The sequence below is a fragment of the Amphiura filiformis genome, chromosome 16 (genome assembly GCF_039555335.1).
Source record: "Amphiura filiformis chromosome 16, Afil_fr2py, whole genome shotgun sequence".
Classification (NCBI taxonomy): domain Eukaryota; kingdom Metazoa; phylum Echinodermata; class Ophiuroidea; order Amphilepidida; family Amphiuridae; genus Amphiura; species Amphiura filiformis.
In genome coordinates, this window is record NC_092643.1 from 49,442,892 (window position 1) to 50,019,607 (window position 576,716).

Consider the following 576,716-nt stretch of genomic DNA (forward strand, 5'->3'; position numbering starts at 1 on the left):
TCATCTTCGGTAAAGAACATCTGGTATTTTGTTATCTTCAGTAGATAGCACTTGATGTCTTATCTTCAGTAGGTAACACTTGGCATTTCATCTTCGGTAAAGAACATCTGGTATTTTGTTATCTTCAGTAGATGGCACCTGATATTTTGTTATCTTCAGTAGATAGCGTCTGGTATTTTATTATGTTCAATAGACAACATTTTGCCATTTTGTCAAATTCGGTATAAAACACCTGACATTTTGTTATCTTCAGTAGGCCTAGATAACACCTGGTATTTTTTCATCTTCGGTACATACCGGTAACACCTAGTTATTTTGTTATCTTCGGTAGATAGCATCTGGTATTTTGCTATCGTCAGTAAATAACACCTACTATTTTGTTATCTCCAGTAGATAGCATCTGATATATTGTTATCTTCAGTAGATCACACCTGGTATTTAGTTATCTTCAGTAGATAACGCCCGACATTTTGTTATCTTTAGTAGATAACAACCGGTATTTAGTTATTTTCAGTAGATAACACCTGTCATTTTACATCTTCAGTCATAACACCTGGCATTTTTTAATCTTCAGTAGATATATGACATTTTGCTATCTTTAGCAGATAGCACGTGACATTCTATTATAAATTATTTGGTAATCTTCGGACTGCGATATTTGCCTATAGGCCTACTGATCTTTTTAAAGATTATGATGATGCATCACTACGGTATGCGAAATAACTTCTTCATACCGTTCTTTAATTCTTTCCTTCTTTCTTCTCTCTTGTTTTAGTCTTTTTTTGCTTTTTTGACATGGCTTAGGGTGGCTCGTATAGAAGGTCATGCCCAATAATTCGAAAATCTAAGTGTTTCGCCCTAACTTTTTATGAGGGGGACATCCCCCCCTTGCCATAATCATCTTCCTTTTTTAGCACAAATAGGTCCAAATATCGTAAAATTTAAATATTTTTGTTAAATTCAAGAAGTAGTAAGTGTTACCTACTGAACACTAAACAAAATACCAGGTGTTATCTACTGAAGATAACAAATGCTAGGTGTTACCTGTTCAAGATAACAGAGTGTCATGTGCTACCCACTGAAGATAACGAAGTACCAGGTGCTATGCAAGATAACAAAATGATGTTATATCACAATGCCAGATGCTATCAACTGAGAATAAAAATAAACCGTACTAGGTGCTGAAAATAACAAGAAAGTCAAATGTTATCTACCGAAATTGACAAAATGGCAGGTGTTATCTACTGAAGATAATAAAATGCCACACACCATCTACCGAAGATAACAAAATATCAGGCGCTATCTGCTGAAGATAACAAAATACCAGATGTTTTTACTGAAGATAACAAAATACTAGGTGTTATCTACTGCAGATAACAAAATTCCAGGTGTTATCTACTGAAGATAACTACATACCAGGTGTTATCTACTGAGTCCTACCAAAGATTATAAATGGCCAGGTGTTAAAGATAACAAAAAAGTCAGATGTTATCTACCGAAATTGACAAAATGGCAGGTGTTATCTACTGAAAATATTAAAATGCCAGACACTATCTACTGAAGATAACAAAATATCCAGTTCTATCTACTGAAGATAACAAAATACTAGACGTTCTTTACCGAAGATGAAAAAATGTCAGGTGTATCTACTGAAGATGAAAAAATGCCATGTCTACTGAAGATAACTAAATACCAGATGCTATCTACTGAAAATAACAAAATACTAGGTGTTATCTACTTAAGATGAAAAAAGCCAGGTGTTATCTACTGAAGATAACTAAATACCAGGTGTTATCTAAGATAACAGAATGACAGGTGCTATCTACTGAAGATAACTAAATGCCAGGTGTTATCTTCTGAAGATAACTAAATACCAGGTGTTTTCTACTGAAGATAACAAAATGTCAGGTGCTATCTACGGAAGATAAACAAGATATCAGATGCTATCTACTGAAGATAACAAATTATCAGATGCTACTGAAGATAGCAAAATACTAGGTATTATCTACTGACGATAACAGAATACTAGACGTTATCTACTGAAGATGAAAAAATGCCAGATGTTATCTACTGAAGATAACAAAATGCTAGGTGTTATCTACTGAAGATAACAAAACTACTAGGTGTTATCTACTGAAGATAACAAAATACCAGGTGTTATCTACTGAAGATAACAAAATACTAGGTGTTATCTACTGAAGATAACAGAATACTAGGTGTTATCTACTGAAGATAACAAAATACCAGGTGTTATCTGCTGAAGATAACAAAATACTAGGTGTTATCTACTGAAGATAACAGAATACTAGGTGTTATCTACTGAAGATAACAAAATACCAGGTGTTATCTGCTGAAGATAACAAAATACTAGGTGTTATCTACTGAAGATAACAAAATACTAGGTGTTATCTACTGAAGATAACAGAATACTAGGTGTTATCTACTGAAGATAACAAAATACCAGGTGTTATCTGCTGAAGATAACAGAATACTAGGTGTTATCTACTGCAAATAACAAAATACCAGGTGCTGCTGAAGATAACAAAATACCAGGTGTTATCTACTGAAGATAACAAAATACCAGATGCTATCTACTGAAGATAACAAAATACCAGGTGCTATCTACTGAAGATAACAAAATACTAGGTGTTATCTACTGAAGATAACAGAATACTAGGTGTTATCTACTGCAAATAACAAAATACCAGGTGCTGCTGAAGATAACAAAATACCAGGTGTTATCTGCTGAAGATAACAAAATACCAGATGCTATCTACTGAAGATAACAAAATACCAGGTGCTGCTGAAGATAACAATATATCAGATGCTATCTACTGAAGATAACAAAATACAAGGTGCTATCTACTGAAGGTAACAGAATACTAGGTGTTATCTACTGAAGATGAAAAAATGCCAGGTGTTATCTACTGAAGATAACTCAATACCAGGTGTTATCTACTGAAGATAACAGAATGCCAGGTGATATCTACTGAAGCTAACTAAATGCCAGGTATTATCTTCTGAAGATAACTAAATACCATGTGTTATCTACTGAAGATAACAAAATGTCAGGTGCTATCTACTGAAGATAGCAAAATACCAGGTGCTATCTACTGAAGATAACAAAATACCGGTGTTATCTACTGAAGATAACAGAATACTATGTGTTATCTATATACTGAAGATAACAAAATATCAGCTGATATCTACTAAATATAACAAAATGCCAGGTGCTATCTACTGAATATAACAAAATACCAGGTGCTATCTACTGAAGATAACAAAATACTATGTGTTATCTACTGAAGATAACAAAGTACTAGGTGTTATCTACTGAAGACAACAAATGCCGGGTGCTATCTATCTACTGAAGATTTCTATCTACTAAAGATAACAAAAATACTAAGTGTTATCTACTGAAGATAACAAAGTACTGCGTGTTAACAAAATACCAAGTGCTATCTACTAAAGATAACAAAAATACTAAGTGTTATCTACTGACGATAACAAAATACTAGGTATTATCTACTGAAGACAACAAATGCCAGGTGCTATCTATCTACTGAAGATAACAAAATACCCATGAGGTGCTATCAACTGAAGATAACAAAATACAAGGTGTTATCTACTGAAGATAACAGAATACTAGGTGTTATCTACTGAAGATAACAAAATACCAGGTGCTATCTACTAAAGATAACAAAAATACTATGTGTTATCTACTGACGATAGCAAAATACTGGGTGTTATCTACTGAATATAACAATATACCAGATGCTATCTACTGAAGATAACAAAATACTACGTGTTATCTACCGGTACTGAAGATAACTAAATATCAGGTGTTATCTGCTGAAGACAACAAAATACTAGGTATTATCTGCTGAAGATAATCAAATACCAGGTGTTATCTGCTGAAGACGATAAAATGCCAAGTGTTATCTATGCCTACCAAAGATAACAAATGGCCAGGTATTGAAGATAACAAAATGTCAGATGTTATCTACCAAAAAAGACAAATAAAATACCAGGGCTATCTACTGAAGATAAAAAATGCAAAATGCCAGGTGTTATCTACTGAAAATAAAAAATACCAGTGTTATCTACTGAAGATAATTAAATACCAGGTGTTATCTACTGAAGATAACAAAATGCCAAGGCGTTATTTACTAAAGATGACAAAATACTAGGTGTTATCTACTGAAGATAATAAAATCCTAGGTGTTATCTACTGAAAATAACAAAATGCCAAGTGTTGAAGATAACAAAATGTCAGATGTTCTTTGCCTAAAATTACAAATACCAGGTGTTATCTACTGAAGATAATAAAGCGCCAGGTGCTGTCTTCTGAGGATAACAAAATAAATATAGGTGTTGTCTACTGAAGATAACTAGGCCTAAATAGTAAATACCAGGTGTTATCTACTGAAGATAACAAAATACCAACTTCATGCCACATGTAAGATGATACAGTGTATAAGGATAAACTGTGCATGTGAGCTCATATATGAGATATGGGTTCAAGTGGGATCATAGTTCACTCCATGAACAAAAATTCAATCTATTTGAATTTCAATCTATTAGATTAAAAATAGTAGTCCAATTCAATTCAGATTAGCTCAATTTTTATATATTAGATGAAGAATTTTTAATCTAAGCTTGTATTATTTTGTCCGTCATCGCAATCAAATAGATTAGTTCTTAACGAGCGGTAGGCCTACTATTTTGATTTTTACTGCAATGATTAATTTTACCCAAAATGCATGCGGTTTTCAAGGCAACTTGAAATAAATCAACATTTTATGTCATTCGAAAATCGTATAGTAAAAGCAATGCCATAATGATTTATTAGGCAAGTTAAGGGATGGCGTATGAACGTTTGGACAGTATTTATTGTGGGACATTAGAGCACATCAGACATATCGAATTGCATTCTGAATACGAAGAATGTCCTTCTGATATCAAATAATTTTGATTTTTGAAATTCGCAATGTAATACACATTTTATGGCAAATAATTAAAAATTGATATTTTTGATATTTAACAGTACTCGAAGTAAACTTCATAAATCTGAGGATATGTACTTAAAGTGTATGTAGGTGGGATGAAAAGCCGACCTTCAATGTAAAATTTTGACCTTTCATATTGAAGATATGGATGTTTTTCCCCAAAACACACAAAAAAAACTTAGGTCTTTTGGGGAAAAAAATCCATATCTTCAATATGAAAGGTCAAATTTTTCAATTGATCGTCGGCTTTTCCTCCCAACTACATACACTTTAAAATATATCATTAGATTTATAAAATTTACTTCGAGGACTGTTATATATTTAAAAAATGTGAAAGATATCAAATTTTAATAATTTGTCATAAAATTTGTATTACATCGTGAATTTCAAAAAATGAAAATTATTTGATATCAGAAAGACATTCTTCGTATTCATAATGCAATTCGATATGTCTCATGTGCTCTCATGTCCGGGTCTCATGTCCCACAAAAATACTGTCGAAACGCTCAAAACGCTCCTTCCAGATCCCTTAACTTCACACAGATCATTTTCCTCATGTTTTCGGGCAACATACACGGAGCTTCATCCGGGCGTTTCATCTATTGGGCGCTTTAGGTGAAAAAGTGGCTGTAGTGGCAACCCAAGTCTGCGGATGTGAAAATGTTTACTCTCTACCACAATTTTAATACATAGGTCATGGTTGAAAGCTTTCAGTGCAGTTAATCATCATTCTAACCCGTTCTGGGAGTTCACTTTCAATGAATACCTTTGATATTTCAATTTTCCAGGACTAACCACCCGGGCTAACCACTCACCGTCAAACGAAATCTTCTGCATATCTCTGTGGTAGAATTCTCCGATCATCACCTGACTCACCCCCTTGGCCGAAAATTAGGGAATTTCCCGGGAACGGTAACTGCACGAAACTTTTTGAGGCCGGAAGTTTTAATTAAGTTTTAATTTAAAAATGTTCAATTTTCCCTCCGGTACAACGTAAATGACGTAAGACTAAGAAACCTACTCCCAATTTCAGAAAAATGCAACCACGTTGCGTTGTTAAAACTTTTTTTCAATTCATTTTCGATTGTGATTGGTGAAATAGTAGTAGTACCATGAATACAACCCACTTTTATATTTTCATCTCATGAATAACGTTACTATTTTGTTGGATTCTTTCCCTGCTGAAAATTCAAATTAGTACATGCTATATAGTGCTATAATAGGAGCACTAAGAGGAGAGCATAGATTTTCTTGAAAGTATTTATCTTGTTGTTATTTTTCATCATTATGTATGAATAAGAGGCATTGATTGGTTGATTGAGTGATTTAGCAAGTGTGTGATTGGGTGGGTGAATGAGTTAGTGAGTGAGTAGATGAGTAAGTGATTTTGATGTGGGTAATAGTTATCCTTGCAAACTTTGCATGCACTATAAAATTGTGCAAATCATGTTAAAGTTGCCGTTGTTGCAGAGTAATGCTAATTCTAGGCTATTGAGCCATTTCAACAGCACCCCTCCCCTTTTGGTGGAAAATGTCCTTGAACTTTGCACAGTGGTTCAAAGTTCAAAGTTACTTAAACTTGCTTGTCATCCATTGGTCATGCATAAGGATTAAGAAAAAGTATACTTTGGCAGCTAAAGGCCTGGGCAAGAATGAAAATTGCTTTGATTTTGTTGAAAATGATCTCAAATTATTCATCTTGGTGCAAGAAATCAGAAAAAGAATAGTAACCGTAGAACTCTCTGGAGTGTTTTCTATCTTTATTCAGGTAACACAACAATAAAATTGACAAAGTCAAAGTGACTCGATATAGAACTCAATCAAGTATACTTTAAAAAAAAAGTGCAAAATAGAACCTTTTTTGTCCCGTATATAGCACCCTTTAAAGCAATGTTTAAGTTTGATAAAGAACCTTGCTTGAAAAGTTCTTTAAAGAACCATAAAGATTTAAATAGGCCTAGGAACTTTCTAATTCATTAATTCAGGGACTCAAAACAAAGTTAAGAAAAGTGAAAAGGAGTATTAACCCTTTATGGTTCTAAAAAAAAAAATCATTTTTTGGTTTAAGAAACTTTTTTGGTTCTCCTTTAACCCTTTAAGGATTCTTTCTGACTGGTTCCTTAAAGGTTGTTTATAAAGCTTTATAAGAGTCTACAAAGAACCATTTTCATGGTTAAAAAACTTTTTTTTTTGTTCTACAAAGAACAACAAACAAATAAAAAGTGTGATGAGTCTCTGAATTCATTAATGTTCTTCGCCTGTCATCCCTGCCTGTCATTTGAGTGAAATAGCGCCCTCTTATTTTGGAAACTCATGAATGAAATAGCGCCCTCTTACGTTTGTTTATTTTTGCATCACTTTGTTTCTGATTTACAAGCTGGGACACCACAAATACACACAAAAAGCTACGCTACGCAGAAATTCGGTGAGTTGATGAATTTGGTTTTCTTGCAGGAATAAACATTATCTTGTGCATTTCAAATGTGTCCTGGCCCGTGTACTTGTTGTTCACAGAAATGTCAGTATTAATAGTAAAGCTTACTTGATATCGAAAAAAGGTTTCCGAATTATGCATGTTTACACATCCATGCATCACTCACACGTGCACTACTAGCTCGAGATACTCTGGCTAAAATACAGGTTTATATTTACTATCTAACATTATCTTGCTGTATTTCAGCTTGAGCGCCATATGTAACGCTTCCGTTTTTTTTTGGAGAACAATACTGTTACGTATTAAGACGAAGAAGAAACCCGCCCCGGAGCCCGCCCAGGCCGCCCCTGTTCTGTTGATTTATCCTACCATCATGCCAGGCAAACCTCAGTTAACACATTAATTTTGCTAGTCAGCCAAATTCGCCGACAATGTCAATGCACATTTACATAGAAATTTAAAAGAACTGGCCGGTCAAGGAAACCTACATAAATATGTTTTCTATACTTCACTTGACCCAAATATATGATTTTTTATGGTGATAAGACAATCGCACATGGAATTTTTGAGGGATTTTGATAGCAGTTCCATTAACAAAAGCTGCTATCATAATGAGACCATGGAAGAAGAATAGAGCATGAAGTGCGATGGAATTGCAACTCCGATGTCGATGTGAGGTCAGTGACGTCAACACTTGCAACATGTGGACGTCCCGGTGGACGTAGATGGCAGCAGCATTTTTCTGTCATTAGCATAAGTCTCCACAGCACTACGCAGTACTATCGTAGGTGGCAGCAGCATTTTTCTGCAGTTTTTAGTAGGCTATCAGCACAGGGTAATACACAGGGAAGCTGGCTGTCGCCATCTTTTTGTATTAAGCTAGTATAGAAGTTGCAACGGCCTGATGAGACTAAGATCTAGAAACACCCCGAAATGCCGTTTTGGGGAATTTTGCTAGCTGAATCTTTTTGATGAAAGTCAATCTTTGACAAGATGTAAAGTTATTGTAACTTTGCTATGGAAAGTGCTATGAAAAAAAGGTTTTCAGTTTTGGCTTTGTTTACTCAAGCCACAAGGGCTTTAATTTGATAAGCATACCTACTCATTATTTCATTGTACTTATTGCAATTTGCCTCCACACATTACGTAATCAACACAAAGCTTTTGTGAGGACTAGTGAGTGGATAAGAAATTGACAGCGGAGGATACGAACGACATATCGATTTTTAGTTGTTAATCATGAATATTGCTGAAACGTTTTAATATTTTACTCACTGCATGGTATTCCGCAAGCACCATGACAAATTATGCCATATTTTTCCAAAGATCATCTCATATGAAGTCAGGGGTAGCATTAAGGCCCGAAAGTCGGGGGTTGTTTTCCCGTGTTTTTCACTCCCAAGCTTGCAGAAAATCCAAATACATGGGGTGAAAATTAAATCTCGGGGGTGAAAAATATTTTGCAGTGTAGTCAGGGGTAGGAGTAAGGTCCAAAAGTAGAGAGTCAGAGTTCACCCCGAGCTTGCACATATTCCCAATATAGAGGGTGAAAAATTAATATTTTTTAAATTTGGGGGGTCATTCACCCCCGATCGGGGGTTAACGCTACCCCTGTATGAAGTAAGCTGAATGCGATCTGTACTTTTGTAACATTCCGATCGCTTTTGATCACATATTTATCGGCGAATTTGCTTGAAAACATGTGAGTTCCATGTTGTGTAAACATGTGTAATACAATGCAATTTGAATGCGCAGCAGATCTATAGAAATAACGTGGCCCGGTTTTATGCAGAATTAGACCACGTCTGACGTGCACCATTTCCATATCTTCTACTTCTACAACGATACTCGACAGAATCCGTAAGTCAGGATTTATCTACAACTACAACTACAAGGATGATGGAGGTCACGTGCGTGGATAGGCAGCTGCCACCATACCGCAGAATGTAGGCATGTTACCTAATTTGGGTCAATGCTATACTATTGTCATGTGGTGCATGAGCGACCGAACTCAAAATTAGCGCAAATAGCGCAAGCATAAAAGAGACTTCACGTGTAAAATGAGCGATGTCACCAGGTCAGAAAGCTGTACCAGCGTCAGCTGAATTCGAGTACGCTTGAGAGCACAGGCATGGAATCAATACACTGTTTTACTTTTACTAGTTTTACTTGTTTGTTTTTTTCGAGCATACACGAGTGTAAACACAGGATAAACAATCACGCTAATCAGTAATCACAATATCAACACAATGTTTTTCTATAGACACTACAGTACCCATATGGTAGGAAAATCACGGGTCCTCATATTTTGCGAGTGTTTGACCCGTGGACCAACCTTATTTCGAGGCCTGTCTTAGAGAAATGGATGGATCCAAACCCCTGCATGCCTCTGTAATGTTTCATCTGCTTTATATACTGAAGTATCTCAAAGGGCTGCCTCATGTATGTACATGATCCACCAGTGGAGCTTCTGCGACCCCTACGCAGAACTTCCGATAGTGGATTAACTGCGCACGGTGGACGCAAAGAATCCACTGACGGATTTTTGGCGACGCGTCTTGCTGAAACAACCCTCCGTATATAGGCGCCCGTGGGGTATTTCTGCGCCACGGTCGCAGCAGGGTTGCAGGGAATCCACTGACGGATTTTCGGTGCACGGTTTAAAAAAGAATAACTTAGAAAGTATGAAATGTATATATACAGAGCAAGCACCATGACAAATTATGCCATATTTTTCCAAAGATCATCTCATATGAAGTCAGGGGTAGCATTAAGGCCCGAAAGTCGGGGGTTGTTTTCCCGTGTTTTTCACTCCCAAGCTTGCAGAAAATCCAAATACATGGGGTGAAAATTAAATCTCGGGGGTGAAAAATATTTTGCAGTGTAGTCAGGGGTAGGAGTAAGGTCCAAAAGTAGAGAGTCAGAGTTCACCCCGAGCTTGCACATATTCCCAATATAGAGGGTGAAAAATTAATATTTTTTAAATTTGGGGGGTCATTCACCCCCGATCGGGGTTAACGCTACCCCTGTATGAAGTAAGCTGAATGCGATCTGTACTTTTGTACTTCCGATCGCTTTTGATCACATATTTATCGGCGAATTTGCTTGAAAACATGTGAGTTCCATGTTGTGTAAACATGTGTAATACAATGCAATTTGAATGCGCAGCAGATCTATAGAAATAACGTGGCCCGGTTTTATGCAGAATTAGACCACGTCTGACGTGCACCATTTCCATATCTTCTACTTCTACAACGATACTCGACAGAATCCGTAAGTCAGGATTTATCTACAACTACAACTACAAGGATGATGGAGGTCACGTGCGTGGTGGATAGGCAGCTGCCACCATACCGCAGAATGTAGGCATGTTACCTAATTTGGGTCTATGCTATACTATTGTCATGTTGTGCATGCGCTACCGAACTCTAAATTATCGCAAATAGCGCAAGCATAAAAGAGACTTCACGTGTAAAATGAGCGATGTCACCAGGTCAGAAAGCTGTACCAGCGTCAGCTGAATTCGAAATGCACGCTTGAGAGCACAGGCATGGAATCAATACACTGTTTTACTTTTACTAGTTTTACTTGTTTTTTTTTTTTCGAGCATACACGAGTGTAAACACAGGATAAACAATCACGCTAATCAGTAATCACAATATCAACACAATGTTTTTCTATAGACACTACAGTACCCATATGGTAGGAAAATCACGGGTCCTCATATTTTGCGAGTGTTTGACCCGTGGACCAACCTTATTTCGAGGCCTGTCTTAGAGAAATGGATGGATCCAAACCCCTGCATGCCTCTGTAATGTTTCATCTGCTTTATATACTGAAGTATCTCAAAGGGCTGCCTCATGTATGTACATGATCCACCAGTGGAGCTTCTGCGACCCCTCATAGAACTTCCGATAGTGGATTAACTGCGCACGGTGGACGCAAAGAATCCACTGACGGATTTTCGGCGCACGTGCGCTGAAACAACCCTCCGTATATAGGCGCCGGTGGGGTATTTCTGCGCCGGTCGCAGCAGGGTTGCAGGGAATCCACTGACGGATTTTCGGCGCACGGTTTAAAAAAGAATAACTTAGAAAGTATGAAATGTATATATACAGAGTGAGTCAGAAGTTAGAACGGTGGAGTATTTCTGCGCGGTCGCAGGGAATCCACAGTCGGACTTTTCGGCGCACGTCGCAGAAACTCCCCTCCGTATATAGCTCGGTGGAGTATTTCTGCGCACGATCGCAGGGAATCCACAGTCGGACTTTGGCGCGCGTCAGAAAACTCCCCTCCGTATATAGCTCCGGTGGAGTATTTCTGCGCACGATCGCAGGGAATCCACTGACGGATTTTCTCATGCGTTTAAGAAAAAGGGCAGAAAATATGAAATATTATTTATATTTTTATAAACTTCTGACTCTAAAAATATAGGCCTAAATAATATTTCTTACTTTCTACCTTTTATTATCTCTTATGAAACATTCTAGAGTAGGCCAATATTAAATCATAACGATTTAAGAAAAACGTCTTGAAAAATCCGACTGTGGATTCCCTGCGACCGTCTTGAGAAATACTCCACGAGCTATATACGGATGGGAGTTTCTGCGCATGTGCGCCGAAAAATCCGACTGTGGATTTCCTGCGACCGTCGCGCGCAGAATTACTCCACCGTTCTAACTTCTGACTCTGTATATACATGTCATACTTTCTAAGTTATTCTTTTTAAAACGTCGCCAAAAATCCGTCAGTGGATTGACCGTGCGTAGAAATACTCCACCGGCGCCTATATCACGGAGGTTTGTTTCAGCGCACGTCGCCGAAAATCCGTCAGTGGATTCCCTGCGACCGTGCGCAGAATTACTCCACCGGAGCTATATACGGAGGGGAGTTTCTGCGCATGTGCGCTGAAAATCCGTCAGTGGATTCCCTGCGCCTATATACGGAGGGTTATTTCAGCGCACGTGCGCCGAAAATCCGACTGTGGATTCCCTGCGTCCACCGTGCGCAGTTAATCCACTAACGGAAGTTCTGCGTAGGGGTCGCAGAAGATCCACTGGTGGATAGCTTACATAACTCGCTGCCTTTTGTGATTTTTTTTTTTTATTATTGTTTGTGTTGAGATACATGTATGAATTAACTTTGTATTAATTTGGAGGTATTTATTATCACAATATTACAACATGTCCATTCATGAAAGAAAGAAGCATGCTGAAATATAAAATTACAATTTGCAATAAAACAACGATGATGCAGCAACAAGGCAGCCTTTTGAGATGTGATGACAATGTTTCAACAATTTTTAATCCAACTTTGCTTTGTGCAGATTGTGTGGATACCAGCAAATACGGATTCCAGTCATGAGTGAACAGATAGCTGAAAAACCTGCTGAAAAGGTAAGCAACTATGATAAAAGAAGCCATTTTCCTTGCTCTTCTTGAAAGTATCAAAAAGTGGACTTTTAAGTTACCATACTTACATTATAAGTCAACATCATTGGACTTTTGGGTGTAAAATAATTTCACACTTTCGACGTAAGCCCACATGTAAAGTCAAATAAGAAGCCAGTTGACTATAGAGAATGCAAATATTACAATATTAACCCTAACGCCCGAAGGGCTTTTTGGCAACTAGAAGGGAAGCTAAGGGAGGAAAAAAGAGAGAAAACAAAGAAGGTGTTTGCTCTGGGTGGGATTTGAACCCGAGACCCTTTGCATGCCAACCACTAGGTCGTCGACACTTAGCCACAGGTCATACACTGACTGGGCCAGTATAAGGATGCCTTTATATCACTTAAAGGGATTGCGTCATCACATCCTGTGGGATGCATGCACACAGAGTGAAGTTGTTTGTAACATTTTGTAGTATTCAGGCCGGTTACCTTTCAAATATGATACATTCCATACTGACATATCGTCAATTTGAACAATAAACAGAAACAAAATTATCATTTCTTTTGACAGGTTGAGAGTGCATCCACTCAGGACACGGAACAGCATGGCAACGTCGTAGCTAAGCATTACAACGATCTCAAAGAATCAGGCCTTGAAGAGCGCAACAGGAGTCGCATAGTCCACCTGCGCAACTTCAACAACTGGATCAAGAGTGTATGTCTGGCAGAGACGCTGCGTGCCATACGAGATCAGAAGGGATCATCTCACAGGCTGTCTGTGCTGGATCTGTGCTGCGGTAAAGGAGGGGACCTGCTGAAATGGAAGAAGGGCAATATTTCAAAATTAGTGTGCGCAGGTATGTGGCATCAGTGTTATCGCAAAATGTATCATAATTTATTTCCAATGCAATCTCAGTTTGTCAAATATTTTGTTATTCAAACGTAAATGAATGATTGATTGGTATTAAATTAACTCTCTCCATGCGGGTGTCGACTGCAGACGACAAGTTACAATTTTTTGTGAAAATTCAAAAATTTCAGAATTGTACATTATCATATCCATATTTAGAATCAGCATGAAAAATGGATTAAAATGAGTACAAACAAATCAATCCTAGTATTGGTGCAGCAGTTCTTAAGATAGCTCTTGAAATTTTGAGAAAATATTTCAAAACTTTTGATCTTGAAGCCTATATGGCTAGCATGCATAGCATTAACAGTGAGAGTGAACCAACTGACAGCCTCATCCTCCACTTTGCCACATAAAAACAGATTTTGTTTCTCATAACACCAGTTGGTCTGGTCTTGGAAGTGTTAGGTTCAGAATTTATATGGATACCATCAGGGCTGCTTAGATCGAGCACATTTCCTTGTTAAATTGTTGACAATTTATATCCTGGCGTCCACCCACCTCTGATCACTGCATGATAATATCAAATCTTTCTTGCTGTCCTAATACATTGAGAACTTTACATTGTTGAGAGTATCACATAAAAACTGGTTGAATCCAGGATTTTTCTCTGAGTATTTTCTCAGGACCATGATAATGTGGACGGGTAGCAACCTGATATTATTATACACATATCAGAGGTGGTTGGACTGGATGTGAAATCATCTGAATAAAAAATAAATTGACAAGCAAAAAAAGAAAGGAAAAAAAAACAGAAAAAAAGATATTAAAAAAAACCACACATCCCAGAGCCCTGTCACCTTGAAATGAGGCTAGAATATTATATCCATCATTTTATTCCAGGGATTAATAGCGACTGCTATCTGTGCAGTACGCGCGTGCGGTACTGCACACTTCCGCTCACAGTCCGCATGCGAACTGCACCTTCCGTCACGCACTTCCGCATGCGGACTGCACATCCCGACGCGTGCATTCCCGCATGCGGTGATGCAGGTCGGGATGTGCAGTCCCGCATCGTGATGCAGGTCGGGATGTGCAGTCCCGCATGGGGAACTGCAATATTTTGGTGCATTTCCGTTAGGGATGTGCAATATTTTTGGGTTTTAAGGGAACTGCAATATTTTTGGTGCATTTCCGTTAGGGGATCTACAATATTTTTGGTGTTTATCCGCATGGGGATGTGCAATATTTTGGTGCATTTCCGTTAGGGCATGTGCAATATTTTTGTTTTGTTTTCCGCATGGGGAACTGCAATATTTTGGTGCATTTCCGTTAGGGAATGTGCAATATTTTTGGTCTTTATCCGCATGGGGATGTGCAATATTTTTGGTGCATTTCCGTTAGGGTATGTGCAATATTTTTGGGTTTTTTTCCGCATGGGGAACTGCAATATTTTTGGTGCATTTCCGTTAGGGGATGTGCAATATTTTTGGTGTTTATCCGTTAGGGTATGTGCAATATTTTTGGGTTTTTTTCCGCATGGGGAACTGCAATATTTTTGGTGCATTTCCGTTGGGGGATGTGCAATATTTTTGGTGTTTATCCGCATGGGGATGTGCAATATTTTTGGTGTTTTTCCGCATGGGGAACTGCAATATTTTTGGTGCATTTCCGTTAGGGGATGTGCAATATTTTGGTGTATTTTCCGCATGGTTGTTTGTTTTTGGTTTTATTTGTTTTTTATTTGTAGGCCCTGCGGCGTAGAAAATATTATCACATGCATATATAAGGCCTACTATCGTTTTACTTTGACTATTAGCCTATTGTGAGTTTTGCTTCATTTGCTGTAATTAAAAGAAAGTGTTATAAACTTTAAAGTCTAGTATTCTCCCAGGAGTATTCTACGAGTTTTATTATATTAAAATATTATTGCACGTAAGCTTAATGATAAGTAGCTATTGTGATGAATCTATTTAGTGACCATTGTAATAAACTTGACATTGTGTCCATTTTATTCATGTTAGAAGCTGCCCAAGCGGAAATTTCTCAAGTGGATCAATTTACGCAGATCTCAAACGATGCCCATGAATAACAGCGGCGAGATCAGAGAAGGGTTTTTGATGTTTACTGAAAAGGACATCTAAAACTGAGACGAAATAGGTATTTTCGTCTCGGATCTAAAATATCTAAATTAAGGGAAACCTAAGGGGGGTCGTACAGGCGTCAACATTGGGGGGGGGGGATTGTATGGAACCCTGGCAAAATATTATGGGGTTTAGCCTTAGCCCCTCATCCCCCGGGATCTACGCTTATGGCAAAATCTGTTTTTTGTTCGCATTACCGCATGGGGAACTGCAATATATTTGGTGCAGCTTTACATGCGATATCATGATATAGTAAAAGCTATATTAAACAAACCATACAACGAAACATAGAAACATTACAAACATTTCAAATTATTAAATGATGCTTAATCGTTATTCTTTATATAATATACAGGGCAAAGAAGAATTATGCATCGCACACTAGCACATTTAAACATGAATTTACAAATGGAAACATAACATGCATATGCAGACATACCAGCCTAAAAACTATAACCCCTCATTAAAGCTCTCATAATCATATAGGCCTAATGGTATAAATTATAATATGCACACATTAATAGACAAGCGGCTAGGGGACGAGGGGTAACCTTGTCAATCAAATACTTCATCTATTGTGTCCAATACTTAATCCGATATAAGTGATCGATGTATATCGATAAAAAATAGGATCAAGATCATGGAATTAAGCTATGGTGGCGCGCTTTAATACTTTATGAGGTGAATATTCAAAAACATTTTTGATCACTTACTGCAAATATTCTCAAACTTAGGGCTAAACATTTTTGATAACTTACTGCAAATATTCTCAACATAGGGTGACAAAATATTTGGCCAAAAATGTTTGCAGAAAATATTTTCAATAACATTTTGAAAACATACAAAACGTTTTAAATGTTTTCATGACCTTTATTTAACCCGACATTTATGTTATTAAAACGTTTTTACCAACACCAAAACCCAAAAATATAGGCCTAACCTGTTAAAATATAAAATTGTGTACATATTTTAGGCCTGACTCTGCCGACCTTTGGAGAAGACTTTATTTTTTAATTACAACAATGAAACTATATGCAGAAATTTCGAACAAGACTTTCTTCTTTAAAAATTTCAATAAATGAAACATGTACAACATACTGTAGGCCTACGTATCCGGAACTGTGCATCTCGTCTTGCATTCCCTCATCATGCGGACATGCGAAAAAACATGTATATCCGCATGCGGACCTGCACCAAATATATTACATTCCCTTGCGGACATTCACATTAAATGCATGCGAACTACACCAAATATTTGCACGCGGGCATGCGAAAAGATATGTTCATTACGCATTCGAACTGCACCAAATATTTTGCAGTTCCGCATGCGGACATGCAACAAAATAGGTATGACAACACATTCGTAGGCCTACACTCGTGGTGAAAAATACGTCAGGCTCTTAGGTGTTTTTACTTTTTTTAGTAATTAGTTTTAGACAATCAATGATCGTCGCATGTAATTAATGTCGCATTTTTGTATTTAAAAGAGAGTCTTGTCCGAAAGGTCGGCATAGTATAGAAACCTAGCTAATAGTTATTGTATAAAATTAATTTTATTAAAATCAAATTCACACGCCTCTTTAATGATGACTATTATATATTCAACTTGACATTGTGACCACTTTCTATTAAAGTTCCAACGGAGAATTTCTCAAGTGGATCGATTATCAATCAATTTACGGAGGATAGTAATTTAATATAATTTAAATATTGCACATCCCCATGCGAAAAACACCAAAATATTGCAAATCTCTAGCGGAAATGCACCAAAATATTGCAGTTCCCCTCATGGAAATACACCAAAAATATTGCACATCCCCATGCGGAAAAACACCAAAAATATTGCACATCCCCTGCCGTCGAAATGCACCAAAATATTGCACATGCCCTGGCGGAAAAACACCAAAAATGTTGCAGTTCCCCTAACGGAAATGCACCAAAAATATTGCACATCCCCTGGCGGAAATACACCAAAAATATTGCACATCCCCATGCGGAAAAACACCAAAAATATTGCACATCCCCTAGCGGAAACGCACCAAAAATGTTGCAGTACCGCATGCGGGACTGCACATCCCGACCTGCATTACGCATGCGGGAATGCAGGTCGGATGTGCAGTTCGCATCTTGGACTGTAAAACGAAGTGTGCAGTACCGCACGCCGTACTGCACAATTCCGCGTCCCAAAAAATAGTTCATTATTCAGTGCATCCATGTTTGTGTGATTGTTTCAGACATTGCTGGTGTATCAGTAGATCAATGTAGGCAAAGATATCAAGAGATGGAGAGTAGAAATAGAGGAGGTGCACCATCATATACAGCAGAATTTATTACAGCAGACTGCTCAAAGGTAGGTAGGTAGATCTAGGTAGGGTCATCATTTAGTAGACATTGCTGGTGTATCGGTGGATGTAGAGTAGAAATAGAGGAGGTCCACCATCATATACAGCAGAATTTATTACAGCAGACTGCTCAAAGGTAGGTAGGTAGATAGGTAGGGTCATCATTTAGTAGACATTGCTGGTGCACCGGTGGATGAAGAGTAGAAATAGAGGAGGTCCACCATCATATACAGCAGAATTTATTACAGCAGACTGCTCAAAGGTAGGTAGGTACATAGGTAGGGTCATCATTTAGTAGACATTGCTGGTGTATCGGTGGATGGAGAGTAGAAATAGAGGAGGTCCACCATCATATACAGCAGAATTTATTACAGCAGACTGCTCAAAGGTAGGTAGGTAGATAGGTAGGGTCATCATTTAGTAGACATTGCTGGTGTATCGGTGGATGAAGAGTAGAAATAGAGGAGGTCCACCATCATATACAGCAGAATTTATTACAGCAGACTGCTCAAAGGTAGGTAGGTAGATAGGTAGGGTCATCATTTAGTAGACATTGCTTGGGGTATCGGTGAATGGAGAGTAGAAATAGAGGAGATCCACCATCATATACAGCAGAATTTATTACAGCAGACTGCTCAAAGGTAGGTAGGTAGGGTCATCATTTAGTAGACATTGCTGGTGTATCGGTGGATGGAGAGTAGAAATAGAGGAGGTCCACCATCATATACAGCAGAATTTATTACAGCAGACTGCTCAAAGGTAGGTAGGTAGATAGGTAGGGTCATCATTTAGTAGACATTGCTTGGGGTATCGGTGAATGGAGAGTAGAAATAGAGGAGATCCACCATCATATACAGCAGAATTTATTACAGCAGACTGCTCAAAGGGTAGGTAGGTAGGGTCATCATTTAGTAGACATTGCTGGTGTATCGGTGGATGGAGAGTAGAAATAGAGGAGGTCCACCTAGTGATGTGGTCGGCACCGTTTTTTATTGTCGACATGTCGATATAATTCGTATACCGACGTCGACAGTGTGTCGACATAAAAAAAATTCTAAAAAAAAAAAAAAAAAATTTATTACAGCAGACTGCTCAAAGGTAGGTAGATCTAGGTAGGGTCATCATTTAGTAGACATTGCTGGTGTATCGGTGGATCAATATAAACTAAACATTGGTTGATTGATTTAGGCGCTTCAAGCCAGTTGTCAATCGTTCTTGCCAATATAAAACATGTATACATGAGAATAGCGTACAAAATGATCAATGGCTAGAAGAATCCTTCTGAGTTACAAACTTAAGATATCATAAAACTGCACTACAAGTTCACCATCACACATGACACCACAAAAAATGTTATCACTAACATGGCAGTTTCTTTCCTTGTTTCAGGAGCGCCTTGCTGAGAAATACAAAGATCCTGATATGAACTTTGACCTTTGTTCCTGTCAGTTTTCCTTCCACTACTCATTTGAAAGCCAGCAACAAGCTAATATGATGCTAAGGAATGCGTGTGAGAGGTTAAAACCAGGGGTTATTTTGTAGGCACAACTCCAAATGCTTATGAACTTGTGTAAGTATATCCATGAAGATGACATATAATGAATATCGACTGCTCAGTGGCAGAAGTGGGTAAGTGCAATAGCTGCCCTGTGAACATTAAGGCAGTTTACTCACAGTATATTGTACTCAGGTACACATGGCAGCTATTGCACTTACCCACCTCTGGCACTGAGCAGTCGCTATGTGACATAATCTGTTTGAGGCCAGGAGGCGGTAATTTTGAGGATTAACCTTTAGCCATAGACCTTTTCAAATTAATTAGTTCTGATTAAACCCGAAGCATGAAATAATTTCCCGAACACTTGCGTATAAATTGGTACCTCTTATGCATCATGTGCAGTACGGAGTTCCAATGTGTAATAACAGATGAAAGACATGATCAAACCAGGGGCCTATTTCACTAAACGCATCTTAATGGAACAGTTCTTACGAGTCAAAAGATCGGTCGTACACTAAGCGGGTCTTACTCACGTCTATCTGAGTTTGTGTTTCACAAAACTGTTCTTAGCTAAGTCTTGTCTCGACGATATCTGAAATAATTTAACTCCATGAGTTTGAGACTACGAGTCAGATATTTGTGACCTTTGACCTCATCTAAAAGTTTTGCAGTCTGGTCGACTCGAGTGCTGCTGTCTGATCTGACTACTAGAATTGTACTGCTTTTGAGTTGATTGCCTAATAACAGAAGAGAATGGGGAAGGTATGATATTATTTACTTTACGCAAGTTAATGTAGATATAGTAGAAGACAGTTGTGAGAAAAATGACTGTCAAATAGTAACTTTGTTTCGATTTTAAATGTGTGATCTTGGTGATCAAAAGTTTAAGCTTATTTACCATGCATGTTTACCGTACCGATACTCATTGCATGCATGCAATCCATGCATGCATGTACCGATTGTACATGGCCCTTCGCATCTAGCCTTTGTATGGCGAGCCACAGCGATCTGACTCACGTGACATCATCATGCGCTTCGTGCTGCGCGAAAGCTTGGAGCTGGTATTACCGATTTTGCATGAAGCTCTTTTACGTCAGAATTGAAATAGTTCATGTAGTTAGGCCCTATTTAAAACAAAAATGTTGGAAAAAATAAAGCTTGTCCGATGGAACAAAAGGTATGTTTGTACAGTTGAAAACAATATGGGGTTCCCCTCAGTCCGAAACACCATCAGTCCAAACCACCGCTAGTCCGATTTTAGATAAGGGCTAAAGGATAGGGTTAGATTTTAGGTTAATACATGTAGCGTTATGCACATGTCAACGTATTCCCCAGCCCTGGGGACCCGGTACTGGTGGGGACTTCCCCGGCAGCGTGACATCCCCGGCACTGACCTCATTAAAGTTAGGGACAGGCATAAAAATTTCAAATTAATTATATTAACATGAATTGTTGTTTATTGGAAGAGAGAACTTCTCAGAAACAATTTGACACCAAAACCAATCTTCTACTGTATTGCTAAGTGAAGTTATGACGAAATTACTGTCGGAACATTGGGCCATTTTCTCTGATAAGACTTACCATAGGAGTGCATGGGGGACTTGATAATTTTGTGCCCCCCTGTCAATTTTTTGTTTTCACTGTAATTTAATCTAATTTTTGTTGAATATTATGTATGTTATCATTTTCAACACATCTGTGAAATTTTGTATGAAAATTCAAATTTTAAGGTGGTAAAAAAGTGATTTTTGTGCTAATTTTGGTCAAATTTTGCCATTTTTCGGCCATTTTGGGTCCATTTTAGGCCAAAACAATTATTTTCCCCAAGCGATAACAAAAAAGTGCTTTCTCCTAGCAAATAAGTAAACTGGAATTGTTATGTGAAAAGGATGAAAGTTTTGTCAAACCATGTTTCCCTTTTGTCAGAAGATGAATTTTGGGTCAAAATAGAATTTTTTCCCAAAAATGGCCCTTTTGACCCCTTTTTGACCAAAACGGTGATTTTCACCAAGGCATATCTCACCAAAAAAATATTCAAAAGTGAAGACAATGTTGCATTCTGCTTCCTAAAGCTTTGAATCTGTTGTCAATGCAAACTAGAGCATCTGAAACAGATTTATTTTGGTTTTATTCATCATTTTCTCCAAAAATGGTGTTTTCAGTGGCACAAAATGGCACAGATTTACATAGGGCTTTATTATCAAGTAACATAAGTAGCGCCCTCACACAGATGTGCCTGTCCCTATTAAAGTCCCTGCCTACGGGGCATAAATTTTCTGTACATCCCCCGCTATGACTCTGCCCCTGCTAGCCGGGCTACAGCAGTAGTCAGTATGACAATCCCGCACAATTCCTTTCAGGACCCCATGGGCGGGACTTGTGTCAAAACAATGTACAATCCCGGCTAATAAACGATGCACGGTATACGGAAATTTCTTTGTTTGTTTGGGTTTTTTTGTGAAATGCTACTCAATTTTGAAATAATATCATCAACACATACCTAGATAGAAATATGAAATATATAGACCTATCCTGATCCATCACAAACTTTTTCATCTATTAATGTCAGCAAACCATTCGATGACTAGCAACAGGAAAGTTATGAATCTTTTTTACATCAATCTCGAAGGACAATTTCCAATGGTAGTAGGCCTACTCTTAAATAGGTATGTTCATAAAATTTTGAAGTTCAATATTTTTAGCTGAAAGATCTTTCATTTGAAAGAGAATCAAATTACCTAAACAATAAGGGGTCAATCATGTTTCTAGTGCATAGGCCTATACTTTTGAAGTTACAGACAAAAATGGTGTCATCAAATTGTTCAAAATTTTGTGTGTGAAATTGTGACAGCAGGCACATGTAAAATGTACACTACTGTATGTGACCCCAGATGACCTCCTATTCTTTATTGTAAGAAAGCTGTTTTGGATGGCCTTGATTTACACACAAATTGCTTTTATGCTTTAACGAGTGTCCACTTGGTGGAATATAGATTGCACTATGTGATAGCTTATGAATCCATTATTATGCCAGTACCAACATAAGTCATCATCACTTAGGTTTTGGTTGTCAAAATTAAGTTTAGTAATTTTTTCCATTGAGCCCTATAGTAAAGCCATTTTTGGACCGTACAGGCACATTCCACTTCCCTATGGACGAATAGCGCCACCTATAGTATGTGATGTGAGCCTGACTATCTTAAATGGTCAAACACAAAATTGCGAGCCCTATGATTCTCCAATGGCGAATCACTTTCAGCCATCTTGGACTACTTCAAGAACAGTACTGCCGCCGTGTGACGTCAGGGGGCTAAGGGGCTTAATAAGCGGAATGAAAAGCAACCATGAATAAGATGCACTCTCAAAAATTTAGGGATGAGTTTTTGTCGGGACGATTGTATTAAAAGTAATTTCATTTGACACAATGGATTTCAGTACAATTATTCAACTTTTGTGAATAAAACTTCAATTTTTTTTCTTGGTTTATTTTTAGCCGAATGGCAAGCATCGGTATTTCACGCAATGCGCACAGCAGCTGTCACAGTCACGCAAAATGCTATTTCTTACTATTTTTGTATGTATTTTAATAACAAGCTTTTTTATAACCAAACTTCTACATGCAGGTAGGCCTACTATTATAAAACAGGGCGTGATTTGTTTTAAAAACCGGCTCGCCACCTGATGAGACCAGTGTATTTTTGTGTCTTTATTTTGTACACAGCAAGACATCCGTTGTAAAAACATGCAAAGGCCTATGGAAATATTCCATCAACCACCCAAGCAGGATTTTCCTCTTTAGGCCTAGATACCAACTGCGAAAGACGGTAAATCGTCGGAGGAAAAAAACATAGGCCTACTCCCATATTTTACATCTTTTTCCCTACAAAATACTGAAAATCCGTATACTACTTGGCATGTCTGGATCATACAGTGTAATAAAATCGAGATCAGATGGTGCCGGCAGCTGCAGTAGGCCTACTAGAAAATACTTGTGGTATACTGATGTTTTTTAAATGGTGTGACTTCTTCATGAAAGTCCCGCTATGTCCCGGCAGTCTTGCGGGAAAAAAAGTGTACACCCGGCAAAAGCCCCGCTAACATGAATGATTGGCCCGGTATAGCGGGTATGATCTACTGTACATCTAACTTCCCAATATCGGCAGCAAGTGTGATCCAATCATTTTATTTATTTGCCAAAACGCCTTGATTTAAATCACTCCGATTGAAATCATTGATTTAAATCACAATTTAAATCACTTGATTTTTTTTTAAATCACTGTTTTAAATCAACTTTTTCCATTTTTTTACCATTTTTGATACTTTCTTAAATTGATTGTTTGAACATTCCTAATATTTCTTCATCTTTTGGATACAATTAAAATACCTCTATGATGTCAATTTATCTATTGCCAAAAATTCATCTGCAAGGTGCAAAATTAAACGGGTTTTTCCCCCTATATATTCCCTCAGTATCATTGGGGCAGCTATTCATTATTTATGTTATAATTATCTATTATTATATCATTTTTTAAATTTATTTCTTTTATAAATTTAAATTTCAGGATAAGAGAGCTTCAGAGTCAGACAAACAGGGCCATGGCAAAAGAATCAAAGGGAAGGATTATAGCGAGAATGAAGTTCAGGCGCTGTTGAAATTTGTGAAAGCAAATAAGCCTTTGCTTTTTGGCAATGGTGGGAAAGGTAGCAGCAAAGAGGAGAAGGTAAAAGCAAGGTATGTGCATATTTATAAATGTACACTTGGGTTCATCATGATGAGACCTGTTAATTTGAAAGTGTAATTTAAATTTTCTACCAACCATTGTAAATGTGTTCCACTATCCAAATAAATGACTCATGCCAATATTTGGTGAAATCCAATTTATTTCTATGGATTTATTTAAATATCATAATGCCGATGCCATTCCCACCTCCCTGCATCTAAGATATTCTAGCGGGGGGCAGGGGTATAGGCGCCAATTTTAAGGGGTGGGTAATTGGGTTCAAACAATATGAAAAAGGGGGTCAATGGGTGTAATATGTTGAAAAGGGTGTCATTGGGTATAAAAAAAATTTGAACATATTTTGGGACACCCTGTATTCCGAGATTACCAAACAGCTGTGATTTTTTTTTTTTTCCTGAGTCAGTTGGCTCCCCCTAACCTCTAACCAAATCAATGTTGTTTACTTTCAGTTTATAACTGCAAGTTAGTAATAAGCAATGCATTAAATGACCCATTTTTTATTTGAATTTTTTTTATTCCACCCTGTATAACTTCAAGGTCACCCTGTACAGTGAGTTGAAATGTGTATATTTAAATTGCTTTTGCCTTCAGCTTTCCAAAAATGTATACTTTTGCTAGTTTAGGGTTGATAGTTGTGGAGATATTCTAATTTGAAACTTGATTGGTGTAAAAATTCATAATATTTGTGATGTAACGCTAAGGGTGGCGAGTTCAAAACACGTGGCCATATGTGAAGTTCCCACTTTCCAAACACTGAAAATTTTGTTAAAATTACAAAAAGGACCATTTTCAGCCTAATATTGGAAAAATTGACAAAAACATGCTATATTAACCGGGGCTATTTTAGTCCATGTGAATTTGAAAGGGACATAGATCAAAAACTCAGGCTCACAGACATTCACCATCATTAACTTTTTTGTTCAGAATAATTAGGTTGACATAATGACATATTTTTTAAATCAATAAAATATATATTTTTTTCGCCATGCAAAACTTACATTTTTAGCTCAAAAATAGCCAAAATAGCACAAAAATATGGTTTTTGCCATTTTTTATATTTTAGAGTTGTGCTGTGACATTTTTATTCACCAGTGTTAGACAACCATGTGATATGTAACATCTACAATAGAAATGAAATTTCTACTCAATTTATTTTGAAAGTTACAGCTAATTTAATATTTGACATTTTTTTTTTTTATTGGACAATAATCATGATAACACATTTTTAACCCCAAATAACTCCTAAATTAGTAAAGTAAAACATGGGAACTTTTTGGATATTAATTCAGACATATATTTACTCTTGATTTGTTATGTTTTTATGTTCTGCCCAAGAGTGGACTACAGAAGTGAAAGATAAATGCCCATGTCTCATAGTCTAATACATGTATGTAAAGAAACTATGTGTTGTGTTGTTCTTTCCAGAACATGGAAAAAAAGCTGCGATAGCTTTGAGAGCAGTTAGGGGGCCCAGAAAGAGACTGGCAGAAGATTCAAAAAAGTGGCGTGATTTGGCCTTTCTAGGAAGAAATTACAAATCCCCAGTGACAGGTAAGTTCAATATAATGTGTGAACAAATTCTATGGTTATATATGGAATGTTATGAAATTCAATGTTTTGTAGTCAGGTCATGCTGAGGTCAAGTGTTGAAGCTTGCCGAAATGAGCTTAAACTTTGTGAAGATAATCTTTTGATATGAGTGGACCATAAAAAATGAAACTGTGGTTATCTGAGGTCATAGACTAAGAGGGGCTTAATGTATAAATGATAGCAAGTAAAAAAAGTGGGATCATGTGGGCGCACTAATTCAACCGAGGTCAAATTTCATACTTTGTGCAACACAACAGTTGAACAGTGGAACTTTTATCCGCAATAAAATGTGCGCCAACAAGATCCAATCTTGTATTTTCGATGATAGGTTATCCCTGGATAATTATCCCGAGATAATCAGGTTGTTTTTAATGGTTGGGGGTCAAATCTCATGCAGAAGTCATCAAAACCAGAAGCCACCACTTACATTCATGGCTCTTGATCCACAGCAGCTCTAGTTCTCTTTGACATTTGGGGAATGGAGATTGATATTGGTACAGTGCACAGTGTAATTTACCCATTACCAACTTCAGAAGTAATGCACCATATTGCCTTAGCTCCAAAGCTGCAGCACCCATATTTATCCAACAGTCAAATATGTTGAAAAATCACCCATGGACTATCATGTTCATTCTTTTTCAGGTTCAAGACATAAAGAGGGAGATTAAAGTGGAACTGAAAACAAGTAAAAACAGACTTTTTTTGTAACAGTTTAATCAGTATAAGTTACAGGTCCTTTAGAATAGTCTCAGTGTGTGGCAGTGTGACTGGAAGCTAACCAAGATTGACACAGGGTCATCATCATCATAAACATTTAAAAAAAAAGGTGTGGGTTTTTTGTATATTTCAGGAGGTGGACCACCATTGGCTTATAACAAGGTTCTAGAAGAAGTCTCAAGTATACTGCTGTGGAAGCTGTACACGGTATTCTTCCTGAAGATGAATCCATGACTGATTCACAGGTACTTTAACTTTGATCTTAAAGGACAGGTCTATAGCAAAAACAACATCATATCATTGGCAAGCTAATATTATGAGGACAATGAAAATGACTCCTTTTTTGAGAAAATAAGACGTTTAAAATTGATATTCTGCAAAAACAACTTAAGCGGTGAGTTCCTTGAGCGAGACAGATTTAGCCTAGAAAACCAGTGACGTCATGAAATGAGATGTGCCCGCTGTGAGAAAAGGGACTAAACGCTCTCGATGGACAGAACGTATACTGTTGCTGTTCACAGAAAAAAATCCAAATTAAGTATTACAACTTTCATGGTTTTTAAACATACGGATAAAATCAGCCACTTCTTTTTTATATATTAGACAATTGTGATATTACAATTCATATGTATATCAATATCATGAGAAATATTAGGCCTAAAAAATAAATACATAATTTGAGCTTAGAATTTCATCTGAGACTAGCATATAAACCGTGTCAGTCCACAAACTCATGTATCTGATTTCCCTATATATTGCAATGATATAGTTTCAGTTGGATGAAATATTACAAAGCAAACGCATAGTAACAATTACTGTGTGAGCTTTGTTCCCAAAAGAGAACAATAAGCGTGCATATTGTTATGCAGCATTGTTATGGTAAGTGATAGTACAACTCATTGTTGCTAATGTCAAACTTGTCAAAGTGATTGTGATTGTATGATGAGAGCACGATAAAGTGTCCACTTCATTTACCTACGTCATAGCGCTAAAACTACAATTATCCAGAGATAAAAATGTTATCCTGGGATAACATGATTATCTCGGGATAATTATCCCGGGATAATATGATTATCCCAGGATAAAATGATTATCTCAGGATAATTGTAGTTTTAGAGGAGAGCGTGGCCTAGCGGTTAAGGCCTAGGACTGTGAACCCAAGGGTCAAGGGGTCGAATCCCAGGTCCGGCTCTTTGTGTCCTTGAGCAAGACACTTCACTCTACTTGCTTAGTGCTTCGGAGGGCACTTTAAGCTGTCGGTCCGATGTACATGCATATTTTCTCACATTAATGTAGTGTGCACGTTAAAGAACGTCACAGGCTATTCGAAAAGAGCAGGGGATCATCCCGGTCATGTTGACTGTACTTCAAAATACGCTCATCTACTCTAGGTTCCAGAGTAAAAATTAGTACAGCTTGTCTGTGCGCAGAAAAGCTTGATAATACTCATACATATGAGGGAGGCACTTATAAGGAAGAAGAAGAAGAAGATAATTATCCCGGGATAATCTGATTATCCTGTGATAACATGATTATCTCGGATAATTCTCCCAGAGATAATCATGTTATCCCAGGATAATCTGATTATCCCGGTTAACCTGATTATCTCGGGATAATTATCCTGAGATAACCTGATTATCCTGGGATAACATGATTATCTCGGATAATTATCCCGAGATAACATGATTATTTTCCAACAAATAATTGTTACATGTCACCCATGAGGCTCCGTACATATCAAACATATTGATATTTACCAGTCCTCGAGGTAAACTTCATAAATCTTATGATATGGATTTTCTCCCAAAACACCCAAACAAATAAGGCCTTTTAGGGAAAAAATCAATATGAAAGGTCAAAATGTTCAATTCAACAACTCTTCCCATACCTTTGCACAGTAGCCAAACGTTGATGAATCCACACTTTTCCAGTCACTTGTGACACAAACTCAAGTTAACGGAAGCGCCCATATGTGTTACGTGTTTGTCACGCCAGGAACTTGCTTGGTTTACATTTTATTTGTAGTTTCATTGTTCAGTGATATCAACAGAGAAATCACTGATTTTCTTGTAGGCCTAAGGTTGAGTGGCATGAAATAATCATTCTAGACGATCTTTAGCTTCTTTTCGTTGTGGGCAGGGATTCAATCATGTATTATAATATCGCAAATTAAAAAAAAAATTAGTTGATATCAGAAGGACATTCTTCGTACTCGCGAATACAATTCGATATGACTAATGTGCTCTCATGGCCAAAAAAAAATACTGTCCAATTGCTCATACCAGAGCTTTAAGCAAAAAATTGCTTAATTTTCATGAAACAATTTGTAAAATGCTGATAATCAATGACAATTATAACTTGGCACTATCTGTTTACGGCCTGAGTTTACGGTCATTAGGTGAAATTGTTGGGCCTCTGCCCTCGGAAAAACTACCTTGGCCCAAACAAACCGCTTCAAATGTCCTGCAATGACCTCAAAATAGATAGCGCATAGTTATTATTATCACAATAATTGTTTCTCTTTTAAAATTTTTCTTGCATATTAAAGGAATCTCAAAGCTCCACAGAATCGGTTCATATACATGTAGTGCCAACTCAATCTACAGTACCACCAACTCAATCTGGGAAGAAGAGGCGGAATGAGGATAAAGAAGAAAGTACATGTAGCAGTAGCACACCAACCAAAACAGCCTCAATAAGGCAGTGTGAAATACATGAAGAATTGTTAAATATTGAGAGGGCTAAACTCGCTGTCAGTCAGCAATCAGCCAAGAGTTTAAGTACCATTGCTGAAGTGCTGAAGCAGATCCATAATGATCTTAATAATCTACAACCTTCAGCCATGGACTTGTTTAATTCAATGCAGTAAATAAATATATAGTATGATTGGTATAAGCTGGTACAGGGTGTCCCTGAATGAACTGTATCGTTGGAAACCTAATTGTCTGGGTATTTTAACGCATACAACTAAACATAACTAAATACTTGGTGTGGTTGAAGAATAAATCGGCTATCACATACCTTTTGAATTTTAACAATTGACCATATCGTTCTTGAAATATAATAATTTTACGACACTCCCTCATTTTCAAGCCTTTCCACGGATTAAAATAACACTCGATGATCTATTTTCAGAGGCCATATTGATTTAATAATTCATCTCAAAGCCCCCGCACACATTAGTAAAATTTCCTGTTCTTTCATGTAATTCCGGCTTGGTTGAGTAAACTTTTTTTTCCACTGTTTCATTTTTTTTTCAATCCGCCACACACAAATCTGTCAGACGTCAAAATAACCTAAAGCGTAAATCTCAATAAAAATATTGTCATCTTGACCACAGTGCAACCTACTTGAGAGATGAAAAGGTCTATTCTTGTCATAGATACAAAAAGTTAAAGTAAAACAACAAATTAAAAAAATAAATAATTAAAACTGCATTCTGTATTAGATTTTTAAATTGGGATGGGCTTTGAGACGAACTATTAAATTGAGATGGCCTAATCACTGTGCATCATCAGTGCATTATGCGCCTCTTGTAATTGATAGATAATAACTCCATGGAACAGTTGAAAACTAGTAGGTAGTTTCAGTAAAATTCTTTTATTTAAAAAACGGAGCGGTCAATTGTCAAAATTCAATAATATGTGATGGCTGATATGTTCTTCAACATCATCAGTTATTTAGTTACATTTGGATTATTTGTTAAGGGAACTGGAATGAGCGTTTCGACAACATTTTTTGTGGGACATGAGAGCACATCAGACCTATCGAATTGCATTCTGAATGCGAAGAATGTCTTTCTAATATCAAATAATTTTCATTTTATGAAATTCACGATATAATACAAATTGTATGACAAATTATTAAAATTTGATATTTTTCACATTTTGTAGATATAACAGTCCTCGAAGTAAATTTTATAAATTTAATGATATAGTCTAAAAGTGTATGTAGCTGGGAGGAAAAGCCGACGATCAATTGAAAATTTTGACCTTTCATATTGAAAATATGGATATTTTTCCCAAAAAGACCTAATTTTTTTTGGGTGTTTTGGGAAAAAAATCCATATCTTCAATACAAAAGGTCAAAATTTTCAATTGATCGTCGGCTTTTCATCCCACCTACATTTTAGGTAGAAATCATCAGATTTATAAAGTTTACTTTGAGTACTGTTAAATATCAAAAATATCAAATTTTTAATGATTTGCCATAAAATGTGTATTACATTGCAAATTTCAAAAAATCAAAATTATTTGATATCAGAAGGCCATTCTTCGTATTCAGAATGCAATTCGATATGTCTGATGTGCTCTAATGTCCCACAATAAATACTGTCCAAACGTTCATACCCCTTCCCTTAAAGTAGCCAAAATAATCAGTTCCTGACCATACAGTTCTTTCAGGGACACCCTGTATAATAATCTTTTAATGGTGCATTACGTGATCACCAGCTTCATCCACCACATTTTTTATACCATGGGGAAACTCTGGCTACATATAGTTTGGGCACAAAAATTTTCTTTCAGATTCATGCGTGTGGCAAAAATATGGTCAAGTTTATTTTATTTATTTTATGTTAACAGAAGGAAATTACAACACCCTAACAACACAAATGTTTTACTGAAACATTTAAATGTAGGGTTATTGGGTGTAAAATGTTTTAAAAACATGCTATAATATTTGTGAAAACTTGAAGCAAAATATTTCAATAATGTCATTTACATGTTGACAAAATAGTTTGGAAAAATGTTTGCCATGAATGTTTTACAAAAACATTTTCACAACCATGAATGTATAAAACTTACAAAAAACTCTATATAACCAGAGTTTTAAAGCCTCATTGTGCATTCTCATTCAAATTCAAATTTTGTTCTACTTTGCCAAATATTGTAAATTAATATTATCACTAACAACTGTCATGACATTTTTCTGGTCATTGTAAGCCAAACTATTGAGGTAAAATGAAAGAATAACTCACTGGTGAGTTTTGAGCCACTTAAAGACCCATTCAGTGATCCCAGCACAAGTGTAAAAAATTTAAATTTTTACAAATTGCTTAAAAGTGAAGGATAAATCATTTAAATTGTCATTTGGTATTTTTGAAATGACAAATTTGGCAAAAAACGAAGAAAGCAGCAGTACTGACGAAGTTGAAGCCCAATTCAATACATGTAGCTAATTTAGATACTGTCAGTATCTAAATTACAAATTCGTGTCTTATTTTATCTTAAATACACGGCTTTTGGCTGAACCATTCTGCATTTTGATGATTTTTACGATCGTCCGGATGAGCAAATCACTGAATGTGCCTTTAACAATGGGTTTCTATGTGGGATTTAAAATCATAATACACATCCCAGCAAACACAAAAACGTTTTAAAAACGTTTTAAATAAGTTATATTTTGGCTTTTGGTTTAGGTAAAAACGTTTTAATAACATTAAAATGTCGGGTTATATAAAGGTCTTGATAACGTTTTAAAATGTTTTGTATGAAAACACACTACAACAATATTTTGAAATGTTTTCAAAAAATGTTATTGTAAACTATTTTGCCAAATATTGTGTCAATACTTAAATAACATTATGTTAAAATATTTGAACCCAGCAAACACAGAAATGTTCTTAAAATGTTTTTTTAAACCTTTTAATAACATTTAAATGTCGGGTTATATAAAGGTCATGAAAATGTTTTAAAACGTTATTGAAAATATTTTGGGCAAACATTTTTGCAAAATATTTTTTCAACCCCAAAATAACATTCTGTTTAGAATGTTTTGTATCAAGTTTTCAAGAATGTTTTTGGAATGTTATTAAAACGTTTTTATACTCTTTATATAACCCGACATTTAAATGTTTTCTGTAAAACATTTTTGTTTGCTGAGCAGTAGATTATCAAAAAATGCTTTTTAAGGTTATGAAAACGTTTTATACTCTTAATATACCCTTTATATAACCCGACATTTAAACGCTTTTCTGACAACCTTTTATAACCATTTATGAATGATGTCGAAAACGCTTTTGTGTTTGCTGGGATAATCATGCATAACTTGCAGATGCAAAATCACAATCAACTGAAACTTTTGGATTCAGTTTTTTTCAGTAGATATCTACCAAAACATACTATCAAAAGGGATATAAGAATCACTAGATACTCCTTTAACTCTAATGTTGATAATATCAATACCATTGTAATTCTAGTTAATTAATAAAATATAAACAACAGTTTCTTGAATAACTTGTTTCTTTTCAAATTTATTTTGTACAAAATTTATTACTAGTAGTCTTCAAATTTCTGAAGCTCACAATTCCATTTTAGTTTCCTGTCCTACAAGGATTTCTAGAGGAATTGGAAGGTATTTTTCCTTAAAATAAATCTCAAACTATGAATGAAATCAGTAATGTAAGAAATAAAGGGTAATGCATTATACTTTATGCCCAAACAATGTGTCCAAGGCAGTAAAAGTAAATAATGGGTGAGGCACCCTTTAATTATATTCCGTTACCACAAAATATTGTGATTTAAAGATAAAATATCTCTTTTTTGCCCAAATATTTGAAGTTGTTTACCTCAAGGTGGAGTACATATTCGGTATTAATGGTAATTGTTATGGTGGACAACAACAAAAATTGGCATGGAAAATTTGGTGCTTTTCTCAAAAAATGCTACTTTATATCTGCTGTGCTAGTTGGATTTCTTTCATGCATCATTTCCTTTCTGAAAATGTGTACTTTTTTGTATTTATCTTCATTACTTTTAAAGATACAAAACAAAAAAATATCAAAAATTTCCCACTTTGAGGGATCCTGTCTGCAGTAAAAAACAAAACAAACAAAAAAACACCTCAACTTCAAACACCCTCTAATCGAATGGGGTTCCTTTGGTTTAGAAAGTCAACACGTCCCTGTTTTACAATAGTCATAGTCAGAGATGATAATACTTCATGTGGGAACCAATAACATCTTGCTGCAAGTTTACTGTTTCAGAAGAAGTTTACTGTTTCAGAAGAAGTTTACTGTTTCAGAAGAAATCTCTAACAATTTGATCACGCACTATTACACCATCTGCAGGAGGTTGACCCTGGAAATCTTCAACTGGTGGATCTGGAGGAGATTGTCGTCTATGATGAATGGTTCCCGCAATTCTTTGGCTATGTTGAACAGAACTGTGCAGGCAACTATTGTACGGCAAGCTTCCTTCGGACTTGAGCGTATACCTATCTTCAGACACATGAATTTAGACTTGATTTGACCATTTACTTGCTCGATGAACACTCTCGTTCTGGGGTGAGCCCTGTTGGAAATAAAAACAAACAAAAGAAATAACACTGAGGAATTATAATAACATTATTTATAACAATTCTTTTTTTTCAATATTTATTTGAAAGTAATAAAATTAATACACATCTTCAGTAAAAAGAAAAATAATAATCTATGATAGCAGTATTGATTCAATCAGATATATAAAGCAATATTGATGCTATCAGATATGAGCTATCTTCGGTAGAAAGCAATATTGATGCAATCAGATATTAGCTATCTTCGGTAGAAAGCAATATTGATGCAATCAGATATTAGCTATCTTCAGTAGAAAGCAATATTGATGCTATCAGATATAAGCTATCTTCAGTAGATAACAATATTGATGCTATCAGATATGAGCTATCTTCAGTAGAAAGCAATATTGATGCAATCAGATATTAGCTATCTTCAGTAGAAAGCAATATTGATGCTATCAGATATAAGCTATCTTCAGTAGATAACAACATTGATGCTATCAGATATAAGCTATCTTCAGTATAAAGCAATATTGATGCTATCAGATATGAGCTATCTTCAGTAGAAAGCAATATTGATGCAATCAGATATTAGCTATCTTCAGTAGAAAGCAATATTGATGCTATCAGATATAAGCTGTATTCAGTAGATAACAATATTGATGCTATCAGATATAAGCTATCTTCAGTAGAAAGCAATATTGATGCTATCATATATAAGCTATCTTCAGTAGAAAGCAATATTGATGCTATCAGATATGAGCTATCTTCAGTAGAAAGCAATATTGATGCTATCAGATATAAGCTATTTTCAGTAGAAAGCAATATTGATGCAATCAGATATAAACTATCTTCAGTAGAAAGCAATATTGATGCTATCAGATATAAGCTATTTTCAGTAGATAACAATATTGATGCAATCAGATATGAGCTATCTTCAGTAGAAAGCAATATTGATGCTATCAGATATAAGCTATCTTCAGTAGAAAGCAATATTGATGCAATCAGATATAAACTATCTTCAGTAGAAAGCAATATTGATGCAATCAGATATTAGCTATCTTCGGTAGAAAGCAATATTGATGCTATCAGATATAAGCTATCTTCAGTAGATAACAATATTGATGCTCTCAGATATGAGCTATCTTCAGTATAAAGCAATATTGATGCTATCAGATATGAGCTATCTTCGTAGAAAGCAATATTGATGCAATCAGATATTAGCTATCTTCAGTAGAAAGCAATATTGATGCTATCAGATATAAGCTATCTTCAGTAGATAACAATATTGATGCTATCAGATATAAGCTATCTTCAGTAGAAAGCAATATTGATGCTATCAGATATGAGCTATCTTCAGTAGAAAGCAATATTGATGCTATCAGATATAAGCTATCTTCAGTAGAAAGCAATATTGATGCAATCAGATATAAACTATCTTCAGTAGAAAGCAATATTGATGCAATCAGATATTAGCTATCTTCGGTGAAAGCAATATTGATGCTATCAGATATAAGCTATCTTCAGTAGAAAGCAATATTGATGCTATCAGATATAAACTATCTTCAGTTGAAAGCAATATTGATGCTATCAGATATAAACTATCTTCAGTAGAAAGCAATATTGATGCTATCAGATATAAGCTATTTTCAGTAGAAAGCAATATTGATGCAATCAGATATGAGCTATCTTCAGTAGAAAGCAATATTGATGCAATCAGATATAAGCTATCTTCAGTAGATAACAATATTGATGCAATCAGACATGAGCTATCTTCAGTAGAAAGCAAAATTGATGCTATCAGATATTAGCTATCTTCAGTAGAAAGCAATATTGATGCTATCAGATATGAGCTATCTTCAGTAGAAAGCAATATTGATGCTATCAGATATATAAAGCTATCTTCAGTAGAAGTACAAAAATGGCTGATTTTATGTTATACATTTTTCTGTTATGTACCTAGAGAAAGTGCATTTTTACGTGGTATTTTACCATGTTTATAAAAAATCATGAAAACAAAATTATTGTTCATATTCTTTTGTTTAGTCACACAATATGTGTTAAATAGAATATCTTTTCAATGTTAATAATAGCGATGAATGTAGTCTCCTTGCAAGTGCTAATGCCCTTGTTCCAATTACCCACCCCACTGTTTATTTTACCCCAATTTGTTGAGCTAACTGGAACCCCATGACCATGTATGTATTTGAACTGAGTACAAGAAACAAAGCATAAAATGGGAGTTAATATGTTAAAACTAGTTGTAAAAACATAATTATTATCTACTTATTGAAACACAAAAGTCATGGATACCCTCCCGACCGTAAGTGATTTATTGCTTGCGCCCATTTACACCAAACGATTAGTCAGTACTATGTAAGCCCAAGTAAATAAGCAAGTGAGTTAGGGACCATTCACAAACACTTGTAAGGGGGTCCTGATGCAAAATGGGGAGGGGCATTAACAGTTTTGACCCTCCTAAGGGGGGCTGAAAAAATTGACCACAAATTTCCCCTGGAAAATTGAGTATATGCTTTTCTATGGATTTGACCCATAGTTTTCATGTCAAAAAAGGGGGGACTGAAAATTTTGAGATCTGAAAGGGGGGCGAAAAATTTTAAGTGATGAATTTTTTTTGCCACGTGTTCACGGTAGAGCAAATAACATAATGTAGGCCTACAAAATACATAGAGGCCTACTGTCAAATAAGAGCTTACCTGTTGTACGCATATTCAGCAGGTGTACGCGGTTGTGAAATTGGTGTTAAGAGCCATGGTTTCAACCCGTACTCCACCGTCGCCAATGAGTATCCCATCTCTTCGTCCTGCATCAAATTCCTGCCCAATTGTGCTGTGGCGCAAAATCCGAGAATCATGGGATGAGCCGGGCCATCTGGCAACGACATTAGTGATAATGAAAAGCTGAATTACACATGAGCTGAACATTGATGGACTTGTTTCTATTCCGATCTACGTAAGCGTAGGCGTTATCTCCGTGTTGGCACCTTTCATCAGTACATGTGTGCAGTCTACGGCGCTGACAACTTGCGGAAACCCAGCAACATCAAAAACTCTTGTTGAGTGGTCGCTACTTCCTCTGGCGTTGATGGGAACTTGACATATTCTCGTTTCATTCCAGTGAGTACTTTTGTAACTCGACGCACAATTCTACAAGCGCTTCGCTTTGCTCACTCCATGGTGATCACCGTGATTGTTGTGCACCGTCCCTTGAGCGTAAAACTTCAGCGCCACGAAAACTTGCATTCGGGGTCAATGGCATGACTCTTCTAGTCTGGTGTCGTAAATGAGGTGTTAAAATATCGAGTACATGCAAGACGCCTCTGGGTAAATCTATATCTCTCGTATATCTCATCATCATTAAATCGATCTAATGGGTTAAGCCGATCTCGAAATACTGTTCATGGGCGGAGCCCTCGGGCTACTACGATCCCCCATCATGAGTTGGAGGCCATTTCTGCTTGTTTTGAATATTTGGCCGAAATTTGTCACATGATAATCACATTAAGATCAGTCCCTACGTCCTGTTCAGACTAGACGTAGGGTACGACCTGTATGGTACGTAATGAGAACGGGCTACGACCCATTACACGTCTTACAAGTCTTTGTGAAACCCAGAGTAAGATGCGTCTTACACTAAGTTCTAAGATGCGTCGTACGGTCCATTACGACGCATCTTACCCCTAAGTGAAACAGGCCCCAGGAATATGTCTTGTATTGATGTACATAATGTATACATTACCAAGTGTCAATTTGTCTGAATCTAAAGTGCCGAAAAATTATGAATGTATGCATTTTTTCCATATGCCAAATAGCAGAGGTGTAAGTACAATATGTTAGAAAAATATTTTACCTAATGACCCCATGTTAACATTGGCTAAATAAGCTTTATTTTTTCCTCAAAAAGGTACCATGGTTATTGGTATTTCTTGTTCCCTTAGTTTCCCATTTTGACCCCTTAGCTTAACTGAATAAATACCGCTCACTGCGCCTAGTTTTCTGTACTTTTCCATCTTGATTTGAAATAGTCTAGGGTGTGCGCTTCTAAGCAGCAAAGTCACTGAGTTGTTGTTTAATGGTTTATGGAATGATCTCCATTCATCTCTTATGGAAGGCATGACCTTAATCTCCCACACAGGGAGTGTAAAATCCAAAATTCCAAATGGGGTTACCTGAATCCTGAGTGACTTCATTTGAAATTCACACTACTTGTGTGGGAGATTAAGATCATGTCTTCCATAAGAGATGAATGGATTTCAGCTGGAATAGCCCAATTCAGCATAGTAGTCTTACAGAGGAAATACAGCCACAAAGCATCAACTACCGTAACCACTCGGGTATAAGCCCACCCTCCTAGATGGCAGATTTCACTTTGAAAATGGGGGTGGGCTTATAACCGGGGAAGGGCTAGTGCTTGAATTTAAAAATAAGAACAATCAACCCCCATTTGTACATGCCCAATGTACCAGTAATTTCTATCATCTATGTCAATTTCTTAAAATAATAAGTGTGGAATGTTAATTATCAACTGATATTTTTTTATATTTGTTCTTAAATATAAGAGGAAAGCATTGATTTGGTCAAAACTTAGTACTGGGCTTATACCTGAGTGCACCCTTGTTCCCAGAATGTTTTAAAAAATAGATGGTGGGCTTATAGCCGAAGGTGGGCTTATACCCGGGTGGTTACGGTAATAGTGTGCCCGGAAATAAATTGGACTCATGTTTTATCCAGCATTTTGCCATAATCTATGATGATCAGTGAGGTAGACCGATTTTATGTGTCGGTCATGGAGGGTAAATAGTGTATCTCCAGATAATTTTGCTATGTTCCCGGCAAACTTCAAATTCAAATTCAAAGCATGTTGTTGTGTGCATTCTATGTGTATACCCTCCATGACAAACCAAACCAAAATGGCAGATTTACCATAGGGTCACACACGGGGCAATTTTGAATCTGTACACTGTGGTATCATCTCTTTAATGATGATAGATATGTGCATGATTCAGGCGGAATTTTAAGAACAAATTGATTGCTACAATTGTATTATCTGAAATATGGGTCAAATTCACCAACTATATATTTTTATAGAAAATATCCATTAACATTGTTTGTGTTTTGTTCTTTCTTGCTTTTGTCAACTTGTGTTTTATAGTCGTAGGTTAAAGTCATCAGATGAACTGTCTTTTGGCAACGATGTGTACAGGGTAACATTCTCCAACAAGGATGAGTTTCCGCTGTTTGGATGCAAATATGATTTCCACCTGGAAGGAGTTGTAGACTGTCCAGAATTCTTAGTCTATTTCCCAGTATTAGTAGAGTAAGTAAAATTACTAAATGCGATTGTAAGAGTGAGTTGAAGACTACATAGAATTTTTAGTACTTTCCCAAGTTTTAGTAGGGAAAGTAAAATTACTATTCTACTAACACTACAAGATTTCTATTAGGACCACCTGTACAGGTACACTGTCGTCAAGGTACTTGCGTACTGTGCTGTACCACTGCTGGTGGGGTATGTGCAGTAGCAGCAGTAATAATACTGTGTAGGCACTCTGTGTGTACCAGTCAGGTACCTTGTCGATGATGTACCTGTGCAGGCATCGTGCAGGAATCATGAAAATTAGGATCTTAGCATTCTGTGGAAAGATGTGGACCTGCTCTTGATGTTACTGATGTTCTTCATAAGCTGGTTCTATACCCAGGGTTCTATAATGTTGCGAACATTAGACCAAAAAAATTGTTTGCTTGTCCTGCACAAGTTTTTCATAATTGGATCGGTCAGTCAAGATTTATTTTTAAATATTCATGTTTTTAAAACAGTTTAGAAGTGTGTAGAAACTGTAAAAAACAGTTGAAAGAAAAAAAACCCTTTTTTCCAGATTAGGTTCGGTCCGTGGATGACAACCAAACAATCTTTTTTTTTGGCCATGTGGAACAAGGTTAGTCTATATAGGTATAAAATGAAATAAGAAGGGTTTAGTAAAGTTAAAGATACTTTAAAGTTATTGACACTTACTGTATTTTTTGTTCTTCTTTTTCAGAATGGCTAAGAAGTACAACATGGAGCTTGTATTCTGTAAAACATTCCATGAGTATTTCACACAGAATCAAGACAATAGAGAATTCAGAAGTTTACTCAGCAAGATGAAAGCATTTGAGGTTTGTGTTTAAACATTGTTGTTAACTATCCATGTAGGTGTCGACTGCAGACGACAAGTTCAAATTTTCTTTAAAATTCAAAAATATCAGAATCGTACATTAGAATGACCATATTTGGAATCAGCATGAAAAATGCATTAAAATGAGTACAAACAAGCCTAGTATTGGTTCATTGTTTCTGGCAATAGCTTAAATATGTTGAGAAAATATCTGAAAACTTGCTGAATCCTATGGCCAGCACGCAAAGCATTAAACCTTTATACAATGTATCATGGTATCAAGAGATGTTTAGATGTCAGGTGAGGAGTATCCAGACTCGGCCATACTTGCCTGTCATGTTTACATGGAGGGGAAAGTAGTGTACCCTCTTCATCGTGTTGCAATGCATATGATCTTAGATCTTTTGGGCAGATAACTGATTAAAGTTACCCTTCCAAATTTAAACTTTCAAATTCTATTTGCAACCCTCCTGTGAACATATATAGTGCAAAAAATTCTTCTGAGCAAATCCAGAATTAGATGTTACATACCTCGATCAATGACAGTTTCGTGCTAACACTTAGCACTTTCTCAAATTGTTTAGAAAGTGCTAAGTGTTAGCACGAAACTGTCATTCATCGAGGTATGTAACAACTAATTCTGGATTTGCTAAGAAGAATTTTTGTACTGTATATTTCATTGACAATCCTGATGAACTTATTTGCAGACCTCCTGTGATCATGTCACTGAGTAAAGACAATTGTTATTGCTTAAAATCAGTAACCTGATATGGTTGCAGTACCGTATTTCGTCGAATAAACGCCCCCGGGGGTCGTTACATTTTCCCAAGGGGGCGTTTATTAGAGGTCATTTTTAGCACGAAAATTCCCGTTAAAATCATTAGGTAAGCTTAAAAGTCACGCTAAAATGATGAACTATGACCTTTTGACACTGACTTTTGGTTCACTTCCGGGTTCGGATGCAGATTTTCGCCATTTATTGCTGTTACACGCGACCATGTGAGCAACTTGGTAAGCTTACTACACAAGATAGCATGGAAATATCGGAATTTTTGAAACATCTTGTTTGAAAAAAGTGGTGGGGGGTGTTTATTTGAGGGGGGCGACTATTCGACGAAATACGGTATGTCATAATTTCAATGTTTTTTTTTTGTTTTTTTTAAATTTTTGCAGCAATATCCTGCTGATTCAGACTCGCCACTGGTAGGAACTCAAGAAGAGGATTATAAACATGTAGAACAGTATCTAGAGGATAAGAAATCAGAATCAAGTCAACAAGGGGATACTGGTACTAGAAATCATTCACAGAAACTGGTAAGTGTAGCAATTGCCTGGGCACAGTGTAATTTACCCATTACCAACTTCAAAGTAATGCCCCATATTGCCTTAGCTCTAAAGCTGCAGCACCCATATTTATCCAACAGTCAAATATGTTGAAAAATCACTCATGAACTTTCATGTTCATTTATTTTTCAGGTTCAAATTATTGTTAAATTATTCAAATGCTTATATTTACCCCATAACGTATTTGAGATTAAACATTGACTTTGTTGTATATTTTACACCCTGCTACGATTGGTACACTCAGTCAGTATTGCTAGTGTTTATGCATGCAGCGCGTGCATAGCTGACCCCCGTTCCCACACACACAGCGGCCATGCGAAAGATGGATTTTTAATGTCACAAAAAACAAGAGAACCGCCAAATTTGCAACGGACCCGCCTCACAAGCGTCAGCGCATTCAACGCTACGATAATACACGATGTTACTTTGAGATAGACAGTGACATTCATACACACAAAAATTAAATATTTGCAATTAAAAACTTGTGTTTTTGAACGATTCTGAATTTTATCAATGAAAATGCAGCGATTACGTCATTGGGTTAACGATTTTCCAACTGCTGATTGCGTCACTGTCAGTGATCTGTGCATGCACGGTACGGAATGATTTTTCGTATGGGTAAAATATACTGTGCTGGCGCCTATTTCACTAAACTTTTAATCCTTTGTATCTCAAGTAACCGTTTGTAAGTTATGAATACCCTTATACTAGATGTAACTCTAAGAAGGGTCGTAAGTCATTTGAGTGAAATGGATTTTACAATGTGTCTTAAATCCATAATGTGTGATTTGCATAAAGAATAGATTCCTATTTAAATGTTAGTTTTCACTGATAGCTACTGATCACATTTTCCCACTTTGATTTTGAGCCAAACAAATGGGGTAAACAAAGAAAATTGCCATTTCATTCCAGTGCCAACAATGCGCGTATTAGCTTGCCGATCGTATTATTATCATGATTATTGATGGAGTGTGATGCAGCTGAGATGTACAAACAAGACGTAAGACGAATAGCGATATGAACGCAGTTTATACGTCAAGATGCAAGACGAATAGCGATATGAACACAGTTTATACGTCACTGATTCAATGATACACATGCAAGCAATGTGTTTAGCCATCACTCGATCAGTGAACTCAGAATAAAACTGGAGATCTCCGGATTAAAAATAAAAACTTAATTTTACTATAATTAAAACACTTCAGGCTTAGTCTTTCGCGTGATATTTTAGTACACCACTGGGCATTACAATCATGCAAAAAGTAGAAATTCAAGAAAAATTGAGGGCATCACTGTGGAGCAAATCACACATTATGGCTTTAAGTTATGATTGATTTTGAGACATACAAAGCTTCGTAAAGTTTAGGGAAATGGATCCCTGGTGTTCGATAACACCACTCTTTGCAGAAGTCAGGTGAGATTCACATACCATAATTAAACAATCTGTAGTAAGGGTATAGAATCCAAATTTGGTACTTACTTAGTGGCAATGTGCTATTTCAGTTGAGATCCATGATACACCTCCTAAGGAAAACACAACCTTAATCTCCCACACAGGGGGGTGTAGATTTGAAATTCACACACTTTGTGTGGGAGATTAAGGTCATGTCAAACTGCACATCAGTTGTTGGATGGTATTGTGAAAAAATCTAAACATTTTGCCATATTCCTCGGTCTAAAGCAAAATGTTTAGATTTTTCACAATGCCTGATATGTAATTGATCAAAAGTTATTAACTGAATTCATGAACATCACCACCTTACAAAATATCAAGATTTTATTCTCTGAAATTTGTAAAAATAAACAATTTGAATTACAACTTTCTAAAGGATCAATTATAGCAAGCTAAAATCACACTACATGCAAATATGGCAGTTGCATGCATGTGAACTGTTCCACACTGAGAAGTCATTGTTCAGCGTAATTAAAAACCTCTGCATGTACGTACATGTATCATCTAACAAGCAATTTGATTGGGATCCACATATGTGTACATCCATATCAAAAGGATGCACTTGTCAGTTCAAGTGGAGGTCACTTCAAATCATCCCCAAGTCACATGGTTTTGGAATGTTCTCTGTATTCCTAAAACATGTGACTTTGGGGATGATTTGATGTGACCTCCACTTGAGATGAGTCTGGTATTTATTCCTAACTACTATTATGTGAAAAGAGACATATGTAGCAGCCGACAAGTGCAGCATTTTGATAATTAAAAAATTTCTGGAAGCGCCCATTGTATAGCAATTATTGTTTCCACATCGGGTGAATCCTTTATTTCTGACTTTGTCAAATTCCTTTTTTAATTCTAGGGTACCATGTCGAAGGCAGAGTGGGATGCAACCAGCATGTATCTTGTATTTGGCTTTGTAAAACGAGGGGACAAACAACAACAACAACAACAACAACAACAGGGTAGTAGTGCAGAGAAACCCGACAGCAGCTCACAAGAAGTTCAAGAACCACCAACCAAACTACAAAGAACTTAACTCATCATAAAAGATTGTATTGTTAAAGTTATATTAATTCAGGCCAGTACATGAACATATGTGGTGTGATCAAGCAAAATTAGTCTGAAGTCGGACATGTCCAATTTTCAATTTCTTATAGGATTGTAAAGAGCATTTGCAAAGCTACATTTTGCAGAGAATCCCATTGAATTTGGACAACCAGTTCAAAAGATAAGAGCAGTTAAAGAGTTTATAAAACAAGATGAAACATAAGGAAATACTGCCTTTGTTTGGTTATATCTCAAAATCAGTATTTCTGGCTTCCGACTGATTTTGCTTTATCACATCACATAATGTCTCTCCCATGGTATTATGAGACAAGCCACTTGTATGGAATAGGTGTGACTGCAATTATTGTAGCACTGTCTACATAAACTACGCGCAGGAGGAAAACATGATTTTGAGAGCCATAAGTTATAGACCCTAATTACTTGATACTCAAGGTTGGAACCGGAAAAATACTGCATCTTAGAAAAGAGTGTTCCTCCAGTGCTTAAGGTTATTAATTATTTTAAACTGTTGTGATTTGGTAGTTCACAGCATCTTACGAATGGTAGTGAGCTTTGGCAAAAACTGCATTGCTCAATTCATAGCGGCGTGTAGAAGAATATAAATATCACAGATACACTTTTATAGGTGCTGCGGTTCTTGAGTTACGTTGTAAAGAGGGCTGAAACAACAACACTTTTGTAAATCGTACATAACTCATTAACAACAATAAATTAAGCAAGTTTGCAAAGTATATGATTTGTAGAATGAACTTTTGCAAAACATCAAGCGTTAATTTTCAATAATATATTGATATAGATAATGAAAATCGATTTTTAATGTTACTTCGACCAACAATACCTCGTCTACCCTTAACGTAAACTTTGTCCTACAGGTAAAGCTGTTATCATATATTTTATAGGGTATGTAAGACATGTATGAATGCAGGCTCAGAAATCCGATGCAAATCTGCAAATCGATTGGCGCAAAGATTCTTGTAAAACATCAACTGGGCGAATCCATATGGATTTGCATAAACTATCCTCTACCGTGACATGGACGGTAGACAGGTCCAATATTTGAGTAGTGGATGCATACTTGTTTATTTCAGTTTTGCATACTGTGATCACGTGCGCGTATTACATACTATGTCTTCAATGTGCTACGTACGTGCAGCTAGTAAGAGGGCAGTGAACCCTAGTTACGAAGTGCTTTATTCTTAAATTATGTTTTGTACTTCATATTGATATTTTTTATGCGCCGTTTGTTTATCATGAAAAGGTCTTACATTCTTAGTGGTTTATTGTGAAGAGACTATACCGTAGTATTCTAACAGCATTTAGTGAAATTCTTTTAAGTGCAACCTGATAGTCAGGAATTGACCTTCTCGGTATTAAATCTCATAATTCTTAGCAGTTAGACATGTGATATTGGCACACTGAATGAGCACATTGTTACTACGCACTTCGCATCTTTGAAATGCGCAGTAACAATGTTCGCTAAATGATGTGCACATCGGTGTGACATCAAATTACGACATCTCAGGTCTAACCGCAAATAATTATGGGATTTACGGAAAAGATCAGTCAAAGCTCTTAGCCACATACTAGATAATATACTATACAGGCTATTCACCAACAGCCAAAGTCCCTGTGCTGTGTATGCTGTGAAATATGCGGTGTGTGCGTAGCAGTTTCGTTCTCGCACTTCATGGAATGATTGGCCCTCATTAACAGTTGATGCTGGAACTTTACCCGTTGGTGAATAGTCTGTATTAGTCTAAGCTTGCAGCATAGAACTGAAAACTTATGTCTGGCTCAGCGGAAAATGTCTGTAGACATGGTGCAATACACTAGCCTTGAGGTGATATCTGAACCATGAGGGCACGGTGGAGCAGTGGTATGGGCTCTATCTCGCAATCGGAGGGTTTGTGAGTTTGAGCCACGGCAGTGTCATTGTGTTCACATGTTGTGCACTTGAGCAATGCGCTTTATCTCACTTGCCTCTCTCTACCCAGGAGTAAAATTGGGAGCTGTTATGAATATTGTCCAGTGAGCGCCGCACATGAGCATGCCTTGGGCATTGTATGACAGCTGACATATTCTATAACGACAGTTGAATAAATGTAAAGTGCTTTGATACACATGAAAGGCACTGTATAAATGTCAACATTTATTTATTTTAACTTCCCTTCTCCCAAATTGAATGGGTGCATATATGAAATGAATATCTTCATAGGACGATTCAATTTAAGCATATATATTATATGTATGATTTCATTATGGCAAATGTATGACTGTAAGGTAACAATACTAAGTAAATTAAGGAGGCTGTGTACTCTCAGACATGCATGTAGTAAAAGTGCAATAACTTTGTAATTATTCACGCAAGACATATAAAAGTATACATTTTTATGAAGGCAAGACATCAATAAATCTTAATATAAATACAGATTTGGGGTAAAAACAACAATTATGAAGAAAATCACAAAAAGTGAGTTTTTGGCAATATTTGTTAGGTACATCATAACAAAAAAACACTCTTTCCAAAATATTTTATTTTGTTTTTAGCTCAATCTTGAGGCTCCATTCCAAAAACGTTTTTTTTATTTTTTTGATATTGGCCTTATTTTTTGAGATATTGACCATATAAGGCATCAAATTGAACTTTTTAAAATTCACAAATGCCTATTTGCACAAAATGATGCCTAAAATCGGAAATAGACCAAAACATAAAAAAAATGAGAAAACCGTTTCTTGAGTCGATCATGCTTTTTACGATGATCATATTTGCTTACCTATAGATGCTGTATTTATTGAGTTATCGTAGTACCTAAATCGTCATTTTACCAAGAAAATGAACATTGCAATAATGGCCGTTGAAGTTTAAAGTGGTCACATTTTGCACTTTCATCGAATCTCACAGGAGAATGCGGCAGTTTTCGTTTTTCTACCTTATATTACGTGAACATCGGGTAAATCCACAGCCCCTTGAGAAGTTTGAGCGAAATCCATTCATAACTTGATATTTAAATCGGGTGAAAGAACTTGAAAAACCCACATTTTATCAGCTAAAACGGAGCCATTTGACCACTAGGTTTTTGTGAAATCAGTGCTTCCGTGGTGTTTCCATATTATGCGCCGCGCATGCAGATAGGCGTCGCGTATACATAGCGTATCTGTGCGTTAACAAATTGCGCGATACGCAACACGATGCGTTGTTGCGCGCGTGTACCTTGCTGGTACAACAAAGATTTTCTTTCCTTTTAAATTTCAAACACGAGTGGAATAGTGAGATAAAATCCGTAAAATATTGCAGTTGGAGTTTACAAATCTGGATTTTCATTCCTTGTATTTATAAAAAACATAACAAAGTACAAACATATCAAAAAAACTCAATTTCGCGAAAGAAACAATGTCTAGAGTACACAGCCGCGTTAAACACTTGACATTTTTCCCAAAGAATAGTTTGCAATACCTATAACATCAGTGGGCCTGATGATGCATCCGAGATAGGATGTGAAATATTGCCACTCATCAAAACGTAAGTCCAGTAGATCAGATTATAATCTCAAGTTCATAGTAATACCTATAAAGTTTTGTCACCAAGGTAACACTGCAAAATAGCTCAAGCTCAATAGGATTCAATGTGCATTGGCTGACTACTAACAAAGGCTGGGAAGTTTTATCAGTTTGTTGAAGTTTTGAGCCAGACTCCTCAATATTAGTACAGTGTGCAAAATAATTAAGGTACCACTTATGTTTACCCCTGTATATCCTTAACAAAGACAGATATTTCATAATTTGTTGAAATCGTTCAAGAAATAAAGACACAATGATCCAAAAACGCAAGGAAGATGCAAATGCAAAAGTTGCCATTGCCTTATTGATTTGTATACAAAGCGTTCTTAAAGTGCTACTTTTGATTTTTTTTCCTCCTTCTTCTTCTTCTTCCTTATAAGTGCCTCCCTCATATGTATGAGTATTGTCGCACTGCGTACAGACAAGCTGTAGTTTTAGATCACTGGTTCTTTAATTCTCAACCAATATCAGCAAATGAGGCCTTAAATCAGAGCTCAAGGGTATTGGCTGCTTGTTCTAATTTTGACATATTTGTTTTTGTTCAGGATATACAGGGGTGAACATAAGCTTCTTCTTTTGCACACTCTATATTATGCTGTAGGGGAAACAAAAGTTGATAGGAGATATTTTGGATGAAACTTGAACAGGAAATTTTGGAATTTGTCAGGCACACCATCTCACAGCAACATAGCAATGAATATGATAAGTTCTTGACATCTAAAACTGTTAAAAGAATACTTAATTACCTTATAACGTTATTTTTGTATAGCATTTGCCTAAAAATAAATGGAAAATTAATGCCTGTTTTTGTATTAAAAATCCTGTCTGTTGTACATATTTATTTTACAACATCCACATGTGCATAATACAGCGTGTCCCAAAAGTAACTTAACATTGTGAATTTGGCATATCTCAAATAGTTCCTACTTCATACCAAAATGGAGAACATATTCACATAGATTGATCTTTTAGAATCATTCTGATACCAAAAACAGCATTATTGATGACCCCTTGACCTTACTGTGCGACTTTATATGTGTGTGTATCAAACCCACAAAAGCAAGCTCATTATGTTATTTGTTCGCACATGAATGATGCGCTTCCTTGAACAATAGAGTGGGTAACTCACTGCATACGCTCCCGGGCACATGTACATTTAGGTATGAACATTCATGGGTTACATGTCCTAGCGTAAGCGTGAATGCTGTTTTAGATTATAATTAGAATATATTGACAATATTAAACTTTACTTTAAAACAGTTTTTAAACTGAATGAATTTCCTATAGATCAACGGATTCAGATCGTATATGGTTCTTTGCTGAGACAAAGTGGGACAAACTCACTCAAGCAAAGTTTAAGGAACATTTTAATGTAAGTTATGCACCCAGCCGAAATACAATCCAGCAACTAGTGCAGAAATTCCTATCAACTGGATCTGTTCATGATCTACCTCGGGCAGGACGTGGAAGAACAGGAAGATCGGCTACAACGATGTCATACGAAGAGCGGTGGCGAAAAGCCCTAGACGATCAGTATGTCGACTTTCAATGGAGAACAACGTACCGCGTACAACTGTTCATCGAATCCTCAGAAAAAATCTTAAGCAGTTTCCATATAAAATCCAGATGCAAATGAAGATTACGCATTGAAAACAAACAAACAACCAAACAAACACAGCAAAATTAAATAAAACAGATATTAAAACGATACGGATTATCGTCTTATCACGCCTCAAATGACGAGACTTATTTTGCGTTTATAAAAGTGGGTTTTACTGTACGGTAGATATCCATTAATTTTATGCCAAAGGGTCATGACCACATAGGCATGTTTAGTATCATAACATTTCTAAAAGAATTATCTAGATACTGTGCAATTTTTGTAACAACACTATTAACCTAACGCAAGTTATGGCAAATTCACAATGTTAAGTTACTTTTGGGACACCCGGTACAAGAAAGAACAACATACTATGCAAACTTGTCCATGTTCTCAAACTGGTAATCTGGTGGACCAAAATGAAGCATCAAATTAATGCCCCCCCAATCGATCTGAAATTTTTTAAATCCCATAAATGGCAGAAAAATGGCTATGTGCCCCCCCAATCAGACCCGTGCCCCCGTCTCCAGTCATGCGGTGCCCCCAATGTGATGACTCACGCTACGCCACTGTTTGCTTCCACTTTGGACTGTCTCTTGAATTAGGCTTCTAATTGGCAACAATTATTCTGTTTTTGTTACTACTCAGCGTAGTACTCGCATCATTAAATCCCAACTTGCGCTCATGTAAATTCACATACCGTTTTTGTTACTGCTCGCATCATTAAATCCCAACTTGCGCTCATGTAATTTCATGTAAGTGTGTATCAGTCAAGCATTACGCAATGCGCAACTAGTGTAAGTGCTGTGCTTAATTTTGTGCATGCCATTCTATATCAATACACAATTCACTTCAATACTGAACAATTCTAATTTTACAATCTGCCAGTTTATTACGAGTTAAAAATTGACTACAGACTTTCACTTTTAAGCAGAACTTTACCCCGGGACTTCGTTCTCTAAAACACTGTCAATCATACTTGTTTATCAATCAAATCTAACCACAAGACTTAGCATGGTGGTACAATACACGCTAGATGCGTACGTTCATCCACCAACTTTCGCGCCAGCACAAAAGCGCCGCATTCCATAGATGTGTACCATGTATAGTTAATGGTAATGGAACGTGCGGGAAGATTTAAACAATAACGAGATCTGGGCGCCCAATCACAAGCCAGATTCATTTAAAGATGCATTACATCATGACCAATTTTAGTTAGGCCAGAAATTGGCCTAACTCTCCATAGAGTCCCGTGTTAAAAATGTTAACCGCAAGTCAAAGTCAGTAGTCCACTTGGGAAGCTAACAAACGGAGGGAGTAGGGTGACTGAAAAGATCAGATGTGAAAATCTATCAATTGTGCACAAATAATTGAATAAATTAAATGTAATAGCCAGAGTATGCACAATTGGCAAGTGAACTACGGAGAAGTCTACCCTTTGCCCCCCCCCTCTGAAAAAGTGCTGGCTACGCCACTGACACTGAGTCCCTTTTCTTGGTCAATTTTGATATAAAAGTATAACTTTGTCAAATTAAGATAAAAATTGAAATTTTGTGAAATTGTGTTCAAATATAGCCAAAAATCTGGGCCTTTGGTATAAAGTTTTTTTGGAATCACATATATGGGCCCATTTTGAGATTCTTGGAGGCACATCCCTACCCAAATCAAACTTGAGTACTCCAGACCATGGCCCACCCACAGCATATGTGCAGTGCAGCAATGGAGAATCATAAGAGATTAACTTGATCCAAAAGCTTTCTTAAAAAGCTTTAAAACCAGAGATTATCATTCAATCATTTATTGTTCATTGCCACTTTGTCCAAAGCTAAGTTCATCCCATTTGAGCCATACATTTCGTCAATCTTGTGTAAAATATACACTTTTAGCATACCATGATTGCCAGGCCTTTTAACCTTTCCCTCCAACAAAAATTGCTTGTTGCAATATTTTGGAACGAAAAAAAACCCAGTAATTTTGTGTTTTTAATTTTGTGTTTTATTCATTGTTTTGTGTTTTTGTTATTGTTTTGTGTTTTAGTTATTGTTTGTGTTCAATTAGTTTGTGTTGTATTATTGTTTTATTTATTATTTTATTTATTTATTTATTTTTTTGTTTTTGTTTGATGTGTTAGTTTTAGGTATAATTTTGTGTTTTTGTTGCTTTGTGTTTTATTGTTGTGTGTTTTAGTTGTTTAGTGTTTTAGGTATTTTGTGTTTTATAAAATATAGTCATTGTTTGGTGTGTTAGGTATTGCTTTGAGTTTTTGTTATTGTTTTGTGTTTCAGTTTTTCGGTGTTTTTAGTTATTGTTTTTATATGTTTGGTGTGTTAGTTTTTGTTTTGTGTTTTTGTTGTTTTGTGTTTCAGTTATTTTGTTTTTTATAGTTTTGTGTTTTAGTTATTGTTTTGTGTTTTAGATATTGTTTTGTGATTTAGTTATTGTTTTGTGTTTTAGTTATTGTTTTGTGATTTAGTTATTGTTTTGTGTATTATTGTTTTGTGATTTAGTTATTGTTTTGCACTTTAGTTATTGTTTTGTGTTTTAGTTATTGTTTTGTGTTTTGATTATTGAATTTTTTTAGTTATTTGTGATTTAGTTATTGTTTTGTAATTTAGTTATTGTTTTGCATTTTAGTTATTGTTTTGCATTTTAGGTATTGTTTTGTGTTTTAGTTATTTTTTTTGTGTTTTGGTTATTGAATTTTGTTTTATTGTTTTTTATGTGTTATTGTTTTGCATTTTAGTTATTTTGCATTTTAGTTGTTGCTTTAATTATTGTTTTGTGTTTTAGATATTGTTTTGTGATTTAGTTATTGTTTTGTGTTTTAGTTATTGTTTTGTGTTTTAGCTATTGTTTTGTTTTTTAGTTATTGTTTAGCATTTTAGTTATTGTTTTGCATTTTAGTTATCTTTTGTGTTTTAATTATTGTTTTGTGTTTTAGATATTGTTTTGATTTAGTTATTGTTTTCTGTTTTAGTTATTGTTTTCTGTTTTAGTTATTGTTTTCTGTTTTAGTTATTGTTTTCTGTTTTAGTTATTGTTTTCTGTTTTAGTTATTGTTTTCTGTTTTAGTTATTGTTTTCTGTTTTAGTTATTGTTTTCTGTTTTAGTTATTTTTCTGTTTTAGTTATTGGTTTCTGTTTTATTGTTTTGTGTTGTAGTTATTGTTTTCTGTTTTAGTTATTGTTAGTATTTAGTTATTGTTTTGTGTTTTAGTTATTGTTTTGTGTTTTAGTTCTTGTTTTGTGTTTTAGTTCTTGTTTTCTGTTTTAGTTATTGTTTTCTGTTTTATTGTTTTGTGTTTTAGTTATTGTTGTGTTTTAGTTATTGTTTTATGGTTTTAGTCATTGTTTTCTGTTTTAGTTCTTGTTTTCTGTTTTAGTTATTGTTTTCTGTTTTATTGTTTTGTGTTGTAGTTATTGTTTTGTGTTTTAGTTATTGTTTGTATTTAGTTATTGTTTTGTGTTTTAGTTATTGTTTTGTGTTTTAGTTATTGTTTTGTGTTTTAGTTATTGTTTTCTGTTTTAGTTATTGTTTTTTGTTTTAGTTATTGTTTTCTGTTTTAGCTATTGTTTTCTGTTTTATTGTTTTGTGTTGTAGTTATTGTTTGTATTTAGTTATTGTTTTGTGTTTTAGTTATTGTTTTGTGTTTTAGTTATTGTTTTGTGTTTTAGTTATTGTTTTGTGTTTTAGTTATTGTTTTGTGTTTTAGTTATTGCTTTCTGTTTTAGTTATTGTTTTCTGTTTTAGTTATTGTTTTCTGTTGTAGTTATTGTTTTCTGTTTTAGTTATTGTTTTCTGTTTTAGTTATTATTGTTTTAGTTATTGTTTGTATTTTACTTATTGTTTTGTGTTTTAATAATTGTTTTGTGTTTCAGTTATTCAAATTTTGTGTTTTAGTTATTATTTTTGTGTTTTAGTTAGGGCCTATTGTTTTTTATGTTTTGTTGTTGTTTTGTGTTTTGTTTGTGGTGTCTGCTCTAACCTGGTGGTTGTAGTTCATCTGGTTAAAGTTCACCCTTGTGCGGGATATCCTGTGTCAGGAGTTAGCCGGGGAGTTTAATAGCACAGTATAGTGAGTATAGGCCTACTTAGGCCTACAGATGCAGATCTGTTACAGTAGGCCCTAAGTATTTCAGCATTAATAAGGCTGTGTATAAACTTATTTTTTTGCTGTACCATGGAGTGCAGCCTATAAAATGGATATTGAAATTTCACATATCGAAATGCCAAGAAGTATGAATCCCGAGATAAAGAGAAAAAAAAATTAAGAATAGGCTAATAAAAACATTTTCCCCACCCGGGGTCACCCTCCAATCAATGAGACATGGGTCAATGTCATTCATGCTCCCCATGCCTGCCCACCCCCCTCGCTCGCCAAAAAATTGCTTACCCTCCGCCTGCCAAAAGTTCTTCGCCCCCCCTGAAATTTTTTGGGTCTCAATTTGCAAACCACAATACTCAGTAGGCCTAGGCACAGTGAGCAGGAATGTTTTTAATCTGTAGGCCTACTGCCCTTGGCCTTTGGGTCCGCTTTGGGTGCCTTTTTTTAGAGCGGTTTTATTTGAAAGGCGCCCCATGAATGTGTGCCATCGCCAGCTAAAAATCACTCCCCCTTTTTGGTTGGCCAAAAAATTCTTGCCCCACCCCTAATTTTACCCCCCCCCCGTTCATAATTATAGCACAGCCCCTTGTGAAGAAAATTTTAGGGAAATGGAACTTCAACACTGAACTTGTTCTGACAAGCATTTGCCTGAGTTTATCATTTATTTTTTGCCCGTCAGTCACCAATTTTTATTTTTTGTAAATATAAATTGATAATAATTTTTTTGTTTTACAGATCCCCGCAACACTATTGACAAAATACATGACTTGTAACTTGATATTCATGATAAGAACTATTTACTGATTCCCAATCCAACCCAGAATCCAAGCAATGACGCATTTACGTGTACAAGCGCATTCAGGGAGATAGAAATTTTGTCCTTGGTGTCCCTATTCTTTACTGTGTGATTGCATTTCGACCGGAGACTAAGTTTTCTTTTTCCCCATACAAATTATGTGGAGAATTCACAGCCGGAGACTAAGTCCAACATCCGGGAATTCGTGTGCGCAAGCGCAGTTGCTGAAAATTGGTACTTTGTCATTTTTCAGAGAAGTCAATCCGCCATTTCTTCTGCCCGGAACAAAGACAAAATGAGCGAATCCACCGAAAAGGTGAACTCTTCCCCATCGGTAAGTATTGTACATTATTCTGACTAAATTTCGTGTGAATTACGTGGCCAAATGTTGAGGAATCTTACAAAATACGAGACCGGTCGGCTGCCTTATTTTTTTTGTCATTGGTTCTCTATGTCCGCTTATCATTGCACATGCATGCGAAGCGACACTGGCCGATGTCGACACTCCGAAGAGGGTATTTAATTCATTTTTTTAGACTTTATAGAATATAATTTCAGCAAAAGTAATTGTTAGAAATTTAAAACTGGCTTCACTTAAACTAACTATTTCTTCCTTTCCATTTTCTTTCTATTGTCAGGGTCAAAACTCGTCAAGTGCCGGCGATGGTAAGTAACCTATTTCCACCTTTATTTTTTGTTGTCTCAATGTTCGTGTGTGTGGCGTGAATCAGTGTGGCCGACATACGGAAATCAACCCATGCTGTTTCGCGGGGTGACTGCGATTTGAACACGGCCAATTTCGATTGATGTTCACAGTAATTTGGTGATGTTTTCTCTTTAGAAATACATTTTAAACAGTCATCTTATACTATAAATTATTTTAAAATTAGTATGAATAAATAACAGGTAGATTGGGACTACTGTGTGGGTAATTTAATATTTCCTCACCTTGTATTTTTTGAAGTGATCAGCTGTGTGGCAAGTGAACTGTGTGATCCTTTGTCACACATGCAATGCATGGGGTTGTCACATATATTGACTGGATTGGCTTGCAGGTGCTGAATTGTGCATCAAAGTTGACTTGGTTACATACAGTTTCAAGCCTTTTAAATTGTAGTTTGTAAGAAGGAATGATATTCATTTTTTAAGGGAAAATTCTGGTTTAATTTTTTCAATTAAATTTAAATTAAAAACATGTTGGTTGTTGCCAAGCTAAGCTAGTTATTTGCCAACTTTTTAAATTGAAAATTCCTTTTTTTTTTCTGAATTAATATAAAGCAAATTATACATTACAAAATGCATGTAATTTTGTTGCTAAGGGCGCACCATTAGATTTCCAGGGGGGGGGGGGGAAAGGGGAGTTTTTTTAAAAAAAAAAAAAAAATACAAAACAGGGAGCGAAAAAAAAAAAAAAAAAAAACTTTGCCCACTAGTGAGACGAAAAAAAAAAATTTTGCCTCACTGATGAGTAAAAAAAAAATTTCACCAACCCAACTTTGATATAAAATTGGATCGGTTGAGCCCATATTTATTGGTCGAGCTATGAGTTTTAAAATATTGGACGAGACATAGTCGAGTCCAATATTTTACAACTCATAGCGAGACCAATAAATATTGGGCGTAAAGCATCAATTTTATCATTATTATGTTTTGGATCCAATATTATCACAACTTGGATCCATCAAAACATAATAATGTATAAAAATATACATTAAAATTGAAAAAAAAAATAACTTCGCCCAAGGCGGCTTTAAAAAAAATTTGGTGCTCTTGGAGGCGAAAAAAAAAAAATTCCGCCGCCGAGAATCTAATGGTGCGTCCCTAATTATGTTGGGTTTTGTGCAGGCCTAAAAACCGTTCCCATGATTTAGGGGGACTGGGAGAAAAAAATTGGCTGATTTAGTTGTTGTGTTTTTTTTTTTTTTTTTATAGAAAAAGTGGACTATTTTTGGATTGGGGATGCATCCCCAACCCCAGTTATTTGTTTTTGTGTGGGTTTTTTTTGGGGGGTGTAAAGCTCCATAATAGTCGACAGGCCTGGCCCTAGCCCACATAAAAAAAATCTTGCATTATAAAAGATTGGCCAAGTGGCCAACAGAAAACGTAATCTTGCATTTCTCACCTTGAATCTTGTTCTTAGTGCTTTTATCCTTTAAATAAAAATTCCTTTAAAAAGGAACAGGGCGAACAAATGAGGAAGTGTCAAGATAAAGGTGTAGTAAGGAATCAAATTTGATTAAAAAAATGAATAGGTTCTTGTCAATTATTAAAGTTTAAGCTACTTAGAACATAATTTGCACTTGAATGAAAACATCCATTAGTTCATTCTGTTGAATGCCGATAGTGAGTCTCCCCATATTTCTACTTTTCATGTTGCTCGGTTATTCGATTAACGAAAGTATTTATACCTAAAAATAATTTCATGCTGACATCTACAAAATTTATTTATCAGTTGAACAAGTTCACCCTCTGCATAAAATTCTTTCATTTTGAACATGTTGAATGCCAATAATGTACCTCTCCATGCATTGTATTTCTACTTTTTATGTCACTCTGGTTATTAAAACTAGGCTAGTACTTTATTTTCCGTCTTAGAGATGTGGCGATCAACTATTAACTCAAAATCAAAATGAAAATAAAATCTTCTGAAAGTAATAAAATATCTATATTATAAAGAGTATACTATTAATGAAAAAGTTAGGCCTAAAACGAATTAGACCTATAACAAATCAAACTCAAATAATTTATTTTCAAATTACATACCTTAAAATCTTCTGAAAGACAAACGGTTTTGTCTCAGCCATTTATTAATTTCTAGAATATGCCGCAAATACCACCTTAAGATCTATGCATGACGACATCATAATTCATCTCTATTAGATTTTCAGTGTATAAGCAAGTAGAAGTAATATCATCACTACAATATGCCCCCAAAACAGAACTCCCCACCCCACATAATCGCAAATTGACACGACAGCTTCATTCCAATTCAAATTTAATATTTCATCCAAAAGCGGTCCTGTGATACACTTTCCCCAATCAAACACATTTGCATTTGATCATCTTCTACTCTTCCCTGAGTAGATCATTATAATATCAAATCTAAACACCATGCCATGGAATTCACCATATCACGTCCGAACTCACATGCACATTAGGCGCCCCATTCTTTTTTAAAGGAATTTTTATTTATTGTCATTGCATGTAGTAGGCCTATTTAATTATTTTACTGCTAGCAACATATGGCATTTATTGAACATTGACTTCAACGTATACAGCTGTATACCACCATACCAGGTTCAACCAAGTTAGCAGATAAAGGGCAACCAGTTATTGACTTTTCTCCTGGTAATTGGTCAATAAGCAAACACTCATGGTCTGCATGAGCAAATAAGTCCGGGCGATTTGTATTGCACAGGGCTCAGTGCTAAAGTAAATATATTTTCTCTTTATCACCAAGTTTCCCCATTTAAGGGATGGGGTATGAACGTTTGGACAGTACTTATTGTGGGACATTAGAGCACATCAGACATGTTGAATTGCATTCTGAATACGAAGAATGTCCTTCTGATATCAAATAATTTTGATTTTGATGTAGCTGGGATAAAAAACCGACGATCAATTGAAAATTTTGACCTTTCGTATTGAAGATATGGATCTCTTTCCCAAAACACAAAAAATTAGGTCATTTTGGGAAAAAATCCATATTTTCAATATGATAGGTAAAAATTTTTCAATTGATCGGCTTTTCCTCCCAGCTACATACACTTTAAGAATATGTCATTAGATTTATAACATTTACTTGAGGACTGTTATATATCAAAAATATGAAAATATCAAATTTTAATAATTTGTCATAAAATTTGTAGGCCTATTACATCGTGATTTCAAAAAATGAAAATTATTTGATATCAGAAAGACATTCTTCGTATTAGGAATACAATTCCATATGTCTGATATGTGCTCTCATGTCCCCCCCCCCCCAAAAAAAATACTATCGAAACGCCCATTCTGGATCCCTTAAGTACTCAAGGTTGTGTTTGTATAAATGATTCAGTTATATAAACAGCCTCGTGAAAAGGTCATGTTGACATAAATTAATTGACTGTGTGGTTCATGGGTTAAAGTATCATTATCAGATTCTATACGCTATAGTTAACAACAAGCACATGCAAGCAAGTATTTTGCCAGTATCAATAAAACTATAATGAGGCTATTATTATGTAGCCCAACTGTAATGTACAATCTGGCAATACCGCTCAGTCTTAGAGAAATGAGAAATATCTGTTGCAATTTTCTGATTTGCATAAAAGTAATGCTAGTTCATGGAAGTTGTAAAACAATTATTTCGTTTAATACAAACATATTCCTTGGTAAGACAACTTTATAGCACTGTTTGAATATCAACATGAAGTAGTAATGACAAATTTAAATGGACACTATCGCCTCTGTAGTTTCCTGATTACATAGACAGCACTGAATATTTCATTTTTATTCTGAAACGCCGTGAAGAAGTAAGTAGTACAAAACCCAGCGCAATATGGGTCGAAAATCGCTTCGCGATTTTCGCCCAAAAGACATTTCTACCAAGAAAGTCTATTTCTGTGCTGCATGTTTGCAGAATTTAACTACCATTAGGCCCTTCCCACTTGATTATTAGTTTCCTGTTTACCGCCCGCGTCCAAAATTGAAAATCTCAAAATAATTATTTTATTTTTATTTCTAATTTTCTCCTTTAAAATAACTTTCAACTACTTCTACTTGCCATTTTCTGACTTTAATAATATCAACAATAATGATGAATAAACAAAGAGTACAACTCTACCTTCACTTATTTATAAAATCAAATATTGTTGTGAAATAATTAAATGCCCGCTCATAGTCAAAACGAGTCAATAGTTGCTTGTAATAGTTCAAACTAAATAAAGAAAATAAAAAAGATAATTAATAATTAAAAGTCACCTCGTCCCTTTTTCAAAAATCTTTAACAGGAAACTAATAATCAAGTGCGAAGGGCCTTACAACTGAGGGCTGTGCAATATTTGTGTACCCCAAGGTGGTGAATTATAGGATTTTTTATAAGATTTTTTGGCAGGTTTAAAAGGGTGACAGGGATTTTTTTGCAGGTAGAGAGGGGGCCAAGTGATTTTTGGCACAGATGTTTTGGGCGGCACCATTTCTGTTTTACACCCTAAGGGAGTGTTCATACTTTATAGGTGGAGGGGTCTAAAAATATGGGGAGAGCAAAAAAAGTTTGGGCCCTAACTAAAAATGGAATTTAAAAAAATAAAGTTCTTAATTAGGGGGGGAAAATTTGAGGGTAAAAGACCGTGCAGTAAAATGTACGACAAGGCATGCACATTCCAAATTTGTTGTGCTCTTTGCGCACATGAATGTTCAATCGTGTACTCACAAGCTTCAAATCAACAAAATTTGCACACGTTACAATTTGGATGTAACACTATGAGTAATATGGAGGGGGTCAACAAAATTTTAGACCATAAAAAAGGGGGGATAAAAAAATCCACCCTTTTTAGGGGGATCATAAAAATTTTGGTGGCCAAGGTTCCAACTTTTACACCACCTACCCCCTCAATTTCAGACTATTTTAGCCCCAAATCAACCTGAATTTTGCTGTTTGAATGGGTGCGAGGCGCAGGAAATTTGTGAATTTTGCCCTATTTTGGTCAAGAAAGATGCATCTAGGCAATTTTGGGGCCCTGGCCCAGTGGCAAATCCAGCTCTGCTTTTAACATCTCTTTTATCAGCCCTTATTTAATTTTCGCTTTAGTGCTCGGGCCCCTGAACCCTCTGGGCCCATTGACTTTGTCCACCCTGTCCCCCCGCTTGCTACGCCCCTGATAATAATTGCACCACTCCTGAATAAGCTTTAGTTTAGTCTGATTTTCCACCCTGAGTTTACCACTCAGATCATTCAGGAGAGTACATATAATTGAACTTGTACAGGCAAAATTCTACCTGCACCGGTGCATGCATGCACCCGTCTAAATCGAGCTCTGATGGCTGCCCCTACCAAAAACCAAACTTGAGTACCCCCCCCCCCCCAGGAATGCCGCACACAAGCGCTTGGCCAGATCATTTAAGAAATTATAGATCTGCTCGGTTCCCCAGTAACTCGGAATGCTGCAGAGTGAAATGGCCCCTGACAGGGGCCATTTCACTCTGCAGCATTCTGAATTTATGTTCAAGGGGCACTTACCGTATTCGTTCCAATTGGCATTTTCAATTTGCCAAAGGGGTACCACTAGTGTTGAAGTGAAGTGACGGATAGACGTCGATACAGTGAAATAGCTGGGGGATAGAAGTCCTGTGTAAACTTGCAATACATTTTCTGCATCAGAAAAGCTACAAGAATGTCTCCGGACCCTTTTATAACGTACATAAATTTGTTTCTAATAAATGCCTGTTAGGAAAAAATTAGGTAAACCATATAAAAATAAGCACCCGTCCAAAATGATTTTGTTCAGCGCCCTGCCAGGGCACTTATTTGAATGAATATGGTAATTATAATATAAATAATGTAAAAATTATGAAAGATAAAATGAGGACTTTGCTTAAGGGGGTACTACACCCCTGGCCAATTTTGTGCCTATTTTTGCATTTTTCTAAAAAATTATAGCGCATTGGTGACAAGTAAGATATGTATATTATAGGGGCAAGGACTACAACTCCTGCACTGAAAATTCAGCAACTCAAGGCGAGTAGTTATTGATTTATTGATCAAATATTGGTTTTCCCTCATTTTTGACTGTAACTCCTCAAATGTTGTCTGTGCTGAAATAAAAATTTCCAGTGCAGTAGTTGTAGTCCTTGCCCCAATAATATACATATCTTACTTGTCACCAATGCAGTATCATTTTTGAGAAATATGCAAAATAGACACAAAATTGGGAAGGGGGGTGTAGTAGCCCCTTAAATATGCAGTGACCCATATGTTATGTAAGTTTGTGATCAATTATTAAGAATTTTCCTCCTTGTCTTATTTTGCAGTTGTTAAAAAACCCAAGCCAGATGTGAACCACAGTGGCTCCAACAGCACCCCGCACAAGAATCTCTCGTCAAGTCCAGTGAAGAAACCATCGTCAAACAGTCATCACTCTAATTCAGTCTCCAAATCAAATGGCACAAGTTCTAAGCCGAAAGATCCCAACGCAATCAAAAAATCTCACGATAGCAACAAACTAAAAGATGGTCAAAGGCCTAAAGATGGATCATCCAAGCCTAAAGTATCCAGCAATTCTTCAAGTTCAAAACCATCACATTCTTCCTCTTCCTCAAAACCAAAGGAAGGTTCGCATTCTTCATCGAAGCCAAAAGATGGGTCGCATTCATCTTCCTCAAAGCCTGGGTCACATTCATCTTCATCAAAGTCTGGGTCGCATTCATCTTCTAAACCTGGTTCCTCTTCATCCTCAAAACCGAAAGATGGGTCCCATTCTAGCTCCAAGCCCCATAGTTCCTCAAAACCAAAAGATGGATCTCACTCATCCTCTAAACCAAAGGATGGTTCCTCTTCATCATCCTCAAAACCCAGAGATGGGTCGCATTCTAGCTCCAAGCACAGTTCAAGTTCATCAAAGCCTAAAGATGGCTCACAGGGTACTCCAAAGGTCAAATCCAGTTCAGACATGAAGCACAAGGTCAGTAGCAGTGGCGACGGTTCCAAGGTGTCGCATCTCACAAAAGTAGCTCATCATCTTCGCACAAAGATGGCAGTTCCAAACCCAAAGATCCATCAGCAAAACCAAAGGATCCTTCTCAAAAACCAAAAGATTCCTCTGGCAAACCAAGAGATCCTTCCCAAAAGCCCCGAGATCCATCATTAAAGCCAAAAGATCCATCAAAACATTCATCCTCATCATCAAAACATAGCAGTAGCTCCTCTTCAAAGCATGGCAGTAGCAGCTCTTCAAAGCACAGCAGTAGTTCTTCAAAGGATAAGATCAAGAAAGAAGGTGATTCAAAGGACAAGATCAAGAAAGAAGGTGGAGAGAAGGTTAAAGTTAAAGCAGAACCAGGAAGTGATGTCAAGCATGAGAGCAGCAGTTCAAAAGTGAAATTGGAAACGATGAGGTATGTAAAACTGATGGGAAAAAGCGCTTAAGTTATAATTAAAAATTTTGTGAATATTTTGGCATGCCCATGATACTTTGTATTCCATTATAAGTTAGATAGGTGGATTAGTAGATACCATTACAAAAGATCTCCCAGAAAGAATTATGATTAGAATTGAATATTTGCTTTGTTATTGAGAATATGTTTATACGTTTTCAGTGACGTTTTGTATGAATCGGAGGAAACCATTGACACAAAACGTCACTTGGTGAAGTAGGTGACATACAGTATTAAGATCCACCAAAGCACAAGATTTTGTATAATTTTGCCTAATATTGTTTGTTTACATTTTGTTTTACAGCCCCAGTAAGATCAAAGAGGAGGCGGGTTCTGATGACTTTAAACCAAAGGTGAGGGGATGTGTTAATACCTAGCTCATGCTTCGTTGATACCAAGGCTCGCATATAATTTGTTTAGGCTGAACAAAATATTGATGTGTTTCCAGTCATCTGACCATCCCCTTCTCAATCCTGCCAACCAGTAGTGTAGCCAGGAATTTAGTGTGAGGGGGCAAAGTTTTGCTTCATTTTTTGGCTCCTGTTGCCAACCCAAAATATATTTTGAGTGCTGGAACAAAAATATTAGTAGGATTCTGGCTTCCGGACCTGCACAATAAAAGAGACCAAACTCAATATTGTTAGCTTTTGTAACATTGTAAAACTTATTTAAAGTTATTCTTTCCATTAATATGACATATTTGGCTGACTGACCGAATGTTCATTCCTGGAGCCATGTTATCAAAAACACATTTTTGTCCAACCTTATCAACTTGCCCAACGGTACATATGTATGTTGTTGTTTGTATCTGCATTCATTACCTAACTTCTGTTTCAGTATGTTGAGAAATTTACGATGTTGTTTGTTTTATTTTGAATGTGTAGAAGGAATCATTGGACAAGCCCATCAAAAAGCGTCCATTGGATGAAGACGATGATGATGATGATGAACCTCTGTCTTCCAGGTATGTCAAGAACTCTTCATTTCATCAAAAAGTAGACTAACAAGAAAAAACCTTCAAATATCAACAGCCTTGATGAACTTCTTCAATCATTGATCAAATTAGGCAATAGTTGCAAGTTGTTGATGGAAATGGAGCGCTAGAATTCCAACTAAACAACTTTCGCAATAAAGAAAATGGAGCCAGTTACAGTGTGCATGTGTAAACACTGAGGATCAGAAATATATTCTCGCCTCTTTCCCTTCAACCAGGGGTCTTGACAATCCCAAATGTAAAACAAGGAGGCTATTCTTTATTCCATGTGCCCAGATGGCCGATGTATCAATTATCCTCTTTGTCGCCGATCATCATACACAAAACAAAGACTGGGTATAGTGCAAGTGTAAGATACAGAATAATTATCAGATAATTCTGAAACTGGGTTATTCCTTCATGTAATTTTACACGAAATTAGGGTTAGTTTAGGGTTAGGATTAGGGTTAGGATTAGGGTTATGATTAGGATTAGGGTTAGGATTAGTTTACACGAAATAATTACATGAAGGATCGACCTGAAACTGACAAATGTTTTAAAACTGTTTTAACAGGTCAGACAAAGCTAAAAAACAGAAAGTTGAAGAAAGGAAGGTGAAGGAAGAAGGCAAGAAAAGGAAGAAGGAGCCAGAGGAGAGCGACGACGATGAACCATTGGTAAGAGCAATACTATCATCCAATCATAATAGGCGAGAATTATTTGGTTTTTGTTACTGCGTGAGTCAATAAAGCCTCAACTTATACCCGGGTAAATTCACAAAAGCGTGCATAGGTGCTACACCCAGATGTTATGAGTCTCGCCTATTACAAGCTGATTAGAGTATAGTAACATCCATCCGTGTCCTCTAAGCGTACTTGAATTCAGTTGACGCCGGTACAATATTCATACCTGGTGACATCGCTCATCTGAGCGTACAGTACATGTCAACTTATCAGCGCTTACGTGCAAACACGCTCACGCTATTTGTAGGGGGTTTTTTTAGCTCGCTGACGCAACCCTTATTGTCGACCCCGATGACAGTTTGGTTTATATTGTGTAGTTATTACTATGGTAATCTATATTTATAATTGTTGCAATCTGGTTCATAAAATTCCCATTTCAGGTAAAGAAGAAAAAACACAAAAAAGACAAGAAAGGCAAAGAAGAAGAAAAAGGCACAAAAGGCACGAAGAAGAAAAAGAAGAAAGGAGAGGAAGAAGAAGTTTGGAAATGGTAAGTTTTATGCACATAATATTTGTCTTCATTTTCACATTTTCTGGGTATTGGTTGATTGCAAAAATGGTTAGTGAAGACTTGGTTTCGCTAAGCGAATTATTAATGTAACGCTCTACTCTTACTTGATGCGGATGCGGGGGTGTTGACAGTATCGAATGTGTGCTCAAATCACTTATCATTTATCACAAATCATTTATTGGGCAAATATATTATAATGCTCGCGCATGATCAATGTTTTTCATAAACAGTCTGGAAAAGGTCTCAAAGAAAATATGAACACCAAATGTTTTGAACTAACTAATACAAATGTATACACACAAATAGCCATTGGAGGTGGTGGGCAGCCATTCATTACTTGAATTGTAATTGGATTGTGAAATGTTGTGTCTAATGCCCCTGACAGACTTTCTTGTCGCTGCGGCAAGCGGCATAACGTATCAGCCAATTCAAAGCCTTGATTGTGTCAGTTTGTCTGCATTGCTCATGCGTCATAAAAGTATGAAACCAGCATAAGATTTTATCAACTTGACACAACCAATAACAACTATCCTCTCTCTTTCTGATACAGGTGGGAGGAGGAGCCACTCCCAGAAGGTATTAAATATCGTTACCTGGAGCACAAAGGTCCTGTGTTTGCCCCACCGTATGAGCCACTGCCAAGCAGTGTCCATTTCAAATATGATGGTAGGTACATTTTGTAGCTCAGGTCTACTTAACTCAACCAAAGGCATACATTGGGCTATTCCAGTTGAAATCCACACTGCTCCTGTGGAAGATTCTGGAAATATCTTCCACAGGGGGAGAACAAATTTTAAATGGAATGAACACAGGCAACTGCATTTGAATTTCATACACCCTCTGAGATATATTCCAGTGGCGTAACTCCTATGGGCTCTGGGGGGCCGCGCCCCGGGCACCCGGGCTAAGGGGCACCCTGGCCAGGCCTGGATACACATGCATTTCGACACGAAAATACTTTGTTATAGGAACAAGTGGACACCTTTACCTACCATGGAGAGAATTAATCTTCATTTGGGTGCCCCCCTCAACACAAAATGTTCAAGGCTTCGCATGAAAGACCGAAATTCAACTTGATTATACCAAATTAGTGGTATTTAAGCCTGATATTTCATACACCAAGCAATTGTTTTAGGAAGAAGAGGTATTTTGTACTCTTGCTCCCGGGCGCCACAACCTCTAGCTACGTCACTGCAGCTAGTGATACAAAAGTAAAGCCATTGGAGAAGATGAAAACATTTTTTGTTAACATGAAGTTCATTGAAAGATAAAATTAATTTGATCGGAAACACTATTTTTTAAAACGTTATTCGGTAGGTATATATGGCTTTCAATCAATGGCATAGCAAGCTTTCTTGGTCGGGGGGGGGGTAATATTTGAGGGCAAAAACGAAAGCAATTTTGCGCTTGCATAATTTTGACCCGGTTTTCAGAGGGAATTATACATATACCGGTTTTCTTAGAGAGAGTATGTACATTTAAGTATTTGATCTTCCCAAAAAGGCTTTATTGAGACAATGTGCGGGCGTAGCGAGCAAAATGTTTGTATTTTACGCTATTTGGGCCCATGATCTGGGTGGAAAGGGCTTATACTTTGATCAGCTCCTAATCGGCGGGCCTTATAACATCGCGGATTAATATCAAAATATTTTACTTTGAGAATTGTTTTGTCACACCTCTCCAGAAGCATCACAAATTACTAATGCAAGTCCTATACTTTATCTGCTTTCTTTAACATTAACACACAAAATATAGGCCGGACAGGTCAAATAATGGCTCTCTTAACGTGGGTCTACTTTTGGCGTAGTAGTAAAAGCCTAACAAGTCCCGCCTATTACGAGCTGATCAAAGTATAATAGGGACATTGTGCTGTGAGCAGCGCCAAGTAAATCTTTTGTATTTTGCACTATTTTGGCCCATGGATGAATTTTGGTGGAAAACGGGCTTCTTGCATGATGCAGTCATGTCTACAGTAGAATTCATCTCGACCTTTGCAGGACTTAAACCCCATTAAAAGCTATTAAACCAAGATAACACTCATTGAAACAGCTCAACTGATTAAATCGGATCTTCTCTGGTTGTGCACAAGTGTCTGTTTTACATGTGCGATATCGCAATAAAGCTGGTATTATAGCTTCAGTTGGGTAACCGATTATAAAGGAAACGAAAGGAAACAATGGTATGTGTACCTTTGTTCACGAAATGAGACAATGGCGTGCCTTTTGTAAACCAGCATTCTTGAAAATGAGCAACATAATGATTGTTGACTTAACACGGTTTGGAAATAATTTCTTCATATTTTTGGTGTTATCTGTCGCTTACATATCCTTCCTAAAACACAAAAGTGCGACCTCTCCAAACACCTAAATTAGCTAAAATTTAGGACATGTTACAAAACTATATTGTCTAGAATTTTAGAAGAGTACTTTTAATATTGGCCGGTTATTTTTCACACAGCGACGTTAACTAGGCAATGTACTATTACCTATAACATTAACTAAAACACCAAAGTACGCATATTTCCAAACATCTAAATTAGCTAAAAATTTAGGACATGTTACAAAACTATATTTTCTAGAACTTTAGAAGAGTACTTTTAATATTGGCGGTTATTTTCACACAGCGCCGTTAACTAGGCATATCCCCATACTTTTACCGTAGGCTATTTGTAGAGGTCAGGCGTCAATGGGAAAGAGCACTGTGTATTGTGCATAGGAAAACGGACAGTAACTGCAGTATATGGTCCCTTTTCTTTTCCTTTGCGTTCCCGATTTTCTCTTTCAATTTTTGTCGGAAGAGCACTTTTCTCTTTCATTTTTTTTTGTCCGGGTGGGGCTTTGCACCATGCACACCATTGGTTAGGGGCACCCGATCTACTTTCGCCCCCGGGCACCCTGAACCAAAGTTACGCCACTGATATATTCAACATGAATCTTCCACAGAGGGAGGACAAGTCAAATAAAATTGGTTAATGTGCTATTCCATTTGAATCTTACTCCCCTGTGGAAGATATTTCCAAAATCTTCCCAGGGGGAGAGTGGATATTAAATGGAATAGCCCACCGGAGTTCACCACCAGAGACGATATCTTGTGCTTCCTATGATGCATTTCTAACATTTTAATGTACTGATTTGTGATATATTGCAACATGGGTCGATAGTGATGAAATGTACCTCGAACAGAACATATCCGGCCGCAAAAAATCTTCGTAAGAGATAAAGCAACATTATACAATGTAAATCCATGTGCAAAAACATCATAAGAGCGAAGTTAAAACTTGATAGGAGAGAAATGATACATTAAAAATTAATACATTAGATACTAGTTTAAAATGATAATGGCAGACGGAAAAAATAACAAAGAAAAATGATGAATTTGAATAAGCGAAATAAACAGATCATGTGTTTTAATCCACAATTTGAACTGTGACACAGAAGCTGATATTCTTGCATACATGGAGTCCATTCCACCACAACTGAGTTCTAAGTGAGCATATTTTTTTGTTTTCCTATATTTAGGTAAAGTAATGAAACTGAGCGAGGGTGCAGAAGAAGTAGCTGGATTCTATGCTAGAATGTTGGACCATGACTACACCACCAAGGAGGTCTTCAACAAGAACTTTTTTGGAGATTGGAGAAAGGTTTGTACACCCCCTTGATCTCTTTATATTTTGTTTAATACCAGTGATTAATCAAGCTGTACTGATATATATTCTTTGTATTCTATCAATAATCATAGCAAATTAGTTTAAATTTTTGAGGTTTAAGAACATGACAGGACAGTACACCATACTGTAAAAGTAAATCATGCTGAATGAAAAAAAAGTCTTGTCGAATAGTCATTCTTAGAAGTAAAACAGTTAATTAGTGCACCTGCACAAAATTGGAACACAAATGTGTTTGCTTGCTATTGCCACTTGGCATCCTTAACAACATATCAAAATATGAGAAAAGGGAATTTAAGGAAAATGCTAATTTGCATAAAACAAAAATGGCCGCTAATGCAGGGCTTATATTTCAAAATTGGATGAATATGGGTAAAAACCATACCATTGTTTTCTTCTCATTAAGATTCAGAAAAAGTATAGTGTGACCAATGTACAGTTCTTGAGTTATATAGGCATAAGGGTCAAAATTAATGTCAAATATTGGTCTCCACAGGGGTAAAAAAAATCATATATGCTCTGATTATGATAAAATTGGTTTCAGATTGTTCTGCTTGGAACAGGGGTGTGAGAGAATTCAGCTTTTAAGCTGACTTTAGCTTTTTTTATTGCCAAAATTTATGTGCTTTCTTTCATTTTCGGCTCATATTTGGCATTTTTACCCTGATTTTACGCTGTTTTTCAGCTTTTTAAAATAATTTTGCTCTTTTTTTTGTCTGAGGCTTCTCACACCCCTGTTGGAAAAACTCTTTTTAGCCAAAGAATAGTTTGCCATATCTTAGGTGGGTTGTTACCTTGGTAACAGGGCAAAAAGCCCATTGAATCATATTAACTTTGAACTATGTTGGGATGTTCTAACCTTGTACATCTTTCTATAATCATTATATATTACAGGAAATGACTAAAGAGGAGCAAGCAACAATCACTAAATTAGAAAAGTGCAATTTCAAACAACTGCATAAATACTACTTGGAGAAATCTGAAGAGAGGAGGAATTTGTCTAAAGAAGAGAAACAGGTAGGTCAATCAAAATAGTGCACAATGTTGGATCAATAAACTTGGTTTGCTACAAGGGACCATTTTACAAATTTTCATTCATCATTTTATTGGTAACTTGGCCTGAAGTACTCTTTACTCCCTTGTTACTAATTCATAACCTTTGTGTATCACACCATATGTGCGTCCCCATTCAAATTGCTCGTTAGATGATATACGCACACCAGCGCGGAGGTTATTGATATCCATCAATGACCGCCGTGTGTGACGTAGCAAGGAATTATGACGTAGCAAGGAATTATGCGGTACAATTACTTCTGCGTGTGCACATCCGTGAAAGTCAATAGTGAAGGTTCCGAATTGATTAAAAACAAAAAGCAAGTTTGAACGCAGAAGTGATAACGTTCACGCCAAGTGACCGATCAACAGTCTTTACAATAAGAGTGATTAGGAGTGGAGACTTCACTTCGAGCAAGGCACTCGGTAATCACCATCACATACTCGTACCTCTGAACAATTATGAAATTTACTTGAGTATCAGTTGCAATAAGAAACTGAAATGGTTTGTTGTTTTTGGCATTCACTAGTTGATTGTATTTTAGTTTTAACTTGAGGGAAGAAATTCCACACTATGTATAAATTTTCAGACATAGAAAATATTAAAAATAATTTTTTCAAGAAGCATGCCAAATTGCCAATTGATGTCCCTTGTAATTTTATCCCCCACAGAAAAACAAGAAAATAAACGAAGAACTAACAGAAGAGTATGGGTACTGTGTAATGGACAGTCATCGTGAGAAAATCGGGAACTTCAGGATAGAGCCCCCAGGTCTATTCCGTGGTCGTGGAGAACATCCAAAGATGGGCAAGCTGAAAAAGAGGATCCAACCAGAAGATGTCATCATCAACTGCTCAAAGTAAGAGGATTACCCTGCTATTCGCCGATCGCACAGTCATCTCAAAACGAGGTTCTACCCAAGCAAAGTGTGTGCGTCATCGACTGTCAAACGTGTGCTTTCATTACTGTGTACACTTTGCAATAACCTTCTGGCGCGTTGCAAGAAAAGCGTGAGAAACAATGAACCTTTTACACATGCGTTTGCAAGGAGGACCTTGTTTTGGTAGCAAAATGGCGGTTCCGTGCAAAGGGTGATAAATTCTAAAAAATGCACTAATCCTTTTTGAAGTGTTATACTTGTTCTTAAATTTGTGAGTGATTCTAAGCTTCCTAACATTTGCCTGTGCACCACCAAGATATTATTGAGTTGAAATTTTGCGGTCGCTGCACGAAAAGAGTGAAAACAAAATGTACCACAAATATTTTTTACAGTTACTGTGTTTGATGATGTGTAGCCCGTTTACTGGTTAACATCAGACCTATCTTGTCATTGGGCATGATATTCTATGTTATAGTGTTTTATACTCAGGCTGTCATTATATCACCTGACCTATGTTCTTACTTACACAGAGAAGCCCCTGTACCAGACCCACCCAAGGGGCACAGGTGGAAGAAAGTCATCCATGATAACAAGGTGTCCTGGCTCACAACGTGGACAGAAAATATACAGGGACAAAACAAGTACATAATGCTGAATCCTAGCTCAAGGATAAAGGTCAGTTATTATGCAAATGAAGAGCTTTGTTGCAAAACCCCTTACATCCACTTGAGCAATTTTGAGAACACATAAAAAAATAACAAATACTTATATAAGGGGATTTTCAACAAAAGCAGTTTTTGGCGGGATGCGCATCCTACTCGAGCATCCTGCCAAAAACTGCTTTTGTTGCAAACCCCCACATATCAGTATTTGTTTGATTTTTTGATGTGTTCTCAAAATTGCTTGAGTGAATGTAAGGGGTTTTGCAACAAAGCTCTTCAAATATCAATGCAGTAATGAGACAAGTACCATATTGTTTGTATGAAACGCTCCCCTCTAATAAATGCCCCCCTCTAATTTTTCAATGAAAAATGCAGAAATTTCAATGCTATATTGTGAGAGTAAGCTTAATACTTGCATAAGTCATGTCAGCGACAGTCGCTAAATTGCTTACCGACTCAAAACTTCCATCCAGTTTATTGCCTAATTATGGTAGAATTTCACTAATTTCATCAGATTCTTGTTTGATTACGAACTTCCGTATGTAATTTTGCATTTACCGCAAAAGTATTATGTTCCATGCGGCTCCGTGAGTGCCGCCATCTTGAATTTGAACCTGGAAATGACTTCCAAAGTTTATCCCTGATTTGGAAGCTTTTTGAACTAAAAATTCACTTTGCGACCTACCGACCCAAATAAATTTTGAGCTGAAATGGCAAACAGACCTTTGGCCTTATTGCCCCTCATGTCTACCCCTGAGCCATTCTTCACAAAGAGAGTAATTTAGGCACCGGAGTTTCGCGCGATTTAAAACGGCAAAATGCGCGGCTGTTTTTTTATAAATGCGCGAAAATTCAAGTCAAAAAGCGTGAAAATGCGTTTTCCAGTATTTAAATTCACGATTATGACGATACACACGTACCCCGGGTCTACACCTCATCAAATGTTGATTGTTAAAAAAAAATAAAAGTGCATTTTCGCCGTGATATTCCATCTCCGTTCGCTATGATAATTTTTCTCATTTCTGTGTCAGTTTTGGTCCGAAACGTGGTCAAAAACAGGTGCAAAAACATGAGCAAAGTCTGTCAATCTTGAGCAATTTTCGTTCGTACTTTCACTTCCGCATTTCTTTTTTTAAATTAACGTGTAGTTGATGCTACAAAAACTAAAACACGCGCTACCACAAATAATATGAAAAAGGAGTTATCATTTGGATTTTGTCTTTAAAATTGCTTTTATTCATCGTAACAATAATACTAATAAAGGAAACCTAGATTATTTATGAGAAAATAAACTTAAAATATTAAAAATTGAATATTGTCAGGTTGTGATAAATAATTAAATAAACATTAACGGCACGTTAGCGGCACGTGCTTGGTTGTAAACAAATCAATCGGGACTTCCCCACCATCAGGCCAGCGATCGTTCGGAAAGCATGCAAAAAGTGCACGATTTCCTGACGTTGCATTTACAAATATTGCAGAATTTACTTCAATTCTCAGCAGGTGGGTCAAAATTTTGGGGCTTTTATTATCTGGACGCAATGACGCACACTAACGGGAAGCCTGTTATGTTGTAAAAAGGTTATTATTGGTGAATTTACATTGAAATGTAGTGTGTTTGGCAAAATTCTCAAAATTCACGATGGACCACCAAAATCGCGATGGACCCCCAAAATCGTGTAATTAAATGGCCCTAGTATGCACTTCTTGCTCTGCTATAGAGGTATTCTTATTAAGAATTGTTTCCCTTCTAATCCAACAGGGTGAGAAAGATTGGCAGAAGTATGAAACTGCACGCAATCTGAAGAAGATTATCGGAAAGATTCGGGAAAACTACCATGAAGATTTTAAGAGTAAAGAGATGCGTGTGAGACAGAGAGCTGTGGCCATGTACTTCATTGATAAGGTAAGAAAGTGGACAAATATAATTGTGTGTATTGTTGATCAGGGTTGTCACTACGCACAAAAATTTTTTTTTAAATAATAATTTTTTTTTTCCGGAAGGGGGTGGTACCCTCAAAGCCAACCCTGTTGTTAGTATCGTAGATAATTCAGAATTCTAGTAAGCAAATCCAAAATTTGGGTTGATGTTACGTACCTCATGAGTTATGTAACATCAAAACAAATTTTGGATTTGCTTACAAGAATTCTGAATTATCTATTTTATTGACAATCCTGATTAACTTATTTGCGAATATTGTATACGAGTTGATATTCATACATACTGCAGGGTCAGAATTTCGGCGTGAATCAGAGAATGGATTCTCGCAACGATTCTCGTAAACAGATTTGCTAAATCAAAGTTGATTCCCGCAAACGTAGTTTACACAGACATTGATTTGCAAGATTGATTCTCGCACTATGAAATGAAATTCTGATCCTGTACTGTTTTGTGTTGATTGGAACTGTTTTTGCTAGTTCAACTATCAGCAGATAGCAGATAGTAGTGCCTCAAATCAGAATAGGCCTGTTTACACACCCTTACATACTTCGTCAAATATTATTCTCATTTTTTGCAGCAATCTCTGTAAAGTAACGTATCCCGGGTACAGTGATTAAAAATGACAAGTCACTACCACTATTGAATACCTAAGTGGAAGAAGGGCCCTACTCCAACATTTTACAAAAATGAGTTGTACCCAGCATTTTATCGCCAGCAGACTGTTCTTCCTTGTGTGTGAAAGAAGAGCCAAAATCCACTCTCTAAATAAGTCTACGAAGTACACTTTATCATGGTTTTCATGGAATTGCTTTAATGAGGAATTTTATTTATCCATGAAATCTGCTTTTCACATACAATAAACGTTCTTGTTAACATATTACTTGCTTCTACTTGTGCAATTAATAGATAATTACCAAATTTCTGTAGCTATTTATAACACATCTGCTTACAGAACTACCACTTGCAGTTTATTAGTGGAAGAAGGGCCCAACAACTCTGGCTCGTATAAGACATGTACCGTTGCTACGGTTGCCATGAAAACAATAAGACCTGTACCGTTGCCATGAAAACATCATATATCATTTCGAATGTATGTTCATGTATTAAAGGTCCCCTGAAGATGAAAACATTCTGTCTATAAAACTTTTCTAAATATGAAATTTTTTCTTAATATCTCAACAGTTTTGATAGAGTTGAGCCCTTCTTCATAACCCCCTTATCTAACAATGTTGCTGATTGGGCCAATTGATAATGAAAACTTCTTTTTGACCAATCGGCAGAGTTCTCATGGTTTTTTTTAAGGTTTTCAGTTATTAATCTTGATTACTTGTCCTTTTACACAGCTTGCTCTGAGAGCGGGAAACGAGAAGGAAGATGGTGAGACTGCTGACACAGTAGGTTGCTGCTCACTACGTGTGGAACACATCACGCTGCATGACGAGCTTAATGGCAAGGAATTTGTGGTGGAGTTTGACTTCCTCGGAAAAGATTCTATACGATATCAGAACTCTGTGCCTGTGGAGAAGAGGGTACGTCATTTAAAGCTAGTACTTTTCACACATTTAATTTTTCGCGCTGTGCAGATTTTTGAAGTACTCTGGCTTGTAAATCAACGTCTAGGCATTGAGCCTATGCGTAGCGCACTAAAAATGTTCTTATCATCAAGTTTTCTTACATAAACCTGCATAAAAGAACATAGATTATATTCGCATAATTTTATTTTTACAGTAGCTGTACTGAGCGCAAAAACTAAATTCATGTAAAAATTGTGTTACATGCCCCACTCAATTGTACTGTACTGGTTTTAAACCCCTGGATTAGAGTAAATACCTTGCTCTTCTACACAGGGGTGTGAAATCTCCGTCTGCATTTTTAATATTCCCAGATCCGTTTAAATTCATGCATTTCCGTGGGTTTTTTTCAATTTCTCGAATCCGCGATTTTGGTAATTGGTCACCGTATTCCTTTTAAAAGGAATTTTTTTTTCTCAACATCCTCAACTCCAGTAAAGAAAGAAAACCATCGCTCTATGTAGAACACACTACAAACACGTATTATGACGCTGGAGATGAGAGTAGGAAACATGTGATACATATCCCACATATTGTTGCGAAGTTCACTTATTCTTTGAATCCTTGTTCGTACTCATTGAACTGTGCCCATCGGAATGATATAAAATGGCAGCGACCAGGATTCCCTTGTGTAGCGAACTGAAGTGAAACTGAACTGATATTTTAATCCAATCCATCCACCCAAACTGTGATGACATGTTTACTAAAAATCAGAGGGAATTAAGAGAGGGTATATCATGGCTACCAGGATTGTAATTTTGTTGTGCAACACCGCATTTATGCAATGAAATACAAGCTTAAAATCTTCTAATATTTTATGACGAAATACGCACGAATCACGGGATAGCCATTGAATTGATTGGTAGGTAAGCTTACTCTGCTGCTTGTTTTTTATCGCGTTTTTTGGAAAGCTCCGTTCACACCCCTGTCTACAGTTTTCATCACTTTTCACCTCAGGAATTATGACTTGCTTGCTTTTACAGGTGTACAAGAATCTAAAACTATTTGTGGAAAATAAAGCCGGCAGTGACAACTTGTTTGATCGGCTCAATACCTCCATCCTGAATCAGCATCTACGAGATCTGATGGATAACTTGACAGCTAAAGTGTTCCGTACTTATAATGCTTCCTTCACATTGCAGAACCAGCTCAATGAACTCACAAATGGTATGTAACAGACACCTTCAATCCAAGAGCCAAGTTGCTAAAATGTGTGTGTGTGGGGGGGGCATACCATCTTGGTATCTTGAGATGTGTGCATTTAACCCCATGAGAACTACCTGCTGATTGGTCAAAATGAATATTGTTTCTAATTTTGAACCAATCAAGGAGGGTATAAATAAGATCATCTGCATTTAAGCCTAGTCATAATTGGCAATTGAAATGAGCATTTCAAGTTATCAACCAATCAGAAATGCTGTTAGATGACCAGTAGTGTCCAGGGAGTTCAGATCAGAAGGACAGTCAGTAAGTAGGCAACAGAACCAAATGCTAGGATCCCGAAATACTCCTTTAAGATGTGTAGCAACTGTCTCGTCTCGCTTACTTCTGGACACACACATTTGATATCCTTGACACAATGGACTGCATCACTACCTACAGTACACCAGTGAAAAAGTTCTTAGCATTCAGCATGAGTGGCCATAAGTTTAGTCGCCATCAAAAGATTAGGGATAGTGATGTGGATACCTATGATGTATTCTAAATTTGCACCTAAGTTTATATTAATTCTTATTTGTTGCTATCATTGCAGATGAAGATAGTGTAGTAGCAAAAGAACTGGCGTACAACCGTGCCAATCGTGCCGTGGCCATCCTGTGCAACCATCAACGTGCCGCTCCCAAAACATTTGACAAGCAGATGACCAATCTACAGGAGAAGATTGACAAGAAACATGATGACATCAAGAAGGCCAAGAAAGAATACAAAGCCTTGAAGGTAGATTACAAGTCAAGTCGCAGCGAGAAAATTAGAGAGTAAGTTGAGATGCAATACTTCATAAAAAGTATACTATTTTCCTTATAGTTATAATCAAGATGCGTGTCTAGATTATCGGGTAATTAAAAAGAGCTACAATCAAGGAAAAAAATAGTTGGCACACTTGCACTAAACAATGGAAATGCGTGCCCTATCAAAATTGGAGAGGTGAGTGAAACATGCATGCAAGATATGTGAAGTACAGACTCCCCCCTATATCTCACCCTTCCCCACTCCCCATCTTTCAATGTTGGAGGGTCTCACGGACCTGTTGACAACATGGCTTGGTCCAACATTTAATTGGAAGAGCGGGGGCAGAGATATACCAAAAGACAGTCAAGTATGCCAACCATTTTTTCCTGGATTGTAGGTCACGTCCGAGTCATGATGGTACGCAACTTGTTCAGCGAATACGATGACAATATATCCTGACATAAATCAGAAAAAGTACAGCCTGTCTTTGAATGCAAAAGTGCATTGACTTAAATTGGAATATGGTTCTTATGATTTAAGTGACTGACGTATTCAAGGGGTCGCTATGTTAGCGGTAGGGATCCAGTTTGGGTTATAGTTCTGTTGAGTGTTATGGTAAAGGGTAATCATGTACCATGAACTCAGCAAATGTACCTTTTTGATAATCATTTTGAAGTAGAAGAGACAATTCCAACTATATCCAACTTTGCATAAGCCTGGACATGAAAGAAAAACCTTTTGGCTGTAGGAATTTCACAATGATCAGGGGTCCATTTCACTCGACTTTTTAACCCTTCGTAACTCAAGTAACCTTTCGTAAAGTTACGAATACCCACTACTAGACGTAACTTTATGGAGGGTCCCTATAGATAGTAAATCCTTATTACTTTCGAAGGGTACCATTCGTAAGTAAGTGAAATGAAATTTACGACTCGTCGTAAGTTACAAGCAATTTCGACACAAAGCTTGGTAAAGTTTATTGAAATGGACACCAGAAGTCACAAGTTGCTTCAGCCTTGTCATAATAAGGCTTGTAGAGCAGTCAGTGACCATTCTTTCTTTGCATATTTGAAACAGTGCCTTGGAACGTAAGAAAAAGCAAGTAGAGCGACTAGAAGAGCAGCTGATGAAATTAGATGTGAAAGCCACCGATAAACAAGAGAATAAGGAGATTGCGTTGGGCACCTCTAAGCTTAACTACCTAGACCCACGGATATCAGTAGCATGGTAAGTAGCTTATGCAAACAATCCTTTGCAAAGGTAGTAATGAAATGCCTTGTATGTATGGTGTTTTGAATTAGCAGCACCTTGTTGTTGAGTATGCGTACATGTTTGCTGGTAAATAGGACGCACACAAGATTTTTCACTCTGCGGACTTGCTTCCAACCGAGGACCGTCCTTGGTCTCAAACTGCTGCAATAGACCTCAAATGCATGCTAAATTGATTTGAGCGATATTATTTGCTCAAAACTGCTGAGCATACGTGTAAAAACTACAGTCCGCAGTTGAGAGCTAAAATTCTGTTTCGTATCATACACACAAAAAATCCATTTTAGTCCACGAATATGTGATGAAAATACCACACACACATCCGCGGCTAGATAGCAATATACTGTGTCTGCGGTTGCCGGCAAACACACACAGACATGTTGCCGTTCCTTGTTTAAGCTTTATTAAATTTCAATTTGATCCTTAAAAATTATAATTTGCAATTTACTATAAACTTGCTCATTATTTCATTTCAGGACCAAGAAATATGACGTCCCTATAGAGAAGGTGTACAACAAAACGCAAAGAGAGAAATTCCGATGGGCCATAGACATGGCTGGAGCAGAATTTGTATTTTAACATTTGGTATGGGGTGTCAGTGCCTCTAGGTAATAATGTAAATCAAAAAGTATAGTTGCCTAATTATTACTGTGTATTTTTATTACTATTAGTAGATTTGAAATTTCAACACATTTTCACATCTTCTTGTCCTGTGAAACATTGTGTTGTAGCCCTTTGATCTGCTCAGTTCATACAGAAAGTGTTTTGTCATATATCCGTACCAAACATTGCAGTGTGGTCATTCTTCTGTGAGACATTTGGATTTTTTTTTAAATTTGTTTTGCCTTCACTGTGTAGTACCGGGTGTCCCAAAAAAAGGTTACATGTAGATTTTTGAAAATAATGTAAGTTAATGTTAACATATAAAATTATCCTTTTCATGACATAACCTATGTAGCCTCTACTAGTACCCCTGTGAATGTCAAGTTCACAACGTGCGTTATTAGCCTGCATTCCACGCATTCCTGAGCAAGTTGTTTACCATGTTTACGTTACATAATGCAACACGAGGTTCACTGCCCGCATGCACGTGCACGGTACATTTGGCGCGGGTCATTTGAAGAGGTCCAGCCATAGCATGGCAGACACAGTTTATTATTTTGTTGAACAGATAATTAAATTAATTGTTCAGTATTATTTCGAATGGACAATATTCTTACAGTTTTTTACACAGCAGCGATTTCAACTTTAAAAAACCTAAATGCAAATTGTTATTATCGTAATGCTGGTGGCAGGAGATACAGCGTGCAGAGCTGCTTTGACCAAAAAGTGTTCCTCTCTAGTGACCATCTTCCTTTATTTTTTACCACCAAGAGTCAAGAAGCTATATAAAAATATGCAATATTTAATCGTGAATATGGTTCTTTATAGTGCAATAAGTTTTTCAGCCATGAACAAAATAATAATAAAAAATAAGAGATAAAGTAATAAGAACAAATAGAAAACAAAGATGTACTTGTGTTCAACTTTCGTTGTACAATATTTTGATGATAAGTAACTCTTAAAAATCATGTCATCTTGCGCTAATAAGTTAAGTTGCTTTTACGATACGGAGTTGAAATTTAGCAGACAGTTACAAGAAGGATGAATACATAATACCTGAAAAAATGACACTGTTTGGTTATACCATCGCAAAATGCGGTTAATTTTCTACATGTAACCTTTTTATGGGACACCTTGTAGATACATTTTGAATATGGGCAATTCCAAGTGCATCATTCTGCAACGCAAAGTTTGCAGGTGATTAGAATAATGGTAAACTATTTCGGTAAGTGAATGATTAAGGGAGGAGAAACTTTTCCAAACCACCCTAATTTCCTAATTTGTATATGCAAACTAGCGGAATGATGCTTGGATTTGCCCATATGAGTACACAAATATCAGTATAAAAGTTTGGCCCAAATGAGACTTAAAAAATACAGAGAAGTAATAATTGACTTGGTTATTATCACTTATTCAAAAATTTTGTTTGACAAATTCACTCAAATACGTTTTTTCCATTCAAAATGGTACTATTAAACTACCAGTGCATCAAATTATGTTTTAAACTTAGTGTGCTTGACTTGTTGTATAACGTGGTACACAGATCATTATTTATTGTAATTACACAGGGCAAAGTGTTACCACAATGTAGATAAGTAGGCTCAGCAATGTCCAAGCACAGTTTTGAAAAGGGCAATTCCATTGTAACAGACACACTTACATGCTTTGAATGATAATAATTTATGCTTTTGCACATGTACATATAGGGTGATACAATCAGGCCTCAAAATACTTTTTAATTTTGGGGGCTACTTTTGAAGAAAAAAAAATGTCCTGTAATATAACTTTTGGGGCTACGTTCAGGATTTCAGGGGTCTGAATATCCTACATCTCCATTTACTCTGAGCCACTAGCCTCAAAATAGTTTACTTTCAGCAGCTACCTTCTATTAAAAGTCACCCCTGTAAATTTATTTTAGAGGACTGTTTCAGCATTTTCAGGGAAAATCCCTCTTGGACAATTGAGGTGGTTTTATATATATTTTAAGGGTTTTTAGGCTTGTAAACATCAAGTCTTGTATCAATTGCCTTGTGAGAATCTCGCCCGACATTTTTAACAGTAGTGGGTGACACTTTCAAATAACTGCTCGGATATCAAATCTTAAATTTCATCACACAATAAAGATTAATAGCCAGTGAAAAATCCATTAGCTCAGGTGGTAGAGTGTCGGATCAGTAACCCGAAGGTCCCGGGTTCAAATCCCGGATGGTCTGTATAAAATGTTTTTCACTCGCTGTCATCTGTAATATGTGAAGAAAATGTGGAAATTCTGTCAAAAATTTGGAAGTTGATTTTTAAAACAAATCCAGAGTTTCTGTTATGGGTACAATAACTATGAATTGTTATTAATTCAGAAGATTGAAAATGTGTGTTGTTAATTTAAATGTATTGGGATGTTGTCTCGGAGAAAGAAGGATAAATTGCACAACGATACCATCATGGATTGGATGATTTTAAAGCTGTAAAGTTGCGTGGCAAGTATTATAGTGATGTGTTTTTGTAGGCGTGTTTATATATTTTTTTTTTAAGTGAATGTCGCTTTATTGTTTTACGGGGTCAGTGATATCATTTTGAGATATGTGTGTGAAGATTCATTACATTTAAGGATGAAATAAACATAATTGCATTCAAGCATAACATCTCAATTGTTTCAAGTCTTTGAGTTTGTTGCAAGCTAATTGGAGCATTGGGTTCAGCTTTGCCAACTTATATCTTTAGGGTGAATAAAAATCTACCCATCATAAGTGAGACTAGTTTGATATTCTGATAAAAAGTGTTTGATAGTGAGATACACTTCCATCTGGCGTCTTAGCAAGACTTGATCAGTTTGCATTTTGACTCCATTAAATTGAAAATATTGTGCAAGAGACCATCACTCGTGCACAATGCATCATGCGCTATGCCGCATTTCGTGATTTGGTAGTGACGTAGGTACACATTTCACTCCCATCGCAGTTGAAACATGTGCGATAACAGGCTCAAAGGCAAATTTTCATCATGCTGTGACGCAACCACATAAATGTATCAACATCACTACCAAACTCAAAATGAAGCAAAGATTTTAGTCCTTTCCAAGATATTTGGAAAATTTGCCCCCTTTACAATTTGCCAAATTTTGTCTGTTACTTTTGATTTGAGCATTACAAGAACGACTTTCATAGCATTAACAATCAAGACATTAATTTTAATATTGATTGAAATTTAAGATTGGTGCTCATTGTCCCTTTTGCTCATCATTTTAAAAGATTAACCTAATTAATGAAAATAGAGATGTTGGAAACAGTCAAAATTTCAGATAATTCAATACCTCAATATTTCCGACATCTAGCAACAACTTGCTGTCATTTTTTGATCCCACACAATATCAGTAAATCAAGATGGTTAACTCTCTCAATTTATATCCCAACTTAATAGCAGTCCTGGTGTGGGAAAGGATTAAAATCTTTGGCTGGAATCTCTGGCAGATACAAACTCTGGATGTTACGTCTTATGTAGTCCTTCATGTCTCTTGACTCAAAGTTTGCTGTGCATATGGTGATCCAGATCCACTGAGGGAGGGTGAGTTTAGTAAATGTGCTAATTCCATTTTAAACTCCTACTCCTGCTATGGACAAAATCTTCCACAGGGGGAGTGTGGACTTTAAATGGAACAGCCAATTGGCAAGACGGCCAATCAGCACGGTTCTACTTTTAATGACATTTGACATAACATTGAGAGTTAACCTCCGTCAGCCACTATATTTGTAACCAAGTGCATGAATTGTGAAGGAATTTAAGGTATGGTAACATGGCTATCATTGTAGACTATGTTTGCCATAAACAGATTCTTTGCTTTGGTAATATACCTCAATCTCAACAAGTTGTGTGATCTGCAATATTTACATTCCATACCATGTGTAAGATTGTTTTCTATTAAGTAAGTAGAGAAAGAAAGTGCTTTTATTGCATTGAGGATTTTTTTTTTCACGGAGTGTTTCATGGTTATTGTGAAAGCTTGTCAAATGCAGGTGTTACAAGAGAATAGCATATTTATTAGTGTGTTTCTACTAACAACTAAGCCAAAACAGTTTTTGCTGTATGACTACAAACTCTGTTATTTAAATTTATCTGTGTGGACAATTTCTGGTCGCTGGAGAATGGGGCAAACCAGTTCTGATGTCGTCAGTAAAACAAACTAGATGATATACAAAGTGCCTCTGTCAGAATGTCATAAGTCTGTGAAGGAGCAAGGCCAGGGCATGATCTTATGTTTATGCACGTTTGCCATGGTTAAGTCTCTTACATTCAATTTGGAATCCAGCTGTTCCATTTCTCACCAATAAACAAGATTATATGCATCCTGCCTGCTGCAAATCTCTTTTAAGATACATGTAGCCTTGTCAGAATGTATATCAATATCCACATTTGCACCCATTCAAGGTCTTCTCAGAGGCCTTCCTACAGGACCCGTACGTCATCTATGCACCCAATTGTATGCCTGGTAAAGCTACACAATGCATCACTAATCAGCAAGCTCCCAAATTGGGAAATGCCATGTATAGTTAAAATGTATTTTTATGTGAAAACCATGGAGCTCTGTATACAATGTATACAGTTCTGTGGTAAATACCCACCTGTGAGTCATGTAGATCAAATTTAAACAGGGAGCCCCGCTTGGTCAGTTCTCCACAGAAGAACTAACAATACACCTGTTACTTTGATGACAGACAGAACAGAATTAACATGGATAAATTTTAACCTTGATTAATTCCCCAAGGAACTTGAACCAAAAGTGGGGCTTTCCCTTTAATAAGGTCAAGCAAATCAGTTCTTTGAAGAAAAAGAAGTTTATGAGTATTAGCTATTCTCCAAAACATCTTTTGAATAGAGCTTGCGATTTTCAAAAGTATGTATCATGCATCCGCCATGCATGTATTCAAAATCCCATCACAGAGCGATTTTGAATAGATTTCAAGGACGTATGATATGTACGTTTGGAAATCCCAAGCTATTATATTGCAATCAACTTGCTTATCAGCTATCAAATTGGTTTGCTTGATCTTATTAGTGTGTGACCTGCTCCCGCCAAGTGAGCGTGAAGTCACAAGTTTGGAGTTTCAAGACGTATTGAGTTGCTGATCTTTGTTTGAAGACACCTGTATTGGCAGTGTTATGCCCTTTTGAATGGGACAATTGGGACATCTAGGAAACTCCAAACTTGCAACTTTACGCTCATGTTGGGGTAGCAGTCACATTGGTGCTAGGGGTAGATTCCTTTTGACCAAGTCAATTCCATGTTAGATAAGCAGGATCTTTCCTGTATTGTGGTTCTGTTTTTTCACTGGGTTCCTTGCATTGTGTGGAGGTTTTATTTATAGATTATCATTTGTTTATGGGAAATTTTGGTTCTAGATAATATAATCCACTCAATACATGTATTTAACCCTTATGCTGAGAGGAAAAGTACTAACCTAGGAAATTAACAACTAAAAATAGTTTCTGTGGAATTCTACCTTAACCCCCTGAGCACTACCTGCCGATCTAACATTGCCTCTGGTCAATTACACGATATCTTCACTTTAATCACCAATCAGAATGGAGCTTTGCAAGTTCACTCCAATGTTTTTGCATGGTGAAATTAATCTAACAATGTTGCTGATTGGTCCAATTGATAATGAAAACTTCTTTTTGGCCAATCGGCAGGTAGTTCTCATGGGGTTAACACACTTATATATTTTGATAATCATTATTTTCTGTCAGCTGTATCAAATACACCCTGCAAAAATGTTGACGAATCTATAATGTAGAAGTGGAAATTTTAAGCACAGCATCAATTTTTGAGCATTTTTGCACACTTTCAAGCTTTCAGAAATTTAAAATTGCAAAAGAAATATATTTTAGAAATCAGTGCTTGTCTGCTACAGAGAAACTCTAATCAGCAGTTTTGATAACTTTTAAAAATATTTTTGAATTTCGCAAGTTGAAAAAGAAATTTAGCCGTGCAAAGATTTTCATTTATACAATAAACATGCAATTGTGTGAGTAATCATTAATATCATCAGTATTGACAAATTTATCGGTCTATATTATACCATATTTGGCCTATAGTATTTTTAAGCAGTGTGCTGTTTTTGGGGGGCTATTCTAGACAAATTTGTACATAGGCTATATAGCAGGATGGGGTAAAAATGCGTAGTCTATTATAATCGAACAGGAGTATACTGGTATTGTACAAGATAAATCAATTTTTATATACACATGTAGAGCTCTCTATTCTGTATTTCTAGCTTGTCATTGGAAGTTTTTGATGATGGGAGACAGTTCATAATCATTGTGGTTCAAAGTGTTTCTTTAGACACATCCAGAGTGCTATTGTGCTATTCCAGTTGAAATGGGGTTCCCTAAATGGGTGACTCCATTTGAAATATACACCTGTGTGGGAGATTAACTCTCTCCACGCTGGTGTCGACTGCAGACGACAAGTTAAAAAAAAAATCAAAATTCAAAAAATTCAGAATTGTAAATTTTCATGGCCATATTTGGAATCATCATGAAAATGCATTAAAATGAGTACAAACAAGCCTAGTATTGGTTCAGTGGTTCTTAAGATAGCTCTTGATATTTTGACAAAATATCTCAAAACTTGGACTTTTTATGTTGAGGCTTATGGCCAGCACGCATAGCATTAAGGTCATATCTTCCATGGAAATTTCAACCGGAATAGCCCAATTTCAAGAATTGTTACCTTTTAAAAGCAAGTGTCTTTTTTGTAATAATTTTAATCATTTTATTAATAAGCAGGATTAGAAGAGAGCTAGACACTTCTAAAAGTTTGCACTCAAACTTAGAATATGATATTGACTTGGTTCTGTGCTCTTCTGAAACACATAGCTGTCGTCATCACCACATTCAAAAAGGATTTTTTTTTAAGTGAACAAAGAAATGTGATGGGCAAACATGTGTATGTATTGTTTAGTACATTATATTATAATGGTTTGCTGCAGCCAATGTTGCTGAAAATTCAAGTCTGTTTTAATATATATTATATGCAATCATTATGTCTCTAATTTTATGACGATAACATTTAATGTGTTCTTTGGTGTCGTGGCAGCTGATATTATCAAACAAAATGTGAATCCAGGAAAGTTTGCTTGATTTTAATTTGACTTCTTATTCGGAGTCAAGCATGAATTTGAAATGCCATAACTAGTCAGTTTCCCTCCTCATATTTTCTAATAAATCTTGTTGCACTGTTCAAAATAATGCTATTTTTACATTTGCCTTCCAATTAGTGAATTAGTAGGGAATTTGGTTGATTTTAATTGAATACATTTTATTCTTGCTACTACACATATACCATTATTTGCTTGAGCACTTGTTATTTAAAAGCCTATTTTATATTATGAAAATGTTGAATTAATAATTTGTTGGTAACATGTAATTCTTTGTTGATAGAGTAGTGTACTGTATACGCCAATATTTTCGCGGGAATATATTTTCACGGTTTCATGTATCATTGACAATTTCACGGGTTGTTAAATTCGCGGTTGTGGATATCTCCTCAATAGAATAACATAGTAAAATGCTTAATTATCATGTTTTCACAGGGTTTTATTTTCACGGATGCCTCTTGATCAGCGAAATCCGCGAAAATTTCAGCGTATACAGTAATAGAGAATTGTGGGCTTGTGCTGTGAACTGAACTCCAGAGGATTTTGTCTGTTTTCTAATAAATTGACCATAATTTATTCTGGATATTATTATTTTCAATTTTGCATGCAATACATAGCCATTCAATGGCCGAATGTACATGCTCTGAAGAATGCAATCCTTGTTTAAAATTATTTTACCCTTCCCTCCCCCACAACCACCACCCAGAAATGCAAAGTGAAATTAACATGGACTCAAAAGGAATAGCAGTATTTTTGTAGTAATTATAGACTAGCTTTTTATACTGGGTAATTCAGTAACCTTTGGTTACACCAATGTGGGAAGCAGTACAATGAAAAAATACAAACTTTTGTTCTCACACCCTGCCAACATACAATGACAATTTAAAAAGAGAGTGAGAGCAATCGCTCTCTACTGCTCTCCTTAAATCTGATATAGGAGAGTGATTTTAGCTCTTCCTTAGTTGACCATTCTCTCCTTACATTCTATTGTAAATGCTCTAAGCAGCTCTCCTTGAAGGCCCCAGAAGAGCTCTCCTGCAAATTCAAAAAGACAGTTCCGGGTAAAGAGTTCATTTGTCATGACATATACAGGTAATTAATTATTCAACAGGTTGTACAAAAGCTACATGAATGATGTATTCATGAATGTGCTTTATCACCTGGAGCAAATTATGATTTCAATTAGTCTGTCAAAAATGTAACTTTACTAGATACCAGGTACCAAGTATTAATTTATGTTAATAATATTAGATCATCGCAACTCAATGATTGGAATCTGCCGATAACTTTTACAAAGGTGCAACACTGCATTATCTTCATTAGCTCCCCTGTGTAATGTTTTTCATAAGCACAATTGCATTTATACACAACATTTTACATGGGAGCTAATGGACATTAAGGCTGCATTGTACTGAACCCTTGTTGGGTGTAAGGTGTAATACATCTGTATATGAAACCACACACTAAAAGACTTAATATTAAAAACAATGTATGGAAAGAAAGTATGTTATGCCAGTGTACCATCTACAGATGAACAGAACTACAGGGTCATAATACTACTGTTTTTGAAGCTATGTTTATGTCAGAAACGCCTACACTATTTTGCCCAGACCTTTCACACTGGCTCATCGATTGCGTAAGAAAAACTAGGTCACAATGATCAGCGAATGAGGTGATGATGATGTTAGCTAATCAGATCCAGACTTCAATGTTTACGCTGTAAACTATGCTAAAGCGGGCATTGTGAAAGGTTTTTGCAAATAGTTGTAATGTATTTGTTATTTATTGAAGATGTACATGTAACGTACCACTGTGAAATCTGCATGAATTGTGAAGTTGTAATGGGTTATCAGCTTACTTACATTGCATGCATGCAATCCCACCCTGGAGGATCAGGACAGGCTATTGGGTTATCAGCATAGCACTTGCATCGCATACATGCAATCCCATCCTGGATTATCAGGACGGGCTAATCAGTGTATCAAACCACAAGAAGGTTGTAATAATTTAATTTTTTTCTCTGGTTTGTGTTTTTATTTTATGTTTAGTCAGAGTGATGCTGGCGTGTCATTAGTTGACTAATCGGGACTATTCTGTGTGAAGACCACACCCCTGGAGGAAGATTCTGAATTCCAAACAAAGAATGGGCCAAATTGTGTCAAGACCAGCTGGGTTTCAACATTTTTTAGTTTTTTCAGCTGGATTTTTCTCAATTAACCTTTATATCAAAAAAACAAAGGTCAAACAAATAAAGTCAAAAGCAGGAAAACCCAGGCATATTGTTTATTCAGGAATTGACCTTTTTGGTAAATCCCATAAGCCTTTGCGGGTAGACTTGTCACGTGATGCTCACATCGTAACTGCACTTCACACTTTGAAATGGGCAGTTACAATGTTTGCTGAACAATGTGCACATCGGCGTGATGTCATGACAACATCTCTGGTCTACCTGCAAATGGTTGTGGGATTTACTAAAAAGGCCAAATGAGAACTACCATCTTCCACTGGGGGTGTGAATTTCAATTGGAATAGCCCATATTTTGAGCTCTTATATGTGAATCAATTCTGAATGTAATTTACTTTTAATTGTTCTTTGTGTCATTGTAGGACTGTACTTGCACATCTCCAGTCCATGGTATGGGTTTTAAAAATATAAAATTATACAAAAAAATAAACGCAAAACGTGAACTTGGTGTGATGTGTGTTTATTATTGTGGTGTTTGCGAGAGTGTTGTAGAATATAAGAATTGGACAACTATGTAGTCTTATGTTTTATTACTCGTTTCCTTTGGCATGTCACCAAGGGGGGAAATGCCATTATGGACTAAGAGTTTCTTACTCCCCTCATATTTCACCAAATAGTCTGGAGAAATGTTTGCTGGTTGAAAAAATGTCTATTCATACAATTTATACTTTGATTCTATTTGGCAATGCTGTGATCAAAACGATATCGTCACCTGGTACAGGGGTCCTCGAAACAAATTAAATTAATAGTCGGAATCTTAATTGTTTAGGTATTTTAACACCACAACTAAGCATAACTTGATAACCAATATGGTTTTGAATTTTGACAGTTGACCACACCATTCTTGAAATAAGAATTTTATGAAACTCATTTTCACACCTTTCCACGGATTAAAATGTCAATCGCTGATCTGTATTCACAGTGCTAATCACTGCGCATCATCAGCACATGAGGCGTGTTTTGTCATTGATAGATATGTAACTCTGTGGAACGGATTAGAAATGAAGTCGTTTCGTAAAATTCTTTTATTTTAAAAACGGAGCAGTCAATTGTCAAAATTCAAAAAGTTTGTGATAGCTGATATATTCCTCAACCATATCGTTATTTAGTCGTGTTTGATTTATGCGTTAAAATACCCAAAAAATTCAGTTCCCGACAATAGTTCTTTCAGTCTCTGTACAATCATGCCAATGGATTACTAGAATCTTGATGATGGATTATGTAAACTAAATTATTGATTCTATTCGGCAATGTTGTAATTACAACATCCAATCGATTAACCAGAATCTGATGATGAATTGTGATTTTTTTAAAGTAAATTATCTCTACAACAAAACAATTATATATCAAAGTAAAAATGATTTTATTGTTGTGTCCATTCAACAGCTTAAAACATACAGTGTAAATTTAATTTAAATTGTCAAGTTTGAGCCCTTTTTCAGCCATGGCACATACTAAAACATCTGGCATTTACCCCCCCCCCCCCCCTATAGATTCCCCCAATTTTAAGTGTCTTTAATATGCTGTAGAAGTGACTTAGTTAATCGGATTAACTACCATATCAAATAGATGAATACAATTTTGACCATACTGCCCTGCACTACAATGTTCACACAGTACCAATGCATTGAACCATAGATGTCAAAGAAAGGCTGATCACTCGCACCTGTAAGATAAGTATCTTTGAAAAGAGTGCTATTGTATTCAATCTATGTTTGCTGACATACACAGGTGATTAGTGCAATCTGCTTGTACTAGTGCAGGGTGATCTATTCAAAAATGTATTCATCTCTTGCTATGGTAGTTAATCCGATTATGATGTCAATTCTACCATGGAGGTATATAAATAAATGGAGAATGATCGCCAGAATTCTAATCTCCTAAGTGGAGATTATCCCGTTACCTCTATTCAATGAGTCACCAAACTTGAATAGACCAGCCACTTCAGCCAAGCTATTGATCTCCACGATGGTTATGAGCCTCTACCATGGTTCATTGATTGTCACTCCCAAAATTTCCTCATAGGAATTGACCCTACATTGACCCGCATCGGAAGCCTTGTAAAAGAAACTGTATAATGACGTCAGCTAGTTCAAAGTCACCAGTTTTGATAGCTTATAGTTTCAATGTATGATCGTATGAAAACCCAAGAAATTCGGATGTTCTGTTCTCAAGTTATGAAACTGTTTTCTACACTAGTTGTGCCGTAACTTGACAAATATACTTAGTTTTCATGTTCATATATTAAGCTTTTAAGGGGGTCTGAGGGAGTTCAAATATAGTGCAAATGAAAGCAAAACGTTTTTACCTTCCGATTGTGAAAAAAATTATGTTGGGCCAATTTGGGCCATTTGAGTTACTGACGAGCAAAATTTACCGGAAGTACTTGAATTCAAGCAAAAGTGATGATCAGACAATCTTTTCTAGAGAGAAATTGATATACGGAATGTATAGGCCCTATACATACTTTGTTTAAACAGTTTCTCATAGTTTAGTGTATGATAACCGTGATTTTGGTTGAAGCTTGAGGTCAAATTGATTGAGTGCCATGACGGATATGTCATGTTATTGTTTTTAAACTTTTAATTCTGTATTGTCATGAAATCGTATAGGCCGCCTAAATCATCATCAAGTTAAACTTCTCATTGTATAATAAATAATTATCAGTATTTAGGCCTAAATGAGTATTAATATTATTAGGAGGCTATCATTTTCTTTGGAGGGAGGGGTTCCAAATATACGGGGGGGGGGGGGTCATAACTTTTTGGAAAAAAAAAGTCATAATTCAATTTTTCATGACCAAAATGTAGGGAGTCACAAGATGACAACAGATAAGGTGTTTCTTTTTTCAAAAAGACTGATTTCTTGATCCAATTTAAGCACTCAATTTTTGGCGAAAATGAGATTTTGATAGGCCTATCAAAATTTTATGAAACATGAGCACTTTCCAATAAGTATAAACTTCATTTTACCCCATTGAAATCAATGGCCAGTGAAACAGACTTCACAATGTAATCAGCTTAGCATAATCAATATAAACCTGAAATTGCCTATTCAACAATAATTGGTCATAACCAACGTAGTACAAAAGAGGCTTGGCTGGATCATTCTCCATTTATTTATATACCTCCATGATTCTACGGCGTATAGTCGGATGAACACTAGATGCAAGTCAAAGGTCATCATTACAACATTTTTTATTTGTACACTTTGACCAAAAAAACTGCATGCAGTTATTTGGACTCGAATCATACCAATAGTAATTTTAAGTGTCTTATAAATAAACTGAGCTCAAAAAGAAACTTATAATTTTTCAAAAGGTCATATCTTGAAATCTTGTCCATAAAAATGAACAAAAATTGCAAACAGGATTACTTCAATACTCTACTCTTAACACATGTCAGTAACCAAGCAGTTATCACTGACACAGCAGCAAAATGCACTGACATAGGACAGCTTCCTGGACCACATTCACAGCCCAGCCCTGTTTCATGAAAAAGTGTATGAAAAGCAGAAAGCAGCACCGTTTTATCATCTGTGCAAGGATCTTGTGTGCATTCTCACAGATTTTTTGTCCTGGGTGCCATATCTTGGGCTGTGAAAGTGAAGGAAGTCCAGGAAGCTGTCCCATGACAGTGCATTTTGCTGTTGTGTCAGTTGGACAACTGCTTGGTTACTGACATGTGTTTTGAGTAGAGTATTAAGGTAATCATGTGTGTAATTTTGGTTCATTTTAATTGACAGTATTTTAAGATATGACCTTGTGATTCACAAGTTGTAAAAAATTATAAGTTTCTTTTTGAGCTCAGTTTAGAATCAGAAGAACACTTGACATCTATGTCAAAGGTCATCATTACAAGTATTTGAAATATACATGCATTTTACTATTGGTACGATTCCAGTCCAAATAACTGCATGCACTTTTTTTTGGTCAAAGTACAAATAAAATGGCTGAAAAAAGTCGGACTAAATGGTTGATATTCTTATTCTTTATCTCATCAAAAGTGACATTATTTTGTTCCATCAATAGTGATATTCTCTGTACAAATTTTTATCATAAGTGTAAAGAATGTGTGTGAAAATTTTGCATAATATAACTTACGCTTGTGCACACATTTTGATTGCAAGTTAAAAGAATGCATACGTAGCACACAAAAACGATCAATTATGGACAGTTTAGTAGGAATTTAATTTGTGTTTCCAAATGTATTCACATAAACATTATTTTGTAAATTATATCTAATACTGGAACTAAAATTTGCAACTCAATTTGCTATGTTGCTATATACTTTATAGTATTAGATTTAACTTACAAAATAATGCTTGAACTACTGGATGAATAATCCACACTAAGATAAATTCATATTCACATAAGTACTATGTGTAATAAATATTTTCGTGGGGTTTAAATTTGCGGCTGCCTGCGCACTAAACAAGTGCCAGACCTAACATTTTCACTGTATAGTTGTCTTCTTGTGTGACGCATCTACAGTCCTATTGCTCTGTACTGTACTAGGCATCAGTAACTTCTCCAAGTTAGCAAATGGGTATTCTATGGCTATGGAAAAGATGGCTGCCATACCATATGCAATGGTGCAACATCCAGCAAAGTAAAATGCCTGAAAGAAACAAAATTGTGCAAAAAGGAAAATATATTGATAAAAAGATAGCAGATTTATTTCAAACAGATATATTGCATTTGATGTAACTAGCACCACTTATTTACATTCCCCCTTTTACTTTTTACTTTTGTGAAATAAAATATGCAGATTCCAAATATGGTCATGAAAATGTGCAATTCTGAATTTTTATATATTTTTTAGAGAAAATTTGAAAGTTGTCGTTGATACCTGCGTGTAGAGAGTTTAAATTGTAGTAGATATACTTACAAACAGTACAAGTGAATAATGTATGGCTGAACCAAAATTGTGGTAGAATGTCCACAATACAATGGGATGTACTAAGTAGGCTGTGTAGGTGAGGCGACTAAGAACTACCCAACCACTCCATGATAAGAAATCATTCACCCAACCTGTCAAGCAAAAAAATAATTATATACTGCAGGCCTGAATAATGTATGAAATGACTTCCATAATCACACATTAAAGAAATCGGAACAAAATCAACCGGTACCATGAGGTGTTCCTCGGGGATACATTCTAGGTCCAGTACAATAAGGTAATTAGCCAGGGTAATTTGTGAGTGTGAAATTTACCACTTTGGTGAGTGAAACAACTGGTATGCAAAGTTTGGGACAGGGTTATAGAAGGGATGAAAATAGTATAATTGCTGCCATTTGATGATGGCACATACATTGCAAGTGCACAATACATGGATATAAGTAGACCTGAAGAAAAAATCCTGAAAATCTGGAAAAAAATCTGAAAAAGCACATGAATTTGGGCTGAAAAGCACGATAACAGGCTGAAAATAAATGAAAGTATGGACATTTTGACAAAAAAAGCTGGAATTCCAAATTAATCCTGAAAACTTGCATCGCTGACAAGGGGCCCTTGAATGCTTCCTTGAGGAACACCAGAATCACAAATAAATGACATGTAACTTACCTCCATAGCCATACTTGCAAGCAAACACAACCCATGCCATAGCAATAGCCCACACAAATCGACTGAATGTTCCATACAAAATGTTAGCTGTCTTGCTTAAGCTATCACCATCATGATAGGTTGGATATAAGCCATAAGTCACAGAAATGGCTAGAGCAGATGCAATGGCCCATCCTATGGATACAATGACCTGCCGTGCAGGGAAGAAACAAAACATACTTATTTGTTGTACTTTTTTATTTAACAATACTGTAAAAGTGGACATTTTTACACTACATTTAATTTTGCCTTTTTCGCAGTCCAAGCAGCTAATGCGAAAATAATAACCAACCAAACAAACAAATTTTTTTGTTTTGTTGTCTGTCCCTGAAGAAGAGCAGTTATCTGCTCAAAATTGTTGGCTGTTTTTTTTTGTGTCTGTTTTGTTTTTCTGCACAGTGATTTTCATCACTTCCAGTGTACTTTTATACTGTTTTCCTGACATTTCTGTGAGCTCTGGAACTGGCAATTTTTGGCCATCGAACTTTGCCTGTTTTTGTGCATACATTGGTTGGTTTGTTTATTATGTCTGCTTATGTGCACAGTGATTTTCATCACTTGTTCTGGTGCACTTTTGTATTTCCATTGTTGTTTTTGCAGGCTTAACACTTCTGTGGCCTGTGGGCCATACCGTCTAGTCTGTATTGTACTAGTTTCCCTACGTTAAGTTGGTGTTCCTTGCTCTTTTTCTTTCCTAACTAATCAATGTCAAATCATTATTGACCAATCAACTGAACTTAATCTATTCAACAATCAATCAATCAACCATTCAATTTGAGCATCATTATATTATTGTGTAGAAATGCTAAATCAAAAATATCCTGAATGATAAAAACTTTCAATTGAATGTTGGGCAATTCTACTGATAAAGTGTCTGGTAGTATTCAAAATACATCTCTCAAATTTAGGTCTTTTCTCTGATCATAGTCTATAGACCACTTTACATGTGACGTCATTGCCCAGCAGTATGCACACGAATTATCGCAATTTCCATTGTTCTTTGCCCTGCAGTGTGCATATGCATCGTAGTTTACTCAGGGCACATGCATTTTAAATTAAATAGTACAGGAGAGCCATTGTACAGTGGTGTGGTTCGTTCAAGCATATCGGTAGACCAGTCCCTCACCTTTGTTGATAAACAATGATGTCACATGGTCTATAAGATAACACTTGTTACCTCAATTGACTGAACTTACCGGATTCATTTTGACTTTTCTATTTGCTATCTTATACATGGCATATCCCAGAGCTATACCGACAAGATATGGTGCAATACGACAGTATGGTTTACCATAGACCATAGAGAAGTAATCAAATGGAGGCTGACCACCACCTGCTGCAATGCTATTGTCTCCACTACAAATGAAAAAATTGTAAAGAACTTATGCTCTGCGCACTAGCTACAGGCTTCAATATAAAAATGTCAAGTTTTAAGATATTTTCTCAAAACATCAAGAGTTATTTTAAGAGACACTGAACCGATACTAGGCTTGTTTGTACTCATTTTAATGCATTTTACATGTTGATTCCAAATATGGTCATGAAAATGTATATTTTTAAAGAACTTGAAACTTGTCGTCTGCAGTCGACACCTGCATATAATGGAGCGAGTTAAGACCTTAACATTGACTTTGTACAGTGACTTGACTTGAGCTAAAAAATTGGCCAAGTGACTTGCATATCACAATTCATCCACTAAACATAAGACATAGGGAATGCCACCAAATTCAAAATAATGGCTATGATTTCTTGGAAGCTGCATATATAAAGCAATGGTCTGATAAGAGAGAGTCTGTGTGTTATAGACTATATAGAGCAGCCAATCAGAATGCCCGATTCAATACTTACGCAAACCCAAGAGCAACATTGAGGTCATAATAACCAATCAGAGTGCCTGTTACAACAAAGCTGGCAAACAAAGTTGTTGAGATCAAAACAAACCCAACGGCTGGAAACCTATATAGATGAGAAAATACAAATGGCACAAATGAATATGTATTGTATAATCATGTGACACAATCAAGAACAATGAGTTATTTAATGAGTTAAACATGCCTACAATTCAATTGATTTAGGTCTTCTGGTCCTGAGATATTTTATGTGTATTTTAAACAATAAACAATAAATAACTCAGTTTGTTAATTTTGTGTAGTTAGCAACATTATACCAAGGTCCAGCAACTTATTGCTCATCTACTCTCTAGCTCGGTAACTCACTCCCCCAATCATCAACTATTCACTCGTTCACTCACAGTCATCCCTTACTTGCCAGTCATTCACTTACATCAATTAACTCGCATACCTTCCTTCCTTCCTTGTTGCGCTCACTCACTCACTCACCCACTTATTCACTTGCTCGATACTTACAGACCTGAAACTGACCATTTGTGTAGAAAGAGGGAAATAGCACAAATCATGCTAAAAAGCTCAAATTGGGCTGAAAATAACAAATAATTTGTAAATTTCAGGAAAAAAAGAGGAAAGTTTCAGCATATCCCTGGTTTCAGGTCTGTACTTACCACAACATTCTATGATTAATACTTACAGAAATAATGGTATGAGGAATATCGGACTAATGATGAAAAATTGCATGTCATTGGCCAAATACCAAGTCCATGCAACGCACTGAAATTTAGACAAAAATGAGAAGTTTATTGTACAATTCTTTCCCCCAGCTAGAAACATGATAACCAGTTTGATCCATCATCGTAGCAGGGTCACCTAGCAGGGTCACTGAGCACACCGGTGGCAAAATCGTCCTGTTGACTCTACTAATAAAAATCCTTTAAAAAGGATGTGCTGGGACTTGCTCTCCTGAGTTGCTCACAATGAGTAATATCATATTTGTTTGTTTGTTTGTTTGTTTACCCAGGTTGGTCCGTGAGGATCTTTAATAAAATTGTCAAAATCATTTTGAAGTGCATAGATTAGGGTGTTTCAAAATATTTGGTTGAAAGTTCATTTACTGAGACAAATGCACATGAAGCATGTGATAATTTGCCATTTTAATGCTAAAATTGGCAAAATTGAGGCCAGTTGTGGCCTCAATCTGGGCCAAAGGAAGGTGAACCTTTTGGTCAATTTTGTCCTCATGGTATTTTGAGCCTGAGGGGGAAACTTGCCCCATACCCTCCCTCCCCCGGTTGTTAGACCTCCAAGTCCCAGATTTCTTACCTCTTCAGAAAAATTTTTGGGCCAGAAGTTGTTGATATACAGTAGATTTGTCCACCAGTACTTTGGGCATATGGGTCGTGGAACAAAGAGTTGCCAGAAAGGTCCTTCACCAAAATATGGAACTAAGTACATATAGACTAGGATGGTGAACATGTAGACGGGTGTTAATCTGGAAATAATAAAATTCAGAGTCCAATTATTTCACTGGAAGACAGTGGCATAGCGTCATAGGGGCACAGGGGGCATGTGCCCACCCCCCCACACAATCGATCGCAAATTTTAAAAAATCCCATAGGAAAATTGCCAAAAACTGGTTTGTGCCCCCCCAATCAGACCCGGTGCCCCCAATCATGGTCGGTGCCCCCAATCGGATGACCCATACTACGCACTCCTGGGAAACAACCAAATAACAGGAAAGTGACAGTGGGGAGCCACTCGTATAATACCTATTACTGTCGGTATCCTCACGAAGATTCCAATCTAAAACACTAACAAGTGAAAATATCAACCCTAATCACTGACTTGAAACCGTCTTTAAATCATCTGAAGATTTTTTTGGTCTGTGTGTTTGAAATTTGGGGTAAAATTAGCAGGTAAAAATTAAAAGAATTCAAAATAGGCCTAAAATTCCTACCATAAATGATGACTTGCAGGTCGATTGTGCCGTTCACCCCCCTCAAATGCCAATCCGAAAAAAGATCCATTTTTTTTTGTAAAAACATCATGACAATCAGCCCTTTTCTGAAGGAAAAATTTACAAAAGGTCTACTGTTAAGCCCAATGCACCACCCCCCCCCCAAAAAAAATCCTGTACGGGCCTGCTCTGGGTCTACATGGTCTACGGAATACTATGATCAAATACTAGGTTTGCAACTTACCTCCAAAACCTATGGAAGTAAAACCAAAACCAAGGGATTTTGCCATCTGTTTTAGCCATCCTTGACAAGGTTAAAAATCCTAACAGGAATCCACTGAAAAAATCAAACAAAAAAACAACAACATAGAAAAACAGTTTGGTTCGGTAATTAGTATGAGTCTAAAATTGTTGGAGCTTGATCATCTTGTAAATGGTTGTATTTTTGTTTAACTTTGTCTCAGGGCCGTAGCAAGGTTGAAAAATGTGGGGCGGCCATCACAAATGTGGGGCGGCCAAATTACAAATATATGCCCAAATTGAAATAAAGATATAAAGAAAAACATAACAAATTTCACAAAAAGTGGGGCGGCCATGGCATCCCCGGCCGCCCCGCTTGCTACGGCCCTGCTTTGTCTATCCCTGTGGTTTTGGATTTTTACTATGCAGTAAAAGTTTACACCATCATGGTTTACATACTGTGTTGGCTTCATAGGCGTAGATCCCGGGGGGATGGGGGGATTTATCCCCCCCAATATTTTGCCAGGGGGGGATGCTCCATACAATCATCCCCCCCAATGTTGACGCCTGAATATAGGTTTCTGACCAAATTTATCTCACATTTGCCCATTTTAGCCCCAAAAGTGCAATTTTCAAGCGCTTGCAACATTTATTCAACTTTTGCACCATATTTCATCAGTTTAGCTTCAAAATAGCAAAATTTTTCGCGCGCATTTGTAACATCAACTTATTCTGTCGCCAAAAGGTGCTGGATTCACTATTCTTCAATAATTTTTTTCAACACCATCCCCCCCAATGTCAAAAAGAAATCTACGCCACTGGTTGGCTTTTATCTTGTCTTTGTTTTGTTCCCCACACCAAGTTGGTATACCTAGCCTGTAAATTTTCAATGCAATCCTACAGACAGGGATGTACTGTTGAAAAAAAAACCTGAAATGGTGTGAGCGAAGCAAGCATGCTGAACGCTTGATTGGAGCACTTTTTAGCCAAGGCTATGAGTCAGAGATAGGCTATGCGGTATCAGCCCCATCTTTTTATGATGAAATATCATCATCCAATTCCGGAAATGTAATTAAAAAAAAAAATTCCACCGGAAAAATCTGGACTCTCGATCTGGAACAAACCGGTAATCCGTAAAAAAAAACCCAGAAAACTTACATCCCTGTACAGAAACCTGATCAATATGACATCATGCACAAACTGATAGTACCATGTCTGACTATACCATAATGTCTAAATATACAGACTTAACATTTAATATGGAATATTTTTTCGCAAAATTCCAAGACTGGTCTGGACGGAGTCTGCGTAAACCGCACGGGCTAAATAAACTCCTCAACAAAAGTTTGGAAAGTTTTTTCAAGCATCTGTATCTCAAATAATTTGTGACATATTCGTATCGTGTTGCATATCAATAGATAGCTACAATACTCCCCTTTACAATGACACCCCATTTGAAACAATAACATTTTTCACGGCTGCGTACACGCCTTGTGAATGTAGTGTGTCTCAAAAAGAATTTGCCAAATTGACCATTATTCTGTGCAGCAAGCTGCAATCCCATATCTTCACAATCTGGGACCTAATGCAATCCTCCAAGATGACACCGCTCGCCCCACATAGCCACGGTAGTCAACGACTACCTACAGAATATGGGAGTAGAGACAAAATGGTCTGCCATCAGGCCAGACCGGGGACCCGGGGCCAGACATCAACCCGATTGAACACTTGTGGGACCAGCTTGATCGTGCTGTGCGTGCCAGAGAAACCCATATGCAACAACATTGAATGGCCTGCGACACACCCCAATTAATATTTAGCCCGTGCGGTTTATGCAGATCCCTTCCAGACAAGTCTGGGAAGTTTGCGAAAAAATATTCCATATTAAATGTCATGTCTGTAGTATGTGTTACCCAATGTTAAAATGGTTCACTTTATATGACACATAATGAGAATAGAAATTTAATGTTTCAAATCATGTTTATTAGGTTGTTTTGGTTAACTATTTGCAGGGCACATTATGAGAGTATAATTACAATAATGCAAATTACTACATCCCGATTCCAGGTAAAATAGAGCACTAATTTTGTTGGATTAAAAACTATTAGGCCTATCCTGCCCTGTTTTTGCCAAATGGAACAGAGCTAAATCATTTAGTTAGCACTAACTGGCAATACTGAAGTAAAATTTTATTTATTTATTTACTTTTTTTTATATTTTGGGAGGAAAAGAGGCAAAAACATATAATTCTGCACATAAATACTCACAAAATCTAAAGACTTGACACAAGCCTAACATTCAGAATCTTGAGTACAGGCTAAGATTAAAGTAGTAATTTTATTCTTAATCTTACTATTTCACATAATTTTTTAATCCTTTTTAGAAGATAAATAAAAACTGTGTTTACCTAAAATAAAAGTGAGTGCCTAGACTGATCTTAGACTTTTACAAGTCTTTAGGCTTGATAATAATAGCAAACAAAACAAACACAAAACACCCTACAAATGCAAGGATCAAAAATTTGCAGCTCAGTTGCAGCTAAAGATGATTGAGCTACAGTTTTATTTGGCTAAACAGGATGATATTTTTAGTCCCAATAACTTAGTAGTGTATTTTTTTCTGGAATTTACCTCAGGCAGGCAAGTTACCTTATTATTTTCTTACCTTAAAAAGAAGAAGGTATCCACAGAAAAGAATGCATTGCCTACAGCCTGGAAGCCAAATCTTTGAGTGAATGTGATACCAACCAAAGGATTCTCTGAAAGAGAAATGAAAGTCAATAACAGTGATTTCTGCATCAAATAATTCTTACCTATCTGCTTTACATATTGATTGATTAATTAGCCCAGATAAGCCATTTTGATCAGAATAGATCATGTTTTTCATAAAACATTGCCACTCGCTCATCGTTCAGCATTCAGCGATGGAGTACAAATGCAGCTGGAGTCCACTTAGAAATCCACATGCCTAACTTGCTATTTGACTTGCCCTGTTCTTTACCAGACATTTTTTCTGGGGGAAAATGGGGTGGGGGCGGGTGTTCAAACAAAAAAAAATACTAAAATTGGGTGATTATGGTCGAAAAGAGTGGATTATCTGTGATTTTTTGACCTGACTGGGGGGGAGAAGAAAAATTGGGTGGGGTAGCCCCCCCCCCCCTTGCAGTGCACCAACACTGGATATAGGGTAAGGCATAGCATGCAGTACAGAGGATCTATTTATGAGGCTGGGTGCCTAGTTCATGTAGGAATATCAATTTGCATAAGTTGAGTTTTTTAGTAGACCAGTAGGCCTACAAGCATATAATGTCAAACCTCAGACCTAACCTTTTTCATTTGCAAACTATTTTTTAACCCCCTAGCACTACCTGCTAATCTAACATTGCCTCAATGCCTCTGATTAGTCAATTACATAATATCTTCATTAATCACCAATCAGAATGGAGCTTTGCAAATAATTCACCTCAATTGTTTTTGCGTGGTGAAATTATTCTAACCATGTTGCTGATTGGTCCAATTGATAATAAAAACTTCGTTTTGGCCAATCGGCAGGTAGTTCTCATGGGGTGATCACTGAGTCTTACCCATTGCTCCAATATTCATTGCGAATATAAATGTATGGCCAAGGATCACCCAGAACATACTGATGACACGAATACCATTAAGACATGTGATGCTGCGGTCATTTTGCTTCGAATCCAGCAGTTTAGGCAGGTTATTGGTCAGTGAGAAACATTGCAGGAATCGTAGAACTATACCTATAAGGTGAAACATGAAATGAAAAAATTTTTGATATTTACTAGTTTGCTACCAAGTAAATACAAAACATTTTGCAGAAAAATTTATTGTCACATCATAAAGGGTATAAAACGTTTTAATACATTCCAAAAAAAAAAAACTAGATGCAAAACATTTTAACATAATGTTATTAAAGAGTTGACACAATTGTTTGCCAACAAATATTTTACAATAACATTTTGACAACATTTGTAAGTCAATTTGAACCAAAATTTCTTCTTCCCACAATGCAATATGCTCAAATCAGCCATTTTATAGGTAAAAAATCCCTTAACATGCGTTCCGATTTGAATAAAATTGTCAAAACTGTCAAATCAGCCGTTTTTTTTAAGTAAAAAAATCCCTATGAACATGGGTAGGGGTTTCAGAGTTTCAGTGACATACCCCTGTCCAGAAACTTCGAGATGTAATTTTGTGTTGGATTCTGTTGCAATCGGTGGTGTTAGGGTTAATGCTTACTTCTTTTAGGTGGTGGTATATATGTCGTAACTGTATCTCCATTTCCAACTTTTCCATTCAATTCCAATAATGGCTCATCATCATCATCCTCATCTTCATTAAGAGGAATTTCAGGTTGCAAGGCAAATAGTGCTGATGAGAGGCGTGGTAACTTGATCCTCTGAAGCAAGTCAACGATGGCACCAGATACTGCTAACAGGATCACTATGCTACAAAATAATCTATAAATGGGGGATAAAAAAGAATAAGTATGTATTTTTGTTTTATGCTGTACCAATCCAGGTGGTCATTTTGTAACACTTAGCACAGTGAAATTTTAAAAATTTGAAATTCGCACTCATATACAAATGTATATTTTGTCCTGCATCAAGTTCTTATTGTATAAACACATGATTTTTTGCATTTGGCATTATGTAAGAGCATTTATAACACAATTGATAACAAAATGCAAAGGTTTATAGGCCTATTGGTCACGTTCAGATGGTTGATAATAACCTAATTGTTGATTACTTCTTAGGGGTGGTGCAATAATTACTGTATGTGTACCCCCGGGGTGACGGTGAATTTTCAAAATGGACTGCCAAAAATTGTTTGCCCCCCCCCCCTTCGGCCGTGCCAAAAATCTTTGTCCCCCTTTCGACGTGCAAAAACCTTTGCCCCCCTTTTGGCGTGCCAAAAATCTTTGCCCCCCCTTACACATGCAAGATTATGGGGAACCCGAATTTAAAACCTTAAATTGTCTTACCATATAATGGGAGCGCAGCGAGCAGAAAATTTTGTTTATTTGAACATGTTCCTAACGTTTTCCTACGCCTTTTTAGGGCATAATATAGAAACGGTGCCCAAAATATCTGTGCCAAAATTGCTTGCCCCCCCTTTCGATCTTCCACAGGGGGAGTATGGATTTCAAATTGAATAGCCCAATGCATGTGGCAGATATTTCCAAAATCTTCCACAGGGTAATGTGGATTTTAAATGGAATAGCCCAATGTATTCCTCTGGCCACTAGCCCCAGATTGAACAGCTCACAGAATGACATAAATGGGCCAAATATGCATGGACCATGCAAAAAGTTGCAATTTGGGGGTTAAAATGTGCCAAAACATTTCTAGTTGAAACAGCCCAAGAAAACTGTTAGTCAATTTTGTCCTGTTGTTTTGTGCCAGGGGACTTATCCCCCCTTCAGTACGCCACTGATACTTGTGAGTTAACACTCCTGACATTTCTATGACAGATCGAAACCCTATATGGCCAAGGATGATTTTTGTGATTTTAGCCCCCTGATTTTCTGCAAGATCATGTAAAACCAGTCGTTCAGCCACACTCAGCCCCTAAGTGTGCTCACATGCAACCCCCTTCCCTGTGCTTAGGGACCATTCACAAACACTTGTTAGGGGGGCCTGATCCAAAAAAATTTAAACACGAAAATTTTTCGGGGCCCGCCCCTTTTGAGATCTCAAAAATTTCAGGGCCCCCTTTTTGACATGAAAATTATGGGTCAACCCCATAGAAAAGCATATAAACTCAATTTTCCCTGGAAAATTTGTGGTCATTTTTTTCAGCCCCCCCCCCTTAGGAGGCCCCCTTTTTCCATTAGGCCACCCCCCTAACAAGTGTTTGTGAATAGTCTCTTATTGACCCTTTGGATGGATCCACCATCTTCCTCCCAAAAGTTCTTCCTGCAAAAAGGGCATTTTTTTTTTTTTTTTGTATTTTTCTAGAACCGCACCAGAGCCAGAAGGCTCAAGAACGCATATTATCGTACAATATGCATTTTGGGGTAGAACCACGTTTTGAGATGACCATGGCACAAAGGGTCAAGTTATTTCAAACTTACACAGTGAGAATGAATCCGGTATCATATGGTCTAGGAGGGTCTTCAGCACACACTGTTACAGCACCCATAGCATCACTCACATGGAAATACGGCTCAATATGTACCAAATCTGACAATAAAAGAAAACAAACACAAACAATGAAGGAAAGTAAAGAACTTTTGTCAAATGGGCACCCTTGCCCCAGAGGAGGGGGTAGGCCTACTCAATTTTTGTTATTTTTTATTTTTTGTAGGGGTGTGCCTCTGAGAATTTGAAAGTGGACCCATACCAAGTTTTAAAGAAATTTGGACTCATCGATATACCAAAATTCCAAATTTTCGGCCAAATTTAACCCAAATTGTTTTAATGTTTACAACTTTTTCCAAAAATGTTGTCTACAATGGGGCTATTTTCCAAAGAAATTGACAAAATTTTGAAAAATGAGCCATATACCAAAGCAATTGGCTTAGAAAAAGGGGTCATTGATATACCAAAAGGCCGAAATGCTACCCATGTTTCGGCACATCCCCGTATGGTCATTTGTACTGAGTACCCCCCCGACACTTGCCTTCACCCTCGCACTATATTGCCGTTACATCCTGATCTTATTCGATTTATGTCTTCATCTTCTTGATCTGATTTGTGAAATCTTTATTGAGGGATTTAAACTAGGCTTCAGTTCAGTTCTTTGAAGTTCTTTCCAAGCAGGCCCTCATGCATTCCCGGCATGCATAGAGTCAAATATTTACCAGATTTATACAAAATATTTTACATGATATTTAGAAGATTATACAAAAACATATTATAGTAACACATGTTTATAACATTTTAGTTCTTTTCTTCTTCTTCTTCTTCTTTGTGGTTAATTTTTTTTTTTTAAATCAAATAAAATACATATACATGTACAGTAAACATAAATATTGTATTTTTCCCATTCTTGTATAAATGCAAGTCAATGCAAGTCAATAGTGAGACTCACTGCCTTATTCATTTGTAGGTAGGATAATATCATTGATTTTTAAAGCTTTTTTTGTGAAAAAGGTCCAAATTTGGGGAAGAAAGTCCACTTTTCACAAAATTCCCCTTGGAAAGTCCATTTGTTCAAAATTAGCACCCCCCTCCCCACAAAAAATCCTGCCTATGGGCCTGCTAATTCATTTTATGATCAAAGTCAACAAACTTGTAGGTTGCTGGATCATGGATGTGTGGACACACACAGTGTCAACTCCCTGTATTATAAATATTTTTCCATACAGATCCATACTCCGTTGAAATCAATATTCTATTATTGACACAGATAAAGAAAGTTTACATATGCATTGTGTTATAGGACTTGTGATTGAATAATCTATACAAACACCTGGTCTTAACTGAATGGGCTAAACCCAGCAAACACAAAACGTTTTCGACATCATTCGCAAAAGGTTATAAAAGGTTGTGAGAAAACGTTTAAATGTCGGGTTATATAAAGGGTATATTAAGGGTATAAAACGTTTTCATAACATTAAAAAACATTTTTTGATAATCTACTGAAAAAAAAAAAAAAATGTTTTACAGAAAACGTTTAAATGTCGGGTTATATAAAGGGTATAAAAACGTTTTAATAACATTTCAAAAACATTTTTGAAAACTTGATACAAAACATTCTAAATAGAATGTTTTTTGGGGGTTGGAAAAATATTTTGCGAAACATGTTTGCCCAAGATATTTGCAATAACGTTTTGAAAACGTTTTCATGACGTTTATATAACCCGACATTTAAATGTTATTAAAACGTTTAGAAAAAAACATTTTAAGAACATTTCTGTGTTTGCTAGGTGCAAATATTTTAACATAATGTTATTTAAGTGTTGACAAAATATTTGGCAAAAAATGTTTGCAAAAATAGTTTACAATAACATTTTTGAAAACATTTTTAAAATATTGTTGCAGTGTGTTTTCATACAAAATGTTTTAAAACGTTTTCATGACCTTTATATAACCCGACATTTTAATGTTATTAAAACGTTTTTATGTAAACCAAAAGCCAAAATATAACTTCTTAAAAACGTTTTTAAAACGTTTTTGTGTTTGCTGGGAACGTGTTCCTTTATATAAAGTATAATTGTAATTCTCAAAATTAAATATATCACAATTTTTACGGCGATTTAAAAATCTTTACGGATAAAATGCAGTAAAATATATACACAACAAACAAACAGCAGCAGTCGCCGCTAATTAGTGAATTGCATTTCAAGTTAGTGTACTGGAAACAAAACCTGGGTTTTACCTGAAAACAAATCGATTTTTCTTGTAATGGCAACATCATAAATGGGGTACTAGAGCATGCACAAATCGTAATACTGTGTAGAATATAGAAACTCTGTGGTATCTCATATGATAGTCATGGTATGCTTAGCCTGAGTCGCTCGGCCTATCTCGAACAAAATCGCCATGCGTAGCTGTTGAAAAACGAGAGGATTTGCCCCGGGATTCGCTGTACTATCACAGCAATTTTTGACATGAAGATATAGGGATAATGACGATGTGTAACCCCGGTGTGTAACACAGAAAGTCTTTGGTAAAAGTTCATAACAATTTGATGTCTTTTGATGACATACTTTTCCCTAGTATTATGTCGGGAACTATAGTAAAGAGTAGACCTATTTAGTACCAATTTGACGGATGTCGGTAATTGTAGCAACTTAATAATTATGTACTTTGTGTAATTTCATCTCATTAATTAGACTAACGAGCATGTTTGTTTGTAGGCTTGTCCATGCCTTTTCCCATAGGCTAATGACAAAAGTCGATCAATTTTCACTTTTTCAGAAAAGTAAATTAGTTTTAAGGGCTGGGGTATGAGCGACCTTGAAGTACCGGTATCTGGAGAGGGGAAGCAATGAGTTACCCCAAATCACAGCGGCAGGTAGTGACTGGGCCGCCGAGTGCTAATATATATTTATTTTGGAAGGTTCGTGTTTGTTTTAAATTTTGGGGCGTTTTTCCAAAATTTGATATTTTTGGTGATATTTCAAAAAAAGCGACATGCCAAAGACAACTCTTTGGGCACATAGTTTGTTATTGTTATTGCAGTTCTTTTCCACATACCTACGTTAACATTCGATTGGGTGATTTACTAATATTATATATTTTATGACTGCAATTTGGCGTTTTCAATGCGTTTTACACGTATCATGAAATTAACGCAAATATCTAGTCAGGCTGCTTTTAGAATTTTTACCTGATCGTCGGCTTTTGCAGGCAACAGAATGCAGATCGGCTCACGATAGATGTCGTATTCCTCTATGTGGTTCACTTATTGGTAAAATGAGTTTGTACGTTTACGTTTACGTTTACGTTGAATACTCAGCAGGATCCATCAGATTGGACGTAAAGCCAAGGGTGACTAATGATGATCAGGTGCAGTGCAGACATATAGGTGAAACTTGTAAACAAAACCTGAAGAACCAAGGGTGCTGGTGATGAAGACTCTCATCTGGTGCGCTGAACTAGAAGGTGCAAGTAAAAACTGGATTCCTGCTTACAGGCTTGATGATACGCCATCCCTGAAAGCCTCCAAGGTTGGTGCAGATTGGACGGCGACCGGGAGGGAGTTCCAGAGTTGGACTGTTCTGGGGAAGAATGAACTTCCGTAGAGCTGGGTGCGACTGGTGATAGTGCAAAGTTTGGATTCCTTGTAAAAACACACACATTGCCGTCTGGTAACCGGGTCTGGTACTGATTTTGGGACAGCCATAGACTTCAGCGCCGTATCAAATCTCATAAAAACCACACGACTGACGACTATGTGTTTATGTTTCCCGCACGAAAGCTTGTGTCTACATCTATTACTATACTTCTTTGGAAACGTTGACCTTTGACCATTCTTTGTATAACGCCCTGATATGACCTTGATATGTTCGCTTGATTGGGTACGTTATAGCATCCATTTCATTGAGGTATTAGGACTTGGTCAGTAGATACAGGGATACAATAGTTTAACATGGTGTGTGAGCATGGTGAAAGACTCATTATTAATTAGGCGCGGACATTTTAAAGGCACAGGTCCTTTGCGTGTATAGCAGAAAATTATAATAGAATGTGTGAATAGAATGTTTGGAATTTTGCAACTAAAATACAAACTGCATTCTGCATTATGTATTTATTTATTTATTTAGGCCTATGCCTATTTATTTATTTACTGACTTATTTATTTATTTTATTTATTTGGTATATTAGTTAGTAGGCCTAGTTTAATAGTAATATTCCATGATAGGCCTACGTCGGTTTATTATTGATTGTTGATAACTTGACAACTTGATTAATTGATCGATTGGTAGTCATTTCACATTATATTCCTAGTTTATAGGCCAATTTGAATAGCATCGTACATATAAATAGACCTATCAGTATTGATTTATTCTATTCAGCAATATCAAGGATTACTATCAAACTTCTCATAGCTAATTGTCAGTTGGCTCAGTGGTAACGCAGTAGGTTTTACAACACGGAGGTCCCGGGTTCGATTCCCACCTCTGCCTATTTTTTGCAAGGCTGAGAAAAAAATGAAATTTCTGGACTGCAAACTTATTTGGCGCGCGATCTGAGCTGGTCCTTTTCTGGTGGCTGTGTCTGTTACAGGCACACTCCCTCTGCATCCAAACCAGGTTCACGCTCATTAGACCTCCCTTAAAGTGACAAACGAAGATTTTGTTATCTTTCTAGTTTGGAATGATTACTTATGAGCTCTTATGACTGAAAGCATTTACTGAAAAGTATTTAATCAGCTAATTAGCACTTTTGAATAATTAATTAGGTCTAGTACCGTAATTATGAAGCAAACTGGTATCACCCTAGAGGCCTATTAGCTAGAAATTGAGGGTTGCCCGTCATTTGAATAAAATTGCCTGTCCTAATTTGACCTTCAAAACTTAGTACCAGACGTCTATAGCCCATTGGGGGTTCAAAGAGCAGTCAAATATGTGCTAATATGGCCTTGTTTTACAAGTTGGGTTTACTAAAAAGTTCAATTAGCTTCTCAAATGCATTAATTTTGCCCGTCCCAGGAGCAATCTCCCCGTCTGAAATGACGCCCAGACGGGTGGCTAGCTGAGACCCTGTTAAGGGAACGTTCATAAATACCTTGGTGGGGGGGGGCTGGAAAATTTGTAGGGGGTCAAAAAGTTTTGACCTTCCAAAAGGGGGGGGGTCAAAAAGTTTTTAACGTGGCAAAAGGGGGGGGGGGGGGGAAAGAAAGTTTTGACACCCATAAAGGGGGGGTCTAAAAAGTTCAATACAAAATTTGTGCGCGCGTCACAATAAAGCCCTTTTCATCCCAATCATAGGTTTAAATAGAATAAAATACAAAATTTTTATATATGTATGTAAAGCAACTGCAATTGTTTTTCGTCTGTGCCCCAAAAGAAAGCTGGATACACCCCTGATACATCCGTGCAATAACTTTTAAGACCTTATTTGAAAGCAATTTATTTATATTTTATGATGTCCTGTCAATTTAGGCCTATGGAACGTTCATAAATACCTTGGTGGGGGCTGGAAAATTTGTAGGGGGGTCAAAAAGTTTTGACCTTCCAAAAGGGGGGGGTCAAAAAGTTTTAACGTGGCAAAAGGGGGGGGTCAAGAAAGTTTTGACACCCATAAAGGGGGAGTCTAAAAGTTCAATACAAAATTTGTGCGCGCGTCACAATAAAGCCCTTTTCATCCCAATCATAGGTTTAAATAGAATAAAATACAAATTTTTTATATATGTATGTAAAGCAACTGCAATTGTTTTTCGTCTGTGCCCCAAAAGAAAGCTGGATACACCCCTGATACATCCGTGCAATAACTTTTAAGACCTTATTTGAAAGCAATTTATTTATATTTTATGATGTCCTGTCAATTTAGGCCTATGGAACGTTCATAAATACCTTGGTGGGGGGCTGGAAAATTTGTAGGGGGTCAAAAAGTTTTGACCTTCCAAAAGGGGGGGTCAAAAAGTTTTTTAACGTGGCAAAAGGGGGGGTCAAGAAAGTTTTGACACCCATAAAGGGGGGGTCTAAAAAGTTCAATACAAAATTTGTGCGCGCTACGCGCGCACATTGTCACAATAAAGCCCTTTTCATCCCGATCATAGGTTTAAATAGAGTAAAATACAAAATTTTTGCGCGCTACGCGCGCACATCCAGTAGAGCATTTTTTTAAAGCTCCGGTATATATGTATGTAAAGCAACTGTTTCGTCTGTGCCCCAAAAGAAAGCTGGATACACCCCTGATACATCCGTGCAATAACTTTTAAGACCTTATTTGAAAGCAATTTATTTATATTTTATGATGTCCTGACAATTTAGGCCTATTATAGACATAAGGCCTGTAAGAGTAACACTGATAAATGATAAATTTATTGCGGATCTGTTTGCTTGAATTTGTAGGTTTAAACTGTATAAGTTTAATCCACTATACTAGTAAAATAAAGCATTACTTATAGCGGAAACAAGTGCGGATTATATATATTAAGTACTAGTATACCTTCATTATGTGTGTGTGGGGGGGGGTAAAAGTTTGGGTGTACACAAAAGGGGGGTCAAAAAGTTTTCAGTCCATAAAGAGGGGGGGTTCTAAAAGTTTAACATACAGACAGAGGGGGGGGGGGGGGTCAAAAAAGTTTTGACATACCAAAATCAAAATTTTCCAGCCCCCCTACCAAAATATTTATGAACGTTCCCTAATATAGACATAAGGCCTGTATAAGAGTGACACTGATAAATGATAAATTTATTGCGGATCTGTTTGCTTGAATTTGTAGGTTTAACTGTATAAGTTTAATCCACTATACTAGTAAAATAAAGCATTACTTATAGTGGAAACAAGTGCGGATTATATATATTAAGTACTAGTATACCTTCATTATGTGTGTGTGTGGGGGGGGGGGGGGGGTGAAAAGTTTGGGTGTACACAAAGGGGGGTCAAAAAGTTTTCAGTCCATAAAGAGGGGGATTCTAAAGTTTAACATACAGACAGAGGGGGGGGGGGTCAAAAAAGTTTTGACATACCGAAATCAAAATTTTCCAGCCCCCCCTACCAAAGTATTTATGAACGTTCCCTAAATATTCGCAGGGCATAACCCCCGGGGGCATAACCACAAAAGTTATTTTTTTCTGGTGGACCAGTTCAAGCTAGTTTGATTTTGTGGTCCTCAGATTGAGCAAATAATCCACTCCCAAACTATGCCACATTTTCATGCTCACTCTCCCAAACTATACCAAATGTTCATTAAAAAGTTAATTGTTACAACATATCATGATATCTTCTAGCTAGTATAATTTTGAATATTGCATAAATATGTAGTTGGTGTCAGCAGGCGGACTATTTGGTGGTGTGCGCCCATAGCTTAACGGACAGCTCGTAACCCAATCTAGAAAAATGTTTTTGACCGCCCTGAATTTATGTAAAAAATGTATAAAACATGATTAATGCTCTTATTCTACCTCTATGATTGCATCTATTATTGTCTATGACAAGCATTCATGTGCACACTCTTTACTTGTGTAATACAATCGAATTGCTCTAGAAGTAGAATTAGCAGGGAGATCAGCTTCACTGAGTGCTATCGACACCTGGCTGACTACATGCATGTACAGCATCTAGCAGTGTATAGGTAAGCTTACATATCAAACTTGAATATTACACGTAACTCTATCGACTTCTTATATCAGTGCTCAGTGCAACTTGGAGATTGAATAGAGCATTGAAAATTGCAGAGTATTAAATGGGAGGCAAATAAAAGAACAGGAACACTGAGATTGTATTCAGAGTTTAATCTCGGAGTTTGTTTGTTTAAACGGTCGCTCCGACCGTGGAGACACGCTTGTCCTGATGTAGTTCCAATAATTGGAACTCACGGCACATGTACATAATCATGGAGTGGATTTTTCGCTGCTCATAAAAATCACTCAAAAATCAACTTTTTAAATATTTCTTTGGACAAAAGCTGATGCGTAGAATATGTTGAGCAATATCACAGATGACATACATCAGTGACACATGTTTCTAAAGTTAGGTATGTTCATAAAATTTTGAAGTTCAATATTTTTAGCTGAAAGTTCTTTCATTTGAATGAGAATCAAATTACCTAAACAATAAGGGGTCAATCATGTTTCTAGTGCATATATTTTTGAAGTTATACTTATAGACAAAAATAGTGTCACCAAATTGTCCAAAATTTTGTGTGTGAAATTGTGACAGCAGGTACATGTACAATGTACACTACTGTATGTGACCCCAGATGACCTCCTATTCTTTACTGTAAGAAAGTTGTTTTGGATGGTCTTGATTTACACACAAATTGCTTTTGCGCTTTAACGAGCGTCCACTTGGTGGAACATAGATTGCACTATGTGATAGCTTATGAATCCATTATTATGCCAGTACCAACATAAGTCAACATCACTTAGGTTTTGGTTGTCCAAATTAATTTTTAGTAATTTTTTCCATTGAGCCCCACAGTAAAGCCATTTTTGGACCGTACAGGCACATTCCACTTCCCTATGGACGAATAGCGCCACCTATAGTGTGTGATGTGAGCCTGACTACTAAAGTGAGTATTTTACCAGATATACTAATGCAAACTTGCCAAAATGTCAGCCCGCTTTGGGTCAAGAGAAAGGAAGAGCTTAATCCAATCTCAGCTGCCACTGAGGAGTTTAATAGTGTGTAGGTATGCTAGGTGAATTCAAATTTGCCATCAAACTGCATCATTTTACATATCAAATTAAAGCCCTTGAGTAAAGAAAGCCAAAACTGAAAACATTTTTGTCATAGCACTTTCCGTAACAAAGTTACATCTTGTCAAAGATTGACTTTCATCAAAAAGATTCTGCTAGCAAAATTCCCAAAAACGGCATTTAGGGGTGTTTCTAGATCTTAGTCTCATGGCGATAGCAGCTTTTTTTAATGGAACTGCTATCAAAATCCCTCTAAAATTCCATGTGCGACTTGATTATCACCATTAAAAATCATATATTTGGGTCAAGTGAAGTATAGAAAACATATTTATGTAGGTTTCCTTCACCGACCTATTCTCGAAAAAAATTCAAATTTCTATGTAAATATGCATTGTGTTTGGGCCCCGATCTCGGCGAATTTCGCTGACTAGCAAATGTGTTAACTAAGGTTTGCCTGGGATACCTATAGTGTGCACACGGTACGTTGTTGGTTCAACCAGGAAGGCAAGAGTTCATTAAGGGCGGCAATGTCGAAATGCCGGGTCGATTGGTTACAACAATCATGACATTACTATTAACGCGTCGCATGCATGTTCGTCAATTATAATCTCCTCTGTCATTGTGGCATGACTGATTGCCAATTAGTTTTATCTCGCTATCTCACTATGTGAAGTAATAGTACTAGTAGATTTACACTGATGGCGAAGGAGAATAATACAATGTATACTAGCGGACCGGTCTTGATTCTTGATACATTGTATGAACTGCAGAACTGTATCATCCTTAAAAGCAAATCTGGCTGTCCCGGATGTTGAATGGTCTAGTGCGGTAGAAGTGCAATTTATACAAAAACGGTGAACAACAAAAGCTGAAGAAGATCATAGGCATAGGGCGCTGCGGGAGATACCACCAGTTGATGGAACCAGGAGGCTAGTCTTCAATGGTTGGTAAAGCTGCGAAACTGAAGCCCTGGTGTCTTGTTGCTGTAACTGCTTCCAATGAATAGTAGGATGTTCCAGATTAGTATCACCCGGGGGTAAAAGGAGTACGGTACTGTACGTGTTGAGATTTGTGATAACCTGGCATAGTGAAACTGGAGATGATGCAGACCTCTGGCCTCTGGATTGGTTTCAAATGCTGCACAGTGTCAACACCCTGTATCCAGAGACACTACAAAACCGAAAAAAAAAAAAAATTTCGGTACCGGGCAGGGAATTTCCTGCCGGGTAATAGGATTATCGGGCGGGACTCGAATTCCGGGACTCACTCACACCCTTAATGCATTGTGTTATAGGACGTGCACCTGGAACTTAACTGATGGGCTAAACGCGCTTCCTTTATACCTATAAAGTATAATTGTCATTCTCAAAATTAAGGGCTGGGGTATGAACGTTTGGACAGTATTTATTGTGGGACATTAGAGCACATCAGACATATCGAATTGCATTCTGAGTACGAAGAATGTCATTCTGATATCACATGATTTTGGTTTTTTGAAATTCGCAATTTAATACACATTTTATGGCAAATCATTAAAAATTGATATTTTTGATATTTAACAGTACTTGAAGTAAACTTTATAAATCTAATGATTTATACTTAAAGTGTATGTAGGTGGGATGAAAAGCCGACGATCAATTGAAAAATTTGACCTTTCGATGGCTTCAACACATTAGTTAGGTTTGCATTCTCCATACAGTTGTACACATTTTTGATTTTGCATATGTATAATGACTTATGTACAAGTCTATGGAGAATGCAAACCTAACTAATGTGTTGAAGCCATCGAGACCCCACGCCAATATCTCTCAGAAATGTTGTCCAAGGACATATTTTCTACATACCTGAAGTTGATGGTGGATCAAATTGTCTGACATTGGTTTTCAGGGGGGTCAAAATGTACAAAAAATGTACAATTGGGGTTTTGCATGGGTAATATCTCAGCTAAAAGTATTCTAATAGGCTCAATATTGGATAAGAGTAATGTCCTACCAAAGGGCTCTGACTGGCAAAAAATGGACAGTAAAATTATTTTTACTTTTGGAGTTCTGACCCCCCAAAGTTGGTCCTGGATGGACGAAGTTGCATTTTGAGGGCCCTATATCTTTTAAAGTAAAGGCGTTACAAGTTTTCTGATGCCAGATTTGAATTCTACACAAATAAGTATCCTAGGATACATACTTTTCAAAGTTGTAAAGGGTTCCCTTTATACATTTATGGACCTCAAACGTCGTCTTTCGGCGTTTACACATTTTTATGCTGACCCCCTAAATTTCAAATTGATGCCACGGGAAAACGAAATGGAGTATGAAGCTCAAATTTTCGGGATTTTACTTGTACCCATCAATATCTACCACCACACAGAAAAAGAAAAAAATTGAAGAGGTGCTGCGGTGCACATCCCTGGAGTTGACATGGAATGGGTCTATACAAATCTTCAATTTATTATCAATGCATTCATAACACAGGCTCATAAGCAAACACTACTCTCCATGATGTGCATGTACCTAGCTGGACTGTAGATCATCAGTGTAGAATACTATTAAATGGAACTTTGATTTCATTGTGTGGACTGTAGATCATCAGTGTAGACTACTATTAAATGGAACTTTGATTTCATCGCCTATTCTTGACTGGGAGGAAAAAATGACCAACTGTAAATAATATGTTTTATTTTTGTCAAAATGTAACTAATTTGAATGTGTTGGGTATTAATCTGGACTCGAATAAAAAATTATATTCATATATAAACGGTACCATTCGGTTGTTATGTATTATATATGTCGTGCTGGATGGGTTTTTTTATGGCAGAACTTTGCTTTTTATCAAGGAAATCTGTAATCATTATCTCTCGAATTTTCTTATTTCAGAACCATGAAGTCTAGACATCATTTCAACATTTACAGAGGTCAAGGTATGCAACATGTTTGAAGCCATACCAATGTAAGTACTGTAGACGGTTTTACAGTGATTTTACATATTACATAAATCATGTACTGAGACATAGAATTACATTACAGGTGTATAGCCGCTATCATTCACCTGCTGTGACAAGAATGAAATGTGTAACTTACAAAGAGATTGAATATACTTCATGTGAAATCACATCAGCAAATGAAATTAACAATATCAAAATGGACAGTGACAACAGTTTACCACAGGCAGATGAAAAGATCAAATTAAAGCAAATATGCAGTGATCATGAGAAGAAAAAGAAGTTATACAAATGTAAATACTGCATGAGGAATTTCTCATATGCATGTTATAAGATTAGCCATGAAAGGATTCATACTAAACATGAGGTGAACAAGAAAATATGTAAATATTGCAATGTAAGTTTCGCAAATGCAAGTGGTAAGACCAACCATGAAAGGATTCACACCAAAGAGAAACCATACCAATGTAAATATTGCACCAAACGTTTCTCACAGGCAAATAATAAGACTCGACATGAAAGGATTCACACCAAAGAGAAACCATACCAATGTAAATATTGCAACAAGAGTTTCTCACAGGCAAATGACAAGACTCGACATGAAAGGATTCATACAAAAGATAAACCTTACCAATGTAAATATTGCAACAAGAGTTTCTCACGGGCACATATCAAGACTGAACATGAAAGGATTCATACAAAAGAGAAACCATACCAATGTAAATATTGCACCAAGAGTTTCCCACGGTTATATGAGAAGACTATACATGAAAGGATTCATACAAAAGAGAAGCCATACCAATGTAAATATTGCAACAAGAGTTTCTCACGGGCAAATGACAAGACTAAACATGAAATGATTCATACAAAAGAGAAACCTTACCAATGTAAATATTGCACCAAGAGTTTCTCACGGGCACATCACAAGACTCAACATGAAAGGATCCATACAAAAGAGAAACCTTACCAATGTAAATATTGCAACAAGAATTTCTCACAGACGGGTCACAAGACTCAACATGAAAGGATCCATACCAAAGCGAAACCTTACCAATGATAATATTGCAACAAGAATTTCTCACAGACGGGTCACAAGACTCAACATGAAAGGATCCATACCAAAGCGAAACCTTACCAATGATAATATTGCAACAAGAGTTTCTCACGGGCACATATCAAGACTGAACATGAAAGAATTCATACCAAAGACAAACCATACCAATGTAACTATTGCAACAAGAGTTTCTTGCAGACAATGAAAGGATTCATATAAAAGAGAAACCTTATCAATGTAAATATTGCAGGGAGAGTTTCTCTAGTGGAAGTGAAAAGACTATACATGAAATTAAGGATCCATACCAAAGAAAAAACCTTAATTACCATGTAAATATTGTGACAATGGTGTAAGAGTAGACGTGAAAGGATCCATACCAAAGAGAAACCATACTAATGCAAATATTGTGACAAGAGTTTTTGACAGGCAGGTCTGAACACGAAAGGTTTCAAACCAAAGAAAAACCTTATCAATGAACATGTAAATATTGTTAAAATACATTGTAGTTAATTAATAAAAAGGGACCAAATTACATGTATAGTAAACAATAGTAAACCAACATTTTTTTTCAGTCTTGTATTTTAATGTGAGTGAGTAGTGAGACTAAATAACCAGCAAACAAAACATTTGACAGAAAACGTTTAAATGTCAGTATATAGAGGGTATAGAAACGTTTAAATATTAAACATTCAAAAAACATTTTTGAAAACTTGATGCAAAACATTCTAAACAGAAGTGTTGACAAAATATTTTGCAAAAATGTTTGCCCAAAATATTTTGCAATAACGTTTTAGGGGATGTGCAATAATTATGAGCCCTGGAGGGGGGGGGGCAAAGGTTTTTTTGGCAAGCCGAGAGGGGGGAAGCAATTTTTGGCAGGCCGGGAGGGGGGCCAGCAATTTTTGGCAAGCAATTTGAGCATTGCAGAGACACTTGAGGTTCTTCTGTAGTCTCGTACTGCAAATCAAGCTGCTTGCTGTTGCACATTTTCCACCTTGTTCTTGTCACTCTTGGAGTAAGGGTTCCATGCTGTGGATGCGTATTCGAGTTGCGGTCTGACGAGGCTCTGGTACGCTTGCTCTTTGACAGAGACATCACACGGTCCAAGGTTTCTGCGTATCAATCCCAGCATCGTAGAGGCATTAGCTCTGATGGCTTTTATGTGCTTCCATGTTTCATGTAATGGTGACACCAAGTATGTGGTGGAATTTTCCTTGGGGATAACATCCTCATCAATGCTGTAGACGCAGGCATGTTCAAGAAGTTGACGGTCCAAGGTTTCTGCGTATCAATCCCAGCGTCGTAGAGGCATTAGCTCTGATCAGTGCTGTACGGTGCAAAAACTGATTGAGGAGCCAATGGCTCCTAACTTTATAAATTTAGGCGCCCAAATTTTACTCCCAGGTAAAAAATCTGAGGTGCCAACTGAACAGCCATGTGCGTTGAATGTTCATAGCTGCTGTACTCTGCCATTGAACGCTACATACTTCATACGCACTACGCAGCATGAACAGTATAGGCCTATGTTTTCCAGGAAGTCCCTATTGAGACACCATGATATTAAAATTTAAATGCATATTCATAGCATACGGCCATGTGTCTTGAAGTCGCCTCCCAAATAGGGTGGAGGCGTTGCGTTTTTCTGTATCTCTCTGTAATAAATTTACTATAACTTTACAACCATGCAAGCCACACCTTTGGTTGTGGTATCATTTTAAAGCTTAAACTCCCTTCTCTGTGTTGTGCAAAATTCATGACATAAAGTTGCAGGATACTGGAGAAGTGTCATTTTATATTGTGAGTATTGAGGGTGGAGGAGGAGGCGGAAGCGGAGGTGCGGAAGCGGGCCTGTACAAACCCTATGGAAGACACGGCATTGCACTTGATTTTTAAAATTGCTCCCACTTCATAAGTATAAGGTCCCTGTCCATGCAACTTGGACCCAAGAGTCCATGAGTGAAGAGGTATTAGCTAAGCTATGTTTTAGGTCACACATGGGGTCAAAGGTCACATGTCAAAGGTCATCTGAGGTCATTTACCAAAGCAGACAAGTAAATCTGTATAGTATACCCTACCCCTATAAAAGTATACATTTTCTGAAGGGAAATTTCATGGGGAGTTCAAATATGATGAGAAATCAAAGGTAGGGGTAGAGGTTAAAAAAATGTGCTTTGAAAGATAAAAAATGAAAAAGTAAATTTTTAGGTGATATTTTCAGTCTGGACAACTTTACCCTATTTCCTATAGTTTTTTCAATGCCATATTTGGATTCCTCATGCAATTTCCTTTCAGGAAAAGTATACTTTTGATAGGGTGAGGTACATATGTAAAATGTTATGTTGATTTGAAGCTCGTAAGATGTAAATATGCTCAAAAAGGCTGCAATGCAAAATGGGGCGAGCTCAAGACACGTAGCCATACATTCGTACTCTTGAATGATACATTATATACCGGTACATGTTTTGTTTTTGGCGATTAAAAGCTTCAGCAGTTGGTCGCCATTGGCGCCAGGGATTGAATATTTAGTAGCCATCAGCAAAAATCTAGTCGCCAATGCGCCTAAAATGGTCGCACCGTACAGCACTGGCTCTGATGGCTTCTATGTGCTGCATGGTCCAAGACAGGTTTCATGTAATGGTGACACCAAGTATGTGGTGGAATTTTCTTTGGGGATAACATCCTCATCAATGATGTAGGCATGGTCAAGAAGTTGGCGCTTGTAATAGCGAGATTGATGGACTTTATATTGACGTTGAAACTCATGCCCCATGTCTTGGCCCAGGAGAACACAGTAAGTCTTGGTGAAGGTCTAATTCTATAAAGTATAGAATAGCTCAACAATCACTGTCATGTCATATTCCATCAATTTACTACATAATATGAAGAGCTTTGTTTCAAAACCCCTTACATCCACTTTTGCCTGAAATTGAGTTATTGGCATGATATTATAGTGTGGGTAAAAATACACATATTGGTGGTTGTTTGACCTTCATACTACCTTCCCTTCCGGAGATATTGTATATTTCCCGTTTGGGAAATCTTAGGGAATTTCCGGAAATCTGAACCTAAAATGAATATAGTATTGTTTTGTTTTAATTTTTTTGATGTATAATAGTAGCCTGGAATGTTCTTTACCTATTAAAACCAAGGAACTGTTTTTGGGTCACTATGTTTGAAAAAATCATTTTAATTAACAAAAGATGTAGCTTCAGAAATACACACAAAATGCCATTTTCCCGAATTTAATTAAAAATTCATGAGATATTTCAATTTTTCTTTTTGATTTTGAAAGCATTAGTCAAGTTACATAAAGTAGTGCAAACAAATGGGCTCAAATTTGATTGCAAAGGTGGTTTCTAGAAAAGGGGTAAATTTGTTTTGTTGCAAAACCCCTTACATCCACAAAAGGTGCGAGATAAAATAAATAATAAAATAAATAGGAAGGCTTAAAAATTGTACCAAACCTTTTCTTTTAATTTCTATTCATCAACACTTTATCCAAACCCAAATTGAATCAAATCGAACAAGTAATACTGGCACAATTTAAAAAAGTTGTTTTTCTCAAAAAGTCAAAAGTGGATGTAAGGGGTTTTGCAACAAAGCTCTTCATATATTGTATACTTAACTTATACACTGAAAACTTGTAGGAACCAAAATGGCCGCTAAAACTTAAGATACCGTACATATTCTTAAATGGTGACATAATTCCAGTTGCCCTTCCCGTAGATTCCCCAGGTTCATTGTGTGGCCCCGGTGTGTGGCACACGTGACAACGTGCAATAGTGACTGCTATTGAAGGTTTTTTTTAAATTAAAATTCTATATACAAAAAATCTTCAATCTATTATCAATGCATTCATAACACAGGCCCATAAGCTCATAAGCAAACACTGCTCTCCGTGATGTGCAGGTACCTAGCTGGACTGTAGATCAGTATAGACCACTATTAATGGAACTTTGATTTCAATTTTCATTGCCAATTCTTGACGGGGAAGAAAAACTAATTTGAATGTGGTGGGTGTCAATCTGGACTCAAATAAAAATTCTATTCATATATAAACAGTACCCTTGTTGTGTATTATATGGCGTGCTGGATTTTTTTTATGGCAGAATTGTGCTTTCATGAAGGAAATCTGTAATCATTATCTCTGGAATTTTCTTATTTCAGAACCACGAAGTCTAGACACCAATTTCAACATTTACAGAGGTCAAGGTATGCAACATGTTTGAAGCCATACCAATGTAAGTACTGCAGACGGTTTTACAGTGATTTTACATATTACGTAAATCATGTACTGAGACATAGAATTACATTACAGGTGTATAGCCGCTATCATTCACCTGCTGTGACAAGAATGAAATGTGTAACTTACAAAGAGATTGAATATACTTCATGTGAAATCACATCAGCAAAGGAAATTAACAATATCAAAGAGGACAGTGACACCAGTTTACCACAGGAAGATGAAAAAGATGAGAAGAAAAAAAGAAGTCATACAGATGTAAATACTGCATGAGGAATTTTTCATATGCATGTCACAAGCGTAGTCATGAAAGGATTCATACTAAACATGAGGTGAACAAGAAAATATGTAAATATTGCAATGTAAGTTTCGCAAATGCAAGTGCCAAGACCAACCATGAAAGGATTCACACCAAAGAGAAACCATACCAATGTAAATATTGCACCAAACGTTTCTCACAGGCAAATAATAAGACTCGACATGAAAGGATTCACACCAAAGAGAAACCATACCAATGTAAATATTGCAACAAGAGTTTCTCACAGACAAATGACAAGACTCGACATGAAAGGATACATACAAAAGATAAACCTTACCAATGTAAATATTGCAACAAGAGTTTCTCAAGGGCAAATAACAAGAATATACATGAAAGGATTCATACAAAAGAGAAACCATACCAATGTAAATATTGCACCAAGAGTTTCTCACGGTTATATGAGAAGACTGTACATGAAATGATTCATACCAAAGAAAAACCATACCAATGTAAATATTGCAACAAGAGTTTCTCAAGGGCACAACACAAGACTCAACATGAAAGGATTCATACCAAAGAGAAACCATACCAATGCAAATATTGCAACAAGAGTTTCTCACAGGCAGGTAGCAAGACTGAACATGAAAGGATAATTCATATGAAAGAGAAGCCATACAAATGCAAATATTGTAACAAGAGTTTCTCACGGGCAAATGACAAGACTCGACATGAAAGGATTCATACAAAAGAGACACCTTTCCCATGTAAATATTGCAACAAGAATTTCTCATATGCATATAACAATGTAAAAACCATACCAATGCAAATATTGCAACAAGAGTTTCTCACAGGCAGGTAGCAAGACTGAACATGAAAGGATAATTCATATGAAAGAGAAGCCATACAAATGCAAATATTGTAACAAGAGTTTCTCACGGGCAAATGACAAGACTCGACATGAAAGGATTCATACCAAAGAGAAACCATACCAATGTAAATATTGCAACAAGAGTTTCTCACTATGTGGCAGGCTCCCAAAATCTCAAATTGTATGCTTAGCCTAAGTCGCTCGGCCTATCTCGAATAAAATCACCATGCGTAGCTATTGAAAAACGTGAGGATTCATCATACTATCACGGCAATTTTTGACACGAAGATATAGTGATGATGACGGTGTGTGCTGTAATACTGTAAGTGCAACTGTTCCATTTCCAAAAATTCAACAGACGAGAAATATACACAGACATTTTGAGTAAATGGTGACAACCGCTATAAAATTTCAGTTACTAGTAGTACCGGTATGGGATAAGAATGGTTTATTATTATTATTATATTCCAGTACGCTTTCAAACATTTCAAATTATTCATCTGGATATGTTTAACTGCAATTTGCGGGTAAAAAATTTGAAATCCTGGGTAAAAATTGTGATCATATTCAACTCTTTGAGAAAATAATAATATAAAGGAATGCATATAAAATCCAGCTGCAATACAATGTACATTATTGACACACTATCACTCTCTTTATCTACCGCAATAATAGAATATCGATTTCAATCGAATTGAATACGTTGCTCAGTTTTGAGTTTGTAGTTGACTACTTAAAGCGACCTAAGCGATCGATTGCTAGCCAATCAGATAGAATTCCTTTTATTGCGTTCGTGAAATACCACTCGCCTGTCGCTCACCAACGGAGTATTAAATTTATATTTATCGATAGGACGTCGACACTGTGCGCTGTGGATGCGTATTCGAGTTGTGGTCTAACGAGGCTCTGGTACGCTTGCTCTTTGACAGAGACATCACACGGTCCAAGGTTTACATGTATGCATATCAATTCCAGCGTCGTATAGGCAGGCATTAGATCTGATGGCTTCTATCTGTTTGGTCCAAGACAGGTTTGATGTGATGGTGACACCCAAGTACCCAAGAATTTTCCTTGGGGATAACATCCCCATAACATCCCCATCAATGGTGTAGGCATGGTCAAGAGGTTGGCGCTTGTTGGTAATAGCGAGATGGATGCACTTTAATATGGATGTTGAAACTCGACATGCCCCATGTCTTGGTCAAGAAGAACACAGTGAGTCAGTCCTGGTGATGGTCTAATTCTATCAAGGATAATTATAATACCACAACAATCACTGTCATATTCCATCAATTTACTACAGAATATATTGTATACTTAACTTATAACCTAAAATCTTGTAGGAACCAAAATGGCCGCTAATGGCACCTATTATCTAGACTTAGGATAACGATTACGGTACATATTTTTTAAATGGTGACATAATTCCAGTTGCCCTTCCCATAATTCAAAGTTCCCAGGGGCAATATTGAATGCTATGCACTATATATGCAGTGATCCCGGAGAGTATAGCACTGGTGTTTGATTTGAAGGTTTTTTAAAATTAAAATTCTATATACAAATCTTCAATCTATTATCAATGCATTCATAACACAGGCTCATAAGCTCATAAGCAAACACTGCTCTCCGTGATGTGCAGGTACCTAGCTGGACTGTAGCCCGGGGACTGTAGATCAGTATAGACTACTATTAATGGAACTTTGATTTCATTGCTAATTCTTGACTGGGAAGAAAAATTGACCAACTGTGAATGTTTTATTTTTGCCAAAATGTAACTAATTTGTGTGTTGGGTGTCAACCTGGACTCAAATAAAAATTATATTCATGAATATATAAACGGTACCTTTCGGTTGTCATGTATTTTATGTCGTGCTGGATGCGGGGCTGGATGTTTTTTTTATGGCAGAATTTTGCTTTTATCAATAATCATTATCTCTCGAATTTTCTTATTTCAGAACCATGAAGTGTAGACATCAATTTCAACATTTACAGAGGTCAAGGTATGCAATTTGTTTGAAGCCATACCAATGTAAGTACTGTAGACGGTTTTACAGTGATTTTACATATTACATAAATCATGTACTGAGACATAGAATGACATTACAGGTATATAGCCGCTATCATTCACCTGCTGTGACAAGAATGAAATGTGTAACTTACAAAGAGATTGAATATACTTCATGTGAAATCACATCAGCAAAGGAAATTAACAATATCAAAATGGACAGTGACAACAGTTTACCACAGGCAGATGAAAAGATCAAATTGAAGCAAATATGCAGTGATCATGAGAAGAAAAAGAAGCCGTACAAATGTAAATATTGCAACAAGAATTTTTCATGGGCAAGTGACAAGACTTGGCATGAAAGAGGTCATACCAAAGAAAAACCTTACCAATGTAAATATTGCAACAAGAATTTCTCACGGTCGTTTAATAAGACTAAACATGAAAGGCTTCATACCAAAGAGAAACCATACCAATGTAAATATTGCAACAAGAGTTTTTCACGTTCAGATGCCAAGACTCGACATGAAAGGAGTCATACAAAGAGAAACCATACCAATGTAAATATTGCAGCAAGAGTTTCTTACAGAGAAGTGACAAGACTCGACATGAAAGGATTCACACCAAAGAAAAACCATACCAATGTAACTATTGCAACAAGAGTTTCTCACACGTAGGTAGCAAGACTCAACATGAAAGGATCCATACCAAAGAGAAACCTTACCGATGTAAATATTGCAACAAGAGTTTCTCAGATGCAAGTGCCAAGACTCGACATGAAAGGATTCATACCAAAGAAAAACCTTACCAATGTAAATATTGCAACAAGAATTTCTCACGGGTGGGTCACAAGACTGAACATGAAACTAAAGGATCCATACCAAAGAGAAACATTATGAATGTAAATATTGCAACAAGAGTTTTTCACAGGGAAATGGCAAGACTCGACATGAAAGGATCCATACCAAAGAGAAACCTTACAAATGTAAATATTGCAACAAACGTTTTTCATGGGCAAGTGTCAAGACTCGACATGAAAGGAGTCATACCAAAGAAAAACCATACCAATGTAAATATTGCAACAAGAGTTTCTCAAGGGTTGGTTATAAGACTCAACATGAAATGATCCATACCAAAGAGAAACTTTACCAATGTAAATATTGCAACAAGAGTTTCTCAGATCGAAGTGACAAGACTCGACATGAAAGGATTCATACAAAAGAGAAACCATACCAATGACATTGAAATTTGAAATTTTTTCATATAAAACATTTGGAAAACATTTTCATGACCTTTTATAACCTGCAAATTATTTAAACGTTAAACGTTTTTGACCAAAACCAAAACATGTTTATAAACAAAACAAAACATGTTGATAACGTTTTTGTGTTTGCTAGATAACTTGTTAATTAATTGAATAAAAAGGACCAAATTGCATACATGAATAGTAAACGTTAACATTATCATTTTTTCCCATTCTTGTGTTTAAATTCGAATCAGTAGTGAAACACGATGTTCTCTATTCATTTGTACAGTAGTATACAAATACAACATGTTTTTGAGAGGAAGTAGTCAAAACTACTGGTCCCTCGGTGATGGATGATTTGACTACTTCCTGACGCATCAGCTGAGGGAAGTAGTCATATCATCTAACACTGAGGGACTAGTTTTGAATACTTCCCCAAAATGGAACAAACATGTTGTATTTGTTTTACTATACCTCATAAATATTTTCAATACCTCTGTAAAAACGTACACAAAAGTCAAAACACACCAGTACCACTTCGGTCAGCGTGCCGGCCGGCATGGTAAATATGCTTAATATCTTGCTTACCTGATTTTATTGGAGGAGTTATAACGTTCTGTTCAATCAATTTAGATTTATATTATTGTAATTTTCTTTAACATTCCATAAATAACAGTTTGTTTCATAAACCGTCAAATTCACATGTTATTTATATATCCATCAATAATTTAGGCAAAATAACTGCAGCAGACGCTGCAGATAAACACATCGATGAATCGCCATTGTTTAGCATTAATTGCTTTGTCTGAACATAGACTGTAACAGTCTATGGTCTGAAGGAACCGTGACGCACGGATCGAGACACTGATGTAGTGATGTGTGATAGTAGGGGACGGAAGTTAGGGGCGCACCATTAGATTTCCAGGGGGCATGGGAGTTTTTTGAAGAAAAAAAACTTTGCCCACTAGTGAGAAAAAAAAAAAAACTTTGCCCACTAGTGAGACGAAAAAAAAAAAATTTTGCTTCACTGATGAGTAAAAAAAAAAAATTTCCCCCACCCAACTTTGTATAAAAATATACATTAAAATTGAAAAAAATAACCGCCGCCGAAGGCGCAAAAAAATAAATTTGGTGCTCTTGAAGGCGAAAAAAAAAAAATTCCGCCGCCTTCAGCGGCGAAAAAAAAAATTCTGCCTGACCTAAACTCCCATGCCCCCCCCTGAGAATCTAATGGTGCGTCCCTTATGCCTGCGTACGCGTAATTGCACAGGCACGGGAAGTAGTCAAAATACCGTACTCGGACACTGTTGTTATTAACCAATAAGATGTCTGGATTACCTAATAAATATTTATGAGGTATATAGTATTAGGATCATCATATACGGCCAAAGTAGTCAGGAAATAAAATGCTTTAATTGTTCTGCATTATAAAGGGCTAGTAATTGTTTACCTATATTCAAATGAACATATTAAAGTACCCGCCCCGGTACCAACCAGACAGGGTCTAATTCTGCACAAACCCGGGCAAAGTTATTTCTATAGATCTGCTGCGCATTCAAATTGCATTGTATTGCATCGTAATTTCATTTGTGTCTATGCTAATTATGTTTACACAACATGAACTCACGTGTTTTCAAGCAAATTCGCCGATAATAGGTGATCAAAAGCGATCGGAATGTTACAAAAGTACAGATCGCATTCAGCGAACTTCATATGAGATGATCTTTGGAAAAATACGGCATAATTTGTCTTGGTGTTTGGGGAATGCCATGCAGTAAAATATTAATACGTTGCAGCAATTCATGATTGACAACTAACAATCGGCGTGTCCTTCGTATCCTCCACTGTCAATTTCTTATCCACTCATTAATCCTTACAAAAGCTTTGTGTTGATACGTAATGTGTGAGGCAAATTGCAATAAGTACAATGAAATAATGAGTAGGGCGGGCTCCGAGGCGGGTTTCTTCTTCATCTTACGTAACAGTATTGTTCTCCAAAAAACCCGGAAGCTTGTCGTTTGGAGCTCTAGCTGAAATACAGCAAGATAATGTAAGATAGTAAATATAAACCTGTATTTTAGCTAGAGTATCTCGAGCTAGTACCAACAGTCTTCTACCATAGTTTGTATAGTTTGTGTTTTTTCAATTTAAAGGAGGATTTCGTGATCCTAGCATCCTATTTTTATAACATTTTTCAGTAGATATCCACGAAAAAAGCTTTAATATTTCCAAAATTTCAGTTGATTCCGATTTTGCGTTTGCGAGTTATGCATGATTATGTGTATTACACTGCTCCATAGACAATGTGTTGTAATTTCGTTCTGGTGCACCAGAACGAAATTCAAATTTGGCGATATTTTTGCTAAACGAATAAATCTGCAAGAAATATTTGGTACATAAACATTATGTAGCCAGAGGTATCCAGTGGTGTAAAAATCTCAACTTTTTTTGGGAAAAGTGGGGGGATGAGGCTGTGGATCACGAAAATGCCCCTTTAAGTTTTACAAATTTTGTCAGAAACCCATGCCCCCCACCCCCGAGTGTGTAAGCAGCAAGGGTCCAAGCTAATTATCTTATTAAATAAGGTGTCAAAGGACTTGAATTATCTGGCATTAAAAGAACCGTATAAAATATTTACCTTTCGCAAAAAACAAATATTGGGTCCCATCTACCATTCCTATACACACTTTCAAAGAATAGTTTGCACTATATGTGATGTAACGTTCAGAAGAGAGGCAATAAATAAAGACAAAATCTATTTGATTATATTAACTCTTTACTGAGTAATCTATATACTAACCAGATATAACATACTGCAAACTATTCTTTTTTCTTAAACCCCTAACCTTTTGGTCTTTTGTGCCCTAATGGTCGGAGGGGGTGGTACGCGCATATACTTTACGTTTTTGTGATCCATGGGACCAGATGAATAATTTGAAATGTTTGAAAGTGTACTGGAATATAATAATAATAAACCGTTCTAATCTCATATTAACTGAAATTTTATAGTGATCGACCCTCCCACCACCCGACCCCCCAGGCTACACCACTATGGACAGGCACGGTGTTACCCTGGGAAAAGTTTGCGCTGCTGTACTTTGACAATTAAACTAACTTTGGCCTAATTAGTCTAGAAGCAAGGGGTTTTGAAAAATGGTGGAGTTCACCAATGTCTACAAATTTTTGATACCATGGGGTGTTAGTATAGACCCGGAGTATAGACCCTCTAAATAACTGCTAGGGGTAGTGGAGTCCAATTGTAGGGTATGTTTTTCGCTAAAGGTCACGAAAGGTCACACGGGTAAAAAAGTGAAAATGCTTTGATCTTGTTGAAAGATATACCAATCCGATGATAAGGATTAAAAATGTATAGTTTGTGCTATATACGACCTACCATTATTGAGTTAAACTACAAAAACTTCAAGCGTTAAACGGGTGGGGTCCAGGCCGCCCTAGAAGCTTCTGATTTTTGGCATATTAGAAGCTAAAAAATCAGTGTCAAGAGTACAAATTTCATAATAAAAGTAGTAGGCCCTATAGATTTGTTTGAAGCTGCACTAAAATTCTTCCCTCTCTTTCTTTTCTTCTTTCCCCTTTCTCTTTACTGGAGTAAACATTTACACATCACACAACAAACGAGCAGTGTTGTAGTCGAGTCCTCGTCATCCGAGTCCGAGTCCTTGGTGTCCGAGTCCAAGTCCGAGTCCGAGTCCCTGCCAATTTATGATGTCCGAGTCCGAGTCCGAGTCCGAGTCCTCAATGTTCGAGTCCGAGTCCGAGTCCGAGTCCTTATGTATCAAATTCAAGCCCCGGGTTTTTCACCAATACTTTATCAACGTAGCCTTATACTTAACCAGAATTTTAGTTCTATATTATTTTCTTGTAAATACATAATTTGATAGTCCCACCTAGCATGCCTAGTATTGTTTTGGGGCTGTACAATAATTATGCGGAGCCCGGAGAGGGGTGAAATTGCAAACAATTCTCAATGCTCATAATTTTTGCTCAGCCCCTTAGGTAGCATACCTTGAAACCGGGGGGGGCACTTGTATTATGAAAGTGACGTACCTATGCCCACCAGCGTACAAAACTAGGGGTCTATCAGTGTAGAAATTTTCAGAAAAAAGGGGGTCATTCGGTGTTGGCAATGTCAAAATGGGGTGATTTTGCATGGGAGCGTCCAAAATTTCACATCATTAAAAATCAAAAAAAGCTTTTCACCCAATTTTACAGTACAAAATAGACAAAACTCATTTATTCTTTTCAATTTTGAGGACTATTGTTCAAAAAAAGGGGCACTCAGTGTAGGCTACTGAAAAAAACGGGGTCATTGAGTGTAGGATTTGCCAAAAATAACGGGGTGATTTCATGGGCACATGACGTACCGTATATCAATATATGGGAGTGCTCCCCCCCCCCCCCGGGTCTTGAAACAGAGTATAATCACAGACTCACAGTAACTTATTAGGCTTATGTTTTAAAGAGGCAAAAGATGCAATATGACAATCAAAATATGACGTTACTACCAAACTTCAGGTGCCAAACGAAGGGGTGTTGGATCTGGCTGTAGGCCTATGCAGTATTATTCCGGGGGGGGGGGGGGTTACTCACATGTAATGGTGGTACGGGTATGTGCAGCTCTCCGGCAGTTCCTTAAGACCCACATTTGCATCATGCTCCAGTTCATTGAGCCTAACACTCTAAAAATTATAGCTCTTTAGCTCAAATTTGGAAACATTTTAAATTTGTTAGCTGCAAATTTCAGTTCACAGACCTCCACAAAAATGTTGAAATTTCAGTACATCAAGCCCTTATTTTGCCCCCAAATCAGATCTTAGTTCCCAAAGTTTGGCACCGCACACCCCTACCAAAATTTAACTTGAATGCCCCAGGGTATTATTATTCATGTACATTTTAGACTTGCGTCTAACAAAGCAGTCATATCAAAACAAACGATTATGATTAAAATCCATTTAACCAATTAAAGATATATCCTAAAAGCAATCTTGCTTTTTGGTTGTAGGCCTACTTTTATTTACAAACTGAATTTATTTGCATGTGATGTGATCATTGATCAAGCATAAGAGGAAGTTTACAATGAACGGAAATAAAACACCTAAAAAGACCCAATTTGCCGGACTCGAGGAGGACTCGGAGCCGAGTCCCCGAGTCCTTGGGGTCCGAGTCCGAGTCCTTAGCTCCCGAGTCCAAGTCCGAGTCCGAGTCCTTGAAAAAAGGACTCGAGTCCGGACTCGAGTCCGAGTCCGAGTCCCGAGTCCTCCAACACTGCAAACGAGCGTAGTGAAAAACTACTGGAGAAAACATCACACATGTTTTTAAATACTTTTTTAATTTGCAGGTTGAAAGGGGATCATAAATATTCTTGAATATGAAGAAATATGATTTTTGTGTGTGTGTATAGGAGAGACCCACTGTAAATTTCCATATTCCAATATGCAGCAAAAAGGGCATTTTTTTTCATTTGAGAATTGAAGACATGGATTAAAGTCATAATGTACGATCTTTTTTCAGAATTTACCTTTATTTTTTTCAAAACCGATTTTTTGGCATATTTGTAATATTTACACATGTTCTAACTTAAATCTATGAGCAAACTGTCAAATTCGTCCTATTTGTAGTAAAACGGGACGATTTTCTGTTGGTCCGACATAAAGTCATAATTTTAGATTATGACTTTATGTCGGCCACGATCGTAAACCGTAGTCTCCTACAAAACTAGCTTGGTTACGCTCCCTCCACATGTGGAGGAGCGTAACCAAACTGGCCGCGTAGGAGACTAACTCTGAGGCCGCACTCGCTGTCCTAATCCAAACAGTGCGAGATGTTTCGAGTGATAGAGGTGAAGTTTATGATGTTGTTTCTTTGCAAATTCCCAATGTTTTTCGCGTCCAAATGTATTGGGAACTTTCATAATGATTGCATATTATCATTTTAGAAAAAAAAAAAAAAAATCTAAAAATTTAAAAAGATCGTACATTAAGGCTTTAAAAGAAGCTATAAGACATGGATTTTTGGCCTTTATTATGCCGAGTTTAAAACTAAAGATTATTTAGTACCAATATGATGTCTGTAATGCCTTTTCCCATAGGCTAATAAAAGTCAAAAGTCTATTGTGACAAACGAAAGGATATTGTATTCTTTCTGGTTTGGAATGATTATTTATGACTGAAAGCATTTACTGAAAAGTATTTAATCAGCTAATTGGCTTAAGCCTTTTGAACAATAAGTAATTAGGTCTAGTAATAATGAAGCAAATTGGTATAAGCCTACATAAGCCTACTTAGAGGCTTTAAGCATGGCACGGGGCATCGCACCATAAAGTCTATATTAGTTTTTTCTGGTGGGCCATTTCAAGCTCGTTTGATTTTGAAGTCTTCAGATTGAGAAAATATTCCACTCCCAACCTATACCACATTTTCATACTCACTCTCCCAAACTATACCAAATGTTCTGAATGTTCATTAAAAAGTTAATTGTTACACCATATCCCAGCACCATATCTTCTGGTAACCATTATTGTATAAATCTGTAATAATTGTTGTTCAGCGGGAGGACTACTTGGTGGTGTGCGCCCATAGCTTAACGGACAGCTCGTAACCCAATCTAGAAAATGTTTTTGGACGCGCTGAATTGCTGTAAATATTTACATTAAAACATGATTAATGCTCTATGATTACATCTATGACAAGCATTCATGTGCACACTCCTTACTTGTGTAATACTTTCACATCTAATTCAATCGAATTGCACTAGAAGTAGATAAGCAGGGAGATCAGCTTGACTGATCGAAACGTGACTGATTACAACTACACTACAGCACTCGGCAGTATAGGTAAGCTTACGTATTAAACTTGGATATTACACGTAACACTATCGACTAGTATCAGTGCTCAGTGCAACTTGGAGATTGAATCGAGCATTGAAAATTGCAGAGTATTAAAATTGCCAGTTTTGCTGGCAAAAAGTAGTTTAAGGGGTGGGGTATGAACGTTTGGACCGTATTTATTTTGGGACATTAGAGCACATCAGACATATCGAATTGCATTCTGAATACGAAGAATGTCATTCTGATATCAAATAATTTTGATTTTTGAAATTCGCAATTTAATACACATTTTATGGCAAATCATTAAAATTGATATTTTTGATATTTAACAGTACTTGAAGTAAACTTTATAAATCTGATGATTTATACTTAAAGTGTATGTAGGTGGGATGAAAAGCCGGCGATCAATTGAATTTTTTGACCTTTAGTATTGAAGATATGGATTTTTTTCCCAAAACACCAAAAAAAAAATAGGTCTTTTTGGGAAAAAATCCATATCTTCAATATGAAAGGTCAAAATTTTCAATTGACCGTCGGCTTTTCCTCCCAGCTACATACACTTTAAGAATATTTCATTAGATTTATATAATTTACTTCGAGAACTGTTATATATCAAAAATTTGAAAAATATCAAAATTTTATAATTTGTCATAACATTTGTATTATATTGTGATTTTCAAAAAAAGAAAATTATTTGATATCAGAAAGACATGCTTCGTATTCAGAATGCAATTCGATAGGTCTGAGGTGCTCTTATGTCCCACAAAAAATACTGTCGAAACCCAATAAACGCTCATTTTAGATCCCTTAATGTTCAGATATTTCATCTCAAAACAAATGATCAAGTTGCAAAAATAATTTCCTGACTGTAAATAAGGCCAGATTTTGTAAAATTTACTAAATACGCAATCAGAAGGGACAAAAAACAGGTTTTGTTGGCAAAAACCGAACCCTGCTTGCTCAAGAAGTCTAGCCAAAAATTTGCTCACCGATAGCTTCACATTCTAGGCTAGAGACCATTACATTCAGAATCTAGTCGGATTCACTGAAGCAAGACACCGTGTAAAGCAATGGAAGTATAGAAGTAAACACAGCCGATCACGACAGGCGATTGCATCAAAAATGTTGCTAAACACTTCCATTGGTTTACACGGTGTCATGCTTCAGCGAATCCGACTAGATTTTGAATGCAATGGTCCCTAGCCTAGAATGTGAAGCTATCGGTGAACAAATTCTTGGCTAGACTTCTCGAGCAACCAGGAAGGCAAGAGTTCATTAAGGGAGACAATGCTATAGCTTTAGTCTCCTCCGCCATCGTGGCATGCCTGATTGCCAGTTGGTTTTCTCTCGCTATCTCACTATATGAAGTTAGTAGATTGACACTGATGGTGAAGGAGAATAATATACTAGCGGGCCGGTCTTGATACTTGATTCTGTATCATCCTTAAAAGCAAATCTGGCTGTCCAAGTGCAATTTATACAAAAACGGTGAACAGCAAAAGCTGAAGAAGATCATAGGCATAGGGTGCTGCTAAGAACTTGATGCAGGAGTAACCACCAGTTGACGGAATTGGGAGCCTATAGTCTTCAAATTCCTGGTAAAGCTGTGCAAGGTCGTAACCAGACCTGACCTTTTGGGGGGGCAATATTGAAAAATATAGATCTTCTTCCCTTTTTCTTTCCCTTTTCTCTTCTCCTTCCTCTTTTCTTTTCTCCCTTCCTTTTTTTCTTCCCTCTTTTTTTTTTTTCGTCTTTCCCCTGTTTCTTCTTCCCTCTTTTTTCTCTTCTTTCCCCTTTCTCTTCCCTCTTTTTCTCTCCGCCCTTTTCCGACTTCCCAATTTTTTGCTCTTCTTCCCAGTTTTTTTTGTGGTCAGGTTGGCAGCTTGCCCTCCACCCCCCCACTAGTTCGCCACTTTGTGGAACTGAAGTTCTGGTGTCTTATTACAAGCGGGCGGTCTTGATTCTTAATTCTGTATCATCCTTAAAAGGAAATCTGGCTGTTCGGATGTTAAATGGTGCAGTCTTGGTCCAAGTGCAATTTATATACAAAACGGTGAACAGCAAAAGCTGATGAGGATCATAGGCATAGGGATGATAGGGTACTGCTAAAAACTTGATGCGGGAGTTACCACCAGGTGATGGAACCAGGAGGCTACAGTCTTCGAATGGTCGGTAAAGCTGTGCAACTGAAGCCCTGGTGTCTTATTGCTGCAACTGCTTCCAATGGTAGGATGTTCCAGATTAGAATCACCCGGGGTAAAAGGAGTACTGTATGTGTTGAGATTTGTGATAACCTGGCATGGTGAAACTGGGGATGATGCAGACCTTTAGCTGGCCTTTGGTTTGGTTTAAAGTGCTGGGAGATGGTGATGTTGACAGAACCATTTTAGATCTTATATAACATGGTCGCTGCTGTTGCACACTTTCCACCTTGTTCTTGTCACTCTTGGAGTAAGGGTTCTACGCTGTGGATGCGTATTCGAGTTGCGGTCTAACAAGGCTCTGGTACGCTTGCTCTTTGACAGAGACATCACACAGTCCAAGGTTTCTGCGATCAATCCCAGCGTCGTAGAGGCATTAGCTCTGATGGCTTTTATGTGCATGGTCACAGGTTTGATGTGATGGTGACACCCAAGTACATGGTGGAATTTTCCTTGGGTATAACATCCTCATCAATGCTGTAGGCATGCTCAAGAAGTTGGCGCTTGTTGGTAATAGCGAGATGGGTGCACTTATTGACGTTTAAACTCGTGCCCCATGTCTTGGTCAAGAAGAACACAGTGAGTAAGTGCTGGTGAAGGTCTAATTCTATCAAGCATCTACCTCAACAATCACTGTCATTAGTGTCATATTCCATCAATTTACTACAGAATATATTGTATGCTCAACTTATAAACTAAAACTTTGTAGGAACCAAAATTGCCGCTAAATTCGCTAATGGCACCTATTATCTAGATCTAGGATACATATTCTTAAATGGTGACGTACTTCCAGTTGCCCTTCCCAATTCCCATATAAGTCCCCAGGTTCAATGTGTGGCACATGTGACAAGGGGCAATATTGCCCGGGGGGCCACTGTAATGGTGAAGGGGGTATCAGGCGCGTCCGTGGACTCACAAAAAGCACCCTAAACAAGTATGGCTGAGACTGAAATTTGCACCCCTAAACATGCTAAACGAGTATAAGTAGCGTGATTTGCTACCCTAAACAAGAAGTTGTCTTTTCTCTAACCCTAAACAATTACCCCTAAACATCACTCAGAAACAGGTGCTTTTAACCATAGAATAAATAAGTAGCTGCTGCTTTGGTCAATAATGGAAACAATATGCAGTGATCATGAGAAGAAAAAGAAGTTATACAAATGTAAATACTGCATGAGGAATTTCTCATATGCATGTTATAAGATTAGCCATGAAAGGATTCATACTAAACATGAGGTGAACAAGAAAATATGTAAATATTGCAATGTAAGTTTCGCAAATGCAAGTGGTAAGACCAACCATGAAAGGATTCACACCAAAGAGAAACCATACCAATGTAAATATTGCACCAAACGTTTCTCACAGGCAAATAATAAGACTCGACATGAAAGGATTCACACCAAAGAGAAACCGTACCAATGTAAATATTGCAACAAGAGTTTCTCACAGGCAAATGACAAGACTCGACATGAAAGGATTCATACAAAAGATAAACCTTACCAATGTAAATATTGCAACAAGAGTTTCTCACGGGCACATATCAAGACTGAACATGAAAGGATTCATACAAAAGAGAAACCATACCAATGTAAATATTGCACCAAGAGTTTCCCACGGTTATATGAGAAGACTATACATGAAAGGATTCATACAAAAGAGAAGCCATACCAATGTAAATATTGCAACAAGAGTTTCTCACGGGCAAATGACAAGACTAAACATGAAATGATTCATACAAAAGAGAAACCTTACCAATGTAAATATTGCACCAAGAGTTTCTCACGGGCACATCACAAGACTCAACATGAAAGGATCCATACAAAAGAGAAACCTTACCAATGTAAATATTGCAACAAGAATTTCTCACAGACGGGTCACAAGACTCAACATGAAAGGATCCATACCAAAGCGACGAAGTCACATAGGCCTATGTATTTTTTTAATTTGTACCTTTTGTTGTACTTTTTTGTACTAATATCTGAATTTTGAAATCAGGGAGGATTTTTGGAGCAAATGAGCCTAGAAACCCACCTTAGGGACCCCTGGTGGAGTGTATGGATTTTTAGGGTATTTAAAGTGCCAACACACTGAGCTTATTTTTGCTTCTTTTATTAAATAAATGCATGTTATGAAAAGCTTGAATGTAAAAGTGTCAACTTCAAAGGCTCATAACTTGAAAACTGAGCCTCCTACGTACATATGAACTGTATCAAGAGATAGAGCTCTTTAAAATAAAGCTTTCCTGAAAAAATTGGACAGAGCTCCGCCGTATAGGCCTACTCACCAATTAGCATGATTACTAATAGATTAGAGCTTGCTTTTTAATCACACCAATTGCCATTGCAAGTCACTTATTCACAGAGCTTATACCTATAGTAGCTCCTAGTACTAGTAGTAGCCTCCGTTAAAACAATAGTTTAAAAGGGTGCACAACCGTGTTCTCTTAAAATTCCCTAAATTTGAGTTGGCAAAATCGCTAAAAAATAAGTCCTAATTTTATTAATTCATTCAATTTGGCAACTGGCTAAATTGCGAAAAAACAAACAACCAGGTTTTGAATTTGGAGTTAATAGGACATCAGGAAAGTGGTCAACCATCGTTTTTTGGTATTTATCAATTATTAATTTAAATGAATAGGACTAGCAACCCACTAATTTCAGAAATCATTAATCAATACATCATTAAAACATTAAAACAGTTAAGTGTCAATGTCAATTAGAATACTATAGCAGTAGTAGTCTATGCATGGTTAAAGAAAAAATATTAATGACCACTGTGTGCACCATGAGAAAGTCACGAGAAAACAAAGTCGAAAACCATCTTGTAGGCTTATTCTTTTGCACAAATAGACCTAAATAGTTAACTGAATACCTTCAGAAGACAAAGCATGTGTAGCAGTTAGATAGTTAATCAAAAATATTAATGTGCATGAAAAATACGCAAGCCATTTCGGAAACCATCTTGTAGGCTTATTCTTTTGCACCGATATAGCTAAATAGTTAACTAAATACCAGAAGACATAGCAGTAGATGGTTAACATGGTTAAGAAAAATATTAATGTGCATGAAAAATCCCCAAGTCGGAAGAAAATTATTTCGGAAACCATCTTGTAGGAATATAATTTTTTTTAATGTACTTACACTCATGCGAAAGTCGGGAGAATAACGCAGTCGGAAACCATCTTGTAGGCTTATTCTTTTGCATCGATAGAGCTAAAAAGTTAACTAAATACCTTCAGAAGACATAGCAATAGATGGTTAAGAAAAATATTAATGTGATGCATGAAAAATCCGCAAGTCGGAAGAAAATAATTTCGGAAACCATCTTGTAGGAATAGCTAGGAATATAATTTTTTTAATGTACATGCACTCATGCGAAAGTCGGGAGAATAACGCAGTCGGAAACCATCTATTCTTTTGCACCAATAAATCTAAATAGTTAACTAAATACCTTCAGAAGACAAAGCATGTGTAGCAGTTAGATAGTTAATCAAAAATATTAATGTGCATGAAAAATACACAAGTTGGAAGAAAATCATTTCGGAAACATCTTGTAGGCCTATATGTTTATTTTAATGTGCATGCATCATGCGAAAGTCGGGAGAAAAACAAAGTCCGAAACCATTTTGTAGGCTTATTCTTTTGCACCAATAGTGCTAAATAGTTAACTAAATACCTTCAGAAGACATAGCAGTAGATGGTTAAGAAAAATATTAATGTGCATGAAAAATCCGCAAGTCGGAAGAAAATTATTTCGGAAACCATCTTGTAGGAATATAATTTTTTTAATGTGCATGCATCATGCGAAAGTCGAGAGAATAACGCAGTCGGAAACCAATAGAGCTAAATAGTTAACGGATACCTTCAGAAGACATATGGTTAGGGAGCGATCGTTATTTATGGCAGGGGGGAATGGGTAAATTTAGGGGGAACACAAAATTTTTTGTGGTCTTGAGGGGGGAACCTGAAATTTTTAGTTGAACCAGGATAATGTCGATATTTTTGCCAAAACACCCATTCCCCCCCCCCCTGCCGTAAATAACGATCGGTCCCTTATTAAAAATATTAATGTGCATGTAAAATCCGCAAGTCGGAAGAAAATTATTTCTGAAACCATCTTGTTGTAAATAATATTTTAATGTGCATGCATCAACGAAAGTCGGGAGAAAAACGATGTATATTTTTGCCAGTTTGGTACGGTATGGGATATGAGTGCCTCAGCATCGAAAGAATTTAGTCCAGTTGGCAAAACTACCCCAAGTACGTAAGAGCTCCAAAACATACCCTTTTACACCAATTTTACATGAACGTGCCCTAGTCTGAAAAAATACCCTTTTTACGTGAATTTACGGACGCGTCTGATACCCTCCCCCCTTTCACCATTGGAGTGCCCCCCCCGGGCAATATTGACTGCTATGCAGAAGAGCAGTGATCCTGGACAGTATAGCACTAGTGTTAGATTTAAAGGTTTTTAAAAATTGAAATTCTATATACAAATCTTCAATCTATTATCAATGCATTCATAACACAGGCCCATAAGCTCATAAGCAAACACTGCTCTCCATGATGTACAGGTACCTAGCTGAACTGTAGATCAGTATAGACTACTATTAATGGAACTTTGATTTCATTGCCAATTCTTGACTGGGAAGAAAAATTGACCAACTGTAAATGTTTTATTTTTGCCAAAATGTAACTAATTTGAATGTGTTGGGTATCAATCTGGACTCAAAAATTATATTCATATATAAACGGTACCTTTCGGTTGTCATGTATTATATGTCGTGCTGGATGTTGTTGTTGTTTTGTGGGTTTTTTTATGGCAGAATTTTGCTTAACAATCTGTTAATCTGTAATCATTATCTCTCGAATTTTCTTATTTCAGAACCATGAAGTCTAGACATCAATTTCAACATTTACAGAGGTCAAGGTATGCAACATGTTTGAAGTCATACCAATGTAAGTACTGTAGACGGTTTTACAGTGATTTTACATATTACATAAATCATGTACTGAGACATAGAATTACATTACAGGTGTATAGCCGCTATCATTCACCTACTGTGACAAGAATGAAATGTGTAACTCACAAAGAGATTGAATATACTTCATGTGAAATAAAAAGCGGAGTCACATCAGCAAATGAAATTAACAATATCAAAAAGGACAGTGACAGCAGTTTACCACAGGCAGATGAAAAGACCAAATTGAAGCAAATAAGCAGTACTAGTGATCATGAGAAGAAAAAGAAGCCATACCAATGTAAATACTGCATGAGGAATTTCTCATATGTACGTCACAAGATTAGCCATGAAAGGATTCATATTAAACAGGAGAACAAGAAAATATTTCAATATTTCAATACAAGTTTCACAAATGCAAGTGCCAAGACCAGCCATGAAAGGATTCACACCAAAGAGAAACCATACCAATGTAAATATTGCACCAAACGTTTCTCACAGGCAAATAATAAGACTCGACATGAAAGGATTCACACCAAAGAGAAACCGTACCAATGTAAATATTGCAACAGGAGTTTCTCAGATGCAAGTGCCAAGACTCGACATGAAAGGATTCATACAAAAGATAAACCTTACCAATGTAAATATTGCACCAAGAGTTTCCCACGGTTATATGAGAAGACTAAACATGAAAGGATTCATACAAAAGAGAAACCTTACCAATGTAAATATTGCACCAAGAGTTTCTCACGGGCACATCACAAGACTCAACATGAAAGGATCCATACAAAAGAGAAACCATACCAATGTAAATATTGCACCAAGAATTTCTCACAGGCACATCACAAGACTCGACATGAAAGGATTCATACAAAAGAGCAACCTTACCAATGTAAATATTGCAACAAGAGTTTCTCACGGGTAAGTCACAAGACTGAACATGAGAAGATTCACACCAAAGAGAAACCATACAAATGCAAATATTGCACGAAAAGTTTCTCACATGCAAATGACAAGACTCGACATGAAAGGATTCACACCAAAGAGCAACCATACCAATGTAAATATTGCAACAAGAATTTTTCATGGGCAAGTGAGAAGACTCGACATGAAAGGATTCATACCAAAGAGAAACCTTACCAATGTAAATATTGCAGCAAGAGTTTCTCACAGGCAAATGAAAAGACTGGACATGAAAGGATTCATACAAAAGAGAAACCTTTCCCATGTAAATATTGCAACAAGATTTTCTCACGGGCACATAACAAGACTCGACATGAAGGGATTCATACCAAAGACAAACCTTACCAATGTAAATATTGCAGCAAGAGTTTCTCACAGGCAAATGAAAAGACTGGACATGAAAGGATTCATACAAAAGAGAAACCTTTCCCATGTCAATATTGCAACAAGAGTTTCTCACATGCACATAACAAGACTCGACATGAAAGGATTCATACCAAAGACAAACCTTACCAATGTAAATATTGCAACAACAGTTTCTCAGATGCAAGTGACAAGACTCGACATGAAAGGATTCACACCAAAGAGAAAGAAACCTTATCAATGTAAACATTGTGACAAGAGTTTTTCTCACACATGTAACAAGGCTCAACATGAAAGGATTCATATAAAAGAGAAACCTCTCCCATGTAAATATTGCAAGAATTTCTCATCACATGGAAAGGTTTCTATACAAAAATGATTCTCTTATAAACCATCATGCGCACAGTTTCCAACTTGATACACCTGAGCGCACAATTTCGTCCCAGAGCTCACAAGCAAGCAGTGAATGTCTCCGCACAGTCTTTGATTACACTACACAGTTCAGTACATAGCAATGTAAGAGCTGTGGAGCTTCTAGCTGGAAAGTGGGCCTCTTTTATCGGTTTCTGTCGAAACCTTGAGTGTTCCCTTCATGGGTTGCTGGATGTGTGGACATATGGATGTGTGGACAGAAAGTCTATGGAAAATGTTCATAACAATTTGATGACATATTTCCCCCTTTTTTCCCTTTTATTTAGTTGAAAACTAAAGATTATTTAGTACCAATTTGATGTCAGTAATTGTAGCAACAAAATAATTATGTACTTTGTGTAATTTCATCTCATTAATTACCGGTAGACTAACGAGCATGTTTACAGGCTTGTCCATGCCTTTTCCCATAGGCTAATAAAAGTCAATTTTCACTTTTTCAGAACTGAAAATAATTAGTCTAAAAGTGACAAACGAAGAGATATTGTATTCTTTCTGGTTTGGAATGATTTTTATGACTGAAAGCATTTACTGACAAGTATTTAATCAGCTAATTAGCTTAAGCTTTTTGAATAATAACTAATTAGGTCTAGTAATAATGAAGCAGGAGGCAGAATTGCCCTCCCCTACCAGTATATTTCGAACCATAAAGTCTATATTAATTTTTTCTGGTGGGCCATTTCAAGCTAGTTTCATTTTGTGGTCCTCAGATTGAGAAAATAATTAATCCACTCCCAAACTATACCACATTTTCATACTCCCAAACTATACCAATTTGTTCATTAAAAAGTTAATTGTTACACCATATCCGACTAATCCGAGCACCATATCTTCTGGTAACCATTATTGTATAAATCTGTAATTGTTGTTCAGCGGGAGGACTACTTGGTGGCGTGCGCCCATAGCTTAACGGACAGCACGGAATAGGCCTGGAAGCGGCGCTAGAAATTAGCATGAGGCCACATTGATATGTAAATAGCGTATTGTTATTTAAATTTGCGCCCAGACGTATTGAGGGCGACAGTAATGTTATCCAGACGGAGAATGGCTGCATATATGCCGGGCATGTGAATTTGCTGAGTGAAGGCTGATAATCACCTTTCTGTATAGGTGATAAGCTAGTATATTTCGTGTACCAGTTGGTTTATATAACAAAAAATTAGTATCTTATTAAATATATTAAATGTATAAACTTTGAAAGTTACATGAATTTGAAGAGCAGAGCTTCGAAATCTAGCTAAGTCAGGTGATGTGAAATTCTGCTGCGTGACCCCAACGCACTGAATGGTCTATTGTTCTATTGTGTCCGATTTGAGCGCTGACATATTGGAAAATGTTGCCAATCAATATTCATGAGAGTGTACATTCAACGTCCAATTTTCGAAATTGGGTGACTTGTGCTTGGCAGGTGTAAAATACATCTGACTGGGCGTTTTAAATACGTAACGCATAAAGGCATTGGCATCATCGAATGGCTGCCTATAGCGCTATTAGTGTTAGGCATATGTGTGTGTGGGGGGGGGGGCTGTGTTTAGTTTCTATAATAATTATTATAAGGCCTACATTTATTTGTCATTCATTTCTTTTCCTTTCTCGGTACTTGCTAAAGTATCACTCCCTCTTCTTATCTCCCTTCCCTTCTCCATCCCCTCTTACGTTTTGTCCCCTCTCATTCCTATCATTTTCCTTACCTTTCTATTTATTTACGTCTATTTATTTATTTCTCTTTATTTCTTCCTCTTTCTCTCTTCCTCCAGTCCCCTCTCATTCTTCATATCCCCTCCTCCAACCTCATCCCCTCCCAAGACCTCTCACAGAAAAGCTGCCCCCTTCAGTGCGCCACTGATTATGACATTCTCCTTCTTAAAATAAAATAAAATAAAATAAAATCTCAATTTGTAAAACAACTTTTATATAGGCCTATACCGGTATACTTATTATATGTTACATGCATACGTAGCTCCGGGACGTAGCTATTTAATACCATTATTGTACTATGGCAGCCTTGATGTGTAATCATTCAGCAGGCGCATTCAATTTATTTAAATGAAGCACCTAATGTCAGTGGGGTGACAACGAACTATGCATTAGCGGCTAATGTGTGCCTTTTGTGCTTACGGCTACTCAATCACACCCTTGGGTTTATGTATAACAATAGGTACTTTTCGTTCCATTAAGCGCTTTCACGCGACTTGCATTTGATCACTAAAGCGTTAATACACTGTCGGGTCAGCTACCGATTTAATGGCGGAAGCCCTTTGTCCCAAACAAAAGGTACCTTTCGATGAATAGCTTGTCAGATTTCAAATCGGCACAAGGTTTCAATGCGTTACGTAATCTATTTCTTCTCCTTTCTATATAAGCTCCTTGCGTGACCCCCTCTGCGTGGTAGAATTATATTCATAAAACATTGAATTTAACAGATATCATGGGCAGCCAACCACGAGTTATCAGCATTTAAAATATATGTTAATTAACAAAGATAAATAATAAAGAGTACAAATGGCAATTAACTAGTAAACAAGCCTGAAATCTTAAAATGTTGCCACCTGTTTTCCCGAACACATGATATGTCACCATGTGACCACTATTCAGATTTACCGTAAATATTTGGAGTATGCTTGCACATCATGCACATACACTGTGCATTTCTTTACCTCCGTATAAAATCAATAATTCATGCTGGGAGCCAAGTAACATTGTCTGCTCAGCGCAGATTGGTATTTTATTTTACTTGAGAGCATAATAGAAATACATAAAACGAATCATGGTGCCATGATGGAAGGTCAGGTCGGGTATCAAAGGTTATTATAACTTAAATACTACTTGTATTTCCCACCTGTCACATATTTCCTTCATATTATTGACAGCAAGTCCTAATTTTGACTTTGCTACTGCAAAATGTCATTTCATATCAAATTAGTAGACTTTCTTTGAAAAAACATATCACTGGTGCCTGATGGGAATACCCGTCCGCCATTTCATTAAACTGGATCGTTTTCGCCTGGTTTGCGCCCAGATGTATTGGGGCGTGCTATACTCTCATTGAACAGGCAAAGTTCGCAAAACTAACAACGTTGTTATTTGCCAAACTCAATTAACATGATCCAAGGGTCGAACATGAATTATTCATAACGAGCTATAACGGATCGATAACTGGCCTCACTTTCTAGCTAGTAAACCAGCTGAATTTTTCATAGATTTTGCGTTGCTAATAGAACAACCGTGAATTTAGTGTCACCCCTTGCGGACAGCTCGTAACCCAATCTAGAAAATGTTTTTGGACGCGCTGAATTTCTGTAAATTATAATATTTATATATTTTAACACATGATGCTCTATGATTGCATCTATGACAAGCATTCATGTGCACACTCCTTACTTGTGTAAAATACTATCACATTTAATTCAATCGAATTGCACTAGAAGTAGATAAGCAGGGAGATCAGCTTGACTGATCGAAACGTGACTGATTACAACTACACTACAGCACTCGGCAGTATAGGTAAGCTTACGTATTAAACTTGGATATTACACGTAACACTATCGACTAGTATCAGTGCTCAGTGAAACTTGGAGATTGAATCGAGCATTGAAAATTGCAGAGTATTAAATGGGAGGCATATAAAAGAACAGGAAAACTGATGATATTGTTCTCACAGTTTAATAGTACTAATAGTGTGCACACGGTGCGGTGTTGGATCAATCTTTCTAGCAGGTTAATCGCTTGGGTAAAAACAGTTTTTGCCAGTTTTTGTTGGCAAAAACTAAAAAAGTAGTTTAAAGTTCAGGTATTTCATCTCAAAACAAATGATCAAGTTACAAAAATAATTTCCTGAGTGTAAGGCCCATGAAAGTCAATTCCGAGTTTATCGTCCCTTTTTTTCCCCGGGTTGGTGAGGTAACTTTATCATTTTTCATTTTTCATTATTTCATCAGATTTCATTATTGACCTAAAATGCGTGTTGATTTAAAGCCACACTCATACATGTTATTTATAAACAGGTTTTTTATATGGGTAGGGACTAGAAAAGTTAGAAAAGAGCCTGGTTTTGTTTCCAAGTTATGAATTTTTATGTTTTACAAACAAAAATATATGTTTCCAATTGCTAAAACTGGTGAAAACACCGATACTTTGAAAATAATGAATTATTTTGGCATTTTTGAAAATTTGACGCGGGTGTTTTTGGTTTCCAAAAAGTGATGCGGGCGGGGGACGATAAACTCGGAATCGACTTTCACGCGCCTAACAAGGCCAGATTGTGTACATATTGAGAAATTAAAGGCATGCATTTTCATTGCTCGAGTGCATTTAACCGAAAGTGCATATATATCAAATTCAAAACTTTTCCATAAGGTCTTGATGAAACAAAAAATATGTTGAATGATTTATTAAAAGTTGTGTGTTACTGTTTATGAGCTTTCTGTGTTACTTTTTAATATTTGAGTGACTATGTGAGTTTAATATTTGAGTGACTATGTGAGTTTTTACCAATTTTTGCCATTGGCAGTTTTAAAACTGGCAAAAAAAGGTTTCTGCCAAAAAACAGTTTGGTAAAATTTACTAAATACGCAATCAGAAGGGACAAAAAACAGGTTTTGCCGGCAAAAACCGAACCCTGCTTGCTCAAAAGTCTAGCCAAAAATTTGCTCACCGATAGCTTCACATTCTAGGCTAGAGACCATTACATTCAGAATCTAGTCGGATTCACTGAAGCAAGACACCATGTAAAGCAATGGAAGTATAGAAGTAAACACAGCCGATCATGAAAAATGTTGCTAAACACTTCCATTGGTTTACACGGTGTCATGCTTCAGCGAATCCAACTAGATTTTGAATGCAATGGTCCGTAGCCTAGAATGTGAAGCTATCGGTGAACAAATTCTTGGCTAGACTTCTCGAGCAACCAGGAAGGCAAGAGTTCAGTAAGGGAGACAATGCTATATAGCTTTAGTGTCCTCCGCCATCGTGGCATGCCTGATTGCCAGTTGGTTTTCTCTCGCTATCTCACTATATGAAGTTAGTAGATTGACACTGATGGTGAAGGAGAATAATATACTAGCGGGCCGGTCTTGATACTTGATTCTGTATCATCCTTAAAAGCAAATCTGGCTGTCCTGGATGTTAAATGGTGCAGTGCGGTCCAAGTGCTATTTATACAAAAACGGTGAACAGCAAAAGCTGAAGAAGATCATAGACATAGGGTGCTGCTAAGAACTTGATGCAGGAGTTACCACCAGTTGATGGAACCAGGGGTAGCGTTAACCCCCTAAATTTAAAATATATTAATTTTTCACCCTCTATATTGGGAATATGTGCAAGCTCGGGGGTGAACTCTGACCCTCTTCTTTTGGACCTTACTCCTACCCCTGACTACACTGCAAAATATTTTTCACCCCCGAGATTTAATTTTCACCCCATGTATTTGGATTTTCTGTAAGCTCGGGAGTGAATAACACGGGAAAACAACCCCCGACTTTCGGGCCTTAATGCTACCCCTGGATGGAACCAGGAGCCTATAGTCTTCAAATTCCTGGTAAAGCTGTGGAACCAGGGGCGTAACCTGACCTTCCGGGGGGGGGGCAATATTGAAATATATAGATCTTCTTCCCTCTTTCTTTCCCTTTTCTCTTCTCCCTTCCTCTTTTCTTTTCTCCTTCCTTTTTTCTTCCCTCTTCTTTCCCTTTCTCTTCCTCTTTTCTCTCCGCCTTTTCCCACTTCCCAATTTTTTGCTCTTCTTCCCAGTTTTGTTTTGGCCAGGGTGGCAGCTTGCCCCTCTGCCCCCCCCACTGGTTACGCCACTGTGTGGAACTGAAGTTCTGGTGCCTTATTACAAGCGGGCCGGTCTTGATTCTTAATTCTGTATCATCCTTAAAAGGAAATCTGGCTGTCCTGGATGTTAAATGGTGCAGTGCGGTCCAAGTGCAATTTATATACAAAAACAATGAACAGCAAAAGCTAAAGTGGATCATAGGCATAGGGATGATAGGGTGCTGCTAAAAACTTGATGCGGGAGTTACCACCAGTTGATGGAACCAGGAGGCTACAGTCTTCGAATGGTCAGTAAAGCTGTGCAACTGAAGCCCTGGTGTCTTATTGCTGTAACTGCTTCCAATGGGGGTAAAAGGAGTACTGTATGTGTTGAGATTTGTGATAACCTGGCATGGTGAAACTGGGGATGATGCAGACCTTTAGCTGGCCTTTGGTTTGGTTTAAAGTGCTGGGAGATGGTGATGTTGACAGAACCATTGTAGATCTCATATAACATGGTCGCTGCTGTTGCACACTTTCCACCTTGTTCTTGTCACTCTTGGAGTAAGGGTTCTACGCTGTGGATGCGTATTCGAGTTGTGGTCTAACAAGGCTCTGGTACGCTTGCTCTTTGACAGAGACATCACACGGTCCAAGGTTTCTTCGTATCAATCCCAGCGTCGTAAAGGCATTAGCTCTGATGGCTTTTATGTGCATGGTCCAAGACAGGTTTGATGTGATGGTGACACCCAAGTACTTGGTGGAATTTTCCTTGGGGATAACATCCCCATCAATAACATCCCCATCAATGATGTAGGCATGTTCAATAAGTTGGCGCTTGTTGGTAATAGCGAGATGGATGCACTTATTGACGTTTAAACTCATGCCCCATGTTTTGGCCAAGGAGAACACAGTGAGTCAGTCCTGGTGAGATCTAATTCTATCAAGGATAATTATAAGGGGTGGTGCAATAATTATGTGTACCCCGGGGTGAATTCTCAAAATGGTCTGTCAAAATCACTTGCCCCCCCCCTTTGGCCGTGCCAAAAACCTTTGCCCCCCTTTTGACGTGCCAAAAATCTTTGCCCCCCTTACACATGCAAGATTTTGGGGAACCTGAATTTGAAACCTTAAATTGTCTTAACATATAATGCGCGGCGCAGCGCGCACGAAATTTTGCATATTTGAACGTGTTTGTAACGTTTTTCTACGCCTTTTTAGGGCGTTATGTAGAAACGGTGCCCAAAATATGTGTGCCAACAATTGCTTGCCCCCCCCTTTCGACCTGCCAAAAATTACTTGACCCCCCTTTCGACCTGCCAAAAATGCTTGCCCCCCTTTTGGCCTGCCAAAAATCTTTGCCCCCCTATAATTCAACCCCGGGGTACACATAATTATTGCACCACCCCTAATACCACAACAATCACTGTCATATTCCATCAATTTGCTACAGAATATATTGTATGCTCAACTTATAACCTAAAATCTTGTAGGAACCAAAATGGCCGCTAATGGCACCTATTATCTAGACTTAGGATACGGTACATATTTTTTAAATGGTGACATAATTCCAGTTGCCCTTCCCATAATTCAATACTGCCAGGGGCAATATTGAATGCTATGCACTATATATGCAGTGATCCCGGAGAGTATAGCACTGGTGTTTGATTTGAAGGGTTTTTTTAAATTAAAAGAGTCTATATACAAATCTTCAATCTATTATCAATGCATTCATAACACAAACCCATAACAAACACTACTCTCCGTGATGTGCAGGTACCTAGCTGGACTGTAGATCAGTATAAACTACTATTAATGGAACTTTGATTTCATTGCTAATTCTTGGAGAAGGAGAGCTAAAAATCACTCTCCTGTATCAGATTTAAGGAGAGCTGGAGAGAGTGATTGCTCTTGCTCTCCTCAAAAGGCAGTCCCTGGACCTCTAACTAGCTTCTGGTTTGGTTTAAAATGCTGGGGGATGGTGATGTTGACAGCACCACCACCATTGTAGATCTTATAGAACATGGTCGCTTGGGCTATTCTGTCCTCCACTGAGTCCCATAGGAGTGTGTTCAGCATTGCATAGACACTTGGATGTTCTTCTGTAGTCTCGTACTGCAAATCAAGCTGCTTGCTGTTGCACACTTTCCACCTTGTTCTTGTCACTCTTGGAGAGTAAGGGTTCCACCCGGGTTCTACACTGTGGATGCGTATTCGTGTTGCGGTCCAACGAGGCTCAGGTACGCTTGCTCTTTGACAGAGACATCACACGGTCCAAGGTTTCTGCAATTCCAGCGTCATAGAGGCTTCAGCTCTGATTGGCTTCTATGTGCTTGGTTCAAGACAGGTTTGATGTGATGCTGACACTCAAGAACATGACGTGGAATTTTCGTTGGAGATAACATCCTCATCAATGGTGTGGGAAGGCATGTTCAATAAGTTGGCGCTTGTTGGTATAAATAGCGAGATGGATGCACTTATTGACGTTTAAACTCATGCCCCATGTCTTGGCCAAGGAGAACACAGTGAATCAGTCCTCGTGAAGGTCTAATTCTATCAAGGATAATTATAATACCTCAACAGTCATTGTCATATTCCATCAATTTACTACAGAATATATTGTGTACTCAACTTATAAACTAAAACTAAAAACTTGTAGGAACCAAAATGGCCGTTAATGGCACCAATTATCTAGAATTAGGATACATATTCTTTAAATGGTGACATAATTCCAGTTGCCCTTCCCAAAATTCAAAGTTCCCAGGGGCAATATTATACAAATATTGACTGCTTTTTATTCGGGGCATGGTTAAAATTATAGGCCCAAGGTGATCTCAAAACCATGACTATGCCCAGGGTTTTGAGATCACCGCTAACCTATAATTTTAACCATGCCCCGATAAAAAGCAGTCAATATTTGTTTTATATACCAAATCTTAAAATTCTTGTCATCTGTTTGGTTAAAAACATCGATTTTGGGAAGAGAAATTAATAGGTTCAATGCGAACGGCACATAGATTACAATCTGCGGTTTCTGCGTAATTATAGCGCGTGAAAACATGACGCGTGCGTAATATCATTTTACGCTGGGAAAAACGCGCAGGTTGATCGTGACGCACATGTCCGGTCCATAGTTCATTTCCATGGACCGGTCCATAGTTCATTTTGGGGGCATAGTTAATTCAATGGCTGCACTTTCAACCAATCAGATGACAGGAATCTATATATGAGGTATATAATGAATGCTATGCACTATATGGTCGAATCCAACGAAAAGTGTACACGGCATGTTCAGGGCCATAACTTAAAAGTATTAATCAATTGGCATTCGTTTTTGTATTGTGTTTATTTGCCTTGATCATACGCTTCGCGCCATATATAATAAGACCCCCTTCTGTGAACAACTTAGACACAGAGACCCCAAAACATGCTATTTTTACCCATTTTTTCAAAATATTTCTTAAAGTATTTTTAAAAACATCTAAATCAGTTATGAAAAGAAGTCATTGGATTGAATCTAAATTGATTTCCTGAAAGGTGTGTATTCAAAGATTGCTTGTTCAATTTTTCACATATTTGTACATAATTATGAATTTTTTGTGATAATTTTTTGAGTGGTATTTTTTACATTACCTCTGAATACAATTTTTCATAGCACTAGATATATCTTTAAAAATGGAAATCACTAATAAATGCGCAATTGATACAAGCTTTGATATGTCCAATACTGAAATGCATTGCATTCGGACATCTTTATTATTGTGTTTAGCTGCCAGAAATTCTAAATGGCACAAAGGTAGGTTTGGTAAAAAATATGCATTACCTCCGAATACATGTTAAAAGCTGTGCCATTTCCACAAAGTGAGAGAATAGTAAACAATAGTTAAGCAATAGGTGCAGGGTAATACACTCTTTATTTCTACCAAGTTTCAATAACCTGCGTTTAAATATTTCTGAGATGTCAACAATAAAAGCAAGTATTCAGTAGGTAAATTTCGGTAACCGAATGTTACCTCTGAATACACTTTGACATCATGACAGTATTGTGAAACACCGCCATTCATGCCAATGCCCATATTGGTACATAACGAAGGCCTGTATGTTTGCTATCAAATCATATGTCAATGAAAGTTGCGAATTCACATACATGCCCACCATGCAAAACTGAACACGGCTTAATTGGTGAAAAATATGTACTGAAATAGACGACGGTCTGCTCATTTGAAAGAAAAATCAGATTCAAAGAAGATTAGAAGGGGATAAATACTTGGATTTGTCAACTGTCATGTGTGCTTCATTTTAAATGTTTACCGACCTTCTGGTTTCTGAGTAATTTGTGTCCAAATTGATTTATTCGAAGGTAACTTTTGGCGTTTTTAGCTAAGGTTACCTACTCGAATACCATGGAAAAAACAACTGTTCTCATTGTCTCATGATCTAGACAACACATTGATGGACCCTGGTATAAAGCTAATTGTAGTTGCCCTCAAACGAAAGGCCACAAGACGTAACTGACTCCAAGATGGACTTCACAAGTCTGCAATAACGGTTTTAAGCGATTTGTGTGCAATTAAGCAAATTAAAGTCACTTTAGTGCCTTTGTTTCTTACTTCAATCCTCTTTCAACCGCTGTGAACCGACATTATTAATACATGATAGGGTCTAAAGTATCAATAAACACACATAAAGAAAATAATACATTCAAAGTGCTTTATAAAATGAAGTTTTGATTGCGATATCCGCCAAAAGTCTAATTCTTACCTACAAAAAAAGTACAAATACTGAAATGTTACTTACGAATACAGCATAATACATGACATATGTAATGAAGTGTCCCTACCAATGGAAATTAATTGTCAAAAACTTTAAGCGGTACCCCAGGACACTATTATTACCCATATACGGATTCATTCAACAATTATTTATTATGTAAAATTGCTGATTAACTACTTGTATATCAAAATGAAGTGGTCAAAATCTTGCTAAAAGCATCAATTTTTTTAATCTAAGGTAATAGCATTTATTCATTTGGACGTACCATCTGAAAGAGATCTAAAAACTACCATTTTATTAATTCATTACCATAATAGCAAAATTTAAACCTATAAACTCAATATAGATATTGTTAAATCGCTCATGTTACCTACGAATACCCGGGTTTCTTCACCTTTTCATTGTATAAAGCATTAGGTGTATGCGTATAATTCCTAATATTCTTGAAAACATATATCATACTCGTTCTTATACAATGTGTAAATTGATTCATACTCATTTGATAAATAAAATACAGAAACTGACCTAAACTTCATTTTCAAAATAAACTAGCATAAATTGACTAAGATCATATTGATCGCGTTATAAAAATAAAAACAAATATTTTCTGGTTGAGCTAGCATTTTCCTGACACCCTGTGGTCTACATTGCACGAAAAAAGTGTTAATGGGAATATTCCATTTGTTTTAGGTTGATTAGTATTGCAATAGTGAAAGCATCCTAGTGGTATTCGTAGGTAACATTGGGTTTTGATATCACATTTACTATCACACGTCCTGGATTTATTTTTCAAGATTAGTAATGGCACTTTTGGTTCCTATAAGGCCAATATGTCATCAATCAATGGGCAAAAGGAAAAAATTGTGGAGACATTTTTATTTCGGACTTTTATTTTTGGCCCGTGGACACTTTTGGTTGGATTCGACCATATGCAGATGTGCAGTGATCCCGGAGAGTATAGCACTGGTGTTTGATTTCAAGGTTTTTGTGGCGCCCTCTACGGAGGGGCCACATATAGGCATGTACTTTGTGAAAAGCTTCTAATTTCAGTCTTGCTAGATTTACTCCTTAATTGTTTTGCTAAAATTATGCCCAGCTCAGAAATAAAACCACAATATGCTAGGATTTTATTTTATTATTGTTTTCTGATATGCACGGGATAAAATGATGTGTGTATATTCTTTGTTTAAAATACAAAATTAATGGACTTATAAAACACCAAATAACCCGTGACCTTTGTATGGTTTAAACCAGTTTACCGCCTCTTAGAACCCGATAGACGGTGACATTTGACCATTCTAATTATGTATGTTTTGAACATGTTTGCACATGAACTAGTTGTTTACAGTGTGAAGAATCTACAACATGCTCATCTATCAGGGCACAGTTCTTTAACCCCAATACATTTGTGCATTCATTGAATGACCTTTGAAAATGTGAGTACAAAAACTCATACTTTGCAAATTAAGGTCAAATTTTGCACTATGATTGTTTAATTGAGGTTATTGATAATATAGTGATTGCACACAGTGCACCTAATCCTTAAACAAACACCAATTAATTATAGTTGACCAACACAACCACTGACCAAACATGAAATCACTAATGGTTTATGTGCTTGAATACAGCTCAGTATCTTTGTGGTGACTAACAAAGAAAAAAAAACAAAACATTAATTAACGAAAATCAACCCTGGTCAGCAGAGAAAGGAATAAATTTGGAAGACATGACTGTGTTGAAGGTCAGAAGTTTATTTGCAAAAATAATATTTATTGTAATATGCCTAACTGCTGGGATGGGTTCCTAGCAAGGTAAAGTGAAAGAAACCCCAATGGCTATTTTGTCTGTTTAAAATAGAGTTCTATGGCCGACTTAAAGTCATAATTATGATGTAATTTTGTTATTTATTAATTAATTTTTAGCAGAATTAATAACATAAAAATGGGCTGTGCCCGTTTCATGAAGAATAACGATCAATCTTACCCTTGATTTAACAGGCCTGTCAATTTCTTGGTATTGTTTGATATGAAAGGAGGGTATGATTGTTTTGTATTAGTTTAAGTATTTCCTAGCCTCTCTTAGCCACATGGTTGGCTACAAAAGACACAGAGTAGCCTATACCTTATAAACTGGCATGAGTGCGCCGACCCCAAGTTTTCAACATTTCAGGATTGTTTCTGGGCGGAGGTCGGGTGAAAAACGAAATTACGTTTACATGACTTTGTCGAAATTCGTCGTGTGACAAGAATGAGTGTATAGATGACTAGGGGGAAGCTTACTTATTTGTGTCTTCTAGTTATCCATCATATACCCTAGGCCCTGATAACGAAATTCAACAATATTCAATATCCAAAGCAATATCCTCACTACAACGGCCCCCAGAACTCCCACCCCACATAATCATAAATTGACACGAAAAGCTTCATTCCATGAAGCATTTCTCTCAGATGTTGATCATCTTCTACTCTTCCCTAAAAAAATCATTATAATACCAAATCTAATCACCATGGAATTCACCATATCCCGTCCAGCTCACATTGGGCGCCACATTCCTTTTTTAAAGGAATTTTTATTTAAAATTAAAATTCTATATACAAATCTTCAATCTATTATCAATGCATTCATAACACAGGCCCATAAGCTCATAAGCAAACAGTACTCTCCATGATGTGCAGGTACCTAGCTGGACTGTAGATCAGTATAGACTACTATTAGGGATGACCAATGAACCATCAACTTGATTAGAACACTCCCATAGACATGCAGGGAGCTCAACTGTGCACTGCTTGCACAGACATTTCTAAATTGATCTCATTCTTTTATTTTACAATATTTTTCTGTAAAAATTGGGGAAGTTACTGCCAATTATATTTGGTAACTATCTTGCAAATTACAGCAACATAACTTATTTCGTTTTTCTGTAAGTGCGAGTCAAAATTGGTCCATCGCCACAGTGCGCTTAATTGCCAATGGCTGAGTTTAGCACTGCTCAAGAATGGCACAAAATATTCATGTCAATAATTTCAGGTGAAAAACGTGGCCTACTGAGCTGTAATTTGGCAGAGTTGCCAGGAATACCTCTATCATACCCTCTGTAAAAAGGTTAAAAAATTGAACATGTAGATCTCGAGTTACAAATTAAATCACCAGCTTCCCTTTGGAATTTCCATACTCCTTTCAACTCATGTTAAGAAGACACCTTTCTGAACATAAATGTGAAGTTTCGTGCTCATTCGATGTATTTTTCACCTGATATCAACCCTAAACGTTTTCTTATATGTAGGCCTATAACATCTACAACTTGCTGCTGGCTATACCTTGTTTAGGACTTTCAAAAGAAGTACTTGAATGTGCAACCATAACTGTTTCAAAATAGCCCGCGATAGTCATGCAGGTAACTCCGAGGTCAAGCATTGAATTGGTTTGAACAAAGATACTCATATAATGTATTGAGTATCTTTGGTTTGAATGAGGAATACTACAGGAACCAGCGCCTTTTGTTAGAAGTCACACATGAGCATGATGAGTGGATAATCTCTATTGTTGTGAATGAGTCAATGACCTTCAAAACTTAAGATTTTGTTTACATACACCTACTAATTGGTCATATTAAACCCAATAACATTGAAATTCTTGGTTGTGAAAAAAAAGTTCACCTTCTTAGTGCAATTTTGATTTTGTGCCATATCGGCTATCTTGGATGATTTTTGGCAAATGTCCTCTAATTAAATGCATGATTTCAATGCCTCGGTTTGAAAAAATAAGTTATGCCAGTGACTAGTTAAGAGAGATTTTCTGAGAAATACCGATGAAATGGGAAAAAGGCGGAAGATGGGGGGTCAGCAAATTTCAACCATATTTTGGCAATTTAGTAAGTTTGGATAAGTGTTCACAGTAATCAGGTTTAAAAATCTGGTATGCCCCTCCTAGGAAATTTGGAACCCCTAAAATATGCCCCTAACATGTATTTCCCTGACTTGTAAAATACCGTTTTATACCATTTTTGAGCAATATTTTGGCGCCAAAGACGACCATTAATGAAAATAAATTTTTGTACACAAAATCTTTAATCCTTCGTCTTCATGAAAAAATATAAAACAACAAATATTTATATGGGGATGTTCCATTTATGTACAGGGGAGGGGGCCCATATTTCACATTTTACAACTTTTGAAAAAAACTGAAATATCCCTCTACTTTGTGACGTCATTGTAAGAGTTCCCCAATCTTTTTCAAATTGTTCATTACAGGAGAGAAGCTCTGTATATAGGTTATTAATATAATGCAATAAAAATCATGGAGACTTCTTTACTTTTCAGAAAACACAAACATGTATTTCCCCAATATATGGCATTGGTATAAAGATGGTGTATATTACACCAACATCAAACGTATGATCTATTCACTGTATCAGTCACTTATCTTGAGTCAATAGTCAGTTATTGCTTTGAAGAGGTGATCACCACATTTAAGAATACAAACCAAGTATATGGGTGCTTCTCTTTTACAGCACATTGGTAAAATTGCCAGTAAATAATGCTCCATGAACTCCCAAACGCGTATTTCCCTGCCTTGTAAAATGTGGTTTTATTCCATTTTTGAACAATATTTTTGCACATAAGACGAGCATTTATGAAAGTAAATTTTTGTACACAAAATCTTTCATCCTTCGTATTCATGGTATTCTTGAAAAAATATAAAACAACAAATATTTATATCGGGATGTTCCATTTATTTACAGGGGAGGGGGCCATATTTCACATTTTACAACTTTTGAAAAAAGAAGCGAAATATCCCTCTACTTTGTGACGGCATTGTAAGAGTTCCCCAATTTGTTTCAAATTGTTCATTACAGGAGAGAAGCTCTGTACATAGGTTATTCATATAATGCAATACAAATTATGGAGACTTCTTTACTTTTCAGAAAACACAAACATATATTTTCCCCATAAACCGGTATGGCATTTATATAATGACACCAACATCAAACATGATCTTTTCACTGTTGATCAGTAACTTTATCTCGAGTCAGTTATTTTGAGTCAGTTATTGCTTTGATGAGTTGAGCACCACATTTAAGAATACAAACCAAGTAGGCCTACATGGTTCCAATATCTGCGATGGGTGCTTCTTTGTTACAGCATATTGGTAAAATCACCAGTAAATAATGCTCCATGAACATATAGGCCTATAATTTATGTTAGCGTTATCACGATTATTATGATGATCACAAGCTCCTATTCTGACTTTTAATCATTTTACATGTATCAGCACTTTGGGTATAGGAACTAGGCCTACAAAGGGCCCATGCAACAAAAGTACAAAATCCTATTAACCTTGGGAGGGGGAGGGGGTAAATCATAATACTAGTAGTGGGCTTTAATTGGTCATGTTTTGTTTTTCTTAGGGCGGGTGTGGGGGTGTGCGTGTGTGTCTTTTATTTGACTTAGGCCTATCTCAACATGTAATGAAAAAAAATGGTCTGGGGTTCACAAAAAGGGTGCATGGGCCTACCGGGCAAAAATCCATTTTGACCAAATTTACCCTTTTTTTACTCTAGACTTTGAACCATGCCCGTAAACCTCATATTATAGAAAAAAGCTAGACAACAGTTTAAAAATTACATAACAATATTGATATTAATGATGAAATAGAAAAATAACATTTTATATTTTGGTTTATTCTATATTTTTGATATACTGTGTAAGCTATTCGGATAATTCAAAGGAAAGGCAGTTTCCATGGCAACAGCCATTTATACTCATTCAGTCATTTTTAAGCGAATTTCCCCCGTAACATTTGGTACATTTTCTTGTAAAAATTTCCAAAAAATTGCCCTTTGGTATAAATGGCTGTTGCCACGGGAACTGGAAACTGCCACAGGCGCAGGCATAATCTGCTGCTCGATAGTGACCTGGATATCATGAGTGCCATGTGGTCATGGTGGTCCCTGCCAAATTTCATCTCCGGTACCAGCGCGCATCAGGTGATCCACTCGGAAGGTTCCATCCAAATTATCATCAAGATAAAACCCACTATGCCATCTTTTATTACCTCCCTTATTCCAGATGACAGCAACAATATTTTTCTGTGGCCTATGACCTCTTGAAATTCATAAGTACTCTTTAGGCATAAAGTGCATGTTTTTTGTAATTTGGGGAATTTTGGCCAAAAATGGACCCATTTTCATATTACGTGCATTACAAAAGTTTGTATTACACTTTATGTTATTGATACATGGATTTTTGTATTTTTAGGCTACATATAATTAGGAGAATTCAAAGAGAAGACACCCGGGAAAAGACAGTTTCCATGGCAACAGCCATGTATACTAATTTTTAATTCCCCAGTGAATTGAGCAAATGTCCCAGTAAATAAAACATGCTATTTTATTAATCATTCAAATGGATATGAATATGAAATTATTTAATACAAGAAAGCTAGACATTCTCCGAATTACTGCGAACGGAGCCAGTTTTGATAATAGTTTTGGTATAGAAATAGTAGCGGCACTTTTCAACAGTTTCAATAAAAAAATCTGATTCTGTAAAGATAGCCATGAAACTAAAGCTAATTTTAAATTCGCGATATAATACACATTTTATGGCAAATTATTGAAAATTTATATATATTTTTTTAATTTAACAGTCCTCAAAGTAAATTGTATAAATATGATGATATGTACTTAAGGTGGTAAATTTGTGACTATTTGTGACTATTTTTGCATTTTTCTCAAAAACTAATAAAACACTGGTAATAAAAGTTTTGTATATTTTAGGGGCAAGGAATCCAGTTACTACACTGGAATTTCAGTGACTCAAGATAAGTAGTTATTGATTTATTGATCAAATATTGGTTTCCCTCATTTTTGAATGTAACTCCACAGCTGTTGTCTGTGCTGAAATAAAATTTTCAGTGCAGTAGTTGTACTCCTTGCCCCTATATTTATACATATCTTACTTGTCACCAATGCGCTATAATCTGTGAGAAAAATGCACAAATAGGCACAAAATTGGCCAGGGGTGTAGTACCACCTTAAAGCCGACGATCAATTGAAAATTTTGACCTTAATCTGATATAGATTTTTTTCCCAAAACACCAAAACAGGTTAGGTCTTTTTGGGAAAAATCCGAGCCCTTAAATGAAAATGTATTCTTTATTTAATACAACTAGAAAGTATGTAAAAATTGAAAAATATTGCCACGCATGGTAGAAAATTTCCACTTAAAAATGTTGATTTTTACATGCTTTGCAATATGATGGAGCATGGAGAGAGAGAGGAGGGGAGAGAGAGGAAGAAGAGAGAGAATGAGAGCACCCATAGGAACCTCTATACAAATCCCAAAATCAATTGAATGTCAGCAGCATGATTGGTATTTCAAAAATTAGGAATAATAGACAGATAAGCATTTTTATTTTTATCATAATAACACCCCTACTTGATGAATGTATCATTCCAATATTACTATTGTCTTTGTTGTTCACTACATGTGAAAATAATTGTAGGCTATATCTACCTTGGAAGAAAGAGATAAGAAAGAGATAATATTCATTTGAGGATGCATATAAGCATGATGCAATTTTTAAATCAAAACAGAGGGGATTTTAGTACTGACACAGGGTATTGACACCCAACAAATAATGGAATAGTCCTTTTCTAAGCATTTCTACAGCAAAATTTAGGCCCCAAACTTATTATGCAACAGTATTGTTGATGTTGTTTACTTCTAATATGCTCACTTTTTATCCAATTTCTTTTCAAACATGGAAAATCACCGAACATGAGTTTATAGCTTAGATAATGTAGCGGTTGCATTTTCTGAAAAAGGGCATGAAATAAGATGTGCTCATTTTAAAACAGAAAAAGTCTCCATAATTTTTATTTGCTTAATTGTTTTGCCTATATTTACTTTATCCAACATATCAATAACTTTTACAAAAATATTGGGGAACTCTCACGATCATCTTGTAAACTTGGCTTCAAAATTGGGATTTTTAACATTAATAAAATTGCTGAAAAGGCCATTACACCCCTCTCTGAAAATGGAACAATCCAAACTTTTTCTAAAGAATTTGTAATTGCTCTGTCGAGACAAAATGTGCATAATTACTGTGAAGTATAAATAAATTGTCTGCAAATTGGTGTTATTACGTGGCTGTAGTTGAAAGTTAGCACATATTTCGAAGTTTTTGTGTCTGAGAAGACAATCATAGGAGTTCATTTTGAGGGGGGTCCAGTATCTCCCAGTGGGGGGTCCTCAAATTTTTTTAATACCTTCATTGTAAATACTCATGGACACATGTTTGATTCACAAAATATGAACAAAATTTGCTGACCCCATCTTCCACCTACCATCTGAGTCTATCGGATAAACTCTCTTAAGTGCCATTTCATAAAAAAAACCTTTGATACTTTCACAATATGCTTGTTTCATGTTTGCAAATATGTTAAAATAAAGAAATATATAAAGGTAAATATATGCTTATGCCAATTTTGCTCCCAATTGCTATTTTTTGGACCTTGTCATTTTATTTCGTTCCAATGACCGGTCAGAATGGGAAACTTTGATAATTCATAATTGAAAAGTTTTTGACCGATTTTGACCATTTAACCACCAAAATACTTCTGTTGATGAGTTCTACCCAGAAAACAATCTTTTGTAGCAATAGGGTCAACATGAAATTTTGATGGTTATCCCTACTACTATTGACTGGGAAGAAAAATTGACCAACTGTGAATATGTTTTACTTTTTGCCAAAATGTAACTAATTTGAATGTGTTGGGTATCAATCTGGACTCAAATAAAAATTATATTCATATATAAACGGTACCCTTGTTGTGTATTATATGGCGTGCTGGATTTTTTCATGGCAGAATAATTGTGCTTTCATGAAGGAAATCTGTAATCATTATCTCTCGAATTTTCTTATTTCAGAACCATGAAGTGTAGACATCAATTTCAACATTTACAGAGGTCAAGGTATGCAACATGTTTGAAGCCATACCAATGTAAGTACTGTAGACGGTTTTACAGTGATTTTACATATTACGTAAATCATGTACTGAGACATAGAATGACATTACAGGTGTATAGCCGCTATCATTCACCTGCTGTGACAAGAATGAAATGTGTAACTCACAAAGAGATTGAATATACTTCATATGAAATCACATCAGCAAATGAAATTAACAATATCAAAATGGACAGTGACAACAGTTTACCACAGGCAGATGAAAAAGATGAGAAGAAAAAGAAGTCATACAGATGTAAATACTGCATGAGGAATTTCTCATATGCATGTCACAAGCGTAGTCATGAAAGGATTCATACTAAACATGAGGTGAACAAGAAAATATGTAAATATTGCAATGTAAGTTTCGCAAATGCAAGTGCCAAGACCAACCATGAAAGGATTCACACCAAAGAGAAATCATACCAATGTAACTATTGCAACAAGAATTTTTCACATTCAGGTGACAAGACTCGACATGAAAGGATTCATACAAAAGAGAAACCATACCAATGTAAATATTGCAACAAGAGTTTCTCACAGGCAACTGACAAGACTCGACATGAAAGGATTCACACCAAAGAGAAACCATACCAATGTAAATATTGCAACAAGAATTTTTCACATTCAGGTGACAAGACTCGACATGAAAGGATTCATACAAAAGAGAAACCATACCAATGTAAATATTGCAACAAGAGTTTCTCACAGGCAACTGACAAGACTCGACATGAAAGGATTCATACAAAAGAGAAACCTTTCCCATGTAAATATTGCAACAAGAAATTTTCACAGGGAAGGAGCAAGAATACACATGAAAGGATTCATACAAAAGGGAAACCATACCAATGTAAATATTGCACCAAGAGTTTCTCATGGTCAAATGAGAAGACTATACATGAAAGGATTCATACAAAAGAGAAACCTTACCAATGTAACTATTGCACCAAAAGTTTCTCACAGGCAAATGATAAGACTCGACATGAAAGGATTCACACCAAAGAGAAACCATACCAATGTAAATATTGCAACAAGAATTTTTCACATTCAGGTGCCAAGACTCGACATGAAAGGATTCATACAAAAGAGCAACCATACCGATGTAAATATTGCAACAAGAGTTTCTCACAGGCAAATGACAAGACTCAACATGAAAGGATCCATACAAAAGAGAAACCATACCAATGTAAATATTGCAACAAGAGTTTCTCACAGGCAGATCACAAGACTATACATGAAAGGATTCATACAAAAGAGAAACCATACCAATGTAAATATTGCAACAAGAATTTTTCACATTCAGGTGCCAAGACTCAACATGAAAGGATTCATACAAAAGAGCAACCATACCGATGTAAATATTGCAACAAGAGTTTCTCACAGGCAAATGACAAGACTCAACATGAAAGGATCCATACAAAAGAGAAACCATACCAATGTAAATATTGCAACAAAAGTTTCTCACAGGCAACTGACAAGACTCGACATGAAAGGATTCATACAAAAGAGAAACCATACCAATGTAAATATTGCAACAAGAGTTTCTCACAGGCAACTGACAAGACTCGACATGAAAGGATTCATACAAAAGAGAAACCTTACCAATGTAAATATTGCACCAAGAGTTTCTCACGGGCAAATGGCAAGACTATACATGAAAGGATTCATACAAAAGAGAAACCATACCAATGTAAATATTGCAACAAGAATTTCTCACAGGCAAGCAGCAAGACTCGACATGAAAGGATTCATACCAAAGAAAAACCTTACCAATAATGTAAATACTGCAACAAGAGTTTCTCACGGGCAAGAACATGATAAATTCTGATTTAATACATGATTGCAGAATATTATGATTTATTTAACTAATTACTATAACTGGCTGAGTTTTTAGCTCTTAAAATTGTGTAGTTTTTGAGACAATGCAATTTAGGTGGATGTAAACTTCTCACAGGCAGGTGGCAAGACTCGACATGAAAGGATTCATACAAAAGAGTAACCATACCAATGACATTTGACATTTTTTCATAATGAAACATTTGGAAAACGTTTTTTTGACCATTTAACCCGCAATTTAATTCATGCACTCCTACAATGTATATCAAATCAGCCAATCAGAAAAGCTGTTAGAAATGTACGAAACATGCATTGATTGTGTATATTGTACCATAGGCGTAGATCCCGGGGGATAAATCCCCAGTGCCGCTGAGAGCCATTACGGGCCCGGGGGCAATGTGAACGCACGGGCCCCTTTGATCAGTGATGACGGTGCAGGACTTCAGGTGGATGTGGGGGTGGGTGTGTGTGTGTGTGTAGGGGGGTAACAGTGGTATAAATTTCTTTGTAACATGGGGGAGGGAGGTTGGTGTAAAATCCTTGAACATATGTTGCAGCGGAGTGAAAGTAACATGTTTAGTTGCATGCCAATAATCAAATATGGAATTGAAGGAGACATATATGCTGCTGAAGTGCGCATAAATTTGCAATTTGAGCGGCATGTTGCTCCCAGATTAAGTTTCTCTTAACAACTTTAACGCTGAAGTGCAAACAATTTGCCAATTTGAAGCTAAAATGATCCAAGTATGAACCATTGAATTGGACAAATGCGCGCGAAGCGTGCGAAATTAGTAATTAGTAAATTTGTAATTCGAATTAGCGACTTTTGCTCCCATATTGGACCTATTGAAACAAACTCAGTGCTCGCGAAGCGCAGAAAAAATTGCCAATTTAAAGGTAAATGATCAAATAATAAAGTGAAGGGCAAATGCGAGCGAAGCGCGCGAAAATTTGCAATTTGTGTTCCCACGATTAAGCTCCACTCCCCTGATTCCTCGAAGATTTCATTATATCGAGGATGATCAATTTGGCAAAAGCAAACAGTAAATTCAAATATTTAATTAGAGTGTGTGCTTTAAAGGCTATCTTTTCTTTGTTTTTTACGGGCCCGCTACTTTTGTTTGCAGTTTATGGGCCGTAAAAGAGCAACGAAAACAGACCTTATAAACCCGTAAAGGCAAAGAAAAGAGACCGTAGTGGGCCCGTAAAAAGCAAAGAAAAGATATACAATAGGCCCGTAAAAGAATGAAAAGAGACCTTAGTGAGTATGTAAAAAAGCTTAATAGCAAAGAAAAGATACCGTAATGGACCCATAAAAAGAAAAAAAAAAAGAGACCTCGGAGGGCCCGTAAAAAGCAAAGAAGAGATACCTTAGGCCTAATGAACAAGAAAAGAGACCTTTGTTGGCCCGTATAGTAAAGCAAAGAAAATATGCCTTAATTGCAAGGTCTCTTTTCTTAACCTTTTACGGGCCCCTGAGGTCCGTTTTCTTTGCTTTTACTGCCCCATAGTAAAGTATCTTTTCTTCATTTTTTCCGGCCCCCCAGGACCCCGGGGTAACGCCCCCGGTTACCCCCCCTTGTCTGCGGCATTGAATCCCCCCCCAATATTTTGCCAGGGGGATGGCCCATACAATCATCCCCCCTCAATGTTGACGCCTGAATATGGGTTTCTGACCAAATAAACCTCATATTTGCCATTTTAGCCCCAAAAGTGCAAATTTTCGTGCACTTCACGCACATTTATTCAGCTTTTACACCATATTACATCATCAGTTTAGCGTCAAAAGAGCAAAAAAATTTGTGCGCTTCACGGCAAGTTCACACGCATTTCTACACGAACTTATTTTGTCGCCAAAAGGTGCTGGATTCACTAAAAAAGAATTTTTTTCCGACCCCATCCCCCTAATGTCAAAAAGAAATCTACGTCAATGCGTACTACGTGCAGTGTTTCACGCGTTCGCGTCGCATAGGATTGATTCATTTTTCGGGCGGGTTGATGCATTTACATTTGGTTCTATTTTCCATCATTTTTAGTGATAATTTGCTATATATAAAAAAAGTAAAAATCAATGTGGTTTTTTTTCTTCTCGTATACGAAATAAGATTAATACTTATTGCTCGAGAAATTAAACAAAATAATGCACTCAAGCACTGATGTTGATCGTCTAATGCACTCCCCTTCGGGCTCGTGCATTATAAGCATCAACATCAGCCCGCGTGCATTGTCTAATTTCTTTCCCAATAATTAATACGTGTTCATTAACCTATAATGTTAAACGTTTTTGACCAAAACCAGTACATGTTCCCGGGTACATGTTTATAAACAAAACATGTTGATAACAGTTTAGCTAACATTTTGTTTTGTCTTTGATAACTTGTTGTTAATTAATTTATAAGCAAGGACCAAATTACATTGTGTGGGGAGAGGGAGGAGCCAAATGGTTGCCCCCATTTGTCAGTATTATACAATGAATATTATGTTTAATATTGATTGAGGGCCTGCTCGGAAAGCAATGCTGGTCACCTAATTGGATCATGCTTATGATAAAACTGGTAGTTTATCCTGAAGGACTACAACCAGGGTTCGGTTTTTACCAGCAAAAACCTGTTTTTGCCTGGTTTAAACCGGCAAAAACTGGCAAAATCTCATAATAGTCACTCAAATATGTGACCATCCAGCACAACTGAGCCCTGAAGTCGCCAATCATCATTTTTGAGATATTCAACCAAAATATTTTGCTTGAAATTAGCTTTAAAATGATGTATATCATGTCTATAGTACTTGACATTTAAGTAGTGAAAAATCAATAAAACAGTCAATAAATCCTTTGTTTCCTACTGTTTATTGTTAAGTTCAATGGAGCATATCTCAATAGTGGCACTGGCGACATCTGGGCTCAGTTGTGGAGGATGGTCACATATTTAAAAGTAACACTTCAAGTACTTGGGTTCCAAGATGGGCTCTAGTGCTGGAGACCTAAAAAGAAGAAAACCCTTACCAAAGTGAACAGCTAATTAAGCCTTCACTAGGCTGCTACTAAGCAGTTGTAAGTTTGAATAGCCAGTAGCTAGCTGCTACATGATTGGAACAGCTATAATTTAGCCTTCACAATTTTGAACAGCTATATTTATACCCTTCACATAATTGACAGCTATAATTTAGCCTTCACATTTTTGAACAGCTAGTTTTAATAGTTATAGCTGTTCTATTTTTGAACTTGGCTTATAGCTGTTTAGCCAGTTATAGCCTTCACTTCCTCAGTGTTTGACATTAAGGTCAAACAGGTGTACGATGGGAATATATTTCTAACTGCCATTTTGAACTGGTGTGGATGCAGATGGAATCTTAATCCTAGGATGTTTCCATCAGCTGGACGGATCCTTAAAGAACTTGAGGAAAATTACCCTCGATTAGAGAAAAGCGAGGGCATGGCAATAAATCTTCTTTCCCTGGTCTTATTTTCACATACCACTGTCAACAGGAGGGCTCCCAGCTCCAACCAAACCATGAGAAATATCCCTTTCCCTTCTTCCCTGGACCTCTGTGCAACTCAGTGGTATACACTCAGTAGGCCTATGTGGTAAAGTTCAACATTGTTATTCAATATGCAGAGGTCAATGTCTTATTTAGATAGTTATTCTCTCTTTTAATATTTTCTTTTTAAGATGGTTCTTTCTCTTAATAATATTTTCTAAACCTTTATTCTTTATGCAGTAGTAACAATTTTACCTTGGTTAATGTTGAATCTTGATGAATTCTTGAACATGCAAGGTTAATAGACTGCCCAGGGCATTTTTGTCTGCCTGACCATAGACACTGATATTTTATCCTATTTTATTTTTACTTATTTTCACTTCATAAATTTTCCTCATGTGATTATATGAACATAATTTAAGCTGTTGTTTTAGTGCAAAGAATTAATTTGAAATACCAACAGAAACATACAACAATGATAACCAGAGTCTAGAACAAAGTAAAACTTGTAGTGAACATAGCTTGGTGCAAACCCCATTATAAAATAGCCTGGAATAGTGGTTGAAAGTAACCCAAGCACTGAATTGCCGGAGGGCATATAGTACTATGGTGACCCAAGTCCAGTTGGTTATGATGACAGGTGGACCACTATGCCCATGGCAATTGCCATGGCAACTAGCTGTCACAGCTGAAAGTAGCTGGAAAAAGCATGCATTGAAAACTTTTAAGGATATGTAGACCTAATACCAGCTTTATTTATAGGCCTTGTTTTCACTTTTTGTGGCGCCCTCTACGGAGGGGCCACATATAGGCATGTACTTTGTGAAAGCTTCTAATTTCACTCTTGCTAGATTTTCTCCATAATTGTTTTGCTAAAATTATGCCCAGCTCAGAAATAAAACCACAATATGCTAGGATTTTATTTTATTATTGTTTTCTGATATGCACAGGATAAAATGATGTGTGTATATTCTTTGTTTAAAATACAAAATTAATGGACTTATAAAAACACCAAATAACCCGTGACCTTTGTATGGTTTAAACCGATAGACGGTGACATTTGACCATTCTAATTATGTATGTTTTGAACATGTTTGCACATGAACTAGTTGTTTACAGTGTGAAGAATCTACAACATGCTCATCTATCAGGGCACAGTTCTTTAACCCCAATACATTTGTGCATTCATTGAATGACCTTTGAAAATGTGAGTACAAAAACTCATACTTTGCAACTTAAGGTCAAATTTTGCACTATGATTGTTTAATTGAGGTTATTGATAATATGCCACTGGAATGAGGTGGTCCATAGCGATTGCACGCGGTGCACCTAATCCTTAAACCAACACCAATTAATTATAGTTGACCAACACAACCACTGACCAATCATGAAATCACTAATTGGTTTATGACTTTATGTGCTTGAATCGACTGCTAACTGATTGTGACCAAAGATATTAGAAGCTCAGTATCTTTGTGGTGACTATCTCTGATAAAAAACATTAATTAACGAAAATCAGTTCTGGTTAGCAGAGAAAGGAATAAATTCGGAACACATGACTGTGTTGAAGGTCAGAAGTGTATTTGCAAAAATAATATTCATTGTAATGCCTAACTGCTGGGAAGGGTTCCTAGCAAGGTTAAGTGAAAGAAACCCCACTGGCTATTTTGTCTGTTTAAAATAGAGTTCTATGACGTAATTTTGTTATTTATTAATTAATTTTTAGCAGAATTAATAACATAAAAATGGGCTGTGCCCGTTTCATGAAGAATAACGATCGATCTTACCCTTGATTTAACAGGCCTGTCAATTTCTTGGTATTGTTTGATATGAAAGGAGGGTATGATTGTATTTCCTAGCCTCTCTTAGCCACATGGTTGGCTACAAAAGACACAGAGTATACCTTAGGATAAACTGGCATGAGTGCGCCGACCCCAAGTTTTCAACATTTTAGGATTGTTTCTGGACGGAGGTCGGGTGAAAAACGAAATTACGTTTACATGACTTTGTCGAAATTCGTCGTGTGACAAGAATGAGTGTATAGATGACTAGGGGGAAGCTTACTTATTTGTGTCTTCTAGTTATCCATCATATACCCTAGGCCCTGCATAACGAAATTCAACAATATTCAATATCCAAAGCAATATCCTCACTACAATAGGCTCCCAAAACAGAACTCCGACCCCACATAATCGCAAATTGACACGAAAGCTTCATTCCATGAAGCATTTCTCTCGTATTTGATCATCTTCTACTCTTCCCTAAAAAATCATTATAATACCAAATCTAATCACCATGGAATTCACCATATCCCGTCCAGCTCACATTGGGCGCCACATTCCTTTTTTAAAGGAATTTTTATTACATTTGGGATGCATGTTATGTGGACAATATCATTAACTTATGTGATCCATGTAGTTATCTTTGTGTGCAACAATATATGCCACATCATGGATATAAGAATAGTTAAGCTTAAATAAGTCAGGACCAGCTAGTTCACAATAGCTGTTATGTAACAGCTAGTGAAGGCTTGCGCTAGCTGTACCTTATTTATATAATTCATCATTTTAAAGGAAGGAAGGTTTTTTTATTTCAAACTCTAATCGTGACCCACAGGTCAAATTGCTAGAATTGTACATTAAACATCACCTATCAGACACAATGCAATTTGCAGGCAGCAGCTTAATCAGCGCCAATATTGCAACATTGAAACAAACAACTATACAAACATCCAATCCAACCCAACCCCCAAGTAGGCAATGAGGATAAAGTGCCTTGCCCAAGGACACAACACGTTGGCACGAGCGGGGCTCGAACTCACAACCTATGTATTATGAGTCAGGCGCCTTAAAAAAATATCCACTCGGCCACACATGCTCCCACAGCTAGTGAAGGCTATTATTGACCAGCTAGTGAAGGCTATTATTGAACAGCTAGTGAAGGCTGTCACTATCTGTACATAATTTACATAATTCATCATTTTGAAGGCTTAGTACATGCTAAGTAACACCCTACTATCTGAAGGCTAAATTACCTGTTCATTGAAGGCTTTCAAATAGCTAATTGAAGGCCTTCATTTATGGTAATTAGGGAAGTACTAGCCTGGGCAGCTTTCTGGGAGAACCCCATCCCTGCACACCGTCATCATCCCTATATCTTCGTGTTAAAAATTGCCGTGATAGTACGATGAATCCTCACGTTTTTCAACAACTACGCATGGTGATTTTATTCGAGATAGGCCGTGCAACTCAGGCTAAGCATACAATTTGAGATTTTGAGCGCCTGCCACACTGTTTCTATTCTATGTTTTACGATTTTCGCATGATCAATATATGGCTGGCCGTAACCGCCACAACGTGGAGCTGCTACGCGTAGCTTACTTTTCGCTTCGCGGAGCTAAATTGACCAATCATGTTAGATCTTTTCATTACGCGGAGCCAGTGGATGCATCCTCGTTCCAGAGAGAAAAACTCTTGCCAAAATTAATGTTTACTATGGGGATTTTAAATGAATCGATTGTAAATAAACCACGACCAGTTGTACAGGATCAATACCATTGTTTGATTAGTGTATAGTCAATGTTACCTTGCATGCATGTGTAATGTGTGTGGCGTGTTTGTTTGTTTGTTTGTCTACTGTGTCAGGCCAGGATCACTGACACCCACGGTACTGATACTCTCATACTATCACGGTGATCATATTGTTGAATGTTGTTGACTTATGTTACATCAGATCTTCTCTGGTTAAATACACACTGCACTTGTGTCTGTTTTACCTGTGCAATGAGCAATGAGCTGGTATTATAGTTTCAGTTGGGTGAACGATTATAAAGCGAACATAAGGTAACAATACTGTGGGCTTTTGTTTACGAAATGAGACAATAGTCTGCTTATTGTTAACCAGCGTTCTTGAAAATGAGAAGCTTAATGACTTAACACGGTTTAGAAATAATTTCTTCATATTTTTGGTACAAAAGTACCAATATTTCCAAACACCTAAATTAGCTAAAAATTTAGGACATGTTACAAAACTATATTTTCTAGAATTTCAGAGAATACTTTAAATATTGGCCGGTTATTTTTTACACAGTAGTGACGTCAACTAGGCAATGGCCTATACTTCTAACATACACTATTTGTAGAGGTCACGCGTCAATGGTGAGCGCACTGAGTATTGAGTAGTATGTATGGCCTACTACTAGTATATAAAGTAAATCCGAACTGGTTTGCAGTTTGCTGAAGGTCGAATTCCGCAGGGACACCGCGCAAGTTATACTAATTAGCTCCCGGCGATACACTGCAGATCGCAGAACTGTGTGCATAGTTTACCACCACTCTGCCTAGCTATATAGTTATGTACAATACTGTATGAGTTTCTTATGAGTGCATATGTCCATCTTAATAATAAGTCAGTTCGTACTTTTCATAAACTACTTTTTGAATCATAACTTTCGTGACCGAGGATATCTTGCAACTACGTGACGCTCGTCTGGCAAATTCTTAATGAATAAATTCGCTTCACGTAATGAGTAAGTCGTACTTAATTAGTCAGTTTTACCTCCGAGTAATGAAAAACTCTAACATGATCATGATTGGTCAATTTGGCTCCACGGAGCAAAAAGTCAGCTACGCGTAGCAGCTCCACGTTGTGGCGGTTGCGGCCTACCATATCAGTATCCCATATGATATTTCTATTGCAAGAAAATTTTATTTGTTGTCAGGTTTTATCTTAAATACACTAACTGGAAATTAAATACACTAATTAGTGAGGACCGGTATTTTGCTGTGGATATGTTTAACTGCAATTTGCGGGTAAAAATTTGAAATCCTGAGTAAAAATTTTGATCATATTCAACTCTTTGAGAAAAAATTTATATAAAAGAATGCATGTAAAATCCAGCTGCAATACAATGTACATTATTGACACACTATCACTCTCTTTATCTACGGCAATAATAGAATATCGATTTCAATCGAATTGAATACGATGCTCAGTTTTGAGTTTGTAGTTGACTACTAAGCGACCTAAGCGATCGATTGCTAGCCAATCAGATAGAACTCCTTTTCTTGCGTTCGGTGAAATACCAGTCGGCCGTCGCTCACCAACGGAGTATTAAATTTATATTTATCGAATAGGAAGTCGACACTGTGCCCTGCCAATCGAAACAAAAATCAAGCTGTTTGAGACAACTTGTGTTACTGTCTTTCTGTACGGTGTGAGTCATGGGTAATTGCCAAGGACATGGAAAACAAGATCAATGCCTTTGCAACATCTTGCTACAGAGTCATGTTAAACATCAAGCGTGTGGATCGGATTCCAAATGAAACCATCTACAATCTGACCAACACCACTCCACTGGTTGCCAGAGTCAAGATTCATCAACTCAAATTTCTCGGCCATACACTGCGTCTTGAAGACGCCGAGCCTGTGAAAGAATATGCCCTCTATATTCCACCACATGGGAAGAGGAAACCGGGACGGCCGCGAACACTGTACTTACATTATGTCCAACACCTCCTGGGAGATTCTGAAGGAATGTTGCAGCCAAACAAAATTGTTTCGCTTACCCAATATCGCAATAGAAAGCTTGTAGTCGTCTGCTCCGCAGCCGACTGATGATGATGAACACAGAAAGCTCATAAACAGTAACAAACAACTTTTTAATTAATCATTCAACATATTTTTTGTCTCATCATGTCCTTAAAATGAAAAAGTTTTGAATTTGATATGCCACATTTTAGCGAGCAATAAAAACACATGCCTTTACTTTCTTATTTGTTACTTATAAGACCTAAAAAAAGTGTTTGATTGGCGTAACCCAACCGACCCTAAAAATAGGCCCAACCCTAAACTTTTTTTATATTTTTGGCAACATTTTTTTTTTAATTTAAAGAAAATGAAATTTTTAAAAAAATGTTCCACGGCCTTTATCATGCAATTTAACGTAAATTTTTTTTTTTTAATTGCCGACCAACCTACCTATTTTTATGCCTCCACCGCGAGGCATACTGTTTTTGCACTGTCCGGCCGGCCGGATGCTGTATCTCGGGCATGGATGGGCGGATTGACTTCAGATTTTCAGGATAGATGGGTCATGGTCAAAAACTCTGGTTAATTTTTTTGGGCTAGGGTTCAAGGTCATATACTGAGGTCAAAGGTCAATCTAAGGTCAAATTCCAAAAACTGTTGGATGGGCATGAAACTTGGTGGGTACAGCCAACATTTAGAGCCAAATTTTAGGAAGGTCATTTTGGGGTCATCCGGGGTCACCAGGTCAAATTACTAAAAATTGTCATATGGGATTAAAACTTGGTGGGTACAGTCAACATTTAGAGCCAAATTTTTGGAAGGTCATTTTGGGGTCATCCAGGGTCACCAAGGGGTCATTTGAGGTCAAATTACTAAAACTTGTTGTATGGGCTTGAAACTTGGAGGGTAGAGTCAACATTTAGAGCCAAATTTTTGGAAGGTCATTTTGAGGTTAACCGGGGTCACCAAGGGGTCATCTGAGATCAAATTACTAAAACTTGTTGTATGGGCTTGAAACTTGGTGGGTAGAGTCAACATTTAGAGCCAAATTTTTGGAAGATCATTTCAGGGTCATCCGGGGTCACCAAGGGGTCATCTGAGATCAAATTAATAAAATTGGTCGTATGGGCTTGAAACTTGGTGGGTACAGTCAACATTTAGAGCCAATTTTTTGGAAGATCATTTCAGGGTCATCCGGAGTCACCAAAGGGTCATCTGAGATCAAATTACTAAAATTGGTCGTATGGGCTTGAAACTTGGTGGGTACAGTCAACATTTAGAGCCAAATTTTTGGAAGGTCATGTCAGGGTCACCAAGGGGTCATCTGAAGGTGGAGGCATCCCTTTCAACACCTTGCGTCGAAAACCGTGACGTTTCTAGTTTTTTATGTTACGCCAACCAAACAATTTTTTTAAGCCTAATTACAAAATATGGCCTTGTTACACTCAGGAAATTATTTTTGTAACCTAATCATTTGTTTTAAGATGAAAAAATTGAATTATAAATAACTTGGTGTTTTGCCAAGTCTTTAAAACCTTGTTTTTTCCACCTGCGGCAAAAACCTGCGAACCCTGACTACAACTTACCTGCTACCCACTCAATGGCACAGGAGAAGATGTATATCTTCTCCTGTGCATAATGTTGGCATACAAACCCCGGGGGGTCACTCCCATTGTGGCCTGTACACCATCCGCGATAATCAACTTTTGAAAAGCACCCTAAACAAGGATTTAACCCTTGGCTAAAACAATACCCTAAACAGGGATTTTATTCCTTGCATCACATTTCATACCCTAAATTTCATTTCCGCGTATTAGCAATTGCAATTTTGCTACCCTTTTTCCCAATATTTCATGTTTTTGACACCCTAAACGCGTTACGCGCGTATCGTGCTTACCCACGAAAAACTACCCTTTTTACGCATTTTCATTATCGCGGATGGTGTACAGGCCACAATGGGAGTGACGCCCCCCCGGATACAAACGCCCCATGACTCGATATGAAAGGATTCATACCAAAGAGAAACCTTAACTACCATTTCCCCCACCACCCCTGGTCCAACATGTTTGATAGAAATGGTATTTTATGCTGAAGGACTACATCTTACCTGCTACCCACTCAATTGCATTGGATACATCTTCTCCTGTGCATTCTGTTGGCATACAAACACCCCATGAAATTGGAAAGATAAGCTGCAAAGGAATGGGTGATGTATTTAGTGTAAGATATTCATGACTTGGACTAGTGTAATAATAATGATAATAAAACGTTAACAGCATTTATCCACGCTTTCTGGATACTCAGATCCCTCAAAGTGCACCACGGGTCGATATGCTGCCCAGGGCCGTTCCTAGGGATTTTGTCGCCCTGGGCAAAGCCTCTCCCTGCCGCCCCACCAAAGCATACCAAAAATGTGTTAAGGGGTGTTGTGCCTTGAAAATTCATAATTTTTGACCTATTTGTATACTGTACTTCCCACGCAGATCTTCACACGATTGTTTTCCTTTTTTTACTGTTTCTTCCCTTTTCTTACTCCCATTTTTTCTTTTCTTTTCTTTTTTTGCGCCCCTCTGCGTTTGCTGCCCTAGGCGAAGCCTTAGGGGCTGTCCAATAATTTATTTCCCCGGGTGGTAAACTTGCCCCCCTCCCGGCCTGCCAAAAATCGCTTGCCCCCCCCCCGCCGCCCCTGCCAAAAATCTTTGCCCCCCCCCCCTACACATGCCAAATTTTTGGGATCCCAATTTTCAAACCTTAAATGGTCTAGATATATGTTGCGAGCGCAACGAGCAGGAAAATTTGGATTATTAAAGCGTTTCTGTACTGTTTTCCTAAGCCTTTTTAGAGCGTTTTATTTAAAAGGTGCCCCATGAATGTGTGCCAAAGATCGCTTGCCCACCTTTTGGCCGGCCAAAAATTGCTCCCCCCCCTTTCGGCTCAGTCACCAAAAATGTCTTCCCCCACACCCCGGCCCCACACCCCCCAATTTTACCCTCCCCCAGGGCTCTTAATTATTGCACAGCCCCTTACCTGGCCTATTGGTCGGAACGGCCCTGATGCTGCCAAGCCCCAAAGGGCAGCGCAAGTTGACCTCAATGCTGAGTGTGACAGACAACATTGAGACTAAAGACAACATTATTCATTCCATTATCCATTAACAGCCCGGGGCGCTTAACATAAAAAGTCATTTTGGGTGGGCACTTATTACTTAATTATGTCAAAAATGGCCCAGAATATGGACTGTGTGTAGAGGCCCTGTGTTTGATGCACGAGTAGGGGCATGGGCAGTTAATGGAACGAATACGATAATTATTATTACAAATAGGGGGGGTTGGGGTTTAAATTACAACTCATTTTTACCAAATTTCTTTTTTCTTTTTTTTAATTTGAGAAATCCAGAAAAAATAAGTATTGGTCAAGCGTAATGTAATGAATTTATAACAATTATTTTCATTATAACAATTGCTACATGTACCAGAGAACCTGAAAATGCGGCAACCCTTTTCAGCTGGCCACTCACATTCCTGTATATGAGCCAACTCTCCAGGCATTGGTCTTCACTGGTAGGATATATGTGGCACCTGGGGCCAGTGGCGTAGCGTGGGTCATCACATTGTGGGGGGCACCGACCATGATTGGGGCAGCACTGGGTCTGATTGGAAGGAACAGGCCGTGTTTTGGCAATTTTCTGATTTTACTGATTTTCTAAATTTTGCAATTGATTGGGGAGGCACGGCGGTACCCCACTGCCTGGGGCAAAGGAAAAGGAAAGGCCAATGGTGCCCCTTCTATATTCCACAAAAATACAGCACTAATATTTTTGGGAATAAAAAAATTATACTGTTTTGCCAAATGAACAGCTAAATCTTAATCCTTTAGTTAGTTCTAACTGGCAATAAAAGTCAAATTTAATAATTTTGTAATTTGAAGGGAAGTGGGCCAAAAACATGCAATTTTGCATGATTTCTTACAATTTCAGTCACAAAATTCAAAGATTTAGCACAAGTCTAAGCATTCCAAATTTGGAGTCCAGCCTATGAGTTTAATATTTTATGTTAACTTTGATAATTGGTTATAAAAGATATTAGAAAATATGTTTTCCAAAAATAAAAATGCATAACCTGAAAATCTTAAATTAGTCTTGGTACAAGTCTTTGGGCTTGATTGTCACAGCTACGAAAAGCACTCTAAAAATGCATGTTTTTGGGCCCTTATTTCAAAACATTGGCCAAATATTAAAATTTGACTTTCATTGCCAGTTACAACTAAGGGGCTGTGCAATAATTATGAGCCCCCCTCCCAGGGTAAAATTTCCAATCGCCTCGCCAAAAATCGCTTGCCCCCTCCCTCTCGGCCCGCCAAAAATCGCTGGCCCCCCTTCGGCTGCCAAAAAAATCTTTGCCCCCCCCCCTTTGCATATGCCAAATTTTTTGGATCCCACTTTGCAAACCTTAAATGGTCTATATACATGTTGCGAGCATGGTTTTCCTAAGCCTTTTTGGAGCATTTTATTTAAAAGGTGCCCCAAGAATGCGTGCCAAAAATCACTTGCCCCCCCAGCTTGCCAAAATTGCTTGCCCCCCCTTTCGGCTCCCCAAAAATTTATTCCCCCCTGGGCTCATAATTATTGCACAGCCCCTAACTAAAGGATTATAGGATTTAGCTATGATTCATTTGGCAAAACAGGATAATGTTATTTTTTATCCAAATAAGTGATATATTTTTTCTTGAATGGGGAGTAAAAGCCCAAGTAGAAGGGGGAGGGCAGCTGACTTACTCTTATAAAACTGCCTGAAAAGTTGCACAAAATAATTTGGGTCATATTAATCATGGTGAATTTTGGCTAATGTTGTTGAAAGGCACACAATATCTACTTTTCATCTTTCAGTGGCGGCACCAAGGGGGCGGCATGGAGGGACAAATGCTCCCCAGTCAGAACTCTTGCCCCCCTATAATACCCAATTATGTACAAAATTTGTTAATCCCCCTCCAAAACTCACTTAGCCCCCAATGCCCCCCCCCCCATAAAAATCCTGGTGCTGCCATAGATATTCAATCAATATGGCCATGCATAAATTGGTTGATTTTATACCCCCTCTAACATAGTACCCCACCCACCACCCCCCCACTAGTGCTCCACCCCTGCTAGCTATGCCCCTGGAATTGAAACACACCTGTGGGTTAATCTTGGAGCCATTAAGTTGCAGCTGTACAGTACAGTATCTGAAATCTGTGATATTCATACATTCATCATAATGTCCTATCCAAGCCTGGTTGAGTTCCAGAAATCCAGCAGCAGGTTTACCCATGGCATCAAAAACTGCAAATGAAAACAATGTATTCAACAAGTAAAAAAATTGATAGATTTATTTTAAATAATTCAATATAGGCCTATGACACATTTTGATCAGATATTTGCTCAATCACATGCAGTTCTAGATATACCACGGATCCCGCCAACCGCCATGGGCTGCAGAAATGATACTGCACCTAGCGGGACTACCCCATTACTGATGGGTACAAATGACCATTATAGGATGTGCCACCGGGTCACATTTGTATCCAGAAATAAACAATTGGGCCGGGCACAGTGGCGTGCCCCCCCCACTTTTGTTGGTCATTCGGGGAAAAATTTGCTCCTAATCACACTCCATTCGGGGGAACTGAACAACCTGCCCCCCCCCACTTTCAATGTGCTGCGCACGCCACTAGCCGGGCATGGGCATGGCCCTCTGGAGCCGTCATTGCTTCACCCCCTCCCATTCAAAAACCAGGGGAGGGGTACAAATGACCATACGGGGATGTGCCGCAAACTTGGGTAGCATTTTCGGCCTTTTGGTATGTATATCATTGACAATTTTTAAAGGCCAGTATATTTTACATGTCCTTTTTTTCAAAATGTTCTCAATTTTTTTGGAAAATAGCCCAATTTTACCTTACTGAAGCCAAAAATATGGGGGAAAATAGTTTAAATTATTAAAGACAATTTATGTTAAATTTGGCTGAAAATTTTGATATAACAATGGGACAAAATTTCTTTTAAAATTGCTATATTGATGGGTCCCCTTTCAAATTCTCAGCAGTACACCCCTACCCAAACCAAACTTGATGAGTGTCCCCTCCCCTGGGTCAAACACCCTGGCGCTACCCCTGCTTACCACACAAACATGCAGAACAAAAAAAAATCAAGTTATGGAATATTGGGCTATTCCATTTCAAATCCACACACCCCCTGTGGAAGACATGACCTTTTAAGGTCTCCCCCACACAGGGAGTGATAATATCATATGGGTTTACCTGAATGGGCGAGTCCGTTTAAAATCTACATCCCCTGTGTGGGAGATTCAGGTCACATCTTCCATAGGGGGTGTATGGAATTCAACTGGAATAGCCCATTGCACTCACCTTTTAGTAATGTCCCTATATTTGAATCATTTCCTACTAATCCATCAAATGCCTCCTGACATGGTTGGGAAATCTGTTGTGAATCTATAGCATGATATGGTCCAGGCGATGGAAGTCTACCCAGTGTAGGTGTAAATGCCATAGTAGTAGCAATATGATTCAGAAAAACGATCACTACCAACCAAGAAATACAATGCTTCATTCTCTGGGCCATTGTGTGATGATCATAGGTGCAATTAAAACTGTCAAATTCTGCTCAATTTTACATTCAAAATTAACCACCTCTGCAGTTCTGATCTGCTTCATAAAGTGCAATCATGTGCCTACACAATTTATTGACATGGTTGATATATAAATAAAGTGGAATTTTTACGCTTCGTTAATATTCACACTCAGTTTACTATTGTGAGAAACTAAATAGGTGTTAGTGTGTAGGGTGTGGTGTGTATAAGTGCATATGTACAAAAACTTGTAATTACTTGAGTTACATTAAAAACAAGGAAGTGTTTGAAATTGTTATAGCATGAACAATTATCCCACGGAATTGTTCCCAGTATGAATTGATATCTATAGATTGTACACAATGATTACACTTGATTCGGTTTCAGACTTTGTAAATAGGCTATAGTTCATGCCTGGGTCATAGTCATATTTATGTGGTGAATTAATTCACTAAAAATAGCTATTAGGGGCCATTTACAAACACTTGTAAGGGGGGCCTGAAAATTTTTGACCCTCCTAAGGGGGGCCCTGAAAAAAATGACCACAAATTTTTGAGTTTATATGCTTTTCTATGGGGTTGACCCATAATTTTCATGTCAAAAGGGGGCCCTGAAATTTTAGAGGTCTGTAAAGGGGGGCCCAAAAAAATTTTCGCGATGAAATTTTTTTGCATCAGGCCCCCCTTACAAGTGTTTGTGAATGGTCCCTTAGATCTCCACTATTGATGTTCAATGGTTACAATTGATAAAAATTGTTGCTACAAGTTTTCCTTCATCGCCAACAGCCTCCAAATAAATGTTTGTTCAGCACTGTTTTAATATCATCAGATTACTGTATTCATTCCAATAAGCTCCCACACCCCAATAAGCGCCCACCCAGGGTATTTTCAATTTGCTAAAGGGTACCATTTAATAATGCTGAAGTGACTGATAGACATTGATACAGTGCATAGGGCCTGCACTTTGGCTCGACATTTGAAAGGGGTGTGAATTCATTTTTGGATACGCCCCTATTATAATTAGGTAATACTCGAACACATTCCCTATATGTATATACATGTACCACATGTAGTAAATCTGTCTGCTTTATCTGTATTGTGCCTTTCTTAAGCAAATAGTTAAACACGATTTCATCAAACATTATAACAATAGCTTACAGTGTGCAATCATCCCGGGCAATAATTGGGCAATAATAGAGGATGTGCGTGAAATTATTGATTAGCTCCATACAAAGGATTTGAACCGGTGTCCTTCAACCGTAATCATGGCGCAATGCAGTGCATTCAATCAAACGTTGTCGTCAACCTATTTGATCCTATAGTGCATTTGTTATGAGTGTGAGACGAGCTGTCGCGGTAGATTGCAATAGCTTGTAATCATGCTTTTGTTGAATGAATTTGAGTACTCCGCCATATTTACGGTATGAACGTCATAATCTAGGTGATTATTTGCATTGGATGTCTTGAATACGCTGGCGAAGTTGTGTAATAATCGGATTAATGCTATAACAGTAGGTGAATACAAGTTTTGAATATATCGCGTTGCAAAGCCCCATTCAGTGATCCCAGCGAAAGTTAAAAAAAAATCAAATTGTTACTTTTATAAAAATGGGCAAAAAAACCAAGAAAACGGCAGTATCGACGAAGTTGAAGCCCCATTCAAATAGGCCTACATGTAGCTAATTTATATATACTGTCAGTATATAAATTAAATCAGTTCAATTCACGCCGAGTGTCCTTGACAGGTTTGACTCTGCTTCAGCGGTCATGAAAGAATTCAAAAGATAACCTCTGCCCCAACAATCCCAAGCAATTGTCTGAAACTGCTCTTCGGATGATGATAGTCATATAATGATCAAAAGATTATTACTGACTATATCATTGTACAAAATCTGAATTTTGATGATTTTTACGATCGTCCAGATGAAAAAATCACTGAATGGGCCGTTAGTTCCCACCACTCCTTACCCTGACAATATGAATAAAAGAAAAATAAAGAAAAAATTAAATAAAACAAGAAAAAAAAAGACAAAGAAAAGAAACAATAAAAGAAAAACAAATATGAAAAGTTCGAACAATATTTGGTTTATAAAATTAATGTGACCGTGATGAGGCTCGAACTCACCACCTTCCGATTTAAAGTTCGAAGCGCTCGTGTACCAAATTCTGAAGCCTTACCAAGTGAGCTGTGCTCCTGAGATACGAAATAAAAATAAAATAATACACTGTATACCTGCTTGTGTCGGTAATTGATTTGCTCAAATTCCATAATGGTACAGTGCAACAGAGCAAAAATGCCCAAAATTTAAAAGCTATATAATTTATGAACAATATACACTACACATAAAAATACTAATACAAGGGAATTTCAACATAAGAATCCAAACAATTAAATACCAACATGCACAGCTTTGTCCTTATATCACATTTGGGTTTTTAACAAAATGTTATCAAACCTCTACTGTGATTGGCAGCTGCACAAGGCATCTCTTTGATAGCTGATAATGGCCATCCATTCAGCAAGTGGCTACTAACTTGACAGGCTTGAATGAGCACTGTCATCTGCTACAAAACCATCACACTCTAGGACCTGGTCGCCTATATTAATTTACTAGTCAACATTTGCATAGGAACCGCATAGTCGGAGGCAAGGTTCATTATTGATTGGAGATTATATACGTATTTATTACTAATAGACAAGTAATATATATATATCGTGTGTTTGCGATTTATTCCGTAATCAATAAGTATGATGAACAAACGCATTTCTGGCAGAAGCACTCACAGCGTAGTGGTATTCGATCTCGACTGTTAAATAAAAGGTTGTGGGTTCGAACCCTGGTAGAATTTTAATTGGAATAAATTTGTTTTTCTTTTGTTAAGGGAGGTCTAATGAGCGTGAACCTGGTTTGGATGCAGAGGGAGTGTGCCTGTAACAGACACAGCCACCAGAAAAGGACCAGCTCAGATCGCGCGCCAAATAAGTTTGCAGTCCAGAAATTTCATTTTTTCTCAGCCTTGCAAAAAATAGGCAGAGGTGGGAATCGAACCCGGGACCTTGGTGTTGTAAAACTTACTGCGTTACCACTGAGCCAACTGACAATCAGCTATGAGACGTTTGATAGTAATCCTTGATATTGCTGAATAGAATAAATCAATACTGATAGGTCTATTTATCTAATGTACGATGTTATTCAAATTGGCCTATAAACTAGGAATATAATGTGAAATGACTATCAATCGATCAATCAATCAAGTTGTCAAGTTATCAACAATCAATAATAAACCGACGTAGGCCTATCATGGAATATTACTAACTAGGCCTACTAACTAATATACCAAATAAATAAAATAAATAAATAAGTCAGTAAATAAATAAATAGGCATAGGCCTAAATAAATAAATAAATACATAATGCAGAATGCAGTTAGTATTTTAGTTGCAAAATTCCAAACATTCTATTCACACATTCTATTATAATTTTCTGCTATACACGCAAAGGACCTGTGCCTTTAATATGTCCGCGCCTAATCAATAATGAGTCTTTCACCATGCTCACACACCATGTTAAACTATTGTATCCCTGCAAGTATTATACTGACCAAGTCCTAACACCTCAATGAAATGGATGCTATAACGTACCCAATCAAGCGAACATATCAAGGTCATATCAGGGCGTTATACAAAGAATGGTCAAAGGTCAACGTTTCCAAAGAAGTATAGTAATAGATGTAGACACAAGCTTTCGTCAGGGCCGCGACACTCCGGCACTTGTTGGAAGACATGAAGTACAGCAGACAGTTACATGTACAATGTGATTTTCTCATTTATAATTAGGATTACGTCATTGCCAGAATGCCAGAGCTTGTTTCATTTGTTCATTAGAATGATTGACAGCGGTGGGCGGACTTATACTCTAAAAATGTGATTCTCTAATAAATTATAGGTCACTAGGTCAATTCGGACCGTCTCTTCCTCAGATCTCTATGTAGGACTCTATGGTATCTTCTCATTACACGTTCGTAGTAAGACTTGGCCGGCGACGACGCTTGCGAATTGCATGTCTTCAACTGCTGTATAGCATGGTATAGGCAGTTTGTACAGAGTGTCGCTTCTCTATCTCTTTTTCTCGGCTTTCGTGCGGGAAACATAAACACATAGTCGTCAGTCGTGTGGTTTTTATGAGATTTGATACGGCGCTGAAGTCTATTGGCTGTCCCAAAATCAGTACCAGACCCGGTTTCCAGACGGCAATGTGTGTGTTGTTACAAGGAATGCAAACTCATTTTATCAATGAGTGAACCACATAGAGGAATACGACATCTATCGTGAGCCAATCTGCATTCTGTTGCCTGCAAAAGCCGACGATCAGGTAAAAATTCTAAAAGCAGCGTGACTAGATATTTGCGTTAATTTCATGATACGTGTAAAACGCATTGAAAACGCCAAATTGCAGTCATAAAATATATAATATTAGTAAATCACCCAATCGAATGTTAACGTAGGTATGTGGAAAATAACTGCAATAACAATAACAAACTATGTGCCCAAAGAGTTGTCTTTGGCATGTCGCTTTATTTGAAATATGACCAAAAATATCAAATTTTGGAAAAACGCCACAAAATTTAAAACAAACACGAACCTTCCAAAATAAATATATATTAGCACTCGGCGGCCCAGTCACTACCTGCCGCTGTGATTTGAGGTAACTCATTGCTTCCCCTCTCCAGATACCGGAACTTCAAGGTCGCTCATACCCCAGCCCTTAAGTAAGAGGTAATAATTATGGCAATAAATCCGCCGTATAAAACTGAACACAGCTCAATCCAGCCTCATATAGGCCTATATCATGTAAATGTATTATGTGATGCAAATGTTGACTAGGAAAAAAATATCGCGATCTGGTCACTATAATGCTACAGGGAGCACAGTACTTTGACAATGGATTGAAAGACAATTATTATTGATTAGGCGCGGATTCTAAAAGTACAGCTCCTATGCGTGTGTAGCAAAAAATTGGAATAGAATGTTTGGAATCATGTAACTAAAATACTAAATGCATTCTGCAAAATGTGCTCTTACCAATTTATAAAGCATTTCATTAGCTTTAATTTGACATATTGTTTGACATGTTTGGAATTATGGTAAATCATTAAATAAAATATTTATTAATTAATCAATTATGTCAATTAATAAAAATTTTTAATGCAAATATGCATATTTTCTCTGACAGAATTGTAGGATTTGACAGGAGCCATCTTTCTTGTAAGTTTGATTCTTATAACATACCGGTATCGTATTGCGTCCCATTATAGTTACAGAAAAAAAATACGCGTGCAGGACACACATACGCACCCCCCCACACACACACACACCAGAGGATCGTACCGCTTTACAATCGTATAACATTCATTGGCGCTAGTAGTAGTAAATTCCAATTTTCTTTGCTTTACCTCACTTGTTCTGCTCAAAATTAAAAGGGACATATCTGACAGTAAAAGCTTACATTTTATGGAAATTATGTTTAAATTTGCTTAAACAGCACAAAACAGATAAAGCAGACTAATGTACTATACATAGGCCTATACATGTATGGTATGCCAGGGACTGTTTAAGAATATATCATTAGATTTATGATATTTACTTCGAGGACTGTTATATATCAAAAATGTGAAAAATATCAAATTTTAATAATTTGTCATAAAATTTGTATTATATCGTGAATTCCAAACAATGAAATTTATTTGATATCAGAAAGACATTCTTCGTATTCAGAATGCGTTTTCTTTGTCTTTTTTTTTTTTTCTTGTTTTATTTTTTGTTTTCTTTATTTTTCTTTGATTTATATTGCCAGGGTAAGGAGAGTAGGGAACTAAAGGCCCATTCAGTGATTTTTTGATTTTTTTTTCATCCCGACGATCGTAAAAATCATCAAAATTCAGATTTTGGATACTAGACTGCGGAACTCAGTCTTCAATGATAGTCAGTAATTTTTATATTTTGGACATTATTATGACTATCATTTGAGGACTGAGTTCTTATGATCCGAGGAGCAGTTTCAGATAATTGCCTGGGATTATTGGGGCAGAGGTTATCTTTTGAATTCTTTCATGACCACTGAAGCATAGTCGAACCTGTCAAGGACACTCGGCGTGAATTGAAAGACCATGTCACTCGCCACAAAAGAATGTCAAAGGTCATAAAAGGCCTATGGCTGATTTTGTACGTTTCGTCATTGTCATAGATGTGCTAACATAGCTTGCTAGTGTAGTGGTTCAGCCGAAAGCCGTGTGTCTAAGACAAAAAAATAATGCATTTACGTGAGTCTGTAATTTATATACCGGTACTGACAGTATATAAATTAGCTACATGTATTTGAATGGGGCTTCAACTTCGTCAATACTGTCGTTTTCCTGTTTTGTTTTTTTGCCATTTGTTTTTCATTAAAAAATTTATACACGTAACAATTTGATTTTTTTTCCACTTTCGCTGGGATCACTGAATGGGACTTTGTAGCGCGGATTATTCAAAACTTGTTTTTTACCTGCTGCTATATAGTATTAATCCGATTATTACATAACGTTGCCAGCGTATTCAAGACATAGGTTATGTAAGGGATAAACTGTACATGGGTATAGGGTATAGAGGCCCTGCATGCTTTTATCGATTGGCTCCAAACAAAGGATTTGAACCGGTGTCCTTCACCGTAATCACGGCGCAGTCCATTCAATCAAATGTCGTCAGTGTGAGAGACGAACGATGTATAAATCTGGAGGTCACATCATCACTTATCATGCTTATTGTAAAAAGTTTGTCCAATGCATACACTGTGTGTATTGTTCCCGGGTATTGTCAATGCAGTCAAGCAAACAGGTATTATATTTTGAAAAGGCCGCTATAGTATATTCACAGGGGTGTCTTGAATGGCCAATCATATGGGACATAATCAAATTGCAGTGACTGCTTCCTTTGTTACCACATGTCAGTCATCTTGTGATTATTGGACCATGTAAACCTGCAAAAAACGAGCCAAAGTGCAGGCCCTATGGAAATAGCTTGAGGATTTGAAGTCCTGTTTAAAGTTGCAATACATTTACTGCATCAGAAAAGCTACTAGAACGTCTCGGGACCCTATTACAATGTAGGGACTGTTCACAAACACTTGTTAGGGGGCCATGCAAAAAAGGAGGCCCGTAAAAGTTTTGACCCTCCTGGGGGGAGCTGAAAAGAATGACCACAAATTTTCCTGGGAAATTTGAGTTTATATGCATTTCTATGGGGTTGACCCATAATTTTCATGTCAAAAAGGGGGGCCTCTGACATTTTTGAGACCTGAAAAGGGGGGGCCCGAAATATTTCTAAAAAAAATCTATGATGGCATGCTGGCCTATATATAGAAAGAAAAGTGAGAAATGGATTTGAAGATAGAGAACATGGAAAAGAAGACCACTCCCAACAATCAAGTGAACAATTTACAGTCAGCCTCTGCATGGGTCAAGAGAAAGGAAACAAATTCTTGATCCAACCTCACCTGCCACTGAGGCTGTTAGCCCAGTTCACATACCTATCTTCAGTCTTCGATTTCAGAATCAGAACAAGGATAGCTCAACTTTCCTGACACAACCAACATGAACTTTTTGTTTTAGCTTTTATCTCTAAAATTTGTTGTAATAGTCAATTAGTCATTTATCAGCGACAATAATAGTACATTGCACCTTGTTCTTCCGGCGACGGTTCGCTATCTCTAAGGACCGCTATCTCTAAGGTTCGCTATCCCTAAGGTTCGTTATCACTAATTACGAAAAAGGTCCACTATACCTAAGGTTCGATATCACTAATTTTTAATAAGGTTCCGTATTTCTAAGGTTCGATATCACTAATTTTAAATAAGGTTCGCTATCTCTAAGGTTCGCTATCACTAATTTCAAATAAGGTTCGCTATCTCCAATTTTAAATAAGGTTCGCTATCTCTAATTTTAAATAAGGTTCGCTATCTCTAATTTAAATAAGGTTCGCTATAGCTGTCCTTATTTAAAATTAGAGATAGCAGGCCTTATTTGAAATTAGAGATAGCGGACCTTGTTTAAAATTAGAGATAGTGGACCTTATTTAAGATTAGTGATAACGAACCTTATAGTATAGCAAACCTAATCGAAATTGGTGATAGCGAACCTTAGAGATAGCGAACCTTAATTAAATAGGGATAGCGAACCTTAAACAAAATTAGTGATATCGAACCTTAGGTATAGCGGACCTTTATTGCAATTAGTGATAGCGGACCTTTTTCAAAATTAGTGATATCGAACCTTAGAACTAGCGAACCTTATTCCAAATTAGCGATATCGAACCTTAGAAGTAGCGGACCTTTTTTTAGGTATAGCGAACCCTTTTCTCTGTTAGAGATAGCGGGATTCGGATATCCATAGACGTTAGTGATAGCGAACCTTAGAGATAGCGAACCTTAGAGATAGCGAACCTTAGAGATAGCGGTCCTTAGAGATAGCGGGATGTTACCGTTCTTCCAGATGTCCATAACACAGGTTTCAAATAGGGACAGCAGTCCCCGGGCAGCAGTCAAAAATAAGTTGTCTGAAGATACGGGTAGTAAGCACAGCATAAAGGCCTACAATGTATTATATACATTTAGGGACCGTTCACAAACACTTGTTAGGGGTCCTGATGCAAAAAAAATTTCAGGGGCCCTTTTGACATGAAAATTATGGGGCAACCCCATAGAAAAGCATATAAACTCCATTTTCCCAGAAAAATTTATGGTCATTTTTCAGGGCCCCCTTAGGAGGGTCACAATTTTTCAGGGCCCCCCCTTTCCCTTTTTGCATCACCCCCCCCCCCATAACAAGTGTTTGTGTCCCTTAGGTTGTCATTAGGTTGGCATAAAGGCCTACAATGTATTATATACATTTAGGGACCGTTCACAAACACTTGTTAGGGGGTCCTGATGCAAAAAAATTTCAGGGGCCCCTTTTTGACATGAAAATTTTATTTTATTTTATTTTATTTATAACATGTTTACCCAGGGTAGCCCGATTCAGCCGAAGCTGGTCTAACACGGGGCCCTGCAAAATACATAAAATGAATATAATTATAGAGAATTACAAAGAACATAATCATACAATTTACAACTCAAGCCATTATTAAAAGATACATTAAAAGAATATAAATCTCAAATACATTTGTACAGTTTGCAATAATTATTAAAAATTATGGGGCAACCCCATAGAAAAGCATATAAACTCAATTTTCCCAGAAAAATTTATGGTCATTTTTTCAGGGCCCCCTTAGGAGGGTCACAATTTTTCAGGGCCCCCCCTTTCCCTTTTTGCATCCCCCCCCCATAACAAGTGTTTGTGTCCCTTAGGTTGTCATAGTGCAGCTATATGACCAGTTTGGCTGCAACATCATCCGGATTTGAACTGTTCTTGTGAGACCAAATTTTTACAAAAAGCTTATAAGGTTACACCAAGTGTTCGACTGATTCACTGTCATATGTATGCATATCTCCTTCAACCAAAAATTATTAATCACTATCTGCGTATTTTCTGTGGAATAAATTATGAGCGCCTCCAGGGGAGGGGGGGGGGGAATTTTCAAATGGCGTTTCAAAAAATGCTTTCCCCGCCCCTCTCGGCTTGCCAAAAATTGCTTCACCCCCTCTCAGCCTGCCAAATAATCTCTCCCCCCTTCAAATCTACCCTTCCCCAGGGCTCATAATTATTGCACAGCCCATTAAATTCTTTTGTTTTTAACAAATATCCAAGGTTTGATAATAATTTGCATAATAATTTTGCACAATTCAGTAGTTGATGAATAAAAATTGGGCCTCTTTGGCAAGTAGCAAACAAAAACACACGCGAGTAATTTTACGCACAAATTATTTTTGTTTTTTCTTCTTTATTTAAAAATGTGTACATATATATTCATTTATTTGTTCAATTTATGACAAGTTATTCTTGGATGAATACTCGAGGTGTACGTGCTTTGAAATTAATTAAAAGTCACTTTTTTGTATTCGCTGGTAAAATGATGTAATAATCGGAATATCGGATTAACTACCACACCATCGCAATAGGTGAAAACAATTTTTGATTATATCGCGATGCACTACAAGCAGGTTGCACTCTTACAGGTGCGAGTGATCAGCATAATATGCATATTCTATAGAATTACAATCCAGGTCTTTATCCCTGTTCTTTGACATCTATGGTTCAATGCATAGGTACTGCGTTAACGATGTAGTGCAGTGCGATATAATCAAAAATTGTTTTAATCTATTGCTATGGTAGTTAATCTGATTATTACATCACTTCGCCAGCGAATTTTGCTTTCGATGATGTGTTACGATTATGATGGTGAGTATCTTAAAGGTGGCAATTCAATTTCTGAATAAAATCAAGTATACAAATCAAGATGTTAATTTTTGACATCATACTTCAATTCATTGGCATCAAGGGTCAATTGTTGGGGGTGGGGAGAAAATAATCTGTTTGGCAGTTTGGCCCGGTTTTACAGGGACAATTGTATGCAAAAAATTTCAATTTTACACTACCGTAAGCATATAGAGTGTTTTTGATGAAAGCTAATATGAAACGGCCGTGAATATGCCAATACAATAGATTGGTCTTACAATAGTACTTGTTTGTATATGCTTGTATCGGTAATTTATTTGCTCAAACTCCATAATGTTATAATGCTGTCAATGGATGGCACCTGGATTAATTTAGCTTTCATCAAAATTACTCTATGCTTGTAGACAAGGTTTTACAGTATTTTCCTGGGACTATTGTAGCCAAAAAAATTCTGAATGGCATCATTTTGGCCCAGTTTTACTGGGACAATCGCGACAGTCTCCCCCTGCCCAATACACTACTACAGTGGAAACTCTTTAATACAAAACTTGTGGGGCCATAAAATTTAGTTTGTCTTCAGGATATTGTCTTATCCATCACATATTACATAGGGATTCAGTGCTGTAGTACACATATCAAACATCTATTATAGATAAGAGACACAACAGGAATGTGTGAATAATTACATTACATGTATTATTACAAAATCCTTTTTCACGATCTAACACCACCAAACAGATATGCCCTTGCTCCATGTTTCAAATCATTTTTACGGGAAAAAAAGGTTGTACACTAAATTAAATATTAAAATGCACAGAAATGTGCATGATTTTGGCACATCTTTTGTAACATTTGTTGTTGAGTGAGTTTGGGTTCAAATCACTCACTTCACCATGTGACTTATAAAATATATTTTGTGAAAACATACTCAGACTTTGCAATATTATTTGATAAAACTACAAAAATGACCATTTAAAGTTATCCAGTTGTAACAAAAAAGTAGTAATTCAGTTCACAGGGGTATATCAACAAACTGGCTACCGGGGAGGGGGAGGGGATCAAAGTGCACCCAGGGAGTTGATAGGCTGATTGTGCATGATTTGTATTAAAACACAAATGTACCTGCACCCTACTAAATACGCACTTGATTCATACTTCTCTTAAGGGTACATTCGGTATTGTTGGTCGAAGCAGCCAAAAAATTGATTTTCATTATCAAAATCAATATATTATTGAAAATTAACACTTTGATGTTTTGTAAAAGTTCATTCTACAAACCGCACTTTGAAAACCTGTGTGATTTATTGTTGTTAATGAGTTATGTACGTTTTACAAAAGTGTTGTTGTTTCAGCCCCTTTACATCATAACTCAAGAACCACAGGACCTACAAAAGTATCTGTGATACTTGAATTCTTTTACACACTCACTTTGAAATGATCAACTTAATGCAATTTTTGCGCAAGCTCACTACCAGTCGCAAGATGCTGTGAACTACCAAATCACAACACTTTAAAAAAGTTGCTAACCTTAAGTTTACATACAAAGTAAGACACCCTAGAGGCCCCTTTAATTTAAAAGTTTGTCTCAAAGCTCAACTTTCCATCCAGTTCATTGCCTAGTTATGGCAGAATTTGACCAATTTCATCAGGTTCTTGTTTGATGATGCACTTACGGATGTAATTTTGTTGTATTTACCATGAAAATATCAAATACGGTATATCTAAATGAAAATCTAATCATTATTTTTAAAAGTGCATGCCACATTAGATTTTGAACATCAGAGCTTTGAGACAACCTTTCATATAAATGGGGCCTTAGCAAGAACAAATTAAGCTTAGGCCAAAAAAAAATTGTTTGCTGGCCCTCCAGTGGGATTTGGGGGGCATGGGACACAACAGGACTTGTCAGTCATAAATGATATAATGGGTTTACAGTATTGATTTTAGCTTTGAAATGAAATTTATACACAAAAAAAGAAAAAACATTAAAATTATTAACTTAAAATTATTACCTAGAAACTAAAAAAACAAATGAAAAGGGCCGACCCTGAATTTGAATTTGGTCAATTTTGGGTTGGTCGGTGGAGGGCAAGCAATTTTTTTTTGCCTTATAGTTTTATACACTGTACTACATATCATATCACTTTCAAAATCAGAGTCAGAAATATACTAAGAACCAACTAACTAAACATAACATTACTGATGCTATATTGTGCATTCATCTTGAAAAACCATACAATATACAATCAAGTTTGACAACATTTGTTTTATAAACACATCACAAGAAATCCTCTGAAAATTTCGTCATAACATCGTAAAGTAAAACTTTCTACCAATAAAACTTACTTAGAAATATTTATATGATTGTTTACTAAGTGTTGTGTGAAAATAAAAGATGTCCATTCATGGCTGAATGAACCCAAATTGAAGACAAGTAAAGAGTGGTACTGTATTCAATCTATGTTTGCTGACATACACAGGTGATTAGTGCAACCTGCTTGTAGTACAGGGCAATCTATTCAAAAATGTATTCATCTCTTGCTATGGTAGTTAATCCGATTATGACGTCACTTCTACAGCGTATAGAGTCAGATGAACACTTGATGCAAGTCAAAGATCATCGTTACAACATTTTTTATTTGTACACTTTGACCATAAAAACTGCATGCAGTTATTTGGACTCGAATCATACCAATAGTAAAACACATACACATCTTGTACTTTGCCAGTTCAATTACCTTCAATTCTAAGTGTCTTATAAATAGAATCAGAAGAACACTTGACATCTATGTCAAAGGTCATCATTAGAAGTATTTGAAATATACATGAATTTTACTGTTGGTACGATTCGAGTCCAAATAACTGCATGCAGTTTTTTTGGTCAAAGTGTACAAATAAAATGGCTGAAAAAAAGTCAGACTAAATGGTTGATATTCTCATTCTTTATCTCATCAAAAGTGACATTCTTTTGTTCCATCAATAGTGATATTCTCTGTACAAATTTTTAACATAAGTGTAAAGAATGTGTGTGAAAATTTTGCATAATATAACTTACGCTTGTGCACACATTTTGATTGCAAGTTAAAAGAATGCACGCGTAGCACACAAAAATTATCAATTCTGGTCAGTTTAGTAGGAATTTAATTTGTGTTTCCAAATGTATTCACATAAACATTATTTTGTAAATTATACCTAATACTGGAACTAAAATTTGCAACTCAATTTGCTATGTTGCTATATACTTTTTAGTATTAGATTTAACTTACAAAATAATGCTTGAACTGCTGGATGAATAATCCACACTATATTCATATTCACTAAGTACTATGTGTAATAAATATTTTTGTGGGGTTTAAATTTGCAGCTGCTTACGCACTGAAGAAGTGCTAGGCGTAACATCTTCACTCTATAATAGTTGTCTTCTTGTGTGACGCATCTACAGTCCTATTGCTCTGTACTGTACTAGGCATCAGTAATTTCTCCAAGTTAGCAAATGGGTATTCTATGGCCATGGAAAAGATGGCTGCCATACCATATGCGATGCTACAAGATCCAGCAAAGTAAAAAGCCTGAAAGAAACAACATTGTGCAAAGAGGGAAATATATTGATAAGAGATAGCAGAATTCTTTCAAACAAATATATTGCATTTGACGTAACTAGCACCACTTGTTTACATTCCCCTTTTACTTTTGTGAAATAAATTGGGTAAAACAATGCATTTTTATGCTGATTCCAAATATGGTCATGAAAATATGCAATTTTTTTAAAGAAAATTTGAAACTTGTCGTCTGCAATTGACACCCGCGTGGAGAGAGTTAAAATTGTAGTAGATATACTTACAAACAGTACAAGTGAATAATGTATGGCTGAACCAAAATTGAAGTAGAATGTCCACAATACAATGGGATGTACTAAGTAGGCTGTATAAGTGAGGCGACTAAGAACTACCCATCCACTCCATGATAAGAAATCATTCACCCAACCTGTCAAGCAAAAAAATAATTATCATTATACTGCAGGCCTGAATAATGTATGAAATGACTTCCATTATCATACATTAAAGAAATCTGAACAAAATCAACCGGTACCATGAGGTGTTCCTCGGGGATGCATTCTAGGTCCAGTCCAATAAGGTAAATGATTTACCTTTTTGATGTGAAACAAGGATTATGCCAAGTTCTGGATATGGTTATAGGGATGAAAATATTCAAATTACTGCCATTTGATGATGGTACATACATTGCATGTGCATGATACATGGATATAAGTAGGGCTGAAGAAAAAATCCTGAAAAGCTGGTAAAAGCCTGGGGGGTGTCACTCCCATTGTGGCCTGTACACCATCCGCGATAATCAATTTTTAAAAAGCACCCTAAACAAGGATTTAACCCTTGGCTAAAACAATACCCTAAAACAGGTGTTTTCACACCCTAAACAGGGATTTCATTCCTTGCATTAAATTTCATACCCTAAATTTCATTTCTGCGTATTAGCAATTACAATTTTGCTACCCTTTTTTCCAATATTTCATGTTTTGGACACCCTAAACGAGTTCTGCGCGTATCGTGCCTACCCACGAAAAAGTACCCTTTTTACGTGTTTTTATTATCGCGGATGGTGTACAGACCACAATGGGAGTGACCCCCGGGGTAAAAGCACATGAATTTGTGCTAAAAAACACAAAAACATGCTGAAAATAAATGAAAGCACAGAAATTTAGACAAACAAAATTTGGAATTCCAGATTAATCCTGAAAACTTGAATCACTGACAAGGGGGCCTTGAATGCTTCCTTGAGGAACACCAGAATCACAAATAAATGACATGTAACTTACCTCCATAGCCATACTTGCAAGCAAACACAACCCATGCTATAGCAATAGCCCACACAAATCGACTGAATGTTCCATACAAAATGTTTGCTGTCTTGCTTAAGCTATCACCATCATGATAGGTTGGATATAAGCCATAAGTCACAGAAATGGCTAGTGCAGATGCAATGGCCCATCCTAGGGATACAATGACCTGCCATGCAGGGAAGAAACAAGGCATATGTATTTGTTACACTTATCTAATAATTGATCAATGATTAGCAAACAATACTGCAAAAGTGGTAATTTTTACGCTACATTTATTTTTGCCTTTTTTGCATTCCAAGCAGCTAATGTGAAAATTTTAATGCATGAATAAATTCCTTTTGAATTGTGAATTTATGAACAAAACAGTTCATAATTGGTAAAGTATGAAAAATTACATGCGCAAAAATTTCAACTTTTACAGTATGCTAATCAAATCAGATAATCAACCTACTGATCAATTATCAACTGATCAATATGATTATCAATTAAATATAATTAATGTCAGATCATTATTGACCAATCAATTGACCAATCAATTGGTCAATCCAGTCAATCAATCTATTCATCAATTAATCAATCAAGCAATCAATTTGAGCATCATCATGTAATTGTGTAGAAATGCTAAATCCAAAAGATCCTGAAGGATAAAAACTTGGAAAGTTTCAATTCAATGTTGGAAAATTCCACTGATAAAGTTAGTGTCTTGTAGTATTAAAAAATACACACTGTATCTCAAAGTTAAGTCTTTTCTCTGAATCATAGTCTATAGACCACTTGACATGTGATGTTATTGCTCAGCAGTATGCACACAAATTATGGCAATTTCCATTGTTTTTGCCCTGCAGTGTGCATATGCATCGTAATTTGCTCAGGCTGTGCCCTGACTCAGGGCACATGCATTTAAATTGCCCACACATTTCATATAGTACAATAAAGCCATTGAACAGTGTAGTAGTTCGTTCAAGCATATCGATAGACCAGTCCCTCGCCTTTGTTGATAAACAATGATGTCAAGTGGTCTATAAGATAACACTTGTTACCTAATATCAATTGACTGAACTTACTGGATTCATTTTGACCTTTCTATTTGCTATCTTATACATGGCATATCCCAGAGCTATACCGACAAGATATGGTGCAATACGACAGTATGGTTTACCATAGACCATAGAGAAGTAATCAAATGGAGGCTGACCACCACCTGCTGCAATGCTATTGTCTCCACTGCAAATGAAAAAAATAGATTTCAATATGAAATGTTTTGAGATATTTTCTCAAAATAAGAGCTATCTTAAGAGCCACTGAACCAATACTATAGGCTTATATACATATACCCGTTTAGGTTTTTTTAGACAGAGTGCACATGTAAAGTATTTGAGTTTCCAAAAAAAGGCTTTATTGGGACAATGTGCATACCTAGCATGAAAAAAATTAGTATTTTACACTATTTTGGCTCATGATCGGAGTGAATTTTGTGGAAAACAGGCCTTTCCCTTTTCTTTTACCCTCCCCATTTTCTCTTTCATTTTTTGTCAGAGAGGCACCACTATTCTCTTTTGCACCCCCTGGTCAATTAAGATTGTCTGCATGCAGTGGCGTAGATTTCTTTTTGACATTGGGGGGATGAAGTTGGAAACAAATCCGAAGTATAGTCAATCCAGCACCCTTTGGAGACAGAATTAGTTTATGATATAAATGCGCGCGAAAATTGTTGCTATTTTGAAGCTGAACTGATGAAATATGGTGTAAAAGTAGATTAAATGTGCGCAAAGTGCACGAAAATTTGCACTTTTGGGGCTAAAATGGGCAAATATGAGGTTAATTTGGTCAGAAACCCATTATCAGGCGTCAACATTGGGGGGATGATTATATGGACCATCCCCCCTGGCAAAATATTGGGGGGGATAAATCCCCCCCATCCCCCCCGGGATCTACGCCTATGTCTGCATGTGTTATTGCCTGATAAGAGCAGCCAATCAGAATGCTCAATACTTACGCAAACCCAAGAGCTACATTGAGGTCATAATAACCAATCAGGGTGCCTGTTACAACAAAGCTGGCAAACAAAGTTGTTGAGATCAAAACAAACCCAACAGCTGGAAACCTATATAGATGAGGAGAAAATATAAATGGCACAAATGAATATGTATTGTATAATCATGTGACACAACATGCCCCGGGCGCCACCCTTAGGGGAGCGCCAAATTGACCAATTCAGCATCGATTCTGCGCCCCTCCAAGCGATGAAAGTCAAAATTTTTGCGTGCATTCCAGCACATAATCAATTGAAAGAACATTTTTCTAGTGCCAATTTTGTTTCTTGCCCCGGGCGCTACCAACCCTAGTTACACCACTGCAGTCATCCCTTACTTGCCCATTCCTTCTCGCCGGCGCCCATTCCTTCTCTCCTCAGTCACTCTCTAAATCAATCAGTCACTCACATACTTACTCATTTAAGGAACAAGCCAAATGTTTGATGACATCTTATGAAAGTGCTTTCATTTGAAGGCTATATATCACCTTCCCTCCCTCTCTGTAACATATGTGTGAATTATTGAAAATTCAAATCAGAAAGATCAACAAAAGAACATCATCAATTTTTTGGTTTGTCCCTTTAAACTTACTCATTTACTTGTTCATTCACTTACTATTAACTCGCATACCTTCCTTCCTTGTTGTACTCACTCACTCACAGTGGCGGTGCCAGGAATTTATTTGGGCAAAGGAATTTATTTAGACAAAGTGAATTTCAGGGGGGGGGGGCAAAATCAACAAAAATTTTGGGTTTTTACTGGGGGGAACAGGGGGGGCAAGAGTTCTGACTGGGGAATCCCTCCCCCCATGTGGCACTGCCACTGCTCACTCACTCACCTACACCCCACACCCCCACTCACTCATTCACTCACCCACCCGCCCAATCCCTAACTCACTCACTCGCTCACCCACACCCCCACCAACTCACCCACCCACTCCCTAACTCACTCACTCTCTCACTCACTCACTCACCCACCCACTCCCTAACTCAATTATTCACTCACTCCTCACTCACTCACTCACTCACTCACTCACTCACCCACCCACTCCCTATAACTCAATTATTCACTCGCTCACTCACTCACTCACTTGCTTGATACTTATTACAACATTCTACAGATTAATACTTACAGAAATAATGGTATGAGGAATATCGGACTGATGATGAAAAATTGCATGTCATTGGCCAAATACCAAGTCCATGCAACGCACTGAAATGTAGACAAAAATGAGTTTACTGTACCATTCACATCACACTCTCTTGGTTAAACCAGAGAAGATGAGAATCTTCTCTGGTTAAACAAAGTTATAATGCCTCATAAATTCTTACCCCCAGCTAGGAGCATGATAACCAGTTTGATCCACGGGCGTAGCATGGTCACTGAGCCCACAGGTGGCAAAATTGTCCCGTTAACCCTCTACCAATTAGACTTTACTGAGACAAATGCACATGGAGAGTGTGATAATTTTAATCCTAAAATGGACAAAATTGAGGCCAATTGTGGCCTCAATCCGGGCCACAGGTGAACGTTTTGGTCAATTATGTCCTTGCCCCCTACCTCTCCACCAGTTGTTACACCTCCAAGCTACCTCCAAGTCCCAGATTTCTTACCCCTTCAGAAAAAATTTTTGGCCAGAAGTTGTTGATATACAAGAGATTTGTCCATCAGTACTTTGGACATATGGGTCGTGGAACAAACAATTGCCAGAAAGGTCCTTCACCAAAATATGGAACTAAGTACATATAGACGAGGATGGTGAACATGTAGACTGGAGTTAATCTGGAAATAATAAAATTCAGAGTCCAATTATTTCAATGGGAAACAACAAAATAACAGTGGAAATTGATAGTGGGGAGCCATTCATATAATACCTGTTACTATTGGTATCCTCAAGAAGACTCCAATCTAAAACACTAACAAGTGCAAATACCAACCCTAATCACTGACCTGAAACCGTCTTTAAATCATCTGAAGATTTTTTTGGTCTGTATGTTTTAAATTTGGGGTAAAATTAGCGGGGAAAAGAATTTGATATAGGCCTTAAATTCCTACCATAAATGATGACTTGCAGGTCGATTGTGCTGTTCACCCCCAATGCCAATCCAAAAAAAGGTCCATTTTTCTGTAAAAACATCATGACCTGGCAATCAGCCCTTTTCTGAAGGAAAAATTTACAAAAGGTCTACTGTTAAGCCCAATGCACCCCCCCCCCCCAATCCTATACAGGCCTGCTCTGGGTCTACAGAATACAATGATCAAATACTTTCAACTTACCTCCAAAATCTATGGAAATAAAACCAAAACCAAGGGATTTTGCCATCTGATTTAGCCATCCTTGACAAGGTTAAAAATCCTAACAGGAATCCACTGAAAAAATCCAATAAAAAACAAAGACAGTAAAACAGTTTGGTTATAACAAATAAATATCAGTAATTAGTAAGAGTCTAAAATTGTTGGAGTTTGATCATCTTGTAAATTGTCAATTTAATTCTACAGAAACCTGATCAATATGACATCATGCACAACAGTCTATAATATCAAATTGATTATTTCAAATTAAACAATTCATCGAGTGGCCATGGGCAGCGCCATTAGACATGTTTGAGACTACCAAGTGACAGGTGATGGACTGTACACACACAAAAGAATAAGCACTTTTTTGATAATTTTCATCACGGTTACTCAAAACTTACCTAGCTAATTCATTATACAGCAGGGGTCTCTGCCTTTTTAATATCTTATGAAAAACTTAATTTCAAAAATATTTACCAACGGAAATAAAAATCCATCGACAGATAGTCCTGTTACGCTCTCACAAACTTAGAAAAAAATCTGAAAAATCCAAAATTTTGGTCTAAAAATTGGCCAAGTACTGCTGTCCCATTCAAAAGCACAGGAAGATCACCCACAGCGTTGAGGTCAACTTTCCAGACTTCCTGTCTACAAGCAGTAATGGATGCTACCAGTGCTAGCATCAATACATTGTTTAAAACAAATTAATAAATTTGGTATTATAGACTGCACAAACTGATGCCAGTACCATATTCCCTACATGGCAAATTATCAATGTGTGGTTAGTATGGCAATTCGACTGCTCAGTGCCAGAAGTGGGTAAGTGCAATAGCTGCCTTATGAAGCTGCCATGTGTAGATGAGCACAATATACTGTGTGAAAATTGTAAAATGTTCACAGGGCAGCTATTGCACTATACGTCGGTATGTGTCACCCCGTTGTTAAAATGGTTCACTTTATATGACACTGACATAATTATTGTTGCTAATGAGAATAGAAATTTATGTTCCAATTTCAGGTTTAATGTTTCATATCATGTTTATTAGGTTGTTTTGGTTAACTATTTGGGTTAACTATTTGCACAAAACGGCCCTCCAAATCTACAAATTATGGACGTGCCAAAAATGCAAAGACTTTCATGAAACAATGAAAAACTTACAAAAGACAGTAGCTTTTCTAACGAGTCAACAAAAAGAAATGAACACTCAACAACAGACAATTCTGAAAACCCAAGACATCCTCAAAAAGGAAAATGAATCGCTCAGAAAAGACCAACAGGCACTGTTGAAAACTCAAGAAATTCTAATAAAAGAAAACGAGACGCTAAAGAATGAGATAAAAGAGATCATAAACTTAAATTTGGCGACAAATTCAGCTGACAAAAAACAAGCTGAACTCCCTTTAAAGAGTGACAAAGCACATCCTGAGACTGAACCATCTGGTACTTTCATCATTGGAGACTCAATGCTGAGAGATATCCACAGTGATATGTTTGAGAACGCTGATGTCCAGCCCATCAGTGGTGCCACAGTGTTAGACATTTTCAGGGAACTGAATTGCAAAACAGACCTAAAAAGCTATAAAAACATTGTCATTCATGCTGCCATAAATGACATTTCTAACAAAACCCCCGCTAAAGAGGTTACCGAATCCATGGAAGCCTTAATCACACTCCTTCTGGTTGAAACTCCGATGTCAAGTATCTATGTATCTGCTGTCTGTCCACGAGGTGACAAGCGCTACAGAGATGAAATACAGCAACTAAATCATGAACTTCATGATCTTGCCCGTCGTGTAGACTGCAATTTCATCGATGCAGGAGATAACATGACCTATATATAAGAACGGGTCAATTGACTCGTCACAGTTTGTAGACGGACTACACCTTAGTGCGCGAGGTAATGAAACCCTAATATCCGCGTTCACAAACGCTGTTGATGATCTAAAGCACTCCGGCAATTGGACCCAAGTCAAGTCACAGTCCAACAGAAGACGTCGCCGATCTGCTTCAAAAAGTCAATATGAACGTCGTGACCAGGGACATTTAAGCGAACGCGCCTATGAAGCTCGAGACTTCTTGACATCATGGATACCAAATTGCGAACACTCGAACCCGCGATAATACCGCCGAGTATTCCGCATCAGAATATTGCAAACCCGCCTGCGGATCTCAAGTTTCCAGACATCATGGATCCCAAGTTGAGAACACTCGGGCCCGCGATAATACCGCAGGGTATTCGGGTTGCTTTAATTGCGGACTCAAAAATCAATGATCAAATAAAAATTCCTTTAAAAAAGGAATGTGGCGCCCAATGTGAATTTGGACGTGATATGGTGAAATCCATGGTGTGTAGATTTGGTATTATAATGATTTTTCTAGGGAAGAGTAGAAGATGATCCAAATATAAACTTAGTCCACCTCAAATGACCTGTAACAATTTGTGATTGACATTACTTAATTCACCTCGGATGACTTTGATCTGACATTCAACATTTTCGCGCTTACACCAATCATATCCATAACAATTTAACTCTTACAACTTCCTGTCAACTCTCTAATTTAAAACTCTAAATTTCTGTCTGTTTGCCTTTTCTGTCTTGCCATTTAGTACACTACAGTGTGTTACAATTATTAAGATAAGCAAACATTGCTGGGTAGATAACAGGATTTAGTTATTTACTTAATCCAATGAATAACCGCTATATAGATTCTATGGTAATTAGCAAACAAAAGCCATCAGTTTAAGAGGCCTCGTTAATTGATCTTATCACTATGGACCACAAGAGTCTCATCCCAATGGCATAGTCCAATAACCTCAATTACATAATCATAGTGCAAAATTTGACCTTAAGTTGCAGAGTATGAGTTTGTGTACCCATATTTTCAAAGGATGAATGTACAAATGTATTAGGGTTTAAGAACTGTTCCCATGATAGATGAGCATGTTGTGGATCCTAGTGTATGGTCAAATGTCACCGTCTATCGGGTTCTAAGGCACACGGTAAACTGGTTGAACGCATACAAAGGTCAGGATTTATTTGGTGTTTTTATAAATCCTAATTTTGTATTTTAAACAAAGAATATACGCTCACCATTTTATCCCGTGCATATCAGAAAACAACAATAAAATAAAATCCAAGCAAATTGTGGTTTTATTTCTGAGCTGGGCATAATTTTAGCAAAACAATTGCGAAGTCAATCTAGCAAGAGTGAAATTAGAAGCTTTTCTCAAAATCATGCCTATATATTGTGGCGCCTCTGTAGAGGGCGCCACAAAAACTTGTAGATTTGACCAGGGATCTCATATCCCTGATTTGACCGTCGTGTACGCTGTCGTGCATGCAATAAGTTGGGTCATAAAGAGCGTTATTGCATAAACTTGGCAAATAGGAAATAGGTTTCTGGCCACGTAAAAATGTGTGCCGAAACAGAGCAATGTGGTATTGTAAAATATAATGAAGTTCAAGTACAAAACAATGGTGAAAATGATATTTCATTTAACAATGATATAGATGAGACTGTTTTTAAATTAAATGCATACAATAATGATGCAAATAAATATGATACAGAGTGTCCTATTGTGTCTGTTAATGAAGCTCAGGTACAAAACAATAGCTACTTAGCTATTTCATCTAACAATGACCATGATGACACAAGTGAACACGAAGAATGTGCTATTACATGTGTAAATGAGGTTCATGTTAAAAACCTTAACAATAATCATGTTATCTCATCCAATATTAATGATGCAAATGAAACTTGTTATAATTGTATTTTATCGCATAATGATGTACATGTACTTGATAACGATGCAGAGTGTGTTTATGTTAATGAAGTTCAGGTAAAAAACAAGAGTAAACATGATTATAGTGTTACTATCATCTAGTCATGATAGTGAAACGAAAACACAATCTATAAGTGTGTGTAGTAATGACATTGAAGTTCAAGCAAAAAATAGTTTTCAACATGGTCATGAGTTTATTCCATCTAGTAATGATACAGATGAGACTGGTTTAGCTGTATCTTATAACAATGACACAAGTGAACCTGAAACAGAATGTGATATTACATGTGTATATGAATTTGATGTTAAAAACAGTAAAAGAAATCATGTTATTTCATTCAATAATTATGCAAATGAAACTGTTATAATTGTATTGTATCCAATAATGATGTAATTGATAACGATGCAGAGTGTGTTCTTGTTTATGGTAATGAAGTGCAGGTAAAAAATAATAGTCATCATGATTATAGTGCCCAGGGTTATAGTGTTATTCCATCCAATATTGATATTAATGTCACTGATTTATTTATTTCATCTAGTAATAATACAAGTGAAACTGGAACAGAGTGTATAACTGTGTGTGATAATGACAATGAAGTTCAAGCAAAAAATACTTGTCAACATGGTCATGAGGTTATTCCATCAAGTAATCACATTAATGATACAGAGTGTGCTACACATGTAAATGAAGTTCATGTTAAAAACCGTAATATTAATCATGCTATTTCATCCAATAATAATGATACAGGTGATACTGAGAATACAAATGAGTATTTACAACTACAAGATGGTAAAATCCCTGTTCTAAAAAGCAAGGGTATAAAATTTGCCCATCTTAATATTTGTAGTCTTGTCAGTAAAATTGATGAATTTAGATACATGTGTGGTCATACGTTCGATGTTATTGGTGTAAATGAAACTTTGTGTGACTCGACAATCAGTGATGAAGAAGTGAAATTAGATGGTTATAATATATTGAGATGTGATTTAAAAGAAGAGATGATTTATGTGACAATACTGTTGAATGTATTTGGGTTGAGGTTACTCCACCTCACATGAGTTCAATTTTAGTTTGTGCAGTGTATAACCCAGACGGTAAAAACACCCTGTTTTCAAACAAACTGTCTACCATGCTTTCAAATGCGTCTGTTGAGAATAAAGAAATCACATTGCTTGGTGACTTCAATTGTGATGTTTCAATTGGTGTAAATTGTAAACAAACTAATCAGTTAGCAACCTGGACAACGGATTCTTTTGTTCTGCAAGGCTCACTCAGTCATTTAATGAGGCAATACAAACGATCGAATTTGGTGTTGAAATGAGCTAAATTTTGAGTTACACCTTTTCAATGTAAAATTAATTTTCTCGGCCAAATAAAAAGCAATCATTTTCATTTTTCAGTACATGTCAGGTCAAATTGTAGCGCTTGATACTGTATTTTTATTTCAAATCCTAGTGTTAAACTTAGGCGTGAAATTCAGTCATTTCGTGTAAGATTTTCGATTTTGATAGGCTTAAACTCTGCCCGCGAGCCTTTTTTGGATCAACCTTTTAGCTTTTCAAAGTAATATAGTTCGCTAATGAAGGATTTTTCCCAACTTTCTAACGCACATCACCGTGAGCGATATATCATAGTTTTGTCAGAATTTCCGTTTGATTTCACCATCTTTCACTGTCGGCTGAAAAAAATTCAAAATCAACGCTGAAATCTAAGGCTAGTACAAGCATTGTCGATCGATATCCCTGGGTTTAATAGGAATACCGGCATGGCTATAGTGTTGCCAGAACTTCAATATAGCAAAGAAATTCCCAGACCTATAGCGCTCCTACTGATCATGTTTAACCAGAACACCCAATTGGGGATTTAATCGCTGGTCGGGCAATTTGCTTTCAATGAAAAATTGACCTGGATAACAACAAAGGAAATATCGACTATTTCTGCTGGTTGCTCTCGAGATAAAAGTACTGATTTGACATTTTCGGAACATGAATGGAAAAAGGGTAAAACAAAAACGGAAATTCTGACAAAACTATAACATATAGACCCACACGATGTGCTTTACAGAGGTGGAAAATATCTTTCTTTAGCAAACTATATTAGTTTGAGACGCTAAAAAATGAATTCCGTAAAAAGCTCGCAGGCGAATTCAAGGCCTATAAAAATAAAAAATATCACACTAAAAGACACAATTTGATGCTTAATTTTAACACCAGGATTTTTTAAAAAATGTATATCCAAGCACCAAGTTTTTAACTGACATTACTGAAGGAAAAAAAATATTGCTTTATATTTGACCGAGAAAATTAATTTCATAGCAAAAAGGTGTATCTCTGAATTGTGCTGATTTTTACATGTATCGATCGACTTTTAGCGCGACTAAGCATTTCTAAAGAATTGGTTGTCCAGGCGGCTGACTGTAATGACTTAAAATTTGTAACATGTTTCAATTGCAGCAATTAATTACGGTTCCAACTCGTGTTACACCTGCAAGTAGGACAATCATCGATTTATTTTTTACCTCAAAAAGTGAACTGTATAATGAGAGTGGTGTTATACAAACCTCCATCAGTGATCATTATATGATTTATGCAGTGCGTAAGGCAAGGCCTATAAAAAATGGCAACAAGTCAATTAATTATCGTTGTTTCAAAGATTTCAATGAACAAATTTTTGTGAATGATCTTTACAAACAGCCATGGTTTGATATTACTAAACATGATAATATTGATGATGCGTTGAAATTGTGGGATAAAATGTTTTTTTTTTTTGTAAATAATCATTTACCTAAAAAGGTTAAACGTGTTAAGACCTCTCCATCTAAATGGCTAAGTGCCGAGATTAAGAAAGAAATGTGGAAGAGAGATTCTCTCCATCGACAGGCAGTTAAGTCAAATAACAGTTCTGATTGGAAGGCATAAAAAACTGCCCGCAATAAGGTAACTAGTCTTATCTGCTAAGACTAAGTATTATAAAGAATTGATCAGTCAAAATTGTAATGACTCGAGCAAACTTTGGCAGTCTCTTAAAAGAGTCCTCCCATCAAAGAGAACGTGTAAGCCATCTTCCATCGTATTTGAAGGTAATGTTTTAACATCTGATGATGATATATCAAATGGTCTTAACACGCATTTTGCAAATGTTGCAACTAAATTCTCGCTATTCACAATAAGGGCGCCGCCAGCGGTTTGCGATGTAATCGTGATGTATCATGGGAAAAGGTCGACATCCAAGTCCGCGCAATACGAATATTACCATGCTATTACATAGGAACACTTGACAATATTTTTTTAGTTTGTCAAAATAAAGGTGTTACACGCGAATCGATACTCAATAATACTTAATAATGTGATTTGAAATGTGCACAATTAATTTTTCTCTATCGATTTGCGTGTAATACCGTTATATTGACAAACTAAAAAATATTGTCACGTGTTCCTATGTAATAGCATGGTAATATTCGTATTGCGCGGACTTGGATGTCGACCTTTTCCCATGATACATCATGATTACATCGCAAACCGCTGGCGGCGCCCTTATTGCGAATAGCGAGAATTGATTAATGGTCTCGATAGTACAAATACGAGTAATGATAATGATCAAAAAAAGAATGATGATTTTATGTTCAGGTCCATCCTTGACTTACCTCTCATATCACCTGATTTTGTTGATAAGGAACTTCGTAAAATGAGTGCAACCAAGGCAACTGGTCTTGATGACTTAAGCTGCAGAATTCTAAAATTAGCTCGTCCTGCAATTGAGAGTTTAACATACATTCTAAACCTCTCTTTATCAACAGGCGTGTTCCCATCTGCCTGGAAAGAGGCTAAAGTTATTCCGTTGCACAAAGGTGGTGATCTTGATGACACAAACAACTACAGGCCTATATCTATCTTGCCTGTTGTCAGTAAAATTATTGAGAGGGCCGTTCACAATCACGTGTATTGTTATGTATCGCAACATGAAATTCTTAATGAGCACCAGTCTGGTTTTCGTCCTGGGCATTCAACAGAATCAGCCCTTGTTGATATGGTGGACGACTGGCTCTCTAATATCAATTCTGGTAAAATGACGGTCATGGCCCTTATTGATTTAAGGAAGGCGTTCGATACCGTGAATCATGATATTCTGATTAATAAACTTCACGATATTGGAGCATCAAACAACACCCTCAATTGGTTTAAATCCTATCTGAGTGGCAGAATGCAAAGAGTGTCGTTTAATGGAGTTGTTTCAGATACATTACCCATTAATACAGGGGTTCCACAAGGCAATATCCTTGGCCCGCTTTTGTTTATAATTTTTATCAATGATAAAAAGCTTACAGAGGATCTTGAGGCGATAACTAAATGGCTGCATAAAAACAAGCTTTTCCTCAATACAAATAAGACTAAAGTAATGTTATTAGGCAGTAGTGCAAGATTACGTAAAGTTGATGAAGATTCTTTTTCAGTGTTTTAATTGATGATGAATTACTGTGGCATAAGCAAGTAAATTGTGTTATTCAGAAATTGTTCTGTAAAATACATGTATCTCTTTTAAGACGTCTGAGCACATTTCTTGATAGTAACACCCTTAATATCTTGTACAAGTCATTGATTCAACCCTGTTTTGACTATTGCTGTGTTGTATGGTTCGGTCGATATGAAAATGATGTACACAAACTCAATGTCTTACAAAAATGATGTGCTAGAATTATTTTGAGCGTTAATTCCCAAACCTCGTCTATATATGTTTCCAGTATTAGGATGGAATTCACTTTATGATCGTTGCAATTATTTTAAAGCACTGCTGATGTTTAAATCTTTAAATGGCCTGGCGCCATCATATCTTTCTTCCAAATGTAAATATGTATCTGATAATCATGGCATTCATACAAGACAAGCTGCAGCTGGTCTGCTAGCGTTGCCACCTTGCTCTAATGGTAATGATACCGAATATTTTAAATTTTCTTTCTCGTACAGCGGTGTTGAGGTGTGGAACAAAATTGATTATGATGTAAGGAACGCCTCAAATGTTTTAAGAATATGTTGAAGTTTAAGCAAGGAAGCATGGTTTAAGCTATAATTTGATGTTATTAGTGGTGTCATATGTATTTAACAGTGTATTTATATATAGAGATGTTAATTTGTTTGGTTTTTTTGGTCAAATAATTGTTCCTCTAGTTGGTGCTATATTATTTTGTCATGCTGGTTTGATTTGATTTGATACGTGTTAATATGTGTGTATGTGTGTCCGTCCGTAACTGTATCTGGGGAAACGTAAGACCTACGGCGACGCTACTTGGTGGGAGGAAGGGTATCCAAGTTTGCTCCGTAACCATATGTTTTCGGTGAAAAAATATGCAAATTAACATAGCTAATTTGCATAATTTATGCGAAAATCAGCGCAAATTGATAGCGGAGTTTGTGGACAGACTATCTCAAGATCCGTCGGGCGCATGGTAACGAAACCTGGTGACAGGAATGATACACACCTGCTGATCACCTGATTAGTTTTTCGGCGAAAAGTATGCGCATTTAGTTGTTAATTCAGTTGCATAATTTATGCGGAACGATTCTACAAATATGGTTGGAAATCTGAAGAAATCCGCCTTGTGGAGCTGTATCTGGGGGATTCGTAAGATCCCTAAGCCCTATGATGATGAAACGTGGTAGGGGGTAGTATGATTCGATTCAACCCGATTCGATTTTCAGGGCAAAATATGCTAATTAAGTACCTAATTTGCATAATTTATGCATAAAATGCAAAAACCTATTTTCTCGGAGACTAGGGGTCGCACGTTCTTCAAACTTGGTGGGTGGGTGCATCTTCACCCCAGACAGAACAAGTTTGTATTGGTTACTGCGTCAAGGTCACCCGAGGTCATCCAGGGGTCATCTGAGGTCAAATGACTAAAAAAACTCGTATGGGCACGAAACTTGGTGGGTACGGTCAACATAACGTGGTAGAGGGTAGTATGACCAGAGGATCTCAACCCGATTCGATTTTCAGCGCAAAATATGGTAATTAAGTACCTAATTTGCATACTTTATGCATAAAATGCAAAAACCTATTTTCTCGGAGACTAGGGGTCGCACGTTCTTCAAACTTGGTGGGTGGGTGCATCTTCACCCCAGACAGAACAAGTTTGTATTGGTTAGTGCGTCAAGGTCACCCGAGGTCATCCAGGGGTCATCTGAGTGTGTGTAGACCTATGTATTTCCCTTGGGATAGGCCTACTATTTTAGTCCCAATTTGTACTGCTAGTGACATCACTCTATATGTTTAACAAATTACTCTTATCATACAATGTAGTCTTCATGCACACTAGTACCCCCCATCTAGCCCCTCCCCCACATTCAAAGTTGAGGGGGTCAAAAATTTAATGAAATATTGCTTTTATATTGCGCATTATAAATATCAATTTCGGTCATGTAGGCCAAGTTATTAGGCCAAAAAAGACTTTGAAGAATGTCTCTCATGTACAAAAGGATAGGAAACTGAACATTTAAACCCACCTTTTTAGGGTGAAGGAAGCATTTTTTCAAAAAAATGTCTAAAACAGGTTTTTATGTCAAAAATTGTCTATCATACAATGTAGTCTTCATGTACACTAGTACCCCCCCCCATGTGGCCCCCTCCCACACACTCGAAGTTGAGGGGGGGGTCAAAAATTTAATGAAATATTGTTTTTATATTGCGCATTATATATATCAATTTCGGTCATGTAGGCCAAGTTATTAGGCCAAAAAAGACTTTGAAGAATGTCTCTCATGTACAAAAGGATAGGAAACTGAACATTTAAACCCACCTTTTTAGGGTGAAGGAAGCATTTTTTCAACAATTATGTCTAAAACGGGTTATTATGTCAAAAATGTCTATCATACAATGTAGTCTTCATGTACACTAGTACCCCCCCCCATGTGGCCCCCTCCCACACACTCGAAGTTGAGGGGGGTCAAAAATTTAATGAAATATTGTTTTTATATTGCGCATTATATATATATATCAATTTCGGTCACGTAGGCCAAGTTATTAGGCCAAAAAAAAACTTTGAAGAATGTCTCTCATGTACAAAAGGATAGGAAACTGAACATTTAAAACCACCTTTTTAGGGAGAAGGAAGCATTTTTTCAAAAAAATGTCTAAAACAGGTTTTTATGTCAAAAATGGTCTCTTTTGGGGAGCTACATCTGCTAAAATGTTTGTCGTCCTGAAATTCTAACTACTGTCAAGGCCCATGGTGGGGTGCCTGCCGGTGGGGTGGGGTGGGGGAGGCAGTGGATGCCAAGCACAAAAAAAGGTTAATTATTGTCTTATTGTCGTACAGTCAACATTTAGAGTCAAATGTTCAGAAGATTATTTCGGGGTCATCCGAGGTCACCCAGGGGTCATCTAAGGTCAAACTACTAAAACTGTCGTATGGGCATGAAACTTGGTGGGTACAGTCAACATTTAGAGTTAAAGTTTCGGAAGGTAATTTAGGGGTCATCCAAGGTCACCCAGGGGTCATCTGAGGTCAAATTACTAAAAACTGTCGTATGGGCATGACACTTAGTGGTTACAGTGAACATTAAGAGTCAAATTTTTGGAAGGGCATTTCAGGGTCACCCAGAGGTCATCTGAGGTCAAATTACTAAAACTGTCGTATGGGCATGAAACTTGGTGGGTACAGTCAACATTTAGAGTCATTTTTTGGAAAGTCATTTCGGGGTCTTACAAGGTCACTCAGGGGTCATCTGAGGTCACATTACTAAAAACTGTCGTATGGGCATGACATTTAGTGGTCACTGTCAACATTAAGAGTCAAATTTTTGGAAGGGCATTTCGGGGTCACCCAGGGGTCATCTAAGGTCAAATTACTAAAAACTGTTGTATGGGCATGAAACTTGGTGGGTACAGTCAACATTTAGAGCCAAATTCTTGGAAGGTCATTTTGGGATCATCGAAGGTCATCCATGGGCATGACACCTGGTGGTTACAGTCAACATTTAAAGTCAAATTTTTGGAAGGTCATTTCAGGGACATCTGAGGTCACCCATGGGTCATCTGTGGTCAAATTTCTAAAACTGTCACAGGGGCATGAAACTTGGTGGGTACAGTCAACATTTAGAGCCCAATTTTTGGAAGGTCATTTTGGGGTCAGTAGGGGTCATCTTTGGTCAAATTAGTAAAAATTGTCGGATGGGCATGAGACTTGGTGGGTACAGTCACCATCAGCCAGGTAATTGTGCCCAGCCGAGACCCACCAAAATTTAGGGATCACAAAGGTCAAATTCCAATATTGGTCCAATCAAGCTCAAATTGAACAGGAAATCGCCATGGGTTGTTGCAGGTTCATTTACTTCTACCAAAAGTAATCGTAAAAGCAGGCGATCGCGAAAGCAGGCGAGACTCGTGGTTCGAGAACCGCCTTGTTTATAAGATAATTTAAATAAAATCTCTGTTTACTAAAAATAAGAGTGAGTGCATAGACTGATGTTAGACTTTGTACAAGTCTTTAGGCTTGTTTATAACAGCAAACAAAACAAGCAAAAATCACCCTAAAATTGCAAGGACCAAAAATTTGCCAAATTTTAAAACTTGCCAATCAGTTGCAACTAAAGATGATTGAGCTACAGTTTTTAATTGGCTAAACAGGGTGATATTTTTAAATCCCTAAATAGGCCCGATTTCTTTCACTGGTTAACAGTGTACACCATGGAGCTATTAAAGATGGAGAAGAAATAGATTACGTAACATATTAAAACCTTGTGCCGATTTAAAATCTGACAAGCTATTCATCGAAAGGTACCTTTTGTTTGGGACAAAGGGCTTCCGCCATTAAATCGGTAAGCTGACCCGACAGTGTATTAACGCTTTACCTAGCAGGCTACTGTCAATAAGTGATCAAATGAAAGTCGCATGAAAGCGCCTAATGGAACGAAAAGTACCTATTGTTACCATAAACCCAAGGGTGTGATTGAGTAGCCGTAAGCACAAAAGGCACACATTAGCCGCTAATGTATAGTTCGTTGTCACCCCACTGACATTAGGTGCTTCATTTAAATAAATTGAATGCGCTTGCTGAATGATTACACATCAAGGCTGCCATGTCTGCATTTCTATAGTATAATGGTATTAAATAGCTATGTCCCGGGAGCTTCGTATACATGTAACATATAATAAGTATACCGGTATAGGCCTATATAAAAGTTGTTTTACAAATTGACATTTTATTTTATTTTATTTTATTTTAAGAAGGAGAATGTCATAATCAGTGGCGTACTGAAGGGGCAGCTCTTATGTGAGAGGTCTTGGGAGGGGAAGAGGGTGGAAGGAGGGTATATGAAGAATGAGAGGGGACTGGAGGAAGAGAGAAAGAGGAAGAAATAAAGAGAAATAAATAAATAGACGTAAATAAATAGAAAGGTAAGGAAAATGATAGGAATGAGAGGGGACAAAACGTAAGAGGGGATGGAGAAGGGAAGGGAGATAAGAAGAGGGAGTGATACTTTAGCAAGTACAGAGAAAGGAAAAGAAAGGAATGACAAATAAATGTAGGCCTTATAATAATTATTATAGAAACTAAACACAGCCCCCCCACACACACACATAGGCCTAACACTAACAGCACTATAGGCAGCCATTCGATGATGTCAATGCCTTTATGCGTTACGTATTTAAAACGCCCAGTCAGATGTATTTTACACCTGCCAAGCACAAGTCACCCAATTTCGAAAATTGGACGTTGAATGTACACTCTCATGAATATTGATTGGCAACATTTTCCAATATGTCAGCGCTCAAATCGGACACAATAGAACAATAGACCATTCAGTGCGTTGGTGTACACATTTACCCCAGGCAGGCAGCCGGGGGGCACTTCAATTTGAAATGGATATAGGTGTAGGGCTGGCACTTTCGCACTAAGGGGCATTCGGTGAGAGCAAAATGTAAAAAATGTGGGGTCATTGGGTGAGAGCATGATTTTGGCATTCGGTGAGAGCAAAATGTAAAAAATATGGGGTCATTGGGTGAGAACATGATCTTTTTTTTAAATGGAATCTTTGGGTGAGAACCAAAACAGCGCCACAGAAATCTCGAAAATCAAATTTCTAGTTCTAAATGGCTTCGAGTTTCTTTGTTTTTTTAAAATAAGTAACACAATCAGTGAGAAATGAAAGTTGCTGTTCAAATTGAACTTGTAAGGGTCTTTGGGTGCCAGATCAAATGGAAAAATAGGGGGTCTTCGGGTGACAGAGCATTTGTTCGTAAAAAAATATGGGGTCTTTGGGTGAGAGCGATGCTGAAAAAGGGGGTCTTAACAGCCCTACATACGCGTCACCTCCAAAGTTGAGTGCCCCCCCGAGGCAGGCAGTTACCTTATTATTTTCTTACCTTAAAAAGAAGAAGGTATCCACAGAAAAGAATGCATTGCCTACAGCCTGGAAACCAAATCTTTGAGTGAATGTGATACCAACCAAAGGATTCTCTGCAATGTAAGTTAAAATGCAAATACCAATCGCTCGTTGCTCAGCGATGGAGTATATTCAGCTTGAGTTCACTTAGAAATTCACTTGCCCAACTTACTATTTGACTTGTCCCTGTTCTTTATTTGCCAGAATTTTTTCTAGGTGAAAATGAGGGGGGGGGGGGACAAAAAATTCTTAAAATTGGGTGATTATAGCCAAAGATAGTGGATTTCTGTGATTTATTTTGTCCTTGATGTGGGAGGTGGGGGGGGGGAGAAAAATTTGGTGGAGGTAGACCCCCTTGCACCACCACTGGATATTTTATATTGTAGGGTAAGGCATAGCATGCAGCACAGAGGATCTTTTTATGAGGCCGAGTACCTTATAGATCATGTAGGAATATGAGTTGAGTTTTTTAATATACCCAGGTTCAAGCATATGTCAAACCTCAAACCTAACCTTTTTCATTTGCAAAATATTTTTTTAACTCCCTGGACACTACTGGTCATCTAACAGCATTTCTGATTGGTTGATAACTCAAAATGCTCATCTTAATTGCCAATTATGACTAGGCTTTAAAGGTGAACCTCATTGAAAATAAAGTTATATATCAATGAAAAGCTTATGATGTCATGATACTAAAAATAATTTTTTCCGATTTTTTTGATGGCCAATAAAGCTGAAAAATTAAAAAAATGAATGAATTTTTGGTCTTTTTTAAGGCGCCCAAAAAGCACCCAAATCAATCGTCTATGACCTTGGGAATGCTCGTGACGTAAGCTCAGGGTTCGCAGTCACGTGATCCTACTCGGAAACACGTAAACAAGACTTGCTTCCTGTACTTTGCAAGCTGCCCGGCAAGTCTGATTTTCACAATAAACATGATAAAGCTTGAAATTAGAGGAATCTTCAAGTTGCTGGTTCCTTCTATATATATTGGAAATAATAGAATTATTGTCAACACATACATTTTCCGTAAATTTTTGACAAAATCAGTCATAACTGGCTGGGTATAACTGGGTAATTGAGTTTGAATTTCGCGCTGGGATCAATCCCATGCGCAAATGCTTGCTGCTACCGAGTACCGTTCATGTCATGGACTGAATAAACATGATCGAATAACAAATTAAATACTTGTTTGTGACATTCCCTATTCTTGATTCATTTTAAAATATCTGATTTTTAAAAATATCGTCTTGCAGTAATCAAAAAATTAATAAAGAACCGTCGATTTCGTCAAATCCAGCCCATATAAAGGTTTTCATATTTAGCGCATTGCGGTAATACATTCTTTCCACACAATCACGATAAGAAACAGATACTCGGGCAGATACTTTATGATAAAATAAATACAATTTAGGCTTAGTAGACCGTTATTAAATGGAAATCTGAATAAAATTAAAACATTGTCACTTGTGTCACGATTCTTTAATGATAGTACAATCAGTGTACGGTACTGAAAAAGTGAAACATTCATGTTTTATGGATTACCGAACACGATGCGTAAATTGCTGAAGAAATGGCAGGGACGGATATGCACAAACACAGCGACTCGCTTCGGGGCCGGGTTCGGGGCTTCGTCCGCCGGCAGCACTTGCGTTGTGTGTTCCATATATCTGTGGTTTCATGGGGTGTTTCAGCAGATTTGATCAATCGTTCCCTTATATTTGGAACATTTACAGGAATAAATTTTGCTGATGAAGTAGCAATAAGTTGGAAATATCAGAATGTGAATATCAAATCGGTCATTTTGTCTGCAAGTAAGTACATTACAGTCGCGGATACTGAACACTCGGCGGTCAGTCACTGAGCTCATCCCGTATGTATCTATATACAAGTTCGTCTATCATACATGACCGGCCATGACCGGTTGTAAAGCTAAGAAATAATTTAAAAATCCTGTACATGTACCTTATTCTATTCCTTCATTTTCCTTTGATAAGTTCATCTCATTTGGTGTGACGATCTGAACTGGTAGCACTAGCAGTTATTTTTTGCAATCTGTTTTCATTCGGCGAATCTTCGCTCTTCGTGCTTTACTGTAATATTCCCTATGCATATCGTGGATGGCTTGGCCTATCCCAAATCACCCCGGCCAGCACTTTTCCCATTTTTAAATCCCACACTTTTTTCATGAACTTCATTCTTGATTTGATCATGATATTTCCTTCATGTAATTCTTATTTTATTGAAGATATTTTTTTTGTAAAGTTGACAATGACTGAATTGGCCCGATGCATGCCACAGTAATACACGGACATTGTGTTTACAATCAAACCCGGAAGTAACTGTGTGTCCCCGTGCTGACGTCATCATCGAAAGCGCCCAATTTGAACGATTTCGTTTTGTAATTTAGGGGGGGTGCCAATATCCAATCTTTGCATGGAGATTATGTCTATCCTGGTGCGTTAGGCAAATAAAAAATATTCTTTTCTGCTTCCTGGCATCATAAGCTTTCCATTGATATATAACTTTATTTTCAATGAGGTTCACCTTTAAACAACAGACTTGACATTTAGTATGGTCTGAAAGGGGTCTGCATAAACCCCACGGGCTAAATATTAATTGAGGTGTGCTGGGAGATGGTGCAATATAATTGTTTGATAGAAAGTGTGCTTTCCATAGGTTTACATCATGATGCTCAAAATGTAGCAAATTTGCCTAAAATGGTAGATTTAGAGAGGCTGAATTTGAGCTTTGTGGGGGACACAATTTCGTACTTTATGCAAAATTGTTCTGTTATTATCAAATTTATAGGGATTTGAGGTGATATTTCCTAAACTTCGTCAGCAATTGGCATTTATCAGCTGAAATACACTTGCAATGTACCAATTTTTTTTAACATGGGAGGAGCTTAAAATATAGCTCTTGAAAGTGGTACGTACTCAGAAAGTTTGAATGGCTCCCGGGGGTCAAATGTTATAAACTTACAGTACAAAAACAAATGCACGGATTCCTGGTTGTCCAAAGAACTCACACTGCTTCTTAAGTTTGTAACATTTGGCCCCAGGGGGCCATTCAAACTTTCTGAGTGCTTACCACTTTTAAGAGCCATATATTTTTAAAGCTCCTCCCATTTTCAAAACTGGTAGATTACAAGTGCATTTCAGTTCTGATGAACACTTATTGGTATTTAGGTTCAGTAAATATCACCTTAAACCCCAATAAAGTTGATAACATCAGAATAATGTTGCTCAGATTTAGAAATGTTACCCCCACAAAAATCCAATTCAGTCTCCTTAAAACCGCCATTTAAGGCTAATTCACTAAATTATGAGCCCCATAATGTAAACCAATGGAAAGCACATTTTCTATCAAACAATTATTTTACACCATCTCCGACACTTAGCCCGTGGGGTTTATGCAGACCCCTTCCAGACCAGTCTTGGAATTTTGCGACTAAATGTCAAGTCTGTATTTGTGGTCAAACTTTCATTTACAGATGATCTTATTAATACCCTCCTTGATTGGTTTAAAATTGGACACTGTATTCATTTTGGCCAATCGGCAGGTAGTTCTCATGGGGTTAAATATCACCGAGTCTTACCCATTGCTCCAATATTCATTGCGCATATAAATGTATGTCCAAGGATGACCCAGAACATACTGATGACACGAATACCATTAAGACATGTGATGCTGCGGTCATTTTGTTTAGAATCCAGTAGTTTAGGCAGGTTATTGGTCAGTGAGAAGCACTGCAGGAATCGTAGAACTATATCTATAAGGTGAAACAAAGGAAAATATGTTTGATATTTACTAGTTTTACCAAGCAAATACAAAATATTTTGGAGAAAATGTTTTATTGTTGGATTATATAGGCCCAAAGGGTATAAAATGTTTTAATACAGTCCAAAAACATTTTTTGAAAACTAGATACAAAATATATTTCAACATAATGTTATTAAAGAGTTGACACAATTGTTTTGCAAAATTGTTTGCCAACAAATATTTTACAATAACATTTTGCCAATATTCGTAAGTCAATTTGAACCAAAATTTCTTCCCACAATGCAATATGCTTATTGCATAATAAAGGAGATGGATTAAGGTTGGTATGAACCCTCAGGGGGTACTCACATGGATTGCTTTTTTGCAAGAAAATCTGAGAAAAAAAAACCTCATACATATGGGTCCTGATTTGAAAAAAATGTCAAATCAGCCATTTTGTAGGTAAAAAATCCTTTAACATGCGCCCTGATTTGAATAAAATTGTCAAAAATGTCAAATCAGCCGTTTTTTAGGTAAAAAAATCCCTAAACATGGGTAGGGGTTTCAGAGTTTCAGCGGTATACCCCTGTCCAGAAACTTCTAGATGTAATTTTGTGTTGGATTTTGTTGGATTCGGTGGTGTTAGCAGTGGCGTATCCAGGGGTGCTTTGGGGGCTGAAGCCCCTCGCACTTTGTTAAAAATCATGTAAAATCAGCTGTTTTTTGGCGATTTTAGCCATTAAGCCCCCACAGGAACCGATCCTGGACACGCCGGTGCACAGTGGGCCAGGGCGGAATCAAAGTGTGCCAAAATTAAAATTTGGTGAAAAAAAATGTGGAATTTCCAAACTTTTTCAGTTGTTTGAGAAAGAAAACATTCTGAAGTATATTATTTGGCCCATAATTTATGTTTCGATGGATTTCATAAGTGTCGTTTAGTCATGAATTTGCCCCAAAAGTGTTATATTTTCTCTTAAAATGGTAAAAGTGTGAATTTTGAAAACAACTAATGTAACGTTAGTAAATGAGAAACTGTTGTCTTACCATTGTGCATATGTCATACCTAATAGTAGTCAAACCAGATCATTCAAGCCAAAATATAAATAATTGTATTAATCAGGAGTAATGAGGCTAATTTGGTGAAATACGGTAAAAATATGCATTTTTGGGAAAAAATAGAAATTTAGTTTGGATTCCTGTCGATTCCTGTTCAAAAAATAATGTTATCATTTGTAGACAAGTCTTAGAACTATGTTGATGGCAATGGTTTTTGCAAATATTTGCCAGCCTGCATTCCAGGGCCCATACAATGTACCCTATTTGCTCACATTTCAGCTGATTTTGATAGATCAGTACGGCGTACGGGTTTATCATGTCATGTGCATAGCGCCCTCATATTGCTTAAATACCCTGGGGATTTTGCGGTTTTCACTACAACTCTGCTCTAAGAAATAGCATAAGGTCTCAATATTTTAAAACATCATTGATCGAGATAAAACAAAATCATGGAATCTTTATCAAAAACTTTTTTTATGCTGCTTATGCAGCAGGCTCACTTTCAAATATAAATTTATCATACCATGTTTGTATGGATGCTTTGCACATTCATCATAGAATTGAACTTCCAGATAACATAGCTTAACATTTTGAAAGGTATTAAAAGACAGTAAAAAGCATTCTTTATCATTTACGTGAACGATGGAATAACTGTAGACACTATGTGGATCATTTCACACTCAAAATAAAGACTGGCTTAACCGGAAACTGACATTTGATGAAGAACTCCAATGCAGCAGCTGAACTTTCAGCTGCAGAGGTTCGTAGCACTAATTCTCATTCTGAAGGAACTTCATCAGCACACCTCCTAGGAGGGCCGAGACGTCCATCGAATATGTGAGAGGTACTGTCGATCGTTCAAAGAAAAGGAAGGCACATGATCTTTTAGAAGAAAAAGAGCCTGATATACGCAGCATCACAAGGCATATGCTAACTATACATTTGGATTAGTTTTAATCATGATAATGGTATATATCATAAAACAATTCAAAGTAGCTCAGTTTCACAGTTCATATGAAAAACCCTAAGCTCTGTGCTGAAATTAAGGACATGTGATAAAGTTGTGGTCGTTTTGGTCGGAAAAATAATTGTTTTTAAAATTATGAACATCAGGGAATTAGAGTAGGCCTATTCTAACCTCATTAGCCTTTTGATTGAAACGTACATTCATATATTACATGCACATTCTATTCTGCTTTGAACATCCATATAAATTATAGAATTTATGAAAGAAACTCAAGACACAAGAACGCCATGGTCTGCTAATTTTAAACGTGACATCTAGATTTGGTATTACGTCTAGGCCTACTTGAAAAATTCACATTCGCCTATATAGCGAACGACCAAATCACGTGTCTGTAATGGAGAATTGCAATTTGAATCAAATTATTTAGTGTCGTTTGTGATGACGTTGAAGTTGTAACATCCGGGGTGGAGATCTTCCATTGACATGGTATACGTATTATGTGCTTGCCTTTTGGGGTGCTTTTTTGCCAATTTTGGTAAAGCGATGGGTGGGTTTTCACCATAGACGAAAACGCCCAGTATTATTGTGTATTTTGATAAACATATTGGTAAAAGCACCCAATTTGAGCAAAATCGGTTGCTTTTTCAAGGAAATTGGTATATTGATAGGTTGCAAATTAGGGCCAAAATTACGTTTAAGACAATGGCAACGTTTTGGAGTCCGGCAGGAAGAATCACCTACAAATTTTTCCCCAACCCCCCCGGGCCCACCCCAACATTTAGTCTGGTTGGTTGTTTGTTTGCTTATATTAAACAATTACAATGTCTGCATTTTATTGATGTCATACGTATTAGAAAATGCTGTCAGTGAATTTTGCAATCCGTATAACCTTGAATATGCTATTTGATAATACTTTTCCAATCGGACATTTGAATCACTGTTGTAAGAGTAATTAACCAATCACGGCTCGTTATTTTAATGACGTCATATGCCTTTGAACTTCTCTATTGGATTCCGCAGTCCTTAAAACCCCCGATTTGAAAGTTTTTATAATACTTCTTACACAGGCATTTGAATTATTGAGGGAGGAATAATTGACCAATCATATATCAGCATATTAATGACGTCATACGCTTTCCAAAATGTCATCATTGAATTTGGCTCCCCTTGGAACCCCTATTTTGCTTTTTCAATTAAAATTTTAACATGTATCATTTGAAATACTGTTGTAAAAATAATCGACCAATCACCGTTCAGCATTTTTATGACGTCATACATTTCTAAAAATGCTTCCATTGAATTCTGCAGCCTCGAAAACCCCTAATATAGTCATTTTACCGTGTTTGTATGCGTTTGATTGTCCGTTTATAATTTTGGCACACTTTGAGGCGATTCTGGCCCACTGTGCGGTGGTTATAGGGTTAATGCTTACTTCTTTTAGGTGGTGGTATATATGTCGTAACTGCTTCTCCATTTCCAACTTTTCCATTCAATTCCAATAATGGCTCATCATCGTCGTCATCATCCTCATTAAGAGGAATTTCTGGTTGCAAGGCAAATAGTGCTGATGAGAGGCGTGGTAACTTGACCCTCTGAAGCAAGCCAAAGATGGCACCTGATACGGCTAACAGGATCACTATGCTACAAAATAATCTATATGTAAAATGGGGGATAATAAAAGAGAATAAGTAGGCTATGTATTTTTGTTTTATGCTGTACGAATCTAGGTGTTTTTTGTTTTTTTGTTTTTTTGTTTTTTTTCTCATTTTGTAACACTTGGTTAGCGCAATGATAATTTATAGATTTGAAATTCACACTCATATACAAATGTATATTTTGTCCTGTATCAAGTTCTTATTGTATAAACACTGTGATGATTTTTTTTGCATTTGGCCTTATGTATTAAAGAGCATTTATATTTAATATAACAAAATTGATAACAAAATGCAAAGGTTTATATTGGTCACGTTCAGATGGTTGATGATTACCTAATTGTTGATAACTTCTTAGTTATGAACTTTGATGATAAGGTTATACGCTGGCGAAGTTACGTAATAATCGGATTAACTAACATAGCAATAGGTCAAAACAATTTTTGAATATACCGCGCTGCACTGATACGTTCACGCGCTACCTCTGCATTGAACCATAACATGCTGATCAATTGCACCTGTAAGATTAGTATCTTTGAAAAGACCAGTATTGTATTCAATCTATGATTGCAGACATACACAGGTGATTAGTTCAACTTGCTTGTACCGCTGCAGCGCGATATGTTCAAATTCGGACCTATCGCTATGGTAGTTAATCCAATTAATTACGTAACTTCGCCAGCATATAGTTTATAGTGCCCGTTTGGATACAGTCATGGTTTAAATAATTATATGAGTTACTAACCACAAGATTTCATATGGTTATGTAAACTACAAGTGGTTGTCATTGATAGTGCCTGTGTGGACAAGCTTATCTTCGAAGTTGTACCGTAGTTAATCATGACCTCAAATGACCTTTAGGCCTATATAATCCTTATCAGGTTTAAAGTCTATTTATTATTTTATTTATTTTAACTTTCTTTATACAGGGTAGCTCCTTCAGTGGAGCTCCTTCAGTGGAGTCTTTGGTCTAACCAGAGAAGATGATAAAAGAGGAGGTCGCTCGCTGCCCACATCAAATAAATAATGTGTGCATCCGCCTATTGATGGAAACAATGATCTAATCCGATTGATCAACTAATACGATAAGTGGCTTTGCGAGTCACGACTGTCTAGCTCTAAACGACGCATGCCCGGATATCAATTTGTTACGTCAGTTGACCGCGAAATATAATTTCTGTATTGTTTGGCATGACTGGCTGCTAAGTTTGACCCGAGATCCCTGTGAAAAAGACCCGCATTTTGGATCCAAATAGCATTTTTGGACACGTTTGGACACAAAACGGGAGTATATGGAGAAACTGACACGAGTTTGAATTACTGATTACACTGGTTTTATGTTTCCGTAAACTGCCGCAAATATTCAAATAGTTATCATTTACATTTCTTTTCCTTTGACCTTATATTAATTTGACTGGAAAATTAATTATGCTTGACTTTCCATAACTTAACAATTTTTTGATTTTTTAATGGGAGTTGCAATATATATAATGCTTCTTCACTCGTTTAAAAATCATGGTCACCCTGGTTAGTATTATTTTTTTTAAACAAAAAAAGCATGATTTGACTGCAAAATTGGGACTTTAACGATGTACTTCCGTGTGTGGAATATTTTCTCCACTGGAGAGAACTACCAAATCAGACGAGCGTGTGGCGGATGAACAGATTACCACAAAGGAAGTTTCAAGTGGTGTTTTAAGTACCCCAAACAAAGAAAAGTGAATAGAGGTTAACTGTGGGTAATCGGATTATATGTTCGAGCGATCTCCTCTTTTCTCATCTTCTCTGGTCTAACGGATAATATGATGAAACAAGGCTATGTTCAAATTAAGTTATTTTAACATGAGAACATTGTTTTTAACCAAGGCCTGAGATACAGTATTGGCAAGCCCAGGCTGGTAAGCAGCAATAACTGCATAGTTTTGTAGTGTTAGATTGGTCTATATTAATATGACTAATCCAAATTAACAGTAAGGTGTTGTAAGTCAACCTGAGGGTGCCAAGTTCGTATATGCTGCATGTGAAATTTTTAAATTTTCATTTTAAAGGGACACCACCTGATACAGGGGTGAAATTTCAAAATTGTTTAATTGTGACCTGCTCTCTTAAAATTAGCATACAATAAGCCCAATCGCTATTCTAATTTCCGGTTTTTGAGAGCAGTTTTGGGACACTTTGACCGCTGACATATCGGGAAAATTGATGTAATTATTATTAATTTTTTTATTATTGTCACAATTTTGATCATTAAAAATACAAAATAATTAATTTATAGAATACTAATATTTTTTATATTTGTTTTAAATATTGTAAAACATTTTAGATTATATTTTGTACGTACAAAAACCCAATATTTCTGAATTCTCTGAAAGGTCAAAGGACAAAGTGTCCTAAAACTGCAAAAACTGTCCTACAATGCATTGCAAACTTCCAATGCCGATTGGGCTTATTGCCAAAACGACTTCCTGAGATATTCCAGATTTTAAATTCTTATTTCATACCCTTTAAAATCATAGCAAACATGTTAAGATGGCTCCTTGCTTTGTCTTCAAAAATCATATTTCCTCCAGAATTTCTTTTAAATTTATTTTCTATTGAATTTTGGACTGTATCCTCTATAGTTGCCTGGTGACTTTATGCTCATTTTGTGGGAGCAGATCACAAATCTGATTGAAAACCACTCCAATGGGCCGGTTATTCCATTTAAAATCCTCACTCCCCCTGTAGAAGATCAGTTTGGAAAATCTTCCACAGGGGGAATATGGATTTCAAATTGAATAGCCCAATGTGGCAGATATTTCCAAAATCTTCCACAGGGGAATGTGAATTTTAAATGGAATAGCCCAATGTATTCCTCTGGCCACTAGCCCCAGATTGAACAGCTCACAGAATGACATAAATGGGATAAATATGCAATTTGGGCTGGGGGTTAAAATGTGCCAAAACATTTTTAGTTGAAACAGGCCAAGAAAACACTCCACAAATTTTAGTCAATTTTGTCCTGTTATTTTGTCCCAGAGGACTTATCCCCCCTTCAGTACGCCACTGATACTTGTGAGTTAACAATCCTGACATTTCTATGACAGATCAAAACCCTATATGGCCAAGGATGATTTTTGTGATTTTAGCCCCCTGATTTTCTGCAAGATCATGTAAAACCAGTCGTTCAGCCACACTCAGCCCCTAAGTGTGCTCACATGCAACCCCCTTCCCTGTGCTTAGGGACCGTTCACAAACACTTGTTAGGGGGGCCTGATCCAAAAAAAATTCAACACAAAAATTTTTCGGGGCCCGCCCCTTTTGAGATCTCTAAAATTTCAGGGCCCCCTTTTTGACATGAAAATTATGGGTCAACCCCATAGAAAAGCATATAAACTCAGTTTTCCCAGGAAAATTTGTGGTCATTTTTTTTCAGCCCCCCTAGGAGGGTCGCAATTTGTAAGGCCCCCTTTTTCCATAAGGCCACCCCCCTAACAAGTGTTTGTGAACAGTCTCTTATTAGCTCTTATTGACCCTTTGGATAGATCTGCCATCTTCCTCCCAAAAGTTCTTCCTGCAAAAAGGGCATTTTTGTTTTTTTGTATTTTTCTAGAACCGCACCAGAGCCAGAAGGCTCAAGAACGCATATTATCGTACAATATGCATTTTGGGGTAGAACCACGTTTTGAGATGACCATGGCACAAAGGGTCAAGTTATTTCAAACTTACACAGTGAGAATGAATCCGGTATCATATGGTCTAGGAGGGTCTTCAGCACACACTGTTACAGCACCCATAGCATCACTCATATGGAAATACGGCTCAATATGTACCAAATCTGACAATATAAGAAAACAAACACAAGCAATGAAGGAAAGTAAAGAACTTTTGTCAAATGGGTACCCTTGCCCCAGAGGGGGGTAGGTCTACTCAAGTATTTTTTTGTAGGGGTGTGTCTCTGAGAATTTGAAAGTGGACCCAGTCAATATACCAAGTTTTCAAGAAATTTGGACTCATCGATATACCAAAATTCAAAAATTTTCGGCCAAATTTAACCGAAATTGTTTTAATGTTTACAACTTTTTCTAAAAATGTTGTCTACAATGGGGCTATTTTCCAAAGAAATTGACAAAATTTTGAAAAAGGACCCATCTATATACCAACACAATTGGCCTAGAAAAAGGGGTCATTGATATACCAAAAGGCCAAAATGCTACCCATGTTTGCAGCACGTCCCCGTATGGTCATTTGTACTGAGTACAACCCCCCCCCGGACACTTGCCTTCACACCAAACCTTAAACTTATCACCCTCGCACTATATTGCAGTTACATCCTGATCTTATTCGATTTAGGTCTTCATCTTTTTGATCTGATTTGTGAAATCTTTATTGAGGGATTTAAACTAGGCTTCAGTTCAATTCTTTCCAAGCAGGCCCTCATGCATACCCGGCATGCATAGAGTCAAATATTTACCAGATTTATACAAAATATTTACATGATATTTAGAAGATTATACAAAAACATATTATAGTAACACATGTTTATAACATTTTAGTTCTTTTCTTCTTCTTCTTCGTCTTCTTTGTGGTTAATTAATTTTTTTTTAAATCAAATAAAATACATACACATACAGTAAACATAAATATTGTATTTTTTCCCATTCTTGTATAAATGCGAGTCAATAGTGAGACTCAATATGCCTTATTCATTTGTAGGTAGGATATCATCGGATTTTTAAAGCTTTTTTTGTGAAAAAGGTCCAAATTTGGGGAAGAAAGTCCACTTTTCACAAAATTCCCCTTGGAAAGTCCATTTGTTCAAAATTAGCACCCCCCTCCCCACAAAAAATCCTGCCTATGGGCCTGCTAATTCATTTTATGATCAAAGTCAACAAACTTGTAGGTTGCTGGATGTGTGGACACACACAGTGTCAACTCCCTAAATATTTTTCCATACAGCTCCATACTCCGTTGAAATCAATATTCTATTATTGACACAGATAAAGAAAGTTTACATATGCATTGTGTTATAACTAGGACTTGTGATTGAATAATCTATACAAACACCTGGTCTTAACTGAATGGGCTAAACGTGTTCCTTTATATAAAGTATAATTGTAATTCTCAAAATTAAATATATCACAATTTTTACGGCGATTTAAAAATCTTTACGGATAAAATGCAGTAAAATTATATATACACAACAAACAAACAGCAGTCGCCGCTAATTAGTGAATTGCATTTCAAGTTAATGTACTGGAAACAAAACCTGGGTTTTACCTGAAAACAAATCGATTTTTCTTGTAATGGCAACATCATATGGGGTACTAGAGCATGCACAAATCGTAATAGAAACTCTGTGGTATCTCATATGATAGTCATGGTATGCTTAGCCTGAGTCGCCTAGTAAAGAGTAGACATATTCGTACCAATTTGACGGATGTCGGTAATTGTAGCAACTTAATAATTATGTACTTTGTGTAATTTCATCTCATTAATTAACTAACGAGCATGTTAGTTTGTAGGCTTGTCCATGCCTTTTCCCATAGGCTAATGACAAAGTCAATTTTCACTTTTTCAGAACTGAAAGTAAATATTAGTTTTAAAGTGACAAACGAAAATTTTGTATTCTTTCTAGTTTGGAATGATTACTTATGACTGAAAGCATTTACTGAAAAGTATTTAATCAGCTAATTAGTACTAATTAAGCCTTTTGAATAATTAATTAGGTCTAGTAATAATGAAGCAAATTGGTTTCACCCTATAGGCCGGGCCTATAGGCCTATAGCTAGAAATTGAGGGTTGCCCGTCATTTGAATAAAATTGCCTGTCCTAATTTGACCTTCAAAACTTAGTACCAGACGTCTATAGCCCATTGGGGGTTCAAAGAGTTCAAATATGTGCTAATATTGCCTTGTTTGGGTTTACTAAAAAGTTCAATTAGCTTCTCAAAACATACAATTTATAATCTAGCATCTGTCAAAGGCATTAATTTTGCCCGTCCCAGGAGCAATCTCCCCGTCAGGCTGAAATGACGCCCAGACGGGTGGCTAGCTGAGACCCTGTAAAACAGGGCTGTCAACTCTCACGCATTGGCCGTGAGTCTCACGCATTGGGTCACTTTCTCACGGTCTCACGCCAAGGTAGTATAATCTCACGCCCAGATAGTAAATCTCACGCAAAAAGCTGTAAAATGAGTAAAATCTCACGCATCGTCATGAATAATTTGTTGTTCCCGCTTTACCCATTCTTGAGCGCCGTAGCTCAAATAATCGTCGGTCAAAATGAACATTGGAGTCGGCAAATTTCGGTACGTTTCTGTCTCACGCCAAGCAATTCCAAAAAGTTGACAGCCCTGTGTAAAATAATAAATAAATTTTTATTCGCAGGGCATAACCCCCGGGGGCATAACCATAAAAGTTATATTTTTCTGGTGGACCAGTTCAAGCTAGTTACCTAGCTGGGGGTTTTTCAACCCCCCGAGCTAGGTACTGTTTTGCTATCCGATTCTTCTTCTTCTTCTTCTTCTTGTGGCAACAAACTTCAAAATGCTTCTCCTCCTACATGTTACACCCTACAATTACGTAACTTGCACATATGTATCGGCTATATCCAGTGCCCATAGGGTGCAAACAGAATTGGGATCAAAGGTCATTAAAGGGGCAATTTCGGTATATAACCAAATACCTTCAAAATGCTTCTTCTGCCACATATTACATAGTAAAATGACGTCACTTACACATGTGCATCGGCTTTACCCAGTGCCCATACCTTGCACTCAGAATTGGGGTCAAAGTTCATTAAGGGGTAAAATCTTACAATTGCCTTATCTCAACATCTGTAAGGGGTGTGGGGCTCAAAATCAGTGACAACAAATATCATGATCAGGGGAACATTTTACAGGGGTCAGGTCAAAGGTCATGCAGAGGTCAAATTTTCTAAATGCATTTTCTGGACATCTGTAAGGGATACGGGGCTCAAACTCTTGTGACAAGAAACTTACTGACCAGGGGAACACTTTGGAACGCTGTGCAGGGATCATGAGGTCAAAGGTTATCTGGGTCAAATCTTAGAATTTAATTTTCTGTGCGTCTGTAAGGAGTATGGGACTCACCAAACCTCATGACCAGGGGAACATTTTTGGAACATTTTGCAGGGGTCAGATACCTCTAAAACACCAACATGCCCCGGGACATGCCCCAGCTAGGTTTGTGGTCTATGACCACCATTTGCCACTAGTTTGATTTTGTGGTCCTCAGATTGAGAAAATAATCCACTCCCAAACTATGCCACATTTTCATGCTCACTCTCCCAAACTATACCAAATGTTCATTAAAAAGTTAATTGTTACACCATATCATGATATCTTCTAGTATTTTGAATATTGCATAAATATGTACCTAGTTGGTGTCAGCAGGCGGACTATTTGGTGGTGTGCGCCCATAGCTTAACGGACAGCTCGTAACCCAATCTAGAAAAATGTTTTTGGCCGCCCTGAATTTATGTAAAAAATTTATAAAACATGATTAATGCTCTTATTATACCTCTATGATTGCATCTATGACAAGCATTCATGTGCACACTCTTTACTTGTGTAATTCAATCGAATTGCAATAGAAGTAGAATTAGCAGGGAGATCAGCTTCACTGACTCACTGAGTGCTATCGACACCTGACTGACTACAGCATCTAGCAGTATAGGTAAGCTTACGTATCAAACTTGAATATTACACGTAACTCTATCGACTTATATCTGTGCTCAGTGCAACTTGGAGATTGAATAGAGCATTGAAAATTGCAGAGTATTAAATGGGAGGCAAATAAAAGAACAGGAACACTGAGATTGTGTTCAGAGTTTAATCTCGGAGTTTGTTTGTTTAAACGGTCGCTCCGACCGTGTGGAGACACGCTTGGGTCCTGATGTAGTTCCAAATCAATAATTGGAACTCACGGCACATGTACATAGTCATGGAGTGGATTTTTCGCTGCTCATAAAAATCACTCAAAAATCAACTTTTTAAATATTTCTTTGGACAAAAGCTGATGCGTAGAATATGTTGAGCAATATCACAGATGACATACAATCAGTTAGGTATGACAGGGAAACCTCAGTTAACACATTTGCTAGTCAGTCAAAATGGCCTAAACCGGCAATACAAATTTACATTGAAATTTAAAAGAAGCTTTTTAAGAAGGAAACCTTCTTAAATATGTTGTCTATACTTCACTTGACCCAAATATATGATTTTTATGGTGATAAGTCACTTTCGCACATGGAATTTTAGAGGATTTGGATAGCAGTTCCATTAAAAAAGCTGCTATCATAATGAGACTAAGATCTAGAAACACCCCGAAATGCCGTTTTGGGGAATTTTGCTAGCTGAAACTTTTTGATGAAAGTCAATCTTTGACAAGATGTAACTTTGCTACGGAAAGTGCTATGAAAAAATGGTTTTCAGTTTTGGCTTTGTTTACTCAAGGGCTTTGATTTGATAAAATGATGCAGTTTGATGGCAAATTTGAATTCACCTAGCATACCTACATCAGTGACACATGTTTCTAAAGTGAGTATTTTACCAGATATACTAATGCAAACTTGCCAAAATGTCAGCCCGCTTTGGGTCAAGAGAAAGGAAGAGCTTAATCCAATCTCAGCTGCCACTGAGGAGTTTAATAGTGTGCACACCAGGCCCGTACGCAGGGGGGGTACGGGGGGTGCGACGCACCCCCCAAATCTGGAAAAATATACAAAAAGTCTGAAAATATCAGAATTTGCGGCGTGCGAAACAAAAAAAATCAGGGTTTTACGCTTTTTTGGACAAAAAGCTCCAAATTTTAGGAAGAAAGTCCACTTTTCACAAAATTTGGAAAAAAAGGTCCACTTTTTCAAAATCCGCCCCCCCCCAAATGAAAGCCTGCGTACGGGCCTGGTGCACACGGTATACGTTGTTGGTTCAACCAGGAAGGCAAGAGTTCATTAAGAGGCGGCAATGTCGAAATGCCGGGTCGATTGGTTACAACAATCATGACATTACTATTAACGCGTCGCATGCATGTTCGTCAATTATAATCTCCTCTGTCATTGTGGCATGACTGATTGCCAATTAGTTTTATCTCGCTATCTCACTATGTGAAGTAATAGTACTAGTAGATTTACACTGATGGCGAAGGAGAATAATATACTAGCGGACCGGTCTTGATTCTTGATACATTGTATGAACTGCAGAACTGTATCATCCTTAAAAGCAAATCTGGCTGTCCCGGATGTTGAATGGTGTAGTGCGGTCCAAGTGCAATTTATACAAAAACGGTGAACAACAAAAGCTGAAGAAGATCATAGGCATAGGGCGCTGCGGGAGTTACCACCAGTTGATGGAACCAGGAGGCTAGTCTTGAATGGTTGGTAAAGCTGCTTGAAACTGAAGCCCTGGTGTCTTGTTGTTGCTGTAACTGCTTCCAATGAATAGTAGGATGTTCCAGATTAGTATCACCCGGGGGTAAAAGGAGTACCGGTACTGTACGTGTTGAGATTTGTGATAACCTGGCATAGTGAAACTGGAGATGATGCAGACCTCTGGCCTCTGGATTGGTTTCAAATGCTGCACAGTGTCAACACCCTGTATCCAGAGACACTACAAAACCAAAAAAAACTTTGAAAAAAATTATTTAAAAAAAAAAAAAAAATTAAATTTGGTACCGGGCAGGGAATTTCCTGCCGGGTAATAGATATCGGGCGGGACTCGAATTCCCGGGACTCACTCACACCCTTAATGCATTGTGTTATAGGACGTGCACCTGGAACATTAACTGATGGGCTAAACGCGTTCCTTTATACCTATGAAGTATAATTGTCATTCTCAAAATTAAGGGCTGGGGTATGAGCGTTTGGACAGTATTTATTGTGGGACATTAGAGCACATCAGACATATCGAATTGCATTCTGAGTACGAAGAATGTCATTCTGATATCAAATAATTTTGATTTTTTGAAATTAAGCCTTTTAATACACATTTTATGGCAAATCATTAAAAATTGATATTTTTGATATTTAACAGTACTTGAAGTAAACTTTATAAATCTAATGATTTATACTTAAAGTGTATGTAGGTGGGATGAAAAGCCGACGATCAATTGAAAATTTTGACCTTTCGTATTGAAGATATGGATTTTTTTCCCAAAACACCCAAAAAATTAGGTCTTTTTGGGAAAAAAATCCATATCTTCAATATGAAAGGTCAAAATTTACAATTGACCGTCGGCTTTTCCTCCCTGCTACATACACTTTAAGAATATGTCATTAGAATTATAAAATTTACTGCGAGGACTGTTATATATCAAAAATTTGAAAAATATCAAATTTTTATAATTTGTCATAAAATTTGTATAATATTGTGATTTTCAAAAATGAAAATTATTTGACATCAGAAAGACATGCTTCGTATTCAGAATGCAATTCGACAGGTCTGAGTGCTCTCATGTCCCACAAAAAATACTGTCAAAACGCAATAAACGCTCATTTTAGATCCCTTAAATATATCTCAATTTTTACTTTGGATTTCAAATTTTTTACTTTAAAAATGCAGTAAAAGATATCCACAGCAAGCTGCAAGGCCCCGCTAATTAGTGTACTGCTTTTCGAGTGAGTGTACTGGAAACAAAACCCTGGTTTTACCTGAAAACAAATTTTTTTCTTGTAATAGAAACATCATATGGGGTATTAGAGCATACGCACATCATAATAATGTGTAGAATATAGAAACGCTGTGGTATCTCATATGATAGTCATGGTATGCTTAGCCTGAGTCGCTAGGCCTATCTCGAACAAAATCGCGATGCGTAGCTGTTAAAAAAGGAGAGGATTCGCTGTACTATCACAGCAATTTTTAACACAAAGATATAGGGATGATGTCATGATGACGATGTGTGCTGGGGGATGGTGATGTCCCAATGATGTTGACAGCACCATTGTAGATCTTATAGAACATGGTCGCTTGGGCAAGGAATATTCTATCCTCCAGTGTGTCCCATTGGAGTGTGTTCAGCATTGCAGAGACACTTGATGTTCTTCTGTAGTCTCGTACTGCAAATCAAGTTGCTTGCTGTTACACACTTTGTTCTTGTCACTCTTGGAGTAAGGGTTCCACGCTATGGATGCGTATTCGAGTTGCGGTCTAACAAGGCTCTGGTATGCTTGCTCTTTGACAGAGACATCACACGGTCCAAGGTTTATGCGTATCAATCCAATCCCAACGTCATAGAGGCATTAGCTCTGATGGCTTTTATGTGCTTGGTCCAAGACAGGTTTCATGTGATGGTGACACCAAGTATGTGGTGGAATTTTCCTTGGGTGTAACATCCTCATCAATGGTGTAGGCATGGTCAAGAAGTTGGCGCTTGTTGGTAATAGCGAGATGGATGCACTTATGGATGTTGAAACTCATGCCCCTTGTCTTGGCCCAGGAGAACACAGCTAAGTCCTGGTGAAGGTCTAATTCTATCAAGCATGTAATACCACAACAATTACTGTCATATTCCATCAATTTACTACAGAATATATTGTATACTTAACTTATAACCTAAAATCTTGAAGTAACCTTAGGATACGGTACATATTTCTTATATGGTGACATAATTCCAGTTGCCCTTCCTATAATTCAAAGTTCCCAGGGGCAATATTGAATGCTATGCACTATATATGCAGATGTGCAGTGATCCCAGACAGCATAGCACTTGTGTTAGATTTAAATGTTTTTTAAATCAAAATTCTATATATATACAAATCTTCAATTTATTATCAATGCATTCATAACACAGGCTCATAAGCAAACACTACTCTCCATGATGTGCATGTACGTAGCTGGACTGTAGATCATCAGTGTAGAATACTATTAAATGGAACTTTGATTTCATTGTGTGGACTGTAGATCATCAGTGTAGACTACTATTAAATGGAACTTTGATTTCATCGCCAATTCTTGACTGGGAGGAAAAAATGACCAACTGTAAATAATATGTTTTATTTTTGTCAAAATGTAACTAATTTGAATGTGTTGGGTATCAATCTGGACTCGAATAAAAAATTATATTCATATATAAACGGTACCATTCGGTTGTTATGTATTATATATGTCGTGCTGGATGGGTTTTTTTTATGGCAGAACTTTGCTTTTTATCAAGGAAATCTGTAATCATTATCTCTGGAATTTTCTTATTTCAGAACCATGAAGTCTAGACACCAATTTCAACATTTACAGAGGTCAAGGTATGCAACATGTTTGAAGCCATACCAATGTAAGTACTGTAGACGGTTTTACAGTGATTTTACATATTACGTAAATCATGTACTGAGACATACAATTACATTACAGGTGTATAGCCGCTATCATTCACCTGCTGTGACAAGAATGAAATGTGTAACTCACAAAGAGATTGAATATACTTTATGTGAAATAAATAGAGGAGTCACATCAGCAAATGAAATTAACAATATCAAAGAGGACAGTGACAACAGTTTACCACAGGCAGATGAAAAAGATGAGAAGAAAAAGAAGTCATACAGATGTAAATACTGCATGAGGAATTTCTCATATGCATGTCACAAGCGTAGTCATGAAAGGATTCATACTAAACATGAGGTGAACAAGAAAATATGTAAATATTGCAATGTAAGTTTCGCAAATGCAAGTGCCAAGACCAACCATGAAAGGATTCACACCAAAGAGAAACCATACCAATGTAAATATTGCACCAAACGTTTCTCACAGGCAAATAATAAGACTCGACATGAAAGGATTCACACCAAAGAGAAACCATACCAATGTAAATATTGCAACAAGAGTTTCTCACAGACAAATGACAAGACTCGACATGAAAGGATACATACAAAAGATAAACCTTACCAATGTAAATATTGCAACAAGAGTTTCTCAAGGGCAAATAACAAGAATATACATGAAAGGATTCATACAAAAGAGAAACCATACCAATGTAAATATTGCAACAAGAGTTTCTCACGGTTATATGAGAAGACTGTACATGAAATGATTCATACCAAAGAAAAACCATACCAATGTAAATATTGCAACAAGAGTTTCTCAAGGGCACAACACAAGACTCAACATGAAAGGATTCATACAAAAGAGAAACCATACCAATGCAAATATTGCAACAAGAGTTTCTCACAGGCAGGTAGCAAGACTGAACATGAAAGGATAATTCATATGAAAGAGAAGCCATACAAATGCAAATATTGTAACAAGAGTTTCTCACGGGCAAATGACAAGACTCGACATGAAAGGATTCATACCAAAGAGACACCTTTCCCATGTAAATATTGCAACAAGAATTTCTCACATGCATATAACAAGACTGTACATGAAAGGATTCATACCAAAGAGAAACCATACCAATGTAAATATTGCAACAAGAGTTTCTCACGGGCAAATAGCAAGACTCGACATGAAAGGATTCATACAAGAGAGAAACCTTACCAATAATGTAAATACTGCAACAAGGGTTTCTCACGGGCACATATCAAAACTGAACATTAAAGGATTCATACCAAAGACAAACCATACCCTAAACATGCTAAATGTACATATTGCAACAAGAGTTTCTTGCAGACAAATGACAAGACTCGACTTGAAAGGATTCATATAAAAGAGAAACCTTATCAATGTAAATATGCAATTGAGAGTTTCTCTAGTGGAAGTGAAAAGACTAGACATGAAATTAAGGATCTATACCAAAGAAAAACCTTAATTACCATGTAAATATTGTGACAAGGGTGTCTCTGGTGGAAACGAAAAGAGTAGACGTGAAAGGATCCATACCAAAGATAAATCGTACAAATGCAAATCTTGTGACAAGAGTTTTTAAGAGGCAGGTCTGAACACGAAAGGTATTACACCAAAGAAAAACCTTATCAATGTAAATATTGCAACAAGAATTTCTCACACGCAGGTCACAAGACTAGACATGAAAGGATTCCAAAGAAACCTTACCAATGTAAACATTGCAACAAGAATTTTTAGGTAAGGAACAGATCTGTACATGTACATAGATATTGCAATTATTATGAGCTCCAAACAGCGTGCCAAAAATCCCCGGCCTACCGACAGATCTTTGCACCCCCCCCCCCTTGCACATGCTAAATGTTTGGATCCCAATTTGCAAACCTTAAATGGTCTAGAGTAGACATATATTGTGAGTGCATCGAACAGGAAAATTTGCATATTCTACCGTTTCTGTACTGTTTTCCTTAGCTTTCCTTTTAGAGTGTTTTAGTTCAAATCGCCCTTTGAATGTGTGCCAAAATTGCTTGCCCTCCCTCTCAGCTTGCCAAAATTGCTCCCCCATTTGGCTATAGACAATAAATAAAGACAAAATCTATATAATTATGTGAACTTATTAACTCTTTACTGAGTAATCTATATACTAACCAGATATAACAGATACTGCAAACTATTCTTTTTTCTTAATCCCCTAAACTAGAGGAACCATAAGTTTGTAACCCCTACAAGCAAATATACCTTTTGGTCTTTTGTGCCCTAATGGTCAGAGGGGGAGGAGGTACGCGCATATACTTTACGTTTTTGTGATCCATGGGATCGGACCAGATGAATAATTTGAAATGTTTGAAAGCGTACTGGAATAATAATAATAAACCATTCTTATCCCATACCGGTACTACTAGTAACTGAAATTTTATAGTGGTTGTCACCATTTACTCAAAATGTCTGTGTATATTTCTCGTCTGTTGAATTTTTGGAAATGGAACAGTTGCACTTACAGTATTACAGCACACACCGTCATCATCACTATATCTTCGTGTCAAAAATTGCCGTGATAGTACGATGAATCCTCACGTTTTTCAACAGCTACGCATGGTGATTTTATTCGAGATAGGCCGAGCGACTTAGGCTAAGCATACAATTTGAGATTTTGAGAGCCTGCCACACTGTTTCTATTCTATGTTTTTACGATTTTCTCATGATCAGTATATGGCTGGCCGTAACCGCCACAACGTACCCACGGTACTGATACTGTCATACTATCACGGTGATCATATTGTTGAATGTTGTTGACTTTAAAATAATCATGCTGCAGTCATGTCTACAGTAGAATTCACCACGACCTTTGAAGGACTTAAACCCCATTAAAAGCTATTAAACCAAGATAACACTCAATGAAAACAGCTCAACTATGTTACATCAGATCTTCTCTGGTTAAATACACACTGCACTTGTGTCTGTTTTACCTGTGCAATGAGCAATGAGCTGGTATTAGAGTTTCAGTTGGGTGAACGATTATAAAGCGAACGCAAGGTAACAATACTGTGGGCTTTTGTTTACGAAATGAGACAATAGTCTGCTTATTGTTAACCAGCGTTCTTGAAAATGAGAAGCTTAATGACTTAACACGGTTTAGAAATAATTTCTTCATATTTTTTGGTGTTATCTGTCGTTTACATATCCTTCCTAAACACTAAAGTACCAATATTTCCAAACACCTAAATTAGCTAAAAATTTAGGACATGTTACAAAACTATATTTTCTAGAATTTCAGAGAATACTTTAAATATTGGCCGGTTATTTTTTACACAGTGACGTCAACTAGGCAATGGCCTATACTTCTAACATACACTATTTGTAGAGGTCACGCGTCAATGGTGAGCGCACTGAGTATTGTGTATAGGAAAACGGACAGTAACTACTGTATGTATGGCCTACTACTAGTATATAAAGTAAATCCGAACTGGTTTGCAGTTTGCTGAAGGTCGAATTCCGCAGGGACACCGCCCAAGTTAGGGGTGGTGCAATAATTATGTGTACCCCGAAGGTGAATTATAGGGGGGCAAAGATTTTTGGCAGGCCAAAGGGGGGGCAAGCATTTTTGGCAGGTCAAAAGGGGGTCAAGCGATTTTTGGCAGGTCGAAAGGGGGGCAAGCAATTTTTGGCACAGATATTTTGGGCACCGTTTCTATATTACGCCCTAAAAGGCGTGGAAAACGTTCTGAACACGTTCAAATATGCAAAATTTCCTGCTCGCTGCGCTTTTCGCATTATATGTTAGGACAATTTAAGGTTTTAAATTCGGGTTCCCCAAAATCTTGCATGTGTAAGGGGGGCAAAGATTTTTGGCACGTCAAAGGGGGGCAAAGGTTTTTGGCACGTCGAAAGGGGGGGCAAGCGATTTTTGGCAGACCATTTTGAGAATTCACCCCAGGGTACACATAATTATTGCACCACCCCTTATACAAATTAGCTCCCGGCGATACACTGCAGATCGCAGAACTGTGTGCATAGTTTACCACCACTCTGCCTAGCTATATAGTTATGTACAATACTGTATGAGTTTCTTATGAGTGCATGTCCATCTTAACAATAAGTCAGTTCGTACTTTTCATAAACTACTTTTTGAATCATAACTTTCGTGACCGAGGATATCTTGCAACTACGTGACGCTCGTCTGGCAAATTCTTAATGAATAAATTCGCTTCACGTAATGAGTAAGTCGTACTTAATTGGTCAGTTTTACCTCCGAGTTATGAAAAACTCTAACATGATCATGATTGGTCAATTTGGCTCCAAGTCAGCTATGCGTAGCAGCTCCACGTTGTGGCGGTTGCGGCCTACCATATCAGTATCCCATATGATATTTCTATTGCAAGAAAATTTTATTTGTTGTCAGGTTTTATCTTAAATACACTAACTGGAAATTAAATACACTAATTAGTGAGGACCGGTATTTTGCTGTGGATATGTTTAACTGCAATTTGCGGGTAAAAATTTGAAATCCTGGGTAAAAATTGTGATCATATTCAACTCATTGAGAAAATAATAATATAAAGGAATGCATATAAAATCCAGCTGCAATACAATGTACATTATTGACACACTATCACTCTCTTTATCTACGGCAATAATAGAATATCGATTTCAATCGAATTGAATACGTTGCTCAGTTTTGAGTTTGTAGTTGACTACTAAGCGACCTAAGCGATCGATTGCTAGCCAATCAGATAGAATTCCTTTTATTGCGTTCGGTGAAATACCACTCGCCCGTCGCTCACCAACGGAGTATTAAATTTATATTTATCGTATAGGACGTCAACACTGTGCGCTGTGGATGCGTATTCGAGTTGCGGTCTAACGAGGCTCTGGTACGCTTGCTCTTTGACAGAGACATCACACGGTCCAAGGTTTACATGTATGCATATCAATTCCAGCGTCGTAGAGGCATTAGCTCTGATGGCTTCTATGTGTTTGGTCCAAGACAGGTTTGATGTGATGGTGACACCCAAGTACCCAAGAATTTTCCTTGGGGATAACATCCCCATAACATCCCCATCAATGGTGTAGGCATGGTCAAGAGGTTGGCGCTTGTTGGTAATAGCGAGATGGATGCACTTATGGATGTTGAAACTCATGCCCCATGTCTTGGTCAAGAAGAACACAGTGAGTCAGTCCTGGTGATGGTCTAATTCTATCAAGGATAATTATAATACCACAACAATCACTGTCATATTCCATCAATTTACTACAGAATATATTGTATGCTCAACTTATAACCTAAAATCTTGTAGGAACCAAAATGGCCGCTAATGGCACCTATTATCTAGACGATTACGGTACATATTTTTTAAATGGTGACATAATTCCAGTTGCCCTTCCCATAATTCAAAGTGCCCAGGGGCAATATTGAATGCTATGCACTATATATGCAGTGATCCTGGAGAGTATATAGCACTGGTGTTTGATTTGAAGGTTTTTTAAAATTAAAATTCTATATACAAATCTTCAATCTAAACTCATCCCAAAAAGAAAGTATCCAGTTTGATTTTGGTTCATAAGTCAAAGATGTAGTCTTAAATCAAGAGCTACCAAAAGTATGTTACAGATAAATTTATTCCACACAGTTTGATACCTCATTTGTCCAAATCGATGCAGAATTGATGACACAGTGACCTTTTAACTGCAACGACCTCAATTTTAAAAGTTGCAGTAATTCCTATTGATGTGGTTTTCCTGCTTCTCAAGATTCGTCATAAAGGTACACAATAACAGAGACGAACTAAGACTCTTTGACTTCACTTCATTGTGTTTTATTGAATGCAGATACTCTTTTACTCCTTCCTTAATGTTTGCCCTTCACTCTTCACAGGCAATATCTGATATGTCCTCCTGCTGCATCAATGACTGTCAGACATCTTCGGCGCATGCTCTCAGTGAGACGTGAGTCTGATGCGCCCTTGATCTGCCCATAATTGAGTAGCAGAACCAAATCAATAGGAATTACTGCAACTTTTAAAATTGAGGTAATTGCATTCAGATCAAATGGTCACTGTGTCATCAATTCTGCATTGATTTGAACAAATGAGGTATCAAACTGTGCGGAAAAAAATTATCTGTAACATACTTTTAGTAGGTTTTGATTTAAGGCCTCATCAGTGACTTATGGAATAAAATCAAACTGGATACTTTCTTTTTGGGATGAGTTTATTATCAATGCATTCATAACACAGGCTCATAAGCTCATAAGCAAACACTGCTCTCCGTGATGTGCAGGTACCTAGCTGGACTGTAGATCAGTATAGACTACTATTAATGGAACTTTGATTTCATTGCTAATTCTTGACTGGGAAGAAAAATTCACCAACTGTGAATGTTTTATTTTTGCCAAAATGTAACTAATTTGTGTGTTGGGTGTCAACCTGGACTCAAATAAAAATTATATTCATGAATATATAAACGGTACCTTTCGGTTGTCATGTATTTTATGTCGTGCTGGATGCGGGGCTGGATGGGTTTTTTTATGGCAGAATTTTGCTTTTATCAATAATCATTATCTCTCGAATTTTCTTATTTCAGAACCATGAAGTGTAGACATCAATTTCAACATTTACAGAGGTCAAGGTATGCAACATGTTTGAAGCCATACCAATGTAAGTACTGTAGACGGTTTTACAGTGATTTTACATATTACATAAATCATGTACTGAGACATAGAATGACATTACAGGTGTATAGCCGCTATCATTCACCTGCTGTGACAAGAATGAAATGTGTAACTCACAAAGAGATTGAATATACTTCATATGAAATCACATCAGCAAATGAAATTAACAATATCAAAATGGACAGTGACAACAGTTTACCACAGGCAGATGAAAAGATCAAATTGAAGCAAATATGCAGTGATCATGAGAAGAAAAAGAAGCCGTACAAATGTAAATATTGCAACAAGAATTTTTCATGGGCAAGTGACAAGACTTGGCATGAAAGAGGTCATACCAAAGAAAAACCTTACCAATGTAAATATTGCAACAAGAATTTCTCACGGTCGTTTAATAAGACTAAACATGAAAGGCTTCATACCAAAGAGAAACCATACCAATGTAAATATTGCAACAAGAGTTTTTCACGTTCAGATGCCAAGACTCGACATGAAAGGAGTCATACAAAGAGAAACCATACCAATGTAAATATTGCAGCAAGAGTTTCTTACAGAGAAGTGACAAGACTCGACATGAAAGGATTCACACCAAAGAAAAACCATACCAATGTAACTATTGCAACAAGAGTTTCTCACACGTAGGTAGCAAGACTCAACATGAAAGGATCCATACCAAAGAGAAACCTTACCGATGTAAATATTGCAACAAGAGTTTCTCAGATGCAAGTGCCAAGACTCGACATGAAAGGATTCATACCAAAGAAAAACCTTACCAATGTAAATATTGCAACAAGAATTTCTCACGGGTGGGTCACAAGACTGAACATGAAAGGATCCATACCAAAGAGAAACCTTATGAATGTAAATATTGCAACAAGAGTTTTTCACAGGGAAATGGCAAGACTCGACATGAAAGGATCCATACCAAAGAGAAACCTTACAAATGTAAATATTGCAACAAACGTTTTTCATGGGCAAGTGTCAAGACTCGACATGAAAGGAGTCATACCAAAGAAAAACCATACCAATGTAAATATTGCAACAAGAGTTTCTCAAGGGTTGGTTATAAGACTCAACATGAAATGATCCATACCAAAGAGAAACTTTACCAATGTAAATATTGCAACAAGAGTTTCTCAGATCGAAGTGACAAGACTCGACATGAAAGGATTCATACAAAAGAGAAACCATACCAATGACATTGAAATTTGACATTTTTTCATATAAAACATTTGGAAAACATTTTCATGACCTTTTATAACCTGCAAATTATTTAAACGTTAAACGTTTTTGACCAAAACCAAAACATGTTTATAAACAAAACAAAACATGTTGATAACGTTTTTGTGTTTGCTAGATAACTTGTTAATTAATTGAATAAAAAGGACCAAATTGCATACATGAATAGTAAACGTTAACATTATCATTTTTTCCCATTCTTGTGTTTAAATTCGAATCAGTAGTGAGACACGATGTTCTCTATTCATTTGTACAGTAGTATACAAATACAACATGTTTTTGAGAGGAAGTAGTCAAAACTACTGGTCCCTCGGTGATGGATGATTTGACTACTTCCTGTCGCATCAGCTGAGGGAAGTAGTCATATCATCTAACACTGAGGGACTAGTTTTGAATACTTCCCCAAAATGGAACAAACATGTTGTATTTGTTTTACTATACCTCATAAATATTTTCAATACCTCTGTAAAAACGTACACAAAAGTCAAAACACACCAGTACCACTTCGGTCAGCGTGCCGGCCGGCATGGTAAATATGCTTAATATCTTGCTTACCTGATTTTATTGGAGGAGTTATAACGTTCTGTTCAATCAATTTAGATTTATATTATTGTAATTTTCTTTAACATTCCATAAATAACAGTTTGTTTCATAAACCGTCAAATTCACATGTTATTTATATATCCATCAATAATTTAGGCAAAATAACTGCAGCAGACGCTGCAGATAAACACATCGATGAATCGCCATTGTTTAGCATTAATTGCTTTGTCTGAACATAGACTGTAACAGTCTATGGTCTGAAGGAACCGTGACGCACGGATCGAGACACTGATGTAGTGATGTGTGATAGTAGGGGACGGAAGTTATGCCTGCGTACGCGTAATTGCACAGGCACGGGAAGTAGTCAAAATACCGTACTCGGACACTGTTGTTATTAACCAATAAGATGTCTGGATTACCTAATAAATATTTATGAGGTATATAGTATTAGGATCATCATATACGGCCAAAGTAGTCAGGAAATAAAATGCTTTAATTGTTCTGCATTATAAAGGGCTAGTAATTGTTTACCTATATTCAAATGAACATATTAAAGTACCCGCCCCCGGTACCAACAGTCTTCTACCATAGTTTGTATAGTTTGTGTTTTTTCAATTTAAAGGAGGATTTCGTGATCCTAGCATCCTATTTTTATAACATTTTTCAGTAGATATCCACGAAAAAAGCTTTAATATTTCCAAAATTTCAGTTGATTCCGATTTTGCGTTTGCGAGTTATGCATGATTATGTGTATTACACTGCTCCATAGACAATGTGTTGTAATTTCGTTCTGGTGCACCAGAACGAAATTCAAATTTAACGATATTTTTGCTTAACTAATTAATCTGCAAGACAGATTTGGTACATAAACATTATGTAGACAGAGGTATCCAGTGGTGTAAAAATCTCAACTTTTTTTGGGAAAAGTGGGGGGATGAGGCTGTGGATCACGAAAATGCCCCTTTAAGGGCTGGGGTATGAACGTTTGGACAGTATTTATTTTGGGACATTAGAGCACATCGGACATATCGAATTGCATTCTGAATGCGAAGAATGTCATTCTGATATCAAATAATTTTGATTTTTGAAATTCGCAATTTAATACACATTTTATGGCAAATCATTAAAATTGATATTTTTGATATTTAACAGTACTTGAAGTAAACTTTATAAATCTGATGATTTATACTTAAAGTGTATGTAGGTGGGATGAAAAGCCGACGATCAATTGAAAATTTTGACCTTTCGTACTGAAGATATGGATTTTTTTTCCCAAAACACCAAAAAAAATTAGGTCTTTTTGGGAAAAAAATCCATATCTTCAATATGAAAAGTCAAAATTTTCAATTGACCGTCGGCTTTTCCTCCCTGCTACATACACTTTAAGAATATATCATTAGATTTATATAATTACTTCGAGGACTGTTATATATCAAAAATTTGAAAAATATCAAATTTTTATAATTTGTCATAAAATTTGTATTATATTGTGATTTAAAAAAATGAAAATTATTTGATATCAGAAAGACATGCTTCGTATTCAAAATGCAATTCGATAGGTCTGAGGTACTCTCATGTCCCACAAAAAATACTGTCGAAACGCAATAAACGCTCATTTTGGATCCCTTAAGTTTTACAAATTTTGTCAGAAACCCATGCCCCCCACCCCCGAGTGTGTAAGCAGCAAGGGTCCAAGCTAATTATCTTATTAAATAAGGTGTCAAAGGACTTGAATTATCTGGCATTAAAAGAACCGTATAAAATATTTACCTTTACTTAAAAAACAAATATTGGGTCCCATCTACCATTCCTATACACACTTTCAAAGAATAGTTTGCACTATATGTGATGTAACGTTCAGAAGAGAGGCAATAAATAAAGACAAAATCTATTTGATTATATTAACTCTTTACTGAGTAATCTATATACTAACCAGATATAACATACTGCAAACTATTCTTTTTTCTTAAACCCCTAACCTTTTGGTCTTTTGTGCCCTAATGGTCGGAGGGGGGTGGTACGCGCATATACTTTACGTTTTTGTGATCCATGGGACCAGATGAATAATTTGAAATGTTTGAAAGTGTACTGGAATATAATAATAATAAACCGTTCTAATCTCATATTAACTGAAATTTTATAGTGATCGACCCTCCCACCACCCGACCCCCCAGGCTACACCACTATGGACAGGCACGGTGTTACCCAGGGAAAAGTTTGCGCTGCTGTACTTTGACAATTAAACTAACTTTGGCCTAATTAGTCTAGAAGCAAGGGGTTTTGAAAAATGGTGGAGTTCACCAATGTCTACAAATTTTTGATACCATGGGGTGTTAGTATAGACCCTCTAAATAACTGCTAGGGGGTAGTGGAGTCCAATTGTAGGGTGTGTTTTTCGCTAGAGGTCACGAAAGGTCACACGGGTAAAAAAGTGAAAATGCTTTGATCTTGTTGAAAGATATACCAATCCGATGATAAGGATTAAAAAATGTATAGTTTGTGCTATATACGACCTACCATTATTGAGTTAAACTACAAAAACTTCAAGCGTTAAACGGGTGGGGTCCAGGCCGCCCTAGAAGCTTCTGATTTTGGCATATTAGAAGCTAAAAATCAGTGTCAAGAGTACAAATTTCATAATAAAAGTAGTAGGCCCTATAGATTTGTTTGAAGCTGCACTAAAATTCTTCCCTCTCTTTCTTTTCTTCTTTCCCCTTTCTCTTTACTGGAGTAAACATTTACACATCACACAACAAACGACTCAAAAAACGAGCGTAGTGAAAAACTACTGGAGAAAACATCACACATGTTTTTAAATACTTTTTTAATTTGCAGGTTGAAAGGGGATCATAAATATTCTTGAATATGAAGAAATATGATTTTTTTTGTGTGTATAGGAGAGACCCACTGTAAATTTCCATATTCCAATATGCAGCAAAAAGGGCATTTTTTTTTCATTTGAGAATTGAAGACATGGATTAAAGAAGCTATAAGACATGGATTTTTGGCCTTTATTATGCCGAGTTTAAAACTAAAGATTATTTAGTACCAATATGATGTCTGTAATGCCTTTTCCCATAGGCTAATAAAAGTCAAAAGTCTATTGTGACAAACGAAAGGATATTGTATTCTTTCTGGTTTGGAATGATTATTTATGACTGAAAGCATTTACTGAAAAGTATTTAATCAGCTAATTGGCTTAAACCTTTTGAACAATAAGTAATTAGGTCTAGTAATAATGAAGCAAATTGGTATAACCCTACATAAGCCTATTTAGTGGCATTTAAGCATGGGCATCGCACCATATTAGGCTTACTGTATTTTGCGAAATGAAACGAAACGAAACGAAACCGATTTTTAAGGTGTCCCTTAACTAGTTTATGATTTTTATGATTTGTTATTATTCATGTGTTTCAATGACCTAGATTAAATTATTAAGCATTTTAAAGTTAAATTTAATAAATTTACCTTATATCCAGGTATTAGGCCTATAGTTGACTCATCTTGCATTAAGTTTTTTTTATGTTAATGTTGTTGTTGTTGAGAAACGTGTGAACATAGATGAATGTGAAGAACTATCCGCAGGAAAATCTCATGAATTGCAAGAAACACAACCACGGAATATAAACCTTGTACACTCTGACAGCAATGGCCTACACTATGGTGCAATGAGCCCGTTTCGCATTTTTGTAAAATGCGAAACGGACGAATAACTTTTTGCAATAAAATATTTTGGGTAATTTCTTTGCATAATATCATGTATCTTGACAACACGCATTCCTGTGGTAAAGATCAAAGGTCACATCCCCATACTTTGGGTGCAATGAGCCCCAAACCACTTTTTAATATGAAATCATATATCTCATTAGGCAATAAAAAATTATTTTTTAATCATTGATAGCTCAAGAAGTTGGCCTTGACAAGAAATGTATGCATGCAAAATTTGAACTTGCTGGTGTTTATACTTTGGGTGCAATGAGCCCGTTTCGCATTTTTATAAAATGCGAAACGGACGAATCTTTTGCATTAAAATATTTTGGGTAATATCTTTGCATAATATCATGTATCTTGACAACACGCATTCGTGTGATAAAGATCAAAAGGTCACATCCCCACACTTTGGGTGCAATGAGCCCCAAACCATTTTTAATATGAAATCATATCTCATTAGACAATAAAAAATTATTTTTTAATCATTGATAGCTCAAGAAGTTGACCTTGAATGTATGCATGCAAAATTTAAACTTGCTGGTGTTTATACTTTGGGTGCAATGAGCCCGTTTCGCATTTTTGTAAAATGCGAAACGGACGAATAACTTTTTGCATTAAAATATTTTGGGTAATATCTTTGCATAATATCATGTATCTTGACAACACGCATTCGTGTGATAAAGATCAAAGGTCATATCCCCATACTTTGGGTGCAATGAGCCCCAAACCATTTTTTAATATGAAATCATATATCTCATCAGACAATAAAAAATTATTTTTTAATCATTGATAGCTCAAGAAGCTGACCTTGACAAGAAAAGTATGCATGCAAAATTTGAACTTGCTGGTGTTTATACTTTGGGTGCAGTGAGCCCGTTTGTAAAATGCGAAACGGACGAATAACTTTTTACATGAAAATATTTTGGGTAATTTCTTTGCATAATATCATGTATCTTGACAACATGCATTCATGTGATAAAGATCAAAGGTCACATCCCCATACTTTGGGTGCAATGAGCCCCAAACCCCTTTTTAATATGAAATCATATATCTCATTAACCAATGAAAAATATTTTAAAATTATTGATAGCTAATGAAGTTGACCTTGACAAGAAATGTATGCATGCAAAATTTGAACTTGCTAGTATTTATACTTTGGGTGCAATGAGCCCGTTTCGCATTTTTGTAAAATGCAGAAACGGACAAATAACTTTTGCACTAAAATATTTTGGGTAGTTTCTTTGCATAATATCATGTATCTTGACAACACGCATTCGTGTGATAAAGATCAAAGGTCACATCCCCATACTTTGGGCGCAATGAGCCCCAAACCACTTTTTAATATGAAATCATATATCTCATTAGACAATAAAAAATATTTTTTGATCATTGATAGCTCAAGAAGTTGACCTTGACAAGAAATGTATGCATGCAAATTTTGAACTTGTTGGTGTTTATACTTTGGGTGCAATGAGCCCGTTTCGCATTTTTGTAAAATGCGAAACAGACGAATAACTTTTTACATTAATATATTTTGGGTAATTTCTTTGCAAAATATCATGTATCTTGACAACTCGCATTCCTGTGGTAAAGATCAAAGGTCACGTCCCCATACTTTGGGTGCAATGAGCCCCAAACCACTTTTTAATATGAAATCATATATCTCATTAGGCAATAACAAATTATTTTTAATCATTGATAGCTCAAGAAGTTGACCTTGACAAGAAATGTATGCATGCAAAATTTGAACTTGCTGGTGTTTATTATTGTCCACAGGAATGCGTGTTGTCAAGATACATGATATTTTGCAAAGAAATTACCCAAAATATATTAATGTAAAAAGTTATTCGTCCGTTTCGCATTTTACAAAAATGCGAAACGGCTTCATTGCGGGCTCATTGCACCCAAAGTATAAACACCAACAAGTTCAAATTTTGCATGCATACATTTCTTGTCAAGGCCAACTTCTTGAGCTATCAATGATCAAAAAATAATTTTTGATTGCCTAATGATATATATGATTTCATATTAAAAAAGTGGTTTGGGGCTCATTGCGCCCAAAGTATGGGGACGTGACCTTTGATCTTTACCACAGGAATGCGAGTTGTCAAGATACATGATATTTTGCAAAGAAATTACCCAAAATATATTAATGTAAAAAGTTATTCGTCCGTTTCGCATTTTACAAAAATGCGCAACGGGCTCATTGCACCCAAAGTATAAACACCAACAAGTTCAAATTTTGCATGCATACATTTCTTGTCAAGGTCAACTTCTTGAGCTATCAATGATCAAAAAATATTTTTTTATTGTCTAATGAGATATATGATTTCATATTAAAAAGTGGTTTGGGGCTCATTGCACCCAAAGTATGGGGACGTGACCTTTTTATCTTTATCACAGGAACGCGTGCTGTCAAGATACATGATATTTTGCAAAGAAATTGCCCAAAATATATTAATGTAAAAGTTATTCGTCCGTTTCGCATTTTACAAAAATGCGAAACGGGCTCATTGCACCCAAAGTATAAACACCAACAAGTTCAAATTTTGCATGCATACATTTCTTGTCAAGGCCAACTTCTTGAGCTATCAATGATTAAAAAATAATTTTTTATTGCCTAATGAGATATATGATTTCATATTAAAAAGTTGTTTGGGGCTCATTGCACCCAAAGTATGGGGATGTGACCTTTGATCTTTACCACAGGAATGCGTGTTGTCAAGATACATGATATTATGCAAAGAAATTGCCCAAAATATTTTAATGCAGTCCGTTTCGCATTTTACAAAAATGCGAAACGGGCTCATTGCACCCAAAGTATAAACACCAACAAGTTCAAATTTTGCATGCATACATTTCTTGTCAAGGCCAACTTCTTGAGCTATCAATGATTAAAAAATAATTTTATTGCCTAATGAGATATATGATTTCATATTAAAAAGTTGTTTGGGGCTCATTGCACCCAAAGTATGGGGATGTGACCTTTGATCTTTACCACAGGAATGCGTGTTGTCAAGATACATGATATTATGCAAAGAAATTGCCCAAAATATTTTAATGCAAAAGTTATTTTGTCCGTTTCGCATTTTACAAAAATGCGAAACGGGCTCATTGCACCATAGTGTAGGCCATTGCAGTCAGAGTGTACAAGGTTTTATATTCCGTGGTTGTGTTTCTTGCAATTCATGAGATTTTCCTGCGGATAGTTCTTCACATTCATCTATGTTCACACATTTCTCAACAACAACATAAAAAAAACTTAATGCAAGATGAGTCAACTATAGGCCTAATACCTGGATATAAGGTAAATTTATTAAATTTAACTTTAAAATGCTTAATAATTTAATCTAGGTCATTGAAACACATGAATAATAACAAATCATAAAAATCATAAACTAGTTAAGGGACACCTTAAAAATCGGTTTCGTTTCGTTTCGTTTCGTTTCGTTTCGCAAAATACAGTAAGCCCACCATGGAGTCTATATTAATTTTTTCTGGTGGGCCATTTCAAGCTAGTTTGATTTTGAGGTCCTCAGATTGAGAAAATAATCCACTCCCAAACTATACCACATTTTCATACTCACTCTCCCAAACTGTACCAAATGTTCATTAAAAAGTTAATTGTTACACCGTATCCGAGCTGCCGAGCACCATATCTTCTGGTAACCATTATTGTATAAATCTGTAATTGGTGTTCAGCGGGAGGATTACTAGTACTTGGTGGTGTGTGCCCGTAGCTTAACGGACAGCTCGTAACCCAATCTAGAAAATGTTTTTGGACGCGCTGAATTTCTGTAAATATTTACATTAAAACATGATTAATGCTTATGATTGGCTTGATTGCATCTATGACAAGCATTCATGTGCACACTCCTTACTTGTGTAATACTTTCACATCTAATTCAATCGAATTGCACTAGAAGTAGATTAGCAGGGAGATCAGCTTGACTGATCGAAACGTGACTGATTTACAACTACACTACAGCACTCGGCAGTATAGGTAAGCTTACGTATTAAACTTGGATATTACACGTAACACTATCGACTAGTATCAGTGCTCAGTGAAACTTGGATATTGAATCGAGCATTGAAAATTGCAGAGTATTAAATGGGAGGCAAATAAAAGAACAGGAAAACTGATGATATTGTTCTCACAGTTTAATAGTACTAATAGTGTGCACACGGTGCGGTGTTGGATCGGAAACAGGACACCTCGCCCACACGCAACTTCGCCTACACGGCATCTCGCCTACGTGCCATCTCGCCCCCTATGCAATGCAATGCATTGCAATGGTGGTTGTGGATGTATCATGACGATCGATGTGACCGGAAGGGTCGTGTGTTCCTGTGTTGGTAGCAGACTATACGATCAAGGATTCGTTCCAATGAATGCACGGGAATATTCAACAATTTGTGTGTGTGTGTTTTATAAATTGAGGCCCCTACCGTCCCGTCCCGGTGGCGGTGTAGATTATGTTCGGTTTTTAACACACCGTGCTGATGTGATTATAACAATATTTTGTTAATATTTTAATATGTGTATGCATTTTTTCAACATGCATTTTTAATAATTTGATAACTTCGTGTTAAAGTGTGTTATACTTGAATTTTTATGAAGATAATTATAAAGAAAAATATGGCAGTCTTAATTTTTTAATACCATTGATTGTTAAAACTTTCAGCCTACTTTTAATAACTTGATAACGTGATAAAGTGTTTAAAATAAATTTTGGCCATTTTCAGCGAGCAGGGCCTGTGCTGTGCGTGCGTTTCGCCCCTTTTTACACCGCGGGTATTTGCTGCCGACGATTGCTTGACAAGTCCCCTGCGTGACTGCCAGCCAAAGTAAAAAAAACCACGGAATGGCCCGGAAATGGAATATACTGGATACGTTGCGTGCTGCGGTGACAGTGCCATTGATTTACCCATGTCATACCCGGCGATTTCGCAGAAGTCTTTACTTGCCAGCGTGTTGGAGGACGGGTAGTGTGCGCAACAAAAAAATTGTAATTGCGGGCCGTGTTAAAACATGTTTTGTGCTTGTAAGTCCGTACCGTGCACACGAAGACGAAGGAAAGCCATTGAATTATGATATAAAATCAGAAGGGTAATGAAAGTTGATTCCAAGTTTCCCATCATCGTCATCACTTTTTTACATTATATTAGCTTATATTTTCACGAACAATAATTAATTTAATATGTCCGAAATTTAGGCTTTATAAATGTATTTTTATGTTAAATACTAATATGTATTTTACTTTTACAGGTATGTTTTCATGAACAAAAGAATCAATTAGGCCCTATTATATGTGTTATTTTATTTTACAAATTATGTTTACTTCATATAAGTTCATACTTTTTAGTGTTAAATTAATTATGGCCAGTATGGCCTAATAATTTATATAATATGGCCAAAAAAGCGCTTGCGAGTTTTGTGTATTTTTATTTAATTAACCGAATCATTCATTTTACCGGCTCAAACTCACTTTAAAATAAAGTTAGAGATGTTCAAAACTTTTAAAACTTGCAGTCCTATAAAAGATATTAAATCAGAGAAGATCTTCTTTGACATAGCCTAATGAAACAATTAAGGGAAAAATAAATTTTTCAAAGACAAATGCGCACAACTAGCAAAACAAACGCCAGCAGCATGCAGCTTTGAGATATTTTGTGGGAGGCTGTGCAGTGACTTATGCCCCATTTTGCACCGCGTGTTAACGGCGGATATTCATTAGCTACCACTTACACGAAAACGCCGGGTGTGATTATGTTCAATCAATGGTACCACGCAAAAATGCCAGAATACACCGATGTACCTTCCTTGACAAGGCCGGGCCCTGCGCGCGGCCGCATGGCATACACACAGCATACACACTGATGTACGATCGATTGCTTGACATGTCCCGGTCAAGTATGCTCTCAGTTTCATGAAGGGTAGGAATATTGGTTGTAACATTCGTAACATTATTGATTTGATTTAATATTCCGATATGAATAATATCCCAGGGTCTATTGTCTTGTTAGATATAGAAAAGGCTTTCGACAGCGTTGAACACAGTTTCTTATTTCAGGTTTTAAGTCGGTTTAATCTTGGGGATAATTTTATTCAGTGGGTCAAAACTTTTTACAATTGCCGGAAAAGTTATGTTATCAATAATGGTTTTCTCAGCAATCCTATTGACATGTCTCGTGGAATTTTTCAAGGCTGTCCTATTTCACCCTTTTTGTTCCTTTTTGCCATTGAAATTTTGGCTATCGCAGTTCGCAGTAATGAAAAAATAAAAGGTCTTAAAGTGGGTAACATAGAAAAGAAAATTAATTTGCTGGCTGATGATACCACATGTTTCTTACAAGGGGATTTAGAATCTTTCCAATTTCTCTTCAACATCCTTGATAAATTTGCTTCCTTTTCAGGTTGCAAAATCAATATGTCAAAATCTGAGGCCATTCATATTGGCAGCTTAAAAGGTTCTGATTTCCATCCCTTTGAAGATATTGGGCTGAAATGGAAGACAAACACCTTTAAAACCTTAGGTGTTAATTTTTCTCTTAATACACATGCTCTTTTTGAGCTCAACTTTACCCCTAAACTTCATCAAATTGAGCAAACACTCAATTGCTGGAGGAGTAGATATTTATCTCTCTTGGGCAAAGTTACAGTTGTAAAATCCCTGTTGTTACCCCAGCTCTTGTATCTCTTTTCTGTTCTTTGTATAAACATTCCAAAAAGTTTTTTCAAGAAACTGAATAGTATGTTTTATAAATTCATTTGGAATGGAGGGAATGACAGAGTTAAGAGGGATGTCATGTGTAATGATTATGATAATGGTGGTCTTCGGATGATTGACCTTCTTGTGTTCTCACAGGCTCAACAATTTGTGTGGGTTAAGGGATCTAAAATGAGCGTTTATTGCGTTTCGACAGTATTTTTGTGGCACACGAGAGCACCTCAGACCTATCGAATTGTATTCTGAATACGAAGCATGACTTTCTGATATCAAATAATTTTCATTTTTGAAAATCACAATATAATACAAATTTTATGACAAATTATAAAATTTGATATTTTTCGATTTTTGATATATAACAGTCCTCGAAGTAATTATATAAATCTAATGATATATTCTTAAAGTGTATATAGCAGGGAGGAAAAGCCGACGGTCAATTGAAAATTTTGACCTTTCATATTGAAGATATGGATTTTTTTCCCAAAAAGACCTAATTTTTTTGGTGTTTTGGGAAAAATTCCATATCTTCAACACGAAAGGTCAACATTTTCAATTGATCGTCGGCTTTTCAACCCACCTACATACACTTTAAGTATAAATCATCAGATTTATAAAGTTTACTTCAAGTACTGTTAAATATCAAAAATATCAATTTTAATGATTTGCCATAAAATGTGTATTAAATTGCGAATTTCAAAATTCAAAATTATTTGATATCAGAATGACATTCTTCGTATTCAGAATGCAATTCGATATGTCTGATGTGCTCTAATGTCCCAAAATAAATACTGTCCAAACGTTCATACCCCAGCCCTTAAAGGTGAACCTCATTGAAAATAAAGTTATATATCAATGGAAAGCTTATGATGTCAGGAAGCAGAAAAGAATATTTTTTATTTGCATAGCGTACCAGGCTAGACATAATCTCCATGCAAAGATTGGATATTGGCACCCCCTAAATTACAAAACGAAATCGTTCAAATTGGGCGCTTTCGTTGATGACGTCAGCCCAGGGACACACAGTTACTTCCGGGTTTGATTGTAAACACAATGTCCGTGTATTACTGTGGCATGCATCGGGCCAATTCAGTCATTGTCAACTTTACATGAAAAATATCTTCAATAAAATAAGAATTACATGAAGGAAATATCATGATCAAATCAAGAATGAAGTTCCTGAATAAAGTGTGGGGATTTAAAAATGGGAAAAGTGCTGGCCGGGGTGATTTGGGATAGGCCAAGCCATCCACGATATGCATAGGGAATATTACAGTAAAGCACGAAGAGCGAAGATTCGCCGAATGAAAACAGATTGCAAAAAATAACTGCTAGTGCTACCAGTTCAGATCGTCACACCAAGTTGAGATGAACTTATCAAAGGAAAATGAAGGAATAGAATAAGGTACATGTACAGGATTTTTTAATTATTTCTTAGATTTACAGCCGGTCATGGCCGGTCATGTATGATAGACGAACTTGTATATAGATACATACGGGATGAGCTCAGTGACTGACTGAGTCTCACTACGCCGAGTGTTCAGTATCCGCGACTGTACTGTACTTACTTGCAGACAAAATGACCGATTTGATATTCACATTCTGATATTTCCAACTTATTGCTACTTCATCAGCAAAATTTATTCCTGTAAATGTTCCAAATATAAGGGAACGATTGATCAAATCTGCCGAAACACCCCATGAAACCACAGATATATGGAACTCACAACGCAAGTGCTGCCGGCGGACGAAGCCCCGAAGCGAGTCGCTGTGTTTGTGCATATCCGTCCCTGCCATTTCTTCAGCAATTTACGCATCGTGTTCGGTAATCCATAAAACATGAATGTTTCACTTTTTCAGTACCGTACACTGATTGTACTATCATTAAAGAATCGTGACACAAGTGACAATGTTTTAAGTTTATTCAGATTTCCATTTAATAACGGTCTACTAAGCCTAAATTGTATTTATTTTATCATAAAGTATCTGCCCGAGTATCTGTTTCCTTCAATCGTGATTGTGTGGAAATAATGTATTACCGCAATGCGCTAAATATGAAAACCTTTATATGGGCTGGATTTGACGAAATCGACGGTTCTTTATTAATTTTTGATTACTGCAAGACGATATTTTTTAAAATCAGATATTTTAAAATGAATCAAGAATAGGGAATGTCACAAACAAGTATTTAATTTGTTATTCGATCATGTTTATTCAGTCCATGACATGAACGGTACTCGGTAGCAGCAAGCATTTGCGCATGGGATTGATCCCAGCGCGAAATTCAAACTCAATTACCCGAGTTATACCCAGCCAGTTATGACTGATTTTGTCAAAAATTTACGGAAAATTTATGTGTTGACAATAATTCTATTATTTCTAATATATATAGAAGGAACCAGCAACTTGAAGATTCCTCTAATTTCAAGCTTTATCATGTTTATTGTGAAAATCAGACTTGCCGGGCAGCTTGCAAAGTACAGGAAGCAAGTCTTGTTTACGTGTTTCCGAGTAGGATCACGTGACTGCGAACCCTGAGCTTACGTCACGAGCATTCCCAAGGTCATAGACGATTGATTTGGGTGCTTTTTGGGCGCCTTAAAAAGACCAAAAATTCATTCATTTTTTAATTTTTCAGCTTTATTGGCCATCAAAAAATCGGAAAAAATAATTTTAGTATCCTGACATCATAAGCTTTTCATTGATATATAACTTTATTTTCAATGAGGTTCACCTTTAAGCAGCTGCTTGATCCTAATTATTCTAGTTTTTGGAAATCCTTAAACTTTCTGTTTTATCTTCTTTTTATCCAGATTATACTGTCTTGTTGAAGGCAGATGCTCCAGATTGTGTTTTAAATACCCTGTCAAATTGTCAGCTAATTGAGACTATCAAATTATGGTATTTATACAAATGCAAGATGAAGGAAAAATTAAACTGGTCTGATTTCCATCTCCAGGACCCAATTTGGTGGAATAAAGATGTTCGGTTAAAAACAAAAAAGTTTTTCTTTTACCCTACTTGGGATGAAAAAGGGATCCATTGCATTTCAGATCTTTATATGGGTCACAATTTAGTTAAAACCTTTGAAGATTTGGTTTTAGAATTTGATATTTCCATTAAAGACAGGAGGAAATACAATTATTTAATGAATGGGATTTATTTGGATTGGTTCCAGAACCCTAAGAACATTCAAGAAAACATTTTGATACTATTTCTGCTTCGCTTTTAGATGCAGAGAAGGTTTCAAAACATGCCTACTCAACTCTTAGGAACCAAGCCACTGTTGAAGCTGAAAACAAATGGGTTGATTGTCTCGATGTGTTTGATGAAATTGAATGGAACTGTGTGCATAGTAGCAATTTTAAATGTACTATTGAAACCCAGTTACGATCTTTTTATTTTAAAGTTTTTCATAGGGCAATTTGTACAAATAATTTTCTTCACAGAATTGGTAGGGTGGATTCACCCAATTGTTACTTTTGTAATGAATTGCCCAAACAATTTTGCATTTATTTTGTGAATGCAAGAATGTGTCTCCCATGTGGGATGAACTATGTTTTTATATCAACAGTGTCACTGGGGATTCTTTTACATTTTCCAAATTTGATAAAATGTTTGGTATCAGGATACCTCAGAACATGACCTGTGTATTAATTTCCTTTTTCTGTGCCTTAAATTTTACATTCATAAGTGCAGATTTAAACAGACTAACCTTAGTTTCAATGCTTTTCTGAATATGGTCAAATTGAAGCAGAAAATTGAGTATAAAATTGCTGAAAGTAAAGGTAAACTGCGGCTCCATTTCAAAAAATGGACCATTGATCTTGAAGCATCTTAAATTGTTGTCCTTTTCTTCAATTATTTTCAAACTGATTATGGCAGGATCAAGATGGGTGTAACCAAGTAATGTGTGCACTTGTTTGACACAAGACTGGTGCTTGTGTTTTGTTTGTAAGAGTGAACGTTCTCTTTGTCCATCGTCTTTGTCTCTTTTGTGATTGTCCTTTGTACCTGTTCTTAAAATTTTGACTATAATATTATGTTTTAATTCATGATCGTTGGGAACTGGTGGCCCATTGTGTATGTTTTTTCTCCCTCCACCAGTTCCAAGAACAGGGAATAAAAAACTTCAAAAAAAAAAAAAAAAAAGTATGCTCTCAGTTTGATTAAGACCCCGAGAATTATACGGGCCATGTTTTGTGCTTGGCCTATCGGAGGCACGCTACATGTACACCATGGCTTATCGGAGGCACGCGAAGAAGAAAAAGTTGCAAATGTTTGCAAAACTGGTTAATACTAAATACGATTTCGGTAAAATTTTAATTTGGGGTTATTCTTTGTCAAATATTATTATAACGTGCTCCCTTAGCCTACACATCCAAAGACCCATCATTTTCTTATTGTTTTCACGCAAAAGACTAGCTCCCAAGGAATATTTCCTCCCAAGACCATCAAGTTTTAGAATATGGCCCAGAAAGAACTCTTTTCTTTTTTTTTTCTTTTTTTTTTGGGGTCTTCTCTCGAAAGGCCTCATTTGTTAGCAACTGCCCTCGAAAGACCTCTTTTTTGGATCCTACTCCTATTTATTGCACAATTTTCCCCCCGAAATACCTTATGAGCGCGAAAATGGAAAATGTTACTTTTGCGCGCATAAAACTGAATCTGGAATCTGTGTTTTGTTTTCTTTCTCCTATAATTCTATAATGACTTTGGTTTGTTTATTTGTTCTCTCTACGTCCACTCCCGCATACACACCCCACCTAACACTCCCGCTAACACTCCATACACACCCCTTCATGAACACATCTCGAAGAATCAAGCGCGGAAATTGAAAATGTTACTTTTGCGCGCATAAATCCGAATTTGAAATTTTTGTTTTTGTTTGACGGTTGTGTTTGTTAGAAATCAGTAAAGAAATATGATGTGCATATGTATAATATACAAGAAGGTATACACATGATAAATGAAAGAAAGATAATAATTATGATAATAGAAACAAGGAAGGAATTATTTTAGACAAGTGTTAATTGTGTGTATGCCCAGCCTGATCATGCAAACGACATCCGAGTAATCCGAGCTTCCAAATCTGGGTGTTTGATAAGCCTAGATAGGGAATACCCATTCGTAGACGGTGCGCACATGAACAGGCAAAATTCGGGGCAAAATAATGATTTATATGAAGTTTAAAATGAAATCATGTATGGTATTTGATAGACCTAGAAGACGCGGTGCGCGTGTTAATAGGATCTAGGAAAAATAACGAGTTATATGAAGTTTAAAACGAATCATACCTGTATATAAAGCCAAACAACCTACATCTTCCAAATCTGGGGAAAATAACGAGTTACGTGAAGTTTCAAATTAAATCACAGCTCGTATATCAATAAACACATTTATTGCACAAAATGTTTCCATTTGTTTGAAATTTTTCCCAGGGTAGCTCCGATGTCTTACAAACATAATGAATTTGATTCCAATGTATACTCAGTGGACATGTTAAAACATTACAATGCCAAAAAATCAGCATGATCAGGGTTGAAACGTATTATGTAAAACGATCGAAGGCCTACACTATATGGTTTTATCTCTTGGCCCCGGCTCTTGACAGTTCAGTTTCGGCACACTAAATTAATACTAGGAGAAACTTAAGAAATAAGGGGAAGGATTCGATTTTGAGCTTGTCACCAAGAAATTTAAGAAAGAAGGACTCCGGGAAGGCCCGAATAGACTTTGATCATTGGTCATCAAAAGGCCCTTCCATCATGAGACGACCATCTAAACTACGCAAAAAAAGTTTCTTTATGGTTAGGAAATTTACCCGCTATTAAAATCTAGCAACCAATTTTGTACGTTTGCTCACTAATCGCATGCGGGTGATTGTCCTGCGCATTTTGACACCTCAATCACTACTCTACGACACTCCTGAGAAAAGATATGAATGTTTAAGTAACACGAGGTCGAAAATGAAAATTGCAAAGAGGCCTATTCAGCGGTTTTAGAGCTGATTCACTGATCCAAGACGGTTTCATTATTCCCGCCTTTTAAATTTTAATTTAAAGCATTTTCCTTGATGCATGTTGGATAATCCTTTGCTTATTATGCAGATGAATGATCAAAGACAAAGGTGAGTGGGTACTAAGACATTTACGTTTTGAGAGATGGATTTGGAAAAGGGATTCAAAACAGGTCATGATTACAGCTGCATTCCTGGAAGCAGAAGGAATTGAGACACTAGAACATAACAGCTCATAACATAACATAGAGTGGCCCTCCAGAAGCCCTGATCTTAATCCCTTGGAGAACCTTTGGGATCAGCACAAGAAACGAGTCAACAAGAAGATAAAGGCTGGTGGGATTGCGTCGCATCGTTATCAACGAGTGGAACGGGGTTGAGCAAGGTAACATTCGACGCCTCATTAGGAGCATGAGACGCCGCGTGGCTGCTGTAAGGGAAGCCAACGGTGGACACACAAAGTATTGAAAGACGGGTAAAGAAAGAGATTAATCTCAAGTGAAGTTGGAAACGGCAGTATGATGCCTGAAATGTACTCAGCAATTAAACAAAAGTTATCTGCATGTTTGTTGTTTTTTGTGTTCTTTTATGCTGAAAACTTGAATAGGCCTCTTTGCAATTTTCATTTTTCGACCTCGTGTTACTTAAACATTCATATCTTTTCTCAGGAGTGTCGTAGAGTAGTGTTTGAGGTGTCAAAATGCGCAGGACAATCACCAGCATGCAATTATTGAGCAAACGTACAAAATTATTCGCTAGATTTTAATAGTGGGTAAATTTCCTAACCATAAAGAAACTTTTTTTGCGTAGTGTATATATACATGTTGCGTAGAGAAACGTAACACTTGCAGCTGTAAATGCGTAGGTCTTTTAGTTTTAGCTTATTTAGTCTTTCACATGTCATTTCAGTACACCCATTATAATCATTTTTTCTCTTTCCCGTCCAATTATGCTTGTTTTGTACTCCGTCGGTAATCAAATGGTTCAAACTATAAACGAATACCGTATTAGATTGTTAAACCCGGTTTCCTCCTTCAGGCATAAGGCCAAAGTCTTTCTTTCCTTATGTCCTTAATTTTTTCTTTATTCAATCCTGTTCTTTCTTGAGGCCCTAGGCCTAATTCTTTTTTCCCCTTTGATACGTTATTGTATTGTCAATGGTCATGTCATATACATAAATAATTCAAACTTTCTGACTTTGGTTTGAGCTGAGACTAAAATACCTAAACCCTTACTTGCATTTGAATCAAATAAATATATTATATAGGATACATGCTAAATACTTGAAGCCAAAGCAATTAAGTATAACGAGTCAGATCATGCTGACGGTGTTTACGCTACATCATATGCGCAGCGCAGGTGCTCCTTTGTTAAAAGGGAAATCCCTGATGAGGAACGGTCAAAGAGTAGTTCTCGCCAGTCAAGAAAGATCAAATGTGAAAGTTCACTTCCCGAAAAGGAACTTTCACCAGTTCGTCTTCATGGTCTTTCTTACGCCATGTGAGATACTAGTAGTGATCATATATTCTGAGCTAAGCATAGTTTGGTAACTATAAAGAAAAAAAGGTCCTACTCGTCCGACTGTCAAAAAGCTGAGACGGTTAAATAATAGCATTGCATGAGTACGACATAGAGTAGGCCTACTATAGCTTAAACATATAAATCATCATTATCAGTTTATAAAGCAAAGTTTCAAATTATACGACATGCATGAATAAAGTACACATGACATAGGCCTACGTATCTTCCAAATCTAGGTTTATCAAACTCCCAGATTTGGAAGTTATATGAAGTGGTCCTTTTTTATTATTATTCATTTTTGCATTTATATTAAACAGGACAAAACACAAATAACTTGAGAAAAAAAAGATAGAAAGAATAAAAAACAACATACACAACACAAATACAAAAGCATCTCTAACATTATAATATATGACTAGTACAATATTATGCATATTTTTAAATTCGTTTTATACTTTGTTTGTCCGTGGGCACACGAGAAAGACAATAATATGTTATATTTATGTAATTACTAATTTTCTTTGTTGTTACATTATTTTCTTACACAAAACATTCCCATTTCATACGAAGTGGTCCTTCAATAATGTGTGATTTGCATAAAAATAGCTTCCTATTTTTGCTAGTTTTCACTGATAGCTCTTATATATTAGCTCGTACTGATCGCATTATCCCCTTTTAATTTCGAGCCAAACAAATGAGGTAAATTTAAAACGAAGAAAATTGCTATTTCATTCCAGCGCCTACAATCTGTGTATTAGCTCGCCGATCATATTATAATCGGGCGGGAGCTATAAAGGAAAATTATGGACCCAAATCATACCGATCAGATAGGGCCTACCGCGAGTCAGACTCAGATGCCAACAACAACCCACCAGGAACCACGGAAATCCATCCAAAAGTGGCAATATAATAAGAAGAAGTTAAGAACACATGCAGTAAAACATAAAATCAGACCAAATAAAAGAGGCGAATAAAAGTAAAACAAAATTGTGACTAAAAATATGTTGTTTAAAAGTAGAACCACATAACAAAACAATAACATAACACATAACAAAAAGTAGAAAAACAAACATAAAAATAGAACAAAAAGGCCTAAATCCAAAAGAAAGCAAGACCAAAGAAAAGCATACGCAAAAAAAAAAAAGAAAGAAAGACAGAAAACCATAAAAATGGAAAAACAAAAATAGGACAAAAAAAGCCCAACCCCCAAACATGTCAGAAAACAATACCAAATAAACAAAATCAAAAGGAAACAGTACAAAATACAGACAGACATAATATTAATTGATACAGACAAAATAAAACAAACAAAACGCATAATATACAAAAAACAATACGATCGTACCAAATTAGTATGTAGTAGGCTACAAAACATTACAAAATAAAGAAAAGGATAACCAAACCAAAACGAGCCAAAATATAACTAGAAACATAACAAAAAACAAGCAAAAAGCCATAGACCTATCCCAAACAAAGAAATTATTCACCAAACAAAGAAAAGCATAAACAATACACTAATTAAAGGAAAAACTAAATTGAAAATATATAACCCAAAACCCACTCAGACAAAGCTCTAATAAATCCAAACGAAGAAAAACAAATAAACATTAAACAACATAACAAATTATAGCAAGAACAACAACAAAGCCAAACACTAAAAAAACATTACGAAATATGAAAGAAGAATATTACAAATTACCCAATAAAGAAAACATGCAAAAGTCCAAAAGACTATTAAAAAAACGGTACCGTAGGAAACGTAGGCCTATTAAATTTTGATGCACTATACTTTCCTTATTTCGAAAACGCAATACTGAGCTACTATTCTAATTGCCGATAAAGCTAAATTAGGTGAGGGGGAAATACAACTATTATACTTCTCAACTTCAAATCACCACAGCACCATCATCAAATCATCACCTATATCGACACCGGGCTATTCTCAACTTTCAAGACTACAACAGGACGTGGTCACTATATTCTCGTCCATTCAATGGGGGCGATTTAATGAATACATCATTGATAGTACGATCTGAATACACACACATCCTGTGCGCATCGATCGTATACATCCACAATGCCATTGCGTTGCATTGCCGCAATAGCTAATTAGGGGGCGAGATGGCACGTAGGCGAAATGGCGTGTAGGCGAAGTGCATTGTGGGCGAAGTGTCCTGTATTCGTTGGATCAACCTTCCTAGCAGGTTAATCGCTTGGGTAAAAACAGTTTTTGCCAGTTTTTGTTGGCAAAAACTAAAAAAGTAGTTTAAAGTTCAGGTATTTCATCTCAAAACAAATGATCAAGTTACAAAAATAATTTCCTGAGTGTAACAAGGCCAGATTGTGTACATATTGAGAAATTAAAGGCATGCATTTTCATTGCTCGAGTGCATTTAACCGAAAGTGCATATATATCAAATTCAAAACTTTTCCATAAGGTCTTGATGAGACAAAAAATATGTTGAATGATTTATTAAAAGTTGTGTGTTACTGTTTATGAGCTTTCTGTGTTACTTTTTAATATTTGAGTGACTATGTGAGTTTAATATTTGAGTGACTATGTGAGTTTTTACCAATTTTTGCCATTGGCAGTTTTAAAACTGGCAAAAAAAGGTTTCTGCCAAAAAACAGTTTGGTAAAATTTACTAAATACGCAATAAGAAGGGACAAAAAACAGGTTTTGCCGGCAAAAACCGAACCCTGCTTGCTCAAGAAGTCTAGCCAAAAATTTGCTCACCGATAGCTTCACATTCTAGGCTAGAGACCATTACATTCAGAATCTAGTCGGATTCACTGAAGCAAGACACCATGTAAAGCAATGGAAGTATAGAAGTAAACACAGCCGATCACGAAAAATGTTGCTAAACACTTCCATTGGTTTACACGGTGTCATGCTTCAGCGAATCCAACTAGATTTTGAATGCAATGGTCCGTAGCCTAGAATGTATAAAAGCTATCGGTGAACAAATTCTTGGCTAGACTTCTCGAGCAACCAGGAAGGCAAGAGTTCAGTAAGGGAGACAATGCTATAGCTTTAGTGTCCTCCGCCATCGTGGCATGCCTGATTGCCAGTTGGTTTTCTCTCGCTATCTCCCTATATGAAGTTAGTAGATTGACACTGATGGTGAAGGAGAATAATATACTAGCGGGCCGGTCTTGATACTTGATTCTGTATCATCCTTAAAAGCAAATCTGGCTGTCCTGGATGTTAAATGGTGCAGTGCGGTCCAAGTGCTATTTATACAAAAACGGTGAACAGCAAAAGCTGAAGAAGATCATAGACATAGGGTGCTGCTAAGAACTTGATGCAGGAGTTACCACCAGTTGATGGAACCAGGGGTAGCATTAACCCCCGATTGGGGGTGAATGACCCCCTAAATTTAAAATATATTAATTTTTCACCCTCTATATTGGGAATATGTGCAAGCTCGGGGGTGAACTCTGACCCTCTTCTTTTGGACCTTACTCCTACCCCTGACTACACTGCAAAATATTTTTCACCCCATGTATTTGGATTTTCTGTAAGCTCGGGAGTGAATAACACGGGAAAACAACCCCCGACTTTCGGGCCTGAATGCTACCCCTGGATGGAACCAGGAGCCTATAGTCTTCAAATTCCTGGTAAAGCTGTGGAACCAGGGCGTAACCTGACCTTCCGGGGGGGGGGCAATATTGAAATATATAGATCTTCTTCCCTCTTTCTTTCCCTTTTCTCTTCTCCCTTCCTCTTTTCTTTTCTCCCTTCCTTTTTTTCTTCCCTCTTCTTTCCCCTTTCTCTTCCCTCTTTTTCTCTCCGCTCTTTTCCCACTTCCCAATTTTTTGCTCTTCTTCCCAGTTTTGTTTTGGCCAGGGTGGCAGCTTGCCCTCTGCCCCCCCCACTGGTTACGCCACTGTGTGGAACTGAAGTTCTGGTGCCTTATTACAAGCGGGCCGGTCTTGATTCTTAATTCTGTATCATTTAAAAGGAAATCTGGCTGTCCTGGATGTTAAATGGTGCAGTGCGGTCCAAGTGCAATTTATATACAAAAACAATGAACAGCAAAAGCTAAAGTGGATCATAGGCATAGGGATGATAGGGTGCTGCTAAAAACTTGATGCGGGAGTTACCACCAGTTGATGGAACCAGGAGGCTACAGTCTTCGAATGGTCGGTAAAGCTGTGCAACTGAAGCCCTGGTGTCTTATTACTGAAACTGCTTCCAATGGTAGGATGTTCCAGATTAGAATCACCCGGGGGTAAAAGGAGTACTGTATATGTTGAGATTTGTGATAACCTGGCATGGTGAAACTGGGGATGATGCAGACCTTTAGCTGGCCTTTGGTTTAAAGTGCTGGGAGATGGTGATGTTGACAGAACCATTTTAGATCTTATATAACATGGTCGCTGCTGTTGCACACTTTCCACCTTGTTCTTGTCACTCTTGGAGTAAGGCCCCATGTCTTGGCCAAGGAGAACACAGTGAGTAAGTCCTGGTGAAGGTCTAATTGTATCAAGTATCTACCTCAACAATCACTGTCATATTCCATCAATTTACTACAGAATATATTGTATGCTCAACTTATATTCCTAAAAACTTGTAGGAACCAAAATGGCCGCTAATGGCACCTATTATCCAGACTTAGGATACATATTCTTTAAATGGTGACATAATTCCAGTTGCCTTTCCCATAATTCAAAGTTCCCAGGTTCAACGTGTGGCGCACGTGACAAGGGGCAATATTGAATGCTATGCAGATGAGCAGTGATCCTGGACAGTATAGCACTGGTGTTTGATTTGAAGGTTTTTTCACGGCAGTGAAATGATGCCACTTTCCCCACATCTCATATGCACAGTTTATCCCTTACATATCCTGTGTCATGAATAGGTATGTAGCCCATCAGCCTTGTGGTTATGAGTGTAGGAAATTATTCCTAATATCTCATACCCTAGTTTGTATGCCTTTATCTATGATCTTGCCACACTTGATAACTTACTAATTAGCCCTAACCCGGAAAAGAGTCTGTCCAGGAGTAGGAATTTTTAGCCTTTTTTATAAACATGTTTTCAATTGGCTTATAGCCATCACATGCTGATAATACACATAACTGCTTGGTTAATCAAAACTAGCAGGGTTCATGGCCAAGCCTGATTACAAAGTAAACAAATTCTGTATAGAAAACTGTGCAGCAAGCGATTTACTTCAGAAAATTACTACACTGCACAAAACTAAGTCCATTATCTATACTCTAGGCCTATAGTTAATTGAATGTTAGCTAATGTTTATTGACTTAAACCTGTATAATATTGGTGTTCATGACCCTGACAAAAGCTAGCAAGAGCAAGCTGTGTAATTATTTTGTTTACTTGTGATAAGATACAATTTTCTTGGTAGTTATAGCCAAATTCACAGATTTGTTTCTTAGTACCGTAGGTGACTTAATAAAAAATTCCTTTAAAAAGGAATGGGCGCCCAATGTGAGCTTGGTCGCGATGTGGTAAATTTCATGGTGGTTAGATTTGGTATTATTATCTCTTGCAAACCCGGTGACACCTCATTATAGAAATCAGACCTGTTGATAGGTTGTAAGAGGGGATAGCCTTTTCCAGGCACGAATTGGGCCATATATAAAGAAAGTTTTGCTACTTTGCAACGCAATAAAGACCTAAATGCAAAACGAGATCCTGTAGGTGACTCCCGAGGTGGCTTAAAAAACTAAATGCAAAATGATGTTTTTAAAAAATATTGTTTTCCAGAGTCAAGACGCAGGTATCATTATAAAGCCTCACATCACTTATTTAATTATTGTTGAATAAGTGCAGAGTAGGTTAGATATATATAATGTTAGACCAAAGTAGCTCAAAGTACATGTACTATTATAGTATTATGTATAATATACCTGATCCGTGAACTTGTCTTTTTTAAAGACAAATTCTTGTTTAAAAATAAAATTCTATATACAAATCTTCAATCTACTATCAATGCATTCATAGACTATGACATAGTTGAATTTTGATTTAAATAAAAATATGTTATTATTAATCATGATGAACGCATCCTGTTGGAGCTCAAAATTATACTGATGTGTATTAGAATTAATAGTAAAATGGTCATAACAAGTTTATATCCGGGGGGTACTCAGTACAAATGACCATACGGGACGTGCCGCAAATATGGGTAGCATTTTCAGCCATTTGGTATATCAATGACCCCTTTTTCTAGGCCAATTGTTTTGGTATATGGATGGGTCCTTTTTCAAAATTTTGTCAATTTCTTTGGAAAATAGTCCCATTGTAGACAACATTTTTGGAAAAAGTTGTAAACATTAAAACAATTTGGGTTAAATTTGGCCAAAAATTAATACTGAACAATTCTGATTTTGGAATCTACCAGTTTATTCACGAAGGTCCGATTAAAATATTCGACTATGTACTTTGACTTTTAAGCAGAACTTTGCCTCGGGACTTCGTTCTCTAAAACACACTGTCAATCATACTTGTTTGTCAATGAAATCTAACCACAAACACAAAGGATGGTGGTACAATACGCGCTAGATGCGTACATTCATCCACCAACTTTCGCGCCAGCACAAAAGCGCCGCATTCCATTGATATGTGTACCAAGTATAGTTAATGGTAATGGCACGTGCCTGAAGGATTTAAACAATAACGAGATCTGGGCGACCAATCACAAGCCAGATTCATTTAAAGTCATGTCTTATAATATGAATTTGGTTAATTTTTTTCAAACCTGATTTTTTGGCATATTTGTAATGTTTATACATGTCACAACTTGCACCTAAATGGAATCGGCCAAATTTGTTGTGTTTGTAGGCACAGTGGTTTGTAGGGCAAAGTTCGACATAAAGTCATAATTCAAAGAATTATGACTTTATGTCCTCCCATAGAACTGCGTGTTAAACGGTCAAAATAACAAGCAGTGTTTCTTTCACTTTACCTCGCACACCGACATCGCCCGGTTAATAATTACATTAGTACAGCCAGAGACACTCAAATGAATACACGGGATCGATACATGTAAATGTGCTATGCACGATTGATATTCAGACGATAAATCTTTTGATACCAGGGTGGAAAATGATGAATATCTCCCGTAAATGATTTCGTATAAAGAAACCAGATGTGGTTCCTTGCACTTGAACATATATGTTCAACATATATTATCGTCGTTAGGTTGCGCTTTGAAAAACCAGCGTGCGTCTTGAGATGAAAAAGTGACCAAAATCATCAGATTTTATATAGCGCAGCGTAGACCCTCGTGGAGGTAGTCTCGGCCCAGACTGTATGTGGCTATCACGAACATACAGGATCGACGAGTGTCAGACCGACTGACACATACTGACTGTGTAGGAGACTATCGTAAAGGCAGTTAAAAGCATAACAATGGCGTATGTATGCTCGCTGACCGTACAGAGGTCAGTCACAGGCTAATATCATTAGCCTTAGTCGGATGTCCTTCAGCCTATTATGTGTTTTATAAACAGGTGGGAACACCCATTCGTGGCTGTGGATTCACCCTACCATGGCATTTTCTGCCATGAAGATATCGGGACGATGGCACTGTGCCTCGTTATTTCAGCTCAAAATGGACAGAAACCATTCCCGATAATTATTACTAGTATTATTTCAGCATTTTGAGTATATAATGACAAATTTAACATTTTAAGGAAATCGTACATTAAGCCTTTAAAGATGCATTACATCATGACCAATTTTAGTTAGGCCAGAAATTGGCCTAACTCTCCATAGAGTCCCGTGTTAAAAATGTTAACCGCAAGTCAAAGTCAGTAGTCCACTTGGGAAGCTAACAAACAGAGGGAGTATGGTGACTGAACTAAAGATCAGATGTGAAAATCTATCAATTGTGCACAAATTAATTAAATCAGAGTTTTAAGCTTAAATGCAATAGCCAGAATATGCACAATGTGCAAGTGGACTACGGAGAAGTCTAATGCATTCATAACACAGGCCCATAATTAAGCTCAAGCAAACACTACTCTCCATGATGTGCAGGTACCTAGCTGGACTGTAGATCAGTATATCTTTGATTTCATTGCCAATTCTTGACTGGGAAGAAAAATTGACCAACTGTAAATGTTTTATTTTTGTCAAAATGTTACTAATTTGAATGTGTTGGGTATCAATCTGGACTCAAATAAAAATTCTATTCATATATAAACGGTACCTTTCGGTTGTCATGTATTATATGTCGTGCTGGATGTTGTTGTTTTTTGGGGGTTTTTTTTTAGGCAGAATTTTGCTTTTATCAAGGAAATCTGTAATCATTATCTCTCGAATTTTCTTATTTCAGAACCATGAAGTCTAGACATCAATTTCAACATTTACAGAGGTCAAGGTATGCAACATGTTTGAAGCCATACCAATGTAAGTACTGCAGACGGTTTTACAGTGATTTTACATATTACGTAAATCATGTACTGAGACATAGAATGACATTACAGGTGTATAGCTGCTATCATTCACCTGCTGTGACAAGAATGAAATGTGTAACTCACAAAGTGATTGAACATACTTCATGTGAAATAAAAAGCGGAGTCACATCAGCAAATGAAATTAACAATATCAAAAAGGACAGTGACAGCAGTTTACCACAGGCAGATGAAAAGACCAAATTGAAGCAAATAAGCAGTACTAGTGATCATGAGAAGAAAAAGAGCCATACCAATGTAAATACTGCATGAGGAATTTCTCAGATGTACGTCACAAGATTAGCCATGAAAGGATTCATATTAAACAGGAGAACAAGAAAATATTTCAATATTTCAATACAAGTTTCACAAATGCAAGTACCAAGACCAGCCATGAAAGGATTCACACCAAAGAGAAATTATACCAATGTAAATATTGCACCAAAAGTTTCTCAAAGGCAAGTAGCAAGACTCGACATGAAAGGATTCATACCAAAGAGAAACCTTACCACTGTAAATATTGCACCAAGAGTTTCTCACTGGGAAGGGACAAGATTATACATGAAAGGATTCACATGAAAGAGAAGCCATACCAATGCAAATATTGCAACAAGAGTTTCTCACAGGCAAATGACAAGACTCAACATGAAAGGATTCATACCAAAGAGAAACCTTACCATTGTAAATATTGCAATAAGAGTTTCTCACAGGCAGGTAATAAAACTGGACATGAAAGGATTCATACAAAAGAGAAACCATACCAATGCAAATATTGCACCAAGAGTTTCTCACGGGCAAATGACAAGACTCAACATGAAAGAATCCATACAAAAGAGAAACCTTACCAATGTAAATATTGCAACAAGAATTTCTCACAGGCAATCAGTAAGACTCGACATGAAAGGATTCATACAAAAGAGAAACCATACCAATGTAAATATTGCACCAAGAGTTTCTCACGGGTAAATGTTAGGACTATACATGAAAGGATTCATACAAAAGAGAAACCATACCAATGTAAATATTGCAACAAGAATTTCTCACGGGTAAATGTCAGGACTATACATGAAAGGATTCATACAAAAGAGAAACCATACCAATGTAAATATTGCAACAAGAATTTCTCACAGGCAAGCAGTAAGACTCGACATGAAAGGATTCATACAAAAGAGAAACCTTGCCAATAATGTAAATTCTGCAACAAGAGTTTCTCACGGGCAAGAACATGATAAATTCTGACAAACCTTCATATTTTTAATACATGATTGCAGAATATTATGATTTATTTAACTAATTACTATAACTGGATGAGTTTTAGCTCTTAAAATTGTGTAGTTTTTGAGATAATGCAATTTAGATGGATGTAAACTTCTTTTGTTCAACACAAAGTCAATAGAAACCATGCATAAGTTTCTCACAGGCAGCAGGGTTTTCTTTAAGCATTTTGCTGAAGGGGTATTTTCAGATTTTTTTGACCCTTTCAATTGTGAATTTTTCCTCTGAAGGAGTCAAAAACATTGCCCAAGGGGTATTTTTATAATATTATTTTTGAAGACATTTTTAACAATATGTGTGTTTTTGGAGCTATAGGCGTATAGATCTGGAGGGGTGGAGGAATCTCCCCCAATATTTTGCCAGGGGGATGGTCCATACAATCATCCCCCAATGTTGACGCCTGTATGTGGGTTTCTGGCCAAATTAACCTCATATTTGGCCATTTTAGCCCCAAAAGTAGAAATTTTTGCGCGCTTCGAGCAAATTTATTCCACTTTTGCACTTTATTTCAACAGTTTAGCTTCAAAATGGCACATTTTTTTGTACCATAAACTTATTCTTTCTCCAAAAGGTGCTGGATTCACTATACTTCAAGACATTTCACCCCCCCCCCCAGTCAAAAAGAAATCTACGCCACTGTTTGGAGCAGTGGCGGATTTAGAGCAGTCATAAAGGGGTGGGGGAAATTTTAGAAGAAAATAAGAATATTTAAAAATGCCCCCTGAGAAGTAAGAAACTTTAGCAAAATGAAGACCTAATTGAAGCAATTTGGTGGATCATTTTGGCACTATTAATGTGTAAAATTTTAGTTTAAAAAGTCGAACATTTGTGAAATGAGCAGTCCATGGAGTCTTTCGTGGACGGCAAGTTTTCCCTATTATGGTAGGCCTATAAATTGTGTTAAACATAAATTGGCAAATGTCGAAAGCAGAAGTGAAAGTGGCCATATGTTTATCAACTACGCAGGGTTATGTTCCCCCCTTACATGCCTTAGAACTTATAAATTGTGTTAAACATAGGGCCTAAATTGGCAACCGTCGAAAGCAGAAGCGAAAATGTTCACTTGTTTATCCACTGCGCACCCTGAGAGGGAAACTCGCAATCACTAAAACATACATGGATCGATGCTGACAAAATGTGATGGGCCCTACATATCGGGAGTAGGTACTAAATGCCGAAAGCCCAGAACAAATGCACAATATCGGGTGTTTCTCTATTCAAATCTTGCAATATCTGAACGCGTCGTTTTCAAGATTTTGTACGCGCATTGGACTTTGGGACTATGGATTTGAAGGAGTCAGAAAAGTGCCTGAACGCGTAAATACGCGTGTTTTGTGCGTTAAAGAAAACCCTGACAGGCAGTGAGGTAGCAAGATTGAACATGAAAGGATTCATACAAAACAGAAACCATACCAATGTAAATATTGCAACAAGAATTTCTCACAGGCACATCGCAAGACTCAACATGAAAGGATGTATACAAAAGAGTATCCATACCAATGACGTTGACATTTGACATTTTTTCATAATGAAACATTTGGAAAATGTTTTTATGACCATTTATAACCAGCAATTTAATTCATACACTCCTATATCAAATCAGCCAATCAGAAAAGCTGTTAGAAAAGTACGAAACATGCATTGATTGTGTATATTGTGCACTCCACATACTACCATAGGCGTAGCTGGGAGGCGTAGATCATGGCTTCATGGGGGGATAAATCCCCCCAATATTTTGCCAGGGGGGTGGTCCATACAATCATCCCCCCAATGTTGATGCCTGTTGGGAGAGGGAGGAGCCAAATGGTTGTCCACATTTGTCAGTATTATACAATGAATATTATGTTTAATATTGATTGAGGGCCTGCTCGGAAAGCAGTGCATTATTAACCTAAACTAACTTTTGCCTAATTGGATCATGCTTAAAAAAACTGGTAGTTTATCCTGAAGGACTACAACCAGGGTTAGGATTTTACCAGCAAAAACCTGTTCTTGCCGGCAAAGTGGCAAAAACTGCACGGTAAAACCTGTTTTAAACCGGCAAAAAGTAACACTTCAAGTACTTGGGTTCCAAGATGGGCTCTAGTGCTGGAGACCTAAAATGAAGAAAAGCACCAGCCTGGGCAGCTTTCTGGAAACTGGAACGCCTTTGGAGAAGCCCATCCCTGCCAATCGAAACAAAAATCAAGCTCTTTGAGACAACTTGTGTTACTGTCTTTCTGTACGGGTGTGAGTCATGGAATCACCAAGGACATGGAAAACAAGATCAATGCCTTTGCAACATCTTGCTACAGAGTCATGTTAAACATCAAGCGTGTGGATCGGATTCCAAATGAAACCATCTACAATCTGACCAACACCACTCCACTGGTTGCCAGAGTCAAGATTCATCAACTCAAATTTCTCGGCCATATACTGCGTCTTGAAGATGACGAGCCTGTGAAAGAATATGCCCTCTATATTCCACCACATGGGAAAAGGAAACCGGGACGGCCGCGCACAATGTACTTACAGTATGTCCAACACCTCCTTGGAGATTCTGAAGGGATGTTGCAGCCAAACAAAATTGTTTCGCTTGCCCAAGATCGCAATAGTTGGAGAAAACTTGTAGTCGTCTGCTCCGCAGCCGACTGATGATGATGAACACAGAAAGTTCATAAACAGTAACACACAACTTTTTAATTAATCATTCAACATATTTTTTGTCTCATCAAGTCCTTAAAATGAAAAAGTTTTGAATTTGATATGCCACATTTCAGCGAGCAATAAAAACACATGCCTTTACTTTCTTATAATGATATGTTACTTATAAGACCTAAAAAAAATGTTTGATTGGCGTAACTCGACTGACCCTAAAAATAGGCCCGACCCTGGACTTTTTTATATTTTTTGCAAAAAACTTTTCAAAATTTAAAGAAAATTAAATTTAAAAAAAAATGTACCAAAAGCCTTTATCATATGCAATTTACCGCTTAAAATGTCTGTAAAAAAAAATCCGACCGACCTACCCTATTTTTTTTTTTATGTTACGCCAACCAAACAATTTTTTTAAGGCCTAATTACAAAATCTGGCCTTACACTCCGGAAATTATTTTTGTAACCTAATCATTTGTTTTAAGATTAAAAAATTGAATTATAAATAACCTTTTTAGTTTTTTGCCGGCAAAAACTGTTTTTGCCAAGTCTTTGAAAACTTAGTTTTTTTTTCCACCTGCGGCAAAAACCTGCAAACCCTGACTACAACTTACCTGCTACCCACTCAAATGCATTGGATACATCTTCTACTGTGCATTCTGTTGGCATACAAATGCCCCATGACTCGATATGAAAGGATTCATACCAAAGAGAAACCTTAATTACCATTTCCCCCCACCACCCCTGGCCCCACCATGTTCGATAGAAATGGTATTTTATGCTGAAGGACTACAACTTACCTGCTACCCACTCAATTGCATTGGATACATCTTCTCCTGTGCATTCTGTTGGCATACAAACACCCCATGAAATTGGAAAGATAAGCTGCAAAGGAATGGGTGTATCCTTAGTGCAAGATATTCATGACTTGGACTAGTGTAATAATAATGATAATGAAACGTTAACGGCATTTATCCACGCTTTCTGGATACTCAGATCCCTCAAAGTGCGCCATGGGTCGATATGCTGCCCAGGGCAGTTCCTAGGGATTTTGTCGCCCTAGGCAAAGCCTCTCCCTGCCGCCCCACCAAAGCATACCAAAAATGTGTTAAGGGAGGGTTGTGCCTTGAAAATTCATCAGTTTTGACCTATTTGTATACTGTACTGCCCACGCAGATCTTCACACAATTGTTTTCCTTTTTTTACTTTTTCTTCCCTTTTCTTTCTCCATTCCCGTTTTTCTTTTCTTTTCTTTTTTTACGCCCCTCTGTGTTTGCCACCCTAGGCGACCGCCTTAGGGGCTGTGCAATAATTTATTTCCCCAAAAAATTTCCAAACGGCCCGCCAAAAATCGCTTGCCCCCCCGGTCTGCCAAAAACTGCTTGCCCCCCCCCCCTCGGCCCGCCAAAAAATCTTTGCCCCCCCTTACACATGCCAAATTTTTGGGATCCCAATTTTGAAACCTTAAATGGTCTAGATATATGTTGCGAGCGCAGCGAGCAGACAAATTTGCATATTAAAGCGTTTCCGTACTGTTTTCCTAAGTCTTTTAGAGCGTTTTATTTAAAAGGCGCCCCATGAATGTGTGCCAAAAATCGCTTGCCCCCCCCTCGGCTCGCCAAAATTGCTTGCCCCCCCTTTTGGCTCGCAAAAATTCTTGCCCCCCATTTTACCCTCCCCAGGGCTCATAATTATTGCACAGCCCCTTACCTGGCCTATTGGTCGGAACGGCCCCGATGCTGCCAAGCCCAAAGGGCAGTGCAAGTTGACCTCAATGCTGAGTGTGACAGACAACATTGAGACTAAAGACAACATTGAGTGTAAAGACTTCATTGAGGAATTTATGAAGGTCTTGGAATTATGGAAACTTTAAAGTACACTAAGCCAAAAAAGAAACTTTTTCACAAGGTCATATCTTAAAATCCTGTGTATCAAAATGAACCAAAATTACACACAGGATTACTTCAATACTCTACTCTAAACACATGTCAGTAACCAAGCAGCTGTGCAACTGATACAGCAGCAAAATGCACTGACATGGATTCTTGAGTAAATTTTTTTTTATTAATTTTAGATAAAAATATCAAGAATCAGTTTTTTTATTTTTTTGTATTTTGACCAACTTCACCAAAATTATTTGAAATTTGGGCGAAAATCTGGATTTTTATGATTTTTTTTGACAATTGAGCATTTTTTGACCATTTATACCGGGCATTTATGGTGCAAATTTCTCAAAGTTGGTCAAAATTCAAAAATATTAAAAAACTGGTCCTAGATATTTTTATGTAGTTTAAAAAAAATAAAAAAATTTTCACTTAAGAATTTGACCTTGAACAGATGATTTCGTCAAGTCTTTGCTATTCTAAAAATACTTTTTATATACTTTAGACCAACAAGTTAGCAGTTATGAGGCCCAAAAGTTTCCATAATTCCAAAGATAAAACCACAGAAAGAAAGCTGTATTCAACACAGTTTTACACGAAAGATAAACCAAGAAATGAAGCAAAGACTACTGTATTCATTCCATTAACAGCCCAGGGCGCTTAACAAAGTCATTTTGGGTGGGCACTTATTTTTATATTATTTACATAATTATGTCAAAAATGGCCCAGAATATGGACTGTGTGTGGAGGCCCTGTGTTTGATGCACGAGTAGTTGCATGCATGGCATGGGTAGTTAATGGAACAAATACGGTAATTACAAATAGGGGGTTAGGGTTTAAATTACAACTCATTTTTACCACATTTCTTTTTTCTTTTTTTTTATTTGAGAAATCCAGAAAAAATAAGTATTGGTCAAGCGTAATGTAATGAATTTATAACAATTATTTTCATTATAACAATTGCTACATGTACCAGAGAACCTGAAAATGTGGCAACCCTTTTCAGCTGGCCACACATCCCTGTATATAAGCCAACTCTCCATCCAGGCATTGGTCTTCACTAGGATATGTGGCAGTACCTGGGGCCAGTGGCGTAGCGTGGGTCATCATATTGGGGGGCACCGGATTGGGGCGGCACTGGGTCTGATTGGAAGGAACAGGCCGTTTTTTGGCAATTTTCCTATGGGATTTTCTAAATTTTGCAATCGATTGGGGAGGCACGGCGGTACCCCACTGCCTGGGGCAAAGGAAAAGGAAAGGCCATTCCACAAAAATACAGCACTAATATTTTTGGGAATAAAAAAATTATACTGTTTTGCCAAATGAACAGCTAAATCTTAATCCTTTAGTTTCCAACTGGCAATAAAAGTCACATTTTAATAATTTTGTAATTTGAGGGGAAGTGGGCCAAAAACGTGCAATTTTGCATGATTTCTTACAATTTCAGTCACAAAATTCAAAGATTTAGCACAAGTCTAAACATTCCAAATTTGGAGTCCAGCCTATGAGTTTGCTCATAAATTTTATGTTAATTTTGATAATTGGTTATAAAAGATATTAGAAATATGTTTTCCAAAAATAAAAATGCATAACCTGAAAATCTGAAATTAGTCTTGGTACAAGTCTTTGAGCTTGATTGTCACAGCTACGAAAAGCACTCTAAAAATGCATGTTTTTGGGCCCTTATTTCAAAACATTGGCCAAATATTAAAATTTGACTTTCATTGCCAGTTACAACTAAGGGGCTGTGCAATAATTATGAGCCCCCCCGGGGGTAAAATTTCCAATCGCCTCACCAAAAATAGCTTGCCCCCCTCTCGGCCTGCCAAAAATCGCTGCCCCCCCCTCGGCTGCCAAAAAAAATCTTTGCCCCCCCTTCGCACATGCCAAATTTTTTGGATCCCAATTTGCAAACCTTAAATGGTCTATATACATGTTGCGAGCATGGTTTTCATAAGCCTTTTTAGAGCGTTTATTTAAAAGGTGCCCCAAGAATGCGTGCCAAAATCACTTGCCCCCCCCCTCGGCTTGCCAAAAATCACTTGCCCCCCCCACCCCCCTTTCGGCTTGCCAAAAATGTATCCCCCCGGCTCATAATTATTGCACAGCCCCTAGCTAAAGGATTATAGAATTTAGCTATGTTTCATTTGGCAAAATAGGATAATATTATTTTTTATCCAAATAAGTGATGTATTTTTTCTGGAATGGGGAGTAAAAGCCCAAGTAGAAGGGGGAAGGCAGCTGACTTACTCTGATAAAACTGCCTGAAAAGTTGCACAAAGTAATTTGGGTCATATTAATCATGGTGAATTTTGGCTATGTTGTTGAAAGGCACACAATATCTACTTTCATCTTTTGGTGGGGATACTGATCAGTGGCGGCACCAAGGGGGTGGCATGGAGGGACAAATGCACCCCAGTCCGAATTCTTGCCCCCCTCCAGTTTCTTGGATTTAAAACCCAATTCTGCACAAAATTTGTTAATTCCCCCCCTGAAACTCACTTAGGCCCCCATGCCCCCCCCCCGCTGCCACAGATATTCAATCAATATAGCCATGCATACACACACTAACATAGTGCCCCCCCCTATGCCCCTGGAATTGAAACATACCTGTGGGTTAATCTTGGAGGCATTGAGTTGCAGCTGTACAGTACAGTATCTGAAATCTGTGATATTCATACATTCATCATAATGTCCTATCCAAGCCTGGTTGAGTTCCAGAAACCCTGCAGCAGGTTTACCCATGGCATCAAAAACTGCAAAGGAAAACAATTCAACAAGTAAAAAATTGATAGATTTATTTTAAATAATTAAATATAGGCCTATGACACATTTTGGTCAGATATTTGCTCAATCACATGCAGTTCTTATATCCCACGGATCCCGCCAACCGCCATAGGCTGCCAAAATGATACTACCCCAGTACTGGGTACAAAAATGACCATTTAGGATGTGCCGCATGGCGGGTCACATTTGTATCTAGAGCCGTTATTGCTTTACCCCCTCCCATTCAAAAACCGGGGGAGGGGTAGGGGAAGGTGGGGCATAACGGACCCGCTGGGCATAACGGACCCACAGGGAAAAATAAGCCTGGGCAATACTGCTGTCTATGCAAATTATATTGAGGAATACAAGTATGGCCACACAAATTTACAAAAAAAATTTGATCTGAAACAATCCACTGACATCCGAGCAAGATCGAGTCAAAAATTATTACCCGTCTGGTGTAGGATATGCAGATGTTTAATGTGCTGAAATTTTACTTCATTAATATCGGATTCCCAAATAACTGTGTATATTGTAAACACGAAGGTACTAGCCATGCATGAGCTGTATTAAGTGCATGGCCTATATGCTACAATGTATTATGCATGCAACCTAGTTCTAAAAAATCGGGTATGGGGCAAAACGGAACCCTAGGTGTGGGGCATAACTGAACAGGGTTCCGTTTTGCCCCGGGCATTTTGCCTCACAGATGGGTTCCGTTTTGCCCCAATTGGACATAATATGTCTTCACTCAAGGAAATGTAGGCGTTATCTAGGGGCCTACTCGAGCATGGTAAACACTTCTCTGAAACATGGGCATATAACTAGGCCTACAGATAGAATTAATGATTAAAAATTAACCACTTACTCCACAGCGATGGGTAGGCCTACTTAATATTTCTTTCTAATAAAATATTGGTCATACATGATAGGCCTACGGGGCCTATAAGAAGTGAACCACTCACTTCTCAGAGATGGTAGGCCCACTTAATATTGTAACTGAATATAGGCCTACATATAACTAGGCCTAGGGCCTACCGATGGAACTACTGATATAAGTTTACACCCAGGGTGCCGTTTTGCCCCATAGGGGGGTTCCGTTTTGCCCCGATAGTGGGGCAAAACGGATTTTATTTTTTGACAATATTTCTTCATTTTTATAAAAAATTGTAAGATTCAAGTTATATTGGTTAATGGTATATAAAAGGTAAATACAAACTTCAACTGAACATATAATTTTTACAGTCATATTACTCATGGTGACGTCACAGAGCATCCTCGAAGTTAAGTGTTCCGTTATGCCCCACCTTCCCCTACTGACTGTGTACAAATGATCATATGGGGATGTGCCGCAAACTTGGGTAGCAGTTTCGGCCTTATATATCATTTACAATTTTTATAGGCCAGTGTATGTCCTTTTTTCAAAATGTTCCCATTTTTTGGGGAAAATAGCCCAATTTTATTGAAGCCAAAAATGTGGGGGAAATAGTTTTAAATTATTAAAGACAATTTGTGTTAAATTTGGCCGAAAATTTTGATATATCGATGGGACAAAATTTCTTTAAAATTGCTATATTGATGGGTCCCCTTTCAAATTCTCAGCAGCACACCCCTACCCAAACCAAACTTGAGTGCCCCCTCCCCTGGGTCAAAAACTCTGGTGCTACCCCTGCTTACCACACAAACATGCAGAACAAAAAAAAAATCAAGTTACGGAATATTGGGCTATTCCCATTTAAAATCCACACACCCCCTATGGAAGTTATGACCTTAATCTCCCACACAGGAAGTGAGAATATCATATGGGTTTACCTGAATGGGTGACTCCATTTGAAATCTACACCCCTGTGTGGGAGATTAAGGTCATGTCTTCCATAGGGGTGTAATTTCAACTGAATAGCCCATTGCACTCACCTTTTAGTAATGTCCCTATATTTGAATCATTTCCTACTAATCCATCAAATGCCTCCTGACATGGTCGGGAAACCTGTTGTGAATCTATAGCCTGATATGGTCCAGGCGATGGAAGTCTTCCCAGTGTAGGTGTAAACGCCATAGTGGTGGCAATATGATTCAGAAACACGATCACTACCAACCAAGAAATACAATGCTTCATTCTCTGGGCCATTGTGTGATGATCATAGGTGCAATTAAAACTGTCAAATTCTGCTAAATTTTGCATTCAAAATTAACCAAATGAAGGATGAATGCTTATGATAATTAAACTGCCTCTGCAGTTCTGATCTGGTTGATAAAATGCACAATCATGTGCCTACACAATATATTGACATGGTTGATATATAAATAAAGTGGAATTTTTAATGCTACATTAATATTCACATTCAGTTTACTATTGTGAGAAATGTGGTGGGATATGTTTTAGAGTGTAGGGTGTGGTGTGTATATTAGTGCATGTACAAAAACATATAATTACTTAAGTTACATTAAAAACAAGGAAGTGTTTGAAATTGTTATAGCATGAAAAATTATCCCACGGAAATGGTCCCAGTATGAATTGATATCTATAAAGATAGTACACAATGATTAAACTTGATTCGGTTTCAGACTTTGTAAATAGGCTATAGTTCATGCCTGGGTCATACTCATATTTATGTGGTGAATTAATTCACTAAAAATAGCTATTAGGGGCCGTTTACAAACACTTGTAAGGGGGGCCTGAAAATTTTTGACCCTCCTAAGGGGGCCCTGAAAAAAATGACCACAAATTTTTGAGTTTATATGCTTTTCTATGGGGTTGACCCATAATTTTCATGTCAAAAAGGGGGGCCTGAAATTTTAGAGGTCTGTAAAGGGGGGCCCAAAAAAATTTTCGCGATGAAATTTTTTTGCATCAGGCCCCCCTTACAACTGTTTGTGAATGGTCCCTTAGATCTCCACTATGTTTGATTCCAGATCCTATCGGGTCTACGGTTTGATGTTTAATAGTTACAATTGATAAAAATTGTTGCTACAAGTTTTCCTTCATCGCCAACAGCCTCCAAATAAATGTTTGTTCAGCACTGTTTTAATATCATCAGATTACTGTATTCATTCCAATAAGCTCCCACACCCCAATAAGCGCCCACCCAGGGTATTTTCAATTTGCTAAAGGGTACCATTTAATAATGCTGAAGTGACTGATAGACATTGATACAGTGAAATAGCTTGAGGATTTGAAGTCCTGTTTAAACTTGCAATATACATTTACTGCATCAGAAAAGCTACTAGAACGTCTCGGGACCCTATTACAACGTAGGGACTGTTCACAAAAACTTGTTAGGGGGCCATGCAAAAAAGGAGGCCCTTAAAAGTTTTGACCCTCCTGGGGGGAGCTGAAAAGAATGACCACAAATTTTCCTGGGAAATTTGAGTTTATATGCATTTCTATGGGGTTGACCCATAATTTTCATGTCAAAAAGGGGGGCCTCTGACATTTTTGAGACCTGAAAAGGGGGGGCCCGAAATATTTTTGCAATGAAATACTTTTGCATCATCCCCCCAACAAGTGTTTGTGAACGGTCCCTAAATTTGTCTCGAATAAATGGCCCTTACAAAAAAAAAAATTAGGTAAACCAGGTAAAAAATAAGCACCCACCCAAAATGACTTTGTGAAGTGCCCTGGGCTCTTATTGGAATGAATACGGTAGTAATGATTTAATATGGCTTACAGAAAGGGAAGAAAAAAGAAGATGCACTGCTTTTGTATGTAGTGACCTTTATTATACCTGTATAGCGCTAAGGGGCTATCATTTTCTTTGGAAGGAGGGTCTCAAATTACAAAACGTCGGCATCAATAAAATTGCAACCCCCCTCCCTATTTCGGTAACAAAAAATTATGACCCCCCCCCCCTCCACCACCTAGACACCTTACCCCATAAACAGGCTAAAATTGTATTGAAATCAGTCGTGTTGAATAAAATAACACTATTTGTGGCCGGGATTTGTGGTCATCTTGTGACTCCCTACATTTTGGTCATCCCCCCTGTTTTTCTTTCCAAAAATTTATGACCCCCACCCCTATATTTGGGACCCTGTATGTACAAAAACACACTTTACATCATAGCTAGTTTGCCCGGGCTAGGTCGCTCCCTTGGTCCGAGTGGAGACACACTTGGGTCATGATGGCATGCTGGCCTATATACAGAAAGAAAAGTGAGAAATGGATTTGAAGATAGAGAACATGGAAAAGAAGACCACTCCCAACAATCAAGTGAACAATTTACAGTCAGCCTCTGCATGGGTCAAGAGAAAGGAAACAAATTCTTGATCCAACCTCACCTGCCACTGAGGCTGTTAGCCCAGTTCACATACCTATCTTCAGTCTTCGATTTCAGAATCAGAACAAGGATAGCTCAACTTTCCTGACACAACCAACATACAATGAACTTTTTGTTTTAGCTTTTATCTCTAAAATTTGTTGTAATAGTCAATTAGTCATTTATCAGCGACAATAATAGTACATTGCACCTTGTTCTTCTGGCGACGGTTCGCTATCTCTAAGGACCGCTATCTCTAAGGTTCGCTATCCCTAAGGTTCGTTATCACTAATTACGAAAAAGGTCCACTATACCTAAGGTTCGATATCACTAATTTTTAATAAGGTTCCGTATTTCTAAGGTTCGATATCACTATCTCTAATTTTAAATAAGGTCCGCTATCACTAATTTATTGAAGGTTCACTATCTCTAAGGTTCGCTATCACTAATTTAAAATAAGGTCCGCTATCTCTAATTTTAACAATCCCGGTATCCCTAAGGTTCGCTATCTCTAATTTTATATAAGGTCCGCTATCTCTAAGGTTCGCTATCTCTAAGGTTCGCTATCACTAATTTCAAATAAGGTTCGCTATCTCCAATTTTAAATAAGGTTCGCTATCTCTAATTTTAAATAAGGTTCGCTATCTCTAATTTAAATAAGGTTCGCTATTGCTGTCCTTATTTAAAATTAGAGATAGCAGGCCTTATTTGAAATTAGAGATAGCGGACCTTGTTTAAAATTAGAGATAGTGGACCTTATTTAAGATTAGTGATAACGAACCTTATAGTATAGCGAACCTTAATCGAAATTGGTGATAGCGAACCTTAGAGATAGCGAACCTTAATTAAATAGGGATAGCGAACCTTAAACAAAATTAGTGATATCGAACCTTAGCTAGGTATAGCGGACCTTTATTGCAATTAGTGATAGCGAACCTTAGAGATAGCGAACCTTCAATAAATTAGTGATAGCGGACCTTTTTCAAAATTAGTGATATCGAACCTTAGAACTAGCGAACCTTATTCCAAATTAGCGATATCGAACCTTAGAAGTAGCGGACCTTTTTTTAGGTATAGCGAACCCTTTTCTCTGTTAGAGATAACGGGATTCGGATATCCATAGACTTTACACGTTAGTGATAGCGAACCTTAGAGATAGCGGTCCTTAGAGATAGCGGGATGTTACCGTTCTTCCAGATGTCCATAACACAGGTTTCAAATAGGGACAGCAGTCCCGGGCAGCAGTCAAAAATAAGTTGTCTGAAGATATGGGTAGTAAGCACAGCATAAAGGCCTACAATGTATTATATACATTTAGGGACCGTTCACAAACACTTGTTAGGGGGTCCTGATGCAAAAAAATTTCAGGGGCCCCTTTTTGACATGAAAATTATGGGGCAACCCCATAGAAAAGCATATAAACTCAATTTTCCCAGAAAAATTTATGGTCCTTTTTCAGGGCCCCCCCCTTAGGAGGGTCACAATTTTTCAGGGCCCCCCCCCCTTTCCCTTTTTGCACCCCCCATAACAAGTGTTTGTGTCCCTTAGGTTGTCATAGTGCAGCTATATGACCAGTTTGGCTGCAACATCATCCCGATTTGAACTGTTCTTGTGAGACCAAATTTTTACAAAAAGCTTATAAGGTTACACCAAATGTTCGACTGATTCACTGTCATATGTATGCATATCTCCTTCAACCAAAAATTATTAATCACTTAATCTGCATATTTTCTGTGGAATAATTATGAGCGCCTCCAGGGGAGGGGGGGAATTTTCAAATGGCGTTTCAAAAAATGCTTTCCCCGCCCCTCTCGGCTTGCCAAAAATTGCTTCACCCCCTCTCAGCCTGCCAAATAATCTCTCCCCCCTTCAAATCCCTTCCCCAGGGCTCATAATTATTGCACAGCCCATTAAATTCTTTTGTTTTTAACAAATATCCAAGGTTTGATAATAATTTGCATAATAATTTTGCACAATTCAGTAGTTGGTGAATAAAAATTGGGCCTCTTTGGCAAGTAGCAAACAAAAACACACGCCAGTAATTTTACACACAAATTATTTTTGTTTTTTCTTCTTTATTTAAAAATGTGTACATATAGGGCCTACATTGTTTTATTCGTTTATTTGTTCAATTTATGACAAGTTATACTTGGATGAATACTCGAGGTGTGCTTTGAAATTAATTAAAAGTCACTTTTTTTGTATTCTCTGGCAAAATGATGTAATAATCGGAATATCGGATTAACTACCACACCATAGCAATAGGTGAAAACAATTTTTGATTATATTGCGATGCACTACAAGCAGGTTGCACTCTTACAGGTCCGAGTGATCAGCATAATATGCATATTCTATAGAATTACAATCCAGGTCTTTATCCCTGTTCTTTGACACCTATGGTTCAATGCATAGGTATACCGATGATGTGCAGTACGATATAAATCAAAAAATTGTTTTTACCTATTGCTATGGTAGTTAATCTGATTATTACATCACTTCGCCAGCGAATTTTGATTTTGATGTGTTACGATGGCGAGTATCTAAAAGGTGGCAATTCAATTTCTGAATAAACTCAAGTATACAAATCAAGATGTTAATTTTTGACATACATCAATTCATTGGCATCAAGGGTCAGTTGTTGGGGGAGAAAATAATCTGATTGGCAGTTTGGCCCGGTTTTACAGGGACAATTGTATGCAAAAAATGTCAATTTGACACTACCCTACAAGCATATAGAGTGTTTTTAGCTAAATTAAGGGATCTAGAATGAGCGTTTATGGCGTTTCGACAGTATTTTTTGTGGGACATGAGAGCACCTCAGACGTATCGAATTGTATTCTGAATACGAAGCATGTCTTTCTGATATCAAATAATTTTCATTTTTTGAAATTCACGATATAATACAAATTTTATGACAAATCATTAAAATTTGATATTTTTCAAATTTTGATATATAACAGTGCTCGAATAAATTTTATAAATCTAATGATATATTCTTAAAGTGTATGTAGCTGGGAGGAAAAGCCGACGATCAATTGAAAATTTTGACCTTTTATATTGAAGATATGGATTTTTTCCCAAAAGACCTATTTTTGTTGTTGGTGTTTTGGGAAAAAATCCATATCTTCAATACGAAAGGTCAAAATTTTCAATTGATCGTCGGGCTTTTCATCCCACCTACATACACTTTAAGTATAAATCATCAGATTTATAAAGTTTACTTCAAGTACTGTTAAATATCAAAATATCAATTTTTAATGATTTGCCATAAAATGTGTATTACATTGCGAATTTCAATCAGAAAGGACATTCTTCGTATTCAGAATGCAATTCGATATGTCTGATGTGCTCTAATGTCCCACAATAAATACTGTCCAAACGTTCATACCCCACCCCTTAATATGAAACAGCCGTGAATATGCCAATACAATAGATTAGTCTTACAATAGTACTTGTTTGTATATATGCTTGTATCGGTAAGTTATTTGTTCAAACTCCATAATGTTATAAAGCTGTCAATGGATGGCACCTGGATTAATTTAGCTTTCATCAAAATTACTCTATATGCTTGTAGACCAGGTTTTACGGTATTTTCCTGGGACTATTATAGCCAAAAAAATTCTGAATGGCATCATTTTGGCCCAGTTTTACTGGGACAATCGCGACAGTCTCCTCCTACCCAATACACTACTAGTACACATCAAACATCTATTACAGATAAGAGACACAACAGGAATGTGTGAATAATTACATTATTATTACAAAATATCAAGATCTAACACCACCAAACAGATATATAAATGAGTGCCCTTAATATTTACTCCATGTTTCAATACATTTTCACCAAAAAAAGGTACTAAATTAAATATTAAAATGCATAGAAATGTGCATTTTTTGGCACATCTTTTGTAACATTTGTTGTTGAGTGTGTTTGGGTTCAAATCACTCACTTCACCATGTGACTTGAGACCATTCACAAACACTTGTTAGGGGGGCCTGATGCAAAAAGGGAAGGCCTTAAAAATTTTGACCCTCCTAAGGGGGGGGCCTGAAAAAAATGACCACAAGTTTATATGCTTTTCTATGGGGTTGACCCATAATTTTTAGATCTGTAAAGGGCCAGGGGGCTCCAAACAATTTTCGTGGTGAATTTTGTTTGCATCAGGCCCCCCTTAACAAGTGTTTATGAACGGTCCCTTATAAAATATATTTCATGAAAACATACTCAGATTTCGCAATATTATTTGATAAAACTACAAAAATGATCATTTAAAGTTATCCAGTTGTAACAAAAAAGTAGTAATTCAGTTCACAGGGGTATATCAACAAACTGGCTACCGGGGAGGGAGAGGGCCCAAAGTGCACCCAGGGGTTGATAGGCTGATTGTGCATGATTTGTATTAAAAACGAATGTACCTGCACCCTCCTGAATAACAAGGCGGTTCTCGAACCACGAGTCTCGCCTGCTTTTGCGACCGCCTGCTTTTTCAATTGCTTTTGGTAGCGGTAAATGAATTTGGCGGTTATCGGCTGGGCACGATTATCTGGCTGATGGTGACTGTACCCACCAAGTGTCAGGCCCATGCAACAGTTTTTACTAATTTGACCTCAGATGACCCCTGGTGACCCTGAAATGACCTTCCAAAAATTTGGCTCTAAATGTTGACTGGACCCACCAAGTTTCATGCCTATCTGACAGTTTTTACTAAGTTAACCGCAGATGACCCCTGGTGACCCTGAAATGACCTTCCAAAAATTTGGCTTCAAATGTTGACTGTACCCACCGGGGGTCGTCGCCTTAGGACAAAGAAAACTTTTACTACTTTGACCTCAGATGACCCCTGGTGACCCTGAAATGAACTTCCAAAATTTGGCTTCAAATGTTGACTGCACCCACCAAGTTTCATGCCCATCCGACAGTTTTACTAATTTGACCTCAGATGACCTCGAAATGACCTTCCAAAAATTTGGCTTTAAATGTTGACGGTACCCACCAAGTTTCATGCCCATACAACTGTTTGTACTAATTCGACCTCAAATGACCCCTGGTGACCTCGAAATGACCTTCCAAAAATTTGGCTTTAAATGTTGACTGGACCCACCAAGTTTCATGCCCATCCGACAGTTTGTACTAATTTGACCTCAGATGACCCCTGGTGACCTCGAAATGACCTTCCAAAAATTTGGCTTCAAATGTTGACTGTACCCACCAAGTTTCATGCCCATCCGACACTTTTTACTAATTTGACCTCAGATGACCCCTGGTGACCTCGAAATGACCTTCCAAAAATTTGGCTTTAAATGTTGACTGTACCCACCAAGTTTCATGCCCATACGACAGTTTTACTAATTTGACCTCAGATGACCTCTGGTGACCTTGAAATGACCTTCCAAAAATTTGGCTTTAAATGTTGACTGTACCCACCAAGTTTCATGGCCATATGACAGTTTTTACTAATTTGACCTCAGATGACCTCTGGTGACCTTGAAATGACCTTCCAAAAATTTGGCTTTAAATGTTGACTGGACTCACCAAGTTTCATGGCCATACGACAGTTTTTACTAATTTGACCTCAGATGACCCCTAGATGACCTCAGTGACCTTGACCCACTAACCAATACAAACCGGTTCTGTCTCGGGTCAAGATGCACCCACCCACCAAGTTTGAGGAACGTGCGACTCATAGTCTCCGAGAAAATAGGCGGAAAGCAAACTTTAACCAAAACTTTAACCAAATTTGTCACATACACACATACACACACCCCCCTCTACACACATACATACATACGGAAAAGTGATTATATAGTCTCCTGCCTTATCAGGCGAGACAATAAAAATACCAGGTTCCCAGCAGTCACTAGGATCCACAACATGCTCATCTATCAGGACAAAATTCTTTAACCCCAATACATTTGTACATTCATTGAATGACCTTTGAAAATTTGGGTACAAAATCTCATACTCTGCAACTTTTGCACTATGATTGTTTAATTGAGGTTGTTGAACTATGCCATTGGGATGAGGCTATTGTGTTCCATAGTGAGTTGTAAATGTATTACCACATTGTTTGTATTAAACGCTCCCCCTCTAATAAACTCCCCCCCCCTCCAATATTTCAGCAACAAAAAAAATTGTTTGCTTGCCCTCCAGTGGGATTTTGGGGGCATGAGACACAAACAGAACTTGTCAGTCATAAATGATATAATGGGTTTACAGTATTGATTTTAGCTTTGAAATGAAATTTATACACAAAAGAAGGAAAAAATAAAAAACATTAAAATTGTTAACTTATTATTATTACCTAAAAACTATGAAATAAAAAGAAAAGGGCTGACCCTGAATTTGAATTTAGCCAATTTTCAAGGCTTATATTAACCAGGCACCTGGGCTTTTTTTACCCCATGGTTGCCCAGTTTTGGCTCCTGAAGTATCCAATATTTTACACTACCAACTATAGGACCAGCGGAGCCATCTTTGGGACCGTCCAGGCATACTTAATATAAGGCCTGCCAATTTTGTTTTGGGTCGGTCGGTGGAGGGCAAGCAAATTTTTTTTTTTTTTTTGCCTTATAGTTTTATACACTACTATATATCATATCACTTTCAAAATCAGAGGCAGAAATATACTAAGAGCCAACTAACTAAACATACAATTACATTACTGATGCTACAGGGCTGGAAAAGATGAAAATTTCCCTGGAAGATGATCAAAATTTCCTTCAAAAGATAAATTTCCTCCAAATTCTTATGTACGGTATTTCTTTGTTTAAGGACCTTAATTTCCCTCCAAATTTCCTGGGAAGGAGCTTCCCACTTTCCACATTTTTCCAGGCCTGCTGATGCTACAAGCTATATCAAAATGATTGGTACCCGTTAGTTTCCATCGATAATGGATGACACACACAAATTCAACGCATGATCTACATAATTTATAGATAAATTGTATAACAAGTCATCACTCATAAACTATACATTCTGGACATTTCAAGAGTATCCAATATTTTAGATTTGGAAGATGCAGGCTGTTCAATAAACATCAAAATTGATGGATACCAATCATTTTGATACACCCTGTATTGTGCATTCATCTTGAAAACTATACAATATACAATCAAGTTTGACTTTGACAAATTTTGTTTTATGTTTCTAGACCCCGGTCCCCGCACTCCGTGCATCCACGGGTATTCATGCTTGTCGGTGAACTTTAAAAACACCCCCTTTTGCATCTCATTTCGCGAAGTTTTTAGGGGAAAATCACCCCTTTTTTAGCGATTTTGCGAATTATTTGCCCTTCGAAAATACCCCTATTTTCGCTAAAACATGAACGATATTTCTAATATGCCCTTTTCTGGCAGAAACGCGTAGGCTGCTCGATGAAAAATACCCTTTTTTTCAATTTCGCACACACGTGGTTTCAAAAAACACCCCTTTTTTGTGTGTTTCGCGAATTGCGTTTCTTTATCTGAAAACACCCCTTATTTCGCTAAATTTTCGACGAGCATGACCCGCGGATGCACGGAGTGCGGGGACCGGTTCTAGACTGATCCAAACACTGAATAAAATATTTCTATCTTTGTAAGTGAAGTGTGTGCAAATGATAAAATTAACAAAGAGTTAAAATGTCCACATTTACATTAAGGTGGTATTTGAGGCATTTTGGAAGTGCTACATGTATATGCATGTTTTAAACAGATTAATTGTTAATCGAGTAGAGCAAAGCACACTTATCAATATGCCTTTTGTTTGAAGCAATCGAACATACGGTTATCAGAATACATCAATTCATATTTTCTTTGCATTAATAGTATTGTTTTTTATCAATAATCAATCAATTTATGAGCTAAAATGACTGAAAAGGCTCATTAATATGCAAATATGCAATTTTTGCCACTATTTTGCTAAAAATTCATGCATAAATATTCAGAGTACTTTTATTGTGCATACTTCGGGTTTACTTTTGCCTTGAAACTTGGTTGAAGTATGTTCTAATGTAGTATAGTCTAGTCACCCCCTAATTTGCATATTTACATAATCAATTAGCATTTATGCAAATTATCTCATTAATTATGCAAATGAGATGGCCGTTAGACAATATAATACACTAGAACATATTAGAAACACTTTGACCATGCACAATAAAAGTACCCTGAACATATATGCATGGAATTTTAGCCAAATATTAGCAAAAATTACAAATTAATTAAGCCTTTTCAGTCATTTGAGCTCATTAACTACATTGATCGGTGTACTTTGCCCTAATCTGTTTAAAACTTGCTTAGAATATTTCTGAATTTCCAGAAATATCCTCATTTACCACCTTAATTTTGTCCAAATACATGGCAATTATAACAATAATAACATAATTGTTTCAACTACAAGAAGGGTGATAATACATACCGTATACTATAAAATTAGCCAAGTATATAGTGAGTGTACAGTGCTATTTACAGAGATAGAAAAAAATGTTGGATTTCCAACAACATGCCTTATATTTTATACACCATGGGCATGACAATATTTTCTTCAGATTCAGTACCACACAGAACTTTGGTCAGCCATTTCATTTTTAACTAGAATTACACGGTTCATAATTAAGGTGGCCCACATACAAAGGTGTGTAAATAACAGGTTTGTAAATACAAATAATATACAATATGTAAATAAGCTCATTAATATTCATAATTATACAAATAACATGACATAAAACTATACAGCATATCAGGCCACCATATCCAATCCACATAACAAGTTTGAAGTTGATCAGCCTTTGCAATTAAACTGCAGAGTGGATTAATGAAAATGCAAGCAAGACATGCAAATCACCTCTTTAATATTCATAAATATGCAAATAACACAACACAAAACTAAACAGCATATCAGGCTACCATATCCAATCACCAAACCAAATTTAAAGTTGTTTGGTTATTGTGTTTAAGCTGCAGAGTGGATTAATGAAAATGTAGGCAAAATATGCAAATAAGCTCATTAATTTTCATAAATATGCAAATAACATGACACAAAACTATACAGCATATCAAGTCACCATATCCTATCACCATACAAAGTTTGATATAATATTGGATGGCTGAGCATGATACCATAAAATATCGGATGAGTCATAAAAATATCGGACGAGCCAACGGCGAGTTCGATATTTGTATGACGAATCCGATATGTTATGGTATCATGCTAAATAAGCTATCCAATATTATCATTATTAGGTTTTCTTAACTCCTAATAACCCTGAAAACATAATAATGATATAATATTGGATGGCTGAGCTTGATACCATAACATATCGGATGAGTCATAAAAATATCGGACGAGCCAACGGCGAGTTCGATATTTGCATGACGAATCCCGATATGTTATGGTATCATGCTAAATAAGCCATCAATATTATCATTATTAGGTTTTCTTAACTCCTAATAACCCTGAAAACATAATAATGAAATTGATCGGTTATTGTGTTGGAGCTGCACAGTGGATTAATGAATTTGCTTCCGCCCAGACAGCCAAACAAAGAAATAAACAAAGAAACAATCATTTGGATGATAACAAAAGCCCCACACATTGTGTGGGGTCCAAAAAGTTACATGTACCTGTTCCAAACCAGCTATAAAAAATCCCCTTATCATTAGGAATATATACAACTTCTACTGTAGCTACATATACATAAAGTTTCTGACTAACTATCACTGGTCTTCAGCTTCTTCAACAAACAAATATATTGTACCATCTCCTCCATCTTCCTCCTCCCCCTCCTCTTCTTGTTCCTTTTGTTCCTCCTCTTCCTCTTCAGGTGGTTGTGGTACTGCTGCAGCAGCAGCTGCTTGCCTTGTGAACTTTGCTGCTTTCTCTACCTTGATCTTTGGTACTAACTCGTCCTGCTGTGGCAGTTCCTCTTGTTGTGTGGTCATCTGTGCTGCTTGGGCAAGAATCTCAGCTGCCGCTTGGGCTGCGACGGCTTCGTCTTGATGGCCAGATGTGGAAGGTGTTGTTCCCTGTTGTCCAACTTGCATAATGATTTGGCTTGGCTGGACATCTTCAGATGGACCTTCTCCAGGACCATGGTGGACAGCTGTCAACTGACCATTGACCATCTGTAATGTTTGTTCCACATTTTGTACTGATCCATCTGGTCCTGAAGTGACAGTCAGGATGGTTACTGGAACTGCTCCATCCCCACTGCTTTGTACAATTTGTAATGTGCCATCACTTTGTTGAACTGCTTGCAAAGTATTGGGATCTGTGATTGGATTTCCATGTTCGTCAACTACCAGCCCTTCATTTTCTCCAAGCATACGTTGTCGCCTCGATACTTTCTTTCCAGGTGAACCATCAGATTCTTCGGATAACTTCCTCTTTCGCGGGGTAAGATCTTCTGAGGCATCAATGATCATATTATGTTTAGCTTTGGCATGATTAACCAAGGTCTGCTTATGTTTGAAGGTCTCGTGGCATTGGTCACATTCAAATGGACGTTCTCCCGTATGGACACGCATGTGAACCACAAGATGGCGCTTCTGAGGTGCTGAATATCCGCACTCACCACACTTAAAGATCTTCTCACCTCGGTGCGTCTTAATGTGCTGCATGTAAGTGAATCGATCGGTGAACCCATTCTCACACACCCTGCAAATCAATGGCTCGCTCGATGTGTGCATCTTACGAATGTGCGTCTTCATATCTGCAAGGCGTCCAAACGATGTCTCGCAGTGGTTACATTTATGCGCCGGCCTATTGCCTGTGTGTTTCCACATGTGTTCCTTGAGGGTGCTTTTTTGCGAAAAAGTCTGCTCACATTCCCCGCATTGGTATGGTTTTTCGCCTGTGTGGACTCTCATATGTCGTTTTAATTTGTGGTTATCGGTACTCGCGTACTCACAAAGCGTACATTTATATGGCTTCTCTCCTGTATGAGATCTCATGTGACGTTTAATCTTGGACGATTCTACACTTGCATAGTCACAAAGTGGACATTTATGCGGCTTCTCGTGAGTATGGATGTATTTGTTATGACGACTTAATTCACCAGACGTTCCAAATGCTTTAGCACACGGTTCACATTTATAGGGTTTGGTTCCTGTGTGGGTGTTGTGATGGTTTCGGAGAAGCGTGGAAGTACGGAAAATACGGCCGCACAAGTTACACTCGTGCACTTTGGGTTCGCGAGGACTGCCGCTGCTTGTGCTTTTCTTGTTTCTGCCGAGGACTTGATTGATCAAACGCCCGTCATCAAATTTGGGGACAGTAAAACGTTTCGTTTTCGGTTTGATGTCCTTGTCATCCTGACTTCCAATCGTGACAGGTGTCTTGTCATCGTCTCCGGCATAGAAATCGTAAACATTCGGATCATTTGACCCTTGACCCTCATTATTTACAATTACATACTGAGTACGAACATCATCTCCCCCTTGTTCCATACTGCCAGTCCCACCCTTTTTCCCATGCCCATTTTTAATTATGATACTCTGTGTGGTACCAGCCCCTTCCTGACTTTGTTCCCCTTCCACCTGTTGAACAACAGCATATGTTTGTCCATCTGCACCCTGTTGAACTCTTTGTACCTGAACTGCTGCTCCTTTGTCTCCTTGGATCTGCTGCTGGACAATCTGCTGCGTGCCATCTCCACCTTCTTGTATGGTGTACACTTGGGTACCTCCCGTACCACTCTGGGCCTAAAAAATGACAAAAAGATCGAGAATGCAAATAAATCTTGAATAATGATTTTTCATTCTAACAAACTTTAAATAGCATTGATTTTTTTCTGTAAAGACCACTACAGAGTATTCGACATAGAATATTTGATGTAACAAGTCTTCGTCAGGCATGAGAATTTTCAGGTTTAAGCCTGAATTCAGGCCTTTTTTGGTCCAAATTTCCGCACTTTCTTATAATTTCAGCCTCTTTTGGGCCTTTTTAGCCTAATTTCACACGCTTTTTGAAGCTTTTACAGGTTTTTTCATGGATGATCATTCTCATGCCTGCTTCGTTATTTAATCTATTCCCATTTTATTCCCAGTAATGGTTAAGTTGATTTTACGTCATCAAACATTCTCATTACTACTTGGAACATTACTGGAAATAGAATTGGAATAGATTTTAAAAAATTTTAAAAAGCGCAGTGATTTATAGTGCGCTACGCACAGGCACAACGCCTAGATGTTGATCCACAAGCCTCAGCACACTTTACAGGTTATATGTTTACATCGAATATTCTACATCCACCAACGTTTGTAGTGTCCTTACATCATATCAAAGGGGCACTTCATATATCAAATTCATTTCATTTCATTTTATTTAGGAATCAAACCAAGGATAAAAAACACAGAAAAGAATACATTTAAAAGCACACTGCTGTGGTCCTTGATGAGCCTAAGACTTAAATGTACAAGAAAAAAGAAATATTTGGATTGCACTTTACATATATGATATTACACACATCAAGGTGGTACCACACCCCCTGAAAATCCCGTGACCAGTTCCGCACTCCTCCCAAAGAACAACCACACACCGGCAACAAAAGCCATGCACACTACAGGGGCAAGGAACCCAATTTCCCCACCGAAACCCCAGCGACTCAAGTTGTCAAATTGTCCCACAATAAAAATCAGCAACTGCAGAATTTCTGATTTAGGCTTGAACCAGATTGGGCTATTCCATTTAAAATCCACACTATCCCTGTGAAAGATTTTAGAAAAATCTATCACAGAAGGGAGTATGAATTTCAATTGAAATGAGCATATCAAACAGCTCTATTTGAATTTTATACACCCTCTAAGACAGATTCAACCTGAATCTTCCAGAGGGAGGGTGAGTTTCAAATGGACCTGCCTAATGTGTTCATTCCATTTGAAATTCCTACTCCCCCTATGGAAGTTATTTCCAAAATCTTTCACAAGGGTAGTGTGGATTTTAAATGGAATAGCCCATTGTTGGTTTATTCCGCTATGTCTACATGTACCTTATGGAGATGGAATTACAGTGAGAATGCAAATGAATGAACACAGCGTGACAAACACCTCCGCTCCCACCCGGCATCAACAACAACACACCCACAGGGAGACTACGGGAGGTAGTTGACAAATGCAATTACGGGCGGGTACACCTCGTCAGTCCGAAACACTGTCAGTCCAAATATTTAGAGTTAGGGTTCCTAAACCTAACCCAATCCCTAAAATTCGGACTGATGGTGGATCGGACTGACGGTGGTTCGGACTGACAGTGTTTCGGACTGAAGGGGGAGACCCCTTACGGGCATGTCTAAAATGGTATGCTGTGTTCATGTTCATTGATTTGCCATTCTCACTGTAAAATTCCGTCAGACCTTCATGCCGCTGCATCAAGTGGCATGACACATCAGCCAATGACAAGCCTTAAATGTGTCCGCTTGTCTGCAATGCGTGTGCATCACGCCACTCAGCGGCAAACAGCATGACAGTACGAAATAAGGATAACATAGTGCCGAGACTGTTTCACCATGCACTCAACCAATGTCATTTTAGTGCATACTTGTTTGTGATTTGGTGGCATACACCGAGCTGTATCAAATTCACAGATATCATAGTAATAATCATTTTTAAGTCGTCTACAGGAAGGATACCTTCCGGCAGCATGATTTGTGTGTGTGACAGTCAAAGTATGTTGAAATTTGGTCTCACATGCACAGTTCAAATACTACTGCAGCTAAACTGTCATACAGCTGCACTATGGCAATGGTGGTGGTCCCCACCCACATCTTAAGACAACCTATTTGTGTGACATCTACAGAAATGAAGTGCAGTGTACTAATATTGTCACTGGTAAATGATTGTTCCACAACACAGTTTGAGCTCAGGTATAATTCTGGTTTGCCTGTGCACCCTGAATTAAGTTATTTTATGGTTAGGGTGGTGCGCTGGGTATCGTCAGCGATTCTGCTATATTGACTCGCCACTAATATGTAACACTTCACTCCAAGATATATAATGCACAGCTTGATTTCAGTCTTAATCAAAAAGGCCACCATAGATGTTTTTTTTTAATCTTCTGTGACCTGCTACCACAAAATGAGCATAAAGTCGCAAGTTGGTAGTTTTAAGACGTCCTGGCCCCGGTCCTGGCTGCTGCATTGGTGTTCATCGTTTCACATGCACATACCTGTTCATGCCAATAGTATATCTGTATGTCCTTTGTGAATGGGGGCACAATGGACCATTCATGAAGGACATATTACTGGCTTGTACAGGTGTCAGGCAAATAAAGAACATAAACTCGGCAGCCAGGATGTCTGTCTCAAAACTACCAACTTGTGACTTAATGCTTATTTCGTGGTAGCAGGTCACTTATTTGTGGCGAGTCAATATAAGTTGTTGCACCTTTGGCAAGTATATATAAACATATCACAAGAAATAAGTCCCCCCCTCTCAACATTTAGTCATAACATTGTAAGGTTAAATTTTGTACCAATAAAACTTAGAAACAATTATATGACTGTTTACTAAGTGTTGTGTGAAAATGAAAGATGTCCATCACAAAAGTTGATTCATGGCTTGTTACTAATGGAAAAACAGATGTTTGAGTGCAGTTTAAAATCCCCACCAACTGAACATTTACTCTTATGTGTAATCGATTCATGATCATTCAGCTATGCAAACCACCTTCTTGGTTCAGAGGTCTGCAAAGTGAGTTGTAAGGTGGGCAGTCCCATTCCTTGACCAAATACACATTAACCTTAACAAGCATAGGCCTACTGAATTTGTTTGTGTTCTTAGTATCATGCCCAGATTGTCCGTTCAAAACAGGTTCAATGAAATGCCATCCTACAGCAGCGTGTCATCAGATGTCAGATGACTGCCAGGCGGTCATTGACAGGCATGGTGGATACACTTGTTACTGAACTGTAGATTTGATTGGATTTTGTGAGTTTTGAAATGGGCAGTTTTTGTCTTCCATTCGGGCTCATTCAGCCATTAACTTTTGGACATCTTTCATTTTCAGACAATACTTAATAAGCAGTGATATAATTATTTAGTTAGTTTTATTGGTACAAAATTTTACCTTATGTTATGATGAAATGTTGAGAGGGGGACTTATTTCTTGTGATGTGTTTAGCAAACACAAACACACAAAAGAAATTTTGCACACAAGTTCTCTTTGTTTTGGTTTTTTCTTCTTTTATTTAAGAATGTGTACACACGTTGTACTATTCACTTATTTTTCCCAGTTATGACAAGTATAATACTTGATGAATACTCAAGGTATGCTTTTAATTTACTTGCAATTACCCCAGCAAACACAAAACGCTTTTACTTAAAACGTTTAAATGTCCGATTAAATAAAGGTATTAAACATTTATTAACATTCAAAAATATTTTGAAAACTTGCTGCAAAACATTCTAACATGTTGTTTAAGTGTTGGCAAAAATGAATGCCAAATAATAGTTTTAAAATGTTGCTGTAGTTTTTTTCATATATTACATTTTAAAAACGTTTTCATGACATTTATATAAACCCAACATTTAAATGTTATTAAAACGTTTTGACCAAATCCAAAACATGTTTATGACATTTAAAAGCATTTTTATATTTGCTGGGAAGCTGCTAATGTCATTTTTTTTTGTATACACATGATATGCAAACCCATGGCATTTCCTAGAGTTAAGTTCAGGAGTATCTAGTACAATGTTTAGAGTTAGTTTATCCATACAAAAAGTTGAAATGAGGGGAGAACATTCTAGTTAATTGAATTAAAGCCACAATGTACAACTGCCGTTAGTGGCGGCACCAGGGATTTTTTCCGGGGGGTATTGAGGGGGCAAAGTGAATTTCAGGGGGGGGGGCAAAATCAACAAATTTTGTGCAAAATTGCTGCAAAAAGTGACAATTTTCGTAATTCTGGAAATGTTCGCATTCTGACTGGCATTCCCCCCCACCTGTGGCACCGCCACTAACTGCCATCACATTTTAATTTTGTTATTCTTTACCAAAAATGAATAACTGTCAACAAGGGTTTCTGACCATTATAAGATGAAATAACAAGGTAAAGTGAAAGAAACCTTGTTGGCTATTTTGGCTGTTTTCAGTGGAGTTATTTAGGGGATTCACCAAATAATATCAAAATTGTTCGGTCGACTTACAAATACACCAAAAATTGGCAGATTGGGACATGTGTAAATGTTACAAATATGCCAAAAAATCAGGATATAATTTATAAAAACAAACTAATTTCATATTATAAGATTGTACATTATGGCTTTCAGTTATCATAAACATCAAGATTTTACTTTATATTTTGATGTATATGTAAGTGCAAAAAGGATTGAAAACTTCATACCCTTCCATAAATATATTTACTACATCAATGTAAGCGGTAAAGATTTGTTTGTACGGTAATTGATTTAATTTTTACATTACCAAATTCATTGACATCATTGTTTGAATCGGTGGCGTATCAGGGAACAGTTGCCGGGGAGCAGATTTTAAAAAATGCCAGTCGGCATTATTTTGTCCCGATTTTACTGGGATTATTGCACCCAAAAATTGTAAATTTCACCCAATTTTTCCCAGGACTAATTGAGCCCAGTCGAGGTGAATTTTATGTTTACTGTGCTAATTTGCAATTTTACACTATTCTTACATCAATGTGTTAACCAGGCTATAAAGAAGATAAACTGATAAACATGGCATTTCTGGTCGATTTTTGCTCGGTGATAGCCATGAGGGGTGTACTGTACTCTGCCCTCTCCCCTGATATGCTACTGGTTCAAATCACAATATAGAGAATATTTTTCACATTTACATTTGGCAAAAGCACTAGGTAAAGTCAAGAGACCTGTATCTTTTTGTATATCAAACATCTTTAAAAAAAAATAAGGGGCATAACAGGAATGTGTATATTATTTACATGATTAAGATTAAAACCCTATAACATTAAAACAGGGGCAATGCCCAATCCAAATTTTGCCAACCCAAATTTTGCCTCCAAAAATATGTAGTGTGTCATGTGCAAAGCCAAATCAATTATGAAAACACATGAAAAAGTAGATACAAACTAGGAAGATATGACCTTAATCATCCACACAGGGGGTGTAGATTTCAAATGGAGTCATAAATTTATTCAAGTAACCCCATTTGAAATTCACACTCCCTGTGTGGGAGATTAAGATCATGTCTTCCATAGGGAGTGTATGGATTTCAATGGGAATAGTCCAATTTTCTGATACATAGGCCTATACATTGTAGCATTAATTGCTGCATAATGATGAAATAATTCCCCATGAGTTCAACAATTCCAGCTTCAGATAACAAGGCAAGTTGTTCCTTAGAAAGCGGGATGGTAAATTAACAAAGTTCCAAGTCATAGCTTCTACTTGTATTACAATTTTATATGACTAATATACTAGTATAATTACAATAGCATCTTCAATGTGTGATCATTGTAAGGTTTTAAAGCCATAATGTACTATTTGCATCAAATTATAATTTGTTATTCTTTACCCACAATCCTGAAAAAACATCAGCAGTTAACTGTCCGGAAAGAATTCTGTTCATTTTAAGTCAAGTTTAAGCCGAAATAACAAGGTACTGTGAAATAAACACCACTAGCTATTTTGGCCATTTAATGCAGAGTTCTATGAGAAGAATTTGGTTGATTCCATTTAGGTGCAAGTTATGACATTCATATGCTAACAGCTCAGGTTAAAAAATTTGTTTAAACTAATTTCATGTTGTCAGATCATACATTATGGCTTTAAGATGTGGGTGTATTCCAGAAATCACAGTAAGTGTCAATTTAGACCCTAACTGTACACACAACAAATTATACATTAACATTCACTCACTTTTACCATTTTACAGAAAACTGCCATCAAACAAACACAAAAAACTAAAACACTCAAAAATGATGATTGTTCTTGTATACAAATTCACAATTCATATCCTCACATACATACATACAATAATATTTATGCGACTTATTTTTAAAATTTAAGAAAATACAAACACTAATCACTGAATTTTTTGATTTCATCACTTATAGTATCATTAAACAGGGGTGTGATTGGTGCTTTTTGAAAAAAACCCCAAGGCAATGAAATTGCGGAGCGAGCGAAGCGAGCGGAGCTCTCGCCTGTTGCGGCCAGGGGTCCAGGGGCCCGCTTAAGGGCCCCTGGTGGGGGTCGAGGGGGCGAAGCCCCCCGAAGCCAGAAGGGTTTTACACACTTGAGCACCACTGGAGATGCAATTTCATGGGGTAAAATGCAAAAATGAGAAACTGTTAAAATACTTCCACTTTATAGTATAAAAACATTTATTATCTGTGAATACATACTTCCAGTATCATATCATTCACATACACATGAGAAATTGCATCACCATTTTTGCACAGTACAGTGTGTCTATAAATCATCCAGTCAGGGTTCTAAAGAATTTTCATTTTAAAATTGGAGATTTTCTCATATCTGGAAACTGAAAATTCCGGAAATGTGACATCTCTGTTAAGTATTTAGCTCTTGGTCCAGGGCCACTCCAAAAGCGACAAAAATTTTTTTTTTTTTTTGAAAATCCGGAATTTTTTTTTAATCCCAAAAATCCGAAAAAAATCACACCCCTGATTATAACAAATAGAATGTGCTTCTGCATGCTGGTAGCTGAATGAATTTCTTTGCCGCTCTAATTATACCCACATTTGCTCGAGAAGCCTAGCCACAAATTTGCTCATCGATAGCTTCACATTCGAGGCTAGAGACCATTGCATTCCTTAAAGCATGACACTGTGTAAAGCAATGGAAGCACAGCCGATCATGACATGGAATTGGCACATCCCTTGTAATCGCCAGAAGTGGTTCTTAAACTCCCTTGTAACTGGATCACACACTTTTTGAGAGTGACCAGTTGGTTTTTTTTCATTTATTTTCAAACTAATCTTACATACAATGTGCTAGTTACCATTTTAACTTTCAAAATCAGAGCCAGAAAAAATAGTGAGAACCAAACCAACTACATGATACACAAAACTGGAAACCATACAAGATACGATTCTGCGGATTCTCACAAGAAAAGTTTGAAATTCAAGTGTTAATTTGACAACTTTTGAATCATTGTAAACTCGAGTGAAATAGATGGGCATTTGAAAAATGACACTAGAAGTAGAAATGGTGAAAAATAAAGAGACTTTTATCATTACACAATGAAAAACAAGGTTACTCTACTCTCTACATCAGGGGTAGGCAACACTGATATAAATGTCCAAGTTGGCGTACAGAAACAATTCTGTAGCATGTAGGCCGCTTCTGTGGGCAAGTATAAAAACGTATCTTTTCATTAGTTAGCTTTTTAGCTTAAGGCCCATGACCCAATTGACAGCTTGTCACCCAGCTTAATTTCTACTCTACCCTAAAACACAGCATGCATTTTGGAATAAGATCATACAGTGTACAAGTAAATGTTGCAAATTTTCACACAACTTATCTGCCAAATTAATGTTTTAAACCAGTTTCTCCTCAACATGTTTTATGTTTCCAGACTGATCCAAATACTAAATAAAATCTTTGTAAAATGTAAGCTTAGAGAATGTGTTAAAGTGCTACAATTAACAAAGTGTTAAAATGTCCACATTTACCTTAATTAGTCCAAATACATGGCAATTACAACTTAGTTGTTGCAACTACAAGTAGAGTGATAATGCATACAGTATACTATAAAATTAGCCAAGTATATAGTGAGTGTACAGTGCTATTTACAGAGATAGAAGAAATGTTGGATTTCCAACAACATGCCTTATATTTTATACACCAGAAATTACACAAGATTGGGCATGACAATATTTTCTTCAGATTCAGTACCACACAGAACTTTGGTCAGCCATTTCATTTTTAAAAAGTCACCTGTACCTCTTCAAAACCAGCTATAAAAAAATTCCCTTATCATTAGGAATATATACGAGTTCTACTGTAGCTACATATACATAAAGTTTCTGACTAACTTAACATCACTGGTCTTCAGCTTCTTCAACAAACAAATATATTGTACCATCTCCTCCATCTTCCTCCTCTCCCTCCTCTTCTTGTTCTTGTTCCTCTTCGTCCCCCTCCGCCTCTTCTTCCTCTTCAGGTGGTTGTGGAGTTGCTGCAGCAGCAGCTGCTTGCCTTGTGAACTTTGCTGCTTTCTCTACCTTGATCTTTGGTACTAACTCGTCCTGCTGTGGCGGTTCCTCTTGTTGTGTGGTCATCTGTGCTGCTTGGGCAAGAATCGCAGCTGCAGCTTGGGCGGTGACGGCTTCATCTTGTTGGCCAGATGTGGAAGGCGTGGCTCCCTGTTGTCCAACTTGCATAATGATCTGACCTGGCTGGACTGCATCTTCAGATGGACCTTCTCCAGGACCATGGTGGACAGCTGTCAACTGACCATTGACCATCTGTAAAGTTTGTTCCACATTTTGTACTGATCCATCTGGTCCTGAAGTGACAGTCAGGATGGTTACTGGAACTGCTCCATCCCCACTGCTTTGTACAATTTGTAATGTGCCATCACTTTGTTGCACTGCTTGCAAAGTATTGGGATCTGTGATTGGATTTCCATGTTCGCCAACTACCAGCCCTTCATTTTCTCCAAGCATACGTTGTCGCCTCGATTTTCTTTCCAGGTGAACCATCAGATTCTTCGGATAACTTCCTCTTTCAAGGGTCAGATCTTCTGAGGCATCAATGATCATATTATGTTTAGCTTTGGCATGATTAACCAAGGTCTGCTTATGTTTGAAGGTCTCATGGCATTGGTCACATTCAAATGGACGTTCTCCCGTATGGACACGCATGTGAACCACAAGATGGCGCTTCTGAGGAGCTGAATATCCGCACTCACCACACTTAAAGATCTTCTCACCTCGGTGTGTCTTAATGTGCTGCATGTAAGTGAATCGATCGGTGAACCCATTTTCACACACCCTGCAAATCAATGGGTCGCTTGATGTGTGCATCTTACTTAATATGCGCCTTCATATCTGCATGGCGCCCAAACGATGTCTCGCAGTAGTTACATTTATGCGCCGGCCGATTACCTGTGTGTTTCCACATGTGTTCCTTGAGGGAGCTTTTTTGCGAGAAACTTTGCTCACATTCCCCGCATTGGAATGGTTTTTCGCCTGTGTGGACTCTCATATGTCGTTTTAATTTGTAGTTGTCGGTACTCGCGTACTCACAAAGTGTACATTTGTATGGCTTCTCGCCTGTATGAGATCTCATGTGACGCTTGATCTTGGATGCTTCTACACTTACATAATCACAAAGTGGACATTTATGTGGCTTCTCGTGTGTATGGATGTATTTGTTATGACGACCTAACTCACCAGACGTTCCAAATGCTTTTCCGCACAGTTCACACTTGTATGGTTTGGTTCCTGTGTGGGTGTTGTGATGGTTTCGGAGAAGCGTGAGGTACGGAAAATACGGCCAAGACAAGTTACACTCGTGCACTTTGGGTTCCCGAGGACTACCGCTGCTTGTGCTTTTCTTGTTTCTGCCGAGGACTTGATCTATCAAACGCCCATCGTCAAATTTGGGGACGGTGAAACGTTTTGCTTTTGGCTTGCTGTCCTTGTCATCCTGACTTCCAATCGTGACAGGTGTTTCATCATCGTCTCCGGCGTAGAAATCGTACACGGCCGGATCATGTGACCCTTGACCCTCACCACCTTCCATCTCTCTTACAATTACATACTGAGTCTGTACATCATCACCCCCTTGTTCCCCACTGCCAGCCCCACCCTTTTTCCCACCCTTTTTTTTAATTATGATACTCTGTGTGGTACCAGCCCCTTCCTGACTTTGTTCCCCTTCCACCTGTTGAACAACAGCATATGTTTGTCCATCTGCACCCTGTTGAACTCTTTCTACCTGAACTGCTGCTCCTTTGTCTCCTTGGATCTGCTGCTGGACAATCTGCTGCGTGCATCTCCACCTTCTTGTACTGTCTGGATGATGGTGTACACTTGTGCACCTCCCTCGTAGTCTGGGCCTAGGAAATGACAAAATGATCAAGTACACATTAATATTGCAAAATGATTTTCCATACTTACAATTTTCAACTGTATTAATACCTGTGAAGCATTGATTTCTTTTGTACCTTAATGTCCACTTTAGATTCATAAGGCTTAATCATCATGTGAGTGTAGGAAAGACATCTGGGCAATAATAGCTGCCTTTTCCCATATAAAATATATAGCACTGTTAAGGCAGGTATGAACGCTTTGGATAGTATTTATTGTGGGACATTAGAGCACATCAGACATATCGAATTGCATTCTGAATATGAAGAATGTCCTTCTGATATCAAATAATTTTGATTTTTGAAATTCGCAATGTTATACACATTTTATGGCAAATGATTAAAAATTGATATTTTTGATATTTAACAGCACTCGAAGCAAACTTTATAAATCTGATGATTTATACTTAAACTTGTATGTAGGTGGGATGAAAAGCCGACGATCAATTGAATATTTTGACCTTTCAGTATTGAAGATATGGATTTTTTCCAAAACACAAAAAAAATTAGGTCTTTTGAGGGAAAAATCCATATCTTCAATATGAAAGGTCAAAATTTTCAATTGATCGTCGGCTTTTCCTCCCAGCTACATACACTTTAAGAATATATCATTAGATTTATAAAATTTACTTTAGGACTGTTATATATCAAAAATGTGAAAAATATCAAATTTTAATAATTTGTCATAAAATTTGTATTATATTGTGAATTTCAAAAAATGAAAATTATTTGATATCAGAAAGATATTCTTCGTATTCAGAATGCAATTCGATATGTCTGATGTGCTCTCATGTCCCACAATAAATACTGTCGAAACGCTCATTTCAGATCCCTTAAGGTGTCGACTCTGGAGGTAGTGGGACTTAGGATTCTTCCAGGACCAACTTTGATCATGTGATAAATAATAGCTGCCAGACTTGTTTTCAAGGCAAACCGTATGGAACACACCACTCCTCTGCTGAAAGAGCTTCCCTGGCTTCCAGTAAATGAGCATATTACCTACAAACTACTCACATTCGCTTATAAAAGTAGACATGAAACAACACCACTGTACATACAAAATCTTCTAAAATCTCACACATTTTCTGATGGTATGTTCCTACGATCACATGCTGATGACAGTCTGCTTGAATGTAATAGAACTCACACAACATATGGGGATAATGCCTTCTGCAATTCTGTGCCAGCTCTCTGGAACCAATTACCTGTCAAACTTTGTACTTCACCTAGTCTTTGATTTTTAATTAAGTTGTACATTTTATTGTAGCATAAGATGTAGTATAAGTTGTACTTTTAAGATCATTGTAAAGTGCTTTGTTCATACTTATGCTAAGGTGCTATATAAATTCCGTTTATTGTATTGTATTGTATTGTATTGTATTGTATCTCAAACTCAATGCCGTAATGAGATAAACATTTTTTTTAAATCAAAAATTATTAAATCAAAAATTTTCCCCAACATAAGAGGAAATCACATACCTGAAGCTGTGCTAGCTGAGTGCTGCCATCTGCCTGTGTGACTGGAATGAACTGTGGTAACGCACCTGTAGTCTGGTACACAATGTTATCACCAACCACATTGACAGGTGTCCCTGATAAGTTGATTGATGCGATACCTTGCTGATCAACAGGAATGGCAGTGCCATCGCTCTGCATGGCTACCATCAGGACTTGCTGTTGCTGCTGTTGCTGTTGCTGCTGAGCTTGGTCAACATTCTGGACCATGACGACATGTTGACCATCAGCCTGGAGACCTTCAATACCTGGTGGTAAAGTGGGCATAATATAAACATGTAAATTGGTGAGTAAGAAATGGATAAGAAATTAGAGAATTGGATGAGATTCTTCAAGAATTGTATAAGATTCTTGTTAGCACTGGACAGGACCTGTGAGAATTGGATAAGATTCTTTGAGAATTAGATCAAATTCTTGTGAGAACTGGAGAAGACCTGTGAGAATTAGATGAGATTCTTCGAGAATCGAATAATATTCTTGTGAGCATTGGAGAAGACTTATGTGAGAATTTTTTGGTGAAAATATTATTAAAATAAGAGGGACTTACAGAATTGTTAAATTTGATTTACTCTCAATTGTCCAACTCTATTCTAGCCATCCCGAAAATTAACAGTTTTAAGTGAGCTTGACCAATATGCTCTCTTGTTCCCTCTTGTTTTAATCCCTGACCCCAAAACACAGAAATTAACCTCAGTTGTGATCGCGATATAGCCATTCCCACTTGCACTGTAGGTTTTAACCAAATAGACCAGGCTGTAGATGAGCTAGGTGTCACTTGGAGCGTAAACTTATCCCATATGGTTTTTCTAGATCAGAATTTCATGAGGAATAAGAATATCTTGGGTAACAAGCCCCTATCATGAACAGGCTCCCACAAAAGGGGGGTTCTTTCCGGGGGATCCATTTTTAAGGATAAAATATCATAAGTTACGTTTAAACACAATAGTGTAGAGCAAACTCTTATAAATCTCATAATGTACACCCAATTAGTAAATTAAGCCCAACATATTTGATGTGGTAACAATCTGGAGGGTGGAAGAGTAGTAGGGGGGTCTCTAAAGGACCCCTATTTCCGGGGGGGTCCATTTTAAAGGAAAACATACCCTAAGTTGCGCTTAAACACAAAATAGTATAAAGTACACTCGTTTTAATGCCAAGATTGAACCCACTTATTTAAATAAGCCTTTTATATTTAATGTAGTAACAATATGGGGGTGGGGTGTAGAAGGGGGGTCTCTAAATGGCCCCCTATTTAAAAACAACACCAGTGAAATTTGCCTAAAGTTTATTCTTTGTTTGGTATGACCAGATTTGTATGAAGATTAAGGTTAGTATATCTTGGCCAAGAAAGTCAAACTCCTTCATACAAACATCCAGCCACCAACTCCCCACCCCACCCCACCCCCATACTGGGGGGGGTGCCATTCAGGCGTTATGAGCATTTTGAGAATATAATGTGTAATAATGTATGATACTGTAATTTCAAATAATTATGATGCAACACATCTTACAACCTAAAATCAAAATTAATGTTGATATGTTATTCCAAAACTCGATGGCAACAATACTGTGTGTGTGGGGGGGGGCGGGGGCTGGAAGAGGAAGTCTCTGTAGACCCCATATTTAATAGACGGGATGGGGTCTTTAGTCTTTAGGGGAATCTTATATTATACGGTTCCAAGCATTTGGGTCCGTAATTTGTAGGAAAATACTTCATACCATTATGTTACCCTTTGGTTCAAATAGGGCACAAATACTTGTTTGTACTATAAAGTTTGCTTTAAAGTTCTACCAATTATGCTTACTTAATCCTCTGTATCGCTTTCATCGCTGTTGCCTACAAAGTCTTCACAATCATGATCTATAAACAGTTCTTGCATATCATCAGGCATAACCTTCTCGAGCCATCTCAGTTCTAGTGATTCTGTCCATCCATTGTCAGCACTCAGCAATGTTTCCAGCCTCATAACTACAAAGGACTGCTGAGCGCCATTCTCTAGCGATAAAGTTTGATCTCAAAATATGAAGTCTCAGTGTATGCTAGCATGGTGGTAGCAATGACACATCAGTGATCTTGTTCTGTTTGGTAAATTTCCGATCAAAGAGTATATACCGGGCCTCGTTGACGCTTTTACACTTTATGCCATACAGCAAGGCAACATATTCTTCAAAGTATGCCTCCTGGGTTTCAGCAGAAGACACCCCAAGATTGGAAAAGGTATCCAGGAATTTAGGCTTGCATTCAAGTAACTTCCAACAAGTTTGTTTACCTTTACAAAAAAAGGAGGAGTTGTAGTCATTGCCTGTGAAGGCATGAAATCCTATCAGCGATGTCTTCTGTGCTGGTGTTAGGTCTATGTCGCTCATTCTAAAAACCTTGCGATATGTGCTTGTGTTTGTATCTAGTACAACTCTTGCACCATCATCAATGAAGTGTGATAACGCTAGGATTGCAATATCTATGTCACCAGAATGAGATCGGATGATGACTGTGCCACTATCATTTTTTCTCAAGACATGCTGCGCGTGCAAGATAACCTTTGTGTCAGCTTCTTCTTGTTCTGTGGTAAGTTCTGGGACCTCTGCAGTACCTTCTTTGGTCACAAGAGTACATTTCCGGTATGAAGAGAAGTAAACCACTTCACTCTTAAGACTTCCCAGGATAGTTTCTCTCTTGGACTCCAGCACACTCTGGATAAGGTCAATCAGTCTCGTTTTGTTCTCACCATTGGAGAGGAAACCTGTGAAGCCTTAGAGTATCCTTTAACTCCTGTTCCCTTGAGCTTAGCAAATGCAGATGGTACAAGAAGGAAAAATGACAAAAGTGACCTGATGAAAGTTCTATTACAGAACAGTACACTGGATCCTACCGACACATTAGATCCTACCAGCAGACTACCAGCAAATGAAAGTGTGGCTGCTTATGTGGTTGACTTGATGGCGTTAATTAGAACATTTAAAACGTATCCCAACACATTTGAGGCTCTTGCCTTGAAGGTGTTTCCATGCATCCCTAAAGGCTACAGGAGACTTGATATTGTTGCTGATGCTTACCTACCACAGAGTATCAAATCAACTGAGAGAGATAGACGTGGAATGGCACCCAAAATAATAGTGCGGTCAGCCCAATCAAAGTTGCCCCGCGACTTCACAGGTTTCCTCTCCAATGGTGAGAACAAAACGAGACTGATTGACCTTATCCAGAGTGTGCTGGAGTCCAAGAGAGAAACTATCCTGGGAAGTCTTAAGAGTGAAGTGGTTTACTTCTCTTCATACCAGAAATGTACTCTCGTGACCAAAGAAGGTACTGCAGAGGTCCCAGAACTTACCACAGAACAAGAAGAAGCTGACGCAAAGGTTATCTTGCACGCGCAGCATGTCTTGAGAAATAATGATAGTGGCACAGTCATCATCCGATCTCATTCTGGTGACATAGATATAGCAATCCTAGCGTTATCACACTTCATTGATGATGGTGCAAGAGTTGTACTAGATACAAACACAAGCACATATCGCAAGGTTTTTAGAATGAGCGACATAGACCTAACACCAGCACAGAAGACATCGCTGATAGGATTTCATGCCTTCACAGGCAATGACTACAACTCCTCCTTTTTTTGTAAAGGTAAACAAACTTGTTGGAAGTTACTTGAATGCAAGCCTAAATTCCTGGATACCTTCTCCAATCTTGGGGTGTCTTCTGCTGAAACCCTGGAGGCAGACCTTGAAGAATACGTTGCCTTGCTGTATGGCATAAAGTGTAAAAGCGTCAACGAGGCCCGGTATATACTCTTTGATCGGAAATTTACCAAACAGAACAAGATCACTGATGTGTCATTGCTACCACCATGCCAGCATACACTGAGACTTCATATTTTGAGATCAAACTTTATCGCTAGGGAATGGCGCTCAGCAGTCCTTTGTAGTTATGAGGCTGGAAACATTGCTGACAATGGATGGACAGAATCACTATAGAACTGAGATGGCTCGAGAAGGTTATGCCTGATGATATGCAAGAACTGTTTATAGATCATGATTGTGAAGACTTTGTAGGCAACAGCGATGAAAGCGATACAGAGGATTAAGTAAGCATAATTGGTAGAACTTTAAAGCAAACTTTATAGTACAAACAAGTATTTGTGCCCTATTTGAACCAAAGGGTAACATAATGGTATGAAGTATTTTCCTACAAATTACGGACCCAAATGCTTGGAACCGTATATAAGATTCCCCTAAAGACTAAAGACCCCATCCCGTCTATTAAATATGGGGTGTTCAGAGACTTCCTCTTCCAGCCCCCCCCCCCCCCCCCACACACACACACACACAGTATTGTTGCCATCGAGTTTTGGAATAACATATCAACATTAATTTTGATTTTAGGTTGTAAGATGTGTTGCATCATAATTATTTGAAATTACAGTATCATACATTATTACACATTATATTCTCAAAATGCTCATAACGCCTCAATGGCACCCCCTGTTTGGGGGTGGGGTGGGGTGGGGAGTTGGTGGCTGGATGTTTGTATGAAGGAGTTTGACTTTCTTGGTCAAGATATACTTAATCTTCATAAAAATCTGGTCATACCAAACAAAGAATAAACTTTAGGCAAATTTCACTGGTGTTGTTTTTAAATAGGGGCCATTTAGAGACCCCCTTCTACACCCCACCCCCATATTGTTACCACATCAAATATAAAAGGCTTATTTAAATAAGTGGATTCAATCTTGGCATTAAAAAGAGTGTACTTTATACTATGTTGTGTTTAAGCGTAACTTAGGGTATGTTTTCCTTTAAAATGGACCCCCCTGGAAATAGGGGTCCTTTATGGACCCCCCTACTACTCTTCCACCCTCCAGATTGTTACCACATCAAATATGTTGGGCTTAATTTACTAATTGGGTGTACATTATGAGATTTATAAGAGTTTGCTCTACACTATTGTGTTTAAACGTAACTTATGATATTTTATCCTTAAAAAATGGACCCCCGGAAAGAACCCCCCTTTTGTGGGAGCCTGTTCAGGATAGGGGCTTGTTACCCAAGATATTCTTATTCCTCATGAAATTCTGATCTAGAAAAACCATATGGGATAAGTTTACGCTCCAAGTGACACCTAGCTCATCTACAGCCTGGTCTAAAAGGGTCCTTCTGATCTACTTCGAGCGATTATGAATACATCTTTGTTCCCCGTTCAATAAAATTATGGTCCCTAAATGCCATATTCCTTCCTTATATTTTATAAGATGTTCAGAACTTAATTCTCCGTACACATCAGATGACTTGGATTGTAAAACGATTCCAAAAGATCGCTCATGTTAACAATCTAGCAATGGCCCCCATCAACATCATCCCCACGGCAACGCGTAAAGATAATTGCTACCATGTTTATGTATCATATAACCGCATATATACTTACAATACATGCAACTGCAATTTAGTCTCTTTCAAACATTTATAAAACAATGCAGAGGGACAATGTATTAACTGCGGAAATCAAGATATTGAAAAAACAAAGATTTTCAGCATTTTAAAGAGAAACGCAGAAATTAGAATAAATTACTAATTACCTTGAATAAAAGCTTGGCCCATAGATCCCGGTGACCCCTGCACTGCCACCACATTTTGCTGTTGTGTTGGTACTGTAGCAGTCTGAGCTGTGGTGATTCCAGCTGAAGCATTTGCTAGTAATTGTAATGTGTGTGTGATATCCATAGTGGCTTGGTCAGCTTGCTGTTGTGTTACTGGCACTGGATGCGCTGTAGGTTGACCTAGTGTGGGAAACAAATTTGAATCAAGAATGGAAATCACACAACTGTATAGAAATGTAGCATGCGAGGAGTCCTGGGTCAAAACCCAAGTAAAAACACCAAGTGAAGTTTGAATCAAGAACGGAAATCACACAACTGTATAAACTTATCTCCTGGTGACAAAACTTACAACTAGGGCTCTTGTCGAGTAGAATTTACATTGTCGACAATCGTCAAATCTCAAAATCCGACGTTGATAAAGCAATACATCAATAAAGTCAAAATATTAAGTTCAGAGACCATGTTATGAATTTTTTTTGCATAAAAATATTACCATATACCCCATATACCCAATTATTCATCATCAGAATATTGGAATTCATAACGGAACGATAATCTGCAGTTCTGCGCCACTTACGAATAAAAGAGAAGACCGATGCATTATTTCATGGCAAATATTGTCGATGTAAAGCATGATATCTTTAAATATTTCTCTAATTTTTGTAATGATTAATTTTTGTCGACAATTGATCCGTGCTTGTCGACAATTGATCCATGCTTGTCGACAATCGGGAAAATTTGTTTGTCAACAATATTGTCAACAACAGCCTTGTCAACTCCAGCCCTACTTACAACCTCCACACTGAGAGCTTAGAAACACAAGGCCTTAAAATGTCCATTTTGAGAAAAAGGCAGGAGGAACTAGAATTTTGCGCGATTTGCCTCCAACTTGACGCTCATCATTTTAACCGGTCGGCGGTGCAATTTCACTTGACCCCAAAATGACCTTCACATTATTTGCCTCGCTAATGTGGTTGTTCCCACCAAATTTTATGAACCTGCAGCAGTCTATGGCAATTTGACCCTGGATGACCCCTAATGGTTATGAAGCTTCATAAACATAAATTATGCAAATTAGGTACTTAATCACCATATTTTGAAAACATCTAAAAAAGCAGGTTGTTAAGTAATGCACTTCAGCCCTCTTTGTGCCATATTGCAATGTTTTAAAAATATAAAAGAGGGAAAATCTGTTCCAACTGACCAGCGGGGAACCAAAGGATGGATCCAAAAGGATGTTTTTAAAACCATTTGAAACCTGTGCCCTCACCTTCAGTAACAGGTGCCACGTCCTGATTCTCCACAACTGTCAACGCTCCTTCCTCTTCAGCACTGTCTTCTCCCCCCTGGTCACCATCTTCTTGCTTGGTAACAACTGGTGCTGGCACTGCTTGTACTGGTTGAGTAGGAGCAGCTCCAGGAGCAGCTGGTGTTTGTAGCTCCTGGTTGAAGTTCTGTAGGTAGGTTTCCAGAACGTTCATTGATGTCGCAGCAGCAAGGCTGTCGCTGGCAGCAGCTGCCATGCTCGGCTGAGGTGCCTCCTCTGTAGAGCCGTTGGTAGCACCAGCCTCCCCGGCTGCTGCTGGCTGTGCAGCTTCCATTCTGGCCTAAAATCTGAAGGAATGAAACAAGCAAAGATCATGATTTTAGAGTCTATGAAAAGGAAATTTTGATTTAAAAAATAATATAAACTTGTCAAAATGAAATTCATTGCAACTTCAACATGCATCACTTAGCTAAAAATAAAAATAAATTTCAAATTTCAAACAGAATTACAGTTTTTCTGCTAGCTTGCAAAAATCATTTGTTTTACCGGTACTTTTAATGCCAAAATACTTCTGAAAGTTTTAAGCATGTTACAAATGACTTGGGAATGGTGTAAGTTGAGGTGGTGACAACAACAATTCTGCTGAAGCCGAAACAGCTAAAGCTGTAGACCATTTTCAATTATTTCTAAAACCAGAGAAGTAAAGATGTAATAAAGAAGGGGGTTAACAGAATTAAATACTTGAGATAATCCCGTAGGTAATCCTGTCGCATCTATTCATAGTCCTTTATTCTCAAGTAGTTAGACATCCACTTGAAATATCCTGTGATGTTATGTGTGTGTGACCGCCCACGGTTGACCGATTTGCACTCCAGAATTGGAAATATTTCCAATGTTTCTATATACAGAATTTGTTGAAAAGTATGAAACGCATGTGTTAAACCTGCTGCTTGGATGGGATACCACAAATGTATAATACAAGAAAGAAATCATGAAATCGAGTGTTGTAAAATTTCCCTCAAAATCCGCCCTTTTTGGTAAATATATAAATTTCTAACGAAGATATTTTTAGGATTTTTTTAGAAAAGTGATGATTGTTGATCATTTCTATTTTATTTTTACCTAATAAAAATATTCTGATAATTGAAAATCTTCTCTATAAATAGAGGCTGAAAGTGTCAACAAGCGGCGATAATTGTTATTTGCCAATTGCATGGAACAGTCATATTTTATCTGAAATCGGACTGGATGGCAGGGCCTGCATGTATGGTATGCAAAGCATAATGAAATGCAAGCACTGACCTATCCCTAAAAGTAGTTATCTGTAACTTGTGTATCACAGATAATCACACACGTCAAAGGTTCAAACCCCAGGCATTGTGGTATTCTAGTCCAAATAATCAGACCCAGAACAAAATATTAATTTCTGACATGATGGTGTTCTGGGTCTGAACTGTTTCCATTCGAAATCTTGATGCCAAATTGGACAAAAGAAGCACATGGTCCTACTTCACAGTTTTTTAATCCCCTATTCATGTTGCGTGAATCACTCTATAATTGTGGACCATCCTTTTGATACTTGAGAATTTGGGGTACAATTACCGAATAGGGTGCAACTTGCTAGACTTGAGTCCAGTCCTCGTTTACGGAGTTTAGGGTTAGGGTTTAGGGTTGGGGTAGGGCAGTCTTGTAATAAGACTAGTAGAGTTGCACCCTATTCGGCAATCGCTCCGAATTTGGACAAGCGGAACAGTTTTGACAGGCCTTTTGTCTACCTCTCTGTTTGTAAACAAACGAGGAGGTCGAAATTGTCGAAAAAAGGCAGCGTAATAGTACGGCACTAGTAGTGGTATTCTATTGTTAAAGCAATGAACATGATGAACAACTTCAACAAGAAGTTTGCACATGTTGTATTCATGTATTGAAGGGGAAAATGCATATTTTGCATAGAATTGCAGGGCTGGGTATCAGTGCAGTGCTGGCAGTGGGTAAATTTAGCATTCAGCGATTTCAGAGCATGATGAGCCATTACTCTACCCTTGAATTTGAATGAAAATAAAATAATCAATCAATAATCATGCATGATTACAATTAAATATTGGCCTGGTTTTGTAGCCACCACCAGTACTAGCATCAGTACATAGAGAAACTGGTAAATAGTGAACATTGCTATTGGTGAGTGAGTGTGGTTCATCATGTAGTGGAACAACTTGAACCCTGATTGAACTTGCCATTCAATGCAAACGCTGCACAGCTAATGTGCATATTTGCCTTGCCACACCCTTGCAAGAAAATCGCCATTTTTCAACAAAGAACTTGTCAAAATCAAGGCAATCTTATAATAATCGAGTGGTCAACTATCTCAAGACCATTTTGTGGACCGAAGGATTGCAGATGGTCCTTGGTTTATCGCTAGGTGGCAGTCGGCAAAAATGGGGTAAAAGTGATCAAGCCGCCTAGCGTCATGTTCGCGTCAGTCTTGTACTTTTCACCTGATTTGCATACACAACCAGCCATAGAACACCACTTGGTGGCGTATAAAATAGACCGAAAAAGACAGAAAAGGAGGTGAGCGCTCATAATATCCACACTGATCAATAAAGCAAATATGTCACATCTGATTCATGAATTTAAATAGTGTGAAATAAGCTCAGAAATGGCCCAAAACTGATGAAAATTAGCAGTCGCCACAAGTACAATTAATTACCGAAGAGGGCCTTCTTCCACCATTTGCATGGGTAATCGTCAGGGGGCGCGCTAGGATAAACGCATCCTTTTTCGTCCAAAACATTGTCAAATTACCATACCTGTACTACAAATCAAGGCTCCAGATGTAGAAGTTTCGTTTAGATACCGTCTTGGGGGTTAGTCGTGGAAAATAAATCGGTATTTCGATGTTAAAATCCGTCTATTTCCAAGCTAACAATGGCACTTCTCAGAAGCAAGATGGCGCTCTAGTAATGCGCATGCTCGTTGACTCGAGTCGAGGCTGGGTTGCGCATGCCAATCAATTATCAAAAGTGCATTGACCCCAAACACGACATAAAGTTGTTGCCAATTGTCATCATAAACGCCCAAAACCGGCTGGGACCATGGGACCGAGGCAAAAATTGGGAATGCATCATTTTGTTTCCAAAAGGGACAAGGCCAAGTTGATTCTCTTCATTACGAAGGGGGGCTGATGCAAAGGGAGGACCCTGAAATTTTTATCTCTCTGAAGGGGGGGCCTTTAAAAAATCACCCTAATTTTTCTCGTAGAGTTCACACTATTTTCTATATGGTGTTAACGTACATTTTTCATGGCCAAAAGAGGGCCCTGAAAATAATTGTGGGTCCGAAATGGGGCCCTGAAAAAACAAATGTGATTTTTTTCTTTTTGAATCAGCCCCCCCCTCCAAGTGAATCAAGAATATGCGGGCACCACCCCTGTTAACTTGAAACTGTTAAAATCATCATAGGAATCTTCAAAAGTGCACTAGTCAAAATAATGAAAATTGGATCCTTCTGGTCTGCTCTTTAAATCACTAAAAAGCTTCAATAGGCCTATCATTGTTTTTCTTTAGTGTTGACATCCCCCTAAAAATCCTTCAAGAACTACGGTACTGAAATAAAGCAATAATTGCCCTGTATACTTCTTGTTAGCATGAAAAACACCCAAATATAGGCTATAGGGTAAAATTACATGAATATAATTTTTAAAGTATCATGAACTAAAAATGTTGTCCATTGATGTAAAATGGTACATTATATGGGGTCAAAATAGTTTTGTACCTATAGGCCTAAGTTTGAGAGGGGCCTGGGTCAAAAACATTTTAGGTCCGGGGGGTTGGATTCACGGTGGCAGGTTAAAATATGAAAAATCTTTTCCAGCCTTATCTGCTTGTTATATGGTATGGTCTGTTCAATATTAGACTATGCCATAGTCTAATTTATTAGTAAAACGATATATTATTATTAATCATGATGGGCGCATCCTGTTGGAACTCAAAATTATACTGATGTGTATTATAATTAATGGTCATGAGAGTTATATAATTATTGATAGTAAAAGTAAAGTATACTTATGTTATTGAATGCGACATACTCGCATAATGGCTCACTTTAATACTGAACAATTCTGATTTTGGCAAGCAAACAGAGGGCCACGGTGACTGAAAAGATTATATGTGAAAATCTATCAATTGCACACAATACAAATCATAGTTTTATGCTTAAATGTAATAGCCAGAGTATGCAAAATGAGCAACGGTGGACTACGGAGAAGCCCGGGCGGAGAAGTCTAGTTCAATATAGATGATATCCACAAAAAAAGCTTAGGGACCGTTCACAAACACTTGTGGGGGCGCCTGATGCAATTGAAAATCATCGCGAACATTTTTTGGGCCCCCCCTTTACAGACCTCAACAATTTCAGGGCTCCCCTTTTTGACATTTAAATTATGGGTCAACCCAATAGAAAAGCATATAAACTTAATTTTTCCAGGAAAATGTGTGGTCATTTTTTTCAGCCCCCCCTCTTAGGAGGGTCAAAAAAATTCAGGGCCCCCTTTTTGCATCAGGCCCCCTAACAAGTGTTTGTGAACGGTCCCTTATTTCCCAAAATTCTAGTGATTGAGTTTGTGAGTTACGGTATAGGCCTAGGGCCTACACATAATTGTATGGTGTCCCATAGGCCACTGTAATTTTGGGCCGTGTTGACAGCCCAAAAATTAGTAAATGTTGGATGCTTGTCTTTGTCAAGCAACCGAATTTGCAAGAAAGAATATACACACACATTATGTAGTCCTTGGTTTTTGATGGTAAAAAATCTCAAAAAGTTTTTTGGAAAAGACAAAGTGCCCCTTTAAATTAAAAACTGCAAAAAAATCATTTGAAAGATACAATATAAATTATTGGAGAATTTTTATTATTATGTTATGTTAATGTTTAATATGATCACATGTGTCAAGCGTGCAGGAATGAAAAGTGCGCTTGCACAAAAGTTTTTTGTAAACTTCTAAAAAATGGCCTTAATTTTTTAATGCCATATCACCAGAAAGGGGACAATTTTGTCAATTCCCTATTTATTGCATGTTTAGCAAAACCCCAGTCAGAACTCGCCCAGTTTCCCCCAATAAAAACGAAAATTTCCACCTTTGGGGGCAATTTTGGGCAAATTTGTTGATGCCCCACCTCCTGCAGTTCACTTCCCCCCCCCTCCCCACCCCGAAAAAAAAATCCTGGCGCCGCGACTGTCAGTTCCACTGCTGCTGCTTTACCAACAGGTTGTATTTTTTGGGTGCCATTCCCATATACCATTATCTGGCAACCCAACCATAACAAAATTGATGGTCTTGCATGAGAGTCGTGATGCATTTCGTCTGCATTTAAATGCTGATAACCTCGACATTTCTTACAAATTTTCACAAGGTATTTCGTATTTTAATATTTTGTGTATACATGTATTCATAGTCATGTAAAATACTGACCGTGTTACTAGTGTAGGAATGTTGTAATTTGCATTTTAATCATGAGTTTACTTTTGGTTGTTGAACAAACATGACATCACATGTCAGCTGATGTTGAAAGTTTGTGCAGGGAAGTGCCACCACTTTTTTTTTTATTATTCATGGTTTATTCAATCACACTCGCAGCTAAAAGCTGAATTGCTGTGAAGCTCACATATAAAAAATACAATATACAACATGACATATAAAGGATATTAAAGAACATCAAAAACACACATTTGACCAAACAGGCGAAACTCCCTCCCTGCAAACCTAATCCCAAAGTGGAAAAGTCCTCTGAAAAAGGAGAGGAGAAACACCCTGGGAAAAGTCTGAAAAGAGGGGGCTTCGCCCCCGGACAAAAACATTATGACCTATGAGTTGGCAATGCTATCCAAAGCATAAATAAACACAAGATCGATATTGCACATAAGTCACTTCCCTGGTTTGTGGTAATATTTTAATTGCCCATGTATTTTATACTGGCTATGCATGCCATATTTAATATATAGCTGCAATTTTGCACCTCAGTGAACTTTTTTTTATGTTTCAATTTTCTTATTCATTTCAACAAAAATAAATTAATTACCGGTAACAAATCAGTTCAATCAACAACAAATCACAAAATGGCAGCGAGAAGCAAAAAAGTGAACTTACCGTATTATCGGCGTATATTTCCTCAAATAAATGCCCCGGGGGGCGTTGCATTATCCAAACGGGGGCGTTTGTTAGAGGTCATTTTTAGAATGATAATTCCTGTTAAAATCATTAGGTAAGCTTAAACCTCTAAAGTAATATTCAGATTTCCTTTGACAGCATAACCATCGCGTATACGCTCGCGACGTCAAGCGCGTGCATTGGACCTTGTGCAAAATAATACGCTGGACGGCTAGCAGTACGCTTAATTCGTAAAAGGAAAGCTGAATATTACTTTAGCTGAAATAACAAACTAGTCTGTGATGACCTAGAAACACTGACTTCTGGTTCACTTCCTGGTAATATCAGCATTTTTGAAACATCTGAAAAAAGTGGTGGGGGGAATTTTAAGAGGGGGCGACTATTCGAGGAAATACGGTATACCTATTGCACTGGCAATGGTCCACAGCGTCATCATCCCTATATCGTCATGCCAAAAATTGCTGTGATAATTTAGGTGAATCCACTAAAGTTCTTCAACAGCCACGCATGGTGATTTTGTTCGAGATTTTGTTCGAGTGAACAGTGGTGAAGCAAATTATTAAGGCTGTGCAATAATTATGAGCCCTGGTAGGAGGGTAAAATATGAAAATTGAGGGGGGGGGGGGCAAGAAATTTTTGGCGAGCCAAAAGGGGGGCGAAGCAATTTTTGGCAAGCTGAAAGGGGGGGCAAGCGATTTTTGGCACACATTCATATTAAGAATAATAAAAGGCGGGATTTCCCATACAGGATACTGGCATGATATGGGTGCATGAGACCAGGCATACTAGCATGACTAGTCGAATGACCACACATTTACGTCGCAAACACATCTTTTAAGATGAGAATTTTTTTGTATCACAGTCTTTGGTCGCGCGATCGTCCCGGGGGGCCACTGGTCATTGACAAGGGGGTATCATGCGTGGCCAAAGATTCAAGTAAAAAGGGTCTTTTTTCATGATCAGGCACTGTACTTAAGTATCTTGAATAGGGTATCTAAAACAAGGAAATCTGAGAAAAAGGGTATACCTTGTACAATAAATCAGTGTTTAGGGTCCTTTGAGACAAATGTAGTATGTAATAAAGGTTAAAAGTTATGAACTTTTGAATTTGTGTTTTCCCAGTTATCATGAAGGGTTTTAGAGTCAAAATATGACTGATTTACTTGCTTCTAATGGGGGCAAAAATAATGTCAATACTTATTTAGGGTATGAAATTGCACTTGTCATACTTGTTTAGGGGTGCATTTTCAGATCTCGTAAATACTTGTTTAGGGTGCTATTTGAAACTTCGTGGCCACGCATGATACCCCCTTGTCAATGACCAGTGGCCCCCCCGGGGCGATCGTTGTTCCAGGAAAGGTACACTGACGCAATGGTGCACAGAAGGTAAGGTACATATTCTCATGATAGAGAATTTGATCATATCAAAGGATAGAAACTACACTACTCCAGATTCAGTTGCTGTCTAACTTGTTTCATTTTGTTTCATTTTTAGGTCACTGCAGTTCCTATAAATAATGACAGGACATGGTGTTATAGGTTTACGATTCAACCAAGATCATGGTATGTATAAAAACTAGCATTGTACTTGCATGGCTAAGACTATACGATGTAGTCATAGTCACAAGTTTTAGCAGACTTAGTCTTGACTTTTGATTATGACTTTGTAATTTTAAAGCATGTAGAGAAGTACTTTGGATAACATGCCGCATGTTTCGGTTCTTTTTTATGTTGCTTGTACTTCATATCTGTTATGTTGACCATCGATCTCTCCATGTTTATTTCTGATAGTCAGGAAATGCTCTAAGCATGTTTTCAATAGATTAATTGAGTAGGGCAAAGTACACTTATAAATATGCCTTTTGTTTGAAGTAAATCGGACATACAGTTTTCAATTTAATACATCAATTTTTATTTTCTTTATATCTTATTGTTTTTATCAATAATATCTGTTATATACTGTAAGAATATTATCTTGACTCTTGAAACAAAACTATTTCGGCAAAAACTGTTTGGCATTAATCGGCAGAATAAAATACTGCATTTTTCATGCTATGGCTGGGGCCCGGGGGGGTCACTCCCATTGTGGCCTGTACACCATCCGCGATAATCAACTTTTGAAAAGCACCCTAAACAAGGTTTTAACCCTTGGCTAAAACAATACCCTAAACAGGTGTTTTCACACCCTAAACAGGGATTTTATTCCTTGCATCAAATGTCATACCCTAAATTTCATTTCCGCGTATTAGCAATTGCAATTGTGCTACCCTTTTTCCAATATTTCATGTTTTTGACACCCTAAGCGCGTTACATGCACGTATCGTGCTTACCCACCTAAAAACTACCCTTTTACGTGTTTTCATTATCGCGGATGGTGTACAGGCCACAATGGGAGTGACCCCCGGGGCTGGGGCTACTGAAATACCCCACCAAACTAACGGTGGTATTGAACCTTGTGTCGTATTATGTCAGGTAAACAGCTTGCCCGGAAATGCGTAGAATGCTGTTGTGAACTTGACATACACATCATACTATACAAGTAGAGGGTGCATAGATTATGTCATGAAGAGGACATTTGTATTTAATAACATTTAGATTATTTTCAAAAATCTACATGAAACCTTTTGGGACACTGGTCCAGTATTTAATTCCAAATTTCACATGTTACTATTGCAAGCAAACAACTGTGATTTTAGAGGGTTAAAAGGATACAAACATCTTTGGCATTGTATCCCCCGGGGGTCACTCACATTGTGGCCTGTACACCATCCGCGATAATGAAAACGCGTAAAAAGGGTAGTTTTTCATGGGTAAGCACGATACGCGTGTAACGCGTTTAGGGTGTCAAAAACATGAAATATTGGAAAAAGGGTAGCAAAATTGCAATTGCTAATACGCTGAAATGAAATTTACGGTATGAAATTTGATGCAAGGAATAAAATCCCTGTTTAGGGTGTGAAAACACCTGTTTAGGGTAGGCCTATTGTTTTAGCCAAGGGTTAAATCCTTGTTTAGGGTGCTTTTCAAAAGTTGATTATCGCGGATGGTGTACAGGCTACAATGGGAGTGACCCCCCCCCCACCCCCGGGTTGTATCCTTACTGCAAATCAGCAAAGAGTACTCACAAATGTATGTTGTATGTATATTCACAGGTTGTTTCTCTTGTGCTATGGATAATGGTGTGAGAATCTACAATGTGGATCCACTGATGCAAAAACTTAGGCTAGGTAAGGAAACCAAGTGTGCTGACTTCACTTCTTCATAACCCTAGAGTCCATTTTGACTGCCTCAAGAAAGTGGCGTATCAGTACTTTGTGCATGAACAAAGATGCTGCATTTGGTTGTGCAATGTGCATGTTTTTTTAGTCAACCTGCGCGATTTAATACTTCATGCAATAGATCATGCACTGATGTTACTCTCTAAAGGAAGTTTACAGCAAGAGTAGTGCAAACAACCCTAAGTAGTGCTCAAGATTTAGGACCTTCTCTCCTTCAACCTGTTAGCAGATATTGTATATTCCTATTCTTTCAACAACAAAGACCCCCGTATCAGACTGCTTCTGTCTGAAAGTTACATGATTATATAAAAGAGAAGTGCTGTTTGATCCCTATGTTCTCAGAAATAATGTTATAGTCGTACTTGATCATTAATGTTTGATTTTGTACTATAACAGTTATTGCTCAACATACTATTGAGTAATGTAATGACCTCTTTTGAATTGTGTACACATTTGGTTTCAAACAGATAAAGAAGAAGTTGGCAGTGTGGGGCAAGTAGAGATGCTACATAGGACAAATCTTATTGCTATTGTTGGTAAGTAGATTTAACCCCATGAGAACTACCTGCCAATTGGCCAAAAAGAAGTTTCCATTATCAATTGGCCCAATCAGCAACATTGTTAGAATAATTTCACCACACAAAAAATGGGGTGAATTATTTGCAAAGCTCCATTCTGATTGGAGATTAAAGTGAAGATATCATGTGATTGACTAATCAGAGGGAATGTTAGATCGGCAGATAGCGATCAGGGGGTTAAACAGATGGGACAAGTAACTTTCAACCTGGACAGGTAATTAGTTGACCAATATGGCTCAACCTGAAGGTTGAAGGTTACTTGTCCCATCTGTTTAAAAATCTATGAAATATAACCAATGGGCTTGTCTCTTTCCAGAAGAACCCTTTGTACAATACCTCTGTAGCTAAGTGTACAAAACAGTATGCTATTCCAGTTAAAGTCCATGCACCCCCTGCTGAAGACATGACTTAATCTCCCGGTTAATCTCCCACACAGAGAGCTTAGATTTTAAATGGTTTCAGGTAACTCCATTTGAAATTAACAACCCTGTGTGGGATATTAAGTTCAGGTCTTCCATAGAGGGTATATGGATTTCAACTGGCATACCCCATTGACTCAGGCCATCGGATGGGTAGTTGGTAATGTAACATGTATGATAAGAAAACAGCCAGTCTCAGACAGACAGGCACAATTTCCTACTCTGTCACATGGGCTAATCTTTGTTGAAGCCCGATTTCTGTGTAGGGTTGATCCTTCATGTAATTATTTTTGTGTAAGCTAATCCTACCCATAACCCTTATCCTAACCCTTACCCTAAAGTAACCCTAACCCTAATTTTGTGTAAAATTACATGAAGGAATAACCCAATAACCCTATGTGGTCTAATTGGAAGAAATCACAAGGTTTTTAAAAGCAGACATTACCATTGGTGGTTCATAGTGATTGTTCCAACCATAAATAGTGCATTAAAATTTACAAATTGACTAGTGGTGTGCATGTGTTATAAAGTTTTTTATTTCTTCCGTGGTACGGGTACGCACTGGTGATTGGCGATCGCGTAGAAGTGGCGAGATCTCCTCCCCTTCCACGCACCGATGACCAATGGGTCAACCGTCTTGTTGTCATGAGCGTTGATCAGCCAATCAGCATGGTTGTTTATCGCCTGTGTGTTTACGCTCGTGTATGCGATACGCACAGCCAAGACCGCGGAAGAAATAAGAAATAAAAAACTTTAGTACAAATCTGAGTTGTAACAAGTCAAATCATTTCATGGTCGAGTCGAGTCATTTCTAGCAATAGCTCGAGTTGAGTCAAATGACTCGAGCCACTGTACAATCTCTATGGGGAAAATTTCAAGGTCCGAGTCGAGTCATTCCATTTTTGAAAAGTCAAGTCTCGAGTTAATGATAATTATGTTAATCTATGAGCACTCAAGCAAGTGTGAATTTCTTTTTGATAGGAATTTATTTGGAAGATTCTTTTTATGTTTGTTTCACAGCTGGAGGTAACATGCCTAAATTTGCTGAGAACACAGTGTTGATATGGGATGATGCCAATAAAAAGTTTGTGCTAGAGCTGACATTTCCTTCATTAGTGCTTGCAGTGAGGCTAAGGAGAGACAAGTAAGTTTAAACAATCTGGATCCCCATTGACAGACTACAAAAAGGTTTCCTTCTCAAACATCATTTTCTTGACTTGCAAGCTTATCACAATTTCAAAACATACATTTTCTACAAGTTGAAGGTCAGATGAAGAGAACTAGCGTAGATAAAACCCATGGGGTCCAGTGAGCATGTACTTCTCCAACACTACTTTATGTCTTGACGACTTGGGGACATCAATGAGATGAGCTGTTTTGGGATGCGCATATGTGTACACTAGTGCTTTAAGCGAACACTCATGATTTGAAGCTGTGGTCAGTAATAATTATGCACACTGACCAGTGTCTTGGCCAGCAACCCGTCTGCCTGTCAATTTTGGTCAAATTAAGATAGGCAATTTTATTCAAATGATGGCAGCACTCAATTTCAAGCTAAGACCCAGGCACTGACATCACTGATGTGCCATGGTGAAAAATAGGTCACAGGTGACTTCAATGCTAAAGTTGGAGCAAGGAGTACCAATAAATATGTGATGGGCAGTAATGGCTTAGGAGAACAAAATGAGAGGGGAGAGATGCTTGTTGACTTTTGCCAAGAGAACAAATTTGCAATCATCAACACCTACTTCAAACAACACCCAAGACGACTATATACCTGGTCATCACCAGATCAAAGCACCAGAAATCAGATTGATTACATCTTGGTACAAAGAAGATGGAAATCTAGTTTCATATCTGCGAAGACCCTCCCAGGAGCGGACTGTGGATCTGATCACCAACTTCTGATATCTACCATGAAAATGAAACTAAGGAGGATCAGCGACAGCGAAAACCAGCCAGATTTGATGTAAGCAAGATCAATGACCAATACAGAGTGGAAGTTAAGAACCAGTTCCAGAGTCTAATGGAGACTGACTCCGAAGAATCTACTCCAGAAGAACTGTGGCAAAGCATCAAGAAAGCAGTGACAGAAACAGCTCAAGGGACTCTTCCCAGATGTAAGAGCAAGAAAAAACCCTGGCTCACAGAAGAGGTCTTCAAATTGGCTGATCAAAGAAGAAAGGTTAAAGCAAATGGTTTGAAGAACAAAGATCAACGTGGAGAATATCGTGAGTTGAATAGGAAAATCCAGCAACAAATCAGAAGAGATAAAACTTCTTTCATCACCAAGAAATGTGCTGAAGTGGAAAAGGATAGTGTATCAGGCAACACCAAAGATATGTATAAAAATATCAAAGCACTGACTTCCAAACCTGTTCCAAGACTCAACGTACTGAAGGATGAAAATGGAACCATCCTAACGGAGGTTGAAGAAATTAAATCAAGATGGAAACAATACTGTGAAAAATTATATGCATCTCAAGAAGACAATGCAGAGGAGGAAGATGGGGTTGAAAGCGAAGACACTGACAGTGAACCAGAGATCCTGTTGAGTGAGGTTAACCAAGCAATGAAGAGGCTCAAGAATGGTAAATCACCAGGAATTGACAACATACAGGCAGAACTGTTGAAAGAGAGTGAAGGGGAAGGTTTTGCAATAATTCACAGACTATGTAACAAGATTTAGCACAGTAAAGAATGGCCAGAGGACTGGAAAAAAGCTGTATTCCTACCTTTACCAAAGAAGGGAGACACAAGGGAATGTGCTAACAACCGCACCATCGCCTTAATTTCACATGCTAGTAAAGTCCTCCTCCATATCATTGCTGAGAGAATTAAAAATCATCTTGAGAATGAATTACCACCAGAGCAGGCTGGCTTTAGAAGGGGAAGAGGGACAAGAAACCAAATTGGCAATTTGAGGAATTTAATGGAGAAAAATAGGGAATTCCAGCAACCATTATACCTTCGCTTCATTGACTACTCAAAGGCATTTGATTGTGTGTCTTGACATAGGCAGCTGTGGAGAATAATGAAAGAAATGGGGTTCTCCGAGCATGTGACTGACCTGATTTGCTCAGTATATCACAACCAAGAAGCCACCGTTAGAACAGAGAGTGGAGACAGTGAGTGGTTCACTATTGGCCAAGGCGTTAAATCAAGGATGCATTCTGTCACCGTACCTTTTCAACATATATGCAGAGTACATCATGAGGAGAGCATTTGTTGGTGTTACAGGTCAGGTGTCAGTCGGAGGACGAAAGATTAACAACCTCAGATACGCTGGCGACACCACCCTTATTGCAAAGTCATCAGATGAGCTTCAGGACCTTATAGACAGAGTAAAAGCAAGTAGTGAGGAATTTGGGCTGCATCTCAATGTCAAGAAAACAAAGATAATGATCTGTGGAGGAGATACAAATCAGCAAGTGAAGGTGAATGGAGAAGATGTGGAACAAGTTGACACTTTCAACTTTCTGGGATCACTAATAGACAATGCAGGGGGCAGTTCACAGGAAATCAGAAGACGCCTAGCCATAGCAAGATCATCGGCAATTGCGTTGACAGATATATGGAAAGACAGAGGTATTTCTAAAGCTACCAAGATTCATATTATGGATGCTCTGGTTTTCCCGATTGCCTTGTATGGCTGTGAAACGTGGGCGGTTGGAATGACAGATAAGAAAAAGATCATGGCGTTTGAAATGTGGTGCTGGCGGAAGATGCTGAGAATATTGTGGAAAGAACATAAGACCAACGAATTTGTAAGAAACCAAATTGGAGACCATGCTTCCGTGTCCCAAAAAATAGATCGTTTTAAACTGGCGTATTTTGGCCACATTTCTAGAAGAGATGGTGACAGCATTGAGAAGATAATTATGCAAGGTCACATAGAAGGCAGTCGTAAAAGAGGTAGACAGAAGCTTAGATGGACTGATGGAATTAAACAATTAACAGGCCTTTCTCTCGTCGCAGCCCACCGTCTGGCTCAAGACAGAAGCTGCTGGAATACCATCATCAACAGGGTCACAAAGGGTCAGTCATGACCCATAGGACCACGACGACGACGAAACTAGTGTTTGGCAGCTATAATCTATTGCAACTTTGCAAGGTTCCTTTTATGCATTAACCATCGCGTATACGCATGTGACGTCAAGCATGTTGAGTTAACCCTATAGAAAAGCACCCAGGCATTGTTAATATTGTTCCATCTTTTTTTATTACAGGATCATAGTTGTACTTCATAACAGACTATTTGTGTACAGTTTTCCTAATGAACCACAGAAATTATTTGCATTTGATACAAGGTCAAACCCAAGAGGTAAGTTGATTTATCATAACTCCAATTTTTTCATCAGGATAAATTGACCTGCTACCACAAAATGAGCATAGAGTTGCAAGGTGGTAGTTTTCGAGATGTCCTGGCTGGCTGTATGAATGTGAATGGGGCACATTGGACCATTCATGTAGGACATCCTACTGGCTTGTACAGGTGCGCGCAAACAAAGAACATTAACTCAGTCAGCCAGGATGTCTCAAAACTACCAACTTGCGAGTTTACGCTTTTGCATGGTAAACCAATTTGCAAGTTTACGTTATTTCATGGTAGCAGGTCACAAATTCCATCCCTGTATTCACAGGCCTATACAGCACCGTTCATATATCAAAGCACTTTGCATTTATTCCGCTTTCGTTACAATATGTCAGCTGCCATACAATGCCTAACAGCTCCTCACTTCACCCCTGGGTAGAGAGAGGCAAGTGAAGTAAAGCACCTTGCCGTAGTGCACAACAAAATAGTACCACTGGGGCTCGAACTCGCAACCCTCCAATTGCGAGGTAGAGCCCGTACTGCTGTGCCACCATGTCCCCTTTTAGTTCCTTTTTGGGCCAGACTCTTCACTATAATATACAGAGGGGTAGCCAATATGCAGAGGGCGTAGCCAGACTATCCCACACAGCTAGTCTGTTAACTGTAGCAGCAAATGCTAGTACTTATTAAGGGCTATACAGACTTTGAATATTCGTTTTACAAGTATTCAAATATGTGCTGACGGAAAATAAATATTAGGTTACGTCAAACATTGGAAATATATTATTGATTTTACGTCAAAATCCATTCATTAGAAGTTAAACATGATTGGAAGTAGAATGAAAATAGATTAAATAACAAAGACATGATGCATCAAATATTCTACATCGAATAAAATGTCTGTAGCGGGCCTTATTACTGGACAACTAGTAAATGATGACGTCAAGTTTAACTACAGTTAGCACTATCAAATTACCTCTTAATTTGCATTTTCAAGAGCGATTTTTAACTCCTCTTGATGACTTGTTAAATTCTAAATGCTTTAATGACCACGGGTGCAAACAGCTCTTCTAAAGCTCTTCTTTAGGAGACCAGAAGAGCATTCTACAGCTCTTAACCTCATTTTCAAAAGAGAGTCCCTGTTGCACTTCACATGGCCTTTTCAAAATGGTTTTGCACCCCAAAGTGAATTGTTGTGGAGTGCAATTTGTGATACAAGTTAAACTATTAAGAGGCCTATAAGTGATCAATATTTTTGTGAATTTGCCATCCCAATGCAGGCATCTGTGAAGTGAGTAGTAGTAGCGACCACCAATTACTAGTTTTCCCTGGCCATAAACTAGGCAGTATACAACTAGCGGATTTAACCAATGCAGAACCTGGAACATCAACATCACCCGTTACAATCAATGCACACCAAGGGGAAATTGCCTGTGTAGCCGTTAATCAACAGGGCAGGCTGGTAGCTACAGCATCATCTAAGGTGAGAAGCAACAAAGAATGCATTCTTATTCTTATTAGGTCAGCAGGGTTCAAACAGCATGTTAAACACACTATAGTATTCAGCAGGGTCCCTCAGCAGTACTTTTCCTAATTATCATGTAAAGAGCAAGGTCATACAGTTATGTTATGTAGCTTGATCAGTGAATGAGGTACCGATGTGATGATGACATAATTCAGTGAAGTGACTTTTTGTACAGAATAGAATAAGAGTGTCGCAGTCCTGGTACTATGTCACTTTTTAACCAAATTGCTGTCTGCCATTTTGCAAGAAGAAATCTCAGAATGGACCTGTGCAACGCATTTAAATTTACTAGTGTCATCTTTTCAGTGATGTTGGAGCATTATTTGTTTGATTGGGCCACTGTCTTAATTGGTTGATATTTTGGGTCACTCTCTATTGTTCTAACCCCCTATGTTCTGTGATACTTCAGTCATACTTATATCAGGTGGCAGTAGGCTATCCATAATAGGATATTCCATAATGTTGTAAACACCTGTCATTCTTGATACATTGTGCTTTTCTTCACACCAGGGAACCTTAATACGAGTATTTGATGCAGTGGAGAGAAAATTACTGGTTGAACTCAGACGAGGAGCAGATCCAGCCACACTTTACTGGTAAGTCACAACAATTGAATTGAATCGGAGATACTAGACGATGAGATGAGACACTCTGTACAATACTGATTTTGAGGACCGATGTACGATTTTCCGAGCCATCATTTTGTGACACTTTGGTAAATCCTGAAGAATTTTATTGAATTTATTGAATTGATAAAAGAATGAATCATAAATGTCTTTTCAAGACCCAATGTTCATTCATAAATTTTCACTCAGCAACAGCAGATCTCCTCAGCAGGCAATCATAAAATACACTCTCGTCAAAAGTTTACAGGAAAAGAATATAGCCTGTTTTCGCATTCCAGGCCAGACTACGTCAAACAATAAAATATCTTGTATCATCTATTGTGCTCACCCCACCTATTCAAACTGTCTGATATCATATCATAACCAGCATTTGTAACTGTAAAAGTTGCCTAACTCACCCAAAAATATCTGTTATGATTGATCAATGACTAATATGCATTATTACAGCAGGTGCACATGCTGTTAGTGACATGATTTAGAAAAAAAAGCTCAATTTGACTGAAAAATGAGTTAGACAATCATCATAGCAGGGTGACGATACACAGTGTCGACAGCCAGTGTTATAAATATAAACTTAATACTCCGTTGGTGAGCGACGGGCGATTGGTATTTCACCAAACGCAAGAAAAGGAGGCCTACCGTATCTGATTGGCTAGAAATCGATCGCTTGAACGCTCAGAGGTGTAGTACAAACTCAAAATGGAGACATGTATTCAATTTGATTGAAATCAATATTCTATTATTGACGCAGATAAAGAAAGTCGGTAATGTACATTGTATTATAGATACAGCAGCTGGATCTTACACGGGGTCCTTTGTATAATTCATTTCTCAAACAGTTGAAAATATCACAATTTTTACTTTGGATTTCAAAATCTTTACTTATAAAATGCAGTACAATATATCCACAGCAAACAGTAAGGCCCCGCTAATTAGTGTATTGCTTTTTGAGTTAGTGTACTGGAAACAAAACCTGCGTTTTACCTGACCACAAATCAAATTTTCTATAATGGCAACACCATATGTGGTACTGATCATCATGAACAAATCGTAGAATAGAAACTATGCTACAGGCTCTATGGCAGGGCTATGGTATCTCATATCATGTAAATGGTATGCTTAGCCTGAGTCGCTCGGCCTATCTCGAACAAAATCGCCATGCGTAGCTTTTGAAAAACGAGAGGATTCGCCTTACTATCACGGCAATTTTTGACACAAAGATATAGGGATGATGTGCGATATGCATTATTATCATATGCATAAACATTAACCTAATACATGCAACAGCATTTGTGATGCACTATGTTTTTATCCCCCTTTTAATAACAAACATGCTAATGTGCACATTCCCTCACATGTCTTTCAATGCAATTACTCAATTCTAACTTGTATGATTTATGACAGTATTAATTTCAGCAATGACTCAGCTTATCTGTGTGCTTCCAGTGACAAGGGAACTGTCCATATATTTGCTCTCAAAGACACTTCACTCAACAGGAGATCAACGTAAGTGTATTTCTGGTTAAATTGAAGTCCTTGATCTATAATTTGAAACTTGCTGACAAAGATAAATCTGACCATTTTGCAAAGTTTTTGTAATCTGTTGTAATTCCTTTCATGGGGAGCTACCAATGCATTTACAGGGATCAGAGCCCTAAGTGCATTTTTGGCCAAAATGAGATTTTGGTACCAAAATAATCTTTACAACACTCGCACCTTATGACTGTAAAGCCATAATGAAGCTATAGCCGCAGAAACTGTTATCATAGTAAATGTAAAGCCCTAAGTGCAAAGCTGTGCAATACTAATGCACGAAATGTGTGAGAGCCAGAAGGCCCCAAGTACAAAAACCTTTGAAAATACAGTATATCTGAAGTCAAATATCACAACCCTAAGCCAGAATATTTACATAGTTAATTTTAGTTATTTAGATATGTGACCCCTCGGCACAACTGAGCCCTGAAGTCGCCAATCATCATTTTTTGAGATATTCAACCAAAATATTTTGCTTGAAATTAGCTTTAAAATGATGTATATCATGTCTATTTAAGCAGTGAAAAATCAATAAAACAGTCAATAAATTCTTTGTTTCCTATTGTTTATTGTTAAGTTCGATGGAGCATATCTCAATAGTGGCACTGGCGACATCCGGGCTCAGTTGTGCCAAGGGGTCACATATATGATGAAAATGGTGCACTTTGGATGTTGTCACTTGAAAATTCTACAGGGCGCTTAGGGGAGGGGCACTAATTAGATAAAATACAGTACATTTCTTATTAACTACAACACAAAACTTTTACATGTTTCATTTTTTTCCCTCAGATTTTCCAAAATGGGTTTCTTAGGTCAGTACGTTGAATCTCAATGGGGACTTGCCAACTTCACGGTACCAGCAGAGTGTGCCTGCGTGTGTGCCTTTGGACCGCAATCATCTGTCATCGCAGTATGTGTAGATGGGACATTCCATAAGTATGTCTTCACACCAGATGGTAACTGCAATAGAGAAGCCTACGATGAATACTTGGAGATAGGAGATGATGATGAGTTTTAGGCGTGTTACGTGGATGATACGTTTGTCATTTCTCCAGATGGCACATGCGCTATCTACAATGACGACAAGCATGCCAGGTTTTTATAATAGATTGTTTATGCAATGATTTTGTCTTACAACCAGTTGGAGAAGCAACAAGGATATCTGTTGAGGTAGATGGTGATGATAAGTTTCAAAATGAATGTTGGTTCAATATATCAAGCTTACCTAGGTGGGAATACACTTAGTTGATTTAGCAATGTAGAAGCGAAGACTCATGACATAATGTGGTCATTCAGCAAGCGCATATTTATGACTCAAACTTGGTTTTGTTCACAGATATTAATCACAAATCATGAATGATATCAATACATACAAAGGCACCACAATTGATATTTGTGCATAAAGTAATGTCAATGAGTCAGATTGCCAAAAAGATTAAGTAGCTCCTACCAGGGTTGTCACTAGAATGCATTTAGTGCTGGCTAAATTTTCATGTTATTTTTCAAAAATAATCTCATTGATGATTTTCCAGCAGTTATGAAGGGCAAAACAAAAAGTACAATTAAACCTTCGACAAGTGAGGACTTCCGCGATGTTCACAAGGCATCTCCAAAGCATAGTACATGTGCCTTACAGGTTGTACGTGTTGTTAATTCCATCGCCATACCATGATATGCGAAATATGCGTTGTGACGCGAAGTATACGTGTTGTGAGTTGCGCCATGTCTACATTGCCGAAGTACCATGGTACACTCTTGTCAAAGGCTTACATGATTACATCAGTTTACTATAGTGACAACCCTTGTACCATACATAATACAGAGAAGATATCTTACACTTCCCATAATGCATTTCTCCAATTTCAATTTTTTTTTCTGTACTGACTTGCTATGTAGTACAACATGGGTTGATAGTAACAAAATGTACCTCAATGAACAGAGCCCATCCATAACTGGCAAAGTATGATTATTTCTTAACTATCGACCCACGTTCAGCCAGTCTATTCTCAAAATGTTAACAAAGGGAACCTGTACAAAGTAATGGTAGTGTCACTTTATAAAATGGGGTGATGAATCATGTTGCAAAGGATTCTGGGAAGGGTGAGATATCTTCTCTGGCCTATAACCTATAAATGCATTTTGAAATGTATACAAATTTTGTCACACATGTAAGATACATACTTTCACTACCCATTCAGCCAAACTGATAATGTTAATGGTATTTAGATGAAAATAACACCTTTCAGTGTCGCATTCAAAATGAAAATGACAAAATGTGTTTATTTTCAAAATGTGGTTATTCCATTTGAAAACCACACCCCCTTGTGGAAGATTCTGGAATTCCAACCAAATTCATTAGTTTAAATTATTCCAGATCCAAACATTTTCATCCAAGAATAGTGGAAAAAGTGTGGAAGATTTGAAATTCTGAACAAAATATACTAATTTAAGGCCAAATTGTGTAAAAGTTCAACTTGATTTTATACAATTCAACAATTTTTCAACTGAAATTTAACATAAAACAAGCAAATATCTCCAGCTGGATTGAACATACGGTGCAACTTGAATTGAGATGGTAGTGTAATCTTCCACAGGGGGTTTGGATTTTAAATGGAATAGCCCAATGCAGAATGCAAAGTGTGGAAATTACCTGTTCTATTCTCTGCCAAATCTTACACTTGCTTAGAGTACACAGTTTACTTGATTTGCCTAACTCAGGGGGTTCCATCTCAATTACCGTAAAAAACTCAATAGTTAGCATATGCGCTTACTATCGAGCTCTTTTGAAAATATGAAATTGTACTAGTGCTTTACCAACTGAGCTAATGGGGTTGAGACACAAATTTGCAGGTTTACTTGTTCGTATATAACTATGTGTATCAATGATTTGCTCAAAACCCTTTACACTTTTGTGGATGGGGCACTTTATGTTTGCATGTTTTAAAAGCACTCGATAGTAAGCACATATACTATCTATCGAATTTTTACGGTACATGTGCCAGAGATGCCAGTCTTCCGCTTTAAAGCGAAATTCCACATTTTTGCAATGTGAAGAAATATTTTTCATTTTTGTTAACCATTCCTCATTCCGACAAAAAAATGGAAATCATATTAATAGGGATTAGCGAATTCAGCGCTTCAAACAAGACAGCAAATCAATCAAGCTTCCGGTTGGCAAACATTGACTTCCCATTGTAAACCGATGACGATACCCTTCCGGTATCATCTTATCTTGTACATGTGAGCCCAACTCTATGTTTTTTTAGCAGATTAGTTTCTACCCCAGCGAATTTGGATAAATATTACCAAAGTTACAGCAATTTTTTCATCATTGTTTGGAGTCAGTTTAGCAGCTCGGAACTCAGGATCGCAACATTTAAATAAATGAAACTCAATTTTTGAGTGCTTCATATCATTCAGCAATCGGGTATGTTTTTAAAGTTGAAAGTCATATTTAACTTTTGGTGCCGAATTAAGCCGACAGCAAAGCATTTGATATAGCATGATAAGTGCACTTGTGCCTAGACTGCCAATCAGAAATTCAGTACAGTGTCAATGGAGCAGTTTTTTTGGTGCCAATCAGGTAACACAACTGAACTATGTTGCCTGTCTATTTCTTTTTGAAGGAGGTTGTAAATCAAAGTTATTTTCATCTTGCACAATTTCCAGCACGAAAAGGCTGATATTTGAATTTTTTGAACAGTTTTCATAATTAAATTCCTTAAATTTGAGTAACAAAATAGCCTTTCCTTAGCCTGTAAAATGGCTAGAATCCTGGACACCCGTAAGGGGCCTAAGGCGGCCCAAACCCCCGGCCATTGATGTTATGCTCTCTACGCTTTAGTTGGTCAGTGGAATAAGTTGTTTCCTCCTTTTTTAGACAACCCCACTTTTTCTGTATGCATGGAAATACGCTAGGATTGAAGATATTAATCTTCTCTGCACATTCTATGCTGATACCTTTCACCCCATGCATCCCATGTTCAGGGCCAACCACCACTATCTGGTTTTATATTATATTGGCTTCTTTATGTTGGTCTAGAATCTTCTTCTGTACGTATGGAAATACGCTAGGATTGAAGATATCTGTTTTACCTGCACACTCTATGCTGATTCCTTTCACAGCATAGGCGTCGCGTACATCCCATGTTCAGGGCCAACCACCATTGGTCGGCAGGTCGATCTGGTTTTCTATAATAGTGGCTTCTTTATGTTGGTTTAACATCTTCTTCTGTACACATGGAAATACGCTAGGATTGAAGATATCGATCATCTCTGTACATTCTATGCTGATTCCTTTCACGGTATAGGCGTCGTGTGCATCCCATGTTCAGGGCCAACCACCATTGGTCGGCAGGTCGATCTGGTTTTCTATAATAGTGGCTTCTTTATGTTTGTCTAACATCTTCTTCTGAACGCATGGAAATACGCTAGGATTGAAGATATCAATCATCTCTGCACATTCTATGCTGATTCCTTTCACGGCATAGGCGTCGTGTGCATCACATGTTCAGAGCCAACCACCATTGGTCGGCAGGTCGATCTGGTTTTCTATAATAGTGGCTTCTTTATGTTTGTCAAAAATCTTCTTCTGTACGCATGGAAATACGCTAGGATTGAAGATATCAATCATCTCTGCACATTTTATGGTGATTCCTTTTACGGCATAGGCATCGCATGCATCCCATGTTCAGGGCCAACCACCATTGGTTTTCTATAATAGTGGCTTCTTTATGTTGGTCTAACATCTTCTTCTGAACGCATGGAAATACGCTAGGATTGAAGATATCGATCTTCTCTGCGCATTCTATGCTGATTCCTTTCACGGTATAGGTGTCGCGTGCATCCCATGTTCAGGGCCAAGCACCATTGGTCGGCAGGTCGATCTGGTTTTCTATAATAGTGGCTTCTTTATGTTGGTCTAACATCTTCTTCTGAATGCATGGAAATACGCTAGGATTGAAGATATCGATCTTCTGTGCGCATTCTATGCTGATTCCTTTCACGGTATAGGCGTCGCATGCATCCCATGTTCAGGGCCAAGCACCATTGGTCGGCAGGTCGATCTGGTTTTCTATAATAGTGGCTTCTTTATGTTGGTCTAAATTCTTCTGAGCGCATGGAAATACGCTAGGATTGAAGATATAAATCTTCTCTGTACATTCTATGCTGATTCCTTTCACGGTATAGGCGTTATGTACATCCCATGTTCAGGGCCAACCACCATTGGTCAGCAGGTCGATCTGGTTTTCTATAATAGTGGCTTCTTTATGTTGGTCTAGAATCTTCTTTTGCACGCATGGAAATACGCTAGGATTGAAGATATCAATCTTCTCTGTACATTCTATGCTGATTCCTTTCACGGTATAGGCGTTGCGTACAGCCCATGTTCAGGGCCAACCACCATTGGTCAGCAGGTCGATCTGGTTTTCTATAATAGTGGCTTCTTTATGTTGGTCTAGAATCTTCTTTTGCACGCATGGAAATACGCTAGGATTGAAGATATCAATCATCTCTGCGCATTTTATGGTGATTCCTTTTACGGCATAGGCGTCGTGTACATCCCATGTTCAGGGCCAACCACCATTGGTCGGCTGGTCGATGTGGTTTTCTATAATAGTGGCTTCTTTATGTTTGTCTAACATCTTCTTCTGAACGCATGGAAATACGCTAGGATTGAAGATATCGATCTTCTTTGCGCATTTTATGGTGATTCCTTTCACGGTATAGGTGTCGTGTGCATCCCATGTTCAGAGCCAACCACCATTGGTCGGCAGGTCGATCTGGTTTTCTATAATAGTGGCTTCTTTATGTTGGTTTAACATCTTCTTCTGTACACATGGAAATACGCTAGGATTGAAGATATCGATCATCTCTGTACATTCTATGCTGATTCCTTTCACGGTATAGGCGTCGTGTGCATCCCATGTTCAGGGCCAACCACCATTGGTCGGCAGGTCGATCTGGTTTTCTATAATAGTGGCTTCTTTATGTTTGTCTAACATCTTCTTCTGAACGCATGGAAATACGCTAGGAGTGAAGATATCAATCATCTCTGCACATTCTATGCTGATTCCTTTCACGGCATAGGCGTCGTGTGCATCACATGTTCAGAGCCAACCACCATTGGTCGGCAGGTCGATCTGGTTTTCTATAATAGTGGCTTCTTTATGTTTGTCAAAATCTTCTTCTGTACGCATGGAAATACGCTAGGATTGAAGATATCAATCATCTCTGCACATTTTATGGTGATTCCTTTTACTGCATAGGCATCGCATGCATCCCATGTTCAGGGCCAACCACCATTGGTTTTCTATAATAGTGGCTTCTTTATGTTGGTCTAACATCTTCTTCTGAACGCATGGAAATACGCTAGGATTGAAGATATCGATCTTCTCTGCGCATTCTATGCTGATTCCTTTCACGGTATAGGTGTCGCGTGCATCCCATGTTCAGGGCCAAGCACCATTGGTCGGCAGGTCGATCTGGTTTTCTATAATAGTGGCTTCTTTATGTTGGTCTAACATCTTCTTCTGAATGCATGGAAATACGCTAGGATTGAAGATATCTTTCTTCTGTGAGCATTCTCTGCTGATTCCTTTCACGGTATAGGCGTCGCATGCATCCCATGTTCAGGGCCAAGCACCATTGGTCGGCAGGTCGATCTGGTTTTCTATAATAGTGGCTTCTTTATGTTGGTCTAAATTCTTCTGAACGCATGGAAATACGCTAGGATTGAAGATATAAATCTTCTCTGTACATTCTATGCTGATTCCTTTCACGGTATAGGCGTTGCGTACATCCCATGTTCAGGGCCAACCACCATTGGTCAGCAGGTCGATCTGGTTTTCTATAATAGTGGCTTCTTTATGTTGGTCTAGAATCTTCTTTTGCACGCATGGAAATACGCTAGGATTGAAGATATCAATCTTCTCTGTACATTCTATGCTGATTCCTTTCACGGTATAGGCGTTGCGTACATCCCATGTTCAGGGCCAACCACCATTGGTCAGCAGGTCGATCTGGTTTTCTATAATAGTGGCTTCTTTATGTTTGTCTAACATCTTCTTCTGAACGCATGGAAATACGCTAGGATTGAAGATATCGATCTTCTCTGCGCATTTTATGGTGATTCCTTTCACGGTATAGGTGTCGTGTGCATCCCATGTTCAGAGCCAACCACCATTGGTCGGCAGGTCGATCTGGTTTTCTATAATAGTGGCTTCTTTATGTTGGTCGAACATCTTCTTCTGAATGCATGGAAATACGCTAGGATTGAAGATATCAATCATCTCTGTGCATTTTATGGTGATTCCTTTTACGGCATAGGTGTCGCGTACATCCCATGTTCAGGGCCAACCACCATTGGTCGGCAGGTCGATCTGGTTTTCTATAATAGTGGCTTCTTTATGTTGGTCTAACATCTTCTTCTGAATGCATGGAAATACGCTAGGATTGAAGATATCAATCATCTCTGCGCATTTTATGGTGATTCCTTTTACGGCATAGGCGTCACGTACATCCCATGTTCAGGGCCAACCACCATTGGTCGGCAGGTCAATCTGGTTTTCTATAATTGTGGCTTCTTTATGTTTGTCTAACATCTTCTTCTGAACGCATGGAAATACGCTAGGATTGGAGATACGAAGATATCTATCTTCCCTGCACACTCTATGCTGATTCCTTTCACGGTATAGGCGTGGCGTGCATCCCATGTTCAGGGCCAACTACCATTGGTCGGCAGGTCAATCTGGTTTTCTATAATAGTGGCTTCTTTATGTTGGTCTAACATCTTCTTCTGAATGCATGGAAATACGCTAGGATTGAAGATATCAATCATCTCTGCGCATTTTATGGTGATTCCTTTTACAGCATATGCGTCGCGTACATCCCATGTTCAGGGCCAACCACCATTGGTCGGCTGGTCGATGTGGTTTTCTATAATAGTGGCTTCTTTATGTTTGTCTAACATCTTCTTCTGAACGCATGGAAATACGCTAGGATTGAAGATATCGATCTTCTCTGCGCATTTTATGGTGATTCCTTTCACGCTATAGGTGTCGTGTGCATCCCATGTTCAGAGCCAACCACCATTGGTCGGCAGGCCGATCTGGTTTTCTATAATAGTGGCTTCTTTATGTTGGTCTAAAATCTTCTGTAAGCATTGAAATACGCTAGGATTGAAGATATCAATCATCTCTGCACATTTTATGGTGATTCCTTTTACAGCATAGGCGTTGTGTGCATCCCATGTTCAGGGCCAACCACCATTGGTCGGCAGGCCGATCTTGTTTTCTATAATAGTGGCTTCTTTATGTTGGTCTAAAATCTTCTTTTGCACGGATGGAAATACGCTAGGATTGAAGATATCGATCTTCTGCACATTCTATGCTGATTCCTTTCACGGTATAGGCGTCGTGTGCATCCCATGTTCAGGTCCAACCACCATTGGTCGACAGGTCGATCTGGTTTTCTATAATAGTAACTTCTTTATGTTTGTCTAACATCTTCTTCTGTATGCATGGAAATACGCTAGGATTGAAGATATCGATCTTTTCTGCGCATTCGATACTTAATCCTTTCACTGCATAGGCATCATGTGCATCCCATGTTCAGGTCCAACCACCATTGGTCGGCAGGTCGATCTGGTTTTCTATAATAGTAACTTCTTTATGTTTGTCTAACATCTTCTTCTGTATGCATGGAAATACGCTAGGATTGAAGATATCGATCTTTTCTGCGCATTCGATACTTAATCCTTTCACTGCATAGGCATTGTGTGCATCACATGTTCAGGGCCAACCACCATTGGTCGGCAGGTCGATCTGGTTTTCTATAACAGTGGTTTCTTTATGTTGGTCTAGAATCTTCTTTTGCACGCATGGAAATACGCTAGGATTGAAGATATCAATCATCTCTGCACATTTTATGGTGATTCCTTTTACAGCATAGGCGTTGTGTGCATCCCATGTTCAGGGCCAACCACCATTGGTCGGCAGGCCGATCTTGTTTTCTATAATAGTGGCTTCTTTATGTTGGTCTAAAATCTTCTTTTGCACGGATGGAAATACGCTAGGATTGAAGATATCGATCTTCTGCACATTCTATGCTGATTCCTTTCACGGTATAGGCGTCGTGTGCATCCCATGTTCAGGTCCAACCACCATTGGTCGGCAGGTCGATCTGGTTTTCTATAATAGTAACTTCTTTATGTTTGTCTAACATCTTCTTCTGTATGCATGGAAATACGCTAGGATTGAAGATATCGATCTTTTCTGCGCATTCGATACTTAATCCTTTCACTGCATAGGCATCATGTGCATCCCATGTTCAGGTCCAACCACCATTGGTCGGCAGGTCGATCTGGTTTTCTATAATAGTAACTTCTTTATGTTTGTCTAACATCTTCTTCTGTATGCATGGAAATACGCTAGGATTGAAGATATCGATCTTTTCTGCGCATTCGATACTTAATCCTTTCACTGCATAGGCATTGTGTGCATCACATGTTCAGGGCCAACCACCATTGGTCGGCAGGTCGATCTGGTTTTCTATAATAGTGGCTTCTTTATGTTGGTCTAGAATCTTCTTTTGCACGCATGGAAATACGCTAGGATTGAAGATATCGATCTTCTCTGCACATTCTATGCTGATTCCTTTCACGGCATAGGCGTCGTGTGCATCCCATGTTCGGGGCCAACCACCACTGGTCGGCAAGTCGATCTGGTTTTCTATAATAGTGGCTTCTTTATGTTGGTCTAGAATCTTCTTTTGCACGCATGGAAATACGCTAGGATTGAAGATATCTGTTTTACCAGCACACTCAATGCTGATTCCTTTTACGTCATTGGCGTCGCGTGCATCCCATGTTTTTCATTAGTTTTTCAGAGTTGGAGAGCTTTGAGACAAACCTTTTTTTAAATTTGGCCTAATAGTGGCTTCTTTATGTTGGTCTAACATCTTCTTCTGAACGCATGGAAATAAGCTAGGATTGATGATTCCTTTTACAGCATAGGCGTTGCATGCATCCCATGTTCAGGGCCAACCACCATTGGTCGGCAGGTCGATCTGGTTTTCTATAATAGTGGCTTCTTTATGTTGGTCTAGAATCTTCTTTTGCACGGATGGGAATACGCTAGGATTGAAGATAATGATCTTCTGCACATTCTATGCTGATTCCTTTCACGGTATAGGCGTCGTGTGCATCCCATGTTCAGGTCCAACCACCATTGGTCGGCAGGTCGATCTGGTTTTCTATAATAGTGGCTTCTTTATGTTGGTCTAGAATCTTCTTTTGCACGGATGGGAATACGCTAGGATTGAAGATATCGATCTTCTGCACATTCTATGCTGATTTCACGGTATAGGCGTCGTGTGCATCCCATGTTCAGTTCCAACCACCATTGGTCGGCAGGTCGATCCGGTTTTCTATAATAGTGACTTCTTTATGTTGGTCTAGAATCTTCTGTACGCATGGAAATACGCTAGGATTGAATATATCTGTCTTCTCTGTACACTCTATGCTGATTCCTTTTACGGCATAGGCATCGTGTGCATCACATGTTCAGGGCCAACCACCATTGGTCGGCAGGTCGATCTGGTTTAATAATGGCTTCTTTATGTTTGTCTAACATCTTCTTCTGAACGCATGGAAATATGCTAGGATTGAAGATATCTATCTTCCCTGCACACTCTATGCTGATTCCTTTTACGACATAGGCGTTGCGTGCATCTCATGTTCAGGGCCAAGCACCATTGGTCGGCAGGTCGATCTGGTTTTCTATAATAGTGGCTTCTTTATGTTGGTCTAGAATCTTCTTCTGTATGCATGGAAATACGCTAGGATTGAAGATATCGATCTTTTCTGCGCATTCGATACTTAATCCTTTCACTGCATAGGCATCGTGTGCATCCCATGTTCAGGGCCAACCACCATTGGTCGGCAAGTCGATCTGGTTTTCTATAATAGTGGCTTCTTTATGTTGGTCTAGAATCTTCTTTTGCACGCATGGAAATACGCTAGGATTGAAGATATCGATCTTCTCTGCACATTCTATGCTGATTCCTTTCACGGCATAGGCGCGTGTGCATCCCATGTTCGCTGCCAACCACCATTCGCTGGCAAGTCGATCTGGTTTTCTATAATAGTGGCTTCTTTATGTTGGTCTAGAATCTTCTTTTGCACGCATGGAAATACGCTTAGGATTGAAGATATCTATCTTCCCTGCACACTCTATGCTGATTCCTTTTACGATATAGGTGTCGCGTGCATCTCATGTTCAGGGCCAAGCACCATTGGTCGGCAGGTCGATCTGGTTTTCTATAATAGTGGCTTCTTTATGTTGGTCTAGAATCTTCTTCTGTATGCATGGAAATACGCTAGGATTGAAGATATCGATCTTTTCTGCGCATTCGATACTTAATCCTTTCACTGCATAGGCATCGTGTGCATCCCATGTTCAGGGCCAACCACCATTGGTCGGCAAGTCGATCTGGTCTTCTATAATAGTGGTTTCTTTATGTTGGTCTAGAATCTTCTTTTGCACGCATGGAAATACGCTAGGATTGAAGATATCGATCTTCTCTGCACATTCTATGCTGATTCCTTTCACGGCATAGGCGTTGTGTGCATCCCATGTTCGGGGCCAACCACCATTGGTCGGCAAGTCGATCTGGTTTTCTATAATAGTGGCTTCTTTATGTTGGTCTAGAATCTTCTTTTGCACGCATGGAAATACGCTAGGATTGAAGATATCGTTCTTCTCTGCACATTTGATGCCGATTCCTTTCACGGCATAGGCGTCGTGTGCATCCCATGTTCAGGGCCAACCACCATTGGTCGGCAGGTCGATCTGGTTTTCTATAATAGTGGCTTCTTTATGTTGGTCTAGAATCTTCTTTTGCATGCATGCAAATACGCTAGGATTGAAGATATCTATCTTCCCTGCACACTCTATGCTGATTCCTTTTCCGGGATAGCCGTTGCGTGCATCTCATGTTCAGGGCCAAGCACCATTGGTCGGCAGGTCGATCTGGTTTTCTATAATAGTGGCTTCTTTATGTTGGTCTAGAATCTTCTTCTGTATGCATGGAAATACGCTAGGATTGAAGATATCGATCTTTTCTGCGCATTCGATACTTAATCCTTTCACTGCATAGGCATCGTGTGCATCCCATGTTCAGGGCCAACCACCATTGGTCGGCAGGCCGATGTGGTTTTCTATAACAGTGGCTTTTTTATGTTGGTCTAGAATCTTCTTTTGCACGCATGGAAATACGCTAGGATTGAAGATATCGTTCTTCTCTGCACATTTGATGCCGATTCCTTTCACGGCATAGGCGTCGTGTGCATCCCATGTTCAGGGCCAACCACCATTGGTCGGCAGGTCGATCTGGTTTTCTATAATAGTGGCTTCTTTATGTTGGTCTAGAATCTTCTTTTGCACGCATGGAAATACGCTAGGATTGAAGATATCTATCTTCCCTGCACACTCTATGCTGATTCCTTTTACGACATAGGCGTTGCGTGCATCTCATGTTCAGGGCCAAGCACCATTGGTCGGCAGGTCGATCTGGTTTTCTATAATAGTGGCTTCTTTATGTTGGTCTAGAATCTTCTTCTGTATGCATGGAAATACGCTAGGATTGAAGATATCGATCTTTTCTGCGCATTCGATACTTAATCCTTTCACTGCATAGGCATTGTGTGCATCCCATGTTCAGGGCCAACCACCATTGGTCAGCAGGTCGATCTGGTTTTCTATAACAGTGGCTTCTTTATGTTGGTCTAGAATCTTCTTTTGCACGCATGGAAATACGCTAGGATTGAAGATATCTATCTTCCCTGCACACTCTATGCTGATTCCTTTTACGACATAGGCGTTGCGTGCATCTCATGTTCAGGGCCAAGCACCATTGGTCGGCAGGTCGATCTGGTTTTCTATAATAGTGGCTTCTTTATGTTGGTCTAGAATCTTCTTTTGCACGCATGGAAATACGCTAGGATTGAAGATATCTATCTTCCCTGCACACTCTATGCTGATTCCTTTTACGACATAGGCGTTGCGTGCATCTCATGTTCAGGGCCAAGCACCATTGGTCGGCAGGTCAATCTGGTTTTCTATAATAGTGGCTTCTTTATGTTGGTCTAGAATCTTCTTTTGCACGCATGGAAATACGCTTAGGATTGAAGATATCTATCTTCCCTGCACACTCTATGCTGATTCCTTTTACGACATAGGCGTTATGTGCATCTCATGTTCAGGGCCAAGCACCATTGGTCGGCAGGTCGATCTGGTTTTCTATAATAGTGGCTTCTTTATGTTGGTCTAGAATCTTCTTTTGCATGCATGGAAATACGCTAGGATTGAAGATATCTATCTTCCCTGCACACTCTATGCTGATTCCTTTTACGACATAGGCGTTGCGTGCATCTCATGTTCAGGGCCAAGCACCATTGGTCGGCAGGTCGATCTGGTTTTCTATAATAGTGGCTTCTTTATGTTGGTCTAGAATCTTCTTCTGTATGCATGGAAATACGCTTAGGATTGAAGATATCGATCTTTTCTGCGCATTCGATACTTAATCCTTTCACTGCATAGGCATTGTGTGCATCCCATGTTCAGGGCCAACCACCATTGGTCGGGAGGCCGATGTGGTTTTCTATAACAGTGGCTTCTTTATGTTGGTCTAGAATCTTCTTTTGCACGCATGTAAATACGCTAGGATTGAAGATATCGATCTTTTCTGCGCATTCGATACTTAATCCTTTCACTGCATAGGCATCGTGTGCATCCCATGTTCAGGGCCAACCACCATTGGTCGGGAGGCCGATGTGGTTTTCTATAACAGTGGCTTCTTTATGTTGGTCTAGAATCTTCTTTTGCACGCATGGAAATACGCTAGGATTGAAGATATCTGTTTTACCAGCACACTCAATGCTGATTCCTTTTACGTCATTGGCGTCGCGTGCATCCCATGTTTTTCATTAGTTTTTCAGAGTTGGAGAGCTTTGAGACAAACCTTTTTTTAAATTTGGCCTAATAGTGGCTTCTTTATGTTGGTCTAACATCTTCTTCTGAACGCATGGAAATAAGCTAGGATTGATGATTCCTTTTACAGCATAGGCGTCGCATGCATCCCATGTTCAGGGCCAACCACCATTGGTCGGCAGGTCGATCTGGTTTTCTATAATAGTGGCTTCTTTATGTTGGTCTAGAATCTTCTTTTTGCACGGATGGGAATACGCTAGGATTGAAGATATCGATCTTCTGCACATTCTATGCTGATTCCTTTCACGGTATAGGTGTCGTGTGCATCCCATGTTCAGGTCCAACCACCATTGGTCGGCAGGTCGATCCGGTTTTCTATAATAGTGACTTCTTTATGTTGGTCTAGAATCTTCTGTACACATGGAAATACGCTAGGATTGAATATATCTGTCTTCTCTGCACACTCTATGCTGATTCCTTTTATGACATAGGCGTTGCGTGCATCTCATGTTCAGGGCCAAGCACCATTGGTCAGCAGGTCGATCTGGTTTTCTATAATAGTGGCTTCTTTATGTTGGTCTAGAATCTTCTTTTGCACGGATGGGAATACGCTAGGATTGAAGATATCGATCTTCTGCACATTCTATGCTGATTCCTTTCACGGCATAGGCGTCGTGTGCATCCCATGTTCAGGTCCAACCACCATTGGTCGGCTGGTCGATCTGGTTTTCTATAATAGTGACTTCTTTATGTTGGTCTAGAATCTTCTGTACGCATGGAAATACGCTAGGATTGAATATATCTGTCTTCTCTGCACACTCTATGCTGATTCCTTTTACGGCATAGGCATCGTGTGCATCACATGTTCAGGTCCAACCACCATTGGTCGGCAGGTCGATCTGGTTTTCTATGCGTTCATGGTTTTCTTCTGAACGCATGGAAATATGCTAGGATTGAAGATATCTATCTTCCCTGCACACTCTATGCTGATTCCTTTTACAACATAGGCATTGCGTGCATCTCATGTTCAGGGCCAAGCACCATTGGTTGGCAGGTCGATCAGGTTCTCTATAATAATGGCTTCTTTATGTTGGTCTAGAATCTTCTTCTGTATGCATGGAAATACGCTAGGATTGAAGATATCAATCTTTTCTGCGCATTCGATACTTAATCCTTTCACTGCATAGGCATCGTGTGCATCCCATGTTCAGGGCCAACCACCATTGGTCGGCAGGCCGATGTGGTTTTCTATAACAGTGGCTTCTTTATGTTGGTCTAGAATCTTCTTCTGTACGCATGGAAATACGCTAGGATTGAAGATATCTATCTTCCCTGCACACTCTATGCTGATTCCTTTCACGGTATAGGTGTCGTGTGCATCCCATGCTCAGGGCCAACCACCATTGGTCGGCAAGTCGATCTGGTTTTCTATAATAGTGACTTCTTTATGTTGGTCTAGAATCTTCTGTACGCATGGAAATACGCTAGGATTGAATATATCTGTCTTCTCTGCACACTCTATGCTGATTCCTTTTACGGCATAGGCATCGTGTGCATCACATGTTCAGGTCCAACCACCATTGGTCGGCAGGTCGATCTGGTTTTCTATGCGTTCATGGTTTTCTTCTGAACGCATGGAAATATGCTAGGATTGAAGATATCTATCTTCCCTGCACACTCTATGCTGATTCCTTTTACGACATAGGCATTGCGTGCATCTCATGTTCAGGGCCAAGCACCATTGGTTGGCAGGTCGATCAGGTTCTCTATAATAATGGCTTCTTTATGTTGGTCTAGAATCTTCTTCTGTATGCATGGAAATACGCTAGGATTGAAGATATCGATCTTTTCTGCGCATTCGATACTTAATCCTTTCACTGCATAGGCATCGTGTGCATCCCATGTTCAGGGCCAACCACCATTGGTCGGCAGGCCAATGTGGTTTTCTATAACAGTGGCTTCTTTATGTTGGTCTAGAATCTTCTTCTGTACGCATGGAAATACGCTAGGATTGAAGATATCGATCTTCTCTGCACATTCTATGCTGATTCCTTTCACGGCATAGGCGTCGTGTGCATCCCATGTTCGGGGCCAACCACCATTGGTCGGCAAGTCGATCTGGTTTTCTATAATAGTGGCTTCTTTATGTTGGTCTAGAATCTTCTTTTGCACGCATGGAAATACGCTAGGATTGAAGATATCGATCTTCCCTGCACACTCTATGCTGATTCCTTTCACGGCATAGGCGTCGTGTGCATCCCATGTTCGGGGCCAACCACCATTGGTCGGCAAGTCGATCTGGTTTTCTATAATAGTGGCTTCTTTATGTTGGTCTAGAATCTTCTTTTGCACGCATGGAAATACGCTAGGATTGAAGATATCGATCTTCTCTGCACATTCTATGCTGATTCCTTTCACGGCATAGGCGTCGTGTGCATCCCATGTTCGGGGCCAACCACCATTGGTCGGCAAGTCGATCTGGTTTTCTATAATAGTGGCTTCTTTATGTTGGTCTAGAATCTTCTTTTGCACGCATGGAAATATGCTAGGATTGAAGATATCTATCTTCCCTGCACACTCTATGCTGATTCCTTTCACGGCATAGGCGTTGTGTGCATCTCATGTTCAGGGCCAACCACCATTGGTCGGCAGGTCGATCTGGTTTTCTATAATAGTGGCTTCTTTATGTTGGTCTAGAATCTTCTTTTGCACGCATGGAAATACGCTAGGATTGAAGATATCGATCTTCTCTGCACATTCTATGCTGATTCCTTTCACGGTATAGACGTCGTGTGCATCCCATGTTCAGGGCCAACCACCATTGGTCGGCAGGTCGATCTGGTTTTCAATAATAGTGGCTTCTTTTATGTTAGTCAAGAATCTTCTTTTGCACGCATGGAAATACACTAGGATTGAAGATATCGATCTTCTGCACATTCTATGCTGATTCCTTTTACGGCATAGGCGTTGTGTGCATCCCATGCTCAGGGCCAACCACCATGGGTCGGCAGGCCGATCTTGTTTTTTATAAAGTGACTTCTTTTTGTTGATACCATTAGTATCACAACTAGACAGGCAGGGCCAATATCATATACTTACTAAATAGATCACCTCCAATCAAGACAACTCAAACACAACTTACTTGTTATGGCTACGTAGTCCTGCTGGTGCTTTTTCCTTTCTAACCAGAAATAATCTGAGTCTGCAATTGACTTTAAACAAGCTAAATTTGGGCAGAAACCCACCTTTTAACAATTTTTTAAAACAAAAAATTAAATCTATTCGTGTGTGCACTAGTCTCGACGAAAACAGTCAATGACTAGCCAACGCCCTAATGCTTGCGTTCGTTTAACCCGCCTTACTCTTACGTAACAATCACCAATGTTATGCAAATAGGGTTCCTGGCTCATAACAGAAAATTCATTTATGCATAGACACTAGGATCCACAACATGCTCATCTATCATGGAACATTTCTTCAACCCCTATATGTTTGTACATTCATTGAATGACCTTTGGAAATTTGGGTACAAAAACTCATACTCTGCAATTTGAGGTCAAAGTTTACACCAAGATTGTTTAATTGAGGTTATTGCACTACCGTAAACGTTTTGCCTTGGGGTAAATTTCATGTACAAATAGAGAGGAATGCGAGACGTCTCACCCGAAACCTATTCGCCCCAAAAAGTTCACCCAATACACATTACATACCACGACCAGTTCAGCCCTAATACACGCACATACCACGAGTCGCCCCAATTGACTCACCGTGGTATAACGCTGTCAGTGGCGTGCATAGTACTAGTAGTGTTAAACATGATGTAAATTACTTATAAATCGCCAGTGTAATAATTTATATAATATATGGCAAAACAAAACATTATATAAAAGAAAATAAAAACAACAAAAAACTCTTACTCTTGCGAGTTTTGTGTATTTTTATTTTACCGACTCAAACTCAGTTAAAATAAGTTTGAAATGTTCAAAACTTTCAAAACTTGCAGTCCTATAAACATATTAAATCAGAGAAGATCTTCTTTGACATAATGAAACTATTAAAAGGACTGAAAAAAAATATATTTGGCAATTTTGCGTACAACTAGCAAAACAAACGCCAGCAGCAGCTGTGAGATGTTTTGTGGGTTCCGTGCTGTGCACCCGGGCTGTGCACTGAGTTTTGCCCGCTTTTGCACCGCGTGTAAGCGGCGGATATTTGCTGCCACTTCCGCGAAAACGCCGGGTGTGATATGTGTTCAATCCTGGTTCAATCAATGGTACCGTGACCAAAGCACGCATAAAGTGCCAGAACACACCGACGGCGTATTTTGCTTGACAAGTCCCGGGCCCATGACCGTGTGCCTTACACACTGATGTACGATCGATTGCTTGACAAGTAGGCCTAGTATGCTCTCAATTTGATTAAGACCGGAGGTAGTGCCACAAAGAAGAAAAATGCAATGATTTTGTTTGCAAAACTGGTTAAAGTCCAGTATTAATACGATTTCTGTCAAATTTTAATTTGGTTATTCTTTGCCAAATATTATTATAGTAACAGCTGTCAGGAAAGTTTTCTGGTCATTCTAAACTGTGATGTTCTAAAATAATCAAAGATATAACAATTTTTAAATATTAGTCTCAGATAATTATATATTCATCCTCATATCAGTTCGGGGGCACTGCTAATTCAAAGACGTCTCTGATATCAAAGACGGGTCAGTGATTTCACATACGGGTCTGTGATATCACATACGTCGGCTTTTTTACAGTTTGGGGCTAGATGCAGCATATCGGAATATGCTTTCCTATGTTTAGCAAATATCTGCCTGTGCAAACATCATATCTATCTGTGCAAATTATGACAAATGGTCCCAGAAAACACTTAGATTGGCAAAATCGAGCCATATCCAACGTTTTGAAGTAACAAAAAATCCCAAGTCATGGGGGGAGTGAATATTTTGGCAAGGCAAAAAAAGGAGGGAACAATGAATTTTGGCCAGTCAACGAGGGGAGGGGAGCGATTTTTGGCACGCATTGTGGCGGCAACTTCAAAAATATATTCAAAAATGACTTGAAAAATGGTAGGCCCCTACGGAAACGTTCAGGCCTAACCTCGTGGCCTGACTCTTACACACGTGCATGGGATAAATTCGGAGAAATATGGACACTTGTATTTTATTGATAGGGGTAGGGCTATGTTATGATTAGGTGGCTCAAAATAGATCAACAAATTACGGTAAACCAGGCGCTTTGGGGCCTGCAGCCCCGGGTCTTAAAAAAAAACGAGGGAGACAGAGAGAGAAAGAGAGAAGGGAAAGGGAGGGAGAGGAAGGGGAGTGATAGAGCAGTGGCATAGGCAGGCCCGTTTTTTTTGCGGGGTGCTGATTTTGAAAAAGTGTTTCTTTTTTTTTCCAGGGGGCGATTTTGTAAAAAGTGGACCTTCTTCACAAACTTTGGACCTTTTTTTGACTATAACATATTTGTATGCTCACTACGGTCGTGAATTAGGATTTTTTTGAGGACTTTTGCCCCACCGCACGGCCCACTCTGCGTACGGGCCTGGGCATAGCCAGTGGGGCAGTAGGCCTATAGTGCCCCCTACAAAAATTGAAGGGCGGGAAAGGGAGGGAAAAGAAAAAGGTCTACTTTTTCGGTCTGATTTCCTAAAAATTGAAAGAAATAACCCGACAACTGAAAACATATATAAAATAATTGCCAATATACCGGAACGAAAATGTTACAAAAATCAGGACAAAATATTAGCAAAACTGGGTTGAAAATTTTGTTTTGCCACAGCCACCCAGGCTCATTTCAATATCCGGGGATCTTTAGGCAAACGAAAGGGGGAAAAGTGGAAAGAAAACAAGGAAGAAAACAAGAAGAAACGAGGAAGAGTAGGCCTACGTTCTGAGTCATTGCGCATCATAATTATGTTCATGCTTGAAATTTGTGACAGGAAGTCGCATCCACTGGAAATCCATTCTAAAATACATATTATGCATTATCATGACATGGTTATATGGCCTATAGGCTATGCTTAATCATGATGGTCGGAAAAATAAGTTAATAATAGGGACCTAATGCAAAATGATGCACCAATTGGCTTTTAGTTTGAGGATAATATTCCCCTCACAAGTCGGGTCCGTTGAAATCTGTTATGCCCAAAATAATACTAATAATAAGTGTAAACTTTTACACCAAATGACTTTATTGTGCCTTTCATAACTTTTTGAAAATAATTCTCCAACTTCTGAGGGAGCACATCCCCCTCAGGCACCCTTCTCCGTCAAAAAGGAAAAGGCTAACTTGCATTTATCCATATAGGCCTAATTGAGCAGGTTCATACCCATGCAGAAGTCAGTCCGCAGGAAATTTGTTAGGAATTATAGGCCTATCTTTCATAGATATATATAATGACTATAGGCCTATTATAGCACATCCCCCTCAAGCAAAACAGAAAAGCCTAAACTTAGGCTGAATTGAAGGAATTATTGAGCACGATTGTTAAATATAGGCGGAGACTGGGGTAATTGTGGCGCCGGGGTAATTGTGGCCCCTTTGTCTTTATCAGGGTGTCTTTATACTAAGCATTGGTCTAGGTGACTTAACTTTGTATTGTATGAAAGAGTGGTCTTTATGTTACTGTTTGATGAAAAAATATTCAAATAGCATTAAATTTTTTATGAGGGGGGGTCTAATTAGCGGAGCGACATTGAAAATGGCTCTAAAAAAGTGGCAAGTCCACTTTTTATTCATAGGGGTGGTACTTATTGGTTGTATCACTGACTATTTTGTATGTGTTTGACATGTGGTAATCATAACAGTTCCCATTGATATAACAATTTTATAAAAGAATTGTTTATTTAATGAGCTAAATTTGCATACCGTATATGTAATACCCGGCTTGGGGTAAATGTGGCCCCTGTTCATGTCTTAAGCAATTTACTTGCATCTGACCTTATTTTATTGATTTATATCATACGCTAATACATAAGCTGGCATAATTATTCCCGGAATATCATGATTATATCGTTATGAACACGACAGAGTGCCAAAATTGTTGTTCTGAGTAAACGCCATGGCGCTTGAAAATCTTGGTACCATGCTCGACCAATGGGCTCAATCGATCCAATTTTATATCACAATTTTGCCCCGAAATACCAATGACCGCAATTTTGGCAAGCTGAGAGGGGGCAAGCAATTTTTGGCACGAATTCATGGGGCGTCTTTTTAATAAAACGCTCTAAAAGGCTTAGGAAAACAGTACGGAAACGCTTAAAATGCAAATTGTCCTGCACGCTGCGCCGCAACATACAACTAGACCATTTAAGGTTTGCAATTTGGGATCCCAAAATTTGACATGTTCAAGGGGGGTAAAGAATTTTTGGCGAGCCGAGAGGGGGGGGGCGTTTTTTGGCGGGCCGAGAGGGGGGGGGGGCAAGCGATTTTTGGTGAGCCGTTTGGAAATTTTAACCCGGGGGGCTCATAATTATTGCACAGCACCTAAACACGTTACACAAAATTGTTCCATTAATTGGATTTTTACCCATGGTAGCTCCAATATCTTAAAAACATAATTAATTTGGCAGAGTTCAATGTAAGCTTTGACATTTTTAAACATTAAATAGGCTATCGCCCTTTTTTTACATTTTTAAAGTAAAAACAAAATTGAAGAAGAAAAAGTTTGTTCTCAGAGAATAAATAAATTGAATATCTCTTGTGTGAAATATTGTATTAGGCCTATATTAAAGCCACGATTTCTCCGTGATACGGAAAAACGGAAAAATTCACGGAAATCGGGGTTTGCCCTCGGAAATTTGAAAATGCCACAAAATTGTAAAAAACTGTGTAAAATGTCTAACTGTTGTGTTGATTTGCAAAATAAAACAAAGAAAAGTGATTATTTGGCAGTAATCAACCATTAAACAACCCATTTTAGCATTAATTCTAGGCCTACTACAGTAAAGGGTAATACAAAATACACTTATAAAACATGTTTGTTTTCAATTTTCAGTGCTTTATAATTATTGGAAAACGGAAAATCACGGAAATCGTCCAATTTGTAACACGGAATTTTAATTTCGTAACATGGAGAAATCGTGGCTTTAGCCTATATTATGTTGGAAAAGAATTAAATGGGAAATATTTTCCATTTCAAATTATAGCGGAAAGAAAACACATTCGGATTTATGCGCGCAAAAGTAACATTTTCCAATTCCGCGCTCAATTCTTTTATTCTGTTCAATACTGTTCATGAAGGTGTGCGTTGTGTAACTTGGGGTGTATAAAAATAGTTGTTTTTAAAAGGTTTAGTATGCCTGCAACGTCAGAAATCCCATTCTTGCATGAAAAGTAGCCTATACATTACCGGATACATTACCATGCATGAAGATATAATAATGTCATACATGCTGCATGCATGGAAGACACCATTTAATATCATGAGTAGGCCTAATATTGAAACTCCATTCTTCCATACCAGAAGTTCAGCTTTTTCCTCTGGTCTTAAATTAAAATAAATATCTTGTTGTTTTCTTTGGTTTTAGATTTCAATAACATTTGTCAAAGTGTCAAAGTGATTTTCCATTTCTGCGCCTAAATTTCAAGTTTGAGTATATGGGTGACCCGATCATGACGATGTGTGTTGTGTGTGTGTGGGGGGGGGGTGGGGGTATATCGGGTGTGGTTGTATAGAGAATAGCTAACCAAGCAAAGAAACAAAATTATTTGGGAAAGATTTTCCATTTTGAATTATTGGAGAAAGAATTCAGATTTATGTGCTAAAAGTGACATTTTTCATTTCCGCTCAATTCTTCTAGTATTTCAGTGTGTTTATACTGCTGAATGAAGGTGAGCTTCAGTATGTGGGGGGGGGGGGCGTGTGGGCGGGGCAGGGTGTGGAGGGGTGTTATTGTTAAACGTTATATGCCTAGAGCGTCAAAAATCCCACTCCTATACATCAAAAGTATACAGTACCATGCATGATGATATATAATAATGTATGTATCGCTCAAACGCATATGCTGCATGCACTGCAAGACACCATTAAATCTTTTGGCTGCCTGCAGATCTGAACATATAGGACTTTTCCCACAAAATGGTCTTGGGAGCAAAAATTAGCCTTTTGCGTGAAAAAAAAGAAGGACGGGTCTTTGGATGTGGGTAAAGGAGCTCGTTACTAATAATATTTTGCCAAAGGATAACCAAATTAAAATTTGACCGAAATCGTATTAAAGGGGCATTTCGTGATCCACAGCCTCATCCCCCACTTTTCTCAAAAAAAGTTGAGATTTTTATATCACTGGAAACCTCTGGCTACATAATGTTTATGTACAAAATATTTCTTGCAGATTAATTCGCTTTTGCAAAGATATCGTGAAATTTGAATTTCGTTCTGGTGCACCAGAACGAAATTACAACGCATTGTCTATGGAGCAGTGTAATACACATAATCGTGCATAACTCGCAAACGCAAAATCGGAATCAACTGAAATTTTGGGAATAGGCTTTTTTCGTGGATATCTACTGAATAATGTCATAAAAAGAGATTGCTAGGATCACGAAACACTCCTTTAATAGGCCTACTGGGCTTTAATCAGTTTTGCAAACAAAATCCCAACTTTTTCTTCTTCGGCGTGCCTCCCAATATAGGCCTACGTCACAATTTCAAAACACGGCCCGTAATTCTCGGGTCGTAAAAACATACTCGATAAAATAGATAAGTAACAAAAACCCATATGGATGGAAAAGTACATGATCAAAAATAAAATGTTTTCATAACATAAACATAGTCAGCTCAACTGAATCTCGGGCTGAATCACAAGGGTTTCTAAACAAATTCATAGCATTACACGCTTATATATATCACCAGCCAAATTGTTACAAATACTCAACATTTATTTAAAAACAGCACTGCATACTGTCTACTGAAAATACAAATTGTATTAGTTACGAACATTGGATTGTAAAAACATGACAAATTCATAAAATACAAAAAATACATTTTAATGGCATAAAATTCATAGAACACCGTCAAATTTGTTTACAAAGACATAGGCCTACAGTAAATAAACAAATTAAACAACACAATGTAAAGTGATTCAATAATATAATAATAATTAAGATATGATTAATATATACTAGTACTATTAATAATATTAAAATGATAGTTATTTTTTATTGTTATCATAAGAAAATAATAATAATACTATAATTTTTACTATAATACCGTATTAATTATTATTATATGAATAGGTTGTATTGATTATTCCATAATACATGAATATAAATGCAAACAATTGGAAGTTGTATTGATTGGCCATATGACCGCATGCACTGCATTCACGGCACTTTACAGTTTACACAGTGAGTCAATTGGGGCGAACTTGTCGTGGTATGTACGTGTATTGGGGCGAGCTGGTCGCGGTATGTACGTGTATTGGGGCGAACTGGTAGTGGTATGTACTGGTGTGGGGCGAAACGTCCTGACACCATAGAGAGCTCCCTCCTCTAAAAATCCCAACAAGAATAAAAAGGGTATGTGCCCTTATTTGCTGGTGGGATATTTATAGTAGGGCACTTTTAGTTTGTGTCTAAAATTCAAATTATGTCAAGGGAGCCCATAGCACCATTAGGCAAACATTTACAGTATACCATTGGCATGAGGCCATTGGGTTATTCCATTTAAAATCCACAATAGGCCTGTGGAAGATTTAGCCAAAGTCTTCCACAGAGGGAGTATAAGTTTTGAATAGAACAGGTAAATGGGTAAATTCCATTTGAAATACTAACTCCAGTTGTGGAAGATATAGGTAAAGCCATTATGCAGGGGGAGTATGGGTCTCAAAATGAATAACTCTAACCAATTACATTTGACAAACATACTCCCCCTGTGGAATATATTTCCAAAATCTTCCACAGGGGTAGTATGGATTTTAACTGGAATAGCCCATTGTGGTCCATAGTGAGAAATGAGTGAAAAGATTTTGCAGGGAATATACGGTACATTTTGTATATCCACACTTGTTTTTTGTTGAGTTGAAATTGCTTCTGTTTTTTTATAAAAGTGCAATGATTGATTTTATGTTTATTTTATTTACAGCTAATGGAGCCAATGATTTTTTCAGATATATGTTACATTTTATGTCAAAAGTTTATACATGTTACAACTCAATGTGATGTATTTGTGCATGTACACTAATTTGCAAAGGCCTATCGCACTGGCCGACCGATCACGTAAAATCATGCAATGCTATGCAGATTGATCAGCAAATGAGGTGATGATGACGTGATTCAATTAGCCAATCAGAACCCGACTTCATGTTCATGCCATAAAGTGTGCCAAATTGGGCATTGTGAAAGATCTTTGCAAATAAGTGTAGCAATTTCATTTTATTGTTGAGTAAACAATATGATTACAAGACAAAACATGTGTTAGGTCAAAAGTAATTTCAGAATTCTTCAGAGTAATATGCCATGCATCGAGCATTTACCAGCGTAAGCACAGATCAACAGTCACACTGATGGACTGATCAAGAATCATGACAAGACAGTTGCCCATAGGTTGATTGTGATCACTGAACAGGTAGAAGAGACAGACCCTTTGCCTCTTGAATGCACTTAGTGATCACCAAGTGCATAGAAGAGGCAGACACTTTGCCTCTTGAACACGCTCAATGATCATCATCTGCCGTCACATACCCAGAACTCTGAACAGTTAGGAAATTCTCTTTACTCATGTGTAATTGATGGCAAAGAAATGATTGATATTATGTTCTAAGTGCTATTATATAATCGTTTGAAGTTGGGAACATTGTTGTGATGACCTCGTAGGGAGTTGACCTAATGTACAGCTTGCACCATTGATACATGGTAATGATGGTACATGTTCTATAATTACTATGCATATACCTTGTACAATGTATGTGTGTACTTGCATAATTTAGCAGGCATCTTTTGTACATCTACATGTTTTAACCCCCTGAGCAATACCTGCCGATCTAACATTGCCTCTGATTGGTCAATTACATGATAATTTCACTTAAATCACCAATCAGAATGGAGCTTTGCAAATAATGCACCCCAATTTTGCTGATTGGTCCGATCGATAATGAAAATTTCTTTTTGCTGAACGGCAGGTAGTTCTCATGGGGTAAAAATGATTTTTGCCCAGTATAAACATGATACATATTTACTTTATGTACTTGAATGCAGCTTTGCAGTTAGGTCATCTTCCTAAAAGGACATTATTTGTTGTAATTTTCACAGAAGGTAATCATTCAGGGATGATAGACATGTATCAGTAATCTTGAATGTACAGCTCTGAAATTGACTGTTGGAGCACACAAAGGTATTAGCTACCTGGTGCACAAAAGTGTTAACTGCTAAGGTTAACCCCCTGGACACTACTGGTCATCTAACAGCATTTATGATTGGTTGATAACTTGAAATGCTCGTTTCAATTGCCAATTATGTCTAAGCTTTAAACTACATATAGTCAAACTTGCATTTGCAGATGATCTTATTAATACCCTCCTTGATTGGTTCAAAAGTGGACACAATATTCATTTTGGCCAATCGGCAGGTAGTTCTCATGGGGTTAAACAAGGGCAGTTAACCATTTTTGCTCCTGGCAGCCCATGTTGTTAGCCTTTGTGTGCGCCAAGCAGTCAAAATGTACTTTTACATTGTTGAAGTTATAAGATGCAAAATGACTGATCAATATAATGGGCTATTCCATTTAAAATCCACACTACCCCTGTGGAAGATTTAGCTAAAATCGTCCACAGAGGGAGTATGAGCTTTGAATAGAATAGACAATTAGGTAACTTCCGTTTGAAATACTCACTCCAGTTGTGGAAGATATAGGTAAAGCCATAATACAGAGGGAGCATAGACTCTGAATACATTACATTTGAAAAACATACTCCCCCTGTGGAAAATATTTCCAAAATCTTCCACAGGGGTAGTGTGGATTTTAAATGGATTAGCCCAATTACTCAATTACCTTTATTATATCTAAACTATCCATAAGCAATGATACAGGTTTGCCCTGTTCTTTCTAAACATCAGAGCAATACATATCCAAACTGTTTGCCTGTGTAATTGGATCATTACCTCTGCTTGTATAGACGCCAGGGCCATATCACATCAACTTGTTGTGGCAAAATGTTATTGCTGCACGCATGACAAATGTGTCTTACAAAATGTTAGCTTAAAAGTTCTTGTGCTGTACGTAGTTGCTGAAGTGCTGAATAGGAGGCTTCTCGGCTTGTGCTGAGCTGTTGCTAAGTGCTGTTTGAAGGTTTCTAGGCTTGGTGAGGTGACAACTGATTCTGTGAGTCCATTCCATTCTCAAGTGGCGCAAGGGAAAATGGAGTATCTATATGAATTGGCTGTGGTGGTTGGCATGTGAAGTTTTTGGCTGTGAGTCCTATTACAGCGGCCATGTGATACTGGCATCGAATAGTTTTCTTTTTTTTTGCCAACAAGATCATTATAAATCTTGTACATCATAGCGAGTCTCTGTTGCTTTCTTCTTTCCTCAAGCAAGTCCCATTTGAGCTCAGCGAGCATGCTAGTGATACTACTCTTCGAGCATGGTCATTCATGCAAAATCTGGCGGCACGTCTTTGAATCATCTCTAATTTTTTAATATCTTTTTGAAAATGTGGGTTCCAAACAACACTGCTGTATTCCACAATCGGGCATACCAGAGCTGTGTAGGCAATTTTCTTTCCTTCATGGTGGCAGAACCACAGGTTTTTACGTAGGGAAACCAATGGTTTTGTTTTACTTGTTGATGATCTTCTTGATATGTACGTCCCATACTGTCCTATTCCACTCCAAAATTAGATATGCATAGGAAATAACTTCCTCTAGAGCTTGTCCGCAGAAGTAAAAAGTTGCTGTGGATGGGTTCATTTTGTTAGAATCTCCATGACTTGGGGGAGTTAAACTCCATAAGCCACTTATCCTGCCATTTTTTTGGAGCTTATTCAATCATCCTGGAGTTGAGTAAGGTGGGATTCTGTTTTCCCAGATGAATACATGATGCAGTAATCTGCAAAGAGTCTGGTCTAATCATAGGATTTCTATTAGCTGTCGTCCCTCTGCCTGCCTCCTTTGATGTCGATGATGGGGCTGATGTTGTGGATGTTGGCTTGGAGGTTGATGGCGTTGAGTTTGCTGCAATTTGGAAAAAATAGAATAACCAAGAAATGAAATATTGAAGCAATTCATCTTATCTTTATGAGCAATTACATCACCAATATTGTAACTTTAGCATAAGGTTTAGCAACAGGCATCTGAGGGTTGACACATCTATTTTTGGTGGTATTGAGAGCTGGTGGCATACTGATAAGGAGTTGTTTGGAGGTTCATGCCTTGAAATAACTCGATAAACAGAAATGTGAGCAATTACCAATTTAGCAGCCTTTGAAAAATGAAATTATCACAATCAAGCGTCTTGTAAATTTCTCATTTTGGTAAAATTTAGGAGATTTTAAGAGGTGCGAAATCCAACAAGGCAAGGAGGGTCTTTCCGGGGGAACATACCTATATGGTAATTTGCTTTAAGTGCCTCCAGGCTGTCATTATACTTGTTTGGAATGGTATAAAGGTTTGCACAGAAAATGGATTCCCAAGTTGCAGCTTCATTTATGAATACTGCAAGATAGTTAAAGGTTTGGAAAGAAAATACATTGCCAAGGTTCAGCTTTATGTATGTTGTAATGTTACCATACACCCAGTAGAATTTGACTTACCAAATAGATTTTTCTTGGGAGCCTGCTTTACTGAAGATGGTGTGGCTGATGGTGTGGTTGACGGTGTGGCTGATGTTGTGGATGTTGACTTGCCAGGTTGTTGGTATTGAGTTTGCTGCAATTTGAAAAAATGAGGCTGTAAATAATATTAAATAACTGGAAAGAAAAAAAGCAAGGTACACCAACTTGACGTGGGGGAACAAGTAAAATACAGACTAGACAGTACATAGTGTGGGAACAGGCATTAGAAGAAAAAGTGTACTAGAACAAGTGATGAAAATCACTGAGCACATAAGTAGACAAAAACCAAACAACCAATGTAGGCCTAAAAACGGGCAAAGATCGGTGCTGAGTGCCAAAGTTAAATGGCCAAAAATTGCCAAATCCAGAACCCACAGAGGAGTCAGGAAAACAGTACAAAAGTACCCTGGAGTGATGAAAATCACTGTGTACATAGTAGACAGACAAAACATAACAGACACAAATCTTAAATAGACTAATTAAGAATGCAAAAATTGATGCAATTCATCTTATCTATATGAGCAATCACATAACTGATATTGCGACATATATTTTTGGGGTATTGAGAGCTGGTGGCATACTGATAAGAAGGAGTCTTTTGGAGACACATTTGAGGGTTGACACATACAGTTTTGAGGGTATTGGGAACTGGTGGCGTTTTGAAAAGAAGGAGCCTTTTTGGAAGACATGACTTGAAATTGCATGAAATACAGAAATGTGAGCAATGAGTGATTTAGAGGTGAAATAATCACAATCAAGCATTTCTAATTGTGGTCAAATCAAATGTAGGAGGTCTTTCAGAGGTGTCAAATGCAGAAAAGGGGCATGGGGTTTTAATGGTGGAACATATCTGTATGGTAATTTGTGCTAAGTGCATGCAGGCTGCCATCATATATGATTGGAGATAGTTGAGAAGTTAGCAAAGAAAATCCATTGCCAAGGTACATGTTCCAGATATTATCTGTGGTTAAAGTTGGTGATGTCTGACCATGTGCTTTAGTTGATACATGTGATGTGGTCATTTTTTCCCTAAATCTTGTTGGTAAGAATTTCATGGCCCAATCCATAACCAATAGCACACTTCTATCATCTAACCTCCTGCTTTGGGGTTTTTGCCTCAAAACTGGGGGGGGCAAGAAAAATATTGGGGGGGCTGCACATCCACTATCAGAAAACATACCAAGGGGAGTTCGACTGTGGCTATCAAAAATGAAATATTTTTGATCTTGGTGAAGAAAGGAAACTAGGGGAGAGCTATCTTGAAGAGCATCTAATAGAGAATATTGAGTAGTATCTGGATTGGAAACTGCATTGGAAATGACACCTCACATAGGATTACCATATTGAATATGATATGCAGTGTTGGATATTTCGATGTATTCTGGTAGTTCTGATATCATGAAGTATGATATTGAAGGATTGGCTGCATGTAGATGTGTGTATAGATCTGAGCCTTGGTCAAGGCTATGGTTCATGTCAGAGGTACTCCAACTTGAACCTGATGACTTCGTAGAAAGTAGCAAAAATGGCAGAACATTGCAAGTGCATTGTTTTCCAGCAGCTGTTCCAAATCGTTGATCCTCAGTTTCACAAGCATTAAAATGGATAGCAAGTGCTGTATCGATGTCGGTTGGAGTAGACTATAGGTGTGCACTAGCAGTAGAGGTAGCAAAAATGTTGGATAGGTCTGTTTGGATTGTAGTTTCATTTCTATTAACATATACTTCAAAGTTAATGAAGTTGTAACTTGAAGTGGTGTCAAATGTCTCCAACAATTTACAGGTTAAAGTAGAGGTTGCATCATTGGCCTCATTTAGCGTTACTTTCCTTAGTTTATAAGATGTTAGATCGGCAGGTAGTGCTCAGGGGGTTAAGATAGTGCACAATTAGTGCTTTAGTGCACAATTGAATACCTGAGTGGAAGAAGGGCCCAACTCCATCAAAACTGTTTTTGAGATATTAAGAAAAAACTTAATGTTTGGAAAAGTTTTATAGACAGAATGTTTTCATCTTCAGGGGACCTTTAATACATGAACATACAATATTACATACATTCGAAATTATATATGATGTTTCCATGGCAACGGTACAGGTCTTAATCTGAGCTGGAGTTGGGCCCTTCTTCCACTAATATACTTGCAAGTGCCAGTTCTGTAAGCAGATGTGTTATAAATAGCTACAGAAATTAGGTAATTATCCATTAATTGCACAAGTAGAAGCATGTAATATGTTAACAAGAAAGTTTATTGTAGTGAAAAGCAGATTTCATGGATGAACAAAATTCCTCTTTAATCCAATATTTGTGGAAGAAGGGCCCAACTCCATGGAGTTGGGCCTTTCTTCCATGAAAACCATGATTAAGTTTACGTGGAAGACTATTTAGAGAGTGAATTTTGGGTCATCTTTCACACACAAGGAAGAACAGTCTGCTGGCAGTTAAATGCTGGGTCTAACTGATTTTTGTAAAAAATTGGAGTTGGGCCCTTCTTCCACTCAGGTATTCAATTGTCATGAGCACCAAGTTGTGGAATAAAAGGCAGGATATTGGAACAAAACCTCTACTTCTACATGGTACTGTATTGTGGCTACAATAATTATGTATCTACCATTACAAAGTTTCATCTTTGGTATAAACCATGCAATCATTGTGGAGCATAGTCAGGAATTATTCTGTTAGGTTCTACACACCAATGTGGTTTGTCTTCCTGGTCTCTTGGTGGTGATTGTATAATGTTCACTGGATATACAGTTGTTCCATACTTAATAGTTTTCTTGTAAAAGCCATAGCACATGTGATGAGAATCTGCTGTATCTTCAAATCACTTCTTTTTGTTCAAAAAAGTGTCCAGTAGTGATTGCCTTTTCCCTTTTGCTTTTGCAGCGTGTTCAGATGATTTAACATGAGTTCATGTGCAGTAATTCATGTGCAGTAATTGCACAGTGACCTGTGAGGGAAATCATTCTTCCCAGGTGGTTTCAAGAAGGGAGACTGCCAAAGCAGAATCAAGGGAAGAGAGATGACTAGAAAATGACCAACACAGAGAAAGTCCTGCTGCTGTCTAGCTATGCTTACCAAGAGAGCAGGTCAGACTGAGAGGAGCAAAAGCTCGCTTATTGTTCACCCACTAATTAGGAACATGTCGACCTGTTTTTTCTTGAGCTGTTGAAGCTGTAAAATTGAGAGAAACATATAAAAGAGATACCATGGGCAACATTGCACGGTTAAAATTATGCTGGTTATTATTTAGATGTGTTTTCAGGTAGTCATTATTTCAGTTATTGAAGGTGCGGGTGAAAGTGGTTCTGGGTAATGTTGACGCTGCCCTTTAGGGCAATATCTGATAGTATATTTCTTTTCTTGATTTTAAGCTCTTTTCTAATTGTGTTGATAGAGTTAGTAGGTATGCTTCCTCTGGCACCTACAACGAGACTATGTGTAATGATGTTTTGGGGTTGAACACCGGTTAGTATAGACATGAAATTTGTGCTCGGTTATTTCCCTATTTTCTCATTGTTAGCTTGCGCTAGACTGTCTTGGTATTCAAACCGTACTGTAACCTCAAGTATGAGTCCTTTAGTTCTATTCTTATTGTAGAGAATGATCTTTGTTGTCATTTAGGACGAACAGTTCTTTCAAAACTGACTTGTTTTTAGACATAGCGTTGACTTTAATAATGAATTTCATGTCAACTTCAGATTGAACGTTGGTGTTTACGTCAAACACTCTCCTTTTTAAATGTGTCATCTTGTGTCTTGTCCTGTGATGTTTATGTATAAATCTCTCCCCACAATACTGGCACTTATGGTTTTTACTATGAGCCATCTCTAGTGAATACCAGTTGCAATGACCATAACTTTGAGAAGTGGTTTTTCTCTGAGTTCTTGTACAAGAGCATTGAATATGGGATTTATAGCACCTTGGTCAGCCATGTATTTTTCAGTGAGGTGATTGATCATTTGTGTTACTCTCAAACTTTTATCTTCATCATCTGATGCCACTACCTCGTCATGCCAATAGCCTGGGGGGAGTACTCAAGTTTGGTTTTGGTAGGGACGTGCAGCTGAGATTTTGGAAGTAGACCCATAAATATACCAATTTTTCAAGAAATTTGGACCCATTGATATACCAAAAGTCAAAATTTTTGGCTGAATTTACCCAAAATTGTCTTAGTTTTTACAAATTTTCCCAAAATTTTGGCTAGATTAAGGAAAAATTGGGCTGTTTTCCGAAAAAATTGAGAAAATTTTGAAAAAAGGACCCATTCATATACCAAAATAGGCTTTGAAAAAGGGGTCATTGATATACCAGAAGGCTGAAAATGCTACCCATGTTTGCGGCACGTCCCTGTATGGTCATTTGTACTGAGCCCCCCAGGGCCAATAGACATTTGTTTTTGACTGGACAGAATCACTTGAAATCCCCAATAATGGTAGTGGCATCATTATGTAGGCAATTACCAGTAACAGATTCTGGATCATTGTCTTTCACCAAGGCAACGTGTTTGGCTTCTGTTACTATTCTACATCTATTCCCGTTGATGGAAGTCTTTCTGGTAGTTTTCTTGTCAGATTCAAGCACACTGTTGAGATGACATTGTTTACCTGCAACATATTTACATTACATACTAAAAGTAAAATGATAATAGTTTTTTCAATTGGTTTGTGTATACCCCATCTTCAAATGTACAAAGTACATCACTGTCCAATATAGTATTGAGCTGCTCCAGTTCTTTAATGTTTTAAGTTCACTGATAATGTTTAAATTTTGATTATTAAAAGGGCATTTCATGATCAGCAACATCATCCCCCTCACTTTTCTAAAAAAAAAGTTGAGATTTTTATATCACTGGAAACCTCTGGCTACATAGTGTTTATGTACAAACAAGGACCGTTGGTAACCATAGCGGTCGCTGCGGGACAAGGAATTCAATTTTGCAGTTATGGTGTCTTTGAAGCAGGTTTAAGTTTGACTCCTATTTTGACCTGTAACCCCTCTGTGAGCTTAACCTTTGAGGGCGCTCATCTTAAAATAATGCCAGAAAGGGTATTTCCATCCACACCAAAAAAAAAATCAAAATTTGAAAAATTCAGAAACATTTTGAAAAACGTGTACCGTATTCGAGGTAATAAATGCCCCGGGCGCTTAGGAAAATCATCAAAAGGGGGCGCTTAATAACTACCCAATTTTGTCAATCAAACTAGACATTTTCAATGTAAAACAATCCTGCTCACCATGAAAAAATCAGGTACACAGGCCACAGCAACTACAACTCTGCTGTTGAACTAATATTTTGTATGTTTATGCTAAAAGTGGATTGGAAGGGGGCGCTTAATTTGAGACAAGTCATTAAAGCGAGTAGGGGGCGCTTATTAGGGGAGGAGCGCTTATTACGTCGAATACGGTAATACCCCTTTAAGTCATTTTGTGAGCTTAACCCTTGAGGGTGCTCATCTGAAAATAATGCACATTGAAAAAACATTGAAACTTACCAATAGCAAAAGTTGAAATGCAGAACATTTGAAAAAGTACACATGATGTGGTGGCGTAGCAGAAGTATTAACCTTCACAGTCAGAGCACTCAGTGTTGTCTTTAAGGTTCATATACATACACGCCATATGTCATTTACAGTGACGGAGATCAACAGTAGGTTTCAAATCAATCAAGTTGACAAATTTGATCACCAGAAGATTGATAGTCGCAAGCACTTATTCTTTTTTAGTCCTTTGTTATCTTCTTTGAAGGGGATATTGTCTTTCTTGACTTCCAGAAGCTGGTAGCAGTACAAGTGGTCAGTGGAACTTGCAACGTAGTATACACTTCAATTGGGCTATTCCATTTAAAATCCACCCTCCCCCTGTGGAAGATTTTGGAAATATCTTCCACAGGGGGAGTATGAATTTCAAATGGAATGAGCCCATTAGGCATCTCCATTTCAATTTCATACAATGTACACCCTCTGAGAAAGATTCAACCTGAATCTTCAACAGAGGGAAGATGAGTTTCAAATTGAACAGCCTAAAGTATTCATTTCATCTGAAATTCATTCTCCCCCTGTGGAAGATATTTCCAAAATCTTCCACAGGGGTAGTATGGATTTTAAATGGAATAGCCCATTGTGGCTGTAATCTCCATCTTCAGACACTTTCATTATTTCAAAAGAAGTTTTATGAAATCATGGTTGAGTAATAGGGACAGATGCTGTGAATAGAGGCATCTGAAATACTGCTAGAAATGTAAATATGGTCAATCATATTTCCGGCTTCATGAGTAGGGAAATCAACAAGTTGATGAAAGTATTGTTGGGTCAATGACTGTATCAAAGGACTGTTTTGGCTTGACGGAAAGTCCAAATTGAAATCACCACAAATAACGGTTTTCTTTGCGACATCTATGATTTGCATCAAATCATGCAGTAAACAATTTCTTTCTGACTGTGATCTGTAGACACAGATAACATCAATTTCTTCTGAAGAAACTTTGGTCACTTGATAATCTGCATGTTTAATGTCCACTGGGTCAGAAAACTTGTTGTCATAGTAAACAGCAAGTCCTTTCCCTTTTCCAACAGAGTTGAAGTGATAATTGTAGTTTTCAAGCTGAAAGGGCGATATGTCATCCCCAGGGTTGAGCCACGTTTCAGAGAGGCAAATAAAAGTTCTTGTAGTTTTGGATATTTTGCAAAAATTGTGGAAAGTGCCAACACGTTCGTCTCATCCCAAGTTTCACAAACATCAAAATGGATAGCAAGTGCTGTATCGATGTCCTTACAAATAGTTGTTGCAAGAGTTAAAGAAATGTTAAGTTCTTGTAGTTTTGGATATTTTCCAACAATTGTGTTAAGTGCCAACACGTTTGTCTCATCCCTAGTTTCACAAGCATCAAAATAGATAGCAAGTGCTCTATCGATGTCCTTATTTATAGTTGTTGCAAGAGTTAAAGAAATGTCAAGTTCTTGTAGTTTTGGATATTTTCCAAAAATGTGGAAAATGCCAACATGTTCATCTCATCCCTAGTTTCACAAGCATCAAAATAGATAGCAAGTGCTCTATCGATGTCCTTATTTATAGTTGTTGCAAGAGTTAAAGAAATGTCAAGTTCTTGTAGTTTTGGATATTTTCCAAAAATTGTGGAAAATGCCAACATGTTCATCTCATCCCTAGTTTCACAAGCATCAAAATAGATAGCAAGTGCTCTATCGTTGTCCTTATTTATAGTTGTTGCAAGAGTTAAAGAAATGTCAAGTTCTTGTAGTTTTGGATATTTTCCAAAAATAGTGGAAAGTGCCAACACATTTGTCTATTTCCACACGTACAACCCTTGAAGTAGATAGCAGCTTTTTCTTTGTCGTAAAGATCTTCAACATCCAAAGGAGGATCTTATTGTTTCGGAAGTTGTTCAAACAAACATTTGATACCATTTTGAGACATATTTGAAATGTCTTGGTGCAAAAGTGATTTCACTTATCGTGAAAGAAAGAGGTGGTGGTTTTCATCCCGTATTAAAAGTTCAAAGTAATTCTCATACTGGAGAATTTCTTGAAAGATTCTATAATTGGAACATTTGTTTGAATCATAGATTTCAGAAGACCATTTCTGAGTAAATTGATCACTGAGGAGTTGATTGACGCAAGCTTTTAACCCTAATTTACTGATGCCTTCACCTGAACATACCTATACATAACCTAATCCAAGCTTCTGTAATGTAAATTTGATCATATCAAACCACTTACTAGCAACAAGATTTTGTTCATACATCTGAAACATCAGCTTATAAGTAATAGTTGATAATTTGTCCTAGTTTCTCATAGTAGATTGTTTTGTCTATTTGCGGTGTCTCTATTTTTACAAGTCCTTTCTTCTTACTTTGTACCTTATGCCACTTTTCTACATCATCATTGCACTTGGCAATGAAGTAAGGGACCGTTCACAAACACTTGTAAGGGGGGCCTGATGCAAAAAAATTTATTGCAAAATTCCCCCCTTTACAGACCTCGAAAATTTCAGGGCCCCCCCTTTTGACATGAAAATTATAGGTCAACCCCATAGAAAAGCATAATTTTTCTAGGAACATTTCCAGGCCCTCCCTTTCTTGCATCAGCCCCCCCCCAACAAGTGTTTGTGAACGGTCCCTAAGCCAAGTCTTCCCTGGCAAGTCTCTTCTCTGATCACCACTGTCACTGCTTGAGTACGCAAAAAACTGTCATTTCGCTTGTGGACTGGCTTTAAAGCATTGCTGCTTGGTGGGGTCTCAATAGGATTCAGGTTCAAAGTTGTTGACAACGATAGACTTACCTGGTTGTTTGTACATGCTGCTTCTTTTGCGGCATTGGGCTATTCCAGATGAACTCCCCCCTCCCATATGGAAGACACTTCCAGAATCTGCATCTCCTGAAACGTTACAATTCGGATGGGTCTTAATCACTGCACATAAAGCCGTAGCTGGCTCTCTGTCAACCTCTAGGATTTTCATTTCAGCATTAATTTTTGTTCCTATGGTTTACCAATCTTCCTCAATCAATTTCTTGAATAGTTATATTTTCGGTGATCTTTTCCTTTAGACTTCCCTACCCGGATACTTCACCATATGTTGCATTTCTCTGTGGGTATTGTGTGTTTCCATGAAAATGTGGGAAACTTTCATTACTGTAGTGCCCATATTCACCACATGTATAGCACTGAACTTCTGAGCGGGATCGCCGACAACGACGCTGTTGTCTGGGTTGGAAATCTTGAAATGCATATGTATCGTGTTGGACATGTTGGAGCTAGATGTTGCCAACTGCCACAAAGTTGACAACCTCCACTGGAACTTAATGTTGCTACCTTACCATGCTTACCCAGCCCAACTAAGTTTGCAATTTCTTCAACCTGAGCATGTTTCTCTGGATTAATTTTCTGTGCTATTTCTTCAGCTTGTGCTGCATTTATGGCATCTGGCACAGATTCTGGTTGGCTCCACAATTCTTGGAAGCTTGATGTCAGTCACTGGTATAAGTCCATGTATAAATTAATAAAAATCTTCAGCTTCTTCTTTTCCCAATTGATTGCAGAGGGACGATATTTCCTGTGCATACTCTCTAACCGTTTTTTGTGTTTAAAGTTTGCCTCAATCCCAGCGCTGCCATGATTCCGTATTTCTTTAACATATGTGACCGCACACCACGAATGAGCAGTAAACTCCCCTCTGGTAATTTTTACTTTTTTTACATATTTGCAAGGAGCATGTTTCAAGGATTAAAATGACACCTCAATGAACTTCATATGCAAAGTTATGGCTTGTCATAGGTTGTCATGAATCAAAACTAGAAAGCGAGAAAAACACATTCAAAGTTAAGGGGAAAAAAATGACCAATTTTGAAATGAAAAACAGTATATTTCCTTAGCAACCAGTGTGTTCCTTACATGCTATTCAAAGTTTACACAGACACAGTATAGGTATTATTACAATAATAAAAGAAGATTGAGAGTGATAATTCATTGTTTTCATATTTAATGAGCTGTTAATTTGGGAATTTAAATATACCTACAGACACAGTATAGGTATTATTACAATAATAAAAGAAGATTGAGAGTGATAATTCATTGTTTTCATATTTAATGAGCTGTTAATTTGGGAATTTAAATATACCTACAGACACAGTATAGGTATTATTACAATAATAAAAGAAGATTGAGAGTGATAATTCATTGTTTTCATATTTAATGAGCTGTTAATTTGGGAATTTAAATATACCTACAGACACAGTATAGGTATTATTACAATAATAAAAGAAGATTGAGAGTGATAATTCATTGTTTTCATATTTAATGAGCTGTTAATTTGGGAATTTAAATATACCTACAGACACAGTATAGGTATTATTACAATAATAAAAGAAGATTGAGAGTGATAATTCATTGTTTTCATATTTAATGAGCTGTCAATTTGGGAATTTAAATATTGGTATCAGTGATCATATGGCTGTTTATTGCACCCGTAAGGTGTCGAGAGGTAATTTTAATCAACACAATACTGTCAAAATTAGATCCCTCAAAAATTACACCAAAGAGGGACTTCTAGTGAAGTTGAATGAAGTTGATTGGTCAGATATATGTAATCAGGGATGCCAACTAGTACGATTTTGCCGTATTTTGTACGATTTTTTGATTAAAATACGATTTTACGTTTTCCCCTCTAAAAATACGATTTTCGTTCAGTAGCCTATCAAAAAAAAATTTGTGGTCTTTGAGTTCGATGTGAATTTGAAATAAAATTTGGGGGTGGTTCTAAGGATGTCAATTTCACTTACCAGAGTTAAAATAACTGATAATTTGAAGCCTAGCGATGTATAAAAGTTGAAACAAAATCGTGCTTTGTTCGGACTCTACTGCCCGTTAATCACGCATTCTGCCGACTTTTGGATGATGCATGCACATTAAAAAATATTTAACATGTTTAGTAAGCCTACGAGATGGTTTCCGAAATAATTTTCTCTTGACTTTCAGATGGTTCATGCACATTAATATTTTTTATTAACTATCTAACTACTACCTATGTAATGTCTTCTGAAGGTACTTAGTCAACTATTTAGCTCTACTGGTGCAAAAGAATAGGCCTACAAGATGGATTCCTACAGCGTTTTTCTGCCGACTTTCGACTTTCGGATGATGCATGCACATTAAAAAATATTTAACATATTTAATAGGCCTATATGGTTTCCGAAATAATTTTCTCTTGACTTTCAAATGGTTCATGCACATTAATATTTTATATTAACTATCTATAACTGCTACCTATGTAATGTCTTCTGAAGGTACTTAGTCAACTATTTAACTCTACTGGTGCAAAAGAAAAGGCCTACAAGATGGATTCCTAGCGTTTTTCTGCCGACTTTCGGTTGATGCATGCACATTAAAAAATATTTAACATGTTTAATAGGCCTACAATATGGTTTCCGAAATAATTTTTTCTTGACTTTCAGATGGTTCATGCACATTAATATTTTTATTAACTATCTAACTGCTACATAATTATGCAATATGCAAGTATTTAGTCAACTATTTATTGGTGCAAAAGAATAGGCCTACAAGATGGTTTCCTAACTGCCGACTTTCAGATGATGCATGCACATTAAAAAAAAAAAATGGTTGCAGGCAGTGGCACATTAATATTTTTTTCAAATATGCTCTTCAGCGTTTCAAGCATGTATCTATGATGTGAGGTAGGCCACACCGGTGACCCCCACCAAGTGGGGGTGGGGGTGGTTCTGTTGGAATGATTTACTTGAATCAATGAATTATTAGTATGAAATTGCGCATCGTATAAAGGAAGGTCAGCCACACTAATCATAAAATAAAGCCAGTGCAGCCGTTTCAAAAATGCCTTGTACATGGTTAAGTATAGGAAAGTGGACATTAAAAAGTGCTATAACTCCAAAATGGAGCCTCTTTGAAAATTACATTTTAATTTCTTATTGATTCATACCAAGCTTGTCCTTGTGAAAAATATTAATCACCAGTAGCCCCGGGTGGGAGTGGGGGAGGTGGGTGTTTGACTTCTGGTGGAATGGTCACTTGAATCAATGAATTATGAGTTTATAATTGTGCATCACATATAGGAAGGTCAGCCACGCAAATCATGAAATAAAGCCAGTGCAGCCGTTTCAAAAATGCCTTGTACATGGTTAAGTATAGGAAAGTGGACATTAAAAAGTGCTATAACTCCAAAATGGAGCCTCTTTGAAAATTGCATTAACTATCAAATTTGTCTTCTGTAAGGGGCTTAAAAGGGTTTTTACAGTGTAGAAACACTCTGACAAACATGAAAACAAGTTAGGTTTTAATGTTTATAGCTAGTTACAAGTGAAATTACACATGATCTTAAAAAATACAGTTTTGTATGGCAAAATACAGTTTTTGGGGTCTGTGAGTACAGTTTCTTGAGTTGCAAGGTTGGCATCCCTGTGTAATTGTAATGATGTGAATTTAGCCTGGTTAAGATTTAAAAAGACTTTTATCTCCATCCTGGACTCAATTGCGCCTACTAAACAAGTTCGAATAAAAACTAGAACTGAGCCATGGATGTCAAATGAAATTTTGGAGAGTATCAAAGAAAGAGATCAATTACTCCACAGATTTAAGAATGAACAGGAACCTGAATTGTTCACTGAGTACCGTAGAATAAGAAACAAGGTTCAACGTGAGGTTAAAAAGGCGAAGTCTGTTTACTTCAGAGACAAAATTGATGAGTATAAAAATGATTCTAAGAGATTATGGCAACAACTCAAATCTCTTGGCTATAGTACCAAGTCAAAGGTAAAAACAAAGTTGTTCTTGATATTAATGGTACAATGTGTTTTGACTCAGACAAAATTGCTAATCACATTAATATGTTTTATACCACCATAGCTTCAGAGCTTGTAAAAAACTCCCGCCATCTACTGAATAGGTTTTGTGCTGACTCAAAAGCTCTCTCTGATTATTACAAAGATCAAGGCGTGCAACCAGATAACTTGATTCTTTCTCATGTTTCTAAGGAATTTGTTTTAAAAGAACTTAGCAAACTTAATGTAAGTAAAAGTACTGGCATTGATGATATTCCTTCTAGATTTCTGAAGGATGGTGCTTGTGTGCTTGTTGAACCAATAACACATATTGTCAATCTTTCCATCACCACTAATACAGTTCCCAATGATTTCAAATTGGCTCGTGTCAAGCCCTTGTTTAAAAAGAATAGCAGAACTGATGTTGGAAACTACAGACCGGTCAGTATCCTCAGTGTCACATCTAAAATCTTGGAAAGAGCTGTATATGTCCAAGTTGAATCTTACTTGAGGGAGAAGAAATTGCTTTATGATTACCAATCTGGTTTTAGAGGATCATGCTCCACAGATACATGTCTCGTCCATCTTACCGATTACATTCGCACTCAAACTTCTCTAGGCAATTATACTGGTATGGTGTTATTGGACCTACAAAAGGCCTTTGACACAGTGAACCATGATATATTATGTCATAAACTTATCGCTATGGGCATTGGTTCTTCATCATGGTTCCGTTCAGTATCTTTCAAATAGGCAGCAAATCGTTAGTGTCAATGATGTGGAATCTGATCCTCTAAACATCTCATGTGGAGTCCCGCAGAGGAAGTATTTTAGGCCCACTTTTGTTTTTATGTTATGTAAACGATATGCCAATGAGTGTTAATTGTAAACTACTTTTGTATGCTGATGACAGCGCTCTCCTCATTTCTGGTAAGGATCCTAGCGAAATTGGTAAATCCCTTAGCAAAGAACTCGATTCATGTAGAGAGTGGTTAACTGACAACAAGCTTTCCCTTCATCTTGGCAAAACCGAATCCATCCTCTTTGGTACTAAACAAAAACTCAATAAAGCTACTGATTTTGTAGTTAAATGTAATGATGAAGTTATTAAATGTGCGCATTCTGTCAAGTACCTGGGTATTTCTCTGGATCAATGCTTGTCTTGCGATGAAATTGCCTTCAATGTCATTAAAAATCTAGTGCCAGGCTTAAATTTTTATACAGACAAGGTTCGTTTCTGAATGAAAAATCGCGTAAAACATTGTGTTCTGCCCTCATCCAATGTCATTTTGACTATTCATGCACTTCCTGGTACTCGGCTCTCTCACAAAAACACAAAAATAAACTCCAAATTATACAAAACAAAATGGTCAGATTCATCCTGAACCTAGACTCCCGGACACATATAGGGCAACAGGAACTTGACAGACAGTGCATGCTTTATGTAAAAGATCGGGTTACTCAACTTAAAATGAATCATGTTTTAAAAATTTTTAATGGCACCTCAGTTTCTTATCTTTCAGACAATTTCAAACTCTTTTCTGATATACATGGCTATAACACTCGTTCCAGTGAGTTTAATTTTATTCTTCCCGTGCAAAAGTCAAGCGTGCAATACTTTTTATTTTACCTCTAATCCAAGATTGGAATTCACTCCCAAATCATATCAAAAAAAAAAAAAATCAGAATTGTTTTAAAAGTGCAATAAAGACCTACCTAAGTGAAATCAATTCATAATTTCATGGTATTTTTTAAGTGTTTTTATATAATATTATGCTTATTTTTCAATTTCTCTTTAAATATGTATATAGATTATTTCTTGATTCTGTAATTGAATTTAGTGTGCTTTTCTTATTATATAATATATGTTTTTATAATTGGACCCCAATGGAAATAAGCCCCCTTTTGGAGGCTTTCTTGGGTAATCCAAGATTTTAATTCAACATTGTTTGATACATTGTATTTGTAATTTAAAGTTATATTGTATATTCTGTTTTTTTGCTGTAATTTTATGTTGAATTTTAATCGAATAAAATCAATCAATCAATCAATCACTAATTGGTGCAAACGATAAACTTCTGAAAGACGAGTTTAAGCCAGACTGACTTTAGTTTCCCTCTTCTTCTTTGGTAAGAAAGTTTTTAGTTGTTTGTTGCGGTGAGGTGCATCAACAACTACCCTCTTCTTCTTTGGTAAGAAAGTTTTTAGTTGTTTCTTGCGGTGAGGTGCATCAACAACTACCCTCTTCTTCTTTGGTAAGAAAGTTTTTAGTTGTTTCTTGCGGTGAGGTGCATCAACAACTGCCCTCTTCTTTGGTAAGAAAGTTTTTAGTTGTTTGTTGCGGTGAGGTGCATCAACAACTACCCTCTTCTTCTTTGGTAAGAAAGTTTTAGTTGTTTCTTGCGGTGAGGTGCATCAACAACTACCCTCTTCTTCTTTGGTAAGAAAGTTTTTAGTTGTTTCTTGCGGTGAGGTGCATCAACAACTACCCTCTTCTTCTTTGGTAAGAAAGTTTTTAGTTGTTTCTTGCAGTGAGGTGCATCAACAACTACCCTCTTCTACTTTGGTAAGAAAGTTTTTAGTTGTTTCTTGCGGTGAGGTGCATCAACAACTACAGCTTGGTACAGCAATCTGGTGGCTACGTGACTCTGGAATGTATTTGTTCCTACCAATCAGCTGCAACCCCACTGAAACTCTGCAGTTCCTTCACAATTGTTGCTGGTGATGAAGCAGCAAAATCATTTTCCTTGACTCTGGTCATGAACAGTTTACACTTCTTTTCCATGTTCTGCAATTCGGCTGTTGGTTGCGATGTCTTTTCATTACTTGGTGCAACTTGTGCGAGTAGATTCTGCACTGCCTTTGCTCTTTCTGGGAGGAAGAGAGCCAGTCGATCCATTATGCTAGGGATTGGTTTTCTAGTTGACATCTTTATTTCTTTGTTGATCATTTGTTCATGATTTTCATCAAGGCCAACACTTCTTTTGTCAGTTCCGGAAATATTGGCAACAAATCCACCAGCTGTAAGGTGTGTTAACAACATCTTGTCCATCCCAAGGATATCCAGAAGGTGACGAGGGACAAGTCGCATGTAGGTGCTCCTGTCAAAGGCATGGAACAGTGGAGCCATGGTTCTCAAAGCTGCAACTCTCAAATTCCAATTCCCAGTTCTTATGGCAATGAAGAACAAGATATATACCATGCCATCTCGATGAACAAAGTCATCCCACAAGCGGTAGGTCTCACTGGCCTCCCTCATACCATCACGGAACCTCTGTAAAGCTGCAGCAAAATCTGACTCGCCCATCACCTTCCAAACTGCTGCCATAAGGAGTGGAGCGGATTTAGCGTCTATCTCTCGGACATCTTTCAACCTGGCAGTCACTTCTTTTTTTTTTTTTTTTTTTACTTCACTGACAATATCAGATTTGACCATCTCAGTCAGTGTAGTTTTGAGATATTCCATAAAAGCTTGTAACCAAGTAAAGCCTCCCATGCAAGGATGCTAAAATCATGCGTTCTTCTAAAATTGGAACATGACTACAAGTGAAGTGAATGTAGCTCCTCTGTGACATGTAGCTGCCAATTCCTGGAGACCAGCATGCCAATACACCTTCATAAGGACCGGCTGCATGCCCATACTTCAACTTGAGGTATATCTTCTCCAATTCATGATCTCGAACTTTGGTTATGGACGATGTAATTCCCAATCGATTCAAAATAGTCATGAGCAGCTCTGAACCACCAAGTCCATGGACAGCTTCTCCAAGAAGGGTGTGTACTGGAAAGCCACATCCATCGTCACGGGTGTATGCAAGGTAGCATATGGTGTAGAAGCACCTCAGCTTTCGTTTCAGCGCCTTGTCTACTAACTATATTTCTGTAACTCATGACTGAATCTTTACTGGAGTTTTTAGAATAAAAGAGAGTTAGTAATTTGCTCTTTGTAATGTATTTGAATAATTAAGTGCTAATTATTTTAATTAATTAGCATATGTAATTAACTTCTCCGAGGCGCAACCAGTATCATGCTGAGTTGACTTTGATGAGCACTTTCTTCACCATCATCTATGTCATCAGGCTCCTCGTCTGATGAAGATACTCTATCGTCAGAGAAGAATTCGAGTAATATTTCTTCCGAATTCTGTTGATCTTGTCCTTTTAGTCCCACAGATTGAGCCTCATTGAGTACTTCAGCAATAAGCTTACCTCCACCATCAACATCATATCCCCACTTGTACTTGCCATCTTGGCCACACTACAACAATTCAGTTTTTACAGCCGATGCTGCTTATGTTATTTTATTGTATATTTCATCCAATTCCGAATAAATGCTTTAAAAAAGACAAGTTTAAAAAGAAAAGTTTAAAAAGTCCTCAAGGGTACTTATTAGAGAATATGGTTATGAATGAAACTGTTTGAAATCAGGTGGGCCATCTGGCCAAAAGCCTATGAAAAATGACTGTGAGCCCAATTTTGCTACACTGCAGGCTTGTGAAATTATATTACCAAAGTCAGCAAGATGGGACTCAATACTGACTTCAACATCAATACATAGCATTACATGTCATTGATTTGTGAGTCTGTGAAGTGTTACTAAGTGTTACAAATGTGGACCAGTGTATAGTTTGATCAGCTCATAATAGACGGGAAATGTTAGGCTTTTACCACTACGCCGAAAAGTAGACCCACGTTAAGAATGCTATTAGTTGACCTGTTTGGTCTATATTTTGTTTGTTAAAGAAAGTAGACAATGTACTTGAATTAATAATTTGTGATGCTTCTGGCAAGATGTCACAAGAAAATTCTCAAAATATAATAATATTCTGATATTAATCTGCGTTGTTATAAGGCCTGTCGATTACAAGCTGATCAAAGTATAATAAACTGAGCTCAAAAAGAAACTTATAATTTTTTACAACTTGTGAATCACAAGGTCATATTTTAAAATACTGTAAATCAAAATGAACCAAAATTACACACAGGATTACCTTAATACTCTACTCAAAACACATGTCAGTAACCAAGCAGTTGTCCAACTGACACAACAGCAAAATGCACTGTCATGTGACAGCTTCCTGACTTCCTTCACTTTCACAGCCCAACATTTGGCACCCAGGACAAAAAAATCTGTGAGAATGCACACAAGATCCTTGCACAGATGATAAAACGGTGCTACTTTCTGCTTTTCATACACTTTTTTCATGAAACAGGGCTGGGCTGTGAATGTGGTCCAGGAAGCTGTCCCATGTCAGTGCATTTTGCTGTTGTGTCAGTTGGATAACTGCTTGGTTACTGACATGTGTTAAGAGAAGAGAATTGAAGTAAATCTATGTGTAATTTTGGTTCAATTTGATGGACAGGATTTCAAGATATGACCTTGTGAAAAATTATAAGTTTCTTTTTGAGCTCAGTTTATTAATATTTTACAGTTTGATTTTGAGCCTATGATAGGAAGGGCAATAGATTTCAAACTCATTGGAAAATTTTGTTTAATATCAAGCACTGCTTGATATGTATGTTGTATTAATTGTTTTTTGGTTTTACAAATTTAAAGAGCAAGTTGAAGACATGTTTATTGTCACATTTGTAGGCAAAGTGTCCGACTTTCATAGTTGTGTAAACATACTTTGTATAAATATTTTTGTAAAATATGCAATAGCTGTATGAAATATTTATTGTTATCATAAATTAATTGTATGAAGAGAAAGAACAAATAAACTTATGTATTCTGCTAGTTCAATATGCAATATATTAACTGACCTGGCTGATTTGAGTTATTGTGCGAGTTATTCAAATTTATCCATACAGTCAACAGAGAGGGAACAAAACCAAAACATTGAAGCCCTGTTATAAATGCAACCAGATTTGTTCAAAGCCGACCCCTCCCTTTCTGTAAAGAAACCAGAAGAATACCCATTAATAACAATTAATATTGACCAATGAGAAATATAATTTATAACATTTTAACCCCTCCTTTAAAGAAACTACATTTATTTGCAAAGACCTTTCACACCGCCCGATTTTGCGTAGTTTATGGCGTAAACATGAAGTGTTCTGATTGGCTAATTGAATCGCGTCATCATCGCATCAGCACTTCAGTCGCATGTGTAGCATTGTGAAACGCAGACAATGACCTAGTTATTTTTATGCGATTGGTGGGCACTGCGAAAGGTCTTTGCAAAATAGTGTAGTTGCATTTGTAGGGCGTTGTCTATGGATTTTGTTTTATCTGGTCGCATGTGTATTGGGCTATTCCACTTAAAATCCAGTGGAAGATTTCGGAAATAACTTCTGCAGATGGAGTATGAATTTTTAATGGAATTAACACATTAGGCAGAGTCCTCTATTTGAATTCCATACACCCTCTGAGAATGATTCAACCTAAATCTTCCACAGAAAGAGGGTGAGTTTCAAATACAATTGGTCAATGCAGGGCCGGATTTACCATTAATTTACCATTAAGGGCCAATTTTGGGGGCCCCCAAAATTGCCCTGTGCAGTGTGCATCATCCAATTAGCCGAAAAAACCATTATTAGCAAAATTCAGCTTCAATTTGGGCTAAAATAGTCTAAAATTGAAATCTTCTTCGCACGCAAATGTCCTAATAAAATCTAATCTAAAAACTTAGCCACTTGGGGCCTCCAAATTTTGGCCTGGCCCAGGGCCCCAAAAATGGTAAATCCGGCGCTGGGTCAATGTGCTAATTCCATTTGAATTTCCTACTCCTCCGTTAGAAGATATTTTTTCTCAAAATATCGAGCTATTTTAAGAACCACTGAACCGATACTAGGCTTGTTTGTACTCATTTTAATGCATTTTTTATGCTGATTCCAAATATGGTCATGACAATTTACACTTCTGACATTTTTGGATTTAAAAAAAAGAAAGAAACGTGTTGTCTAATAGTCGACACCCATGCGGAGAGGCCAACCGAGTCTAGTGGTCCTTACAAGATAGCTGTCGCATCAAAAGTAGGCTCTACAGACTCCCTTTATTGGCAAACCCCCTAATTTGAACTCGGAACAATAAATCACCAAATATCCCACTATTTTGGGCAATATTTTAGCCCCCCCAGAAAATCCTAGTGCCGCCACAGCTTTTTATACCTCAAATTTAAAACCTCATATAATTTTAATGGACGGGACTTCATAAAGCGTCACCTTGAAGTTATTTGCTATCTCTAGACCATTATAGTCTATGCCTAGACTCAGTCAAGCTGTCATATTTTACGTACGCATTTTATCTCTTCTGCACGCACCGCTAACCTAAACAACAGTAATCAAATTGAGCAAGCCCAAACCATTACACAAATTAAATTGATGTCACTCAGTAATATTTTGAGCTATGATAGAACTTCAATTTGAACACATGATTGAGCTTGACAGGCTGGCAAGTTGTTAGATTTATCACATCAAGTGAATTATAATCTAATGTATCATATTATAGTGATAGTTTGATCGCATCAGGTAAATTATAGTCTAATATTTCATGTAATGTTGATAGTTTTTATCCCATCAAATAAATTATGATCTAATATTTCATAACACGATTCAGTTGGTTTTGTGTTCAAGTGTTAAGAGTTAATTTGGTGCTTAGGTGCTTACTCTCAATTTTCATCCATATTTAACCTATCTTTTCTCTTTCTCACTTTTATATCTATTCTTCCACCTTCCCCTCTCTCTCGCCCCTTTCCCTCTCCCTCCCCCTTGCTCTCCCTCCCTCTCCCCTCCTCGCTCTTTCCCTTTCTTGTTCCCGGATCCCATTCCATCTCTTCCCCAACCTCCCTCTTTCTTACACTCACTCCCCCACTCACTCACTACCCACTCACTCACTCACTCACCTACTCACTCACTCCCCTACTCACTTCCCCCTCACTCCCCCACTTACTCAGTCATTCACTCACTCACTCATTCTATCCCTTCCTCACTCCATTCCTCTCCCTCTCTTTCCCTTTCCTTATTTCCCATGTGTTCTCTTTATGTGGATGTGGCTATCAGCAGTAGATAGTGGATGAAGTAGTGTGCTATCAGCAGTATAGATAGTGGATGAAGTAGCGTGCTATCAGCAGTAGATAGTCGATGAAGTAGTGTGCTATCAGCAGTAGATAGTGGATTAAGTAGTGTGCTATCAGCAGTAGATAGTGGATGAAATAGTGTGCTATCAGCAGTAGATAGTGGATGAAGTAGTGTGCTATCAGCAGTAGATAGTGGATGAAGTAGTGTGCTATCAGCAGTAGATAGTGGATGAAGTAGTGTGCTATCAGCAGTAGATAGTGGATGAAGTAGTGTGCTATCAGCAGTAGATAGTGGATGAAGTAGTGTACTATCAGCAGTAGATGGTGGATGAAGTAGTGTGCTATCAGCAGTAGATAGTGGATGAAGTAGTGTGCTATCAGCAGTAGATAGTTGATGAAGTAGTATGCTATCAGCAGTAGATGGTGGATGAAGTAGTGTGCTATCAGCAGTAATACTCGTGGCTACAGCACCCTGAGAATGAAAACAGAAAATGCAACAGGAAAAGCAGTGAACACAAGCCGTCATTTTGAGAAAGCAATGAACCCAGACTCCGAAAGTATAAGTATAATAATTTCAGAATAAATTCTTATTAGACAAATATTGTCGTCCTTTTAAAAAATAAGATTTTAGACTTCCGCTAGAAATGAGAGAATTCGCTTAGAATTCAAAGCAAGGTCAGCGCTACTTGTAGACCACATCGAAGTCATTCTCCTGGCAAGCCTTGGCATAATCGGACTGGAACCAGGAGCAACTTGTTTTTGAGCATTGCTCCTGGTTCACTGGGATTTTACAAGAAACAGGAGCAATTTCTGGACAAACAGTATAAATTTTCAAATAGTAAATCCTTTTCGCATGCATGCAATACAGCTACAGCATACCAACCCTACTGCATCAAGTGCAATGTTGTCTCTCCACCACCTCCCTTCCTCCCTCCATCCATCCTTATTTGTATCTCCCCCTCCTCCCCCCTATAGTCTCCTATATGGGTGCATATAATAACGTTACATTCCTAAGCCATATACGCTGGGCCTGAGATAGAAAAGCATGATCAAGTGAGAATCCAGGCCTGTGACATAATCCATAATACACAATGCATAAAAAGATTCAGATAAATCAGATTGGTTTTAAATGTGTGTATAGAGATACGTTTGTTTTGTGGGTGGGGATATGTGTGTAACTCTGCGATTATTTTGACAATGAAAACATCAACTAGGCCTACCATCAGAAACTCGAACCAAGATAAGAATTCTTCAACCATCATCTATGGGCTGAAGTGTGTGGGGCGGAGTACCAGCGCCTGGAAAACCTACATTTGTGACGGAAGAAGCATCCTTTTTAGTACCAGCGCCTGGAAAACCTACATTTGTGACGGAAGAAGCATCCTTTTTATTGATAGCACTGGGATTGATTGAAGAGACATCGGTAGGTTTTTGGGGCGCCCTCTACGGAGGCGTCCCACAATATTGGCATGTACTTGTGAGTAGCTTCTAATTTCAGTCTTACTAGATTTACTCCGCAATTGTTGTGCTATTTTGCTAAAATTATGCCCTTGCTCAGAAATAAATCCACAATATGCTTGGATTTTATTTTATTATTGTTTTCTGTTATGCACAGGATAAAATGGTGTGCGTATATTCTTTGTTTAAAAGACAAAATTAATGGATTTGTAAAAACACCAAATAAATCGAGACCTTTGACCTTTGTAACCACTTTGACCTTTGTAACCAGTTTACCGCCTCTTAGAACCCGATAGACGGTGACCAACACTTTGGATTACAATAGCCTAATCTGAATGGCATAGTCCAATAAGCTCAAATAAACAATCATAGTGCAAAATTTGACCTAACTTGCAGAGTATGAGTTTTTGTACCCAAAGTTTCAAAGTCAGGCATCTTATCAAGATCAAGATAGTGATAGTGACATAACAATTAACACGCTTATCTTACCAAGGTCTTATCTATCTGCATGGGGTAATTGGAAATTATGGTGTAGCCTATTTGTTTTAAGGATGAAACAACTGGCTCCTTTTGCATGGAAATTAGAACAAATTACTATACAAGCTGTATCAAAAGTTTGGTACCCAGCAGTTTTGATAGTAATTGAAAAGCCTGGTTCTTCCAAATGCAATATCGGGGCCCCCTTAAAATGATAAAATGATCAGACCATAAATCTTTTGTGACTGTTTATGACATTAATCAACAAATTATGCGGATCCTAGATGTGTCGAGGATGTTATGTTTATGAACAAAACGTTACGTTTGTATTTTCAACATTGTTAATCATTGCTACGTGTATGTTAACAAATGAAAGTTCTGTAATTATTTTAATTCTTCAATGCTAAGTTAGTAAGTATTCTTTTGGATATCATCAAATTGTAAATCTCTAGTCAGATTTTCAGTGTGTTAACAACTATGTATCAAAGATGTTACGTTCATGTACAAAACATTAACGTTCTTATCTTGTAAACATTGTATACCCATATAGCTACTTTTGAAGAATGAATGTTCTGTAATTGTCTTTTATCCTTCATGTCTATTAGATTTTCAGTGTATTAGCAAGTAGATGATGTATATGTATCACAGACGTTATGATGTATATGTATCACAGACGTTATACATTCATAAAAACTTTTCTTTTGGTCAACATAGGGGTAGATCCTCTTCTATACTATCCATCATATACCCCCCTGCATAACGAAATTCAACAATATTCAATATCCAAAGCAATATCATCACTACAATATGCCCCAAAATTGAACTCCCCACCCCACATAATCGCAAATTGACACGACAGCTTCATTCCAATTCAATTTATTGCATCCAAAACGGTCCTGTGATACACCTTCCCCAATCAAACACATTTGTCTTGCATTTGATCATCTTCTACTCTTCCCTAGAAAAATCATTATGATACCAAATCCCGGGACCAAATCTAAACACCATGCCATGGAATTCACCATATCACGTCCAAGCTCACATAATTTGGGCGCCCCATTCCTTTTTTAAAGGAATTTTTATTTTTTGTGAAATTTGTCAAATTGTGACTCTGTCTGGGTAGGGACACGTGCCCGCCATGCCCTATGACGCTACGCCACCGTGCCACGTGTGTGCATTTTAAATAAAAAGCTTCCATGGATCATTCTGGTATAGTGCATTACATTTATTGGACGCAAAGTCACGTTATTTTTAACATTAATGTTTTCTAGCGACTAAGCAATAAAAAGTCATTCTTGCATGTTTAAAGTTAATGTTGGTTCCTGGGGTTTTGATAGTAACTTAAAGCTCCGATCTTTCGTTTCTATTAAGTTATGTTATTAACACTCAAATCACCAAAATCGTTGTAGTGGACTTATTTCAATAATATTGGACAACGGGAGATTCATATGGTCAGTCACTCATTCGCTAAAAGAAAATTAATTTGCTCACAAAAGATACATCTAGCCACTTATTAAATACCTATTGAAAGCCACTCGCCAATAACTTGTTTTACGCTATTTAAATTCTATGTAATAAAGAAAAACTATTTGTGTCTTGTTGTGATGACCAAGGCTCTTGACGGCTCGTATTGGTATTTAGTTTGAAACAAGGCACAGTGTGTTTTGCGTCTGACATGAAGTACCGATTAATTGACTAGGTTCTTGTATTTTGCAAGTAATTAATTCTAGACTTCTTGACCATGATGACACAATCTATAGATTGTACCACACTCTGATCTGAACCACGATAGCCTCATCCCAATGGCATAGTTCAATAACCTCAATTAAACAATCATAGTGCAAAATTTGACCTCAAGTTGCAGAGTATGAGTTTTTGTACCCAAATTGTCAAAGGTCATTCAATGAATGTGCAAATGTATTGGGGTTAAATAACTGTGCCCTGATAGATGGGCATGTTGTGGGTCCTAGTGCCAAGATATGATTGAACCTATGATCACACAGACCCCTGGGAGATGGGCAAGATTCTAAAGGGTAGGCTATTGTCCGTAGGGGGAGGCCAGGCTCGTAACCAGTAGCGTAGCCAGCGGGGAGGCAGGGGGGGGCAGAGTGCCCCCCTGACAAAAAATGAAAGAAAAAAGTGCCCCAATAAAAAAAAATGAAAGAGAAAATCAGGAGGGCAAAGGAAAAGAAAAAGGGCAAGGAGCCCCTTTTCTAGCAAAATTCAGGGCCAAACTAGTGTAAAATACAAAATTTTTCCGCGCTACGCGCGCACATTGTAACAATTTCTATTCTAAACAATGGAACGCGGTTCAACCATCAGTAACCACCGATCAAGCGGCGGTCGAGTTTGATTTCATCCCTAATACATTCCCCGGGGGGTACTCACATGTTAAGGTGGTACGGGTATGTGCGGCGCTCAAGGGTCCCTTTTTCAGGCTCTCCGGCAGTTCCTTAAGCCCCACATTTGGATCTGCTCCAGTTCTTTGAGCCTCAAACTCTGACAATTGTAGCTCTTTAAGCTCAAATTTGGAAATAATTTAGAAATTTTTAGCTCAACAGCCTATAATTTGGCCCTAATTTCAGTTCTTCAAGCCCTATTTTGCCCGAAAATCAGTTCTTAGTTCCCAAGTTCGGCGCTCCGCGCCGCACACCCCTACCAAAATTTAAGTTGAGTGCCCCCCCGGGTCCATTCCACGTTTCTTCTTAACACTTTGATTCTCGAGTTACTTACTCAGTGGGAAAGTGTTTAAACCATTGAGTAATTTTTGGGTTTTGTTTTAGAATCTTTTTTCGGGGGGCGGCATTAGGGGGGCAAAGTGAATTTCAGGGGGGGGGGGGCAAAATCAACAACTTTTGCGCAAAATTACCACAAAAAGTGGACATTTTCGTAATTTTAGTTTTTTTCTGAGGGGGCAACAGGGGGCAAGAGTTCTGACTGGGGGCATTTGTCCCCCCCCCCCATGCCCCCTGTGGTGCCGCCACTGATCATAACCAAGCAAACACACAACGTTTTACAGCATAAGGTATAAATGTCGGGTTATATAATGGTATAAAAACATTTTTAATGACATTCATAAAACATTTTGGAAAACGTAATGCAAAACATTCTAATAGAATGTTATTTAACTGTTGACAAAATATTTTGCAAAAATGTTTGCCCAAAATATTTTTACCATAACGTTTTGAAAACGCATTCATGATCTTTATATAACCTGACCACTGACATTTAAATATTATTAAAACGTTATGAATAAAAGAACATTTTTGTTTGTTGGGTAAAGTCAGTAAATTTTCCTAAAATCAGTAACATTTAAAGAATAAAGGTATATTTTTAGCCGATGTCGTGCATCTATCCTCTTATATAACATGGGTGACATCATTATTCTAAGTAAAACAACGGGATAAAGTTGTTTTACCGTGTTTACGCCAATACCTTTATTCTCTAATTAAAGTGTCAATCAAATACGGTGATTGGCTATTGAGAACAAAGAGGGTGGAGTTTCTTTGGGTCTTCTGCACAATCGCTCCTATTATAATACGAGTTCGTTTGATTGACACGATAACTTAGACGTAACTTTTTTTGGTTTTAGCCAGTTAATTCTGCTTATTATGACAAAATGAAAAACCTTGGAATCAGGAGATGGACACTTGTTATGAAACTAATAAACTGCAATCGTTACTTCACAACTGTAGAGATGATATACAAGATCGTTGAAGATGGACAAACAGCAATAAAAGTAACAAACGATTTGGACGTGTGTAATGACATTGACATGCAAGGCAATATAGTTTTTCTTTTCTAAAATTAACAAGTTCAAATGTTTTCTCATTCAATTCTGAAGGATAAATTTGACTTTTATCACGATAGATACTTGAACCGTTGTTTTCTTAGTGTTATTAGGATAGTCAATTCTGAGTATGCTATAGTAGCAATTAGCAAATGCAGAGCCAGTGTTGACTTATCTTGGTTTATATAAGACTTCTAGACTTGTATACCATTGACTCGACAAATGAACTCCTGTACACCCTTATAGCATGCTCAGAACCAAATTTGATCGATCTTTTGATCGATCGTCGATGATGCTTCGATACCAATGAACTAATTAATCAGAATTCACCTTTTCGGTAAATCCCATAACCCTTTGCGAGTACACCTGAGAACTCGTCATACTGCGTCGCGCCGATGCGCACATCGTTTATCGAACATCGTTACTGCGCATTACAAGTCGGCGTGACGTCAAATGACGAGTTCTCAGGTGTACTCGCAAAGGGTTATAATTTACCGAAAAGGTGAATTACTGATAAATTTGTATTGGTCACTATCATTACATGCACAATATTCATATGTAGGCTAATCACTATTAATAATATAGTCAGTTAATTGATTTTATAGATGATCGAACTAATTTGGTTCTGCCTAGCCTTATCACTCTCAGAAAAAAAGGTGCTACTTAGAACCTTTTTTTGTCCTCTATGTAGAACCCTAAGCAGTAATAAGGTTCTAAAAGAACCTTAAAAGGTTCTATAAAGAACCTTGAAGATTTAAGTAGGCCTGGGGACATTCTAATTCATTCATTCCGGGACTCATCACAAAGTTAAGAAAAGTAAAACGTAGTATTAACCCATTTTGGTACTAAAAAATCATTTTCTTGATTAAAAAACCTTTTTTTCTGTTCTACTAAGAACCCTTTGAGGTTTCTAAGAACCCTTGAGGGTTCTTTCTTTAAGATTCCTTAAAGGTTCTTCAAGCAGGTTCTACAAAGACCCTTTTTCTTGGCTACAGAACCTTTTTTGTTTCTACAAAGAACCCCATTTGGTTTCAGTTGCTTTCATTATAGAACCAAAAAGGTTGTATAGCCAAGAAAAAGGTTCTTTGGAGAACCTTAAGCTTGAAGAACCTTTAAAGAATCTTACAGAAAGAACCCTCAAAGGGTTCTTAGTAGAACAGAAAAAAGGTTTTTTTTTTATTTTTATGATTTTTTAGTACCAAAAAGGGTTAACACTACGTTTTACTTTTCTTAACTTTGTGATGAGTCCCTGAATGAATGAATTAGAATGTTCCCAGGCCTATTTAAATCTTTAAGGTTCTTTATAGAACCTTTTAAGTTCTTTTTAGAACCTTATTACTGCTTAGGGTTCTAAATACAGGACAAAAAAAGGTTCTAAGTAGCACCTTTTTTTCTGAGAGTGTAGGTGCGTAAATTATTACCAAACATTATAGTAGACTAATCAATATGTAAGCTTATGTACATTAACACACACCCCTACACCCCCACACACACCCCACCCCCACCCCACATCTCCCTGACATCCCCACCCCACACACCGCAGCACGTCATTTGTATGAATCAAATTGTTTCTAGTGTAGACTTTCCATGCTCCGGGGATCCACATAGGTGCGCTCATCTGCGCCACTAGTGTAGTTTTTCCAGGCCACGGGGCTCCACACAGATCAATTCACAAACCATATACTCTCTTATAAGCTGTAATCACACCTGTTGTATGTTCATATTATATATATATGCATTTCACCATCTACTGAAATGATAATAATAATAATAATAATAATAATAATAATAATAATAATAATAATAATAATAATAATAATAATAATAATAATAACACTAATAATAATAATAATAATAATAATAATAATAATAATAATAATAATATTAATATTAATATTAATATTAATAATAATAATAATAATAATAATAATAATAATAATAACACTAATAATAATAATAATAATAATAATAATAATAATAATAACACTAATAATAATAATAATAATAATAATAATAATAATAATATTAATATTAATAATAATAATAATAATAATAATAATAACACTAATAATAATAATAATAATAATAATAATAATAATAATAATTATAATTATAATTATAATAATAATACTAATAATGATAATGTAGTGATATTAATAATGATGAACTATAAGTTTCAAATATTAAACGTTATTTGTAAATTGTTTGTCGTCCATCTAATTAAACATATTTCTAAACATAACAGATGTCTCAACTGTATCTTTTTGTGAACCCCAAATAAACTTACTCTCCCTACTGTCTCACAACCTTTCTGTAATTCCCCTTCTCCACCGAGTATACGTGTCTGCAATGGTCTTGTACAGACCTGTACACGTCCTAAAATTCGACAAGTCTAAATCCTCCAGAGGAAAGTAAATTGACGGTTATATCATCGAAAAACAACACATCAACAATAATAATGATTTTATTTATAGAGCATATCGGCCCAACAGGCATAAACATGAATCAGTTACACTCAATGAGGCGTACATACATATGACAGGCTGTCGCGATTGTCGCTTAAGGCGACAAACACACACTGCTAATGCAATTTTACCGATTCTATATTCCTCAATATGATTCAATTAACAGCGCATCAAAAACAGCCGCATGTCTCTGGGAAAACATGACTTACTTACGGCCATCGTTTACGGGCGCACTAACTCTCCAATCGCCGGCCGGGTTATAGAGTATACATAAAGGAATTACAAGACATAAACGGCGGCCGCTTCAATGAGTGTAATGTCCCTAGATGCTAAACCCGGATTTATCCACGGAAAATACATATTATGTTATAATTTAATAACTAGAAAATATAGGGCATTCAGGGGAGATGTTCGATACAACTGGGACAAATAAATATCTTTTTATAGGTGCAATATAACATTTCTTATTTAAATCTATACAAATTGTATATCGACTTTGCAGTATACATTTTTTCTGAAGCATTGATGCGATTTGAAAGGAAGGAGATCAGCTCATGTTTGTATTCATAACCAGAGCAAAAGAAGTAATAAATTAACAGATTTAGTTTATTTAGGTAATTCCTTTGAGGTTTTAATGACTTAGAGCTCGATTTAATTATCAATATTATTTTCAATACAGGTTTTGGTCTATTTTGAACCATCTTACAGTTATGGATTGATCTTTCGCTTCGATATTGTATCACCATATTTGCCGCCGGACCAATTCGTGCTTGCTGTATTATATTGGAAACATTTAACATTGCTGATAACCTGTTATCGCCTACGTAGACATGGTATAGCAATTAAAACAATGATGATGTTATCTACAATAGATTGCAACTGCTTATATGCTTGATATCGATTATCGATATCACATTTCTGCTATCTACTGAAGATAGCAACTCCTGATATTTGATAAATTCATGCTCTATACTTTTGATATATCAATTGCTATAGCAATTGATATTTGTTTTAATATTGGCAGTAAGCTTAGTGATATTATCTACAGTAGATAGCAACAACCTATACTCGATAGTAACATCACATTTCTGCTATCTACTGTAGATAGCAACTTCTGATATTCGATTTATATCTCTTTAATATTGGGAGTAAGCTTAGTGCTGTTATCTTATAATCATATAAGTCGCTATCTATATGACAATACTTGCTATCTACGGTAGATAGCAGCCACATAAGTCGCTATCTATATGACAATATTTGTTATCTACGGTAGATAGCAGCCACATAAGTCGCTATCTATATGACAATATTTGTTATCTATACGGTAGATAGCAGCCACATAAGTCGCTATCTATATGACAATATTGGTTATCTACGGTAGATAGCAGCCACATAAGTCGCTATCTATATGACAATATTTGTTATCTACGGTAGATAGCAGCCACACAAGTCGCTATCTATATGACAATATTTGTTATCTACGGTAGATAGCAGCCACATAAGTCGCTATCTATATGACATTATTTGTTATCTACGGTAGATAGCAGCCACATAAGTCGCTATCTATATGACATTATTTGCTATCTACGGTAGATAGCAGTCACATAAGTCGCTATCTATATATGACAATACTTACTATCTACGGTAGCTAGCAATCATATAAGTCGCTATCTATATGACAATATTTGCTATCAACGGTAGCTAGCAATCATATACGTCGCTATCTATATAACAATACTTACTATCTACGGTAGATAGCAATCATATAAGTCGCTATCTATATGACATTATTTGCTATCTACGGTAGATAGTAGTCATATAAGTCGCTCTCTATAAGACATTATTTGCTATCTACGGTAGATAGCAATCATATAATTCGCTAATTTCTAAATGACAATATTTACTATCTACGGTAGATATTAGTCACATAAGTTGCTATCTATATGACATTATTTGCTCTCTACGGCAGATAGCAATCATATAAGTTGTTATCTGTATGACATTTACGGTCACATAAGTCGCTATCTATATGATAATATTTGCTATCTAAGGGAGATAGCAATCATATAGCAAGTTAGTCAATATAGATAGCAGTAACATAAGTCGCTATCTATAATAGATTTATTGCTATCTACGGTAGATAGCAACTTTACGGCCACTCTCGAGTAACATTGCAGCTATTTTTGTGTCTGTATTTCATGTTGCAGCCATAAACGTGCACTTTTCTGTACTTGTAAAGGTAATAATTTGATGTAACAAATTCTTGAATGGCTAGCCACTGTTTTACATCGATATTTTTGTTTTATGATACCGTTTATAATATTTATGTCAGTTAACTTTAGGGCACGTATAGTTCTAAAGGGCTCTTACCTATATACTGCGATTACTCGATAATCTTATTGCTGTTACCGTAGTGAATAATAGAATAAACCATAAACATAACATCAGTTGTCAGACAAATTAAATCTTTTCAATTTTCCTACTTTTTCGTCTTTGTTATACACTAGTTGATAGGATAATTGGGATGCAAAGACTGTGTTTTTAAAATGTTGATGGAAACAATTCATAATTGACAGAAAGAAAGGTTGGGACAGGTTGAAAAGTTGAAGAAAAGGTTGAAAAGGGTGAATAATGGAGAAACGGAAAAGAAAGAGAACAGATATGGTAGCTTGATGATACAATTCTTCATTCAGAGGGCAGGTACAGTCTGTCCAGCTCCACTCGACGACTCCCAGTTTTAATCGCACCTTAGCTGTGTAGTCCAGGTAAATTTCCTGCACCCACCTTACAAAAATTACGATTATACGCTATGTGCGGTTTGTATACTACATCTATACGGATTTATTTGCTATCTACGGTAGATAGCAATCACAAGTATTTTAAAAAAGAAGAAATTAAAATCAACATAAAAAAGAGCAACCAAAATGTAAATAAATTAACATAAAATTACGATCAACGTTGAATAGTCGTTCTTGAGGGGAAAAGTACCCAAAATCTTTATACATGCGTTATCTTATGCGTTATGAAAAATATATTGATATATCATGTTAAAAGGTTGAACTTGATGCACACAAAACAACTATTATACAAACAACTGCCCGTCCGTTTTAGGCAATTTCAACAAATAGCCCAGTAATTGACTGACGTTTTACTCTGCACTTTTGATCTTCGGTCACAATTGGGAAGAAAGTGCGATATCCTTTTCATGGACTATGAATTTCCGTACATTATACGAACCTATCGGTTTATCCGTCGAGCAGTCAGTCTATAATTCTTATCGTTTAAACGCGTATGAAATTGCGCTGACTATGGAATAGTTTAAAATTGGTGGGATAAATTGACTGAGTGACAAGCCACCATACTCGACCAAATCATCGCGCATGACTGCGGATAAGTGCAACGCGCGACGATGCAGAATTGGTAAAAATTTAACTTAATTGTTGAAGCCCATAATCGATTTATAGATGGCAGAGATATATGATGAAGAGAAAAAAGTTATGAGTTTAACTGGAGTGCTGGAAATTAAATAAAAACAATCGAGGATGTCTTCCTTGAGAAATTCTCAATTGGTTTCAAGCAAATCAACTTTTGGGAATTTGAAATACCTACCTCGTGGTTGGCTATAATTTCATTACGGTTTGGAAAATAGCATAACATGCGTTTTTGCCTACACCTTGCTATGGAAAAAAAAAAGAAACTCACATAATTATTGGCTTGCGGAACTGATGTATTACATCTCGACTAGTTGAATTGCCTGCGGGTATATTGGTAATAATATTACCTATTATTATGTAGCCCAACCTTCAACAAGTACTTTATCAATTTTATACTGATGAAATTATATGACCAATCTGCTGTTCCTGGTTTTTCTGTACAGAATTTATGGAGTAAAACTTCTTTGAGAGTTACATTTTTTGTTTGAAATATCATAGTTTAACAACTGATGACTAAGATATTGTTCTAATGAAATAAGTAATCAAAAATAACACCACATACGTATACGCACGCACAATATAGGCATAGGCATACATACAAACATATCCAAAGCGAATTATACTCCATACTGCAGTTACTGTCCGTTTTCCTATGTACACAATACACAGTGCTCTTTCCCATTGACGCGTGACCTCTACAAATAGCCCTACGTTAAAAGTATGGGGATATGACTAGTTAACGTCGTTGTGTGAAAAATAACCGGCCAATATTAAAAGTAGGCCCCTACTCTTCTAAAGTTCTAGAAAATATAGTTTTTTAACATGTCCTAAATTTTTAGCTAATTTAGATGTTTGGACATATTCGTACTTTGGTGTTTTAGTTAATGTTATAGGTAATAGTACATTGCCTAGTTAACGTCGCTGTGTGAAAAATAACCGGCCAATATTAAAAGTACTCTTCTAAAATTCTAGACAATATAGTTTTGTAACATGTCCTAAATTTTTAGCTAATTTAGGTGTTTGGAGAGGGTCGCACTTTTGTGTTTTAGGAAGGATATGTAAACGACAGATAACACCAAAAATATGAAGAAATTATTTCCAAACCGTGTTAAGTCAACAATCAGTATGTTGCTCATTTTCAAGAATGCTGGTTTACAAAAAGCACGCCATTGTCTCATTTCGTGAACAAAGGTACACATACCATTGTTTCCTTTCGTTTCCTTTATAATCGGTTACCCAACTGAAGCTATAATACCAGCTTTATTGCGATATCGCACATGAAAACAGACACTTGTGCACAACCAGAGAAGATCCGATTTAATCAGTTGAGCTGTTTCAATGAGTGTTATCTTGGTTTAATAGCTTTTAATGGGGTTAAGTCCTGCAAAGGTCGAGATGAATTCTACTGTAGACATGACTGCATCATGCTTAGAAAAAGGGTTCTTCGCTGTCCTGTAGAACCTTCAAAAGAAGAGTTTCTTGAAAATTAAAGAACCTTAAAATGGTTCTTTCTGGTTTTCCTAGAACCCTTTTCTAAAATGATTATCTCTAAGCTCTCCAAAAGAGCCGCCACTGACCATTCCACATACAGGACAGCTCAATAACCATTTTAGGTTCTACTCAGGTGGTGGCCGCATTGCATTTTCTAAATTCAGTAAATTTTCATCGTCAACCGTGTAATTGAATGGCATTATTTTGAAATTTTAAAACGCTTGAAATATCACAAACAAATAGGCCTATATTGATAAATAATATAAATACAAGCTAAAACCGTTGGGGTTCGATAATGAACCCCACAAAACTAACCGAGTATATTGGAAAATGCCATACGGCCGGGCGGTTTCACAAGTTGCCGGCTCGATCATGTCATCCGCCGCCTGGTTCTACTTAGAACCGTTTTGTCTAAGAATGTAGCCTACATGGTGTATATGCCTACACACCCCTATCCTAACCCAGTTTCAGAACACAAATGCACCCCTACTCAGAATCTCCACATACCAACTTATCTCACACAAATACATACACGCCCCTAAAAATACCTCACAACCACACCCGACTCACACATTGGGCTATTCCATTTCAAATCCACACTACCCCTGTGGGAGATTTTGGAAATATCTTCCACAGGGGGAGAATGAATGAATTTCAGATGAAATGAATACTTTAAGCTGTTCAATTTGAAATTCACCTTCCCTCTGTTGAAGATTCAGGTTGAATCTTTCTCAGAGGGTGTATGAAATTGAAATGGAGCTGCCTAATGGGCGCATTCCATTTGAAATTCATACTCCCCCTGTGGAAGATATTTCCAAAATCTTCCACAGGGGGAGGGTGGATTTTAAATGGGATAGCCCATTAAATCTTAACACGCAATGACGTTTACGCCAGAAAGTGTTTTGTTTTTTCATTTTCTTTCACTCAAACGAATATTACACTGCTATATTCTATTGTAATTTAATCTACAACATCTTTACACATATAAAATGAAATAAATTCACACTTGAAGTTGTCATTTTATTTCAAGGTAAGTTTCTAAAATTATAAAATGTCAAGAGTATATTTTTCATAAATACAATTTTTTGCAACAAATCAACTGTCAAATATCTCATATACGCTTGGTGACTTGCCTTGAGAAATTCAATTGAGTTTCTATGAATAGCTAGATAAATGGTGAAAACATTTTTTCAACAACTAAAAAAGAATATTATTCTTAACATTTGTTGCTATTTTGACATGTTTCAATTTTAAAGAATATTTGATTTGTAATTTTCTTGTCACAAATTTCATGGATGACATTAAACTTCCGTACAAGATGCAAACATGTTCTTCTTCTCGTCTTCCCTCCTCCATCTCTTATTCTTTTTTCCTCCTCCAATTTTGTCCTCTTCTTCTCTCCTCCTCCCCTCCACCCCTCTGTTTCCTTCTCTTCTTCTTCTTCTTCAATACCACCGTCTTCAGAAGACAGCAAATATATTTTAGTACCTGCCATACCTGTCTATCTGCTTTAGTTTTAAAGACATCGTGCAACATTAATGTCTTATAGATAGCGACAGATATGACTGCTATCTACCGTAGATAGCAAATATTGTCATATAAATGGCGACTTATGTGACTGCTATGCTATCTACCGTAGATAGCAAATATTGTCATATAGATGGCCACTTATGTGACTGCTATCTACCGTAGATAGCAAATAAAGTCATATAGATAGCAACTTATGTGATTGCTATCTACCGTAGATAACAAATAACTATTGTCATGTAGATAACGACTTATGTGACTACTATCTACCGTAGATAGCATATGTCACATAGATAGCGACATATATGACTGCTATCTACCGTAGATAGCAAATATTGTCACATAGATACCGACTTATATGATTGCTATCTACCATAGATAGCAAATGTTGTCATATAGATGGCCACTTATGTGACTGCTATCTACCGTACAAGCAAATATTGTCATATAGATAGCGAATTATATGACTGCTATCTACCGTAGATAGCAAATAAAGTCATATAGATAGCAACTTATGTGATTGCTATCTACCGTAGATAACAAATAACTATTGTCATGTAGATAACGACTTATGTGACTACTATCTACCGTAGATAGCATATGTCACATAGATAGCGACATATATGACTGCTATCTACCGTAGATAGCAAATATTGTCACATAGATACCGACTTATATGATTGCTATCTACCATAGATAGCAAATGTTGTCATATAGATAGCGACCTATGTGACTGCTATCCACCGTATAGATAGCAAATGTTGTTATATAGATAGCGACTTATATGATTGCTGTCTACCGTAGTAGATAGCAAATATTGCCATATAGATAGAGACTTCTGTGATTGCTATCTACCGTAGATAGCAAATAATGTCATATAGACTAGATAGCGACTTACATGACTGCTATCTACCGTAGATAGCAAATAATGTCTTATAGATAGCGACTAATATGATTGCTATCTACCGAAGATAGCAAATAATGTTTTATAGATAGCTACTCATATGATTGCTAATGCTATCTACCGTAGATAGCAAATAATTTATCATAAATCACATAATTTGTAATAGCTATTCTATCTGCTGTATACAATGGTATATAGCAGATATAGAGAGGGATTTTAATGATTGCTATGAACCGTCAGACAACAGTCATTATTTATCAAAGATGATGACTTTTCTAATAGCTATCTTATGTACTTGCTATCTACTGTATAGATTACATTATAGATTGGGGCTGCTATCAAACGTTCAGTGTTTTGTCAATTATATCGAACTTATTATTGCTATCTACTGTAGATAGCAACTGATTTATCATAGATAGCGACATAAATAATTGCTATCTATACCATATAGCAATTAATCTATTTTGACTGACTTGCTATCTACCGTAGATAGCATCTGAAAGGAATTACAGCAATCATAATCGCAACTTGTAGATATGGCATTACCCATGAGCATGTATGCTTATAATTTTCACACAAATATTGCAAGTCAAAACTAGCAGAATATTATTGTGCTATGACAGGCCACAGCTGATTAAGATTATTGACAAAGACTAAAGCATCGTGTTCAATGGGCGTGCCATATTAGCTGTCCAATCCACCCGCAAACTTGTATTATGAGCGTTAAATGCGTGAATGCTATCGATTATATGTCCACTACTTCTCGCCGTCAAATTACTATAAAATTCACGCCATAAACATCCAAGTGTCGATTTTACTCCTTTTTATTTTGTTTACATTTCCTTTTTGACAATTGCGTAAAATTAGCAAAAGAAAGAAATGCAATTTGACTTCGAGTACATTAATACAAACATATTGATTGGAATTTTAAGTTTTGTTGATTTATTCTCTCGTTTGACGCGTTTTGAAAGTACGTGTCATCTGTGTGGAGGTAAAAATCGAAAATAAAGTGGTCTTGATTTGTGTGATACAAGCTTGTAAATCGTTATCATTTTCTTGGTGATATTACAAAATGCATTTTTGTCTCAACATGTTTTAATTTGTTCTACTATTGTTCTAGCAGAGGATTTTAGTTATGGCTTAATGTATAATATAGTTTGGCCTCACACATTTGTGCATATTATTTTATCAGTCTTTTGTCTCGCTGTATTAGGTATTGATTTACTTGTGGCAATAACCACTGAATTTTAAAACCAAACGAAATAAAACAAGTTTTTGTTAAGAGCAGTGACTATAAATCAAAATATTTCAGAGAAGGAAAAGGGGAAAAGAGAACCTGAACAAAATGGGCAAAAGATGCCTAATATCTCAAATATCGGCGACTATAGAGTATCTCACGGGGTGGGGTGGGGGGGGTGCAAGATGCGAGCATCTGCCTTGTCGTCCCCTCTCCCTAGGTCGGTGGCGGTGGAGGGGAAAAGTGACACTGAGAAGCAGAAGATTGAAATGAAAGAATTATAAGTGAAATGAGTGTGTTTGAGTCGGATCTTACTTTTTATGACAACCTCCTTTCTGTATAAAAAAAAATGGCACGTTTTTGTTTTGTTTTTACTGCAAAGTCTTAAAGAGCCAATCTGCCAACAGATATATAAATTTTACGTTATTTTGGAAATAGATATACATAATAAACTGATGGGCCTATAGAGATCTTAGATCTGTAGATATACTTTTCATATCTACAGTTTTAAGTTTCAGCGATCAAATGGGGACGGCAAAGAGGTAAGTGAGTAAAATGACTAAAAATGGGACAAAATTGACAAACGGGGACGAAAATCTGGCTTTGCCCCCTCACACTAAAATCCTAGCTATGCTACTGGGCCGAGCTACTGGGCCTACCGCCTAACATCTTGCTATAGAGGAAGAATCCAGCGGAACGTTTTCGTACAAAGTTTGGTAGAAATCGTTTTAATTATACAACGTTTTTATAACAAAAACATTTTTAATAGTTTATAGTTGCCACAAATTTGACATCATTTAAAAAGCATGTTTAAACTGTTTTCTCAAACGTTTTGTAACTGCTGAACTTAAGGGGGTACTACACCCCTGTGGTAAATTTGTGACTAGTTTTGCATTTTTCTCAAAAAATAATTACACACTGGTAATAAAATTATGTATATTATTGGGGCAAGGAATCAATTACTACACTGAAATTTCAGTGACTCAAGACAAGCAGTTCAGTATATATGATAGGAAACGAGGTACATGCTAGCGGTACCTTATTTCTTATCATAAATAACAAACCACTTGTCTTGGGTCACTGAAATTCCAGTGTAGTAATTGATTCTTGCCCCTATAATATACATAACTTTTGTTACCACTGTGTTATTAGTTTTTGAGAAAATGCAAAAATAGACACAAATTTATCGAGGGTGTAGTACCCCTTAATGATATATATTCATACGTAGTGGTAAATGCCTAAATATAATGTAGGAATCTATTTTTAAACTTCTGCGCTACAAAATTGGCAACACTTAGCTACACTTACCGCAATTTAATTTTACAACTTGTTCAAAAATATTTTAAAACGTTTCAAATATTTTGAATTTGCTGGGGTAATATAATATCTTTTGTTGAAAAATACGGTAATTCGAGAAACAGTCAAAATATTGTACTTTCCTTTATATACTTTGTATCTTCAGTATTTCAGTTTTATCCTCAAAATGTACAATGCAAATAAAAATCTTGCCTGTTTGCTAGCCATTCGGTTTAGTAACATATCGCCCTCTATTGACATCTTACTGGATTGACACTGCTAATCGCCAGTCTTGAATTCGGTTCAAGATGCTGTCTTCTTCTACAGTAGTGAGTCTAATTAAAAGTTTGCCCACATTTTGAAGCTTTTTGAACCTTTTGCATTTTCCTCATGAATTTAAAACACACATGATGTAACTGATCTGCACTCCTATAAGTAAAAACACAGTAATCTGCTTTGTGCAGGTACATTGGAAGAAGACTGAGTTTAAAAGGTGGCACGCAGGATCACTCAAAGTGGGAAATTTTAGACATTGTTTTGTATTTTGTGTTATTTTTTGCTGTTCATTTTTTAAATATTTTTCTTCGTTTTAAATATATGGGTCAAAAAGGATCAAAATGTGACTTTTGTTTTTCAATACCAAAATGTTGAACAAATGTCTATTTTTAAAACGAATAATAAAAAAATCAGACAAAACCGTTACTAGTTTTTAGAACACAAATATGCAATTATCGTCCATTTGGTAAGTTGTTATGTCGTGAAGCCCTATGTGGACTGAAATAAAATGGAAATTCAAATTTGGCGCTTTTCTCAAAAACGGCTAATTTTTGCAGAAATCTGCCGTCCGTATTAGTTGGATTCCTTGTATCATTTCCTTTCTGAAAATGTATACTTCAGTGTACTTATCATCATTAATTTTAAAGATATATTATAATACAAAACAACGTCTAAAATGTCCCACTTTGAGTGATCCAAAATTACAAAATACAGTAAGCCCTATCTGCTTCTTTGACTCAGACACCTGTCAACACCTGTCTCCAAACTATAAGGACAGTATCTGTTTAGCTATTAATGTGCAGATACAGCATATTAATGCTCTGCATGCAAGCCACAGGCTTCAATATAAAAGTTCAAGTTTTGAGATATTTTCTCAAATATCAAGAGATATTTCGTGATAGGCCTACTAGCATTATCTTTTTATGCCATTTTCAATAGATATCCATGAAAAAAGCTTATTCCGAAAATTTCAGTTGATTCCGATTTCATGTTTGCAATGCGTGTTATGCACGATGTGTATTACACTGCTGCACTGTTGTAATTTCGTTTTGGTCCACAGTAGAACCTAATTCAAATTTGACGATATTTTTGCTAAACGCATTAATCTGCAAGAAATTTTTGTACCATTACTAATATAGCCAGAAGTTTCCAGAGGTATAAAAATCTCAACTTTTTTTGAGAAAAATAGGGCAGTGAGGTTCTGGATCACGAAATGCCATTTCAAGAACCACTGAACCAATGGCTTGTTTGTACTCTTTTTAATGCATTTTTATGCTGACCAATTATGGTCATGACAATTTACTACATGTATTCTGAAATTGAATAAAGTTGGCATCCCGGGGGGGGGGGGCACTCAACTTAAATTTTGGAAGGGGTGTGCGGGGCGGAGCGCCGAACTTTGGGAACTAAGAACTGATTTTCGGGCAAAATAGGGCTTGAAGAACTGAAATTAGGGCCAAATTATAGGCTGTTGAGCTAAAATTTCTAAATTATTTCCAAATTTGAGCTTAAAGAGCTACAATTGTCAGAGTTTGAGGCTCAAAGAACTGGAGCAGATCCAAATGTGGGGCTTAAGGAACTGCCGGAGAGCCTGAAAAAGGGACCCTTGAGCGCCGCACATACCCGTACCACCTTAACATGTGAGTGCCCCCCCCCCCCGGGGTTGGCATCCGCATGGAGATAGTTAACCCGGGATGGATGAACCTGCTGGGGAATTGGGGAAGAGGGAAGACTACAAAGATTAAAGGATACAGAAAGAGAAATAGGAAGGAAATTGATAACAAATTATTTGAAGACAAAATATTTCCATAGGCCTAGTTGTCATTATAAAAAATAACTTACAAATAAACGAACAAATATGAAATCTTACTTTATTTAGCTCACATACTTCTTTTTGTAAAATATAACTTCGTGTACTTTGTAATTGTGCAGCTGTGCAATAATGATTAATGATGATGATGATAATAATAATAATAATAATAATAATAATAATAATAATAATAATAATAATAATAATAATAATAATAATAATAATAATAATAATAATTATAACAATAAAAATGATAATAATAATAACTTAAATTTTAACCACATTAAAGGGTCCAAATTTGACCACAATTTAGGGGTAAAGCGCGTAACTACTACGTGGTCAATTTTGACCACAGAGTGTATTATTATTATTAGTGTTGTTATTATTATAAATAGTAGTATTATTATTATTATTATTAATATTATTATTATTATTATTATTATTATTATTATTATTATTATTATTATTATTATTATTATTATTATTATTATTGTCATCAACTTTATAGCCATATTTCACCGACATTTCACTTAAGATCGTATCCAGTACCGTAGCCTATAAACATGAAACTAATGACCAGTATATTCATGCATCATTAGTGGTATAGCATTATCTTTATGGTTCCATTAATATTTCCATTTATATATTAATTCTTTACCAATATCGGTAAAAATGAAAGTATATTTTGTCATTAATTCTCGACGGACTGGTCGTTTTCTTGTAGGCGGCATCGTCCGCCGCTAGAGAGACTGTACATGTATAAAAGACTTCGAGCTGGGCTATATAAAGGGTATATAAAGGGTATAAAACGTCTTCAGTCTAAAATAACATTCAAAAACGTTTTTTGATAACTCACTGCAAACATTCTAACGTATCATTCAAGTGTTGACAAAATATTTGGCAAAATATGTTTGCAAAAAATATTTTTCAATAACAATTTGAAAACATTTGAAAAAACATATTTTTTTGTAGTGTGTTTTCGTGCAGAACGTTTTAAAACGTTTTCATGAACCCGACATTTAATATAATTAAGACGTTTTTACCAAAACCCAAAATATAATCTGTTTAAAACGTTTTGAAACGTCTTGTGTTTGCTGGGCAGTAAAGATCTCAAAAATAAGATAATATAGGATAATTCGTGTAATATATAACGGTTTGTAGAGATATTAAAACTCGTATCATTATTTTTAATATTTATGAATCTCAGTACTTGTATAACTAGTTAATTGATAGTACGAGATAGGTCGCAATCTGATCACCCGAAGATCACAACCCATTTCTACTATCAAACCAATTATCATCATAATTATGATTGTAATTTTATTTTCATTCATTAATTTGGCGCCGAGTTAATAAACTGCAATTTATACAAGCATTTTGTAATGTACGTCATCTCTATTATATCGTGTATAGTTGATGTTCAATTCACTAAGTTTTGCCTCTGTGTTATTCTCAGCTCGTCAAAAAGAGTTGTTTTTAATTAAAATTGCATTTTTATTACTTTGAACTATTAATTCTAAAAAATAACTTCAAACAGTAAAAGCATTTTTATATTAAAATATTAGGCCACGATTTAAAAAAATAATAATGATAATTAAGCATGCATTATGAAAAGTATTTCCCCGTCGTCGTTATGGTCACGCAAATATCACACAAAATTGTACCAGATTTTTTTAACGATCTTAGAGATTTGGACGGGCTGGAAACTGAAATACCGCTTTGTCATTAGAGCAAATTTTGATTGTAAAAAATATTGGATTGATCCCAGAACATGCTTAAGGGATGAAAATCAAAACTCGACCGTCGGATGATCGGCGGTTACCGCGGTTGAACTGCTTTCCTTTCAATAGAAACCGGCTCCAACCGGACGGAACCGCCCGAAACCGGTGGTCGACCGTCGGTCGAGTTTTGATTTCATCCCTAATGATCGCCAGACCGAAAATTGTACTTTTTTGATCAGGTTCAAAAACAGGAGAAATTTTAATAATTTATTATTTGGTAAATCAGATGTTCCTAGTCTTCAGTGTTGCAAGAGTTTCACGACAGTTACACCATGGACCACAATGGCCTCATCCCAATGGCATAGTCCAATAACCTCAATTAAACAATCACAGTGCAAAAATTCACCTCAAGTTGCAGGGTAACTTTTTGTACCCATGGTCATTCAAAGGTAATCCAATGAATGTACAAATGTATTGGGGTTGGGGTAATAGATGAGAATGTTTTGGACCCTATAGAGAACAGGCTCGAATGGCTTAGGGTCCATCTAAACTGAAAGGGCCATCTTAGCTATTTCCATTTAAATGAATGAGGGGAGGAGGGGAGCATTGACAGAATCATATCCAGCGGGGGAGGTGGAGCAGAGAGCCCCCTGACAAAAAATGAAAGAGGAAAGGGCCCCTCTGACGAAAAATGAAAAGAAAATCGGGAAGGCAAAGCAAAGGAGAAAGGGCAAGGGTCTATTTCCCCAAGAATTTCTTACCATTTGCTATTATACCCAACACATGTATGGAACATCGCTCTACCAACTTTAACAACACTTTGTCCCAAAATTGGTCCTACAGACTTTGATCCAAAATACTTTAGTCTGACCATATTGTGTCTCCTTTTATTTTGGTCCAAACCTTACTTTGGCCATTATACATTCGCCCAACAAGAAATATTTAATAGGCCCAAGTGAGGAAATGGCAAATAATGTTTGACAATTTCTATGATACAAAATTTGCGTAAAATTGCCGCAAAAAGCGAAATGTTCATAATTTCGGATTTTTATTGGGAGAAAGAGTTTTTGCCCAACCCCATGTCGCCGCCGCTAGGTACGCTCTTAGAAAAAGCGTTTTTTGGCTGTCCTGTATGTAGAACTCTCAAGAGAAAAGGGTTCTTGAAAATTTAAAGAACCCCAAAATTGTTGTTTCTGCCTTTTCAAGAACCATTTTCAGGTTTAAAATGGTTCTAACCTTTCCAGAACCCTTTTCTGTTCTTTGTAGAACCATTTAAGGTTCCACATACAGGACAGCTCAAGAACCATTTTAGGTTCTACTTAAGTTAAAACCGTTTTTTTCTAAGAGTGTGTACACCCGAAAGAGAGGGTCTCGTACAAAAGTTGCCAAAAGCGACTCAAAATGGAATAACAAAAAAAGTTTAGTATTATACGGCCCAAAAATATGGTTGTAACAAGTATGCTTTCGGTGTCTTCACCAGAATGTTGCTACTTTTAGTTTATTTTAAAAACCGTTATTTTGATTATCATCTCTGGATATAGCGAATGGTTGTGAATTTGTTCTTAATTTATTCCGCATATGCCCTAGATGGGTAAAATCATGGATGGAAACCCTCAAAACCAGATCAAAACTGAACCCCGGGTTTTGCAATGTATGCAAATAAGTTTTTCCTGCTTTGAATATTAGGCGACGATAAAAACACGTTTTATGGGCTCGACCGACCCAGATTTGCGTTTTGGGGATATAATTTTGTGTTTTAGTCTATTTATGTAAAAATTTATTATTGGGAAAATTACAATTGACTTTCAACTGAAAAACCTCGAAATAAAGCGAGTGATAAAAAACATTTTTTGTTTGTACTTTGCAAAGAAAAAAAACCACTATAATTTTACGAAGTGGGGTTTTCATTGCCTTGCAGTTTTCAACAGGGTGTTTATATTTAGTATGCAACAGAGAAGATCTTTCTCATCTTCTTTGTGTGTGCACATATCGTAAAAATTTGTTACTAAGCATATGTGCCTATTAACGAGTTGCTCAGACAAGAACAAATTTTTACAGTAGTTTGTTAAACTTTAAAAAAATGTTTAAATTTTGATTTACAAATATCTGTAACACAGATATTTGTAAATCAAAAGAAAAGAAAAAAATGATAAAGAGGAACAAACTACCCACAAATTTGTTCTTGTGCGAGCAACTCGTTAATAGGCACATAATTATCATGGATATGCTTATAAACGATTTTTTTTTACGGTATGTGTGTAAACTGTCACTACATTAATATTGTCTAAAGTAATGAGCAAACAAACAAACAGACAAACATTTGAGTCAAATTATTCCTGTGAGTCATCAAGCAATATTATTGTTTTATTAGTTAAACCCCTGTATGACAAAATATACAATGTTTCACTAGTGTATGAACCATTAACAATATCATGTCAATGGAACTCAAAATGAAACCAGGCTAATCAACAAATATAATCAACCTAACATTTAAAAACCATGCCAACACAATGCCAATCAATCAATAATAATCAATAATAAATAATCAGTAATACTCGATCAATAAATATTGATTATCGAGTACACATACACAGAAAAGCTGCCAGAATCAAAACCCAATGTACAAAAATAAGTTTCTTTTTGGAGAAAGACCCTGGCACACTGTCTGTATTTTTGGCGTATATAGGCAGAAAAAAGATAAGAATAAGCAGTGGACCAACATTGGATTCTTGGGGGATCACACAATTAAAACACATTATACTCTCACACACAGAACAGTGCAGATATTGTGGTCTCTATTCAAAAAGCAATTGGGTGTTACATAATGAATTCAGCACATGCAGTATACAAGGAATTTATCCACAAATAAGAACAACAATGAAATAGCAAATTTTGTATATTTTACAAAATGTACAAAGAAAAATATAGTTGGCAAATAACTGTACAATAGTTATGGCATTGGATGACAGTTGGTTTGTAAGAAACAACAATACAAATAAAACATGGTCAGATTCTTTGATTTGGGATAATACTGTTATCATACAATGAAAATCTTCAAAATCAGCATGAATATTCATGATTTATGAATATTCATGCCCTATGAATATTCATGTCACAATGATAATTCTAATAATATCATTTTACTTATGCATTTATTATGCATATCTATCCTTTCCTCATCTACGATATCACAATAATGATATGGATTGTATGAAAGAAGCAAATCAAATGAAATAAATAATAAGTTCAACCTATCAATAGTCAGAGTCCGATACTTGATTACGATAATTTTTCCCTCTGTATGCTACACCCCGATTAAAGCACGTTCCCTTTTTAGAATAATACTGATTGTTTTATGTCGATATATCAATTTTTGTAACATTTATGTTATGTTATGGCAGATTATGTCACTAAACTTGACATAATTGACTATGGCAATAGTGGAGAGTTTTGATGCACTATTTTGAACTTGGCAAAATCTTGGTTTCCATAGATAAAATCAGCATGAATATTCATGATTTACGAATATTCATGCTCTATGAATATTCATGATGTCACAATTGTTTCTCCATTAGATCACTATAATGAGTCGTATAATTCCAGCTAATTGCATGCATGTGACCATCAATATCATTATTTTGCATAGAAAAACATAACATAAATTTGGCAACAAATGAAAGATTAAAACTTGGTGCAGCTGAATTTGAAGAAATATGGAATGTTTGACTACTAAGGAAAGAAAAGTGAGAAAAAACTTGGGTACAAGTAAAAGATGATAAAATTTTGCTGCAAGTTTCTGTCAAGGCCAACTTGACCTGACCCGACCTGACCTTAATTAACATAAGTACACTGTTATGTTATAATATCACTCAAACAAATACATCTTAAGTGGATATCATTTGGCTATTCCAGTTGAAATCCATACACCCCCTATATAAGACATGACCTTAATGTTCCACACAGGGAGTGTGAATTTCAAATGGAGCCATCTGAATGGGTGATTCCATTTGAAATGGTGTGGGCGATTTAAGTCATGTCTTCCATAGTGGAAGTGTATGGATTTCAACTGTAATTGCTCAGTGCATGATCTGAAAATGATACATAAATAAATGATATCAAAATACATGAATTGTTCAATTATTACATTGCGGAATGTTTGTTTTGTACCGATATAACCATCCCCTTTACTTCAGAAAGATGAAAACATTTCTTCTGAAGTCTCTGAGTTATCTAAGTCATAATATTGCTGCATATAAGTACTATCTTACATTACAGCACTATCTATCTACACTAGCATCATTTTTGGATACAACCGTTTCTTTATTTCTTTTATAATTGGGGTCCTATACAGGCTTACATAGTGTCTATGTAAGAAGTACGTCATATATAAAGTTTTTCGTCGTCACATAACAAGGTTACACATGTATAACTACAAGAGACATAATGAGGTGCAATATCACAAAACATGACATAATACGATATCATGAACATGGACCAAACAACATATTGGATATATACTCTGATGTATCTGATGTGGCACAAACAACACATAGATATACTCTGATGTATCTGATGTGACACAATATGAAGACAAAACCGATTCTACAGTTATTTTACAAACTACTAGCATGATTCCAGCTACACTGACTGACTGACTGAATTTGGTACATCTACTATGAGATTTTTTTCTTAAATTTTGTGATTGTTTTGTATCATTGGGGTCATTTATATATCAAAATATGATTAAATACAGGGCAAAAATGGACTTATACACAACCCCTGGACATTCATCATAGTGCTATTACACTAACACTAAACTACCTATTTAAAGAGTATTATGGGAATATATAAGTGTACATGCACACACACATATACACACACTTGACCCAGGTCCTGACCTTTTAACCTTCAAATGCTTGTATTCAAACATACTTGGCATTCTTTACCATTGTATTTAACCCATGCATATGTTGTTATTGTTCTAGCACACCTGGTATGGCATTCTTTACCTAACTATGCACCTATTTGACACATTCCAATCCCAACACAGGTGACAAGCACATCATCTTAATTCATCATCTCTGGTTTTTGAACACATCATACTGTTCCATCTACAACAACATAAAAGTGTAATAAACAAATTGCATAATTGTGTAAGAAACTTACAAAAATGGATTCATTTGTGTATGGGGTTTTCTATAGCTAAATGCAAAGATAGAAAAACAATGAAACTGTTATGAGCATAGACAAGGCAAATCAGTATTACTTCAAATGCATTCTCATTTCAAAGTACAATGTTCAATAAGTGCATTAAGAAACACATATAAACTGTATTCTGAGTACTAATTTGATACCCAAATAGTTTAATTTGCATTCTAGCACATTAAATAGTGTTCACTTGGAAATGATAATGCACCATAAAAGTCGAGTGTATGAAAACCAGAGATGATCTATAGCCTTCTTTTATAAGTATAACGTCACTGGGCGGGAAAAACCTTGTATGTACTTTATGCCCTGAACATGGATGAAGCAAACCATTCAATATGAAGTCTACACCTACAAGGCTTTATCCATGTTCAAGGGCCAAAAGTAAATATGAGGTGTTTTCTGCATGTACTTTTGGCCCTTGAACATGGATGAAGCAACCTCTTCAATATAAAGTCTACACCTACAAGGCTTTATCCATGTTCAAGGTCCAACTTTGGTTATTTCTTTTGGCACAGAGCATCACTAATAAAAGTTGTAGTATTTTCTGTTCATAGTACTAGTAATAATACACATTTGTTCACACTCATTAACAAGTACATTTACATTGTTCACAAACTTGTTCATTATTTGAATACAGACATAAGAGAACTTATTTCTGTCATAAACTTTGTATATAGTTCCCCTGATGAGGTCAATAAATTATGTTCAAATATACAATTTCAATTTACAGAGTACCCTTCTTGCCTGTGCACTATATCTGACCATACAACAATATTACATCAATGGTTTTTTTAAAAGATTTATCATTTATGTTGAATAAAGATTTGTATTGATATTTAACAAGACATTTTATACATATGCACAAGACATCTTGTGTGAACTGTACATAATAATCAATTGATATTGATCGATATCAATTAGTATTGATTATATACCTATACAGATTTGAATCATGATGGAATATGCAGGGATTTCTGGAAAGTGTAAAATCACAGATATATAGGTAAAGCAATTGTGAGTAAGTGGGCGCTCATTTGGATTTGTCTTTGAACAAAAGTGTTTTTACAAGGGGCCGACTTGACAATTAATTTTAAGATTTGGGAACTTGTATGCAAACCTGTCTGCAAAATTTGAACAGCTTTTTACAGTAATGGTTGATGAGCAGGGCAATATTGTGTGGGATAGAGGAAAGACTTGTTATGTACCAGATAACATTGACTATTAATACCAATTACATACATTTTCTTTTTTGTTTCATAGCCTATTGAAATTTCTTATCCAAAAATCAACTATATGGGTTTGAATCTGCTCATACCACACAAAATGTTTTATTCTTGACAGAAATACCAATTGCATACTTTTGTTTGTTGTTGCCCCAAAATAGTTGGCAATTATAAAATCACAAATAGCATGTATGTTGAAATATAAAAACCTAGTTTTTTTAGCCAAATTAGGGTAAATATTTTATTTCCACAAACATGCATCTTCAGTGTAAATTAGATGCATACTACCTCAGGCATTTTCATCAAATTTGAATTATAAAAAAGGTGTTTTTTTATTACAGCTTCTGTTTTATCTCAAATGAGTAAAATGGACCAAGAAATGTTTTTTGTCTCCTAAATAAGGGTGCCCAACAATGTAGGTTGCTCCTGTCAGAGCCACATTGGTCATAATGATGCTATTCATAACTATCTCTCTGTAAATGATGAGATGTTTGTTTCTCCATCCATTAATACCAGTTTTGTTTCACTAGGATCCAAAACATTCTCATCTATTAGTGCAGAGTTCTTTAACCTCAATACATTTGTACATTCATTGAATGACCTTTGAAAATGTGGGTACAAAAACTCATACTCTGCAACTTGAGGTCAATTTTTGCACTATGGTTGTTTAATTGAGGTTATTGGACTATGCCATTGGGATGAGGCCATTGTGGTCCATAGTGATTGAAGTGTGATCTGTATTTTTTAAACCTCCCATCCCTTGCATCAAAATACATCTATCACTGACACTAGATGCTATTTGTGACATTGACCCCTACAAATGAACTTTAACCCCAAGTTCAAGTTAACGAAATTGAAAATACCATTGCTATTATGAATCCACTGATGATGTGTGTTTGATAATAAGGATGGGCTGTTGGGAAATGACAGGTTAATGTTGCAAAAAGATGGAGTATTTCATTAAATTCATTGTTTTTCTTTCAAAACCCAAACTAATGGATTTCTATTTTAGACCAAGCTATCAATTAATATACTTTTGAAAAATATCAACTTTGATTATCATACTCTTTCACTATAGTATATATTTTCCATGATTGTCTTCTTGAATAACAGCTATTTTATACACAAGATGGTTAAAAATTGGGCTATAAATATCGGGGTTAATTCATGCAGAGTCACATTTGCAATCATGGGTATAGTTTCAAGTAACAACTCTGTGTTTTATATAAAAAATTTGTATCTGGTGTTCTCATTTTTTCAATTTCTATGAGATTTAAATAACAATTACATTATATACAAGGGTCTTTACCTACATTATCCGGGCGTTGTCATGGAAATGATACATTTTTGAACAAAAATTTGGAAGCCCCTGACACAAATATCAGTGAAACAGACAATTTGAAGAGGAAAAGAATAAAGATCCCTTTAAAAGGGAGAAACCCTACTCTAGAGTGCAAAAATACAGAAGCTCACAGAAAACAGGTGGACACAGGGTGACTTGTTTTCTAATTGGTTAGAATTACTGTGACTTGCATGGTCAGGGACTATTAGGCTATTCCAGTCAAAATCCACACTACCCCTGTGGATGATTTTGGAAATATCTGCCAAAAGGGGAGTATGAATTTCAAAAGGAATAAGCACTTTAGGCAGCTCCATTTGAATTTCATACACCCTCTGAGAAAGATTCAACCTGAATCTTCCCTGATGGAGGGTGAGTTTCAAATGGAGCTGCTAATGTGTTCATTCCATTTGAAATTCATACTCCCCCTGTGTCAGTTATTTCCTGAATCTTCCACAGGGGTAGTGTGGATTTTAAATGGAATAGCCCATTTTGTCTTTCACAACTAGTGTCAAACATTGCGTTTTCGTACATCGTGGATTTAGAATGATTTAATCATAGGGAGCATTTAATTAAACAAATATTAAATGTCTTAAAACATTATGATTATCACAACAACACTAATTTCAATAGTGTTGTGAATATAATAAACATTAGTACTTTAAATGTTGTTTTGACTTTGGCCCTATCAAAGTTGCCAGCAAACATCAGCTGACAAAATCATATGTTAAATTAATAATTTTACATTTACTATATATTACTACATGTAAATTAAAGCTGCATCAAATTTAAGTTACACCAAAAATGTGTAATGGCTAAAATTACCTAAACAGGGTACAAATGGTTTTGTTTTTAGGCAACAAAAGGTTCTAGAAACACTGTTAAAATACAATGTTTCCTTCATTATAACACACTTTCATTCTGTTTACCATAAATAAACAAGGCATCATATCAATAACACTTGTGCATGATGACCATTCTGTAACATTCATCTTCTGGTTTTATATTAACCAATATCAATAACTTATTAATAATAATTAGTTTAATAATAATAACATTTTGTCTTGTATATACATAAACATTCTTGTCAGTTATTCCTATACAAACATTCAACCACCTTGCTTTGTAATTATACAGATCTTTACACATCCTAACTCTGCCTTGACAACAACATACATGTAGTGATGCTAAACAGTTTGTTGCCCAATCGACTACTTTCACTTCTGCAGGTCAAATGTCATATTAAAAGGGACAACGGTTTAAATAAAACTTAACAGAATCATGAAAGAAAATAAGAAAAGAAATCCCAAAGCAAGAGGTTTTTACTAGCAGCATATTCTAGTGGTGTTCTACCATGAACGATACAATAACCCTTATTCACAAATTCAAATGTTTACACATTAAAACAATGTGAATAAGAACTTTGTTCTCTAAAGAGTTGTGTCAAAATGATTCCCATATCACCTAGTGCAAAGTTCCAAATATCAGAACCTGTGATCACAACTGTGCATAATAACAAACTCTGCCTTCTTAGAAAGGGGTTGCATTCCCAGTAGACACAAAGATGTTTTTAAAATGTGATCAACATGTTATAAACACTTTTTGGATTTGTTCAAAAACGTTTTAATAACATTTAAATCTCAGCTTAAATAAACGTCAAGAAAACATTTTTAATAATTTGTAATGAAAAAACACTACAATATCTTAAAAATGTTGTCAAAATGTTACTACAAAATATTTTTGCCAAACAGTTTGTCAACACTTAATAACATTATGTTAGAATGTTTTGCATTAAGTTTTCAAAGATGTTTTCCAAATGTTATTAAAACGTTTTATACCCTAAATATAACCCCACTTTTAAACGTTTTCTTTAGAGTTTGTTGCAGTATCATCATCATCCCAACAGCACCATCTTATCAAGTATACATATTAAACAACAGGGAGGTCATGAGAACTTTACCCTGGGTATGAGTTATTATAAAGAACATTACATTTTGTATAATTTATCTTGAGTTGTATTTCAAAAATGAGTTTCACATTTTTATTGGGACTGAAAATCTAGTTATATTTGGGTTACATTATCTCTCTTTTTGTTCAAAAAGTTGACATTTTGAAATGTTCAGTATCAATAAGGTTGAATGATTTCATGATCTACTTGTTTAACACATACAACACATGCATGAATTGTCTCTTTCGTAACCCCATGAAAGCTACCTGCCAATTGGCCAAAATGAATATTGTGTCCAATTTTGAACCAATCAAGGAGGGTATTAATAAGATCATCTGCAAATGCAAGTTTGGCCATAAATACTTTAAAGCCTAGTCATAATTGGCAATTGAAATGAGCATTTCAAGTTATCAACCAATCAGAAATGCTGTTAGATGATCAGTAGTGTCCAGGGGATTAATAAATCTTGAAAATTAAATGTATGATGCATGGCAGATGAATTAAAATTTTCAAATAGAAAATGCAACACAAACAGTTATTGAAAATAATACAATATTTTGGCACAAGATTCAAGAAGTTGTAATAATAAAATATTTCAAAATTCCTTTCATGTATATATCTAAGCAATGACAGATGAAATTTAAGTACTTTGCAGCTGTCTGTGTCATGATGCAATGGTTACCATGGTTACAGGAGCAACTCCCATGTTTGCAATTTTAAAATTGTCTTATTTTTTTGCACACCCTGTTTACCATATAGATACAGAGGTAGTCTATGCTTATTTTACCAATACTTTAGTAGATCAAAATAGTCAGATTTTATAAAAAAATTCAGTTAAATTCAGTTGAGTTTCATTCTTTAGATGAGTTTAACACTCAAGCTTTAGAGTTGAGATAAAAATGACATTTGATCAAATGAAATATGGCACAAGCATAATGAATCTGACTATTTTGATCTACAATGTGAGTATAACTATGACAACTAAAATGAGATATGCCTTTAAGCAGTGGTTAATCGTTCTGGTTCAACTTCAGGTTTTCCCAATTCTCGCATAGGATTTCCTCTAATTTCTCGCATGGTGCTTTCTCGCATTTCCCTCAGAGCGTTTTCTCTCATCTCGCGCATCGCGTTTTCCCGTAATTCACGGATAGTGTTCTCACGAGCATTTTCACGAAGTTCACGAATAGTGTTCTCACGCATTTCTCTGATTGAGTTCTCGTGCATTTCTCTGATCTTGCTCTCGTGCATTTCTCGCATTTTACTTTCGTGGATTTCGCGTAACTTGCTTTCGTGTAGTTCACGCATTTTATTAATGTCATGAATCTCCCTGATCTTGTTTTCGTGCATCTCACGTATGGAGTTCTCTTGCATTTCACGGAAGGAGTTCTCATGCAGTTCCCTTATGGACTTTTCGTGAATGTCACGCATTTTGTTCATTTCGCGGAGTTCTCGAATTTCTCTCATTTCTGGATTCGGACCATCAGCTTTCATAATTACCGAATTCGGAGACTTGGGAATATGCGCTTGCTGCGGTCGTGTCTGGTGGTTTTGTATGACGGAAATTTCATTGGCTTTAGAAAGTGCCGTGAATCCATTCAGAGGTGAAGGATATGGGAAGAAACCACTGTCATAAGGTGGCCGCATACCAAGAAAGTCATTGCGGAAAATTTCACCTTCTTTTGGACTTATCATAAGCGGAGGATCGAATGCAATGCGTCGTCCGCGTCGCGTTCCTCCGTTCCACATATGCGTACCCATGTGCACTTTCATGTTGCCTTTTGTTGTAAAACAGCGAGCACAAATATGACATTTGAATGGTTTTTCTCCAGTGTGCGTCCTCATGTGGATCTGGAGGGCGCTGTCCGATTGAAACTGCTTTTCGCAAACACTACACTGATGTTTGAGAGTACGTTTTGATAGTGGTTCGTTTTCGCTGTCTCGCGAACTTGGAGGAGTTGGTCGTTTCAGGCTCGGATGAACGGGTTGCGTGTCTGGCCTCTGCAGATGATGATGCTGCTGCTGATGATGATGTAGCTGCTCTTGCTGCTGCTGATGATGTTGCTGCTCTTGCTGCTGCTGCTGCTGTTGTTGTTGCTGCGGATGCTGAGGATGTTGCTGCTGTTGTTGTTGCTGTGGTTGTTGTTGTTGTTGTTGCTGCTGCTGCTGTTGTTGCTGCTGCTGCTGTTGCTGCTGCTGTTGCTGTTCAGGATCAGATTTAAGTTGCGGTTCTGCTGGTTTCTCTGCTGGTACCATAGGTGGGAGAGGAACCATGGAAGGACTGTATTCGTTCTTTATTCGCATTGGATCAAATAGCTGAGTTGGCAAATCGCGTATTTTATGTGTCAACATGTGTTGCTTCAAGTTTCCGCGTGTCGAGAAACCCTTGCCGCAAATGTCACATTTAAATGGCCGTTCTTTAGTATGACTGCGGTAATGGATCTGGAGGGCGCTTGTGCATGCAAATACTTTGCCGCAAAATCGACAAGTAGTGTTGTTACTGACAGGGCGTCTTCCTGGTGGATATATCAAACCACCTGGCCCCTGAGCTAAGAGAATATTTGGAGCACCAAGTCCGGCAAACATGGCAGCTGTTGAGGTAGGGAGTCCTTGTGACTGTGGCATGCTGGGACTTGTTTCACCAGATGACCTGGAGGTCAAGTCTAATACACCATTACTGTCCAGTTTAGAATTAGAAGATTCATCAATATGCAGTGGTTGATCAAGAGCATCGCCGTTGATGCTCTGTAACTCCGAAGCTTTCTCGGATGTCATGGAGTTCTCTTCAGTAAATGGAGATTGTGGTTCTGATAATGGCTCTTGATTAGGACCACGGATCTCGGTATTGTTGTTCAGTGGAGCTGATGCCATCTTCATCTTTAATGCATTGGTGATGTTGTCTAGGCTACGCTGATGGTCAAATCTGCTGTCTAGGCTACGCGGATGGTCAAATCTGCTATCTAGGCTACGTTGACGGTCAAATCCGCTGTCTAGGCTATGCTGACGGTCAAATCTGCTGTCTAGGCTATGCTGACGCTCAAATCTGCTGTGTTGATTGGCTAGATCGATCTCAGATGGCCGTCGCTCTTGGTGCACCTCCTGTTGGTTATCACCATGGAATGGTACAGAAGGAGAGGCTGCATCTTGGCTGTCATCCGATGGCGTAAACATGGCTTCCTCAATATCTTTCTCAGTAAGACCTTCATCTACAATATCATCTTTGCCATCATCCATCTCATCATCTCTTCTATCTCGTTCTCTCTGTTCCTGTTCTTTCTCATTATCATGTTTATCAAGAGAATCCTCTGAGATCTGACCATTTGGAACAGATGGTCCATTGGTAAGCGATTGGGGTTCTTCTCTACCATGTTCCCTTTCAGCTTTCTCGCTATCATAAGGACGAGGAGGTCCTACGCCATTCATCATCATAGGCATTGGTCGTCGCAGTGCAATTTCAGGGCCGTAATAACCCATCTCTGGTCTCATCATTAAGTTCATGCTAGTAGGGATTGGGATGCCTTCCGCAGCATGGAGACGAAGATGCTGTTGCAAAACGATACCATTTGTAAATCTCTTCTGGCATATGGGGCAGTCATGATGTACACGGATTGGAGCCTGCATGCGATGCACACCGTAATGCGTCTTCAGATTGCCTTTGGTCGTAAACGATCTTGAGCAGATCTTGCATCTGAATGGACGTTCACCAGTATGGATGCGATAATGCATCTGGAGGGCGCTTTTACAACTCAGCACACGATGACAAATCACACACTGATTAGGATCTGTGATCTTTTGCTCGATATTCTCAACAAGTTCTTGGAGTTTGGAAGTCTCCGATGGACGAAATCCTTGCTCGGCCAACAATTTGAGAGATGATGGCGTGTTTGTGTAGAAAGAATCCCAAGGTCCATATAACGACTCGGAGCTTGAAGGTGGCAAGAATTGTGAAGCTGAAGTTGGTGGTGACACTTCAGACTCACGTTGTGGACCAGGACTAGCAGATCTTGGAGTAGTGAAATCAGAGCTGGATGCTGGTCTTTCATCAATAGTTGGTCTTGGTTCTGCTGGAGACCTTGCTGGTTCTGAAGCTGGTCTAGGAGGTTCTGATACTGGTCTTGGAGGACGCTCCTCAGGCTGAAAATCTCTGGATTCATCAGGAGAGCTTACAGGTGGGTGCCATTCCCTGTAAGAGGCCTTGATTGGGAACTCATCGCTGTTGGTACTGGTATTAGGAGAGCCAGAGGAAGGTTGAACGGCTTGATGAGAGGATGAAGAGTTAGTGGTTTCCATCGGTAGTTTTGCAACATCATTTGGTATTGTTGGCATGGGTACTTGGTGTATAGATGGTGGGTGGATTGGTGATGGACCCAGAGGAGATGGTCTTTCTTGTTGATGAGGTGGCGGCGAAGGAGGATGAGGAGTGCAGTCCATGTGGACGTGCGGATATCTTGCTTGATGCCGCTGGAAATGTACCTTCAGATTTCCTTTTGTGGAGAAACGATTGCCGCAGATGTTGCACTTGAATGGGCGTTCTCCAGTATGCGATCTGATGTGAATTTGGAGGGCGCTATCACTTCCGAATACCTTATGACAGAATCGGCATTTGTGACGGAAGAAAGGATCATCGGCAGAGAACTTGGCATCGAATATAGACACATTGGGTGGCTTGCTTGTACCATGGAGACCTAGTAGACCTCTTGGACCTCTAGGCCCACCAAACGGTGATGGTGGTACCGAATGGAGCGGGCTTGATATGGGTGGAATGGCAGCTTGCTGTAATAGTTCAAATGGCGGTCTATGTGGCGGTAAAGGAAAAGCAGGAAATGGTGGTGGTCCTGGTTGGTGATGTGGATGCCCTGGTGGGAGCGGTGTCTCAAACGAGGGCGACAGCACACTTGTGGTACTAGTTGGCGGCGGCGATAGGAGATGTGGTGGTGGCGGAGCTTGAGATGACGATGGCAGCGATATCGTTGGCAATGTTGGGGTACTTGAGGTAGAACTTGGGGACGGGGAGCTGCTCTTTGGGGGTTGTTGCGGCTGTTGCGGCTCTTGATGAGGTTCCAATTTTGGCTGTTGTGATGTGTAGGTATTCACTTGCAGTTGTATATGCTGTATCAGCTGTAGTTGATGCAGATGCTGCTGTTGAAGGGTATATAGTTGATCTTGAATTATGCCAATATCCTCATGCGTTGGTGGTGATAAACTCCCGGGGGATAATCTATGTCGGAGTTGTGCTACAGCAAATTTGGTGTGCTCCATGTTTGCCAGTGCAAAATTGGATGGCGGTAGAGGTAATGAGGTGAAACCGTTCATAAAAGCTGGGCGGCCATTTTCCAATTTTGGAATAAGAGGCGGATTCATGGCACTGTAATCCATTGGTTCTTGGCTGTCAATGGAGTCTGCGTCTGATTTTGGAATCTCAGGAGTTAGAGTCTTTGTGCCTTCTTCAAGTTTATCCCTTGATTCCTCTCCTCCATTCACTAAATTCTTCAACTCGCTTTCCTCCTCGTTAACTTCACCTTCTCTCTCTTCACCAATGTCTGTATTTTCAGCTGGTTCACTTTGCTGATGTTGTTGATTTATATGATTGTCAGAATTCTCTTCGTTGGTATGTTCCCCTTGCTGTTCCTGATCAGTTACTATGAGAACTGTAGGGTCTTTACAGCAGGTTTGCTTATGATGCAGAAACTCGGAGATGATAATAAATTCGCCTCGGCACTTCCCACAAACATGGACATCTCCGTTCAATTCATCAGCGCCCTCTGTTGGTGGGTGCTGTGCGTTGGCATCGACTGGTGTATCACCAGGAGCTGGACCTGTAGCAAGACATAAAGAGACAAAAACAGGGAATTAGATTTTGAAAATCAACAAAGTTATACTTCACAAAATCAATTACCAAGTCAAATTAAGGGGACGAAAATGACTAAACTTATACCAAATTTTGATATCAATATCAAAATGTTTCTAAATTATGTTTTCTTTAGACAATAAGTTTATTAAGCAGACTTCATTTTCAAAATTTATCTTCATATGTTTACATGTCAGAGTTGTATTTTTACAAGATTTTAAATATCAGCAGACGACGTTTAGAAACTTGTTTGGGTATAGTCTCCATGCTTTTGCTTGAGAGTGTATCAAAGACAAACATTAGTTTATGCATTAGAAAGAATATAACACTGTCAGGATTAAATTGCCAAAATCACTTCTGTTGTCACTTTGTATTTTTATACAGCTAATTCAAATCAAAATATTGTTTTATAAACACTTAAGATGTCACAATAATAACATGCATAAAACAAAGAAATCAGATGAGTCACAATCACTCATCACTTCCACATGCTCAATTCCCTTTATGCTATTTGCATATACTGGCAATCGGAACTTGGTACTTGAGAACTGTGCTGCCATGAATACCCAACTACTAATAGAGTCATGGCGGCTATGATGGCGCTTCTGTTAATATAATGGTGAAATGTAAACTATGGCACATGAGATGAGAGTGTTAACAAGTCATCTAAATGAACATTGTGTGTTAAATCTAGCAAAAGAACTGATATTTCTGCTTTCTTCAACAAAAGAAGTCCTCCCTCACATGCATAATTACTGAGCCCCTTCCTTTAGAGAGGTCCTACCTCCCATACCGTATACCTAATTGACTACTTAGCCCCTTCCTTGAAAGAAGTCCTCCCTCCCATACCGTATACCTATTTGACTACTGAGCCCCTTCCTTGATAGAAGTACTCCCTCCATACCTAATTGACTACAGAGCCCTTTCCTTGAAAGAAGTCTTCCCATACCATATATCTAATTGACTACTGAGCCCCTTCAGTATTAGAGAACTCCTCCCTCCCATATAGGCTACCTAATTGACTACTGAGCCCCTTCCTTGAGAGAAGTCCCCCTCCTCCTGTATATTAAACCTAATTGACTACTGAGCCCCTTCCTTGAGAGAAGTCCCCCTCCTCCTGTATATTAAACCTAATTGAATACCCAATCCCCTAGGATATCCCCCTCAATCAGTCCTACTCCACCCACACTCCATCAGTCACATCACAGGATTGAGTGGATCCCATAATCATATTATCCTCATCATTGTTAAGATTCCTCAAGAGGATCATCACCATGGATACAATAATGTGTTTTTGGTAATTAAATTTGATAAATCTTTGATTATTTTTTAAAACATTGAGAGAGGATCAGCAGGAATCATACATGATAGAACACCAATCTACATCTATTAACCCTATGAGTATGAGAACTACCTGCCGATTGGCCAAAATGAATATTGTGTCCAATTTTCAACCAACCAAGGAGGGCATTAATAAGGTCATCTGCAAATGCAAGTTTGGCCATAAATAGTTTAAAGACTAGTCATGATTGGGCAATTGAAATGAGCATTTTGAGTTATCAACCAATCAGACATGCTGTTAGATGACCAGTAGTGTCCAGGGGGTTAATAATGTGAGAAGAAAATCTACCCAAAGTTTTATAATCAATTCATTCATGATTCATCATGTTTTATTTAACTGTTGTACAAAACTGCTAAAAAAAGGCTGTTGAGTAATGGTGATGAATTTCAAATCTTTTTGTTTGAGTAACATAGCACATTATTTATTGATTTGTGAGCCCAATACCACAATCAATGTAATTATTATTATTTTTTCATGGAAGTGAGCAATTCGCCTTGAGGTAGTCAAACAAAGGAACATTAACAAAACTTGAAGAAACAACAAAGATGTTTTGCAAAATATGGGCCTACCTGTATAAACATGCTCTAAACGACACATACATACTAATTCAAAGACAGGGATATTTACTAAGGCATTGCCACATGTCCTTTTCCCATCTTTTTCCTATATATTTCCACCTCCTGTACTCCTTTCAGACTGGCAAACTCCCAAACTTCTGATGAATTTGGTCACTACTTCTTTGGATGTGAATCAAGCAACAAAGTTACCACTTTTTGTGACTGAAACTAAATTGAATTCATAAATTTGACAAATTCATGCCCTAATATTTATCACCAGTTTAACAGCTACTCAGATATGCCTTAATTATCAACAAGCTGGTGCTTTAACAAGTTATCTCTTTACCATATTGATTCCCCATTAAAAATTGGCACCAAAAAGGTGAAAAGTTTGCCCTGTACCTTGAAGGCTTCTAAAATCATTATAAAATTTTGTGCAAAATCTGATAAGAAAATGACAATTTTCTACAAGAATGTCTATCCCCTTGCGGTCAATTTCCAGTTGACCACTGCCACCAAAATAAGGTCGTTTGCCCCCTTACTGCTTGGAACATGCCTGCAGTTTTGACCCAAATACCCGGAACAAAAACAGAATTAAAACACATTTACCCCAAGATAGTATTATCAAGTGACAATCTCAAGAATGGCTGAACCAATACTAGGCTTGTTTCTACTTATTTGAATGTTTGAAACGTTAACATGCAAAAATTTTCCATTTTTGTTGTACTTTTCATACAAATTAATATTGATACATCCTCTGCAGATGTGTATGTGAGGAGAGGAAAGCTTAAAACTGATCATGGCCAATTGGGTGATTATAATTACATATTTGTTCCCAGAGGGTGTTAGCAAAACTGATGAAAGTAACCAAACAAAATTTCTGTCCACAACATAACAAAAGATAGACAAAAATTTCGCTCTTTGACTTGGACAAATCTAGTTGAGAGTAAAAGAATGTTACAAAAGAATCACCTTGGCTGTATTTGAACACATATAATTACACAGAATCTTATTTACTTCTCAAGAAGGGTAGAAAAGGTATGTTATGATTACACAAACTGTTGGGCATCACATTAACATATTACAGAAATAGAAAGTTATTACATGAAAGAAGAGCTTCCATGTGTAATTTAACTTAGGATCAATATAAGTCCATTGAAAAACAATTTAGACAAAGGGCCTCATAGAAAGCCAAGATTTTGTGTTTCATTATTTGCTCTCAACCTTCAGCTGTGAGCTATTATATTAGATAAAAGAGTTTAAAATAAGATGGATGATTTTGGCTCTTAAGTCATTGATTATACTGTTTTTTTACTACTACTGGTCAATAAATCACTTATTTTTAATAAAATGAATGCAAAACCTGTTACCATCTAACGCTAAATGATATCTCCTTCATTTAAGCTGTTTTGTCTCGCTTATTAATTTGTGGTTTTGCACCCCCCCCCCCACACACACAAATCAAAGGTTTGCATGTAGGAAGACCCTATCTGTAAATATGATATGATGTGATTGTGACCTGTCAAAATTGAAAGATTACAGTAATAATCCTATTCATTAAGTATCCATAATACCATTTTATTTTAATCTCATTTCTTCTTTACTTAAGTTTCACATCTCATTGATTACTGATAGGATTATAATTACATGAATTACTGATTTATATCAAAAAGGTCTTTTGGTAATAGATATATATGTAAAAGTTCCCATGATAAAGGTAGTCATTTTTATCACTAAATTGCATTCAAGAAAGGACTTGTTAAAATAATAAATGATAATTTGGGCTTCTAATCTTGAATATTATTTAATGTATAGTATTTTTTATGAATCTTATCTTCGGGTTTATGATGATCAATAATTGCATGACCAGTCATAAATTACATCATAAAACCACACTCTGAGATCGAGTTTACACTTATCATTTCCAGTACTCTCTGCTTCTCTGAACCATTTCCAGACTGTTAGAAAATTTTGAATATATGTCTTTCAGAAAAAATTACAATGTTCTCTTTTCGCTCAAACCCTCAAGGTTAAAACTTCAAAGTTTTGCAATCAAGATTCACCAGTTGACGTTGGACAAGACTTATATTCCTGTTTCTACCTTCAAGGCTGTTTTGCTCAAATGTAGAAAACCAAAGTAAACTCATTGATCACATTTCCGTTGGATAGTAGTTATGGTATTATGGGAAATCACAAAAGCAACAAAATATCAAAAGCCGAGATGAAAATGCTAACGGTTTCATCAAAATTGCACAAGAAAGAACAAATCTGTGATGAATTGCTTCAATTTGATGTCGCCCTAAAGCCACTTTATCTCATGTTTTTCTTATTTTACCACCGGGCGAAAGTTTTCTTTTCCTCCAATAATCATTGTCAGAAACCCTTCCCTAACAATGGTCATGAAGAGATGGCAAAATCTTAATGGCTCAAGTGCCACTTACATGAGTACAAAAATTGTATTATGTCTTTTATAGCCAATGTTATGATTTTTTCTGATGTTAAAAGAAACACACTTTGCCACAAATTTCACCAAATACAAATGGCGATGCAAATGGCATTTTAATACCAAGGCTGCAATTTGAAAAAATGACAAGAATAACAAACAGTTTTATATCTTGTGACTTTCTTAAGCATTACTAATCTCTATTAAAGTCAGCGAGAGATGCATATTTGCGCAAAATTTTCTATCAATTGTTATTTTTCTATTTACTTTGGGAAAAATATAGCCGCTGGGTTTATATTCAAACTCCGTCACATCCATACACTCATTGCATTATAATGCTGTAATGCTGGCGTGGCCTGCGGCTATATTTTCTCGCACAAATACCCTCCATGTTCGGTTCTAATGTGCTACATCTGCTCTGTAAGCTAGGAGACGTATGCATTCCTTCTAAGACATTGGCGGACAAGAAGATATGTGCAATGCACAAAGTTATTGTTGATATATTATTCAAGTGAAAGTTCAGAAGCGAGAAAGTGCAAGACAGGGTTTAGCTGAAGATATTGAAGACTACAGGAAAGAAAAAAATTGGATGGGGAAGTTTTTTTCTCTCCTTCTCTTTCCGTTTTTTGAAAGAAGTGAATGACTTAAGAAATAGACCAAGAGTTAATGGAAGCAAAAAAATAAAGTTGTCTGGCTGGATTGATGGATAGACCATGGACGGACCCCAGGACAGACAGATGGATAGACAGATGGAATGGACAGATGAAGGGATGGAAGGATGGAGGAATGGACAGAGAAAGGGGAAGAGAGAGAGAGAGAGAGAGAAGAGAGGGAAAGAGGGATAATAGAATGGAATATATACTAAAAGTTGGAGAAAGGGAGATAGCAGGGAGGGATGGAGGGAAGGAAGGAGGGAGGGAAGGAGGGAGAAGAGAGAGAGAGGGAGGGAGGGAGGGAGGGAGGGAGGGAGAGAGGAGAGAGTGGGGAGAGAGGAGAGGGGAGAGAGAGGAGGAGGAGGGAGGAGACTCAGAATGAGAAAGGAAACAGAAGAGAGACAAGGGTGAGAGGAGAGAGAATGAAAGAAAGAAATGTAGAGGAAGAAAAAAAAAAGACAACCCATTTTTATTTATTTCTATTCCTGTTTTATTTTCTGTTTAAAAACAAAGAAAAAAATAAATAACTTGTACCATCTGGTACCAATCGAAGAAAACAACTATTTAATTTTTGCATCTTTCAACAGAAATCAAAGTTGGCCAGATTTTCATCGAAATGAAGTAAAAAAGTTGTCCCCATAGTATCGAGCTAGACAGTGATAGATAATTGGAACTGAACCAAAACACTGATGAACAGCATATTTTGAACAAATAGACAAATTGTGCCACCTGAAGGAATGACTTTTCTGTAGAAATATTTGATGTTTTTGCTCTCTCCCTGGATTTCCTATACGCCCCGAGCCATTGATGGGACCCTTTTATATTCCCAAAATTTCATCAGAGATTTAGATTTACCTGCAATGGAAGGTGATGATAGGTGTGGATGTATACCACCATGGCAAAATTGATGTTCACTGTGAAAACAAAGACTTTGTTATGTCGGAACCGATCCGATGAGGTTTACACTGATGTATATAATTGGTTAACTTGTAATAGGGGGATGCTAGCTCCACAATGGGGGTAAGCCTGTAGGCCAATGACACTGATTTTTGACTTTTTTTTTCTGATTCCTCACCGACTCATAAGCTTTTACAACACCGTTGATGGATAGGTAAAAACTTTAGCGATGATATGGTAACCTGGATTGAGTCAAGACAAAAAAGTGTCCTTCTCTTGCTTTCATTTTCTGATGAACTGGGCATGTTTTTAAGCCTAGGGCGATGCCGATACCAATTTTTCTAATGACATGGTTGATTACCGAGATGTCTGTCCTGTGTCTTACCCCCTCTGGGCAGCCCTATATATATTACCAATGATGCACTACCTAATAATACACATTGCATTCAATTTCTATTGACAGTTCGCTATTTCATGTTGGTTACGCCATCTCGCTAATTGCCAATTGCCTCCTAGAAATCGACTTGCACCTTTTTATTGGTTTCCATTATGTTTTTATCTTTACTCTGTTGCATTGTGGGATATTGTGCATGCCTCCAGTGGAATGAACAACATGTACTATGATACAAGGTTATGAGCTACCAACTTTCAGCCAATCAGAGCTCAACTCAATAATATCCCAACCAATCAGCACTCTGTCTGATGAAACTTCAACCAATCAGCATCCAGATTGACAGAAATCATAGACTAATACATTTCCGGCTAAAATGAGACAATCTGGCATAGAAAGTTAAGGCTAGTGTACTATTTTTATGAATAGAAAGTGGTAAATATGAAAATGTTACCAATTGTAGCACCTGTACTTGTAACATCACACCCTAAGGCTTACATTTCTGGAAAAGATCTTAAAGTGCATTTCACTCAGTCCAACTGAAAACAATTGAAGTCATACCTGCCCCCATATTTATATAACGTATAATATTTTAAAAGCCAACATACATTCCGATGCAGTCAACTACCGGATTTACTTTACTACAATCGTTTGAATTTTAAGGATTATTTTTCTTTCGGATGCAAATGGAAACCACCAGGCACTAGGATCCACAACATGTTCATCTATCAGGACAAAGTTCTTTAACCCCAATACTTTTGTACATTCATTGAATGACCTTTGAAAAATTTGGGTACAAAAACTCATACTCTGCAACTTGAGGTCAAATTTTGAACTATGATTGTTTAATTGAGGTTATTGGACTATGCCATTGGGATGAGTTCAAGCAGATTAATTTGAAATCAAAGTTCGGTTCTTATGACAACCTGTCTATTCTAGGATGAGGTGTTAAGCTTATCAATCACCATAACCAATCTCAAGAAGGCACCAAATTTTGTCCTCCACATGTGACGGTGTTAAAATAGGGTTACCACGGTAACTTTTAAAGTATTGAAGAAATGCCTTAAAAAATAAACCATCATCATCAGAGGGCAAATGTCTCGGCAAGAATCCAAAAATTAAGACGTAAAATAAGATGACTATTGAAGGAAAAAAAAATTCTTTGGGTTCCCAAACGATTGCTATTGTTGCTATAACAATAGCATAACCCCAGTTGGCAATTTTTTTTCGTAATTTGAGATATTTTTCACATGAATTGCATAAAAAAGCCGAAGTAACAGTGCCATGTCTTCTAGTTGGTTATTCAATTCATATCAAAAGACACTTGTCAAAGAGATTTGCTATAGCAAATAGCTTGGGGCCCTTAAAAACTGAAATACAGACTCGTTGATTGTGTATGCATACACAATTCTGTTCTGCTAAATGGTGGGTCACATACCCCTTCGTATTCCCAATCATCGTTAGGGAACCCTCTGGCCCGATTCTAATGGAAAAACACAGACATACATCACAAAACGGGATGACCTCAAGCCAAGGTAAGGTCATAGCGTAGCTAGAAGGTGTATGACCGCAAACAAAAAGTACAGATCTCAATTCAAAAATTTTGTGTATTATATAGAATTTGCCAGAAGAAATTTTGATTTTTATGTCTTTATGTTCAGTTGTAACCACAATACTATTTCATATTGTGCCTTTTATTTCTATTGTTATTTTTTGGCTTCAAATTGCCACTTTTTTCTCTCTGTGCCCTCCGGGCAAGCTGTTAATGGTAGATTTTCATAAATAGATATCGTTTTTCCAATATTCTGACCAGTTTGTGCATGATTTGCAAGTGAGAGTCTTGTACCACCTAGGTTTTAATCTTTTGGTCAAACATTGTAAGATTTGCTACAAATAGTACAATTCTGAGTACTTTATCGGACATAAAACTTGATGCTTAACATTGACTTCCCTTTGGGAGGGCGTTCCAGAGTCGTTGCTCTTCTGTTAAGCAAGCAAAAAAGGATAAAACCCCTAAAAACCCTAACAATCTGAAGAAGGAATTCTACAGATGGACCCTGCTGCAGACGTGCATATGAATCGTTAACATTTCAAAAATGGTTGAAGATGGAGTCATTATGCCGAAGATAAAAGATATGTATAATCATGTTAGACTTGATTATGATCAAGTAAAATTCAAAACATACCACAAAATTCCCTTGACTATACCATCTTGGATACGACAGCATCATGACGACTCGAAGCGAAAGACAGGAGAACTCTCAAGCGGCTGTTGCAGCACCGAGGTCGCACGTGCCTTTAGGGTTTGCCTGTGTGCGTGTCAATTCAAAGCCCATAAAAAGCCCGGCCAATTCCAAGATTTATACCTAAAAGAAAGACTTGACTCCATCTATCTCCTTCCAGGCACATATCTGGGTGTGGCTCATAACCAATTTGAAGGCATCATTGTTGATAACATTGCCGTATAATCAACATCCCATCTATAAGCCCTTGAGGTCCGTCACTGCCTGCACAACTGGAGCTGAGCTTTGCTTCAACTGATCCAAGATGTTTTAACATCATCCCATTTAAGCCATAAAAAGCGGCCCGGAGAGTTGGTAAATGGGTGTGGCTCGTACATGATTGGCAACCATTTTGGTTGGAAAGGATGATCATTTGTACGATTCAATAATTATACGGTTCACATTTAAAATTTGCGCACCGTATATATGTCTGAAAACAAAATCCTTGCATGCATGCTTGTGAATAATGCATGCATGTTATATAGATGTGCTACATGAATTTTCAAGAAGGAAATCCCAGCTGGGTTTGGTAAGATAAAAACAGTGAAAAAAAGGTCGTCGGGCGATATCCACCAAACTATTTGCATTCTATCTAGACACCGGTATCAGACATCCAGGTGTACAGCGTCTTACTATGCATCTTTCATTTCCATATTAGATGCTACAATGAGCAACATCAATATCAAATTCATATAGTTTTCATTCCATTAAGAAAATTAATTTCTAATACCAACGGAAATGACACGAACCCTGACGTCTCTCTCACAGGACATGCTTTACATATCCCCACCACAACATTTTATCACTTGGCGCCATTTGTTGCTATGCACCCATTCCATCAATGATTATATTACAATTATAATTGTTCATTTTTTTCTTTAATCTTTCTTTACTTAGCTTTTTTGATTTATTATTTGCACAAAATGATAATGATAATTCTATCATAATGTCCGTAGTTGCTTAGTAATGCTTCTTCTTCATGGTTTACTGCTGATCACTTTTGACAGCATTGAAACTGCACACCTTTTCATTGCAGCCTCACCGGATATCAAGATCAATAGAATATTGGAATAATACATTATTCTTCAAAAAAGATAACTAAATTTGTAAATTAAATCAGCTTCTTATTCAGGAATATTGAAATTTGACTGTTTAACCTTTATTCAATTTTTACAACAATTCCACTTTTCTACACTGAAGATAAAAGGTGTTCAATAGAGGTGGTTAGGTTGACATGACTGCACACACTTTATACACATGATTTTGACAATATAATACAAAATAATATATCAAATCTGAATATATTCCACTTTGTCATAGATGTAATAATCTTACTCAACCATCTTCAACAAGTATAGGCCTATATTGTACAATCAAATAAATCGCAGACAATTAAAACCTGCGGAAATAGTTATGCACCATCATAAATAAATTCATGTATTCATCGATAATAACGTCACACCATAATTACGGTAAATTGCTACAGGTCGATCGACAATATGAAAATGATAATCATTATTGATTTTAATAACTACCAATATAACTTCAAAGGTTCTTTAGACAAGAAAAATATCCATCCAAAACAATCAGAATTAAAAACCAGATTGCCTAGAATGAATTCATAAATAATTTATCAATATATGGACTCATCTCAGATGCTCATTAAACCGATCATAATAAAAGCCAGACAATAATCTCTATAATGAAATCAATTCACAAATATGCTAATGGCACTGGGCAAATGTTTTTAATTACCACGTGAAGGAAGATAGCACTTTGCATTAAGCCAATCATTAAACCTTTTTAGCACGTAAGTAACTTGTAAGATACAACAAGATTCAAATTTTTTAAAGAATTTTCATGAACATATTTGAAGTCAGTACGATAAATGCTTTCATATGAGTCCAAACACGCCTAGTATTGGTTCAAAGGTTATTGTGATCTGCACTCAAGTACAAATGCATTATCTGCATGCTAGCCATAGGCTTCAACATAAAGTACAAGTTTTGAGATATTTTCTTAAAATATCAAGAGCTATCTTAAGAACCACTGAACCAATACCAGGCTTGTTTGTACTCATTTTAATGCATTTTTCATACTGATTCTAAATATGGTCATAAAAATTTACAATTCTGAAATTTTTGAATTTTCAAAAAAAATTTGAAACTTGTCATCTGCAGTCGACACCTGTGTGGAGAGGGTTAACACAGCAGATACTTGATGGTCAGAGTGCACTGTACTTTAATAACCATGATAACTATGCAAAGAAAAAAAACAATAAGTGGAAACTTTTGATGAGTCATAAGAAATTAATTACGTCAAATCAAATCAGTTATCTGTCCATGTATTTCCTATTACAAGGCCCCTTCTATGCATTTTGTTATGTAGGTGTTTTATAATCATTACTGTCTGCTGATAGTGATCACAAACAGATATTTGATTAAGGGTGAAATAAAATGTACAACTGCCCTCTTCATCCTGTAGTTGCTTTATATCCATAAATTTTTCTCCGTTTCATTCTCTTGTCTTTTTCTTCTCTTTCTTTCCATCTATTTACCCTTCTTTTCTTTTCCCTTATAGCTCCTTATCACTATCAGCATTTTCTCATAACTTACTGCCAGGTTTACTCTGTCAAGGAAAGCCTGTTATTTCTATCCTTTCTCTTACTTCTCTCCCTCTCTCCCCGGCCTCTCTCTCTTCATCTTTGCCTGCCTGTGTCCACTATCCCGGTGTCTGTCTCTATCTCCTAATCTATTCCTTTTGTACATTTAAACAAATTTACTGTCCTTCTTCCTCATCCTGTGTCTTTCATTTTTCTCACAAACATTTTGTCCTTTCTTCCTCTTCTCTGTGTCTTTCCTTTCTCCAGTCTTGCTGAAAGCAGGTTGTATCTCTATTTTGTTCTTCTATCATACCTCTTCTCTCTCAGTATGTTGTCTGTCTCTCTCCCCTTCCTCAGTTGTCTCCCTCCCTCCTCCCCTCATTCTCTCCTCTTCCTCCATCAGTCTTCACTGTCCCCTCTTGCTGAATCTAAAAGCAGGTTGCATTTCTCTTCAGTTATTTCTTTACACTCCGTCTTGTCTATCTCTTTCTCTCCTCTTTCAGTCTCTCTCCTCCACCCATTCTTTCAAAAACATTCAATACAGCCCGATTAATCACTCACTTAAAATTCCAAGTAAAACCAGCCCTCAACAGTTTTAGTCATACTGCCTCATTTTTCAGCTTTAAATGCCTCAAATTTATCTAATGTGTGCCAAATTATTTTCAATTCACAATACAGCTGTAAATCTCATTATCGGAATCAGATGACAAAGTATCATGCACTCTCTACTCCCTCAAGGGGCCAAGCTAATGTTGGGGTGATGTGACGACCACTGACACTATGATCCACAACATGCTCATCTGTCAGGACAAAGTTCTTTAACCCCAATACATTTGCACATTCATTGAATGACCTTTGAAAATTTGGGTACAAAAACTCATACTCTGCAACTTGAGGTCAAATTTTGCACTATGATTGCTTAATTGAGGTTGTTGAACTATGCCATTGGGATGAGGCTATTGTGGTCCATAGTGTGCCGACCAAACTACCAGGAACCCTACCTCATAGCTGTACGCACACCTCACAGCCCCACCCTATATATATATATACACATGGCTAGCTTATCAGCATGTGATACATGCTCCTATGCACTAGTATCATCAGCCATTTATGATTGGTCAATGATTTCTGCTCAAGCAATCAAGCAATCACAGATTTTGTATTCCTCAAGTATGCTATTCCTACCATTAATTACTAACAAATGCAGACAATTTTCTTTTGACTTTTTAAAAGTGAATAGTGGGCGATGAAATTGAGGGGAAAGATGCCATAATGTATGGGTCGATGTACTACTTGACCAAGTGCATCATGGTCGGTTAATTTTTTATGGTAAGGATCATCAAGCAAGGCGCATGATACCTTAACTATGGGATTCATACCTGACAGCGCCCCCAGGCAATAAATCGTAGCAGCAAAATTCTGAAACCCCTTTTCATTTTGACACCCCTTACCAAACATTCTGGTTAATTTAGCCTGAATCGAACAGAAATTATTCTACGACCAATAAATTAACCAGAATATCAATTTCTGGTTAACAAATTAATCAAAATATCAATTCTGGTTATTTAATAAACAGAAATCATAACCTGAATCCAATTTCAGGCTAAAGTCTTAACTTGAAAAGTTTTCTGGCTAAGATATTTAGCCAGATTTTGTATTCTGGTTAAAACATTAACCAGAATCAAAAATATATATATATTAGCCAGATTTGGTATTCTGGCTAATTATTTTTCAGGCTAATTATGGTCACATGATATTAGGTCATAGGTCACCAACTGTAAGGAAGCAGATATACTGAAGCTGCAGAAACTGCCACAAATTTTGAAAAATTAACAGTTTAAAGGGTATTTTAGGGTCTTTTAACGGTGTCTAGTTGATGGGGAGCATACCAACTATGTCTGTGGAAGGAAGATCAGCTGTTCGTAAGTTTCAAAGTCTGTATTTTGTCATTCTTTTTCCCCAGGAAACATTGCCTATTATAAAGGTTGTTGAATTCAGCAGACATGCATGTATTATGTATCATTTATTTGTAATAATTATGTGGGTTGATGCTGGCTGACCCAGGTGAAATGTGTTACTGAATGTTGTTGGGGTGTTATGCCGATGTCTTGGGGAGGTTGTACTTTGTGGGGAGGGTTATTTAGAGAGTTCAAATATGGTGAGTTGTCATTGGGAGAGTTCAAAGGTTGTCACATCATGATAGTGGTACATGTAAATTTGTATTGGTTTTTAAAAAGTTGGGATGATTTTCGGGCAATGTTGATGTATTGGGGATGTTTCTACTTTGAAGTGGGGGAGGGTCATTGTAGAGTTTAAATGTGGTGAGTTTTCACCATCACCAAATTTGAAGTGCTTTGGTAAACTTGGGGTGTGGTGTACCTGTTGATGCATAAATTGGGAGTGTTTGTATATACTTTGAAATGGGAGGAGGGTCATTTGGAGAGTTTAGTGCACCAGGATGAGCACTAAGTTATCACCTACATCCAGGAGTTATATTTTGTAAAGGTTGCAATGTGGTATATGTCATGTTTATGTCTTGGGGATGTTGAATGTGGTGAGTTGTCACCTTCTGCATATTGGGAGAGTTGTGTAGTAACGTTAGGATGTGGTTTGTAAACATAAACTCCCCTATGACGCTATGCCACTGGTGCATATTCCAGTGGCGTAGATTTCTTTTTGACATTGGGGGGGTTGGGGTTGGAAAAAAATTGTTGGAAGTATAGTGAATCCAGCACCTTTTGGCGACAGAAGTCTATAGTGCAAAAAATGTTGCCATTTTGAAGCTAAACTGATGAAATATGGTGCAAAAGTGGAATAAATGCGCGCAAAGCGTGCCAACATTTGCACTTTTGGGTCTAAAATGGGCAAATATGAGGTTAATTTGGTCAGAAACCCATATTCAGGCATCAACATTGGGGGGGATGATTGTATGGAGCATCCCCCCTTGTAAAATATTGGGGGGGGATTTATCTTCTGTACCATGCCAGAGACAAACACATACTTAATTTAAATATTAATATTTCTGGTTAATATTCTGTTTAATAATTCTAGCTAAAATTCTGGCTAATTTTTTCTGTATAAATCTTTCAGGCTAAGATTTCAGCCGTAACATTTCTGGCTAATCTCATTTAAATATTTCGGCCCTTTTTCAGGTTAGAATCAGGCCTGATTTCATTTCTGGTTAATATTTCTGGCTAATAATTCTGTTTAATAATTCTAGCTAAAATTCTGGCTTAAATTTTTCAGGCTAAAATTTCAGGCCTGAAATTAACATTTCTGGCTTATCTCATTTAAATATTTCGGCCCTTTTTCAGGTTAGAATCAGGCCTGAATTCAGTCATTATTTCAGGCCTGATTTCTAGCTGAATTCAGGTTTAATTCAGGCCTGACACTTTGGTAAGGGACTTCATCATCAGTTTACGCATGTGCCTCAAAGCAGATAGCAACAAAAAAAGTTAATCGACCTCCGTGAAGTACATTTGCCTATGATCATTCATGCATTTGCTCACCCGATGACGACACCCTCCTCTATTCATACTCATCAGGTTAGCCAAAAAACAATGCAACATTCCTCAAAAACAATAACAAAGGCATACGGTACGCATACCTCTTTTATCACATTCATGATGAGCCATGTACTTTTGGAAAAATGTCGCGAACATTAAGAAAACAAAGTTGCGAAAATCAATGATTACTTTTTTTGTCTCTGCGCTTGTCCAATCACATAAAACCCTTCAACAACTTTCCATTTGAGTAATCTAAACATGAAATACCACCCACAAGTCATTCAATGCCCACGGGTAGGAAAGGTGAAAAGACAATGCCTCTGAGGGCGTAATTGCTCGTTTTTATCTTAAGCGCTAACAAAGCATTCAAATCAAAACATTTTGCGAATTACAAAATTCTTTTTTAGTCTTTACATTTATTGAAAACTAGAACAAAATGAAGCACTTGTTACTTGTAAGTCCTGACAGAGCGGCACTAAGTTGTCAATAAAGCCAAAGATTTTGAACGCGCATTACTGGAACAAATTAACTGCTTAAACTCTTCCCTTGGACCCGCTGGCTTTATCACCGGCATTTTACATTTCTCCCTGTTGAGATGATCATCAAAACAGTTATTGATAGAAAACTGCCCCCATAGGACATTGAGCCTTGTGTGGAAACCTGTATTACTACCACATATCCCATCCATCCCGTATCCATATCACTCCTAACTCTCATCATCGTAGCAATGTAAACAAATCAGGCTTCCTCTTCACCTTACGACACCCGGCAGATATGACACAGGAACCCCCTGACTTACTGTAGCCCTTATCATAGTAGTGGCTAGTTCTCTTCCTTCAGGTGGGATGATGTTTCATCAGGGGCCGGTAAAGAGCGCTTGTACAAACTCCGCCAAACGCCCGGCCATCCTGTCATTAAACGGTAAGGTTAGACATGGCTCGGGACAAATCGACGGATCGCTTTTCACTGTTGAGCTTTTGAGGCGCTGAGAGCTTACTGGAGGTGCCAAATGCCTATCGACTATGATCCACCGTTCTGCTACTTGAACAGTGATGCCCTACTTTACCCAACGCTAAAAGATGGTTAATAATTTCAGATTTTTTACTTCATACGCTCCATCGAGTGATTGATGCTAGAATATCAATAACTCACTCAAGTGATGGAATCTAAGAGGCCTGTTCGTTACTTCAACGCATTAAATATTGTATTGATGGCTTTTTGCCGGCCAAAATATGATACACGAAGATCAACTGTTGGCGACTAAAACTGTTGAACTAGTTAATTAGTCATAACTCTTAGATTAAATACTCGTAGAAAATAGAAAGGCTGATTACTATCTCATAATGCGCAGGATTGATGCGGCAGATGGTTTACCGATCCGCGCAACTTTTTGACACGTTGAAATGCGATAAATTAATCAGTGGCAAAATTGAAAATGTAAATTCGGTTAGTTATAGTTATTCCTCTAATATGAATACTTTATGATTTTTCTATTTCTTCACTTTGTAATGGTTTCCCCAGCTGGTTGACTTAGTGTTTAGTTATCCTAACACATCATATAGGCACACACAAGGGTATACTTGCATATCTGAAGGGAAATAAGAGAGCATTACATGATTGTATAATTTAAGTTTTATGAAATGTTTCCTCAGCATTTCACTAAATTTAATTTATTAACAATCAATCTGGTAACAGGTGTCAAGATGTGATCACAAGTTGTGATTTCAAATTTTAAAAATTAAAATTTATTAAATAAAGTTATTTTTATGAGAAAAGTCTATTTTGGATCATACAACTCACAAATTTATTTTAAAGTGACAGAACTTAATCAAAATCTTCATCTTTTTCAAACAAAATTGTGTTAGAAATCCATGTTCAAAGCACTCTGTCAGTGTCAGCTGCACCATCAGTGCGCCAATAGTCTGTATTGTGTATTGGATATATCTAAGTTAGAATTAAATAGCCAACATTGATAGCCCTGGGATTTCACATAGATCGCTATAGGCACAACTAGAGTGGGCAGTTGAACTTGATTTTCACCGACCAGGCATGCTCAATTACATTCCATTCATGTAACATTAAAATGTGAACGGGCTATTTGAGAGAGTAACATACCCTGGTAACATAGCGACAGATGGACTGGGTAGGGGAAGGGGGGAAAAGTACCATGAACTTGACAAGGCATAGAATACCCCCTGAGGATGCAACAGTAATGAGGTGAATAAAATATAGCGACCGTATGCATTGTTTCGCTATCCATGTCATGGTTTAATTGTGGTCGTTAACAAATTAGACAAGCGTGTGGTATTTGCATATGTTGCAAGGCCTATTTCCATAGATCAGCAGCTTTTAGACAAATGGACTGTTGCTATGCGGCCATCTTGGACATCTAAGTTATGCCATAACCCGGGTAATGTATTTAAAGAAAGAAATTAACAACCCCGTAACAAATACGTATCGTAAATACACACACGCGGCTTTCAAAATGTCAAAATTACTCGACACTCCTGGTCAACTTAGCACAAATGTTTGTCTACCGCTAACAGCAGTTGTTATGCACGCTGGACATGCTCAATAAATTGTTCTGCAATTTACAAACAAAAAAGTGCAATGTAAGCAAAAAAGTTAATTTATATTGTGCATCGTGCATAAAAACAACAGCGGGTGTAATGACACAGATGTATGCCTAAGGGCTGATCATCTACGCCCTTCACATCACGCTGGACTGACCAAACTGGACATAGCAATGGATTCGTATCCATCCCGCCTACTGATCATTTCAGCCATCCATGACCAATCACAGATAATATTGTATTAACTGGACATAACAATTTACTGGACATAACAATCTACACTTTAACGCACTAGTAATCTTCTTTTCAGTCTATCGTCCAAAAGTGCTGTAGCGCATGTAGAATAATTGCTTTGACTAGTTGGGCCCAATTATTGAACTTTTCTTGCAACAATAAAGACAATCTGGTCCAAAGGGTTCATGGTCCAATGTAGAAGCCATTATTGCATCAAGTGTTTGAATCCACTCACTGATTGATACCATTATACTTGATCATACCTAGAAAATGCTTTTTAAGAAACTTTTAAACATTTGCAACTGACCGCTTAGGTCACTGCTGGTCACTCATTCATACAATTACTTAGAAAACGTGTGAAAATTATTTTTTTTCTGAACAAATGACTGTGTCATAACTCGAAACTTGACCAATCGGAATTCTTTTGTTATTTGAATTGAGTTAATAATGAACCATTCTTATGCAGTACAATGAGAATAAAACAAGTTGATAATTTCAATGAATAAAGTGTTATTGACATTTGGCAAAAGTTGCTATTTAGTGTTCCTCATCATGAGCAAATTTGCTCCCAAGCCAGGAGATGTAGGGACTGGGTTGCATGTACATTGTATGTATTTAGCCTGTTAGGGTTAAAATTAGGGTTAGAATCGTGCTTGGACTATATAAGATACAAGAAGTGTTAGGAGTAGGGTGGTTGCCAACTTGCCACTTTGTAAAGTTGCTCCCCATGTGAATGTGATATATAAAGTACTATAATGTAAGATATGCAATTCAGGTGTTTTACGAATGATTAGTAAATTTGATTTAGTCTTACCGGCACACTGTAAATAAATTTTGAATTATCCTGCGAGTTAAATTACAATCCGAAGGACTTTTCACCATAAGAAGGGATGATTACATGAAGTAGATATATAATAAATTTTATCATTTCAAATTACTTCAAATGTTTGTTGGCAAAAAGAAAAACAATAAAATCGCCATCGTTAACTTTCCAGCTGGAATGCTGTATCCACAGGCACCGAGAATTAACCAATAAACAATTACATTACCGAATCGTTTTCCCTCCTACATTTGGGCCCGAGAAGTACATGAATAAACCAATTACATCTACAGCTGCGCAGAAAATTAATAAAACTCTAATAAGCCGTATGAATATTTTACACCCAGATTTATTTGTGGAGCATTCATGTATGAAATGATAGGAGCAATGCGCAATACAACACGCCCAACGTGTTTGGACTGTCTGCTTAATAGCCAAAGAGTTCTGGGAACTTTAATTGTTAGAATATTGATAACTATACAAAGTGCAATGAAACAGTTTGTACTAAGGGACCGTTCACAAACACTTGTTAGAGGGGGCCTGATGCAAAAAATGTCATCACGAAAATTTTTTGGAGCCCCCCTCCCCTTTACATACAGACCTCAAAAATTTCAGGGCCCCTTTTTGACATGAAAATTATGGCTCAACCCCATCGAAAAGCATATAAACTCAATTTTCCCAGTAAAAATTGTGGTCATTTTTTTCAGGGCACCACCCCCCTTAGGAGGGCCAAACAATTTCAGGGCCCCCCTTTTTGCATCAGGCCCCTCTAACAAGTGTTTATGAACAGTCCCTAAGTAGTACTCATTAAGGACCAAAATGGCCACACTACCCCTGTGGAAGATGTTAGAAATATCTATTTTTCGACAGGGGGGAGTATGAATTTCAAAGGGAATGAACACATTAAGCAGCTCCATTTGAACTTCATACACCCTCTGAGGAAGGTTTAACCTGGATGATCTTCCAGCGGGAGTTGTGGAAGATATAGGTAAAGCCATAATCCAGGGGGAGTATGGGTTTCAAAATGATCAACCCTGACCAATTACATTTGAAAAACATACTCCCCCTGTGGAAGATATTTCCAAACCAAAATCTTCCACAGGGGTAGTGTGGATTTTAAATGGAATAGCCCATTATCCTTCTTCACCAAATGTGAGATTGAACTCTTAGATCTTAAACTTGTCCTAAAGATACGTGTAGATAATCACTCCCTAAAAGTGTTGGTATTAAATCATCACACATAACATTATCAAAGTAAACAAAACCAAAATACCCCTTAAAGCAAAGTCAAAAAATTTGCCCCAGCAATACTATTCAACTACCCCAAACCCCCACCCAGGGGTACAGATTAATAGACACAAAAACCTCCAGCAGTCAGGTCCGAAACAACAGAATTGGAAACAAGCGAGAAAAAAAGGCCCTATAAATAACTAGAGGGGTTCAATGGCCTTGCTCTTAACACCAGGGCTTAGTTAGGTAACAAAACGCCCAATACAACGGCTTTGATTTGAACTCTGGCTATGATTGATGGTCTGAATGGTCCGTGCTATACGGACAAAGTGGACTAACTAAAGGGTAGTAGCCATGTAAAGCGCACCAGACGCATATTCCCCGTGAGATAACCTGACAATGATGAATATGCACGGTGGCGGACACTAACGTTTTGCATTGCAATTTTTACCTGTTCAAATTTGACACAAGCGTGAGCACAGTGTTTCCATGACAGAATTGGTGAAAATGGAGCTTCGGCGAGCAAAACGAGTCGTTTTTCATACGAGAAGTGTCATTTATATAGAGCTTTTGTCCCTTTGTTTTGTCAGTTCTGAATTGATTTTGCACAGTATCAGTTCTTGTCCAGTTTTAATACGCAACATTTCAGTATCTTCAAACTGTTTTTTATTGCTTTCACAAAAAGCGATATATTAGCCCATTTCTTTATACAAAAACATCCCATCACAAGCCGGAAGTATAATGATCTTTATATTTATTCAAAGAAAAAAGGGAAAAGTGTCAAGAATTTTCTAGATGGTTAAGATTTTTATTTTGACATTTTGCAAACAATTCAAGTACTCCCAGATGTCTGCCCTCATCTTCCCCATCGCAAACATAATACAAATGTACTCTCTATCTGATATTTTCTGATAAAATTTCACCATAATTTTGTAAATTAACTTTATCCCAAGAATCGCTGTTCCAATACTTCACAGAGTTATACCATATTGATGATACTTTTCAAACATATTAACAGAAATATTATTTTGTCTAAGATTTTCAGCTTTTTTAAAGAAATTTTGATGACAATTTGTCAGTGTCGTCTGCTACAAGACACAGAGTGTTAAGCCATCAATATGAGTCAATATAGCCTCATGTCCAAAAGCATAGTTCAATAACCCATATTCAACAATCAATGCTTAATAATTGACCTCAAGTTATGGAGTATGAGTTTTTATACCCAGAACATTCAAAGGTCATTCTATGACTACACAAACATATGGAGGTTAAAGAACTGTGTCACAAAGATGAGCTTGTTTAAGATGTTAGTACATCTAAGTTGAGTGCACTGTTGACTATTCTCTCATCATCTCACCAAAGTCCATATCCCTCATGTTGACACGCCCCTGGCGATATGTACTACATTGTGTATTTACATCATACCATACTGATAACTCGCCCTCCCTATAACCGCCTCGAGATATTTCAAAAATCAAACTTTTAGGGATGGAGTTTAACATCCCCGCCCGATTGCCCCCTGATGTTACCCCCTACTGATATAGTGCATATAACCCCTTCACCAAACAACCACATCCATCTGTGCATTCATTCGCTCACAAATCCTGGATTCACCTAAGTGTTTTCTTTTATTCCGGTTTCATTTCTTCAGGGTCCAGGTGATGAATATTATTGTAAGATAATTAGCAATATTCTTAATTAATGCTAAGCTCATTATGAATTTTGTAATCACCAATGGTCATTTGGATTCATTAACCAGCTTGGACTACCAATTAACATTTCAACCATTAATTACTAGCAAATTATTACCTTTTACATCTCTCAAAGTTGGACGAGCGCAGCAAATAGACCTAGATTCCAAATTATTACCTTTAATTACACAAAAAGCTGCATTTCTCATTATCACAATATTTTCAATCTCACTATTATACCCCATGAGGAAATGATGCAATGAATTAGTAATCTACTCTGTATGTTAATAATAGATAACTTGTTCATCTATTCTCATTATATAAACTTACAACTAGAAACAAACAGCAGACAGAAAAATCATTGAGTCTGTTACACCTTTTTACGTCTCCAGAGGCTTGAGAATGTTCGTTATTATCCTTATTATTTTTTTTTTCAAGAAAGAAAATGTTCTGGTATGCCAGTACACAGATGCATCACGTCTCATCATCATCCAGACTAGCATGTGAATGTACTCTTCAGAACTATTTGGGGCCACACATGCGAGCAAAACACATTATCCAAACTTTGTATCTACCGCATACCCCGTCAATTTTGCATCATATTGAATTATGCCCCTTATTTTGTGTGTTGAAATCACAAACTCAAAGCCCCATTGATCCCCAACTCAAATCTCCGGTCAAACCGGGCTAAGTTTTTTTTTTCTCCGTGCATAAGTTTTGACTGCTGATTTTTAAAGAAGTGTGAAAGAAGATCAACCACAGCTGGTGGCTTGGAGCCTCATCCTCTTAAGTCTTCGGAGAGAAAGCAATGAGGTCGGAGATCGCAGGGTGGCGACCTGCATCCATCTGCGTGTCTATGTGCGTAGAGTACATGTAACACACGCCACCCAGTTATAACAGCCAATAGACCATTGAGGTACAAGTGTACTTCTATTGCACAGTCTATTGCCAAAATCATAGCAGCTTATAAACTGAAGGGGACGAAGATGGTTCCCATTTAGGTGGAAAAACACTTAACATCTAAAGTGCAAAAATGATGCATAAATGGGAGGCATTTGTAATTATAAAACATATGCAACCCTTTGTAGGAATATACACAAATACATCCAAATAAAAGAAAAGAACACAGTTTAGAGGCCACATGACTGTGTTCTAAATTGGAAAAAGCACTAGCTCAAAGGCACGTTATTCAGTAATTCTTCATCTTAGAATCTGAAAAAATGGACTGGCCCCAAAGGCAAATCATTTTTTTCTTCTCTCGCTCTCCCTTCTTGTGTGTGTACGCGTGTATGTGTGTGTATATGTAAAAAGGCCAACCCCAGACTGGCAGTTCTCAGGGGCTTCTAAGGTAATTTCGTAGCTATTTCTAATTGCTCAGGGGCAAAAATACAAACTAACAACGTTGAAAAGAATGTCAAAATCATTATGGGGATATATGGCAACGTCTAGCTTAAGAGGGGCGACTAACACTGGCAACATGTATAGTGGTTTGTAAAGCAAGTAAGTAAACTTGGACTCAGTCCTTTCCTTGAAGGCAGAATAGATGGATTGACAGTCATGGACATAGACAGAGGGGGAGAGATGGGGAGGGGGAGAGATGGGGGGAGGGCAAACTGACAGACATAATACATATGCAAAGGGATAAGACATCCATGTGGGGACAGACAGACATACAGACATGTGAAGATCCCTAGGTGAGGATATACATTGTAATTTGTACAATGCATGGGTGTCAATCCCGGGGGGGGTACGTGCCCCCACCTTTCAGCAAATGACCCTTTTTTGTTCTTTTTAGCCACTTTTTGACATTTCAAGCCAGATTGGTGCTAATGGTACAATGTAGTGGACAGAAGTGCAGAAAGACAGGGAAAAGTCCAGAGAGTGAAAGAGACAGAATACAAGACAGAGGAAGCAAGAAAGAAGGAGAGAAAGAAAGGAAGGGGGAAAGGGATAAGAGGCAGAGAAGAGAAGGTGAGAAGAAAGAGACTGAAGACACAAATCTCAAAAAAGTTACAAATTGTAGCAATAAAATATCCATTACAATACTGCATGTGCTTACATTTCCAATAATCACCCAAATTAAATGAATAATTCTGTATATAGTCATTACTTATTCCTTAACCTTTCTTTAATGTGCTTGCTCAACATGCTCAATAGCTCATAAGCTTGCAAACGTATGCTTCATGAGCAACCACCAAACAATAGAGAAATCCTATAGTACACACTTTGACCATTGGCAGTCCGCTGCAGGAGTTACAGCATACAAGCAAAACTAGCTGGGCTAGAGCTAAGGCGAATGAGCCCAGATCTTCCATCTTTCTTACAGCATTTATGTCTGGCATGGCATGTAACCAATACACACATATTTCAGAAATGTAAGCTAAGCTAACAGGTATACACACAAATCCCACATTTATCACGCTGGCTATGTTGAATAGCAGAGGTGCACCACCACACTAGCAACACCATTAGAAAAGGGGTAATGGTGTTTTTAATGAAAACTAGGTCCTTTCACCCCTCCTTTTGTCAGGAATATATTTTGCCAGACACAAGCGGGGGTTATTTTTCAAATGTTAATAATACTTATGTTGACAATGCTTGAGCAATAAGTAATGTTCGCATGGCATTCTTGTTCGGCTCAAATATCCGTCAAAACAGTTCAACTTGAGAAATGGTGTATTGTTAATTCATATTCACTATTAAACGCTAATTCTCTGATCGTATTCTGCATGTATACACACGGCTCCATTTTACACTGCTCAGTCTGGAATTAGCCAGCTGATTCATGCACGATCCGGCTCAATGTGATTACCGACAATGTTAAGCTTATACAATTTTTCTCTTTTTTTTATACAAAAACTTGATCATGTCGCATTTACTATATCATTAACAATGAAATATTTCAACACATAGTATAGGGTTGATACTTTCATGAAAGAGTAGATAAAAATGTCAAGTATATTTTATACTTGTGTAAAATATAGGAGGGAGTGTCGAGCAGATTAACACATAACACACGAGCATCGCCACGCTAAGTGGAAAAATATTAACGCGTCGATTATGATCTATCAGATTTGATTCTGCATCGGACGGAATCAAGTGCCAGCCTCGGCACTTTTTTATGCATATTTTATTGTTGCTGTTGAGAAAGAGTCCCAGCAGAGACAATCTTGGGAGTGTAGTCAGTTTTCATTCATATCGGCGGTCCTGCTTCTTTAACAAAATCGACACGCCCTCACCTACATCCTCCACTCAAATCAATAAAACCTCGGTTATCCCCACGAGACCGGCAGTCCAAATAGGTTGTAGTTCAGATTTCCGATAACGCCATTCCCGCCAAAATAACCGCCTGTCTAACTTGTCATTTTGTCATATCCTTTCTGCTTTATTTTATTGCCCTTCCAATATTGCTTCATTTTCTTTGGACTATCAATTCCCTCGTTGAATACGCCACTTCAACGGCTTGATTTCTCACATTTTTTCTTGTGAAAGTAATTTATACACCGGCAACAGAGCAATTGTTCAGTAACAATTTTTACAATTATGATGCTTACCACTTGGTGTGTATATTTTTATTCCTTCTTGATATTCATGCACATTAATTTTTTCCAAAATTGGACATCCTCTGTCCACAATGAACTAATTACTCTTGTAAATTGATTTTAAAATGGGACAAGAATTCATTTAGTTCTTACAAAACATGAGTAATATAGAAAAATTAAACTGTGACCTCCTTGACTATCTGCAGCTGGACGTTTTTTTAAAGAACAAGTCATAGCCACATGCCAAATTATGAGAAATTAACCTGCTATATATAATTGGTTTGTCCGGCTCACAGGGAATGACAAGTTAGGTTTATGAATTGCTTCTTCATCTCCGAGTCCGTCCGAAGGAGGATTTAGGTTGATATTACATCTGTCTATTTATGACAAGGCCGTTAAATATGTCTCAATTAGACCCTTAAACCACCTGCAGAAAAGAGGGCCATGATGTAGGTCAGAAGGTTTTTACCAGGTTTACACAGGATCCGTAGCCTGTGCGATGAAAAACTGAGCAAACAAGCGGCCCGGTTATAAATGTATGTATCGATGGTTGAAACAAGATCCCCGGTATGTAAATGACAAAATGTATGAAGACAGATCGCATCAGTAGCATACGATATCACCACAAATTTTTCCATACCGCTTTTTTTTCCCTTATCTACCTATCGCTTTTTGTGCTATGCATACTTCTTAAGTTATCTCAAGATTACGCTTGACCCTTATACTACAAATAGAAAATTTACACAAACCATCATTCCGGCCGGATATTTTTTCGAGTCCTCGTGTAACATCTACCTAGTTCAACATGCCTTTGCTATCGATCACGCGCATAAAACAAGGACAATTTTGCGGCTTTTAAGCACAGCTGCCTGTTCGCTAACGCATCTTTGTCAATTTGCTTAAAATTATCACAACATTTACATATTCTATATATCTCTACTGCAATACCCTAGATACAAAATGCAGATTTTTCTCAATAACATTTTTGTTCCATCTTACAACCTGTTAGACCTAGTATACTTTGGCCATATGCGTGACTGTCAAATGAATCAATAACTTCCTGAAGAAAAATATCGCCAAAACAATATCAATAAGATGTACTTTCGATAGCTGTCCTTTCCAAATCCATATCACGCAAGGTTTGACACCATACATTCATACACACAATGATCATAGGAAACTGGTTTTGGTATGTGCGTATGTAACCCCAATAGCCCAGTAAAGGAAGAACGCCTTTGTAAATCAATTTCCTCTGCAATGCAGGAAAAGTCAAAAGTGTGAAAAGGTAGGTTGCCTTCTGGGTTTATATCACGATTTTGTTCATATCGGATAATTACCTAGGATGGAAAATTATGAATAGCTGGGCTAGCTAGCTTCTGGGCTGTTGAAGTTGATATCCATCCGCCTCTATGGAAGACATGACCTTAATCTTCCACACAGGAGAGTGTGTTTCAATTGAGTCAGCCAGTTTGGTAGTCCTGTTTGACATTCACACTCCCTGTGTGGAAGATTAAGGTAATGTCTATCACAGAGGGTGTATGATTTCAACTGAATAGCCCAGATTCATAGTTCACAACTCAATTCAACTCAACTCAACTCAATTCACAACTCAATTTTAAAATCTTATTTTAAAGAGTCATATTGGAGCATGCACCTGGATCTGTCATTTGGGGATGATGATCTGACTGTCTCATCCCTAATCAGCCTGCATTGGCATTGTAGCTTTATACAAATCAATGAACTTTAGCTAACTTTGCACATTTAATTTGTACTATGAGGTTATATCAGAGATGAACACCCCAAAGATCCTAGATGATGAATTTGAACTGGTATAATGATAGAGATCTGAAAATCAGTGTTCATGGAGTGATACTGCACAGGAGCTTCACCTACCAATTCTGATGTGATACATATTGCACAAAATGTCAAGCATGTGTGGATGGAAGTCACCATTTTATTAATTTTGGGAACCAACGCAAATGTAGTTCAAGTTCTTTTAGTCTAAAGCTCAAGAACTGCAACCCAAAAGTTTGAATGACTGCTCGACTTATTGTACGTTTGTATTCATAGAGATTTAAGATCAAATTTTGTTTAACAACCAAACAAAATCATACAAAAAACATAACAAAATTGCTATACCAGATGCACCCACCACATGACTACCAATGCCATCACACCTAACCATGCATACACAGTGACTCAGTCACAGAACACCTACTGTGGCGATACGAGTCACCGACACTGATACATATGTATCTTTACTCGCTGGAAATTGCGACAATTTGATATTATGACAGGTCTGAAAGATGATTGACAGCTTGGCTAAATGGCTGATGGGCTGGTTAGGTATAAGTACACTAGAGAGATGCTGGACGAATATTAATGATGAGCACAGATTTTATAGACAATTGGGGGATTTTTCATTAAAAAAGTGTCAAAAAGTATATAATGTGAGAACCATATATCTGAATTTAGGCATGTTTGTATTTATAGTATACACATTTGTGCAGATACAAATATTGTTTTGAAAAAGTTACATTTTGAAATTCTCATCAAAATCTTTTTGCATTTTGTCATCACACAATCTGCTTAGCATGCTTAGGGGCTATTCAGGAGTAATGGAAATATAAATAAGCGTGTAAATTTGTGTGCGTTTGTGAAATTTGTGCGCATCTAGCGATAATAATTGTTGGCTTGTGTTAGTCATTATTGCCATGAGAATACCGCCCTTTACATCTGCATTCATTTAACATGGAGCATGCATTAACTGGGATACTCATCGCTGAAAACATGACTTGATTTTGAAAACAAATTTTGGGAATATGAATATCGTGTATTCAATTTCAATCAACAGGTTATTTGAGTAATGAAACAAATTGGCTTAAAGGCAACAGCATCGGGGCAACATATTCATTAAATTGAAAGTAAAAAAGCAATATTATGAGTTTTTATAGTATAACTGTCATGATTAATATTAATCTCCACATTTTTTCTTCTTCAAATTCCTTCTTTCTAATCTCAGTTTAAAAAGCTAGACTAATTGTGTACTACATTCTTTAAATTATACCAAAAACGGCAAAAAATGATGGCAGTTCATTTTAACATCTGTCAAGCCCGACCAGTGGACCTACATTTCAGTTTACGATATAAACATCGAACATAACACTTGAGGGCAGTATTCATGACGACTCTATATTATCTAACTTAAAAACTATGGCGACAGTCACTCAACCTAAGGTCAACGTTCTACCAAGTATAATCGCACCCAAACTTTTGAATAAAACAATTTCCGACAAATTCCATCTGACATTACCCTGTTCCAAGTGTTATGTGACTTAGCTACTTTTAGCACTCAGCCACGCCCTCCATGTTGTCAATATGTAGCACATGGTTGAGAATGCTGCCATAATTGCCAGAATCATAAACTAGTGATAACTCAAAGTCAACACACCAAAGGTGACAAACAGTACTTGTTTCCTACAAGCAAAACAAAGCTGTCCCATCGCAAAATGTGTCAAGAGCATGCCTTGGTTTTTACCTGTCTCCATACTCCCAGTGTTAGGCCATGTTTTTCCAGCATACATACATAATTCCAGTCGGTGTGTGTATATATATAGTAGAAGGGATGATATTTAAAAAGCAGCAGTAGCGCCGCCGTGTGCCCGAAGCCACTATAAATGTACCGCATTGATCAGGTCCCAGTTATCTAAGAGAGTCGATCTGTTACCAAATTAAACCAATTCAGGACACGACCCACAAAGACGACGGGGAAAAAATGGCGAAGATCAAATAGAATAAATCTGAATCGGACGATTATTTTTCTCGCCTTCCATTTTGTCTGAGACTTTCAAAAGCGGATGGAATTACTGTGGCGAGTTGAGTTTGTAACCAAATTGGACTAAATGATACAAGTCCTAGGGTCGAATTTGCAATTAGCTGAACCAGGTCAATGCTAAAATGAATGCTATATAATACGCTAGTTAAGCTTTAATTCCTACCTCGCTTTTCATCTCACCTTTTTCCATTCTTGTAAGCTTACTCCGATATGTATATTTTTTCACTCGGAGTCACCACAGGGCATTTTTGACAATCGCATCTCACAAGTTAATCACATTTACGACACATTGTGGCGTGATGGAAAATTAAAAATTTTCATCTGCCAAATCAAAATGGACAGTAATATATACGTTAGCCAAAGTAATCCATCACTCCTCTCCAATAAATTCATGAATTCACAATACATCGCCAATTTAATAATCTTACAAGACGTCATTTTCTTTTATTCTGATTTTTTTCCCTCTCCGGAGTCTTCCTCCACTTTTTCAGCACATAGGCATGTCTTTTTTCCAGTTGTTCCTCCCCATAGGGGACTGCATACAGTACATTAAGAATGCCATTTTCATATTGGGAACCCCGGAAAAATATGCATTGCGATGTTCCCAAAGTACGTTGAACCCTTGTTGTAATCCCCTTGAAGTGTAAATATTTGCGCCTAGGACAGCGACTTTCATACGCGGCCCCGTCAGTATTGCCCAGACATGTCATATTTTGTGAGCCGTTTTGCCGGAGTTTCAAAACAACAAGTGTCATGTGCCACTATCCGTCAACTTGACTCCCGTTTGATAATTTAAAAATAATTTTTCAGTTATCATCATGCTGTATGTTTTTGTTAAAGCATAAATATCGCACAGATTGAGCTAGCGTATTGTTTTGGAAGAATATAAATCTTACATATAGGCCCATTATCACTGGCTCATTAAGCCATACGCTCGAGGGGGGACAGAGCTGCTTAAATCGCATCTTTCTTACCAACCCTCGTAGGTAACATAAAAATGGCAATTGACGCGGGTTATACGGCATTTCCCGAGCCAGTCATCGTAGGGAGACAACTTGAGTAATCATGCACGAAAATATGGTCCAGTAATCTATTATATCAGCGTTATAGGATGGACTTGGGCTTATTTATGAGTAGAATTAAGCACTAAGTTTCATTTTATTTTCTCATTTCACTTCAGGGGTTGTATTCATGCATCAAATCCGGAGATGGTTTTTTTTGCAACATTTTTTTTCCTTCTTATCATCATTTCTGCCTAACCCCCTCTGGCTGTTAATACAAGAGTGTAAAATCCTATTTCTTATATCATCTTCATCTTAGATGGAATATGACTTGCGTTTGTATTTCTACAAATGCTATACAGTAGTTGCGTTGGGTTCGCTGATAGACAATAACATTTGCAACTTGTTTTCAAAACTGGATGAACACACAAAGTAATAAGTGGATTTGATTCTGAGTATAAAAAATGACTATTTTCATTTCTCAATAGAATAGCTGGAGAACAAATACACTCTCTGATAGCTGTGGGGCAATTGGACAAATTGAGAGAAAAAATTGTGAAAACATTGTCAAAGCAAAGTAGAGAGAAGGTGCATAAAATTGACTAACATCTTTTCATGAGTGTTGATTTCTTGACTGCAGTGTCAATTTATATATTTCAAAGAGTCAATAGTCTTATTTTGAAGGCCATGCTGTTAAGAAAGAACAACACTTATGTTTGAATTCCATTTTAAAAGTTATCTTAAAAATTAAAAAGTTTTAAATCAGTATATCTATAAATCAATACGAGTAGGAGGCCACCTGTCTACAAAATCTCAAGCACAATTTTTTTCTCTCAAATGCGGCCAAACTGAAAAGGTCAGCTCGGCTATTTCTGTGACTGATCACCATTTTGAAAGATAATCTTAACTTTATCAATCAATCAATAACGGACTCGTCAATATTTAATTTGTCTTTGATATCGCTCAAGAGATCTGCATCTCCATAATGAACGGTAAGCCATCTCGGGCAATAATTTTTTTTTATAACCTCCGCACCCACTTTGCTCTTTACTCATATTTGTCGCAAAGCTTACAAGCAATATTGTCTTTAAAGACATCAAACAATTTAACTCGTAATCCTCTGTCGCGATCACGTTGCATCTTGGGAGTTGAAAAATGACGACTATGGAATTCAATATGCCGACAGAAACAGTCTTGTCATAAGGTCACTACTATGCCAATATGAGACATCAAAAATAATAACTGTACCCGGCGAACCCAGGGGAGGTTGGATGCCGAGCACCACGTTTTGTCAGCTACAAATTGAGAGGTGTATTTAACCATTTGCTGACGGGGTAATGCGCATCGCACCATATTACAAGAAAATAACGCTTTTCTTATTGAAAGCTGAATTTATTTCCACTTGTGGCGCAGAAAAGAAACTGTACAACATATAACATCACCAATGAAACCTAACTCAACAATTACAATGCTAGCTTTTTGGCACCTAAAATAAAATAATCGCATTTTTTAGTCATACACCACACAACTACTATAATTACTCCGTCAGAGATCTTCAGAGTAGTATCATAATCTAGCACACAATTTTGGATGATTTTGGTGTCATTATTTATAAGCTTCTGCCATGTTTAAAGTGTTACCAGGGGGAAAGGAAACAATTGAGAAATATGGATGCAGACACGTAAGGTAAACAAGGCAAACTAGCCACTTGTCTTGAAAGTAATAGCGCCAGATATGACAGTTTTCTTGAGGAGGAGGAGTACACCGAGGATGAAGGAAGATGAGGATGGAGGGTGGTTTACACTTCAAATGCTCCTAAGAGCCTCTTTTTCTCCTGTTGATGAGGAGATGGGAAGAAGCAGCTTCCACCCACTGGCTCTTAATCGCTGATGGCAAACAATAAATGTTTTCAGATTTGTGATATAGCACTCTCTTTGTTTATATGTGATGAAAATGTAGGTTAACATGAGAACTCCCTGCCGATTGGCCAAAATGAATATTGTGTCCAATTTTGAACCAATCAAGGAGGGTATTAAAAAGATCATCTGCAAATGCAAGTTTGACCATAAATAGTTTAAAGCCTAGTCATAATTGGCAATTGAAATGAGCATTTCAAGTTATCAACCAATCAGAAATGCTGTTAGATGACCAGTAGTGTCCAGGGGGTTAACTTGTACTTTTATATGTGCATGGATGGGGGTGTGTGGGGGTATATGTATGGGTGTGTGGGGGTATATGTATGGGGGTGTGGGGTGGAAGTGTGAGCAATGTGTGAGCATGCTCTCAACAACCAAGTTCACAACAAAGATTCCACAGACTTTCCAAAATGGATGGATGGGGGTGGGGCATATGTATGGGTGTGGGGTGGGAGTTTGAGCAATGTGTGAGCATGCTCTCAACATCCAAGTTCACAACAAAGATTCCACAGACTTTCCAAAATCAGTCACTTTTTTAGATTCTTACACAAATCAACATCTTTCACAAGAGGACTTCATAGGAATTTTGATCCAAATTTGTCTTGCGGTGCCTGGGGAAAGCCTTGTTATGGTTTAGGTTTCCCGATGAGGGAATAAAGCCACCCAAAGCATCTTGCATGGCTCCAGTATGGTGCTACAATCATCTTACAACAGTCTGAGCGTCAAACTAAAACAAAGTTTCTTTCAGTAATCGTGCATCATGCTCACTATTTGTACTTCACTCTGGACGGCTGGTGCATTCAGAAAGCAACAAATTATGGAGTATTTTACATCACGCATGTGAATGCTAGAAATGTACACAGCCAGCAGCTGCTTCTGAATTTCTCTCTCAAGAACTTGGCTAAGAAAATTTACACGGAGCCAGTTTCTTGTAACTTACTTTGAATTTTCTCTCTCTTTTGTACCATTTTTGTTCATTATTAAATAAAGAGAGAAAATGCAAATATAAGATTGTTGGAAAAATCAAATATATTTCTTCCATAATTTGTGAAGTTCTGGTGTGAATGAAACTATGTAAATATGGCAAAATTGGGACTTTTATGTCTGTCATAAAGTATTGTTGGAAAATTAATAAAGGTGTATTTGCATCGCATATCTGGCGTGTAATTGATCCGTGTATGCTTAAGAATTTAGATTTCTAGAACCGAGTCCTGAATGCATGCGCATGACAAGGAGCAAATATAACTGACCGATAACCGAATCTTTGTTTCATTATCGTATTTAATTTGTTAAACCTGCCATAAATCAATTTATCTCTACGACATGTTGCATCATAACATCTCCCAATATGTAAATCCTGTAAACTACGTGTGGACAATTTGCGCCCTCCGTAGCATTTCCGAGTTGCTAATTAAGTCCGTAAAATCAGATCAAAATGTCAGAATGGGACTGAACTGACTATACAATTTGATTTAACCCGTCAAATCTGCCACCTTGAAAATGGCGACCTAGAAATCTCACTACTCCAAACCATAAGAGGCCTTCAAATTATAGATGAAGAGAACTTGCCAAAGAAAAAAATAAGCATGATATCATCGTCGTCGTCACGGTGTCAACATCTTCACCCCTTAGTAGTTGAGATAGTCAAATCGCGTACTACACACAAACGGGTGATTATAAGTCGGGCTGGTGAATATATGGATGAAGGCCTTAGCACCGGTCACCCAAACATTGATTGTAACTGACAGAATGGGGACAAATTTGAATAGATTTGAAATTGTAATAGCTATTTATTTCCTCCCCGATGTGCAACAGATGATGCTGCAAATTTAGGGAGAAGAGAGGAGGACAGGCTAGCTTCGAGATCAAGTACTCCAGGTCTTATATGAGAAGCGATTTAGCTAAGGGGCAAACTCCTTTGCCTGTCCTATCTTCCAAGAGATTCCTCCTCCTCTGTGTCATAATCTTGGCCGAATCAGCCCCACGGTGGAACGCTGACGATGCCCGTTTTTATTTTATTACCAAGTCCCTGTTTGTTGTAACATCAAGTCTTACCAATTCAATGTCTTCACTTTGACTTGTTTTTAGTACAACTAACACACTCATATGCACATGATTAAAGATCCGGGTTAACTTTACTTCTCTCGCTCACAAAACCTCATTTTCTTAATTCTGGCAGGTTTTATTGTATAACTTTGAATACACTAGGATCCACAACATGCTCATCTATCAGGGTCACAGTTCTGAAACCCCAATACACTTGTACATTCATTAAATGACCTTTGAAGATTTGGGTACAAAAACTCATACTCTCCAACTTGAGGTCAAATTTTGCACTATTATTATGTAATTGAGGTTATTGGACTTTGCCATTGGGATGAGGCTTTTGTCTTTAAGTATGCGCTGCACCACCTACATTTGGTCTCATCAATTCTGCGATAAAAATAAGGACTTACTAATTGAATGATACTCGACTATGCACAACAACGACCCATCTACGTCAATAAGTGATTGGAGGCTTTCGACCAATCAAAAGCCTCCTTATTCTATTATATTGTCGCAGAGTACATCTCACCTTTTGTTGTCTGGGTACTGTAAACCAATATTTTTGTGTTCAGATATTTTCGCGGTACGAGCCTCACAAACATTTTTGTGGTGTGATGGGATGATTTTGCAATTGCAGATTACTTCAGCAATTAAGCTTCACTTTCGAGCATATTCACAGGGTGTTAAATTCGGGAGCCTAAATGCAAACCACAAATTGTGTGAAAATAAAACCAGCACAAAAATATCAGCTTATAAAATTACAGAATATATCTAGTACTCCCAGTACACCTTGGAGACTACTGTCATCTAACAGCATTTCTGATTGGTTGATAACTTGAAATGCTCATTTCAATTGCCAATTATGACTAGGCTTGCATTTGCAGATGGTCTTATTAATACCCTCCTTCATTGGTTCAAAATTGAACACAATATTCATTTTGGCCAATCGGCAGGTAGTTCTCATATGGTTACTAGTTTTTATTCATGCGACAAAAAGGTTCAATAGTACAAAAGCCACTTTCCTATGTGTAAGTCTGTCAAGAACAACAGTACTGCCAACTTGATTTTTCTTCATTTTGTATATTATTTAATGCATAAAAAAGCAATAAAAAAGTAAAACAATTTGAATTTTTGTCAATAATGTCCAAAATTTAACATCCATCACCTGGCCATGACAGAAACTGTAGGGTTATCATTAATGAAAAAACACAACTTTGTTCTAAATTTAGCAAATTGCCTACTTTCCATACCATTTTTTTCACAATTCTAAATCAACGTAAGAAATCGTCTGCAAAATAAATCTGTAACCTACTTCAGAAAATCAATAATCGCAGTTATAAATCTGAAGCCTCTTTATGGCGTAAGCAATCACAGCTATGATGATAAATATGGATGGTTACGACTGATAGGAATTTTATCATCATTTCTGACTGACCATACTGACCACTAGGGATGACCACAAGTGACCGATGGTGTCAATATGAAGAACAGAAGCACGCCTGTCATCACTCATCAAGACAAGGTTTTGCTCAGATTATATCATCATCTTTATTTCTTTCACTAGCATCTTATCATCGCAACCATTTCAACAATGACGGCATGTGCCATTTTTTAAAGGGCAACACTCGCCTTTTGCATTTCACAACACTAGGATCCACAACATGTTCATCTATCAGGGCACAGTTCTTTAACCCCAATACATTTGTACATGAACATTGAATGACCTTTGATAATTTGGGTACAAAAACTCATACTCTGCAACTTGAGGTCAAATTTTGCTCTATGATTGTTTAATTATGGTTATTGAACTATGTCATTGGGATGAGGCTATTGTGGTCCATTTCACGAGATGGCAACTTGCAGACGACATCAAATTTACAACAATTACATGTAGCAAGTATCCTAGGCCTTCGTCAGTTTATTTAAGGGGGCAGAGGGTGGAGGCAGATGCACCGCAAAATAAATATTTAAAGATAAACTGGATGAAAAGTTATGTTGAATAAATATCTTAAAAAGTGTGCTCCAATTATTTCCTTGTTTATAATGGGTTTCAAAATGAGGCATTTTTTACAAATTCTTGGTAAACTTGAAATGAATAACCTCAAATTTTGCTAAATTTGCCTTCAAATATTATTGAATGTGGTCAATCACCCCCACATTGCTTCCAAATGTTAATATCTCTAATAATTGATCATCTGATAAAAGCTGCATCCTTTTGTCCATCATAAAGCCACACACCAAGGATATTATGAAGCAGGAAATAGCTATGACATGTTTTGGATCTCAGCCATACAGTATTAAGGTGGTAATGGAGGCATTATGGAAGTGCTCTAAGCATGTTTTAAACAGATTAATTGAGTAGAGCAAAGCGCAACTATCAATATGCCTTTTGTTTGAAGCAAATCGGACATACGGTTTTCAAAATATGTCAATTTATATTTTCTTTGTATCTTATTGTTTGTATCAATAATCAATAAAGTTAATGAGCTAAAATGGCTGGAGAAGCTCATTAACATATAATTTTACCAATATTTTGCTAAAAATCCATGCATAAATGTTCAGTGTACTTTTATTTTGCATACTTTTGCCTTGAAACTTGGTCAAAGTGTTTATATGTTCTAATGTATTATATAGTGAAGCCACCCCCTAATTTGCATATTTGCATAATTAATTAGCATTTATGCAAATTAGCTCATTAATTATGCAAATATGCAAATTAGGGGGCGGCTTCACTATATAGTACATTAGAACATATTAGAAACACTTTGACCAAGTTTCAGAGCAAAAGTATGCAAAATAAAAGTACTATGAACATTTATGCATGGATTTTTAGCAAAATATTGGCAAAAATTACATATTAATGAGCCTTTACAGTCATTTTAGCTCATTAACTACATTGATTATTGATAAAAACAGTAAGATACAAAGAAAATATAAATTGATGTATTATGAAAACAGTATGTCCGATTAGCTTCAAACAAAAGGCATACTGATCAGTGTACTTTGCCCTACTCAATTAGTCTATTGAAAACATGCTAAGAGCATTTCTTGATTTCCAGAAATATCATCCAAAACCACCTTAAGCCTGGACAATGAACAAGCTGTATTATAAAAGACTTAATAACACTTTTCATGTTAATAAAAATTGTTTAGGATGTTTTGGTAAGCCACTTGAGCACTTCCCACTTTCCTGGTAGGACTGATTCAACATGTTCAAGGTTTGAGAATACTCATTTTTATTATGATTTGAGAAAACCACAAGCATATCATTAGCTTGAAATAGTTTCTAAACATAAACTGTAAACACCAGCAAACAAGGACCAGCAACTTTTCTCTATCTACATAAACTGAGGACCATGTAACCGAGGACCATGTAACCGAGGACCTGGCCATTTTGTAAGCTCCAAATCGTAGACACATTTGAATTTTTACTATCCAACCAAGACCTGATCCTATCCCTGGCAAGCAAGACATGGTCTATATGCAATTTTTACATTGTTTGCAATATGCTGGTAGGGAACCGTGGATGTCCACCATTTCTAAGTGTCCTCAGCTATCAATGAATTTGCAGGAGTGCGATTTGCACATCCTCAAATGCCCCATTACAAACCTCCACCACCCCCTTCCCACACCTCCACTACCCCCTCCCACACATACACTATTTCTCAATCCTCTCATCTTTTCATCTCTTCAAGTCGGGATGTCCAAATCATAATCCATCTAGCACTGGCAGGCCTCTTCAACTATCATACAAACACATTATACAAGCCGAGCAGCAATTAAAGAAAACACCTTCCCCAAGATATGCATATCGCCTAAAAACTCACACCAGGTTTCATATTTCATCTAAATTTAGCAGATAAATGACAACAATTTGTATTAAATGTCTCGATCCGTCTGCCGCTATCAAAGAAACGACAAATTAATTATTTTCGTGTATAACTGCCAATGCTTCGCTACAGGGCCGGTATCATAAGCAGCTGTCTGACATTTTTTTGATATTGTGCTAGATGAAAGCAAGCTGATACTTTTAATAAGACATAAAAGGGACTTCAGTAATAACCCTCGCATGTCAAGATCCTGTGTATGTGTAATTGCAAATCTATGTATTTGTAAAATAAGTCGTCATTGAGAGAATTCCGATGCATAGTGATGATTAAGACGGCACAGGTTGCGTTGTTGTCATAGTAGATTACTTGCTTGTGTTGCATGTGATTATTATTGGTGATGATATGAAGTGAGCTCATTTTACACCGCGACTTGTCAAACCTGTAAGATCTGAGGGCCAAAGATGAATTGATTGCTTACATAATTACTATTGCCTTTTATAACTCAGCCGACGACATTACAAGAAATAGGAATGAACGGAAAGAGATCCTGCTCTGGTATGTTGTGCGAGGCTGTGGAATTTTGCAATCTTTGGCTAGATTTTGTTTGTATTACTCCAAAATCCTAATGATCCGTTTTGACTTATTTATATGGAGCAATTGTGCAATACTGCAGACATCAATGGTGATAAATAAAGAGCATAAAATGAACATAAAAATGACTGCACAAATCAGTGCGCAAATGATCTAAAGTAACGGTTAGCCTGAGTATCTGTGTGATTTGATTACATGTTTGAGAGATCCAAAGTAACAAACTTGAAAATCACACAAACTAAAACTTGTAACTCTTACAATTATAAATTATTAGCTATACATTTATCCGGGCATTTATCATTTGTTTAAGATAATGGTCATCATATCATCTACATGTAAATCTTCACTCCGAAATCTTACAAAAATAACCCATTTTATTTATAATCAAAAACCTGTAGAATTTCGATCTATTTACAAATCCAGAAATTTTGAGAAAAAAATCCTGATCAATGTCATCTGCACATGTACACCTACAACTGTGCAGAATTTTGATCCTTTACCTCTTTTATTTACAACAGTCACAAAATTGAGAAAGAGGAACTCCTCTTCATCATTGTCGCCTGTAAGTTAAGTAGAGTATCACCAGAAAACATGCGACACGTCAGCCGCGATAATGGATTAGCGAGTGGCTATCATGTATCTATGACACCCGTCGTAACACGTCTCGCAAAAATTCCTAATAAATAAGGATTCCTCCGTCCCTTTTTTTGTGTGCGTTTCTTCAAACCTTGGCATGGACAGAGTCAGTCGGCAGCATGGTCAGATGATACTGGCAGCCTGGCCGCGACATCGTGCAATAATTTACTAAATGGCATTTTATCTATTGACCACAGGGGTTGCTATGCATTTGAGGTGTCTCGTGTAAGGCCAATATCGTGCCCGAAATGGAATGGATACTTTTTGATTATGTGAGCGGAATAAAAAACTGACCCATTTCTATTTCTATATTTATTACGTGTTTTATCGATAACAAAAGATCATTTCCAGTAAAATATTTTACAACTACAAGTGAGTGATATATATTACATGTAAACAATGATCTAATTAGTTCATCCTATTTCTTGTGGCAAAAAAAGCTTATTTGTAACATTATCGCCATCAACAAGAAAGTGTTGTGCATAATTACATTAACTTATATTATTGATGTGAACTTAGACATACTTCAAGCCCGGGCTGTAAACTGGACCCAATTACGCTATTTATCGCTTATCGCCAATAATAAGAACGGGTTAAAACCTGCACATAATCGGATCCTTACTAACCATTGATTAGCGACGATGCGGCCAATTAGTCTGGACTCAGACTGGACACGGGTTATTGCCAAGTTCGTCTCAAGTTCACGCAATTATTTGTGAGGGTATAGATTTCCCGATAACCCTCCCCACATTAATGTTAACAGCAAACAACGGGTTAACAGTTTTCACATCACATCTTCAAAAGAAATTTTAAGAAGAATTTATTTCCATAATGAAAAACTGCATGAAGAACCATTCAAATTGAGAGCAAATATGCCTAGTAGAAGTTCAGTGATTCTTGAATAAAAGTTTTGACAAAAAATTTGATATCTTCTACAGTTGAATTTAAAGTTGTATGTAAGCAAATCAGCAATCAAGATTGTTCAATACCCTTGCCCCACAATACAGGCAACACCAGCAGTGTGTATCATGCAGTAGCCTTACTATACAGCCACACATGCATGGATCATTGTGGTAAAGTTAGGCAGATTTTGCGGTACCACTGTTAGCATGGCTATGACTGCTTCCCTGTCATTTAGGCAAGCAATATTGTGGTTTCAATGGCACACTGCATTACCAGTCTGGCATTGTGTGTCTGTGTGTACTTGCAGTAGCAATACTTATCATTTAAGGATCACTTTAGTTTTGAGACAAATAAAATTTCCAATTATTTTATGTTTCCATTTTCATTTCAATTTATAATAATATACTATGGTACTGCAAAAGATATTCATATTTATAAGTCACATAATAATATATGTATCAACAAACAAAAATAAAATACATAACTGACTAAATCAATTTAAAAAAGAAAATGTAAAATGACCAGGGGAGTGTTATTATGGTTGCAGAATCCCAGTCATTTTGCCCAGTGAATTCTTCCCAGTATTTTGTCTAAAATAGTCTATATTCATTTATAAAACAGTTTTCAAGTTACTGCTAAAAATGGCATTTGTGTTATAAAACCCAACAACCTCCTATTATTGTCTTTACCACCACCGATTTAACCCACTATCACCCCTAGAATAAGTATAGTTGCAGACATTTCTACTAAACTGTTTGTCACATATCGAGGGTTGAGAGCCACAAAGCCTCAACTCACAATCACTTGCTCCCACAAAATGAGCATTAAGTCGCCAGGACACTATACATGTAGAAGATATGGTCCATTATTTCCAGGATCTGTGATTAAATCATGAAAAAAATCTTTAGAAAATAAAAGAAATTCTGGAGGAAATATTGATTTTTGAAGACCAAAGCAAGGAGCCATCCTAACATGTTTGGTATGAAGTTAAAGGGTATAAAATAAGTTATTTCAAATCTGGAATATCTCATAAAGTTATTTTGCCAACTTTATGCTCACTTTGTTAGAACGGGTCATAGTGAACTAAGGCTTTCTGGTTCTGAATCTTCAATATGAATAAAAGTATTTTATCAGCACTTTAGTTTCCAATTTCAAACTTTGGTAGGCCCCTTTATTACTCAATACATTACCTCTCCATAAAGTACACACACCCTAATACCACCTTTATCCAATTATTAATAGATTAATTATGAAACTTTTAATTACTTTTAATTATCATTTATTCCTGCATAAATTGAACATTACACATTTCGCAAAAGTCATAATTGAAAGTGCAAGCAACCTCCTTTTACAATGTCATTTGCAACATATCTAAATCTTACATTAAATACTTAGCCAATTAACAGAGTTAATTATATGACATCCATCGCCAATGAGTTAACCGCGGAAGTGATACATCTGTCACCAACTTAATATCTACAAATGCCAACAGCATGTTTAAAAAAAGTTCATAAAGTATTTATGATTATCTAACATCGTCACTGAGGGAGGCCAAAATGACTGTTCTTAATTAATGTTATTTTATAAATATCGATATACAATTAAAAATGTGCCATCAGTCGCCGCCTACAGAGACACAATATCATCTTTTATAAATGACATGAACTAATTTTGTTATGAATAGCAATATGAAACTGATATCAAGTATAGACAACCTTGGAGCGGAAGTATTTGGCGAACTTTTTTCACTCCCTCGGACACACTATAACAACACCTGTAGCAGCAAGCAGGAAATCGGACTAATCATCACAAGCTAACTAAGTCTTCTTACGTAATCTATGAAATTTCATTCCAAAAGTATAAATAAATATAAATAAATAGATATGTGCCCCCAGCGAGAAAGTCGGCACATGATTACAGGGATGGGTTTGTTTTAAAGCAACCTGAATCCAGAATTGAAACCTGTTGTGTTAATGACAAAGCAAATGAACCAGAAAAATTGATAAGAAGTCAAACAAGGTGGCATTTATCAACATAAAGGGAGGAATGAAATATCAAGGTTTAATATAAGGGATATTGTTGTAATATACACGATTAACACTGAATTCAATTAGTGTCTAATTTCAATGACTCCAGTTGTGCACATCTTGGTTGAAAAAATATCGGGAAAAAATATTACCTTTGTAACAATGCAGCTATGATTATAGTTTCATATTTTAAGTAAATAAATAACCCTAAAACACACAACTACATTGATAATTAATGACATGAACACGCTAACATAGTCTTAACGAGCGCTTAATTATCCCTAAATTGATTAAAAAATTATGAATTGTTTCCGAAATGTTTACATCAAGGCAATTGGCCTGGAAATGATCCATGTGGGAAAGCCAGTCTCAAATTTGTTGGGTACTGGCGTATAAAAGCCACAGGCACTAGTGTGGTTTGTTAACGAAAGAACACAACGAATTCTTGGTTCTTGTACAAAAGAGGTACAATAAAGTGTAAGATTTTGATTGACACATACAACCCTACTCATGAATTAATAATTGTGAAAATCAGGTAGAACCGTCAAGTGTGAAGAAAAAACAAATCAGTTCTTTTATTGAATTCAAGATTGAATTGAAAAAAAGTAAAGAATTGTGCTTGAAATTATTATTATGCACAATTACTATTCAAAATCACTCTTGTATATCATTGTATGAACGTGATGATCACGACAGAATTGAGGATTAAAAAGTAAGTTTTTAATGGCAAAATATGAAATTGAGTGACAAACAGCCTCATAATTAACATGATTAATGATTAATAATTTGTGTCTTGATCCATATATCTATTCTAAATCATAATTTCCTGATGCACATGTATAATTGTTAGAATGTCATTTAATTTTCCACATATTCCATTTAAAATCCATACCCCCTATCAGGGCTCGAAAAAATGTTAATATCTCAGGAAGCAAGCTAAATTTCCCACAATTTACCCACAATGTTTCCCACAATTTACCCACAATGTTTCCCACAATTTACCCACAATGTTTTTACATACAAAAAAGACACAATTTCCTTCCAAATGCCAGAATTTCCCTCCAAACACCAACATTTCCTGGGAATGAGCTTCCCAAATTCCCCACTTTTTCGAGCCATGCCCCCTATGTGCATGGAAAATTTAAAATGCCAACCAAATTCGACAGTTTTGAATAATTCCCCAACTTCCAAAGGGGGTATGTGGATTTTAAATAGAATATAGCACATTCCAACTTCATAAAGGTACAATATCAAGAGTTTGGTGCTAGAAAGTCCTGTCTGCAATAGCTGCCCTATAGACAATATGACTATTTCTGCATTTCATATTGTAAACATATGACACCTGGCAGCTATGCCAGATATGCCTTCCTTGCTCTAAATCCCCAAAATGTATTGTTCACTCTACCAGGTAAGCAAACTTTATCAGTTGCTTCTTGAATTTTTATAAAACTTTTATTATTTCATTCCTATGCAATGACAGTTTCTGTTATTGATGCAAGAAGCCAAACCAACACTTGTCATTATTCATATTCCTGATGTATGCATTGGTATTTGTCATAATAATAACTAACTCCCATACGCTATTGTCCGACCAATATAAACGGTATCTGAGAATACCCACGGTAGCCTGCAATACTAACAAACCTGTGTTTGCTTCTTAAGTAACAGTAGTACCCTGGGATCATGAAATATATTGATTATTTTACCCCTCCAAAACTATTAATATTACTTACAACAAATCTGAAATTGTGCTCATTGTGCAAACATAAAAGTTGAAAAGGACTGAACAATTGAACAATCTGAGTCAGGTCAGGTGAATCACTCTTGCAAGAAGTTCATTTAAAGTCAGATCTAACATTGCCTCTGATTGGTCAATTACATGATATCTTCATTTCAATCACCAATCGGAATTGAGTTTTGCAAATAATTCATCCCAATTTTTTGCATGGTGAAATTATTGTAACAATGTTGCTGATTGGTCCAAGTGATAATGAAAACTTCTTTTTGACCAATAGGCAAGTAGTTCTCATGGGGTTATGAAGTTCATTTAAAGTCAGTAAAAGGTAGTATGGGATCAAGGTAGGCTATTCACACATATGGATTTCCTGTATTACAGAAACTTCTGGACACAGCAAAAAAAAATTGAAAGAAAAGCTGTTAATTACCATGGTTCATTTGATTATCATAACAAAATCACTCTTTCCCACATCAATGACTATTTTTGGTTTGGGCAGGTTTTCGGAGACACGGAGGAAAAACTTTTATAACATAAACCACAAATTGATTTCAAGTGATAGTTGACTCTGAATTATATAAAGTAAATGTTTTTTTACCAAACATGCGGAAAGTGAGGCTCACCACCACTTGTGGAGAGATTTGTGGCAGGTTCCCCCATCACCCTTTAAGATCACACCACCATCAAAATCATAGGACTTTTATACATTTGTATCTAAGTTTAGCTCTTTAAATTATAGTTACATGTATAAGCCATGTAAAGTATGCACCAGATCCCTTCCCCTCTCATCGTATCTCTATCCTCTCCCTCCTCCTCCCATACCTCTCCACCCTCCAGATACCTTCTAAGTTCTAGCCAGGAGGGGCAGCTACCCCCACAGCTACCCTCCTCCATGTGAAAAGTGGGATGTTAGCTGCCCTGATATGTTAGATTTTTAGGCCGTTTTGTAATTTTTAGCCCATTTTTGACCATTTTCATACAAATTACCACCCCCCCCCCTCCATCCTCTGAAACAGTGCTGGTTACGCTACTGATTCTATAACCACATTCCTAAACTTGCTTCATACATTATCAATACATTTCATATATATTCAATGAGTCCATATAATTGTTATGAAAACATTTTTAATATCCAATATTTCCTCAAAACCTATTCAGGATAATAGTCAATTCAAGACACCCTGTTTAACAACCCTTTGTCATTTTTGATCAATAAAAATTGGTGATCATAAATATGTTATTACCGACACAATGCAATTTACTAAACTTATTTCAAAACTTATTAAAAATTATCTATAATCTTCTGTCAATGGCTTAAAACTTCTGTGAAATAAGTAATGTCATAGAAAGGAATGACTGGAATCAATAACCATAATATAAAATTCTTTACAATTTATAGGCATAAAACCAAAATTTAAAATGAAAAGAACTGAAAAGCAATTTTTCATTACTGAGTCATTTTGTGGCATATCATTATCATATTTTTGGGTGGTCTTCTACTATAGTTGTGAACAAATACACAATGTTTTAGCAAACAACAAGCAACAGAGAGTCATATTTAAATAAATATGAGCCCTTCTTTTATTACACCTATTTGCATAATGTAACACAAAGGAGCCATTTTTATTATAGTGATGCAATTTTGGCCAACTTTCAAAGCCAGTGCTTTCATAAAAGAACAATGAAGCTCTTTCCTTTGGCAAATATACAATTTTTATTATATATTAATGGCATAACTCAAGAGTTTGGTCCATTTTTGCTTCCTTATGACCTCATAGATTACTGATGCTATTGTGAACAACAAAGATTTGAAGAGTATCATAAATAGTTGCATTTCTGATCATGAAAAGTAAACTTCTCAAATAATATTTGAGTTTGGTTTTAAGCTTCCATTTTATGGAAAATAAATGTGTAAATATGACTTTACCACACTTGAGTCTACACTTGACAATTTTACAAATTGTTGCTAAATTTGCTGATAAAATTGTTTTATACATCAAAGAAAAGAAATCTTTTTGACCACATTTTTGAAATTGTCCATTCTTCATTATACACCAACCAACAAGCACAGGTGATATTTGAGCAAATATTTGCTGTGATCCCGGGCTGTGATATGGACCCAAATTGATACATTTGCCCTGGCTTCAAAAATGGTACATTTGCTGTAGCCCCCAAGTCACTCCACAAGCTTCCACGGTTTATAGATAGACTCGAGGCCATAATTACTAGTGGTCAGCAACAATCTGAAGGTGTGCTGAGGGCTTGTGGGTTCAGCATTAGTACACTATAAAATCACCATATTTTTGTGCCATGGGCTTGAAAAAATCTGAACAACTCCGGTTGGAGAGATTTTCATATTATCAAGTTTTGCCTGGATTTTGAAACTAAATTTGCAGAGCAACATCCTACATATCTGAAATTGAGCTTGTTTCTGCGCATTAGTCAAATCTTCAATTGCAAACAGTTACATACAAGTTATTACATAACAAAGATAGTGTCTTAACACTATTTACAGTCACTATTACCTGACATGCTAGAGGGAAACAATTAATTTTTAAAAGCTTAAAATGTAACAGTAACTCACCTGAACAAATCCTCTTGAACCTAAACATCGCTAAACGACACTACTACTGATGTTGTACTCAAATGAACCACATCAAACGCCGCGTTGACGCCGGGTGTCAAAAAAAGGAAACAAGGGATCACAATGCCATGATCACCACCTTCCTCTATGACTTCCTTATTCTACCCCTTGTTACTACGGTAGTGATATGAATGCCAGGGTTGTTGAATTCCACAGGTAATAGTCAAAACACAGGAATGGGTTTACAAGTAGGTCTTTCGAGTCACAGTATATCAATGAATGACTGGAGCTGATGCATGTAAAGCTCACTAACTTTTAATGTGCATTGGGCCATTGATTGCGATTGATCATCAATTGATATAGATTCAGTAGGAGGAGTTTATTAGAAGAGGATTCAAATTTTTAATAAGAATGGATCAAAAAATTATATATTGATTATGAAATTCTAAGAATATCAGTAGTATACACCTGTAGATTATATTGAAATTATATTGAATGATATTGAACTGTTTTTGCAACAGATATAATGCAAGTTTATTAAACATTAGCATTGTATATTTTCTAAGGTGCTTTTTGGACCAACCAGATAACCAGCCCAAGTAGTATCTGCAAAATCAGCTTTTTTGGGTTCTTCCGGGTCTCAACTCGGTCCTGAAAAGGTAAACCCATATTTAATTGTCCACTTCTTAAACATCAGAAAATGTATGTGACCCAGTCTCCTGAATCCATCATTACTGACTGAAACTCCAGAGAAAATGCCTTCATAATGAAAATCAACTTGAAATTAAAGATTTTCAGAACATTTATCAACTTCCAAAAATCTATTACAAAATGTGATCAAAACATAACATAGGGATACATTGTGACCTCCATATCAACCTAAACTTTCTCTCACCCTTCCCCCTTTTATTTACTAAGGTAATATTCACCTGTAAGGCCTATTATGTAAAGTCACAACACAATACACACCAAATAAATACAATTTATCAACTTTGTAAGCCCTCAATTGTGGTCCAGTGGTCATCACCTTTCCCCTTCACGTGAACTTCAGTCCATTCTGAGAGAACTCGACTTTGAACTTAACCTACCCAATGGCAGCATTGAAAAGGGGGAGTGGTAAGCTCCTATCCATTCATCACCAGAGCTATCCCTGCATCATAAGCCCTTTGTAACACCCTTAACTTTGTACGCCAATGCGCTATAGCTATAGTCATCTCCTTTATACTTGAACTTCAGTTTATTCTTCAAGTCCCGTAACCTCAATGTAACATCCAAAAACGTCCACTTCAGACTCCCTGGATCCATCCAAGCATTGCGGGATAAGCCTTGGTAAAACCCTCCATTTCATAATACTTGCACAACCTTAGCTTGATTCCCACTGGATAATCGTTAGTCAAATAGCCGTGGAGGGCCAATGTATTGTCCACTAATCTGGACAATGATGGTCAAATAAAGTGTGAACTCCCGCTGACCTTCAAGTAACAAAAACCTACCAATTGACCACAAAATGGACTACGCAAGGACTTTTTTTGGAAGCTTAACTCTCTCCATGCGGGTGTTGACTGCAGACGCCACGTTTCAAAATTTCTTTTAAAATGCTAAAAATTCAGAATTGTACATTTTTATGACCATATTTGGAATCAGCATGAAATATGCATTAAAATGAGTACAAACAAGCCTGGTACTGGTTCCGAAGTTTTTGAGCTAGCTCATGACATTTTTAGAAAATATCTCAAAACACAGATTTCTTATGATGAAGCCTACAATGTATGGCGAACCACAGATCCTGGAGGCGAACACACAGACTATCAAACCAATGGTGCAATTGCAATGGTGTGATCATGAGGACCTTTTTCATTCAAGGTGGAATACAAATCGTTATGGTGACCAATAATTTATTCCCAGGTACTTTTTAAGAGGAAGGAAACTGTAGACCTACAACATCTTGGATAATCATTTACATCAATTTCTGCACTTTTTGATTCTTTCTATTGACATAGAAAATATTGATAATACAGGAAATTCTGATAGAATGATAGTACAGAAACTTGTAGATGGTGCCAGTTTCTATTGAGGTAGATTTTAGACTTCTGAGAGTTGGACATTGTGATTTGTCAAAACTCCAGACACTTTGAGAGTTAGACACATTGATTTGTCCAAACTCCAGACATTTTGAGAGTTGGACATGGTAATTTGTCCAAACTCCAGACATTTTGAGAGTTGCATATGGTGATTTGTCCAAACTGCAGACATTTTGAGAGTTGGACATGGTGATCTGTCCAAACTCCAGACATTTTGAGAGTTGGACAATGGTGATTTGTCCAAACTGCAGACATTTTGAGAGTTGGACATGGTGATCTGTCCAAACTCCAGACATTTTGAGAGTTGGACACATGTGATTTGTCCAAACTGCAGACATTTTGAAAGTTGGACATGGTGATTTGTTGAAACTCTACATAGTTTAATTACTGACATTGAAATGGACTGCATGACAGTGAAAAAGGTAAAATCGAATATCACAGATTCATCAATGTCAGTACAATAGGAAAGGTCTCGTTAACAATATTGCATTCCCACTTGCAAAAAAAAATGAACCCAAAATACTCACTCAAAATTAAGCTATAAAACTGATTGAATAAGCATACAAAAATAATAACTAATTTGGCAGCAATAGATTTGGTCTGTGATAAATCGATCACCTTACCACACAGACGGACACTTTTTACGTATGACTGCACCTTGGATGTCTTCATTTTAAGCGCAAACACTATGTAATCGGCGAACCGTTGCCCCTCTTTTGAAGTAGTTATGTTGAACTCCCTCGCAAAATAAATTTTGGCTCTGCAAGATTGGTTTTTGACAAAAGCGCACAAGACATTGACCTGTAGCCTAGCTTGGTTTAAAAAAAAAAGACCTGCACGCAAAGACAGATTCTGATTTGTCGTCTATGTAGCCGAGTCAAGGACCGCATTTTGCTATTGAAAACATTGAACTTCAACTATTTGACAGTGTGAGCCCATGCGTGGCATCTTTTTTTTTAATACCAGGGATGAACTTGGGAGTCTACGGTCATGGTCGTGTGGGAATCAACATAGCCACATTATCGTCAAATAATTGACAAAAAAGAAGATAAATCGGTAAGCGTCCTGGATCTGAAAATATGTTTTGAATCAATTCACGAAACATTTCTGTTATCAATTTAGAACATGGATGATTATCACAAAAAATTAAAAATTCTTTCATGATTTCATACCTCAGTTTAATGTGAAACAAGAACTACAATGAGAATTTGGTAAAGTCTTATCGCTAATTAGGAAATATTAATTGCATAACTTTGAGTAACTTTCAAAGAGCAATGCTTGTCCTGACTGATACAATTCAATCAGATGTTACCCCATTGTGTGCACTTTGCACAAGTTAAATAACAAACGTTTTTACGTAAAAAAACAAAATTTCTAACACCTTTATCTTCTGTTCATTTTTCAAAATCTGAAAATCAAAATCAGTGCAAATTGTCTCTCTCTGATCTGCAATATAGTCACGTTTACCAAATAATTATTATTTGTATAATATTGTATATTCTCCCCTTTTGTTCACCGTTCATCAATCATGTAGCGCTATTGTTACAAAACTATGCCCTCATCTTGACGTTCCACATGGTCACGCTACATGGACCATACACAAAATGCAAAATGGAAATATTATTAATAGTTAAGATTATTATTATGAATCTAAAGTAAATAATGGCGTAAAGGTAAGTAAATGCCATTAACACCACTCTGTACTTTTTTGTGTCACCAGAATGAAAAAAAAAGTAAAAAACAACTTTTGAATTTGAAATATGACATTAAATTTTTTGTTCAGAGGAATTTTAAGTGTTATGAAATATTGAATAACAAGCTTGTTAAGTTCATTTTTCGAAGCTAGAAAGAGCAAAATCACCTGTATGCTTATTGTTCATAGTAAAATTGCAAATTTAAAACTATCACTATCAAATCAAATCTTTTGGAATACTTTTGGAACACCCCACAACCCACACACTATACCCTAACAATTTCCCTCCCAAACCCTATAATTAAACTCCTATCCAGCACACAGGGTGCGTGGGGTAAATAATTTTTGAAGCTCTTCAAAAAATACCTTCTAAAATGAATTGATATCACTTGTTCCAATTAATCTCTCTGGCACTAAAATAAGACTTAATTTCTGTTAACTTCTAACACAAGGTATTATGACAAATGACCAATCCGATTTCTAAAACGTGTGGTCTTGATTGAATAATGACCACTCCAAGCTATTCTTTTATATTTACTATTCACAGACCCAGTCCAAAAATACCATGAATAATGACCAGTCTTTTCCTTCATATATTAAACTATAATGACCATCCATTTTACCCCTCTCCCTTTTACTTCATTGCATTATGAATAATGACCATTCGTTGTACCTCTTAGATCTCGTTAAATAATATGAGTGATGACCAAGTTTTTTGCTATATATTTCTCGTTACAATTATTATTAATGACCGTGTTTACCGGATCTATATCTTTATGCAATACGACTTACAAGATGTGGACAGATGTGTAAAGCCAGTCACAGGACTATAAGTCATCAGCTAAGGGGCTGATAGAAGGGAGGGAATATTAATCAATAAGAAGTTGTCATACATATCAAAGATATTTTACTTATTTCAAATTCACTTCTGCAATGTGTGGATTCTAATATAAGACTAAGAGTGTAAATAATTTTTGTAGCAATTATATAATATTAGCTGTGATATTTCTTAAACTATATAATTACTGGTTCTCTTCCTCGGTATGATGCAATATTGTGTACTTTTTAAATGGCCATGAAAAGTTGTTAGTCCTTATTTTTCACATCACATCACATCAAAATTACTCAAATCTGTTCCTAGAAAAAAAAATCACCATTGCTTTTGCAGGATAATGAAACAGTCACATAACCATAACCACAATTTCCAAGTGACCAATCATATTTTGTCCAATAAATGAGCACATAGCTGGTTAATGAAAAGACATTAAAAATAAATAAAATATTAATATTAATTCTACACTATATCACAAGTAAAATTGATTCCAAGAACTTCAAGAAGCCTAACAAAGGTTTTTTAAATAAAATTAATCCCAAAGTTTTTGACAGGAAAAGATTATGACATATATAAAGTGTAGAGAAATAGCAGTATTGATCTACATTGTACATCACTTTTGTATTAAAAATTTTACATAAAAATTTAATTGAAAAACAGGTGCTAGTTAAACAACATTTTTGGGAGACTTCAATTGAATTGTGCTTTGGTCATCAAAGCATGATATTAATTCTGAATTAAACAGTAGATTAAAAATTATTGATTGTGATGAATAAAATAGAGCAAGGGTCAAGAAACTCAGTTTTGGTTTTGGTGTTTATGGCACGAGGCCTGGTTGTATTTAAAGATTATAATTTTCAAGTGATTTATAGTAGTGTGGGTTATAAACATTCATAATATTGCAGAGGGATATCTAGACTATTTAGGTTTAATTGTCCTTTTCTAAACTATAAAATATGGCCTAGTTGCTATCAGAAAATGCTGAAGCAATGTTATGAAGTTTTCCATTATGATTTATATCATCATTGTTTCATAGGTTCAAAAGCTATAGTATTTAGCATCAACTTAATGAAGTTTTAAATTTTGTTTTAAAATATAGACTTAATGAGCTTTCAATGTTATAGCCTGCATTTTTTTTTTTCAGTAGACACCCTTTTAATAACTGAATATCAAAAGGAAACATTTATATTAGTAAGGTCCATTCCGGTCTCTCCGACTAAAATTAAGAATTCCAGTAAACAGAAATTCCATATCTCTAAACTTCCAAAGTTCTGGAATTCAAGATGTGCCCACAAAACTTACATTGTTTTTAAACCAGGCCATCTTTATTCCTGATAAAGTAAGCTGTTTGCATCACATACATATATACAGATAAGATAATTTCCTTACAATACATCTTCATTTTTGTAAGTTGTAGAATAAATCCCCAGAATAAACCATTTTAACAAAACACCTTGTTATCAATCAAATAAAAAAAGACTTGAAACTAGTTGTACAACTATGCATGAAATAGCCTATCATCGCTCATCAGATTTTTTTATTGTTATAAAAAGAAAATAAACTTCCCATTTCTGACATTTTGTATTACTAACACAGAAAACCAAAAGCAACATGTAGGCCTATCTTGAGTATAAATCAACTCGTGAAGATACCAAAACTATTTCAAATATGTTTTTTCATCTTTGCAAGTTCAGCAGCACCTGTCAAATCAGAATTTTGCACTGAAAAACTGAGATTTATTTTCCCGACGTTTAGACCAGCCCGAAACTAGAAAACAGTAACTGTGTAGTATTAGAATGATCACACAATATTCCTTTTACATCGTATCATACGTATACACTTTGAAAATTCTCATATCAAGTTTGAGCAAAATGTCACTAACTTTTTATCTTCGAATATCCATAAATCAAAACGAGGGATTGTTTCAATCAATGCAGTATTTACCGCTGCATGCTGCACGGCGGCGTGTGTGTATGTGCAACCACGGTGTATCCCTGCTGCCTAACAACGCATCATCAGTGCAGAGAATAGCCGGTGAATACAGCGCTGTATGAGTCGGGAAGGTCATTGATAACGGGAAAACCCCGGCCATAAAACGCGTTATACCACATTGCATTTACGCATTTTTAAACAGAAAATAAGCAGTTTCAATAAAGAAAGTATTGATTTATTCCAGGTAATAGTTATTTTTGAGAAAAAAATTAAAATTATTTCAAAATTTGAGAAAAAAATTAAACCAATATTTGTAAACAAAAAAATCAAAGTACGCAATAAGTAGTAAATTCAATTCAAGTAGCAACAAATAATGAAATAAATTGACGCGAAAAAGTAGCAGAAAGGATGTAGAAAAAACGTTCAAAATAAACAAATCTCACCTACAATACCAGAAGATAATGATCAAGACAAGAAGACGAGCAAGTTGGCATGCGAGGCATCATCAATACAGCGGTGTGCACAGATTTGAGATCACCGCCACCACACACGTACGTTACGGGAATAGCTATATGCAAAAGCCCCCGTACGTACTGTTAACCTTGAATAAACATTTCTTCACAAGAAAACAACCGTCTAGGAAAAAAACCAGGACGTGCAAACTCGGGTCACAGAAATAAAACAAATTTGACAAGATTTATAGGAAGTCCTCTTCAGCGCCAAATCTATACCATCATGTTGAACATCACCAAACCAGTTGCGAAAATATCCCAAAACATGCTTTTCGCACTTGTATACACACACACCAGTCAGCTGTTAAACGTCATTCATTCATATGGACCACAAAAAAATCCACACACACAAAAACACCAACAGGTCATTTTTATTGAAGATAAAAAAATAATCTTACCGTTTTCATGTTCCCGGTCTGAGCCAAGATGTTGTGGATTTGATTGTTTTCTCCTCGACATGGTTATAAGTCACAAGAAATGGCTTGATGCATTGAGAAGCTAAAAAAATCTCAGCGCGGCCGACTGTATGTGCGGCCGCGGGGATGAAGTAAGTAGTTCAGTGCGATAACTCTCTGGTTATGATGTGTCCAGATTCCGAAGCTGGAAATACATACAGCGTGCATTCATGCAGTCTTGTATGAATGACGAGTTAGGCAAAATTACAGAAATTAACCACACACAAGTATGAGAGCACGCCCTCCAGTGCGCATGTATATACACAAATTTATGATTTATCAATAATGCATGGTATAGGGCGGATGAATGGACTCTGATTGGTCCTTTAGATAATTAATTAGGTGTCAAAAGTTGTCACCAAAGGCTTGGTTATATTCCCAAAGCAAAGTCTCGACAAAAAAGTGATTATTACAATCCACACACGGGTTTTACTGATTTTAACAATCATATGTATTCATCTTCCTGAAGTGGAATACGATTGTAATATCATAAATGGCTATGTTGAATCAACAGTGCTTATCCAATTCGCTGGTTTAGTTCTTTGAAAGATTTTATTTTATTGATAATCGCACTGTTTATCTCTATTTAATCTTGTTGGGTATATACCGCGCCGCAAGCTTCGTAATCCGATGTGTAAAGTGTGGCAATCTATATAGCGGCTACCTGCTTTACGGAATTATAACGTGTTTGAACAACATCAATCTGTTGAAAATTAACTTTATTAAAAATGATAATCATTTTCTAAAGATTTTAAAAATAAATTTTAATGTATTATATTTACATACAATCATGTTAAAACAAATTGTAAGTTGCTTACAAGAGTTTAGCGCTTCTGGGCATATCATGGAATGTATGTGGACTGGACTATGCGTGATAAAAACGGTGATATAATATTTTGTCGAATCTGTGCAAGCTATCATTTATCTATTTTCATCCGAGCAAGCTCAAAGATAGGGCCAGTCATAAGCCGGCGAGCTAGCCATTGAGATGGTGGACCAACGCCCTCGCCGCCGTTCAAACACATGATGTATTATCATATTAAATTGTTCTTCTCCTGTTCAAAAACATGATTTATTCATAAGGCAAGGAAAGAAAGAAAGCCATCAACACTTTCTTTCAATCCAATATTGGTCATAACCACTAACTAAACAGAAAATATACACGCTGAAGAATAACAAGTGGTCCTGACAATTGTACCATACAGGTGTTCAAAACATGGTATGTTTTTACTATAACATTTGTTAACATTTTCTTTTATAAATATTAAAATTACCATTCACACCTTGTATCACTTGAGGATGTTATGTAATATGTTGGTATGATTTTATTATTTTTCATTTTGTTTGTACAAAACCAAAGGTTAAATCGATGACCGTGAAAGGTGGTTTTCCTTTTTAGGAAATAGTTAAGCAATTTTTTTTTGTAAGATTGTAGATAAAAGTAACAGAGGAAGTCGTGAGATTCCATATCCTAGTGATATGATGAGTTTTATCATAAAATGCGCTAACATATCCGTCCGAGCGTCCGGAGAGATGACCAGTGGACTAATGGTCATTTTCAATCCAGTGGTCAGTTTTCAATCCGGATATATAACAAGTGATTTTCTCACCTACAAAGGGCGGCGCATCTTCCTCTATTATTTACATAGGGATGATTGGAGTATTATTCGCATATCAACTTTCAGTTTCTTTGTGTTTTTTCCTCGTAAATGGAATTTTGTTTAAATTTATATTGATTGCAAAATTTATATTTGATAGAGGTCGTGTGTGTATATATTTGGACCAAATGGACAAAATAGTGTGACCATGCACGATTTTCTATACTTGGCAAGGAAAGTTGATACGGTTACCAGTTTCATTGGAGGGAGAAAATCAACCCAGTTATTTCTTTAATATATAGTGCGATATGCACAGACCCATAAGCACTGGTTCACTTTCCATGAATGCCCACCGTGGCCCAAGACACACAGTGTACACATTTAAGGGTCGAAGAGGGCCATAACAGCTCTAGTAGGCGCAGAACCCTAGTCAACCTTCATTTAGAATAACTATCGCAGCCCGGATCAGCTCCCCGAGTCCTCGTATGGGGTAACCGAGAAAGCTTGTTCCTTGTCCAGATTTATTTCAAGTTTTTATGCTGCTTTTCCCCAAGCAGTAAAATTTTCGAAATTTGCTTCATCACTAATGTGACATAAACGATCATTAAAATACATACACTGATGTAAACAAAATGTTTTAGGCCCGGGTTTTAGCTAAAGCTAACAGGTTTGTTGACCGGGTTTTACAATATCCGGGTTTCTCTTAGTTTGTGAACAGTTATTATGACGTTATAGAATCTATGGTTGTTTTCACAAACCAAGTTGACAGGGAATTACAGTAACGTAAAATAACGTTTTTAACTTCCACTATCACCATCGCCGATCCGACATCATCATCGTCATCATCACCACCACCACAACTACCATCACCACATCAACCTCCTCCTCACTGATCATCGTCGTTACCTTCACTATCACCACCACTACCATCATCATCAATCAATCACCCTCCTCATCATCAGCCTCCATCATCATCACCATCGTTGTCATCATGATCATCACCATTACCACCATCGCCAATCATCATTATAATCATCATCATCATCACCATCTATTCATCATCATCATATAATCACTCAACATCATTGTCATCATCACAACGGCAACCACCATCATCATCACCTATTCATCATTATCATAGTATCAATCAACATCATTGTCATCATCACAAACATCACCACCACCACTGCACCACCATCATCATCACCATCATCATCATCATCATCAACATCATAATCATCATCATTCATCATCATCATTGATCTATTCGTCATTTCGTCATCATCATACTATCATTTATAACATCATTGTCATCATCTGAAACATCATCATCATCTGCATCATCACCATCTTCATAATCATCATCATCTTAATATCCACTTACTACCCTTTATAAATATGTCATCAAATTGAATAAATACAACTCACGTTGTCAACTTTTCTCTTGACGTCATTTATTGTCAATAAGCAAGTTGTTTTCTAAATCGAATCCATAATTCAAATTTGTCAAAACTGCCTGCATTATCCTTATAGCTACTAAAGCAAGCAAGAAGCTAGCAATCGTTATGCGTGTCCTATCATTTTCCATTTCTCACGTATCAATCACTTTCCCGCCTTTACATGAATAATGGCTCTTATTTTGACCTCAACTTAATCAAAACTTCATACACGGTTTTTACTTGCGTTTTGATGAGGCTCTTTTGACGCGTCCATACTGTATAATGTTGTCTATTACCCTGAGGCTGGGTTGGTCTGATGATGATGAAAAATACTGACGGACATAACAGGCAATCATATTGACCCGCATATTGCGGACAAAAATGAAGTCACATAACATTCTTTCCGTGTTTAAAATGGGACTTTTTTCCCTATTTGAAAAAAAAAGTAGGGCCTGCGTCGATTTGCAGTCTAGTCATTTAAACGAGTTGAAAACATGCGGGATCACATCGATGTTTTCAGCGATATGCCACGAGGTGAAATAACGACTCACTTTACAAAATGCCAGTCATTTTTGTTTCAATGAAATGAAAATTAAATACCCTTAGTGTATAAGCACGACAAAAATGGGTATATTACACTTTGTGTGGAAACAGAAAATTAAAAACTTTCTTGCAACCTTGTTGTTGAATCGATCGAGTCGAGAGGAGATAAAAATGCTAGATAAAATAGCTGTTGTTTAACCCAATATCACGCATTTTTGAGATATTTTGTTGAACTTTCAGAAAACCTGTATGGGGGTTTGGCAATTGAATTAATTTATCATAATTGTAAAATATACTTGACAAACGTGTGTCTTGTATTTGTCATCACGTTTATATCAATTCCTATGCAACAAAATAGTTAGGACCAAATTAATTGTCAAAACGGCCAAAATGTTTTTTTCAGCTACCTCGTGAACAGTTGATAATTATAAGGGATGAAATCAAAACTCGACCGCCGGTTGACCGCCGGTTGCATGAACCGCGTTCCATTATTTAGAACAATGTAAACCTGCTCCAACCGGACGGAACCGGCGGTCGACCGCTGGTCGAGTTTTGATTTCATCCCTAACACAGTCTCATATTTCCTCATGGTACAAACATTCAAAGTAATATGCAACTTATATGCATACCGAAGCTGTTTCAGTGGTTCTTCAATATTGATATTTTTAACATAATTCGGTGATATTCTGTGTGATGATCATTATGATAGCTTTCTTTCTTTCTTTGTGCTATCTTCTGAAGATAGCATATAGGCCTATAGATACACTTGTTTTTTGCGTTATCTATTCAGCCTATAATAACATTATTTGAAAAGTAATATAATTCATGTACTTATTGAAATGATTTTGATGCACTATCTACAGAAGATGACACTATTTGGACGTGATATATGTCTAAAACAACATTATAGTTACCCATCAAACATACAACATTTTACACAAAACGTTTAAATGTCGGGTTATATAAAGAGAAGAAAAGCGTTTTAATGCTGCAAAACATTCTAAACAAAATGTTATTTTAAGTGTTGACAAAATATTGCCCAAAATGTTCTATAAAAACGTTTCATGACCTTTTAAATGTTATTAAAACGTTTTTAATAAACGTTTTAAGAACATTTTGTGTTTGCTGGGTATGACTTGCTATGAACACAGCATATCTAAATCATTCCGTTCTGCTATCGGCTGAAGATAGCATTATATAAACTTTTTTGAATGTGCATGCTTTACTGTTATTTAATCTACTGAATATAGCATAAAGTTCTTTGAATTTGCTTGCTTTACTTTGTTAGCGTATTATAATACAATTGTATACTAGTATTATACTACAAGTTCATGTAATTATGTAAATGGTTTGAATGCGCTATACAGAACATTATTTGAATGTGCGACAGCATTGTACAAATTATTATGAAAATGCTAACGCACATGAAGCATGTCAAATAATTACGTTTTCCTATCTTCTGAAGATAGCATGGTTATAAATTTGTTTAAATACGGGTTTTTTTCATCTTTTTAGCCTATTTTATAATATTTTTAGAAAACACTATACTTCATATACTAATTTAAATCATTTCGATGCGCCATCTACTGAAGATAGCATTTTAATTGGATGTGTTTATCGTCTGAAGACAGCATTATTCCAATTATTGTAAATATGCTATAAGCAGCATGTTGAAGTAATTCGGTTGTGCTATCTACTGGAGATAGCAGAACCTCTACTTCGTACTAGTTTAAATAACATTGTTGCGTCATCTACAGAAGATAGCATTTTAATTAGTTGTGCTTATCGTCCGAAGACAGCGTTACTCCATTTATTTTAAATATGCTATAAGCTGCATGTTGAAGTAATTCGGTTGTGCTATCTACTGAAGATAGCATAGTTAACCTGAATATGCGTTCATCTGATTTAAATGATATCGTTGTTGTGTCATCTACATACAGAAGATAGCATTTTATTTCGACGTGCTTATCGTCTGAAGACAGCGTTATTTCAATTATTATAAATATGCTATAAGCAGCATGTTGAAGTAATTCAGTTGTGCTATCTACTGAAGATAGCACAAATAATCTGAATATGCTTCCATCTTTTTAATGTTGTGGCATTATTTGAAAGTGCTATATACTTCATGTAGATCATGTTGATGCGCTACATCTACAGAAGATAGCATTATTTGGAAGTGCTATCTACTGAAGATCAGTACTGAATGTGATTTCAGTGTGCGTTCTACAGGAGATATTTATTTGGATGTGTTATCTACCATTTGTCTACTGTCGATAGCATTATTTGGAAGTGTTATCTACTGAAGATCAGTACTAAATGTGATTTCCATGTGCTTTCTATAGGAGATATTTTGATTTGGATGTGTTATCTACCACTACTGAAGATCAGTCAGTAGCATATATTTGCATGCGCTCTGTGATCTACGAATGATGACATATCTGCGATCTATTGAATGCATATGTTGCCTATAATTAATGAAAGTGCCACAAAACTTATCAGCAAATCAACTCAGACGTGTTTAATCTTCAAAATCCTATAAAATGCAGTCTTCTTGATGTGAAAATGTCATCGATTAGATTATGATATTTAGATGTAGAGCTGTAATTAATATAACTTAGATGCATCACGTCACCTGGGGATTCATTAACGTTATTAAAGTCAATTTAAACCCACAAAATTTCATATCATGGTCTTACACAACAAATAAAAGAGGTCGTAATGTAATTTTATTCAACATGCTAGCACGACAGCATGCATTTATGCAGCCTCATCGCGGTGAAGGATCCAGCAAAAATATCGCCATTAAACTGATGTAGATTATATACATATAATTGAATCATTCAAAAGAAACGGGTTAAAAGGGTTTACTCGCCATTTCAAATTCGTCACTCTTTTGCTAATACAAGTGATGGAATTCTGGCTAACCACTTGGCATCTGTTAAGCTGAGTTCATACTTGAGTTGCGAGCGATGAGCGGTCGCTTTGTATACCCAATGAATTGAATTGTAAGTTACAAAGTAACAAGACACGATATACATGATTGGTTGAACACTAATCGCCCTTTGCTAGCGACTGAAGTATGTAATGTGAGCGTCATAGATAGCTACTGTCATATAGAGAGAATATCTCGCCTCACTTATGGCAGAATATGCCCATAAGTTGAAGGAGGCCAAATACATATTGAAATATTCCACTCGCAAAATAGGCACGTTTTCAGTTTTCTTGAAAGATTGACTGATATGAACATTTAAAGAAGGTGGTCAGATTGTTTCATATTGTGTTTTGCACATCACAATGAGGCATGTACCAAAATAATCTGATTCCCAAGTTTTGAGTTTAATTGCACTAGCGGTTTTGATATTAGGAGCAAAAACATGTTTCACAACGGTCCATTGAACAGTATGGGTGGTAACTACCATGGGGAATGAGGTCCATAACATTTTTAAATGTTTAAAAACGTTTTCGTTCACAATATCTAAACCGAAAGGGCATATTTCAGGCCTAACATTTCACTGAAATTATAAGAAAAATAAAAGTTTTCTTCTAATGCCAAACTCCACTCATTTTGATAGGAAAAAGTAGGCGCTGTCGATCTGGTCAAACCAATTTAAAGGCAGCTGTAATCATCATTCGTTAAAATTAATATGCTATCTTCAGTAGATAGCACACCGATGTGATAATTGGTAAGCACATTCAGAGCAGCTATCTTCAATAGATAGTATTTCTAAGCCTAATCACGTGCTATCGTCAGTAGATAGCACACAATATAAACTGCTAAAGAGATGATTTTCAGATTGTAAATAGGCATCTGTAATTATCATTCGTTAAAAAATCATGCTATCTTCAGTAGATAGCACACCGAAGTGATATGGTTTATCTTTGGTATGCACATTCAGAACATCTATCTTCAGTAGCTATTATTTCTAAGCATAACCACGTGCTATCGTCAGTAGATAGCACACAATATTAACTGCTAAAGCAATGATTTTCAGATTGTAAATATTGATGGCATATAGACTATATGTGAATTGTATGCGCGGTGGAAAATAATAATAAATAATAGTAAATATAATTTGGTAAAAGTCAAATTATTAATAAAAGGTTATTTATGGGTAGCTTGAAGATTTCTTTATTGACTTTCAGCTTAATTTCAAGAAAAACTATGTCATGTCGCTCGCAGTTTTAAAGTAAATTCAGTATGTATGTCGATCAAATACTCAAAACCATATCTTAATGACGTATAGTCTATATAGCGCTCTTTATTTCTTAGTATTGGTAAAAGGTTTTAATCATTATTTAAACAGTCGCAAAGCAAGACATTATCCAAATACAAAATCAAATGGACACAAAGTTCTTTACCAATTTGTAACCTTTTATTTCTGTACTATACATGCAGTCGTGGATTGTTTAGAATCACAGTTAATGCTGTGTGTGCTATAGCTATAGCCATAGGCTTCAACATAAAAAGCCAGTTTTAAGATTTTTCCCCCAAAAATATCAAGCGCTCCCTTAAGAACCACTGAACCAATACTAGGCTTGTTTGTACTCATTTTAATGCATTTTTCATGCTGATTCCAAATATGGTCATGAAAATGTTCAATTCTGAATTTTTTTATTTTTTAAAGAAAATTTGAAACTTGTCGTCTGCAATGTGTTAGAAACACAGTTAAGATATTAAAATAAAACAGAACGAAGTGGACATAACACTTGTATTATACAGTAACTAACACGGACCCCTTCATGCATAATTATCACCATATACTCTATCGTTTATAGCTAACTACGTTTTATCTAATTTACAACGACACAGCTACATTTTGTCCCCAAGGTGACTAACAAAAACATTTTATCCTTAGAGATACAAGTTTTCAGCTATTTCGGTTTGCCGGACACTTCGCATTTGATTTGAGTCTATACATTAATATGGGGCTATACAATTGCGACCATATACGTCGTAGCCTAGTTCAAATTGCCACTATTAAGTTAACAGCAAACTGGGAAGATAAAACCAAAGACAAATAGTGCATTTGGAGAAAATTACACTAGCTCTGACGTAAAAAGTGTTTTGGAAACAAAATCGGACACGGCTAGCAATATGGACTGTTAATATTATGTATCGAGAACATCGAGCGTGAGGTCCGCCTTTATTTCACAGCTATGGGGTTTTCCCAGAGGACTTTACAGCCAACACTAGATTTTTATGAAACTTTTCCCCTGAAAACCTATGTGCCCTTTTGGACATACAACACACATAAAACTGTGTCTCTAACCTTGTGGACTATGAAAGCTTTAACCTATCTAGAGACAATTTCAAACAAAATGTAGAATTGCTTACTGCTTGCTATTTATTGCCCTTGAGCCACAATGAGTGAGCGCACACTTTTTACCAATGTCGTGTAACAACATACGGAACGACTCAACAGCCAACCTTGTTGGTTATGTACTGAAATATTTCAACTTGCCAACACTATCTTTATAAACTCTCTTCATCTCTCTCTGTCTTCTCTACTACTGCCCGCGAGGACTCCTATACTTTATGTGCGAAAAAAAATCTTAACCGAGTTAATTTTCAGCCTTTTCTTTCTTGCAGTGCACGCGTGTCTCGGCAACGATGGGTAAATTCCTCTTGGCGACCAGTTTGTACTTAAGCAATAATGAAAGTATTGATACGCTCACGCCGAAATGAAGGAAACATTTCTGGGGTTTTGTTGTTAAAGAAACAAGCAAAGAAAATGAAGCGGGAGAGAAGAAGAGCATAGGTATACTTTTTTCTTTTCTCTTAACTGTCGGAGAGGACAAATGTGGGTCATTTTGGGATTTTCATCTTAATTTCTGTCTTTTTCATTTTCTCTTCTTCTTCAGGACAATTTTGTGAGGCCCACAACTGATGGGAGCTCGTGGAGCTTATTAACTCGGACCACTGCAACATGTGATGGAATGCACATGAAAAAAACCGCGCGTGATTTCAAAAATAGTGCATGGTCGAAGAAACCACCGTGGACAAGACAAAGCTAATAAATGAATTTCAACAACGATTTCTTAGCTGGAGATGATTATTTGAAGAATGCATGCAGGTCAGCAAGTCTGTGATTGTGACATCGTGTAAACAAGGCTTGAAGAGGCCGATCCTAAGCTGGCGAACTGCCACTACTAAAATGACATCAACAACAACTATATGGTGTAGTTTAGCTTGAGTATTAAATTATTCCGCGTGCGTCTTTGAGCGCTTTCTGTCATTCGTGACGACCTCGTCCATATCGTCCGTCAGCCAACAGCAGGCATCAATACTCACCACTCATGATGACCAAACTAGAATTAAGAAAATCTATCTTTGAATTTATTCTACTGCTGCACAAAGCGGCATAGTTTATCTCTCCATATTTTATTTCCTTCATCAAGCTAATGAGTCGGTTACCTATGGGAACTATTAGAAAGATTAAAGTTTGTTTTGCTGCAAAGTGCAAACTTGCATTATTGAAAATAACTTTTACACGTCTGAGTGCTTAACCTAAAAATTAACAGGAAGCATTGACTCAACATTGCAGTGGTGGCTAGTTTAACCCATTCAAATATGCACTACCACTCGATAGTCTACAACCACTTTTTAACATATTTTTGTAAAAATATCAATATTTCCAAATATCATTAACATATTTGGAGAAAGCATGAAAAATGCAATCAAATGAGTACAAACATGCCCAGTATTGGTTCAGTGGTTCTTGCATTTGCTTCAATATTTGATCAAAAATAATTGGTGTTGTCCGCGCGCCAAAAGTTGAGCATCGCGTAATGAAATGTATAGTAATTCAGCAGCCAGCTATGCATCTTGTGACAGCTATATCATTGACCTTCAATGTTTCTGCCATATAACTTGATGAAATTGATTATGTATTTCGTTACTAACCCATTCGATTTATTAAATCTGAGACCCCGATGAATAATTTCAATACAAGACCCGAAGAAAAAAGTTGACCTCCATTTTTTGTTTCTTACTAGTAGAGTACAAATTCGTAGAAATGTTCTATACTTATTATTTTTGGGGAAATGGTAGTACGAGTCATTTGATGTCAACTTCCAATGGGATCCCCTGTATGAATCACCGTAGAGGTTTTTGGCAATATACTCGTAAATATAGATAAGTTAATTTTTTTTAAACACCGTCGATGTTACAAGTGCTATGTCTGCTAAAGCGCTATCTACAAGGTAGCATAATTATGGCATGCGTCATATCTGCTATCTATACTGAAGACAGCAAATAAAATGTGCTAGACACTATAGCGTGTGTTAGATCTGCTGTCTACTGAAGATAGCATAAAATTTACTAGGTGCTATCTACGTAAGATAGTAAATTATGGACTGCGTTATATCTGCTATCTACTGAGGATAACATAAAATTTGGTAGGCGCCATCTACTAGTACATAAGATAGTACACTACGGTATGCGTTATATCTGCTATCTACTGAAGATAACATAAAATTTATTAGGTGCTATCCACAGCAGCAGATAGGTGTATCCCATCATGCTCTGCAGTACCACAGTAGAACTGCACATGCCATAGAAAGTGTACACAAAATCCTTCACTTCAACTTTCAATTACTCACTTATATCAGGGAGGTTAAGGCTTTTGTTTGAAAAAATATGATGGCCAAAGTATTGTGAAACTTTCCATAGCTCTCAATATCTAAGCCGCTCTTACTAATGTTTTGTATGTATTTGCTATGGAGCAAGCAGATGCATGATGGGATACTCCCTTCAGCTGCTGTGGGTGCTATCTACGTAAGATAGTAAATCATGGACTGCGTTATATCTGCTATCTGCTGAAGATAACACAAAATTTGCTAGGTGCTATCTACATAAGATAGTAAATTATGGACTGCGTTATGTCTGATGTTGCATGCTTGCTTGCATGCTTGATTGTTGACTTGCTTACTTAACCAACATTTGCTTAACAAACTATACTAACCAACATTTGACTAACTAAACAAACATGATCAAACAAGTCAAAATACTGTTACAAGAAAAAAAGGTTTAATTTGGAGAACACTGTTTTGGACACTGTTAAGTGTCATTGGCAATCAATCTAGCCTAAATTTTGTTTGTCAAAGTGAGCATCCGTTTAATAAATTTAGATTGAGTGACCTGATTTAATTAGCGGATTGCAATAAATGATGGGACTCAGCATCAATATTAAACGTATAGGATATATAAAAAGAGGAGGTATGGCATGGCCACTGAACTTAGGTGTCAAGTGACCGACATATTCCATGGAAATGCCACCAATATTTGATTTAATTCTTTAAGAAAAATTCCGCCACTAGGTGATGATAATAATGCCGTGAGACTGATCGACAGGTGCGAGATACTACAGGTGTAATTATGCTAATTAAATGTAATTAACACATCATCTAACGAGCTAGATTGATTGGAGGGTTTATTGATTGTTGGGAATTTGAATTGCTAAATTTTGAGATGGATGCGTGCCAGATATGAAGACCTGATCAACGAGGTGTTCATTTTGTGGGGTGTGGGGTATGTAAAAGAGCCAAAGAATGACCCATTTGTATAGCGAGGTTTACGCCTTAGCACATTTTGTTGTCGGCGAAATAGATGACAGATATATAAGGTTTATAATGTGCTATCTTAGGTGGATAGCAAATTGTCAGTAGACAGCAGATACAACGCGGTCCATATTTACTCTCTTTTGTAGATAGCACCTAGCAAATTTTATGTTATCTTCAGTAGATAGCAGATATAACACAGTCCATTATTTACTATCTTAAAGGAGTATTTCGTGATCCTAGCATCCTCTATTTATGTCATTTTCATTAGATATCCACGAAAAAACCTATTCCCAAAATTTCAGTTGATTCCGATTTTGCGTTCGCGAGTTATGCATGATTATGTGTATTACACTGCTCCATAGACAATACGTTGTAATTTCGTTCTGGTGCACCAGAACGAAATTCAAATTTCACGATATCTTTGCTAAACGAATTAATCTGCAAGAAATATTTTGTACATAAACATTATGTAGCCAGAGTATTCCAGTGATATAAAAATCTCAACTTTTTTGGAGAAAAGTGGGGGATGAGGCTGTGGATCACGAAATGCCCTTTTAAGTAGATAGCACCTATAGCATATTTTATGTTATCTTCAGTAGATAGCAGATATAACACAGTCCGTAATTTACTATCTTAAGTAGATAGCACCTATAGCATATTTTATGTTATCTTCAGTAGATAGCAGATATAACACAAGTCATAATTTTCTATCTTACGTAGATAGCACCTAGCAAATTTTATGTTATCTTCAGTAGATAGCAGATATAACACAGTCCATAATTTACTATCTTATGTAGATAGCACCTATACTATAGCATATTTTATGTTATCTTCAGTAGATAGCAGATATAACACAGTCCATAATTTACTATCTTATGTAGACAGCACCTATACTATAGCATATTTTATGTTATCTTCAGTAGATAGCAGATATAACACAGTCCATAATTTACTATCTTAAGTAGATAGCACCTATACTATAGCATATTTTATGTTATCTTCAGTAAATAGCAGATATAAAACAGTCCATAATTTACTATCATAAGTAGATAGCACCTAGCAAATTTTATGTTATCACTGTTTTGGACACTGTTAAGTGTCATTGGCAATCAATCTAGCCTAAATTTGTCATTTCTGAAATACCTAATGACAATTCTAATGACTTGTCCTTCACCTTTGAGTAACTTATACACAATTATTGGTAAATTATGCTTTACAAATCCACTTGATTACTCACGTTTTTAGACGTTTCATCTTCCTACGGAAGACTTCATCAATGTGATGAACCAGCAACACTCCTACTCTCATCTCCAGAGGGTGTAGTTCTTTGTAATAGCTGGTCATATACTACACCCTCTGGAGATGAGAGTAGGAGTGTTGCTGGTTCATCACATTACTGATAAAGTCTTCCGTAGGAAGATGAAACGTCTAAAAACGTGAGTAATCAAGTGGATTCGTAAAGCATAATTTACCAATAATTGATATCTAACAATCCTGATGAACTTATTCAAGAACTTATACACAATTTTATTTTTTTAAACTTTCGCTGGGATCACTGTATGGGCTTTTTTAAAGGCAGTACCTACACTTGTTTCATCATTTAAAGGTACGTGATTAAAAGTACGCGATTAAAAATGAGTTTTGCTAAATCATGTTAATCAACCGTGGCATTAGTATACCGAAGTCACGAAATAAACTTTGTTTAATAGTTACGTATCGAAGCCACGATTTTGATATGGTCAATAACAACACTTTCAATTAGTTCATTATTGTGCGATACGATACGTCCCCTTAAGCTGATGAAACCCACTTTCATTTTTGTGTGAAACTTGACCAGTTACAATTTATAAGCAATTTACGTTATCAAAGTGGTATCAGTCGCACTTGGCCGTTCATATGAGGGTTGCTACGTTATCAACTACTCCTATCTACGGTAGATAGCACTGTTATTACAATAAACGTTTGGCCGTGCCCTACACGTACATAAACCATTTATCTTTGTATCCCTACACCTAGAGCATCTTTCCTTTCAAATGTGCATCAGTGGAAGTACCTGTTCCAATTTTAATTTTCCTGATAAAAATTCGCACCTCCTCTCCCATTTAATTGTGTTTACCAACGATTTCAAATTAATAAGACTAGATGCTGCAGTTATATCTATGCGACTTTGAAAAAAAATGATCCGTTATCTGGTTCCCGACACGGGAACTGAAACTTAATTTTGCACGCCGCTAAAAAGTGGATTCACGTAATTTTGTTTGTCGGAAGCGAGTAAATTGTTTAAGACTTATGCTACAGCTCACGCCCGAATGGACCTAACATAGTTCTTGACACTAGGATCCACAACATGCTCATCTATCAGGGCACAGTTCTTTAACCCCAATACATTTGTACATTCATTGAATGATCTTTGAAAATTTGGGTACAAAAACTCATACTCTGCAACTTGAGGTCAAATTTTGCACTATGATTATTTAATTGAGGTTATTGGACTATGCCACTGGAATGAGGCTATTGTGGTCCATAGTTCTTTATGTCAGAGGAGACTACCAAGACGTTGAAGATGAAGATGCGGTAAATGGATACCTTGGATGAGATGAAGACTCAATTTTATCAGGTGGCACGCCTGATAGTAAAAAAAATGGTGCATGATCTTATTTGTTCGGTCTCATTGCGGGTATGTCACTAACAAATAAAGACGGGTTGACACGATGGCTGCCTTGGTAAACTGAAATATGATTTGTTTCTCACCTGAGCTGAACTGCGCCAGTTGGTTTCTATGTCAAAGCTAAGCTATAGGTACAAGGGGGTCAGTGATTAACACGGACCTTTATTACCAGACGTGATCGGAAAGCTTCACCAGATTATTCATCGATATGAAATGCTATATCATCCAGCGACATGCGAGATGAGTACTATATTGATGATGGGTTGAGCTTATTAAATTTGAAGCCGAAAAATTAGATTTTGCCGTCTAATGAGAATCTATGGAACATTACGTGGCCAGTGTGCAACGCGCTTTTAACTCTCCCCTATCTTCTCTTCAATTCTTCACCTTATAGCTTTCAATATAATACACGGTTTAACAGGATGCACGCAAAGAGCCTTCGGCATTCTGATTTGCTTGCTGATGATGGTAGTGCTGCGACTGACTACAGCATATCTGTGCTAGATATCTGCAATTAAATTGCCATGTCTATCATATCTAGCACTGCATAACGATGTTATACGTGAGATAATGTCTATTCATAAAATAGGATCGTTCATCCACCTGTCGCAGATAGCCACAGTCATGTGTTATCAAGTAATAAACTGAGCCACTATTTCACGAGAAAATCCTACTAGTTAAGCCAAATTACACCGCTAATCATGTTCAATTTCATATCTCGCATATCTATAACAATTCCTAGTAAAGTGCTTGACTCATCAATAACGACCTAAATAACCCCATATCACTAAAAAAAAGTACACTCAAATGGTAGCATGCAGGAAGATTTTGATATTACTTTCTCCTCTTTTCCTTTCTTCCAATTATGGATATATGAAATTGAAGACATGCGTCAGTTAGGGTAATGTCTTTATAAATGGCATCGTCAGCATTCTGTTGCTAATAAATGTTGTCTGTGTGTTTTAGCGCCGTGCGCAACTCAAGACCCATTTCCCTTGGACTCGGTGAGACAAAACAAGCTACAACACAACCATGATAACTTTGCTTATATTTTTTCCTTCTTTCAGTCAATATTTTGTGTAAAGATTTAGGCAAGCATTGAGATCCTGCAGGGCCCCCTTGTCCATTTATACATCCCCACACACATTGGGTATGGCTTGATTTTAATATAAAGAACACATTGCTGTATGTAGCTAGACAGAGAAGATACTTGAACTCTTTGCTAATATGTTACTGTCCCATAAAGGCGTATTTTAATATAACACACATAAATGCCCCAAACGTGAAGTTATTGAAATGTACGTGAAAACATCTAAGCGATCAAGCTCGTGTACAAAATTAATAACCTTTTTCTATCTATACATCTGCACCGCTTAAAGCCTCTTTATGAATTACTTAAACTGAGCCGAGAATACGGTCTGTCTCATTCGATTCGCATTTTGTCTATGGGATGTACATGCGTCTATCTCACTTGATCTTGAGGCTGTCTACCACTCATAATCACTATGGACCACAATAGCCTCATCCCAATGGCATAGTTCAATAACCTCAATTAAACAATCACAGTGCAAAATTTGACCTCATGTTGCAGAGTATGAGTTTTTGTACCCAAATTTTCAAAGGTCATTCAACAAATGTATACAAATGTATTGGGGTTAAAGAACTGTGCCCCTGATAGATGAGCATGTTGTGGATCCTAGTGTGTACAGATCTTCTGCTTGTATAGCTTTGTTTTACTTGTTTCCAATCCAATCCAATACACACGTGATTGTAAGACTTCCTCCAATTTCAAATTCAACTCCTCCCAGACCCTTCAAATCTTGACACTTTCCCACTTGTATTAATTGCGCCATTTTCCAATCACACTTGTATAATTACTAATACATGTTTCACCATCTAAGTTAGCGCTGTTTGCACTGTGTGAATTCATTTTATATACACTGAGAAAATGTTCTACTAAAATGCATTGGTTAAAACTTAACTCTTGCTGATCATGCAATCCAACAAACACGCAGAATACAGTAGTGGCGCGAAACCGTCGCGCTATCATGTTTAAAAACAATTAGCAACGCCGTGCTACAGGTATTCAACAAGCCTCTTCAACGCATGGAGTGTTGCATAATTCTTTGAAATAAGAGTTTCTAAAGAGCGCTAGATGAATGTGTAAGAGGAACAAAAGAACGTGGAAATTTATAAATTAAAAATGGCAATTAACTTTCTCAACTTGCATGGGCCGGCCATGAGACGTAAGTGAAGAATATTTTGAGGGGTGCAGAGAGGTATATTTCTGACTTTAAGCGAGAAATTAAGAGATGTTTTCTGAAAGGCGAAACGTCTTGAGTGATCGTGATACGATTGTTTGCTGATAAGGTCCGCTGCTTTAGCTTTGAGTATTGATACAATGTCGTATAAAAAGTACATTAGGATCGGAGTTTTGAGTGACCATTGGGGTGTGGATGATAAAGTGAATTAAAAATACAAACTGAACTTCATCATCATTTAAAAGTCGGAAACAATCAAGAATGCAAAATACTATGCGTGTAATATCGGAAAATCAAAAACAGGAAATGGATTTTTAAATGTTTGTGATGATGATGACGACGACGATGATGATGATGGCGATGGTGATGATGCCGTTAAAGATTGAAGATTATATAGTTGATTATGATTGAATGACCTCCTGCAACACATCTTTCTGTTTACCGTTATAAATCAATGATACAACAGGAAATGGAAAACGTACGCTACTACCAACATTGCATTATTTGCAACAACTTTTTACTGCGCGTGCATGCATCACCCTAAGTGATATTATAGGTACGTTTTCGTTTGCCCGGCCTGTGTAAGACCCGTGGCTAAGCGTTAGCGACCTAGTGCTTGGCATGGTAGGGGTCTCGGGTTCGAATCCCACCAGAGCTAACAACTTCTTTGTTTTCTTTCTTTATTCCTCCCTTCTTTCCCTTCCAGTCGCCAAAAACTCCTTCGCAATAGTTCTTGCATTAGTCGCTGGAAGGTTGCTGGCGCATTGTGGAGACCAAAAGGCATAACATTGAACATGTTGAATTCACACAGACCGTCTTGGGTATATCATGGCTTAAGGCACATTGATGCATATTCAATTATGCAAATGAATTATCGTCACAACATATTTAATTAAAAGGTATAGTATGATTGGCCAATGCTGTAACATGCAAAACACATAGGATAACAATCACTGCGTTGTCTGAATTATATGCTACAAGTTAGGACAATCTTTTTATATATATATATAGTTGATACTCAACCAAAAGTCTTGTTCTTGTTGCTGATCAGTTTTCTCCAAAATATCCCATGAAGTCCACTCTGGACTTGGAGACATATGGCATCCTTTGCAAACATATTCCTTGCACTTGACATTCTCAAGACAGTGTTACTTTCAAAATTCACTCGCTTTCTTCAGGAACAGTATTGCTAGTGCTGTTCCACTTACACTGAAAGATATGTTGTTTCCTAAACCAGACTGCGGCATGTCGACAGAAGAGTATATCCCATTTTCGGACAAGATGGACACTTTTGGCGTCCTCCAAATCTCCTTCGTTCTGGCTGGATTAAGCTGAATGTATACTTCATCGCTGAGCGATAGCGATTCATTTTTAACCAATGCGGCAGCGCGCTTTTTGTTGCATTGGGAAAGCGCGCTACCTCATTGGTCAAATACCAATCGCTCGTCGCTCAGCGATGGAGTATAAATTCAGCTTTAATAGCATATTGGCAACACAAAACAAATAGCTAGTTTACAAGTACCCTTCTTTGAGAGTATCACATTAAACAGCCCAATACAACAATTCCATAAATGCCACGAAATCTCCTGCTTCTATAGCTTTTATATAATACCAAACTCCAAATCTGATATTCCTTGAATCTAAATAGACATTATACCATTTTACATTGCAACACATCTGCAATACTGACGAAAAATGTTGTCACACCAGAGCGTTATTTGGCCAACATCCTTACCCGCTCCCCTATTGCACTGTTGATTTGGACAAAATTGTCATCATTGCCTATATATTAGAACTGCTAAAAATGTAACTGTGTTTTAAAAGTTGTTAAAAACTCATCTTATGTCAGAGACATTCTGTAATTATTTTCCTTAATTTATTTTAGTTTTCGTTGTCTATTGATCTGTCTTTGTTTTAGTGCCTTGAGTGCTCTTAACTGAGTGGATATGTGCCATGTCACTATTATTATTATTTTTATTATTATTATTATTAACATTGAAAAATGGGGAAGGGGAAGGAGAGAGTGTAAGCTGAATGTGTATTTGCATCTATTATACAAAAATAATGCAGAACTATCATTTAGCTCCGATTGCGTGCTTTTAATACCAGAACGTACTGGTGTGGCAATGAATTTCTGCCAGGATTGTGGGGATTTCCCCTAATAATATACATAAACATAGATCTGACTGGTAATGTAATTGTACACAATATAGGGGTTTTTTACTCTTACTTAATTATGGTAGGGATTCCCTTTATTGCATGATTGTAAGGGTACAGGTGCACATCACAATGGCAATACCGATGTTTAACATGATGATGTAATTGATTATGATTGAATCACTGCCTAAACATGTTGTATTTATGTTGCATCGTTAATAATCAGCGAGATTGCAGGAAGTGGAAAACTTACAAGATTGCACATCTAAAGCACGGTCCAACGACGAAGACCCATTTGTTGCTGATGATTAAAAAGACGATGTCAATGACTACGACGAAGATGAAGAGGAGATGAAAATGGAAGATGGAGATGATTATGAAGAGAAGATGGAGATGAAGATGGAAATGAAGAGGAGATGAAGATAAAAATGAAGACGTAGAGGAGATGAAGATGGAGTTGAAGATCATGGAGATGCGAGATAATGCAGAAGACGATGGCTAACGTCGAAGACCCGTTGTTGCTGATGATATGAAGCCGACGATGATGATGGAAATGGATATGAAGATGGGGATGAAGAGGAGATGAAGATGACGACGGAGATGAATGGAGATGAAGAGAAGATGAAGATGAAGAGGAGATGAAGAGGAGACGAAGGTGAATATGAAGAGGAGATGAAGATGGAAATGAAGAGGAGATGAAGATGGAGATGAAGATAAAGAAGAAGGAGGGATGAAGATGGAGATGAAGAGAAGATGAAGATGAAGAGGAGATGAAGAGGAGATGAAGACGCAGATGAAGATGAAGACGTAGATGAAGATGGAGATGGAGATGAAGATGAAGAGATGAAGATGAATATAAAGAGAAGATGAAGACGGAAATGAAGATGAAGATGAAAATGGAGATGAAGAGGATCAAGATGAAGATGAAGAGGAGATGAAGATGTTGATGAAGATCATGGAGATGGAGCTGATGATGCCGAAGAAGATGATCGATGGCTGTGGTAATAGTGGGTTAGTAGGAAGTGGAAAACGTACACTACCGACATTGCATTTGCAAAACATGAAGACCCCATTGTTGCTAATGCTGTTGATGACGACGACGACAATAATGACGATCGACGATGGATTTAGCTGGTTACTTTAAAATCTCAAGGCATCATAGAATGGCAACAACTTTCACGTTATTTTTTTTCTTCACAAGAACATATTTGGTCTCATTTGTGCCTATGTTCCGAGACTGTTTCTTCCCTTAATATAATTATACAGGCCAACATTGCATCAAGCGTTTTCCTTCTATTTTCTGGTTGTTTTTGTATTTTAAAACGTTATATTTTCTCACTAACTGCCCACAGCCTTCTTTTCATCACGCCAACAAAAAGTGCTTTTTATTTACTATACATAATGTCGATGACCCTCTGAATGTTATTTCTTTTTCCCGTATTTAGAGCAATATTAAGAAATTGACAAATTCTAAATTGATTTCAGTAGTAGAGCACCATTAGCAAAGTATATCCAGTAGATATTTTGCCTGAGTGTGCCCGTAAGGATGCAATACAAATGTCCAAGGCCTCTTGTCATGTTTTTGCGAACCTTTATTACGAACTTCCCATAGCGAAGTTATAGAATATGTTGCGGGAACATTATAAACTACATAAAGAGTAATGTGAAATCGCATCTATATATATGTCGATATATTATAAAGGTGTGTTATTTTTTCTACCCACAATGCATAGAGCGAATTAGATACAAGTGTACTATTAACACTAAGTTGGACACGGTAAAGCGCGGAATAGATTATTTCGGAATTTATACCCCTATCTCGTTTGGGTTTCATGTTCCGCCTCTGTTTTACGCGTATTATAATGGCATGCGCGCGTCGACAAGGACGAAAGATTGATGGCAGCGAACCAATACTTGTTGCTGCCATAGACATATGTATAACAACCTTTTGAGCTCCTTGGACAAGTTGGAGCACAATAATTTGCTTTACCTACTTTCATTAATTGAACTTCGCACTATGCACACGCATAAGTCCAGACGCAGGTTCGAATCCTATTATGGCTAACAGCAGCATGCCCTTCTTCACAGACGTTGGCATTCATGTCGGGCTATAGTATAGGGCCTACGTAACCTTTTAACAAATCAATTACTACTGAGAATACCGTAGTCACGAGGGACATATATCTACGAAGGAGGTCTCATCCTCACTCCATAAATGCCCTCTTATCAAAGTACACTGTATAGTCATCAAACAGTTCACCTTCTAAAATAGTTCATTTTTAAATCGCGTGCATGGCGTAAAAAGAGCTCATTTGGTTCTGGTCAGTTAGATGAAGCATCAGTCAGCTACATGACAAAACTTCCTATTTTGTACAAGCTAGACTCCTTCCCATGCACTGAGATGCATATTTTATTCCTCTTGATCCTCTATCGTTTTACCCAGGTAGAAAACAGAGGCCTGCGCGTAGCGGTAGTGTTTGCATCATCATCTTCAGATATTTGCGTAGTTTATAATTCACCTTCTTTATATCAACTGCATTATTCATCACACACTTTCCCTCCAACCACACAAAATTTGATCCATATAGTTCTTGCAGCTCTCGAATTAAAGATGCTGTTTTGTTTTAAAAGAAGTTAACCCATTAAAGAAAGAAGGGGAGTTTAGGCATGTATATAGCTATTTGCCTCGGTCCGTCATAGCGGCAAAAGCGCTACAACTTTTTCAGTTGCTGTGAGACGCACATTCTAATCAACGTAAGTGGCATTCTCGATATGAAATGCAGATTGGGGAATCTGCCTCACTCGTTTAGTTCATTTCATTCACCTATAGCTCATTTTTTGTCTTTGCTTAGCTCGGCATGACGTTGCTGATAGGTAAAATGACAGTAAAAAGATAAGAATATGGGAAACTGAAAATGAAATGGGTAAAAATTAAGAACACGAGATGTAAATGTGCACGCATGATCCCGATGTATATGCAATTACATAAGAATAAAACTGGTCAAGAAATGCACGTGCTGAACGGTAACCGAATAGTAGAATATTTTTAGCCTTGTATAAACATCAAAAATGTTTTATAGGTGTTAAAAAGCATTTTGGGGCAAAAAAATGTCAAAATCAGTACTATATTCAATCAGGAGGAAATACTGATCTATTTGAGTAGGTCAGAGGGCATGTTATTCGCTACCGATTTGCAGATTCGAAACAAAAACACAAACATATATACGCAAATCTATTGTCGCTTGCATGTTATGTAGCCTTGACCAAGATTTTGAATTAAGTTTACTTTCATATTATACAATGCAAATTGCCCCACTTTTCATTATTAAATGGTTTAGGGAATACGGTTTTTACATGAAATGGATACCGTCTTCAAGCTTAGATACAAAGATGCGCGATGGACATTTGCATAAGTAATTGGTGATGGAATAATTGTACGAGTTCTATAAACCATAGACCAAAATGGCCTCATCATAGTGGCATAGTCCAATAACCTTAATTAAACAATCATAGTGCAAAATTTGACCTCAAGTTGCCGAGTATGAGTTTTTGTACCCAAATTTTCAAAGGTCATTTAATAAATGTACAAATGTATTGGGGTCAATGAATTGTGCCCTGATAGATGAGCATGTTGGATCCTTATAGTGATTGGTCATCACCAAATCATGTTATAATGCGTTTGTATTATATTCTTTCCTGGATATGCTGTACCGTGTATAATGTATTTATAATATGTGAAGTATTATGGTATAATTAATTGAACCTGAAGCTAAATTTAGAATGTAGGCCCTACCCTTTATGGCTCGTTATGCAACAAATTGTCAAAAATATCACTGTTACAACACCCGGAATTAACACACATACATCTGTGTTTCTGTTTTACTTGTACTAGCAATGTCTGACGAGAAAATATTTGCTATATAGACTCAGCTTTTGGGGTCCTATTTAGACCAAAGTGCTTTTCTGCACGGAACTCTTACGGTTTAAACATACAACATGTACGAGTGATGGCATCTACACCAAAATGCATGTAACCATTGCATACGTAAATGTTTTTAACTTGATGAACCGTGACATTTCAACCTCGTAGTTGCGCACCTTAAACAATGAAATCATATCAGATTTAAGAATTATTCACGATGATCATTTAATGCAAAAATTAAGAACAGTTGGGCAAACTTTACCCAACCATGGGCGCCATATGAACAACCCATTTGATGGGTAAAATAGCACTCTTTTGTTGGGTATAACATTAAATATTTTAGTATGTTAATTGTTGGGCAACATTTACCCAAGAATAAGCAAAATATTAACAATAGCCAAAAGAGTGATATTTTACCCAAAGGGTTGTTCATATGGCACATGTCAGTTTTGGGTAAAGTTTGACCTGACCATTCTAACAGTGTATACCCCATTCACTGCTTATAGTGTAAAAACAAGACGGATATAAATATACGGTTTACCAACACTGAAAGCTGCATGGATAAAACTAAGCAATACTTTGATGCAAGTTTATAGGAATTTTAAATCCAGGACAGAAATTAACATATAGAATCAACACTTGCTGTTTTGTTTTAAAATATTTAAATGTTACAACGTGGGTAAACGGTGATTTTCTTGATATTTTATATCCAGGGATGAAAACGAGCACTGACATATTTCTTGAACACTGCTGAAACTGCTTAAACATTTCCTGAAAATGTGTATATATTTCCCTACACTTTGTACAGGGAAGATCCAAGCAAAATTTCATGAAATCAGAAAATTTCCTGAAGATTTACATCCCGGTATAATTATCTTACGAAGAGGTTCGTTGACCGCTTATCGAATGTCAGCTCGTTAAATCACGAAGTCTCAGAGGCTGAGGTCCTGGGTTCAATTCAAAATGTGTAACATATTTGAAGACTTGAACGATTTATCGCAGTTGACGCAGTTTATAACTTCTGAATTAAAAACAGTCACAGCTTTAAATTGATGATGGGCCTCGGGCATTGTGTATCGAAAAACTTGGCCATTAGATCACTAGATATCTCATCCATATTTTCGTCGCAAAACAATCAAACAAACAAACAAACAAATAATCAAGCAATTAAAGAAAAATACTTAATTACATAAAAAGCCCGATAACTTATTGAACACGCAAGCGCTGGTCATTAAAAGCTTGTGGTCTTTCTTCATCCGGGTTGCTCATCCAACATAAAGGACAAATTTGGCCTGGTTATGACAAAATGCATGACACTTTTACCTGCAAAAATTATATGGTCTACGCCAAACCACTAACCTTCTAACATTTCCTAAATACTGACTTTTTCCCGAGGCTACAAAATTGTAAAAATCGTAAAGTGAAGCAAAAGAAATTATTTACTTAATTCTAGCACACCTAAATACCACAAAATACCACGATGATAACCACGGCGCATGCATGAATCCCATGCAAGTGATGCGATAACGCGATCAGGGAATCGCTGGCCGGGCCACCGCAACCCGTGTGGCTACCGGCCGGTAATCGTGCATGACATGCGAAGGGTCTAAGGTTCGAATCCCAAGGGTACCAAGTGACTTCTTCGTTCATCTTCTCTCCTTTTTCGTTCCTTCTTTAACTTCCGAAAGCAAATAGCAGTGTCTGATGTTAGGGTTAACTGCAATGCATGATGGGATACTGCAAAGCATGATGGGATACTGCAATGCATGATGGGAAGCAATACAAGGTGCAATCTGTGTGAATATGAATAACCTCATCAAAGCACTTTTTAAAACAATTCTGTACTATCTTTGTGACCATGGATTTCATAATAATAAAGTTCAGATGACACTAGTTTTATCGCATGAAAAGCCCTCCTACAGGAAAACATACCACCTTGTTTCTATTGACGATTACGTAATTAATACCTTATAAGATATGGCAACAAGCCATGCCTGGATGAAAATATGATGGGGCCCTAATTAGTATGAAATATAATTAAGTTAGTCATATATTTGTTACGAACAAATGTTTCTTTTATCCACAATTGTTCATAATTAATTGATCTACAATTGTTCATAATAATTTAGCGAAGTATGATACAATTAGCGTCACCCTGCTATATACCGTTACGATAGGCCCCTAATTACCTAATTTTTTGTCATTTTGAGAAAAAGTACAAAATACGGTTCACTCATGAATATAAACACATTTATTCACAAATCTTTGGACAAAAACAAATGATATTGAGACAGAAAGACAAATTAAAAGGAATTATCACAAAACGATTGCATATGACTCTTAGTGACTTTAGACTGTGACTTATGCAAAAATCTGAGCAAAATCTTCAGACAAGCAGGCTGAGTTATGCATAAATTCTGGTGTTAATTAAACTGCATCTCCATTGTCACCTGTAAAAATTGCATAACTCACCCCAAAATCTCCTTTATGATTGATCAATGTCAATGTCATTATTACAAAAATAGACATGATTTAGGCAAAAACCTCAATTCAGCTGAAAAATTAGTTATTATAAAATTATGCCTATATAGTGTCGATATTTCGGCAGATATGGTCAGAATTAAGCTATAGGGTGTGGGTCCGAACATCGCTTCTGTATAGTATCCCTGTTAAGATTTTAAAAATTGTAGTACTATAATACACGCGGAATAATATAGTATTTCGAATAATTTGAAGGAATGACCTGACGGACCTGTCGTCAGTGTCGTGATGATTCGGCATGATAGAGCGGCGGTGCCAAAGTGTATTACACAGAAGGCCTATAATTATGTATACCTGTTTCAAAATGGAAATAAATTTTCAGTGATAGAAAGCAATTATCGCTTCATCAATTATAAATAATTTGATCAAAAAACAAGTTCACTCCCAACAACGTTGTTTCCGGATGTAAATATCACCATGATCACAAACCATTACCGACCTCGCCCCATATTGCAGTTTATATTTTAGGCCTATGTGCTTGTTTAGGCCTAACCCCGGCAACAAGATTTGTAGGCCATGATGCCGTACACATGCACTTTAAACGAATACTTTCCCAACTGGAAAATCCTTGATTTTGGCAGTACCCCCGTCCCCTAGCCCCTTACATCATAATCCAATGTCTATAGACCTTGTGAGTTGTGAACATATGTTATTCTTCTATCTATATTTTGTTTTAATTGTAGATATAGGTGATTGCACTTCGTTAAAGGGCTAATACTCATACAGCCGTTGTTACAAGTACAATTGCTATCATAATAGAACTTTTGCCGCTATCCCAGCATGCACTATACCAGGTGGTCACAACTGCGTGTGTTTTTCTATGTGATTCACAAATGATACCTTCCAGAGTCTGGAAAACTCGGCACTCTGAATCTGGATTACTCATTACGTCAAGTTGTGTGGGTCATCACACTGGGGGTGGAGGGGGGACCGGGTCTGATGGGGGGGACACAAGCCGTTTTTCGGCAATTTTCCTATGGGATTTTTTTAAATTTCAGATCGATCGGGGTGCACGTGCCCCTATGACGCTACGCCACTGATTACGTTCAGCGCGGATATGACAATGAGAAGTTGTGCATACTCCACTACTTACTATAAAGCCTTTACTTACTAAGAATAATACTTAGTAAAGGCCTATGCCAGTTAAATTAATTGAAACTCAGTCAACTGTGACTGATTTTCTAATGATTTACCCAGCTCAGGGCCCATGGACAAGGAGCAATATACGGGCCCTCTTATCAGCTTTTGTTGCAATTGAATGGGATTATGGTTGAGAATATAGGCCTATACCACCACACACACTCCACCCACCTCGCCCCCATCCGAAGAGAATCTACCCATATGGACCTTTTGCTCGATCGGGGCCTCTGAACCCTCGGGGCCCATGGACTTCGTCCACCCTGGCCACCTGCATGCTTGCTACGCCCCTGCGTAGGCCTAGGCCTAAACCTATGTGTAAAGATATTAAAACCTGGGATTAAAACGCAGCGGAATATGAAATCTCAATCTCCCAACATCATGCACCTGCAGAAATATATAGGGCATCTACCCTTTAGAATAGTGAATTGTGGGATAGGAGGACAACGCCGAACCAATAAGTTTAAATCTGGAGACGGATCTTCCCGAGTGCCATATGCGGAAGGAAGGAGATATGAACAAGAACGCAATGGGTACAACTATCGGTGTTATCCAGGTGTCAAAATTATGGAACAATTATGCCATCAGTTTTGATAATAGGCCTAAGTTATAATATGCCAGAATTCATTCAGGTGGATTTTCGGTCAACTTTAGCCGCGAGGAAACAGTCTCTTTTGTTCCATTTCTTGCTCTCTCTTATTTGCAGCCTCCTTGTTCACCTTCAATAGCTTCCCGATAGACATTGAGTCAAGCCACCCGTTTTTTTTGCAAAAATCATAAAAAAATGTCCCAATTTCAAGTTGGCGGGCAACCGCCTTTCACCCTCCGAAGTGTCATTAGGGACAGGCTTTTGAGCATATAGTTGCCCATCATCCATAGTGCAGTTATGTCCACGGCAAATTCACCGTGACTTTCCAGCCATACACCCGCTTAGTGAAGATTAAACCGAGATATGCAGTACTAAACCATTATAGTAATCGATTGTACAATGCAAATTTATTATCACGTGATAATATTAATCCAATGAGCGATCGAATTGTCCGCTACGGTCGACTAATCCAATCGATAATGACGCTATTGACATATACGGGCGGAGCTCCACTGACTGAGTTTTGGGGTATTTTTCACTGGTTTGCTATCATTTACTCACCAAGGCGGTCCCCCGTTATTATAAGGACTATGCTAATAATTTAAAGATTGACATGTAGAGAATACACCATACTTGATTGACAGAAAGTAATAAATTTGTACATATTACGGTTTCGTGGCACCCCTCTTCCAAACGCGACCAAGTCAGGGCGGCCCGGTGAAGCAAAATGTGCATTGGATTAACAAGGGAGTTTGGATAAGATGGTAGATTTCCTTTCTCATACAAATATATGGTCCCCCGTTATTAAAGCTTGTACCGGGTTTAAAAATTCAGATATTTTGAAAAGAATAAGTAATTGAAATATAGATCAAGTACTAAAATCATAGCTTTTATACTTTTTGATATATGACGCTAACTAGTTCAACTCCTATACCTACAACGCAGCGCTACCAGTACGGGTCAATTACCTATTGTGAGTGCCCCTGTGTTGTGTGCATACATGTAGGCAACAATAACTGCATGATGCAGCTCCCATCCAGATTGTTTTGCTATTAGGCATACCTTCACACAAAAAACTTCGTCAAAGTTGTAATTGCTCTTCGGATGGGGGGTGAGGTGTGTTGGGGACGGGGTGCGTGTGTGGTGGTCTATATCCTCAACCATAAGAGTGGAGACTTAAAAGACCAGGAATCTACTTCAAAACTATCAATACGTATTGTGAATTTTTTGCGAAGTTTTTGAGTGCTTTTTTGGTCGGGAAAGGCTCAAATTTCATGCATATTCTCAAACGTCTATGTGTAAAATTCAAAATATTTTGTTATAATGCAGTCATGGCAACAAAACAAAACACCTGAAATTATTATTTTGTTCAGGAACCGTTTCTGTTATTATAATATTTTCGATTGCATCAAGAAGTACTATACCAACCGCCAAAACGGAAGGAAATATTTGCAATAGGTCTGGTATAGTGCACACTCAGCTGAAGATATGGAAATTACAAAGAAAGATAATGAAAATAAAATAGGGTCACAAGACCTAAAATATTCATTGTTATAATGCAAAAGAGTGAACCAAAAGAGTGAATATTTATGCACTCCAAAAGAGTGAATTTTATTCAAAAAGAGTAACATTTTCGCTCTTAAGGAGCTATTTATAATTATATAGGACCACTCCAACAAGAGTTGTTCCTCTTATCATGGCTCCTTAACCCTAACCCAACTAGGACTCACTAAAGCTCACTATTAAAACCGCTCTGCGTGCATGCATTCCACGGGACTTGATGACGCAATCAGACCAAGTCATATATACCCAGGGAATCGTTGGCCGGGCCAACGTCACCTGTGTGGCTACATGCTGGGGATGTTCTGCGTGGCATGCGAGGGGTCCTAGGTTCGAATGATGCGGCAACCGACGAGATCTACCATCTTTCCCTACATTACGCTCTTCCGATCTACGGAGAGCACAAAAACCACGGGTAGGGTTAGGGTTAAGCTACATGCATGTTTTTCCTATATGCCTCCTTAAAAGAGTGAACTTTCCAATCTTTGTGAGTGAAATTTACTCTTTTGAAATAAAATTGACTTTTATAAAATAACATGGCACTCTTTTGGAGTGATTTCTACTCCAAAAGATTAAATTTCAACAAAAAAGTGTGGAATGTCCACTCTGAGCCATGAGAAGGACAACTCTTTGGAGTGGTCTTTATGCTTCTTGAGGAGTGGAAATGTCACTCTTTTGGAGTGACAATTCCATCATTTTGGAGTGGTTTTCACTCTTTTTGGAGTGCATAAATACGCACTCTTTTGGTTCACTCTTTTACACGTTGGCTTAGGAAGATGTTCAACATGGGGGGGTCCCTGAGTCAGAAAATTTTGCAAAATATAGGTCACAAATACTGGTTTTGCCTCTACATGTATTTTATCACAATTTTTTAACTTCACCTATGATTGGGGGGGGGGGGCTGAAAGGTATTCCAGCATGCACCAAAATTAAGCCCCCCCATGTTACATTTAGAGATATATATAATAGCCTTCATATCCTATAAGGCAATATACACAAGGAAATTTCTGAAGGTGAATGCGTGTTTCCTGGCCATAGCCTACTTACTTGGTTGTCATCATGATTCTATATGGTATTTGCATTTTCAAAACATTTCCTTATGAAATGAAGGTAAATAAAGATCAAGGTTGACACAATCTGACATAAAATTCCCATGCATTTTGTAAACATGGTAATGAGAAAACAATGGTTATTTAACATGCAACGGAAAATAAAGCATGCAAATTGCATATAATGTTGTTGTATTTCACATGCAGAGGTGTGGTGTACATGAACTTGATAATTACTCAACACAATGGGTTTATCCCATCCATCCTCATTAGGAAAATCCTATAGTTGGCCCACTTTGCCCTGTACCTACATAGCTTGGCGTGAGCTTGAATTGCAGCATATGGCTCAAATTGGGCTATTCCATTTAAAATCCCTACTACCCCTGTCATAGGCTTAGGAACTGGAGGGGGGGGGGGCTTGCAGTGATCAGCCCCTCAATAATTTTGGTCTGGGGGCTCAGTCCCCCAATAATACAGATGAAGTAAAAAAATGCGACCAGATACCGAGAAAATGTGTGTTTTTACCTATTTTTTGCAAAATTTCCTGACACTGAGGCGGAAAACTCCCCTTGGGCAGTCCCCAGGATGGGTCACCAAATTTTTTTTGGTGAGCACCCCCCAATATTGAAAATCTACCTAAGCCAATGCCTGTGGAATTAGTCCACAAGGGGGTATATGAATTTCAAATGAAATGAACACATTAGGCAGCTCCATTTAAATTTCATACACCCTCTGAGAAAGATTCAACATGAATATTCCACAGAGGGAGGGTGAGTTTCAAATAGAGTTGATTATTGTGCTTACACTTCCCCTGTGGAAGATATTTCCAAAATCTTGTGTGTAGTGTGGATTTTAAATGGAATAAGGGACCATTCACAAACACTTGTTAGGGGGGCTGATGCAAAATAGGGGGACTTTAAAATTTTGTCCCTCCTGACACATTTCAAAAGGCGGGGGTGCAAAAAATTTTAGTGATAATTTTTTTTTGCATCAGCCCCCCCAAACAAGTGTTTGTGAACGGTCCATAACTATTTGACCAGGTGAATGTTGGCATGCCCATTAGGATTAGGGTTATGGTTATGATAAGGGTTAAAGTTATAGGATTAGCTTAAGAAATAATTACATCAAAGATCTTTTATTATTTCAAATCTGCATAAAATAATCTGCATTAAAGAAGACAAGTATATAAACAATCTTTTTTTTTTTTGTATATCAGCTTCACACATAAGAAAACAAGATATGTCTTTCAAAAAGACAACACAATGGATGAAGTTCATATTTCATAATTTTACATTGACAAGTACTTGGAATGCTAGTAATTTTGTGTGTGGCACATGCACAACTAACCGGGTGGGAAATATCGTTAGCACCAATGACATACATTTGGAAATTGTCAAGAATTTTCATCTTGAAAGCTAAATTGAAAAATGTGTGCTAAATAGATTGTATTGGCAAGAGATAAAAGCTGGCATGTAACGTTTCCCATTTATGATCACAGGGTATATTTTGCATTAAGATATAAAGCATATCATGACTTCTACAGATTCAATTTGCTTTGATTGGACTATTAAAAAGTGATCTGTAAAATCTGATATCAACGTTGACATCGAACGTGGCAGTTAAAACCAACAAAAGACTTAAGCTTTTATATACTTAAGTCTTGTCGTTTCCTTTTTTTACACTAATTCATGATATTTCATGCCATTTAATAACCTATGGTATCAATCAAATATGGAAGACTAAATCAATGTTGATGATAAAACTACGCAGAGGTGGACTCACTTTGCCGACTTCAAAAATTGACAGCGACAAACTCTCACAGTTTGTCCTGCAGCGACTTTGAAAATGTCATTTATTGTTATAATTCAATGCAAAGATTGGTATGCTCCTTGTGGAAAAAAATGTCACAAAACTTGCATGGTGTGTAACTGGTATAGAGAGATGATGATGCGATGATGATGTCATGAGAAGGTTCTTAGCTCACTAGTAAGCCTGTAAGGGTGGTTTAACAATGTTGAGATTATTTTTTTTTACAATCCTGATATTTGGATGATGATGGTGATGATAATAATATTACAATGATGATGATGATGGTGATGATGATGATCACAATATTGTTATCCCTGTTCTTTGACATCTATGTTTCAATGCAGAGGTACCACATGAACATACTAGTGCAGTGCGATATATTCAAAAATTGTTTAAACCTATTGCTATGGTAGTTAATCCTGGCCTGTTACATCATCACTTCTATTCCCCATAGAAGTGATGACGAAAAAGGATAAACTACCTAAGCAATAGGTTAAAACAATTTTTGAATATATCACCTGCATGTATGTCAGCAATCATAGATTGAATACAATACCGCTCTTTTCAAAGATACTAATCTTACAGGTGCGAGTGATCAGCATGATATGAACATTCTGTTGAATTACAACCAGGTCTTTATCCCCGTTCTTTGACATCTATGGTTCAATACAGAGGTGAATGTACTAGTGCAGTGTGATATATTCAAAAATTGTTTTAAACCTATTGCTATGGTAGTTAATCCTGTTACATCACCACTTCTACGGCAAATACCGGTATCTTTAAACAAAGAACAGCAACTCAAGAATGGGAATTTCTCAAAACTTGGTCTCATTTAAGACCATCATGATATGCTAATTAGGGTTAGGGGTTACTAACCCTAACCCTAACTCTATGCCCTAACCCTAACTCCCGTAACCCCTGACCCTAATTAGCATATTGTGATGGTTTGTGTTAAGACATCCACCCAAAACTCCCAACTTGCGACTTTACGCTCATTTCGTGGGAGCAAGTCACATTTTGTCTCCAGCCCATAAGAAATATGCACTGCATAATGCATACAAACAATCTTGATACTTTTTAAATTCACAAAATGCTCCTTCAAAAGCATAACATTTTGCCTGATCTATAGCACGCCTGTTTACAATATAAAGATCAACCATAAAAATTCAACCTTTTATACAATACAACACAGATTATTAAAAATCTCCTTATGTTTAATTAATATCAACCAAATATAATTAAATTACAAAAGAATACGACTTAATCTGGCTTAGAGTGTGAACCCTGGATAAATGGAACTTTAGGTGTGGAATAAACATGTTTTTGTGATATTATAACAATAAAGAAATGTATAAAATCTAGTAGGCTGAGGGGGATTTGGAAATTATATCCATACATGGAATAATATACAAACTTTGAGAGTTAAGCAGGCAATGACAGATCATGATCTCCGCTTCAATTAATTCGCCAACTCTTCAAAATAGTATAGGTATCTATGTTCATGTTTAATTGAACTATCCGTTTTGTTTTTTTAATTGTCGTACTTTATGCATATCCGGTTCGACGATAAAAATCCCCGCTTTATAAAAGGATAGGAATAAGACGGAAATTTAATAGAAAATCAAGAGAATAATTTGCAAATCGGAGCTAGAGAAATGAGCATGAATTTGAGTAAAAGTGTTACTGAGAAATATCCTGTGATGACCTACCTTATAAATAAAAGATATGTATAAACAATATATGGTGTATTAGTATACCATATCAGAGACGGCTCTGCTAAGCCAGGTCTTTCCTTTGGATTAGGGGCAAAATGCATGTGGGAGTGATCTGATGGCTTAAGAAACACACATCAATAAAATGCAGCATACAAATATAAGCAAAATTGTTGATTCAAAATATCAAAATGCTTTCTTAAGAACCACCGAACCACAACTAGGCAAGTTTGAAGTACAATTCAGAATACATCTCCAATGCGGATTACAATTATATTCATAAAATTTCAAATTCATAATTTGTTTGACAATTTTATTGTATGAAATAAAAATCGGCGCAGCTTTTCTCCCAGACAACCGTCGCCTGCAGAGGGTTACACAAACGGGTTTGATCAATATTGATCTCCATCTGTGAGTTTGGGGTAATACAACAAACTTATTTTGCTTGTTTCTTTCATTTCTTTGCTTATTAACAGATTTTTGGCACTTAAACAAAAACACCAAAGGGCATACTACGATAGGTGAGCCATACACTAGTCTTATTGTATTCATTTTGATATCAAAATAAAAGAGAGAAAAGTGACCAACAACTGATTTTCAAAAGTAATCTTTTTAGAAATACAAACTAACAAGCGCAACAGTCCAATAGAGTACAATGACAGCACAATAGACCGCTTAATGCTCTGTGTGCTAGCCATAGGCTTCAACATAAAAAATCCAAGTTTGGAGATATTTTCTCAAAATATCAAGAGTTATCTTAAGAACCACTGAACCAATACCAGGCTTGTTTGTACTCATTTTAATGCATTTTTCATGCTGATTCCAAATATGGTAATAAAAAATTACAATTATGAAATTGTTAAAATGTTGAATTTTTTTTATAATTTGTCGTCTGCAGTCGACAAACGTGTGGAGAGAGTTAAGATTGAGCACTCCAAGGCATACACTTAACACTGTAGATTTTTTTTTGATCAAATACTAAATATTTATCAAATCAGATTTGAAATTTGTGAAAGAATATAAATACTTTGCCAGTGATATGAAAATTTCCTGGAGCGTTGTCTATTTGACTTGGAAACAATGTCAATCTCGTCGGAGCTATTTGACTCATAAATGCACACGTGAGCTTGGCTAGCAGAAGCTTTTAAGAAACCATCTTCACTGTTAACTGGTCTCTTTTAAAATGTGTAAAAACAGGTTCAGAAAGGCCAGGCCATTTTCTGCATGATTTTCTTTCTCCAGGTATGGTTTGGACAGTTGAGAATTGTCTACGCCTTCAAATAGGAATACATATATAAAAAAAAAGGAGAGGCTTTTTAGTCTTTAAACGACGGCCGCCTCTGTCTAACTGAGCCGGACAGGGCTTAAGTGCTCGGCAAAATGTCTTGGAGGCATCTTGCTACTCTCGTGTCATCTTTAAGAAGTTGGGGTACCGGTTGAGTCCGCATAACATAGCAACGAGAGGAAATGAGATGAAATTAAGGGAAGATGGTTTTAGCCCTCTGATGATGATGATACAGTGGAAAAATCATATAGCAAGATGGGGGAGGAAGAAGCAAGTTGCTATGGAGGCAAACTTTGATGATGAGATGGGCTGGTAGGTAGAAATGGATAAAATATAGGTGAATTGGGGGCAATTATACTTCACATGATGATAAAAAGAAGGAAAAAGACAAGAGGAAAAAATCTCATTTCCTCTTGGAATTGACATCAATCAGAGATGGAGAGGAGCTTGATTTGTGAACTGGATGTGGTGCTCTTGACTTGTGTATATGAATGTATGCACAACTCTTATGTGTACTGCCAACTCAAAAATACTTGCTTATGGGTTAATCTTTTACCCGCTTATGGATTCAATATGTGGATGTATCACCATATGGCATCATCTCTGATGGCACAGTTCATTTATCTTGATTTACTAATAGTAGCTTTAACATTTGACCTCAAGTTGTGGGGTATGAGTTTTAGTACCCAACATATATGAATGTAATTCTATCAATGTGTAAAGCTATTGAGGGTCAATAACTGTGCCTTGGTAGATGAGTTTGTTTGAAATCATAGTATAATGTGGATATTATGTGAACTATTGCTTGGCAATTTAATTTGAGCCAATCCAATCTATTAAATGAAGTTTAGAGTTGGTTACCAATTTTTACATTTATGGGTTTTTTCCTATTCTTTCTATAGTTTTTTGTTGTAGTTACTGTTCAATGCATGTTGTTGTCATTCATAACTGTTATCTATAAAGTTTCTCACTCCTGCAATGAAAAAGCAGTGATGTTATCATTATAAGTATAACTGATTTTTTAGCCCATACTTATTTTTTTGTATCTGCTGATAAAAAATTCTGTGAAAAAGTCATTTAAGATTACATACAAGTGAAGCGTTATTATGGTCCACCATAGTTGACACTTATATAGAGGGAATTATTTGAGCTTATTTGAGCTGTTTAATGAATATTCATGAGCTATTATGGTCATAATTGACCTAATCATGACTCAGAGAAGATATCTTACACTTCCCACAATGCATTTCTTCGCTGTACTGATTTGCTATTCAGTGCAACATGGGTCGAGAGTGACAAAAACTGACGTAGGTCTATTTCTTGTCACTATCAACTCATGTTGCATTGAATAGCAAATCAGTACAGCGAAGAAATGTATTGTGGGAAGTGTAAGATATCATCTTTGATCATGACCTACAGTACAGCAGTAAAATACTCTGACCTCCTATGAAGTGGCAGCACCCAGAGTTTTTGTGTGTGGAAGGGGGGGCATTGTGGCAAAGTGAATTTCATAGGGGGCAAAATCAACCAATTTTGTGCAAAATTGCCATAAAAGTGGAAATTTGTGTAATTTTGCTTTTTTACTGGGGGACAAGAAAAATATTTAGGGGGTGGGAAATGCGAAATGCACCCCCCCCCTGATCCTGCCACTGGTCCGATGTAAACAGGCAGTATCTGCAAACATGGAACTAAATAGATACTGCCTTCTTACTTGGTGCATTGGAATCTGTAAATGTAGCATACTAGTACATTACAGAGAAGATATTGAGTGATACATACATTGTAAGTGATGAGAGAAAGAACAGTGAGGATGATAATGTGAAGATAATAATATGATGATTTTAGCAATGATAATGTAATGGTGACTATGACAATGATGATAACAATAACAAGGAAGATGATGATGAAGGTGATGATGATGATGACAATAACAATGAAGATGATATGAAGGTGATGATGATGATGATGATGTCAGATGATGATGATGAAGATGATGACAAAAATAACAATGATGATGATGACAATGAAGATGATGATGATGATGATGATGACAATGATGATGAAGGTGATGGGACGATGGTGATGACAATAACAATGAAGACGATGAGGATGATGATGAAGGATTGGTGGTAGCTTGAAATACTTGTTTGTATGTTTTGTTTTTGTTTATTTTCAATCAAGGCTATTCATCACTATGACAGTTGTCACTTGAAGAATGTCTTCGTACAGGTGCTTATTAGGGGAGGGGCACTAATTAGGTTGAAGGTAGGTACTGTCAGTTTGTACAGGTATGCAATGAGAAGGTTCAGATTTACTTGTTAATGTGCTTATTTGCTACAGCAAGAGATCCAACCCTACCTATTTCATTTGCAACAATTTTCTTACCGTCCTATCCTTCCATTTACCCTGTAGGAACACATTGAACATTTGACATCAGAGTCTGGTCAAAGACCATATAGGTATGTCCACACGGAGTGCTTTCTGCTTAAGCAACACAGTTCTTGAGCTAAAAATCATCATTAAAAAATCATTAGGCATTGAGAAACTTGAGGATTCCAGGCTTCAGGATATGCACTGGGGGGGGGGACTGACTGAACAGTAGGGTTGTTGTCGACAAGCCTGTTGTCGACAATATTGTCGACAAAGCAATTTTTCCAAGTTTTCCTGATTGTCGACAAGCATGGGCTAATTATCGACAAAGACTAGTCATTAAAAATATTAGAGATAAACTTAAGATTACAATTATTGACCATGAAATAACTTCTACGTAGGCCTATATAAAAAGAAAGTAATAATTGAGTAACATTACAATGATAGGGTGGATCATTTTGTAATGGCGAGTTACCGTTATGATTATGTATTTGACAGTAATAGTTTTATGTAAATAACGCATAATGTGGTCTCTGAACTTAATATTTGGACTTTATTGATGTATTGCTTTGTCGACAACTTGCCAATGTCGAATCTTGAGATTTGATGATTGTTGACAATGAAAATTCTACTTGACAACAACCCTACTGAACAGTGGTGGCACCAGGGGGCATGGGAGGCAAATTCCCCCAATTAGAACTCTTGTCCTCCAGTAAAAACACAAAATGACAAAAATGTCCACTTTTTGCGGCAATTTTGCCCCCCTGAAATTCACTTTGCCTCACCAAAACCCCCTGCTTAGAAACCGCAATCCTCGAGCACACCAATTCTCGAGAATTCTATGACCATCTGAACAAGACTCATATCAATACAAAGTTGAGGTTAAGTATTCTTGTATGGGTTATGTACAAGAAACCAACCATGGATGTAGTCAAAATAGTCTCAATCATATGCCACAGTTCATAAATCACCACAGCTCAAGATTTAACATCACATAATTGGGTATGAGTTTATACCCAAACACACTCAAAGGTCATTCTATGATGTACAAACATATTGAGGTTAACGAACTGTGTCCTTATAGATGAGCTTGTATGAGATACTGGTGTAACACATGTAAGCAAAAAAAAAAGGCGGTTAGTAGAAACTTAATCTAGTGGTCTCAGAATGGTTGTGTGTATCCATTGACACCTGCAGGGCATACAGGTTGGCTTTTTTCATATTTTGTATTCTGATCCCTTTATACCATTTTGTATGTATGGGATTCCGATCCAGTTCCCCGCACATCACGTTCATAGCTCCTTTTCATTAATATAAAGACGGTGCGCGAAAAGATGACTTCATTTTTTGTTATCGCTCTCGACCACGCACGCATGCGTCGCTTTTAAACGGGTGATTAACATGTATCTATGTACACATAGCGAGTGCCGGCTCCTGTATTTGAAGCGTAAAAGTACTTGAGTGAGAGATGGAATCGTGGAACATTTTTGACAAGAATCATCCCATTCACAGATCATGCATCTCAATGTAATGCTTAACTTTATATGCCATTAAAAGAAATCTGAAGCAAAATAGCTGCCATGTGTGAAATTAATAAACAGCAGCTTTTATTGTACTGGAATTAAGGGCATTTCTATTACATGATCGATGATGATTCTTTACAAATGCATAGAGGTAATTATCAAACCGGTTAGGATAATTTTCAAATATTGTTAACTAAATTAATGCATAGGATTGTGCACTTTAAAGATAAATTAAAAGAAGGGAGCTATTAATGTTCAAGTATTTGCCGTAATAATTTAACCCAGGTATAGTAGCAAGATGGGTTGTGATTTATGAAATCCATGCCTCTATGCCCGGATGTGCTGGATACGAACGGTGGCAAGAATGACCTCCTTTTCTCGTTTTTTCTCTTCTTTTTTTATTACTTTTTCATCTTTCTTCCTGCGCAATCAGCCCAGGTGGTAGAGAGGCCGAGATATGAAATATACATGACCTCTTCAACTTGAAACGAGATATATACAGAAGACGCTTGCTCTTCTTCATTTGATGATATATTGCAGGAACTCCACTAGATATGAATACCACATTAAACAATCTCAACGACTAGGCCAGTCAAGTCTTTAACTTGGTTGCTAACGACGACGACGGTGATGCGGCATTCAAACCACGGTCACTGTTACAATGCCGTCAACGATTGGTATCCAGCTTGCCTGTCTCCTCCCTCCGTCTAAGTGACTTATTAAAAAACTTGTCCCATATTTAGAGTATTTCTAACCGGCTATAAACCATCTGTTTCATTTTGAATCCGATCTGCGGGATAATAGTACTTATGGGGCCAGTGATGGTGTTGGTTTGAGTAACACGTACAACATCAGTCGGTGAGAAGGGAGAGTGCATGATATCACCATGCATCTCATTCAAATGGATGGCAGCATCAGAGAGCTTGTTTTGGGGCGGGCGAGTAATCTACAAGATAAATCCTAAGATTTTCGTATTCACATCTTCATATATCGTTTCTCATCATTGTTTGGTATTCAGACCCCGTGGCCTGTCCATTTTTATTACGACTGATCAATTTAAAAATGCGTAACGTGTTAAGAGCGTGGGCAGGCACTGAGTGACCTACATTCTGTCGGGATTATACTTTCATGTTTTGCAAGTTGAACCATACCGCTTGGCAAAAAAGTCCACAGTTTACATTTCTGGGAAAGTTGCACCCGACGCGCTAAAAATGTGAAGTGCGTTTTCCAATCGCTGATGCCGGCCTCGGCCACATTATCTTGCTTCTCCTGTATAGCTAACGCCTCACCTTCCTATCCGTTGCCTCTTGCGGGTTCGGATGTACCCGTCTCGTTTTGTCGAGTTTGAAATCCAACTCTCTGAGTGGCTGGTTGTTCAGTTTATCATCTGTCAAATTATGCTCATTTTTGGATAAAAAAATTCTGTGACATACTTGTCGACTGTGAAAATTGATCTTTTTTTGACACTTGTCAAAGCAATTTTTGCTGGTTGGTAAACGAGGATATTCAGGTTTGGTTACAGCTTGTTGCATAGACACTTGTTGACTTTTAAAATCTGATTGGAAATTTATATCTATTCAAATTAAAATAGAGACATTTTTGTTATATTTCATTTCATTTTGATTGTTGTTCTGACCTAGTTATAATGTGTGTGTGTATGTTGGGGTGTGTTCATTTTTAATACAATCATTGACTTTTTTTTCCACTAATAGGGGACATCCCCAGTGGAGCTATTTATGCTATATGCTTCTGAAAATGCTAACAATGGTATTATTACAGGGGGACACCATGGGGGCACTATTGATGACTCCACTTGTCAGGAAAAAAAAGAAATCTTGGCATAAGTCTCCAGTTACTCAGATAGCCATACTATGTGTTGTGTGTCACCGGTTGTCACACAAAACAAACAGGGGTGGGGTGCAGTGGCATGCGCAGCACAAAGTGGGGGGCCAGGTTGTTCAGTTCCCCGAATGGAGTCTGATTAGGAGCAAATTTTGATGTTTTTAACGTTTTTCCCGAATCACCAACAAAAGTGGGGGCCATGGCCCCCTGCCCCCCCTTGAGCACGCCACTGGTGGGGTGTGGGGTGCACATGCATGTGTGCGAAACAAAACAATCATTTACATTCGAATGCTCAATATGTGAACAATTATCAAATAAATTGCACCTTTTAATGTCATTGTTTTGTTTGTTTGTTTGTTTTCTTTTACATGTTTATTGCGTTAATGTTGATTTGATCACAAATAAATTATGCAACAACATCTTTACTATTCCATGCATGATAAGCAATAATAATTTACCTATATGCCTGTGTTAATCCTTCAACACTTTTTTTGCGGATAGAGTATAGTGCTGCTGTTGCTGATGCTGATGATTGTAGCTGTGGATTAAACAAGAGAATAGATGTCAATTAGTAAATAGTATAGGCCCGAGTATAGGAAATTATTGGAGTATCAGGCTAGGGTTAAGGTTAGGGTTGAGATTATGTTTAGGATTATGGATAGGTTTGGGATTACGGTTTAGGTTTATGGTTAAAGTCAGGGTTTCGATTAGGGATTTGGTTATCGTTGGGATAAGGGTTATGATTTGGGATAAGGTTTGGTTTGGGATTAGGGTTTAGGGTTTAGGGTTATGGCTGTGATTTGGGCCCAGGATTTGGGTTTAGGGTTATGGTTGGGATTAGGGTTTAGTTTAAAGTTAGGGTTGGGTTCAGGGTTGAGATTTAAGTTTAGGTTAAAGTTAGGGTTGGGATTAGGCTTTAGGGTGGGTTAGATTAGAGTTTAAGGTAATGTTGGGATAAGGGTTTAGGGTTATGGTTTTAGCTGGGATTAGGGTTATGGTTGAGATTAGGGTTAGGGTTGGGAAAAGGGTTAGAATTAGGGTTGGGATTAGGGTTTAAGGTTATGGTTGGGATTAGGGTTATGGTTGAGATTAGGGTTAGGGTTGGGACAAGGGTTACAATTATGGTTGGGATTAGGATTTAAGGTTATGGTTTGGATTAGGATTTAGAGTTAGGGTTGGGATCACGGTTATGCTTAGGGTTGGGATTAAGGTTTCTGCTTATAGTTAGAATTAGGGTCATATTAAGGTCTGGAGGGTGTTCTAGTTATTCCTACTTAATATTGTTCTCAAGACTCATGTTATAATCTGAAGTGATATTTCAACCAAAATTCAGTTCTCATGTCATGCTCACACCTTGTTTCATATCAGTTACACATTTAGGTTAGCAAATTACATTTTAAACAGGGCATCCTACATAAGTTCAATATATATAGTAATATACAGTAATCCAAATTTGTTGATAATGAACAAAATATTGTGTTCATTGCTTTTTCATATTTAAATTTCACAAAGGTTCAAATGCCCTTGTGACATGTCAGTTTTCATGATTTTCTCACACAATTTAACCTAATTATTTGATTTTTTTCCTCAATTTTTAAAATAAAACAAAACCTTAATGCATAATCACACTTCATCTTATAGCGCAATCTAATGGTTAAATCGGATATTAAGAAAAACAAGCTTGGCGATGATAAAAAAGCAATCTTGTTTTCGGTGTAACTGACCCAGAACCCTGTATTAAGAGCTATTAGCTGTTGAAAATTGTTTAAACAAACTTGGAATATCAATGAATCTAACTAACCTAATACATGGGATGCATCATATATCCTATAGGCTTGTACAATACAGAAGCTAATCTATACAATAGCTGCTCTCTAGCATACAATGTGGGGTGGGGTCAGTGGCAGGACCAGTCATTTTTTTCTGAGGTTGGGAAGGGAGAGTGGGTGGGGGGAGGTAATATCTTGGGGTGGGGATGTGAACAATTGCCTAAAATGTGGCAATATTTGCTATAAAGTGTGATTTTCAGTGATTTTTGTTCAGAGCTGGAATATATTGGGTTTTCTGTAGGAGGGATTCCTCCCCTAGATAGGGTGGGTGCAGGGGGAGAGGATACTGAATGGCACCCTCCACCCCCTAATTCCTGAACTGTGCTGAAAAGTTGTAAATTTTGTATAAATACCACTAATTTAGTTAGAATCAAGTTTAAAACAGTCTTTCAAATCACTTATGTCAAAATGTATGCAAAGCATGCAAATATTTTAATATTTTAACTTTCACCACTTTGAGGGGGCACACAATTAATCGAAGGATGCTGAATTAGGACCCCCTAAGATGGTGCCCTGATCCCTTGCCCCTAGCTACTCCATAACTGCCCTCCACAAAAAAAAAGAAATACACCATCATAAGATCCCCTAATGGTTAAAGTCAGGGAGATAAAAACAATACACAGGAGCTACAGGAGATAAAATCTCTTCTTTTGCATACTGATACAGAAGCAGGTTTAACTTCTATTAATGCTCTGCATGCTAGCCATAGAAAGTCCAAGTTTTGAGATATTTTCTCAAAATATCAAGAGCTATCTTAAGAACCACTGAACCAATACTAGGCTTGTTTGTACTCATTTTGATGCATTTTTCATACTGATTCCAAATATGGTCATGAAAATTTACAATTCTGAAATTTTCTAAATTTTTATGAAACTTGTTGTGGAGAGAGTTAAATATACAACAAGCATTTTTATTACTAGATCTAAGGTGAAGAGGTGTAAGTGGACAATGAATATGACGATGAGGGACACAGAGGGGTGAGAAAACACAGGGGGGGTTGGAGAGATGAACCCCCTCCTGTAGTCATGGTAATAATCATCTTGATGTGAATTTTTTGTGATGGTATAAAATCTCAAAATCAGAAAGTGTCACCGAAGATCTGTGTGACTTGATCACTTAATGCATGTATTTTTAATAATCTTTTAGCTTAAAGTAGTGCATGTCACTCTTCTAAAAGCAAGCAAGTGCTAACAGGTCAAGATTCTCTAACTCATCAATTGCTCCATGATTTGCAAATTTGAAATAAGGAGGAAGCTTGGTTTGTGTTTTTGCATAAATTTTTGCTCTTCATCGCATCTCCGTGTACTCTTATTTAGTTTTCACATGTCATGGTTCAGATAGACGCATCACCTTGTCACTGGGCGAGTGTGTCAGGATGTTTTTATCTTTGGCCATCTTAATTTAATAGTTTGTCTCAAAGTCCTTCCCAAGTTGAAAACGTAATGCATAATGTAGGTTTTTTTAGGTACTATTTTTACTCTCATTTTTGTTATCTGTGGGAAGAGCTTTTTGACAAGAATAGACCACCTTTTTATCTCTCACAGCGGTTTCACTGTGGTCAAGACGAAGAATTTAATTGAGATTTACGATTTTGGCTCTTTTGACGTCTGACGATGTCAGACCTGAGACGAATAGTTATATTCATCTCAGGTCAGACCTGAGATTTATGTTTGGTGGATTTGGGGAAAAAAATAAAACAGCGGAATTTTTTTTACTCGATCCAGCAGGAATAATGTGCAAAAAGTGGGCAATCTTACTACTGCGCATGGGGACTTGGAGACAAACTAAGATTGCCTTACTTAATACTTAGGACATTGGAGTTTAGGATTTACAGTTTTGTAAAGGGTTCTGCTAGGTAACTAGAAAAAAAGATGACAAATAGTGAGGATTGGGAAGTAAGAATTAAGAAAAAGATGGGACCATGATTTGCTGATACATTATTGGCCTTAACTCAAGAACGGCAAGACCTATGGAAATATAAATGTGCTTATTGGCTTCCTTAACTCATCTTAATACTAATTATAGAGAGTTTGTCCATCTGTCCGCTGCCTATCGCGGCGTCTGCATGCGAGCTATCAGCGTGCTTTCGCAGAGCGCGCACGCGAGTATCAACGGGCGTGTCGCGAGTACCGACGGGCGAAAAAGGGTATCAGGTATCGCAAAGCATTACAGTGTGCATGTGACTAATTTACAGGTGCATCTCATCGGACCAGAACCAGGTAAGGCCTATAGCCCATTATATTGATCACTATTAAAGACGCAGGCCTATATCATTGTAGTTTAAAAGGTCAGGGCGGGTATATGGGTAACGGGTGTTTGGTAATTAGAGATAGGCCTATAATGAGAACCACCCAACCCGAGAACCGCGAAATCTAGTTTGCTATAAGAGCAATGATTTAATAGTAAGAAGTACACTGCACATTTTTAGTTAAATGGATAAAACTGGAAAAAATATGGCTCATGCCATCTGACTTACCTTAAACCAAAATAACAAATAAGGAAGAATTTTGTAAATCATAATGATATCAAAATGGTATAAAAAATGACAAAATGCAATTAATTTTCCATATAAGGTGTATCATCTTCATTCTTTACCATGGTAACAAATAAAAAAAGTACTTGTAAATCATAATGATATCAAAATGGTATTAAAAAAATGACAAAAGCAATTAATTTGCCATCATCATCATCATTCATTCCATGGATAGCTGTCACTCAGGTGTGAAATCTGACCAACAAATTCAAAATGGAAGTTTACATTTTGTGAGCTGTAGCTATGGTGTACCAGTAGATTGATTACATTCTTTGTCCATATTAATAGCGGCCTTATATTACCATGTTTGACGTGTTGTTTTGTAGTATATATTGCAAGACAAGACAAATGCGGCTATAAATTACCGACTCTATACCCTTGTCTGTCCGAGCGTAAATATAAACAATTTCATAGCGAATGATTCTGAACAAACAAAAAGCGAAAAACAAATCCCATGGTATCGCACCCAGTGTGGAATGATATCCTTAAGAATTTCTTCACTTAACTTTGCTTCATTTCTAGCCGTTGGTATAAATTGAGAAAGTCCGTGATAAATTTATCGTACGGCTTTGTTTATTTTGTCATATGAAATTGATTTGGGTAGAAATAGCGCCATAAATTAGTCGAATGGAAGCTTAAGCATTCATCACGTTGAAAGTCATTTATAAATGTAAACACAATCAGATGAGACGCTTGGAGAAAACTGCGTAAAACCATGTCGGTGCATGTGTCAGTTCTGGAAGTGGCAAATATATACAAGGACTGAAGGAGGTGTTGCACGCGCTGAAACTTAATCAGAATTATTAGTAAAAAAGCACAAATTAATTTCCAAGTATAGCGAGCGGGTACAGTATGTAAAGTGTAATTTTGTAACACTATTTGTATTTAAAATGTGCTTACATCTAAGTAATGAAAAGATTGAATAGTAAGGAAAGTTGAAGGTGTAACCAGATGCTCCTGATTTGATGTAGAGGAGGAAAGTATTAGATAAGTGAAAATAGAGGAAATAAAAATTCCTTTAAAAAAGGAATGGGTGCCCAATGGGAGCTTTGATGTGATGTGCTGAAATGTAACTATTTGGATACACTTTTAAAAGGGTATATATTTTACAGGTAAAGGATACAGTGGCATAGATTTCTTTTTGACATGGGGGGGATGGGTTGGAAATTTTTTTTTGAAGTATAGTGAATTTAGCACCTTTTGGCGACATAATAAGTTTTGCTTACCATTTTGAAGCTTAACTGTTAAAATATGGTGCAAAATTGAATAAATTCGTGCAAAACGCAAAAAAAAATTGCACTTTTGGGACTAAAATGGCCAAATATGAGGTTAATTTGGTCAAAAACCCATATACAGGAGTCAACATTGGGGTGATGATTGTATGGACCATCCCCCCTGGCAAAATATTGGGGGATTTATCCCCCATCCCCCCGGGATCTACGCCTATGAAAGGATAAACTAAGGGTGGAGGTAAAATGGATGGAAGGATGAATGGATAAAGAAAAATTGTTTATTGGTAGAAAGGAGAGAGGGAAAATTTTGAGTGGATGCGAGAAGGGAGCGCAAAATTTTGTCAAAACTCCCACTCTACCCGTTGCAACCCGGGGCGGTGCAAATATTGAATGGCCCTTTAAAACTGCAAATACAGCTTCCTTAATGTATTTCATTACACTTCACGTTTTTTTTTAGTAAAAAAAACATCCCACTCAGAATAAAATAATAACAATGGCTGAAGACTACAAAGTAGACTTGAACAACAACATTTGAATTTCAAGAAGACCTTGCTCATCATAATGCACACCTATGATTAAGCCTTTGGTCATTATAATTGCAGCTATCTTATCTTTCTTAGCATTTCATTGTATGCATTACCCCATATTTGATAATTATACAACCACTAAGCATCAATATATAGATAGATATATAGATTGATATGTATGTAGACTTTGAAGGCCATAAAATAAGATGATAGTAACTACGGATTATATGTGTGATAAGGCGGAAACTCAACAATGATTATGAAGATCAATGATAAAATTATATCACCAATGTTACGCATGCTATAGATAAACAAATATGCAGATCTAGCTGTATTAGAAGTGTATAAAATAATACAATTATTTCCTTGTTCCAAGACCAGGATCCAAGATTAGAGATGTAGATGGAATTGGTTATTTTTGAAAGCTTTGCATTCGCTTGTAAAAAAATATAAAATTTAAAATGAAAAGTTCTGCTCTAAATGAGGTTTCTGTCACCATTTGATGAAATAAGAAATTTTTTAAACAAGGAAATATTGAAAATTAGTTTTTGTCAAAAACCTTTTCAATTAAGACACCACCAAGTACTGAAGCATACTCCTATATCAAGCTATACTCCCACCCAGCCTCCACATGTTAATTGGTAGGCAGTTTCTATCCCACTGTGATACAGACTAGCAGAAACACATGGGAGGGCTGCACTTAGTACAAATTATTGTTAACCAACCCAAACCAAACTCATCTAGGCTTTAACATTAGAAGTCCAAGCTTTGAGATATTTTCTCAAATATCGAGAGTTATCTTAAGAACCACTGAACCAATACTGGGCTTGTTAGTACTCATTTTTATGCATTTTTATGCTGATGCCAAATATGGTCATGAAAATTTACAATTCTGAAATTTTGGAATTTTTAAAGAAAATTTGGAACTTGTCGTCTGCCCGTGTGGAGAGGGGTAAGCTTCCATACAATGTAGGTTGATTAAGAAGCATTTGCAAATTGCAACCCCATTTTATGCATATTACTCAAACTTAAGAATCCAAATTACTCATGAACTTTCACCATTTATCTATAACGTAGGGTGTTAATTTATGCTGTACTTTTTGTGAAGGCTATCAATAACCAATTATAGACTAAAACAAGCCAATAGGCCTTCAGTAATTATTAGTACTTTACACTTTTGGTATGAGTGAAACATGTCAACTATATCAACTATATCCTACATTATTATTGAAACAATGCAAGGGATGCTCTTCCACAGATGACAATTACATTATTGTTTTTCATCAAGCATGTCATTGTCAAGAGTCAGGTATGGTATGGGAGACCTGAATTTTACCTGATCTGCCTTAAGAAACACACATATGTGACCGTCCACGGCGAATGAGCCGTAAATTCCTCCCCCGGTCAATTTTGTATTATTTCGTGTTTAAAAAATAAACATCATAAACTTAAAAATGGTATATCATTTGACTTCAAACGATATCCAGAAGCGGGGTTATGGTTTGTTAAACTTTGCTTCTTCAACAAAATTATAGCTTTTTACGTTTTTGCATGTGTCTCTTTTTCCACATTGTTGGCAATAAATATCAAATAGTCATAATTGGCGGTCATTTCAAATCATCCCCAAGTCAACAAGGTTTAAGAAAGTTCTCTCATTGTTAATTGTTGGTTATGCATACCTGTACAAAATACAATGCCTGGTAACCCACCACTTGAACAGGATTTAGCAATATAAGCAAACAAAGACCATAGCTATTAAAAGTTCTATAGCCATCTAAGGTAGAAGCTTATTATCCACTTCAACAATAGGATTATTGATTAGTTTTTGACTATCGAAATGAGACGGATGTCGGGCCAGCTTAAGTTACCGATGAATATGACCTTCGTACACATTTTACACCGTAACTCAGAATACAATTTAGGGAATTTACGGCTCATTTGTGCTGCCGGGTCACATATATTGCAAAGCAGGGCTCGAAATTGGTGCCAATGTGGTAATTGAGAGTTGTAAATGTATCGGGCAATTTGTAAATCACATGTTACTTGCCCATGTGTCTATATGTCAAATAGGGATACAATCACCAAATAGGGTGCAACTTGTTAGACTTGAGACCTGTCCTTGTTTACAGAGTTTAGGGTTGGGGTTTAGGGTTGAGATATGGCAGTCTTGTGATAAAACTAGTAGAGTTGCACCCTATTCGGTAATCACTCCCAAATAGGTAACACATATGCCAAGGCACTAAAAACTTAACAACTAATTTTACACTTTGCAAAATTATTCAAATAATTTAAGAGCTTTGAGATGAAATGCTGGTGGACAAGTTGTACTACACAGGCTGGGAGGCCTGCTCCAAAGCCAACAGGCAAATTGCTAACACACAAAATCTAGGTGTGAGCCCTGGGTGTGAGCCTGGCACGCCTGCCCAGGAGTGCGAGTCCTGATGCAAAGAAATGTATTTGTGTGTGAAAAACCCATAAGAACTGCTACAAAATATGCATTTGTACTCAAAATATGTATTTTTATCAAGTTTTAATGACTGAATCATCATTGGTTAAAACTGAATGTTCTAAATCATTCAAAATTTATTGAGAATTCAATAAGCAAGCACATTTTTGAGCAAATCTCAATAATTTTTACCAATAACTTTCCTTTTGCATAGTACCTTGTACAGTTCAAATTGGTGTGCAAAGTCAGCAATGTTTTACATTGTCCTCTGACTGTGTTAGCTAGGGGTGAATTGCCCCCACACCACTAGCCTAGGACAAGAGGTCATATGGTCATCTATGATTCCATGCTCAATTACACATTAAGGAAGAAGGGAAAAATTGAAACTTTCTTTATAAATATATAATTCCCACCTGGTATATATAGTCACATGGGAGAACAGTTTACCAAAAAAACAATTCTCATGTCATAAAGTGCATGTGTTGCAATAACACCCTTGTTTGATCAGATATCATTTTCCACCAAGTCCATTGGCCTTTGAACTGGTAAACTTTATAATTTCTTTTCTTCAAGTTAAAAGTTTTTGAGTACCTGTTATTGAGCAAACATAATATCTGTATAAAGATGTGCACATAAGAAGCTGATTGATAATGAGTGTATGAACAGTGATTTATATATCTTGTGATGGCTAACTATGATAAATAATATAAAGAAGAATCGGCAAACAATAGGGGAAGTCAACGCAATACTTATTAATTTGAATTAATCTAGATTTGCATGGATCACAAATTTAGATCACTTGTGCACTAACATCCGATGCTAGGAGAACCAATATATTGGTAATGGTGTGCTCCTGGTGTGTGCTGCATGCACTGATTTTTTGCGCATAATAACCTGAGCTACATTTGGTAGGTTTTAATAGTTTGGGTGTCCTATGCCCTGGATCTTATGTGTTGCCTTCCCCCATCTCGCCAAAGGGAGGCACCAAGGCTGGTGGGTTTGTGGGGCTGAGTAGAGTTAGGAATGGACCTTAGCCTTGCAGGAACTGAGTTTGAAGTAAGAATTCTTAAATCAAATTTGGGCAATTTATATCCCGGTGTTTCAAACCAGGGGAGGGGGATGGGGTGATCATGAGGTTGAATCATCAAGTGGAATCATCATAGGGTCACTATATTAATGTTCTGCATGCTAGCCATATATAGACTTCAACATAAAAAGTTCAAGTTTTGAGATATTTTATCAAACTTTCTTAAGAACCACTGAACCAATACTAGGCTTGTTTGTACTCATTTAAATGCATTTTGGATGCTGATTCTAAATACTAAAGTATGGTCATGGGTCATGAAAATTTACATTTCTGAAAATTTTAAATTTTTACAAACATTTTGAAACTTGTCATCTGCAGTTGTCACCCGCGTGGAGAGAGTTAATTTGGATCAATCTACATCACATGTTGGGTGAAGATGACCCCATTATGATGATAGTCCAATAGTCAACTAAGAGATATAGATATGTAGCTTATTATAACCATGGCTTGATAACAAATTTTGATATCGCTAGGATGATAATGTAGATGGTGGTAGTAAAATATTAATTAAGTTACATAGTTATGTTGCTATAAATATTCCCACAATATTTTATGTAGAAATTGTTGTCATTAACATTCTTGAAGTCTTACTGGTGCTTGTAATTCTGTTGAAATGGGAAGTGAAAATGAGCGGGAAGATGACTTGATTAATTAATTGAAGGGTCTTCATTATCTTCCTCATATTCTGTATGTTTCTTTTGTGGTGACAAGTTATATATGAATAACTGAGTGTTCTGAACTACAAGGAAAACAATGTATTGGTGCTTTCTCAGGCCTAGGCCAGCTCTGCGGCCTTGTCCAGAGCTGTAGCCAAATTTGTAAAAGTATAGGACCTACAAAAAGTCCCAAAATTTAAGAATTTGCGAGCGTAGGGAGGCAAAAAAATTGGATTTTGAAAGCTTTTTCGTCAAAAATAGGTCCAATTTGGGGAAGAAAGTCAAATTTTCACAACCCCCCATGGAAAAAGGTCCACTTTTTCAAAATCAGCACCCCCACAAAAAATTCTGGCTACAGGCCTGGCCTTGTCAATCAATTTTGGTCACAGTGGGCAACATTAAAAGGAAAATTTTTTATAAATTTGGTTTATTTTTCCTGGAATGTTTGTTGTTGTTGCATTGTTGTTGTTTTGGATAAACAACATGACACTTCAAATCATTGTTTAAGATCAAAAGGGTGTTTACCAATTTAACATAAATAAATAGGGTGTCAACCTGTAACATAGTCTCTATACATTATTTAATAACAATATGAACAGGAACACAATCCAGGAAATCGTGTTATGTGTTTTAGGTCACAGGTAATGATTTTGCCATAATCAAGGCCGTCAAATAATGTCAAATGTGTTGTTATAATTACTTCACAATACATTACCATGATTACAAAAATGGTTTTTGGTTTGCTATTGTTTATCCAGAAAACCGGGAATTTTGGCATTGTTCATTTATTTACCTTCATACAAGTTCAAGCAGAAGGCACATATATATTTGTGGGATAAATTGCTCATAAATTTTTGGTACATAGACCAAGGTCAGGCCCCGAAACCCGGGGTGTGAGGTGGTTAATGCCCCCCAATCGCCAAGTGCCCAAAAAGTCCCCTTTTTTGACCCAAAAAGTCTGATTAATTTGTGAGCGTAGCAAATGAAAAAATAGGTTTTTTAGCCCTTTTTGGTCAAAAAAATTTTTGGTCAAAATCAGCCCCCCCCCAAGTCCACTTTGTTAAAATCAGCTCCCCCCAAATAAAATTACGGGTTACGGGCCTGACCAAGGTGTCCAAAGCAAAAAAGCGTTTCTCTTGTTTTAAGATGGATGAAATTGTTGATCACATCTTGCTCGCTCTTGCCCTCCCTGTGAGATGCTGGAAATAATATTTTTTAGATTTTTAGACCTTTTTACCATTTTCATCAATGTTAGGGTGGGTTAATAATGGGTGAGTGGATGTGTGATTGTGGAAATACCACCCCATCCATCCATAGAAAAGTCCATTTTAAATTTCTCTTAAAATGCATCCAAAAAGAAGTTAGATTTGGAAGAGAAAGTCTTGAAAAGTTATGTAAAATTTAATAACAAATATATAATAGCAATATTGTTAAAATTAAATTTTATTGCATTTGTTACTTCCACTAAATTTAAATTTTACCAACGTCGGTCAATGACCCATATGGAGCAAGAGTTTACGATGGGACCAATGCTATGGAGTAGGGGTGATGACTTTCATAAATTCCCATGATCTCCTATATTACAATTGCTACATGAATTGTATGATAGTGTGTGTGTTATTATGTATAATACCTCTGTGATTGATAAATATTCTTGGTGAAATCACTCCGACTCTAGAGGCACAAAATTGTTACTAAAAAAGAAAGAAAACAAAAATCCCTGTCAGTCTACCTCTACAAATAGGTCAAAAATATTTTTCTTATCACACGCTTATGTTTAGTTGAAAAAGCATTGACATTTGCAAGGTTTCTTCCTGTTAACTTCAGGAAATTGCTAACATAAACTCATGACATCAAAGAAACTTCATGAATGTATTTCTTTAGCAGCTTGTGAGAAGTATATTAGCAATTTCAGTCCTGATATTTCAGGGCTCTATTTCCACAGAAAAACAACATGAATATCAATTAATGTTTATCATGTGATACAAATGTAGTTATTTTTTCAGGGGTGGATTTTGAAAAAGTGGACTTTTAGTCCACTAGTGCAGGGAAAATACATTCAAAATTGTATTCATCTATCACTATGGTAACTAATCCTGTTACATCACTACTTCTACAGCAAATATACTGGTAAATAATATAACTTTATGTTTAGTTGCTTTATATTTTTGTTTTTAAAACATAGCTATTTTGTTTGAATATTCATAAATTATTTTCCCCAATATTCCCAACTTACAACATTACTTCGCAGAATTCTCCCTGGTAACTTAACCAAAGTGTTTGTAGTAGTTCATTCTGCAACTTCACACCCCATTCTAATTTGCATATTTGAATAATTATTAAGTTAATTAACTTCTGTAATACATTTCAAACTTATGTACCAGTAGTTTCAAAAGGGCGTGTCATGTCTTAGTGCTTCAAACTGATCCATGACCAAAGATCCCTCACTGCATCTATTACATTTTTGCTTGCAAATTCCACTATACTTCCCCACTAGGGAAACATAAGTTTACCATCACATCATGGGTGATATGAACTAATATTCAAATGATCATAAAATCAGACCCGGCCCAGAGAAGATATCTTACCCTTCCCAGAATCCTTTGCAACATGACCCATCATCTCATTTCATCAAAACACTCCCATCCCATTACATTGTAAAGGGGCCCATTTCACAAAACTTTAAACCCTACTAATTCAAGTAACCATTACGTAAAGTTATGTCTAGTATTGAGTAGTCGTAACTTATGAAGGATACTGTTCGTAAGTAAGTTTAGTGAAATGGAACTTACAACTCGTCGTAAGTTACGAATGATTTTGAGACTAACAAAGCTTCGTAACGTTTAGTGAAATGGATCCCAGGCTCCTTTTTTCAGTTTGAGAATAGACATGCTAAACATGGGTCAATAGTCAACAAATAAACACATTTTGCAAGATCTGGATATGCTCTGTGCATTGAGGTACATTTTGTCACTATCGACCCATGTTGCACTACTAGAATATTGAAATGGGAGAAATGCATTATGGGAAGTGTAAGATATCATCTCATGACCAGTCCATTGCCCTGACCTGCCGTAATGTCAACCTTTTACCCCCTTCCCACACAGATCAATCATAAATAATGCTGTATAATTTTTGAAACACAATCCCTATTGTAATAATTCACATCTATTATTCACTATGTCAAAGTAAGCATTGAAATGATATATGGCCAATCATTATTTTGTTCAATTATTATTTTCTTAATTCCAGAAAACCTCAAAGTTATCATTTTTATTATATATTGGTGAAACTGTTTGAACACATTGCATGATACAGCATACAGAGTATCATCTCAAACATGCCAATCCCTAGAGGACATCGTTCTTTACCCCCAATTATGCGCTATGCTCATAGAATGACCTTTGTGTGTGTTGGGTACACAAACTCATACCCCCACAATTACAGGTCAACGTTTGAGCTATCAGAGTGGCATCAAGGGAATAGAACTTTGCCATTGAAGTTGAGAGCATTTTGGTACAGGCATTCCGAAGAAGGGGCGTAATACTGGGGGTCAATGACCAGCAGGATATTGATTCAAAACTTTACATCTTATACCAAGATATAGCATTGGAATATTATGAGGATTGGGACTGGGAGGGGGCAGGGACCTTTCCTAAGCCAATTTTGATTTTTGGGTGGGTCCTTTTTTCCAATTTTTGTTCAGAAAATATCCCAAGTTTGCCTCACTGCAGCCAAAATGTTGGAAATTCACCAAATTTGGGGGAAAAGTTGTAAAAACTAAGACAATGTGTGTGAAATTTGGCTGAAAATTTTGACTTAAATTTATTTGTATATTGATGGGTCCAAATTTCTTGAAAAATTGGTATATTGATGGGTCCACATTCAAATTCACCCAAACAAATTACTGGCACAGCATTGAATACAGTTGCAGTTCAAATGTGTAAAATGAGGAAATCTTTAATTTAGACTTATTTTGGCAGCAAATCAAGAACCACACTTGCACAAGACCTTTTTTAAAAGTGAAAATGTGATTTTCTGGGCAAAGATAATCTCTGTCTGTCTTCTATAAACCTGTCCAAAAGAACCTCTCGGGGCAATTTATATGCTTATATTAGTTTGGGAGCACAGTGGCTAAGCAGAATGGGCTCCGACTCATAAGCGGAAGGTTGCGGGTTCGACCCCCCGGCAACACCATCATGTTGTGCCATTGAGCAGGGGCTATTTTAACGTGTCTCACTGTCACGTACGTGCCGAGATAAAATATTCGTGCAGTGACAATTAACAATCCGTGTAGATATGCTTTAATAGTAGACAATGGTAGAGCCTTTCTTACGGTCACATTCAGGTAAATAGTCAATTTTTTTATTTTTGAAACGCACTCTACTTCATCAACACTTTTATCTCATTGCACGAACGTGACAGTGAGGCACGTTAAAATAGCCCCTGCCATTGAGTAAGGCACTTTATCTCTATTACTCTTCTCCACCCAGGTGTATAAGTGGGTACCAGCATTCTTAAATGCTGGGAAGGTAACAGACTCACTGTGGAGGAGGTGTGGCGATCCCCCTACAGCAATATTTCACAGTGGAGTCTGGCCTAATCGCTAACAAAAGAGAGATGGGCACTCCGTCCTGTAAAATATAGATTCGACTCCTTTACCTTTACCTTTATTAATTTGGGAACTGAATATTGCTACGAGCCAAGTGTACCAAGGTAAAAAAACCTCAAATCTGCCCAAAATCCCTAAAATTCTACTCGAAATCACCAAAATTGGTCCAAGATAACCAAAAATATCCCAAAAATTCACCAACATCCTCTGAGAATCCATCTGTGGTTCCCCCCCCCCCAAAAAAATCCACTTTTTCCAAAAATCTGCCCTTCCCAAAATACCTGGTTTAACTCTGAGGAAGGGGAAAAGCAAGAGAAAAGGCAAAACTTATGATTTCTGACACCGTGAATGAATGGCCCAGAGAGACTTGGAGTTTAAGTGGCAAAGACAACCAAAATTATGTTGTGTCATAAATCAAAGCGCTCTCACACATGAATGACTGACTGACTCCCACTGAAAGCTAAGTTTTGAACTTGAAAAGTACAGTAAGCCAATGAACTTGGGCTTGAAGTTAGTTGTACATACACTATGGACCACAATAGCCTCATCCCAATGGCATAGTTCAATAACCTAAATTAAACACTCATAGTGCAAAATTTGACCTTAAGTTACAGAGTATGAGTTTTTGTACCCAAATTTTCAAAGGTCATTCAATGAATGTACAAATGCTTTAGGTGCTTTAGGGTTAAAGAACTGTGCACTGATAGATGACATTGTTGTGGATCCTAGTGATTGGAGTTAGTTGTACATATGGAAATATTTCCAGAAAAGTTATCATCCAGATGAAATGCACTGGAAATATGATAATAATTTCAGGGTTAGGTATGCTTGTTGGCTTTATATAACTGCTTGCTTCTTCCCTTACTATAGGTGAATAACCGACCGGGCATATACCGATGGACTTATTGAACGGACAGTACATGGCACCGGAAAGGTGAAAAGTTTTTGGATACTGGATGGTCCAGAATACAGGTATAACTCAAATTGACAATTTTGCAGTAACATTATGCATAAACATAATTATATTATTTGTGATTTTGATCAGCTTTTCTTGTCCAAATTTCTGAGGATGTTACTATGCCTGGGTTACCCAGCAACCGCCCCAAGATGTCTTATTGGTTCTAAATGCTAACACGTCATTTAACCAAAAATTACTAAATAAAACATTCAATTATTTAGAAAAATATGACAAAAAAACACCCATCTTTAAAACTTCTGAAATTTACAACCATGCTGATCCCCCACCCCTGGTGCCAAACTGTTTTCAAAGATTTACCAGCCTTTTATGTTATAAGGGCATAGTTCTACAGTTGCTTTTTGGGGCGAATAATGCTACATGTACATAGTTTGACAGTTTTCATAAATTTCATAATTATTGAAACCATGTAAATGTTGGATAATCAATCAAGGGTTGAGAGCCAGAAAGCCTCAACTCACAATCACCTGCTCCCACAAAATGAGCAAAAAGTCGCCAGGGCACTATAGAAGATAAATTCCATTAATTATAACAAAATTCAATAGAAAACAAATGACATTGTGGAGGAAATATTGATTTTTGAAGATCAAAGCAAGGAGCCAACTTTATGCTCATTTTGTGTGAGCTGGTCATAGTGACTTACGGCTTTCTGTTCTGAACCCTCGCAATGATAATTCATTACAAGAACAACACTTACACTACCACATAATATAACACAAAGTTTCTGATACCATGTTCGACTCCTGGGTTTGACTGTAGCCTCAGCATCTCACACATACTGTAAATTTTATGTGGTAATTTTCACACATGTAATTTTTTGTGCTTTGTCAATTTGGAGCTACTTCATTTGTTCTAAAATTCATGATTTTGAGATTTATACACCTATGCATAAAAGAATGTTTGTACGTTTCTATTTTTGTGGTAGTTGTGTTGAGCGCAAAAAGTGCACAAATTCATGTTCCATTTAGAGTAATTTATGTTGTGGTCAGTAGTGATAGTCTTCTGATAGTACAAAATTGTACTTTTATGATGGATCAAACTGACTTCTATCATGTCTTGGACCATAACTCAAAATGAAATGGACTTCTTAATGGTACATTCAAAATCCATTGCTGTTTCAGATCTATAAATCTTCTTCATAAACATCCCATTTTTCTCAGTAAATTGCTACAAATGGTCATCCATAAATGGGTTAATGATATTTACAATGTTTCTAAGGGAGATTATTGTTTATTTTTAAGTACATTAAGTTGTCCTTAGTAAAATAATAAAGCTATTAGTAAAGACATATAAGAGGTATATCAAGTCTTTATTAAAGGGACTCTCAGAGATCTGTTGACACCCTTAATGTTGATAGACTTAATATATGATTTCGGTCAAATTTTGATTGGTCACTGAGATGACTATATCGCTAATTCTACAAAATCCGGTGCCAATCCACTATAAAAATTGAAAAAATAAAAGTTGTTCAAAAATACCTGCTTTTTTGTTTATTATATAAGAGTAAATGTATCACTACTTTCAGATGTAAAAAATTGCCAACACCACTTGCATATTTTTCTTTCAGGAAGTCATGATGTTTTTTAACACTAAAACTCAATGTAATGTGAGCTACGTTACCGACTACAAAATGGGCTGGTTTTACTCAATCCAAGGTCATAAAAAGCAATCTAAAGATCACTTGAGTGAAATGTAAAACAGATTTCACCATTTCATAGAAGTTTTGAAGATGCGTAAATGAGTGTGTAACGTAGCTCACAGTAACGTAGGTCACTGGTTTTTAATGTTTTTAATGTGATTTGCGAACGTTAGAACGTTATGTCGGTTAATTCTAATATAAATGGGGTTCGACCACTGGTAGCTTTCACATATTATTAGGAAATACATCTAATACAAGTGCATACTATAGAATCCTGGTAACGTAGCTCACCAATCTTAACATGGTCGGTCGAAATTTCAATGTTTACAACATTTCTATGCCAAAAATGCTACAGCATCACGATTTTTACTGTGATTTTTAAAAACCTATGAGTGTTTCCTTTCAAAAAACCGCAAATTACATTGATACGTCTGTTTTACTTCTTTCCAATAACGTGTGTTAAAAAGGGGTAACGTAGCTCACAGCATTTTGGTGGAAAGTGCAATTTATTTTAGAATTACACAAAGACGTTTTAATCACTAAAAAATAATGTTCATAAACAATATGATGGTGCGTTATCTAATTAAAAAACAACAAATATGTAAAGAAATCGCATTTATTCAAAGAAAATATTCAGGGTTAGATGTGACACTTGAGCAGTGGAAACGCATTTTTAGCGATTTTGGAGCCTTTGCAAGGGTTAAGCCTGGTGGATAGTCACAGCGTTTTTCTCGCAGGCGGCAAATCGCGCGATTTTTTTCCTTGACGAACAGCGACTTTGTCGCACTTGTTCAGCGGAAAACGCTAGCGAGTCCATTTTTTGCACCGACGGAGTTGCGATAGAAAAATTTCCAGTTGAAATTTTTTCTACTGAAAACGATTTTAGCTGGCGATTTTCTGCCCCAAATAAGCATGAAGAAATCACAGACATCATGGCGAACTTGACCGACGAACAATATCCTTATACGTCGGGGTGATTATCGTGATGTCTAAATGAATTCCTGGCAATCCATTGCTACTCGTTATTAAATATCGAAGGTGTGGATGCAGGGAAGAGATAGATCTTTTCAGCGCAATTTAATAGTCAGTATGTGCATCAGTATGTGCGGTAATCTAGGCTACTTTCATGATCCTCAGTGGTATAGACGAATCCAACAAGCCAAATCATGGACAGGATTTGGTCGGCCATTACTGGGTCCCCGCAGTACCAAACTGGTGTTGTGATTGCCCAATTGGGTGGATTAAAGCCGCTTAAAATTGGATGTTAGATTCTTTTGTGTTGGATAAACTGTCATTATTCTTTTGTCTAACACTGGTGATAGAATGCAGTTTAAAATACCCTCGAAGGCCCGGCGCATCACGGAACACGGATAACCTCTTAGCCTGACCGTTTGACTCTGCCGGAGTATTGGCCAATGTGCAAGACTCGAGACTATTATTTTCCTACATGTGATCTATTTCGCGGTAAATATTCAAAACACAAGAGACTGGAGAGAGAGAAAGAAAATCTTAAATTGTCCTTCAAAAATAACTGGTATCCTATTATACTTCATACTGAAAATGACACTGTTATAAAATGCATAAAAACGGACAAGACGCTATTATTTAGGCAACATATGTCACCATAATAGACTGGCAACGCAAGCCTATAATTTTTTTCTCGCAATTGAAAGCGTGATAAGTCGCACACTTTAGCCGAAAAGTCGCACACATTGGCGAGAAATCGCGGCGATTTGCCGCTGCGAGAAAAACGCTGTGACTATCCACCAGGCTTTAATCAGGCTGAAGAAAGCATTTAAAGTATGGAAAACTATAATATATGTCCGTGTAGATCTCGTTGAGTTCTACCAGAAAAACAACATATTTGATGCCCTAAATGCTTGACAAAGTGTTTGTGGACCAAAGAACGGAAAAAAGGCTATTGGCACCGGATTTTGTAGAATGAGCGATATTGCTAAATGAACCAATCAACAATGCTGTAAGAAAGGCAGGCAGTATCTAGTAGGTCTCATGGGGTTAAAATTTAGAAGCTGTATTTTAATTGGTCAATGAGATTACTTGCTTAATTAACCAATCACAAATGCTGTATGAAAGGCTTTATGGGGTTAGAACTTTCTTGACTATCATCTTCTTTGCACATTATTACTTGACATTCAAAACAATATACCCACCAATATTTGATTTCAGAGAAGTTCATATAAAAAACACAATGACAGAAAACATCATAAGGAAGTTTCCCCAAACCATCCACTTAGATAACCACTCAAGAACTGAAAGATAAATCTCTCTGTCAGATTTTTTGTGGTTGTTTTATATTTAATATGACTCATTAGTAGTGGACCATAGAGTTTTGGTTGTCAAAGATAAAAGCATTCTTAGTATTAACAAGTTATAACAATCTGTTCAAATAAACACTGTCTGAAAATATCACTATGAGGCAATGATCTCTCATCTCCAACGTCAAAGTTCAATAACCTCCATTCAACAAGTATATCTCAAAAGTTGATCTCAAAGTTGTGGGGTATGAGGTTTAGTACCTAACAAGTTCAAATGTCACTCTTGAAGTGTAGAAGCATATTGGGGTCAATGAACAGAGCCCTGATATGAGTTTGTTTCAGATCCTAGTGCAACAGCTGAACCATTTCAGATCGGACTACTCAAAAAGCAATTATATGGAACATGTTATGAATTGTACTCTTGTCTCAGACTACAAATTAAGATAGTTGTTTGTATGATGGTATTGTGCAATAATAGTAACCTACTTTTGCTCTGTCTTTGGTCCTACTTTATATAGTGCCATTACTAATGATTAGGCCTGTATTGTACATACATAAATATATTCATATGAAAAGTGATCGTTGTTCTCTAATAACATATTTGTATGCATAAAAGCTTTCATAAAGCATTCCAAAGTCTTAATTTGTTGACAAATCTAACAAAATCAACAAAAATCTGGCTATAAACATAGAACAATATGTAAAAATCAAAATTACTCGTCTTTGGGTAATAGCAAGAAAATCTATGATTCTTTGTCATATTTTCCTGATAAAAGTAGTTGGCCTGTTACAGTAGTCATTAATGCTCTGCATGCTACCCATAGGCTTCAACATAAAAAGTCCCAAGTTTTGAGATATTTTCTCAAAATATCAACAGAAATCCTAAGAACCACTGAACCAATACTAGGCTTGTTTGTACTCATTTTAATGTATTTTTCATGCTGATCCAAATATGTTCATGAAAATGTACAATTCTGAAATTTTTGCATTAAAAAAATTGAAACTGTCATTTGCAGTCAAGACCCGCATGGAGAGAATTAATTGACATTGGGACAATACAAAGCTGGGAGTGACTGCAACCTATTTAAATCTTATTTTAGTATTAACAATAACCATCCTCATTTGCTTAAAAGGACCATACATAATAAGAAACCATACACGTGTTAATAACAAATTAACCTATAATTTCTATACAAATCTTGTGACTTACATTTCTTAGTAATAAATTAATCCATAATTTCTCTACAAATCTCATGACTTGTCTTTGAAGACAAAAACACATCACCTTGATAAATGTCAATTATTTGTTAAGTATAGTGGTTTTTATTTATTGCCATTTCTGACCATAAAAGAAGTTTTGTGACTCATCTATTTCCAGCTTTTTGTTTGTTCTTGGACTAGATATGCTTTTTATATAATAAAGAAAAATTATAGCAGAACCAAGGAGGTGGTGTACTAAGATCCAGTACCAAGCAGAAGATATCTTACCCTTCCCAGAATCCTTTGCAGTATGACATATCACCTCATTTCATCAAGCGACACTCCCATTAGTTTGTACAGGTTTCCTTTGTTTTCATATTGAAAATAGACTGGTTAAATGGGTCTATAGAAATAAATAAAGAATAAACATATTTTGCAAGATCTGGATGTATTCTGTTCATTGAGGTATTTTTTGTCCCTATCGACCCATGTTGCAGTAGCTTGCAGTAGATAGCATATCAACAGAGAAAATTGAAATAGCAGAAATGCATTGTGGGAAGTGTAAGATATCTGCTCTAACCAATCTCTATCAGTACACAAGTCTTTAACCCTAATATGCTTGTACACTTAAAAAATGACCTTTCATTTATTGGGTACAAAATATCATACTCCCCAAAATGAGGTCACGTTTTAAGCTAACAATGTTGACTGGAGGTTACTGGACTTGGTCATAAGGAATGATGTTGTTTTCAAAGTGTAGATGGAGATGATGACCTAAATGATGTTGAATGGATGCAACCCATTACCACTGGTATCTGTCTACCATTCTTAGAAAACCACTTTCAGGGTTGCTGAACCTGCAAGTTGGTAGCCCAATTAGGCTAGTACTGAAATTTTTTTCCCCACAACTTTATCCCATTTCCAATCCTACAGAAACCAACGGTTAAAAAATTATTGGGTTATTTTTCGACATTGGTTATTGCAATTTTCAGTGTTTTCCTATCTCATAGAAACCAATGGTTGTAAAGGAAAAATTGGGCGACTTTTGACATTTGCTCTCACAACCTCAGTTATTTCTGACTCCCTGGACGCGATTATTTTTTCCGTATTTCATAATCAAACATGGAATAAAGCAAAACTCACTGAAAAAAATCATATTTTCCGAAAAATCAACTGATTTTACACGTATGCGTTACAAATATGATGTACGAAAAAATAATCGCTCCCTGGACTCACTCATAGACACTGATGGAAAACGAAAAAATTAGGTGATTTGCCCAGGGGGGTCACTCCCATTGTGGCCTGTACACCATCCGCAATAATCAACTTTTGAAAAGCACCCTAAACAAGGATTTAATCCTTGGCTAAAACGATACACTAAACAGGTAACATGTGCCTGTTTTCACACCCTAAACAGGGATTTTATTCCTTGCATCAAATTACATACCCTAAATTTCATTTCCGCGTATTAGCAATTGCAATTTTGCTACCCTTTTTTCCAAGCTTTCATGTTTTTGACACCCTAACCACGATACGCGTACTGTGCCTACCCACGAAAAACTACCCTTTTTACGCGTATTTATTATCGCGGATGGTGTACACACTAAAAACTACGGGGTTATATTTTCCGTGGTCATTTTGAATTGACCACGTTTGGGGTTGTTTTGACCCTTCAAGGGGGTTGTACTATTTTAATTTCACCACATTCACGAGGTCATTTTAGCCACGACGAACGTGGTCAAAAACTTAGTGGTCATTTTGCCGATACCGTCGCGCATTGATATCAGTTTCAATCTTCCGCTTTGAAAATCTCAATTCATAAATGAGTTTAAACATGAGCTGCAATTAATGTTTGTTGATTAATAAATAAAACTAATTTTTTGACCGAAGTTACCCAATTTGTCAACTTTATAATGACTTGCATTTCGGAATCGGCTCACGTGGTCACATCAGCGCCATATTTGTTCTGATTGTGCAGCTCAGCGGATTGTCGTGTGTGCTTGTCTGCATGATGGAATATGAAAAGTTAGTTGAAAAATAAGAGTGCAAGGATGCATAGACCCTTGTCTATGCACGCAGATTCATTCCAATTTCATGCTGTCGTGGCTGGTGTCTTGGCTGCAGTTGTTATAAGCTTATATCATGTAAGCTTATAATACGTGAACTGTCATAGGCGATGACTGACTGTGTGTGAGTGTGATACACAGACGCATTTTGCAGTTTGCTGTTTATGTAATGCTTTCTCTGTGCAGAAACACACTATGTCCTGGTGGGACCAGCATGACCATAGGCCTACTAAAAAAATCCAAACAACCCCTAAATGTGGTTATTGAGTAACCCTATAAAACAACCCTTTCAAATGGGTCATTTCATTTGACCCCGAAATGAGGTCATTAAGTAACCCAATAAGGCAACCCTTTTGAAGGGGTCATTTCATTTGACCCCGAAATGTGGTAATATTTTGACCCCAATGGGGTTACTATTTGACCCAAATACGTAGTCATTGTAATGACCCCGACCAATGGGGTCAAAATGACCCCGTTAGTGGTATGGTGTTTAGTTGATAACTATGCTGGGGTCAAAAATGACCCCGTTTGGGTCATTTTTTGACCCCGTAGTTTTAAGTGTGTACAGGCCACAATGGGAGTGAACCCCCGGGGTGATTTGTCAGTGATTTGCCCTGTGATTTGGGCTAAAATATCTGGCAACTCTGACCACTTTGACTGACTGACCGACTGACACCATTAACTCTTCAGTTTTTTGACTGACATTGGTGGTTTTATCATCTTTTGAGTGTAATTTATTCACATATTTTCATCTCAAGATTGTGGTTATTATGGTTATTTCTTGAATTTTCCCATCAGTGATTTATGAAGTAAATAATTATAATTGTTAGAAAGTTGGTCACTTATAAAAATTGGGGATGAACGAAGGTAACCCATGGCTATTAGTTGTTCATGGAAAAGTTGATTTATGTATGATATTATTGTAATCTTTGCACAACAAAATTCTACAGGCAGATATGGGTGGGATAGGATGCACACAGGAAAGAGTTACCAGTTGTTGCTTGGGGGCAGTGGCAGATACTAGTAATGTTTCTAGGGGAAAGGATGGAAATGAAATCTGGGTGATCTGAAAATTTAACATTTTGCCCCCAAAAAGTGGGATTTTTTATAATTTTTGGTTCAGACCAAGAGGAAAAGCTCAGGTTGAGATGTCCCTTGGTGCTGCTAATGTTATGTTGGGGGCTCTTGGTACAGGGTCTAATGGATGCATGAAGCCTAGTTGGCATAATTTCTCACAAGCAAAATTAATTTCTCACAAGCAAAATTAATTGTTCGTTGCTTACAAATTGATTATAGAGATACTGCCAAATGAACTATTCAATTTCTTTCACATATTCTTTTCAGCAACGTGAGAATTATTGTATCTCTTGAACCGTTAAGTCAATTTTTCAGCATATTAGGCTGTACTATGGGTAAAACAATGAAAATTACAAAAATGATACTGCCAAATGAAGGATTCAATTTCTTTCACATACTTTTTTCAGCAACGTGAGAATTATTGTATCTCGTGAACCGTTAAGTCCATTTTTTCAGCATATTAGCCTGTACTATGGGTAAAAACATGAAAATTACAAAAACAAAAATACATTTTGCTTAAAGGCGGTATCAGTTATCCCAGTGAAGGTGTATACAAAATTAATACAAATAGCTAGAAGTCAGTAAAATTGTCATTAGGTATTTTTTTGATATGAAAAAATGAAAGAAAACAAAATAGCATGAAGCATCGTTAGTTCAATAATTGCATGTGGCTACAAGTGTTCGTACAAATTCCCCCAACAGTGACCAAAATGTGACATTTAGCTACTGTATTCCATTTAAAATCCACACTACCCCAGTGGACAGTGGAAGATTTTGGAAATATCTTCCACAGAAGGAGTATGTTTTTCAAATGTAATTGGTCAGGGTTAATCATTTTGAAACTCATACTCCCCCTGTATTATGGCTTTACCTATATCTTCCACAACTGGAGTGAGTATTTCAAATGGAAGTTACCCAACTCTCTATTCTATTTGAAACCCATACTCCCTCTGTGGCAGACTTTAGCTAAATCTTCCACAGGGTAGTGTGGACTTTAAATGGAATAGCCCATTGGATCATAGGGAATGTCTTTTGGAATTTGCAGGAGAGCATTGAATAGCTCTTCTGGAACCTTCAAGGAGAGCTGTTTAGAGCATTTACAATAGAATGTAAGGACATAATGGTCAACTAAGGAGACCTATATCAGATTTAAGGAGAGCAGTAGAGAGTGATTGCTCACTCGCCTCAAAAGGCAGTCCTTGTGATCAGATTGTATCAAGCATATTATGGACACATTGTGCTTTCCTGAAATCTGCATTCTCCCTTTAATTAGCCTACCTTTGTACTAAGGCCAGAAAAGACTACGAACAAAAGAGTCCACTCCGCAATAAAACAATATATATTTCATTTATTAATGTATGTAAAAAGTACAGCGTCCCCTCCAGCAACAGATGACCTGTTTTTAAGGAAATATATCCAGCGTTAATTTCATATCATAGGAAAGGCTATATAGATGAGTCGCATATGACATATCAATATCTCTTTCTATCTTATCTGGCACACAAAAGTTAATACTATTTATTACCGCCAAATATTGCCGATATCTCTTTCATATTATATACTGTATCATATGGAACGCCATAATTAGATTGCCATTTGGGTTAGAGTTTCCAGTTTTCAGTCAAACATTAAATTATACTCTGTTCATGTTTCAAATAAAAAATCCCATTTTCAATGTGTCATAAAAAACTGAAACGCTTGATTTGGTAAATTAGTATCGTTCTTGCCGTTAGTCTTGGTCGAAGACTCGGATTGGATTTATTTGTCAAGGAATCTAGTACAGTCAACAGGTGAGTTGCATTAAGCATGCCACAGTGGTTAAGGTGTTTGACTCTGATGTAAGAGGTCCTGGGTTTGAGCCCAGTGGTGGCACCACGGGGAGGGGGGGTATGGGGAAAAATTCTCCCAGTCAGAACTCTTGCCCCCTGTTGCCCCCAGTAAAAACCCTAAATTACAAAAATTTCCACTTTTTGTAGCAATTTTGCTCAAAATTTGTTGATTTTCCCCTGTGAAATTTACTTTGCCCCCATAACCACCCCCCCTGGAAAAAAATCCTGGTGCCGCCACTGTTTTGAGCCCCAGTGTAACAATAATTATCTGCTATATTCATTACATCTTCGAATTGACTTGTAGGGCTGATGCAGTGAATGACAAAGATCTCATAGTCAGTTTCAATCAAGATAAATGCCTGGCTGTTGTACAAAATTTCATACGATAGTCGGCTTTTCATCCCAGCTACATACACTTTAAGTTAATATTATTAGATTGATAAAGTTTACTTCAAGGAATGTTAGATGTCAAAAATGTCAATTTTTAATGATTTGCCGTTAAATTTGTACTATATCACAAATTTCATAAAAATCAAAATCATTTGATATCAGAAGAACATTAACTTTCTGGTATTCAGAATGCGATTTTGGTTCGACTGAAGTGCTCTCAAGTCCCACACAAAATACTGTGCAAAGGTGGGTGACCGATAGTGCATCATTATAACATTGACATGGACATGGGAACACAAGTTATGAAACAATACAAATTTTCAATTTCATTTCAACTTTTGTTTTTAAAGTCTGTCTTGCTTCACTGGTCATGTTGAAAAAAGCAAACATGATTCCCACCTGGGTTTGAAGAACAATGGGAAAATAACATTATACAATTTTTCTTTATTTAATTTACTTTGCGAAAGAAAACAAACAAACCAACTAAATGACGAATGAATCTTTCAACAGTGAAATTGCATGACAATAATTTATATATACAGTGGCGTACCGTGGCCGCCCCAACCACTAAAAACAACATTTTTTCAACATTTTTTATGCTTTTTCAATTTTTTGCGTCCTTTTTTATTTGCTAATTCGTTTTGCCGCCCCTTCGTTTTTGCCGTCCCTGTTTTTGCCGCCCCTTCTTCTTCCGCCGCCCTTCGTTTTGGCCGCCCCTAGTTTGACCCGGGGCTGGCGCTAAAGCCCCCCCAAAATACGCTGCGCATGTATATATGTCTGTGATGATTTTGTACAACTGTCCGAAATGCACTTTATTGACATTTCTCACAGAATTCTAGGTGAAACAGAAGTTGCGGTCATTTTTCTGTTATTCTTAACCGTTCTTATTTGAGCCAATTACTAGTGACCGATTGATTCTTATGTCCATTCTGATGTCCAGTACTGACCATTTCATAATGATTGTGTTTGGTCAAGTGGTGTGGTCAATCCTTTATGTAAAATCTAAATTTATTTGTGTTTTATTAATTCAGATTTATTGAGGTGTGTAATTAGACACAAGAGAAAAGTGGTTTGACTTTGGACACACTATTGTAGGTGCTTGTCATAATGATGGGAAATTAAAGCTGATAATATGAATTATTACTCACGACTTCAGTGTCATAGCCAGGGGGGCAGCCCCTCCCATGCAAGCTGCCCTGATATTTAAGATTTGTAGGCCTTTTTGTGCTTTTTAGCCCATTTTTGACAATTTTTTGTCGAATTTCCCCCCTGAAAGTTGTCTTACCCCCTTTTCTCCCTCTGAAAAAGTCCTGGTTATACCAATGTGTGCTTGAGGGTGTTCAAAGTCCCCACACGTGAGGGTGTAATCAGAGGGGGTGGGTTGAGAAGAATGTCCCATCAGAAAAAAAACCTTCATTTGGAATCAGTACAGAAAAATGACAATCCTTGTAAATTAGCTACCATTGGAAGCTCTTTCCCTTCAATCTTAAGATATATATTTATCAATAGCCAGGGTTTTAATAAGTGACATCGGCATTACACATTCCTAAGGCATTGTGGTATGGTTTGGGCAGTTTTGGGACATGTTGAACTCTGACTTATCGGGGAAATGGCTGTAATTATCATTCATTCATTTATTATTGTAATAATGTTATCATTAAAATATTTTAATAATTATATTGTGAAATACCTATGTTTTTTTTGTTGTAATTTAAAAAAAATTCTAGTAAACATTTTAAACAATATTTTGTACCCATAATTCTCCTGATATGTCAGAGTTCAATGTGTCCCAAACCTGCAAAAAACTTGCCCACAACGCATTGCTAATTTTAATGCAAATTTGTCTTATTTTAAAAAACATATTTTAAAATGTATCATAAATGCACTTGTCAATGTGTATATGAATATGAACTTGCTTTTGCACAGTATTTCTTGATTTATTTTCATGAGAAGTTAGAAAATTAGAAAATTGACAAGGAAGGAATAATAAAAATAACTAATTAGCACTGATTGACTTCCAACCCACTTACAGCTACATGTGTTGAGGTTTACATCATATACAATGCCCATATGGTGAAGCACTACCAGAAGATTTGATTTGTGCAACAATTTACATATAAAATCAACTGGTTATTTATTTTGAGATCTGAACCGGTAAAAATTAATTACAAACTTGGCTTTTAAGAGACAAGGGCAGGCATAGACCACTAAAATAAACAATATGGCTGTTTCCTTGTTATTCCAAATAACCACACAACTGGTATTTTCACAAAAATTTGCATATTTGGATGGGAATAATTCTGACTTAATATTTGAATACTGCAAGACCCTTTAGTCTAGATTCAAGTCTTATAATAAAGAGAAATTAGTAAGGTATATTCTTTTGTGATGGTGTATTCTCTTATGACTTGGGGACAGTCTACTGTCTTTGTGGTCATCCATGGTATTATGCAATTGCCAATGTTCATCATTTTGTGAACAACTTGCAGTATCTGGTTTATTATAAATAAAAATTGCACTTTTAGCGTTTTTACAGCAGCGTGTGTCTATTAATAAAAGAAAACCTACCTTGTGTGAAAATATTAATCTTCAAAATGTAATCAGGATCACAGCGGTGCAAGTCAGGAGTGGGTTTCCCAGGGGTGGGGTTTGAGCATTATGTTGTTGAATCATTGACAAATAGGCTATTTAATAAAGTTGATGAATGTTTTTGTTTTTAAACAGTGTTTTTTGTTTTTCTTGTTTTATGTCAAGCATATTTAGGCAATAACAGCTGAAATTAGGGAGATAATGCTGATGACACTTCAGAAAATCTGACAGATTTTTTTGGTCCTCAACGGATCTCTGAAAATCCCTTTAAACCCCATGAGAACTACCTGCCGATTGACCAAAATGAATATTGTGTCCAATTTTGAACCAATCAAGGAGGGTATTAATAAGATCATCTGCAAATGCAAGTTTGACCATAAATAGTTTAAAGCCTAGTCATAATTGTTAATTGAAATGAGCATTTCAAGTTATCAACCAATCAGAAATGCTGTTAGATGACCAGTAGTGACCAGTAGTGTCCAGGGGGTTAAGTTATCTGATCTATATGTCACAAGGTAAAAATAGGTGTCAACATCTTTTTTCACAGATATAGTGGTCAATCAAAAATTTACAATTGTCCAACAGATGTCAAAAATCTTACTTAAAAACAAATAAAACAATTTTAAAACCTCGATATGAGAAATTTAATAACAGTTACTTCTTTTATTCTCAGCACTGTCCATCATATCAGAAATAGCTTTAAATCAACAACTGATTTAGTATTCGATTAATAAAGCGCAAAATCCAAATTTGTCTTTTTTTCTCCTTCAGGGAGCACCTGAATAGCAGTCACTATGAACCACAATAGCCTCATCCCAATGGCATAGTTCAATAACCTCAATTAAACAATCAGAGTGCAAAATTTAACCTCATGTTGCAGAGTATGAGTTTTTGTACTCAAATTTTCAAAGGTCATTCAATGAATGTGCAAATATATTGGGGTTAAAGAACTGAGCCCTTATAGATGAGCATGTTGTGGGTACAAATAAGGTAATGAAGCAAACAAAAATAATGACAACTCTCTATTACAGTCTAAAAGGTGCTGTTAACATGATCTAGTGTAAAAAAGCCTAGCCTTGTCAAAATATACTTAACCCCTGGCCCAATTACCACGCTGCATTGATAATGTGCCACTTTGCCCAGGTGGAGTGAGTTTTAAAAGCAAGATAAGCGGTTATGGTTTGCAACGGAGGGATGGGTGATTGGCGGGTGCATGGCTGAGGATGGATGGATGGAGTATTACTGTTATTATAGGGTGTGTGTAGTGGGTGGGTAGGGGTGTGGTGTCTGGTGGCATTTGTAAATGCCGTCTAACGAGGACCTACATATGGATACATACCGTAAAACGAGGACACACCTCCAAACGAGGACGTCCTCGGTTTGAAACTATGCCCAGGATGACGTAAATGATGCAAATATGCATAAGGTAGGTTCCCCCATAGGGGGTGGAGGATGGGTCTCAGTTGGATAGTAAGTTGTCTGGTGTGTTTGCGTGAGGTCCACGGTGTGTCGATTAAAAACGGGTGTGTAAGTCCTCGGTTAGATCCTCCTAAAGTCGAGGTCCTCGTTTGAACGTATTTACAAACATGTGTGTGTCTGTGGGGGTGTTTCCACGAAAGTGCAAGTTGTGACACAAGGCTTCAACAGGTTTATAAATCATACCAATAATATATGCTATGTGCTATCTACTGTAGATAGCAAACTGTTGAAAAAAAATCAAAATGCACAAACACACATTCACACCCCCCTGTCTGTGTTTGCCTCCAAACGTGGACATTGTGTTTTGCTATCTAACCGAGGACGTGTGTATGATGTTTTCATCGCCTAACCGTGGACTAAAATGGCGGATTTTTTTGTGTATTATGCGAAGCGGAATTTTAGCCATCACCCTGCGGACGGTAGTTTTTACACGTGTGGTCCTCGGTTTCAGGCAAATAGCGTTTAAAGCATCTAGCATGCATTTGAGGTCTTTTGCAGCAGTTTGAGACCGAGGACAGTCCTCGGTTGGAAGTAGGTCCACAGTTTAGGATGAAAAATCTTGTGTGTGTCCTCGTTTGTCGGCAAACACGTACACACCCCTACATGTGTCTGACCTATCAACCAGGGACTAATTTTTATATGAACAATAGAGGACACACTCCCTTGGTTGAAAGTGTTGACCAACATAGCCCTCCCCCGCCCCCCACCGGACACATCGGTATACCAATTCTCCAAGAAACTGGACCCATTGTTATACCTGAGGCCCAGGTTTTTGGCCCCATTTTAACATAATTTTACAAAATGTGGAAATTGAGTCTCTGCTTTGTTGAAATTAGGGTGTTTATTCTTTAAAAATTGGAAAAAATACTAATTTTTATACCAAAATTAATGGAAAAGGAGCCATTGTTATACCAGAAGCCCAATCACAGCACATTCCTGTATGGTCATTTGTACCAAGTACCCCTCCAACCCCCCAGACACACCCCCCTAGCCACACACACCCCCCCACCATCTTGACCTTGGTATGATTCATCTCCTTAAATCTTATTTACTTTTAAGCTGTCTCTATCTATTATTCATTTCTATTTTTCAAGTCACTTTCTCTAAATTACCCACACACATCTGTGTCAGTCCTATCTCTGGGCTATATGGAAAGTACTTCATCAATGAACTGCTCTTAATCTTATGCCATGCACTAAGTACTCGCTTGCTCCATCCCTCCATGACTTTGATTTCACAGAGTTCACTTCATGGCATTTGTCCAAATTTTATGAGGGATTTTGTTTTGCTTAAATGGTCGCTCTGTGCAGAAACATGGTTAGGTCCTGATGGGACCAGGCTTTATAAGCAAAATGTTGCTTAATACTCTGTGTGCTGGCCATAACCTTCAACAAATAAAGTCCAAGTTTTGAAATATTTTCTCAAAATATCGAGAGCTATCTCTTGAGCCTCTGAACCTATACTAGGCTTGTTTGTACTCATTTTAAGGCATTTTTCATGCTGATTCCAAATATGGTCATGAAAATGTATAATTCTAAAAAAAAATTTAATTTTAAAGAAAATTTGAAACTTATCGTCTGCAGTTGACTGTCTGCAATCAAATCAAACTAAGTGTAATTTGTGGTGATTACTTTAAAAGAAACTCACATTTCAAATAAACTTACAAAATTCTTTCTTCAGAGTAGTTTTCGTCGTCACACCCAATCAGGTTCAATGTCATAGCTATAAGACATTATATCCAAATATCTGTTACCCAGATTTGGCCTCTTCGTCTCCGCAACTCACCCCATACGGTCTCAAGCGCAAGATGAACCTCACCCCTTAACAAGTAAAGTTTATACTGTAAATACTTTCCTTAGTGTTACTTCATCTAACCAGCCCTAAGGGAACACAACATTCGGCTTTCAGAAGAAAAATGCTTCACAAAAATTGTCCAACTTTATCAAGTCGATGTACGACATGAGACGCCTAATAGGTGAAGTACCCAATTGATCTTATGTTGCTAAATCAAATACTCTTCAGATTAAATCTAATAGGGGTGATAGTATAACTAACTATGTTTGTAAATATGTTAAATGTTTGTCTGGCTCCTTGTTTATTTGTTGATTTATACATTTAAGGGCTTGTTTTAAGCTTTTTAAGTCTTAGTGAAGCTTTCTAACCTTAAGGCGATGGGGGCTACGCAGCATACACAAGCGCATGTAATTGAGGTTTGTCCAAACATAGTTACATCCCAGCACTGCAGACTGTCAAAATAAGAAACAGCCATAAGCTTTTTGCATATTGCAGCTTTCAACTTTCTTGTGGATTGGGCAGGGAAAAAAATGATTAAATTCCTCCGTATTGAATTGAGTGGGTATATATCATGTATACATGCAAGAATATGCCTAGTCAGTTTTACTGTTGAACTCGGTCTTGTTTTCAAATTAATTCACCATTTTGTACTCCTTTAGTTTGAACTTTCTGAATATATCGGTTTAGATTATTCATCCAGTAATTCAAAACATTATTTTTTAATTAAATCTAATACTTGAACTAAATTATTTAAACTCACTTTGCTGTCCAATACCATCAGACTTCATCATCAGGCAACAGATTGTTGGTGGTGTGTGAGACCAGAAGAGACGATCATTCTGGATATAAGGAAGAGAGGTGGTTTTTGAACAGCTAACCATCAACAAGAAAGGGGACTCTGCTTCCAACTTTCAAATGCCTGGGACCGGGCATTTCAAGGCCTTCCCGCCATCTTTCACACCATCACCAATCAGATACCTTATGAAATCTGATGGTATCAGGTGCAATGTAGCAAAATTTACCCATCACTATTCATACTGCAAACTCAATAGGCTATATTAAAAAAATCATTTGTACAAACAAGCCTAGTATTGGTTCAGTGGTTTTTGAGATAGTCATCATTGTTATTTATGCCATCATCATCATCATTATCACCATCACCATCACCATCACCATCACCATCATCACCATCACCATCACCATCATCATCATCACCATCATCATCATCATCATCATCATCATCATCACCATCACCATCACCATCATCATCATCATCATCATCATCATCATCATCATCATCATCACCATCCTCATCACCATCCTCATCACCAGTATCACTTTGTTAACATCATCACTATCATTAGTTTCATTGCCATTGTCCTCTCCTCCTCCTCCTCATCATCATTGTCATTGTCATCATAATCACCATCATCATCATCATCATCATCATTATCATCATCACCATCACCATCACCATTATCATCATCATCATCATCATCATCATCATCATCATCATCATTCCTACACCATCACCATTCCTACACACCATCATCATCACCATCATGCTGATACCATCACCATCCACCATCCTCCTCCTCCTGCTCATCTTGGTCAGTCATCATCCAATAACTCCCATTCACACATCATCATCACCACCATCATCATCCCTATACCATCACCATTCCTACACACCATCACCATCATCACCATCATACTGATACCATCACCATCCACCATCCTCCCCCTCCTGCTCATCTTGGTCAGTCATCATCCAATAACTCCCATTCACATCATCATCATCACCACCATCATCATCCCTATACCATCACCATTCCTACACACCATCATCATCATCACCATCATGCTGATACCATCACCATCCACCATCCTCCTCCTCCTGCTCATCTTGGTCAGTCATCATCCAATAACTCCCATTCACATCATCATCACCACCATCATCATCCCTATACCATCACCATTCCTACACACCATCATCATCATCACCATCATGCTGATACCATCACCATCCACCATCCTCCTCCTCCAGCTCATCTTGGTCAGTCATCATCCAATAACTCCCATTCACATCCACACTATTAACACCTTCACATCTCCCATTCTACTTAAATCCATGCCATCATCTGTCAACACCTATCTCTGTCATTTCCTGTATGAGGGCTCTCTACTTATCGTTTTCTGTCCTCCTCAATTTGACGGAGTTGACAGCCAAGAGATAATTGAAGACATTTTCATTCTTGTTGACTTCTTGTCAGCCCCCTTTATATTATTTTCAAATGATGGTTGGTTGGTAAGATGCGAAAGAAATGAATAAAATGGTCTGAGTCCCCGCCGCGAGGCCGGCCGGCTGGCTGGCCGCTCAGCTGGCCAGCATGGACACCATCATTGAACATGTTCTTTTTAAGTGGTCTGAGGGTTTTTTATTTGGTATGTCATATTAGATGACGGAACTATTTCTGGCGCGACACCATTGATGTATTTTCTATTACCTTATTGACGATGAATAGCTCTCAGAAGTCACATATTACATACCAATGATTCAGGTGCTAGCTATGATGATGAAATTTTGACCACTGTGATATTCGATGCACGATACTTAAGAATTGAAAAATGTGCAATTTCTTTGCATTGCAACAGACTCAATTAGTATTTAGAGGTGCAGTGAAATCACAACTAAATGAGCTATTCCATTTAAAATCCACACTACCCTTGTGGAAGATTTTGGAAATATCTTTCACAGAGGGAGTATGAATTTCAAATGGATTAACACATAAGCAGCTCTGTTTGAAACTCACCTCTCTCTCAGGGGAAGACTCATGTTGAGTCTTTCTCAGAGGGTGTATGAAATTCAAATGGAGTTATCTAATGTGTTTATTCCATTTGAAATTCATACTCCCCTTGTGGAAGATTTTTCCAAAATCTTCCACAGGGGTAGTGTGGATTTCAACTGGAATAGCCCATTAAGCAAAACATGGGACTTACTTTCAAAAATTGAACTATCGTCTGTCTGTAAAAATGATTGGCACTAAGTTGAAGGAGAAGGTCTGTTATTACTGTTATATCTAGTCTGCAAATGAAAATTCAACAAAATTTTAAAAATTAAATCAAACAGAAGTTGCTGATAACAATGTATCATCTTAACCACATCCCCAGCTGCAACATCCTACATTCCAATGGCATCATTGAACTTTGTATTTGATATCAGTGCTATCAATTACATCCCAAATATTAGTAATCAATAAGATCAATAACCTATCAATATCCTGATCAATATTTAGGTCTCTCAAGAGACACTGGCTCAAGATTTGAATAAGCAAGCCACTGCCAAGTGTAATATAAGCACCGATGGAGATGGCTTGATTCATCCACGCATCTGTACCAGGATGCAGTAATCGCTGTAAATTGAGGTCCTCCTCAACCAACCCGTCACAAGGTGAGAGCTATTAGACTCTGTCGCAGGAAGCTTATGGAGTGATCATGTGTGTGTACCCCCCATGTTATTACATATAGGACAAGAGAGCAGTTTGAGTGTTCTATATGAAGTAGTAGAGTGCATATTGGAGTCTGGATTAGAGCAAACATACTTCACAGCTGACGCATTTCCAATTTTGGAATTCATTTCCCGCAGAGAAAAAAAAGAGTAAAAATTTGCAGTGCCAATATTTGCAGTTTTGCAGTGGAATCCCAATAGCCAGATTTACCACGTACGTAACGCATCGGTTTACATACAAAAAGACATGAAAAATTCTTGTCCGACAAAGTGTTTGTTTTAGGCTCACTTTCCCCCCTCTTAGCACTGAACCTGCGAGTCATCACACCACGTGATTTGAAAGTTGCACATCTATCTTCACTGAGGCACTTGTATTTTTGTTCTCCGTTCGCTTTTCAAATCTTATTCTCGCCCTGAAAGATTTATAGAAATATGGAAATTATGCCCTAGTATCTGCCATGCCTGGAGGCGGTGTAGTTTAACAGTCCAGAGGCGGTGTGGTTTAGCATGGTAAATGACTCAGTTATGGACGCTTTAGGCTAAGGGATCTTAAGATTGTAGGGTCCGCAAATTATACAGGCTGATTGAACTAGACTCTGCCACAGGTGTGGTTATAGACTTGTCTGACCTGTGACGTAAATGATACTGTAATAAGCCTGGGTGGAGACCAGTATTTACATAAGCTTGTTTTGCATGAACAAGATTTTGTTAGGCAAAAAAAGTTTTGTCTACTTGAGATAAGTAGGTCTAATCTTAGGAAAATATTCCAGTCATGCTATAACATGAATGTAGGGCTAAAAACATGAAAATAGCTTCCAGGAATGCACTCCAAAACATTGGAATTGACATGCAGCATGAGGTGACAGAGTTCTTCATATACCAATAGATGACGAGGCTATAGAGCATAATTCTAGCACTAGACAGCAAAAACTAGAGCTTCTATCTATGGTACATGGCTATAACTTACACAGCTATCTACTAGATACTGTAGACTGTAATATCTATTACTAATATCTATGTTGGTCAGTAATATCTGCCACTACTATCTACTTTAGACAGTAATACTATGCATTGCTATCTTCAATAGACAGTAATATCTAACACTGCTATCTACAATAGACATCACTAGTGTACACTGTTTTTATGAGAGTAGACAGCCATAACTGACATTGCTATCTACAGTAGACAGTAATGTCTAACACTGCTATTTAATGTTGTAATATCTAACAGCAATAACTGGCACTACACTCTACAGCAGACAATAATAATCAATACTGCTACAGTAGACAGCAATAACTGATACTGCTATCCTATCTGCAGTAGACAGCAATAAATTAGTATGCTATATGCTGTAGACAGTAATAATTAGCACTACTATCTACGTTGGTCAGTAATATGTGGCACTAATATCTGCTTTAGACAGCAATACTTTGCATTGCTATCTACAGTAGACAGCAACAATACTGCTATCTATAGTAGACAGTGATAACTTACTAGTACACTGCTATCTACAGTAGAAAGCAATAACTGACACTGCTATCTACTGTAGACAATAATAACTCAAATTATATACTGTACAGTAGTAATTAACATTGTTATCTATACAGTAGACAGCAACAATTTATACTGATATCTATAACAGACAGCAATAACTTACACTGCTATCCACAGTAGATAGCAATAATTGACACTATTTACTGTAGACAATAATGACTTATAATGCTATATACTGTAGATAGTAATAATTAGCACTGCTATCTACAGTAGACAGCAACAATACTGCTATCTATAGTAGACAGCAATAACTTACTAGTACAATACTATCTACAGTAGACAGCAATAACTTACATTGTTATCTACTTTAGATAGTAATAATTATTGTTATCTGCAGTACATAGCAATAATACTGATATCTATAAAAAACAGTAATAATGTACGCTCACACTGCTATCTGCAGTAGACAGCAATGTTATCTACTATAGACAGTAATGATAAGCATTACTATCTACATTATAATATTGCTATCTATAGTAGACAGCGATAACCTATACTGCTATCTACAGAAGACAGCAATAACTGACACTGCTATCTTTTTGTAGACAATAATAACTTAAATTGCTATCTACTGTAGACAGTAATAATTAGTATTGCTATATACAGTAGACAGCAATAATTAATACTAATATCTATAGTAAACAGCGATATGATAACTGACACTGCTATAGTGCTATCTACAGTAGATAGCAAAAACTGGCACTGTTATCTACTGTAGACAATAATAACTTACAATGCTATCTTCTTTAGATAGTAATAATTAGCATTTGTAATCCACAGAAGACAGCAATAATAATAATATCTATACAAGACAGCAGTAATGTACGCTCACACTGCTATCTGCAGTAGACAGCAATGTTATCTACTGTAGACAGTAATGATAAGCATTACTATCTACAGTAGACAGCAATAATACTGCTATCTACAGTAGACAGCAATAACTGACACTGCTATCTATTGTAGACAATAATAACTTAAATTGCTATCTACTATAGACAGTAATAATTAGTATTGCTATCTACAGTAGACAGCAATAATTAATACTAATATCTATAGTAAACAGCGATAACTGACACTGCTATCTACAGTAGATAGCAAAAACTGGCACTGTTATCTACTGTAGACAATAATAACTTACAATGCTATCTTCTTTAGATAGTAATAATTAGCATTTGTAATCCACAGAAGACAGCAATAATAATAATATCTATAAAAGACAGCAGTAATGTACACTCATACTGCTATCTGCAGTAGACAGCAATAACATTATCTACTGTAGACAGTAATAATTAGCATTGCTATCTACAGTAGACAGCAATAATATTATAGGATAGTATAGCTGGCCAATAGTGCAGTATAGATAAATTGAGTAAGGTGCATTGAGTAAGACATACATAACTGACATTGCTATATGCTAACATAATTTGCTATATACATACAATAGAATAAAAGTGACTAAACCCCATCTATTTAATGTTTCAGTCACTTTATATCCATGCTCTGAAATCTAAATTAAACCATCTAGTTCCAACACTTTCCAAACAACAGATCCTATACACAGTTTGCACACATGAATGATGAAACAATAGAAAATACCATATCATGATTATCATCACCATCAATCATCATCAATAACCATCTATGTACCTGATTCCAACCAATCAAGGTAAAATTCAATAAAACAACACCACCCTAAAGTGTGCTACCACTGATTTATGAAACGCTTTTTGATTACATTTCAAAGTTTATTGTTAAACTGCTGGAATATTATTTTTTTCATTGATGATTTCATAAATGAGTAATGTCATTGCACCAACACTTGTCATATCAGAGTGAGACGACACAGGCGTTTACGGAGGAAATTGATTCCGACAAGACGTTCTGTTTTACGCTCAAAATTGGAATATAGCGTGGGGAGATTAATTGACGCGACTTATGAGTGATGTTATTTTTTTCATATGAGACACTTTCGATACATTCTTAAAAACATACGTAAATGTATTGATTTTGATCTGCTTTTAACATTCAGGATTTTGACTTTTCATGATATTGCTGTTTTGATTATAAATTGAGCTAAGTTGCATTTTTAGGAAAAAAAGGAAACTGAACAAATAATACATATATGCATATGAGCACTAACAGTGATGAATCAAAAATATAACCTAATCAATGCTATAGCCTGTAGACACTAAATATTTTTGGTGCATGATCTCATTTCTTAAAACTCAAACCACTTGTGACCCCAGGTCAAAACTGTGTCGCATGTGACCCCATTTTTGAGGTCATGACCTCATGGGGTCATGACCCTCTTGTTGGGAATCCCTGCTACAAGCCTGAGTACATATAAGCTGGGTGTCAAGACAATTTTAGCATCACTTAACCCCTTGGATACTATTGGTCATCTAACAGCATTTCTGATTGGTTGATAACTTGAAATACTCATTTCAATTACCAATTATGACTAGGCTTTTAAACGATTTATGGTCAAACTTGCATTTGCAGATGATCTTATTAATACACTCCTTGATTGGTTCAAAATTGGGCACATATTCATTTTGGCCAATCGGCAGGTAGTTCTCATGGGGTTAACCCCACTTTTCCTCTTACCCAAAGACCTTTGTTGCTCTCACAAAATTGGGAATTCTGATACTTTTTTTAGGTCATAACATTGAGCCTGGAAATGTAAAAAAATGCCCTCCTTTGCCTCCTATTCCTCCTGTCAATGACTTCCACACATTGTTTAAAGTCCATTAGTATTTCATCAGTTCAAATGTGTCATGTAAATGAAAATGTATTGTTTAGTTATCAACTATGACTATAATAATTTGCATTTTTCTATCCATCAATCATTTCTCATATTATACTGTTAAATAACTATTAACCCCCTGATCACTATCTGCCGATCTAACATTGCCTCTGATTGGTCAATTACACAATATCTTCACTTTAATCAGCAATCAGAATGGAGCTTTGCAAATAAATCACCCCAATTTTTTTGCATGGTGAAATTATTCTATTAATATTGCTGATTGGTCCAATTGATAATGAAAACTTCTTTTTGGCCAATCGGCAGGTAGTTCTCATGGAGTTAAAAGTGTGATGACACTAATCTAGTTCAATCAAAGCATGCTTTGGTGCAATGACTAGTCAGCTAAATTGGATTTCATTTTTAAATTTCAATACATATTTTTTTTTCCATTTTGATAGCTACACAATGTTTTTCAACAAGAATAAAATTGATAATAAATAGAAGATATTAATTTAAATCAAGGGTCCCTGACTCCACATGAGGTTGTGAACTCAGAATGGTGGTCGCCAAGACTGTCCAAGAATAAACTGGGACATATGACATAATTTAAGTGTGTCGTCTGAAATGGTCGGACATTCAAGAAATGAGGTCGCATTGGACATGTTGAAACCCCTGTATATGAGGAACACGCTTGCTTTGAATATCGAAAAAATCCAATGCAGACTCGTTTTTGTTCACTCAAAATTGTATAGCGTCTGTAAAGGTTACTCACACCTATGATGTCTAGGATCTTGTACTTTTTAACAATTGTCATCAGCTTTGTCATTTCCATATCTATACATGATCTATTTCAATTAATGCTTGTCTTTTCTATTCTACTACCTGATATTTCAATTTTTTGTCATAAAATGTATCAAAATGTTTAGATTTTGTTAGATATTTCGTGGCATATTACGGTACAACATGACAGGTGCATTCAAATAAGTGCAAACATGCCTAGTATTAAGAATTTTTGAACAAAAAAAGAATTTTGAAAAGAGATATTGTAATATGCTTATATTTAATAAAACAGCCATGCATAATGATACAAATCAACTAAATGTGAATTAATATCAAGAGCTATCTTAAGAACCACTGAACCAATACTAGGCTTGTTTGTACTCATTTTGATGCATTTTTCATGCAGATTTCAAATATGGCCATATCGAGTACAAATTCCACAAAAATTGAAAATTTGTAAAAATTTTGTATTTTTTCTCAGCAAACTGACACATAAGTAAAGGGTTAATATAATATAGCAAAATGACACTAGCACAGGATGGAATTGAATAAAGATATATTACCTCTGGTGTGTACCTTAATTGGCATTTCAAACATTAATTTTTGCATTTCCAGTATTAGTTAAGAATTTCTATGACAGGTAGTGTGTGAAAACCGGTCATTTCAAACATATGCCCTAAAGGACACTAGCTGATAAATGCTGTTGCATTATATTTTTACTCATTTTGTATTATAAATATCTTTGCAGCATGGGAGGCAAAGTGTAGCCTGCCCTGTTGATGGTGGTGGTGGATGTGAGTGAGGGGTGGAGGGGGGGGGGGGGGGGGAAGAGGGGGGGGGAAGGAGGGAGGGCAGTTAGGATTCAGGCATTGTAAAGGCAAAGGCCTTAAAACAAATTTGATACACCATTTTTCATCCAGATTTTTGCCAGAAGAAATAGGTCCAAAGGGTATTTATCCATTCGTGTACATAAATTTTGCACTTTGTTGGCTATTTTGGACAACAGCTCCTTAGGTCCATGTGCCCTTAAGGTTTGCCACCCTGGACATACCCCTTATTGCCTCACCGGCTCTATCGCTGCACGTTTCCTAGGTTAATATACTCTTGGTCTGATGTGTCAAAATCCCAACAGAAAAATGTAACAGAGTAGATGATTAAAAAAAGGATCAGTTACAAGGAATTTTAGACATTTTGGACTTGGTCCCAACTTTTGAAAAGTTTTTTTTTTGAGTGACACTTTGTCAACTACCCTCACATCCCTCCATCCAAGTGGCAATGAAAGAGAACGGCATGATCCACTGGACTCAAAGATGATATCGGAAAATCAGAAATATTCACCAAGAAACTTTACTTAAAAACATGCCTAGCATTTGTACAGCAGTTCACCAAGATTGGTAAAACTTTAAGCTTCATTAGCCAAGTATTAGTTTACAAATATGACCTATCATAGTTTTACCAGGCAAGTGAGCTACTATCATTATATTCCAACCAACTAATAGCATCGCTAAATCAATTACTAAATTCCTCCAAGAAAAAAAGACGGGAAAATGAAAGACAATCAACTTGAGCTTGAACTTCATTGATTTCCACTACTAAGCAGCCATGATATAAAATCTATGATAGTATATCGAGGGTTTAAGCTTCCTAAAATATTTAATTGATTCAATTAAACAGAATGCCCTAAGAGGATGCTGGGTATCGTGTTGCTTATTCAACAAGTCTCCTGAAAACGAGCTCGTCATGTATACCCGTTACCGTGGCGATGCACCCAAACCGATTTTAACCCGACACCAATCTACTACTGCTCACCTAATCTACCTACTCTTCTATAGTACCTTTTTGACCCAAAACTTTCACTATAATAACAAACAAACCATACAAACAGCAAGAAATGATACTATTTTACACGCATCGTCACTCTGATTGAAAATCATTTTACGATATCGGTCACCTTTCTGAACTTCTCGTTTAGCACAGTCATGTGTCAGAGCTAGGTAGCTTGAATTGAGTGTGCGTTATGTATGGGGAGGGTACTACACAATGTACACAATGTTGTATTCAAATCGAGTCATGTCGATCTGAATTTAGTCAGTACAAGGAGGTTGTGCCATACACTGTGTTTGTGTTGACATAACCCAGTTAAACACTCATGCATATTGTTACATATATATTATACCTTCCCCTAATATTTTCTCTGTTATTTTTCAAACACCCTGTGACAGTGAAATATTTTCAAGAGTGACAGGCTTTTGTCAATTTATGAGTAAATATTTTTATTGATATAACTGTCTGATGTTCATGGATGGTTTAATACCAATTGATGACATAATATGAGCAAATTATAACGATGATATAATAAGTAGTATCTCATGCACACCCATGTCAATCATTATTTATACAATAAATAGTCATTGTTACCAAATGTGTTATTAAATCAGAAAAAAATTATGCAAATATTTTACTTTTGTAACTGTAATGTTTATGGAGTCAATAAGTTCTCTAAGATTGAAACATTTTTGACTATGAGAAAATTCACCTGTTACTTTCTCTTAACCCCATAAGTACTGTCTGCTGATTGGCTACAAGAAGACTGTTATGATTTATTGAACCAATCAGCAGCATTGTTAGAAATTATTGTAGGGCTGATGAGGATTGAGCTTAAATATATATAAGCTGTATTTGAATTGGTCACTCAGATTAATATATCATATAACTAACCAATCACACGTGATGTAAGAGAGGCAGTGGTGCTCAGGGGTTAAAAAATACACACAAATTGAATTATCTTTCACAAATTGAAATATTATTGAAAAATGGTGTCACATTAGATCCACGTCACCAGATAACTACCGGATGAAAATAGAAATTGACAAGTACTTATATTTGACCTATTTTCCCATCGTTATTCTCCAAGGCCTAATTAAATTAGCGTTATTGATTTTGCAAATGCAATGTAAACATGATGACACATTTTAATAATTGACATATTTTGGTCCAATTTGAGTCGTTTCTGAAACATCTTTTCCATTTTGTTTCATCACACTGCAATAAGTAGCTCATAAAAAGACATGATCATACAAGTATCGCTATATGAGACATGAAAAGCTTAATTTGTAATCACTTTAATTGCTGTAGTGAGTTTGAAAAAAAAATCCACTGACTAGCATAAATATTGTTCTTTATATTCTATGCTGGCATTTTTAGGAGTGTAAAGTTATTTCTAATATTATATTTTCAATGATGGAAAAATGCTTAGGAGTTCTTAGGCTGCTGGCCGGGGCTGCTGGATGGTGTTTTTATTTTTGTATTTTCCCAAATTGCAAATATTTACAGATTTTGGTGATTACTTTGGGTCATTTCCAAAAAAACAAGAAGAAAAAAAAAAAGCCAGAACGACCGACCCTACTTGAAAGGTCTGTCTGCCAGGGTTGTTTTTTTTCGTAGCCTATATATCTCATCATCCCATGACTTTGTGCCCCATCATCCTGGGGCCTTGCCTCACTCATAAATGATAAAAACAAGAAAGAAACAAGCTGAAATAATACAAGCACACAAACAAACAAACAAGAAACAAACAAGCTGAAATAATACAAGTACACATACAAACAAACAAAACACAAACAAACAAACAAACAAACAAACAAACAAACAAACAAACAAACAAACAAACAAACAAACAAACAAACAAACAAACAAACAAACAAACAAACAAACAAACAAACAAACAAACAAACAAAACAAACAAACAAAACAAACAAACAAAGAAAAATGTGTTTTACACCAGTCCACTAACCTTACTGAGATTCACTCACTGGATAAATATCAGAATACATCATATCGTCAACTAGCCCATGGTTGTTTAGACCACTTTGCAAACTTGCTAAGACAACACACAGATGAGCCTATCTAGGGGATGTTGAGGATGCCGGAGAGGATGACAGAATTATGGAAAAACATATTGCACACCCCCTGCCCTGGAGTCAGATGACAGTTTCATTCCTAGATATGCATCATGGGTTTTGACATACTTTAGGTTCAAATTGTTTTTGCAACACAAAATATTCACCGTAACAACCCTCATTTATATTACATTGAATTTCTTGATACATCTCCTTTAAGGCATATAGGAAAAATAAATAGTTGCCAACAATTACAAGTCTATACAAATTGTGCAAATAATTGTCGCTCATGAAATTTGTGAAATTTTTATACACCCAAAAATTTCTGGCTTCAAGTTACCCTGACACACATTATTATTTAACCATAACTGTCACAGCATAATGGTTCGTTCTGAAGTGTTTATTTACCAAACTGCCTAGAACTAATTCATTCATATATACTTGATATAACCGCTAATATGACTTTAATATATTCAGCAAAACAATAACATTTGTAGAATTATGCATTTATAAAATGGTAAAAAGCACAAACCGCTGACATGCAAGCAATCATCCGTCACTTTTTTTTTGTAAAATGGTGACAAAAAGAGGAGGTGTTTCTAGTTCTTAGCATCTCTAATTGAGAGTCCCACATACCATTCATAACGAATAATTGTCTTAATATTCACGATTATAATGCGTATGTGCCGAATATGAGATTGAATCCGCTAGGGACCCATGCGCATATGAAATCGGTGTTCCTATATACAAGAAGTAGGCCAGGCAAATCAGATACAATTTTTAAGATAACAATACACAAATGAGATTCATTGTGGTACTATAGAAAGCTTGATTCAAAAGCGTAGAAGTAGGGCTCCCGATGCCCCACTGGGTCAACATTTATGTGTTCATATACATATCAATCCAAACATGAAAAGGGGTGCAAGGAAAAAAATATTTTGCCCTGTCGTCATATCTTCTATATCGCAGCACCTGTCAACTCGACAGTGCTCATATTTTTTCGTCAGATTTTTTTCGCACCTTTTCCCCGACGATGTAGGTTCCGGCCTGGACCACTGTGGGAAACACGGGAAATAGCAAATTGGTTTAGTGAACAAATATTTAGAATTATTATACTGAATGGCCAGTTGAGCGGAAAAAATGAGATCAAAACGCAATACAATTTTTTTTAATGATGGAAATATTTATATATTTTTAGCCTGACCGGTTTGGGCTAATATTAGCAGTAATTCACCCAAGGGTGTTAGGGTAAATTGGAATAACAACTACGAGTATAGCACATCTTGAGTAATCTAAACAGGCAAAAATTAGCTTTATGAAGCCTGCTTTTGACCCACAATGATAATAATTTCATTCCCGAGTGGAATTCGGACTACAGGTATTAAGGGCAACACGCGCATACGAAATAACGCTTGTAGAATGGGATCCATTCCCCAATGATGAATTGAGAGTTGATATAATATGGTTTTATGACTATGATGATGATATTATTTCTAATCAGAGGTAGAAGTGGGGCAAATTTTACGTTGGGGTTGGCTTCCAAAGTGAGTCACGGAGGCTGATAATTTTTTTTTTTGGTGGTGGGGTTTACTATCATGCCCTACTTTAGAAGAGGCAAATCGTTATGGAGGATCAATAAGATATATTTGCATTATTGAAGGATTTCCGCCTTGATTATTTTCCCCATTGTAGCTTGCTTATTGCCACTGTGCCCTCATCTGACAAAATGTTAGTTTGCATTTATTGAACGCATACATCGGGTTAATAACCAGCGTGCTTATTTTGTAGCAAAATGAGCAATATCACAAATGTTAAGTAAATAACTACAAGTATTATGATTTCTCTCTAAATATTGTTATAAAGTGTTGCTGATTTACTCGAGTATGCTGCTTCATCAATATCAAGCTATTTTTTCTTCAATATTGAGGATGTTTTATGTATAAGTAGTGTGTATAATATGCAGAGCGGGTTGAGTTGAGTTGCTTAAATCATCAATATTTCAAATGATAACATGATTAAGCCATTCTTCGTCAAATATATGTTTTAACTAAAAAGTGCATAAACAGTAATTTGACTGGTTTTGTATGAAAAAATGATGAAATTAAAATTGAACATGTAGAAACTTGTGATGAAGTGGTTGTTATTGATATGCTGTAGTATGTTTATTGGGCTGTTCCAGTTGAAATTCACACCCTATGGAAGACATGACCTTAATCTTCCACACAGGGAGTGTGAATTTCAAATAGAACTACCTGAATGGATGATTCCATTTGAAATTCATACTCCCTGTGTGGGAGATTAAGGTCACATCTTCCATAGGGGGTGTGGGATTCAACAGGAATAGCCCAATTTGATGATGGTGGAGTATGAGGAGGAGGACCAAGAATAATGAGTTCAACTTGTTTTCTCTAGATGATGTGTAGTTATAAAAGATGAAATTACAATTGCTGAGCACTTAGGGAACAAACCAAAAGATCGATGACGTCCTATAAACGAAACTAGTTTCGTTTAGGGGGGAGGGGGTAAAAACACTCGATTACGTTTGTACAAAAACATCGGTCTTAAGAATGTGTCATTATTATTGTTATGCCAAAATTTTCAACATTTCATTATTACGTTTCTGGCAGGGAGGGAGGGGTCGGCTGAGAAACGAAACTAGTTACGTTTATAGGACGTCATCGATCTTTTGGTTTGTTCCCTTATGGTACACAGTGGAAGGGGAGGATACCCCTAAATATGGAGTTTTCTCCCTGAATCAAATTTGAGATCTAGACAAATGTTCACTTTATTGCTAAAAACGCCTAATTACATGTACTGATTAGGCCTTAGCACACAAACAGGAATCTCCGAATCAAGAGTGAAGGCCCTTAAAGGAAACCTGTCTGATTTTTCCCCCTCCCAACATAAAAGGTTGTGGGTTCAAATCCTAGTGGTGCCCAAGGGTAGATCCAGGTGCAGGCCTCCCCCTCCTCTAAAAAGAAAGAACAAAAAACAATTTGATGAATTTTTAGACAATTTTGACAACATTTTTCAAATTTTCCCACTAGTCTGGGGTACCTCTGGCTCCACCTATAATGGCAAAAGCAAGCCTTAAAACCTGTACCAGGCCTTACCCCCTGGCCAATAGAGTCACATTCATCCTGGCACCAGAACTTATTTCATGAGTGTCCATTCTTTCAAAAACCTGGATCCTCTCCTGTCTCCACCCAGGTGTATAAATGGTTAACACTATATCCTGGAAGGTTAACTCGATGTACAAGAGGTGTTATAAATCCACACAGTATTTATTAAAAAATCAACTTTCTAACATACATTTCTCTATTAAGGCCCTAAAAGTAAACTTTTAGGAAGTTGAAAATCCACTTTTTAGGAGGTTAAAAATCAAATTTTTAAATGCACTGACAGTGGTGTAGCCAGGATTTTGGTGTTAGACGGGCAAAGCCAAATTTCCGTTCCCATTTAGGGGGAAAGGCCAGATTTCCGTCCCCATTTAGGGAGCTAAGCTAGATTTTCATCCCCATTTGTCAATTTTTTGTCCCATTTTTGGTCATTTTAAAGACATTTTGCTCTTTACCATCCCCATTTTGTCCCTGAAAATTTTCTGTGGGAGCACTCTACCCCCCTGTCCATGCCACTGTGCACTGATTTATTACCAAATAGGTCAACATTAAATCCTGCACCCACCTGAAAAAATCCTGGCTACAGGCGTGCAAATATTCTTGGACATACATGCCAATATATTCAACACATACGCATCCTCCTCACCCTGCATCCTCACCAAACACCGGTATATACTGACAGATGATGACATGTCCATCCACTATCATCATCTTATGGGACTATCACAATAGATGTGATCTAATTGAACTGATGTAGATGTCCAGCCTTCCCAAAATTGGCATCGCCATCTTTTTCATTACTATCATAATTTACTCCATTAAATATAATGTCTCGGGAGAAGTAGGTTGGGGGGCAAATGGAAATCTTTAGTAAAAACCAAATCAAATAAAATGAAGAAAAGATAGCTCATCCAAAGTCAATAATTTGATGCAATTATACAATACACACAGTTTTCCCCTGGTACATACCATCAAACAAAAAAGGTGGAGAAATTTATAAACGCTAGGGGAAAATAAAATAAAATCCTAACAAGAAAGTGTTGTTTTAATACATTTTGTGTACAGTCTGGTCGGGACCCCCTTAGGGTCCTAATATGTTCACAATTGACATTGTCACAATGCTCACATCACATGGCACACTTTGGGTAATAATTGTAAATACCAGGCCGTTTCATTTTCAGCGACCTTATAATAATGGCGGGATGAGGTCTGCAAACAGTTCCTCAAAGTCCTTCTACGTTTATGCCGTCAATGTTTGCTTTACAAAATTGCTCCTTCATTTTTATTCAACCAGCTATGTTCGGAGGGAGTAACTACTGAACCCTTTTTTCTTGAACAAATATTTGTCATTTGAGAGAATAACATCAAAGTTTTTTTCCTCAATTGTTTCAACAAAACTTAAAAGCACTAGTAATTTCCCACTTTTTAAATAAAAAAAATTCAGTTGATCTTGGAGAAACTTGATAACAAATAATTCTTTCCAGCTTCGTAAATTTTTTTAAAACGCTGTTTTAAAACCTTTTGTGAAAACACTGAAAACTAGGTTGATAAGTGGAATATATCTGCATAATTTGACGAGAGCTGTCACAGTTTAGATTTGACACCGGAACGCACATCAAATACCATTATCGTTGATATGCTACGAGCTGAGTGAAAATTTTCATTGGTTAAAATCGCAACTCTTTTGACAGAATTGCTAAGACGTGCCAGGTCATGTGATTGGTGATAATGAAGTTGCTAAGTGGGAAAAGTTATTCAGTAAATAGTGGTATAACTCAATTGTATAATAGTGGTTGCTGGAGTATTTCTCTCATCCGTTCTAGCGAGGTACATGGAATTACAATCACCAAGGATAATTTAAGTGTGAAAACACAGTCTTGTCTGTGTTTTCTTTTAACAAAAATCTATTATCAAAAATCTATTATGAACATGTTCATTCGGATCTCGTTGGGTTGCCTTGATTGCCAATCAGATTCCTCATCAGGTGTGGGAGTGTGTATATGGGTGTGGGGCGTGGATGTGTTTGAGTATAATGACCTATAATTAGGCTAAAATATAGCCGGTTCTGGATCTTTGAAAGTTACACATTTTCTCAAATCTTGGCTGAAGAGTAAGTTTAGGAGTCTTAATAAAAAAACTGAAGCCAGTGGCAGCGGAAGCATTAAAATATTTTGTTCCGGCTTTACTGGGACTTTTTAGCATGTGCAAAGCGTGTAAAAACTGTCAATTTCAGACTATTTTAGCTCCTAATGAAGCTTTATTTCGCTATTTGATGGGCATGGGCAAAGCCAAATTTTCATCCCCCATTTGTCAATTTTTTGTCCCGATTTTAGTCATTTTAAGGACACATTACTCTTTGCCATCCCCATTTCATCCCTGAAAAATTTCTGAGGAAGGCAAATCCCACCCGGTCCCCCCTGGCTACGTCCCTGCCCTGACTAAAGTATTAAAGGACAAAAGGCAGTTATGACTTTCTTACACTCCTTGATGGACCACAATGGCCTCATCCCAATGGCATAATCCAATAACATCAATTAAACAATCATAGTGCGAAATTTGACCTCAAGTTGCAGAGTATGAGTTTTTGTACCCAAATTATGTAAGGTCATTCAATGAATGTACAAATGTATTGGGGTTAAAGAACTGTGCCTTGATAGATGAAAATTTTGTGGATCTTGGTGATATGACTTTCTTGCGCTCACTTGATGAGATGGCTTTCATAATCACAACCCCTTGTTGACATTTCTTGTCACCGATATTTCAGCATTAACACTCTTGTCATCTTTCATTTTACCCTCCCCTTTTATTTACTCGCTGTAATTGGACGACAGGGTGCATGCTTCTATAGTGGACACAGCATTGACAAATATTATCCACAAATTCAACAATAAAAAGTTTGATATCTGAAGTGGTGTGGTATAATGGTAAATATTTGCAGACCGAGCCATTTCATAAATGAAAAGCAAATTGGTGTGGATGTCATTGCTAGTAATGCTTAATGAGGGGTGTCAGTGATACAATCACTGCTGCTACTGGTTCAGTTCTTCTTTTTTTTTGTAACCGAAGGGTCAATAAAATAAATTTGAAACAAGTCATCACTTTGAGTATGAGCCATAGAAATGATCTCATGTTATAAGGGCACAATTTATTCACTCTCTCCACGCGGATGTCGATTGCAGACGATAAGTTTCAAATTTTTTTTTTATTCAAAAAAATGTCAGAATTGTAAAATATCATAATCATATTTGGAATCAGCATGAAAAATGCATTAGAATGAGTACAAACAAGCCTAGTATTGGTTCAGTGGTTCTTAAGACAGCTCTTGATATTTTGAGAAAATATCTCAAAACTTGACTTTTTATGTGAAGCCCTGTGAGCATTTGTCAGTTTACACAAAGTATATTTTACTCATCTACATATGGCAGCTTCACATGGCAGCTACTGCACTTCTGGCACTGAGCAGTCGATGTTTGCAACTTCTTGATCTCATTTGACCAATAGCGTTTTTTTTTCCAAATTCAAAACAGCGGATTTGTAAACCGCAGATGGAGGGGAAGGATCTGACAAAATTAAGCTGTTTTTTAATTAACATACTCTTTTTATTCTTTATTTATGCATTCATCGATTAAGATCATATACCACTTCAGCTTTTTTGAAATTGAAATAATTTTTACCTAAACCTACTATCATTTCTGCATCTCCAAGTAAGATATTGCAAAACCCGATTATGCCCCATATCTGTATCAAATATGCCTATAGGAAGGGGCGTACCAAGAATATACACTGCCCTAGGGGCTGTAAGCTTGTTGATCACCCAAAATAGCCAAAAAATGGGCTAATTTTGCATGATTTTGATAAGCTTGGACAACTTAAATTAAAACTTGTTTAGTGAACCAATCTCCGCTTGAAAAGATGTAGAGGCACTTGTTGAAGTTACTACTATGCTTGTTGGAGCAGGTGCAAAGCATGATGCTGTCTGTTATGTTGGTAAGTTACACGAGTTGATATTTATATGTATTAAATAGACAAGATGAGAAAGTAATTTAAGCAACGGTAAAAGGATTATATGATGCATAGAAATTAATGAAAAGATACATCATTTTTATGTAGGTTGCATGCGGAGGTGTTAAAAAGTTATAGTTGACAGAAATAATAAAAATGACGATGAATTGTGTGACTGTTTTGTTTCATCCACGTTCCACATACAGCATGAGTCAATCAGTGACATACATGATTGTCAAAAAATTATGTTGATTGGCACTTTGTGGTGTTAAGATATATGAATGACATAAAATCAAAATAAGGCTAGATGTCATTGTTTTTCCATCGATGGATATGCTCCGTGTGAAAGCTCAGACAATAGGCTATTCAAAATCATTGTCATAACGGTAACAATGTGCTAAATCTACACCACCATCATCAATTTTAGTAACTAAAAATGTGTTTCATTGTATAAAAACACTGTGTAGACGTATCGCTATAACCACAGAAAAAAGTAAAGGGGTAAAAGAATGATACATATACTCATAAGACTGACTAAGATTCATATACTGCCATAAACTAGATGAGAAAGTTGGCCTATTGTAACCACGACGACGCATGTTCAAATCACAATGTGGTGTCAGAAATGATTACATCAAGATGGAGAAGAAAGAAAACAACACATGAACATAACAAATAGGTTCATTATAACAATATATGCCCCTACTTCAGCGGCAGGTGACAAAGACCTAATAGGCTGGGATCTTGAATGAAAAATGACCGCTAGAGTGGACGTACGATGGCCGGAAGGCTCAAGTAGTGGTCAGGAAACATTAACAACTTACACCCATAATCATACTCTATATATTACCTTTCATGTTATGTGGCCATCGTTTATAACACTTTGATACTATAACTGACCATTGCAGTCCTTATATTTGCCTCTTTTTTGTACTTTTGAAAAGTTAATGGATTCGTTTAAGTCACTTTGTGATTGGTGGAGTTAGTGCCTCATGTATTTGACCATATCCCACAATGCAATGTACTAGGTGTGCAACTATACGTGTCAAAATGTGCAGGAGAAGGACCAGAATGTTCAGACCATCCGTTTTATGATGACTTTTATCCACAAACTTTCTTGTGCAATTTAACAAACAAAAAACAAAAACATACAGCTTACTCATATATCGGGGGTGTGTGTGGGTGATTGAACAATCGGCCTATTTTGGGGCCATTTTACGGGCGTGTCCAGGATCTGTTCCTGCAGGGGGCTCAAAGGGGCTTTCAGAGTTATGCGGGGGATTAATGGCTAAAATCACCCAAAAACAGCTGATTTTACATGATTTTTAACAAAGTGCGGGGCTTCAGCCCTCAAAGCCCCCCAGACACGCTACTGCATTTGAGCCAGTTCTATAATACTGTGGCATATTCTACAGATGAAACTGATGACACAATTTTAATCCTTACACTTTGCATGATGGGAAATAGACGAATGGTCAGTTATTTCAATGTGACAAAAACTAGACATTGTCTCCTGGTGGACAGTGACGAATGTATGATGTCATGGAATGGTCTTGATGATGCTATCAAAGAACTATAATGTTTGACTATTTCACCTGTTGATGAGCAAAAGATAAATGGATCCTATAAAATTCAGTCTTGACTTATACTTACGCAAGGACAAACAACACATGAACTCTGCAATATATCAGTAATGCAACAAGTTAATGGAAGAAATAGTTTTGTTTTCTCTGACCATCTGAACGCATGCACTGTAAGTACTCTATTGAGTAATAAAAGATCATTAAGTTTGTCTTTCAGCCACATAATGAATTATATACCATTTGAAAAATAAGTCACTTAAATTGACCCAGGAAGAGCACTAAAGAGACATGAGACCTCCCCTGCAAAATAATGTGTAATATGCATATTTTAGGGTAACAGCAGTGTCTGTCCGCTTTACTGAATACTGGCTATGTTAACAAATTAAATAAGGCTTGCTATGTCGAATACAAAATAAGGTTAGCTAGGGTTAGGGCTAGGTTTAGGGTAAGGGAAAGAGTAAGAGTTTTGATGTAACAAGCCTTCAACATAGCAATCCTTCGACGTGATGCGCAGTGCCACCGAGAGCCATTACAGGCCCAGGAGTAAAATGAATGCACTGGCCCCTTTTTTACGGGCCCCCTGAGGTCTCTTTCCTTTGCTTTTATGGGGTCATTAAGGTATGTTTTCTTTATTTATTACGCTCCCCCTAGGCCCCCGGGCCCGGGGTAATGCACCCCCTTAACCCCCCCCCTTGTCTGCGGCACTTATGATGTGGGCCACATAACAGCCACATACCTTGTTTATAGCCTTTGAGTTTTTGCTGAACCATGAAATGGTATCAGCCTATAAGAGTGTATGTTACTAGCTTACTTACTAGCTTACTTACTAGCTTACTTACTAGCTTACTTACTAACCATTTGGTCTGAAATGGACATATCTCTAAATGCCACAAAGGTATGACCCCATGAGTGGTGTCATATGAAAGAGGGAAACATAAAGAATATAATAAAAATATTTCCAAACGTCGGAGGTCATCCATGGGTCACAGGGGTCAAAAAAGGTCATTTTAACCGAAAATGCTCCGATTGAGCTTAAATTTAAATGCAATGATCCTTGTGACATTCTAAACATGTTTTAAACATTTAAAAATATATTTATGGTCATTAAGGGGTCATAAAGGGGTCAAAGGTCAAGGTTCTCAAAATGCTCCAATTGAGCTGAAATTTAAATGCAATGATCCTTATGACATTCTAAACATTTAAAAAATATTTTAAGATTCATTTAAGGTAATTAAGGGGTCATAAAGGGGTCAAAGGTCAAGTTTTCCAAAATGCTCCGATTGAGCTGAAATTTAAACGCAAATGATCCTTATGACATTCTAAACATGTTGAAAATATTTTAAAATTCATTTCAGGTCATTAAGGGGCAATAAAGGGGTCAAAGGTCATGTTTTCAAAATGCTTCAATTGACCTGAAATTTAAGCATAATGATCCTTATGACATTCTAAACATGTTTAAAAGATTTCAAAATTCATTTAAGGTCATTAAGGGGCAATAAAGAGGTCAAAGGTCAAGTTTTCAAAATGCTTCAATTGACCTGAAATTAAAACGCAATGATCCTTATGACATTCTAAACATGTTGAAAATATTTTAAAATTCATTTAAGGTCATTAAGGGGCAATAAAGGGGTCAAATGTCAAGTTTTCAAAATGCTTCAATTGAGCTGAAATTTAAATGCAATGATGACAGTGGTATAGGCCTACCACAATATACTGCCGAAGCCACATGGTTCAGCTATGGTGCGGTTATCGCTCTAGTTTTTTTATTATTAAGACCATTTTTCAAATCCTAGATCCACTGGACTTCTACAATAGCAAAGATATAGTAGAGAAATTTCGATCTTATACTCTCCCTCCAATTTTAGACATTTACATAAAGCAATAGTAAGAAATATATTATGCAAATTTTATTTCCTCTAGTTAAATTGAAGTCATTATACATAAGAAAGAATGAGTTCCATCTACATAGAAGTAAAAACTAGAAAAATGACAGTGGAAAAATGGACGAAATATGAATGACCTTGAATACCCCCTATATGACCCATTACGGGCACTGAGTGTTCATGTTCCCCCTAATGAAGTGACTCACAATGTAGCCCAGTGGGTTACAAGCATTGATAAAGTGACGAGGAGTAGGACAATATGGGTGTGTCAAATATTAAATTATCATCACCAAAGTCAGATAGTTATCATTCTTCTCCTTCTCATCAGGGAATTCCAAAACATACACCATCATTTTCAAACTTCCCAAGTCGTGATTTCTTTCTTTTCAACTTTTCTCACAAGCTTATTTTTCCCGTAAGTGTAGATAGGGCCTATAATGGATTGGCAAACATGATGGGTCATGTTGTTATAAAATAGCCTTAAAGCTATACTTGTAATCATAACGTGAGATGATCTTGACAATAAAACCTTCCGTCATAACTACCGACTCAACTTAATATTATTTGTATGTTTTTCCTACATGTAGTAACCTGTTTCAAGTTGAATGACAATTTAGGTTAGATTTTAGCTTTGTTTGTGATCATATGAGCAATAATCGTGATTTGTTGTGATTGTGGTTCAATAGTGTTGCCGTGGTAATTATGGCAAATTGCTCTATGTGTCTTTGTGTGTTGTACAATTGACCCAAGATTAAATGGGTGGATCTTCATGATCTTATTCAAATTAGATATGGAGAGGATGGACTTGTAGCCATCTATATGCTATAATGCCCGGGGATTGGTGTAGCCAAACTAATAAGTAAAAAAGGAACAAATGAAGAACAAATGAATGAAAAAAAAGGAAACAGAAAAAAGAAAGAACAAATGAAAGAAATAAAAAAAGAAATAACGAAAGGACACATATAAGGAATGAAAGAAACAAAGGAAATAAGGAAGGAAGGCAGGAAGAAAACACGAAGGAAAGAAAGAAAGAAAGAAAGAAAGAAAGAAAGAAAGAAAGAAAGAAAGAAAGAAAGAAAGAAAGAAAGAAAGAAAGAAAAGGAAAGAAAGAAAGAAAGAAAGAAAGAAAGAAAAGGAAAGAAAGGAAGGAAAGAAAGGAGAAAAAAAAAAAGACAGACAGAAAGAAAGAAAGGGAGCGAAAGAAAGAAAGAAGCAAAAGCAAGAAACGAAGCAGGCAAGGCAAGAAAGGAAGGAAGGAGGGAGGGAAGGACAGAAGGAAGAAAGCATAGTGAGTTGAAACTTTTGATTCCGATTTACACCAAGATATTAACATGCCTAGTTTTTTATTTAGTTTTTTATTTCTAAGAATGTTCCAGGCCATGCTAAAACCAAATTAATACTTGCTGTGATTTCATCTGCAGGCAAACGGTTATGTTATTAAATGTAATTCACATAACATCATGATATAGTCTTAATGATAAATAGAAATCATCTAAATAATGAAATTAGAAATAAATATATGTGTCACCTGGTTTGGTGAGCAATATGCTCTTCAATCAAATAATGTTACCATTTGTATTAAGCTATTCAAAATAATGAAAGGCAAAAATGGACAAGGAGAATTTCTCGGGATTTCTGCGGGCAACAAACAATGCCATTGAATGCCAAAACCATTGAAATAACAACATTTGCTTTTACATTTGTTCTTTCATTTTTGTTAGTCGGCAATGCCAAAAGGTAAAGTTTATACAAATTCATATGTCTTGGAATTATACAAGTGGAAGTTCCATTCTTAGGAAAAGTAAAACCTACAAATAGTTTATTCAGAGGCTCCGAAAGATATTAAATATTAGGGAGGGGGTGGCGCCTGGCTCAAATTATTGGGGGTACCATATGGTACTTATCTATAGCCACCAACCACCAAAATTATTTTTTTTTGGGGGGGTGCAGTTCCAGAACCACTGGTTATTGAGCAGTCCTGTATATAGAATCTAACATAGTTCTAGGAAGAACCCAAACAGGAAAGGCCAGAAAGAACCATTCTAGACCTGAAAAAAAGTTTGGTAAATGCAAGAGTGGTTCTTTCCATTTTTAAGAACCCTTCCCTCTTGAGGGTTCTACATACAAGATAGCAAAGAGGGGGTGGGGCAAAATCAACAAATTTTGCGCAAAATTGCCGCATAAAGTGGACATTTTTCAGAACTTTGGATGTTACTGGGGGGAAAGAGTTTTGACTGGGGGAATTTCCTCCCATGCCCCCATGGTGTAGCCACTGCAAAGAACCATTTTCTAAGAATGTACAAGCTGAAATTTCATCAGTCTACAAAGCCAAAACTATTAAATGTTTGGTAAAAAATGAATCTATTGTTTGAAGTTGACTCAATAGTAGCCATGGTTACAAGTGGTATTTTGTTTACCAAATCGTCTCTTGTTTAAACATATTATTATTTACATATAATAAAATAAGTATGCAATTAAAGAAATTGGATACAATTTCTCATATTTGAAAAAAAATAGACTCCAAAAATATATAAAATGTCAAAAAGTAATTAAGATATTGGGAAAAATATCTTACATTTGAATATACAAATTTCTATTAATGTATAGAATGTACAATGAAAGCAATTAAAGAAATTGGTAAAAATAACTCCTATTATTAATAATTTAATTAACAAATGTAAACATGTAAACAAAATGCAATTAAAAAGATTGGAATAACCAATCATTGTAACAAATTAGAAATTACTCAAATATATATTAAATTAATGATATGAGCATCATTGAAATTTACCAGTAATTACAAATACTCAACTTTTTAAGTGAATTTTAATTGTAAGTCAAAAAGCGTAAAGTTCATCTTAATGACAAAACTCAATTTATTCTCTTGTTTGTTTCAATATGTCAAAATGTGGTGTACTTTTAATGAAACAAAAAGAACCTTGACTGTTATTTTATCGTTTTGTTTTTAGTCGTTCGAGGAAAACAAATATATATTTCTAAATGAATACTTGATCAATAATTAATATGGGTCATTCATGCGTACATTGATGCATTACCAGTGTAAATCAAGATTTTATTAAATTTGTGCAAGTGATCATCTCTTTGTTGAAAAAACTATCATCATAATAAAGATGGGGATGAAGATGAGCGGGTGTGTCTATGAAGAACATCTTCACGGTGCTATTCCAGGTGAAATCCTTACACCCCCCTATGGAAGAACACACAGGGTGTAAATCTCAAATGGAGCCATTCATTCAGGTAACCCCATTTGAAATTCACACTCCCTGTGTGGAAGATTATAGGGGGTATGGATTTCAACTAGAATAGCCAATTTATATCTGGTCCAAAACCAATGTCCATTTCTTTTTTGCATTCATGTAAGTGTGCTGTATAAACTGCTTAACCGCAACAAAAGGGTGTGTATCAAAATTCAGCAGAACATCCCGTTTGGCTGAAGGGTCATTAGTCACAAAAGGGTTAAACTTAGGGTTAGGGCACTTCATGTTAGGATTAGGGTTAGGGAAAAGGTTAGGGTTAGTGTTAGACCAGAAATATGGTCCCTAACCAAGTCCGTTCTCTACATCTACCAGTAGAGTATACTCAGTAAAGTTGCCAAAAGGCAATATCTGACTGAGAATATCTGACAATACCGTTGCCATGAATTATTTTGGAGAGGGTGGGGTTTGTAAAAGATGGGACTTTTTGGGAGAAGATTTGTTGAAATTGTTCACATTTTTGGGGTGCCTTGCAGAATTTGGTGGATTTTGGGAGGATTTTGATGGATAGGGGGATTTGGAGCGATTTTGTGCAAGTTTTGGTGATTTGGGCAGAATGATATAAGGATGCAGGGTATTTGGGGGCAAATTTGAGGAGATTGTTTTTTAATTTGGTGGTTGGACCATCTGCCCCCTATCCCCTCCCCTAGATATGGGCCTGTCCATGGGGCTTCACCATAAAGCTTCTGCATGTTGCTCAAAGTTAAGCATTTCTTTTCATTTGATCTCAATAGCTTTGATGACATCCGACTTATGTATCCATATCATCAGAACATAATATTTTTGAGTTGTTAGTGCAAGAAGCTCATACCTACAATGGCTGCCTTTTATACATTTGATAATGTCTGCATTGGATATTGTATACACAAGACACCTGGCAGCTATTGCAGATAGGGCCTTCTCGTTAGTGAAAGTGCCTATCTGCAATAGCTGCCATTTGACAATATCTGCATTCTATAATGTACATATAAGACACCTGACAGCTATTGCAGATAGAGCCTTCTTGCATTGAGCCCTCAATTTCTTGTATTTATAAGCAATTCTTGAGTTGAACATTACCTCTCTCCACGTGGGTGTCGACTGCAGACGACAAGCTTTAATTTTGTTTTTAAAATTTAAAAATTAAAAATTTAAAAATTATAAATTTGCATGACCATATTTGGAAACAGCATGAAAAATGCATTAAAATGAGTACAAACAAGCCTAGTATTGATCCAGTGGTTCTTAAGATAGCTCTTGATATTTTGAGAAAATATCTCAAAACTTGAACTTTTTATGTAAATGCCTATGGCCAGCACGCAAAACATTAACATGCCTAATGAAGCATCATTGTTTTTTCCTATACGAGATGTCTCCAACATGAACATCTTCATCCATAAAAGATGTGCTACATGTCTTTATTTTTTATATTTATTCCGTTAAATTTAGGACCAAGTTGAAAGTTGAAGGTAATATAATGTCTGATATGAACATCATTCTTCATGAAACATTGATTCACTTAATTAAACATTGGCTTATGAATGGAAATTACCTTTGTCACATTTATTGAAAATAAATTATTCAAATACAAATGATATGATAAAAATCTCAGTCATGACTTTATAATCAATTGTTTTTTGCGTTTCAAGCATGTTAATTTATTTTTCATGACTTTGGTGTTGATTTATTGATATTATAGTCTGAATGTCTATCTTTCTGATTTGCATCGCGTGCCACATGCTCATATTTTATTAAATTGGAATCATTGCTGAAAAAAAAATATAACAAAACAACAACTTGAATAAAATAACTTAACAATAACGACAAGAATAGCATGACAATAAACTGCATTAATTATTGTAAAGGTTTAGCTAAGAACTAGCATCATAACTTCATAAGTCATTTTTCAATATCCAAATAAACAAAACGAGAGTGATTACCGCACCATAGATGAACCATGGGGCTTCTGCAGAATATTGTGGTACACCACTGTCACCCAGGGGATCATACCATTTTGGGATATATAAAAAGGACCTAAAATAGGAATAGTGACTGGAGTCACTGGATTTTTATTATATTCTTTACTTTACTCTTTCATTTGACACCACTTGGGGTCATACCTTCTTGACATTTTATGATATGAAAAGGACCCATATGAATATTGACTGTGGCTTATGATGAGTCTGTATCCACACTATACTCAGCCAATTATTTATTCCCACACACCCGTTCATACTCACCCTACACACCTTACCCACCCATCTACACACCTCACAGGCTCACACCCACCTTTAAATAACACTTAGTCAGACTGATTGATTTCATCACCATATCACCTGTAGATCTAGTCTGCAGCCAGACTCTACTCAGCCAATTATTCATTCCTACACACCCTATACACCTCACCCACCCATCTATGCACCCTCACCCACCCATCTATGCACCCCTCACCCACCCACCTACCTTTAAATAACACTTAGTCAGACTGATTGATTTCATCACTGTATCACCTGTAGATCTAGTCTGCAGCCAGACTCTACTCAGCCAATTATTCATTCCTACACACCCCTCCACACCTCACCCACCCATATACACACCCCACACACCCATCTATGCACCCATCACCCACCCACCTACCTTTAAATAACACTTAGTCAGACTGATTGATTTCATCACTGTATCACCTGTAGATCTAGTCTGCAGCCAGACTCTACTCAGCCAATTATTCATTCCTACACACCCTATACACCTCACCCACCCATCTATGCACCCTCACCCACCCACCTACCTTTAAATAACACTTAGTCAGACTGATTGATTTCATCACTGTATCACCTGTAGATCTAGTCTGCAGCCAGACTCTACTCAGCCAATTATTCATTCCTACACACCCCCCACCTCACCCACCCATATACACACCCCACACACCCATCTATGCACCCATCACCCACCCACCTACCTTTAAATAACACTTAGTCAGACTGATTGATTTCATCACTGTATCACCTGTAGATCTAGTCTGCAGCCAGACTCTACTCAGCCAATCATTCATTCCTACACACCCCTACACACCCCACCCACCCATATACACACCCCACACACCCATCTATGCACCCATCACCCACCCACCTACCTTTAAATAACACTTAGTCAGACTGATTGATTTCATCACTATATCACCTGTAGATCTAGTCTGCAGCCAGACTCTACTCAGCCAATTATTCATTCCTATCGCAAGAGAACATACTTATTGAAATTCATCTTTATGCGCATCCACGACCAGGGTGTCTATTTCCTCCAAATATGATCATATTGCTTGATTATTGTTCGGGTTTAACCCAATATTGGACAAAATGAAGATGGTAATGTATCACTGTCAAATATGACACTCCCCTGACCCCAAAACATAATTGCCCTTCAAAAAGTAAAGTGCTTTTATTAAAATATGCTCGTTATACCATTTCCCAGCATGTGCTGTTTTGATTGATGGCCGCTCAAATCAGCATTGAATCTTTACTCACTAAATGCGATATGATATTTTTATGATGACGTAACGCCGCCGTGATGGGTTGCGGTTTAACGAGCCGCATCTAGATGTGTAATGGTTAATAATTAAACGTGTGGTAAAAGTAACAAGGCTAATATTGATGATGGGTAAGTCATAACTACGTGTAGATAGTTCGTGTTTGAAGGAGTAAATATTTCTTCCTTCCGTTCCTCAAAAATTGCGATCGGAACTGATTTCAGACGTCATCCATCATCCCTGTTTAATTTTCTAAAATTGGCTTATAAATCATACGACCCACATGCAATTTCATCAATCCAGGTTGGATAATTTTTCATCAAGGGTTCAGAAATTTGCTCATCTTCCTGACTTGAAAAAGATATGATGAGGTGGTGTTGAGAGAACAAACTAATAATTGCGAGTAATTTGTTGGGTAGGGTCGATCGAGGGCGGATCTTACGTTTTTAATTTTTACTCAAAAAGTATGGCACTAGTTATGACAGGCATGACGTTGAAAGGTGATGCCGTTTTTATTTCATCGATGACTATCGAGAAATATGAGATGATGATACCGGCTATTCCATTTAAAATCCACACTACCCCTGTGGAAGATTTAGCTAAAGTCTTCTACAGAGGGAGTATAAGTTTTGAATCAAATACACAATTTGGTAACTTCCATTTGAAATACTCACTCCAGTTGTGGAAGATATAGGTAAAGCCATAATACAGGGGAGTATGAGTTACAAAATGATTAACCCTGACCAATTACATTTGACAAACTTCCTCCCCTTGTGGAAGATATTCCCAAAATCTTCCACAGGGGGAGTGTGGATTTTAAATGGAACAGCCTAATGATGACTACTACTTGTGTTGAGATAAAAATTACGACCTACTTGGATGACGGCACAAAATTGGGGCTAATTCACAGAGTGTTTGTGCTAGTAGCGCTAGTATGGTGCGTGATGATAAAGTTACTACTAATGTACCAATATCTTTACTGTGTACTTCATAAATCTCTATCCGCCATAAATTAACGTTATTTAATTTAGGTCCGGCACAGAAAACCGCAGCTTGATATATAATGGAGCACAATTTCATAAAAATATCATCAAATGCCCAACAGGGATATACAATACTCGGGAACCTGGTTTCATTCCACAATTCGCGTCCTAGTCGGGTGCAACCCGAGACTTGTGATATAGCTACAATCAATAGCCCAACCGGAACATAATAATGAAAAATGACAAGTGTATTTCTAGATGAGGGCTCCGGCTTGCGGCACTGAATACTAACCACTTCATGTACACAACTGACAGTCGGACCCGTTTCCGTGGTGCGCCCGCCCGGTCGCGACGACCCAACTGCAGCTACTATAATTTTAATCCCACTATGCCCCACTTGTATCATGCACACAGTGTGCATAAACAGAAAAGAAAGAGGTTTCATACTTGTGTAAGCACCGTGACCCTGACCTACAAAGAGGAATATCTACAACTGAAACTGGAAGGAAAATTGAACCAACTCAAGGAATAAACGTTCCTTTTTCTCTCTCTTGTGTTAATTCATTATACACAAGTACATCATTGTGGAGGTGGTATGCTGGTAGGAATAGCCATTTAGTTTAACACGCTATTTTTCCTTTTTTTAAGCAATACCGCTTGCAGGCCTGTTTAAGGTTGTTTTTGTTACAATTCACAGCGAATTGTCGACATTTACTGTGGGTTGTTAGTTTAAGTTGGGGACATAGTGCAGTGGGCAGGCGGCGGGACTAGTTTACACACAAATATCATCACACAAGGGCTGCTTGCCGCGTTATCACGGTGGACAACTAGTTACAAAAAAAGCGACAATCTCGGGTTAGATGTATGTCACCAGCCTGACTCTAAAAATAGCTGAGAGGGTGTGATTTTAGAGCAATTTGGCTTATAATACCCTATGATATCCTTAAAAACAGCCCGCGGCTCAAAATGACAAAAAGATGAAGCAAATTTTCCGTGAAATGACAACCACTGTTGAACTCGACAAACTCCAATTGCAAAATGAAACTCGACACTAAAATGCTAATGATGTCATCAGTGATGCACCAACCTGCAGCTTGTTGACTTTTATCTGGTGTCTCAATATTAAAGACAAATTGAATTACATATTATACCTAAATCAACATGCCAAACTGATTTCATTCCAACCCCGTGACATACATTCTTTTGTTTTAAAAATCCAACACCTATTAAGATCCATTTTACCCGCTAAGCCCTAATTGCAACTGTTTTCGCCAGAATTTGTGGTGCAAAGTTCATTTTTGTTTAGCGAAATCCAGCGTCAATTTACTGATATGTTATGAAACAAGCAATGACTCAGTCCAACATGGTTATTTTCATTACGTTAAAACATTTTTTTGAAACAATAACCAGGGTTTTTCAAAGAAATTGGCAAAATTATGAACCAATTTAGGGCATGCTATTATATGCCGGGACGGATTATGAATACTAACGTGATAAGCAGAGCAAAAGGTAACCATATTTCAATAAAGTAATAAACGTCATCTCAGGTTACGCACGCACAAATTATGATACGAGCCGATCCAATCATACCAAAGCGGGACAATTTTGAAAATTGAGTTTTTATCATCACCATCTTACCCTATGCATACTACTGGGCTATTCCAATAGAAATCCATTCACCCCCTATGGGAGACATGATCTTATCTTCCACACAGGGAGTGTGAATTTCAAATGGAGTCACACATTCAGTGTCGTCTGCTCCAAGATTTTGTGATCCACTGCCTCATACACCCACTTTTCTCAAAAAAGTTGAGATATTTATACCACTGAAAACCTCATAATGTTTATGTACAAGTGTATATATAAAAACAACAAATTTCTTGTAGATTAATTATTTAGCAATAACATTGCCAAATTCAAATTACGTTCTGGTATAACTCGCAAACTCAAAATCAGAATCAACTGAAATTTTGGGAATGTCATAAAAAGAGGATGCTAGAAATACAAAATACTCCTTTAATTAAGTGTTTTATTATTTTTGCTTCCTAGTTTTGCCTGTATCTTAATATCACAATTGCCACCTTCAGTCTGATTGGATTATATGGCATCCTAATTAACCATAATTAATCCTTGCCTCGCAAAGTCACACCCACCAATCATGCCAATCAAAATTACATATTTGATTTTTCTGGTTTTTTTTTCAGAAATCCCAAGCTATAGGAAGAAAAGCTTTGTTTTCATTATGGATCAGTGTTTTGTCTATATTATCTATATATTAATTAAAATAACAACATGATTCATGCTTGAAATACTTCAAAAGTCATTACTAAAATGTTGGTGAAATTCCAAAGTTAAATCGTTGTGTATTTTTTAAGGATGCATACAGGATCGTGTTTGGGGGAAATTTTAAAACTTTCACTATATCTTTTATGGTTATGTGCTTCTGAGGAGTGAGGCCACGTGGCCTTACAAAACAGATCTGTAAAGTAATGTAGCTGTATCAAGTCTAATTAATTAATTATTTAGCTCCCATTTTGGTTGAACACTTTACAATTGGATGTAATACCTTGGATTTATCTATTTATCTGTTAGTATACATTTTTGGGAAACGTAAAAAAGGGAGGAAATGACAGAAGAAACAAAAAAGGGAAGAAGAAAGAAAAAAAAGAGAAAGAATAAAAAGGAAAGGAAAAATGAAGGAAAGATAATAAAGGAAATAAATAAATAAATAAATAAATATATAAATAAATAAATAAATAAATAAATATATAAACAAATAAATAAATAAATAAATAAATAAATAAATAAATAAATACATACATACATAAATAAATAAATAAATAAATAAATAAATAAGGAAGCAAGCAAGTAAAAAAGGAAAGCAAGAAAGAAAGAAAAAGAGAGGGAGAGAAAATAAAGGACATAAAAAAGGAAAGGAAAATGAAAGGAAAAAAACACCACAAAAATTGACCCATCTCATAGGCATCATCAATATACAAAGCAATTGCACACCCAACCTCCCACCCCATCAACCCAAGGGGCTCTATTTGATATACATCACAGTAAGTACCAAGCTCTACTTTCATAAAAGGTGACAAATTGGGTGTCTTTTTCCCCCAGTCAACAGAAACTTTTAAAAGATCTGTTGCGCTAATTGCATTTTGATCAATATCAACAAAAATGTGCGGAAATAGGATATTCATTTTACAACTTGTTGGTCCCATCTGGGCTATGCGGCAGACAAGTGGTTAGGTTCCCTATTGGGTTGTTGTATTACAACTTTTAATAGTCTTGCATCACTCTGGACATCTTATATTAACGTTCTCTACACAGGTGTTGAGAGCAGACGACAAGTCTTCATTTTTTTTTTAATTAAAAAATTTCAGAATTGTAAATATTTCATAACCATATTTGGAATCAGCATAAAAAAATGTGTAAAAATGAGTACAAACAAGCCTGGTCTTGATATTTTCAGAAAATATCTCGAAACTTGGACTTAGGTTCCAATTGGGTAGTTGCATTACAACTTTTAATAGTCTTGCATTACTCTGGACATCTTATGTATATTAACTCTCTCCACGCAGGTGTCGACTGCAGACGACAAATTTCAATTATTTTTTTTTTAATTCAAAAATGTTAGAATTGTAAATTTTCATAACCATATTTGAAATCAGGATGAAAAATGAGTACAAACAAGCCTAGTATTAGTTCAGTGGTTCTTAAGATAGCTCTTGATATTTTGAGAAAATATTTCAAAACTTGGTACATTTTATGTTAAAGCCTATAGACAGCACACAGCGCATTAAACTTCCGCTAACAGATGTCCTATTTGGTCCAGTTTGTATGACTTATTTTTACAAGTCAGTGGCCTTATTTAAAGCCATATTGTACAACATTGAGTCCCCCTTTGAAAATGATAGTGAATATTAAGTGTCTCATGATAATTTGTCATCAACAATCCTTATAGGGGGGGGGGGCAGGGGGATGTGTCCCTCCAGCTTTTAGCAAAATACCCCATTTTTGGTTCTTTTTAGCCACTTGCTTTGTTTTTTAAATAAATATTTAACCGACCCTGTTCAAATGCAAGCTAATTTTGATCTTTGGTATCTACATTATGTATGTTGAATATGCATTAGAAATTGAATTTAAATAATTATGCAAATTAAATGTGGCATAATTGGGTGATTAAGACTTGACCATTGCCTATTGTGTTAATTAATCATAATGACGATTGAGTACATGTAGGCATTTTGCCATATCTGCTACACACATTGCATGACACACTCAGTTTATTTCACAGTCCCATTTCATATTTAATCAGTGTGGGTTAAAGACATTTCTAAACATTACATTGGAGCGTAACTTCCTTCACAATTGTACAAATTCATATAATGATCACTATAAATTAACACTATACAATTTCATTATTACAAAATGTCCCAATAAACAAAAATCCCAATTTCACAGACTCCAATTAAAAGTCAATAATTATACCCATATGTGAAAAGACATTTCAAAACATTACCTTACAGTTTTAACTTCCTTCACAATTTTGTATCTATCAGTTTAAATTATTAATACTCTACCATTCCATGATTACAAAATAACCAAAGTCCCAAATCATAGTCCCTCAAATTCAATTAATAAGGGGCAAAGGACATTTCAAAACATTACATTACAGTTTTAACTTCCTTTACAATTTTGAATCAATCAGTTTAAATTATTAATACTAAACCATTCCATGATTATAAAATAATCAAATTCTCAATTTCATAGTCCCTCAAATTCAATTAACAGGGGGGAAAAGGACAGTAAAGGACATTACATACAGTTTTCACTTCCTTAACCCCATGAGAACTACCTGCCGATTGGCCAAAAAGAAGTTTTCATTATCAATTGGCCCAATCAGCAACATTGTTAGAATAATTTCACCATGCAAAAAAATTGGGGTGAATATTTACAACGCTCCATTCTAATTGGTGATTAAAGTGAAAATATCATGTAATTGACCAATCAGAGGCAATGTTAGATCGGCAGGTAGTGCTCAGGGGGTTAAGAATTTGACAAATTTGTGTAACAATCACTTTAAATTAATACATACGCACAATTTCATGCTTACAAAATCATCAAAAGCAATAAATTACCTTTAACAACACATAACTGGGCATTAATTGAAAGCATGAAAAAACTATTAACTTCCACCAGACTGTAAATTGATAATTAACCGTAGACAGCGGAAAAAGGCGATGATATCTGAACCAAAGAGATATTTGTTCATTTTGTTATTGTTTAATTAAATGAATGAAAAGGGCAACAACGCCACTGAAAATAATTGAAACAAATGCAAACAGCGGCGATGCAACAGTTAGTAATAACTGTAACTGTATGCCTGCTATGTTGCTTTCATAAACACTAGCGACAAGAGGACATACTGCGATGGTTCACTTGGCAAGTTTTTTAATGAAGCAGACTTAATAACATAACTCACACTCCGGTACTGGTAGTACGGTAGCAGGTATACTTTCTTCTTATTCTTCATAGTCTGACCACAGTGGACTCATTCTTCATAGTCTGACCACAGTGGACTCATTCTGTTGTTGAATACAGATGAAGTCTAAGCATGGAATGAGTAGTTGATTGTAGTCTATGTTATGAAAGGGTGGGGGTGGGTGCAAGCCCAGGTGGAGGGGGGTGGGGGTACTCAGTACAAATGACCAAACAGGGAAGTGCAGCAAATATGGGTCTCGTCATTTTTGAGGTCTCTAGTGTAGCAATAGCTCCCTTTTCTAGATCAATTTTGGTATAGAAATGGGTTTTTTTTTTTTAAAAAAAACCAAACAAACCATAATTTCACCTAACAGGTGTCCAAATGTCAATATTTTTTTGAAATTTTGCAAACAATTAGCAAAACTGTGTATGATTTGGCCAACAATCTGGGCCCCGGGTGCTCCTCATATCCCTAATGATGATATACAGCCTCC

At 37.0% G+C, this 576,716-nt stretch overlaps 13 protein-coding genes and 2 long non-coding RNA genes across 16 annotated transcripts; 7 read left to right on the forward strand and 8 right to left on the reverse strand.

Annotated features, from left to right (window-relative positions):
• Positions 1 to 7,346: 7,346 nt before the first annotated feature.
• On the forward strand, positions 7,347 to 44,633 carry LOC140136144 (mRNA cap guanine-N(7) methyltransferase-like). Its single transcript, XM_072157849.1, is given in 10 exon segments — positions 7,347 to 7,434; positions 12,770 to 12,839; positions 13,407 to 13,692; positions 18,064 to 18,179; positions 19,561 to 19,696; positions 19,699 to 19,741; positions 39,166 to 39,330; positions 40,052 to 40,169; positions 41,342 to 41,482; positions 43,825 to 44,633. Coding segments are annotated over 9 exon segments (1,218 nt in total). The 5' UTR covers positions 7,347 to 7,434; positions 12,770 to 12,803; the 3' UTR covers positions 44,002 to 44,633.
• LOC140136146 (uncharacterized) lies at positions 20,350 to 25,901 on the forward strand. Its single transcript, XR_011856620.1, has 3 exons — positions 20,350 to 20,431; positions 24,232 to 24,401; positions 25,837 to 25,901. It is a non-coding gene; the product is annotated as an uncharacterized lncRNA (long non-coding RNA).
• LOC140136420 (putative nuclease HARBI1) lies at positions 33,773 to 38,023 on the reverse strand. Its single transcript, XM_072158144.1, is given in 6 exon segments — positions 33,773 to 34,010; positions 36,711 to 36,781; positions 36,783 to 36,905; positions 36,907 to 36,984; positions 36,987 to 37,089; positions 38,016 to 38,023. Coding segments are annotated over 6 exon segments (621 nt in total).
• A 9,666-nt stretch (positions 44,634 to 54,299) lies between the features above and the next one.
• On the forward strand, positions 54,300 to 62,069 carry LOC140136141 (uncharacterized). Its single transcript, XM_072157847.1, has 3 exons — positions 54,300 to 54,426; positions 54,731 to 54,758; positions 61,104 to 62,069. Exons 1-3 carry the CDS (start codon positions 54,388 to 54,390, stop codon positions 61,937 to 61,939), a joined length of 903 nt encoding a protein of 300 aa, XP_072013948.1. The 5' UTR covers positions 54,300 to 54,387; the 3' UTR covers positions 61,940 to 62,069.
• On the forward strand, positions 62,052 to 87,886 carry LOC140136133 (DNA topoisomerase I, mitochondrial-like). Its single transcript, XM_072157839.1, has 16 exons — positions 62,052 to 62,186; positions 62,530 to 62,578; positions 63,110 to 63,189; positions 63,773 to 63,875; positions 64,322 to 64,431; positions 65,003 to 65,118; positions 67,971 to 68,092; positions 69,011 to 69,133; positions 69,842 to 70,029; positions 70,581 to 70,725; positions 72,475 to 72,618; positions 73,998 to 74,183; positions 75,209 to 75,392; positions 75,979 to 76,201; positions 77,253 to 77,402; positions 77,921 to 87,886. Exons 1-16 carry the CDS (start codon positions 62,182 to 62,184, stop codon positions 78,021 to 78,023), a joined length of 2,031 nt encoding a protein of 676 aa, XP_072013940.1. The 5' UTR covers positions 62,052 to 62,181; the 3' UTR covers positions 78,024 to 87,886.
• On the reverse strand, positions 83,406 to 353,249 carry LOC140136145 (uncharacterized). The gene is made up of 2 exons (XR_011856619.1): positions 353,158 to 353,249; positions 83,406 to 83,559 (listed from the first exon to the last, which is right to left on the reverse strand). It is a non-coding gene; the product is annotated as an uncharacterized lncRNA (long non-coding RNA).
• Positions 91,173 to 177,302, reverse strand: LOC140136132 (nose resistant to fluoxetine protein 6-like). The gene is made up of 15 exons (XM_072157838.1): positions 177,028 to 177,302; positions 175,797 to 175,942; positions 172,733 to 172,817; positions 103,190 to 103,298; positions 101,353 to 101,573; positions 100,680 to 100,853; positions 99,761 to 99,854; positions 97,101 to 97,193; positions 96,223 to 96,391; positions 95,594 to 95,673; positions 94,898 to 95,005; positions 94,246 to 94,405; positions 93,011 to 93,200; positions 92,333 to 92,475; positions 91,173 to 92,062 (listed from the first exon to the last, which is right to left on the reverse strand). Exons 1-15 carry the CDS (start codon positions 177,239 to 177,241, stop codon positions 91,898 to 91,900), a joined length of 2,151 nt encoding a protein of 716 aa, XP_072013939.1. The 5' UTR covers positions 177,242 to 177,302; the 3' UTR covers positions 91,173 to 91,897.
• On the forward strand, positions 131,126 to 140,873 carry LOC140136135 (uncharacterized). Its single transcript, XM_072157841.1, has 2 exons — positions 131,126 to 131,337; positions 138,417 to 140,873. Exon 2 carries the CDS (start codon positions 138,421 to 138,423, stop codon positions 140,062 to 140,064), a length of 1,644 nt encoding a protein of 547 aa, XP_072013942.1. The 5' UTR covers positions 131,126 to 131,337; positions 138,417 to 138,420; the 3' UTR covers positions 140,065 to 140,873.
• LOC140136422 (uncharacterized) lies at positions 143,529 to 266,827 on the forward strand. The gene is made up of 6 exons (XM_072158147.1): positions 143,529 to 143,751; positions 230,601 to 231,873; positions 235,491 to 235,664; positions 237,838 to 238,530; positions 262,833 to 262,845; positions 265,766 to 266,827. Exons 2-6 carry the CDS (start codon positions 230,605 to 230,607, stop codon positions 266,710 to 266,712), a joined length of 3,096 nt encoding a protein of 1,031 aa, XP_072014248.1. The 5' UTR covers positions 143,529 to 143,751; positions 230,601 to 230,604; the 3' UTR covers positions 266,713 to 266,827.
• On the reverse strand, positions 191,016 to 194,765 carry LOC140136421 (O-acyltransferase like protein-like). The gene is made up of 5 exons (XM_072158146.1): positions 194,469 to 194,765; positions 193,537 to 193,696; positions 192,449 to 192,638; positions 191,456 to 191,598; positions 191,016 to 191,183 (listed from the first exon to the last, which is right to left on the reverse strand). The coding sequence occupies exons 2-5, from the start codon at positions 193,639 to 193,641 to the stop codon at positions 191,016 to 191,018; spliced, it is 606 nt and encodes a 201-aa protein (XP_072014247.1). The 5' UTR covers positions 193,642 to 193,696; positions 194,469 to 194,765.
• Positions 196,086 to 276,278, reverse strand: LOC140136137 (nose resistant to fluoxetine protein 6-like). The gene is made up of 9 exons (XM_072157842.1): positions 275,998 to 276,278; positions 273,928 to 274,073; positions 270,235 to 270,319; positions 222,114 to 222,222; positions 218,186 to 218,406; positions 214,567 to 214,740; positions 210,946 to 211,039; positions 196,783 to 196,875; positions 196,086 to 196,287 (listed from the first exon to the last, which is right to left on the reverse strand). Exons 1-9 carry the CDS (start codon positions 276,263 to 276,265, stop codon positions 196,173 to 196,175), a joined length of 1,305 nt encoding a protein of 434 aa, XP_072013943.1. The 5' UTR covers positions 276,266 to 276,278; the 3' UTR covers positions 196,086 to 196,172.
• On the reverse strand, positions 288,021 to 289,766 carry LOC140136134 (uncharacterized). The gene has a single exon (XM_072157840.1). The coding sequence runs from the start codon at positions 289,764 to 289,766 to the stop codon at positions 288,036 to 288,038; it is 1,731 nt and encodes a 576-aa protein (XP_072013941.1). The 3' UTR covers positions 288,021 to 288,035.
• LOC140136139 (uncharacterized) lies at positions 289,801 to 311,701 on the reverse strand. The gene is made up of 6 exons (XM_072157845.1): positions 311,550 to 311,701; positions 308,746 to 309,089; positions 307,455 to 307,655; positions 301,846 to 302,129; positions 300,216 to 300,336; positions 289,801 to 290,021 (listed from the first exon to the last, which is right to left on the reverse strand). The coding sequence occupies exons 2-6, from the start codon at positions 309,074 to 309,076 to the stop codon at positions 289,801 to 289,803; spliced, it is 1,158 nt and encodes a 385-aa protein (XP_072013946.1). The 5' UTR covers positions 309,077 to 309,089; positions 311,550 to 311,701.
• On the forward strand, positions 316,384 to 328,593 carry LOC140136140 (WD repeat domain phosphoinositide-interacting protein 4-like). The gene is made up of 9 exons (XM_072157846.1): positions 316,384 to 316,468; positions 318,058 to 318,132; positions 318,651 to 318,719; positions 320,201 to 320,324; positions 323,410 to 323,504; positions 324,776 to 324,978; positions 325,531 to 325,616; positions 327,051 to 327,152; positions 327,969 to 328,593. Exons 1-9 carry the CDS (start codon positions 316,423 to 316,425, stop codon positions 328,195 to 328,197), a joined length of 1,029 nt encoding a protein of 342 aa, XP_072013947.1. The 5' UTR covers positions 316,384 to 316,422; the 3' UTR covers positions 328,198 to 328,593.
• Positions 353,250 to 406,805: 53,556 nt separating the features above from the next.
• On the reverse strand, positions 406,806 to 467,289 carry LOC140136131 (sal-like protein 1). Of its 2 annotated transcripts, none has more exons than XM_072157836.1 (2): positions 467,038 to 467,289; positions 406,806 to 413,690 (listed from the first exon to the last, which is right to left on the reverse strand). In XM_072157836.1, the coding sequence occupies exons 1-2, from the start codon at positions 467,096 to 467,098 to the stop codon at positions 408,877 to 408,879; spliced, it is 4,875 nt and encodes a 1,624-aa protein (XP_072013937.1). In that variant the 5' UTR covers positions 467,099 to 467,289; the 3' UTR covers positions 406,806 to 408,876. The 2 variants fall into 2 exon arrangements, with proteins under 2 accessions (XP_072013937.1, XP_072013938.1); XM_072157837.1 differs by lacking the exon at positions 467,038 to 467,289 and adding an exon at positions 459,590 to 459,809.
• Positions 467,290 to 576,716: the final 109,427 nt, after the last annotated feature.

Coding starts and splice junctions, on each gene's coding strand:
- LOC140136141 (XM_072157847.1), top strand. CDS start 54,388: ATGAGCGAATCCACCGAAAAGGTGAACTCTTCCCCATCG. Junction 54,427..54,730: donor AGGTGAACTCTTCCCCATCG/GTAAGTATTGTA, acceptor TTCTATTGTCAG/GGTCAAAACTCGTCAAGTGC. Junction 54,759..61,103: donor CTCGTCAAGTGCCGGCGATG/GTAAGTAACCTA, acceptor CTTATTTTGCAG/TTGTTAAAAAACCCAAGCCA.
- LOC140136133 (XM_072157839.1), top strand. Junction 72,619..73,997: donor CCATGTACTTCATTGATAAG/GTAAGAAAGTGG, acceptor CCTTTTACACAG/CTTGCTCTGAGAGCGGGAAA. Junction 77,403..77,920: donor CCACGGATATCAGTAGCATG/GTAAGTAGCTTA, acceptor ATTTCATTTCAG/GACCAAGAAATATGACGTCC.
- LOC140136135 (XM_072157841.1), top strand. CDS start 138,421: ATGAAGTCTAGACATCAATTTCAACATTTACAGAGGTCAAGGTATGCA.
- LOC140136132 (XM_072157838.1), bottom strand. CDS start 177,241: ATGGCCCAGAGAATGAAGCATTGTATTTCTTGGTTGGTAGTGATCGTT. Junction 95,006..95,593: donor TTCCTCATACCATTATTTCT/GTAAGTATTAAT, acceptor TCATCTATATAG/GTTTCCAGCCGTTGGGTTTG. Junction 92,063..92,332: donor ATTATTCACTTGTACTGTTT/GTAAGTATATCT, acceptor TGTTTCTTTCAG/GCATTTTACTTTGCTGGATG.
- LOC140136421 (XM_072158146.1), bottom strand. CDS start 193,641: ATGGTCTATGGTAAACCATACTGTCGTATTGCACCATATCTTGTCGGT. Junction 192,639..193,536: donor GAAAGGTCAAAATGAATCCA/GTAAGTTCAGTC, acceptor CCTGCATGGCAG/GTCATTGTATCCCTAGGATG. Junction 191,599..192,448: donor TTGCAAGTATGGCTATGGAG/GTAAGTTACATG, acceptor TTTGCTTGACAG/GTTGGGTGAATGATTTCTTA.
- LOC140136422 (XM_072158147.1), top strand. CDS start 230,605: ATGAAGTCTAGACACCAATTTCAACATTTACAGAGGTCAAGGTATGCA. Junction 231,874..235,490: donor ATACAAGAGAGAAACCTTAC/CAATAATGTAAA, acceptor TTTATCGTATAG/GACGTCAACACTGTGCGCTG. Junction 235,665..237,837: donor ATGTGTTTGGTCCAAGACAG/GTTTGATGTGAT, acceptor TCGACATGAAAG/GAGTCATACAAAGAGAAACC.
- LOC140136137 (XM_072157842.1), bottom strand. CDS start 276,265: ATGCAAAATTTAGCAGAATTTGACAGTTTTAATTGCACCTATGATCAT. Junction 211,040..214,566: donor AATGAATATTGGAGCAATGG/GTAAGACTCGGT, acceptor CTTACATTGCAG/AGAATCCTTTGGTTGGTATC. Junction 196,876..210,945: donor GATACCTTCTTCTTTTTAAG/GTAAGAAAATAA, acceptor GGATTTTTTCAG/TGGATTCCTGTTAGGATTTT.
- LOC140136134 (XM_072157840.1), bottom strand. CDS start 289,766: ATGGAACAAGGGGGAGATGATGTTCGTACTCAGTATGTAATTGTAAAT.
- LOC140136139 (XM_072157845.1), bottom strand. CDS start 309,076: ATGGAAGCTGCACAGCCAGCAGCAGCCGGGGAGGCTGGTGCTACCAAC. Junction 302,130..307,454: donor GGGCCAAGCTTTTATTCAAG/GTAATTAGTAAT, acceptor CTTTACCACCAG/GTATTGAAGGTCTCCAGGCT. Junction 300,337..301,845: donor CTCAGCTAGCACAGCTTCAG/GTATGTGATTTC, acceptor GTCATTTCCTAG/GCCCAGACTACGAGGGAGGT.
- LOC140136140 (XM_072157846.1), top strand. CDS start 316,423: ATGACAGGACATGGTGTTATAGGTTTACGATTCAACCAAGATCATG. Junction 323,505..324,775: donor TACAAGGTCAAACCCAAGAG/GTAAGTTGATTT, acceptor ATCCCAATGCAG/GCATCTGTGAAGTGAGTAGT. Junction 325,617..327,050: donor GATCCAGCCACACTTTACTG/GTAAGTCACAAC, acceptor GATTTATGACAG/TATTAATTTCAGCAATGACT.
- LOC140136131 (XM_072157836.1), bottom strand. CDS start 467,098: ATGTCGAGGAGAAAACAATCAAATCCACAACATCTTGGCTCAGACCGG. Junction 413,691..467,037: donor AGACCGGGAACATGAAAACG/GTAAGATTATTT, acceptor GTCTTGCTACAG/GTCCAGCTCCTGGTGATACA.